A 576,716-nucleotide genomic window follows, 5' to 3' on the forward strand; every position below is an offset into this window, starting at 1 on the left:
GATGTTGGGATTGACCATAGGCCCCCTAATAGTCAACAAAAGTTAGAGGAACGAATATGTAGGGAGATTGCAGAGAGTTGCAGGAAAATAGGTTGCCATAGTAGGGGATTTGAACGTTCCTAATATAGACTAGGACTGTCATACTGTTAAATTCTAAGATGGGGTGGAATTTGTTAAGTATGTTCAGGTGAATTTCCTTACACAATTTATAGAGATATAACTGGGGAAAGGGCAACATTTGACCTACTCCTGGGAAATGGGGCAGGGTAAATGACTGAGATGTCAGTGGGGGATACCTTGGGACAATAACTATAGTTTTATTAGTTCCAAAATAGTAATGGAAAAGGACAGAACTTGTCCACAAGTTAAAGTTCGAAGTTGAGGCAAGACAAATTTTAACGGGATTAGACAGGAACTTGCAAAATTTGTTTGGAGTATGTTGTTTGCAGGCAAGGGGATGCTCAGCAAGTGGGATGCTTTTAAAAGAGAGATTATGAGAGTTCAAGATCTGCACGTTCTTTGAAGGGCAAGGCTGGCAGGAATAGGGAACCCTAGATGATAAAATATATTGAGGCTCTGGTCAGCAAATAGAACACATGGGTCAGGAACAGGCAGCTGGGATCAAGTGAATCCCTGGAGGAGAGTAGGGGATGCAGGAGTATGCTTAAGAAGGAAATCAGGAGGGCAAAAAGGGGGCATGAGGTAGCTTTGGCAGAGAAGATTAAGGAGAATCCAAAGAGATCTTATAAGCATATTAAAGGAAAAAGAGTAACCAGAGAGAAAAGATCCCCTCAAAGACCAAAGTGGATGTCCCTGTGTGGAGCCACAGGAGATGGGTGAGGTCCTTGATGAGCATTTCTCCTCTGCTTTTACACTGGGGAAAGATATGAAGACTAGGGAACTCAGGAATGTAAATGGGGATGTCTTGAGGATAGTCTGCATAATAGTAGAGAAGATACTGGACATCTTAAAACATATGATGGTAGATAAATCTGATCAGGAATATCCAAGAACACTGTGGGAAGCTAGAGAAGAAATTGCGGGAGCCCTGGCTAAGATATATGCATCATTGTTAGCGATGGGTGCAGTCCCAAAAGACAGAGATTGGAAAGTGGCTAAGGTTGTGCCTTTATTTAAGAAGGGCTGCAAAGAAAAAACCTGGTAACTGTTGTCCAGTAAGCCTAACATCTGTGGTAGGTAAGTTATTAAAGGAGGTTCTGAGAGATAAGATATTTACAAGCATTTGTATATGGCAGATCATGTCTCACAAATTTGATTGAGTTTTTAAGTAACCAAGAAGGTCAATGAGGGCAGGGAAATATACAATCTATATGGACTTCAGTAAGATCTTTGATGAGGTTCCACATGGTAGACTTCTCTGGAAGGTAGATCACATGGGATCCAGGGAGAGCTAGCTAACTGGATATAGAATCGTCTTGAAGCAAAGGATGATAGAAGATTGTTTTTCAGTCAGGAGGCCCATGGTGTGCCACAGGGCTCAGTGCTGGACCCATTGTTGTTTGTTATCTATATCAACAATTTGGATGAGAATGTACAGGGCATGTTTAGTAAGATTACAGATGATATTAAAGTAGGTGGTATAGTGGACAGTGAAGATGGTTAGCAAGAATTACGGTGGGATCTTGATCAGCTTGGTAAGTGAGCCGAGAAATGGCAAATGGAGTTTAATTCAGATAAGTGCGAGGTGTTGTGGTGTTGTATTTTGGAAAGTCAAACCAGGGTAGAACTTTCACAGTGAATGGTAGTTCTCTGGGGAGTATTGTAAAACAGAGTGACCTTGGAGTACAAGTACACAGTTCCCTGAAAGCGGCATCACAGAGAGACAGAATGGTGAAGGAGGCATTAGGCACACTGGCCTTCATCAGTTAGGGCGTTGAGTATAGAAGTTGGGAGGTTATGTTGCAGTTGTCCAAGGCGCTGGTGAGGCTGCATTTGGAGTACTGTGTTCAGTCTGGGTCACTCTGCTGTAGGAAAGATGCCACTAAGCTGGAAAGAGTGTAGAAAAGATTTATGAGGATGTTGCTAGGACTGGAGGGACTAGGTTATAGGGAAAGGTTGGCCAAGCTCAGACTTTATTCCTTGTAGTGAGAGTTGATCTTATAAAGGTATACAAAATCATGAGAGGTATAGATGGGGTGAATACACACAGTTTTTTTCCCAGGGTTGGGGAATCAAGAACTAGATGGCTTAGGTTTAAGGTGAGAGGAGAAAGATTTAGTAGGAACCTGAGGCGCAACTTTTTCACAGAGAGGATGGCATATATATGGAACACACTGCCAGAGGAAGTGGTTGAGGCAAGTACAATAACAACACTTAAAAGACAGTTGGACAGGGTACATGGATAGGAAAGCTTTAGAGGGACATGGGTCAAACGTGGGCAAATGGGATCATAGAATCATAGAATCATACAGCACTGAAACAGGCCCTTCAGCCCAACTCGATTGTGCTGACAAATGTAGGGTCCAAGAGAGACAACATGGGCAATCTGTGTGTGAAACCAGAAGGTACAGGTGAGGTCCTAAATAAAAACTTTTCATCAGTATTCACAAAGGAAGCAGACATTGTAGTTGGAAAACTCAGTGAAGGAATAGGTGAGACAGTAGTGCAGGTCTCCAGAAATTATGAGGAGATGCTTGATGGCTTAGTGTGCTTAGAGGTGGATAAATACCCAGGACCAGATGCAATCTATCCCAGGCTGCTCCAGGAGGCAAGGGAAAAGATTGCTGGTGCTCTGGCTGAGATCTGTAAATCAATCTCTGGACACAAGTAAGGTACCAGATGGCTGGAGGACTGCAAACATGGTCCCCCTTTTCAAGAAAGGCAGTAGTGAAAAGCTTGTAAGCTCAACATCAGTGGTAGGGAAGATACTGAGAAATAAATCTGAAGGAGAGGATTAATGATCACTTGGAAAGGCAGGGGTTAATCAGAGATAGCCAGCATGGTTTTGTCAAGCGCTGATACCATTTGACTGAATTCTTTGAAGAGATAACAAAGTGTATCAATGAGTGCAGAGCAGTAGATGTGATTTATGTCGACTTTGGTAAGGCCTTTGGTATGGTTCCAAGTGAGAGACTGGTTCGAGTTTAGGGCCTATGGAATCCAGAGCAAACTGGCAAATTGGGTCCAAAATTGGCTTGGCAATAGGAAACAGAGGGTAATGGTAGAGGGTTGTTGATTGGAATGCTGTGACTAGTAGTATCTCATAAGGATCAGTGCTGGGACACTTACAATTTGTAATATATGTGAATGACTTGAATATGGATGTTGGAACAATGATCAGTAAGTTCGTAAATGACACAAAGATTGTCAAAGTTGTTGATACCTAAAATGTTAATTCTAAATGGATGCTGTTCAAAATGTATTTGCAGCATTTCCTAGTTTTGTATTTAAGATTTCATGTTTCCTCAGCACTCTTTCAAAATATCTATTTCTTTTACAGTGACATCAATTAAACTACCAGTTTAACAGCCATTTTTTAATTTACTATCTCCCCACACTCCCCCTCCCACTAACTTTTAGGAAAAATAATTGTATTTACAAGGGTTACCACCTTGTTATCCTTCTCTCAAAGATCCACTCATGAGATAATGAGGAGCTTCAATCTTTATTTTGGCCTCAGACTTGCAGACGGCCTTAACTTAATTTAGACTCCCTTGACATAAGTCAATCTGTTCAGGTCAGAAGGCCATCCCACTGAGAATTCAGTAGTCTTGTCATGCCTCATCTAAATTGGCAACTTTCATGCTTCAGCCTTGAGTGTGAATATCAGATAAAAACCCAAACATTTTTGACTTTTGATGAGGGTTGTGAGAAGGAGGTGTGAGCGTTGGGGCCAGGGCAGTGTGGTAGGTGCATTGCAAAGGAAACCCTTAAAGCAATAGGGATCTGTTGGAGAATATGCATAACTGAAATGGAGAACATCATATTAGGAGATGCTGACTCAGAACTAATGAAGATCCACATTGTTTATAACTTACATCAATGGAAAATGAAGTAAACTATAAGATAGTCTGTCCTGATAATGCAAAACAAGGGAGAATGGCAGAATGGAGAGATGCTGATAAAAGTTTTCAAAATGACTTGGATTGATTATACAATTAGACAGAAATTGGCAGATTAAATTTTAACATTCATAAGTTAAAGTGGTGATCATATTGAAAATCTGTAGGTCATAAATAAACACTGAAGCTAATTTAATTTAGCAGAATAGTAGGAGACAACATCCAAACAATTTGGTGAAGCAATTATATAAGCTAACAGAACACTAAGATTTATCTTTAACTTCGTGCAATACAGTTCTGCAGGAATTTTGCTAACATTGTAGAAATTACTGCTTGTACTCGAGGATACGTTCAATTATCCTGAGCTCCCAGCTCTGATGCACACTTTGATCAGAGATTTAGAGCAACATTGACTAAAAGTTTGGAACAGAAATTCTGAATTTACATGGACTTCAGTTTTGGGCATTGCATTGGACAAAGAGCATAGATATCTTGGGAATGATACAGAAATAAGCCATGGAACAGGCTACAGGAGCTATGAGAAAAGCCAAAAGATTGAAGTGTAAAAAGAAGCCAGTTAAGGAGAAATATTGAAGTAACTGAATAATAAATTGTTTCAATAATGTAAGTTGTTATTATGGTATCAACCAGAAAAATTAAGCAAAGGACCTAAATCTGTGAAAAGTAAGATTGAAGTCTAAAGATAAATGATAAAATAGAATGCCCGTGTGTTCCATGCATAGCTCAGTAACATGTGAGTTGAGGATGTACTTTGCACTCTTAGTTTATCTAAAACCCCAATAGGAGGCCCACCATAGCTTAAAGGGGACCTAATTTTAGTTATTGAAAATTGATGAGATTATTTTCATACCTATTTTCGAGGTAGTAAATATTTGGAAGGACCAGACCTAAGTAGTTTTGGTCTTCCTGAACCACAAAAAGCAACTGAAAGTTTGTGCACTAAGTTTCTGCAGGAGACCAGCTACAATTTAAATCAGTTACATGAATATATCCTAGAGAAAGAAACAAGTTTTGTGAGATACCAAAAAAATCCCTTACATACTTTAAAAGAGGCTATTTACAATGACCAATGAATCATACATTTTTTAAATTTTTGTTTTATTTTACAGCGTGGTAACAGGCCCTTCCGGCCCAACGAGTCCGCACCGCGCACTTTTTAAACCCAAATTAACCTATCCGTACGTCTTTGGAATGTGGGAGGAAACTGGAGCACCCGGAGGAAACCCACGCAGACACGGAAGAATGTGCAAACTCCTTACAGACAGCGACGGGAATTGAACCCCGATCGCTGGCGCTGTAATAGCATCACGCTAACCGCTACACTACCATGCTGCCCTTTTTTGGATGTTTTCTGACAGAATGAGAAAACTTTCCTCATTAATCTGCTTTTTGGCTAAAGTTTGATTGCCCTGGCCATGTCATTATTAGGCATTGCTTTAACACTTTTGACGGGCTGGGGGGTGGGGAACTGCACATTTGGCTTTTAGACTCCCTGTAAATTTGACAGATCTGAGATTCCAACATGTGACATTGGCTGGGGAACTGCAAAGGAAAAAATCCTAAAAGATTGTAAACTCATTGTCTGGAATAATTTTACGATGATCATTGAAGCATTTGTTCGAACATTGCAAGATGTTCGAGTAGTTCATTTTGGTAGGTCAAATATGATGGCAGAATATAGTCTTAATAGTAGGACTCTTGGCAGTGTGGAGGATCAGAAGGATCTTGGGGTCCAATTCCATAGGACGCTCAAAGCGGCTGCGCAGGTTGACTCTGAAGTTAAGAAGGCATATGGTGTATTGTCCTTCATCAATCGGGGAATTGAATTTAGGAGCTGAGAGGTATTGTTGCAGCTATATAGGTCCCTGGTCAGACCCCACTTGGTGTACTGTGCTCAATTCTGGTCGCCTCACTACAGGAAGGATGTGGAAGTAATAGAAAGGGTGCAGAGGAGATTTACAAGGATGCTGCCTGGAATGCAGAGCATGCCTTATGAAAGCAAGTTGAGGGAACTCGGCCTTTTCTCTTTGGAGAGACAGAGGATGAGGGGGGACCTGATAGAGGTGTATAAGATGCTGAGAGGTATTGATCGGGTAGATAGTCAGAGGCTTTTCCCCAGGGCTGAAATGGTGGCCAAAAGAGGACATAGGTTTAAGGTGCTGGGAAGTAGGTATAGAGGAGATGTCAGGGGTAAGTTTTTTACTCAGAGAGTTGTGAGTGCATGGAATGGGCTGCTGGCAACGGTGGTGGAGGCGGATACGATAGGGTCTTTTAAGAGACTGTTAGATAGGTACATGGAGCTGAGTAAAATAGAGAGCTATGGGTAAGCCGAGTAATTTCTAGGGTAGGGATATGTTCGGCACAGCTTTGTGGGCCGAAGGGCCTGAATTGTGCTGTAGTTTTTCTAAGTTTCTATGTTTCTAGGATCTTTGACTCAATAATAAATGAATGGGAGGTGTTACTTTAGCGTTAGTTGGAGATTCTTGTCAAACATGCCAGTAATTCTTTGAGGCACTAAAGCAGATGAAATTAAAGTCTGTATTAAAGCATCACATATTTAAGAAAAAGATAGACAAATACACTTGAAAACCAACATGCGAGTGCATTTGACGGGTGATCCATCTATGAGAGAGTTTTCTTCAAACCTACACAAATTAAGAAGTGGGGAAGTTAAACAATGAAACTCAACAGGGTTGATTTTGATGAAAAGCTTGAGTCAAATTGTGACATCACTTCATGATCTGATGCAACCTGTTTACCCAAATGTCACTCAACACTATTTGAATTACCAATGATGTATGAAAGAGCAATTCTAGCACCAAAAAATAATGCAGCGCAGACCATGAATAAAGACCTTCTTTTGGGACTTCCCAGACAACCTGCACAATATAAATCTATTGACAGGGTGACAGACATTGATGAGGCTGTACATTTTCCTGTGAAAATTTTTAAACTCTCTGTCACCACCTGGTGTTATCACATAAACTTCAACTCCAATCATGCTACTCAAGAATTTGGATCCACAAATATTATGAAATGGCACACTTCAAAAATTACTACCACATGTAATTAAGGCCACAATAATGACTGGTAATGCTGATGGGGATAATGTCTTCATCCCTCAGGTACCAATCCTTCCATCTGACCTACCTTTTCAATTCAAGCGACTTCAGTTCCCTGTCCAACTTGGTTTTGCTATAAGCATTAACTAGGAGCAAGGACAATCCCAACAAAGTGTTGGCCTTAATCTCAAAATTCAATGCTTTCCCATGGTATGTTGGTTGCACCAGAGTTGGAGATAAAAATAATCTATACATTTTTACAGCAGATTCAAAAGAAAGAAGTATAGTGTGACCTGAAGCACTTCAACATTGAAGCCACGTTAATTTACACATTGTGTGTAGGTACATACCTACTTAAAGGTATATTAAATATAATTTTTGTATACATATTTATTTTCAGTATGTATGTATTTATTGGAATGTTGGTTAAATTAAATAACTTTAACCCCCAATTATATTATCCAATTATATTATTCATGGAATAATTATATAGTTAATTTAGATTTTACTGCATTTGCAAAGAATGTAATAAAGTCTGATTGCATGGAAATAAATGCAAACATCATGCTTGCCAGCATAATAAACTGAGCCACTCTGAGCATAGGAGCTAGTAATAAATAAAACCCTTCATAATTGAAGAAAGGAATATTAGTAGCTAATAGAAAAAAGAAAAATATTGGAATCATTCAAGACACAATTGTATGCACTGGAGGATCAGTTAAGGTACAAGACAGACAAACAAAATATTATCTCATCTTTCCTTAACCTTTATCCTTGTTTGAAATGCTACAAATTACAAAGACTAAACTTACGAATTACAGCTCAGGTGACAACAGACAGCTATGTTCTGAATCAGAAACTAGTTATTTCTATGTCTAAATGTATAACCTAAGTAATCCCAAGTAGCAGTAAGTGATTGTAGCTTTGCTTAAATAGGAAAGCAGTCATAAAAAATAAAAAACAACCTTTGTGTGAATTTACAGAGATTAATGTGTTTTTTTTACCTATTCTGTATTTTATAATTACAACTGGTTTTGAATTTTATGCAGAATACCAATTCATTAATACTGCTAAAGAAGGTAGAATGTCTTCTTCTGAAATGGAAACCTATGCATAAAATATTAAAGCAAATCATTTCTGTATGGGATTTTTAGTTTTAGCTTTTACATTTATTTTTCATTTTGCCAGGTGTTTTGGCCTAACAAATGTGGTTCTATATGAGTTTGTCACCTTTAATCTAAAAGGACCTTATTGTGTTACTTTGCTCAACTTCTTTTATTGGAGCCTATTTGTGAAGCCTTCCTTTTATATTGGTTATATGCTGTTTGATGCTACTTGAAAACTCAGCAGCACAAATTTTGTAGTTATCCACCGAGGCAATCCATCAGGCAAGAATAAGATTCATTTTAATAATTATGCTACCAAAGCAGAATTGATTATTAATCCTCATGTCACCTGTTGCTCAATACACAGTATTAGGTTGTTCTCTAGCGTTTCAACTTAACCCTTTTCTTTTATCAATCCTCTATATATGGGAATCTCTAATAAGGCCAACATTTATCATCCATCCCTAGCTGCTCTTGGGAAGATGGTGTTAGACGTTCTTCAATAAGACGATTCCCCAGATCAGGTTGTGGTCTGTATGATCTCAGTCAGGTGTGTAGCAGCTTCATTTGTGTGGGGACTATAGGCCATACCATGTGCAGGTAACCCCTGCATTATGGAAGCATTGTGTTCCTAGGAAACGACCTGTATCACAGTTTTCCATAATGCAAAGTCACGTCATCTTTGCATGCGTCAAGGAAACCGAGTTGGAAACAACTTACGTTTATTTTTTTCATGTAAATTCCGTGAGAGTGACTTTTAATGCCACATCCCATGTTATTGGAAAGTTGCTTGTGAATTCTGCAATGGCAAATTTATGTAGCCTGAAGGGCTGTAACACAGAGGTTGCCTATATTGCTTTGGCCTTGTTAAGAAGACACAGGTTCAAAATGAAAGTCTCCTAGCCTTTAAATGCTTCACAGGCATTAAACTTTGTAATGGTTGTAATTATCGGTATATGCTATTTTATTAAAGCTTTCACATATTTGAAGTCATGGAGACATAGAGTCCTACAGTATAAAACAGGAAATTTGGCCCACCATGTCTATGTCAACCCTCATGCCTACCTATACCAATCCCACTTGCCTGCATTAATTTCATACCCCTCTATGCTCTGCTCATTCAACCATCTGTCCAGATGCCTCTTAAATGTTGTTACTGTTCCTGCCTCCAACACCTCCTCTGGCAGCTCATTCCAGATACCAACTACCATTTGTGTGAAGAATGCACCCCTCAGATCTCCTTTAAACCTTCTCCCTCTCACCTTAAACCTATGTGCTCTTGTTTTAGACACCCCAACCATGGGAAACAGTCTCTGGCTATCTACCTTATCTATGCTTCTCGTAATTTTATGTACCTCAATCATTTCGCCTCTCAGCCTCCTTCACTCCAAGGAAACAAGACCTACCCTATCCAATTTCTCCTGAAAGTTCAAGCTCTCCAATCCAAATAACATCCGAGGGAGTCTTTTCTGTTCTCTTTTTGGCTTAATCACATCCTTCCTACACTGTGGTGACCAGAACTGCACACAATACTCCAAGTGCAGGCTAGCCCACATTCTATACATCTATAACCTGCCATCCTAACTCTTATACTCAGTGCCTCAGTCATTGAAGGCAAGCATGCCATACACCTTTCTCACTATCCTGTTCTACCTGTATTCCCAATTTCAGCAAACTCTGTACTTGCACCCCAAAGTCTCTCTGTTCATCAACACTCCCCAGGGCCCTGCCATTCACTGTGTATGCCCTGCCCTGGTTTAACCTCCCAAAATGCATCACCTCACACTTGTCTGCAATAAATTCTTTCTGAAGTTCCCTTGCTCACTTTCCTAATTGATCTATATCCTGTTGTAACCTTATACAACCAGCTTCACTGTCCACTATTACATCAATTTTAGTGTTATCTGCACAAACTTATTAATCATGCCACATACATTCTCATCCAAATTATATATATATATATATATATATATGTGTGTGTGTGTGTGTGTGTGTGTGTGTGTGTGTGTGTGTGTATATATATACAGTACGTATATATATACAACAAAAAACAGATCCCTGTGGCACACCACTGGTCTCAGGCCTCCAATCTGAAAAACAACCCTCCACTACCACACTCTGTCTCTGACCACCAAGCTAATTTTGTATCCAATTTTCTAACTTACCCTGGATCACATGTGCTCGAACCAGTTTACCATGCGGGACCTTGTTAAAGGTCTTGCTAAAATCCACGTAGTCATTTCTAAGTGGGAATTTTCTGAGCCATCCATGTTATCACAGCAAATGAATGTTAAGTACATAATGGGAAGAGATCAAGCACTTTAGACCTCTGGCCCTTTTAACACTTCGTTACGTCTTTGTGTATCAGTTTATTAGTGGGAGTCATGGGAAACTAGAGCTGAGAAAAAATGCTTCCATCATGCTTCAGCATCAATCCACCTTCATGTGCTGTTAGTGGCCCCTGTCAGAGTATTTTTTTTAAAACCACAAATTGTACAATGTTTCTTTTTTAGAAATTTGATCCCAAGTTGTATTTTTCTTCAGCTGAATGTATGGTAATTATTGTTTTCATGAGCTTCTCTCAAGTAAAAATAAAGACCATGAGCTTTCTCAGCTTTGATAAGTACTGAATAAAGGTACAGTTTTGTTCAGCAATAGGAGGCCCTATTAAAAGATTCCTACTGTGTAATTTAGGCTTTCAGATGGTGCCTGGAACCTGCAATTATTAGTATTAATGAAGCTTATTGGGTACCTACTTTGGTGTATTATAATTTATTGTACAACATACTGCCAATAAGCAACAATCTCAAGTATTTTTCACAAGAAGCTAAAATTGTATAACTATTTTTGCATAATTATCTGTTTCTGTCTGAGTATTTTCTTTGCACTTTTCAAAATACATGCTTACTTAATGTTAGCTGTCATCTGACAAAAATTGCAATGCAAATGTGCAGTTGTTTAAAACAGAAGTCAGAACTGCAGAAGAACAGCTGTATGATTGTTCCATGCAGCTGTTAAGGCTATTTGAGTATTAATGTGGGCTAATTATATGAATTTGGGAGCTAGCCAATAGCAGACTATTTAACCGATTTACTACTATAAATTTAATATTAAAAGAAAGATGATTGACCAAGCAATACATTTTCAACAATAAAAGCAGGACATGCTGATAATATTCAACAGAACAAATCATGATGGAAGATCATTGACCTGAAATGTTAACTCTATTTCTCTTTCCGTGGATGTCGTCCTACTGAGTAGTTCCAGCATTTTCTGTTTTTAATTCAGATTTCCAGCATCTGCAGATTATTTTGCTTTTCATGTACATTTGCACTGTTTGTATTAACTAACCAAAATCTACCTTCACTAGCAACCAACATCACACTTCCTTGATTATGAAAAAGGATGCGTTGGGATAATATGAAAAAGGATCATCCTGCTGCAGGGTTTCGACCTGACACATCAACAGTTCTTTTCCACCCGCAGATGCTGCTCAATCTGCTAAGTTCCTCCAGCAGATTGTTCGTTGTTTCCCTTCACACAGGTTTAAGTTATATTGATGAAACATGGTTAAAGGACAAAAGGTTCAGAACCCATAGTAACATCTGGAAAGAGGTATCCATGCACTTACCTGCAATCTCCTACAAATAAAGAGCTTGCAAGCAATGATATCAAAAATACATGTTTCTAATCAAATACTTGAAAGGAAAAATATCTCTGGTTCTGAAATAATGGGTTAAGCTGATGGTGTAGAAAGGCAATGTCAATTCATCCAAAATTAGTGATGACTGTGCTAAAGAGAGTGACAGGCAATTTTCAAATCTTGAAATACGCACATGCGGAAAACAAACACCATTGCCAAAGAAAGTTACAAAATGAAGTAACTAGTTCAGATCGTGTGGGGCATGATCAGGAAATGATAATCTGTGTACTTCTCTCATGTGGAGACACCCCTATGAAATCCAATCATAGATATAGGAAGGATGTGGAAGCGTTGGAAAGGGTGCAGAGGAGATTTAGCAGGATGCTGCCTGGTTTGGAGAGTAAGGATTATGAGGAGACACTAAGGGAGCTAGGGCTTTACTCTTTGGAGAGAAAGAGGATGAGAGGAGACATGATAGAGGTGTACAAAATATTAAGAGGATTAGATAGAGTAGACAGCCAGCGCCTCTTTCCCAGGGCAGCAATGCTCAGTACAAGAGGGCATGGCTTTAAAGTAATGGGTGGGAAGTTCAAGGGAGATATCAGAGGGAGGTTTTTCACTCAGAGAGTGGTTGGTGCATGGAATGCGCTGCCTGGGGTAGTGGTGGAGGCAGGTACACTTGTCAAGTTCAAGAGATTGTTAGATAAGCATATGGAGGAATTTAAAATAGGGGGATATGTGGGAGGAAGAGGTTAGATATTCTTAAGTGTGGTTTAAAGGTCAGCACAACATGGTGGGCCGAAGGGCCTGTATTGTTCTATCGTTCTATATGTAAGTGAAACACACTCTGGAGGACACATGAATTAACAACAGGGTAAGTTCTGCATCCATGATAATAAAAGCATCATTAATCACTTACAGGTTTGCTGGGATCATTCGGAGATCAACACATTTTACTTAAGAGGTCAGAATACTGCAGATAAATCTCTTTGCAAGAACCTGGTGCCCGCTGAGTTTGTCGACTCAAGGAGATTGGAATTCATCTCCTTTTTGAGGAGAGGACTACAGGCATCATGGTTATGCAGATTTGTCCAGATTTTGGACTTCCCTAAGGTTCAAGGAAGAATAAACTGCACATACATGGCATTCTGGATTCTCCACTTGAATACAGCGTTCTTCATGAATTGCAAAGCCCATCAGTCTCTGTAGTGTGTGACCATCAGCAGAAAAAAATTGATGGTCAACTGTGTTCAAGAAGCTCAGCCAGCATCTTTAGACATAGATAATCTGGGGAACAAGGTCTATCCCTCCAGCCTCATCCCCTCACCACACTTTGGATTTGTGGTTATACTACAGAATGCAATTACAATCACTGCATTGGAGTACCAGGATCCGACTGGAGAGTGTCATAAGGAACCTCTAAATGAGATTCAGTCTGGATTTCTCAGGAAGCACCCTGCAGTATTGTGCAGACAGGATCATCTGTTTCATCGTCTTCTGTTACATATTGCATAATCAGGCATTGTTAGGTTACAAGCCCTACCCAGTGCACTACTATGGTAAGAGAATGAGGAAAAGGAAGAGGATGAGGAGGAAGATTGCAGACAGTGATGAAAAAAGGCCCTTTCTGCACAATCCCTCAGGACCCTTATACAACTCCACTTGTTGTCCCAGTGCTCCAAGACTTTGCCACCATTCAGATTTAGAACTTGAACAAGGGTGTTGCTTTTGTGTCACACTAATGCCTGGCAATGACATGTTCAATAAATGGATTCATCATTGTTTTCTCTTGATCCTCAGTGGTATCACCTGGTGTCCATTCCCCACTGAAGAAACTTCTTGGGGGTAAGAACAGATTGCAGGGACTGCAGGAATATGTTGCTAACACAACCGTGAAGTTGTCATCTCCTTATCTGGCAAAACTGCCACATATTTGAGAAAGGTGGAGAATGTGGAAAAAGTCCTCTAGAGCTCCAAGGGCAATCAAAAAAGCTTCAAAGACATTAAGCAATGCTTGACCTTAATCAGAGTGTGAAAGATGCCACTGCCAAACTGGTGAAAACCCTAAATACAGTCTAAAGATGTTGGTACATCTTTAATGGAAAATAGGGTTGCTCAACAACATCCAAAATCCACCAGTTCCAACAAATAAGGTGATCCCTACATTTGCTGAGACCCCCACGTTACGAACAGTGTGTTGGTGACCATTTTGGTGCACCGTTCCACACAATGTATAGTTGCTAGAGTCAAGCAATTCAACATGAACAACAGTTTTATATAAACATCTAATGCACTGGTTGACTGATTAGACTTGTGCATTTCGTCAGTGGCTGTTTTTACTGTACCTTTACCATGCCTACCACTTAAGTATTGTGCTCTGCCTGTAGCTTCAGCCAAGATGGACAACAGTTGCTACTCTGCTGTGGAGGAGGAAGGAGATGCCCGTGAAGAGTAAATGTGAACGGCTCTGGGCCTAAATCATCTGGCGCTGTCAGCTGCATTGTGTCATGAGTGACAGCAGTCTGTGCTAGCGAGCTGAGGGCAGTCAGCAGTGGATGCACAAGTGGCAAATTCATATTCTAAGAACCTATGAAAATTCCCAGGACTGGGCTTCGGATAACTTTGCAACCTGCTTGAGGACAGATCATACAACTGCCGTCTCAGCCTCAGTGCCTTAGCAAACAAAGGAATCGAACTCTTTGACCACAGAAGTTTGTGCAGGCTTGACAGCAGTTAAGGCTTGGATAGCAACAGTCTGAGCTTCCACTGCAGCTCTGAGACACTGGCTGGCTTCTACCTCTGCTGTGATAGAAGGTGAGTCCTCTGCATCAGACCTGCATCATGGTTAGGAATACAAATATTGGTTTGGATCTGGCCACCACTTCCCTGCTGCAAGGAACTGGCTCCCAGCTCCAGGCTCCAAGCCTTGTCCAGGCTTAGTGTTAGCCTCACCATGGTCCCTGACGTCAATCACAGACACGCAGGCAGAATGGGAAAAGGTTCAGGAATTACTATATTAGTTTCATGAGGCTTCCCCTGTAGGCTAATCAACTACAGTCCACAATAAAGTTCTCATCAGCAGAATTAATGCAAGACGTTGCCCTCCAGGTAGCTGGCAAATTTTAAATTAAATTTTTTTATTTACAACGTGATAACAGGCCCTTCCAGCCCAACGAGTCCGCGCCGCCCATTTTAAACCCCAAATTAACCCACCCATACGTCTTTAGAATGTGGGAGGAAATCGGAGCACCCGGAGGAAACCCACGCAGACACGGGAGAATGCACAAACTCCTTACAGATGGCGACGGGAATCGAACCCCGATCGCTGGCGCTGTAATAGCGTCGTGCTAACCACTACGCTACCGTACCGCCCAAAGAAGTATATTCTTTCTACCTGGCCTGTTGAAAACCTCTTTTGCCAAGTGTTATACCATCTGCAAAGTCTGCTTCCAAGCTACCCCATGTGGTATCTTGTTCCCCAAGATCTGAGCTGGTGGATGTGAAATGACAGATTAAAAGATATTGTATATTCTCCTTTATCCTCAATGGCCCCAGGGCTCAGCAAAAGCATGCTTGTTGAGGTGGGATGTGTGGGGCTCTGAAATGACATAAGCAAAGGGTATCATGAGAATAGGAGGGGTCTGCTTAAACTAGCTGGATGTCATCAAGTAGAAAAGGCTGTTGGGAAAGGAGTAGGAGATGTGAGAGGGGAGAGAGAGTCTGACCGTACCACTGCCCTCAATGACTTCCAACCCACTGATGGCCATTGGTTTTCTGGAACCAGCAGCAGCCAGGTCTGTGGCACAACATACAGTTACACAACACAGAAGTGGGCCCTTTGGCCCACACCCACCCATGCTGACTAAGTTGCCTACCTGAGCTAAGCCCATTTGCCTGCAATTAGCCTCTCTGAACCTTTCCTACCCATGTACCTGTCCAGATGCCCTTTAAATGTTGTAATTGCACCCACCTCTACCACTTCCTCTGGTAACTCATTCCACAAACCCACCAACTTTTGCGTTGTCCCTTAGGTCCCCATTAAATCTTTCCCCTCTCATCTTAAACCTATGTCCTCTTGTTTTATACTTTGCCACACTGGGCCGCATGCCCAGTCAGAGTACAGGAAGGAGATAGAGAGCTTAGTGGAATGGTGTCATGACAACAACCTTTCCCTTAATGTCAACAAAACAAAAGAGCTGGTCATTGACTTCAGGAAAGGAGGCAGTGCACATGCACCTGTCTACATCAATGGTGCTGAGGTCAAGAGGGTTGAGAGCTTCAAGTTCCTGGGTGTGAACATCACCAACAGCCTGTCCTGGTCAAATCACGTAGGTGCCACAGCCAAGAAAGCTCACCAGTGCCTCTACTTCCTGAGGAGGCTAAAGAAATTTGGTTTGTCCCCTTTGACTCTCACCAACTTTTACCAATGCACCATAGACAGCATCCTATCTGGATGTATCACGGCTTGGTACGGCAACTGCTCTGCCCAGGACTGCAAGAAGCTGCAGAGAGTTGTGGACAGAGCCCAGTGCATCACGGACATTAGCCTCCCTTCCTTGGACTCTGTCCTTACCTCTCATTGTCATGGTGAAGCAGCCAGCATAATCAAAGACCCCACCCACCCGGGACATTCTCTCTTCTCTCCTCTTCCATCGAGTAGAAGATACAGGAGCCTGAGGGCACGTACCACCAGACTTAAGGACAGCTTCTACTCCACTGTGATAAGACTATCAAACGGTTCCCTTATACAATGAGATAGACTATGACCTCACGATCTACCTTGTTGTGACCTTGCACCTTATTGTATTGCACTTTCTCTGTGGCTGTGACACTTTACTCTGTAGTCTTACTGTTTTTACCTGTACTACATCAATGCACTTTGTACTAACTCAATGTAACTGCACTGTGTAATGAATTGACCCGTATGATCGGTTTGTAAGACAAGCTTTTCACTGTACCTCGGTACAAGTGACAATAATAAACCAATACCAATACCAAAAAGACTGTGGTCATTCACCTTATCTATGCCTCTCATGATTTTATATACCCAAGGTCACCCCTCAGCCTCCTATGCTCCAGGGAAAAATGCCCCAGCCTATCCAACCTCTCCTAATAACTCAAATCCTCCAGTCCCATTAATATCCTTGTGAATCTTCCCTGTACCCTTTCCAGCTTAATGACATCCTTCCTATAGCTGGCTAACCAGAACGGCAAACAATACTCGAAATGTGGTCCCACCAACATCTTGTACAGTTGTAACATGACATCCAAACTCTTGTTCTCAATGTCCTGACTGATGAAGGTGAGCATGCCAAATTACTTCTTCACTGCCCTGCCAATCTGTGTCGCCACTTTCAAGAAAATATGGACTGATCTACAACAACTGGCTCTGATGCACAGCAGGGAAGAGTGGATACAAGGAGAGCTATAGTGAAATGGGACTAAAGAGTTAGGGGTACAGACAGGAGATTGAGTGACCACAAACAAGACTGCAGGATAATATGTTGCCTCCCAGGTGCCAGGGTTGAAGATGTCTCCAAGTAATTACAAAACATTCTCAAGGAGAGGGTGAGTAGCTGGAGGTCATTGCACTCATTGAATCTGAATCAGATTTATTGACTTATATGACATGAAATTTGTTGTATTATGGCAGCAGTACAGTGTAAAGACATAAAATTTCTATAAATTACAAAGGTAAATAAAGAGTGCAAAAAAAATAATGAAGTAGTGTTCATGGGTTCATGTACAATTCAGAAATCTGATGGCAGAGGGGAAGAAATTATTCCTGAAACATTGAGTGTGTGTCTTCAGGCTCCTGTACCTCCTGTTCGATGGTAGTAATGAGAAGTGGGCATGTCCCAGATGGTGAGGGTCCTTAGTAATGGATGCCACCTTCTTGAGGCACGGCCTCTTGGAGATGTTCTCAATCTGTGATGGAGCTGGCTGAGTCTATAACGCTCTGCAAACTCTTGCAATCCTGTACATTGGAAGCTCCATACCAGGCTGTGATGCAACCAGTCAGAATGCTCTCCACCATACATCTGTAGAAATTTGTAAAAATCTTTGGTGACATACCAAATCTCCTTAAGCTCCAGACAAAGTAGAGTGTGCCTTCTTTTGGTCAGGACTGGCAGCTCAATATTCCGGGATACAGATGCTACACATGTGATAGAGGTGGAGGTAAGAGAGGAGGGGGAGTTGTATTTTTGGTTAGGGAGAACATCACAGTACTGCTTGGAGAAGATATTCCTGTGGGATTGTCCAGTGAGGCTATACAGGTGGAATTTAGAAATAAGAAGGGATAATCACCTTGATGACATCCTTCCTGTAGCTCGTCGACCAGAACTGCCCATAGTACTTCAAGTGGGATCGCATTTAGCTGTAGGAATAGTAAGATTGTAATAATAGGTGATTTTAACTTCCCTAATATTAACTGAGACTTCCATAGTGCTAAAGACTTTGATAGGGCAGAATTTGTTAAGTTTGTCCAGGAAAGTTTTCTCAAGCAATATCAAGTATATTGCAATATGCAATATGAAGGGCAGAGGCAACACTTGACCTTCTGTTGGGAAATGAGACTGGGCAAGTGTTAGCTTGCAAGGCATCCAGGGAGAAATAGCTATTTGGATTTGTAATTGGCTCAATGGTAGGAAGCAAAGAGTGATGGTTGAAGGTTGTTTCTTGGACTGGAGGCCTGTGACTAGTGGTGTGCCACAGGGATCGGTGCCAGGACCTTTGTTGTTCATTATTTATATAAACAATTTGGATATGAATGTACAAGGCATGGTAAGTTTGCAGATGATACAAAAATAGGTGGAATCGTAGACAATGATGAAGGTTATCAAAAATTACAGTGGGTTCTTGATCAGCTGGGTGTGGGCCGAAGATTGGCAAATGGCTTTCAATTCAGATAATTGCAAAGTGTTGCACTTTGGGAAGTCAAACCAGGTTAAGACTTATACAGTGAGTGGTCAGGCCCTGGAGAATGTTGTGGAATAGACGGACCTAGGAGTACAGGTATATAGGTCACTGAAAGCAGCGTCACAGGTAAATAGGGTGGTGAAAAAGACATACCGGTCTTCATCAGACAGGGCATTGAGTATAGGAGTCATATAAGACTTTGGTGAGACCACGTCTGGAGTATTGTGCAAAGTTTTGGTCATCCTGTTATATGAAAAACATCATTAAACTGGAAAGAATATAGAGAAGATCTACAAGGATACTGCCAGCACTTGAGGGCCTGACTTATAGGGAGAGGTTGAGCAGGCTAAGACTTTATTCCTTGAAACATAGGGGATCTAGAGGTGTATAAATTCTGAGGGGTTTCGATAGGGTGAATGCTCATAGTTCCCCAGAGAAGGGGGACTAAAAATGAGAGGGCATAGGTTTAAGGTGAGGAGGAAAGATTTAAAAGGAACCTGAGGGGCAACTTCTTCACACAGGGGGTGGTGTGTATATGGAACGAGCTGCCAGAGGAAATGGTTGAGGCAGGTACAATAACAATAATTAAAAGACTTATGGATAAGTACGTGGATAGAAGGGGTTTAGAGGGATATGGACCAAACGCAGGCAAATAGGACTAACTTGGTGGGCACTATGGTCAACATGGACAATTTGGGCTGAAGGACCTGCTTCCATTCTGTATTACTTTATGACTCTATGACTCTAAGTGGCTGAAGTGTCAGTGAGGGAGCACTTTGGGACTAGTGACCATAATCTTATTAGTTTTAAAATAGTAACAAAAAAAAATAGAACTGGCCCACAAGTTAAAGCAAACCTGGGGCAAGGATAATTTTGATGGCATTAAGCAGGAACTTGCAAAGGTTAATTGGAAGAGATTGTTAACAAGTAAAGGGACATCTGACAAGTGGGATATTTTTAAGAATGAGACAGTGAGAGTTCAGTGAAGGGCAAGACTGGCAGACAGAATTAGGGAACCCTGGCTGATGAGGGATATTAAGTCTCTGTTTAGGGTGAAGGAGGCATGTGTCAGGTATAGGTAGCTGGAACAAAGCAGATTTCTCTTGAGGAGTATAAATGATATTGGAGTACACTTGGAGATGAAATAGCTTTGGCCGATGAGGTAAATAAAAAAAACAACTAAGTATATTAAGAGCAAAAGGGTAAGCAGAGAGAGAACAGGTCCCCTTATGGATCAATGTGATTGTCTTTGTGTGAAGCCATAGGAGATAGGCAAGGTCTTAAACTAATACTTCTCAACTGTACTTACTGTGGAGAAGGTCATGGAAGCAAGGGAATTCAGGGAAAAGAACAGTGATGTCCTGAAACATCTTGACATTACAAAAGAGGAGGTGCCGGTGGTCTTAAGGCACATGAAGGAAGATAAATCCCAAGGGCCTGAGCAACTATATACTAGGACATTGTGGGAAACCAGAGAAGAAATTGCTGTGGCCCTGGCAAAGATATTTGTATCATCATTAGCCATGGATGAGGTACTGGAAGATTGGAGGGTGGCTTATGTTGTGTCTTTATTTAAGAAAGGCTGCAATGACAAGCCAGGGAACTATAGGCTGGTGACCCTACCATCAGTGATGGGAAAATTAAGAGAGGGGATTCTGAGAAATGGGATCTACCTTTCTTTGGAAAGGAAGGACTGATTAAGGATAGTCAGCATGGCTTTGTGACATGGCAAATCGTGTCATGCAAATTAGATAGAGTTTTTTGAAGAGAGGATTGATGAAGGCAGGGCAGTAGGCTTTGTCTGCCTGTACTTCAGCAATACCTTTGACCTCAATGTAGGCTGGTACAGAAGATTAGATCGCATGGGGTCCAGGGTGAGTTAGCCAATTGGATACACAATTGGCTTGGTGGTGTTGTCAGAGAGTGGTAGTGGAGGGCTGTTTTTCAGATTGGAGATCTGTGACCAGTGATGTGCCACAGGGATCTGTGCTGGGTCCCCTCTTGTTTGTCAATATATACTAACGATTTGGATGAGAACATAGGTGGCTTGGTTAGTAAGTTTGCGGATGACAGCAAAGCACAGTATTGTGGACAGTGATGAAGGTTATCTGAGATTACGATAGGATCTAGATCAACTGGAAATGTGGGCCAATGAATAGCAAATGGAATTTAACTAGAACAAATGTGAAGTGATGCATTTTTGGAAGTTAAACCAGGGGAGGACACAGTGAAAAACAGGGCCCTGGGGAATGTTGTAGAATAGAGAGAACTAGGGGTAGAAGTACATAGTTCCCTGAAAGTGGTGCTACAGGTAGACACAGTGGTGAAGAAGGCATTTGGCATACTTGCCTTCGTCGGTCAGGCCACTGAATACAGGAATTGGGACATCATATTGCAACTGTACAAGTCACTGCTGAGACCACACTTAGAGTATTGTGTGCAGTTCTGGCCACCCAGCTATAGAAAGAATGACATTAAGCTGGAAAGGGTGCAGAAAAGATTCACAAGGATGTTGCCGAGGCTTGAGTTGTAAAGAGAGATGGGATAGGCTGGGATTGTTTTCCATGGGGCAGAGGTGGCTGAAGGATGACTTTATCGATATATATAAAATAATGAGGGGCATAGATAAGGTGAATGGTCAGTCTTTTTCCCAGGGAAAGGGAGTCTAAAACCAGAGGGCATAGATTTAAGGAGAGAGGGGAAAAATTTATCAGGAACCTGAGGGGCGAGTTTTTCACACAAAGGGTGGTGGGTATATGGAAAAAAGCTGCCAGAGCAAGTGGTTGATGCAGGTACAATTACAATGTTTAATAGATATTTAGCCAGGTACATGGATAAGAAAGGCTTAGAGGGATGTGGACCAAATGCAAGCAAATGGGAGTAGTTCAGGTAGGCAACTTGGCCAGCATGAATGAGTTGGGTTGAAGGGCCTGTTTCCATGCTATATAACCCTATTACTCTGAAAGTTTCACTTCAGATATTTCTTGAGAATGATTGAGATACACATTTAACTTCAATCTTCTTTCCTGTTAACTACAAAGGAAGGCACTGACAATGGCACCCTAACTATAAGGGCCAACGGATCGATCTCTGTTCAATGAGATGACCAGCAATTTGCATATAGAACCAATACATTATAATTAAAAACCTAACCCTGAGTCCCTTTGTTTAATCTGCACACATTCCCTTGATTATCATCAACTGTTACACTGATTCTGTAACACAGAACTGTCATCAGTAAATGTAATTACATTGTAAGCTTTAACCTCCTAACAGATAATTCAAGCTCCAAAACAAATATCTGTGCAACTCCCTTTGTTAATTACCTTCTAGTTCAAGCCTTATTATTTTATCTCTTCTGTTTTCTACAGCCAGACAAAAGCCAAGTAGCTAATTTTCCATTAGTTCTGTGAACTTTATTCTAAAGAGAATAGAACATAGCTTGATGATTTGAAAAAGCGAAGAGGCAGCATTGAAATCTGTTTGAAAAGAGGTGAATCTGAAGTCAACAACAATGACAGTGGGCAACTTAATGAAAGGAAGGGGAAAATAAACCCTTCTGGACATGTGCATTGGACACGGAGACACAGCACAGAAGCAGGCTCTTCGGCCCAACTCATCCATGACTACCAATATGCCCACCCAAGCTAGACCCCTTTGCCACTACTTGGCCCATATCCTCTAAACCTCTCCTATCCGTATACCTGGCCAAATGTCTTTTAATTGCTATAATTGTACCCACCCCTATCACTTCCTCTGGCAGCTCATTGCACATGTTCACCACCCTCTGCACCTCTCATATCCCCTTTTAAATCCTTTCCCTCTCACCTTAAACTATTGCCCTTTTGTTTTAGACTCCCCTGAGAATAAGATTGTGATCATTCATCTTATCTATGCCCCTCATGATTTTATAAAACTCTACAATGTCATCCCTCACCCTTCTTTGATCCAGGGAAAACAGCCTGAGCCTATCCATTATCTCCCTATAGCTCAAGCTCTCCAGTCCCTGCAACATCCTGTGAATCTTTTCTGCACCCTCTCTAGCTTAATCACATCCTTTCTATAGCAGAGCGACCAGAACTACACACGATATTCCAAGTGTGATCGAACCAACATTCTGTCCGACTGTATCATAACAACCTAACTCTTGGACTCAGTTCCTTGGCTGATGAAAGCAAGCATGCCACTGTGTGCGTCCTGCCCTGGTTTAACTTCCCAAAATGCGCCCTTCACACTTACCTGAGTTAAATTCCATCTGCCATTCCTCCGCCCACTGTCCCAGTTGATCAATATACCATTTTAACCTTAGACAACCTTCTTCACTGTCCAATATGCCACTAGTTTTGGCATCATCTGCAAACTTACTAATCATTCCACCTACATTCTTATCCAAATCATTAATATATATGACAAATAACAGGAACTCCAGCACAGATACATGTGGCACACCACTAGTCACAAGCCTCCAATCTGAAAATCGACCCTCCTCCACCACCCTCTGTCTCCTTCCACTTATGTATCAAATTGACTGACTCACTCTAGATACCATGTATTCTAACCTTCCGGACCTGCATACGAGGTGGGACCTTATCAAAGGCCTTGCTGATGTCCATGTAAACAGCGTCCGCAGCCCTGCCCTCATTAATCCTCTTGGTCACCTCTTCAAAAAGCTCAGTAAAGTTCGTGAGACACAATTTCCCACAAACAAAGCTGGGCTGGCTCTCCCTAATCAGTCCTTGCCTTTCCAAATGCAGGTAGATCCTATCTCTCAGAATTCTCTCCAGCAACTTTCACACCACCGATGCAAGGCTCACTGGCTTGTGGTTCGCTGGCTCATTCTTTCAGCCCTTGAAATTTTTTTTAATTTTACTTACAACGTGGTAACAGGCCCTTCCGGCCCAATGAGTCCACGCTGCCCATTTTAAACCCAAATTAACCTACCCGTACGTCTTTTTGCAATGCGGGAGGAAACCGGAGCACCCAGAGGAAACCCATGCAGACACTTCTTAATCAAAGGTACAGCATTAACTGTTCTCCAGTCTTCGAATACCTCAGCCCTGGCTAATGAAAATCTTTGCCAGGCCCCCAGCAATTTCTTCCCTTGCTTCCCATAATGTATTAGGATACACCTGCTCAGGTCCCAGGGACATATCGACCCTTATACACTTCAAGACCACCAGCACCTCCTTCTTTGGAATGTTGATATATTTCAGGATAACACTGTTCTCTTCCCTGAACTCACTAGCTTCCACATCCTTCTCCATATGTGTAAGAACTGTATCTGTTTTTTACAGGACACTCAATATGAATGAATTGCCTGCTAACATTTTCAGTTAAGACTACATTATGAACCGCAAGTACTCACGAGCTACTAATTTCCATGAAACTATGCTTCAGCAAGTTGTCAATATTTTCAAGAGGAAATGAGAAGATCAGCACAGAAAAGAAAAATCAATGAGGGAAAGTGGGCTGACTAAGCTATTTCTCCTCAAAGCTCTTTGTCCTATCCCACGTTCAGAAAAGCTCTCAAATTGGATGAGTAGGACATTGTCCACTTTCCTCCTAATCATTCAATCCTATAGGCTCACAGCCTCTTTAAAAGAGGAAGGCAATTTGGTATCATTGAAGAAACAGTTGTATTCTGTGTCAATTTCCCTAAGCCAGACCTAAATATTCAGAGCTCAGCCAGATTTCTAGGATAAAAAGTGAGGAAGTCACAGTATGTCCCAAAATTTATGTCCTTGTTTCATTAAGTTTATTAATGATAAACCATATCCAAAATCTTAAGTCCAAGTCTCCAAAAAAAGAATGAACTTTCAAACACTTCAGCAAGTAATTAAAAACCCTGCTGACGGCTAACTCTTGGTTAATAATAGAAATGCTACTTAAGTACATTTTTATTGAACAGAGATATTCATAGGGATTAGTACCTAAACAGATTTTTTTTCGTTTCATTATGTATACACAACCAGTTCAATAAACTGATTACTTGCCTACACAAAGTATCGGACACACATTTAAATAATACAACTTTAGCTCAAATAGTCCCTGGAGCCAAATTGGAAATGTCCAAGAGGTTGCTGGAGCTTCCATTAACCTTATAAATGAAACGATCTAACAGGCAAAGATATCACACCATATTTAATTATAGAGTCTGATCTTGACTGAAAAAGTAATTGATTTTGTTCCCTTTTCTGCATTATAAAATTAGCAGTAACTTAAATGCCTCTGGTTCAGTCACGAAGGAGGGATAACTTATAATTGATAATACACTGGGGAAGTATAGATATTCACCACTGGTCTGTAGAGGATGCCTCAATTTTCCCACCTCTAACAAATGAAATACAAATTCCGCATAAATGTTTACAGGGACGATACAGGACAATTCCAGTCTGGGAATGGCTGGGAGTGTCATCATTGCCAGAGAGGGTCATAGAATCATAGAATGGACAGCACACAAATGGACCGTTACAACTCATCTCGTCCATGCTAACAGTGATGTCGTCTACATTAATCCCATTTGCTTGCATTATTCCCATATCCCTCGACACCTTTCTTATGCATGCATCTGTCCAAGCACATTTTAAACATTTGTAATTGTATTTGCCTCCACCATCTCCTCTGGCAACTTGTTCCGAATATTCACTATGTGAAAAACTTACCCCTCAGGTCTTCTTTAAATTTCTCTCCTCTCACCTTAAAGTTGTTCCCTCAGTGCCTTCTTTTTCCTCATGCCCCAGGCAAAAAGACTATCAATGTCCTCATAATTTAAAAAACCTCTATTAGGTCACCCCTCAAGCCTCTTAAATTCCTGTGAGAATGAACCCAGCCTATCCATCCTCTCCTCATAACCACAGCTCTCCATTCCACACAACGTCCTGGTGAATCTTTTCTGCATTCTCTCTATTGCTATCACATCCTTCCTGTAATGTAGCAACCAGAACGGTATTTAATACTCCAAAAGCACTCTAATCAGTGTTTGTACAACTGTAATATGATATCCCAACTCTTATACTCAATGCCTCAGTCTATGAAGGTAGGTATACCAAAGACCTTTTTCACTCCCCTATCCATCTATGTTACCACTTTCAGGGAGCTATGGACTTGCACCCCAAGGTCTCTCTGTACATTGATGATCCTAAGGTCCATGTCATTTACTCTATACATCCTACCAGATTTTGAGCCCACAAGTGCATCACCTTGTAATTGTCTGATTCAAGTTCCATCTACCACTGCTCTGCTCAACTTTCCACCTCATCTATGCCCCACTTTATCTTTAAAGAGTCTTTCTCATTATCTACAACTCTACCAAGTTTGGTGTCATCTGCAAACCTACTAATCAAACCACCTACATTCTCATCCAAGACATTGATATGTATTACAAACAACAAATGTCCCAGCACCAATCCCTGTGATACATGACTTAATCCAGATTTCCAGTCAGAAAAGTGCCGATCTACCATTATTATCTACCTCCTATCGGCCAGCCAATTATGGATCCAGTTCACCCACACACCTTGGATCCCTTCTGCTTTAACCTTCTGAACCACCATTCTATGGTGGACCTTGTCAAAAGCCTGACTAAAGTCCATATGGATAACATCTACCATCCTTCCTACATCAACACACAAAGGAGCTGAAGGAACTCAATAGGTCAGTCAGCATCTATGGAGGGAAATGGGCAGTCGACATTTCGGGTTGAGACCCTTCATCAGAAATGGAAAGAAAGAGGGGAGATAACCAGTTAAAAAAAAGGTGTGGGGAAGGGGTTGTTAGATTCGACTGTTTTAAGTAGTTATTTTTAACATGTATAGTGTTTAATACACCTCAAGTGGCTGCACAAGGAGTGGCCGCTTCCTAGCTTATTGGTTCATCCATCAGGTGAATATCTGTTTTTTCATTGGTTGGTTTGGCCACAGGTATCTAATAAGTTTCCTGATTGGACTATTGTTAGCTAAGGAATACCTCTTATCTCAGGTATAAAAGGTGTCGTTTTTGTTAATCACTCTCGCTCTCTTGCCCCCCCTCCCCACACCCCCTCCCACCCCCCGGCCCTAGCTCATTTTTAGTTCCTTTGTCTCAGCTCGTCTCCTAGTAGTAAAGCTAGTGCCGTGTGCTCTGTGATGTTTCTTTGTTTTAAACTTTTCCAATGAAACTTTGTGAAGCACCAAGTTGTTTTCAACTCATTCTTGGACTCCTGAAAGAACCTGTGGATTTGAAAATAACTGGATCCGACAGGGTGTTTGTTACCTCCTCAAAAAACCCAGTGAGATTTGTGAACATGATCTCCACTGCACAAAACTGTATTGACTCATGGAGCATGAGATAGCTTTGGCAGAGAAGATTAATGAGAATTCAAAGAGATTTTGTAAGTATATTAAGGGGAAAATGTTAACTAGAGAGAGAATAGGGCCCCTCAAAGACCAAAGTGGACATCTTTCTGTGGAGCCACAGGAGATGGGTCAGGTCCTCAACAAATGTTTCTCCTCTGTTTTTACCATGCAGAAGGGCATGAAGAACTTTTTCATTGGAGCATAGGAGAATGAGCGGTGATCTTATAGAACTGTATAAATCAGGAAGGGTATAAATAGGGTGAACGCACACAGTCTTTTTCCCAGGGCTGGGGAATCAAGAACTAGAGGGCATAGGTTTAAGGTGAGAGGGGAGAGATTTAATAGGAACCTGAGGAGCAACTTTTTCACCCAGAGGGTGGTCAGTATATGGAATGGGCTGCCAGAGAAAGTGGTTGAGGCAGGTACATTAACAACATTTAAAAGGCATTTGTACAGGTATGTGGACAGGAAAGGTTTAGAGGGATATGGGCCAAAAGTAGGCAAGTGGAACTAGCTTAGACCAGTTGGGCCGAAGGCCTTGTTTCCATTTTGTATGACTCTATGACTCCCTCTAATCAGTCGCTGCCTTTCTAAGTGAACATAAGTCATGTCCCTTAGAATCTTTTCCAACAATAGTATCATTTAAGAAGCACTTGGATAGGTGCATGCAGCGGAGGGCTTAGAGGGATATGGGCCAAATGCAGGAAAATGGGACCAGATAGGTGGATACCATGGTCAGTACAGACCTGTTGGGCCGAAGGGTCTGTATCCATGCTGTATTGCTCTATGACTCTATGACTCTATAACTTTTCTTCCACTGATGTAAGGCTCACTGGCCTATAGTCTCTAGGCTTATCCCTACTCCCCTTTTTGAACAAGTGAACAACATTAGCTATCCTTCAGTCTTCTGGTAACTCACCCATGGCTAACAAATGCAGAAATCCCTGTCAGAGCCCCAGCAATCTCCTCCCTTGCTTCCATTAGTATCTTGGGATAGACCCTATCAGACCCTGGAGATATATCCACCCTAATGTGCTCCAATATTTCTAGCATTTCCTTCATCCTGATACAGACATGGTCCAGAATATCAGTGTACCCCTCCCTTAACTCTCCAGCCTTAACACCTTTCTCCCTTGTAAATACCAATGAGAAGTATACCCCTCAGGATCTCACTCATATTCCCTGGCTCCACACATACCAGTTCTCCTTTGCATTATCTCTCAGTGCTTGAATACAACATCACGCAGAGTGAACCACCAGCATAATATCAGAGTTAATCAGTACTCAATATCCTTCAACTCTTCCAAGTGTCATAAACAAAATCAGAGATAAATATCTAGAGATTGCAGACACTTTCAAAATTGACTTCTGATTGTGGACCTGTGATATGTGTAAACATAAATACCCAGTGCTCTGCTTGGTGCTGAGCGTTTGTTGACAGCCACAAGAAAACTTACTATAAGACAGGCATTAGTGGCTGTAGCAGTATTACCTGCTTCAGACCTGTGGCACTCTCTTTGTCTGTGATAATCTAGAATCATTGAATCATAGAATCATACAGCACAGAAATGGGTCCTTAAGACTCACCTCATTCGTACTGACTGTAATGCCTACCTATGCTAATCCTACTTGCCTACATATGCCCTGAACAAACACATCTTAAGCACTGTAATTGTATCTGCCTCCATCACTTCCCCAAGCAGCTTGTTTTAAATATTCATCACCATAGAGTCATTGAGTCATACAGCATGGAAACAGGCTCTTCAGCCCAACTGGTCCATACTGACCAAGATTCCCATCTAAATTTTCACAATGTGTGAAAAAATAACCCCTTAGATCTCTTTTAAATTTCTGTCATCTCACCTTAAACCCGTGCCCTCTAGTTCTGGACTCACCACCCCTCAGAACAAAGACTCTGACTATCCATCTTGTCTATGTCCCTCATAATTTAACAAAGCTTTATAAAATCACACCCCAGGCTCCTATTTTCCAGTGAGAATAAACACTGACTACCTAATCTCTCCTTAAAACTAGAGCCCTCCCTTCCATGCAACTTCCTGGTGAATCTCTACGGCCTCTTCTCCGTAGCTACCACGTTCTTCCTGTAGTGTGATGACCAGAACTGTACACAATACTCTAAAAGTGGTCTAACCATTGTTTTGTATAGCTGCAATATGACGTCTCAACTCATTTACTTAATACCTCAATCTATGAAGGCAAGTAAACCAAATGCTTTCTTTGCTACCCTTTTTCTATATGTTCTACCTGAATTTGACTTCCCAAAATGCAAGTTCTCACATTTGTCAGGAATAAATTCTATCTGCCACCTCTCTGGCTAATTTTCCCATTGAACTATGTCCTACTGTATCCTTAGATGATCTTCCTCTCTACGACTCCATCAATTTTCATATCATCTACAAACTTACTACTCAGACCACCTCCATTCTCATCCAAGTCACTTATATGCATTACAAACAGTAAAGGTCCCAGCACTGATCCCTGCTATACTCCATTTGTTACAAATTTCCAGTCAGAAGAACACCCTACCCTCTGCTTCCTAACACCCAGACAATTTTGGATCCAGTTCACCAATACACCTCATTTCCCTTGTGCTTTGACCTTCTGCACCAGCCTACCATACAGAACCTTGTCAAAAGTCATAGTAAGGTCCATGCAACCCAGGTTTATCACTCTGCCTTCATCAGTTTTCTTGTGTACCTGGTCACAATCAGATTTGTAACACACAATCTCTCCTGCAGAAAACCATGCTGACTCCTCCTAATCAGTCCCTACTTTTCCAAGTGTGCATAAATCCAAAATTAAATGTATTTCACTATTTTAAAAAGCTCAATTTATTAAAATTATGTAATAAAAATTACTGCCTTCAACTTTTCAAAATATATCAGACACTTAATGATTCTCACATTTTACCAGGTAACAGGACACAATGGAATTAGCAGGAAACTGTATATTTTAAAATAACACACATGAAAATGCTATAAAATGAGTATGGAAGATCACTTTTAGTCTAGTTATAGAGGAAGAAATTAACCAACAGTCAACATGCTAGCTTGATCATTTCCTCCATCACCGCCATACTCCACCTGTAATGTGTACCATCCACAGGATGCACTGCAACAATTCACCAAAGCTTCTTTGCAAACCCACAACTCCCATCATTTGGAAGTACAAGGGTAGCAGGTATTTGGGAATGCCAGCATTTGCCTGTTCCCCTCCAAGTCCTATGCTCTCACTGATGAGGAAATACATCAAAGTTCCCTCAGTGTTGTAAAGACAACATTCTACATATATCAACTCAGCAGCACTTTGTCCATCTTCAGCACAGGGTCCACACAGTTTAAGAAAAGAATGGCTCATCACCACCTTATCAAGGGAAACTAGGTATGTACAGTAAATGCTATTCTTGCCAGGATTACCTCTATCATGAGGTTGAATTATTAAAGACTGGAAAAGTTACATCCAACTTGCAGCACTGACCACAGTGACGCATAGTGGACTTGCTGTAAATAGAATTAAGTGAACTAAAATAAGATAAAATGAAACTAAGGAAAGAATCTATAATGGTAATTATTCAGAGTTCCTTAATGAGTTATTGGAGTGGGTAAGCTGATATTCAGCTGCCCTTATTGTACAATTATGTTGTAACCAGCAAATTTTCATTCCAACATCAGTCTACGGGCACACAGTGTCAAATTCACTCCCAAAGATTCTTTGCAGTAAACCCGTGAAATTGTTTACTCTCACAGTGAGACAATAATTGTTTAAGGTCTTTTACAGGTACAGGGAAAACATGATAGCTGTGCCAATACAAAAATGCTTGATACATTTTGATCTCACTACATTATGATTGCATAAAGCAACCAGAGCTTTAGTTGCAACTGTTTCTCTCCCCTCTTTATACATTGTAAGTTCTTCCTAAGTGCAGTTAAATGTTAAATCTGTGTGTTCCAAATTTAAAAATTATGGAATTTACTTTAAAAAAAGACACATTTCCAGAATCATAACCCAAATTGGTGGTTCCACTGGTAAATGAAGGATGATGGCAAAGTGTGTGCTAGTTGCAGTTATACTGGGCACTTTCAAGGGTGCATCTTCTTAATTACTTTCCTTCAATGTAATCGAGTTTGTCAGTTTGATCTTAAATGGTCTCTGCTCTGCTCTTTTCCCGGAAGCTCCTCCTTTGCTGGAAGTGAAGTCAGATGCATTTACATGAGCTTGTGTGCACTTAGAGTGTAAATGGCTGTTGGTTGGAAATGTTTGAAGAAATCTGTAAATGCTCTGCATAGAGAATAATCATTATATATCATCCATGGTAATGGTTTTAGCAAACTGTCATTGCATTCAAAACAAAATAAATAATTAAAAATTCAATAATAATCAAGCTGTCTGTTTAATAATTCTTTATTCCATGCCCAACAAAATTTTATATTTTATATCATAAATTAAGTATAGAAAAAGTGTAAGGTAGATTTTCAAGCTTACTTTCTCAAATGATGTATATATCTATATATTTATCAACATGGATCCTCTGGAAAATGATATAAGGCAAAACTTCATCAATAAAATAATTAGATGCATAAGAATAGTTGGGGGAGGGGGAAAGCTGGAAATATTTGTAGCCTGTGATATTTAACTCCCTTTTGTGTCTCTCTAGGTTATTCTTTCAAGTTGCCTCTTATCGTTCTTCAATGTTCCTTTGATGAAGGGTTGTTCCATGGACCCCACCAGACAGAAACAGCAGAGAACCAATTATATGTGGTGGAATTAGGCAAAGGCAGTCCTCCACCAGTTCCTACCCAGTCAGTCTGTTTATAGACTGCTCGGCACATTTTATTCTTTTAGTTCAATAGTTGCATTGAGATTGTTGCATTAAGACCACCATCAGTACTGTCCTCACCCGCATCTTCTCCATTTCTCACATGTCTGCCCTCACCCCATCCTCCCCCGACATAACAGGGACAGGATTCCCCTTGTCTTCACCTACCACCCCGCGAGCCTCTGCACCCAACACATCACTCGCCGCAACTTCCGCCACCTCCAACGAGATCCCACCACTAGACACATCTTCTCCTCCCCCCCTCCAATTTCCATAGGGATTGCTCTCTCCTTGACTCTCTTGTCCACTCATTTCTCCCCACTGATGACCCTCCTGGCACTTATCCCTGCAACTGCACGAAGTGCTACACCTGTCCCTACACCTCCTCCCTCACCACCATTCAGGGTCCTAGATAGTCCTACCAGGTGAGGCAGTGCTTCATCTGTGAATCCAAGGGTGTCATTTATTGCATCCGGTGCTCCCAGTGTGGACTCCTCTACATCGGTGAGACCCAACACAGATTGGGTGATGCTTCGTCGAGCACTTTCGCTCAGTCCGCCTCAAAAGCAAGGATCTCCCGGTGTCCACCTACTTCAATTCTACATCCCACTCCCAGACTGACATGTCTATCCATGGCTCCTCTACTTCCATGTTGAGGCCAGACACAGGTTGGAGGAACAACACCTCATATTCCACCTTGGTAGTCTCCAACCTGACGGCCTCAACATCGATTTCTCTAACTTCCGGTAACCCTTCCCCTCTTCTCTCCCCTTTTTTCTCCATCTTTCCTCCCCTCCTTTGTCTTCCCTCATTCCTGTGGCCCCCCTCCCTCCTTCTCTTTCCTCTTTCCCTGCTCATCTATTCCCCATCTTCTTCCCTTTATTCCATGGTCCACTGCCCTCTCCTACCGGATTCTTCAGCCCTTTGCCTCTTCTAATTATCACCTCTCAGCTTCTTACATCTCCCCCACCCTCCTACCTTCCCCCTCTCACCTGGATTCACCTATTATCTGAACTCACCTATCCCCTGCCCTGCCTGCGTGTGCTCCCCTCCCTCCCTGACCTTCTTATTCTGGCTTCTGCCCTTTTCCTTTCCAATCCTGATGAAGGGTCTTGAAGCATCGACTGTTTATTTCCCTCCATCGATGCTGCCTGACCTGCTGAGTTCTTCCAGCATTTTGTGTGTGTTGCTCCAAATTCTAGGATCTGCAGAATCTCCTGTATCTCTGTCTTGCATTGAGATTTGTCAATGGTGCCCAGAAGATGCCCTCTATGTACATCAATGAACCATGTCTATTTTAGGTTAACAGCTCTCAAAGCAACAACATAGTTTCAACAGTGGTGCATTAGCTGCATGGCTTAGAGCTTCACACTTCACCTTCCAATGCTCTTGTCTTCCCATGAAAGGACTGCATGAAAACAAAGGACAGAAATATGCATATCTTTCTCTGGCTGGCAGGCTGTGACTGATGAGGTACCACAGGGATCGGTGCTTCGACCCCAGCTAATCACAAAGCATATCAGCAATTTGCCTGAAAGGACAATATGAAAGTAAGTGCAATTCTGAATAGGGAAGAGGATCTAAAGGGGTTTCAAGGGGAAATACGTCTTAGTGGTGAATGAGTACATGGCAGATGGAATAAAATGTGGAAGGATGTGAGGTGATCTACTTCAGCGCACAAGAGAAAAAAGCAGTATTTTTTTTAATGGACAGAGATCAGTAAATGTTGATGTTCAAAGGGATCTAGGTGTCCTTGTACACATCACTGAAAACTAACATGCAGGTTCAGCAAGTAATTAGAAAGACAAGTGGTTTGTTAGCTTTTATTGATATAAAATTTGAGTAAAGGCGTCTTTCTATAATTATATAAAGCCTTGGTGAGACTGTACCTGGAGTACTGTGCACAGATTTGGTTTCCTTACCTGAAAAAAGATATACTAGGCATAGAAGGAGTGCAATAAAGATTCATCAGACATGTTCCTGGGATTGTCATTGTATGAGGAGAGATTGAGTATAATACGGCCTGTATTCTGTAGATTTTTGAAGAATGAGAGAAGATCTCATTAAAATTTGTAAAACTTGCAGGGCTCAACAAGATCTTTTCCCTGTTTGAGTAGTCTAAAACTAAGGGTTACAGTTTCAAAATGAGGGATAGTCCATCTAAGAGTGAGATAAGAAATATTTTCCCTGGGAGGGTTGTGAACTGAAGCTCAAGGTCACTCCTGGGGACTGAACATAAATGGTCTACAAAGCAATCACCCAATCTGCATTTGGTTTCTCCAATGTAGAAGAGGTCACATTGTGAACACAAGATACAGTACACCAGACTCAAACAAGTGCAAGTACTTCATCTAGAAGACTGTTTGAGTCTTGGACGGTGGGAAGGGTAAAGGTGAAAGGACAGGTATAGTATTTCCTATAGTTGAAACATGCCATAAGATGGGAACTAGCTGGTGGGGATGGAAGTTTGGGGAGGGACAGTTCCAGTTGGCAGCCACTTTAATTCACCATTGCACTCCCACTCTGACCTTTCTGACTGTGGGCTCCCAACTTGATTTTCCCTCTTTCCCAGTTCTCACAAAGGGTCCTGAACTTGAAACGTTAACTCTTTCTCTTTCCACAGATGCTGCCTAATCTGCTGATTGATTTCATGCCATAAGTTGTTTCTTAAACAACTTCTGCCGTATGCTTCAGCAGTCTTTCCCCGTAACTTGCTCCACAACTTATTCAGCAGAACTTTTCAAGGCTCACATCACTAGTAAGACCTTGCATATCGGTTTGTCTTACTGGAAAATTACAGGCACATTGCCTGAAATTTTCCACCCAGTGATGTAAATGGATGGAAAATCATCGGTCACGTACCTATATTTGTTCAGCAAATAGTCTGCAGTGAGCAGGATCTCATCAAAGGAATGAAATATTGAAATATTCTGTCCATTTTTTCTAGATGAAAATGTTCAAATTAACTTCTGATTTCCCATTTGTAACATAAGTTCTTGGGTGTTCGAACATTTCAGCATTTTGAGCAGCTTGCTTGGATCAGTTTTTGTCACTATGACAGAAACATTATAGAAAGCTGACACTAGCAGAGAAAAATCTTCACTGAATGACAAACCTAATTCCAACCTGGTTTTTAGAACAGCCTCACAACTGACTTGGTTGGGGTGGCACCTCATTTGGAAAGAAGCATAAGAAGTTTTCTCAAACTGAAACGAAATAAATATCTAAGTAACAAATAGATTACAGAATATTTTTATGCTGTAGGATTGTGTAATTTAGTAACGGTGCTCAGAGATTGAGTATGAAATAAGCAGAATCTAAACAGTGGAGAAAAAAAGCAGCTTTGCTAGCTTTGCCTTTTTTTGCCTACTGATGTGTTTTCTTATGTGCAACTGAAAACCAGTAACACTAATGAATTCCCTTTAGAGTTTTAGCATCAAAGTCAAGCTTACTGAGTTCCTGCCTAATGGATCTTGCTACACAAAATTGACTTGCAGGGTTTTATTTATCCCACAGGGAAATGTTGCTGGGTTATAATCATTTATTTTTTCCATTCTTATCTATTATTTATTTGGTGAAACATTCCTGCTACCATTTTCTGAAAATGGCTCAATATTCCTGGCATCATGTTATGGAAGGCTATTGAAACTTTTCCAATTTAAACTTTTTTTTTGTAAAGGAAATATGCATTAAGAGAATCAGACAGCTTCCCTTTACATGCAGAATAATTGGGATTTTACAAATTGAAATAAAATAAATGACACTGTATCTGAGAAAACTACAGGAATTATAAAGAAAATCACACCGAGAAATTCATCTCCAGTTGGTAGTGCTATGTATTACATAGTCATGCCAATTGCATATTCTATTCTGCTTGGGTAATTAATAGTCTCTGGAATTCTGGATCATGCAGCTGCTAATATCTCATGTATTTAGTAAACTATTAACCATAATAGTCATTAAGTAAGATATTAATAACTAGAGCACATTGGTCTGATATTTAACATGCTGGTAAGTAGAATATCACTTGCAGTGGAAGCTTGTTGAAGAGAATATCTAAATCTTCAGAAAGTTCCTGCTTCTGAATTGGCTATTTCCTAAACAAAGATATATTTGTTGATCATTCAATGGCAGTTGAAGTTACTAACAAGTTGAGAATATATTGTTGATTCCCAATTGTCCATGTCGAGGGAATGGAGAGTCATTTTCTTGAAGAGCTGCAGTCCATGGGATGAAAGTTATCTTACAAAGCTGTAAGGTAGGCAGTATAAAGATTCTGACATAGTGACAATGAAAGAACAGCAAAGTATTGACAAGTTAAGACATTGAGTGGTAGAAAGAGATCTGAAGGTGTTGGTGCTCCCATGCCCTACTAAAGAGTAGAGATAGCAGGTTTGGGAGGTGCCTTAGTGAGTAGCTGCAGTGTAGTGTGTTACTATAGTGCATTGGTGATGGAGGTTTAGAATGGTAATTGGGATATTAGTCAGGTGGGATGCTTTGTCTTGAACAGCATCGAGACTCTTGTTTACTTTAGAGACCTGTGCTAATCCAGAAAAGCAAAGAGTCTTCTATCACAGTCCTGACATGGCAAATTATTAGAGTTTTAATTTAATAAAGCATCTGCTTAATAATGCACACATTCCACTTGTACTTGAATAAATACACTTCAAAAGTATTATCAAAACTGTAAACATAGGTATTATTTTGTGTGCATTATTGACATATTAAACTATCTGGAAACCACATTAATAAGGTTTAACAGTACTCAACAGCTTCATACCATTCTCCTGCCCATAACAGCGTACAGGCATTCAGAAGCCAACTTTTCGTCACATGAACTGCTGATTTATCCCATCTACTGTCTTTTGTTGTAGTGTCTAACTCTGCCCTTTGCTCAGGTTTCTCAAAAAAATTTATAATAAAGCTTTGTGCATTAGCAACAGTTGCACACTTAAAAATAATGAGATGCCAGCCTGGTAAAAATGAAATTCAAGATTACATACATGCCATACAACAACAACAGCAATCTCACAGCCAGTGAATCAAATCAAAGCTCTGTGGTGATGAACAATTAAACAGCTAACATGAGGTGGAGCTTCCAAGCACAATCCACAACAGTGGTTGTGGGCCCAATACTAAGTGCTAATGGAAAGGTTGAAGCATTCGCAACCATGTTCAGCCTGAGGTACTGAATGGACTATCCATCTCAACCTCCTTCTGAGGTCTCCACCATCATAAAAGGCAGTCCACAGCCAATTCATTTCACTCTGTGTGATATAGAACAAAACACATACTGGCTGTAGTCCTAAAGACCTGTGTACCAGGACCAGCTGATCCTCTAACCAAGCTGTTCCAATACAGTTACAACATTGTGCATTTATCCAACAAAGTGCAAAATTGCCCAGGTATACCTTGTTCACAAAAAAAGCAGGATAGATCTAATTTGGTTAATCACTGCCCCAATAGTCTACTTTCAACCATCAGCAAAGTGATGGAAGTCACTGTTGACAGTGCGATCAAGCGGCACTTACTCCCATGAAACAGGAAAATATGCTTTTAAAAATGTAATGCTTTTTCCCCCGTCTACTTACAAGTTTGTGTGACATTAGTCATGGTCAGGCATTGTTCATGGGACTCTGACAACAACTTCAAATAAATGGATGAAAGATTGAAAGATTTTTATTGGCAATCTTCCAGGACTATTTTTGTGTGAGTGAAATATGCTTGTTCGATCTGGCTGAAAGGCCTGTGCAGGTTTAGGGGAGTAGATGAGAATGTGATTTAAATAGTATAGGTTAAGAAAGTGCTAAGGTTGTGCATGTGAATTATTGGATGCCAACATGTATTAAATGACTGCTTACTACCCTAAAATACGAACCAAACTGATTCATCGGTACCCATTGGGAAAAGAAATCTGCCAACTTGACCCAATCTGACCTTCTTGTGGCTGTATTCTAACATCAATATGGTTTTCTCTTAACTTTTGTCCAATGTGAGCTCATACATCACTTAATTAGTTCAAACCTCTACAAATAATCCAAAGATTTAAAAGCTCAAGTAACTACAAATGGGTTACATCTTCTGGCTTCACCATCAAGGCTATGACTGAAAATAAAAGAGGTACAGATTTTGGTTAAAAAAAGATTGGCGTAAAAAACACGATCCATTGACTGCGATAGGATTTGAAATCGAATGATGATGGATGGACATACACAGAGAGGAAGGTTATTCAACAATGCTACGATTTTGTCTTGTTACAAAACTCACTTGAGTACCATGGCACATGAGTTCAAGCATCTTCTCCTCACTTATCAGACGCATTGGGGAGTTTGTTTGCAAATAATATTGAAGAAAGAGGAACTTTAATGAGACTTGCATAGAAACGAATGGTTTTGTCATTTACAAATATTTGCAGCCAAACACCCAAAACTAACCTTCTGGAATAAACTATTTTTTTATATGGGTGTTTCTGCTCATACTATGCACCAACTGATCTGCACTGTAGTCCTTTCTCTCTACAAGTGTTTTGATTTAATCATTACAGCAGTGGAGACCAAGCCAGGACTATTCAACAGATGAAAATTTTGTTTTCCATTGCATTAGTTTTCCATCATGGAAGTTATGACACTATTTGTAATTTATCAACAAAATTGAACATTCTGGAAACACTCAGCAGGTCAGGCAGCATGTGTAGAGAGAGAAACAGAATTTGTCCATTCATCAGAATTAATTAATGGTATATTAAGGTTAATATATTAGGATTATTAAGATTACTGTATGAAGGATAATTCTATATTAGATTATCACATTCTTATGTTCATTAAACAAGTTAGTACATTGATTAAAACTGTGACCTGATGAAATCCATACAAACATAAATTTGTTCTTGATATCACACAATGCAAGTTCAACCTAGAAGATCATATGCAATTGAGCATGTTAAATTATTATTCATATCCACTTCTGAGTGCACTTTTCTTCCAAGACAGTGGCACAATCTGTTGTGAATATTAATGAACCTTAAAACACTGAGTAAGCAGAGGCTTTATTGAATTGCTCAGTCATGGATACAGATGTTTTATTTCAAATGAAAAATAGTAGGTTTGCCTACTTTTGATTGTAATTTACAACCACTAACAAAATGAGTACATATTGATAATATGTGCCCACTTTGGACTGGTACTTCCTTATCAGTAATGAAATTCAGCAGCTAAACATGCTGTGGCCATAATAATAATCCTATAATGTTCTTAACTGGTTAATAAATCATTTGATCAGCAATAAATGTCAAAAAGTTTGATAATCTTGTTATAGGTCACATAATTTTGGAAGGAAATAGCCAAGCAATAATTGAGGAAAATGCAATTAACTCAACAGTCCTGATGGCCATTGTTTAGTTCTGTAACAAACAAATATAAGCAGACTTTTAGTGAGGGAGGATGTCCCAACCATGCAGATGAGGTACTAAATAGGAGCATAAGTGACCATATGGAGACCTGGTTGGAGATTTGCTTAAAGAAGAGCATAAAGGCAAGGCCTGAATCTCACTGTTAAACAGAAGAGAGGACATGGATGAATGTGTACTGGACCATCCACATAAATACCATGACAAGAGCAGGTCAGAGGCTGATTCCGCAAAGCTTACAAGACACAGGTCAGAAGTGTGATGGAACACTTGCATGAAAGTGTGTAGCTCCGAGAAGCTTGCCACTATCCATTACAAAGTAAGCCAATTGATTGACACCTCATTCAACACACTTCACTCTCTCCACCACTGTCACACCGTGCTTGCAGTCTGTGCCATCTACTAACTATGCTGTAGTTACTTGGCAAGGCTACTCTCACAGCACCTCCCAGACCCATGACCTCTGCCATCAAGAAAGACAAGGGCAGTATACTTATGGGAACTCCACAAGCTGCAGGTTTTTCTCCAAGTCACACATCATCCTGATTTATCTATCTGCACTGGTCTAAATACTGGAACTTCCTGTCCAACAGGATTGTGGAAATAATCTCACCAGAAGGACTGCAGCTATTTCAAGAAAGCCACTCCTTACTACTTTCTCAATTAGGGATAGGCAATAAATGTCAGCTTGCCTGTGATGCCTGTGTCTGCTAAATAAAAAGAAGTATTTTACTGACAATTAATCCTTATTGATCAACACATCATACCTAACTCCTTGATAAGCAACATGCAAGACTACTCAAAAATTGTAATTTCTAACAAATTCCTGCCTTGAGAGAGAAATATTCTTATTGACTTTAACTTTAAGTTGTCTTACAATATCCTTCACTATATAAAATATGTGAACCATTGTATTGGAGCACAGCCCCTATGCACTCAACCATTTTAACTTATCATTAAGGTACTTTTTAATATTCTTTCTATAGGAATCATAACTTCATCCCATGCATGCATTCCTTATCCTTTAATAGAAATGCCATTAATTCTAAACTATTAGCATCTTGACCAATAGTTTGTTAACCCAGTGCAGACCTTTGAACAAGTTATTATATTTAGATGTTTTGTAGCAATGGTAGAGGTAAATATTCCTCTGTATCCATCCCATGGGTAATTATTACAAAGCATTTTATCTCCTTCAACTGCCACAATCCAAAATCTATGTACCTCCTACTTTTAACATTAATTCCTTAAAAAGCTTGTGATGGTTACACTGTTTGCACCGCCTTTCCTTCCACATTGAGCTGAACAGACTCAATTTTGTCCTGGGTTTCCTATACATCGGCATTTCTACAGAAGTGCAAGCTGTTCTGAAAATCCTGTGCTGTTCTACAGCTGAGAGGAAAAGCTGCAAGTCAAAATTTGATTGTCATATTCCGTTGGCTTTACAACTTAGCCATTCTGCGACTGACGAGACTGCCATTTTCCACTGTCTTACACTTCAACTGTTAGTAGACTTGCCTTTTTATTCACAACAAATTTTGTTGGCACTTTTTGGGTTTTTTGTGCTCAAGTCTGCATCTCACTTGTGCCACGATTACTTAGAATCATCTCAGGCTAACCCCACTAAAAATGTTGTGCAGTCACTTGGCATCCTCCACAACTTTTAATGGCTGTTTTTCTCCACTGTCCCATCCCCATTGCCTGTGTTAACTTTGTGCACTTAGTAAGTTTTTAAGCTTTAGGAAAGTTTATTACAGAGGGTCCAAACAGCTCAAAATATATGTAGTTTATTCAAGATCTGAGCATAGACTGAACATAGAACATAAAATAGCACATCACAAGAACAGGCCTTTCAGCCCATGATTTCTGTGCCAACCATGATGCCAAGTTAAATTGCACATCTGCCTGCATGTGGCCTATATCCCTCAATACCCTGTCTGTTCATGTACCTGTCTAAATGCCTCCGAAAAGTTGCTATTGTATCTGCTTGCACCACCTCCCCTGGCAGAGTTCCAGGCACCTAGCACTCTCTGTGTAAAAATCTTGTCATGTAAATCTCCTTTAAACTGTCCCCCTCTCACCTTGAAGCTATGCTCTCTAGTATTTGACATTTCCATCCTGGGAAAAAGACTCTGACTAACTACCCAATCTATGCCACTCATAATTACAGTATATATACTTCAATCAGGTCACCCCTCAGCCTTTGACGCTCCAGAAACTGAATTTAGAATTTTCTATGAACATTGTTGCAATCCAGAAAGCAGTCAATTAGATAGCGCTAACCTTAAAGGGGGTGACAACTTTAAGGCAATGAATGTTCTTCACAGCCAATATTACATAAACTTCAAAAGGAAACAGTTAACCTCTGAAGATATCTTCAGAGGCAACTGTCATTGAAATAGTAGTAATAATGAATGGAGTCAATTAGATGATCATTAAAAATATTAGCATTAGTTTAACATAAATCAAGTATAGTTTTCAAAGTTTAATTACCGCCTATGTCATTTATATGTGAACTGCATTGTAGCATTTTAAAAGAATCCCCTAAAATGAGTCAAACACTCCAAAACTGTAACATACAGGCTATTGTCAGGCCATAACTGAGTAGAAATACTTCTGTCTTTTCATCTATTAATCCATTAATCTTCTTTTCCTACTTCTTTGTAACATTTAAAGCACTCATATTTCTGCTCTTAAAAATCAGAAGATCAGTTAGAAAGTTAGAATGGCAGAAGACATGGGTAACATCATTATTTCACCTTCTTCAAATTAAATATAAAGGAAGACAATATTTTAGAATGAAATACTCTTCAAAGGAACAGAAATTTTAACAAAAGAAATCCTTCAACTTTTAACTTTGGAAGAAAATAGAATCTTTCACCATCTTCTTCATTTTTATTCCATCACCAACCAGTGTTTGCTTACAAATCTAATTTACATTTCTTGATTGCTCTTTAAGTTTTTTTAAAATTTTATTTACAGCGTGGTAACAGGCCCTTCCGGCCAAACGAGTCCGCGCCGCCCATTTTAAACACAAATTCACCTACTCGTACATCTTTTCAATGTTGAAGGAAACCGGAGCACCCGGAGGAAACCCAAGCAGACACGGGAGAACGTACAATCTCCTTACAGACAGCGACGGGAATCGAACCCCAATCACTGGCGCTGTAATAGCATCGCACTAACTACCATGACAAAAGCTCAGAAACCAAATTAAAGTGTTTTAATAAATATTCCAAAGAAAACTAAGCCAGGCCACACATACTAATTTGAATTCCATGAAACAAAAACAATTCCCAATTGGAACCAAATCAAACAAAACCCTTTAAAAATTCAGTAGATTAAAGATGAGCCCACAACTGCAAATTTTAGTTCTTTATAATTGAAACTAGTCTCTGAAAAACAAACTCTTCACTCATTTAACAGTCGTATAGTCCAGTCGAAGTAAAATTGATGCCAATATCTTTTGTGCCCAATATATGGGGAAAACTGAAACATTTAAGCATTTACACGGCAAAGGAACATTTTTTCACATCAAAGGCAAACTGCAGAGGGTTAAAAATTTCAAAGAAGACAATTAGTAAAAATACATAGAGATACTTTCCATGAAAAATGTTGCAACTTCTTAGCTAATGTTTACAATGAAAGTTAAATTCCTTTTTTGTCAAATATTCTTCATGCTTTATCGTCTGTGTAATTGTTTTTGATTCAAGTCACCTCCAAAACAACAATAGCATCATAAACATGTTTCATTACTGGGTTTCCTTTAGCTCCACAAACACTTGTAAAAGATACAAGCTAACTCTGAAAATCATTCACAAGTTATCTAAACCCTTTCTTTCTGACTCTGCCATTAAAGTTTGGATAGAATGTTGGTGGCAGGATTAGGAACTTTGTGGGTGACACTAAAATTGGTGGTGTGGTGGACAGTGAAGAAGGTTGTCTAAGTTTCCAATAAGACCTAGATCAACTGAGAAAGAGGGTTAAGGAATGGCAGATGGAACTTAACTCAGGCAAGCACAAGGTGATGCATTTTAACAAGCTTAACCAGGGCAGGACATACACTTTGAATGATAGGGCCCAGGGAAGTATTGTAGAACAGAGAGGCCTAGGGGTACAGGTACATAATTCCCTGAAGGTAGACAAGATGGTGAAGAGGACATATTGTAGGCTTGCTTTCAACAGATAGCATACTGAGTACAAGAGTTGTGATGTCTTGTTACAACTGTACAAGATGTTGATGAGACCACACTTGGAATATTGTCGGCAGTTCTGGTTGCCATATTATAGGAAGTATGTGATTAAGCTAGACAGGCTGCAGAAAAGATTCACAAGGATGTTGCTTGGACTGGAGGGCTTGAGTTATAAGGAGAGACTGGATAGGTGGGGACTGTTTTCCTTGGAGAAATGAAGGCTAAGGGGTGACCTTAAAGAGGTTTATAAAATCATGAGGGGCAGAGATAAGGTGGATCGTCACCGTCTTTTTCCTAGGTTAGGGGAGTCTAAAATTAGAGGGCATAGTTTCAAGGTGAGGGGGGAAAGATTTAAAGGGGACCTGAGGAGCAAAGTTTTCACAAAGACTGTGCTGGGTATATGGAATGAGCTGCCAAAGGAAGAAGTAAAGGCAGGTACAATAACAGAATTTAAAAAAGATTTAGACAGGTACATGGAGAGGAAAGGTTTAGAGGATATTGGCCAAATGCAGGCAAATTGGATTAGCTCAGGAAGACACATTAGTTCGCATGGATGTGTTGGGCTGAAGGGCCTGTTTCCATGCTTTATAGCTCAGTCATTCTAAGGTTAATTCTAACAGACAAATGACTAAGATTTTACTTAATTGTATGACTGTCTCTACCTAGCGTATGATTTCTCTTTAATTCTAACTTTTCTTGTCCTACTTTAAAAACAAATCAATACACAGCAGCCTTATTCACTGCACCCTTAATGAGTTTTTCAAATAGTTATTTTGCTATTCATTTCTGGAGAATATCTCAAGAAAATATCCTCTCACCAGGTTTTCTCACTTCACCCTTATGGCAGCCGTATGCACAAGATGGTTACAGATGCCATGAAATAGGTGGTGGTGTAATTGTAAGGAAGTTTGCCAAAGGCTACAGCAGGATATAGATCAGTGGAAATTTGGGCGAAGCATTGGCAGATAGAAGTTGATCCTGACCGGTGAGTGATGATGCACTTTGTGAAGTTAAAAAACTGATTAGACCACACTTGGAGTACTGTGTGCAGTTCTGTTCACCACACCATGGGAAGGATGTGATTGCACCAGAGAGGCTGCAGAGGGGAATCAGGCCGTGGCCTGGATTGGAAGACTTTATTCACAGGAAGAGAGTGGATGGGCTGGGCTGTTTTCCCAGGAGCAAAGGAGGTTGGGGTAGGGGCAGGGTGGTGGCAGTGGTGGTGACATGATAGAAGTATATGAGATTACATGGACCATTGATAGTATAGATAGAATCTTTTTCCATTGTAGCATTATCAAAAACAAGAGGTTATAGTTTTAAGGTGAGAGCTAGTAGATTTAAAGGGGATGTAAGGGTTTTCTTTACACATATGAAAGGGTGGTTCATATCAGGAATGCACTGTCAAAAGATGTGGTGGGATCAGATACAATCACTCCAAGGTGGGCTGTACAGCCTGTTTCTGTGCTGTACAACCAAGACTCTGCTAATTGTTGAGCTTCTACTGAGAAAAGTAGCTGCAGATGCTGTCCCTGCCACTGATAGCAACTCTTGTTAGAAAATTGTAAGTGAGCCAATTTATTTACTGGGACTTCCTCTTCAACAGGTGTGACAGCAAACCATCATGGTGAAGAAATTTCCATAGGACACTTCATTTATCAATCAAAAATAGTTAAATTCATTGTTAAGAAAATACAGGTTTAATCTACTCAGTCTTTCCTCATGTGGCAAATCAACCATCCCACAAAATATCCAGTGTATCTTCACCGCATTCCCTCTATGGCAAGTATATCCTATTTTAGGTAAGGAAACCAAAGCCATACTCAATATTCTAGGTGTAGTCTCATCAAGGCCCTATATAAATGCAGTAAGTCTCATCTAGTCCTTAGATAACTACCAAAAGAAGCACTGCTATAAGCAACTTTCTTGAAAATCTAGGCCATTTGCCTATTAGAATTAACCTTAAAGTCATAAAGTCATTGAGTTATAGAGCACAGAAAAAGGCCATTAGGCCTGCTAAATTCACATTGACCACCAATGACCCATTTACAGTAACCCCACATTAAGCTAATTTTTTTCATTGTCCCCACATTCTTATCAACTACAGATTCTACAACTCAACTACACACCAAGAACAATTGACAGTGGCTAATTAACCTACCAATTGCACATCTTTGTGATGTGGGAGGAAGCTGGAGTACCCGGAAGAAACGCAAGCTGTCACAGGGAGAAAATGCAAACTCTACATAGACAACACCTGAGCTCAGGATTGAACCTAGGTCTCAGGCGCTGTGAGGTAGTTAGGCCGCAGTGCTGCAGTTCTTTTTGAAGTCTTCCAACGTCAGCAGCTATAAGGAGATGTTAGATAGACTGGCGTTGTTTTCTCAGGAGAGGAGGAGGCTGAGGGGGCATTTGATAGAGGTACATAAAATTATGAGGGGGATGGAGAGGATAGATTAAAAAAATCTTTTTCCATGTTGGGAGGTGTCTAACACAAGAGAAGATAAGTTTAAGGTGAGTGGAAGGAGGTTGAGAGGGGATCTGGGAGGGAATTTTTCACAATGGGGGTGGTTGGAGTCTGGACAGTGCTGCCTGAAGAGGTGATGGAGACAGATCCTCTGACAACATGTAAAAAGTATCCAGAAGAGGATTGCCAAGGCACAGAAGGTGAAGGAACTAATGCAGGTAAGTGGGATTAGTGTAGATAGGTATACCAGGTGGCACAGACATGGTGGGCTGAAGGGTCTGTTTCTGTGCTGTACAACTCTATGATTCGATACTTCTATGAAATATCAGAAGCCTTGCTTAGAAAACTTATCACCCATTTGACTTAATTTCTCTTAACTTCCCATTCTGTTTCAGGTGGGTTATCATGCTTTCTTCCTCTACCATGAATTTAAATCACTTTGTGACAGAGAAGAATATGTAACGTTATATTTCCTGGGACTTTAGCGTCACTCACAGATTCTCTTATTTGTCTAAAAGCGTGAAGTTTCATATGAATCTGAAATTTAAAATACAGACTTGGCCAATCTCTACACTTCCCGCTGCCTCGGGTAAACAGCCAACATAATCAAGGACCCCTCCCGTCCCAGTCATTCTCTCTTCTGCCCTCTCCTGTTTGAGCTTGAGAGCATGAATCACCAGACTCAAGGACAGCTTCTATACTGCTTTTATCAGACTCTTGAACGGACTTCTCATAAGCTGAAAAATAAACTCCTGATCTCCCAACCTACCTTGTTGTGGCCCTTGCACTTTATTTGTCTACCTGCACTGCACTTTCTCTGTAACTGTAACACTGTATTTTGCATTCTGATTTTCTTTTTACTACCTCGATGTACTTATGTATGGAATGATCTGTCAGGATGGCATGCAAACAAAGGTTTTTCACTGTATCTCAGTACCTGTGACAATAATAAACTTAAACATAAATGTCTTCTCATCATACACTTGACCTCCACTGTAACACTAATTTTCTCACCTAAATCAATATGCTTTTAATAATTACAAATGATTTGTGCAGTTTACTACACAAAACATGTTATCTTTATTCATTCATATTACCATTTCATACTCACAAGCATTAAACAGACAATTGCCTAGAAATTTGATTCACTAATTTTTGGAGGACTGAAGCATGTTTGTGTTTCATACCAATGCAAAAACAAAAACAAAATATTAAAATTGGAAAATTGGTCAAAATGTAATATGTACCAGGGTAAAAATAGCCCTGAAATGAGACCTTACTCAGCTTTTAGCACAGTTCCCAATACTTTGCTCTGCAACATTCGGAAAAGGGCATTAGCCCTTAAAGGCACCTACCCAGTTAGGGAAAGTGCTCCAATATTAATTCAAAGGAATCAGATCCAGGTCAATGAGATTCATGCCAGAAAGGAGACCCTATACACATGGGGTATAGGTGACCCTCCAGGCCCACCACAAGAAGTAGCTAGCAGGAGGTAGCTACAATTATCCCCTCCAGGAGTGTGAACCCTTGAACACTGAAGCAGTGAGAGAAGTTTCAAGTCCTCACAAGATAAGCCTTAGTGATTTACTCACCAGTATTTCCACTTGCAGAGTGCACATCCTCACTGAAAATATATTTTGTGTACTTTAAGTGATATGCTACCATGAGCTATTTTAATAACTGGAGCAGTTTGATTGATTAACCTGTTATAATTAGTGCAGGTAAAATGTAAAGCAACAGATGAAGGATTTTTAATCATGATTTGGGACCACTGGCTGATTATTATTGTACTATGAAGGTAATGGCAGTTGGAGTGTGGAGAGGTTTACATGGCTTGCATTAGGGACTATAATTTTGCCGGCTCTACAGGAGATGAGCTGGGCATGCTGAGCAGAGATAGCCCAAAGCAGGTTCTTTCTCCTGTTCTGCTTCTCTCCAGGCTCTGCTTCATGGTCCTCTGGGTCCAGTCTCCCTTGCTCCTCTTCGTCTGGCATGCTTAGCCTTGTGAGATTGTGCAGCTACAGCAGCTTTGATTGACAAGACTAATAGCATTTTCCACCACTCTGCTCTTGTATCTGCACTCAGCTGCTGTAATTGGAGAGAACAGTGGTATGAGGAGGCAAGGAGGTACAGGGTCACTCTTGTCCCTCAGGATTTATCTCTCCAGCAGTGCTGGCACTGAAAATGCCCAACAGAATGGACTTCCTTAAGATGAAGGAATCATCTGTGCTTCCGAGAAACATGGCAAAGACAATGAAAAAATTCTTCTCTTGATTCACAGTAAGCTGCATAATGAGAAAGTGGAAACTTGAAGAGAAGGTCCTGATTACTAAGGGGAGCCCTTGTAGGCACAGGAGTACAGTCTGTGTCTGCCTGCACTCTGAGGAAGCCAGCAATGCTAGCAGATCCAACAGGGTGTCAACAGTTCCTCACTGAAATCAAAGCAGGTGAAATCATTTCACAAATGATGTAGTAGTGAGCAGCACGTTAGCAGTCATGGCATTTTACTCCCATGTGACATTCGGTGGGAAACCATTGACTGCAGCCACTTGGAAGAAATTGGCATTGAAAGGTTGAGAGTCAATGTGATCTTGGCATCCACAGAGGCCTACCTGCATGATGTCACATAATCCTGTAATTTTTATTTGTCAGAGAGATCCAGGAAGGATCTGTAAGAGTCGACCTATCTTTGTCTCCTTCCCCAACCTCCTGACAACATTTTCAGTAATGGCATGCTTCCAGCTTCCATGCTTACTGGAGGCTCCTATTGAAAGATTACCTCAGCAGCTAAATGCTGGAGAAAAGATGCCCTTTAACTGTAGTAAACTGTAGACTTTGAGCAGTGAGTTCCAAAAACTGCCCAATCAGATTTCCCAAGTTCACCAGAGTCTCTCTTTAAATATTGAGAAAAGCAGAAACCTAGCTCATTGTGCACCTAGTTCTACTAATACTGTTCCATGGCAGTCATAGCGTAGAGCCATCAACTCTAGTTCATGTCAGTACAGGAAGAACAGGCATGGGGTTGGGAGAAGGTCAGATGCACAAACTGTGGAACAACAGAAAATGCTGCAAACATTCAGCAGGTCAGGCAGTATCTGGTGAATCAGAAACAGTTTCAATTATTCAGGTCAAAGTTGGCTCCTCAGATACTGTGTGCAATTCTGGTCACCGCATCACAGAAGGATGTGGAGGCTTTGGAGAGGGTGCAGAAGAGGATCACCAAGGTGTTGCCTGGATTGGAGGGAATTAGCTGTCAGGAGAAGTTAGATAAATTTGGAATGTTTTCACTAGAACGTTGGAGGCTGAGGGTCAACCTGAAAGAAGTACATAAAATTATGAGAGGTATAGATAAAGTTAGTAGTCAGAGTCCTTTACTCAGGGTGGAAATGTCAAATACTGGAAGGCATTGCTTTAAGGTGAGAGGGGGAAAGTTTAAAGGAGATTTGCAAGGCAAGTTTTTTATGTAGAGAGTGGTAAGTGCCTGGAATGTGCTGTCAGGAGAGGTTGTGTAAGCAATGTTTAACAAACACATGAACAGGCAGGGAACAGAGGGATATAGACCATGTGTAGGCAGATAGGATTAGTTTGATTGGCATCAAGGTCAGTGTATATATCATGAACTAAAGGGCCTGTTTCTGTGCTATGCTCTACTGTTCTATGTTCTAGAACTGGGAAAGATAGAAAATAGGTTAGTTTTCAATTGCAGGGGAAGGGATGAATAGATCAAAGGGGCATGTAAAAGCTGTGAAGTGCAGGTCAGAACTGCAGGAAACTCCCGGCAGGTCAGGCAATTTCAATGGAGGGAGAAAAGTCAAGTTAATGTTAATAATCTGCAGCAGAACTGACAAGTTTTAATACAAACAGAGCAAGAAATTTACCTAAAATTGTTGAATTCGGTATTGATCCCCACAGTATGCAATGTTCCCAGATGGAAGAGGAGATAGAGTCATAGAGCAATACCACATGGATACTGGCCCTTCAGCTCAAAGAGTCCATGCCAACCATGGTGCCCACCCAGCTAGTCCCAATTTCCTGCATTCAGCCCAAATCCCTCTTAATCCCCACTCCTCGGCAGGTTTCAGGTGAGATCCTCCCTCATCATTCTAATCTCCAGCGAGTACAGTCCAAGAGCCATCAAATGCTTTTCATGCATTAACCCTTTCACCTCCAGGATCATTCTCGTAAACTTCCTCTGGACCCTCTCCAACGCCAGCACATCCTTCCTTAGATATGAGGCCCAAAACTGCTCACAGTACTCCAAATGTGGTCTGACCAATGCCTTAACATTACATCCTTGCTTTCATATTCTAGTCCTCTCAAAATGAATACTAACATTGCATTTACCTTTCTTACTACAAACTCGACCTACAAGTTAACCTTTAGGGAATCCTGCACTAGGACTCCCAAGGCCCTTTGCACCTCTGATTTCTGAACTTGCTCCCTGTTTAGAAAATAGTCTACATCTTTATCCCTTCTATCAAAGTGCATGACCATACACTTCCCTACGCTGTAGGTTGAGTGAGCTAGGGCTTTTCTCTTTGGAGAGAAGGAGGATGAGAGGTGACTAGATAGAGGTGTACAAAATGATAAGAGGCATTGATTGAGTGGACAGTCAGAGACTTTTTCCCAGGGCGACAATGGCTAACACGAGAGGACATAATTATAAGGTGATTGGAGGAAGGTATAAGGGGGATGTCAGGGGTAAATTTTTTTCACAGAGAGTGGTGGGTGCGTGGAACGCACTGCCAGCGGAGGTTGTGGGGGAAGATACATTAGGGACATTTAAGAGACTCTTAGATAAACATATGAATGATAGTGAAATGGGGGGCAATGTGGGAGGGAAGGGTTAGATAGATCTTAGAGCAGGATAAAACGTCGGCACAACATTGTGGGCTGAAAGGCCTATATTGTGCTGTAGTGTTCTATGTTCTATGCATTCCATCTGCCACTTTCTTGCCCATTCTCCCAACCCTTCAAAATCCTTCTGCAGACTCCCTGCTTCCTCAACACTACCTGCCCCTCCACCTATCATCTGCAAATTTGGCCACAAAGTCATCAATTCCATTATCCAGAACGTTAACATTTCACGTGAAAAGTAGCAGACCCAACATTGACCCCTGTGAAACACCACCAGTCACCAGCAGCCAACCAGAAAAAGCCCCCTTTACCTTTATCCCCACGCTTTGCCTTCTGCCAGTCAGCCAATCTTCTATCCATGCTAGTACCTTTCCTGTAATACCATGGGCTGCTATCTTGTTTAGCAGCCTCATGTGTGGCACCTTTTCAAAGGCCTTCTGAAAATCCAAGTAAACAACATCCACTGACTGTGGTTAGTGCGACGCTATTACAGCGCCAGCAATCAGGGTTTGATTCCTGTCACTGTCTGTAAGGAGCTTGTACGTCCTCCTGTGAGTGCGTGGGTTTCCTCCAGGTGCTCCGGTTTCCTCCCACATTGCAAAGATGTACGGGTAGGTTAAATTGGGTTTAAAATGGGCGGTGCGGACTCGTTCGGCCGGAAGGGCCTGTTACCACGCTGTAAATTAAATTTTAAAAAATTTTAAATTTAGATTTTGTCAGGCAAGATCTTGCCTGAAGGAAACCATGCTGACTTCGACCAATTTTATCATGTGCTTCTAAGTACCCCGAAACCTCATCCTAATAATGGACTCCAAAATCTTACCAACCACTGAAGTCAGGCTAACTGGCCTATAATTTCCTGTCTTAAGGAGTGGAGTGGCATTTGCCATTTTCCAGTCCTCTGGAACTATTCCTGACTCTAGTGATTCTTGAAAGATCACTACTAATGCCTCTACAATCACTTCAACACCATCATCTCAGGGATTGGGCTATTAATTCTGCCTTTGTCAGTGATGCCAACATCATGAATGAATCTTTTGGAAGTCCATAAATTCCTTGATGATTATTGAAGAAAATTCCTGTTTCAGTGCTTCCATTGCATAGCACAAGCTCATATCAAAAACTCCATACCCCCCGTATATGATTTTCCATGCATTAAAATTTAACTACATTTACTATTGATCAACCCATTGCATATTTTTAGTAAGAACATTTAGTTACAAGAATCTTATGTAGTTTGAAGGTTGTTGGGAAGTGGCTGGCATTAAGTCATGGAAGAGCATCAAATCAAACCTCTTAATTTTAAGTGAAACTCAAGAGGAAAAGTTATTAAGTTATTTTTCTTTTTACATCTAAAGTACATTTCATAGTGCATGACATTATCAGATCTAAAAGAGAATGAAGGGGATCATTCCTTGGATATCACTTTTCTTCTTACTACTCAAATACTGATATGTAACTCAAAGTAATAATCCATACAAAAGGATTTATGTTTATCTTGTTTAGCTTATTGGTGAGGACATAATTAACATATTTTAGGAATTCTAATATTGATTTTGGGAGTATTCGTAGAGTTTTCTGAGCTCCCTGCATTCTGAAAGGCACTCAATATTTGGACATTTTACTAGATTCAGGCTTCTGGTTATCATTAGGAATTTATTTGCAGAACCAAACATGAGAATAGGCATGATTTAAGCCTGCTGACAGCAGAGTTAATGTCATTAAAAACAAACTATTAAATAGGAATATATGGTAAAACTAGATAGAATTACAAAATGAAAAATCCTTCACTTTCCCAGTGTCACGAACCAGCAACAAAAGAAACACACTGAGCATGATTTAGTGTTAAAAACTATTTTATTAATCACTACTTATGATAATACGTAAAATAAAAGTAAAAATGTTAGTATGTTAGAATTCAAAAATGTTAAACCTCGAACGTTAACCCCAAAACTAAACTCTTCGTGTGTGTGTGTGACAAAGTCCAAAACTCCCAGTTCCGGAATGGTTCTTAAAGTTCAGTTCCGCAAGCCATAAGGTGAAACATGAGCAAAAGCTTCTTCAACAACCACCGTTGTCTGAAGATAAGACGTAGACGTAGAGAAACATAGAGAGAGTAAATACGAAATCCAAATGTTCCACGATGGAACCCAAACGACACTCCAGTGTTTACTCGGTAGTGACTTCCTCACCCCGAAAAGCATCCGAATCGTGGTCGTCCACACACAAATACCTGTTTCCTTCTACAGGTCAGCAATAAAGTGAACTCCACCGGATTACTTCCAACTTCCATACATGGATTTCAGTGGCAGACACAGTTATTGTTTCTCATCCATCGATAGAGAAAACTAGCAGGCTGGTGTCTCTCTCCCTTCTCTCTCTCTCTCTCTCCTTTCCTCTTCTGACTTCTTCAACAACGTCATTACGTCCTTTATCTTCTATTGACGTAAGCACGCCCCACACACACATACACACACCCTCTATCTTAAAGAGACTTTCACTGAGTCCGTAACACCCAGACAGATAAAGCCCCCTAGGAAAATCTGCCAGAAGTTTGTTCATTACTGAAGGACAAGGAAGCTGGAGAAGTAGTTGGCCTAGATGCCTGCAGATATATGGATGTATTTAATTCTGGATAATCATATTCACCATGGAAGATGCAAAATTGACTATCTCCATTCAGCCTTGCTGCAGTGAAAATGATACTTAAGGAATAAATTTAAGAAAAAAATACCGAAGTTTCAGTTCAAAGGGTTGAATGAAGCATTACAGAATATTTTCAATTAAGATTAAATAACTTTAAAAAAGCCCACAGTGCGACAAATAGTACTCAAATCGGATCTGAAATTAAAGCAATAAATGCTGTAAATACTCATCAGGTCAGAGGCATCATTTGTGGAAAGAGAAAAAGTCAATGTTCCAGGTCAAAGACCCTTCATTAGAAGGATCAATAGATCAGTAGAAAGGTCTATTTGTTTCTTACTGTGCTTTATCCATTTATTCGTTTAGTGTCAATTGAATAAAGTGAAAAATGTGCAACGCCCTGTGAAATGCTTTAATTAATCTCTGGATGATAAAAGTTTAAAACCCTAATCAAAAATGGCACCTACATCAAATGTCATTTATATATGAATTAGCATTATAATGTTACCGAAATGCTTTAAATAGTTGAAGTACATCTAAGAACAAATGTCTGAATCAAGGAGATTAAAGAAACTAAAATAAGGAAAGGTGAATGATAACAATCAGAACTAACCATTGCTACACAAAATATAATTCACCAATGTAGAAGATTGTCAAGCAATTAGAGAAACAAGTAGAGCAAGCTGACTTTTGCAAGCATAAGATCAATGAGAACAACACACAAAAAGTGCTGGAGGAACTCAGCAGCATCTATGGAGGGAAATAAACAGTTGACGTTTCAAGCTGAGACTCCATCAGGACTGGAAAGGAAGAGGGCAGAAGTCAGAATAAGAAGGTGGGGGAGGAACACACGCAGGCAGAGGATAGGTGAGTTCAGGTGACGGGCGAGTACAGGTGAGGGGGGAAGGTAGGTGGGTGGGGGAGGTGGGAAGATGTAATAAGCTGAGAGGTGATAGGTAGAAGAGACAAAGGGCTGAAGGACAATCTGGTAGGAGAGGGCAGTGGACCATGAAGTAAAGGACGGGGAGGGGAGGAGAGGAGATGGACAGGTCATCGAGGCAGAGGAATGGGAATCAATGGGAAGATTTTTTTGCCACTGAATGGTAGTAAACCCATTAAGAAAATGAGAGATAATCACTGTCATATTTGTTACAAGAATTAGAGTATTGTAAAATAAGAGGACATCACGGTGAAAGGAAGGGCTGAAGTTATAGAGAAGTTTGAACACAATTGTGTTGAATAGAGAACAAAAGAACATCAGATGCTGGAAATCTGAAATTAAAACAGAAAATGCTGGGAACACTCAGGAGGTAGCATCTGTAAAAAAAGAAAGAGAGTTGACATTTAAGGTCAAAGATCCTTCATCCGAGTTCTGACAAAAGGTCTTTGATCTGAAGCATTAACTCTGTTTCACTTTTCACAGATGCTGCCTGACCTTCTGAGTGTTCCCAGCATTTCCTGTATTTATTGTCAGTTCTGCTGGCCTTCAGGCAGTGAATCTGTCCATTAAAACTCCCTGGACTGAGCCTAACTTATAGAGTTGTACAGCACAGAAATGGGCACTTTGACTCACCAAGTCCATGTCAACCTTTCTGCCCATCGACACTAATCCCATTTGTCCACATTAGGGCCATCTCCTTCTACGCCTTGTCTATTTAAGTGTCTATCTAAATGTCTTTCCAACATAATAACTGCATCTGATTCCACCACCTCCTCTGGCAGTGTTCCAGATATCAACCACTCTCTGTGTGAAAAATTACCTTACAGATCCCACTTAAAGCTTCCTCCTCTCAACTTAAACCTATGCTGTGTTGTTTTTAAAACCCCTACCATGGAAAAATGATTTTCTGTATCTACTCTATATTTGCCTCTTATAATTTTATATATTTCTATCAGGTCACCTCTCAGTCTCCTTTGCTCCGGAGAGCCCAAACTATCCAATCTCTCCCCAGAACTAAAGTCCTCCAGTCCAAGCAGTATTGGGTGCATCTCCTCTGCAGTCTTTCCAGTGCAATCAAATTTTTCCCATAGTGCGGCACACAATGCTCCAAGTGCAGTCTAACCAGCGTTTTGTAAAATTGCAACATAATGTCCCAACTTTTATATTCTATGCCCCTATCTAAGAAAGAAAGCATGCCATATGCCTTCAACACTGCCCTTTCAGGGAACTATGGACTTGGACCTCGAGGTCTCTCTGTTCCTCAACATTCCTGGGTGCCCTACCATTTACTGTATATGTCCTACCCTTATTTGATCTCCCAAAGCGCATAACCTTGCATTTGTTAGGATTAAATTCCAACTTTCAATTATATTTCACTTTCCAATTGATCTATATCCTTCCGTAGCCTTAGACAACCTTTCTCACTATCCATACCACCACCAGCTTTAGTGTCGTCTACAAACTTACCTTCTACATTCACATCCAAGTTGTTAATATACAGACCATCTCCAGGTAACAAAATGCTTTCATTTTTACAGACATCTATAAGTCGATTTTGCCCATAAGTCAAAAGATACACAAAAGCACATAACACTGAAAAGGAAGAACAGTTACTAAAAGTGGGGGGAGAAAGGAGACTAATTCTGCTGCTCATAAAACTTTTGAACAACATACATTGGACTTTCGAATTTAATAATATTATGGGAGTTCGTTCATATGGAGAGGTATCCATAAGTCAAACATACGTAACTCAGGCACAGCCTTTTTATCACGAACAGCAAAGGTCCCAGCACCAATCCTGTGGTACACCAGTGGTCAGAATTGTCCAATCAGAAAAATATTCTTCCACTCCTACCCGCTGCTTTCTATCACCTATCCATTTTTGATCCACTTTGTCAATATGCGTCAGTTCCCTTCTGACTAAGGCTTCTCGACCAGCTTACCATGTGGAACCTTGCCAAATGCCTTCCTGGGTTTCCTAAATTTTTAGATTTCCTCATTGAAATTATGTGTCCAACCTACTCCATAAATATCCAGACCACAGAGTCCACAGCAAAAGAAAGATACCATCTGCCTGGAAATTCTACGCCAGTATTTACGTTGCACAATGGCTTCCTCCCACACCACATCACCTGATCATATAAATATCTCTTGCTTTGCCTTCTACTCTCATGCTCTTATTGATGAAAGAGATGGAGTGCTAACAGCTTTTCAGCTTGGATACCGCTGTTGCACTTATCAGCAGACAACAGCTTAAACACAAACGAAACTTGTCTCTGAACACCACTGTAACATCTCAATAACGAATGGAGTTAATTTCTGTTATGTAAAAACAAAATTTGTCACTTGAATAACTTTTACATTTTGTTGTGAATTAAATTGAATAAGTTTCTTCACTCATTGGGGTTTTCAAGTTTAGATTTATTCAAGACAATTTATGAGAGGAGATCATTGCAATTGATCAAAAACTACTTTCATTATCAGGATAATGTTTATTATCTCCCATCATAACATTTGGAAGGCAAAGTATTGATGATTTTGTGGATCTTCAGCAGCAAGTATGGATTAAAAAAATGTTCTCAGCCCTTTATTACTAAAATGATAATAATGATCTGGCCCATTCTGGTTCTACTGTTTTTCTTTAAGCATGACTGGATTGGCAACAGCCCACCGGGCTGAAAGTTACCCCTGTCTTAACATTGTCTGCAAGAGGCTACATTCCTGCTCCCTGAGTAATATCTGTTATGGCAGTCAGTGTGCATAACAATACTATGGGCAGTGGAGCACCAGTTTGCTGGAGCTGTGTTTCTGTTCCTTTAGCCTATAAAACCTTCAGCAAGTAAAAGCTTAGCCAAAGAGGTAAGTTATAAGGTGTGATTTAAAGATGGAAAAAGAGGCAAGGAAGCTCAGTAAACACAAGCATAACAATGATGAAGCGAAGGGAATGGGAAACGCATGAGGTCAGAAGTAGTGGAATCCCAGACTGACTGACATGACTGCTCATTTTATGGCTCCAATTATCTTCATACCAATATATAGGACAGCCAATCATGTAGATCCTGATGGAAGATTATGGTGGAAGGAAGTATGTGCTTTCACAACAGAGATATTTAAAGTACATCAGGATACCTACATCTTCTGAATTAAAAATGGAAAATGCTTAACCACTCAGTAGATCAGCCAGCAAAACAAGTGAAATAAGAAAATTAGGATTGGTCTGATGAAGGATCATCAAACTGAAATGATAACTGTTTCACTCTCCACAGAGGCTGTCTGACTTGCCATATATTTCCATTATTTTCGATCTTTACTTCAGATTTCCAGTATCAGCAGTTCGCTTTCTTGTTTTTCAGTCACATCTTCTGGATACCGGAGCAGAACTTGCAGCCTGCATTCAATTTACTGAAACTTCTCGCAGCAGCTTTCAAACACTGTGCCCTCATCCTCGGAAGTAATACTATTATTAGCAAGCTAAAGATTTCTGAGGATGACTGACTATTATAACTTCAGAGGAAAACTATCATTGGTGGGATAACCTCTTAGCTTTATCAGGATGGCTGAGTGCTATGTTAATTAGTGAAACTGAAGGGTCTCAACCCGAAAGAGTCCTAATAAAGGGTCCTGACCTGAAACATCAACTGTTTATTTCCCTCCATAGATGCTGCCTGGCCTGCTGAGTTCCTCCAGCACTTTGTGTGTGTTGCTCCAAATTCCAAATTCCAGTATCTGCAGAATCTTTTGTGTGGCCATACTGACTCCTGTTCAGAACACAACACGATTTATTCAATTTACATGTAATCTCAAGTAACTACCAGAATTTCTGTTGACTGTATTACTGAGAAAATGCAGCCAGAATATGCTGGACATTAGTGGGGATTTTGCTAAGATTAAATTTCCATACAAAGGATAAAGATCACGGTAATTGAATGTCCGTGACAACTGACTAGAACCTGGTGTAGTTTACTGAATTAACCTAATTCAACCTTAAAGTGTATTCAGGTGATAGCTGGAGCTGAACAAAGTAATTTAAAGCAATAATAGCTTCAGCATGTGAAACAGACCTGAGTGAGGCTTTAACTGGCACCTGGGCACCTGAACTTCCAGGTGATGGGAATGTAATGGGAAATCCAAAACGGGTATAATCAGTGGAAACTTCAGTTTAGTGGTGAGGATAGCTTTGCAATCTGAAATTTGAGCTAAAGGATTCAGAAACCTGAGCACAAGGGATTTTAAATTTTGTTACCTCTGCACTCTTTCTGTCAATTACTTAATAGAATAAGGCAACTCAGCCATCGCACCTTGTTAATCATTTTTCTGATGTCCGCACTTGGGAATATTTTACCAAAGACTTTAACTCAAAAGTTATTAAAACTTAACCACTTATTTTAAGCTCCACAGATCACATTGTTAGAAAGTTGTGAATCTAACAGTGATTTTACACCAAGAATGAATTATTGCCTCACTAACAATAACAGACTTTAGGCCCAATTTTGCAACTGGATTAAGACATGCCGAGCACACACCTATCTCCAGAAAAGTAGCTTTCCTAATGATATCTTTGAAAAATTAAAAGTATAGTTTGAAGCAACAATTGAAATTTAGAAAAACAATGGATAGAATTTTCCTTAGAAATCTATGGACTTCCATGCACATAAAGCTAGCATTTCCCTGTATGAATATGAGGATGCTTGGAACTCCCAGGCAACAAACACGAACTTCCTAAACTTGCTGATAGCTGTATGAGGTTTTGCCACCAATGCTCCATCACTGGCTCATTGGTGAGTACTGCAAGGGAGCGAAACTTCCTGAAGTTCCTAGCTGGGGAATCTACCCACTGAGTCTGCACCAGGTTAGTCCTGCCATAGGTTTATTGTCCATTCATGTGAGGGCACAGCTGCAAGGGAAAAAAGTAAACAGGTGATTTACACTTTCTTGAATTAATTAAATGCAGTGCAATATTGTTCATTGTTTCTAAGTGTTTTTAAGATTTAATTTTTAAAACGTTAATAAAATTAAAAATAATTTTGTCATTGATGAAACCACGCTTGGAATATTACACGCGGTACTGGTCGCCCAGCTATGGGAAGGATGTCATTAAGATGGAAAGGGTGCAGAAAGGATTCACGAAGATGTTACCAGGACTGGAGGGCTTGAGTCATAAGGAGAGGCTGCATAGGCTAAGATTGTTTTCCCTAGAGTGTAAGAGGCTGAGGAGTGACCATACAGAGCTATATCATCCATATAGACTACTATATAGATGAAAACCAGCCTCCCCTCCATGGACTTTGTCTACACTTCTCGCTGTCACAGTAAAGCAACCAACATAATCAAAGACCCCACCCACCCCGGACATTCTCTCTTCTTCCCCTTCCCATCCAGCAGAGGATACAAAAGCCTGAAAGTACGTACCACCAGGCTCAAGGACAGTTTTTATCCCACTGTTATAAGACTATTGAACGGACCTCTTGTACAATAGGATGGACTCCTGACCTCACAATCTACCCCATCATGGCCTTGCACCTTATTGTCTGCCTACACTGCGCTTTCTCAATAATTGTAACACGCTATTCTGCATTCTTGTTATTGCTTTTCCCTTGTACTTCCTCAATCTACTAATGTGATGAAATGATCTGTAAGGATAGCATGCAAAACAAAGTTTTTCACTGTCATTCAGTACATGTAACAATAATAAAATAATTTGCCAATTTACCAATTATACTAAATTATGAATGTTGTAGATAAGATGGATAGCCACATTCTTTCTCCCAGGGTACAGGAGTCTAAAACTAGAAGACATGGATTTAAGGTGAGAGGGGAAGGAGTTAAAAGGGACCTGAAGGGAAACTTTCTCACACAGTGGGTGCTCAGTATATGGAACGAGCTGCCAGAGGAAGCTGTAGAGGCAGTACAATTACAATGTTAAAAAGGCATTTAGGCAGGTACATGAATAGACAAGGTTTAGAGGGATATGGGCCAAATGCAGGCAAATGGGACCAGCTCAAATAAAAATCTTGGATGGCATGGATGAGTTGGGCCAAGGTGTATAATTGTGCTGTAAGTTTGAATGGAGTATGGAAGGTGACATAAGATATATGGCATGAAACCAAACCAGTCCAGCCAGTCCGTTGTTGGCATTAATGTTTGGTTCAAGACTCCTCCTGTATCCTCATCTAAATCTAACAACATAGCTCTCCAATCACTTCTCCCTCTTGTGCTTTCCCAGCCTCCCCTTAAATATATCTACGCTGTTCACTACAGCCATTCCTTGTGGAATCAAGTTCCACATACTCACCGCATTTCAAAAGGCTTTGAAAATAGCATGACTTATTTGAATGCTTATAACTATTTGCATGACTTAGTCCAATTACAAAGTTTTGTTTCAGTATATCTCTATATGAGATACCATTTATGCCTGGAAGCCCCAGGACTGTGCAAGCCTCGCCAAGTTCAAGACAGGTTCCCTCAAGGAAATTGCTGTGAAACAACTTGCAAAAGGTAAATTGGTTGATGTATGGCATATGTGACTCACAGACAGGAAATTCTAGGCCAACGTTCTTGATGCAACACATCTGAGCAAATCACTAATGGGTGTTTCTATCGGATTCATGTAACAACAGTGTCAACTGTTGTGTAACTTCCCATGTGTGGTCTGAATGCCTGACTACAGGTCTCCCTGAGTTAGCTAACATTCATTTAGTGAATCTTTCGACAATGAACGTTTATTTCATTTAGTTTGTACTTAACCATGGTTTTGTTTGCCACAATGAAAGGCAGTGAACGCATTTGGAGGTGGCCTTTCAAACTCAGGTCTGTGAGAAACAGTAACATTTATTAGCAATTTTGATTGAGTTAATGTTATTGATGTACTGCTTCCATACTGAGAGGAGATTGACTTGCTTCTGACTTCTTTTCTTACCATCCACATGGCAATTCCTATCCCCTGCAAAAGTTAAAGTTTTATTGTATTCCCACTCTTATGATTTTTTTCATAACTAAGGGTTCTTGAGGAAGATAAGCCTTTAGTTAATCAGAATGTTGGGAGGGCAGGCAGGGGTGGATTGGAGGAGGAAACATATAGGCTCTTAAAGAGAAGATCATAAGTGAGGAGGTAGATACTAATCAGGAAGAGGTAAATGAAGTGAACAATGGACAAAGCGAGGCATTACAAAAGATGATGAAAACAAGCAGAGAAATAACAAGGCAAAACAACTTTGGAATAGAGGTTGCAAAATAATGTAATGGTTGAAGGAAAGGACTCCAAATGTTTGAAGGGGTGCAATTAGTCACTATTCAGAGTTGGAAGAAGTGAGAGCACAGGCTGGATATACAACTGACATGGATTATGGTGGAGAGTACCATGGAAAGATTTGAAAATGTGGATGAATCTGAGCTTACGATGGGGTGCAAGAAAGCAGTGAAGTGAATGAGAATGAATGTGTAGTGAGTATGAGGGATATTGCATGAGTCTTTCCATTCTAGGTCATTGATATCTTCTACGATAATTAATTGTGTCAATAACAAGAAAACCATGAATTGGCATTCTCCTCCTAAATGTGCCCTATTTGTTTATACTAGTCAGGTTAATAATGTTCATATCAGGTAAGTTTAGAATTTTATACGTTCATCACCAATACTGATCTCAGTTGCTTTCTACCACAGAAAATGTATTTTCTGCTTAAAAAGGGCAATTCATTGTCCATTTAAGATGAGGCTGAACTTCACAATTCATAGATGTTTAATCAAAAATTATAGGACATACTTGTTCATTATTTCCATATCCAACTGGCCAATCAGACCTTCACAATAAAATGCCTAAATACTAAATCACCTCTTCACATAAGCTGCCTCTAGAGGTGCCCTTTCTCCCTTTATCCCTAGTTCTCATTTATCTCAATAGTGCACTCACTACCAATATCTCCCACATTCACAATTCAAATTTTCACCTTTATTTCATCAAGGCCCCATTCCCCATTTATACCCTTGTATTTGTCAGGCACCTTCTTAGAGTCACAGAGCCACGCACAGAGTTGAACAGCACAGAAGTGGGCCCTTCGGCCCATAATGTTCATGCTGACCTTTTTACTCATCTACACAGATCCCATTTGCTTGCATTAGGTCTGTACCCGTCTATGCTTTGCCTATTCAAATATCTGTATAAATACCTCTTAAACATAGTGATTGTATCTGATTCTACCACCTCCTCTGCAACAAGTTCTGCGCCACTCTCCATGAAAAATAATTTCCCATCAAAATGACTTTAGAATTCTTACCTTCAAACTATTCCCTCTTGTTTTTTGATACCCCAACAATGAAAAAAGATACTGACAGTCCACCTATCTGTGCCACTTATAATTTTATATAGTCTATCAGGTCATCCCTCAACCTCTTTTGCTCCAGGGAGAACAAGCCCAGCCTATCCAATATCTTCCCACAACTGAAGTCCTCCAATCCAAGCAACATCCTGGTGAGTCTCCTCTGCAGTCTCCAGTGCAATCACATCCTTCCTATAGTGTGATGACCCGAAATGCACACAATACTCCAAGTGCGGTCTAACCAGTCATTCTGTAAAATTGCAGCAACGCCTCAACATTTTTCTTCTATGTCTTGACCTCTGAAGGTAAGCATACCATATGACTTCTTCACCACCTTATCCACCTGTGTCGCCACTTTCAGAGAACTATGGGCTTGAATCCTAAGGTCTCTTTTTTCATCAACATTCCATAGTGCCCTACCATTTACTGTATATGTCATATCCCCATTTGATTTCCCAAATGCATTAATTCACCTTTGTCAGGATTAACTTCCATCTGCCAGTGCTCAAACCTAAACTTCCATGTGATCTATGTCCCGCTGTAGCTTTAGACAACCTTTCTTGCAATCCCACAACACCAGCAATTTTTATCCTTGAGAATCTGCCCCCTGCAACAGTCTGAATTGGTAATCTCTCATGGGATTGACAGGAAATGCAACAGTTACAATATCCACATAGAAAAAAAAACATTTATTCCCCTAGGGAATAAATACTGTATGCATATTTTTATATGTACTCTAATTTTTTTTACAGTAGGCTTAGATCACACTTATTCCAGAAATCTTTTACATCTGTGTTCCTGTTTCATCAAAAATGGCACACAGCCAGTTTCAGGGGCTTTCTGTTTTAAAATATTTGATCATTCCATTAAACATTTTTTTTGTTTAGCTTTCATCACAGAAATGTTTTTGTATGAATAGCTTCTGTCCATTGAAGCAACAAATTGCAACAAATGTCTTTAAATGAATATCAGCTGCATTATATCATTATATTGTGCTGTTTCAGCTACATTAGGAACAACAATGGATTTACCTCATTGTTATTTCATGCAACTTATTGCTGGTATGAAATATGTTTATTTAATTAGCCAAAATGTTGATAAAAAATTGTAAATTGCAAGGGAAGCTGTGATTCTGTTATTAATAACAGAAGTCAAATGCCAAATTAGAACTTCACTGGTAGTATCTGACGTTACCATACAGGTGTTTGGTTTTAGACTCCTCTGCCATGGAGAAAAGTTTCTTACTATTTAACCTGTCTGTGCCTCCTAACATTTCATGGATCTCTTTCAGGACCCTCTCAGCTTCCTCAGCACCAAAGAAAGCAAAACCAGGCTAGTTAATCTCTCCTCATAACTGAAATATTCCATCCCAGACAATATCCTGGTGAATCTCCTCTGCAACCTCTCCAGCACAGACACATCCTTCCTTGTCTCCTCCCTGGATGAAGAAATGTTAGTTATCAGAGAAGCAAAAAGTCATAGGAAATACTAGTTCAAAATATCCAAATTTTAACTGCCCAGTCACAAGAAAACTTCAGGAAAAGATGGCTTAATTGTAACTGTCCCCTCAAAGGAAACATTAGAAAAACATAACTGGCATTTATGCAGTACAACTAATATAAAACAGTACCAACATGTTTCTTTGATGGATGCATAAAAAATAAACATTGAACCAGAAAGGGGAAGATTAAAGTGACATATCAACAGTTCAGTTGAAGTGATGAGTTTTGAAGACAAATTTAGTAGTGAAGTTTAGGAATGGAATATTTTGGGTCAGAGCTGGTTGTAAGAGGGAATTTAGTGGCACCTGCTGCTAGATATTTGCTTGTTATTTTTTCATATATATTGTTTGTCCATCAAATTGCTAAAAGTGCAAACTTACTGTGTTACATCAAGCAAAACAGGGGAAGTGTAACCTGAATGAACAGGCAGGCAATGATGTATCACTTTCATAATTAGATTAAGGATGTTGAAGTAAACAGTGTAAGATCTGATAGAAAAAATTGTAAATCAGAATGAGAGGACTCAATGTTAAATCAGATACAGAAAGAAATAGAAAGAGAATAAAAGAATATATTAAGAGGCAAAAAGGGACAGATACAAAAAGACAAAACAATAAGCATTTTTAATTTTTAAAACTCTCGAACAATTAAAACCTTAGAAAATGAGATGCAACACTTGTCACAGTTAATTTCAGTATCTGAGATTATTTGGTTGTAATTAAATGTTCTTTGAGCAATGTTGTAGAATTGAAATGAAATGAAAGGTGACATCCGTTCATGTCTGCCCCACAAATTCATCTATTTAAAGTTATCACCAAATGGTGAATTGTCAATTTCATACATCTAATGGTGATCTTCATCTAGCATAACAATGAAAGCCATAAGAGTCTCAAAAGTAAAACAGTGATTTTGAATTTTCAGTGCAAGTGGTATGTACCTTTGAGCTCTATTGAGCTTCCTTTGTTTTTATTTCCAAAAATGAGATCACTTCAAAGGTACTTCATTGACTGTAACATACTTTAGTATATCCTGAAAGTGATGTGAAAGGCATTATATAAATTGCTTACCCTTTCTTTTATTGGACAATGTTTTGGTTTTGTTTGTCAAAAATGCACACACCTATTTTAATGTTTTCTTTGAACTAGCTGAACCTTCTTTTAGTTTTCTCTGAAGACTTTACCTGTGTTCATGTTGCTCCTGAAATGAAGGTCAAATTGAAATATTTCCAGGACTGATTGTCACTCACAAACACCCCTAATACCTCAGCTCCAAAGTGAAGATATTTCCAAAGATTTTAATAATTTATGTGCTGTTCTGTTTGAATTGAAGAGTATGTTTATCATCATGAAATTTAAATTATACTGAAGGCAAATCAATAACATTTCCCTCCCCAAACTTTCTGCATCTCCTATCACCCTCCTCTGAAGATGTGGACAAGTTTCCAGGGATTATGCCAGATCCATGTAGCCATTTTAGAGCAATCCTAGATTATTTAATTGCTCCTTCCCAGATTTAGACTTCTCTCTCTGATGCACACTACACAAACTACAATCAGACAATGACTATTCTGGAAGGTCATGCTGAAACAGGTTATGAAGTATCAGAAGACCTATGCAGATACTAGAATCATGCTTTCAGTATTTGAAATGAATCCTCTATTTGGGGGCTCATTCAACACCTTCTCAGCATTATGTCAAGGAATCCTGACCAGGATTATTTATTAAGATTATAGAGAAAAACCCTTATCTTCCAGAGACCATACCCTTGACTAATAATTATAGATGGTGCAAATGTCTGACAATGCCACAAACATCTCACAATGATATGCTGTGTTTTAAGATTAGGTTATTGTGGCATACTAATACTAGAGAGCATGCACTTAAAGTGCAAGGAGGTAAGTTCAAAGGAAATGTGGGAGGCAAGTTTTTTTACACAGAGTGGTGGGTGCCTGGAATGCGCTGCCTGGGTGACGATGGAGGCAAAATGAGGTGTTTAAGAGGCTCTTAGATAGGCACATGATTCTGCAGGGAATGGAGGAATATGGACATTGTGTTGGCAAAAGGGATTCATTTAATTAGGTGTTTAATTACTAGTTTAATTAGTTTGGTGCAACATCGTGGGCTGAAAGGCCTGTTCCTGTGCTGTCCTATTCTATTTTCTATGTTCTATACATGAATGTGAATGTATCTAAAAAAAACAGTATGACTTGGTACATTATTGCACCAAACACTACTGCCAGCTGATTGATGACTACCATTAATAAACAATGTTTGTTAGTAGTTGTTTTCTTGTTACTTGTTCTGATGAACAGCAACAGAAGAGAACTAGTAGGGCAGTGATGATGGCAGACAGTAAGCACAGTGGCCGCATCATACCACATGGTGAAATACAATAGGTACTTGCGATATAAATGGAACAAGAGGAGAGTGAATTTAGATAAGTTGCACAGGAGAGGGTGAATAATATTGTCAAGGTCTGGGAAACAGATGAGCGTGTTTGTGTGCAAGAAAGGGAAAGCGATATTCTTGTTTGTTAGAGGCCCTGAGACATTTGAGATGTTACTGAGTTGCCATGCCATAAACTATGGAAAAGCTCTCATTTGAGGTCATTGTGAAAATCCTGAACTAATATATTAACTTACCATCCTGAAATAATTTTGCGAAAAGTTAGGTACTTGCAACCAGAGGACACAGTGAGCAAATCATAGTCAGGAAAAATATACTGAAGGGCTAAATATAAAGGCTAGATGCAAAAAAGACTAAAAGGAGGAATTTTTAGATCTTCTTTGATCAGGCAGTATGAGATCACTTGGTATGACGCTGCAGTTAAGAGAATGCAGGGAAAACTGAAGAGCACGAGAAACATCAATATAAAATAGTCACCAAAATATCCCAATAGGGAGTTGTGAAGAATCTTCTTTACTTAAAGTGTGGTGAGAAAGTGGAACTTGCTACCACAGGGAAGATTCTCAAGTGGAGCTAAATGCTGTTTTAGACGGGTTGGTTTGAAATAGTCTGTTACTAAATCAATGTATCTTATATAAACCTAAGCACTTCTATGATTTGGACTGTGTCTTTCTTATATTGGTCACGAATGCTGTTCCCCACAAGTGGAAACATTTTCTCAATATCCACTCTATGGAAACCTGTCATAAATTATATTCTATTAGGTAAGCCTCTGCCTTCTTTTCTTAAAAGAAGAGACCTAATCTCTTTATCTTTGCCTGACATCCTTATAAATCGTCTTTGCACCCTCTGCTTTGCTTCTACATCCTTTTTATGGTAGGATCTGGGTTCAGTTTTGAAAGCCTTTCTTTAAGTTCAACAGATGCATTACTCTTTCCGATACTCACAGGGTAATTCGAAATTATATCCACTAATCACTCCTCAGTGGTGTTTTCACCTTGATTCTATAGAAGCTCCAACTAGATTTAGGCTTATGTTGTTTCTCGACAAGAAGGGTGTTTGCTAACTTTTCAGCAAATGGTGACATGTAAGTTCATTTTTGGATAAACATCAGTCATCTAAAAATAAATTGTTAACTTCAGATATATTTTTAGATATCCATGAAAGCTTTTGTGAATGTCGGATGTTAATTACTAACATTAGTTGAATGGTTCTTATTCTAAAATAAAGCTCTTATTTTTGCAAACAAATCATTTACGGTTACAAATCAATTTTGATCTATTTCAGCAGTAGCTTTTTAAAGTTGCAAAATTATTTCACACATCCTACTGAGTGGGTAATTTATTTTATATGTTAACATGACCACTGTCTTTTCCACTCAGCCAAGAGAGATAGAAATGTAAAAATCTACATTGATTTGTTAGGCCTACTTTGCAGCCTGTAGTCTCATGATATTTTAATTCTGGTGTGTATTTTTGTGAAAGTCTGAAGAATGTTAACACTGCTTATAGGATTTAGATGTCAGCTGCTCTCTGTTCTGCAGAAAAATGCCACTTTCTACAAATTAGATCCAAGGTAATTTACAGGAAAAATACAGAAAGTGTGCAATTTTTCCACTAAATCAGCATTATCATTTCATGCCCTTCTCTTCCCCTAATAAAAAGATTGCCTTGATTTATAGCAGCATTTAATAATTTACTAGCTTGAAGGCCAGCTCCAGCAACCTCTTTGGTAGGTGCTACTCATCTTGGTTCAAAGACAAATCTGAGGGTTCTGATGCAAAAGTAACAAAGGAAAGAAAGAAAACTTAAAAGCTGCACTATTATAGCATACACCATATGCTCACCATGTTATATGTGCTTTATAGCCAATTAAGTACTTTGTGAAATATGGACATTTTTGTCATGTAGGAAACACAGCTCAAGTTCCCACAAACAGTGACATAATAATGACCTTATCATCTTTTTTTAATTACAAAGGTCAATTAAAGTAATTTTGCTTCCCTTGCCTAAAGCAGCATCAATGCAATCTTTTGCATGTAGTCAAGAGGTCAGGGAGGGCCTTGGTTAAGGATCCATAAGTTGGCACCTCTGTTAGCAGGCTCTCAGCCCAGACTCTGAGGTGTCAGCCTGACTCACTTGTGGGACCTGCACACCTGACCTTCCAACTCAAAATGTCTCCATTGAGCCACAACATCCAACAGAAGCGATATCCAAAATATTATGGCGCACGCAAAAGTTGTTCTCCTTCATTAATTTTTCACGAATTTTATTCATATATGGAACAATTCCATTGTATATTTTTCACATTCAGTGCTTGAGAGAGGAGCAAACTGACTAATTGACGTTTCTTGGTAGTGTTCTGCATTGTCATGTAAATGTGATGACAAGGATAACCATAGCCCTCTCGCTTTACTTTGTCCAATGTCTTCAGCTGGGTGCCCATGTTGAGGGGCCCTCTGACAAAGTGAGCCTTAGGCAGTGTACCCAGGCACACACTGACTCAATGGCTGTAAAAGACAGAAAAGGACAGTAAAGACACTTACGTTAGACTATTGTTTATTGACTACAGCTCTGTCTTCAATACAATAATCCCAAGCAAGCTTGTCACCAAACTCCGAGACCTAGGACTCAACACCTCCCTCTGTAACTGGATCCTTGACTTTCCAACAAACAGAGCACAATCAGTGAGGATAGGCAGCAATACCTCCGGCACGATTATTCTCAACACTAGTGTACCACAAGGCTGTGTCCTCAGCCCTCTACTCTGCTCCCTATACACTCATGACTGTGTGGCCAGATTCCGCTCTAACTCCATCTACAAGTTTGCATATGATACCACCGTTGTAGGCCGTATCTCAAACAGCAATGAGTCGGAGTACAGGAAGGAGATAGAGAGCTTAGTGGAATGGTGTCACGACAACAGCCTTTCCCTTAATGTCAACAAAACAAAACAGCTGGTCATTGACTTCAGGAAAGGGGGTGGTGTGTTTGCACCTGTCTACATCAATGGTGCTGAGGTCGAGAGGGTTGAGAGCTTCAAGTTCCTGGGAGTGAACATCACCAACAGCCTGTCCTGGTCAAATCACGTAGATGCCACAGCCAAGAAAGCTCACCAGTGCCTCTACTTCCTCAGGAGGCTAAAGAAATTTGGTTTGTCCCCTTTGACTCTCACCAACTTTTACCGATGCACCATAGAAAGCATCCTATCTGGATGTATCACAGCTTGGTACAGCAACTGCTCTGCCCAGAACTGCAAGAAGTTGTGGACATAGCCCAGTGCATCACGGACACCAGCCTCCCCTCCTTGGACTCTGTCTTTACCTCTCGTTGTCTTGGTGTAGTAGCCAGCAAAATCAAAGACCCCACCCACCTGGGACATTCTCTCTCCTTTCCTCTTCCATCGGGTAGAAGATACAGGTGCCTGAGGGCACGTACCACCAGAATTAAGGACAGCTTCTACCCCACTGTGATAAGACTATTATACAATGAGATAGACTATGATTTCATGATCTACCTTGTTGTGACCTTTCACCTTATTGCACTGCACTTTCTCTGTAGCTGTGACACTTTACTCTGTACTCTTACTGTTTTTACCTGTACTACATCAATGCACTTTGTACTAACTCAATGTAACTGCACTGTGTAATGAATTGACCTGTACGATCGGTTTGTAAGACAAGCTTTTCACTGTACCTCGGTACATTTGACTATAATAAACCAATACCAAAACCAATAAAAGCGAAGCATGTATTTTTATAAAAAAGGAGGAAAAAGAAGTATTAGGACAGAGATCAGGGTTGGAGACCTTCTAAAATATTTGTACATGCTCACTTAATTGAACAGAACAGGCAAAAGCATGCATGTTTGGATCACTGCAGATGGAACTCATTCTGTGTACACTTCACCTGACTCTCATTCACTCAGAGGAAATTTGCCCAATATGCTTCTTTTCAAAGTGAAAAGCTTATGATAAAAATCACAGGCATTGAGCCAACAATTTCTGCAGGCAATTCACCTGGGATTTTCTCCACAAGTTGCCCATTGTTAAACACAAGCCTTCCAAAACCTTACTGTGTTCAAAAAATCTTCCAGTTCTGATTATTGTGCTTTTTGTTTCAAATCCAGCTCCAATGAAATGAGTGACTGACCATTTCTTCTTTACCCTCAGTTGGTCTTTCAAAGCTTCAGCCCTGGGCGATGAGCTCTGTTTGAGTAGTTTTACATTTCTCTGATGATTCTCAACTTTAAATCCTAACCACAACACAAATTGTATCTGTTTATATCCAGTCTGGGCCTTTCTCAGATCACTGTGAAATAACTAAATCCCATAGTTTTTCTTTATAGCATGTTTACCAATGCAGTTGGAACGGCACTGAATCAACCCATATACCCATGTGGAGCAGCTGCATTGAAAATTAAGACGTCCTCTTCTCCTGTTTGTGAAGGTTCCTCCAAGCCATTATTATCGAACAATCAATGGATTATGTGCAAGGGCAAACAAAGGCCTTGAAACCTTTTATTTGAAATAGTTTAGGATCACCTCTAAGCCGATAGGCAAAAGTGTTTCATAAATGTACATATGCCATTACCTGGTGCTATAAATTCCAGGCTGGAGATAAGAATGCACAATAAGATGAGTTGTTTTGTTTTTAGTTTGAATACCTTGTCATTGTGTTTTGAAAATCACAATGATCTAAATTTTTAAAAATGAAATAAAAATTGTGCTATGAAAACTTTAAAAACTAGCTTACAAAAACCTTACATCTACCTACATGCACTCACACTCACACTCACAACCTATTGCTATAAATTTAGTACACTTAGTGGCACAATTTCCATTGTAAACATCTTGGTCCCCATCTAATTAGGAAGTACAATTTGTCTACAACAGTGCCTCAGCTTCAAACCTTTCAGGTCCTCATCATCATCCTGTGCAGCTGAGAAATTCCTATGTAGCAATGAAGTCTATTTCAAGGCTTTCCACATCAATAAAACGTGTGCAAATTAACTGCAAAAAATAAATGCCCTGCGATCAGGAGTGCTCAATGTCCAATACAATGCTTTTTGTATTGTACTATTCTTCTGTAATTTGGTTCCATTGCCTTCATTAAATCCAAAGTTTGAAAACAGTAGAAACTTGAAGACACTATGACATCACATATTTAATACTATGAATGCAAGTATAAAGAGAAGAGATAACAATAGTGTTCAGAGAGGATATTCCTTCATTCAGTGAGACCATTTGGGTAGAATTTAGAAACGTCACTTTGACGGGACTGTATTATAGGCCCCCCAGTAGTCAGTTGGAATTAGAGGAGCAGATGTATGGGGAGATTGCAAATAGTTGTAAGAGTAATAGGGTCTGGGACTGGGACACCCATAGTGCAAAGGATTTGGATGTGATGGAGTTTGTTAAATGTGTCCAAAAATGTTTCCTTAATCAATATATAGAGGGCCCTACTAGAGAGGGTGCAACTCTATGCCTTTTCTCAGGCAATAAGGTAAGATAAGTGACTGAAGTGTAAGTTAGCGAGCAGTGACCATAATGTATTAGTTTTAAAATAGTTATGGAGAAAGATAAGACAGGTCCAAAGGTTATGGTCTTAAACTGGGGCAGAGCCAACTTTGGAGGCATTTAGGTGGGATCTTGCAGAGGATGACTGGGTGAGACTGTTTGCTGGTAAAGGGATGACTGGCAAGTGTGAGACTTTTATAAGTGTGATATTAGAAGTCCAGGGCAGCATGTTCCTGCAAAGGTTAAGATCAAGGCTGGGTAGTTTAGGGACCCCCTAGTTGATGTGAAATATTGAGGCTCTGGTCCAGAAAAAGAAGGAGGCATACATTGGGTTTAGGCAATCGGGAACAAGTGAACCCCTTGATGAATATAAGAAGTGTAGGAGTACACTCAGTGGGAAATCAGGAGGGCAAAAAGAGAGTATGAGATTGATCTGGCAGGCAGGGTTAAGGAAAATCCCAAGAGATTCTATTAGTATATTAAGAGTGAACGGGTAGCCAGGGAAAGAATAGGTCCCCTTAAAGATCAGCAGACAGGCAAGATTTTTAATGAGTATTTCTCATCAGTTTTCACTGTGGAGAGAATAATGGATGCTAAAGAAATGAGGGAAATGAGTGATGTCTTGGACCACATACAGATTACCAAGGAGGAGGTACTGGCGGCATTAAAGTGCATTAAGGTGGATAAATCCCGAGGATCTGATCAAGTACATCCTTGTGGGAAGCTGGGGAGGAAATTGCAGAGGCCCTTGCAGAGACATTTTCTTCATATTTAGCCACAGGTGAAGTTCTAGAAGACTACCAAAGGGGATGACCTCACATTATCACATATTATATAACATCTGCCGTGTCATTTCCCACCCATTTAACCCATCAATATCTCCCTGAAGCCTCTCTATATCCTTCACACCACCCACACTGCTAATATGCACACTGCTAATAATCAGCAAATACGATATTCTTGTCCAAATCATTCCTATGGAGTGTGAGTGGCTGAGGCCCCAACACCAATCCCTGCTGCATCTCACTAGTCACAGCATTCCCAACTTGAAAGTAACTCATTTATTCTTAATCTCTTTCTGGCAGTTAATCAATCCTTAGTCTATGCCAGTGTATCACCTCAAATACCATGCACTCTAAATTATGTCTGATAATCTCCTGTGGCACCTGATAGAAGACCGACTGAAGGTCCAAATACACCACACTATTGACATGCCCTTATCTATTCTGTAGTTACAACCTCAAAAAGGCCTAGCAAAGTTACCAGACATGATTTCCCTTTCATAAATCTATGCTGGCTCCATCAAATCCTATTTTCAAAGTGCTCTATTACCTCTTAATAATAGATTCCATCAATTTTCCTGCCACTGACATGAGGCTAAGTAATCCATAGTTCTCTTTTGTCTCTCTCTTTCCTTCGTTATATATTGGGGTTACATTACTGGGGATGAAATAAGATATTTTTACCCTGAAGCAAAATATTACAGAAACTGCAAATCTGAAATGGTAACAGAAAATGCTGGAAATACACAACATCTGTGGAAGGAGAAACAGTTAAAATTTCAGGCCAATGGCCTTTCAACAGAACTGGCAATACTTGTTTGATTCAGACATTTTAAGCTGTAGAGAAGGGGGGAGAGAACACAAAGGAAGGTTTATGATAGGATGGAAACCAAGAGTGACGAAACAACATAAGTGTGGTGGTACCAGTTAAAAGAAGGTGCTCAAGATGCATCTGGAGATGATGTAAGTACGATGAAACAAAGGGAATGTTCAATAAAAGGAGAGAGAAAAATAATGACTGCTTCTAATGTGAGGTTTACGTTTGGAATAGCTGATTACCTGACATTGTTGCCTTCAGTGCGGAATCCTGAAGGCTGTGATGTACTAACTCAGAAGATGAGGTGTTATTCCTTTGCTGGAAACAATGCTCAGTCGGAAAAATGCAGAAGGCTGAAGACCAGAGGGGAACTAGGTCGGAGAATTAATGTGACAGACATCTGAAAGCTCAGGGTCATACTAGTGAATTGAATGGGCTGAAATAATCTTCCTGTTGCCAGCCACTTTAATTCTCAAGGAACATCTTCACCCTTGGTACATTATAATTTTCAGGACTCAACATGCAAAGCAATGATTTCAGCTAATCTGCTATTCTGGCATTGCTTCTCACATTTTCAGCCTTCAGTTTTTTTTCTCTCTTATTTTGTTATTTCAAATGCTGTTCATCTCCAACCTACGCCAACACCATCTCCCAAACCTGAGCCATTTACTTCCAAGGACAAGGGTCTCAGGCACATAGGAACACCACCACTTCCTGTCATCTAATAGTTGAACACCATCCTGACTTGGAACTACATTGCCATTCCTTCATTGTCACTGGGTCTAAATCGGGAGACTTCTGATCCAACAGTATTTCATCGGGATTGTAGCTATTCAAAAAGGCAGTTCACCATGACCGTCTCAAAAGAAATTAGGGATAGGCAATTAATGCTGGTGCTGTCCAGTACTCAAAAAATGAACAACTGATAAAAACAAACTTTTGTTGTTTACTGACCTTTACTACCCACTTTCAGTGGGTACAAACATCACTTCAGAGACCAGGCCTTCAGAGACATTCAGTCTCTCCTGGACTCCACCCTATCTCAAACCTCCCATTTTGTTCCTTTCCTGCCCCCAATGCCCATCTCACCTCTTCCATATCCTCACTCCTTCTTCTGCACATTAGAGCTTGACTCTTCTCAGCATTCATCAACTGTCACTGGTCTGAAACATTAACTCAGTTTCTCTCTCCACAAATGTTTTTTATCTGCTAAGCATTCCCATTATTCTTATTTTGTTTGGTTTTTATTTGAGTACCCTGTAACATTGCACAATTGCTTTATTTTGTTTCATAAACTGAGATGATTTGTTGAACATGCAGCTTATAGTGATAAACAATTCCATAAGAGGAAAGTAACTGCCACTTTCAATTATTGGTTACAGAAATTTAGAAAGTCCGAGCTTACAATTAGAGGGCACCTCTCCAAAATTGTTGTTTTTCCTCTTAAAAACACATTAAATTGGATCTGTTTTAAAATGAAACTCTTCTAAAGTACACAAGTGAACATAATGGATAACATTATTGGATTGGTATTAATTTGATCCTGCTGTGAATTAAACATTGTTTCTGACAGCAGGAATTCACAAAATCAACATGCAATAATAATAACAATTCTGGGTAGAAATCTCAAAATGTTATTCCAGTTCACCATATTTGTCAAGTAAGATTTTGACAAAGGAAAAGTTAATTCCTCAACTATGAATACTTGTTTTGAGAGAACTTGCACCAGGTTTCATCTTTGTATGAGAAATACAAGAGAAACTGGAACCATTCATTGATATTCCACATAAATCCAAAACATCTGTACAGAATGTTTATTTCAAAGCTCTTGAGCTCTTTTTCCTGGCACCGCCTTTAAGTATAGTTCAGAGTCACTTGGAATTGTGTTTCGACAATGGGGAATCGGTTTCTCAATAACTCCTTGGTCTAACTTCACCAAAGGTACTTCTGCATTTAACATTAATGCAGTTTGAACTGAGGCAAAATGATGTCAACCAATGGCTCTTTTTACTTACCAGCTTCCTTTATTCCCCTCTTTACAAATAAAATTCATGTCTTATTTAATGTACAATACAGAATATGGGATTAAACTGGCTGGAAGCATAGAAACAGACTATAAGAACTTCCATAATATGTATAAGGGGAAGGACTTGTGTAGGGTTAGGGGGATCAGTATCATAGAGTTATAGTGTCATACAGCACAGAACCAGGCCCTTTGGTGCAATTCACCCATGCCGGCCAAGATGCCCATCTAAGCTAGTCCCAATTTTCCAATGAGGAAGACATTTTTCACCCAGAGTTTGTTTGGAATCTGGAATGGGCTGCCTGAGAGGGTGGTGGAGGCAGGTATTCTCACAAGATTTAAGAAGTATCCCTGTTGTCACAGCTCCTGGGACTGTTAAGAAAGTTAGATCAGGTACAGAATTCAGTTGAAAAGCATGGTCTTCACACAAAACTTTTCTGTACTTCCTGAACCATTATCTCTGAGAACGTTCCTTAAATAATGATGTAAGTACTTGATTATTGCATCTGGAATTCCAATGTAGGTAGCCATGGTCTGAAGCCTATATCCATCCATTCCTAATTCAGCAAGATAGTTTGCAACCAGTGACCTAGAGAATCAAATATTCACAGAGACGAACATAGTTATGTAGGCTCCTGCTTCATGTAAAGTGGGCAATGCAAAGTGTGAAGATGCCCCATCTCTAATCTACTTTCCCTCTCTAAATTGCTTGGAAGTTTTATTGTCTCTGAATTCTTTTTCACAGTGTCATATTTGGACAAAAGGAGGTGGAGTAGCTCTATCAATGAAGGATAGATCATGATCATGGAGCAGCAGGTCATAATGTTGAACTGGAATCAACTTGGGTTGATCTAAGGAACAGAAAATATTTGTAGGAGTAAGTTATAGGCCATCAAATCATAGCAGTATAATACTGGGCATGGTAAATATCAGGAAGATGCAAGAGCATGTAACAGGTATAATATGGCAATCTTTACATATAGTCTGGATGTCATGTTAGCAGTGATAAAGATGAAAGACAAATTCTTGGAATATATATGAGATGGTCTTCAATATCAATATGCTGAAGAACAAATGGGAAAAGTCTATTTTATGTCAATAAAATGAGAAACAATGAATTGATAATCTTGTAATAAAAGGGTTTTAGGGAACAGTAACCATTGCATGATGGAATTTGCATTCAATTTGAAGTTCAATCTGAAATTAGGGTCTTGAATCTAAACAAAGGAATCTATGATGGCATGAAGGGGGAAAGTACTAATCACCAAGCTGCAAAACCTGGGCCTCTGTACCTCCCTCTGCAACTGGTATTTGGTATTGGTTTATTATTGTGATCCTCAACTTCCATATCGGCAGACCACAGTCAGTGCAGATCAGTAATAACATCTTCTCCTCGCTGACTATCAACACAGGCGCACCTCAAGGATGCGTGCTTAGCCCACTGCTCTACTCTCTGTACACTCATGGCTGTGTGGCTAAGCACAGCTCAAATGCCATCTATAAATTCACAGATGACACCACATTGTTGGTAAAGTCTCAGATGGTGACAAAGAAGCGTACAGGAGTGAGATAAACAACCTCACACTCAATGTCAGCAAGACCAAGGAATTGATTGTGGACTTCAAGAAGGGGAAGTCAGGAGAACACACACCAGTTCTCATTGAGGGGTCAGCAGTGGAAAGGGTGAGCACTTTCAAGTTCCTGGGCGTCAACATCTCAGAGAATCTATCCTGGGCTCAACATGCACACCAGCTGCTCCATTTTGTTAGGAGTTTGAGGAGATTTGGTATGTCACCAAAAATTCTTGCACATTTCTATAGATGTATGGTGAAGAGCATTCTGACTGGTTGCATCACAGCCTGGTATGGAGGCTCCAATGCACAGGATCGCAAGAGGCTTCAGAGGGTTGTAGAATCAGCCAGCTCCATCACGGACACAACCCTCACCACCATCAAGGACATCTTCAGGAGGCGGTGCCTCAAGAAGGTGGCATCTATCCATCATTAAGGACCCTCAACATCCAGGCCATGCCCTCTTCTCATTACTACCATCAAGGAGGAGGTACAGGAGCCTGAAGACCCACACTCAAAGTTTTGGGAACAGCTTCTTCCCCTCCGCCATCAGATTTCTGAACAGTCTATGAACCTATGAACACTACCTCGTTTTCCCTTTTTTGCATTAATTATTTATTTTGTAATTTATGGTAATTTTTATGTCTTTGCACTGTACTGCCGCTGCAAAGCAACAAGTTTCATGACATATAAGTCAATGATAATAAACTTGATTCTGATTCTGATTCTGAAGCTTGCTCTAGTTGATTGGGAAATGACATTGAAAGGCATGATGGTGGACAGGCAATAAATAGCACTTAAATAAATTATGTATACTTTATAAAAGAAATTCAAGTCATGTCAAGTTTATTGTCGTGTGCACAAGTACAGTGAGGTATAGCTACTATGAAAAACTTGCTTGCAGCAGCATCCTGGTCACGTAGGTACAGACAACACATAGAGCATAAATAATACAAGACAATGAAAAGAGAGAGAGCTTAAAAACCCAATGGGATAAATGGTCTATCTATGGCTAACAGGAGAAATTAAATGGAAGAAGTTTATGTAGTTGCCATACAGTTATACCATAGGCCTCCCAGTGGAAATTAAAGGAACAGATATGTCAACAAATCACAGAACCTCCAACCATCACAAACATCTTCCTTTGTCCTAGGTATGATTCCAACCAGCAAAAGGTTTTCCCCTGATCCCTATTGACTCCAGTTTAACCAGGACCCTTGATGCTGTGACCTATGCTTACCTTCACAGGTCAGTGCATAGCATCTAAGAGCTCGGACGCCATCTTGCAACTTTTGCAACACTGATTAGGCCACACTTGGTAAATTGTGTGCAGTTCTGATCACCACACTACAGGAAGGATGTGGTTGTAGTGGAGAGAGTGCAGAGGAAATTCACCAGGATGCTGCCTGGATTGGAGCACCTTGGTTATGGGGGGAGATTAGATAGGCTGAATTTGTTTTCCCTAGAGCAAAGGAGGCTGAGGGATGAACTGTCATGAAATTATAAGAGGCATAGACAGAGTAGATGGTCAAAATCTTTTTCCCATGGTAGAGACATCAAAAGCAAAAGGATCTGAGTGGACTTGTTTTTACACAAAGAGTAGTTGATACATGTCGGGGAGGTAGTGGAATCAGCTACAATCACTATGTTTAATAGTCATTTAGACAAGCACAAATGGGTAAGGAAAGGAAGGATATGGATCTGATGCAAGCAAGTGGGATTGGTGTGGATGAGTGAAACAGTCAGCATGGATATGGTGGGCCAAAGGGCCCTTTCCTGTACTGTACAACTCCATGACTCTATGACTAAGTTGTTATGTACACAGTATATATTTATTAAACAATAAAAACAAAAAATGTTGGACAAGCTCAGCAAGTCAGGTAATGTCTGTGGAGTGAGAAGAGCGTCAATGTTTCAGGTTTATGAAATGGGAATCAGAGGACCTTGAAGATGATGATATCCTTAATCCTCTCACCTTCTCAGTGATGGAGGTCACCAGTAAAAGGTGTTCAATGTAATTTGCTGCAGGTATAAACTGGACAGTGCACATGAAAAGCTATCAACCTGAAACATTATGCTGGAAACCCTCAGCAGGTCAGGATGCATCTGTGGGAAGAGAAAGAGTTAACTTTTCAGTTCAAAGACCCTTTGTCAGAAGCTATAGGCAGGATGCAGTTATGCTGAAGAGACCACAGAGGAGATTCACCTGGATGCTGCCTGGATTGGAGGGCTTTAATTATGGGAAGAGATTGAATAGACCAGGCTTGTTTTCCCTGGAACGAAACAGGCTGAGGAATGACTTGATAGAAGCATGTAAATTTATGAGCATCATAGATAGGGTAGATAGTCAAAACCTCTTTTTTCCCAGCATAGGTGTATCAAAAGCAGGAGGGCATAGGTTTAAGGTAAGAGGAAGGTGTTGTAAAGGGATCTGAGGCTTTTTTTTACACAAAGGTGGTTGATATCTGGAATACAGTGTCAGAAGAGGTGGTAGAATCAGGACAATTTACTGTGTTGGTAAAATGGGCTGAAAAATGGCAAATGGAGTTTAATCCAGACAAATGTGAGGTGATACATTTTAGGAGCACGAATGAGGCTAGGACATGAACCATAAATTGCAGGGTCTTAGGTAGTATTGCAGAACAGGGGGACTTTGGAGTACAAGTCCGTAGACCCTTGAGGTTGACAATGCAGGTAGATAATGTGGATACAGGATACTGGCCTTTGTTAGTTGAGGCACTGAGTACAGAGGTAGGGAGGTTAGGCTCCAAATTTACAAAAGCTTTGTCAGACCTCAGCTGGAGTACTGCATGCAGTTCTGGTCACCGGGGAGTGGGAAGGATGTGATAGCACTGGAGAGGGCACAGAGGAGATTCACCAGAATGTTGCCTGAGATGGAGCAGCTCAGTTATGAAGGGAGACTGGAGAAGCTGGATTAGTTCTCCCTGGACGATGTTAAGAGAGAATATAATGGATGTATATTAAATTATAAGGGGTATAGTTAGGGTAGGCTGCAGGAAACTTCTCTTCATATCAGAGGTAGATAAAACTAGAGGACATAGGTGTAAGGTCAGGGGAAGGAAATTTAGAAGGGATTTGAAGGGGATCTTCTTCATCCAGAGAGTAGTAAGAACCTGGAATGCTCTGCTCGACAGAGTGGTTGAAGCTGAGTCGCTCACAGCATTTAAGTAGTGTCTGGATGAGCACTTGAATTGCTTAGGCATAGAAGGCCATGAGCCAACTGCTGGGTGATGGGATTAATACAGAAGGGTACCCACTGGTCAGCATGGACAAATTGGGCGGAATGGCCTGTTTTCATGCTGTATGATTCTATGATTTTATGAAGATACATTTAGGCAGACACTTACACAGACTAGGCATAGAAGGATACAGTCTTAATGCAGGTAAATGAGTTTAGTGCAAATGGTCAAAAAGTTGGCATGGATGCTGTGGGCCAAAGGGCACAGTTCTATGCTGTTCAACTCCATTACTCTATAACTCTACCCCTTCTATGTTCCTCAAGGGACTCATCTGATTGTAGTTGCCTATGCCTTTCATATGCTTCCATTTTTTACCTGATCAAACCTTTCAGAGTCGGAGTGGGTAGATTCAGGGAGGATATTTCCCTTGGCTGACCTTCTAAAACCAGAGGTCACTGTCTCAGAATAAAGGGTAGTCTAAGTAGGTCTGAAACAAGGATAAATTTCTTCATGCAGAGTGTGGTGAATCTTTGGAACTCTCTACCCCAACCGGCAGTGAGGTTCAGTCATTGAGTTCATTCAAAACACAGTTTGCTATAGTTCTGGATATTCAGGGAATGGGGAAATGTGAATATTATATCGGAAAATGTCATTGAGGCCAAAGAACATCACGATCCTGAAGACTGGCAGAGCAGCTCAGAGGGCCAAATAGTCTACTCCTGCTGCTATTTTCTATGTTCTGATGTTACTTACCACTGAGACAGCACACAAAAGCACAAATTATACTCCATATAATTGTAGCCACATTAATCCATTCCTCCTCATCCTTCTCATCATGTCTGCAGTCACTGATACAGTCGACCACACAATACTCCTCCTCCTGGATGAGGCTGTATTTGGCTGGTTGCATTTTTATCCATCCACTCACAGCCATAGAATCACCTGCACTGGTCTCTCTTCATGTTCCTGCAGAAATGCCTCTGGTGTTCCCCAAGGACCTACTCTTGGCCCTCTCTTATTCCTCACTTGAATCTGCCACTTGGTAACATCGTCAACAAAGACAATCAGAATCCAACTTGATGACAGCATCCAACTTCAGTAAATTTCGAATGAGAAGCAAGTAGTGGGAGCATAAAACTCCCAAATCTCCATAAAAAAATAATTTAAATTACTACTGTCCTTTTAGCTAAACGAAAAAGTCACCATCTTTCTCAACACCTCCATTGCATCTTTATTGTCATTGTCTACCTCCCATCGAACGAACTGGAATTTGCTACAATCAAGTATTGACAAAAGGGAATAGGAACAGGAGTAGATGATTTGGTCCCTTGAGCCTTCTTTACTAGTCACTGAAATCATGGCCGATTCAACTTTCCTCATCTACTTTCCTATCCTATTCCATCCCAATGACCCTTGATTCCCTTACAGGTGAAAAATTTATCTATCTTAGCTTTGATTATTTTCAACGAATCGGTCTTCATGGTTTTCAGGACAAGGAATTCCAAAGTCTCATAACCCTCCAAGAGAAGAAAATCTTCCTCAGTTTAGTCTGAAATGTGTTCCACTTATTTTGAAACTCTGCCCTCTTGTCCTAGACTTTCTCATGAGGAGAAAACATCCTCCAGGTATATCTACCGTCAATCTCACTAACATGATTCATTAAGATTATCCCATTCTTCTAAACTCCAGAGTACAGAACTAGCCTATTCATCCGTTCTTCATAAGACTCCCTTATAAGAACATTTTTTTTTATATTTTATATTCTTATAAGAACATATGTTCTTAAAAGAACAAAATGTTCTTCATAGAACATTACTCTCCATGGCATCATTCTAGTCAACCTTCTCTAACAGTATATCTTCCCTTAATTATAAACCACAACTAGTGGTGTTCCGCAGGGATCGGTTCTGGGACCTCTACTTTTTGTGATATTTATTAATGACTTGGATGAGGGGTGGAAGGGTGGGTTAGCAAGTTTGCAGGTGACACAAAGATTGGTGGTGTTGTGGATAGTGTGGAGGGCTGTCGAAGCTTACAGAGGGATATTGATAGGATGCAGAGCTGGGCTGACAAGTGGCAGATGGAGTTCAATCCAGAGAAGTGTGAGGTGGTACACTTTGGAAGGACAAACTCCAAGGCAGAATACAAGGTAAGTGGCAGGATTCTGGGCCATGTAGAGGAGCAGAGGGATCTGGGGGTTCATATCCACAGATCACTGAAAGTTGCCACACAGGTGGATATGGTAGTTAAGAAAGCTTATGGGCTGTTAGCTTTCATAGGTCGTGGGATCGAGTTTAAGAGCCATGATGTTTGGCGTTGAGATAACACATGGGATGTTTGAACACCCAGAGGAAACCCACGCAGACACAGGAAGAACGAACAAACTCCACACAGAGAACACTTGAGTTCAGGATTGAACTCAAGTATCTGGACCTATGAGGCAGCTGTTCCATTATGCATCCCCAAATGCTCCAGATTTATTTATTTATTTGAATTTTAAATTTCCCAGTTTATGATCCAGTAGCATAACCATGGTCACTCATTATCCATCAGTTACCATAGCCCTAAACTCTAGATTCATTCCCTAAACTTTTCTCCTTCATGACCTCTCTCTCCTCCTTTAAAAAGACATTTAAATTTTACCTCTTTGATCAAATGCCCTAATATTTAATTCTTTGGTTCAATATCAAATATTAGCTGATTACATCTCTGTGAAGCATCTTGTGGTTTAATCCCATTAAGGGTAATTTGTTGTATATGATGGTCCAAAAACATTAGCACCAAAAGTGCTAACATTTAAAAGTGCTAACATTGTGCTAACAAAAGTGCTAGCATTGGCTTAAAGCATCCAAAAGTAAAATAATATAGACTGAGCATATGGGCTCTATTATGAATATTGTTGTTGAAATTACATTCATTGGGAGTATAAACAATGTTTTTAACCTGATAATTATTTCCAGACTGGTTATGTGATACTGTCATTGCACAAACCGGAATTATTGGCTCCATTAACTTCAGTGTGCTCCAGGTCCTTTACGAAACTATGAACTCTGTGATGTCTTTCTAATTGTTAACAGTTTTATATATTGTGTGCTACTGTCATTCCTAGCAACTGGTCTTATAAAAATAATAGATGGTATCATTTGGTGTGTAATGTTACAGGAGGAAACTTGTTCCACAATATTTCATGTATTACAAGTTCCAATCAAATAAACTGTAAAATATTCTACTAACTGAAGGCAATAAAATAGAATAAGTACCTTTAGACAGTCTGGGCTACATCCTCACATGGAAAGTTAGTGGTTCTCTATTAAACAAGCTGTATTTCTTAGCCTACTGTGATCTTTCAGAGGATTCTCACGACAATTTATCTCCCTCACCTGGAACACAATAATTTCAATGTAATAATACTTTAGTATGTTAATGGGAGAAATTGATTGACATTGGAACCTTCATGGATAGACATTTCCATCAAGATAAGAGAACTGGATTTTTGATTTAGCTGTTAGCCTTACTCATTAAGGTAGGATAAGGGCATCTTTGGCAGTGAACTTCATCACTTTCCTCGACATTTTTCTTCACACCATACCCCTTCAAGTTGTGGGTCTAGCTTCTTTACCATTCTAGCCCATGGGCAAGGTATGCTGGCTCCAGGCTAGCATACCTGTCAGCAAATGCCAACTAGGCACTGTGCTCCAACTCTGTGGCTCCAGGTCCACGTACCAGCTGTGAGTGGGCATCCCAGATTACCACAAAATGGGGTGGTCGTGAAAAGGTCTACATTCAAATAACAACAGATGAAATCTTCTCTCAGTGATTATCCTCTTACAAGTTAACCTCAGAACTAAATCAATAAAGAGCTGATATGCTTCTTGGCAACAACCAACTAGAATTCTGTGTGCAATCATGAAAGTTCCTTCCACCTTTCCCACCCTAACTTTACCTGGCCAGTACATTCTTGTCCTTTTAAGTAAAGCCTGTCTTTGTATATGTCCAACACCCTTTCTTGTAAATTTAGAGCTATGTATGACAATTGTCCTCCCCTAGATTCATGCCACATTTCTTTCCTCAGGAGACAGAAAGCAAAGAATTTTACTGGACAAATAAGTTCAGGCTTCCTGTGATTCTGAGCAATGAAGAACCCATTTTACTTTGAATGCGGCATCTTTGAATACCTGCTGAATCCCTGCAGAGCAAAACAAGGCAATGATTTAGAGTAAGGAAATCTTTGAATGCTGGGAGAGGTTGGCCCTTTCTGGAGTGGATGCCTCTGACACCCTGATGCTGAGAGAGAAAGTCTATGAAAGGTGACTCAAAGCTCATGGAATATAAAGAAGTAGACCATTCGGCCCTTCGAGTCTGCACCGCCATTTTGAGATCATGGCTGATCCTCAACAATCAATATCCTGTTCCTGCCTTGTCCCCATATCCCTTGATTCTCCTATCTATAAGAAACCTATCTAGCTCCTTCTTCAAAGTGCCCAGAGAATTGGCCTCCTCTGCCCTCTGAGGCAGTGCATTCCACAAATTCACAACCCTCTGGGAGAAGAAGTTTTTCCTCACCTCTGTCCTAAATGGCCTAGCCCTTATTCTTAAATCATGCCCCCTGGTCCTGGACTTCCCCAACATCTGGAACATATTTCCTGTCTCTATCCTGTCCAATCCCTTAATAATCCTGTATGTTTCAATCAGATCCCCTCTCAATCTTCTCAATTCCAGCGTGTACAATCCCAGTCTCTCCAACCTCTCAGCATAAGACAGTTCCGACATCCCCGGAATTAACCTCGTAAACCTACGCTGCAAGCCCTCTATAGCCAGGATATCCTTCCTTAACCCTGGAGACCAAAACTGTATACAATACTCCAGGAGTGGTCTCACCAGGACCATGTACAAATGCAAAAGAATCTCTTTGCTTTATATATAAAGGACATGTGTGCATTTGCCTCATTTGGGTTTTCTGCTATGTGCATTTCTGTGATTCCATTGATTCTTAATAAAATTGAAAAAGAGGTTAATGGAGAAAACACCAAAATGTCGAGTTGGCCCAGGGATTTTTTCTGTCAGTAATAAACATGACAAAATCGAGACAATGGCAATCCACTGCAGCCATTTGAATGACCCCATCACAAGGACTGGAACCAGATAATAGTATAGAAAATGGCCCTCAGGATTGTAGCACTGAAGTAACTTGCCTCCCTTATTGTTATGATTTCAGTGTCCAAGCAGCACCATCCACATTGTATATTGCTTTAATCAAAGTCGAGTTTATTGTCATATGCACAAGAACATGTATGCACAGGTGTAATGAAAAACTTACTTGCAGCAGCATCACAGGCACATAGCATCACATAAGCAGCATTCACAAGAAAAACATAAATTAAACATAAATTATACACATTTTTTACAAGAAAGAACACAGTTTGAACAAAAAAGTCCATTTTAGTGCAAGTGATCAAAATGGTCGTGGTGTTGCTAAACTGCAGTGATTAGGGTTTTGCCAGTCGGTTCAAGAACCGAATGGTTGAAGGGAAGTAGCTGTTCTTGAACATGGTAGTGTGGGACTTCAGACTGCTGTACCTCCTGCCTGATGGCAGCTGTGAGAAGATGGCATGGTCCGGATGGTGGGGCTCAATTTTGACAGTGACTAGAACTTCATCAAATCATCCTGCATCTTTTGAAAGAGAGGTACCTATTGTTTACATGTGCTAGTGAAAGTCATTACACAAGTTTTGGAAACTTGGTTAAAGTCACTTTTAAAGTTGAATAGTAGCCATCCTTTCTTACACCTCTTTGTGCTGTAAATTTCCATTGTTCTGTTCCAAAAATGCTAACTGAACAAATCTTGGCAGATGCATAAAATTTTTATCGTACTGCATTTTGTGTTTAATGGAACCTCAATGCAATTCGAAGTCATTTTCTGCTCACAGAGATTGTGTGCTGCACTCCGCTTGTTTAATAAACACAATAAAAGGAGAAACACTTGTCCCGAAGACACAAAGATCCAAACATTCCAGCAGCCATATGTATTGTGGAGAGTTGAGGCTGTCACATGACAGCACTGCCCCCTACCTGGTCAGAAGACACACCACTGCCAATCAAGGTTTGGCCCCGCCCCACCCCACCCCACCCATCAGCGCACACCTGACCATTGGCCTTTGTAATCGATTAGTCCTTGCTGGCACCAGGTCATTGGCCTTTGTAACTTACATGGGCTGGACTCCCCAGCCCTCCAGCACTATAAAGAATGCCACATGAGCTTGGCTTTCCCTCTTTGTCTGCTCTGAGGGATCACCCTGCTTCACTCCAGGCCAAGGACCGTGGGACAGCACTGGAGAAATCATTGGTGAGGTGTGCACTGTTAAAAGGGTTGGCAGCATTTTAGTTAGTGTCTGTGTTAGCATAGAGCTGTGCCTACACTGAGTCAAGGGGTGGCGGGTATCGTATTGTTTTTCTTTGATTGTCTGTACCTAGTTTGTTGTGTGTGTATGTATTTTACCCCTGTTGTGATTTTCCCATGCTCTCTATAAACTGTGTGTGTGTGTGTTATCCCCGTTACCATTTTCCCACGTTTGTCTTTTGTAAATAAATCATTCATCTCCAGACTCTGTTCAGAGTCCTTGCCTTCTGAGACCCTGAATCTGTTTCCCAACACCATATGACTTGGAATATCATATGTGAGAAGATTATACTGGTTTTCAGGAGGAAATAGCAATAGTATAAAGAACATAATATAAACATTTTTCAATAGCACTAAGGAAAGAATGGAGCTACACAAGCTGTGTTTCACATAAATTTAGAGGCAATGATGTCTGCTTCATGGACAGCACCTCTGCTGACTTAAGGCTGTTCAGTCAGGCTCGTGATGAAGTTCAAGTTTATTGTGATGTGCATATGTACCCAGGGTATAAATACCATGAAAATTAGCATTTTGCAGCAGCAACACAGTGCATTACAAATATAAATCACATCAACTGAACCTAACATAAATTATACATAACTTACATGACAAAATGAACAAAATTAAACATAACATTAGTGCCAGTTGAGGGAAATATAGCCTGAGGTAGAATTAGGGTTCTTTAGGTTAGTTCAAGAACCTGATGGCAGTGGGGAAGAAACCATGGTGAAGTGTGCTCCAGGAACCATTTGAGGACCAGGGGCCTAAACAAGATACAGTAGTTTATTTGATGTCTCCTTCCATTTGCTAATTGCACTTGTACAGCCCAAATGACAGTCGTGACATGAATGACATCACCAGTCCATTTACATTCATTACATTCAGTCGGGACTTCGGAGCAGATAAGTTTTTTCTTTTTTTAATAGGGTTTTTATTATAAGGGTTAAATTTTATAAGGGTTTTTAAGTTGTTTTATAAGTTTTTAATAGGGAATAGTGGGGGTTGGACTGCGCAGGCACGTGATGTCAGCAGGTAAGGTGCAGGTAGTTTAAAAAGCAAATCGCCATATCCAGCAGACAGCATCGGAGCGGGCAGCTGAGTGAGAGGGAGCAGAGTGGTCAGGCTTTGGCTTAAGGGGCTGAGGTGTAAAGGGGCAAGGCAGGTGAGTAGCTGGTAGGTAGGTAAAGGTAAGATTTACCTGTTATCTGTTATAAATTTTTAAATAGAAAAACTAGGGGGAAAAAAGAATTAGTTCAGATGGAGGACATGGTGATGTGCTGCAGCTGCTTGATGTGGCAGATCATGGACCTTGCTGCGGTCCATGATGGCCACATCTGCAGTAAGTGCTTGAGGCTGGAGGAACTTCGGCTTACAGTCGATGAGCTGGAGTTGCAGCTTCAAACACTGCACAGCATCAGGGAGGGGGAGAGTTTTGTAGATACTGTACATAAGGAGACAGTCACCCCCCCCCCCCCCCCTTAGAGCAGGTACTACTGGGGTCCAGGAAGTAGCTAGAAGGGTGGCTGTCAGGGGAGGGAAAAGGAAAAAGAAAACAAACAGGCAGACAGAGCAGAGGACCCCAGAGGCTGTTCCCTTAATAACAGGTTTTCTGCTTTGGAAGCTGAGGGAGATGACCTGCCGGGGCCTAACAACAGTAGCCAGGTCTCTGGCACTGGGACTGGTCCTGCTGCTCAGAAGGGAAGGGAGGAGAAGAGGAAGGCAGTCGTGATAGGGGACTTGATAGTCAGGGAAACAGGAGGTTCTGTGGCAGTGAACATGAATCCTGGATGGTATGTTGCCTCCCAGGGTCTGGGATATCACCAATCATGTCCACAGGATTCTAGAGCAGGAGGGAGAACAGCCAGAAGTCGTGGTTCATGTTGGTACCAATGACATAGGTGGGAAGAGGGATGAGGTCCTGAAAAGTGAGTTCAGCAAGCTGGACAGAAGACTGAAGAACAGGACCTCGAGGGTAGCAATCTCAGGATTGCTGCCAGTGCCACGTGATAGTGAAGGTAGGAATAGGAGATGGCAAATTATTGCGTGGCTGAGAAGTTGGTGCAAGAGGGAGGGTTTTAGATTTTTGGATCATTGGGATCTCTTCTGGGGAAGGTGAGACCTGTACAGAGAGGATGGGTTACACCCAAACCTGAGGGGGGCAAATATCCTTGCAGCCAGGTTTGCTAGTGTGGTTCAGGAGGTTTTAAACTAGATTGCGAGGGGGAAAAGAACCAGATGAGTAGGTCAGAGGAAGAAGGGGATGAGGAAAAGTCAGATCTGACAGGTAGAGAGGCTTTGAGGAAGGAGAAGCAGAGTACAGGCTATAAAGGTAGTAAGGTGGATGGGCTAATGTGCATTTACTTAAATGCGAGAAGCATCAGGAATAAGGGAGATGAACTGAGAGCTTGGATAAGTACATGGGACTATGATATTGTGGCTATTACAGAGACATGGCTGACATCGGGGCAGGAATGGATATTGAATATTCCTGGTTTTCAGTGTTTTAAGGGGGATAGGGAGGGAGAAGAGGAGGAGGGGTGGCAGTACTGGCCAGGGACACTGTTACAGCTGCAGAAAGGGTAGATAATGCAGAAGGATCCTCTCTAGAGTCAATATGGATGGAAGTTCGGAACAAGAAAGGGGCAGTTACCCTCCTGGGAGTATTCTATAGGCCCCCCATAGCAGTAGGGATACTGAGGAGCAGATTGGCAGGCAGTTTTTGGAAAGATGCGAAAATAACAGGGTTATTATAATGGGAGACTTCAAATTTCCAAATATTGATTTGCACCTACTTAGTGCCAAGAGTTTAGATGGGGCACAGTTTAAGTGTGTCCAGGACAGATTCCTGACACAGTATGTTGACAGGCCGATTAGAGGGAATGCCATATCAGATCTAGTTTTAGGTAATAAACCGGGTCAGGTGACAGATCTATCAGTGGCTGAGCATTTGGAGGACAGTGACCATTGTTCCATAACCTTTAGAATTGTCATGGACAGGGATAGGAGCAAAGAGGACAGGAAGATATTTAATTGGGGAAAGGCAAATTATGAGGCTATAAGGCGAGAACTTGGGAGTGTAAATTGGGATGACATTTGAAGGGAAATGTACTATTATAGTGACTCACCATCCGAGCAAGCGAATCAGCTCGGCGGTCGGGGCACGCGTCGTTGCAAAGGCGAGGCCCAAGGTGGCGCTGGGCCTTCGTCTTCTCCGAGCGATGGGGGAGAACCCGTCTGCACGAAAAGTTGATGACGTAGCACGTACATCATTTCCGAGTTCAGAGGGCGGGAACCGTGCTCCTTAAAAGGCCCACGAAGGCGCAAAAATAAATCAGTCTTGTTCAACAGTTCACAGGCTCACGTCTTTATTTTCGCATCACAGTAGCAACTGCTACGTTGGTGACCCCAATGGTCCAAACGGATTTTGGACCCCCACAATGAATGACAACGCAGCAGCCAACACATTGGCACTCAAGTTGCCCACCTTTTGGACGCTTCGGCCTCACGTGTGGTTTGACCAGGCTGAAGCCCAGTTCCAACTGCGGCAGATCATCTCCAACTCCACACAGTACTACCACGTGGTCAGCTCTTTGGACCAGGAGACAGCTGCCCAGGTTGGAGATTTCATCCAATCTCCTCCAGGGGAAGATAAGTACCCGGACTTCAAGGCCCTTCTCTTTCGGACCTTCAGTCTCTCCCGCCGCGAGCGCGCTGCCTGCCTGCTTCACCTCGATGGCCTGGGGGACAGATCTCCATCGGCCCTGATGAACGAGATGCTGGGTTTGGCTGAGGGACACAAGCCCTGCCTGATGTTCGAGCAGGCCTTCCTCGAGCAGCTGCCCAACGACATTCACCTGTTGCTGGCCGACACTGACTTCAGCGACCCACATGAGGTAGCTGCCTGGGCAGATATCCGGTGGAAGGCCAAATGCGAGAGCGGTTCATCCATCAGCCAAATCGCCAGACCGTGTGCCCAACGCCTACCTAAACCAGTCCCAGCAGCCGAGCGACCACACCCCAGAAACGCAGACAACACTGATGACCAGCTGTGTTTCTACCATCAAAGGTGGAGCACGGAGGCCCATCCATGCTGCCCACCCTGCAAGTTTCAGGAAAACGCCAGAGCCAGCTGCCGCTGATGGCTACTGCGGCTGGCCACCAATACAGCCTCCTATTCATTTGGGACAAGCAGTCCGGCCGTCGCCTCCTCATCAATACGGGAGCAAAGGTCAGTGTTTTGCCCCAGACTGGCTGCGACACTCGCAGCAGGCAACAGGGACCCGCCCTCAAAGCTGCAAACGGCACGACGGTTCGAACATTCGGTACCTGTACGATCCAATTACAATTCCACGACAGCAGTTTTACCTGGAAATTTACCCTTGCCGCCGTCGCCCAGCCACTCCTGGGAGCCAATTTCCTCTGCGCCCACAACCTATTAGTTGACCTACAAGGGAAATGGTTAGTGCACTCCAGAACTTTCCAGACTTACTCTCTGGGAGAAGCCAGCCTACCAGCCCTGCACCTGGACTCTGTTTCCCTGTCTGGCAACATGTTCACCAGGCTCCTAGCCCAGTTCCCATTGGTCCTGGCACCTCAGTTCACGAATTTGATGCCCAAACATGGGGTGCAGCACCACATCACCACAATAGGGCCACCACTTCATGCTCGAGCACAACAACTCCCTCCCGACAAGCTCCGCCTGGCGAAGGAGAAGTTCCGCCGCATGGAGGAGCTAGGGATCGTTTCCAAGTCAGACAGCCCCTGGGCCTCCCCCCTGCACATGGTCCCCAAAGCCACCGGCGGGTGGAGGCCCTGTGGTGACTACCGCAGGCTAAACGACGCCACCACCCCAGACCGTTACCCTGTCCCTCATATCCAGGAATTTGCGGCAAATCTACACGGGGCCCACATCTTCTCCAAGGTGGACCTCATCTGGGGATACCACCAAATCCCAGTCCATCCTGATGACATCCCCAAAACTGTGATCATCACTCCGTTTGGCCTCTTCAAATTCCTTTGGCTGCTGTTCGGCCTTAAGAACAACCTTCCAGTGGCTGATGGATGCGGTAGGCCGCGACCTGGACTTCGTGTTCATTTACTTAGATGACATTCTGTTCACCAGCCATAACCGCCAAGAACACCTTTCCCACCTCCGCCAACTGTACTCCCGCCTCAGTGATTTCGGCCTCACTATCAACCCAGCCAAGTGCCAATTCAGCCTCGACTCTATCGATTTTCTCAGCCACAGAATCACCAGCGAGGGAGCAGCACCTCTACCCACCAAGGTAGACACTATCTGCCATTTTGCCCATCCCAACATGGTCAAAGGCCTGTAGGAGTACGTTGGCATGGTCAACTTTTACCATTGTTTCAGCCCTGCAGCAGCCCATATCATGTACTCTTTGTTCTCTCTGATGGCTGGCAAGGGCAAAGACATCGCCTGGAACGACAAGGCCACAGCTGCCTTCGTTAAGGCCAAACAAGCCCTAGCAGATGCTGGTACACCCCAGGACAGACGTCCCAACTGCCCTCATGGTGGACGCGTCCAGCACTGTGGTCAGAGGGGTACTAGAACAACTAATCGAAGGCCATTGGCAACCCTTAGCATTTTTCAGCAGGGACCTTAGACCACCCAAACTTAAATACAGCGCCTTTGATCGAGAACTACTAGCGCAGTACCTGGCGATCAGACATTTTTGGTACTTGTTAGAAGGCAGACCTTTCACCGCTTTCACTGATCACAAGCCATTGTCTTTCGCCTTCTCTAAGGTCTCCGATCCCTAGTCGGCCCACCAGCAGCGACATTTGTCCTACATTTCCGAGTTCATAACAGATATCCAACATGTCTCCGGAAAGGACAATGTCATTGCTGACGTGATCTCCAGACCAACCATCCACAGCCTGTCCCTGGGTGTAGACTATGCGGCCCTGGCTGATGCACAGCAAGCCGTCGATGAGCTGCCCAGCTACAGAACCACAGTTTCAGGCCTGCAGCTCCAAGATTTCATAGCCGCCCCAGATCAATGAACTCTCCTGTGTGACGTCACAACAGGTCAGCCCCGCCTGATAGGCCCTGCAGCCTGGCAGAAACACGTCTTCAACTCTGTACACGGGTTGGCGCACCCGTCCATCAGATCGACTGTCCGACTAGTCACCAGCAGGTTTGTTTGGCACGGCCCACGCAAGCAGGTCAGTGAGTGGGCCAAGACTTGTCCGCACTGCCAGACATCAAAAATCCAACAACACACCAAGGTCCCACCGCAGCAGTTCGAGCCTACCCGTAGAAGGTTCGACCACATTCATGTTGACCTTGTCAGTCCCCTGCCTGTTTCAAGAGGGGCACAGTACCTCCTTACCATCGTGGACCACTTCACAAGGTGGCCAGAGGCAACCCCCTCTCAGACATCACGACCAATTCCTGTGCCCGGGCGCTGCTCACAACTTGGGTCTCGCGATTTGGTGTTCCGGCCCACATCACTTCAGACAGAGGTGCTCAATTTACCTCCAGCCTATGGTCTGCATTAGTGAACATGCTAGGAACGCAGCTGCACACCACCACGGCCTACCACCCTCAGTCAAATGGGTTGGTAGAGCGTTTCCATCGCCAGCTGAAATCAGCTCTGATGGCCTGCCTCACAGGTCCTAACTGAGTCGACGAACTGCCTTGGGTCCTGCTCGGCATATGCACTGCCCCCAAGGAGGATCTCCATGCTTCATCAGCTGAACTCGTGTACGGTGCAACCCTGGTCATCCCAGGGGAGTTCATACCCGCCCTTAGGGGGCCAGAGGAACAACCTGTGGTGGTCCTGGGAAGGCTGTGCGAAAGGCTCAGCAGCCTGGCACCAATTCCCACTTTGGGACATGGTCAGTCCCCATGTGTGCTCAAGGAACTCTGAGACTGTAAGTTCGTTTTAATTCGCAGGGGCACACCACGGACATCGTTGCAACAACCATACGAGGGGCTGATCTGGGTCGTCAGAAATAGCCCACCTTTATTTTGGACATTGGGGGCAAGGAAGAAGTCTTCATGACGGACTGCCTCAAACCAGCCCATTTATACCTACAACAACCGGTCGAGGTCCCGGAACCACAACGCAGAGGCTGACCACCCAAGCAACGCCTAGCGCAGCCTGTGAACTTTGGGGACCGTATTGCTGGTGCTGGGGAGGGGTTGTGTAGCGACTCACAGTCCAAGCAAGCGAACTGGCTCGGCGGTTGGGGCACGTGTCATCACAAAGGCGAGGCCCAAGGTGGTGCTGGGCCTTCGTCTTCCCCGAGCAACGGGGGAGAACCCACACGCGCGAAAAGTTGATGATTTAGTGCGTACGTCATTTCCGAGTTCAGAGGGCGGGAACTGCTCTCCTTAAAAGGCCCACGAAGGTGAGAAAATAGATCGGTCTTGTTCAACAGTTCACAGGCTCACGTCTTTATTTTCGCATTGCGGTAGCAACCGTTACACTATGGAGATGTGGTCGATGTTCAGGGAACTTTGGCAGGATGTTAGGGATAAATTTGTCCCAGTGAAGCAGAGAAGGAATGGCAGGGTGAAGGAACCGTGGGTGACGAGAGAGGTGGAACATCTAGTTAGGAAGAAGAAGGCAGCAAACATAAAGTGTAAGCAGCAAGGATCAGACAGGGCTCGTGAGGAATATAGAGTAACGAAGAAGGAACTTAAGAAAGGGCTGAGGAGAGCGAGAAAGGGACATGAAAAGGCTTTGGTGAGTAGGGTTAAGGAGAATCCCAAGGCTTTTTTCTTGTATGTAAAGAGCAGAAGGACGGCTAAGGTAAAGGTAGGTCCGATTAAAAACAAAGGTGGGAGAATGTGCTTGGAAGCTGTGGAAGTGGGAGAAGTTCTCAATGAATACTTCTCTTCAGTATTCACCAAGGAGAGGGGTCTTGATGATGCTGAGGACAGTGTTGATGAGGGTAATGTTCTAGAGTATGTAGATATTAAAAGAGAGGATGTGTTGGAATTGTTAGAAAATATTAGGACAGATAAGTCCCCGGGACCTGACGGAATATTCCCCGGGCTGCTTCGTGAGGTGAGGGAGGAGATTGCTGAACTGTTGGTTAGGATCTTTAAGTCCTCGTTGTCCACAGGAATGGTACCAGAGGATTGGAGGGTGGCGAATGTTGTCCCATTATTCAAAAAAGGTAGTAGGGATAGTCCAGGGAATTACAGGCCGATGAGCCTTACACCTATGGTGGGTAAGCTGTTAGAAAGGATTCTAAGAGATAGGATCTATAAGCATTTAGAGAATCACAGACTGATTAGGGACAGCCAGCATGGCTTTCTGAAGGGAAGATCTTGCCTCTCAAGCCTGATAGGGTTCTTTGAGGAAGTGACCAGGAAGATTGATGAGGGTAGTGCAGTGGATGTGGTCTACATGGATTTTAGTAAGGAGTTTGACGAGGTTCCGCATGGTAGTCTTCAGACAGTCAGAGGCTAAGGGATCCAGGGAGGCTTGGCCGCGTGGATTCAGAATTGGCTTGCTTGTAGAAAGCAGACGTTTGTGGTGGAAGGAGTGCATTTGGATTGGAGGGCTGTGACTAGTGGTGTCCCACAGGGATCAGTTCTGGGACCTCTACTTTTTGTAATATTTATTAATGACTTAGATGAGGAGGTGGAAGGCTGGATTAGCAAGTTTGCAGATGACACAAAGATTGGTGGTGTTGTGGATAGTGTGGAGGGCTGTAGAAGCTTGCAGAGGGATATTGATAGGAGGCAGAGCTGGGCTGACAAGTGGCAGATGGCGTTCAACCCAGAGAAGTGTGATGTAGTACACTTTGGAAGGACAAACTCCAAGGCGGAGTACAAGGTAAATGGCAGGATTCTGGACAGTGTAGAGGAGCAGAGGGATCTGGGGGTTCATATCCACAGATCACTGAAAGTTGCCTCACAAGTGGATAGGGTAGTTAAGAAAGCTTATGGGATGTTCGCTTTCATAAGTCGTGGGATCGAGTTTAAGAGCCGCGAAGTGATGATGTAGCTTTACAAAACTCTGGTTAGACCACACTTAGAATACTGTGTCCAGTTCTGTTCGCCTCATTATAGGAAGGATGTGGAGGCGTTGGAAAGGGTGCAGAGGAGATTTACCAGGATGCTGGCTGGATTAGAGAGTATGGATTATGAGGAGAGACTAAAGGTGCTAGGGCTGTTCTCATTGGAGAGAAGGAGGATGAGGGGAGACGTGATAGACGTATACAAGGTATTGAGAGGAATAGATAGAGTGGTCAGCCATCGCCTCTTTACCAGGGCACCAATGCTCAAAACCAGAGGACATGGCTTTAAGGTAATGGGTGAGAAGTTCGGGGGAGATGTCAAAAGAGAGGTTTTTCACCCAGAGAGTGGTTGGTGAATGGAATGAGCTGCCTGGGGTGGTGGTGGAGGCTGATACATTGGTCAAGTTCAAGAGATTGTTAGATAAGCATATGGAGGAATTTAAGATAGAGGGATATGTGGGAGGAAGGGGTTAGGTGTGGTTTGAAGGGCAGCACAACATGGTGGACCGAAGGCCTGTATTGTTCTATGGTTCTATGGTACTACGCTTTCCCTCTATATTTTTTTCCTCATTAGAAGAAGAAAAAGAAGCAGTTGCATTCAACCAAGATTTACAAGTCCAACCACTTTGCCAAACTCCTAACTCTTTGGGACTTTCTCAGTGGTATAACCTCTGATCATCTGCCAGTTCACATTCACTGGTGGTCTCTCACTAGGACCGTCAATGCCTATCACCAATAACTTCTCCATATTCATCTATGATGTCCTCTTCTGGCACATGTTCTATCCCACACCTCTGCTCACCACTGCCTTGCACACATTGAGAGTCATGTGCAAAAAATGAGTGATCAATATTCATCTCCCTGACCTTCCCATCCACCTTTCCCTCCTGACCTTCCCTTCCCTTCCACTTTTTTTCCATACATTGCAGCAATTTTTCCCAAATCTTACCTGGATTTCTCTACCTGTACTAGAGACCTGAATGCTCGTCCACCCAAAACCATTTTTTTTTCCTTTCAGTTTAAACTAAAGTGTTTGACACCATTTCTTTCACCTTTTGCTTTGTATAGTTGGCTACAGCAAACTAGCTGGAATTTTAGCCAAGGTGTCAACCTTGATTATGCTGTTCCAACAGGAAAGTTGCTGGCCTGTGCACCATATTCACATTTAACCTGCCGACATTATTTTTTTTTTGACTGACTCCTGCACCGTGTGGCAGAGCATTTTGGATTTCCATTTGATGCAGTTAGCTGAAGGGTTGCAACCATGTGATTTATAACATTCAGTTATGTGATTTTTTTTCAAATTGTGAGGAAACAAATTGTGGCCTGTTGTCTGACATCAATTCTTCTGCTAACCTAAGTGTTGTGAAAAACCTATGCAAGTCTTCAATGTTTCTTTTGATAACCCAAGTGATGTGGTAGCAATAGAGAGTAGTTATGAGGAGAGTTTGAATAGATTGGGCTTAACGTTGTACAAGCCGTCAGTTAGATCATACTTGGAGTACTGTGTGCAGTCTGGTCCCCACACTGCAGGCAGGATGTGGTTAAGAAAAAGAATGCAGAAAAGATTCTTTAGGATGTTGCCTAGAGTGGAAAACTTGAGTTGCAGCATAAGGAGAGATTGGATAGGCTGGGACTGTTACCCCAGAACCAAGGAGGCTGAGAAGTGACTTTATCGAGGTTATAAAATCATAAGGTGCATAGATACAGTAGATAGCCACTGTCTTTATTCCAGGGTCAGTAAGTCCAGAACTAGAGGTCATAGGTTTTAGATGAGAGGGAAAAATTTAAGAGATCTGAGGGGCAAGTTTATCCATATTCAGAGGGTGGTATGTATGTAGAACAAACTGCCAGAGGAGTGGTAGAGGCAGGTATAATTACAATGTTTAAAAAAACATTTGAATAGGAATGTTTCAGAAGGGATAGGGGCCAAATGCAGGCAAATAGGGATTAGCTTAGATAGGCATCCTGGTCAGCATGGATGAGTTAGGCTGAAGGTCCTGGTTCTGTGCTTATAGCTCTAAGAATCTACGAATCTATGATAAGACTGTTGTTTCCAGGCTTATCCCTACTGTCCTTTTTGAATGTGTAAATATTAGCTATCCCCTAGTCTTCTAGTACCTCACCTGTGGGTAATGAAGATATAAACATACTCCAAAATAACAGTGTACCCCTCTCTTAGCTCTTCAGCCTCCACACCCTGTGAATAACGATGAGAAGTATTCATTTAGGACTTTGCTCCTGTCCCCTGACTCCACGCATAGATTGCCCCTCTGGTCCCGTAGAAGACCTAGTCTTTCCTTAGCTAACTTCTTAAATACTTATAAAAGGGGTGAGGGTTCTTCTTAATCCTACTTGCCAAGGTCATTTCATGGCCCCTTTTTGCCCTCCTAGCTTCTTTTTCAAGTTGTCTCCTAAATCTTTCATAAATCTCAAAGGACTCGATCAATGCCAACTCCATATACCTGACACAGGCTTCCTTCTTTTCCCTGACCAATCCCTCAATATCCTTTGTTAGCCCAGGTTCCCTAAATTTACCATCTATTCTTCCTGCCCTTACAGGTTCATGCTGACTCTGAATTCTTAGTACCTCACTTTTAAACACCTCCCACCTATCAGATGTTGTTTTCCACTCCAGCAGCTGCTCCCAAACTATTGCTGCCAAGTTCTGTCTTACAATTGAAATCCATCTTCCTCCAGTTTAGGACCATACATCAAGGACCAGCATATTCTGTTTCTATGACTACCTTAAAGCTATGGTCTCTGTTCCCAAAGGGTTCCTGCACAGACACTTTTATCTCTAGTCCATCCTCATTCCCTGAGAAGTTCAAGTAATCTCCCGAGGAGGACTCTCTATAAACTGCTTCAAAAAACTTTCTTGGATGCTTTTTTTATAAATAAACACCATCCAAGCCCTTTCCTCTAAGGTAATCCCAGTCAACATTGGGAAATTTAAAATCCCCTACTACTAAAACATGCTTTTCCGCCCTTCTGAGACTTGCTTACATACAGCGGCATGCAGAAGTTTGAGCACTCCTGGTCAAAATTTCTGTTACTGTGAATAGCTAAGCAAAGTAAAAGATGACCTGATTTCCAAAAGGCATAAAGTTAAAGATGACACATTTCTTTAATATTTTAAGCAAGATTACTTTTTTATTTCCAACTTTCACAGTTTCAAAATAACAAAAAAGGAAAAGGGCCCGAAGCAAAAGTTTGGGCACTTGCATGGTCATTACTTAGTAACACCCCCTTTGACAAGTATCACAGCTTGTAAATGCTTCCTGTAGCCAGTGAAGAGTCTTTCAATTCTTGTTTGGGGGATTTTTGCCCATTCTTCCTTGCAAAAGGCTTCTAGTTCTGTGAGATTCTTGGGCCATCTTGCATGCACTGCTCTTTTGAGGTCTATCCACAGATTTTCATGATGTTTAGATTGGGGGACTGTGAGGTCCATGGCAAAACCTTCAGCTTGTGTCTCTTGAGGTAGTCCATTGTGGATTTTGAGGTTTTTTAGGATTGTTATCCTGTTGTAGAAGACATCCTCTTTTCATCTTCAGCTTTTTTTTACAGGCGGTGTGATGTTTGCTTCCAGAATGTGCTGGTATTTAATTGAATTCATTCTTCCCTCTACCAGTGAAATGTTCCCCATGCCACTGGCTGCAACACAAGCCCAAAGCATGATCGATCTACCTCTGTGCTTAACGGTTGGAGAGGTGTTCTTTTCATGAAATTCTGCACCCTTTTATCTCCAAACATACCTTTACTCATTGCAGTGAATAAGTTCCATTTTAACTTCATCAGTCCACAGGACTTATTTCCAAAATGCATCAGGCTTGTTTAGATGTTCCTTTGCAAACTTCTGACGCTGAATTTTGTGGTGAGGACACAGGAAAGGTTTTCTTGGGGAAGGTGGGACCTGTACAAATTGGATGAGTTACACCTGAACTCGAGGGGGACCAATATCCTTGCAGGCAAGTTTGCTAGTGTGGTTCGGGAGGGTTTAAACTAGCTTGCAAGGGGGATGGGAACCGGACGGATAGGGCAGTGGAAGAGGTGCATGGAGTAAAGCCACATCCAACATATAGAGAGACTTTGAGGAAGAAGCAGAGTATAGGGTATAAAAGTAGTAAGATGGATGGGCTAAAGTGCATTTACTTAAATTCAAGAAGTATCAGGAATAAGGCTGATGAACTGAGAGCTTGGATAAGTACATGGGACTACGATATTGTGGCTATTACAGAGACATGGCTGACATCAGGGCAGGAATGGATATTGAATATTCCTGGTTTTCAGTGTTTTAAAAGGGATAGGGAGGTGGGGTAGAAGAGGAGGAGGGGTGGCGTTACTGGTCAGGGATACTATTATACTTGCAGAAAGGGTGGATAATGTAGCAGGGTCCTCTCGAGAGTCAGTATGGATGGAAATTAGGAACAAGAAAGGAGCAGTTACTCTACTGGGAGTATTCTATAGGCCCCCCGGTAGCAGCAAGGACACTGAAGCAGATTGGGAGGCAGATTTTGGAAAGGTGCAAAAATAACAAGGTTGTTATCATGGGAGACTTCAATTTCCCAAATATTGATTGGCACCTGCTTAATACCAAAGGTTTAGATGGGGCAGAGTTTAAGTGTTTCCAGGACGGATTCTTGTCACAGTATGTTGACAGGCTGACTAGAGGGAACGCCGTATTGGTATTAGGTAATAAAATGGGTCAGGTGACAGATCTCTCAGTGGGTGAGCATTTGGGGGACAGTGACCACTGGTCCCTGACCTTTAGCATTGTCATGGTCAAGGATAGGAGCAAAGAGGACAGGAAAATATTTAATTGGGGAAGGGCAAATTTTGAGACTATAAGGCTAGAACTTAAGAGTGTGAATTGGAATGATATTTTTGAGGGGAAATGTATGATGGAGATGTGGTCGTTGTTCAGGGATCTATTGCAGGATGTTGGAGATAAATTTGTCCCGGTGAGGCAGAGAAAGAATGGCAGGGTGAAGGAACCATAGTTGGCAAGAGAGGTGGAACATCTAGTTAGGAGGAAGAAGGCAGCATGCATAAGGTTTAGGCAGCAAGGATCAGATAGGTCTCTTGAGTAATACAGGGTAGCAAGGAAGGAACTGAAGAAGTGGCTGAGGAGAGCAAGAAGGGGACATGAAAAGGCCTTGCCGAGTAGGATTAAGGAGAACACCAGGGCATGTTTCACTTATGTGAAGAGCAGAAGGATGACGGGAGTAAAGGTAGGACCGATTAGGGATAAAGATGGGAAGCTGTGCCTGGAAGCTGTGGAAGTAGGTGAGGTTCTCAATGAATACTTCTCTTCAGTATTCACCAAGAAGAGGGGACTAGCTGAGGACAGTGTTGGTAAGGTTAATGTTCTGGTGCAAGTGGATATCAAGAGGATGTGTTGGAGCTGTTAGAAAATATAAGGACAGATAAGTCCCCGGGGCCTGATGGAATATTCCTTAAACTGCTCTGCGAGGCGAGCGAGGTGATTTCTGAGACTTTGGCTAGGATCTTTGAGTCCTCGTTGTCAATGGGAATGGTACCAGAGGACTGGAGGGTGGATAATGTTGTCCCCTTATTCAAAACAAAAGGTAGTAGGGATAGTCCAGGGAATTATAGACCAGTGAGCTATCTGTGGTGGGCAAGCTGTTGGAAAGGGTTCTTAGAGATAGGATCTATGGACACTTAGAGAATGATGGTCTGGTCAGGGACAGCCAGCATGGATTTGTGAAGGGTAGATCATGTGAAGAGGTGACCAGACAGATTGATGAGGGTGGTGCAGTAGATGTAGTCTACCTGGATTTTAGTAAGCCATTTGACAAAGTTCCACATGGTGGGCTGCTTCAGAAGGTTGAGGGCATGGGAACCAGGGAAGCTTGGTCATGTGGATTCAGAATTGGCTTGCCTGTAGAAAGTAGAGGGTTGTGGTGGAGGGAGTGCCTTCAGATTGGAGGGCTGTGACTAGTGGTGTCCCACAAGGATCGGTTCTGGGACCTCTGCTTTTCATGATTTTTATTAATGACTTGGATGAGGGGATAGAAGGGTGGATTGGCAAGTTTGCAGATGACACAGTTTGGTGTTGTGGATAGTGTAGAGAACTGTCAAAGATTGCAGAGGGATATTGATAGGATGCAGATCTGGGCTGAGAAATGGCAGATGGAGTTCAATCCGAAGAAGTGTAAGATGGTACACTTTGGAAGGACAAACTCCAAGGCGGAGTACAAAGTTAATGGCAGGATTCTGGGTAGTGTGGAGGAGTAAAGGGATCTGGGGTTCCACATCCACAGATCACTGAAAGTTACCTCACAGGTGGATAGGGTAGTTAAGAAAGCTTATGAGGTATTAGCTTTCATAAGTCGAGGGATTGAGTTTAAGAGCTGCGAGGTAATGATGCAGCTCTATAAAACTCTGGTTAGACCACACTTAGAGTACTGTGTCCAGTTCTGGTTGACTCATTATAGGAAGGATGTGGAAGCGTTGGAAAGGGTGCAGAGCAGATTTACCAGGATGCTGCCTGGTTTAGAGAGTATGCATTGTGAGAAGAGACTAAGGGAGCAAGGGCTTTACTCTTTGGAGAGAAGGAGGATGAGAGGAGACATGATAGAGGTGTACAAAATATTAGAGGAATAGATAGAATGGACAGCCAATGCCTCTTTCCCAGGGTGCCAATGCTCAATATAAGAGGGCATGGCTTTAAAATAATGGGTGGGAAGTTCATGGGAGATATCAGAGGAAGGTTTTTCACCCAGAGAGTGGTTGGTGCATGGAATGCGCTGCCTGGGTTGGTGGTGGAGGCAAGTACATTAGTCATATTCAGGATATTACAAGATAAGCAAATGGAGGAATTTAAAATAGAGGGATATGTGGGATGAAAGGGTTAGATAGTCTTAGGAGAGGTTTAAAGGTCAGCACAACATTGTGGGCCATTACCTTAAAGCCACATCTTCTTGTTTTGAGCATTGGTACCCAGGGAAAGAGGTGCTGGCTGTCCACTCTATTCCTCTCAATATCTTGTACACCTCTATCACGTCTCCCCTCATCCTCCTCCTCTCCAATGAGAACAGCCTTAGCACCCTTAGTCTCTCCTCATAATCCATACTCTCTAATCCAGGCAGCATCCTGGTAAATCTCCTCTGCACCCTTTCCAACGTCTCCACATCCTTCCTATAATGAGGTGACCAGAACTGGACACAGTACTCTAAGTGTGGTCTAACTTCGCGGCTCTTGAACTCGATCCCTCAGCTTATGAAAGCTAACATCCCATAAGCTTTCTTAACTACCCTATTAACCTGTGAGGCAACTTTCAGTGATCTGTGCATATGAACCCCCAGATCCCTCTGCTCCTCCACACTGCCCAGAATCCTGCCATTTACCTTGTACTCTGCCTTGGAGTTTGTCCTTCCAAAGTGTACCACCTCACACTTCTCTGGATTGAACTCCATCTGCCACTTGTCAGCCCAGCTCTGCATCCTATCAATATCCCTCTGCAAGCTTTGACAGCCCTCCACACTATCCACAACACCACCAATCTTTGTGTCACCTGCAAACTTGCTAACCCACCCTTCCACCCCTCATCTAAGTCATTAATAAATATCACAAAGTAGAGGTCCCAGAATCGATCCCTGTGGAACACCACTAGTCACAGCCCTCCAGTCCGAAAGCACTCCCTCCACCACAACCCTCTGCTTTCTACAGGCAAGCCAACTCTGAATCCGCACTGCCAATCCACCCTGGATCCCTTAGCCTCTGACATTCTGAAGAAGCCTACCATGTGGAACCTTATCAAACGCCTTACTAAAATTCATGTGGACCACATCCACTGCACTACCGTCATCAATCTGTCTGGTCACCTCCTCAAAGAACCCTATCAGGCTTGTGAGGCAAAATCTTCCCTTCAGAAAGCCATGTTGGTTGTCCCTAATGTCCATGATTCTCTAAATGCTCATAGATCCTATCTCTTAGAATCCTTTCCAACAGCTTGCCCACCACAGACCTAAGGCTCACTGGTCTGTAATTCCCTGGACTATCTCTACTACCATTTTTGAATAAGGGGACAACATTCGCCACCCTCCAATCCCCTGGTACCATCCCTGTGGACAACGAGGACTCAAAGATCCTAACCAACAGTTCAGCAATCTCCTCCCTCACCTCATGAAGCAGCCTGGGAATATTCCGTCAGGCTCCTGGGACTTATCTGTCCTAATATTTTCTAACAATTCCAACACATCCTCTCTTAATATCTACAGATACTACAGTGGAGGCAGATACATTAGACAGGTTCAAGAGTTTGTTGGATAGGCATATGGAGGAATGTGAGATAGAGGGATATGCGGGAGGAAAGGGTTAGATAGTGTGAGGGTGGTTTGATGGATGGCACAACATGGTGGGCCGAAGGGCCTGTTTTGTGCTGTATGGTTCTATGGTATATACTCTAGAACATTACCCTCACCAACACTGTCCTCAGCATCAAGACCCCTCTCCTTGGTGAATACAGAAGAGAAGTATTCATTGAGAACCTCACCCACTTCTACAGCTTCCAGGCACCTTCTCCCACCTTTGTCTTTAATTGGACCTACCTTTACCCTAGCCATGCTTCTGCTTTTCACGTAAGAGAAAAAAGCCTTGGGATTCTCCTTAACTTTACTCGCCAAAGCCTTTTCATGTCCTCACTTTCCTCAGCCCTTTCTTAAGTTCCTTCCTTGCTACTCTATATCCCTCACGAGCCCTGTCTGATCCTTGCTGCTTACACCTTATGTATGCTGCCTTCTTCTTCCTAACTACTTGTTCCACCTCTCTCGTCACCCACAGTTCCTTTACCCTACCAATTTTTCTCTGCCTCACTGGGACAAATTTATCCCTAACATCCTGCAAAAGATCCCTGAACATTGACCACATCTCCATAGTACATTTCCCTTAAAAAATGTTACCCCAATTTACACTCCCAAGTTCTCGCCTTATAGCCTCATAATTTGCCTTTCCCCAATTAAATATCTTCCCGTCCTCTTTGCTCCTATCCCTCTCCATGACAATTCTAAAGGTCATGGAGCAATGGTCACTGTCCCCCAAATGCTCACCCACTGATAGATCTGTCACCTTTATGACATTAACTTTATGACTTTTGGAGATCAGTTCATCTTCTGCTCAACTATTCACAGTAACAGAAATTTTGACCTGGGGTGCCCAATCTTTTGCATGCCACTGTATCTGTTCTTCTAATTACCATTAACTATTGGGAGGCCTATAGAATAACCTCAAATATGTGACTACCCCTTTCTTATAAGTTCTACCAATGTAACTTCATTGGCTGATCGCTGCAGTATACCCTCTGAGTACTGGGGTTAATGTTGATCAGTACAACACCCCCTTCCATCTGCATCCCTCTCGTTTATGCCTGAAATTTCTATACCCCAGTACATTGAGCTGCCAGTCCTGCCCTTCCCTCAACCACATTTCCATGGTTGTAACAACATCATAATCCCATGTGCTGATTCATGCTCTCAGCTCATCCATCTTGTATGGGAGGCTCCTTGCATTAAATAAATTCAGTTAAGCCCACCAGCCCTTCCAGGCTTCCTCTCCTGTCTCTGCTCACTCTCCCCACTGGACTTGCCTGTTCTATTTTTTGCATATGAGTCAGCCTCCCCAACAGCTTCGCTGTCATTCTGAGTCCCACCTCCCTGCTTCATGAGTTGAAACCTTCCTGAGTAGACTAGCAAACCACCCAGCAAGGATATTGGCCCCCTTCTCTTTCTGGTGCAACCCATCCTTGTACAGGTGACCCCTGTCCCAAAGGAGATCCCAATGATCAAAAGACCTGAAGCCCTTCTCCCTGCACCAGCTCTTTAGCCACACATCTGTCCAACCTTCCTATTCCTATGCTCAGTAGCACACGGCACAGGGAATAATCCCAAAATTACAACCTTAGAGATCTTGCTTTTCAACTTTCTACCTAACTCCCTGAATTCCCTTCCTTCTTACCTATGTCGTTCATACCAATATAGACCACGACCTCTGGCTGCTCACCCTCCCCTTTCACAATGTTCTGTACCCACTCCAAGACATCCTTGACCCTGGCACCAGGGAGGCAACACACTATCCTGGTGTCTCACCCCGTCACCACTGCTTGTCTAGACTTTGTCCTTCCCCACTGTACAGCAGAGCCAGTTGGGGTGCCACTGATTTAGTTGCTGCTGCTTTCCTCTGAGAGGCCACATCCTCCCCACCACCAATACCCCCCTACCCCACCCCCAACGGTATCCATAATGGTATACCTGTTAGAGTGGGGAATAGGCACAGGGAACTCCTACACTGTCTCCATGTCCTTTCTGGGCATCACCCATCTATATGGCTGAACCTTTGGTGTGACCACCTCCCTAAAATTCCTGTCTATAATCCTCTCTGCCTCCTGTATGCTCCTCAGTGAGTCCAACTGCCACTCCAACAGATCCACACAATCTGAGAGGTGCTGCAGCTGGACACACTTCCTGCAGACACAGTCGTCAGGGACGCTTGACTTCTCCCTGATCTCCCACGTCTACCAGGAGGAGCATCCCACTCCACTGACTGCCATTACTAATCCTTCCAATGTTCGATGAAAATAAAAAGGAACGACCTTACCTTGCCTTACCATAATGACACCCAAGCTTCCCTCATCAAAGCCTCTACATTTTGACCTCAATCACTGCACTTCGACCTCAGAAACAGTCATTCTCAAAATGGGTCCTCCAATATGCTCAAACCTGCCATACCTGCTGCTCTTGTTATAGCTCTTGTTATAACTCTTGTTGGCCTTCCCTCTCTTCCCCCTCTCTCCCTCTCTCCCGCCCTCTCATATTCTGTGGAGTTTAAAAGAGCAATGGGTGATCTTATTGAAACACAAGATCCTGAGAGTACACAACAGAGTAGATGTCGAATTGATTCCAACAGAAGTGAGAATCTTTAACAATGGGACACAGTTACAAGATTATGGGAGGGTCATTTAAAACTGAGATGCATAGGAACTCCTTTTCTCAGATGATGGTGAATGTTTGGAATTCTATACACTGGAGGATAGTGAAGACGAGATCATTGGAAGTATTTAAAGAGGAAGTAGATAATTGTTTGAACGATTAGGGAATTGAGGGCTATTGTGAACTGGCACAGAAGAGGAGATGAGGCCTGGGGCACATCAGCTACAATCACATTGAATGGTGGGGAAGGCTTGAGGGGCCAGGTGACCTACTCCTGCTCCTATTTTCTTGTGTTCTCATGTCATTATCACTTGTCAGGAACCAAATTGTGAAACCCTGGACTATGAAAATTAAAATGTGGAGAAGACAAATTTTAGGTTTGCCTATTTTAGGTCAGCCACAATTATTGGTAGTTAAACTTCTTGAATTGTGGAGAACTGTACACTCCAACTACCCCACCTGAATACGTTTCCATTTCCCTGTTGTTGCTCCTTAGTGGAATCTTGCTGAACTTCTGACTGTATATGTCTCTTCCCATAACAGCACCCTGAGCAGGGTCTATGCTCTTTTAAGACTTGGCCATTCATCAACTTAGTTTTCTTGAAATCATCACTACTTTTTATCAGCAACAAGATGCTGGTGAGGCCACATTTGGAATATTGTGTTCAATTTTTGTCACCCTAGAGGAAAGGTGCCATTAAGCTGGAAAGAGTGCAGAGGATATTTACAAGGATGTTGCTGGGACTCGATGGACTGAGTTATGGAGAGAGGTTGAGCAAGTTGGGACTTTGTTCATTGGAGTATAGGAGAATGAATGGTGATCTTATAGACAGTGAATTGCGCACAGTCTTTATCCCAGGGTTGGGGGAACAAGAACACATAGATTTAAAGCTAGACAGGAGAGATTTAATAGAAAACTGAGCAGCAAATTTTTCATCCAGGGGGTTGTCAGTATATGAAATGAGCTGCCAGAGGAACTGGTTGAGGCAGGTACATCAACAACATGTAAAGGGTACTTGGACAGGTGCATGGATAGGAAAGGTTGAGAGGGATATGGGCCCAACGCAGGCAAATGGGACTAGATTAGATGGGAATCTTAGTTGGTATGGACGAGCTGGGCCGAAAGGCCTGTTTCCACGATGAATCTATATGTGATATTTAAAGTACATCCTCCATGGCCCTTACTGACTTCAAGCATGTGTGGAACTTCATATAGATATGAAATATCTATATCTATATCCATGCCCTCTGTAAACAAAATCTGCCCCTCAAATTCCTACGGAAACTCTGTGGTTAAGAAGGCATATGGTGTACTGTCCATCAATCGGGGAATTGAATTTAGGAGCCGAGAGGTATTGTTGCAGCTATATAGGTCCCTGGTCAGACCCCACTTGGAGTATTGTGCTCAGTTCTGGTCGCCTCACTACAGGAAAGATGTGGAAGCCATAGAGAGGGTACAGAGGAGACTTACAAGGATGCTGCCTGGAATACAGAGCATGCCTTATGAAAGCAGGCTGAGGGAACTCGGCCTTTTCTCCTTGAAGAGACGGAGGATGAGGGGGGACCTGATTGAGGTGTATAAGATGATGAGAGGTATTGATCAGGTAGATAGTCAGAGGCTTTTCCCCAGGGCTGAAATAGTTGCCACAAGAGGACATAGGTTTAAGGTGCTGGGGAGTAGATATGGAGGAGATGTCAGGGGTAAGTATTTTACTCAGAGTGGTGAGTGCGTGGAATGGGCTGCCAGAAACGGTGGTGGAGGCGGATACGGTAGGGTCTTTCAAGAGACTGTTAGATAGGTACAGGGAGCTGAATAAAATAGAGGGCTATGGGTAAGCCGCGTAATTTCTAGGGTAGGGACATGTTCGACACAGCTTTGTGGGCCAAAGGGTCTGAATTGTGCTGTAGTTTTTCTATGTTCTATGTTCTACCTATCATTTAAATTGTGGCTGATCCTTGATTTCAATTCCATTTCTTGAACAATACCCTTAGTCCTCGATCTCCCCAAGGGTACAAACGTCAGTCTCTGCCTTGAACATTCTCAATGACTGAGCATTGGTAACCCTCTGAGGCACAGAATGCATATACCCACTGAGTGAAGACGTTCCTCCTCATTTTAATGCTCAATGACCATAACCTATTCCTGCAACTTTCTCCCAGTTCTAGACTCTCCACTCAGTGAAGCAGTCTGTCGTTATCGACCTTGTTAACCTCTCTCAGAACCTTGTACGTTTCAATTCGATCACTTATGGAATAAAAGCCAAAATACTTTCTGCATTCCAGATTGCTGGCTGCACCTGCATGTTAGCTTCCTTCATCTCAGGTACAAGGATCATAATTCTTGTACACCAACATTTAATCATTTCACACCATTTAAACAATTTTCTCTTACCAAGGTAAATAACTGCACCATTTCCCACAGTATATCCTATCTCCCAATATCTTATTTTCTTATCCAATTAACTCATTTGTATCTCTTTACAGATTCTTTACATCCCTCTTTGCAGCTTGTTTTCCTACCCTACTATATATCATCATCAATATCAACCACATTACACTTTGCTTGTTTATCCAACTCATGATTCTCAATAGCTGAGATCCCATCATTGATCACTGTGGCACTATTAACAACCTATCAACCTGAAATGACTCATTATATCTAATTTCAGTTGTTTATTTTTTCATTACACCTGCCAAAGTTGATGCATTATCTTCTGTCTTTACTTTGATTTATAGCCTTTCAGGTGGCACCTTTTTGAATGTTATGAGGAAAATCCACTTAAAATCACTTATGCTATTGCCATTTATTTGAAGGAGTTATTCAAGTCATCCCACCTTCCCACCCTTTCAACCATAGCCCTGAAATTCTCTCCTCTTCAAGGAGTTATCCACTTCCTTTTTGAAGTTTATCATTGAATATTCTTCTGTCAGTCTTTCATGCTGCGCATTCCAGGTCATATAAACAGTGTAAAAATGTTTCTGACACCTACCAATTACTTTGAATCAGTGGTTCCTTGTGCCACTGGAGAAAAAGTTTCTCCTCATTAATTCTATGAACATCCATCTTGATTGTTAGCACCTCTTAAATGTCCCTTTAACTGCTTTCTGGTCAAAAGACAATTTCAGCTTTCTAGCCTGTCTATATTTCTAAAATCTTTCGTCCCATGTACCATGTTAGTAAATTTCAACTGCACCTTTTCTCAGGACATAACATGTTTCCCAAACTGCAACACACAATTAGATGCAATTATTCTGCCAGTTATTTTTTTAAATGTTTAGCATAAGTATTGTGTATTTGTTCTCCATGTTTCTGTTTACAAACTGTATACTTTTTCAACAGCCTTGTCAACTATTCACATACAAAGATTTCTAAATGTACAATCACTAATTCATCTTCTCACGCATGTGCTTAAAATGAAACCATTTAGTTTGTCACCTCTTCTCATTCTTCCTGCCAATTCCTCAAACTTCACATTCCCCTGAATGAAATAGAACCTTGCTGTGTGTCGTCTCATTTCATCACACAATTTATGTGCTCCTGAAGTCATGTGCAGCTCTCTGCAAAGTTTACTACTACTTTGAGTTTGAGCATTCACCAAATATGACCAATACAGGCACATTCAGATACTTTATGTAATAAGCTTATATAAATTTGGATCTTTAGATCAGGATTTTTATTGACCACTTCCCTTCAAAAAGGAAACTCAGAAAGCAAAAAACTGAAAATGCTGTAAATCTGAAATATAAGTAGAAAATGCTCAGAAGATCAGGAAGCATCTGTGGAGCAAGAAACAATTAGTATTTCCTTAATCATAAGAGTAAATGATCAGTTCTGAAACATTGACAGCTAAGTTCTGTTTTTATTTCTGAATATTGATATAGTATATCAAGAACCTGAAATTAATTTATGTAATAATTATTGCTGCAGAACAATGTGAAAGGAGAGCTTCTACATTTTGCAAAGAGAGCTTATATATTTGTAAGGAGCTGCTTTACATCATTCTTACCCCAGTACCTTCCCTCTGGCTGGATTTATCCAATAGGGTATCTAGTCTCTCTCTCTTTTTCTCTCTCTCTCTCTCTCGCTCTCTCTCTGTACTGTAGCTACTGACTGTGTTTAATGGATATCAATTAGTATTTTGTGAGTATCACTTATTCATTCAACAGTTTCTTTAACAATATCAAAAGTTGTTGTTTTAACTGTTTTGATGTCCTATACAAGAAAAAAGTAAATTGTTCTACTTACTACTAATGATGGCTTCTGTGTGGCTGTTCTCTTCACAATTTTCTATTGGTATATCAGAATGGAAAAGGTACCAGAACAAATCTATAAATAATTAGGAAATTATGTGCATGATGTAACAAAGATTGAATCCTTCGGCTGACCATAGATTGTCCAGTATTAGAACATAGAACATTACAGCACAGTACAGGCTCTTCAGCCCACGATGTTACACCGACCTTTTAACCTGCTCTAAGATCAATCTAACTCTTCCCTCCCACATGCCTCTCCATTTTTCCATCATCCATGTGCCTACCTAAGAGTCTCTTTAATGTCCCTAATGTATCTGCCTTTACCAGCACCCCTGGCAGTGCATCCCATGCACCCACCACTCTGTATTTAAAAAAAAAAAACTTACCTCTGACATCCCCCCCTGTACTTTCCTGCAATCAGCTTAAAATTATGTCCTCTCGTGTTAGCCACTTCTGCCCTGGGAAAGGGTCTCTGGCTGTCCATTCGATCTATGCCTCATTATCTTGTACACCTCTAACTGGTCACCTCTCATCTTCCTTTGCTCCAAAGAGGAAAGCCCTATTTCGCTCAACCTACCCTCATAAGACATGCTCTCAAATCCAGGTAGCATCCTGGTAGATCTCCTCCACACCCTCTCTAAAGCTTCAACATCCTTCCTATAATGAAGCGAGCAGAACTGAACACAATATTCTAAGTGTGGTCTAACTAGGGTTTTATAGAGCTGCAAATTTACCTCACGGCCCTTGAACACAATCCCCTGACTAATGAAGGCCAACATATGCCTTCTTAACAACCCTATCAACCTGCGTGGCAACCTTGAGGAATCTAGGAATGTGGACCCCAAGATCCCTCTGTTCCTCCACACTGCTAAGAATCCTGCCATTAACCCTATATTCTGCCTTCAAATTCAACCTTCTAAAGTGAATAACTTCACACTTTTCCAGGTTGAACTCCATCTGCCACTTCTCAGCCCAGCGTTGCATCCTATCAATGTCCCATTGTAATCCTCGACAACCTTCTACACTATCCACAACACCACCAACCTTCATGTCATCTGCAAACTTACTAACCTACCCTTCCACTTCCTCATCCAAATCATTTATAAAAATCACAACGAGCAGGGGTCCCAGTACAGATCCCTGCGGAACACTACTGGTCACCAACCTCCGGTCAGAATATGCTCCATCTACAACCAATTCCGAATCCACACAGCCAAGTTTCACTGGATCCCATGCCTCCCGACCTTCTGAATGAGCCTATCATGGGGAACCTATCAAACGCCTTACTACAGTCCATATACACCACATCCACTGCTCTACCTTCAACAATGTGCTTTGTCACATCCTCAAAGAATTCAATCAGGCTCGTGAGGCATGACCTGCTCCTCATAAAGCCATGCTGACTATCCCTAATCAGACTATGTTTCTCTAAATGTTCATAAATCCTGTCCCTAAGAATCTTTTCCAATAATTTGCCCACCACTGAAGTAAGACTCACTGGTCTATAATTCCCACGGTTATCCCTCCTCCCTTTTTGAACAAAGGAATAACATTTGCCACCCTCCAATCATCTGATACTACTCCTGCGGCCAGTGAGGACACAAAGATCATCGCCAAGGGCTCAGAAATTTCTTCCTTTGTTTCCCGTAGTATCCTGGGATATCCCATCTGGCCCTGGGGACTTACTTATCCTAATATTTTTCAAAAGTTCCAGCACATCCTCTTTCTTAACATCAACATGTTCTAGCTTATCTGCCTGTTTTACGCTGTCCTCACAAACGTCAAGATCTCTCTCTCAGGTGAATATCGAAGCACAGTATTCATTAAGGACCTCCACTACCTCCTCTGACTCCAGACACATGTTTCCTCCTCTATTCCTAATCGGTCCTACCTTCACTCTAGTCATCCTCCTGTTCTTCACATATGAGTAGAACACCTTGGGGTTTTCCTTAACCCTACTCACTAAGGCCTTCTCATGCCCCCTTCTAGCTTTCCTAAGTTCATTCATAAGCTCCTACCTGGCTACCTTGTAACTTTCTAGAGCCCTATCTGATCCTTGCTTCCTAAATCTTAAGTAAGCTTCTTTCTTCCTCTTCACTAGATATTCCACATCTCTTGTCAGCCATGGCTCCTTCATCCTACCATCCTTTTCCTGCCTTAGTGGGACAAACCTATCCAGAACCCCATGCAAGTCCATCTCTAAACAACCTCCACATTTCCATTGTGCATTTCCCTGAGTACATATGCTCCCAATTTACACTTCCAAGTTCCTGCCTAATAGCATCATAACTCTCTCCTCCCCCCCCCCCCCCCAATTAAATACTTTCCCATACTGTCTGCTCCTATCCCTCTCCAAGGCAAGGGTGAAGGTCAGGGAGTTGTGGTCACTGTCTCTGAAATGATCACCCACTGAGAGATCTGACACAAGTTCATTGCCTAGTACCAGATCTGGAATGGCCTCTCCTCTAGTCGGCCTGTCTACATATTGTGTCAGGAATTCTTCCTGGACACACCTAACAAATTCCGCCCCATCCAAAGCTTTTGCACTAAGGAGATGCCAATCAATATGAGGGAAGTTGAAATCACCCATGACAACAATCCTGTTATTTTTGCACCTTTCCAAAATCTGCCTCCTGACCTGTTCCTCAGTGTCTCTGTTGCTACTGGGGGAGGAGTCTATAGAATACTCCCAATGGAGTGATTGCTCCATTCCTGTTTCTGACTTCCACCCACACTGACTCAGTGGACGATTCCTCCAGGACATCCTCCCTTTCTACAGCTGTGACACTGTCCCTGAGCAGCAAAGCCACTCCCCCATCTCTTTCTGTCTCTTTTGAAACATCTAAATCCCAGAATATCCAGCTACCATTCCTACCCTTGTGACAACCAAGTCTCCGTAATGGCCACAACATCGTAGTTCCATGCACTGACCTATGCTCTAAGTTCATCACCTTTGTTCCTGATATTTCTTGCATTAAAATATACACCTTTCAACCCATCTAACTGACTTCAATTTTGCCCTTTCAAATGCCTATCCTTCCTCACAGTCTCTCTACACACTGCATCCACCTGTACACCAACTGCCCCATCCTCTGACCTATCATTCGGGTTCCCATCCCCCTGCCAAACTATTTTAAACCCCCTGCAATAGCTCTAGCAAACCTGCCTACAATGATATTGGTCCCCCTCCAGTTCAGGTGTAACCTTAGGCTTTTTTTACACAAGTACAGGCCTCAGAGAAAGTATATTTCATGTGCGAACTTATTTGCTTTTGAACTATCCTTAAAGTTATACAATCTACAATCATTTGACATCACATGTAATGCTTTTGTACATGCTTCGAATTTTCATATGTCCAATAATGATATGTTGGTGTTGGAAGACTTCCAAGTAATTAACTTTAACCACTGTTTGGTGAAATGTTATTTCTGCCATATTACTTACCATGATCTCTTAGTTCTATCTACAGAGAAGCACCCCACAATCTACTCCAGTGTGGGAATCCAGCACTGGCTTTTCGTTCCAAAGGTAGAGGCTGAATCCTACTGCAGATACCCAGGTCAAAAATAAAAAGTGGTCAACTATTGGCCCATCCAGTCACTTCCCACAAAAAGTTAAAATTCAACCAACATTAAAATCATGAGTCTGTAAAAGCTGACTTAACAGACTCATTTAATAAACCAGTCATTACCTGAAGGTAAACAAATTGTCAAATACCTTGGTGTTTAATTATCATATGGGAAGACCATAAACAATGCTTCCCAAATCACTTTGGAACCATTTTAGCCTAGTACATAAACTAGAAGTAAGTTATCCTTGCTGGTATGTTAGAAAAACTAAGCAGCCTTTTTCAATTATTTTTAAATGTTGGTGATCCATTGCTGTGTTAAAGAAATGATTAACATGACTGAAGAATAGCATTTCTGTTTTGATGTACATAAATAACAGAGAAAATCAGCAACTTGTACTTTGTTTAATTTTGTTTTTCTACTACATTAGGATTAATCTTAATTCCAACCAATGGCAAATAAAACTAATCAGGTTACTTATCTGCACAGGTCAAGATCATTAACAATTTACACCATCAAAAATTTTCAGTTAAGAAGTGCAGAACTTAAGCAGATCTTTGCTGAATTTATGTTATTGTGTCCTCCATCTTTCTGCCACAACCCACTGCACCCTGCTGTGGTTTCCTGCTGCCTTTGTCAGTTCAACCCTATAAGGAACCTGCTTTGAGATAACATTACTTACTGATGTTACTCTACAGTGATTTTGTTGTCACCATTAGTCCTGTGCCTCAACTGAGCAATTGTCTTGCACCCATATTTCTTCTAATGCAATTAATGAAACCAATCTCAAGTGGGTTTTAAAGTAATTCTTTTCCCCCTTTGTAGAAAAGCCTGTGACATGTTATACATGTCTCCCAACATTAGAAACTCACTACATTGGGAATGCTGGCACAAATACACTTTAATCCCTTTGAAGCATTATTTGTGTTACTGCTAATTCATAGGGTATGCCTGGGTATTTAGAAAATATGTTAGCTATTATGTTAAGTAAAATATCACAGAAGAAAGAATCGTACTTTCCTTCATTAAGACCATAAGCGGCTCAACAATAAGTAAAGTGAAGTACAACCTCATCTATTTGGGCCCACAGATGATAAGCACCAATCTTACAGTAGGCACACCATGCCAACAACCTTTTACATAACATGCCAATTTGCAATTTGCTAAAACCTTAACCATACTTTTGGATCATGGTCAGTGAATGGGGACGTGATTTTCTTGCCAAAACTTAATACTTCTAGCTCTTACCCTTATATGATCAACTGTCAGTGATTCCATTCTAAGCAAAGCCTTAATGTTAAAATAATTCAAGAGGAATGTGGCTGAATTTAGTACCGTTCTTTTTCTATCTCTTTGAATAACATAAGTTCTTGGACTCTTTCAAATATGTTGTATTATAAAACCACATTTTAAAAGGCACATGGCGAGATTTCATCGGAAGGCCTGTTGCCATAGTGACACACCTTGGTCAAAGTTAGCTGCATGTGACCTGCCATAAAGGCCACAAGACGCCACTATTAATGTTGCTTATTCTCCAACAAGATACAAGGGGTGGAAAAACTACTGACCTGTCTGTCAAATGAATTACATAACTGAGCAGTTCCACTGAAAGAGAAGTCAATGTCAGCTCACCTACGATGTGAATTAATAATTTGCATAAAGTTGAGATTACCATAGAACAATATGGCACAATACAGGCCCTTCAGCCCACCATGTTGTGCTGCCCTTCAAACCACACCTAAGACTATCTAACCCCTTCTTCCCACATATCCCTCTATCTTAAATTCCTCCATATGCTTATCTAACAATCTCTTGAACTTGACCAATGTATCAGCCTCCACAACCACCCCAGGCAGCACATTCCATTCACCAACCACTCTCTGGGTGAAAAATCTCCCTCTTGACATCTCCCTTGAACTTACAACCCATTACCTTAAAGCCATGTCCTCTTGTTTTGAGCATTGGTGCCCTGGGAAAGAGGTGCCGGCTGCCCACTCTATCTATTCCTCTTAATATCTTGTATACCTCTATTATGTCTCCCCTCATCCTCCTCCTCTCCAATGAGTAAAGCCCTAGCCCCTTCAGTGTCTCCTCATAGTCCATTCTCTCTAATCCAGGCAGCATCCTGGTAAATCTCCTCTGCACCCTTTCCAACGCCTCCACATCCTTCTTATAATGAGGTGACCAGAACTGGACACAGTACTCTAAGTGTGGCCTAACTTCACAGCTCTTAAACTCGATCCCCCGACTTATGAAAGCTAACATCCCATAAGCTTTCTTAACTACCCTATCTACCTGTGAGCCAACTTTCAGTGATCTGTGGAAGTGAACCCCCAGATCCCTCTGCTCCTCCACACTGCCCAGAATCCTGCCATTTACCTTGTACTCTGCCTTGGAGTTTGTCCTTCCATAGTGTACTACCTCACACTTCTCTGGATTGAACTCCATCTGCCACTTGTCAGCCCAGCTCAGCATCCTATCAGTATCCCTCTGTAAGCTTCGACATCCCTCCACACTATCCACAACACCACCGATCTTTGTGTCATCTGCAAACTTGCTAACCCACCCTTCCGCCCCCTCATCTAAGTCATTAATAAGTATCACAAAAAGTAGAGGTCCCAGAACCGATCTCTGTGGGACACCACTAGTCACAGGCCTCCAATCCGAATGCACTCCCTCCAACACAACCCTCTGCTTTCTACAGGCAAGCCAATTCTGGATCCCTTAGCCTCTGAATGTCTAAAGAAGCCTACCATGCGGAACCTTGTCAAACTCCTTACTAAAATCCATGTAGACCACATCCACTGCACTACCCTCATAAATCTTCCTGGTCACCTCCTCAAAGAACCCTATCAGGCTTGTGAGGCAAGATCTCCCCTTCACGAAGCCATGATGGCTGTCCCTGATTCTCTCAATGCTCATAGATCCTATCTCTTAGAATCCTTTCCAACAGCTTACCCACCACAGACCTAAGACTCACTGGTCTGTAATTCCCTGGACTATCTCTACTACCTTTTTTGAATAAGGGGGCAACATTCGCCACCCTCCAATCATCCGGTACCATCCCCAAGGACAACGAGGACTCAAAGATCCTAAACAACGGTTCAGCAATCTCCTCCCTCACCTCACGAAGCAGCCTGGCCTTCAGGCCCCTGGGACTTATCTGTCCTAATATGTTCTAACAACTCCAACACATCCTCTCTCTTGATATCTATATATTCTAGAACATCACCCTTACCAATACTGTCCTCAATGTCATCAAGACCCCTCTCCTTGGTGAATACTGAAGAGAAGTATTCATTGAGAACCTCACCCACTTCCACAGCTTCCAGGCACATCTTCCCACTTTTGTCTTTAATCAGTCCTACCTTTACTCTAGCCATCCTTCTGCTCTTCACGTACGAGAAAAAAACCTTGGGATTCTCCTTAACCCTACTCGCCAAAGCCTTTTCATGTCCCTTTCTCGCTCTCCTCAGCCCTTTCTTAAGTTCCTTCCTTGCTACTCTTATATTCCTCACGAGCCCTGTCTGATCCTTGCTGCTTACACCTTAAGTATGCTGCCCTCTTCTTCCTAACTAGTTGTTCCACCTCTCTCGTCACCTACGGTCCCTTCACCCTGCCATTCCTTCTCTGCCTCACCGGGACAAATTTATCCCTAACATCCTGCAAAAGATCCCTGAACATCGACCAAATCTCCACAGTACATTTCCCTTCAAAAATGTCATCCCAATTTACACTCCCAAGTTCTCGCCTCATAGCCTCATAATTCGCCTTTCCCCAATTAAATATCTTCCCATCCTCTTTGCTCCTATCCTTGTCCATGACAATTCTAAAGGTTATGGAGCAATGGTCACTGTCCCCCAAATGCTCATCCACTGACAGATTTCTCACCTGTCCCGGTTCATTACCTAAAACTAGATCTAATATGACATTCCCTCTAGTAGGCCTGTCAACATACTGCGTCTAAACCTTTGGAACTAAGTAGGTGCCAATTAATATTTGGAAAGTTGAAGTCTCCCATTACAATAACCCTGTTATTTTTGCATCTTTCCAAAAAATGCCTCCTAATCTGCTCCTCAGTATCCCTACTGCTACCGGGGGGCCTATACAATACTCCCAGGAGGGTAATTGCTCCCTTCTTGTTCCTAACTTCCACCATATTGACTCTAGAGAGGATCCTTCTACATTGTCTACCCTTTCTGCAGCTGTAACAGTGTCCCTGACCAGTATTACCACCCCTCCTCCCATTCTCTCCCCCACCATCCCTTTTGAAACACTGAAAACCAGGAATATTCAGTATCCATTCCTGCCCTGATGTCAGCCATGTCTATGTAATAGCCACAATATCGTAGTCCCATGTACTTATCCAAGCTCTCAGTTCATCTCCCTTATTCCTGATGCTTCTCGCATTTAAGTAAATGCACTTTAGCCCATCCACCTTACTACCTTTATAGCCTGTACTCTGCTTCTCCTTCCTCAAAGCCTCTCTACCTGTCAGATCTGACTTTTCCGCATCCCCTTCTTCCTCTGACCTACTCCTCTGGTTCCCTTCCCCCTCGCAATCTAGTTTAAACCCTCCTGAACCACCCTAGCAAACCTGGCTGCAAGGATATTAGCCCCCCTCATTTTCGGGTGTAACCTGTCCTCTCTGTACTGGTCCCACCTTCCCCAGAAGAGATCCCAATGACCCAAAAGTCTAAAACCTTCCTTCCTGCACCAACTTCTCAGCCACGCATTTATTTGCCATCTCCTCCTATTCCTACCTTCACTATCGCGTGGCACTGGCAGCAATCCCGAGATTGCTACCCTCAAGGTCCTGTTCTTCAGCCTTCTGCCTGGCTCCCTAAACTCACTTTACAGGACCTCATCCCTCTTCCTACCTATGTCGTTGGTACCAACATGAACCATGACTTCTGGCTGTTCTCCATCCTGCTGTAGAATCCTGTGGACCCGATCAGTGACATCCCGGACCCTGACACCTGGGAGGCAACATACCATCCGGGATTCATGCTCACTGCCACAGAACCTCCTATCTGTTTCCCTGACTATCGAGTCCCCTATCACAACTGCCTTCCTCTTCTCCTCCCTTCCCTTCTGAGCAGCAGGACCAGTCCCAGTGCCAGAGACCTGGTTACTGCTGCTAGGCCCCTGCAGGTCATCTCCCTCAACAGCCTCCAAAGCAGAAAACCTGTTATTGAGGGAACAGCCTCCGGGGTCCTCTGCTCTATCTGCCTGTTCATTTTCTTTTTCCTTTTCCCTCCCCTGACAGTCCCCCTTCTAGCTACTTCCTGGACTCCAGAAGTACCTGCTCTAAGGGGGGTGACCGTCTCCTGATGTACAGTATCTGCATAACTCTCTCCCTCCATGATGCTGCGCAGTGTTTGAAGCTGCAACTCCAGCTCATCGATTGTGAGCCGAAGTTCCTCCAGCCTCAAGCACTTACTGCAGATGTGGCCATCGTGGACCACAGCAAGGTCCACGATCTGCCACATCAAGCAGCTGCAGCACATCACCATGTCCTCCATCTGAACTAATTCTCTTTTTTTCTCCACCCCTAGTTTTTCCTACTTAAAAATTATAAAAGGTAAAACCTTACCTTTACCTACTTACCAGCTACTCACCCACCTTGCCCCTTTACACCTAATCCCATGAGCCAAAACCCAACCACTCTGCTCCCTCTCACTCCACTGCCCGCTCCGATGCTGCCCGCTGGATATGGTGGTTTGCTTTTTAAACTGCTCGTGCCTTACCTGCTGACATCACGCGCCTGTGCAGCCCAGCCCCCACTATTCCCTATTAAAACTGATATAACAAGTTATAACAAAGAACCTTATAAAAACTAAACCCTTATAATAAAAACCTTATAAAAAAAGAAAAACTTACCTGCTCCGAAGTCCTGACGTCTGCTGAAGCGAAACCCACGAAACCTCCGAAGACTTTTTTCACCGCTTTTTTAACTGCCTGCTCCTTACCTGCTGACGTCACGTGCCTGCACAGTCCAGCTTCCACTATTTCTGATTAAAGCTTATATAACAAGTTATAAAAAAGAACCTTATAAAAACTAAACCCTTATAATAAAAACCCTATTAAAAAAAAAGAAAATCTTATCTGCTCCAAAGTCCTGACAATATTAATAAATATCCCTACTTAATTGATATTAAACAATGCAGATGTTATCGGAGTCATAGTCATATCACACAGAAACAAACCCTTCTCGCCCTTCAAATCCACGTTGCCCATCAAGTACTATCATGTTGTGAGACTACCAAACCCCATCACCCCCTCAGGCATTGTGTTCTAGACTCCAACCACCCCTTGGGTGGAGAAATTCTTTTTCAGATCCACTATAAACTTTTTACCCCTTGCCTTAAACATCTAGTTTTTGACATTTTGGCTATGTGGATCAGTTTCCTACACTCTACCCTATACATGCCCCCAATCATTTGTTTACCTCCATCAGGTCCCAACCCAATCCACTCCAGAGAAAATAGACCCAGCCTATCCAACCTCTCCTCATAACCAAAACGCTCCATCCCAGGCAACACCCTGGTGAACCTCCTTTCCAGTGTGATCACTTCCTTCAAATACTATGGTGACCAGAACCGTATACAGTATCCTAGCTATGGCCTAACCAATGTTTATAGTTTTACCATAACATCTTACCAAATGATCAATATCATCCTCCTCACTATCAATATCACCAATTTTTGTATCATCTGCAAACCTACTAATCACACCTCCTTCATCCATATCCACATTGCTAACATAGAACATACTGTCCTGTATAGCACAGTACAGGACCTTCAGCCCATAATGTCGTGCCGACATTTTATCCTGCTGTAAGATTAATCTAACCCTTCCCTCCCACATAGCCCTCCGTTTCCCTATCATTCATGTGTCAAGTATAATGTACATAATGTACATAACAAACAGTAATAGTCCCAGCTCCAATCCTTGCGCATCACTGGTCGCAGGCCTCCATCATCACCCTCTGTATCATATTACCAAACCAACTTTGGACTAAATTTGCCAACTTGCCTTGGATCCCATGGATTCTAACCTTTTGGACCAGTTTCCCATGTAAGACCTTGTCAATGGTCTTACTGAAGTCCATGGAGACTACATCAACCACACTGCCCTCATCAATACATTCTGCTAGCTCTTTGAAAAATTCAATCAAATTAGTCAGATGGGATCTGCCACCAACAAAGCCATGCTGACTAGCCCTGGTTAACCCTTGCCCTTCCAAGATTAATTCTGTCCCTCAGAATTTTTTCTAATAACTTTTCTATCACTAGCCTGTATTTACCTGGCTTATCCCTACTGTCCTCCCTGAATAAAAATACCACATTCACTGTACTCCAGTCATCTGGCTAGCAAAGAATTAAAACTGAGACACAGAAAAAATTCTGCTGACGCTGGAATCTGGAGCAACACACACAAAGTGCTGGAGGACATCAGCAGGTCAGGCAGCATTCATGGAGGGAAATAAACAGTCGACGTTTCAGGTCGAGACCCTTCATCAGGACTGGAAAGGAAGAGAGCAGAAGCCAGAATAAGAAGGTGGGAGGTGGGGGAGGAGCACACGCGGGCAGGGGTTAGGTGAGGGGGGAAGGTAGGTGGGTGGGGGGGGGAGGAGAAAATAAGCTGGTGGGAGAGGACAGTGGACCATGGAATAAAGGATGGAGGAGGGGAGGAGAGGGGATGGGCAGGTCATCAAGGCAGGGGAAGGGAGCCACAGGAATAAGGGAAGACAGAGGAGTGGGGCAGGAAAGAAAAAGGGGAGGGGTTACCGGATGTTGGAGAAATCAATGTTGAGGCCAACAGGTTGGAGACTCCCAAGGCGGAATGTGAGGTGTTGTTCCTCCAACCTGCATCTGGCCTCAACGTGGCAGTGGAGGAGGCCATGGATAGACATGTCAGTATGGAAGCAGGATGCGGAATTGAAGTGGGTGGCCACCGCGAGGTCCTGGCTGTTGCAGCGGACGGAGCGAAGGTGCTTGATGAAGCGGTCACCCAATCTGCGTCAGGTCTCACTGATGTACAGGAGGCCACACCGGGAGAACCGGATGCAATAAACGATACCCTCGGATTCACAGGTGAAACACTGCCTCACCTGGAAGGACTGTCTGGGACCCTGAGTGGTAGTGAGGAAGGAGGTGTAGGGACAGTTGTAGCACTTGGCATGGTTGCAGGCATAAGTGCCAGGGGAGTTATCAGTGGGGAGGAACGAGTGTACAAGGGAGTCACGGAGAGTGCGGTCCCTTTCGAAAGTGAGGAGAGGGGGTGAGAGGAAGATGTGCCTGGTGGTAGGATCCCATTGGAGGTGGCGGAAATTGCGGAGAATGATGTGTTGGATGCAGAGGCTCATTGGGTGGTAGGTGAGGAAAAGGGAACCCTGTCCCTGTTATGTCGGTGGCGAGGAGTGGGTGAGGGCAGACTTGCAGGAAGTGAAGGCAATACAGGTAAGGGCAGCATTGATGGTGATGGAGGGGAAACTCTGGTCACTGAAAAAGGAGGACATCTCGGATGTCCTAGAATGGAAAGCCTCATCATGGGAGCAGATGAGGCAGAGGAGGAGGAACTGGGAGAAGGGGATGGCATTCTTACAAGTGACAGGGTGGGAAGACGTGCAGTCGAGGTAACTGTGGGAGTCAGTGGGTTTGTAGAAGATCTCTGTGGTTAATCTTTCTATGGAGACGGAGACAGAGAGATCCAAAAAGGGAAGAGAGGTGTTGGAGATGGACCAAGTGAATCTGAGGCCAGGGTGGAAGTTGGAGGCAAAGTCGATGAAATTGATGAGCTCAGCACGGGTGCAGGAAGCAGCACCAATGCAGTCATCAACATAGCGGAGAAAGAATTGGGGGGCGTTACCAGTGCAGTCTTGGAACGTTGACTGTTCCACATAGCCGACAAAGAGACAGGCTTAGCTGGGGCCCATGTGAGTACCTATGGCAACATCTTTGGTTCGGAGAAAGTGGGAGGAGCCAAAAGAAAAGTTGTTGAGGGTTAATTAAATTAAAATCCCCTGTCAGGTTCCCAGAAATCTCCTTCATTGCCTCTCAAAGCAGCCCGGGATACACCTCATTGGGCCCTGGCGATTTATCCACTTTTAATCCATAAGACACCTAAGATCTCCTTTTTCTGAATTTCACTGTTCCCCACCCTGAAGAAGGATACAGACCATGTGCAGGCAAATTGGATTAGCTTAGATTGACATCATGGTCAGTGCAGACATGGTGGGCTAAAAGGCCTGTTGCTGCACTCTACTGTTCTGTGTTCAATGTTCTATGAATTTTCCACCTATAATGTCTTTCTCCTTAATTCCTCAGATACATTGTTGCAACTTTATATTGGAATAAAATTATTTGGCTATGGCACTATATGCTTTCATAAACAGCTCAGTTAATGTTAAGTACTTTGTTTTTGCACAGATCTTAAAATTTCTAACCATCACCTCATAAATGTAAGTAGAAATTTTCCATAGTCCGTAAATGGATAAAATAAACTAGCCCAAAATTTATTCCAAACATAATCTTTGTTGACCTTGATTTCTCTATATATATTAATTGAATACAAATTACAAGATCATATCTATGGCAACAGAATACAATAATAACACTGTGGAATGAAAATGGGAATACTTTGGTAAAAGGGATCCAGGAGTTTTTCCATAATCAGCCTGTCCCATTCCCAAGGAAAAATTAAAGTCAATTATATTAGACAGAAAAATACTTCACTTCTGTCAGATTAATAAGGATCAAACCCAGGTGAACAGTATGACAAATATTTGATAGATCAGTGCACATGTAATAGAATATTTTTAAATGTAAATGCATTTGCTGCAGATTAAATTGATGTGGGAATGCAAGTTACGGAAGTAATAAAAACTATAGAAGAGTGATAATCGAGGATGAGAACAAGACACTTAGAATGATTATTTCCAGCCAATATTCACAAAGTGAATGATGAACTCAGGTATTACCTGTGTGGAATTTGCACATTTACCCTGTGACTGTATGGGTTTCCTCCAGGTTCTCCAGTTTCTTCCCGTATCCCAACATATGATTAACATGCCCTCTGCAACAAAGGTGGTAAAGTCAAATTTAGAGCCATTGCGTAAATAATTTTCAGTGCTGGACAAGCTAAAAAGTATGAAACCTCTCAGAGCAGCTGATATTCTTTTCTGGATTTATAAAACAAATTAGAGAAATTTATGAGGTACTGACAATCATAATGAATAGGTCACAAGGCAATGGAGCTAATCCAATAAATTGAAAACAGGAAAATATTGAAAAAAGGAATAAAACAGAAATAAACAATGACAGACACATTAGTCTAAGTTAATTCAGTACAAAACAATTGAACTTCAGCAAAAACTTCAGGAATATCTAGGTAACGGTTAAAAAGGATTCAGAAAGGGACGTTTTCTCATCATCTTCAAAGAATTGAAGACCTAAAAGTAGAGCCAGCCTAGACTCCCTGAAGGCATGTGTCAAAGTTCTGGACAAAAGGCTATTAATTCAAACTCAAAGCTGTGGCAAATTTTGGGAGAACCTGGAAACGAACAAAGAATTGATTACAAGTTTGAAAAAAAGGGCACTTTCTTGGGAGAACTAAGTCGGGATGGAGGGAGTAACGAACTCCATGGTCTGATGTTCAAACAATTACTATTTTTTGTTAATATAAGTGACTTGGTGCAGCACAGTAGCAAAGCTAGTAGTGCCATAGAACCAGGTTCAATCCTGAACTCAGGTGCTGTCTGTGTGGAGTTTGCACATTTACCCTGTGACTATATCAGTTTCCTCTGAGTTCTCCAGTTTCCTCCCACTTCCCAAACAATGCAAGTTGGTAGGTTAATTGTCAGCTAAATATTGCCTCCAGTGTGTAGGTGAGTGGTAGAATCCAGAGGGAGTTGATAAGAAAATGGAGAGAGTAATAAATGGGATTAGTGTAGGATAGGTATAAATGGGTGGTTGATGGTTGGTGCAGACTCAGTGGGCCAAAGGGACAGTTTTAGTGCTGTACCTCTATGGTGTTAATGATTCTATGATTTATAATCAGAAGTTTAATGCAAAGCAGTAAGATTGACAAATCATATCAAACTAGAAGTGCTAGTAAAATGAGGGGAAAGAGCTCAGGAACTAAAGAACATTATCATAGTAAAAGCGCTCAGACAACCATCAGGTCAGACTCCCTGTGCACTGTATTCTGTTGATACATTTTTACTAGTTCCAAATCATATTTGTTGATAAGCTCCTGTCTACTTCCTCCCTAAAACCCATTAGAATTTCTTGCTCCAGATGCATCAGCGGTAATTTGCTGCTGGTGACTTGTCTTAAATGATCAATTTAGCTAACTTTGCCCAATTGGATATAAGGAGGCATGTGTCAATGACCTAGTACTGAGGGTTTAAACTCACAGGATAAGATATCTTTAATAGTCACATGTACATCGAAACACACAGTGAAATACATCTTTTTGTGCGGTATTCTGGGGGCAGCCCACAAGAGTCGCCACGCTTCCGGCGCCAACATAGCATGCCCACAACTTCCTAACCTGTACATCTTTGGAATGTGGGAGGAAACCGGAGCACCTGGAGGAAATCCATGCAGACATGGGGAGAACATACAAACTCGTTACAGACAGCGGCTGGAATTGGAAACCGGGTCGCTGGCACTGTAAAGCGTTATGCTAACTGCAGTACTACAGTGCCTGCCCCAGTTGGAATCAGCCGCAGATGGAATATTGTATTCAGTTCTGGACTCTTAAAACCAGGATGAATATCTTGGACGTAGAGGGATAACATGCAGCTTCAGTAGAATAATAACTGAGTTCAAAATGTTAAATTATTACGACAATATTCCTACTCCACTGAGTATAAAAACAATTGAGTGGTGATTGAAATTAGAATGTAATGGAATAGATACAGAGTGTGAGAAGACCAGAACAACTGGATCTTACTTCCAAATTGGAACTAACTTCTTCAGAGATGTTGTGAGGAGACATGACAAGTGAAGGATGCTGGTACCATGAACTTCTCTCCCCCAAAAAGCTGTTGAGACAGGGGATTAGATGTGATTTCTAAAAATGAATGTAATAGATATTGGCTATCTCCCCCTACCTCTCAGTGTAGAAAAAGGGTCTTGACCCAAAACTATTCACTTCCTGACCCACTGAGTTCCTCCAGCATCTTGGTTTCTCCATATTCCAGCATTTGCAATCTCTTGAGTCTCTGTAATAGATGATTGTTTGATGAGGATCATAAAGGATATGGATCCAAGTTTCTTAAGTGAAATTAGGATAAAGTCAAAATGATCTAAATGAATGATGTCATAGACTAATGGATTCTATTTTCCATGCCCCCATTCCCAAAAAGATTAGAAGTAGGCTTTCCCCATTCTGATACATTGACAGAAAAGCCAAGAGCATTGCTGGTTCTTGTCAGAATAGGGGCATCTTAAATTCCCCAGCAGCCATGGTTGAACCTGAACTCATCCCATCAGATCAAAAGTGGCTTGTCAAGCCATGGACTGTGACAGTAATAGAGAATGATATTCATTGACCCAGTTCCTTGGATTTCAGATACTGTTATGATCTGTGGAGCAAAAGCAACTATCTGTGCAACTTTATTCTCTTTGTGCTACTGGTTGATTGTGTCCTCTACATCATGGTTATTTATTCCACCATGGTGCCCTCTTATTCTCCCCTCAACCTAACTGAATCTTTCTTCAATATTTCCTGGTGGAAGCTTATATATCTTGTCACAAGTTACATGAATCATCTCAGTTCGTTTGAGGATGTTCCTCATTCCTTTCCAATAAAAGTCACGATGGTAGGGATGTTCCTCCATTAGGCAGTTGACCGTTGTGGACTTTTCAATAAGTCATTTGTGGCTGAAGCTGTTCCATACCTTTCATGTGCAGTTTATACAATTAATACATTTCTGTTTTTATATAATGAATACAGTTCTGTGATGGTTGATACAATTAACACATTCCACTCATCTCAACATCTGAGCAATAACAATCTTATTATAATCAAAGCAACTGTTCTAAACTGGTGCTTAAAGTTACGTATCACTTAATTTCATGATTGCATCAAGCACTCTTTGTAATGTTCTGAATTTGTTGTCAGATTGTTCATGTGAGATTTGTGCATAAATTTGTGCACTGTCAGGACACTCCATAGTGGGGTGTGACACTACCACCATCCTAAATGGGATAGATACAGAAGAGATCTAGCAGCTCAATACTGCACTGTGCAGTACTCCACTGTAATCTGTAACCTCATGGCACAGCATACCCTCACTCTGCCATTACAATCAAGGCAAAGGACTAATCACAGTTCAACAAGGAGTGCAGAAGGACATGCTTGGGAACATCATCCAGCTGCAAACTTGGTGAAGCAGCAACACAGAACTACATGGGTGCTAAATAGCAAAAGCAACATCTTGCAAACATCAGATCAGATCAAAGTTCTGTCACCCTGCTGCTGCTAGTTGTGAATTATGCCGACCACACAGTGTGGCACGGTAGCCTAGCGGTTAGCGCAATGCTATTACAGCACCAGTGATCGGGGTTCGATTCCCATCGCCGTCTGTAAGGAGTTTGTGCGTTCTCCCGTGTCTGCGTGGGTTTCCTCCAGGTGCTCCGGTTTCCTCCCACATTCTAAAGACGTACGGGTAGGTTAATTTGGGGGTTTAAAATGGGCGGCGCGGACTCATTGGGCCGGAAGGGCCTGTTACCATGCTGTAAATAAAATTTTAAAAATAAAAAAAAATTTAACATCATAAATGATGTCAGATTTCCAGGTGAGAGTGACAAAGACCAGAATGAAAACTGCAAACAGTATCATCCAGAAGTGCCAATACAATTGATTTCTCCTGAAGATCCCACCTTCTCAGTTGCCATTCATCAACTTGTTTAATTCATGCCACATATACTTACACGGTATGGTAGCCGTTAGCGTAACTCTATTACAGCGCCAGCGACCCGGGTTCAATTCTGGCCGCTGTCTGTAAGGAGTTTGCATGTTCTCCCCATATCTGCGTGGGTTTCCTCTGGGTGCTCCGGTTTCCTCCCACATTCCAAAGACGTACAGGTTAGGAGCTGTGGGCATGCTATGTTGGCGTCGGAAGGGTGGCGACACTTGCAGACTGCCCCCAGCACATTCTCAGTAACGCAAAAAGATGCATTTCACTGTGTGTTTCGATGTACATGTGACTAATAAATAAATATCTTATCTTATCTTATCTTATCGTATCTTACAATAAACAGCTGAAAGGCCACACAACCTTCTACCTCCTACAAAAGCAGGAGAAGAGACCCACTCCTGATGTTTGAGTGTTCAGACTTGATGGTGTCAAATTTTCAAGAGAAGACACATTAGTTGGCAGAACCACTGCAATTGCCTCAGGGAGACAGAGTTGAGACTCTGAGCTAATTTAATCGAGAAAGATGTCACCCTGAATTATGTTTCCTGAGGCATTTGGAAAATCTAAATCTGAAGACTCTGCAGCAGCAATGTGAGAGCTGGGAATGAACAGAAACACTATTTGTACATAGCAGAAAACTTTTTTTCAAATATTGTCAGTAACGTTGGAAGTTATTAAATGGCAGAATTTATAGGTATCTATAAACATGAAGTGTGGCAAACTTAAATCTGGTTAATTAAAACTGAGGATCCCTTGAATGGAAACTCAAAATCCCTGCTTCCCAGCGAGTACTACGGACCTTAAGGAGATGACGCTGTCTAAAGAGGGTCATCTGAAAGCTGGATGAGTGGGAACCCAGAATTAAATCAGCAGTTTCTGTTTCTCCTGATGGTTGATCCCACTGCCAAACCAATGGGCCAGATTGCAATCAGTCAAGCCCACTGCCCTTGCTTGATGTCGATGCTTTACCCACAGCTACACCTACTGATTATAGTCCCTTGGGTCCAATTATGCTGGAGGCCTAGCTGCCATGAAACAGAGCAGCCAATGGGCACCAACTTGGCCTCAGTTCCCATCCACCCCCATCACCCAGATGGCCATTTAACATAGTGCCAGAAATTAATTTTAAAAATACAAAATGAAACAAAGAGTGAAAACCAAACAACTTACTTATACTTACTTTTTTTCAAGGTCTACTGACTCCTTTCAAACAAATGAAGTGCCTATGCCAGCTATACACATAGAACAGTACAGCAGAGAAACAGGCCGTTCAGCCCATCTTGTCTGTGCTAACCATGATGCTGATCTAAACGAATCCCATCTCAGTATCCCTCTTTTCCCCAACTGTTCGTGTGTCTGTCTAAATGCCTCTTAAACATCACTATTATATCTGCTTCTACACTTCCCCTGACAGCACATTCTAGGTATTTACCACACTCTTTGTAAAAAAAAAACCTGCCTCACATAGCTCCTTTTAAACTTTTCTCCTCTCGTCTTAAACCTAAACCCTCTGGTGTTTGACATTTCCACCTGCCTATCTCTGGCTAGTGTAAAACTGAGAGGTTGGATATGAAGTGCAACAGGCTCCTCAGCTCAGCACATCTGCCCGTGGATTCTGTGCCAAGTCCAGCGGATAATGACCTCCACCTCATTACTGCACAGGCATGGAACTCAGGAATGGGTTGGCTCGCACACTGAAACTGGTGATGCTTCTCCATGAACTGCCAACTAAAAATCAGCACATCCCAGCTCATTTTGTGAAGCCACAAAATCTTATCTGAGCCACATCTGTATTGTTATTATAAATCTTCGTTTTCAGCCTATTTGGTTTCCTCAGACTTACCACAAAATCGTAGCATTGTTAGGAAGGAAGATTAAATGATAAACAGAGACCCAGCATAATTATTTTTTCTTTACAAACTTATCTAGTTGATTTTCACTAGAAATATCATACACTACTTCTCTGATTTCATTTAAGAACATATAAAATAAACCAAATTAGAAAAACTAAATAAACCAAGTAAACTAATTATTATTTACATAGATGAAACAACTCGTTCAACTTAGTTTACTTTACTTCCCTGATTAATAATTAGAAGTTTAAAGAGTAATTGATTTGGCTCATTACACTGGAGGCCAAATGGCTGCAGAGCAGAAGGATATCTAGCCCAGATGGAAGGACCAGAACTAGAAGAGATCTGGACCTGAAAGAGAGGCCCATGGAAAATAGGCAGAGAAATCAAGAGTATAATGGAAGTTCCACACTTGCTGCCAGCACAGATGCAGCAGAAAGATAGAAGTTCTTATTTAAGATATCTTTATTAGTCACATGTACATCTGGGGGCAGCCCACAAGTGTCACCACGCTTCCGGCACCAACATAGCACGCCCACAACTTCCTAACCTGTACATCTTTGGAATGTGGGAGGAAACCGGAGCACCTGGAGGAAACCCACGCAGACACGGGGAGAACGTAAAAACGCCTTACGGACAGCAGCGGGAATTGAACCCTGGTCGCTGGTGCTGTAAAGCGTTACGCTAACCGCTACACTACCGTGCCTACTGTTGCTCTGAATCTTAGAGATTTGTTGCATGGTACAAGTTTCAATGATCCAAACTCACTCTATCTTTCCTTAAATGCCAGTAGCCTGAGGCTAATTACAAGGATGACTTGAAACACTAGATGTTGTGCCTGTAAGGGAGCATCCCCCCACCAACAGAAAAGAGGAATCTTGGCACCAGCCCAAATGGAATCATAGAGTCATAAAGCTGTACAGCACCAAAATGGGCCGTTTATCTCAACTTGTCCATGCCGACCGTGAAGTCTATCTATATTAATCCCATTTTCCCTCAAACATTGTGGGCTGAAGGGCCTGTTCCTGTGCCGTGCTGTACTGTACAATGTTCTAACCCTTCATTCTTGTGAATGCTGCTTATCTAATGCTATGTGCCTGTGATGCTGCTGCAATTAAGTTTTTCATTGCACCTGTGCATACATAGACTTGTGCATATGACAATAAACTCAACTTTGACTTTGACCCTGAGAATTGCTTATGCAAATCAGTGGAATCTTGACCAAGCAGGTTTCACCTCACTTTGTCTCCTCCAAACTCAGGGACAATTTTGGTGCTATGTCACAAATATATTTTAAGTAGAATACAAATATATTGCATGCATGTTTCCAATACTTTGCAACTAACCAAACACTAGTAGCAACAGATGCTGCCAGATTTTTGACATAATGTACATTTTGACAAATGTGAAGATCATTTTAAAATACTGCCAGATCGTACTTGCATCAATTGCTGGGTGTCCAATTAAACTCCTTAGCCCTACAGCATATTCATAACATAAATTAGAAACACTGAAGCTATCTTAAATAAAAATATAGGTACTTACCTTTCACCCAGCAACTGTGCTCTCTCATTCACTTGAATGGGGACTGCATGATTTATCCCAGCACAGACTTAACAAGTAAGAAGCCTGAGAGCTCGGAAGTCTACAGAAGGTTTGCAATACTGCATTGGACTCCATAAGGGGGATGGTTTGGCTTTGCCTTCTCTCAAATGTTTTCAGAGGACTATCATAGGCAGGGATTATAGTGACCCATCTTTGTTACTCCATTACATCAGCTGAGAGTCAATTGCTACTGTGAGCCTCACTGCTTAGCTCCAGCACTGTCCTGGCCAGCAAGAACAGTGTTATCGATCCAGAGCAGGTAGGATGTGAATGTTGGGAAATGTCAACATGTGTGTGGGCAGAGTGCCCACTGAGGAAAATCTGATTTGTATATGTTTTGACATTCTGTACCAACTTTTCAGAATCAGAATCAGGTTTATTATCACTGACATATGATGTGAAATTTGTTGTTTTGCAGCAGCAGTACAGTGCAAAGGCATGAAAATTATCATAAATTACAAAAATAAATAAATAGTGCAGAAAAAAGAACTAACAATTTTTATGGGTTCATGGACTATTCAGAAATCTGATGGTGGAGGGGAAGAAGCTGTTCCTAAATTGTTGAGTATGGCTCCTGCATCTCCTCTCCATTTGCAATATTTGCAATGTGAATTCTTACATCTGTATTTTACATGAAAATTGCCTTTGTAAATATGCCTCTCTGAGATAACATGTATTCCACCTGAAGTAATATGGTAGTGTCCAAGTTTTGCAGATCCAGTTTCTAAGCAACTAATAACCAGCTAATTATTTTCCTTTGTCAATTATGAATATGAATTGAATGTGAACGTGCCTTTACAAACTATGTACATCATGACTTTTGATACATTGTTGTACCACCCACTGCTGTTATTTGAGTATTGACTGCATTCAATAAAGAATGTTTCATTGGTCACTCAGTCCTTGTGACTTGCTTTACTGGATGAATGGCAACACAAAAGAGTTTCCACATGTTTCAGGAATGTTTTCCTATTAAACTAAATGGATCAGATTTTGTGAGGATATATCGGCAATACCTGTTACATCAGTATCTCTCCCCAAGATAAACTAAATTAACTATGTGCTTTAATTAAACAAAAGAACTGAGAGTGAGAGATCATTTCTCTTTCTGTGTGCCTACTACAGAGGGTAAGCTAATTCAAGCCCTTTCAGCACTAACAATGTAACAATCCATAGAGAGCAAATAGCCATGTGGTACAATACTTAAAGGGGTACACTTTCAACATTACAATAGCCATATATGCTACACTTGTCTAACTGCCAACATTTCCCCAATTAATTACAGTGATTTTAAGATTTATATATGATTGCGGAAGTTCCAAAGTTACTGGCAGCTGTTCATGGTATTAATCCTAACTGTGCTCCGAAGCTGGACTTCTCGTGAAAAGTGGAAGTGTAATTATGTGGAGATTCCCATGACTTAGAGTTGGGAATCCATTCAAGCAACCTACTAATCTTGACAGCAAGGGGCTACAGTAAATGTTAATTTTTCAAGGTATTTTTATTTTGTTCCAGTTTATTTAATTAGAGTCATAAAGTCATACAGCACAGAAACAGACCATTTGGCCCAACTGGTCCATGCTGACCAAGATGCCCATCCAAGCTAATCCCATTTGCCCACATTTGGCCCATATCCTTCTAAACCTTTCCTATCCACATACATGCAAGATCTTGTACAACTGCAACATAACATCCCAACTTCTGTATTCAGTGCCCTGACTAATGAAGGCCAGCACGAGTGTCTGGCACACATTGAAGATGTATTAACTAAATGAAGAATTTTCTTCCAAGTCTCCGCAGGTAAAGATGTCTGGAGTCCCTTTCCCATTCATTCTTAATTTTGTCCAGTGGTTCTGAATGAATTTTCATTATTAAATCATAAATTATTGCTATCAAGCCTTTCTGACAAGGATTAAGACCAAAAATTTTTTTCTGTAATTTCAGTTTTGTAAGGTGTGGGAAAAGAGGGTATAGTAGCTTTTAAAAAATTTCTAATTTGCAAATATCGAAATAAGTGTGATCTAGGCAAATTGTATTTGTTAGACAATTGTTCAAAAGATGAAAAACAGTTATCAATGAATAAATCACGAAAACATATGGAAAAAGCTGAGTCAACCCTGGATGGATAAAAGAAAAAATTAGATTGAATGGGACTTGATAGATTAAATTTATTCAATCCAAAAAATTTACGAAATTGAAACCATATTCGTATTGTATATTTAACAATTGGGTTAATCATATGTTTACTTAATTTGGTAAATGCAAAAGGGAGTGGAGCTCCTAAGATAGAAACTAATGAAAATTCAAGTACTGATTGGGACTCAAGGTGTACCCACTTAGGGCGTTGAATTACATCTGAATCATGTATCCAAAAAATTAAATATCTAATATTGATTGCAACCTTCTTCACTGTCGATGATATCACTTATTTTAGTGTCTACTGCCCTGCCCTCATCGACCTTCGTGGTTACTTCATCAAAAAACCCAATCAAATTCATGAGATAATCTCCCTGGCACAAAGCCATGCTGACCCTAATGCTGACCCAAATGTGAGCAAATAGGATTAGCTTGGATGGGCATCTTGGTCAGCATGGACCAGTTGGGCCAAATGGTCTGTTTCCGTGCTGTATGACTTTATGACTCTAATTAAATAAACTGGAACAAAATAAAAATACCTTGAAAAGCCTAATCAACCCCAGTCTTTCCAGATGCATGCATATCCTATCCCTCAGAATCCTCTCCAGTAAGTTACCTACCACAGATGTTAGGCTTACTGGTCTATAGTTCCCAGGTTTTTCTTTACAGCCTTCTTAAATAAAAGCACAACATTAGCCACGCTGCAGTCTACCTGCACCTCACTCATGGCTAACGATGATGCAAATATCTCAGCCAAGGCTCCCGCAATTTCTTCTCTAGCTTCCCACAGTGTTCTTGGATAAACCTGGTCAGACGATGGAGATAGGTTATCCTTTGTACATTTTAAGAGATCCAGCACCTCCTCTACTGTAATGCGGACTATCCCCAAGACATTATAACTTCAATTGTTCGAAGTATTCTACAATATATTTTTAAATAATTTTTAATAGTTTTGATAGGTTTTAATAGCTTTTGAATGCTTCTACATGTCACATATAGTTGAGAGCAATGATTGACCATTGTCCATGAACTTTACTACCCTTTTCTAGGCTGTTTTATTCTGTCACAAACTGCATTCTTTCCCATGTGATGCACTTACATCTTGAAAGGCTTTCTTCCTGCACGGGGTTTCACTATGAAGTCTACCTTGTATCAACAAGGTTTTTTGCATCAGTGGCAAGAGTTTGTGGCTCACCACTGACTGCAAATTCTGGGCCAATGATAATGCAAAGAATAAAATTATTATATAAAACAGGAAACTAATGTATCACTTTAAATTACCCTCTTTCCTGCTAAATACCTAGTCAGCTAATATAGCCATAGATAGCAAGTCGTATACTTTGTCAGAGGACTCTGGAATAGTTATGCATTCTCTTGAAAATTGAATGTGCCTCTATCCACAGAACACCTGTCACTATTAACATTTCTGATGTAGGTTCTTATTTCCACTAATTTGACCTTTGGCCTAACCAATAATTGTTATGGTTTTATTGTTATACTGCATTTTATTTCAATCATATGATATAACTGATTGTTGCCATTATTTTCTATGTGGTATTTAATGCAATCTCATTGGAAATAAATTTAAGCTTACACAAAGCTTCTATCTTTCATCTGCATAACATAACTTAGAAATTTGGCTGAAAATCAGTATCTTATTGCAGCAGAACCAATTCCTGTATGCCTGTGGTGCAGGAAAACCGCTGGAGATGGGAAAATATGCTGTGATATCAGTCAGAGATAAATTTCCTCGAAATGGAATTAATAATTAATTAATATTTAATTATTAAGTGTATGTTTGATTACAATTGGACTCATAGTTAAAACTGATGCTGTTCTTGGCTCCGAATTTAATATTTGTTTGGCATTAAGTCACTGAGAAGATTATCTATATGCTACCAGTGCGACAGGATTTTAGATATACACTGAAGTATAACATTCCTTCATATGGGTTCTCCTAGTTGGTGATATCTCCTGACATTTCCTATAAACCTTCTTTTGTTATGCAGAGTACAACTTTTCACTTTCTGTGCTAGATTTAACTTCAACCACTGGATGTTAGAAAGATCAGGCATGAAGCTCAGCTTGCATCATTGTGGGGGTGGGGGGGGCTCAGCATTTACTTTCTTTGTCCATTGTGAAATTATAAAAGGGAGAAAGAAATACTTCCACCATGCATGACCAGCCAGTGACCAGCCAATGACCAGTCAATAAAGGAATTTTGAATAATACTAACTATTTTCTAAAACTAAGTAATTATTGCAAAGGCTTTTCAAGGTGTAAATCAGCATCACAAAATTGAACCAGTTAAAAATATGAAGAAGGTATTTTCAGTGGGGCACTGGGTGGCTTTCCAACTGTGAAATCTGAGTTCAGATCAGTTCTGACATACATCAAAGCCTTCTCTCTCTGATGCGGCACTGGGTGGCTTTCCAACTGTGAAATCTGAGTTCAGATCAGTTCTGACATACACCAAAGCCTTCTCTCTCTGATGCTTTTCAAGCATTCTGAATATACCATTGGCAGCATACTCTAAAGCAACCTATGTCCTGGTCTGAGAGCACTTAATCCTGACACACAAAAGCACTATACCTCACGGTAGTAACACCTCCCACTGACAACAAATGACACATGTAGTAACTGTTCAAACAGAACACTCTCTGAACTTGAGATCAGCCAACATGCATATGCCCATTGGTTAACTAGCACCAGATCCCAGTTTACCATCACCCCTATGCTTGCTAATCTAATTTGTTCCTGGTTAAGCACTCCCTCAGTTTTAAAGTTCATAATATGTGAGTACATTAAAAATTTGGATGAGAATGTAAATGGCATGATTGGCAAGTTTGCAGATGACACCATTACGACAGGATCAAGATCAACTGGGAAAGTGGGCAAAGGAATGGTAGATGGCATTTCACTCAAATAAGAGTGAAGTGATGTATTTTGGGAAGTTATACCAGGGCAGGACATAATAAATGATAAGGCCCCGGGGAGTATTGTAGGACAGAGAGGCCTAGCGGTACAAGTACATAGTCCCTTGAAAGTGGCAACACAGACAGACAAAGTGGTGAAGAAGGTGCCTTCATTGGTCAGGGCACTGAGTACAAAAGTTAGGACATCACATTGCAGCTGTACAAGATGCTAGACCACACCTGGAGTATTATGTATAGTTCTGGTCAATATATTATAGGAGAGATGTGATTACGCCAGAGAGGGTGCAGAAAAGATTCACAAGGATGTTGCGGAGTGGAGGGCTTCAGTTGTAAAGAGAGACTGGATAGGCTGCAACCGTTTTCCCTGGAGCGAAGGAGGCTGAAGAGTGACCTTACAGAGGTGTATAAAATCATGAGGGGCATATACAGTATAAGGTGGATAGTCACAACCTTTGTTCCCAGGGCAGGGGAGTCAAAAGCTAGAGGGCACAGGTTTAAGGTGAAAGGGGAAAGATTTAAAGGGGACCCGAGGGGCAAGTTTTTCACAGGGAGAGTGGTGCATAAATGGAAAAAGCTGCCAGAGGAATTGGTGGAGGCTGGTACAATTACAACATTTATAAGACATTTGGAGAGGTACTTGGACAGAGGGATATGAGCCAAGAGCAGGCAAATGGTACTAGCTGAGGAAGGCAACTTGGTCTTCTTGGCCTTCACCTTCCTATCCACTCTTCTTACCTCTATGATCTTCTCCAGTTCAACAACTCTCCAAGTTATTTGCATTGCTCCAGTTCAAACTCTTCATTATCCCTAAATATAATCTCTCCATCAACAGCAGCCAGGTCGGTGGCACACTGACTTGCTCTGAGGCTCAGCAGGGAAGGGAGGAGTCAAGCAAGTCAGTAGTGATAGAAGACTCGATAGTTAGGGGGACATACAGGAAATTCTGTGGCCATAAAAGAGACACCAGGAATGTGTGTTGCCTCCCAGGTGCCAGGGTCACAGATGTCTCGAAGCAGCTGCAGAATATTCTCAAGGGGGAGGGAGAGCAGTCAGAGGTCATAGTGCACATTGGCACCAAAGACATATGCAGAAAGGGGGCGATGTCCTGTTCAGTGAGTATAGGAAGTTGGGAAAGAGGCTGAAAAGCAGGACCTTGAAGGTAGTAATCTCTGGATTACTCCTGATTCCACATGCTAGTCAGGGCAGGGATAGAAAGATAGCTCAGATGAATGTGTAGCTGAGGAACTGGTGCAGGGGACAGGGTTTCAGATTCTTGGATCACTGGAACCTCTCCTGCGGCAGGGGAGACCTGTACCAAAGGATTGGTTTGCACCTTAAACGGAGGGGAATCAATATCCTGGCTGGGAGGTTCACTAGTGCTACTCAGGAGGGTTTAAGCTGGTTTGGCAGGGGGATGGGAACCAGAGCACCGGTCAGCAAGTGGAGGGATTGAGAGGAAAGTAGATGTCATGACCAGTAAGTCTGTAAAGAAGGATGGGCAGGAGCAAGGTAATAGATGGGAAGGACAGGTTGAAATATGCCTACTTTAATGCTTAAGGTATTAAGGGTAAATATGATGAATTTAGAGTATGGATCAGTACATGGAACCATGATGTTATGGCCATTACAGAGACTTAGTTGAGAGAGGGACAGGACTGGATGCTTAATGGTCCAGAGTTGCAATATTTTAGAAAAGACAGGGAGGGAGGTAAGAGGGGGGGTGGTAGTTGCACTATTAATCAGGGACAATATCACAGCTGCACTCAGAGGGGACATGAGGGAGGGCTCATCCACTGAGTCAATATGGATAGAACTCAAAAATAAGAGAGGTGCAATCACCCTGATGGGATTATACTTCAGACCCCCCATTAGCCACCAGGACATTTCAGGCAGTTTAAGGAAAGGTGCAAAACCAACAGGGTTGTTGTCATGGGTGACTTCAACTTCCCCAATATAGACTGGGACCTCCTTAGTGCAAGAGGTTTAGACAGGGAAGAATTTGTTAGGTGCATCCAAGAGGGTTTCTTAAGTCAGAATGTAGATAGGAGGGGCCATACTGGACCTGGAATTTGGAAATGAGGCTGGCCAGGTGACAGACCTTTCAGTGGGAGAACATTTGGGAAAGAGTTTTAAGATAGCTATGGACTTTGTGGGAGAGTATTAAATTGGGGTAGGGCAAATTTCTAGGGAGAGTTTATTGGGAACAGTTGTTTTTGGGCAAGTCCACATCTGACGTGTAGAGGGTGTTTAAAGCCCAACTGCACAGAGTACAGTGTACAGAGTACTTCTTATGCTCCAGTAAGAAGGAAGGACAAGGATGACAAGATAAGGGAACCTGGGAGGATGACAGAGGTTGTGAATTTGATCAAGAAGAAAAAGGAAGCATATGAAAGGTTTATAAAGCTAAAATCAAACACACCCCTTGACAACATAGAACATAGAACACCACAGCATAGTACAGGCCCTTCAGCCCATGATGTTATGCCAACATTTTATCCTGCTCTAAGATCTATCTAACTCTTCGCTCCCACATAGCCCTCCATTTCTCTATCATTCATGTGTCTAAGAATCTCTTAAATGTTCATAATGTATCTGCCCCCACAACCTCTGCTGGCAGTGCATTCCACGCACCCACCACTCTTTGTGTAAAAAAATTACCCCTGACATCCCCCTTATACTTTCCTCCAATCACCTTAAAACTATGTCCCCTTGTGTTAGCCATTGTCGCCCTGGTAAAAAGTCTCTGACTATCCACTTGATCTATGCATCTTATCATCTTGTACACCTCTATCAAGTCACCTCTCATCCTCCTTCTCACTCAACCTATCCTCAAAAGACATGCTTTCCAATCCAGGCAGCATCCTGGTAAATCTCCTCTGCACCCTCTCTAAAGCTTCCACACCCTTCCTATAATGAAGCAACCAGAACTGAACACAATACTCCAAATGTGGTCTAACCACAGTTGTATAGAGCTGCAACATCACCTCACAGCTCTTGAACTCAATACCCCAACTAATAAAGGCCAACACACCTTACACCTTCTTAACAACCCTATTGAACTGCGTGGCAACCTTGCGGGATCTATGGATGTGGACCCCAAGATCCCTCTGTTCCTCTACACTGCTAAGTGTCCTGCTATTAACCTTGTATTCTGCCTTCAAATTCAATCTCCTGAAGTGTATCACTTCACACTTTTAAGGGTTGAACTCCATCTGCCACTTCTTGGCTCAGCTCTGCATTCTATCAATATCCTGTTGTAATCTACAGCAACCTTCTACACTATCGACAACACTCCCAACTTTTGTATCATCAGCAAACTTACTAAACCACCCACCCACATCCTCATCCATTATTTATAAAAATCACAAAGAACAGGGGTCCCAGATCAGATCCGTGCAGAACACCACTGGTCACCGACCTCCAGGCAGAATACGCTCCATCTACCACCACCTTCTGTCTTCTATAGACGAGCTAATTCTGAATCTACACAGCCAAGTTTCCTTGGATCACATGCCTCCTGACTTTCTGAATAAACCTTCCATGAGGAACCTTATCAAACGCCTTACTAAAATCCATGTACACCACATCCACTGCTCTACCTTCATCAATGTGCTCTGTCACATCCTCAAAGAATTCAATCAGGCTCATGAAGCACAACCTGCCCCTCACAAAGCCATGCTGACTGTCCCTAATCAGCCTGTGCTTCTCCAAATGCCCATAAATCCTGTCTCTAAGAATCTTCTCCAGTAATTTGCCCACCACTGAAGTAAGACTCACTGGTCTGTAATTCCCAGGGTTATCTCAACTCCGGTTCTTAAACAAAGGAACAACATTTCCCACCCTCCAATCATCCAGCACTACTCCTGTGGCCAGTGAGGACACAAAGATCATCACCAAAGGCGCAGCAATCTCTTCCCTTGGTTCCCGTAATAACCTTGGATATATCCCGTCTGGCCCCGGTGACTCATCTATCCTCATGTTTTTCAAAAGTTCCAGCACATCCTCTTTCCTCACATTGACATGCCCTAGCACATCAGCCTGTTGTACACCATCCTCACAAATGTCAAGGTCTCTCTCTCTGGTGAATACTGAAACAAAGTATTCATTAAGGACCTCACCTACCTCTTCTGACTCCAGGCACATGTTTCCTCTTTTATCCATGATTGGTCCTACCCTCATTCTAGTCATCCTTCTATTCTTCACTTAAGTGTAGACCGCCTTGAGGTTTTTCCTTGATCCTACTCACCAAGGACTTCTCATGCCCCCTTCTAGCTCTCCTAAATCCATTCTTAAGGTCCCTCCTGCTACCTTGTAACTCTCCAGAGCCCTGACTGATCCATGCTTTATAAACCTCAGGTAAGCTCCTTTCTTCCTCTTGACAAGATATTCTACATCTTGTGTCAACCATGGTTCCTTCACTCTACCATCCTTACCCTGTATCAATGGGACAAACCTATCCAGAACCCCAAGCAAGTATTCCCTTAACAACCTCCACATTTCCGCTGTGCACTTCCCCAAGAACATCTGTTCCCAAATTACACTCCCAAGTTCCTGCCTGATAGCATCATATTTCCCCTCCCCCAGTTAAAGACTTTCTCATATCATCTGCTCCTATCCCTCTCCAAGCCTTACAAAGAAGCTAGAAAAGAACTCAAGAAGGGAATTAGAAGGGCCGGGAAGGGCCATGAAAAGTCCTTGGCAAGTAGGATTAAAGAGAATCCCAAGGCATTCTATACAGACATCAAGAGCAAGAGGATAACTAGGGAGAGGGTAGGACCATTCAAGGATAAAGGAGGGAACATGTGCTTGGAGGTGGAGGATGTGGATGGGGTCCTAAATGAGTACTTTGCATCAGTATTTACCCAGTTGAAGGACGTGGAGGATACTGAGATCAGTGTGGAGTGTGTTAATATGCTAGGACATTTCGAGATAAAGAAAGAGGGAGTGTTGGATCTCTTGAAGAATGTTAAGGTGAATAATTCCCCAGGGACTGGTGGGATATACCCCAGGTTATTGAAAGAGGCAAGAGCTGAGATTTCTGGGGCCTTGACCAAGATCTTGATCTCCTCCCTAACCACAGGCAAGGTCCCAGAGGACTGGTGAGTAGCTAATGCTGTTCCGTTGTTCAAGAAGGGAAATAGGGGTAATCCTGCAAACTGTAAACCAGTAAGTCTCACGTCAATGGCAGGGAAGTTATTGGAGAGGATTCTTAGGGTTAGGTTTTAAAAGCATTTGGAAAACCATGGGCTATTTAGGGACCGTCAGCATGGCTTTGTGTAGGGCAAATCATGTCTTACTAACTTGATCGAGTTTTTCAAGGAGGCAACGAAGGGGATTGATGAAGGTAGAGGGCTAGATGCTGTCTGCGTGGACTTTAGTGAGGTGTTTGACAAGGTCCCTCATGGGAGGCTCATCCAGAAGAATAAGATGCATGGGATTCACGATGACTTGGCCATTTGGATTCAGAATTGGCTTGTCCGTAGAAGACAAATGGTAGTGGTCAATGGGACTTGTTCTGGCTGGAGGTCTGTGTTCGACAGGAATTCGTACTGGAACCTCTGCTGTTTGTGATTATATGTAAATGATTTGCATGAAAACATGGATGGATGGGTTAGTAAGTTCGCAGACAATACAAAGATCAGTGGAGTTGTGGATTGTTTAGAAGATTGTTAAAGGATACAGCAGGATGTAGATCAGTTGCAGATATGGGCACAGAAATGGCAGATGGAATTTAATCTGGCCAAGTGTGAGACGTTGCATTTTGGGAGATCAAATGTAAAAGGACAATACATAGTTAATGGCAGGACCCTTAACAACGTTGATGTGTAGAAGGAGCTTGGGGTCCAAATCCATAGCTCCCTGAAAGTGGCTGCACAGGTCAATAGGATGACAAAGAAGGCCTTTGTTAGTCAAGGCTTTGCATTCAAGAGTCAGGAAGTTATGTTCCAGCCTTATAAAACTCTGGTTCGGCTGCACGTGGAGTATTGTATTCAATTCTGGTTGCCACATTATAAGAAGGATGTGGGGGCTTTGGAGAGGGTGCAGAAGAGGTTTACTGCCTGGATTAGAAGGCATGAGCTGTGAAAAGGTTTGTACATACTTGTGTTTTGTTGTCTCTGCAGCAGTGGAGGCTGAGGGGAGACCTGATAGAAGTTTATAAGATTATGGGAGGAAGAGAGAGAGTAGACAGCTCATATTTTTTCCCAGGGTTGAAATGTCTAATACTACAGGGCATGCATTTAAGATGGGGGGGTGGGGGGGCAAGCTCAAAGGAAATGTGTGGGACAAATCTTTTACACTGAGAGTGGTGGGTGCCTGGAATGCACTGCCAGGGGTGGTAGTGGAGGCAAATATGATAGAGACATTTAAGAGGCTCTTAGATAGGCACAGGAATGTGCAGAGAAAGGAGGGATATGGACACTATGTAGGCAGAAGGGATTAGTTGAGTTTGGCTTTTTATTACCAGTTTAATTAGTTCAGTACAACATTGTGGCCAACAGACCTGTTCCTGTGCTGCACTGTTCTATGTTCTATGTTCTATCATTGGCAGCTGTGCCTGCAGTTACAGCATTTGAAAGCTCTGGAAGATCTCCCCAACTTGCTAGATAATCATAGAGTCATAGATTCATACAGACTCTTCAGCCCCTCTCTCCATTCTGACCAAGATATCTATCTGAGCTAGTCCCATCTGCTTCCTTCAATATACTCCTAATTATCTTGCTTTGATATGCTCCAAAACCTACCCACTTTATCAAGCCTTTGTTCATCTGCTTTATTATATACCTCAAATTCAAATGATAAAACATAGAATATAGAACATTTTAGGTAACGGGTTTGTTTTCGGGTTGTTTCAGCAGACTTCGGACTTCAGAGCAGTTCAGATTTTTTTCACTGATCAGGAATAGCAGGGCAAGACTGCGCAGGCGCGTGACATAAGCGGTTAGCGCATGGGCAGTTTAAAAAGAAAACAGCCACATCCAGCGGGCAGTGTTCGGAGCGGGCAGCTGAGTGAGAGGAAGCAGAGTGATTGGGCTTTGGCTCAACGGGCTTAGGCGTAAAGGGGCGGGGGGTGAGTAGCTAGTAGGTAAAGGTAAGGTTTACCTGTTACCTGTTATTGTTATAAATTTTAAGTAGGATAAAACTAGGTAGGGAAAGAATTAGTTCAGATGGAGGACATGGTGATATGCAGCAGCTGCTTGATGTGGGAGCAAGTGAACCCTGCTGGGGTGGACAGTGACCACTTCTGCAGTAAGTGCTGGAGGCTGATGCAACTTCAGCTCAGAGTTCATGAGCTGGAGTCACAGGTTCAAACACTGCAAAATATAAGGGAGGGAGAGAGTTATGTAGATACTGTGCATCGGGAGACAGCAGGTGCTTCTAGGGTACAGGAAGTAGATAGAAGGGTGACTGTCAGGGGAGAGAAAAAGAAAAAGAAAGAGAACAGGCAGATAGAACAGAGGACCCCGGAGGCTGTTCCCCTAAATAACAGGTTTTCTGCTTTGGAAGCTGTTGAGGGGGACGACCTACAGGGATCAAGCAGCAGTAGCCAGGTCTGTGGCACTAGGACCGGTCCTGCTGCTCAGAAGGGAAGGGAGGAGAAGAGGAAGGCAGTAGTGATAGGGGACTCAATAGTCAGGGTAACAGATAGGAGGTTCTGTGGCAGTGAGCATGAATCCCGGATACTATGTTGCCTCCCAGTGCCAGGGTCCGTGATGTCTCTGATCGGGTCCACAGTATTCTTGAGCGGGAGGGAGAACAGCTAGAAGTCATGGTACATGTTGGTACCAACAACAACATAGGTAGGAAGAGGGATGAGGTCCTGAAAAGTGAGTTTAGGGAGCTGGGCAGGAGGCTGAAGAACAGGACCTCAAGGGTAGCAATCTCAGGATTGCTGCCAGTGCTACATGATAGTGAAGATAGGAATAGGAAGAGAAGGCAGAGAAGTTGGTGCAGGAGGGAAGGTTTTAGATTTTTGGATCATTGGGATCTCTTCTGGGGAAGGTGGGACCTGTACAGAGAGGACGGGTTACATCTGAACCCAAGGGGGACCAATATCCTTGCAAGCAGGTTTGCTTGGGTGGTTCAGGAGGGTTTAAACTAGATTGCGAGGGGGAATGGGAACCAGAGGGGTAGGTCAGAGGAAGAAGGGGATGGGGAAAAGTCAGATCTAACAGGTAGAGAGGCTTTGAGGAAGGAGAAGCAGAGTACAGGCTATAGAAGTAGAAAGGAGGATGGGCTAAAGTGCATTTACTTAAATGCAAGAAGTATCAGGAATAAGGGTGATGAACTGAGAGCTTGGATAAGTACATGGGACTATGATATTGTGGCTCTTGCAGAGACTTGGCTGTCACCAGGGCAGGAATGGATATTGAGTATTCCTGGTTTTCAGTGTTTTGAAAGGGATTGGGGGGGGGGGGGGGGTGGGGAGAAGAGGGGGAGGGGTGGCGTTACTGGTCAGGGATACTATTACAGCTGCAGAAAGGGTGCATAATGTAGAAGGATCCTCTCTAGAGTCAGTATGGGTGGAAGTTAGGAACAAGAAAGGAGCGGTTATAATACTGGGACTATTCTAAAGACCCCTGTTAGCAGCAAGGATACTGAGGAGCAGATTGGGAGACAGATTTTCGAAAGGTGCAAGAATAACAGAATTGTTATCATGGGAGACTTCAACTTCCCAGATATTGATTGGCACCTGCTTGGTGCCAAAGGTTTAGACGGGGCAGAGTTTGCTAAGTGTGCCCAGGACAGATTCCTGTCACAGTATGTTGACAGGGCGACTGGAGGGAATGCCATATTAGATCTAGTATTAGGTAATGAACTGGGTCAGGTGACAGATCTCTCAGTGGGTGAGCATTTGAGGGACAGTGACCACCGCTCCCTAACCTTTAGCATTGTCATGGACAACGATAGGAACAAAAAGGATGGGAAGATATTTAATTGGGGGAGGTCAAATTATGAGGCTATAAGGCAAGAACATAGAATATAGAAAACCTACAGCACAATTCAGGCCCATCAGCCCATAAAGCTGTTCCGTGCACGTCCCTACCTCAGAAATTACTGGACTTACTTATAGCCCTCTATTTTTCTCAGCTCCATCTACCGATCCAAAAGTTTCTTAAAAGACCGTATTGTTGCCTCTTCCACCACCGTTGCTGACAGCCCATTCCAAGCACTCACCACTCTCTGAGTAAAAAAACTTACCCCTGACATTTCCTCTATATCTACTCCCCAGCACCTTAAACCTGTGTCCTCTTGTGGCAACCATTTTAGCCCTGGGGAAAAGCCTCTGACTATCTACCCGATCAATGCCTTTCATTGTCTTATAAACCTCTATCGGGTCCCACCTCATCCTCCGTCGCTCCGAGGAGAAAAGGCTGAGTTCCCTCAACCTGCTTTCATAAGGCATGCCCTGCAATCCAGGCAGCATCCTTGTAAATCTCCTCTGCACCCTTTCTATGGCTTCCACATCTTTCCTGTAGTGAGGCGACCAGAATTGAGCACAGTACTCCAAGTGGGGTCTGACCAGGGTCCTATATAGCTGCAACAATACCTCTTGGCTCCTAAATTTGATTTCCCAGTTGATGAAGGACAACACACCATATGCCTTCTTAACCACAGAGTCAACCTGTGCAGCCGCTTTGAGCATCCTATGGACTCGGACCCCAAGATCCCTCTGATCCTCCACTCTGCCAAGAGTCTTACCATTAATACTATACTCTGCCATCATATTTGACCTACCAAAATGAACCACATTACACTTATCTGGGTTGAACTGCATCTGCCACTTCTCAGCCCAACTTTGCATCCTACCTATGTCCCGCTGTAACCTCCGACAGCCCTCTATACTTTCCACTACACATCCAACCTTTGTGTCATCTGCAAAATTACTAACCCATCCCTCCACTTCCTCATCCAGGTCGTTTATAAAAATCACAAAGAGTAAGGGTCCCAGGACAGATCCGTGAGGTACACCACTGATTACCGACCTCCATGCAGAATACGACCCTTCAACAACCTCTCTTTGCCTTCTGTGGGCCAGCCAGTTCTGGCTCCACATTGCAATGTCCCCTTGGATCCCATGACTCCTTACTTTCTCAATAAGCTTTGCATGGGGTACCTTATCAAATGCCTTGCTGAAATCCATATACACTATGACTACTTCTCTCCCTTCATCGATGTGTTTAGTCACATCCTCAGAAAATTCAATCAGGCTCGTAAGGCAGGACCTGCCCTTGACAAAGCCATGCTGACTATTCCTAATCATATTATACCTCGCCAAATGTTCATAAATCCTGCCTCTCAGGATCTTCTCCATCAGTTTACCAATCACTGAGATAAGACTCACTGGTCTAAATTTCCTGGGGTCTCTCTACTCCCTTTCCTGAATAAGGGAACAACATCCACAACCCTCCAATCTTCTGGGACCTCTTCTGTCTCCATCAATGATCATCGCCAGAGGCTCCGCAACCTCCTCCCTTGCCTCCCATAGCAGCCTGGGGTACATCTCATCTGGTCCCAGCGATTTATCCAACTTGATGCTTTCCAAAAGTTCTAGCACCTCCTCTTTCCTAATATCCACATGCTCAAGCTTTTCAGCCTGCTGCAAGCCTTCACTGCAATCACCCAGATCTCCAGATCTTTTTCCATAGTGAATACTGATGTAAAGTATTTATTAAGTACCTCCGCTATCTATTCCGGATCCATACACACTTTTCCACTGCTGGGAACTTGGGAGTGTAAATTGGGATGACATTTTTGAAGGGAAATGTACTATGGAGTTGTGGTCGTTGTTCAGGGATCCCTTGCAGGATGTTAGGGATAAATTTGTCCCTGTGAGGCAGAGAAGGAATGGCAGAGTGAAGGAACCGTGGGTGACGAGAGAGGTGGAACATCTAGTTAGGAAGAAGAAGGCAGCATACATAAGGTGTAAGCAGCAAGGATAAGATAGGGCTCATGAGGAATATAGGGCAGCAAGGAGGGAACTTAAGAAGGGGCTGAGGAGAGCAAGAAGGGGACATGAAAAGGTTAAGGAGAATCCTAAGGCATTTTTCATGTACGTGAAGAGCAGAAGGATGACAAGAGTAAAGGGAGGTCCGATTAAAGACAAAGGTGGGAAGCCGTGCCTGGAAGCTGTGGAAGTGGGTGAGATTCTCAATGAATACTTCTCTTCAGTATTCACCAAAGAGAGGAGACTTGATGATGCTGAGGACAGTGTTGGTAAGGTTAATATGCCAGAGCATGTAGATATCAAGAGAGAGGATGTGTTGGAGTTGTTAGAAAATATTAGGACAGATAAGTCCCCGGGGCCTGACGGAATATTCCCCAGGCTGCTCCGCAGGGCGAGGGTGGAGATTGCTGAACCATTGGCTAGGATCTTTGAGTCCTCGTTGTCCATGGGAATGGTACCAGAGGACTGGAGGCTGGCAAATGTTGATCCCTTATTCAAGAAAGGTAGTAGGGATAGTCCAGGGAATTACAGGCTGGTGAGCCTTACGTCTGTGGTGGGTAAGCTGTTAGAAAAGATTCTAAGAGATAGGATCTATGAACATTTAGAGAATCATGGACTGATTAGGGACAGCCAGCATGGCTTTGTGAAGGGCAGATCATGTCTCACAAGCCTGATAGTGTTCTTTGAGGAGGTGACCAGGAAGGTTGATGAAGGTAGTGTAGTAGATGTGGTCTACATGGATTTTAATAAGGCGTTTGACAAGGTTCCACATGGTAGGCTTCTTCAGAAGGTCAGAGGGCATGGGACCCAGGGAGGCTTGGCCGTGTGGATTCAGAATTGGCTTGCCTGTAGAAAGCAGAGGGTTGTGGTGGAGGGAGTGCATGCAGATTAGAGGGCTGTGACTAGTGGTGTCCCACAAGGATTAGTTCTGGGACCTCTACTTTTTGTGATATTTATTAATGACTTGGATGAGGGGATAGAAGGGTGGGTTAGCAAGTTTGCAGACAACACAAAGGTTGGTGGTGTTGTGGATAGTGTGGAGGACTGTCGAAGCTTGCAAAGGGATATTGATAGGATGCAGAGCTGGGCTGAGAAGTGGCAGATAGACTTCAATCCAGAGAAGTGTGAGGTGATACACTTTGGAAGGACAAATTCCAAGATGGAGTACAAAGTTAATGGCAGGATTCTGGGTAGTGTGGAGGAGCAGAGGGATCTGGGGGTTCATATCCACAGATCGCTGGAAGTTGCTTCACAGGTGGATAGGGTAATTAAGAAAGCTTATGGGATGTTAGCTTTCATAAATCATGGGATTGAGTTTAAGAGCCACAAGGTGGCTCTACAAAACTCTGGTTAGACCACACTTAAAGTACTGTGTCCAGTTCTGGTCACCTCATTATAGGAAGGATGTGGAAGTGTTGGAAAGGGTGCAGAAGGGATTTACCAGGATGCTGCCTGGATTGGAGAGTATGGATTATGAAGTGAGACTAAGGGAGCTAGGGCTTTACTCGTTGGAGAGAAGGAGGATGAGGGGAGACATGATAGAGGTATACAAAATATTAAGAGGAATAGATAGAGTGGACAGCCAGCGCCTCTTTCCCAGGGCACCAATGCTCAATACAAGATGGCATGGCTTTAAAGTAATGGGTGGGAAGTTCAAGCGAGATGTCAGAGGGAGGTTTTTCACCCAGAGAGTGGTTGGTGCATGGAATGCAGTGCCTGGGGTAGTGGTGGAGGCAGATATGTTGGTCAAGTTCAAGAGATTGTTAGATAAGCATATTGAGGAATATATAATAGGGGGACATGTGGGAGGAAGGGGTTAGATAGTCTTAGGCGTGGTTTAAAGGTCAGCATAACATGGTGGGCCGAAGGGCCTGTATCGTGCTGTATTGTTCTATGGTTCTATGGTTCTCTGGTTTCTCTAATATTGAGCTTTTAAAACACCAGTGAGCTCTACTGTTGCAATTCATAGGCAGCTGCATGGGTTCCTCCGGGTGCTCTGGTTTCCTCCCACATTCCAAAGACGCATGTGTTAAGAAGTTGTGGGCATGCTATGTTGGCACCGGAAGCGTGGTGACACTTGAGGTCTGCCCACAGAAAACTACGTAAAAGATGTATTTCACTGTGTGTTTCGATGTACATGTGACTAATAAAGATATCTTATCTTATTTGCGCCTTGAAAATATTTTTTTCCTTGATGCTCTTTGAAGATATCCTGCACCTACTTTGGTTCTCCTGCAGTTGCAGGATCAGTCCATTGCTTCCTTCTTCTTTTTTTCTCCTTGCCTTTTCAGTCCATGGATAATAATTCCCATGAATAAGTAAACACAAAACCATGTCCCATAATGATTTGTTATGTGGTGAACTAAATACACGCACCTTAATATCATTTAAGATCGTAAAAAAGCCCACAAGATTATACAAACAAAATATCTCCTAAAGACTTGTCATGGTTTTACCTGAAGGAAATTAAATGTCTTTTTAAGTCACCCTGCAAGTGACCATATCCTAATTGGTACTCGCAATGATAGATAAGTGGAAATATGAATGGTGAGGGCAACATGACAGACATGAAAATAGTGGAAATGATCCTACTTCTGTGTCAACTGATTCCTATCAACATATATTTCTGAGGCTCCTGCCTATTTCATGAGGGAGCTCTCAACATCCACATTACCCCAGTTGTTGGCAAGACAGTGCTTCCAACTGCAACACCCTATATGTCAACGGGAAACAGAAGTCACCTCTCAGATGCATGGTAATATTTACAGAAAACACTACTGAAAACTTAGATGGCTTCAGGTTTACAAGGTGTTCAACACTAACATCTTCTATATTTGTCACTTTTTATCATTTGTTTTGTAATTTCTTTTATTTTTCAAAATGACATATGTTAGTAAAGGGGAACATAATGCTTTTGAGTAAGAAGTATTCTTAGCTCAAGTCTATGGTGGAGTATGATGGTAGTTACTTACTTCTAAGTATTTCAAACCATTTGTCTGCACTGTTAGGGTATTGTTACATATTAATAAAGAAAAATAACTATAAATATGTTTGCACTGCCTCATAAAAAGAACTTCTAAGTATATCTGGACCTTTAATACTTAACGTTAATAAAAGACAAAAGCATACCAGACAAAGATAAACTTTAAATTCATTACTACCCACCTAAACATCAGTCTTCATCTATTTGGATGGTGAACCATTGCTGTAAAACATACATACTGACATAAAATCTTTATATTATTTATTGCCATTTTAAAATCTATTACAGATTGAAATTGTTCTGAAAAATAAGGAAGAGTCAACAGTGAAGATTTTCAAGTTGAGGAAAGCAGATTTCAGTAAGTTGAAAAGAAAATCAGATTCAAGTTATGTCATACTTGAATCTAGAGAAGATTCGCTGTTCAGTTTTTGAACTTAACTTAGACTTTCAAACCCTGTGGGGACCTTTTTTAAATTATTTTCAAAATCTCTGATTTGGGGACTAAAATGCAGATATTGGCTGACACGGTTACGTTTTTAAAAGTTTTTCCTTGTTGTTTTTTCCATCTAACAGCTTCGGGTTTTGGTCGTGGGAGTAGATATTATTTTATAATAAAATATTTCAATTTTTTCTTCCTTTATTAACTCACTGCTACATGTGGTTATTAATTTAGAGTATCGTAATCTAAGTACGATTTAATACAATGTACTCAGTACTATTTTTATTCTCTTTCTTGATGCATGTACTCTGTATTTTTTTTCATGGATTCAATAAAAGTATTGTAAAGAGAAAAGAAAATCAGCCTGGGTAATAGAGGGAGGACTATAAATGAGGAATGTAGACCTTCAGGAAGTGATTGTTCCAGTAGGACCAGACATATTTTGAAAGAGAGAGAAAGGAAGGGCATCCAGCATTAGAGTTCCCTGGTCAACTAAAGAAATTGAGGTTAGAGTCAGATAAGTAATGGTGTAGGGCATCAAATAAAAATAATGAATCTGCAGATGAAAAATGTAAAATGAAATAAGGAGCCAAACAGAATGCATGAGAAAAGGCTAGTGATTAATATAAAAGTAAATCTGATGCTCTTTTGCAAATTTATGAAATGTAAACAGATGGTCAAAACTGATTAAAGACCTAAAAAATAAATCATCTTGTAGAGGCAAAGGGCATGGCTGAGATAGTGAATGAAGACGTTTTGGCATCAACTTTCATTAAATTTTTTAAATTTTTAAATTTTTAAATTTTATTTACTGCGTAGTAACAGGACCTTCAGGCCCAACTAGTCCGCGCCGCCCATTTTAAACCCAAATTAACCTACCCATATGCCTTTGCAATGTGGGAGGAAACCAGAGCACCCGGAGGAAACCCACGCAGACATGGGGAGAACGCACAAACTCCTTACAGACAGCGACGGGAATCGAACCCCAATCGCTGGCGCTGTAATAGCGTTGCGCTAACCGCTACGCTACCGTGCCATTGGGAGCTGTTGCGATGGGTTGCAACCATGAAAGTTACACAGATGGAAATAGAGGAGGCAAAGTGACAATTTTCTAATCCTCTCTAGGTATAAGGACTGGTGCCTAACATGAGAGGATTGCAAATCATAGAGCAATACAACACAGAAACAGGCTCTTCACCCCAATTCATCCATGCCGACCAAGATGCCCATATCGGCTAGTCACATTTGCCTGTGTTTGGCAAGTGTTACACCTCAGTTCAGAAAAAGAAAGAGTTAAACCTGTCAACTACAGGCTAGTCAGCTGTTTGTCAGTTCTGACAAACATTTAGAGACTATAGTCTAAGGCAAAATTAGTTGTCACTAGGAAGAACATAGGTTAAAAATGTCATATTTGATTGAGCTCTTCAAAGAAATGACATAAAGAGATTTGGCAAAGTCACTACAAACTGATGATGTTCTACACGGACTTCCAAAAAGTGTTTGATAAAATGCTATAGACTTCTTAACAAAAATGATTCATAGGATTAAATTAATGGTTATTGAAATGAAATTAGCTGCAAGAGAGAAGGCATCAAATTGCTGTTTACGAAATTGAAATAAAATGTTAAAATTTGAAAAGAAAGGTGGTCTCCCAGGTGTTGGTGTTGGGAACATGGTTCTCTTTGATATATTAATGACCAGGATATGGTTGTTGGGGGCTGTCATTTAAAATCTCAAAATGACTTAAAACTTGGAAATGTAGTAATCAATGAGAACAGTTTGGCAGACTGGTAAAATGGGGAAACACCTGCCAAATATGGTGACATATTAGAAAAATGTGAACTGATACATTTTGCAAAGAAAGGTAATGACAAGGAATATAAGAAATTAAAGCATAAGTAGGCCATTTAGCTCCTTGAGACTGTTTCACTATCCAGTGTGATCAGGATTGACCTGTAAAAGAACTCCACAGCACATGCTGATGAATAGTCTTGGATTGGAAACATTAATTATTTCTCCTTCCAAAGATAAGACCATAAGACATTGGAGCAGAATTAGGCCATTTGACCCATCAAGTGTGCTCTGCCATTCGATCATGGATGATTTATTTTTCCCTCTCAACCCCATTCTCCTGCCTTCTCCTGTCTTTGACGCCCTTACTAATCAAGAACCTATTAACCTCCATTTTAAATATCCTGTCTGATCTATTGAGTTTTTCCAGTATTTTCTGTTTTTATTTCAGTTTTTAAATCTGCATTTCTTTTTTATTTCCAAACAAGCACATTTGTTTCTTATTACTTAATATCTTTGGTCAAGGAAAACGGATAATTTGAAATGGCCTAGTGTAAGATTTATTCTTTGCACATAGAAGTATTTTGCCTCTGGAATGCCTGGGTCTAATTACTGACAATGATACCTAGTTCTAGACTCCCCAGTCGATGAAAATAATTTACCTTCAACAGTCCTTTTCAAAATTTTCAATAGGATTATCCTTTAACCTGAATTCCAGGGAAAGCAAACCTACTTCCTGTTCTTTCTCATAACATTTTCACAAATTACTGATAAAAAGAATACATCTATTCACGTTTTTCTAACTGTATCAATCCAATTTATGGAGACAACAAGCAAATGCAGATGATGGAACCTGGTGCAAGAAATAAACTGCTGAAAGAGGTACTCAGCAGGTCGAGCAGCATCTGAGGAGGCAAAGGGATGATTGACATTTTGGGTCAAGGCCCTGACTCAGGACTGAGAGTGGAGAGGGAAGATAGTGAGTATAAAGAGGTGAGACAGAGGGTGGGAGGCGGTAGGTTAAACCAGATGTGTGTGTGGGTTAGGGGCGGGGGAGTAGGAGAAAATGACTGTCTCAACATTCCCCGTCCTCAATCCCCACTTGGACCCATCTGCCCATCATTCCTCCTCTGGTTCCATGTTTCATCTACCAGCCTCTGTGTCTCCCCTTCCTCTCATTTCTATATACCGGCTATCTTCCCCGTACATTCTCAGTCCTGATACAGCATCTCGACCCAAATCGTCAGCCATCCATTTTTCATCCAGATGCTGCTCGACTTGCTGAGTGTTTCCAGCAGTTCATTTTTATCAATCCAATTTATGTTCAATATCATTTAATTCTAAACACTGTTTTCTTTTTCCTTCCAGTTATATTATGTGCATAATGTGACAATATGCATAATAAGATAAGATCATGCTTCGGAGTATAGGAATGTAGAAACAGGAATGAAGCATTCAACTTCTGAAGCGTTTGGAGCTCAGGCCTCATTCTGGTAAATTAACCCACTCCAAGGATAGTATACCCTCCTGAACAGCAAGTGATGCCCAAATCCACTGTGCAGGGTTCAACCACGAAAACAGTTAGATGGAAGGCAAACTATGATTAGGTCATTTCATGAGCAACAATCTGCTGGAGGAACTCAGCAGGTCGAACAGCATCTGTGGGAGGAAAGGAATTGTCGATGTTTCCGGTCGAGTCCCTGCTGAGAGTGGAGAGGCAAGGTGGCCGGCATGGAGAGGAGAAGGGGACAGGCAAGAAAGGATTCTGGGGTGACTGGTGGACTGAGGAGGGTTGTAAGGCGACAGGCAGGTAGTGCCAGGTAGGGGAGGTGAGAGGAAGTGGAGTTGGAAGACAGTGGCAGGTGAATGATAGATACAGTCCCCCTCTTCTTCAAATCTGCCTCAAAAACACAAATATTAACATCTCCATCCATGCAAATTACCCCCACATAAGTCTTTCTTTCTTCACCAAAGCTCTTGAACACAAAGTTACCTCCTAAATTGCTAATATTCCCAGAACTACATATTTGAAACTCCTTGATTAGGTTTCCTTCCTTGCCACAGTACCAAACAACTCGAAACAAAATTATAAATAACACCTTTCATGATAGGACCACAAGCAAGCCTTCCCTCTGCAATCTACATGCAGCATGTGTGACAGTTGACCACACTTCCCTCCTCCAGTACCTCTCCGCTGTCATCCATTGACTGTACTGCACATACTGCTTAGGTTCTGCACACTATTTGCAGCAAAACAATAAATTAGTTATTTACAAATGTGTTTAAGGTTCCACTGGAAATAACAAACAGAGAAAATCTGTTAATCCTGTAAACTGATTTGTATTGCCTTAGAATTTGAAACATGTATGTAAGCATAAGTATATATGTAAGAATATTTTTATTAGCCTTTTTTCCAACTTCATCAATTCAGTTAATTCCAAATGCACTTTTGTTTTTCATTCCCATTATATTCTGTGCATCTTGAAATCTACAGAAGATTGTATTATAAGATGTAACCATGCCTAGGCATTTGAGAACATAGAAAGAGGAATGGAGCATTCAGACCTTCAAGCCAGCTTCACCTTCCAAAATCAATATGTCTTTCCATCAATAATGAAAACAGACATAAATGGAAATATTCAGCTGGTCAAGTAACATCTGTGGAGAGAGAAGAAGAGGTAACATTTCAGATCAGTGACATGAAATATGGCTTGGTGCCACACAGAATATATTTCTTGAAATGGGGTCCACCCAAGATTTTGATCAACTAAAAGGTCACCTTCTTGCCATTTTGCTCTCTACTCCTCTTGAATATTGCAGAATATGTACAATTAATTCTCAAGCTGTGTAACTTTCATTTTGAGGAGTGCAACCTTCATATGTGTACGTGTATGTGTACACCCTGCATGCTCTACGAGACCAGAGAGTTCCCATCAAGCATGCTGCACAAATCACTCTAGAATCTGGTGTTGCATATCTATTAATATACTTACTACAATTGTATGTTTTAAGTTATCGTTCTGTTACTTCTATGTACTCACTCTGCAATGAGTTCTTGGACAGAGAAAATACATTCCTCTTCCTTTCACCTAACTTATCCCTCATTCCCATTATGTCTTGTCTTCAAATCTACCTCAAAAACACAAATCTTAACCTCCATCCATGCAGACTACCCCAACATAAATCTTTATTTCTTCACCGAAGTTCTTGAACACATCATTTTGTCTTCTGACCAAAATTCACTGACTTTACACTTGTCCTTAAATTCCCTCTCAACCAGAGCCCGCTCTTCCTCCTATTACCATTCAGCCCTAAACCATCCATCCACTCTCATATTGCATTCAAATATGAGATTATGAGATGTAAGTAGCATTCTCCCCTTTGGTTTCTCATCAGCTCTCCTCACCTTATATCCAAGTTCTTCAAAACTCAACTTTTTACAAAGCTGGAGGATGTGGTTTTTGAGGAACAAATTATGTAATGGTTCTGAAAGAAAATAGTCCATGAGGAGAAGGAATTCACTTAACCATGAAAGAAAGAAGGATGGCCAGCAGTTTGGAAGGAATATAGGAAACTGTTCAATCTACAGTGACAACGGTCCAGAATCAAGGTCACCCAAACCTCAGACATCAAGATGTAGATGATGTTTGAATTTGCATAACTTTGGAAGCCAATTCCAAGACATTATTGGCTCATTCACTGAAGCATATGAATGGATGGGCCTTACAATCAACATCTGCAAATCCAACGTCCTCAAAAAACCTGCCCCCAAACCCCTGCACAACACTGCCCTCCAACAATAAAGGCTCATGGCTGCAAACTTATGAATTTTGGGAAATTAAACCAGGGCAAGACATACACAGTAAATGACAGGGCCCTGGGGAATGTTATAGAACACTAGAAATCTAGGTTACAAGTACATAGTTCCCTGAAAGTGGTGACACAGGTAGACAAAGTGGTGAAGAAGTTGTGTGACACGCTTGCCTTCATCAGACGGGGTCAGTACAAGAGTTGGGACATCATGTTACAGCTGTACAAGACGTTGGTGAGACTGCACCTGAAATATTATATATGGTCACCATACTATAGAGCGGATGTAATTAAGCTAGAGAGGGTGGATGGTTACAATCTTTTCCCCAGGGTAGGAGAGTCTAAAACTAGAGGGCACAGGTTTAGAGCGGAAAGATTTAAAAGGGAAATGAAAGGCAAATTTTTTAGACAGAGGGTGGTACGTATATGGAACAAACTGTCAGGAGAGGTGGTAGAGGCAGGTACCATTACAATGTATAAAATATATTTTGGCAGGTACATGCATAGCAAAGATTTAGAGGAATATGGGCCAAATGCAGGCAAATGGGACTAGATCAGGAAGGTGCCTTGGCCGGCATGGATGTGTTGGGTTGAAAGCCCTATGACTCTTGTGATGAGGCCTTGGAGAATGTGGACCAATTCCCTTATTATGAGAGCCACCTCTCTGAGCTCCCAATGTATGGCTTTAAGGTTCTCAAGTGGCAGAAGCAGACTGCCTCACAAAGCTCTCACCCAGCCATCCCACCTGCTACCTCCTGCCCTTCTGGCAAAGAGAATGTTGGCCCTACATTGGCCTCTTTGCCACCACACAACCCCAAACTGGAGAGGAATCAATTTGTCTTCAATCCTGAGGGACTTCATAAGTAGAAGAGGAATATGAGATCAAGGAAGCAATATGGATCACAGGAAGGAATGGGTTAGATTTTATGGGCAAGATAATCTTGGAAAAAGAATTAGGCAAGTTGAAGAGAAACCATTCAATGGTCAAGTAAATGGGCATGTCAGTATAATAGATTGAAAATCCATTCTGGACAAAAGCAATTTCAATTATATTGTTGATTTTATTCTTAGAATCATTTTTGTGGATAATAAGGCAACTGCAATTATCACACTGACAATGGAAATCCTTTTAAGGTGTGATTTCCAGGATGTCACAGGAGAAAAGATGGGGTAAATATGTACGTTTTTAGAGTTGACTTCCTTCAAGGAATGTTTACCTGGAAATTTTCTATGTAATGTGTAGCTCACACAAAATTATCAATACACTATAAATTAAAACTAACCATGCCACAGAAATAATGTTGATAACTTCACTGTAACTCTGTTTCTGTCACTCTTCCATCTATGGTATTCTGATGATCATACTTAAGTAAAGCATCTATTATACTATTGATACTAGATTAAAATTGAAACATTTATAGGAAGACCCTAGTTTTATTGCAGAGTCTGGTAAAGGGACCACCATAGACATATTGATGTAGTAATTTCTCTAAGTGCTCCGATTCTAATCCTAACACCATTCATCATTAAAGTCATGTATACAGCTCTGTTCTCTGGAATTTCTACTTTAAACATCTATGGTCCTGCAAGACAATCTATGAAACCTGAAATAAAAACAGAAACTGCTAAAAACATTTGATGAAGGGTGTCTAACGTGAAACATTTATTTTGCATCTCCTTCCACAGATGTTACCTGAACTGCTGAGTATTTTTGGTACTTTCTGTTCTGATTTCAGTTTTCCAGTGCAACAGCATTTTTTATTTTCAGTGATCTCCATGAACGTTAATACTTTGATTCAGCTTTTAATTCTTTACTCTTTAATTCTTCATTTCAACACCCACTTTTTTCTCTCATCTGTGAAGCTCGGACGATTCTTCTGTGTTAATGATGTTGTAATGTGTTTTAATAACCTTTTTTGTTGTTTTCAGATGTGAGATTTTTCTGTGCATTTTCAGCAATTTGAGTTAGAATGACGTTGTCAGTCTTCAGTTTAATCCCCAAACTCCAGTTAGTTGTGCAAGTTCCTCATTAATGAATACAACAAAACCTTACTCACTTTTAGCCAGTATTTGTAACCCTGTGTTTGAGAAGTAAAGCCTTCAGATCAGATTAAAAAGTTCGTGTTAGTCACTTGTAGGTTTTTTTACACCAAAATTAATCAACAGACTATTGAATCACGTTTATTAAGACCAAGCAGTAAAAACAATATGTGTGACTCATAACATACTCATAACTTAGCGAATGAGTGGCATCTAGTGGGAGGAAGTGGGGTAGTCACCAACATTTTACATAACACAAGCTCATTACCCCCAAACCGTTTTCAAAAATAACATCCATCTTTAGTAAACATGCAGCGTAGAACAGGAGGTTTGGAATTGGACACTTCGATACATATATTCCCCAAAGGTGTTTTTCTGCAGCAATTAATTCTGCTATTCTTGTGCAACCGTTGCTTCAATTGCTTGATCATTACCGGCGGAAGCTCGCATTAAAAGGCTGCGCCGAACAAATCCCACTGCAAATCAGCCCCCAAGGTTCGCGTTCACATCAACGCGATGAGCGATTCTCGTCTGTCACTGAATGGCGCTGTTGTCAGTTCCTCCGCCATAGAATACTTGTAGTTACCGTCTGTGTCTTTTCTGGAATTTGACATATGATGTATCTTCATTCAAAGCAGTAAGGGGAAAAAATCATTATGAGATTATATTAAATAGGAAGTTAACTCTAAACAATCGAAATGACCAATTTCAATAGAGTTGGCCAAACAATTGACGTCCCCGTTTTTATTCAGATTGACTTTAGTGTTTGTTTTCGCCTGAAAGGAGTGGCGGACACGTCCAGACTAAACAGATGGGTGGAAGGGAGTTGTATTTCAAGGAGTTAACACCCGCCACCCGACCGTTGCGCATGATTCCCTTCCGAGGTTGGTGCTTTGAGGATTTTAGTCAAAGGCTGTTAAGGCCAGCATGAACCTACCTTTAAGAAGCTCTGTGGACGGTGGAGGAATTGTATTGCAATATATAGTAATATGCAAATATAAACACTTCCCGCCGTCTTTAACTATTATCCTTATAACAGCGTTTCCAATAATTTGCCGCGTCGGAAATTAGACACAGTGATAAATATGTTTATCAGAAATTGCTTCCCAGTGACCATCAAATAAACTGCGAAGGGCAGGAATATATCGCCAGTTACGGGTTTTCATGCTTAAGAGAAGGAAAACGAGAAAAAAAAAGTTCCTGGTATCCACGCAGCCTTGTCAGTCAGCGCCAGTCTCATCATCATCCGGGCTGACGAAAATAATGCAATTCTAGGAGTGTCTGATCGGGAAGGATGAATTTTTCAAACAGCGTTAACACGTTTCCAATTAAAGACACGCCGGGGTAATCCGATGGGACCGATTACGTCGGCAAATAGTCAGTAAAAGGCTGGGAAAGATCTAAGGAAAGTTACTGAACAAACGTTGCCAAGTGGACTTTTATTGTTTACCACCCACCTCAAGTCGATAACATTATATTGAACTACCACATGCATCATATACTATATAAGGGCCTGCGCTTGGAGGCACGACTGAAATGGTGTCGTTTATGGAATAAAGTGCACACCGAGAAGAATTATATATTTTTTGAGCAACTGTCCACCTTTTCTGAACGGTGACAGAAGAAAAGACACGAGTTGCAAGGGAAGAGAAACCAGGATCCATTTTATCAATCCGTGTTTAAAGGTATGAGTTTTTTTCCCTGAAATAGACGTCTAGTTGAAATAGATATCTTAACAATATTTGACTATAGTTAGCCAAAACAGAGAATGCTTAGTGTTACTTGTGTGATCGTGCTAGCTATCCCTTGCAAAACAGCAACATCAGTAAACATTTATCTAGTGTGCATCCTTTTTAAAAGTTTAGTCGGATATACTCAAAAAATGCTCATTAGAGAATAACCGGCCAAGCTTTGAAATGTGTTTTGTATAGTATCTTGAACGACAGAAAGTTTGATTTCCATTCCCGGAAAACCAATAAAGTGTTTACTGCAAACGAAAGTGATGCATAATTATGGGTGGGTTGGCATAACCTCGCGGTTATCTAACGAAAGCTGTTAAAGATCATTATGTCCGTTTCTTTGTTCTTTCAGTGTTACCGGTCGAGGTTGGGAGGCTTTAAACTTTCAACAGAAATGGGCGGACCGAGATTGCCGTTATTCTTTGGACTTATGTTTTTGATTGTCAGAGCTGGATATTGTAAAGAGAGGACAGATCTCACGGAGTTACGGGACAACAAAACTCTCTTTAACTTGATATTGGAAATCATAAATCAGTTACAGAAGCACCACGAGGAAAAAAACAATGATGTTATGTATTTCCCACATCAAGTCGACCATACCTTTGATCCTCAGGAATTACCTGACTATGATGTCGCTCAGAAGGGGAAAGTTGGTAGGTGTTTCTGGTTTATTGATCCACGTTGTTTCTTGGGTATTTATCAATCTATGTATTGAATGTGTGTTTTAACGTAGTACTGATATTTTTCAAAAAGTTTAAATTGATGGATCTTAGGAGCGGGTTATTATTGATCTTGGTACACGTTAAGTAACATTCTCGTGGCCCCGTGGGAACGCGAATGGTCAAGAAATCTGCCTGCACATCTAATAGTTGAGAAGAGATACCGACAGGGGGTGGTTTCACACCGAGTGGCAGAGGGAGCTGAATTCAGGGCTCAGAAGCGAAATCATTGCAAATGCAGCTCCGCACATTTTATGAACGGATACAATCTAACTAGAGTAACTTGAGGACAAAAGTCCTCAGGTTTTCTGGCCACTGGGAGATCTGCCTGCCTTTGTCTTTTATAAACACGGCAGCGCGACGGTCGTGCTGTTGATTTTCAGACCGGCGACGTGATGAGGTGCGTTTTACGTTTATCAGGCAGCAGGCGGACAAATTGTTTTCCCCAACAGTATTGCATTATTTTTAGATTTGTTTATCTGCTTAGAAGCGAGAGAGGATAGATACATAATTAGAGCGTGACTCTTCCAAAATATCTCGAAGCAATTAAGTATAAAGTGCCCACTTTATATCAAGCTGTTGTCTGGTTTGGAGCACTTTAGTTATGGGGAGCAATTGTTAGGCTGGGCTTGTGCTCCTTGGAGCGAGGGAGGCTGAGGGGTGACCTGATAGGGATATATACAATTATAAGAGGGTAGATAGAATTTTTCTCTATGGTAGGCGTATTTAAAACGAAACGGCATGGGTTTAAAGTTGAGAGGAGGGAGTTTAAAAGGGGATTTGAGGGAAAGGGTTTATTTACACAGAGCGGTTGATATCTGGAACTCACTGCCAGAGGAGGTGGTATAATTGGATACAATTATTACATTTCAGACACATTTAGAGAGACTCTTAGATAGGCAAGTCATAGAAGGATACTGACCTAGTGTGAGCAAATGGGATTAGTGCAAATGGACAAAAGGGTCGGCATGGACGCGGTGGGCCGAAGCGCCTGTTTCTGTGCTGTACAGCTCCATGATTTACAACATTTGAAGTTACACTGTGATCCCTGCCGTTCCTGATTGAGGCACTGCCCTGAATCTCGAAAGCTTTCAGAACCCGCCGCGTTCTCTGTCCTAACATCGGAACAAACGGTTCTCCCCTTATTGCCCTCGCGTGAAGAGTATTTTCTACAGAGCCGATTCTTGGAATAGAGAGTGATTGGAGTCGATGTTTTATTAATTTATTTTAAGAACAAATCTGAAAATATCACTTCAGTACACACTTGCAGCGACTCCCGCGTAAAATCGATAAAACATCTACAGCCCCAAATTCTAACGAAACTAATCTATTGTGTTACTGCGAGTAGATGCGGTCATTAAGAATGCGCACAATATATAATTTATCATTTTCCAACAGAAATAGTACCCAGAGATCTCAGGAGGATGAAGGACAAGTTATTAAAACATTTAACAGGTAAGGGCTCGTTCAGTTTCACCGCGTGGTCTTCAACTTGATGACTGTTGGCCGATTTTAATCGACTGCTGATGTTGTTTCAGGACCTCTTTACTTCAGCCCCAAGTGCAACAAACACTTCCACCGGTTGTACCACAATACTAGGGATTGCACCATACCATCATGTAAGTGCTCCTGCCTCCCCATCACATTAGCAAGGACTACTTTGTACGGTGAACGATTGTTTGGACTGATGTGTTCATTTGCTCTGATCGTTCTTTTGAAATGTAAAGACACCGAGGTTACTGGAAACCTGAACAGGGCTTCTTGATGGACTCGATGCTTGTTATTGGGTGATAGGAACCAGACTGTCTGGTCTTTAATTTTGAATAACACTGACGTTTCTGTCCAGTTGGGTTGAGGAGGGAAGTTGAGGTGGTCGGGCAGCTGGAGGGAGACCAGGCTCAAAAAGACTCAACAACCGGTAGTTGCTACCTGGTTATGTCCCAGTCAGGCACCTTCCCACAGCAGGTTGAAGGCTGATTAACCTGAAAAGATTGCAACTCCATTCTCATCGGCATTTAGCGGCATCATTTCCACCTGGATATGTGGTTTCTGGAAGTTAGCGTAGCTCCAATTAAGCCAAACATAAACTCAGATATTTTTAGACCGTTTCCGGAATAACTTGATTCCTGTCTGGTACGGTGGGTTCAGATGGAACCCCAGGCTTTTCCACAGATGGGGCATGAGGTGCCTGGCGGCTCAGGTGGGGTGCTATGGCCATTAAAGGAAACCGAATTGACGTTCACCAGATATTGCTCCTCTGACACCATTTGTGCGAATTTTGCCGGTTTGGGTGGCCGCAAGTGTGCATTGATACGTGGGGAGGGAGCAGGCTGCGATGCTATTAAATCGGTTTTGCCACCTGCTGCAAAGCTAATTTCATGTAGACACGGTGCATCGCCACTTCCTATAATACCCCAGATTGCGCTACTCACCCGTGCACACTGAACCCACCGACTCGTACGTCTTTGGGACGTGGGAGGAAACTGGAGCACCCGGAGGAAAACCGCACGGTCACCGGCAGAAGGGGCAAACGCCACACAGACAGCGCAGAAGGTCAGGATTAAATCCAGGTCGCTGGGACTGTGAGGCAGCAGTTCGACTCGCCGAGCCACTGTACCGCCCTGAAATAATTCCGTTGCAAATGATTCATTATGGGAGAAAATGCGAAGGTGTCCGTCAACAGCACAGCCAGTTAGAAACTTAGAAAAGTGCCGCAGAGGAACAGGCCCTTCGGCCCACCACCTGCCTGGACACTTCTGTTTATTTTATGAGAACGAAATAAATATGATCTCCAGTGACTCACAGGCAGGCCGAAGGGAATTGGATCAGATCTTTTAAAGATCGAACCAAACTTATCAGGTTATTTCGAAAGGGGATGTGAAAGGGAGGTGCAATCTTTGTGGAAAAGAGTGAATGTATTTATTACCAGTGTTTGTTGGTGTCTGACGACACTTACTTCCCGCAGATTTTGCAAGATGTGCCAGGCTTCTCACAAGATTGGCGGCCAGCCCGATGTGTGTAAAAGGTTAAATTCGACAAATGGTGAGTGTTATCAAAAGGAGATCAGCGTAAAGGTTCTGTGAAGACTTGGTGGGTGGGGACGGGGAGAGATAATCAGGTTGGCTGGCCGAGGCGCACCTGTGGGAAGAACTATTCGTTTAGTAGATACAATCTTACATCAATTGCCCACCACGTGCTTAACGTATAGGGAGACCCTTCACTTAATATCGATTCACTTGCTAAATGCTGCCCTCTGATTAGCATCCACTCCAGGATGAGACCAGTGCTGCTTTAAATTCAGTTCTGCTCGTTCATTTAGTGAACGTGCTAGATAATCCATCTCTTGTACACCACAATCCTCATTTGGAGGCGCAATCAATGCACTTAATTTTTAAAAGAATTTCCAAAGATTCGTAAGTAATCAAATATATCTTTCTGTACCTCGGTAGAAGCCTACACTTTCATTCTACTCCGACATTATGTTGAATAATTACTCAAAAGGCAAATAGGCACAGCCTTCGACGGCCTTTGCCATCATAATGTTTTCTGAGCTTTACAAGACAACACCAATTACCATGGCTACGGTTCAATTAGAGATTGATAATGATTGCAGCATTTGGCGCACACATCATTTTACACAGCCTTATAATCAATAGTTCAGCCCACGCACTTTGTAAGTTGAATATCTAGCCTTGAACATCTAGAACGCGATTGAGTGGATTTTCAACAACTCTTCTACCTCACAGATTGGAGAGAGGCACAATTCCATTGAGTACTCGAATGCATGAGTTGGAAAAGGGTATATATCCGAGGAGAGAAACATTTATGCAAAATGGTGTTATATTGGTGACTTCCATTTTGGCACCTTCAAATGCCTGTAACGCGACGGAGATAACATCATCCTCAAAATAAAATAAGTGGGCTCGGGAACATAGAACGAATCAGAAAATACTATAAATAAAATGAGGTCATCCTGGCCATCATTTGTGTGCCAGTAAAAAGAGTTCCTAGCCCTATCCCAACTTACCATCCTAGCTCTGTAGTCCTGCAGATCTGTGCTATCAACAAAGATTTTTGCCTCAACCATCCTTGCAGTGAGCCCAGACCCCTTCATTCTTTGGGTGGGAAAAACCCTATCTAACTTTTAATCTTTCTACTAATTATTTTGCATAAATGACCCCACCCTCCATGCCCATTTTTACCCTTCTACTAAGGAAAATAAGTCCTCCTTAGGGTCCTCATAAGTTAATATAGTTTACCTTAAATATCCCTCAGACATCTTTTCATTGAAAACAAGCCCAGCTTACATGGTCTTTCCTCATACCTACAATTTCCCAGGGCTGGCAAAATCCTGGTAAATCTCTGCACTCTCTCCAGTGCAACAATGTCTTTCTTACAATGTGGTATCCTGGACTGTTTGCAGTACTCCAGCTATAATCTAATGAGTGTTGTACAACGTTCTCCCTCTTACATTTCATGCCTTGTCATATGAGCAGAAGCATCCCGGAAATCTTTTAAACCACCTTGTGGACCTGTTTTGTTACTTTAAGAATCTGTGGACAAGGTCCCTCAGTTCTTCCATACCAGTCAATATCCTCCCATTTAAGTATATTTTGTTAGCTTTTTGCACCTTTCAAAGTAGGGCTCTGGCAGATTTTTGCTTCTTCATTAGCCATGAGTGGGGTACCAGAAGACTGGAGGATGGCTAATGTTGTCCCCTTGTTCAAATAATGCAGTAGGGATAAGCCTGGAAACTACAGGCCGGTGAGCCTTGTGTCAGTGGTAGGGAAGTTTTTGGGAGAAGATTCTGAGAGACAGGATTTATGTTCACTTGGAAAGGCAGGGACTGATTAGAAGGAGTCAGCATGGTTTTGTGCAGGGCAGATCATGTTCACAAATCTGAGTCTTTTGAGGAGATAACCAAGGAAACTGTTTCAGCAGAATGGAAGACATAGATTACATGGTCTTCAGTAAGGGTTTCGATCAGGTCCTGCATAGTAGGTTAAGCCACAAGGGATCTGAGGCATATTGGTGAACTGGATCCAAAATTGGCTGGGCAATAAGAGGCAGTGGATAATGATGAATGGGTGACTTTCTGACTGGAAATCTGTAGCAAGTGGAGTACTGCAGGAATCAGTGCTGGGACCTTTATTGTTTGTAATATATACCTATAAAATGACTGGGATAAGAATGTAGCTGATCTGATTAATAAGTTTGCAGACAGCATGAAAATTAGTGGAGTCATAGATAGCAAAGGTGGTTTTCTGAGGATACAGATCAGCTGAAAAGTTAAGTGGCAGATGGAATTTAATCCAGACAAGGTAATGCACTTTGGAAAGTCAAATTCTGGGAGGACACAGAATGGCAAGGAGTGTTGATGTACAGGGTGACCTTTGGGGCAGGTCCATAGGTCACTGAAAGCGGTGACATGACTGGATAGGGTAGTGAAAAAGGCATTTGGTATACATGCCTTCATAGGCTGAGACACTGAGTATAAGAGTTAGGATGTCATGATGAAGTTGTACAAAATGCCAGTAAAGAACACTTTTAGAGTATTGTGTACATTTCTGGTTTCTACGCTCCAGGAAATATGTGATAGGAATAAGCATGACCATATGGAAGTTTATAAAATTATGAGGGGTATAGATAAGATAGTCTTTTTCCCAGGGTAGGAGAGTCTAAAACCCAGTTTATGGTGAGAGGGGAGAAATTCAAAGTAGATCTGAGGAGTAAGTTTTAAATATCCAGAACAAGCTGCCAGCACAGTGGTAGAGGCAGATACATTTACAATGTTTAAAGTGCATTTGAACAGGTACTTAGATTGGTAAGGCTCAGCGTTATTGGGCTAATGCAGGCAAATGGGATTAGCGTAGATATGCATCATGGTCGGCTTGGACAAGGTGGGCTGAAAAGGTATGTTTTGGTGCTGTAGGATTCTATGATTTTATGATTCTGTCCAAATGCATTACCTCACCCTTCCCTGGATTGTCCTATTTGCTGCCTTTCTGAATACCTGACCAGACTATATCTTCCTGCAGGATAAAGCATTCCTCTTGTCAACCATATGGCAAAAGGTGCATCATTTACAAACTTCTTTATCATGCCCACTAAATTTATGTGTAAATCATTAATGCATATTACAAAATGCAGGGGACTGCATACCGACCCCAGCGGTAATAGCCTTCCAGCCAGAAAATCCACCCATCCAGCAATTATTAGCCTTTGCTTCCTGCCAGTGAATCCATTTTAGATCCAATTTGCCACTCTCCTTGGATCTCATTGGACTTTAGTATTTTGACTTCATTGCCATGTCTGACTTTGTCAAAAGCTTTGTTAAAATCAATGCAGACTACATCAAATGCAATGTCTTCATCAACTTTTCTTGATACCTCCTCAAAAAAACCAGTCATGAGTCAAACATAGCCTTTCCATAACAAATCTATGTTGATTGTCCCTGATTAATCTGTGCCTTTCCAAATGAATATTTACAGCATCCCTGAGAATAGATTCTAATAACTTGCCACCAGCAGTTAAACCACTGGTTACCCCCCCAAACTCCCTTTTCAAACAATGGTATAATGATAACAGTTCTGCAATCCTCTGCCACCTCTTCAATAACCAGGGTGGATTGAGAAATTGTAGTTAAGCCCTCTGCAATTTCATCCCCTGCTTCTTTAAACAACCTGGAATACATTTCATTTGGTTAATATGTTCTCTTATCATACTTATTTTATCCACTCATTATCCTTAAACACAACATCAGAATCAATATTCTCATTTTGAAGACAGCTACAAAGTATTCATTAAGAAATTCCACCTGTCCAGTTTAATTCCCTAATGATAAATCCAAGATTGCCCTTCTTGTTGGACTGACCATATACAGTCCAAAACAAAGTGTTGCTGTGAATGGATTTTAGCAATTCTGACTGCTCCAAACATATGGAAGAACACATGGGAATTTTGCTTCAGGTGCACGATAATTGGAGAGGGTGCAGAGAATTACCAGGATGTTGCATAGATAGAACTTTTCAATTAGAGGAATGACCAAATAGGCTGGGTCTGCATTTGTTGGAACTGAGGAGGTATACAAAATTGTGAGGGGCATAGATAGGATGGATAGTGAAAATCTTTTCCCTATAAAGGAGACAGTTAAAACCAGAGGGCATAGGATTAAGGTGAGGGGTAAACAGAATAATGCAAGAAGGAATTCTTTCACCAGAGGAAGGTGGCAGTCTGGATCACATTGTCTGAGAAGGTGGTGGAGGCAGGGACTCTCGCAACATGAGTTGCCAAAGCATACAAGGCTAGGAACTAACTGTTATTAAATAGGATTAGTATAGATGGGTACTTGATGGTCAGCATGGACACCATGATCCGAAGGATCTGTTTTTGTGCTGTATCACTCCAGGACTCTGGAACTCTTTGATCAATCAATCATAAAGCAATATACTTCCTTACTGAGAAGTACAGTCTTTAAACACAAAGTTATAAAGGAGTAAGTAAGATACATGTGATACACATTTAATTGAAATGATCCTGGTCAGCTTCACATGAGTTTTCTCATTTATTATGGATAATTCTTCCTGTACCATCTCCTTCAGCTGGGAGGCTACATCAGGTTTGATCAAGTTTTTAGGAGTAATTACATTACCATCAGTTCAATGAAAGGGGCAATTCACTTATAGCAAATGGAACTGTTTTTGATTTGAGACACAATGTCTCACTGCTATACAGTTGTGCAGGAGTTAAATTCGCTCTAATATTTGGAAAGGAAATTGTAGATAAAGAATTGGGAACCCAAAGTGAGATGCAGGAATCAACTCCTGGTTTTATAAAAAGATACAATTAATGGACTGGAAATAACTTATCTAACTTTTGTGACTTAAATGCACTTTGTGTTGGAACTTATAGTGTGAAACAAGTTTGTGGTACATGGGGAAACTTTCAATTGAGCCACACACCACACTAAGTGGAGTCTGCAGCAACAGCAAATGTCTGACCAAATGGCTGGGCAATCTCTTACTTCAATCTATTCTATGAAAGTGAATCCTTACATAAATCTTTGCTGAAAAATAAAATGAATTACCCACCATATGTTCCAGTAAGTGGTGAAAGATACCAGAATTTGGTCCCACTTTCATCATATAAATTGCAATAAGAAAGACTTACCATGTGAGCTAACAGATAAAATTAAGAGCCCAATCAGGGTTTTCAATGTTCACTTGATAAAACGTTCCACAAGCAGTATGCTCAATTAAAAAAAAACTTGTTATCCTTTCTTAGTACAAAGTGCAACAATCTTGTTTTACAGGTGACAACAGTAAATTCAAATATCCCCAGAACCAAGAAAAGTGCCTTGGAAAACAACAGGGAAACAAATAGATCTCAATACCTTTATAACATATTCCATTGTGAACAAAGATTTATTTTTGCAAACTGATGGATTACTTCCATAAACTCCTCAATGTGCATTTTGTATGTTGTCAACATTGTTTCTGTAATTCTGTACATTCATATAAATAACTGCCAATGTTACAAAAGCTTAACATTTAAGAAAATAATATTACTTCACTGTTTTGCTGCCAAAACTGCACATATGCTTTCTTGTTCAACAAATAATATTTGGAACATTATTTTATATTAAACATTGAGACACTCAGATACTGTTCAAGACAAAGCTAATGTATCCTAAATTTACTGTAGGAATTTTTTCATGCTGAAGAGTGCTGGCTATCTCTACTTGTTATATGTAATGCTAATGCATTTTAAACCCATTTGCCACATTGTAATATAGCAAAATGATGATATGGGATTGACTAGGGTCCTCCTGTGTTCTAAGAGTTAAATTATGATTTGCATGACATTTTTCTTGCCTTTGTCTTTCCAAAATTTAATATTTTAAAACAATACAGTCAGGCTTGTACTGTGTTGGTAATGATTTATATTCTGAGCTGAAAAAAAAGAGGTTTGTCAGCAATTATCTTTTGTCTAACACAGTGGAGTGTCATTTGTACAGAAATATACAAGCTAATGTCATCAGTCACTGTACATTAAGATTTATAAACATTCCAGCTAACATGTGCAATATGTATATATTGTAAAGACTTGAATATATATCAGTTATAAAATAAAGTGTTTGGTATTTGACACAGACTGGACTGAGTGCCGTTTGTATACATTCTTGGGATGTTACTACATGGTTTCAGGCCATGATTCACTATAGAAGACATCTGTTTTGCGAAACTTCAGTCAGACCTTAGTTTACCCAAACCAATGTACCTTTTGTAAGCTATGCCAAATAAATGGAAGTGCACAGTATTTAATAAGGAGGCAATATATAATGTAGCCATTATCATTTGTTCAGAGTTTGGCTGTACTATGCTGAATCTATTTTGAAGTATGATGCAAGCAGGTCTCCAAGAAAGGATAACAATTGGAATTATGTTACATTGTGTACTTTTACTTCCAATATTTTTGATACATTTGTGCTTAATAGCCACTTTCAAATTCACATTCCTGTCCAATGTCAACTTCACAATCCATTAAGAGTTCTGAGTACACTGTAATTTGCCATCAGATTATCAACCATCACTCAAGTCCATAGAATTAATACTCCAGTTACACTGTGTGTGTGTTCCAGCATGGTGTGATCTTCTAACATATTTACAGCAAAAATACAGTAGAATACTGTTAATTCCAGAACAGCCAGATATATGTCACTGATAATGAGCTCATCTTGCACTATGTCAGCTGGTCACATTCTAATGTCTTAGTCATTTATGTGGTGCTAGTTCAAAATAAAACCTCATGAGGATCAGAACATATCTAAGCTGACTCAGTGCTGAATTTTCAGACACAATAGCCTTGACATTTGTCTGTGCTGTTTTTTCCAGTGTTAAAACATCATTCCTTGTCTCTTTAATGCTGTTTTAAAAGACTCCAAAGAAATTGCGATATTCTGCAGCACCTTTCCAAAACTAGCTTTGTTGTATTCCCTCTTATAATGCCACACTGTTTCAGAAATGGCAGGCTACTGAAAAGTTCTAGTCAGAACTTTTCACAGCTGTTGGCACTTAGTTGTACAGCCACAACCTCAAGAGCCAGTCCTTAAAGGCACATGCACACAATCCCAACAGCACTCTCCCAACTACTGGAGACTGCTGTTTTCCTCACCAAGACTGCATGAGGACAATAGCAAGTTTACTGACAGGGACCGCATGAGCCCTGTGTATCACATCACTTGCAGGAGAGATATATTGTGCATAAAAGGCCAGGCAGACACTCTGGAGTTACCTGCAGTGATACTGCCAGCAGGTTGCTAGGAAGGTCTGTGCCAGGAGCCACGTCCTCCACACTGCTAACCAGTGTCATATGAAGTATGACAAGATAGACCAAGGTGTGTTCTCACACTTACATCTCCTGTCTCCATTTCCAGTCACACTCTTATTTTTCCTTGAAGTACTTAATAATTTAAACAAGGAATTAGGAGGACTAAAAGGAGCCATGAAATGTCCTTGGGAAGTAGAATTAAAGAGAATACCAAGGCATTTTATACTTATACTAAAAGTAAGAGGGTAGCCAGGGACATGGTAGGTCCACTCAAGAACAAAGGAGGGAATCTATGCCTAGCCCCAGTGGTAGGTAAGGTAATTAATGAGTATTTTGCATCAGTATTCACCAAGGTGAAGAGCATGGATGATGATGAGATCAGGGAGGGATAACCTGATATTCTATGGCGTGTCAATATTAAGGAGGAGGAGGTGTTGCTTTCTTGAAAATCATTAAGGTGGATAAAGCCCCAGGTCCTGGTGGAATCTATCCCAGAAATCTGAGGGAGGTAAGGGTGGAGATTGCTGAGGCCTTGACAGAGATCTTTGTATCCTCTTTAGCCACAGGCAAGCTCCCAGGAGACTGGAGAATAGCCAAGTCATTCCTCTGTTGAAGGGCAGTAGAGACAAACCAGCAAATTAAAGGCCAGTGGTAGGGAAATTACTGGAGAAGATTCTTAGGGACAGGATTTACTCACATTGGAAATGCATGGACTTATCAGGAAAAGTCAGCATGGCTTTGTGCAGGGGGAGGTCCTGTCTCATAAATTTGATAGAGTTTTTTGAGGAAGTGACAAAGAGGACTGACATGGATAGGGCAGTGAATATCGTCTACATGGACTTTCATAAAGCATTTCACAAGGTCCCTTATGGTAGGCTGGTGCAGAAGATTAAGTCCTGTTTGATCCACTGTGAGTTCGTAAGTTGGATACAAAATTGGCTCAGTCATCGATGACAAAGGGTAGTGGTGAAGGGGTGTTTCTTTAACTAAAGGTCTCTCCCTAACCATCCCTCACCCCCAACCCCTGAGTAGGAAACAATTGGGGTGGGGGGAGGCGCTGAGTCAAGCCCATTGTAGCTGGGAGCACTGAGCAGACTCATTTGCTCATTCCCTGAGTCAGTGAGGCTGGCTGGCAGCCATCCCTCCTGCACCTCCTCACTCTCCCACATCTTGCCCACATACCTGCTGTTCATTTCCAACTTACGAACAGTTCCAGTTATGAACAGTTCTCAGGAACGGAACCCTGCCGTAACCTGGGGACTGCCTGTACTCACCTCCCTCTCCATGAAAAACTTGCCTCTCAGGTCCCCTTTACATCTCTCCTCTCTCACCCTAAGCCTATGGCCTTCAGTCTTAGATATCCCTATCCTGGGAAAAAGACTGTGACCTTATCTAGGTCCCTCACAATTGTATAAACCTCTAAGGTCACCCCTCAGCCTCCTTCAGCTTATCCAGACTCTCCTTATAACTCAAGTCCTCCACTCTCAGCAGCATCCTCGTAAAACATTTCTGCACCCTATCTAGCTTAATCACATCCTTTCTATAGTGTGGCAACCAATAGTCCAGGTGCAATTTCACCAACGCCCTATACAGCTGTAACATGACATCCTAACTCTTGTACTCAATGCCCTGTCCCACGAAGACAAGCGTACTCCTTCTTCACTGCTTTCTCTACCTGTGTCACCACCTTCAAGGAACTATGTTCTCATACCCGTAGGTCTCTCTGCTCTACAACATTTCCCGGTGCCCTGTCAATTACTGTGTAACTCCAGCTCTGGTTTATGTTCCCAAAGTGCCTCACTTTCCACGTCATATGATCTGGATGAAAATGTAGGTGGTCTGAACAGTAAGTTTATAGATGACACAAAAATTGGTCAAGTTGTTAATATGAGGAAGGTTGTCAAAGTATAGAGCAGGATATAAATCAGTTGAAAATTTGGGTGAAAAAATGGCAGATGGAGTTTAATCCAGAAAAGTGTGAGGTGTTGCACTTTAGGAGGTCAAATGCAAGAGGAAAGTATACAGTGAATGGTAGGCCCCTTGGGAGCATTAATGTACACAGGGATCTTGAGGTGCAATTTACAATTTACAAAGTGGCAACACAAGTGGTAAAGAAGGCAAATGCCATGCTTGCCTTCATCGGAAGTGCGGTTGGACAAGGTGACTCCACAACAGAATAAAAAACATACATTGCAGTAAGCCCACACATCAATACTTCCAGCACTGGACAGCACACCATTGCAAGGGGACAGTATCACACTCCTGGGTCATAGACCAGCACATTTTACATTTATGGGATTCGAGGTAAGTATGTTTAACACCCATCATCACTGCACATGTGAATATTCACATTCACAGACAAATGTCAAAAGGGAGCAATAGCCAAGGATGCATTTGCTCAGATACCATAATGCTCTTACATGGGATCAGAGAATCATACAGCACAGAAGTGGGCCCTTTCAGCCCACCTCATCCACGCTGACCATGATGCTTATCCCATTTGCTCGCGTTAAGCCCATATTCCTCTGAACTCTTCCTATCTAGTACCTTTCCAAAAGACTTTTAAACTTTGGAATTGTATCTGCCTCTGCTACATCCTGTTGCAACTCATTCCAAATATTCACCACCCTCTGTGTGAAAAACTTAGCCTTCAGATCTCCTTTAAATTTCTCTGCTCTCACCTTAAGCCTATGCCCTCTAGTTCTAGACTTCACTCCCTTGAGAAAAAGATTCTGACTATCTGTCCTATTGTAGCGGTTGCTACCGCGAAATAAAACAAGATGCTAGTTGGAGGATTGTCAAACAAGAAGTGGTTTATTTTCCCGCCTTGCGCAGGCCCTTTAAGGGAGACTGTTCCTGCCCACAGCAACCGGCAATGACGTAAGTACTACGTCATCAAGACTTTCCCGCGCACGGGTTCTCCCCGTCGCTCGGGAAAGACGAGGCCAGCCGCCATCTTGGGCCTCGTCGCTCCGACGCCGCGCGACCCGACTGCCGAGCCGGTTCGCCCGACTAAACGGTGAGTCGCCACACTATCTACATATCTCATAACTTTATAAACCTCTCTAAGGTCATCCCTCTGTCTCCCACTTTCCAGTGAAAATAAACCCTGCTTCCTCTTAACTACAGCCTTCTATTCTAAGCAACATCCTGGTGAATCTCTTCTGCACTCTTATTGCTACAACTTCCTTCCTGTATTGTGGTAATCAGAACTGTACACAAAGCCCCTGTGGTCTAACCAATGTTTCATACAACTGTAACATAATGTCCAAATCTTACAGTCAGTGCCTCGGGCTATGAAGGCAGGCATACCAAATGCTTTCTTCACTACCCTATCCACCTGTTTGCCACTTTCAGGGAGCTATTGACTTGCACCACAAGGTCTCTCTGTACTTCAAGGCTCCTAAGGTCCCTGCCATTTACTCTATATGTCCCACCAGAATTTGACTTTGCAAAGTGAAATACCTCACACCTTAAATTCCATCTGCTACGGCACTACCTAACTTTCCAGTTGAACTATGTCTGGCCGAATCCTTATACAATCTTCTTTGCTATCTACAACTGCACCAATTATTATATCATCAGCAAACTTACTAATGCCACCTACTGTATATTCTCATTTATATATATTACAGAGGTCCCAGCACCAATCCCTTTGGTACGCCATGTCTATAGATTTTCAATCAGTAAAGCACCCATCCACCACTACATTCTGACTCCTATCACCAGCTAATTTTGGATCCAGTTTACCAACACGCCTTGGATCCCTTACGCCTTAACCTTCTGGACCAGCCTACCATGTGGGACCTTGTCAAAAGTCCATATAAAACATGTCTATTGCTTTGCACTCATCAATTTTCCTAGTCACCTCAAAAAACTCGATCAGATTCATGAACATGATTCCCCTGCACAAAACCATGCTGACTCCTCCTAATCAGTCCCTGTCTTTCCAAGTGAACGTTAATCCCCTCCCTCAGAATTTTCTTCAACAATTTCCCTATCGCTGATATAAGGCTCACCAGCCTATTGCTTCCAAGCATATCCCCACTGTCCTTTTTGACCAAGGAGACAATATCCTCCAGACTCCTGGTACCTCACCCATGGCTAACAAAGATGCAAAAATCTCTGTCAGAGACCCAGGAATCTCCTCCCTTTCTTCCATTAGCATCCTGTCAGGCCCTGGGGATTTATCTACTCTAATGCACTCCAATATTTCTAGCACTTAAGATAAGATATCTTTATTAGTCACATGTACATCGAAACACACAGTGAAATACATCTTTTGCGTAGTGAAATACATCTGTTCTGGGGACAGCCCGCAAGTGTCGCCACACTTCCGGCGCCAACATAGCATGCCCACAACTTCCTAACCCGCACATCTTTGGAATGTGGGAGGAAACCCATGCAGACACGGGGAGAATGTACAAACTCCTTACAGACAGCAGCCGGAATTGACACTGGGTCGCTAGCACTGTAACAGCGCTATGCTAACCACTAAGCTACCGTGCCTGCTTACTCCTCTCTTAGAATCATGGAACACTACAGCGCAGAAAGCAGGCCATTTGGCCTTTCTAGTCTGTGCCAAAACTTTATTCTGCTAGTCCCATTGACCTGCACCCAGTCCATAACCCTCCAGACCTCTCCCATCCATGTATCTATCCAATTTATTCTTAAAACTTAAGAGTGAGCCCACATTTACTACGTCAGATGGTAGCTCGTTCCACACTCCCACCACTCTCTGAGTGAAGAAGTTCCCCCTAATGTTCCCCCTAAATCTTTCCCCTTTCACCTTAAAGCCATATCCTCTCGTACTTATCTCTCCTAATCTAGGTGGAAGGAGCCTACTTGCATTTACTCTGTCTATACCCCTCATAATTTTATAAACCTCTATCAAATCTTCCCTCATTCTTCTGTGCTCCAAGGAATAAAGTCCTAACCTGTTCAATCTTTCCCTGTAACTCAACTCTTGAAGACCCGGCAACATTCTAGTAAATTTTCTCTGCACTCTTTCAATCTTACTGATATCCTTCCTATAGTTAGGTGACCAGAACTGCACACAATACTCCAAATTTGGCCTCACCAACGTCTTAAACAACCTCACCATAATATCCTAACTCCTATACTCAATACTTTGATTGATGAATGCCAGGTTGCCAAAAGCCTTCTTTACAACCCTGTCTACCTGTGACGCCACTTTCAGGGAGTTATGTATCTGAACTCCCAGATCCCTTTGTTCCTCAGTGCCCTACCATTTACTGTGTATGTCATACCTTGATTTATCCTTCCAAAATGCAACACCTCACACTCGTCTGCAGTAAATTCCATCTGCCATTTTCTAGACCATTTTTCCAGTTGGTCCAGATCCCTCTGCAAACTTTGAAAGTCTTCCTCGCTGTTCACTACGCCTCCAATCTTAGTGTCATCAGCAAACTTACTGATCCAATTTACCACATTATCATCCAGATCATTGATATAAACAACAAACAACAATGGCCCCAGCACAGATCCCTGAGGCACACCACTAGTCACAGGCCTCCAGTCTGAGAAACAATCATCCACTACCACTCTCTGTCTTCTCCCACACAGCCAATTTCGAATCCAGTTTACCACCTCTCCATGGATACCTGGTGTCTGAACCTTCTGAACTAACCTCCCATGTGGGATCTTGTCAAAGGCCTTACTAAAGTCCATGTAGACAACATCCACAGCCTTTCCTTCATCTACTTTCTTGGTTACCTCCTCAAAAAACTCTACAAGATTCGTTAAACATGATCTACCACGCACAAAGCCATGCTGACTATCCTTAATCAGCCCTTGGCTGTCCAAATACTTGTATACCCGATCTCTCAGAACACCTTCCAATAATTTAACTACTACTGATGTCAGGCTCACCGGCCTGTAATTACCTGGTTTACTTTTAGAGCCTTTTTTAAACAAGGGAACAACATGAGCTACCCTCCAGTCCTCTGGCACCGCACCTGTGGCTAAGAACATTTTAAATATATCTGCCAGAGCCCCTGCAATTTCTACACTAGTATCTCTCAAGGTCCAAGGAAATATCTTGTCAGGCCCAGGGGATTTATCTACATTTATGCACTGTAAGGCAGCAAGCACCTCCTCCTCTTTAACCTCTATATGTTCCATGACACTACTGCTTATTTCCCTTCCTTCCACATACACTATGCCAGTTTCCTGAGTAAATACTGATGCAAAAAAACTGTTTAAGATCTCCCCCATCTCTTGAGGCTCCACACATAGACGACCACTCTGATCTTCTTGGGGACCAATTTTGTCCCTTACTATCTTTTCACTCTTAGTATACTTGTAGAAACCCTTTGGGTTTGCCTTCACATTATCTGCCAAAGCAACCTCATGTCTTCCTTTTGCCTTCCTGATTTCCTTTTCTAGTTTTTTTTAAATTAACTTCTTCTTTAATTTTATTTACAGTGTGGTAACAGGCCCTTCCGACCTAATGAGTTCGAGCCGTCCATTTTAAACCCAAATTAACCTACCCGTACGTCTTTGCAATGTGGGAGGAAACCGGAGCACCCGAAGGAAACCCACACAGACACAGGAGAACGTACAAACTCCTTACAGACAGCAACGGGAATCAAACCCCGATCGCTGGCGCTGTAATAGCGTCGCACTAACCACTATGCTACAGTGCTTACATTTTCTATACTCTTCAAGTACCTTATTTGTTCCTAGTTGCCTATACCTGCTATACACCTCTCTCTTTTTCTTAACCAGATCACTAATATCCCTTGAAAACCAAGGTTCCCTATGCCTGTTAACTTTGCCTTTAATCCTGGCAGGAACATGCAAACTCTGCACTCTCAAAATTTCGCCTTTGAAGGCCTTCCACTTACTGAACACATCCTTGCCAGAAAACAACATCCCCATCCACTCTTACTAGATCCTTTCTCATTTCCACAAAATTGGCCTTACTCCAATTTAGAACCTCAACTCGAGGACCAGACCTGTCCTTATCCATAATTAACTTGAAACTAATGACATTATGGTCACTGGACCCAAAATGTTCACCTAATCATACTTCGGTCACCTGACCTGTCTGGTATTGCATTCTCTCTCATTGGTACCTCTATATATTGATTTAGAAAACTTTCCTGAACGCATTTGACAAACTCCAAGCCATGTGTGGGAGTCCCAGTCAATATGTGGAAAGTTAAAATCCCCTACTATTACAACTTCCTGTTTCTTACATCAGTCTGCTATCTCTCTATAGATTTGCTCCTCCAATTCTCTCTGACTATTGGGCGGTCTACAATACAACCCTATTAGTGTGGTCACACCTTTCCTGTTCCTCAGCTCCACTCATACGGCCGCTGTAGATGAGCCCTTCAGGCTGTCCTGTCTACACACAGCTGTGATATTTTCCCTGACTAGTAATGCCACTCCTCCCCCTTTCATCCCTCCTCCTTTAACACGTCTGAAACAACAGAACCCCGGAACATTAAGCTGCCAGTGCTGCCCCTCCTGCAACCAAGTCTCACTAATAGCAATAATGTCATAATCCCACGTGCCAATCTACACCCTAAGCTCATCTACCTTACCTACAGTACTCCCTGCATTGAAATAGATGCACCTGAGAACATTTCTATCACATACAAACCTTTAACCTGCTCCACCTCACTATCTGCTCTAACACTTTGGTTCCCCTCCTCCTGAAAATCTAGTTTAAACCCCCCGAAGCAGCACTAGCAAACCTACCTGCAAGTATGTTAGTCCCCTTCCAGTTCAGGTGCAAACCATCCCATCGGAACAGGTCCCACCTTCCCTGGAACAAAGCTCAATTGTCCAGAAACATGAAGCCCTCCCTCCTGCACCATTTCCTTAGCCACGTAGTTAGCTGCATTATCTTCCTATTTCTAGCCTCATTAGCTCGTGGCATGGGTAGCAATCCTGAGATTGCAACCTTGGAGGTCCTGTCCTTCAACTTTGCACCTAATTCTCTAAACTTCCTTTGCAGGACCTCCTCTTCCTTCCTATCCACGTCGTTGGTCCCTACATGGACCATGACATCTGGCTGCTCACCCTCCCTCCTGAGAATATCAATAACTCGATCCAAGGTATCACGGACCCTGGCACCAGGGAGGCAACAGACCATCCGGGATTCTCAATCTCTCCCACAGAACCTCCTATCTGTCCCCCTAACTATTGAATCCCCAATCACTACTGCTCTCCTCTTTTCCCTCTTTCCTTTCTGAGCTGAGGGTCCAATCTTGGTGCCAGAGACACGACCACTGCAACTTGTCCCTGGTAGGTCGTCCCCACCAGCAGTATCCAAAACAGTATACTTATTGTTGATGGGAACAGCCACAGGGGTGCTCTGCTCTGTCTGTCTATACCCCTTCCCTCTCTTGACAGTCACCCAGCTACCTGCCTCATGACTTTTAGGGGTGACCATCTCCCTGAAACTCATGTCTCTTTCTGCCTCTGCCTCATAAATGCTCCGAAGTTCATCCAGCTCCAGCTCCAGTTCCCTAACTCAGTTTGTCAGGAGCTGCAGCTGGATGCACCTTTTACAGGTGTAGTCATCAGGGACAAGTGTGCCATCCCTGACTTCCCACATACTGCATACAGAGCACTCGACTGCCCTAACTGCTGCCTTCATTACCTACTCCTATGTTAATTAACTTAATTAAAGGAACTTACCCAGCCTTACCTCTCTGGGAGCAAGCACGTCCTCAGCCTCTGCTCACCAAAGCTTCTTGAACCAAAGCCTCAAAGCTCCACTCCTACCCTGAGCCACTGACACATTGGCTGCTCCTCACTGCCCACTCCTCTACAGTTACCCCTCCTTATGTTTGTCCCTGCCAATTATCTCAAGTACTCACTCCCTCTAATCAACCACTCAACACTCTTCAGTAGCCCTCCACTTATTAAGCTTTTTAAATACACTCACCGTACCTGAAAGGGACCTGCTGTACCAACGGCTCCCGGGTTGATTCTGTAAAAGAATCTTATTGGTATTGGTATTGGTTTATTATTGTCACTTGTACCGAGGTACAGTGAAAAGCTTGTCTTACAAACCGATCGTACAGGTCAATTCATTACACAGTGCAGTTACATTGAGTTAGTACAAACTGCGTTGATGTAGCACAGGTAAAAACAGTAACAGTACAGAGTAAAGTGTCACAGCTACAGAGAAAGTGCAGTGCAATAAGGTGCAAGGGCACAACAAGTGACGTGAGGTCATAGTCCATCTCAATGTATAAGTGAACCGTTCAATAGTCTTATCACAGTGGGGTAGAATCTGTCCTTAATTCTGGTGAAATGTGCCCTCAGGCACCTGTATCTTCTACCCGATGGAAAAGGAGAGGAGAATGTCCCGGGTGGGTGGGGTCTTTGATTATGCTGGCTACTACACCAAGACAACGGGAGGTAAAGACAGAGTCCAAGGAGGGGAGGCTGGTGTCCATGATGCGCTGGGCTCTGTCCACAACTCTCTGCAGCTTCTTGCGGTCTTGGGCAGAGCAGTTGTCGTACCAAGCCGTGATACATGCTTTCTATTGTGCATCGGTAAAAGTTGGTGAGAGTCAAAGGGGACAAATCAAATTTCTTTAGCCTCCTCAGGAAGTAGAGGCGCTGGTGAGTTTTCTTGGCTGTGGCATCTACGTGATTTGACTAGGACAGGCTGTTGGTGATGTTCACTCCCAGGAATTTGAAGCTCTCAACCCTCTCGACCTCAGCACCATTGATGTAGACAGGTGCATGTACAACGTCCCCTTTCCTGAAGTCAATGACCAGTTCTCTTGTTGACATTGAGGGAAAGGTTGTTGTCATGATACCATTCACTAAGCCCTCTATCTCCTTCCTGTACTCCGACTCATCGCTGTTTGAGATATGGCCTACAACGGTGGTATCATCTGCAAACTTGTAGATGGAGTTAGAGCAGAATCTGGCCACACAGTCGTGAGTGTATAGGGAGTGTTTACTCCTTTCTGATGAAAATATGCTCCAGAATATCGGCATACCCTTCCCTTAACTCTCCACTTTTCATGTCCTTCTCCCTGGTGAATACCAGTGAGAAATATTCATTCAGGATCTCACTCATATCCCTTGGTTTCATGCAAAGATCACCCCTCCAGTGCCTGAGGGGACCTATTACTTACTTAGCTACCCTTTTGTTTTTAATATACATATAAAAAGTTTTAGGATTCTCCTTAATCCTACTTGCCAAGCTTATTTCATGGCCCCTTTTTGCCCTCTTATTTTTTTTCTTAAGTTTTCTCCTATATCCCTTGAAACCCTCAAGTGACTCATTTGATACCAATTTCCTGTACCTGACACACATTTCCTTCTTTTCTCTGATCAACCTTCAATATCCTTCGTTAACCTAACTTATTATCTTTGCCTCTTACTCTTACAGGAACATACTGACTATGAACTCTATACTTTTAAATCCCTCCCACTTATTAGATGCTAAAGTCATAGAGTTATGCAGCATGGAAATAGGCCCTTTGGCCCAACTTGTCCATGCCAACCAAAATGCCTATCTCAGCTAGTCGCATTTGCTTGTGTTTGGCCCATAAAAAGGCCATTTCACCACGGACAATCCTCCCCCCCCCCCACCCTCAACTATACCCAAAGAAGTGTTAGAGAGGGGTATAGCCACAGGGGACTCCAGCACTACCTGCCTGCCCCTCCTGGTGGTCACCCATTTACTCTCTGGCTAAACCTGTGGCATGACCACCTTCCAGAATCCCCTATCTATAACGCTTTCTGCCTCCTGTATGCTCCTTAGTGTCCAAATGCTGGTCCAACCGATCCATGCGGTTTGAGAGGAGCTGCAGCCGAACACACTTCCTGCAAACGTAGTCATCAGGGATATTTGACTTCTCCCTGTTCTCCCACATTTCACAGGAGGAGCAAACCGCTTCACTGACTGCCACTACTAACCCTCTGGTAACTACTGGGTTAAAAGAAAAGGAAAAGCCTTACTTTCTTTGATACTCAGCCTCCTTGCCAAAGCCTCTTTTGTCAAAACCTCTGCACTTTGACCTCAATTACTGCACTTTCACCTCAGAAACAGCCACTTTCAAAATGATCAGCCAAACATGGTGCTCCAGCTAGACCCTGCCTCACTTGTTATAGCTCTTGTAGGCCTTACCTCACTCCCTCTCACTTTCTCTTGCAATCTCGTGTATGCAGAGTGCAAATTGCTTGCAAAGTGAAACACTGGTCGTTGAAACTTTAAAGATGAAACTATATAACAGTAGCTGATGGTATTATCATGTGACCAAATGATTAGAAAAACCTGATTATCCTATCAAGTCTTCTCCATCACTTGAGATCTTGCTGACATGACAACAACCTTTCCCTCAAAGTCAGCAAAACAAAAGAGCTGGTCATTGACTTCAGGAAGGGGGGTGGAGCACACGCTCCTGTTTACATCAATGGTTTTGAGGTTAAGAGGGTTGAAAACCTTGTTCCTAGGACTGAATATCAACAACATCCTGTCCTGGTCCAACCACATTGACGTCACAGCCAAGAAAGCACCTCTACTTCCTCAGGAGGCTAAAGAAATTTGGCATGTCCCCTTTGACACTCACCAATTTTTACCAATGCACCATAGAAAATATCCTATCTGGATGCTTGATATGGCAATTGCTCTGCCTGGGACCGTAACAAACTGCAGAGAGTTGTGGACACAGCCCAGCACATCACAGAAACCAGCCTCCTCTCCGTGGACTCTGTCTCTACTTCTCACTGCCTCAGTAAAGCAGCCAGCATAACCAAAGACCTGACCCACATTCTCTCTTCTCCCCTCTCCCATCAGGCAGAAAATACAAAAGCCTGAAAGCACGCTGAAGGACAGCTTCTATCCTGCTGTTATAAGACTATTGAACGGTCCCCTACTACAATAAGATGGACTTTTGAGCTCATAATCTATTTTGTTATGGCCTTGCACCTTATTGTCTGTCTGCACTGCACTTCCTCTGTAACTGTAACACTTCATTCTGCATTCTGTTATTGTTTCCCTTGTACTACCTTGATGCACTGTTGCAATGAAATGATCTGTATGGATGGCAAGAGAAACAAAGTTTTTCACTATACCTCGGTACATGTGACAATAATAAATCAATCTACAAATTTACCAATTTACAATTAAATGCTGGTAATTAGCAGGCCATGAATGAATGAATGACTATGCAAATCTTGGAGTTCTTTGATCATTATTATGCTTACTATCTTTAATTTTTTGCTGATCACCTTAAATTTAGCTTATTCAAAATCAAGCTTCCTTTGGAATGCTATTAAGTTCACTTGGTCTTTTGTGGAAAAGGATGACTGCAAAGCATCACTCTAACTATTTTAATAGTTTATTGAAACATTTTAGGTCTGTGGCAGACTGTTAACCGGACTCGTGTCTGGTGTTCATCATCTATTGCAAGGGCTGTGGAGTCGCAAGCAACATTTACCTCTGGAAAACAGCTTATGTTTGCCAGAAAGGTGTAAGCATGATGATGTCATAGTTGCAAACCTTGCTGCATGTTCATCTTGTTCAGACAGTTATTAGTTCAGTTAAACAGGTTTTGTTGCTCGCTTGCATGCAGGTATTTCTCAGAGCTGAGATTTTGTTTATTTTATAAGAGTGATTTGGAATTTCCTTTGTTCTTGCTAAAAATTCAAAGGGAACCAGGCACATCCAAGAAAGAAATCATTTCATTTATGTACTGTAGTTCTTTTCACTCTGGATTGTCCAGTGAGGTATTTTGAAATGTTGTAATTGTCATAAATGCAGGAAATAATATTCAGAGAACATATTCCCAGTTAATCATTACATTTAAAACAACACATCCTGGACCTAGCAGGTTAGGCAGCATCTAACATTAGAATCTAACAGGAGGGAGCTAATAGTTCAAGTTGATGATTCTCTTCTGTATTGGCCTTTGTTAGAGATGTAATGAAATATTTGTTTACTCATTCACAGAATATGGAAATGACTGTAATGCTGCCATTTACTGTCCCTCTTTACTTGCAGTTAAGAGTTAACCATATTGGTGGGTCTGGAATAACGAATTTGTCAGGCTGGATAAAGATAATACATTTCCTTCCAAAAAAGTTATTTGCGATACATTTTTACAACAATCCACTAGTTTCATACTTACTGTTACTGAAACTAGCTTATTCTTTTCAATTCCAACTAAATTTAATTACTTGAATTTAAATTTTACTTGCTGCCCTTGTGGACTTTGAACTCACACCTTCGGATGAATAATCCAGAAATATATCTGCTAGCTCGGTAACTTAATCATTTTGTCACCATCCTTGTTTCAACAAATATAGAGGGAGTAGTCTGGAGAAGGAAGAAGAGAACAAAAGGTCACAGTTACTTGCTGTTTTAAGGCTATCAAGAGAAAGACAAATGACAAGGATGGATGGGGAGTGGAAGGGGGAAGTGTGGGAAAAAAGTAACTCACTTAAAACTATTGCTCAGGAAATTATATATTAAAGGTTGCATCTTTCCATTACTTTCCAACTCCAATGAGGAATTATTTAATCACTGCTATTACTTTTAACAAGTGTATGCTGTAGATTATTGCCTAAGTCAGTCTGAACAGCATCTCTTCTTTTGCTGAGAGATTGTGAAAGCACTAAAACAAAATACAGCAGATACAGGAACTCTGAATGAAACCGAAAATACTGGAAACATTAAGCTGGTCACACAGCATCTGTGAAAAAAGGCACAGAACTAGCCTGTGAGGTCAATGACCTTTCATCACAACTGAAGTATGTTACACATAAACAGTTTTTAAGCAAGTACACAGCTGAAAATAGAGCAAAGTGAAAAAAGTCTGTGATTGGGTGAAAAACACCTGCAATTAAACCACAAAACACAAAGGCAAGCAAAAGGAAGTAACAGCAGGAGAAAAATTGAAACATAAGAAGGGTTCAGATGAAATATAAACAGTTTAACCAGAATGGCAGAGGGAGGGGACTGGAAAAGGTAGCAATACAAAGGTTCCAGTAGCTGGAGATTATGACCGAGTGCGAAAGACCGAGGGATGTGAAGTGGACCATCATTAGAGGATTTCACTCCAAGCAGTTGCCCATTTCACCTCCACTGAAAGATCATGAGATGCTACTTATTGTCTGGTAAGCTAAATGCAGGCAAGTCCCACGCTACGGGGGTCACGTTCCAAGAACACCGTCCATATTGCAAGTATCCGTAATGCGAAGCCACATCACCTTGCACATGCATCAAGAAATGCGAGTTGAAAAGAAAGGTTTGTGAGAACCAGTTTTTTTAAATCCCATATCTCAGATTTTTTGGTAATGGTTTGTGAATTCCATAAGGGCGAATTTCTGTTATCTGAACTGCTGGGGTCGCATGTAAAGCAACAGAGGTTGGTGTCTCTAAAGAATGCAAACATCCTATGTAGTAACACCTGCTTCAGTTTCTGAGAATAAGGGCTTGCTTATGATAACCTTTCAGCACAAACTGTAACAAAAATAGCAAACTAAGCTCAGGTTAGCAAAAAGATGGGAGTGCACAATACAAACTTAGACCTTTCCATAAATCAGTGCTTACAATGCGGTGCAGTGTAATTGGGCATTAATGTCTGTAATAGCTTCCGATGAAACAGCATGCTGCTTTCAAAGCTACTTTCTGTAACACAGTTATATGTGCTGACGGTTGAAGGGTGGAGGAAGATCAGGTGAAAATAAGTCTGAATCTAAAAGAAAAAGAACACAAATTGTCTGACCTACCTAGGGAACAAGGGTAGTACAAATGACAAGAAATGCAGATAAAGCACAAGTATAAAAAGACATACAAAATAAAACAAAAATCAAGTATGAAAGACAAATTAAATTGCCTGTATTGAATGCAGCTTCCAAATATAATGGAGAAGCTGGTACTATTCCATATTAAGGAATAAGATTTAGTAGGTATAACTGAAAACTATGAAATAAAAAATGGGACTGGCAAGAAAATATTGGCAGTTATAATATGCAATAGGGAAGGAGCAGGTGGCATAGCAGTTGCCAATCAGGTCGAGAGAGTTGAGAGCTTCAAGTTCCTGGGAGTGAACATCACCAATAGTCTGTCCTGGTCCAACCACGTAGACTCCATGGCCAAGAAAGCTCACCAGCACCTCTACTTCCTCAGGAGGGTAAAGAAACATGGTATGTCCCCTTTGATCCTCACCAATTTTTATCGATGCGCCATAGAAAGTATCCTATCTGGATGCATCACGGCTTGATTTGGCAACTGATCTGCCCATGACAGCAAGAAATTGCTCACTGCCTCAATAAAGCAGCCAACATAATCAAAGACTCCACCAACCCTGACCATTCTTTCTTCTCACCCCTTTCGGGCAGAAGATAAAAACCTGAAAGCATGTACCACCAGGCTCAAGAGCAGTTTCTATCCTGCTGTTATAAGACTGTTGAATGGTTCCCTAGTATGATAAGGTGGACTGTTGACTGCACAATCTACCTCATTATGACCTTGCACTTTATTGTCTACCTGCACTGCACTTTCTCTGTAGCTGTTATACTTTACTCTGCATGCTGTTACTGTTTTACCTTATACTACCTCAATGCACTGTTATAATGAATTTATCTGTATGAACAGTATGCAAGACAAGTTTTTCACTGTACCTCGGTGCATGTGACAATAATAAACCAACTTACCAATTTACCAATGGTCACAGAAAAAGTGATGTAAGTAATTGAAAGTTAAAACTAGAATCAAAATAGATTGAAAATGGCTAATAGACCATAGACCATCCAAAAGTGGAAAGGAGATGAAGGATTGAAAATAGGTTGACTCGGAAGAATCAACTGTGGGTGGTATGGTAGCATAGCAGTTAGCGGGTTATAGATCAGTTCCAGATGAGGTGTTGCACTTTGGGAGATCATATTAAAGGAGAAAATATACAGTTAATGGTAGGTCTCTTAATAGCACTGAGGTACAGAGGGATCTTGGGGTCCAGGTCCATAGTTCACTGGAAGTGGCTATACAAGTGGATAAGGTGGTAAAGAAGGCGTATGGAATGCTTGCCTTCATTGGTAGGTGTGTTGTGCATAAGAGCAAGGAAGTCATGCTTCAGCTATATAAAAATTTAGTCAGCCTGCACTTGGAGTATTGCGTGCAGTTCTGGTCACCCCATTATAGGAAGGATGTGGAGACTGTGAATATGGTGCAGAAGAGGTTTACCAGGATGCTGCCTGGATTAAAGGGTATGAGCTATAAGGACAGGTTGGACAAACTTGGGTTGTTCTCCCTAGAGCGTCATAGGCTGAGGCGAGACCTGATAGAGGTTTTTAAAGTTATGAGAGACAGTCAGAATCTGTTCCCAGGGTAGAAATATCAAACACCAGAGGAGATGCTTTTAAGGTAAGGGGGGGGATCTTTAAAGGCAAAGTGAGGGGCAAGTTTTTTACACAGAGAGTGATAGCTGCCTGGAATGGGTTACCAGGGGTAGTATTGAAAGCAGGCAGTTTGGTGGAGTTTAAGAGGCTTTTAAATAGACACATGAATATGAAGGGAATGGAGGGATATGGATGATGCACAGGAAGAGGATATTTAGTGTAAATTGGCATCAAGATTGGCACAACATCGTGGGCCAAATGGCCTGTCCAGTTCAGTATGTTCTATGTATCTGTTTAAAATAATCATGGGGTTGGGGGTTAAATATTGCCAAGTAATCTGGTAAGAAGAGATAAAATAGGAGCGGAGTAAATGAAGTACTTCCAAAAGACTCCTTTCTTAAACAATATGTCAAAAGCACCAGAGAGCAGCAGAAGACAGCTGAAATTAATAATAGGAAATAAAGCAAAACAGATTAAGAGAAACAAGTGCAGGAACAACATGGTGGGCCGATGGGCCTGTATTGTGCTGCATTGTTCTATGGTTCTATGGAACACAGTTAATAGTCATCATAATATCATGTCTAACAAAAAGAATGAGGAGAACTTAAGACCAATGCAAAGAAAAACATGAGAAAATGTTATTAAAAGGATGTGAATGGAACAAGGGATAATAATCTGAAAACAATGATTGGCAAAAAAAACAAGAACAGCAATATATTTAAAAGAGCGATAAACAATGAAATACACCCTGCTAGAAAAACAAAATAATTAGATGAGAGTGACAAAATAAGGGATTTGGAATGGACCATCATTGGAGTGTTCCACCCCAAGCAGTAGCTCACTCCATAGATCAACATCAAAGACAAATAATGGAGTAATCCTGAGCCTGACTTAACCTCATGAAACAGCCATATAATAAAATATAAATAAGAAAGAACATAATTAAAACAAATACCAAAGATTAAGAAAAAGTTAAACAGACAAAGAAATTAAAAGAAAACACAACTAAATTATTAATTAAAATAAAAATGATATAATAATGATGTTTAAGTAATATCAGGATAGGAATTGTGCCATCAAGGGATAGAACATAGGAGCAGGGCCTTTGGCCCATGATGTCAGTGGGGACCACCATGCCAAGTTAAACTAATCCATCTGCCCACACATGGTCTATATCCCTCTATCCCTTGCTTGTTCATGCGCCCGTCCAAATGTTGCTCTTGTATCTGCTTCCACCATGATACACAATAAACTCATGAGTAATGACACAAAATTATGGAAAAAAATTAATGATAGAAATTTAAATTACTTTGTTTCGGTATTTAGTGGGGAAAGTAACATGAATTAGAAGAGATCAAAAAAGATATAACAGGAGGTTATTAATCAATTCATCAAATCTAGACAAGGATAAGCCCCTGCTTCAGATGGACTGCCCTGGGAAATATTAAGTGTTTGGGGAAGAGATAACACAAGACAACACTGCATATAAATGTTAAAATAAACAATGGACTGAATGACTCTGGATCCAGCACACTGCCCAAATTCTTTGTCGGTGATGCATGCCTATGCATATTAACCATTTCTGAGGACATATGCTACTGTCAAAGGCATTTGTAACTGTTTCTATTCAATTAATTTCTAGTCAGAAGCACTTAAGAACCATTTGTACGTTTAAATAATTAAAAAAGAACAAATATTAGTGAAAAGTAAATTTAGTTAAAACGTCAATACAGCAGATAATTAAAACAGTAAAATAAAACAAACTTAGGAAAATAAATGAACCACCTACCTTCACTTGCATTTTTTTTCAGGGTTGGCGATGTCTTTAAGATGAGTAGGATCACCATCTGTACCTCAGTCCACATTGACATGAATCTGAAATGTATTTGGTCCTTTGTTTCAGCATATTGCTGATCTCTACATGAAATGCACTGGCACTTAATCTCCAGCTCATCTCAGATTTCTAAATTTAGGAGATTAAGTGTGGAAATCCAGGGTATGCTGAACTGTGAACCAGAGTTACTTGTTGGTTCTCTGTGGAACCACTGGTTAAAGTTAAGTTCAATCTGTCACAGTAAAACTGTGTCTGAGAAGTATTGGAACAACAAACATTCTGTTGAACGAACTCATCAGGTCAAGCAGCATCTGTGGGAGGAAAGGAATTGTCAAAATGTTGGGTCAAAACCCTGCATCAGGGACTGGTTCACACAATCAAACAATTCCTTCCCTTCCCCACCTCCCTCCCCCCCACAGATGTTGCTCAAGCCTTTGAATTCCTCCAGCAGATTGTTTGTTGCTGAAGATTCCAGCATTTGCTGTCTCTTGTGTCATCAGAGAAATATTGACAGGTAGTTAATATGATCCTAATATAAAAAGACAAAACCATAGGCCAATTGACTTAGTATTGGGGGAGGGAAGGTAAAGAAATCTTAACATGGAGCAATAATAGTGAAACACAGAGAGAAACTGAAAACATCAATTTCAGTTTCAGGGTAGTCAGTTTAGATTCAATACGAGAGAGCAGGAAATTCTTGAACAAGCTTATTCAAGTTTTGGAATACATGATAGAAAGAGAAAATAAAGGAATACGCTATGTAACAAATTTAGATTGCCAAAATACACTTTGATAATGTACCATGAAGTAAAGGTCACAATATGTTGAGTCAGAGAAAGGAAAGATAAGTTTGTGGTAGCTGGTTATTGGGGCCAGTAGGCACCGAACCACCAAGAGGAGGAGGAAAGGAAAAATAAAATTACTTACATTAAAATATAAAAATAAAACAACCCCACCCCCATTTATAAGTAATTTTTTTACTAAATAAAATAACAAATATAGAAAAATAGTGGCAAAAAGAACTTTACGGAAGTAAACGAAGAAGCTGGGTGAAGTAACGCCTCTATCTGTATCAATGGTGCCGAGGTGGAGAAAGTTGAGAGCTTCAAGTTCCTCAGTGTAAAGATCACAAACGATTTGTCCTGGTTCAGCCCAGTGGATGCTATGGCCAAGAAAGCACATCAGTGCATCTATTTCCTCAGAAGGCTAAGGAAATTCGACGTGTTCCCAATGACCCTTTCCAATTTTTACAGATGCACCACAGGAAGTATCCTATCCTATAGCTTGATATGACAACTGCTCAGCCCAAAACTACAAGAAATTGCTGAGCTGTGAATGCAGTCCAGACCATCATGCAAATCAGCCTCCCTCCATAGACTCTCTCTACACTTCCCACTGCCTCAGGAAAGCAGCCGACATAATCAAAGACCCCTCCCACTTCCGTCATTTTTTCTTCTCGCCTCTCTCATCACGCCGAAGATACAAAACCTAGAGAGCACATACCAGCAGGCTCAAGGAGAGCTTCTATCGCCCTGCTATCCTGACTCTGAATGGACCTCTCATTCGCTAAAAGATGAACTCTTGATCTCCCAATCTACTTCTCTGTGGCATTTGCAATTTATCCACCTGCAATGGAATTGGATTTGGAATTGGTTTATTATTGTCACTTGTACCAAGGTACAGTGAAAAACTTGTCTTGCATACCATTCGTACAGATCAATTCTTTGCACAGTGTATTGAGGTAGTACAGAGTGCACTGAGGTAGTACAGGGTAAAAACAATAACAGAATACAGAGCAAAGTGTCACAGCTACAGGGAAGTGCATTGCAGGTAGACAATAAGTTGCAAGGTCATAAGAAGGTAGATTGTGAGGTCAAGGGTTCATCTCATCGTATAAGAGAATTGTTCAATAGTCTTATCACAGTTGGAAAGAAGCTGACCTTGAGCCTGGTGGTATGTGCCCTCAGACTCCTGTATCTTCTGCCTGATGGGAGAGGGGAGAAGAGAGAATGTCCAGGATGGATGGGGCCTTTGATTATGCTGGCTGCTTCACCAAGGCAGAAAGAAATAAAGAAAGAGTCCATGGAGGGGCAACAGGTTTCCGTGATGTGTTGGGCTGTGTCCACAACTCTCTGCAGTTTCTTCCAGTCCCAGGCAGAGCAGTTGCCATACCAAGCCGTGATGCATCCAGATAGGATCCTTTCTATGGTGCATCAATAAAAGTTGGTGAGTGTAAAAGGGGACATGCCAAATTTCTTTAGCCTCCTGAGGAAGTAGATGCGCTGGTGAGCTTTCTTGGCCGTGGTGTCTATGCGGTTGGACCAGGACAGGCTATTGGTGATGTTCACTACTGGGAACTTGAAGCTCTCAACCCTCTCGACCTCAGCACCATTGAGTAGACAGGTACATGAACACCGCCCCCTTTCCTGAAGTCAACGACCAGCTCTTTTGTTTTGCTGACACTGGGGGAAAGGTTGTTGTCATGACACCATGTCACTAAGCTCTCTATAAATGCAACACTTTATTCTGCACTCTGCTTTCTTTTTTTACTACCTTGATGTACTTAGTATAGAATGATCTGTCTGCATAGCACACAAACAGAAGCTTTTGCTGTATTTTGGTACAAGTGAGAATAATAAATGCACACCAATACCCACACAAATGCTTGCACTCTACGTGATAAACACAGGTAAATGATCAGAGCATGAAGCAGCATAATAAAGGAAGCTGGGATGGTGTAGTAGTGTAGGGTGGCCCCAGCTTCTGCATTTGTGTATTAATACAGAAGAAATACTGCAATTACTTTGGACCTTGGTGAGACCACACCAGGAGTATTGTATAAAATTTGGTTTCCTTACCTAAAGAAAGGAGATACTTGCTACAGAAGAAACACACTGGAAATTTGCCAGACAGGTTCCTGGGATCATGGGCCTGTCATATGAGGAGAGATTGGCTGAGTTCGCCTACTCATACTGTCCTTACATGGCAGGCCTCTATTCTCTATGAAAATGAGAGGTGACCTCATTGAAAAGTAGAAAGATCTTAGAGAGCTTGGCAAGGTAGATGCAGGGATGATGTCCCCTTTGGCTAAAGAATTCAGAACTAGGGGCTCCAGTGTCAAAATAATACTCTGGAGGGCTGTGGAGGTTCCTACAACATAGAACAGCACCACACAGGAACAGACCATGATGTTGTGCCGAACTAATTAAACTCCTAATTAAACTAATCCCTTCTATCTGCACAATGTCCATATCCCTTCATTCTCCGCACATTCATGTGCTTTTATAAGAGCCTCTTAAATGCCTCTATTGTATTTGCCTCCACCACCACCCTTGGCAGTGCATTCCGGGCAACTACCACTCTGTGTGTAAAAAGACTTGCCCTGCACATTTCCATTGAACTTACCCCCCTCTCACCTTAAATGCGTGCCCTCCAGTATTAGACATTTCAACACTGGGAACAAGATACCGGCTGTCTACTCCATCTATGCCACTCATAATCATATAAACTTCTATCAGATCTCCGCTCAGCCTCTGCCACTCCAGAGTAAACAACCCAAGTTTATCCAACCTCTCCCCATAACACATGCCCTCTAATCCAGGCAGCATTCTGGTAAACCTGTTCTGCATCCTCTCCAAAGCCTCCATATCCTTCCTATAACGGGGCGACCAGAAATGAATGCAATATTCCAGATATGGCCAAACCAGAGTTTTATAAAGCTGCAACATAACTTCCTGACTCTTGAACTCAATGCTTCGACTAACAAGGGCAAGCATGCCATACACCTTCTTTACCACCATATCAACCTGTGCAGCCACAGTCAGGGACCTATGGACTTGGAACCCAAGACCCCTCTGTATATCAACACTGTTAAGGGTCTGCCATAAACCATGTACTATCCCTGAAGTGCAATACCTCACGCTTGGCCAGATTAAACCCCATTTGTCATTCCTATGCCCATATCTGCAACTGTACTATATCCTGTTCTATCCTTTGGCAGTCTTCTACACTATCCACAATGCTACCAATCTTTGTATCGTCTGCGAACTTACAAATCCACCCATCGATGCCTTCTTCCAAGTCATTTATGTAAATCACAAACAGCAGAGGTCCCAGTATGGATCCCTGCGGAACACCACTAGTCACAGACTTCCAGCCAGAATAAGTTCCATTGACCACTACCCTCTGTCTTCTATGGGCAAGCTAATTCTGATTCAAAATGGCCAAGTCACCGTGGATCCCCTGCATCTTAATCTTCTGAATTCTTCTGGTTCATTCAGTTATTGCATTCAAAGCAGTCATTGATAGATTCAGTATATTAAAGGAATCAAGGGACATGAGAATAGGGCAGAAAAATGTTTTTTGAATTAATAGATCAACAACGATCTGTTGAAAAGCACAACAGGCTCAAGGGGCCATAGACCCTACTCCTGCCCCATATTTTATCTTCTGATACTACTTTACCACCTGTACATTAGGTACATAAGGGCAATCACATGGCATACTGACTTCAGCCACTTGCTTAACTGCATAAGTGTCTAGTAAAGAATGAGAATGATTGTTAACAACTTTCAATGAATATTGAAATACATAAGCATACATAAGGCATACATAAGGTGTAAGCAGCAAGGATCAGACAAGGCTCATGAGGAATATAGAGTGGCAAGGAAGGAACTTAAGAAGGGGCTGAGGAGATAAGAAGGGGACATGAAAAGGCTTTGGGGAGTAGGGTTAAGGAGAATCCCAAGGCTTTTTACTTGTACATAAAGAGCAAGAGGATGGCTAGAGTAAAGGTAGGTCTGATTAAAGACAAGGGTGGGAAGATGTGCCTGGAAGCTGTGGAAGTGGGTGAGGTTCTCAATGAATACTTCTCTTCAGTATTCACCAAGGAGAGGGGTCTTGATGACACTGAGGACAGTGTTGGTAAGGGTAATGTTCTAGAGTATGTAGATATCAAGAGAGAGGATGTGCTGGAGCTGTTAGAAAATATTAGGATAGATAAGTTCTCGGGGCCTGACAGAATATTCCCCAGGCTACTTTGGGAGGCGAGGGAGGAGATTGCTGAATCATTGGCTATGATCTTTGAGTCCTCGTTGTCCATGGGGATGGTACCGGAGGATTGGAGGGTGGCGAATGTTGTCCCCTCATTCAAAAAAGGTAGTATTGGTATTGGTATTGGTATTGGTTTATTATTGTCACTTCTACCGAGGTACAGTGAAAAGCTTGTCTTACAAACTGATCGTACAGGTCAATTCAGTACACAGTGCAGTTACATTGAGTTAGTACAGAGTACATTGATGTAGTACAGGTAAAAACAATAACAGTACAGAGCAAAGTATCACAGCTACAGAGAAAGTGCAGTGCAATAAGGTGCAAGGTCACAACAAGGTAGATCATGAGGTCATAGTCCATCTCATTGTATAAGGAAACTGTTCAATAGTCTTATCACAGTGGGGTAGAAGCTGTCCTTAAGTCTGGTGGTACGTGCCCTCAGGCTCCTATATCTCCTAACCGATGGAAGAGTAGAGAAGAGAGAATGTCCTGGGTGGGTGGGGACTTTGATTATGTTGGCTGCTTCACCAAGACAATGAGAGGTAAAGACAGAGTCCAAGAAGGGGAGGCTGGTGTCCGTGATGCGCTGGGCTCTGTCCACAACTCTCTGCAGCTTCTTGCGGTCTTGGACAGAGCAGTTGTCGTTCCAAGCCGTGATACATCCAGATAGAATGCTTTCTATTGTGCATTGGTAAAAGTTGGTGAGAGTCAAAGGGGACAAATCAAATTTCTTTAGCCTCCTCAGGAAGTAGAGGCGCTGGTGAGCTTTCTTGGCCATGGCATCTATGTGATTTGACCAGGACAGGCTGTTGGTGATGTTCACTCCCAGGAACTTGAAGCTCTCAACCCTCTCGACCTCAGCACCATTGATGTAGACAGGTGCATGTACACCGCCCCTTTTCCTGAAGTCAATGACCAGCTCTTTTGTTTTGTTGGCATTGAGGGAAAGGTTGTTGTCATGACACCATTCCACTAAGCTCTCTATCTCCTTCCTGTACTTCGACTCATTGCTGTTTGAGATATGGACCACAACGGTGGTATCATCTGCAAACTTGTAGATGGAGTTAGAGCAGAATCTGGCCACACAGTCGTGAGTGTATAGGGAGTAGAGTAGAGGGCTGAGGACACAGCCTTGTGTGGCACCAGTGTTGAGATTAATCATGCCGGAGGTATTGCTGCCTATCCTCACTGATTGTAGTCAGTTTGTTAGAAAGTGAAGGATCCAGTTACAGAGGGAGGTGTTGAGTCCTGGGTCTCGGAGTTTGGTGACAAGCTTGCTTGGAATTATTGTAATGAAGGCAGAGCTGTAGTCAATAAACAATAGTCTAACGTAGGTGTCTTTACCGTCCAGATGCTCCAGAGCTGAGTGTAGGGCCAGGGAGATGGCATCCGCTTCAGACCTGTTTCGCCGATAGACGAATTGCAATGGTCCAGGTTGTCTGGTAGGCTGGAGTTGATGCGTGCCATGACCAACCTCTCAAAGCACTTCATGATGGTGGATGTCAGAGCCACTGGTTGGTAGTCATTGAGGCATGTTACCTTGCTTTTCTTTGGTACCGGGATGATAGTGGTCTTCTTAAAACAGGAGGGAACCTGAGATTGAAGCAGGGAGAGGTTGAATATGTCCATAAATACTTCTGCCAGCTGATCAGCACAAGATCTGAGCACGCGGCCCGGGACACCATCTGGGCCAGGTGCTTTCCTCGTGTTCACTCTCCGGAAGACTGATCTTATGTGTGATCACAGGTTCAGCTGAGTTGGTGATTGTCAGGGTGGATGGTGACAATCCACTTCCCTTTTGTTCAAAACGCGCATAGAATGCGTTAAATTTATCAGGAAGGGATGCGCTGTTGTTAGCTATGCAGCCCGACTTCGTCTTGTAGCCTGTTATGGCATGTAAGCCCTGCCATAACTGGCGGCTGGTCAGGGACTCTATTTTGAGTCAGTATTGTTTCTTGGCATCCCTGATAGCTTTCCAAAGGTCATACCTCGATTTCTTGTACAGATCAGGATCACCAGATTTGTGTGCAGAGTCCTCTCCTTCAGTAGGGAGTGGATCTCTCGGTTCATCCATGGTTTCCTGTTTGGGAACACCCGTATTGTCTTCTTTGGTACACAGTCCTCCACACACTTGCTGATAAAGTCAGTGATGGTGGTGGCATGCTCATCAAGGCTGGCAGCTGAGCCTTTGAACATAGACTGGTCCACTGTCTCAAAGCAGTCACATAGGAGCTCATCTGCTTCCTCAGACCAGCACTGCATGACTCTCCGTACCGGATCCTCCCATTTCAGTTTCTGTTTGTATGCAGGGAGAAGGTGGTGTGATTTCCCAAAATGAGGACGAGGGATGGCTCAGAAGGCACCTTTGATGGTTGTATAGCAGTGGTCAAGGGTGTTGACGCCCCTGGTGCAGCAGGATATGTGCTGATAGTCCAGGGAATACAGACCAGTGAGCCTTACGTCTGTGGTGGGTAAGCTGTTAGAAAGGATTCTAAGAGATAGGATCTATGATCATTTAGAGAATCATGGACTAATTAGGGACAACCAGCATGGATTTGTGAAGGGAAGATCTTGCCTCACTTGCCTCACTTGCCTGATAGGGTTCTTTGAGGAGGTGACCAGGAAAATTGATGAGGTTAATGCGGTAGACGTGGTCTACATGGATTTTAGTAAGGCGTTTGACAAGGTTCCACATGGTAGGCTTCTTCAGAAGGTCAGAGGCCAAGGGATCCAGCGAGGCTTGGCAGTGTGGATTCAGAATTGGCTTGCCTGTAGAAAGCATACTGTTGTGGTGGAGGGAGTATATTCGGATTGGAGGGCTGTGACTAGTGGTGTCCCACAGGGATCGGTTCTGGGACCTCTACTTTTTGTGATATTTATTAATGACTTAGATGAGGGGGTGGAAGGGTGGGTTTGCAAGTTTGCAGATGACACAAAGGGCGGTGGTGTTGTGGATAGTGTGGAGGGCTGTTGAAGCTTACAGAGGGATATTGACAGGATGCAGAGCTGGGCTGACAAGTGGCAGATGGAGTTCAATCCAGATAAGTGTGAGGCGGTACACTTTGGAAGGACAAACTCCAAGGCGGAATACAAGGTAAATGGCAGGATTCTGGGCAGTGTGGAGGAGCAGAGGGATCTGGGGGTACATATCCACAGATCACTGAAAGTTGCCTCACAGGTGGATAGGGTAGTTAAGAGAGTTTATGGGATGTTAGCTTTTGTAAGTTGTGGGATCGAGTTTAAGAGCCGTGAAGTAATGATGCAGCTTTACAAAACTCTGGTTAGGCCACAATTAGAGAACTGTGTCCAGTTCTGGTCGCCTCATTATAGGAAGAATGTGGAGGCGTTGGAAAGGGTGCAGAGGAGATTTACCAGGATGCTGCCTGGATTAAAGAGTATCGATTATGAGGAGAGACTAAAGGAGCTAGGGCTTTACTCATTGGAGAGAAGGAGGATGAGGGGAGACATGATAGACGTATACAAAGACAGCCAGCGCCTCTTTCCCAGGGCACCAATGCTCAATACAAGAGGGCATGGCTTTAAGGTAATGGGTGGGAAGTTCAAGGGAGATGTCAGATGGAGGTTTTTCACCCAGAGAGTGGTTGGTGCATCGAATGCGCTGCCTGGGGTGGTGGTGGAGGCTGATACGTTGGTCAATTTCAAGAGATTGTTAGATAAGCATATGGAGGAATTTAAGATAGAGGGATATGTGGGAGGAAGGGGTTAGATAGTCTTAGGAGTGGTTTGAAGGTTGGCACAACATGGTGGGCCGAAGGGACTGTATTGTGCTGTATTGTTCTATGGTTCTATGGAATATTGTGGTGTTTTTGTTGAAACTTTTTTTGTCATTTCAGGAGAAGTTAGAAGTTAAGCCCTCTCATCTCATGATTACACAAACAAAAAGAAACTTTAATGCCGAGTAGTTCATGAGGAAAAAATGGCTTATCCATTTAATGTTCATGCCATGTTCTTTATTTGCCAGATATACAAAAATTCTGGAGAACATATAGAAAATACCATCAAATTGCAAGTCAAATTTGGTCCATCTGTGACATTTACCTTCCTTTTCTGGATCTCTTGGTTTCCATCTCAGGAGATTGCCTAGCTACTAACATCTTTTACAAGCCCAAAGGCTCCCACTGCTACATTCTCTCACCCTATCTCCTGCAAGGACACCATTCCTTTTCCCCAGTTTCTTCATCTCCATCGCATCTGTTCCAATGAAGAGGTCTTCCACTCTGATGCTTCTGAAATATCCTCCATTGTCCTGAAATATGGCTTCCACTCTGCCACAGTGGATGGACCTCTGAACTGCTTTTCCACTATTTCCCACACATCTATTCTCACTGTCTCTCCCAGGGATGGAACAAATATATTCTGGTATTCACCCTCCACCCCACCAGCCTTTGCATTCAACATTGCAATTTCTGCCAGCTGCAACACAATCCCATCATCAGTCACATCACCGGTCTCTCTCCTCCCCTTTCTGCATTTCACAGGGACCACTCACTTTATGACTCTGTGGTCCATTCTTCTGACCCATCCATCACTCCCTCTCCCACAGCACATCCTGTACAAACAGAGGAGATGCAACACTTCCCTTTACCAACTAGTGAACCAAACAATTATTCCAAGTGAAGCAGTGATTCCCTTGCATTTCTTCCAGTCTAGTTTACTATATTCAGTGTCCTTAATGTGGTCTCCTCTGCACTGGAGAAACCATATGCAGATCGAGTGATCACTTTGTGGAGCTCCTGTTCTCAGTCCGCGGGAGTGACCCTGTGCTTCTGGTTGCCTGCCATTTTAATTCACCGCCCCACTCCCAGCCTGACCTCTGTCTATGGCCTGCTGCACTGTTACAACGTTGAAGAACAGCACGTCATTTGTACATGCCAATCCTCTGCCCCTTCTTTTCATTTGTATATCCTGGACTGCACAGCACATCTCAGTAGGCCAGACAATACAACATCACTCAAATTTCACAACATCAACAACACATTACACAGACAAAGCAGCTTAACTGTCCATTCAATGGCTGTCCATCATCTCATCCTAATACAGACATTCCCTTTGTCCCACCCATTGCCCTTCCCCACCTTCTCTGTTACTCGCACTAACTTGTTTTCTCACTTCCTCAGTTCTAATGAAGGCTCTTTGACCTGCTATGTTAACTGGGTTCGCCTTCCACAGATGCTTCTTGACTGGATAAGTTCTTCCAGCATTTCTTATTTTGTATCAGATTGAAACTACTGGAATCTGTTGACATCATTACCCAGACTGATAGCAGGTTCAATGTGCTGTTGAGCACCACAGTAAAAAAAGTAGAAGAAAACAGGCCTGTACACTCTGTACTAACTCAATGTAACCTCACTGTGTAATGAATTGGCCTGTACGATCAGTATGCAAGACAAGTTTTTCACTGTACCTCAGTACAAGTGACAATAATTAACCAATACAAATACCAATACCAATACCAAAATAATAGCAAATGTCAAATAGTGAGAAAAATGCAACATTGCTTTCAGAGGTCATGTTGCAGTGGAAACCATCAATCTTGGTGTTTATTGCAGTACTTTCAAAACTTAAATGCAATGGTGACTCCTGATCAAGACACAATTACAAAAATTTATTACCATGCACATTTTGTATGCTCAATTGAACCAGATACTGCAAATACTGGATACTTCAGCTACTGGAACTGGAGGCTGCAGAGGATTGTAGACACAGCCAGCTCCATCACGGACTCAACCCTCCTCGACATTAAGGACATCTTCAAGAGGCAGTGCCTCAAGAAGATGGCATCCATCATTAAGAACCCTCACCACCCTGGACATGCCCTCTTCATGTTAATACCATTGGGGAGGATGTACCGGAGCCTGAAGACACACACTCAACATTTCAGGAACAACTTCTCCCCTTCCACCATCAGATTTCTGAACGGTCCATGAACCCATGAACACGACATCATTATTCCTCTTTTGCTCTATTTATTGATTTTTGTAACTTATAGTCATTTTTATGTCTTTACGTCTTGCACGGCACTGCTGCCTGAAACCACAAATTTCACGACATATGTCAGTGATAATAAACCTGATTCTGATTCTGATTCCGAAATCTACTTAGTGAGGCACAAAGGACTGAAAGTTTTTTGCAGATCTTTCAGCTTTTGCACATTTTTCTCTGTATCCTCAAAAAGAAATACTGCTCTTGCTGAAACAACAAATTCTAAGGAGCAGCAGGACTTCTTGATACTTTCTCAGCTATTTGTGGGAATATAGATGTACAAAGAGAATGCATGAAAAACAGTCTGTGTCAGACATAAATTCAATCAGTGAAGCATATCCAAGGAATGCATGACCTGACTATTTTGCATTAATTGGACTCTTTTGCCATGATATTGACTGAAGTTGAAGTATCGTACAATATCTGCAGCAAATGATGCATAAATAATTTCAAACTGAACAGGAATAAAATTAGTAAATGAATTGCTGGCCACCATGGAAAATGAACCCCAACGCTGAAAGAGGCTTGTGATATATGTGGAGCACCAATGTGACCATTTAGCAGTACCCGAGAGCTTACTTTCCCCATGTTTATAAACAAGTTTTGAACAATTGATTAAAGTCGTCAACCAGCATGTCCTGCTCAACTGAATCTAAAAACTGAGCTTCCTGTACCACATTCCCACACTAAGCCACATTGCTGAAACACACCATTCCTGCTTAGATCAATCTGTGGGAATAATCTGCACAGAACTTTGTTCAAAGCTGTTAGACCTCTCCAAATTACCATGACTGATGACAATCTCTGAAGCTGAGAGTAGCTTATTGACAATGAAGAGAAACATAATAGATTCATAGAATCACAGAATTATACAGCAGGGAAACGGGCACTCTCATGCAACAAAGATACCTATCTATGCTAGTCCCGTTTGCCTGTATCTGGCCCATATCCCTCTAAACCCTTCCTATCCATGAACCTGTCCAAATGTTTTTAAACATTGTAATTATACCGCCTCTACCACTCCCTCTGGCAGCTCATTCCATATACCCACTACCCTCTGCGTGAAAAACTTGCCCTCAGATCCCTTTTAAATCCATCCCCTCTCACTTTAAAACCATGGTCTCTAGTCTTAGACTCCCCTAACCCTGGGAAAAAGACTGTGATCATCCACCTTACCTTTGCCCCTCATAATTTTATAAATCTCTATAAAGTCACCCCTTATCCTCCTTCACTGGAGGGAAAGTAGTCCCAGCCTATCCAATCTCTCCTTATAACTCAAGCCGTCTAGTCCAGGCAACAATCCTTTAAGTCTTTTCTGCACCCTCTCTAGTTTAATGACATCCTTCCTGTAGCATGGTGACCAGAACTGCATACAATACTCCAACTGCAGCCTAACCAACAATTTGTACAATTGTAACATGACGTCTCAACTCCTATACACAATGCCTCGGCCGATGAAGACAAACATACCATACACCTTCTTCACCACTCTGTCTACCTGTGTCGCCACTTTCAAGGAATTATACTCTTGCTGTTCAGTAACACTGCCCAGGACCCTGCCATTCAGTCTGTATGTCTTGGCCTGGTTTAACTTTGCAGTTGTCTGAGTTGAATTCCCTCAGCCATTCCCGTGTCCAATTTATATTTGATCAAGATCCTGTTGTAATTTAGACAAACTTTTTCACTGTTCACTACACCATCAATTTTTTTGTAATTTGCAACTTATGAATCATGCCACCTATATTCTCTTTCAAATCATTAATATATATGAAGAACAATAAAGGACCCAGCATCGATCCATGCTGTACACCACAACATTGCAAGACAGATTGTATGCCATGTCTTTATTCAATGTTGTAAATGCATTGTTACAGATAATGGCAGACTTTGACAGACAGTCATGGGAAAACATACCCTGATTAAAAACTGATGCAGGTCTGCAAAACACAGATCTGCACATCCTGCCTCCGCCTACTTTATTCTTGCAGCTTGTTGCAATGAAATTTTCATGAAATATAATTTTTTTGTCACACTACCCTTTACAGTTTAACCAAATTGCACCAACAATTAAATTTATAACTAGCCAGTTATTATTATTGGTTCACATAGTGACCCATTTGGTTAAAGTGGGTTGCCTGAAAAAAAGTTTGAAAATCACTGGAAAACATCCATCTGACAGAGTAGGTTTGACCTCATTGAAAGGAAGCAACACCAATGATACAGTACCATGTATACAGATTTGGAGTGCCAGCCTAAATTTTTTGCTCATAGCCTTCTGATTTTGAGGAACAAAATGCTGCTAATGTAACTGCAGGGAGAAGTGAAGCAAATCACAACATATGAAGAATTGTGGAATAGGGAGGGGAGAAGTGGATGAGGGGGGTGAGGGGGAAGTGGGGGAAATGGTCAGGTTAATAATAAGTACTCAGACTGACAAATTTGGGGAACTGGTGTTCCACAAAATTGGTGTTGGGATCATTGCTGCTCTCTCAGTTTCATAAATGATCTGGACTTGGTTATCAGAAGTATAATTTTGATATTTATGGTTAATTGCAAGTTGGGAAGTGTAGATAATGTTGAGGAGAACTGCACAGAAAAATAGTAAGATTAATAACTTTGCAGAAATGTAATAATTCACGATAACTTGACAGACTGGATTCAAGTCCAATTTCTAGAAGACACTCACCCATAGTGAAAATAAAAAAAAACTGCAGACACTGGATATCTAAAATAACAACCGAAAAATGCTAGAAATACTCAGCAGGTCAGGTTGCACAGGTGAGAAAAGAAACATAGTTAATGTTTTAGGTCAAAGACCCTTTGTTAGAATAGGGAGGGAGACAAAATAAGCTTGTTAAGCTGCAGAGAGGTTGGGGGAGGGGGATGTCTCTGATAGGGTCAAACTGGGGTGACCATGGGGATAACCTGTAAACAAGGTTTTCTGGTCAGTGAGTGAATGAGGGCAGTTAGGGAATGAGAACGTAGACAAAAGAACCTGCACAAAAGAATGTGGGAGTTGTGAACATGGAAGAGGAAGACATGTGCTGGAGGCTAGGCAAGGCATGCCCTCCACTCTCAGAGGGAAAAAAGGAAAAAAACAAGGGAAAAAAACAAACAAGCTGACAACTGATACAGACAGAGAAATCAGGTTACATGAAGTTGTAGAATCTAATATTCAGTCCATAAAGCTGCAACATGCGAAGATGAGGTGCTGTTCCTTAAGCTTACGTTGGGCCTCGTTGTAAGAATAAAGGAGGCCACAGACTAATGGGTCAGAGTGGGAGTGGGATGAGGAACTAAAGTGGCAGATTCTCCATCCCAGCCCAAAAATGGCTCAGCTTATTTGTTTCCCTCCCCCATTTTTCCTTCTTTTTCCTCTGGAAGTGGAGAATGTGCCCAGCCTGGGACATCCCCATGCCTGTCAGAGACATCTCCCCTCTCCCTCTCTCCTTGCTTCTTTTGCGCCCTTCCCAGTTCTGATGAAAGTTCTTTGTCCTGAAATGTTAACTCTGTTTCTCTTCCCAATGATGTAGCCTAGCCTGCTGAGTATTTACAGCATTTTCTGTTTTTATTTTAGACATTCCCTACAATGCAGCAAAGAGGAATTCCTGTTAAATTTGATTTCTGAACTTATAAAAATGGCAGACAGGAAAAATCCAACTTGTCCAGCTACTCTGTTCCATTCAGTTATGAAACATCAATTGTCAATGGGCTTTCTTCCCCCAGTTTCTGGGAGAGGCAAATGAGCTAGCAAAAAACAAGGCTAATTAGAGGACAATGCCCGCATCACTAACTTTGTATTAAAACGTACACTTTATTAATACTGGAACCATTTTTCTCATTCTCAATTATTTCTGGAAAACAAACCTAGTCATTTCTCCCACATGAAGACAAACTAAAGCTACATCTGTCAAAAGCAATTAAGCATACTGAAAAACATTTTTTTTAAGAGAAGATAAGATATCTTTATTAGTCACATGTACATCGAAATATACAGTGAAATGTATCTTTTGCGTAGAATGTTCTGGGGGCAGCCTGCAAGTGTCGTCACTCTTCCAGTGCTAACATAACATGCCCATGTGGGAGGAAACCGGAGCACCCAGAGGAAACCTACACAGACACAAGGAGAATGAACAAACTCCTTACAGACAGTGGCCGGAATTGAACCTGGGTTGCTGGCACTGTAATAGCGTTATGCTAACTGCTGCACTGCCATGCCTGCTGTGCACCTTCTATAATTTTCTGAAAATCAAAAATTGCAGATGCTGGAAATCTGAAATAAAGCAGAAATCACCAAGGAGAAGGACATGGAGGATAGTGAAATCAGGGAGGGGTATGCTGATATTCAAGCACGTGTTGATGTTATGAAGGAGGAAGTGTCGGGTCTCTTGAAGAGCATTTAGGTGGATAAGTCCCCAGAGCCTAATGGGATCTATTCTAGGTTATTGAGAGAAACAAGAGAGGAAATTGCTGGGGCCTTGACAGAGATCCTTGTATCCTCTTTAGCCAAAGGTGAGGTCTCGGAGGAGTCATAGAGTCATACAGCATGAAAGCAGGCACTTCGGCCCAACTTGTCCATGCCGACTGTATTGCCCAGTGAGCTAGTCCCATCTGTCTGCGTTTGGTCCATAGCCCTTTGAACCTCTTCTATCCATGTACTTATCTAGGTGGCTTTTAAATGTTGCTAATGTGCCCACCTCATCCACAATTTCTGGCAGCTCATTCTAAACATGTACCACACTTTGCGTGAAGAAGCTACCTCTGATGTCTCTTTTAAATCACTTGCCTCTGATCTTAAACCTATGCCCTCTTGTTTTTAGCACCCCCTCCCTGGGAAAAAGACCATGTGCTTTCACCCTGTCTATGATATTATATACCTCTAGCAGGTCACCCCTCAATCTCCTACATTCCAGGCAATATAGTCCTAGTCTACACAACCTGTCCTTGTAATTCATGCCCCCAAATCCAGGCAACATCCTGGTAAACCTTTTCTGCATTCTTTCTAGTTTAATAGCATCTTTCCTATACCAGGGTGACCAAAACTGTACACAATACTCCAAGTGCAGACTCATCAACGGCTTATACAACTGCAACATAACTTCCCAACTCCTATACTCAATGCCTTGACTGATGAAGGCCAGCATGCCAGATGCCTTCTTCGTCATCTTGTCTACCTGTGATGCTGCTTTCAACAAACTATGCACTTGCATTCCTAGGTCCCTCTGTTCCATAACAATACCCAGGGCCCTACTACCTACTGTTTAAGTCCTACCCTGGTTTGATCTCCCAAAATGCAATACCTAAGATTTATTTGGATTGAAAGCCATTTGCAAATCCTCAGCCCACATACCGAACTGATCAAGATCCCCCTGTAATTTTTCATAATCTTCCACACTGTCTACAACACAACCTATTTTAGTATCGTCTGCAATATTACTAACCATGCCTTGTACATTCACATCCAAATCATTTATATAAATTACAAATAACAAAGATCCCAGCATTAACCGCTGTGGCACACCACTACACACAGGTCTCCAGTCTAAGAAACAACCCTCAACAGGCCTGAAAAATAGCCAATGTTGTTCCTCTGTTTCAGAAAGGCAGTAGAGACAAATCAAGAAATTGTAGCCAATGAGCCTTAGATCAGTGATAGGGAAATTACTGGAGAAAATTCTTAGGGATAGGATCTACTTGCATCTGGAAAAGTACAGACTTATTAGGGATAGTCAGTATGACTTTGTGTGGGGGAAGTAATGTCTTACAAACTTGATTGAGTTTTTTGAGGAGATGATGAAGATGGTTCTCGAGGGTACAGCAATGGATGTTGTTTATGTGGACTTAGGTAAAGCTTTTGATAAAGTCCCTCATGGTAGGCTGGCCCAGAAGATTAAGGCACATGAGATCTATGAAGGCTTTGTAAACTGGATTCAAAATCGGCTTTGCCATAGAACACAGAAGGTGGTGATGGAGGCGTGTTACTCGCATACACTATTTTCTAAATGGGGACAGAATTCAGAAATCAGAGGTACAAAGGGACTTGGGAGTCCTAGTGCAGGACTTCCTGAAGGTTAACTTGCAGGATGAGTCAGTAGTAAGGAAGGCAAATGCAATGTTAGTATTCATTTCAAGAGGATTAGAATATAAAAGCAAGGATGTAATGCTGAGGCTTTATAAGATATTGGTCAGACCCCATTTGAAGTATTGTGAGCAGTTTTGGGCCCCACACCTAAGGATGGATGTGCTGCCATTGGAGAGGGTCCAGAGGAGGTTTATGAGAATTATCCCAGGGATGAAAGGGTTAAAGTATGAGGAGCATTTCATGGTTCTGGGCTTGTACTCACTGGAGTTTAGAAGGATGAGGAGGGATCTCTTTGAAATCTACTGCATATTGAAAGGCCTGGATAGAGTGGATGTGGAGAGGATGTTTCCAGTAGTGGGAGAGTCTAGGACCAGAGGGCACAGCCTCAGAATAAAAGGACGCCGCTTTTGAACAGAGATGAGGAGGAACTCCTTTAGCCAGAGGGTGGTGAATCTGTGGAATTCATTGCTACAGACAGCTGTGGAGGCCAAGTCATCGCGTATATTTTGGGTATATATTGGGTATATCAACCGGAGGTTGATAGGGTCTTGATTAGTAAGGGTGTCAAAGGTTACAGGGAGAAGGCAGGAGAATGGGGTTGAGAGAGAAAAATAAATCAGCCATGAATGAATGGCAGAGCAGACTCAATTGGCCGAATGGCCTAATTCTGCTCCTATGTCTTATGGTATTATAGTTATTCTAACTGGAGGTCTGTGACCAGTGGTGTTCTGCGGTGATCAGCGCTGGGATCTCAGTTGTTTGTGTGTGTGTCTATATATATATATATATATATATATATATATATATGCAGCCCGTACTCATGGGACTTGAACCGCCATTGGCGGCCGTGGGCGAACGCGTGGGAGCGCGTTGTAAACTAACCGCGGGGCGGGCCTTCCGGCAGGAACCTTACATCACGTCCGCCGGAGAGGCTCTCGGGTACTTTTGCGTGCGCGCGCGTTTTGCTTGTTACAGTAAAGTGTGCTCCGGTTCAGCCTCCATGTCTCTGAGTTTTCCTTTCAGCAACGCGTTGCGTTTGGCTACAATATATGGATTTTTTTATATATATATATGATTTGGATGAAAATGTAGATGGTCTGATGAGTAAGTGTGTAGATTACACAAAAATAGATGGAGTTCTGCATAATGAGGAAGGTTGTCAAAGGATTCAGCAGGACATAGACCATTTGGAAATGTGGGCAGAGAAACAGCAGATGGAGTTTAATCCAGACAAGTGTGAGGTGTTGCACTTTGGGAGGTCAAATGCAAAAGGAAAGTGTACAGTACATGGCAGGACATAAAAAGGGATCTTAGATTGCAAGTTCATAGCTCCCTGAAAGTGGCAGCACAAGTAGATAAGGTAGTAAAGAAGGTGTACAACATACTTGCTTTCATCAGTCAGGGTTTTGAGTTTAAAAGTTGGGAAGTCATGTTGCAGCTGTATAAAACTTTGGTCAGGTCACATTTGGAATTGTGTGCAGTTCTGGTCACTGCATTACAGGAGGGATATGGAGGCTTTGCTGAGCGTGCAGAAGAGGTTCACCAGGATGTTGCCTGGATCGGAGAGTACTAATTATAGGGAGAGGGTGGACAAACTTGGATCGTTTTCCCAGGGGCATCGGAGGCTGAGGAGTGACCTGATTTAAGTATATAAATTATGAGAGGCATAGTCAGGGTAGATAGAGCCTTTTTCCTAGGGTGGAGATGTCAAATACTAGAGGGCATTGGCTTAAGATGAGAGGGGGTTAGTTGAAAGTAGATGTGCAAGACAAATTTTTAACACAAAGAGTGGTATGTGCCTGGAACATGCTGCCGGGGGAAGTGGTGAAAGCAGATATGATAGTCACATTTAGACAGGCAGGGAATTGAGGGACATAGACCATGGGTTGGGAGATATTCAGTTTAAATTGGCACCATGGTCAATACAGACATGATGGGCTGAAGGGCCTGTTTCTGTGCTATAGTGTTCTATGTTCTATGTTAACTGACTTCCTACTTTAATTTACCATCCCACTCCCATTCTGACCTCTCTGTTTGTGGCCTCCTACACTGTTACAACGAGACTCAATGTAAACTCGAGGTATAGCACCTCATTTTTTGTCAGGGAATGTTGCAGCCCGCAGGATTCAATACTGAATTCTCCAACTTCAGATAATTTGCTCTTTTTTTCTGGTTGTAAACAGACTGCCATTTGTGTGGACTGTGTGGACTCTTATACCACCTCAATTTTTATAAACTTTCTAATGCTTATGATAACCTAGTGTTTCTTCTTGATTGAATCTATCACATAATTTTGGTATTCTCTAAGGGAGTTGAAGTGCCGGAAAACTTCTACTTAAATTTAAAACCTTATAGTCTGAGATTATCATCAACTTGGATCATGTTTCTGGGGGTATTATGACCTCCTGTTATTTTGATCTCCAATAAAGGCAGAATTAAATAACAGATATGCTTGAAAAATATTAAAGGAGTGAAATGAATACCAACTGCTATTTTACAGGTGTGATTAGTTATACTCTGAGTCGAAAGGTGAAGGGAGTTCAAGTTCCATTTCAGAAACTTGAGCATATGATCCCAACACTTCCCACACTGGGAGAGAGCTACATTGTTGCAGATGCTATCTTTCAAATGAAACTTTATATTGAAATGTTTTATGTTCTGTCAGCTGGACAATAAAGATCTCAAATACCAATATAAGGCAACTTGAAGTGCTTCCCCAGTTTCTTGATCAATTTTATTTCCAAACAACATTAAAACAGATGAACTAACTAGGTGTCTCAATGCTATCAGTGGAAGCTTGCTGAGTGTAAATTGGTTGCTGCTTACCTACATTACGGCGGTGACTACATTTAAACACCGCTTGTAGATATTATGAGATTACAAAAGACAAAGGACAATCTCATTCCTTGAACCATAGGACCATAAGATATAGAAGCAGAATTAGGCCATTCAGCCCATCGACTCTGCTCTGCCATTCAATCATGGCTGATTATTTTTCATTCCCATGGTCCTGCCTTCTGCCCATAACCCTTAACCGCTTTACCAATCAAGAAACTGTCAATCTCTGCCTTAAATACACCCAATGACTTGATCTCCACAGCCATCTGTGGCATTGAATTCCACAGATTCACCACCCTCTGGCTGAAGAAATTCCTCCTCATCTCAGTCTTAAAGGGATGTCCCTTGATTTTGAGGCTTTGCCCTCAGATCCTAGACTCGCCTACTAACAGAAATATACTCTCCATGTCCATTCTATCCAGGCCTTTCAGTATTCGGTAGGTTTCAATGAAATCATCCCTCATCCTTCTCACCTTGCACAAGTGATGCAGACTATGATATTGCTGGCATCCTTTAACTTAAGTGTGGTAATCTTGGAATTCCTCCTGTAATAATGTAACTTTGCAAGGCTTGCTTACGATCAATGTGACCAGAATGAAATTGTGTGCTTGAATATAAGAGTGGACTGGACAGAAACCATAATTGAGAAAAAAAGTTATAAATTAATTTGCAGAGGTTCTGTTTCATCTGCAGATGATGAAAACAATTTGCAGCGTGCATTGAAAAAAACAATTAAGCTTCCTATATAAATCCTTCTCAAAATCCATGAGGATGCATATCAATCTAGAACATCAACTTAATTTTATTTAGCTTTCTTAACACCATAAGATATTCCAGGATACTTCACAGGGAAATTAATAAATCAAACCTAACACTGACAAACATATAGAGATATCAGAGCAAATGACAATAAACTTCAAAGAGATAGGATTTAAGAAGGTTGTAAAAGGAGGAAAGATAGCATGAGAGATAAAGAGGTTTAGAGAGGGAATTCCAGAATTAGAACTATTCCTTAGAAATAGAATATATTACCATTTGGACCGACGAGAATGTTAAATAGAGGATCTTGTCTGTGATCTACCTGATTACCAATTCAAAAACTCTGAGATTTCAACCGATTTGGATGATCACACACAGATTCATGTGGTCCCATTGTTTAAACTTTCAAGTGATTGATAGAAAGGAAGCATTAAACATTTATCGTCATTTGCACAGTTGTTGTAGATTCCCAACATGACCAGTTTAAATAAGTTCAGGACTCTTTTCAGAAGCAGGCCTGATAAAGGATGATGAATTTTGTTGTTAATATTGTATAGATTGATTCATAGAAATCACTGGAAAGATACCTCATTGCAGGTTACAGGGTATGTTAGGTAAATGTTATATTGGATGTGTAGTTGATTGAGACTTGTGCAGAAAACCTTGTCCTTAAAAGAGTGAATATGAATGATAGTTAGTTCATTTGTGGAAAGCTAAAAGGTTAAAATGTTGAAAACAAGTTGCTGGTCTTTTTCTGAATGACTAGTTAAGATGCCATAACTGCAAGCATTCATACATTTGGTAAAAACAAGAAAATGTTCGAGAATCCCGCTAACAGGCTGGTTTAGGAATGTTTGGTGATGGAACTGTGAGAGGCAACAGTCTTCAGTGTGTACAAATGCTGCTGCATGTGCCTGGAGTTGGAAAACTCCATATCTAGCAATACAGTGATGAAGAACATGTTGACAGTATTAAATAAAGAAATAGATCTTGAGGCAATTGCTGGCAACTGACAAAAGATCCAGATTAGTTTATTTTAGGATATAAAGTAGTATTATTACATACAATCAGATAACTAAAACATCTGTGTGTCCAAATCTGCAATATTTTGATAGGTTTTGGCATTTAACATTGTAGAGAACATTAATGCTGAGTATACCATGTGGAGTCATATTCAACAAGATTTTTTAACAGGGCAGTTAAAACTATTTACTTTGGAGAAAGGCGTGTAAGACTCAGAAAATTATGAATTAATTGAACTATTTAGATGAATAAAATGCTGTTGTGATATTTAGAAATTCAAAACAAATGGGCATAGGGTGAATCACAGCAAACAGGTTCCTAGGAAAAAGACTATGTGTTTTCACCCTGTCAATGCCCCTCATGATCTTATATACATCTATCAGATCACCCCTCAATCTCCAGGAATAAAGTTCCAGGGAATAAAGTCCTGGTCTACACAACCTCTCCTTGTAATTCATGCCCCCAAGTCCAGGCAACATCCTGGTAAACCTTTTCTGCACTCTTTCTAGTTTAATAACATCTTTCCTATAACAGGGTGACCAAAACTGTCCACAATACTCCAAGTGCGGCCTCACCAACATCTGATATAACTGCAACATAACTTCCCAATTATTATTATCAGTGCCCTGACTGATGAAGGCCAGCATGCCAAACGCCTTCTTCACCTCCCTATCTACCTGTGACACTTGCACTCCCAGGTCCCTCTGTTCCATAGCACTCCCCAGGGCCCTACCATTCACTGTACAAGTCCTACCCTGGTATGATCTCCCAAAATGCAATACTTCACATTTATCTGGATGAAAGACATTTGCCAATCCTCAGCCCACATACTGAGCTGATCAAGATCCCCCTGTAATTTTTCATAATCTTCTACACTATCTACAATACCACCTATTTTAGTATTGGCAAACTTACTAACCATGCCTTGTACAATCACATCCAAATCATTTATATAATTTACAAACAACAAAGGTCCTAGCACTAACCCCTGTGGCACATCACTAGACACAATCTGAGAAACAACCCTCAACCATCACCCTTTGCTTCCTACCAGTGAGCAAATTATGAACCCAATCTGCTAAATCCCCCTGGATCCCATGCAATCAAACCTTCCAGACTAGCCTGCATGAGAGACTTTGTCAAAGGCCTCGCTGAAGTCCATATACACAACATCCACTGCCCTACCCTCAACTGCCCTCTTGGTTACCTCCTCGAAGAACTGCAAGAGATTCGTCAGACACAACTTCCCACACACAAGGCCATGCTGACTGTCCCAAATCAGACCCTGTCTCTCTAAATGTTGGTAAATCCTGTCCTTCAAAATGTCCTCCAGCAATTTCCCCACCACCAATGTCAGACTCACTGGCCTGTAGTTTCCTGGCATGGTTTTGCTCCCCATTTTAAACAATGGTACCACATTAGCCACTCTCCAGTCCTCAGGAAGCTCACCTGTGGCCAGAGATGAAGCAAACATCTCTGCAAGGGCCTCTGCAATTTCTTCTCTAGCTTCCCACAAGATCCAAGAATGCACCAGGTTAGGCACTCGAGATTTATCTACCTTAATACACTTTAGGGCCTCCAGTACTTCCTCCCTGCTAATTCATATGTGATCCAAGACAACACCACTCATTTCCCCCATTTCCTTAGCTTCCATCGTAATCTTCACAGTAAAACTGAAGAGGAATATTCATTGAAATCTCACCCATTGCCTTTGGTTCCACAGGGAGCCATGCTGATCTTTGAGGGGACCTATGTCTCCCTAGCCACCATTTTATTCTTAATATACCTGTGGAATCTCTTGGGATTTTGCCTCACCTTGCCTGCCAGATCCCTCTCATATCCTTTTTTTGCCCTTCTAACTTTTTCCTTGTGCAGTCCTACATTTCTTGTAGTCATCAAAAGATTCACCGGTTCCCAGTTGCTTATGCACAGTGTATGCCTCCCTCCTTTTCTTAACCAGAGCCTCAATATCTCTTGTCAACCAGGGTTCCTGAAACCTGCCAGCCTTGCCCTTAACAGGAACATGCAGGCCCTGAATCTTGACATCACACTTTTAAAAGCCTCCCACTTAAACTCCCACTTTAAAAGCCTCCTGCTCCTTTCCCTGCAAGCAATCTCTCTCAATCAACCACTGCAAGAACCTGCCAAAGGGCTCCAAAATTTGCTCTGCCCCAGTTCAGGACCTTAACCTGTGAACTGGTTGTATCCTTCTCCATTACTATTTTAAAACTAATAGAATTGTGGTCACTAGACCCAAAGTACTCACGGACAGACACTTCCACCACCTGCCCTACCTCATTCCCTAGGAGGAGATCCAGTGTTGCACCCTCTCTAGTAGTTCCCTTTATACTGTATATTGATCAATAAAGCTTTCTTGGGCACATTTCACAAATTCCACTCCATCCAAGCCTTTTACACTCTGGTTGGCCCAGTCAATATTAGGGAAGTTAAAATCTTCCACTAATACTGTACTACCCTATTATGTTTACAACTAGCTGCAATCTCTCTACGTATCTGCTCCTCCAACTCCCGCTGACTATTGGGGAGCCAACAATGCAATCCCATCGGAGAGACTATCCCTTCTTGTTTCTAAGTTTTACTTACATGGACTCATTGGATGATTCCCCAAGATCATCCTCTCTAATGACTGTTATTATGTCCTCTTTCATCAAGAAGGCACCTCCCCCTCCTTTCTTTCCTGTACCTCTGTCACACCTGTAACATCTGTATCCTGGAACATTGACCTGCCAGTCCTGCCCTTCCCTCAGCCAGATTTCTGTTATGGCTGTGATATCCCAGTCCCCAGCGGCAATCCACACCCTGTGTTCATCTGCCTTACCCATCGAGCCTCTTGTCAAACCTCTTGCATTTAAATAAATTAAATTATCAAATACTTGCTGGCTATTTAAATCATTTGAATAGCGGGATTTTTGATATATTAGATTCTGTTAAAAAAGACCCCAATGCTCCCGATTCCAGCATCTGCAGAATTTTTTGTGTCTCCAATACATCATATTCAGCTTAAAACCTTTCCAAAATACCATTAAGAATTGAAATTCAAGCAATAGGAAAGTTAAACACAGATAGCAAATAAAAAAATATTTAGTTGAGATGCCATCAACTATTTTTACAGCTATCAAATCAGTGGTAGTCTGGGATCTCAAACAGTTACTTATTTTAGATTTTTATTTTTGAACCTAGCCAGTTCATTTAAAACAGGCAAATCCAGCTACAGCTGTCCCCAGTTTACGAACATATTCCATATGTCAGAAAATATAGAAAATCATCAGTATGGTAACAATACCTTTAAAGTATTGTAATGAATGGTGTTGACGAGGGCCAATTAACATGAACGCTTATTTATTGTATTTCCTTGCCGAGTTACAATGGTACAGAATTAGGATGTTGCATGCTCAATGGCTGGTTTTGATGGAGTATTGTGGCACAAGTATTAATAGAAGTGATTACTTGTCAATTTTCAAAGCAACTCTCTTAAGTAACCTGCTGTGGTGAAACTGGAAGCCTGTGTTCATAAGAGTCAATTGTATTTGATTACTGCAGGGAGGTTACATGTAAAAATGTTTTCTTTTCAAGGCTGTTTCTCGTTTGAATTTAATCATATTTATAGGAGATCGATTGTATGTACAGGGTGTTCATACGTCAGGCATTCATAACCCGGGGAGGGCCTCTACTTTTAAAATGTTGAGCCCAAACAGACTATTGATCATGAAGGACAGTTTTTCTCTTTTCTTTAATGACTATTTCGCAATTGTTGTGAAAAACGTAACCGAGACAGGGTGTAATTGAGGACCTGTGTCCATTGGAAATGTGGGTGTTTAGCAGTACTGTGGGAGGGAAATGTATTAAAAAATACAATATTATCACATACTTGCTGGACATTTAAATAATTTGAATAGTGGGATTTTTGATATATTAGGTTCTGCTAAGTAACAGTCTAATGCATCATACTCAGTTTAAAAGACAAGCTTTCCAAAATACCGTAGATTAATTACAGAAGATGGGACTGGTAATTATGACACTGATCAGACCTCTCATCTTCCACCATGCCCCTGCCTGTTAGTTTCCTCCTTTGATTTGTATATAGGCTTATGAGTGGTAGCACATTCCCACTTATCTTGACAGTCCTGTTTTCATGTTTCTGCCTCAAAACATTTAGTGCAATATTAACAAATTTGCTGATTATAAATTTCTACCTACAAAAATTGCTCAGATTTATAATATAAATAGGCAAACAGTCTGCCTGGCCCCAGCCTTTCTGGTGGGACTTCCCCACTTTTCTGTAGAAGTGTTGAAATACAGTGCTATGATGATGACTGCACCTGAGGTGCTCTAGCCAAATCCTCATGGAACCCAACAGGGCAGTGCAAACTTACACGGATTTCCCCATTTCACAGGGTGGGAAATCTGCTCTGCTCTCCCCACCATAAGTACAGTAATCCCACTGCAATCAATGGGAAGAAACTGCTTCAAGGAGAATGGTAAGCAGATCATTTTAATTGATTATCATTTTGATACATTATCAAAAGCTGTATTCATTTGTGCAATTAGTAAAACAATATAGTTTAAATTGTTCTTTTTTTAATAAACAGCAGCACGTTATGTGCCTGTGATGCTGCTGCAAGTAAGATTTTCATTGCACCTGTGCATACATAGACTTGTGCATACGACAATAAATTCCACTCTGACTTTGAAATAGCATGCACAAACATAGACTTACACACACACACACACACACACACACACACACACACACACACACACACACACACACACACACACACACATGAAATTTGGATCTAAATCTTCTTTAAATAATGCTGCAAAAATATTGCTACAAACTGAAAAGAATCATGGAGTATGGCTGAATAAGTGTACCCTATGATGCTATAGGAACAATAGGATTAACATTACCCTGAATCTAACAAAACCATGACAAATCTGAACCTGGCCTGAGCCAGAATATTTATAACAGTTTTGAAACCCAGCCTATTGGAGTCTGGTCATGTAGCCATGCTCTACTGTAAAATTGTAAAACTGCACAAACTGTAAAATTAATGCTAAGTGTTGTAAGCATAAAATCTAACCCTGATCTCTTAGGTGATGCTAAAACCTTTGAATAGAGACCTTAATTAAGGCAGTCGATGACAAAGAAATGATTTCAATGGGTAAATTTAATCATATAATTGTAAACAATGTTTCCTTTGTAAAAAAATGTCATGCACAAACGATGTCATCACAACCATATGCAATTTTTTTCCTTCTGTAAATATTTTGAGTTCAGCTGCCATCAGGGTTGAAAGTGGATGAATTCTAAAAGACTGGAAATTAGCCAATACAAGTACAAATTTTCAAAAAGAGAGCCAGAGAGATAACTCGTGTAGTTTTAGTACTGCATCAGAGAATTGGAAAGTGAATTGCAGAGCTTGATAATCTTTCATTCAAGATAAAATTACATATTATCAGGATCAAAATAAAGTAATTAAAATAACAAACTAATTTGAATGGAAATTGATTCAGTATAGAGTATTATCAGATATGGGCTCTCTCCAATTCATTTCCTGTTATCTTCCTGCCAACCTCCCATCCTCTATGCACCATAAACATTGGAACACACTAAAGCACACAGCCCAGCACCCATCTGACTTAACAGTGGTTGTTGGAATGTCCCATCCCACTACCCACACTACTCTCCAATTCAAATTTTCATCTTGTCTTCAAATCGTTTAAAACTGCTACCTTTGTTACCCCTTTCAGCCCAAAAATCCTTTTTCCAGTTCTCTGACTGATTTTGGTTACTTTTATGTACCTCATACCACACCCTCTATCTCACTGTTGCCAGCTGTATCTTCACGAGTTCAATGTTTTGATTATATTTGTTAGTAATCAGAGAGAGAGATAGACCAGGAGCCAGTAATAATATTGTGAGGTACTAGTCTTCAACCTACTTCTATTTGTATTCTATATTTATATTATTGAGCCTTCAGTTTATCTTTATTGTAAAGATCAGAGTCTCCAATATTTTAAAATGAACACTGTTAAAACAAGCAATTGACATAACTGGCAATTGAAAGAAACCACATAATGAGAAATCCTAATTTTCACATATATTCAGGATTATGATGGACAGCCAAACTCATGGCCATGCCACTTGTCATGGGATACATGGCCAAATGTACTGCAGACACATCAGGCCCAAGCTGGGACAGAAATACAAACTGCTTGGATAACAGGAATGCACATTAACATCTTATGAGACCCAAGAGAAACCCAGAGGCAGGAACATTGATAAGGGTGTAGCTGCACGTGGCCGAAAAGAAAACGCAGAGACGTGGAGGCTGAACTGGAGCACACTTTACTGAGAGAAGCAAAATGCGCGCGTTCACAAAAGTACGTGAGAGCCTCTCCGGCAGACGTGACGTAAGGTCCTTGCTGGAAGGTCCGCCCCGCGCTAAGTCTATGCCACGCTCCCGTGCATGCACCCGTGGCCACCGATGGCAGTTCAAGTTCTGTGAGTCCAGGTCGCTACACCACCCCCGCCAGAAACATCCATCGGGGGCGTGGGACCCACAGTCTGTGTATCCCTCTTGGGTGGCTTGTCCCGCCGGCGTGGTGAGGGCACCTTCACGTGCTGCCTGATGTCCAAATGCGCCGGTTTGAGGCGGTCCACTGTGAAGGTCTCCTCGCAGCCACCCACCTCCATGACACACGTAGTTCTGTTGTGCCAGATCACCTTGAAAGGTCTTTCGTACGGCCTCTGTAGAGGTGACTTGTGCATGCCCCTGAGAATGAAAATGCACTCACAGTCCCTGAGACCCTTAGGGATAAAGGACAGTGTAGTGCCATGTCTGGAGGTCGGAACTGGTGCCAGGCTCCCCACCTTGTCCCACAGCTTCGTCAGCACTTCTGCCAGTGTCCCTGCTGGACCTTGGGCCTCCAGCATGAACTCGCCCGGGACCGTCAGGGGGGTGCCGTAAACCAACTCTGTCGAGGAGGTGCCCAGGTCCTCCTTGGGGGCCGTGCGGATGCCCAGTAGAACCCAGGGAAGCTCATCTGTCTAGTTGGGCCCTCTGAGGCATGCCATCAGGGCTGACTTGAGATGCCTGTGGAACCGCTCGACCAAGCCGTTGGCCTGTGGGTGGTACGCCATGGTGTGGTGTAACAGGGTGCCCAGGAGCTGCGCCAGTGCTGTGAACTGACGTGAACTGTGCCCTTCTGTCGGAGGTGATGTCTGCTGGGAGTCCAAACCTGGTGATCCAGTTTGCAATGAGCGTCCTGGCGCAGGACTCAGTGGACGTGTCTGCTAGCGGCACGGCCTCCGGCTATCTGGTAAACCTGTCAACCATGGTGAGGATATACCTGGTGCCCCAGGAGACAGGCAGGGGGCCGATGACGTCCACATGGATGTGCTGAAACCTGCCGAGCATCAGTTGGAACTGCTGGAGAGGAGCCTTCACATGCCACTGGACTTTGGCAGTCTGGCAGTGTACGCAGGTCCTGGCCCAGTGTCCGACCTGCTTATGCAGACCGTGCCAAACGAATTTGTCCGCTACCAATTTGATAGACACCCGGATGGACGGGTGGGCCAGGCTGTGTAGCGTGTCGAACACCCGCTGCCTCCATGTTGCTGGTACCACGGGCCAAGGTCTGCCAGTAGACGTGTCGCACAGGAGCTGAACCGCTGTTGGGCCGACGGGGACATCCTCCAACTGGAGTCCCGAAACGGCGGTGTGATAGACCGGGATCTCGGTGTCTGCTTGTTGTGCCTGCGCCAGCGCAGTGTAGTCGATCCCTGGGGCTGAGGTGGTCACTGAGTGGATGTGGGGACGAGATAGCATGTTGGCGACCACGTTGTTCTTCCCCGCGATGTGGCGGATGTCTGTGGTGAACTCCGAAATAAACGAGAGGTGCCTCTGCTGCCGAGCCAACCATGGGTCCGATAAATTTGCAAGGGCGAAGGTGAGGGGCTTGTTGTCCGTATACGTGGTGAAATCCCTTCCTTTGAGGAAATACTGGAAGTGCCGGATAGCTAGGTACAGCGCTAGCAACTCCCTGTCGAAAGCGCTGTACTTCACCTCCAGTGGTCGCAGGTGTCGGCTGAAAAAGGCAAGTGGTCGCCACTGGCCCTCAATGAACTGTTCCAGGACTCTGCCGACCTCCGTGTTGGAAGCGTCAACTGTGAGCGCCGTGGGTACATCGACTCTCGGGTGTACTAGGAGGGCCGCCTTCACCAACGCCTCTTTGGTCCGCTTGAAAGCTTCCATGGACTCCATGTCCCATGCCACCTCCTTGGCCTTGCCAGCCGTCAGACCAAACAAGGGTCTCATGATGCGCGCTGCCGCCGGCACGAACCGATGGTAGAAATTTATCATCCCCACAAACTCTTGCAGGCCCTTGACTGTGCTGGGTTTGGGAAACTGGTGGATGGCTTGGACCTTGTCCAGCAGAGGGGCGGCTCCATGCTGGTTGACCCTGTGGCCCAAGAAGTTGATTTCCATCAGCTCGAACAGGCACTTTGCCAGGTTGATTGCCAGTCTGTGGTTGCTCAGGCGCTGGCAGAGTTGGCGCAAATGTACCACGTGCTCTTTACGTGACTTGCTGGCCACCAGGATATCGTCTAGGTAGATGAAGATGAAATTCAGGCCTCGCCCCACCGGGTCCATTAGCCTCTGGAAAGTCTGGGTGGCATTCTTGAGGCCAAAGGCATCCTTAGGAATTCGAACAACCTGAAGGGGGTGATGAGGGCTGTCTTGGGCACATCGTTGGGGTGCATGGGGATCTGATGACACCCCCGGACCAGATTGATTTTTGAAAAGATGGTCGCCCCGTGGAGGTTGGCTGTGAAATCCTGGATGTGAGGCACTGGGTATCGGTCGGCAGTTGTGGCATCATTGATTCTCCTATAGTCCCTGCAGGGCCTCCAGCCTCCTGTGGACTTGGGCACCATGTGCAGCGGAGATGCCCAAGGGCTGTCCGAGTGGCGGATGATCCCCATCTCCTCCATCTTCCGGAACTCCTCCTTGGCGAGGCGGAGCTTGTCGGGTGGAAGCCTACGGGCCCGGGCGTGCAGCGGTGGTCCTTGTGTGGGAATGTGGTGCTGCACGCCGTGCTTGGGACCGGTAGTGGAGAACTGTGGGGTGATGATGGAGGGGAAATCCACCAGCACCCTGGTGAACTTGTCACCCGAGAGTGTGATGGAGTCCAGGTGGAGGGCCGGGAACTGGGCTTCCCTGAGCTGGAAGGTTTGGAAAGTCTTGGCGTGGACCAAACGCCGGCCCTTCAGGTCGACCAGAAGACGGTAGGCCCGTAGGAAATCCACCCCTAGTAACGGCTGTGACACTGCTGCTATTGTGAAGGTCCAGGTAAAACAGCTGAGGCTGAAATGCAGCGGGATGGTACGTGAGCTGTACGTCCGGATGGTGGTGCCGTTCGCAGCGGTGAGGTTGGGGCCTGGGGCCACGGTACGGGTGTCCATGTTTGAAGGGGGGAAGGACGCTGATCTCAGCCCCAGTGTTCACTAGGAAACGTTGCCCAGAGTGTCGGTCCCAGAGGAACAGGAGGCTGTCACGATGGCCAGCTGTTGAAGCCACTAGCGACGGCCGGCCCCGGCGTTTTCCGGAAAGGTACACGGTGGACGGCAGCGGCGCGCGTTTGACCCCCACCTCTGATGGTAAAAGCAACATAGATCCGAACCCTCATCCTTGTCCCCCGTGGGTCTCGGCGGTTTCGGTTGTGGGGTCTTGGTCTTAGGCTGCACGGTCGTGGTTAGGCAGATGGAAGCCGCTCCCTGCTGCTTACTCTGCCACAAAATGTCCGCCCTGGCCGTGAGACTGCGCGGGTCACTGAAATCTTCACCCGTGAGGAGGAGGCGAATGTCCTCCGGCAGTTGCTCGAGGAACAGCTGCTCAAATAGAAGGCAGGACTTATGGCCATCTGTGAGCGCCAGCATGTCGTCTATCAGCTAGGATGGCTTGCGGTCGCCCAGGCCGTCCATGTGCAGAAGCTGCACGGCTCGTTCGCGGCGGGAGAATCCGGAAGCGCGGAGGAAGAGCACCTTGATCTTAGTGTACCTGTCCTCCGTAGGTGGATGGTGCAGGGAGTCGATGATCCGGCCTGCCATGTCCTGGTCGAGCGCACTGACCACGTAGTAGTACCGCGTGGTGTCGGCTGTAATGCCTCTGATACTGAACTGGGCCTCAACCTGCTCGAACCAAACGTGGGGCTGAGCGGCGCAGAAAGTCAGGAGCTTGAGTGAGACTGCGTTGTGCGAGTCATTGGGGTTCATGTCACGGGTTCCAGATGCCATCTGGGAGCGTCAGGGTCACCAAATGTAGCTGCACGCGGCGCGTGGCCGAAAAGAAAACGCAGAGACGTGGAGGCTGAACCGGAGCACACTTTACTGAGAGAAGCAAAACGCGCGCGCTCGCAAAGGTACCTGAGAGCCTCTCCGGCGGACGTGACGTAAGGTCCCTGCCGGAAGGCCTGCCCCCCGGTTAGTCTACGCCGCGCTCCCGCGCATGCGCCCGCAGCCACCAATGGCGGTTCGAGTTCTGCGAGTCTGGGCCGCTACAAGGCAACAATAACTATGGAATTGATTGAACCACTGAGGACAGTTGCAAAGAGGAAGCAGACAGGAGTGAATGGGCCATGTACTGGGGAACAGTGCATGTGAGAATGGAGGCATTTGAGATAATAAATAGTTTCATAGAGATATCACTAGAGATTCTTTGTCTGAAAATTATACAAGGAATAAGGAAGCATCTCGGTCACACCTAAAATGGCCATGTTATATTCACTGGGCTGTCAATCAGCTGTCAACCAACAGCATGTCAAAACTGTATAAAATTCCGTGTGTTTTGATTACTTGTGAATTTTCACTAGAAATTCCTTACAATGCGTGCTAAGTATCTCCGATCCTTGTGTGGCTTTCATCCACAACGATATCTGTCAAAACAGACAACAAAATCCTGATCATTTCTTCCGAACTTGTAGCTATCAAGAACCAATAGCTAGAAATTTAAAATAAGCCACTGCTGGTTAAAGAAATATGATCTTTTATTGGTCCAAAGAATATAGAGGCCTATTGTCAAGACATTTAACTCAAATTGTTGCTCACAATTTGTTGCTCCCAAACCTATTACTGTAATGAACAGCAGTGATTGTTATAGAATTGTCCATTCAATTTTCCTGAAGGTACATATTTAGGCAGGTTTCCAAATGCAGGACATCTTAAGATATCGTTACTTTTAACAGTCACATGAGAGATGCTAAATGATGTTGAAAGAGATTTTGTTGAAGACCTGTAATCCAGTTTTTTTTGTGAAGGTATCAAAAGGATGAATATGAATAAACACAAAATGATATAGTCCACTGAAGATCAGGGAAAGTGATGTGTATGCAGATTTCCAGTTGAATATATGTTGGTGATCATTCATCTTTCATATTGAAATGTATCTTATCATAGTAGAATAACATATGTGGGAATCTGTGACTTTAGTGTTAATTCCAGCTTGATTTGTTTAATTGTTGCGTTGGGTGTTCAGCTGAAAAAAATTGTGCTTCATAAAGTATGGAGGTACTTAACTTGCATCCCGGGTGAACATAAGGCAATCTTCTGAAACTAACTTACCTGATCATTGCTAAGGTCTCAGATACACACTACTGGCTATTGAGTGGACTTAAATATTGCTATTAAACAAAGCAAACAATTACTTAGACTGACAAATATTCTTGTTCAGAGAGATAAAGTACTATAAACAAAGATGATGAATTATGCTTCCTCTCCATAAAGGAAGTATGTGGTGGCAGATAAAACCTAGTTATTATAAGCTCCTGGGACAGATAAAATTCAAACAATTTTAGGAAAAAGATTTGAATTCAGGATTTAGGATTGGCATCTCTAAAATATCCATTACAATTACGAAGGTCAACCAAGTAGTCATGCTACATTGCATGTAAATGTAAGAGCAACAAATATGATGGGTTAAAAGGAAGGAAATTAAAATTACACAAAATCATAGGTTCAGTTGGGTCAGCTGTGTTTGTGAAGGTTTGGTAGTTAAATAAAAGGCTTGAACTTTCGGACATCTTTTATAATCTTGAAAACATTAAATATTCTGCCACTGAATTCCGCTGACATTTTTGAAAGGTAACATACATATAGACTTAAGCTAGGTAACCATAAAGGCAACTTGAAGATAAAAAATATACTTTGTGGTTGAATGAATTACTTTGCCTGTGAATGCAATGTAAATACAGAATAATGTATTGGAAAAGCAGGTCAAGAAAGGAGTTATTTTGAGCAATGACTAGCAGCATGGTTAAAGATCTGGTCATTTATTTCAGGTACCTTTTTGCTTAAATGGAGCAGGTAAAGGTACAGAAGGGAAACTGTTTTGGCCAAACAGTTCAAGTGCTACCTTAAGACTCTGGCACTAACAGAGAAATGGATGGTGTGGAAACAGGAGGGGGTTATAGAAGTGGAGGACTCCCTGGAACAATTTTAAACAATGACCTTAAAGTTCATGCACGAGAAGCTAATAACAAGAGGTGCTGAGTGAATGAAAGATAGTGCAATAGAGGACGCATGCTGTCTATTGAAGCCAATGGTACCTGCACTATGGCAGGCAAGCAAGATTAACACTGGAATAATAAATTGCAGAACACAGAGGAACATGGTTAAGGGTTTCAGTGGTGGAAAGGTTGATGCAGGAACAGCTACAGGCAATTTTGAATAGGTGCAGGTATTACATTACATTGAAAATACAGAACCGAAACAAGTTATTAAATTTAACAGAATTACACTTATGTTTATGTGCAATAGGAAGTAGTTTTAATATTCGAGAAAGTCCGAGAGCTGAAACTCAGCTCAGAACAGAATGGAAAGGGTAGGAACAGTCTAGTTCCCTCTCAGATGATGTCAAGAAAGGGAGATGGTGGGGCAAGTGCTGAGGACAAAGGAACGGGCTTTGCATCAGCAGAATGAAAATTATGAGCACACAGATGTTTGTGCCTTTTGTGCCTTTGTTTGTTGTTACTCAGCCTAAACAGGGCATGATGTTCTTTTGGGGGTCCATGTGAACAGGAGTGTCTCCTTAACACTTCCAACTGAAGACTCCTATTGACTTACTTCAGGGTAGAAATTCATCCTCAGTGGCACTGGTTAAACGTGCGTATTGTAGCATATGCACATTGTTCTCCACTACTGAAACTCTGCTGCCTTGAAGTGTCAGAAAGTTGCTATCTAATTTAAACTTCTAAGTGAGTGTTGATACTTAACCACAAAATCAAGACCACCTTATACTTACATATGAATGTACATATGAACAGGAATTCAGAACAGGAGTAGCCTATGGGGCCTTCGAGTCTGCTTTTCCATTCAATAAGATCATGGCTAATCTGAAAATAACCTCAACTCCACATTCTTGCTTACTCAAGTAACATCTATCAAGAAATTATCCACTTCTGCCTTATTCAAATTCAAAGAATGCCTCCACTGCCCTTTGAAGAAGTGAGTTTCAAGGACTCATGGCCTTCTGAGAGAAAGGAAATTCACCTTACCTCATGTTTAAACAATTGCTCCCAGTTTTAGGATATCCCATGTGAGTAAACATCGTCTCCATGTTCACCCATTCAAGACTCCTAGTGATCTAATGTTTCACTCAAGTCATGTCTCACTCTTTTGAACTTCAGAAGATACACACCTAGCCTGTATCACCCTTCCTCATAAAATAACCCACCCATTCCAGGTTTCAGATTAGTAAACCTTTTCTGAACAGCTTCCAATGCATTAACATCCTTCCTTAAATAAGGAGACCTATACCCTACACATTACTACAGATGTGGTCTCACCGATGACCAATACTATTGAAGTATAACTTCTGCTTTTGTATTCAATTCCCCAATCAATAAATTTTAACATTCTATTGTTCCCTCTGGCTCACTACTTGCTTTATAGTGGCAATCAGAAAAACCTCTTTATGTCTACTTTCTGGTTTCTGTTATCCAGCCAATATTCTATCCACACCAATAGGTTACCTCCCTGTGAGCTTTTATTTTCTACAATATCCTTTGATGTGTCACCTTGTCAGATACCTTCTGGAAATTTTAGAGACATTCACAACTTTCCCATATCCATAGTGCATTATCCACATGAGCTAACTCCAAAAAATTGGTCAAATGTGATTTTCCTTTTGCAAAACCTTGTTGACTTTGCATAATTACCTTGAACTTTGCTGTAAGGTCTTTCATAACTGCTACTAACATTTTTGCTATGACATATTAAGCTATATGGCCTGTGATATCCTGTTTTCTGTCTCCCTCCCTTTCTGAATAAAGGACCTACATTTAAAGACAGAACATGGCTTCTGAATCAAAATCATCTTCGCTGAGGAAGGGCTAAGAAAAGATCCACTCAAATTTCTGCTGAGCAGAAAACAAGACATGAAACTGGACACTGGAAGGACTGCCAAGGGCTTATGCCCAGACAATGTTATCTAAACATAAGCATCTTAGAGTCATGGAGTCAGAGATTTATGTTTTGTGATTTTTTTTAGTTTAGCTAGACAAATGTGACAACTTTCAAGTTTGATTCATTTACAGGGTTGGCTTAGAAATGTACTCACTATGTGCCGATGATCATAGCCTTTGAAGTTTTGACAGATACTAAAACAGGTAGCATGAGCGCTCAAACTCTGCTCAGCATTGGTGACAGACATCCACACTAGAAATAAAATGAAGAAAATGCTGGAAATACTCAGCAAATAATGTAGCATCTGTGGAGAGAACAGCAGAGTTAACATTTCAGGTCAATGAATTTTCATCAAAATTCTTCTTCAAAAGAATGATGGAAATATCATTTGTGATTTTCATGATATCATTCACCTTCAGTTGTCTCCTATTCCTCACCAACCTCTTAGCTAATACCAATAATGGTGCCAGAAAGACTCTTTGGACCAGACCACTCTGGCAGTTATTTTACAATTGAGTGAAGCCCCTGAGCATTGTGTTTAAAGATCCCAGGAATTGGCTAACACTGGGGACAATGTAGGAATTCAACCGCATCTTGTTATGTTTGTTCTTCATTAAGAGACAAACTTGGCGTGGGTTTAACATCTGAATATTTATTAAAACAACAACAGACTGCAACAGAGGCTGGCTTGCTCTCCCCCTCTTTCACAGCACTTCCCGTTCCCCCATGTGACCCCTTGCATTGCCTACTGGGAACTGTAGTTCTTTATTATAACTACATAATAACACATCTTCCCCCTTTAAAGAAAAACAAACACAATACTTTGTCCTTATAATCCTGCCAAGAACCCTTGTCCACTCAGCAGCTTTCAATCAGTCTCTGAGGTGGGTTTATGGTCTTTTTTGGTCTGGTACTTGTTTTCGCAGGTGTGTTGCTTTCACTTACTGCATTGGTGTTTTCCTGGGGATTATGATCCACATGTTCATTTTCTCCATATGTGGCCCCTTTGGTGTACTGACAGGGGATGGGACACAGCCATGGATTGGAGCTTGTAGATTGCATCATAGATCCACGCGGTTCCTCCTGAGAGGTGTCCCTCGCTCCGTCTGGATCTGGTATGAATGTGGATTTACTTCCTCTTGCACAACTCCTTGCATGGACCATGTGCCAGAATCATGATCTCGGAATTGTACCTGATCCCCAGGCTTCAGGACTGGTAGGCTTTTCGCTGTCTTGTTGTGATCCTGTTTCTGTTTTTCTTTCCCTTCCTCTCTAGCCTGTTTGACCTTGTGTGCTCCTTCAGGTGACAACAGGTTTTCATGTATTGGAAGGTTAGTGCGTATGCGTCGACCCATCAGCATTTGGGCTGGTGAAAGGCCATTCTGCAGTGGCGCACTTCTGTAAATCATTAGACTTCTGTGGAAATCCTCTCGTCCATCTTGCACTTTCTTCATGAGGCCCTTCACCACCTTAACTGAACTCTCTGCCAGGCCATTAGATTTTGGGTGATGTGGGCTTGAGGTTATATGTCGAAACCCCCAAACATTGGCAAAGGATTCAAATTCACAGCTCGAAAATTGTGGACCATTGTCTGATACTACTTCACATGGAACTCCATGCCTCGCAAACACAGCTTTCAGGAACATGATAACTGCTTTGCTGGACATTGATTGCAGTGTCGCAACCTCTGGGTAATTGGAAAAGTAGTCTGTTACAACAATATGGCTCTTCCCATTACAGTCAAACAAATCCACTCCAACTTTGAAATATGGCCTGTCTGGTACAGTGTGTGGTGTAAGTGGTTCTGCTTGCTGCTTTGGTCTATAGGTAAGGCATATTTCACATGAAGCAGTGGTCTGGCTGATGACTTGGTTCATTCTTGGCATCACTTCATGTGCTCTACGTTTACATTTTTCCTCCCCAAGATGCCCTTCATGTATCTTCTGGAGCATCTCCTTGCGTAGTGACACTGGAATCACAAACCTGTTCCCTTTGAAAACCAAATCTTTCACTACTGCCAGTTCAGCTCTGCATGCCCAATAATCCCGAATACACATTGGACAGTCATCCTTTGCTGCTGGCCATCCTTTCCATATTGTATCCTTGAGTACTTTCATTGTTTCAACTGCCTCTGCTGCTTTCCTAATCTGCTCTGTTCTATCCGGAGATACTGGAAGAGAGGTGACAATCATGTCAACATAGGCCTGTATATCTGCATTAACCTGTTGGTCACTCTTTTCTGTCTTGTCGACTGCTCGAGACAGCGCATCAGCAGCAAACATATATTTTCCCGGTGTGTAGATCATCTTCACATCATATTTCTGCAGCCTTATCAACTTGCGCTGTATCCTCATGGGACAGTAATTCAGTGGTTTGGACATAATTAAGACCAATAGTTTATGGTCTGTCTCCACTTCAATAGCTTGCCCATAGATGTACTGATGGAACCTTTCACATGCATATGTACTGGCGAGAAGCTCTTTCTCTATTTCACAATATCACAAGATAGAGGAGCAGAAGAAGGCCATTTGGCCCATCGAGTCTGCTCCATGAGTTAAACTAATACTATTCCTATTTGTGCATAGTTGGCTTCCGCACTTGTTAAAGCCCTTGATGCATAGGCCACAGGTTGCCATGTGCCATCATGCTGCTGCAGTAGTACTGATCCAAGGCTGTGCTGGGACGCATCAGCTGATATCCGGATACACCTTTCCGGATCATAAAACTTCAGCATGGGCTCTTCAGTTAGGACCCTTTTCAACGTCTGGAAACAATCTTCTTGCTCATGAGACCAAATCCATTCATTTTGTTGCTCAAGGAGTAACCTAAGTGGTGCTGACACTTGACAGTCGAGGGATGAACTTAGCCAGGTAAGTCACCATCCCTAAGAAACGTCTCACCTCCTCTTTGTTTTGGGGTCTCTCCATGTTTTCAATGGGTGACATCTTTCTTGGGTCAGGCTTCACTCCCTCTTCAGATATGACATCTCCTATGAAGGTCAGTGTCTTAACACCAAACTCACGTTTCTCTTTATTTAATTTCAAATTGACGTTCCTTGTCACGTCAAGCACTTGTCTCAGTCGAGTATCATGTTCCTCCTTGGTGGACCCCCAGATGATGATGTCATCCATCATGGTCTCGATATCAGGTATGCCCTCAAGAATCATGTAGATGGTTTTATGGTAGACTTCTGGTGCGGACGGGATCCCATATGGCAGCCGAAGATAGTGATATCTTCCCTGTGGTGTGTTAAAAGTACACAGTCTCAAACTTGCTTCATCTGCCAAAACCCAGATGATGCGTCAAGCTTGCTAAACCATTTGGCACCTGAAAACTGGGACATGATCTCCTCCCATGTTGGCAATTTAAAATGTTCTCTTTCGATGGCTTTATTGAGATCTCTTGGGTCTAGACATATCTGCAGTGCTCCACTTTTCTTTTGCACAATGACTAGTGAACTCACCCAATCTGTTGGTTCTTCAATTTTCTGTATGACATTAATTTGTTCCATGCATGCTAGTTCTTGTTTAAGTTTATCTCTAAGTTGAAACGGAACTTTCCTACATGCATGGACAACAGGAGCCACTGCCTCATCTATGTGAATTTTGTGTACACCAGGTAAGCATCCAAGCCCCTCAAAGACATCTGCATACTCTTCCATGAGTGTTGTGTGGTCATCTTTGGTATGTGAAGCTACTATGAAAACTCTTTTCACTAGGTTGAGCTTTTCACATGCACTCAGACCTAATATTGGCTGTACTCTCTTTTCTACAATCAGTAGCTGTGATTTTAAGTGCTGCCCCTTGTGCTTAAATGTCACCATAGAGCCCCCTTTTACTGGAATTTTCTCTCCAGTGTAGCCTGTCACTTTTAACTTCACAGGGTATATCTTACTCTTTACTGTGAGAGTCTTATAGTCATCCATAGATAACAGATTCACCTGAGCTCCAGTGTCAAGCTTGAATGGAATTACTGTCTCATTCACAGTTACCGGAACAATCCATTCTGTTTTATCAGCAGCCACAGTCTGTACAGAATCCACAAAGAATTCCTCCATTTTCTCATCAACTGTGTGCACCTTTCTCTTGTTAGCCCCAGCTTTGCAAAGTGATTCTTCTTCCCACAGCTATTGCAGGACTTCCCATAAGCAGGACACATCTTTGGAATATGTCTACCTCCACATCTGCTGCATTTGCTGTTTGAGCCTTCCTCTTTGCTTTGCTATTGCTTTTGGAAATGCCTTGGGAGCTGCTTCTCTGTTTTCACAGCATGTACTGTTGTGTCTGCTCTGTACAGCTCCTTAGCTTGTGCTCGTGTGGTTTCTGCTGACCTACACATATTCACCGCCTTTTCCAGGGTCAAATCTTTTTCACGCAACAGTCTTTCTCTGAGTCCGTTATCTGGAATTCCACAAACTATTCTGTCTTTAACTAGTGATTTTCTCAAATCTCCAAATTCACAAGACTCTGTGTGAAGCTCAGCTAAGTATTGGTTGAAGCTAACACCTTGTTTCCGGTCACAAGAAAAAAATTTATATCTCCCAAATGTGATGTTTTTACTTGGGATAAAATACTCTTCAAATTTTTCCATCAAAGTGCCCAACTCAAAAGCTGTCTCTTCAACTTGAAAGCTGTTATAGATGTCCAAAGCATCTTTGCCAATCACGTGCAGAAAAATAGACGCTCTCAATTTTTCATTGTTCCTTCCTGATCCACTAGCATCTAAATATATGTTGAATCGCTGTTTGAAGCATTTCCAATTATCGGTTAGATATCGGTAAACTGCATAGGCTCGGGAGGACTTAGCTTATCCATAACACCTGAATCTCTCTTGGCTAATCCGCTGACTGCTGAACTTCAGGAACAATATGCTCCCTCTTCACGCCGGCTGGCTTTTTCTCTGTCTTATTACAGCGTTTCTTTCGTACTCACTGAGTCTCTTTCTTAATTGCACACAGTATTCATCTACTCTCTTGTTCAGACCTCACACCAACTTCTGACACCATGTTATGTTTGTTCTTCATCAAGAGACAAACTTGGCGTGGGTTTAACATTAAAACAACAGACTGCAACAGAGGCTGGCTTGCTCTCCCCCTCTTTCACAGCCACATCCTGTTCCCCTATGTGACCCCCTGCATTGCCTACTGGGAACTGTAGTTCTTTATTATAACTACATAATAACACATAATAGCACACATCTGACTGCAACAACTGATGTAGCAGCTTTCTTTTACTAGCTAGGTTTCTAGTCGTCCTCTCCATTCAGCTCAGCAGGGCTTTGAGTGGATTATCATCTAAACCTCAGATTACCAGTTTAAGAAACCGAGGAAATCAACATTCCTTCCACTGACCCTTGTTTTTTGTAAGAATCATATTCCAGTCTCCACTGCATCTCTTACACTGCAACCATCTTCCAAGCCAGTGCTTTGAATACCCCTTTTTCAGGGCCCCCATACAGGTGATATGAACTTTCATATTGGTTAATCCATTTTTGACCTTGTTACCTTTCTTCCCCTTTCAGTATCATGATAGGGTTCACTCCACTTTCCATGCTATCAGTTTCCATTAAGCAGAGCATGGCATTGCCAATGTGATGTTATTCCAATCACATCTTTCCTCCTAGTTCATTTCCCTCTCTCACTCCCTCCATCTTACCTATCATACTACAGGAACTGGAAAATGTGCCCTTTTACTTCCTCCCTTCTGACCATCCAGAGCTGTAAATACTCTTGAAAATACAGTTTATCAACGACTACATCCTGCACTTACACAAAACTCAAAATATTTCATTTATTGCTTTTGCTGCCAATTTATACCTTATTCTCATGATCACATGTTCCATCTCTGACCCTTCCGTCTCCAATTCAGGAGTTAGTTGAGCCGCAAACATCCATCACAACCTTACAGACTCCCACAGATACTTTGGCTATATTCAGCTACTTGTAAGCATTCCATTCCATTCTGCCAGTTCCTCCATCGTCTTGGCAATTGCTGCGATAATGAGATTTTCTGCAAAGGTGCCTCTGAAATGCCGCACTTCTTCCTGAATTGTGGCTTCTCTATCATGGTGGAGAGAGACATTGACCATCAATTTCCCACACCTCTGCCCTGAACTTCTTGTTACCTGCCAAATTAATTCTCCATCCCTACCCATCCTGAGCTATCTATCTGTGGACCTGATAACTGTTAAAGTCCATGGATATACAGTCGGTATCAGTTATTATTATATCTCCAGAAATAAGTTTGGTAAAGATGAGGAAGGTAAGCATTGGAGATGGACCTTGTAAAGATTAGTGAGATTTTCCAGCTCAGGATAGGAATTAGCAATATATCACAAAAGAGCAAGAAAGGGGAACCAAGTTGCACTGGAACAATGTTCCACATACCCCACTGGGAAACAAACACAAAGAGAGCAGATTTGTTCTTATGGCAATTGCTTTTATTTGAAGGAAATAAGTGGTCAAAGGAGATGTTCAAATATGAAGTTCAAACAGATAGAAGGTGATTGTGGATGGAAACCGTTTTGGCCTCTGCTCAATGAAGTGAAGGGTCCTCAAACCATCCTGTTGTAGAATAGATGTAAAGATTAAATGGTATATATTGGCCACCCTTGACAGTAGGTTTAATGACAATGCTTAGGTTGGATATTAATGAATACTGTAAGATCTGAGAGGATTGGGAAAGGAGGATTGAGGAGGAGAGGTGAGATACCTTATATCATGCTGACAGCTTGCAGTGAAAGGATATATTGAAAACAGGAAGTCAGGAGGTAGATGGCGAATTCTCCAGCAAATGGACAAAAATATACCAAAAGACTTCCTTCTATGCTGTAAATTTCTGTGATATTAAGTTAAATTGTTATGTATAATGGCTCAGTTTGTAGCATTCATAGCTCGGTCAGAATTAAGTGGGTTCAAATACCACCCCAGAGCCTTTAAGCAGAGCAACACGTGAAGTTGAAGGAACTCAGCATCGATGGAGGAAAATGGACAATCGATGTTTTGGGTCGAGACCCTTTACTTGGACTGAAAGATAGAGGGAAGATAGCCAGTATAAAAAGGCAGAGGGAAGAGGCGGAGCAAGAGCTGGCAGGTGATAGGAAGATCCAGGTGAGGGGGTTGATAGGCAAATGGAGAAGGGGACAGTGGGAATGGCGCAAGAAGCTGGGAGGTGATAGGTGGAAGTGACAAAAGGTTGAAGATGCAATCTAAAAGGAGAGTAAGGTGGAGCATGGAATAAAGGGAGGGCAGACGGGAGTAGTGGAGGAGGGGAACCAGTGGGAGGAGTGAGTGGGTGATGGGATGGTGGAATAGGGTGGAGAACGAGAAAGAGGCATGGTGACAGGGGCCAGGTAGTTCAGGAGAGAGAAAAAGGGATGGGACAGGGTTAGGGGTTGTGGAAAGCAGTTACCAGAAGATGGAGAATTCAATGTTCATACTGCCAGGGTAGAATATGAAGTGCTGTTGCTCTAGTTTGCGTTTAGCCTTGTGGCAGTAGAGGAGGCCGAGGATAGACATGTCAGTGTGGGAATGGGAGGGAGAATTACAATGGTTGACAACTAGGGAATCCAGACAGCCATGGCAGACATAACAAAGATGTTCAGTGAAGATGTTCTCTGAACGAGGCCTTCCACTCCAGGACATCCAAGATATCTTCCTTTTCCAGAAAATGGGGCTTTCCCCCCACACTATGGTCAACAGAGCTCTCACCCGTGGTTGCTCAATTTCCCCCACTTCTGCCCTTACCTCATCCCCCTCACCGGGCAGAACATGGATAGAGTTCCCCTGGTCCTCATCTACCACCCCGTCAGCCTACGCATCCAACATTTCATTCTTTGCAACTTCCACCACCTACAAACGGATCCCACCACCAGCCACATCTTCCCCTCCCCACTTGGATCACTCCCTCGTACACTCATCCCTCCCCACCTATCCCCCTCCCTCCCCCAGGCACTCTCCCCTGTAACACCTGCCCCTACACCTCCTCCCTCACCACTATTCAGGGCCCTAAACAGCCCTTCCAGGGTGAAGCAGTCTTTCAAATGCACATGCCCCTACTCCATCTATTACATCTGGTGCTCCCATTGCGGCCTCTTCTGCATCGGTGAGACTGGCCACAGACTGGGCAATCGTTTCACTGAGCATCTTTGCCCCATCCACCACTTCCACCTACTTCCTCTCAGCTTTTAGCACCATTCCCACTCTCCCTTCCCCCATCTGCCCATCAACTCTCTCTCCCACTCCCCCCCCCCCGCTCCCCCACATGGATCCACCCATCACCTGCCAGCTCCTGTTCCACACCTTCCCTCTGCCTATTTATACTGGCCATCTCCCCTCTTTCAGGGCCTCAACCCAAAATGTCGACTGTCCATTTTCCTCCACAGATGCTGCCCAACCCGCTGGAGTTCCTCCAGCATCTTCTGTGTTGCTTCAGATTCCAGCATCTGCAGCCTCTTGTGTTAGCCTTAAGCAGAGATCTGGGCTGACACAGGAGCTTGACAGAGAGTGCTACATGGTCTGAATTATCTTTCATCAAGGGTCTATTTACCATCTCAGGTGGACATAAAAGATCCCATTCTCTATTTCAAAGAGAAGGACCTTTCCATATTTATTCTTCAATTAATATTGTTATTAAAAATTGCCTGGTCATTCCCACATTGTTCTTCTTGGAAACTAAAAATAGCTGCTGCCAATATTACCTGGGTGACTACACTTCAACTTTAAAATTCTTGCTTTATCAAATTCCTCCATGGTCTGTCCACTTCCTCTTTTTAAAAAGCATCTCCTTCAGCCCAACAAGCCTTCAATTGTGCATCTACGAATCTAACCTCTTCATCATTGATGGATAAGGCTTCTATTATCCAAGCCCCAGATCTTTCCATCTTCAAGACATACCTCCATATTCTTACATCTGCTAACATCCTATATTAGATCAGTGGCTAATTTTATAAGTACATCATATCAAGGTGTTTTACACTGTTAACAACAGTAAAGATGTTATACAAATACAAGTTTTCATTTGACATTTTAGCACAAGACTTGTTTTTCTACTTTTGCTGAGGCTCAAGGCATTACCTTAAACTTTTGATGATTAAGATTTAATGTTCAAGAAGACTTAAATACAGAAAAGAAAAACACTTCGCCACAAAAGGTGTATGCCCTTGGATTTTATTTAATACAAGAGAGGGAAACTACTTATGGTGCTGTTGTAATTTTACTTTTTATATCCGTGCTCAGCACAGCTTCTCTGCAACTGCTCCCTTACAATATATGGATATAGGGAAATACAGTTATTTTGCATTGTGGATTATTTTGACAGAAAACATCCAAGGAATAGATATATTTTTTGGCTTTACACTTTAGTGCAGCTGACAAAAATCAAACCAAACACCTGCTAGTTTTTAGAACCTCTCACTTTAGTTTGATCACTTTGGATCAACTTCTATCTAACAAAAAGAGATTAACTAAAACAGTTTTTGCTTTCAAGCAACAGCATTAAATATGTAAATGTAAATGGTAATTCTTTATGTTTTAGGGTGTGGGAAAGTTTCTAGCATTCAAGTAATTGAGGCAGAAATGTATTTTTAAAAGTGGAGAGGAATTATTGAATGTAGCAACACCAACACAGAATATATCCAATGTGATTAAGTATTTTCTCAAGTAAATTTTTCATCCTTTCTTAAACACATTTAAACTATCCACCATAAGAACATTAATTCTATAGCACCATGTCATATTTCCCTGAAATGTCCCTCATTGAAAATTCATGACAAAAGACCAATTACAATTTTCAATGCGACTTCTGCCTTTTTAAAGTTTGTGTGGATGAATATCATTTTTGTCTACTTACTACAGAGCAAACAAGAACATTGAAACATTTATAGCCAATAATTTTAAATATTTAATTTAATTTCCAGCAATTAGTTCTGTAAGTTTGAAACCAATGATGTTGGTAAGTTCATAATCAATGGATATTGTTTTTTCTAATACATGATAAAAGTAACTTTTCCTTAGCATAATTAAGTAGTAGCCTCCAGGAATGCTGTGCAACATCTTAAACACTGCTGGTACACTTCTTCAAAATCTGCTTCATTTCCCTGGGAACGAGAAACAAAATAGGATAAACAAAATCTCCAAAACAAACACAAGAGGGTATTGAAGAATAAATGTGCTTCCAATTAAAGCTTTGAAAATGTAAATTTTGCCACATTTGTAAATTATGTATACACAAAAATAAATTCAAAGCTTCTACTACTTACATAGTAGGGATCTTGTATAATACGCTTCTTCTGTGGATCATATGATCCAAGTAGTTGTATGCTGGACTTTGGATTCTTTACTTTTCTAGCCATTGCTTTTAAATCTCTGTAAATTTATCAAACATGAACTAGGTTTGTTCCACAAATTTTATGTGAATCATTTTAATAATCACAATACATAAATTCTTCCACGGTCACATGGAACTCAGTACACCTGCTTAACAAACATTAAAGATGGATATTCTTTCAATTAAATCATTTATTTATTTAATATGTGACATTATGAAAGGCTTCCTGAAACCACTAGTAATTGTTTAAGGACATTGAAATACAGTTTCAAATCCAGGTGATAGTTGTAAAATCCTATTCTTAACACTTAATTGCTGAATAAAGTGCTTAAGAGAAAAAGTCATTGATTAATCACATTGATTATGTGATTAATCACTTGATTAATCACATATACATCTAATTTGGCTGAAATACAAATGTTAGGATCATCACTTTCAGTCACTTTACATGGCAAGTTTAGGACTGATGCAAAATGATTTCCATTTTGCACTTGTGTTAAACAGATAGTGTACACCTGGCTTTAGCAACAGACATGATTGTAAAATGATATATAGCAAAACTACATGGGAGCTGTAGTTTCACATTCCTTCCATTTAATATTGCACAGAAAATACATCTTCACATCACTGAAAATGGATTAGACTTGTAAAGATTCACCACTCTAAGCATGTATTTCTTTGGGGGGGGCAGCATTATGCACCTTTTCTTTTAAAGAGACTTGTACAGAGTATTCCCCCCCCCCCAAGGGCTATTGAAATTTTACTCAGGCCACTGCCAGGCAATAAATGAGATGTTGTCTAGTTGGAATCTGCATTGCAGTGACCAGTCTTAGATTACATTGTTAGATATTACTCCTGAAATTAATGAACTATGAAGAATCATAAAAGTAAAGTATTAATTCTCTTCAGATCAAATTTCAATATTTTTTTTAAGGAGAAGCATACAACCTCTGTTCATATGAAAGGCTGTTAGCATCACATTTGCACATCCTGTCACTCCCCAAATCTTCAAGGAATCGTCAGCCTGGGGATGTCTATATGCATGCAATATCTACAATCTGCAAAACGGATGAATTGCCCCCTCCCCTGATAGAGCCTCTCTTACATTCCAACCGTAATCATGAGCACCAAACTGCAAAGCACGGTGGAAAGAAGCCATCACTGCCCTGAATAATTTGCAGTTTCAATTCGGGGTCACTAAGACTTTCTTCTACACATAGAGACTGATCCAAGCATTGATGCATCGTTGGAGTTTTGCTTGTGGATGGTGATAATTTAAATATACCCATGAAAATTGTCTCACAATGCAACAAATCATGAGCTCAATTTATTGTTCTTTTTTTAAAAACTACCTCCTTCATGTTACCCTATCAGACAGAAAACAAACCCGTGTTTAATTTTTAAAATTAAATTTTTGGGCTTTCCCCAAGTTGGTGATCTAGTAAACCACTGTGTCTCCCTCTACATACTGAATGCATATTACAATAGTGCATGTTGCATAGTGACACTTTATTGTATTCAGACTATCACATCACAATAATGCTCAAGATAATAACGGTTGTCTTTTATTGCAAATCAGGTAAGGGAACATCCACGGTTATATACCGTAATATCAATGTTGCAGATCAACAAATGTTACTCAGCCATTCTCTTAAAACAGCATCTCAGTGTTAGGCTCACCATTCAGTTACAATGAAAAGTTAACAAGGTATGGCAAGGTATGGCAAAAGTGTTCTAAACTGTAGAATCAATCATATTTTGTGGAAACTAGGTGGCAGCACAGTGACCTGACTTTCATGTTCAGTGCCAAATTTCAATAGAATGAAAATCAGGCTGGTTCCATTAATGGAAAGACTTTCTGGATTACAAATTCAAGAAGCTTTGCTTATAAAGTGTTCCTGAACTTCAGAGGAAACTAGGTGGCAGCACAGTGACCTGACTTTCATGTTCAGTGCCAAATTTCAGTAGAATGAAAATCAGGCTGGTTCCATTAATGGAAAGACTTTCTGGGTTACAAATTCAAGAAGCTTTGCTTATAAAGTGTTCCTGAACTTCAGATATAAATCAGAAGTGAGCTTCAGATCATCAGTGAAGCAGTCCTGAGCAAATTGTTGGAGCTATAGACCGAAAAGTACCCAGGTCCTGATGGACCACCTGTGGGCCTCAAAAGTGGCTAGTGAGGGTGATGATGTGTTGATTTTAAGTTTCTAAAATTCCCTGAACTCAGTGAAGGTTTTGTTTGATTGGAAAATAGCAAATGCAACTCCTTTATTCAAAAAGGGAGGGGAGCAGAAAAGGGAACTACAGCCAATTTGGCATAGGAACAATGTTATAAGTTATAAAAAGTTGCAGCACACATACGTAGAGCATGAAGTAGGCACACAGGATGTTTGTCTTCATTAGCTGGGGCATAGCTGGGGCATGTTTGTCTTCATTAGCTGGGGCATAGCAGTGAGGTCTTCATACAATTTTATAAAAACTTGATTAGACCACAGTGGAATATTCACATGCAGTTCTGCTTGCCACACTTCTTGGGTCATATGCATATTATGAGGAAGGAGGCATTTACAGCCTTGAAGCACATTAAGGTGGGCAAATCCCCAGGACCTGACCAAGTGCACCCCTGGACCTTATGGGAAGTCAGGGAAATTGCAGAGGCCTTTGTAGAGATATTTGCTTTGTCGTTAGTTACTGGCAAAGTTCCAGAAGACTGGAGGGAAGACAGGCCAGGGAACTATAGGCCGGTGAGCCTGACTTTGGTTGTAGGGAAGTTACTGGAGGGAATGCTGAGGGATAAGATCCATCATCACTTGAATAGTCAAAGCCTCTTCAGAAATAGTCAACATGGTTTTGTGTGTGGGAGGTCAAGTCTGACCAATCTTTTGGAGTTTTTTTGAAAAGGTAACTAAGGGGATAGATGAAGGTAGGGCAGTGGATGTTGTCCCTATAGACTTTAGCAAGGCCTCTGACAAGGTCTCACATGGCAGGCTGATCTGGAAGGTTAGGTCGCATGGGATTCAGGGGAGCCAGCGAGGTGAATTCAGAATTGGCTCAAATGATAGGAAGCAGAGGGTGATGGTTGAAGGTTGATTCTCCGACTGGAGGCCTGTGACTAGTGGGGTGCTCCAGGGGTCATTGTTGGGACCTCTGTTATTCGTTATGTATGTGAATAATTTGTATATGAATGCACATGGCATGATTAGCAAGTTTGCTGATGATACTAAATTAGGTGAACTTGTTGATAGTGAAGCAGGTTACAATGAATTGCAAAGAGATAGTGGTCAGTTCAGGAAATGGGCTGAGGAATGGCAAATGGATTTCAACTTAGATAAGTGCGAGGTGATGCATTTTGGACATTCAAACCAGGGTAGGATCTATACAGTGTCCTACCTATGCATAGTATACCTATGCAGGGCACTGATGAGTGTTGTGGAACAGAGGAACCTGGGAGTACAAGTGCACAGTTCACTGAAAGCGTCCATGCAAGTAGACAGGGTGGTAAAGGCGGCATTTAGCATGCTTGCCTTCATCAGTCAGGGCGTCAAATTTAGGAGTAGGGACATTATGTTGCAGTTATACAAGTCATTGGTGAGGCCACACTTGGAGTGTTGTGTATGGTTTTGGTCGCCCTGTTATAGGAAAAGACATTGTCAAGCTGGAGAAGGTGCAGAAGAGATTTACAAGGATGCTAACTGGACTAAAAGGCCTGAGTTATAGGGAGAGGTTGGCCATGCTGGATCTCTACTCCATGGAATATAGGAGAATAAGGGGTGACCTCATAAAAGTTTATAAAATCATGAGGGGTATGGATAAGGTCATAGTCTTTTCTCCAGGACTGGGGAGTCCAAAACTAGAGAGCACAGATACAAGATAAAAGTGGTGAGATTTAAGAGAGCTGAGAGGCAACTTCTTTAAACAGAGCATAGTGAGTACCTGGAATGAGCTGCCAGAGGAAGTGGTTGAGGTGGGTATATCTGCAACATTTAAGTTGCATTTGGATAGGTATATAGAGGGGAAGGGCTTGGAGGGCTATGGGCTAAACGTGGGCAACTGGGACTAGCAAGGAGGATGCTGTGGTCAGCATGGGCCAGTTGGGCCGAAGGGCCTGTTTCTGTGCTGACTTGTGCTCTTACACTATGACTATAGGAAGAACGTGATTGTACTGGTGAGGGTGCAGAGTCGATTCAGCAGGATGTTGCCTGGGATGGAATGTTTCAGTTATGAGGCATCTATGGATAGGCTGGGCCTGTTTTCCTTGGAGCAGAGGAGCCTGAAGAAGGGATCTGATAGGGGTTTACAAAATTATGAGAGGCGTAGATAGTAAGAAACTTTTCCTCACGAGAGGCATAGATTGTTGGACAGTGAGAAACTTATCCCCATAACTGAGATGTCCAAAACCAGAGGACCCAAGTATAAGGCAAGAAGGAAGAAGCTTAGAAGGGATCTGAAAAGGATTTTTTTCAACAAGAGGGTGGTTGCAATCAGGAAGACACAGCCCAAGGTGGTGCTGAAGGTCAGTCCTTTCCCATTTAAGAAGCATCTGGATGAGCACTTGAAATGTCAAGTGATGGAAGCTTATGGATCAAGCGCTGTTAAATGGTATTAATAAAAGTATGGTTGGCCAAAGGACCTTCACTGTATGACTCTATGGCTCTTTGATTCTGGCATTATAGTAAGGCACTTGGAAAAAATTGAGATAGTCAGGCAAATTCAACAGAGTTTTATGCAAGGGAAATATGACCAAATTATTGGAGTCCTTAAAGGATGTCACCTGTGCTGTATATAAAGGGGAACTTGTGGACACTAGGATTTCCAGAAGACATTTGATAAGGTGCTAAAGCTGAAAATAAAACCTTGTGGTATAGGAAGTAACACATTGGCATGGAGAGAAGACTGGCTGGCTAAAAGCAAAGAGAACATTGGCATAAACAGTCTTTTTCAGGTTGACAAGATTTAACTAGCACGGTATCAAAGGTCTGGGATCTCAACTTTATATAGATGACTTGGATGAAGAAACTGAAGAGATGGTGGCTAAATTTGCTGATGACAAGAGAAGAAGGGAAGTAAGTTGTGATGATATAAGAAGCATATAACAGGATTTAGATAAGTGAGTAGGCAAAGATCTGGCAAATGGAATACAATGTGGGAAAATGTGAAATCAATCACTTTGGTAAAAAGAATAAAAAGGCATATATGACTTAAAGGGCAAGAGATTTCAAAACTCTGAAATGCAGAGGGATCTAGGTGTCCTGGTGCATGATTTGCAGAACTCTAGTATGCAGCTACAGCTTGTAATAAGAAAAGCTAACAGAACATCATTGTTTAGTGCTGGGGGAAATTAAATACAAAACTTGAGAGTTCAGTTGTAAAGGGCACTGATGAGACCATATCTGAAGTACTTCTGAAGACCATATCTGAAGTACATTGGCCTTCTTATTTAAAGGAACAATGCTAATTGTGTTGCAATGAGTTCAGAGAAGGTTTATGAGAATAATACCCAAAATGGCTGGTTGTCTTTAGAAATAAAGTTTGGACAGACTGGGCTTGTATCCACTGGATTTTAAAAGAATGGGACTTGATTGAAACATATTAGATCCATTGGGGTCTTGACAGGATGGATGTGAACAGGATGTTTCCTCCTGTTTGAGAATCTAGAACCAGGGATCAGAGCTTAAAAATAAAGTGACCACCCATTTAAGAGACAGATGAGGTGAATTTTTCTCTGAGGGTTGTAAGACTTTGTAACTCTCTTCCTCAAAGGGCAGTATTAAGGACGAGATTCTTAATAAGTTGAGGAGTTACTGGAGTAGGCAGTAGTGCAAAGTTGAGGCTACAATTAGATCAGTCATGATCTTATTGAATTGCAAAGCAAGCTCAAAGGGCCAAGTGGCCAACTCCTGCTCCTAATTCATACTTTCATATGTAAAATTCCACTGGAATAAATCCAATTCCATTGTCCAGAAGATGAAAAAAATCAAGTAATTGTCAAACCACAAGTAAACGTGTGTAGCTTTTTTTGCATCCTCTGCAAAAAAGGACCAAAACCAGCCACATAAAAGGTTAAATTTTTAAGCAATTTACAGTTGGGCATGACAGGTGATTTTCATCCCATTAGCTTGTATTGGAAAATTTGGGCAATATATTACATTAAGTAAACAGAACAATATCAGCACATGCACCATGAAAACAGGTTTTCAGGGAGGATGGAAAGATTATAATTTAGTTTTGAAATCTAAATAATTCATAAAGTTCTACATGAATGATAATCCCTTTCACTACCTGCACAACATCCTCTTTTATGTTGAGCTTTTAGAATGATCTTAAGGAAAATTTCGAACAGATTTACAGGTAGGGAAATACTACTGTTGAGATCTAGTACTGCAAGGAAACTTTAACGATAACTAATGGTGATGTGCCTATTATGATTAGCAGAGAAGGAATAATTGATGTACACAAAGTCCAAATCATTTAATGCCAGGAAATATTTTGAAACTACCTTTGTCAAACTACCTGCTTAAAACCAGGGCAATTGTTAAAAATATTATTTGACTCACCTCAAATTGCTTTCATCCATGCAAAGCATAAAATCAAATGTTACAAAATCATTCTTGGTTACCTAGAATTTAAAAATATTACATCGGTTTTATTTTAATCATCAGATTATTACATGTAGTAATTGAATAATTAACATTTTATTACAATTACCAGAAGCTATGCTGCTCTGCTGAAATAACCTTTGATTCAGTCATATAGTTATATAATCATTTAAACCAACTGGTCATCGAAAATTAATTTTAAACTATTCTGCGTTGTTGGTAGCCAAAGTAGTACAATGTTATGCATACGATTATGTAATAGTTCTTTAGAAGCAGCCTTGGGTCAGTCACACCACTCTCGTCATGAGTCAAAAGTCATGTATTCAAAGACCAGGTAAGATTTTAGTGCTGTGCACTGTAGAGGGAGTTCATCATTCCTGGAGCTGCACTTTGAGACCAGACATTAACTAGGGATCCCATCTGCCAACAGACAGCTGGTCTTTAAGCAACCTCCACATCAGATGTGGATTTGCCCAAAAACAGCTGTTCCAAGTAACTCTCCATAGCTGCTGTCTGATGCCCTCATAATTTGCCCTCTCCCAATTTAATACTTTCCTTCAAGGTCCACTCTTATCCTATTCATAGCTATCTTTCAGTTTAAGGAGCTGTGATCACCATTTTCCCAAGTGTTCACTCACTGAAAGGTCAGTCACCTGGCCAGGCTCATTCCCCAGTACAAGATCTAGTATAGCTTCCCCTTTGGTTGGACGAATCACATACTGCTTCAAGAAACCCTCTTGGACACACCTAACAAATTCTTCCCCATTTTGCACTGAGGAGTTTGCAGTCTATATTGGGGAAGTTGAAGCCACCCACAATGATAACCCTGTTGTTTTTGCTCCTTTCCATAATCTGCCTGCACATCTGCTCCTCAGTGTCCTCATGGCTATTTGGGGATCTATAGTACAAACCCATCAGTGATGGCACCTTTCTTATTTTTGAGTTCTACCCATATAGATTCAGTTGATGAACCCTCCATTTCTTCCTCTGAGTGCAGCTGTGATAGTGTTCCTGACTAGTAATGCAACCCCTCCCCCTCTTATACTTCCCTCCCTATCTCTTCTAAAACATCTAAACCTTGGAACATAAAGCATACAGTCCTGTCCCTCTCTCAACCAGGTCTCCCTAATTGCTTCATCATAGTTCCACATACTGATCCATGCTCTGAGTTCATTGCCCTTAATCTTAATACTCCTTGAAATGAAATAAACACATCTTAATCCATATGTCATGTTATTTATAGACCCTAGCTCCTGCCTATCCTTCCTTACAGTATTGCTGCTCACGCCATCTAACTGAGCTCCAATCCCTCCATTCTGTGACTGTATCGTGGAGGGTCGTTCCTGTCACGTGACAGCACTGCCCACTACCTGGTCGGAAGACACACCACTGCCAATCAAGGTGTGGCCCTGCCCCACCCATCAGCGCACACTTGACCATTGGTCCCTTTAAGTACCTTTGCACTTGGCGTCGGGCCATTGGCCTTTGTAATTGATTAGTCCTTGCTGGCACCGAGCCATTGGCCTTTGTAAATTACCTGGACTAGACCCCCCAGCCCTCCAGCACTAGAAAAGGCGTCACATGTGCTCAGCTCTTTCTCTTTGCCAGCTTCGAGGGATCACCCTGCTTCACTCTAGGCTGAGTACTGTGGAACAGTACTGGAGAAATCATTAGTGAGGTGCACACTGCTTAAGGGTTGGGAGCGCTTTAGTTAGTGTCCCTAGTAGCATAGACCCGTGCCTGCACTGAGTCAAGGGGTAGCGGGTATCGAGTTGTTTTTCCTTGATTGTGTGCGCCTAGTTCGGGGGGGGGGGGGGGGGGGGGGGGGGGGGTGGTGTGGGTGTGTGTGTGTGTTTTATCCACGATGCGATTTTCCCACACTCGCGAAAACCGTGCGCCTTTGCATGTTACTCCCGTTACCATTTTCCCACGCTTTTCTTTTGTAAATAAATCCTTGCCTGCCAGACTGTGTTCAGAGTCCTTGCTTAGAGACCCCAGATCTGTTTCCTCACTCACAACAGTGAACTGGTGTTTGATTCCCATCCCCCTGCCAACCTAAATTAAACCCTCCCAGGACACAGCAGTGAACCTCCTTGCCAGGATATTGGTTCCCCTCCAGTAAAGGTGTAACCCACCTCTCTTGTACAGGTCACCCCTGCCCCATAAGGGGTCCCAATGATTCAGAAACCTGAAACCCTGCCCCAGCTACTCAGCCATGAATTCATCTGCTCTAACTTAACTTTCTGTTCCTACCCTCACTAGCACATGGCACTGGGAGTAATCCAGAGTTTACTACCCTTGAGGCCCTGCTCTTTCATTTCTTTCCTAACTTCCTATATTCACTGCACTTGAGGGGCTTTCTTTTTTAAATTACAGTGGGTGGTACGTATGTGGAATGAGCTGCCAGAGGAAGTGGTTGTGGCAGGTACAATAACAATGTATAAAAGACAGTTGGACAGGTGCATGGATAGGAAAAGTTTAGAACGTTATGGGCCAAACAGGGACAAATGGAACTAGCTTGGGTGGGGCACCTTGGTCGCCATAGACCAGTTAGGTGGAAGGATCTGTTTCCATGCTGTATGACACCATGACTCCCCAGGGCTCTACCTCTCATTGCGAAAGTCCTACCCTCATTTGTCTTCCCAAAATGCAACTTCTACCTCTCATCTTAAACCTCTGCCTTCTTGTTTTTGATACCCCTACCATGGTTAAAAGATTTTGACCATCTACCCTATCTACGCCTCTCATAACTTTATATATTTCTATCAGGTCACCTCCCCCCTTCATCACTGCAGGGAAAACAAGTCCAGCCTATCCAATCTCTCTCCATAATTGAAGTCCTCCAATCCAGGCAACCTTGCACAAAATTTCTTCTGCATTCTCTCCAATACAACCACACCGTTCCTATAGGCTAGCAATGAGAACTGAACACAATACTCCAAATGCAATCTAACCAGTGTTTTGTAAAGTTGCAAGATACCTTCCCATATTTTATATTCTATGCTCTGACCTACGAAGGCAAGCATTTCATATGCCTTTGTCTCCACCTGTCTTGTCGCTTTCAGGGAACTACAGACTTGAATCCTTAGGATTCTCTGCTTATCAACATTTGACAAGCTTATCAACGATTTGACTTCACAAAATGCAATACCTCGCCCTGGCTGGGATTAAATTTCACCTGCCGATGCTCCAATTTGCAACTAATCTATTTCCTGCTGCTAAGCCTTAGTCAACCTTCCTCGCTATCCATGATGCCATCAATTTTCAAGTCATCTGCAAACTTACTAATCGTATTTCCTACATTCACATCCATGTCGTTAATAGATAACTAACAACAAGGGTCTCAGTGCTGATCCCTGTGGTACAGTATTAGTCAGACTTCCAATCAGAAAAAACAACCTTCCACCACAAGAAAGTCATGACTATACATTTTAGTGCACACTAATGGGCACGCTGGATTAGTGTACCGGCAAGGTACCATTAGTTTTGATTGGTAACTCCAGATGGAAATTTCAGTCATGCTCAAGGACTTTGTGATGCCTATATTTTTTGCACTGAAAACATGCTGTGCCTAGTACACAGTTCTCAAACTAGGTTGAGGATGGGCACCACTGAAGGCCCAAATAGAGCACAGAATTGCAGCTAGTTTTTTTTAAAACTGCAGAAGGCTGCACAGTTAAGTTTACCTTCTTTCCTCAAGAAGAAATTCTTAAATGTCCTGGAAGTATTCAAGTAGGAGTCTCTCACCGTGAGAGAAGCAATGGTAAAAAAAAAGGAACAAAATAAAATAACATGAAGAGTGGTAGCTAAGCAAAAACTTAAAAGTAGTGAGTCAAACATTAGTAGGCTTTCCCATTTTATTATTTGTTAAGCCTTAAACTTTCAACCAAATTCAACCATTTTCTAAGAAAAGTTCACTACATTGCACTTATGGATTTTTCCTTCTTCACTAGACTTGTGATAATCTAAAGCCATTTAGTTTATTTAGATTCAGAGTTATAAAGCACAGCAACAGGCCTTTCAGACAAACTTATCCACGCCAAATGCCTATCAATGTTAATTTGATTTACCTGTGTTTGGCCCACTTCCCTCTAAATCTTTCCTATCCATGAACCTGTCCAAATGTCTTTTAAATGTTATAACTGTACTTGCCTTTACCACCTCCTCTGGTAGCTTGTTCCATGTACCTATCACCTTCTGTGAGAAATTCAATCCCTTTTGAATATTTCCCCTCTCACCTTAAACCTATGCCCTCCAGGTTTAGATACCCCCACACTGGGAAAAAAGACTATCTACCCTATCTTTACTTGTCTAAATCTTAAGGTCACCTCTCAACCTCCTTCGCTCAAAGAAAAATAGCCCCAGCCTATCCAATCCTTGCTTATAACTTAAGCCCTCCTGTCCTGGCAACACTCCTGTGAATCTTTTCTGCACCCTCTCCAGTTTAATCATATCATTCCTAGCACATGGCAATCAGAATTGCACACAATACTCCATGTGTGGACTGTCCAGCGATTTGTACAACTACAACACGATGTCCCAACTCCTATACTCAGTGCATTGGCCAATGAAGGCAAGCGTGCCCCACACTGCCTTCACGACTCTGTCTACCAGTGTTGCCACTTTCAGGGAACTATGTGCTTGTGTCCTGAGGTCTTGCCGTTCACCAACACTCAACAGGGCCCTGCCATTCACTGTGTAGGTCCTGGTAGAATTTAACTTAACAAAATGTACAACTTTACACTTGTACAAGTTAATTTCCATCAGCCATTCCCTTGCCCACATTCTCAGTTAATCTAGAACCTTAGACAACCTTCCTCACTGTCCGCAATATCACCAACTGTGGTGTCGTCTGACAACTTACTAATCATGCCATCTACATTCTCTTCCAAATTATTAATATAAATGATGAACAATAAAGGACTTGGCATTGAGCCCACCAGCACACCACTAGTTACAGGTCTCCAAAATCAAAAGTCAATTTTGCCAATTTTGTATTCAGTTGCTATCTCATCCTGGATCCCATGAATTCTAACCTTCTGGACCAGCCCATCACGTAGCACCTTGTCAAAGGCCTTGCAAAAGTCAATGTGGACAACGTCCACTGCCCTACCCTTGTCAATCTTCTTCGTCATCTCCTGAAGAAAACCAAATTTATGAGAAATGATCTCCCACGAGCAAAGCCATGCTGACTATCCCTAATCAGTCTTTACCTTTCTTTTTCAATCTTTTTATTAATTTTCAAATTAATACATATAACATCGGTGACAATACACGTGATACAAAGAGATCGGGAGGTCAATCATGACATATATAATCATAAAGAATAAAAAATATGTTCGAGGCCCCACGGTCTGTTGGTAAGCGAATATATTACAAAAAAAATCAAAAAGGGAAAGAAAAAGATTTATTGCATTAAAAAAACCCAAATCGAAAGAAAATTTTAAGTAATAAATCGAACCAAACTAAAAAAAAATTTCAAAAGAAAAAAAACTGGACTGATATTTCTCGAACAAAGAGCATTATGTCATCAACTCCGCTCCTCTAAGTTCAAAGATCATTAAAAAGGGATCTACATCATATGAAAATATTGAATGAATGGTCTCCAAACTTCCTCAAATTTAAGCGAAGAATCAACAGCGCCACTCCTAATTTTTTCTAAGTTTAAACATGATATAGTTTGAGAAAACCACTGAAAAGTAGTAGGGGGTATTGGATCCTTCCATTTTAAACAAAATGGATCGCTTGGCCATTAATGTAACAAAGGCAAGTCATATGACAAGCAGCAGCAGATAAGTGGCCAGATTCCATCATTGGTAGCCCAAAAATTGCAGTGAATGGGTGAGGTTGTAAATCAATATTCAATACAGTTGAAATAATGTTTAAAAATGTCTTTCCAATATTTTTCCAAAGAGGGCAGGACCAAAACATGTGTCAGGGAAGCCACCTTCGACTTACATCTGTCACATATAGGAAGTCTTTACCTTTCCAAATGCAAATAAATCCTATCTCCCAGAATCCCTTCCAGTAACTTTCCCACCAGTGATGCAAGTCTCACTGGCCTTCAGTTCCCTAGCTTTTTCCTACAGCTGTTTTAAATAAAAGCACAACATTAGCTACCCTCCAAACTTCTGGTATCGCACCCCCCCCCCCTGCCCCCCCCCCCCCCCCCAGCTAACGTAGATACAAATATCTCTGTCAAATATCTAAGACGTGGGAAGCAATCTCTTCCCTTGCTTCCCACGTCTTACGATACATGTAGTCAGGCATTGAGGATGTATCTGCCTTTATGCACTTCAAGACGGCAAACACCTCTTCCTTTGTAATGTTAATATACTTCAGGGTATCACTATTCTCTTCCTTGAATTGACTAGCTTTCATGTCTTTATCAACTTTGTGAAGTTCACCTAACCAATAATCTCTGTGGTCAAAGAGATTGACAGGAACTCTTAATCTTTCAATCTACTTCATCATGACCCTTGCACCATATTTGTCTGCCTGCACTGCACTTTCTCTATAACTGCATTGGTATTGGTTTATTATTGTCACTTGTACTGAGGTACAGTGAAAAGCTTGTCTTACAAACCGATCGTACAGGTCAATTCATTACACAGTGCAGTTACATTGAGTTAGTACAGACTGCATTGATGTAGTACCGGTAAAAACAGTAACAGTACAGAGTAAAGTGTCACAGCTACAGAGAAAGTGCAGTGCAATAAGGTGCAAGGTCACAACAAGGTAGATCGTGAGGTCATAGTCCATCTCATTGTATAAGGGAACCATTCAATAGTCTTATCACAGTGGGGTAGAAGCTGTCCTCAAGTCTGGTGGTACATGCCCTCAGGCTCCTGTATCTGCTACCCGATGGAAAAGGAGAGAAAAGTGAATGTCCCAGGTGGGTGGGGTCTTTGATTTTGCTGGCTGCTACACCAAGACAATGAGAGGTAAAGACAGAGTCCAAGGAGGGGAAGCTGGTGTTCGTGATGCGCTGGGCTCTGCCCACAACTCTTTGCAGTTTCTTGCGGTCTTGGGCAGAGCAGCTGCAGTACCAAGCCGTGATACATCCAGATAGGATGCTTTCTATTGTGCATCGGTAAAAGTTGGTGAGAGTCAAAGGGGACAAACCAAATTTCTTTAGCCTCCTGAGGAAGTAGAGGCGCTGGTGAGTTTTCTTGGCCGTGGCACCTACGTGATTTGACCAGGACAGGCTTTCAACCCTCTCGACCTCAGCACCATTGATGTAGACAGGTGCACGTACACCACCCCCTTTCCTGAAGTCAATGACCAGCTCTTTGTTTTGTTTGACATTGAGGAAGGTTGTCATGACACCATTCCACTAAGCTCTCTATCTCCTTCCTGTACTCCGACTCATCGCTGTTTGAGACTACGAGCTTACAACGGTGGTATCATCTGCAAACTTGTAGATGGAGTTAGAGCAGAATCTGGCCACACAGTCATGAGTGTATAGTGAGTAGAGTAGAGGGCTGAGGACGCAGCCTTATGGGGCACCAGTGTTGAGAATAATCGTGTCTGAAGTATTGCTGCCTATCCTCACTGATTGCGGTCTGCTTGTTAGAAAATCAAGGATCCAGTTACAGAGGGAGGTGTTGAGTCCTAGCACTATATCCTGGTATTGTTTTTCCTTTTGTACTACCTTGATGTACTTATGTCTGGAATTGATAGAACATTACAGCACAGGAACAGGTCCTTCGGCCCACAATGTCTGTGCCGAACAGTGTTGAATTAAACTAAATCTCTTCAGGTACGTTATCAATATCCCTCCAGTCTCTGCATATTCATGGTGTCTATCCAACAGCTTCTTAAATGCTACTATAATATCTGCCTTCCACTGCTCCCTCTGCAGCACGTTCCAGGGACCTACCACATTCTGTGTGGAAAAGCTTGCCTTGCTCATCTCCTTTAAACTTTCCCCCTCCCACCTTAAATGCATGTCCTCTAGTACTTGACATTTCTACCCTTGGAAAGTTTCTGACTGTCTATCACATCTATGCTTCTCATAATCTTTTAAACTTCTATCAGGTCTCTCCTCAGCCTCCAGCACTCCAGAGAAAACAACTCAAGTTCATTCAACCTCTCCTTGGAGCTCATACCCTCTAATCCAGGCAGCACCCTGGTAAACCTCTTCTGCACCCTTTCCAAAGCCTCCTGATCCTTCCCATAATGGGAATGACCAGAAATGCACACAATATTCCAAGTGCAGCCTAATTAAAGTTTTATATAGCTGCAACATGACTTCCTGACTGTTATAATCAATGCTCCAACCAACAATCTGTTTGGATGGCATGCAAACAAAGCTTTTCACTACATCTCATTACATATGAACCAATTACCAAAATAATTCAGTATATATTCAGAGGGTTGCGGATCTTGTTCCCTTATTCAAGAAGGGGAGTAGGGATAGCCCATGGAATTATAGGCCAGTGAGTCTTACCTCAGTGGTTGGTAAGCTGATGGAGAAGATCCTGAGGGGCAGGATTTATGAACATTTGGAGGGGTATAATATGATTAGGAATAGTCAGCATGGCTTTGTCAAGGGCAGGTCCTGTTTTACGAACCTGATTGAATTTTTTGAAGATGTGACTAAGCACATCAATGAAGGGAGAGCAGTAGATGTAGTGTATATGGATTTCAGCAAGTCATTTGATAAGGTACCCCACACGAGGCTTATGGAGAAGGTGAGGAGACATGGGATCCAAGGGGACATTGCAGTGTGGATCCAGAACTGGCTGGCCCACAGAAGGCAAAGAGTGGTTGTTGAAGGGTCATATTCTGAGTGGAGGTCAGTGACCAGTGGTGTACCTCAGGGATCTGTACTGGGACCCTTACTCTTTGTGATTTTTATGAATGACTTGGATGAGGAAGTGGAGGGGTGGGTTAGTAAGTTTGCGGATGACATGAAGGTTGGGGGTGTTGTGTATAGTTTGGAGGGCTGTCAGAGGTAACAGAAGGACATAGATAGGATGCAGAGTTGGGCTGAGAAGTGGCAGATGCAGTTCAACCCAGCTAAGTGTGAAGTGGTTCATTTTGGTAGGTCAAATATATTGGCGGAATATAGTCTTAATGGTAGGACTCTTGGCAGTGTGGAGGATCAGAGGGATCTTGGGGTCTGAGTCCATAGGACGCTCAGAGCGGCTGTGCAGGTTGACTGTGGTTAAGAAGGCATATGGTGTATTGTCCTTCATCAATCGGGGAATTCAACTGAGGAGCCGAGAGGTATTGTTGCAGCTGTATAGGTCCCTGGTCAGACCCCACTTGGAGTATTGTGCTCAGTTCTGGTCGCCTCACTACAGGAATGATGTGGAAGCCATAGAGAGGGTGCAGAGGAGACTTACAAGGATGCTGCCTGGAATGCGGAGCATGCCTTATGAAAGCAGGTTGAGGGAACTCGGCCTTTTCTCCTTGGAGAGACGGAGGATGAGGGGGGAACCTGATTGAGATGTATAAGATGATAACAGGTATTGATAGGGTAGATAGTCAGAGGCTTTTCCCCAGGGCTGAAATGGTGGCCACAAGAGGACATAGGTTTAAGGTACTGGGGAGTAGATATAGAGATGTCAGGGGTAAATTTTTTTTACTCAGAGAGTGGTGAGTGCGTGGAATGAGCTGCCGGAAACGGTGGTGGAGGCGGATACGACAGGTCTTTCAAGAGACTGTTGGATAGGTAAATGGAGCTGAGTAAAATAGAGGGCTATGGGTCAGCCTAGTAATTTCCAGGGTAGGGACATGATCGGCACAGCTTTGTGGGCCAAAGGGCCTGAATTGTGCTGTAGTTTTTCTATGTTCTATATACAGTGCCATGTAAAAGTTTGGGCACCCCTGGTCAAAATTTCTGTTACTGTGAATAGCTAAGCGAGTAAAAGATGACCTGATTTCCAAAAGGCATAAAGTTAAAGATGACACATTCCTTTAATATTTTAAGCAAGATTACTTTTTTATTTCCATCTTTGAGTTTCAAAATAACAAAAAAGGAAAAGGGCCTGAAGCAGAAGTTTGGGCACCCTGCATGGTCAGTACTTAGTAACACCCCCTTGGGAAAGTATCACAGTTTGTAAACGCTTTCTGTAGCCAGCTAAGAGTCTTTCAATTCTTGTTTGGGGGATTTTTGCCCATTCTTCCTTGCAAAAGGCTTCTAGTTCTGTGAGATTCTTGGGCCGTCTTGCATGCACTGCTCTTTTGAGGTCTATCCACAGATTCTTGATGATGTTTAGGTTGGGGGACTGTGAGGGCCATGGCAAAACTTTCAGCTTGTGCCTCTTGAGGTCATCCATTGTGGATTTTGAAGTGTTTAGGATCGTTATCCTGTTGTAGAAGCCATCCTCTTTTCATCTTCAGGTTTTTTTTATTTACAGATGGTGTGATGTTTGCTTCCAGCATTTGCTGGTATTTAATTCAATTCATTTTTCCCTATACCAGTGAAATGTTCCCCATGCCACTGGCTGCAACACAAGCCCAAAGCATGATCAATCCACCCCTGTGCTTAATAGTTGGAGAGGTGTTCTTTTCATGAAATTCTGCACCCTTTTTTCTCCAAACATACCTTTGCTCATTGTTGCCAAAAAGTTCTATTTTAACTTCATCAGTCCACGGGACTTGTTTCCAAAATGCATCAGGCTTGCTTAGATGCTCCTTTGCAAACTTCTGACACTAAATTTTGTGGTGAGGATGCAGGAATGGTTTTCTTCTGATGACTCTTCCATGAAGGTCATATTTGTGCAGGTGTCGCTGCACAGCAGAACCGTGCACCACCACTCCAGAGTCTGCTAAATCTTGAGTGTCTGCTAAATCTTCCTGAAGGTCTTTTGCAGTCAAACGGGGGTTTTGATTTGCCTTTCTTGCAATCCTACGAGCAGTTCTCTCGGAAAGTTTTCTTGGTCTTCCAGACCTCAACTTGACCTCTACCGCTCCTGTTAACTGTCATTTCTTAATTACATTACGAACTGAGGAAACGGCTACCTGAAAATGCTTTGCTATCTTCTTACAGCCTTCTCCTGCTTGGTAGGCATCGTTTATTTTAATTTTCAGAGTGCTAGGCAGCTGCTTAGAGGAGCCCATGGCTGCTGATTGTTGGGACAAGGTTTGACGAGTCATGGTATTTATAAAATTTATCTGAGAGTTCAAATCTCTTGGGGTGCCCAAACTTCTGCATGGTGCTCCTTTCCTTTTTTCACTCTAAAATTGTACAAAACAAAAATAATACACTAATCTTGCTTAAAATGTTGAAAAGAATGTTTCATCTTTAACTTTATGACTTTTGGAGATCAGTTCATCTTCTACTCACTTAACTATTCACAGTAACAGAAATTTTGACCGGGGTGCCAAACTTTTGCATGCCACTGTAACTATCAGATTTTCATCACTTTTAGGGAAATTCAATACTGTATGTCCTTTCTGCCCTGCTTGCCATAAATCAAACCAGCTGTGTTGGAAAAATTAGGAAGGAAGCAAACCCCAGACTTAGAAAGTATGGGATTTTGTGTATATAACAAATGTTGCCACATGTGTCACTGCAATCTGACTCCAGCCTACGTGTGGAATCAGCCTGTTGCAGGATTGGAGATCTCATTCATTTTAATTGAAACACTCAGCCTGGGGATGCAATTACTTTTGTGTGAAATAGTTTCACTTAAAAATTAACGTGCATAGAAACATATAATATTAAAATGATAGTTTTATAAATTTTCATATTTTTAAGCGTCTCCAAATGTCATAGATATTTCAAAACTTTTTAAAAATGCATACCAAATTTGATACAACTCTAGGATCCACTGTTTTGTTTCAGTCAAAACCTAACCAGAGGTTGGACCTACTCACAATCTGGTCCTTTCTGCCCAACTCAAGGGTCAGTGAGATGGGCCCTCCACAACCAGCACAGTCAGCAACTTGGGCAGCAGACTGGACACAGGAGGATCTAGTCCACTGCTTTATCTGCAGCTTATCACATGCCAAAAGAAATAGGATCCAGGTCTATGTAGGTTTGTGTTATTTGCTGTGAGGTTTTTTCCCTTTATTAATTTCTGTGCAATATCTGCAAGGTGCGCTACAATGCTGACCACTGCAGTGAGCAACATGTAGCAGAAATTACTTAACCATGCCCTCACTTCATGCAATAACACCTCATTTCAAATCACCAAAGAGCAAATTCATTACTTTAAATTGCAGTCAGTTTTAAATAGACAAACAACAGTCAATGGACAGGACTGTCTAACACATAGTTACTTGCCCACATTTCAAGTTGGAAGGTTAGTAACTTGGCGAAGGTATGCACAGATTGCTGAACCTGTGACCTTCCAGTTTCTCCCAGATGTTATTCCATCCTAATAAAATTCCCAGCCCATGAGTTGGCACATGGCTCCTGATACAAGCAATCTTGGCAATGCCGGTTGGGTCACCAACAGCAGGAATGAAATGAAGGTTGTTGTGTTGCTCTCTGGTAATTTTAGGTGCACTGGATTTTATGACCGTATAGTACATAACTACTTGGTGAATGCAGCTTTTCAATGAATTATTTTGGTTCTGTCTGCTTCTATTTTCATTTATAATACAAGGCTAAATCATAAGGAATTAATTTGGTCACGATGATACTGTTTGCTATTACATACATTACTTGGATCAGAATCCGATTTATTATCACTGACTTGGATGATGTCAAATTTGTGGTCTTAGACCAAATTTGTTCAAGATTACATAATGATAAGAAAACTCTGCTCAATGCACTTGAACAACTGCAACCCAAAGACATGAAAACATAAGAACTTCACCTCTCAGGCCCATTTCAGCATTCAAAAAGATCCCGGTAGATCTTGGCCTAATTCCATATAATTGTCTTCCACTAGCACCCTAACCTTTCTACCCAATGAGTATTTTCTTTTTTTGCTTTACAAACTTCAATCACAGAGTCCAAGAGTTATATAGCAAGGAAACAGGCCCTTTGGCCTGACTCATCCATGCCAACCAAAGTTTCTTCCTAAACCATTTCTTTCAATGCAACCTGTCCAAATGTCTTTTAACATTGTAATTATGCCTGCCTCTATCACTTACTCTGGCAGCTCATTCCTTTACCCACCATGTTCTAAGTGAAAAACATTCCTCTCAGCTCCCCTTTAAATCCTGGTCCTCACATTTCACCGCATGAACATCTGCATCCAGCATATCATCCTTTGTCATTTCCGCCAGCTGCAATGAGATCCCACCATCAGTCAAATCTTCACCTCCCTACCCCTTTCTGCCTTCCACAGGGACTACTCCCTCTGTGACTCCCTGGTCCGCTCAGCCTTCCCCACCCACCCCTTTCTGGCCCTTGGCACTTCCCCCTGCAAGTGCAAGGGGTGCAAAACTTGTTCCTACACCTCTTCCTTCACCACCATCCAGGGACCTAAACAGCCATTTCAAGTGAGACAAAGATTCACATGCACGTCCTCCAACCTCACCTACTGCATTCTGTGTTCCCGATGTGGCCTCCTCTACATCGGTGAGACCAATCGCAGACTGGGTGACCATTTTGCAGAGCACCTATGCTCTGTCCTCAATGGCCATCCCAAGCTCCCAGTTGCATGCCATTTCAAATCCCCTTCCTATTCCCAGATTAACCCATTCATCCTTGGCCTTTTCCACTGCCAGGGTGAGGTCCAAAGCAAACTAGGGGAACAACATTTCACATTCTGCCTGGGTTATCTATATCCCAATGGCATGAATATTGAATTTCAGGTAATCCTCCCCTCTGGTGGGTTCTCCCCCCACACCTCCTTTCGATCCCCTCTAGTTCTCCCATTTTGTCCTCTTTCTCACCCCATTATCAACCTGCCACTCACTCCTAACTCCACTCCCCTACCTGGTGCCAAAATCCCATAATCTTTCAGCCCTCCTCAGTCCAAGAATCACCTCAGGCTCCTGTCACACCACTCCCCCTCTGGCCATCTCCTCTCTTCACTCTCAGTCCTCTTGCAGGGTTTCAACCCAAAACATCAATTCCTTTCCCTCCAAGATAGTGCTTGACCAATTTGAGTTCCTCCAGCACACTGTTTGTTGCTCCAGATTCCAGCATCTACAGCATCTTGTTGTAAAGTCATAGAGCACAGAAACAAGACCTTTGGCCCAACTGGTCCATGCTGGCCAATATGCCCATCTAAGTAGTCCCATTTGCCCATGTTTGGCCCATATCACTCTAAACCTATCCTATCATTGTACCTGTCCAGTGTCATTTAAATATTGTTAATGTACCTGCCACAACCACTTCCTCTGGCAGCTTATCCATATACAGTCCACCTTCTGGGCAAAACACCTCAGGTTCCTATTAAATCTCTCTCCTCTCCCCTTTTCCCATGTCCTCTAGTTTTTGATTTCCCAACCCTGGGAAAAAGACTGTGCACATTCACTGTATCTATGCCCCTCATGATTTTATACATCTCTATAAGATCATCCCTCATTCTCCTATGCTCCAATGAATAACATCCCAGCCTGCTCATTTTTGGGAGTGCTGTGTTTCAGCTGCAAGTGCTGTGGTTGAGTATAAATGTTGAGGCTTTGGTTCAGGAGGATTCAGAGAGAAGAGGCTGAACAGGTAGGCGAGGTATTCCTTACAATTATTCTCCCTATTATAGTAGCTGGGATGTCAGTTCAGGCAGTGGCATGCTCCTCCTGCAGGGTGTGGAAGATCAAGGAGACTGCCAGTGTCCCCGATGACTTCACCTGTAGGAAGTGTGCTCAGCTGCAGCCCGACTGACCATGTGAAGAAAGTGGAGCTGGGTTTACTTAGGATCATCTGGGATGCTGAGAGCATCATAAACAAGAGTTTTAGTGAGGTGGTCACACCCAAGGTACAGGTTGCAGATAGTTGGGTGACAACCAGGAGAGGCAAGGGGAAGAGACAGACAGTGCCATTCCTCTCAGCAACAAGTATACCCCTTTGGATAGCGCTGGGGGAGGAAATGACCTAGCAGGGCACAGCAGCAGCAGCATGATGTGTTGCTTCCGATGTCTTACAGTGGCTGCAAAGCATTCTCAAGTGGGAGGGTGAGCATCCAGAGGTCATGGTGCAGTTTGTCACCTATGACATAGGTAGAAAGGGGTAAGAGGTCCTGTACAGTGAGTAAAGGGAGTTAGGAAAGAGGCTGAAAAGCAGGACCTCGAAGGTAGTAATCTCTGGATTACTGCCAGTGCCACATGCTAGTCAGGGCAGGAATAGAAAGATAGCTCAGATGAATGTGTGGCTGAGGAACTGGTGCAGGGGGCAGGGGTCAGGCTCTTAGATCATTGGAACCTCTTCTGCGGCAGGGGCAATCTATACAAGAGAGATGGGTTACACCTTAAATGGAGGGGAACCGATATCCTTGCCGGGAGGATTGCTAGTGCTACTCGGAAGGGTTTAAACTAGTTTGGCAGGGGGATGGAAATCAGAGCACCAGGTCAGAAAGTGGAGGGATTGAGAGGAAAGCAGATGTCATGACCAGTAAGAACAGGCGGGAGCAAGGTAATAGACACAATGGGACAGATGGGTTGAAGTTTGTAGATATTAATGCCAGGAATATTATAGATAAGGGTGATGCACATAGAGCATGGATCAGTATATGGAACTATGATGTTGTGGCCATAACAGAGACTTGGTTGAGAGAGGTACAGGAATGGATGCTTCATGTTCCAGGGTTTCAATATTTTGGAAAAGCTAAAGAAGATTAAAAAAAAGGCCAGGGGAGGAAGGGGAAAAATAGTTGCGCTATTAATCAGGGACAGTATCACAGCTGCACTCAGAGGGGACCTAATGGAGAGCTCATTCACTGAGTCCATATGAGTAGAACTCAAAGATAAGAAAGGTGCCATCACTCTAATGGGATTATACAACATACCCCCCCCCCCCACCCCAATAGCTACCAGGACATTGAGGAACAGATATGCAGGCAGATTAGGGAAAGGTGCAAAAGCAACAGGGTTTTTGTCATGGTTGACTTCAATTTCCCCAATATAGACTGGGATCTCCTTAGTGCAAGAGGTTTAGACAGTGCAGAATTTGTTAGGTGCATCCAGGAGGGTTTCTTAAATCAATATGTAGATAGTCCAACAAGAGGGGGGGCTGTACTGGACCTGGTGTTGGGTAATGAGCCTGGCCAGATGACTGACTTTTTAGTTGGAGACCAGTTAGGGAACAGTGACCACAACTCCTTAAGTTTTAAGATAGCGATGAAGAAGGTAGAGCTGTGGTTGTTGTCTACATGGATTTTAGTAAGGCATTTGACAAAGTCCCTCATGGAAGGTTCATCCAGAAAATTAAGATACATGGGCTCCAGGGTGAATTGGCCATTTGGATTTAGAATTGGCTTGCCCATAGAAGGCAGAGGGTAGTGGTCGATGGGACTTACTCTGGCTGGAGGTCTGTGACTAAATCTGTATTGGGACCTCTGCTGTTTGTGACATATACAAATGACCTGGATGAAAATGTAGATGGGTGGATTAGTAAGCTTGTAGACGACATGAAGATTGGTGGTGTTGTGGATAGTGTAGAAGACTGCCAAAGGATACAGCAGGATATAGATCAGTTGCAGATATGGGCGGAGAATTGGCAGATGGAGTTTAACCTGACTCAAAGTGTTGCACTTTGGGAGATCAAATGTAAAGGGATAGTACACTGCTAATGGCAAGATCCTTAATAGTGTTGATGAGCAGAGGGATCTTGGGGTTTAAGTCCATAGCTCCCTGAAATTGCCTACACAGATTGATAGGGTGGTAAAGAATGCATATGGCATGATTGTCTTTATTAGTCGAGGAAATGAGTTTAAGAGGCGGGAAGTTATGTTGCAGCTTTGTAAAACTCTAGATAGGCCGCATCTGGAGTATTGCATTCAATACTGGTCAGCCCCATTACAGGAAGTATGTGGAAGCTTTGGAGAAGGTGCAGAAGAGGTTTACCAGAATGCTGTCTGGATTAGAGGACAGGTACTATAAGGAGAGGTTGGACAAACTTGTTTTCTTCTCTGGAGCGGTGGAGGCTGAGGAGAGATCTGATAGAGGTTTACAAGATTATAAAAGCATAGACAGAGTAGACAGCTGGTATCTTTTTCTCCCAGAGCTGAAATGTCTAATACTTGAGGGTTTGCATTAAGGTAAGAGGGGTAATTTCAAAGATGTGTGGGGCAAATTACATGAATGTGCAGGAAATGGAGGGATGTGGACGTTGTGTAGGCAGAAAGGATCAGTTTAGTTGGGCATTTGATTACTAATTTAGTTAGTTCAGCACAACATTGGGGGCTGAAGGATGTGATCCTGTGCTGTACTGTTCTTCTGTTCACAGATGCTGCCTGAACTGCTGTGTGTTTCTAGCACTTCTGCTTTCATTTTTTGAAAAGTTAAACAATTTTAAGCTATTAATACACTTTTAAATTCATTTATATTCTAAAAATAGACTGTTCTGGATGTTAAGTTGCAGCTTACCATTTTCTTACCAACCTGCCTAAAATCATGACCACATTTGGTTAAAGAGATTCAAACCAAATATTGAAAAAAAAGTCAGGCATGCTGTAGTTATAATACAAAAGTAACCCCTACTTGGAAAAAAAATAAAAAATTAATCTTTTGTAGACAAAGGTCTCGATGTTACATGTTCTCGATAATATGTTCTCGATGCCAGAAATCTCAATAAATATTCTGCAACATTTCTAACATAATTTGCATCATATAAACCATAGAACAATATAGCACAATACAGGCCCTCAGCCCACCATGTTGTGCTGCCCTTCAAACCACACCTAAGACTATCTAACCCCTTCCTTCCACATATCCCTCTCTCTTAATTCCTCCATATGCTTATCTAACAATGTTCTTGAACTTGTCCAATGTATCAGCCTCCACCACCACCCCAGGCAGCGTATTTCATGCACCAACCACTCTCTGGGTGAAAAACCCCCCTCTGAAATCTCCCTTGAACTTCCCACCCATTACCTCAAAGCCATGCCCTCTTGTATTGAGCATTGGTGCCCTGGGAAAGAGGCGCTGGTTGTCCACTCTATCTATTCCTCTCAATACCTTGTATACCTCTATCATGTCTCCCTTATCCTCCTCCTCTCCAATGAGAACAGCCCTAGCTCCTTTAGTCTCTCCTCATAATCGATACTCTCTAATCCAGACAGCATCCTGGTAAGTCTCTTCTGCACCCTTTCCAACGCCTCCACATCCTTCCTATAATGAGGCGACCACAACTGGACACAGTACTCTAAGTGTGGCCTAACCAGTTTTGTAAAGCTGCACCATCACTTCGTGGCTCTTAAACTCGATCCCCCGACTTATGAAAGCTAACATCCCATAAGCTTTCTTAACTACCCTATCCACCTGCGAGGCAACTTTCAGTGATCTGTGCATACGAACCCCCAGATCCCTCTGCTCCTCTACACTGCCCAGAATCCTGCCATTTACCTTGTACTCTGCCTTGGAGTTTGTCCTTCCAAAGTGTACCACCTCACACTTCTCTGGATTGAACTCCATCTGCCACTTGTCAGCCCAGCTCTGTATCCTATCAATATCCCTCTGCAAGCGTCTACAGCCCTCCACACTATCCACAACACCACCGATCTTCGTGTCATCTGCAAACTTGCTAACCCACCCTTCCACCCTCTCATCTGAGTCGTTAATAAATATCACAAAAAGTAGAGGTCCCAGAACCGATCCCTGCGGGACACCACTAGTCACAGCCCTCCAATCCGAATGCACTCCCTCCACCACAACCCTCCGCTTTCTACAGGCAAGCCAATTTTGAATCCACATGGCCAAGCTTCCCCGGATCCCTTGGCCTCTGACCTTCTGAAGAAACCTACCATGCGGAACCTTGTCAAACACCTTACTAAAATCCACGTAGACCACATCCATGCACTACCCCCATCAATCTTCCTGGTCACCTCCTCAAAGAACCCTATCAGGCTTGTGAGGCAAGATCTTCCCTTCACAAAGCCATGCTGGCTGTCCCTAATCAGTCCATGTTTCTCCAAATACTCATAGATCCTATCTCTTAGAATCCTTTCTAACAGCTTACCCACCACAGATGGAAGGCTCACCGGTCTGTAATTCCCTGGACTATCCCTACTACCTTTTTTGATAAAGGGGACGACATTCGCCACCCTCCAATCCTCCGGTATCATCCCCGTTGACAACAAGGACTCAAAGATCCTAAGCAACGGTTCAGCAATCTCCTCCCTCGCCTCACGAAGCAGCCTGGGGAATATTCCGTCAGGTCCCGGGGACTTATCTGTCCTAATATTTTCTAACAACTCCAACGCATCCTCTCTCTTGATATCTACATACTCTAGAACATTACCCTCACCTACACTGTTCTCAGCATCATCAAGACCCCTCTCCTTGGTGAATACTGAAGAGAAGTATTCATTGAGAACCTCACCCACTTCCATAGCTTCCAGGCACATCCTCCCACCTTTGTCTTTAATCGGACCTACCTTTACCCTAGCTATCCTTCTGCTCTTTACGTACGAGTAAAAAGCCTTGGGATTCTCCTTAACCCTACTCGCCAAAGCCTTTTCGTGTCCCCTTCTCGTTCTCCTCAGCCCTTTCTTAAGCTCCTTCCTTGCTACTCTATATTCCTCACGAGCCCTGTCTGATCCTTGCTGCTTACACCTTATGTATGCTGCCCTCTTCTTCCTAACTAGTTGTTCCACCTCTCTCATCACCCACGGTTCCTTCACCCTGCCATTCCTTCTCTGCCTCACCGGGACAAATTTATCCCTAACATCCTGCAAAAGATCCCTGAACATCGACCACATCTCCATAGTACATTTCCCTTCACAAATGTCACCCCAATTTACACTCCCAAGTTCTCGCCTTATAGCCTCATAATTCGCCTTCCCCCAATTAAATATCTTCCTGTCCTCTTTGCTCCTATCCCTGTCCATGACAATTCTAAAGGTTATGGAGCAATGGTCACTGTCCCCCAAATGCTCACCCACCAATAGATCTGTCACCTGACCCGGTTCATTACCTAAAACTAGATCTAATATGGCATTCCCTCTAGTCAGCCTGTCAACATACTGCGTCAGGAATCCATCCTGGACACACTTAAACTGCGCCCCATCTAAACCTTTGGCACTAAGTAGGTGCCAATCAATATTTGGATAGTTGAAGTCTCCCCATTATATTTACCCTGTTTCCATTATTGAAGGTTTACCTTCAGCAAAATAATTTATATTGGCATCTGTTTTCTTGGCACCCAATTTATTTTTTTCAAAAATCCCCATTATAAGCATACATTTGTGATCAAGTTAACTATGCTTTAAGATTACAGGTGCATCATTGATCAATGGAAATGTAATATATTCACCCTTTCATTAACTTATTTAAATCTTAAGAAAAGCTTACATCATTTACAACCAGACCAAACAAAACGTTGATCTTGACTGATTCAGGAAACAGACATTTTGAAGAACTAATCATATATATTCAAGAATAAATGACAGTATAGATATTATTCAGCTGACATATTAACACAAAATAACCAGTATTACACATGCTGATTGTTTTTTTAGATCAGCACATTGAAAATTTACCAAAGGAATTGTGTATTAAATAAACAAGGTTACAATGACATTATTTGATATAGAAGATAAATTTGAAAGCAAAATTTGAGTAAGTTAAAAAAGGCTGTTGGTCTACCTGTCTTGCCTTATGTGTTGTCTCAATGCCTTGCTGTCTTAAACAGCTTAGAGCCCTTGAATCTGGGGACTTCCCAACATTGATGTCAATTACACCAGCACTGTCTATCATCCACTGCAATAAGAAAGAAAATTGATAGCCCACAATAACAAACAAAACTGAAATACAGTACCTGCCTGGCAATGTGATTCGTGGTAATGCCATGTTTCATCAAACACCTTGGCCCGGTGGTCAGCAGGATTGCCTATTTCGTATGTTGAGGTTGCTGCACTGTCTATTTTCCACTGGAAGAAATAAGTGCATGCTGTTTGTTTCCCATGCAGTCAGTAAAAAATTATTATATTAAAGCACATTGTTAAGATTATAAATTGGTACTATCTCCCACTTTGCTACAGCCAAGCTTCAACATACTCTTGTGGTGAAACATTACTGATCTGAAATGTTATTGCCCTTTCTCTCTTCACAGATGCCATTTAATATGCTGAGGATTTCCAGCATGTTAAGTCTTTAGTTCAAATATTTATTTGCAATTTAGGTGGATGTTTCCATTCCACAGCAACAATTGCCAGAATACTGGCACTACTGTGTTAGGATGGCACTTAAAATTCTTTGTAATATATCACTGATAATGCCATTGATCAATTTTGTTCATACTTATGAAATGCATGCCTCCTTTCAAAAATATTAAATGGTGATTTGGAATTGTCCTAACATAAAATGATTACATCTCCATATAGCAAACATGCTTCCCCCCACTCCCCCCAACACAAGTTTTTAAATTAATTATTTTATCATCTCCGGAATCACAAAATACCAAGTGAAAATAATTTTGATAACTTTTGTAAAACTTAAACTAACAACACAAGGAAATTTTGCAATGTGCAATCAATACAGAAGAGTGATCAATAAAACATAACTCAAGAGACAGTGTAGTAGCTATTTATCGAGAAGTATGAAATGGAAATTAAAAAGCTTTGTTAAGAATTATTTTTAATAGAATAAAAAGGGTTGACAATGATGAGTGACTGCAAGGAGATCTTCGAGGTGCCACGCCAAAAAGGGATAAGCAATAAATAAATTAAATAATGGCTATAAACAGAAGGTATTAAAGCAAGGTTCCCCAGATGAGTAGATTCAGGGGCTGGTACCCTCCAGTGCTCTGACAACTATATGCTACATATGCAAATGATATGTTCTCAGGAATTGGAGCCTGCATCTCCATGTGGAACATGGCAAAAATGTGCACTAAAACATTGAAAGATATAAAACAAGTTTCCAGAGCGAGCCAATGAATAGGAAATTCAATTTCATTGGATACGAGGCCACATTCCTTCAAAGGCAAGAAGCAAATGTGGAGTATCGGGACACTGGAATATATATGCATAGAAATTGATGAAAGTAGCAACAACAAAGTTTGATATGGCCATAAAGATTTAAACAATATTTATTTCTAGAGGAAAGGAACATGAAGAGTGAGATAATGTAAATTTATGTACAGCCGTGGTTCGACCAGAGAATATAGTGCATTGTTTCAACCTCCAAAATAAAAATAGAATATTAAAACACTAGGTCAAGTGCAAAAGATGTACAAGGAGTTTACTTGGATTGGATGATGCAACTGCAGTGAAGAAATAACAGATTTTTTCTCTCGATTATAGACTACTGTATCCAGGTTAGAGTGAATGTTGAGAAACTGTCTCCACATGAGCAATTCCAGATCAAGTAGGCATAAACTTAAAACAGCTGCCAATAGATCAGGAGAATAATTTAAGCAGGATTTTTTTTTAAAACAGAAGGAATGACAAGGAAGTGGAACTCATACCTCACCATGGAGTGCTTAAAATAGATGGCATATGCAGATTTAAGAGGGAGCATAATGTACTTATGAGAAAGAATTGGAAAATGGAACACATTTGAAAGTAATGAAGGCGAGTGGGATTTGCTATGCCTTGGGTTAAATATTGGTGCTAGAGATTCTTTGAAAGAATTATTGCAAAATAATAAATAACTGCTGAATGAAAATATTATACATGTATGCAATTTTTACCACATTATGACCAAGATTAGAATGAAGGTTACATGTAAACTTTAATATTTTATTCACCAGAGGGAACAGAATTAGAAACATTGCAGGTTACCTTTCTCTGCTGATGAAGCCATTATTGCAGATTCAGCAAAACAGTGACAGTGGAGAAATTATATAAAGCAGTTAGTGGCAGAGATAATATCAGCTTAGCTCATAGGCCTAGTTTTGCAGGGCAATTTGTTTAGAGATAAATAAGTTAGTGAATAGGTTTGAGGTCAAAAATCCCCAGAACTTACTTTGTTTATCACACCCTGATCTGTTGCCAGCTTCCTGAAGATGGCTTCAGCAATTGGAGATCGGCAAATATTGCCTTAAAAAAAATTAAGAATAATTTTAATTAGCAGTTTTTCCTCATGTTATTTTGTTAGCAACTGTAGCTCTATTTTAAGCATATAGAATTACTGTCCTTGACAAGAGGTAAAGAGAAAATAATCCATATTAAATTCAACTCTCCCCACCACCAGCTGTTGCAAATAAGCTACAAGCAGAAAGAAAATACATTGATAAAAACTTAATAGAACATTAGTATTCACACCATTTTTCTTTTAAGACAAGAAGCAGCTCAAGCCAAGTATAGGCTGATCCCGAGTTAAGAATGCCCAACTCATGGACACCCTCTACACATGAATGAGCTCTCATAATATTATTAAATTCAAAAATCCTATGTATGTACATACGCTCGTTCCTATGGATGGCCGAACTAGTTTCCTCTCTCCCCACTTTTAGTAATTGTTCTATGCCATTCATTACAATACTATGGAAGTTTGGTTATCATATTGAGTAATCTTTGTGTATATTCCTACTTATGGACAAAATTTATTAATTCAATAAAAAGGCAACCAGTTTGTTACCTGGGAATGTCTTGTAGTCTCAATTACATTAAGCAGTTTGAATATGAACAACACTATTAAAGACACTGGCATCTTCATTCTTGAGCAAAGATTTATTAATACTAACAGTATGAGACAATTAAAATAAATATTTGTACTTTATCATGTACACTTTCAAGTGAAAGGCTTTGGAATCCCATTTAGTAGATTCCACCAGCAAATCAAATCTTAGGTAATCCATAGCTTAATTCGATTTACTCACCATTACTGCATTTACCCAATTTCACAAAAAATTTTAGTTGCCAACGTACTTTTGAGGAAATTTCTGGACTTTAACCGATTTGTGCTAAAAGTACTTCCCAAATTCACTCCAAAATGGCCGGCTCTAAATTTAAGATGGTTCTTCGTTCCCCACAACAAGAAATAATTTCTCTGTATTGACTTCCACAAGTCTCTGTTATTTTTACTACAATTAGATCACTGTTAAACCATCTAAACTCAAAGAATATATAAGTGATGTTTACGTAACCAGTCCTCAATTTATTGCTTTTAAACCCTGGAATCACCCTGGCAAGTCTGTGCTACATTCTCTCCCAGATCAACAATCTCTGAGATGCAGTGCCCAAAACTGAACAGATTACACTAAATGATGTCAAACATGATCCTACACGTGTGATACTGTAGCGACCTACCTCCGAAGCGAACGAACCGGCTCCGAGAAATGGAGCGCGCGTCGGCAGGAAGGCTGGCAGCAAAATGGCGCTGGGCCTTCTTCTTCGACAGAGAGGAGAGAAAGCCCGCATGCGGGAAGAGTTCGGTGACATACCGCAGGCGTCACTTCCACCTGGAGAGGGCGGGATCTGTATCAGGTTTAAAAGCCAGCGTGGGTAGTTGAAAAAAAAAATCAGTCTCGAGTTCAGACCACCGACTGTGTGTTTCATTCTTAGCTCAGTGCATAGCACCTCGCTACATTGGTGACCCAGACGATCCAAACGGGATTTGGACCGAAGATGAGCGACCCTTCAGCTGTTCACGCACTTTCACTTAAACTGCCAACTTTCTGGACGCTGTGGCCCCAATTGTGGTTTCATCAAGCAGAGGCCCAGTTCCAGATTCGACAGATATCTTCCGACTCCACACGCTACAATTACGTGGTGAGCTCCCTCGACCAGGAGACGGCCGACCAGGTCGCAGACTTCATTCAGTCGCCCCCGGAGGAAGGCAAGTATGCAGCATTCAAAGCACTGCTCATAAGGACCTTCAGCCTCTCACGGCGCCCGCTTGCTGCACAGGCCACCGTCCGCGCTCATGAACAAAATGCTGGCCCTGGCTGACGGACACAAGCCCTGCCTCTTGTTTGAGCAGGGGTTTCTAGAGCAGCTGCCCAACGACATACATCTGCTACTCGCTGATGCGAATTTCAGTGATCCCCGGAAGGTGGCAGCCCAGGCAGACGTGCTGTGGAAGGCCAAGAGGGAAAGCGATGCGTCCGTTGCACAGATCAACAGGCCACGTGCCCAACGGCAGACCAGACCAGGCCCGGCAACAGAGCGTGCGCAATCTAGAGGTAGGAGTGAGGGAGCCAACGTTCAGTGGTGTTTCTACTACCAGCGGTGGGGTGCAGATGCCCGCCGGTGTCGCCCGCCCTGCGAGTTCCTGGGAAACGCTGAGGCCAGCCGCCACTGATGGCTAAGGCGGCTGGCCACCAAGACAGCCTTTTGTTTGTCTGGGACAAACAATCGGGACACCGCTTCTTGGTCGACACCGGAGCAGAAATCAGCGTTTTACCCCTGACGGGGCACAACACCCGCAACAGGGAGCCAGGGCCAACCCTCAGGGCCGCGAACTTCAGCACGATATGAACCTACGGCACCCGCACAGTGCAGCTGCAGTTCGGCGCTAACCGGTTCATGTGGGACTTCACACTGGCCGCTGTGGCCCAGCTACTCTTAGGGGCGGACTTCTTGCGGGCCCACAGCCTACTGGTTGACTTAGGCGGGAAAAGACTGGTACATGACAAGACTTTTCAAACGTTCTCCTTGGGCGAAGCCAAGTTGCTGGCCCCACACCTGGACTCCGTCACGCTGTCGGACAATGAATTCACCAGAATCCTGGTGGATTTCCTATTGGTTCTGGCACCACAGTTCACGGCAGCCATACCCAGACATGGAGTACAGCACCACATCCCGACCAAGGGACCACCCCTCTATGCCCTCCAGACAAGCTCCGCCTAGCAAAGGAGGAATTCAAGCAGATGGAGGAATTGGGGAATGTACGGAGGTCCGACAGCCCATGGGCATCCCCCCTGCACATGGTGCCCAAAGCAGCTGAGGGTTGAAGACCATGCGGTGACTACTGTCGGTTGAACGAGGCCACAACCCCAGACCGCTACCCCGTACCCCACATACAGGACTTTGCAGCGAACCTGCATGGGGCGAGCATCTTTTCCAAGGTGGACCTCGTCCAGGAATACCATCAAATCCTGGTACACCCCGAAGACATCCCCAAGACAGTGCTCATCACCCCGTTCGGCCTGTTCGAGTTCCTCCGGATGCCTTTCGTCCTGAAGAATGCCACACAGACGTTCCAGCAGCTGATGGATGCCGTCGGGCGCAACCTAGACTTCGCGTTCATCTATTTAGGCGACATCCTCATAGCCAGCCACAATCGCCAGGAACACCTGTCCCATCTCCGCCTGCTCTATTCCCGCTTGAGTGACTTCGGCCTCACCATCAACCTGGCCAAATGCCAGTTCCGGCTCAACACCATCGACTTCCTGGGCCACAGAATTACCAAAGACGGGGCAACTCCCCTGCCCGCCAAGGTAGACGAGGTCCGCCACTTTGCCCACCCCAACACAGTCAAAGGCTTGCAGGAATTCGTCAGTATGGTCAACTTCTACTGCCGTTCCCTCCCCTCGGCAGCGCAAGTCATGCGCCCTTTGTTCACCCTGATGTCGGGCAAAGGCAAGGACATCACTTGGGATGAAGAGGCCGCGGCTGCTTTCGTTAAAGCCAAAGAAGCCTTGGCAAACGCCGCAATGCTGGTGCACCCCAGAACAGACGTTCCAACCACCCTCACAGTGGACCCGTCCAACACGGCAGTCAGTGGGGTGCTGGAACAACTCATCGAGGGGCGCTGGCAATCCCTAGCGTTCTTCAGCAAGTACCTGCAGCAACCTGAACTCAACTATAGTGCTATCGACCGGGAGCTGTTAGCACTTTACCTGGCAATCAGGCATTTCAGGTACTGTTTAGAGGGCAGGCGTTCACCACATTCACGGACCTACAAACCATTGACCTTCGCGTTCACAAAGGCGTCCGATCCCTGGTTGGCTCTTCAGCAGCCACATCTGGCCTACATCTCCAAGTACATGACGGACATCCAGTATGTCTCGGGAAAGGACAATGTCGTGGCGGACGCACTCTCCAGGCCAGCTATCCAGACCCTGTCCCAGGGAGTGGACTACGCAGCACTAGCGGAAGCACAGCAGGCGGACGACGAGTTGCCCAGCTACAGGACCACAGTCACGGGTTTGCAACTGCAAGAGTTCCTAGTAGGCCCAGGTGGGAGGACTCTCCTATTGACATAGCTACCGGCCAACCTCGCCCCATTGTCCCGACAGCCCTGGCAGCCCGCGGGTTTCCGACTCCGTACACGGTTTGGCGCACCCATCCATCAGGACAACCGTCCGGATGGTCGCCAGCAGGTTTGTGTGGCACGGGCTCCGCAAACAGGTCAGCGAGTGGGCCAAAACGTGCGTGCAGTGCCAAACAGCCAAGGTGCAGCGGCACACCAAAGCACCGCTGCAGCAGTTTGAGCCCACCCATCGAAGGTTCGACCACATTCACGTGGACGTTGTGGGGCCCCTGCCTGTGTCGAGAGGAGCGAGGTACCTCATAACTATGGTCGACTGATTCACGATGGCCAGAGGTGGCCCCGCTCACTGACACCACTGCCGATTCCTGCGCCCAAGCGCTGATCGCAACCTGGGTAGCACGTTTCGGGGTACCGGCCCACATTGCCTCCGACAGAGGCACCCAGTTCACCTCCAGCCTGTGGTTGGCTGTGGCCAGCCTGTTGGGAGCACGTTTGCACCACACAACCGCCTACCATCCACAGTTGAACGGGCTGGTGAACGCTTCCTCCACCACTTGAAGGTCAGCTCTCATGGCCCACCTGAAGGGGCCTAATTGGGGTGGACGAGCTCCCCTGGGTCCTGCTGGGAATCCGCACAGCACCCAAAGAGGATCTGCACACTTCGTCGGCCGAGCTGGTGTATGGTGCACCCCTGGTCGTCCCAGGAGAGTCCATACCAGCCCCAAGGGGGCAGGAGGAAGAACCAGCAGCAGTCCTGGAGAGGCTACGCCAGAAGCTCGGCAACCTGGTCCACGTACCGACTTCACGACACGGACAAACCCTGACCTGTGTACCCAAAGACCTGCAGAACTGTAAGTTCGTTTTTGTTCAAAGGGGCGTGCACCGGACACCCCTGCAGCAGCCGTATGAGGGACCATTCAAAGTACTGAGGAACAACGGGTCCACATACGTTTTGGACATTGGGGGGAAAGAGGAGGTTTTCACGGTAGACCGGCTCAAACCGGCCCACGTGGACTTGTCGCAGACTGTCAAGGCTCAGGCTCCTCGGCGCAGAGGAAGACCGCCCAAGCAGCGACTGTCCCAAACTGTGGCCTTTAGGAGGCGTATCGCTGGTTCTGGGGGGGGGGAGGTCACATAGCAACCTACCTCCGAAGCGAACGAACCGGCTCCGAGAACAGAGCGCGCATCGGCAGGAAGGCCGGCAGCAAAATGGCGCCGGGCCTTCAGAGAGGAGAGAAAGCCCACGCGCGGGAAGAGTTTGGTGACATACCACAGGCGTCACTTCTGTCTGGAGAGGGCGGGATCTGTATCGGGTTTAAAAGCCAGCGTGGGTAGTTGAAAAATAAATCAGTCTCGAGTTCAGACCTCCGACTGCTTGTTTCATTCTTAGCTCAGTGTGTAGCACCTCGCTACAATACAATTACTTTTTTTTTAAATGAAATTGGAATGCATAAATCCTTCATAATATTTCTGTATCCCATTTACTAGCTTTTGGTAATTCATACACATGATACCCAAGTCCTTTTGCTCCTCCAATTCCTAGTCTCCTTATATGAGGAAATATTCTATTTTGTCTTTTTTTTAAGATCTAAAGTGTTTCTTGATGTGCTAGATTCACCTTCTTTGGGAACAATAAAAGCAAGCTATCAATTAATCTGCTATTAATTGCACAATTAATACAGAAACAAAATTAGCACTTTAATTGGTGGAAGGTTAACAAAAAATATTTGGCTGAGCTTCTCAGTCAGTAGCAAACCACCTATGATCACTGGTGAGCTTAGCAATGACTGCATGTAGATTCCCTACAAGAATTTCCTCCCAAAATGCATTCCAACTCTTCAGCAGAGAAGCCCTACTAACACTGCCAACATCACATTGGGAGATGTAGCATGGATCACAAAGCTACTGAATATAAAATTTTGGCAGGTGCTAAACATACCTCTGGATAAGCTGGCTAAAACTAGTCAGAATATCTCTGACATTTGTACAAATACTACAGTAAAATATACATTTAAAAACTAATTTTAATTATTTCCAAACATATACAGTTGTGATATTTGTATTCTGTTAGGAGCATGATTAAAACTTTGATTAACTCTGTTTTCCAAAACCACAAGAAGGCCATGATTAATAATTTGAATTGCCAAAAGCACTAAGATTCCACCCCCCCAAAAAAACTGGACAAATCTGCACATTTGGAAGATCTGCGCAGGTGCGTGACGTCAGCAGGTAACACGCGGGCAGTTTAAAAAGCGGGTAAAAAAAAACTTTGGAGGTTTTGTTGGTTTCGTTTCGGCAGGCTTTGGGACTTCGGAACAGCTGAATGTTTTTTAAATCTCATCGGGGATAGTGGGGCAGGACTGTGCAGGCACGTGACGTCAGCAGGTAACACACGGGCAGTTTAAAAAGCAAACCACCACATCCAGTGGGCAGCGGAGTGAGAGGGAGCAGAGTGGTTGGGCTTTGGCTCAAGGGGCTTAGGCGCTAAAGGGGCGAGGAAAGGTAGGTGACTTGAGGAAAGGAAGTAGTATGAGTGCGGTTTTCTGTGCTCAGTGTCAGGTGTGGGAGTTCCCAGAGTCTCCCTGCCACCGGGAAGGCTACATCTGCACCTGGTGTGTTGATCTGCAGCTCCTAAGGGACCGTGTTAGGGAACTAAGAGATGCAGCTCGATGACCTTCATATGGTCAGGGAGAATAAGGAGGTGATAGACAGGAGTTATAGGCAGGTGGTCACGGGAGTCAGGCAAGTGGGTCACAGTCAGGAGGGGAAGGGGAAGAGTCAGGTACTAGAGTACCCCTGTAGAAAGTCAGGTACTAGGCTGTACCCCTTAACAATAAGTACTCCTGCTTGAGTACTGTTGGGGGAGACAGCCTACCTGGGGGAAGCAACAGTGGCAGTGTCTCTGGCACAGAGTCTGGTCCTGTGGTTCAGAAGGGTAGGGAAGGAGAGATGAGAGCAGTAGTGATAGGGGACGCTATAGTTAGGTGGGCAGACAGGCGATTCTGTGGAACAGGAAAGAAACTCGGAAGGAGGTTTGCCTCCCAGGTGCCAAGGTCTGGGATGTTTCAGATCGCGTCCAAGATATCCTGCAGTGGGAGGGAGAACAGCCAGAGGTAGTGATACATATTGGTACCAACGACATAGGTAGGAAAAGGGATGAAGTCCTGAAAAAAGACTATAGGGAGTTAGGAAGGAAGTTGAGAAGCAGGACCTCAAAGGTAGTAATTTCAGGATTACTGCCGGTGCCACGTGACAGTGAGTATAGGAATAGAATGATGTGGAGGTGAAATGTGTGGCTGAGGGATTGGACTAAGGGGCAGGGATTCAGATTTATGGATCATTGTGGCTTCTTTTGGGGCAGGTATGACCTGTACAAAGAGGACGGGTTGCACTTGAATCCCAGGGGACCAATATCCTGACAGGGAGGTTTGCCAAGGCTACTGGGGGGAGTTTAAACTAGTGTTGGGGAGCGGGATCCGAACCGGAGAGACTGGGGAAGAGGTGTTTGGCTCTTGAACAGAGAAAGCTAGTAGTAGGTACAAGAGGGAGGATAGGCAGGTGACAGAGAAGGGACGTGCTCAGACCAGTTTGAGATGTGTCTATTTTAACGCAAGGAGTATTGTGAACAAGGCGGATGAGCTTAGAGCTTGGATAAATACTTGGAGATACGATGTGGTGGCCATTACAGAGACTTGGCTGGCTCAGGGACTGGAATGGTTACTTCAAGTGCCAGGTTTTAGATGTTTCAGAAAGGACAGGGAGGGAGGCAAAAGAGGTGGGGGAATGGTACTGTTGATCAGAGATAGTATCATAGCTGCAGAAAAGGTGGATGTCATGGAGGGACTGTCTACGGAGTTTTTGTAGGTGGAGGTTAGGAACAGGAAGGGGTCAATAACTTTACTGGGTGTTTATTATAGGCCGCCCAATAGTAACAGGGATATCAAGGAGCAGATAGGGAAGCAGATCATAGAAAGGTGTGATAATAACAGAGTTGTTGTGATGGGGGATTTTAATTTCCCAAACATCGATTAGCATCTCCAGACAGTGAGGGGTGTAGATGGGGTGGAGTTTGTTAAGTGTGTTCAGCAAGGATTCTTGACACAATATGTAGATAAGCCTACAAGAGGAGAGGCTGTGCTTGATTTGGTATTGGGAAATGAACCTGGTCAGGTATCAGATCTCTCAGTGGGAGAGTATTTTGGAGATAGTGATCATAGTTCCATCTCCTTTATGATAGCATTGGAGAGAGATAGGAACAGACGGACTAGAAAGGCGTTTACTTGGAGGAAAGGGAATTATGAGGCTCTCAGGCAGGCAACTGGAAGATTAAATTGGGAACACATGTTCTCAGGGAAAAGTACGGAAGAAATGTGGCAAATATTCAGGGGATATTTGGGTGGCGTTCTACATAGGCATGTTCCAGTGAGACAGGGGAGTCACGAGAGGATACAGGAACCGTGGTGTACAAAAGCTATAATAAATCTAGTCAAAAGGAAAAGAATAGCTTACAAAAGGTACAGAGAGCTGGGTAATGTTAGGAATCTGGAAGAGTATAAAGTTGACAGGAAGGAACTTAAGAAGGAAATTAGGAGAGCCAGAAGGGGACATGAGAAGGCCTTGGCGGGCAGGATTAAGGAAAACCCCAAGGCATTCTACAAGTATGTGAAGAGCAAGAGGATAAGATGCGAAAGAATAGGGCTTATCAAGTGCAGCAGTGGGAGAGGTGTGTATGGATCCAGAAGAAATAGCAGAGGTACTTAATAAATACTTTACATCAGTATTCACTATGGAGAAAGATCTGGGTGTTTGTAGTGAAGACTAGCAGCAGGCTGAAAAGCTTGAGCACGTAGATATTAGGAAAGAGGAGGTGCTGAAACTTTTGGAAAGCATCAAGTTGGATAAGTCGCCAGGACCGGATGAGATGTACCCCAGGCTGCTGTAGGAGGCAAGGGAGGAGATTGTAGAACCTCTGGCGATGCTCTTTGCATCATCAATAGAGACGGGAGAGGCTCCAGAAGATTGGAGGGTTGCGGATGTTGTTCCCTTATTCAAGAAAGGGAGTAGAGATAGCCCAGGTAATTATAGACCGGTGAGTCTTACCTCAGTGGTTGGCAAACTGATGGAGAAGATCCTAAGAGGCAGGATTTATGAACATTTGGAGAGGTATAATATGATTAGGAATAGTCAGCATGGCTTTGTCAAGGGCAGGTCCTGCCTTACGAGCTGACTGAATTTTTTTTGAGGATGTGACTAAACACATTGATGAAGGGAGAGCAGTAGATGTAGTGTATATAGATTTCAGCAAGACATTTGATAAGGTACCCCATGCAAGGCTTATTGAGAAAATAAGGAGGTATAGGATCCAAGGGGACATTGCAGTGTGGATCCAGAACTGGCTGGCCCACAGAAGGGAAAGAGTGGTTGTTGAAGGGTTGTATTCTGCATGGAGGTCGGTGACCAGTGGTATACCTCAGGGACCTGTCCTGGGACCCTTACTCTGTGATTTTTATAAACAACCTGGATGAGGAAGTGGAGGGATGGGTTAGTAAGTTTGTGGATGACACAAAGGTTGGATGTGTAGTGGGTAGTATAGAGGGCTGTCAAAGGTTACAGTGGGACATAGAGAGGATGCAAAGCTGGGCTGAGAAGTGGCAGATGCAGTTCAACCCAGATAAGTGTAAAGTGGTTCATTTTGGTAGGTCAAATATGATGGCAGAATATAGTATTAATGGTAGGACTCTTGGCAGTTTGGACGATCAGAGGGATCTTGGGGTTCAAGTCCATAGGATGCTCAAAGTAGCTGCACAGGTTGACTCTGTGGTTAAGAAGGCATATGGTGTATTGTCCTTTATCAATCAGGGAATTGAATTTAAGAGCTGAGAGGTATTATTGCAGCTATATAGGTCCCTGGTCAGACCTCACTTGGAGTACTGTGCTCAGTTCTGGTCACCTCACTACAGGAAGTATGTGGAAGGCATAGAAAGGGTGCAGAGGAGATTTACAAGGATGCTGCCTGGATTGCAGAGCATGCCTTATGAAAGCAGGTTGAGGGAACTTGGCCTTTTCTCCTTGGAGCAATGGAAGATGAGGGGCATCCTGATATAGGTTTATAAGATGATGAGAGGCATTGATCGGGTGGATAGTCAGAGGCTATTCCCCAGGGCTGAAATGGTTGCCACAAGACGACACAGGTTTAAGGTGCTGGGGAGTAGGTATAGAGGAGATGTCAGGGGTAAGTTTTTTTACTCAGAGAGTGGTGAGTGCGTGGAATGGGCTGCCGGCAATGTTGGTGGAAGCGAAAACGATAGGGTCTTTTAAGAAACTTTTGGATAGGTACATGGAGCTGAGAAAAATAGAGGGCTATAGGTAAGCCTAGTAATTTCTAAGGTAGGGACATGTTCAGCACAGCTTTATGGGCCGAAGGGTCTGACTTGTGCTGTAGGTTTTCTATGTTTCTATCAAAAGGATTAGAGGAGAAATATGGTTTTAATTTTACAGAAAAGGTACAAGTGTGAAGTGGTTCATTTTGGTAGGTCAAGTATGATGGCGGAATATAGTATTAATGGTAGAACTCTTGGCAGTGTGGAGGATCAGAGGGATCTTGGGGTCCGAGTCTATAGGATGCTCAAAGCGGCTACGCAGGTAGACTCTGTGGTTAAGAAGGCATATGGTGTATTGTCCTTCATCAATCGGGGAATTGAATTTAGGAGCCGTGAGGTATTGTTGCAGCTATATAGGTCCCTAGTCAGACCCCACTTGGAGTACTGTGCTCAGTTCTGGTCACCTCACTATAGGAAGAATGTGGAAGCCATGGAGTGGGTGCAGGAGATTTACAAGGATGCTGCCTGGAATGCAGAGCATGCCTTATGAAAGCAGGTTGAGGGAACTTGGCCTTTTCTCCTTGGAGATACAGAGGATGAGGGGGGACCTGACAGAGGTATACAAGATGATGAGAGGTATTGATAGGGTAGATAGTCAGAGGCTATTCCCCAGGGCTGAAATGGTGGCTACAAGAGGACATAGGTTTAAGGTGCTGGGGAGTAGATATAGAGGAGATGTCAGGGGTAAGTTTTTTTACTCAGAGAGTGGTGAGTGCGTGGAATGGGCTGCCGGCAACAGTGGTGGAGGCAGACACAATTGGGTCTTTCAAGAGACTATTGGATAGGTATATGGTGCTGAGAAAAATAGAGGGTTATGGGTAAGCCTAGTAATTTCTAGGGTAGGGGCATGTTTGGCACAGCTTTGTGGGCTGAAGGGCCTGAACTGTGCTCTAGTTTTTCTATGTTTCTAAAAGGTTGCCATCACCAGAACTTTATCAACCAAAAGGGTAGTGAAAGCAAATTTAATGGGCCAGATTATGGTCACAGAAACAAAAAATGGGCTATTGGGCACCTTGTCTTCAACATGATCATGGCTGATCATCCAAATTCTGTACTCTGTTCCCACTTTCTTGCCTTATCCTCTGACTTCTTTAACCTTTGGAACTATATCTAATTCCTTCTTGAATATGTTAAAGGACTTGGCTTCAGCTACCTACTGTGGTAGAGAACTCCACAGGTTCACCACTCTTTGGGTAAAGAAATTTCTCCTCATATCAGTCCAAAATGGCATAGCCAGTAACATTGGGCATGACTGCTGGTTCTGGATGAAATTACCATCAGGAATATCCTTTATACAATAAGCCTGTCCAGTCCCATCAACACTTTACAAGTTTCAATCAGGTCCCCACTCATTCGTTCAAACTCTAGCAGACACCAAAAAAATCTCAGAATGATTAACAGCACAAAAGATGACTATTTGGCCAATCACATCTCAGCAAGCTCTCTACCAGAGCAACCACCTAGTTTTACCCACTGCCTCTTTTACTATGCCATCACTTCCACTTCTTCCAATTGGTGTATTACATTCAATGTTTACAAAGTTAAACAGTATAGTAACAGTCCCTTCAGCCCACTATGTTCATGCCAGCCATTAACTACTCATTTATACCAATTCCATTTACCTGCACTTGGCATATAATCTTCCATGCCTTGGTGATTCAAATGCTTCTCTTGATATTTCTTAAAATGTTGCAAATCTCTCTGCCTTCACTACCCACTCATTATAATTCTTCCAAAAGTACATTACCTCACATGATTAAACCTCGCTGGATTAATCCTCGCTGGATTAAACTCTATCTGCCATTGGTCTGCCCTTTTTACCCACTGATTCTCATCCATGACTATTCTCCTCACTATCAACAATGTCACCTATTTTTTGGGTCATGTGCAAACTTACTAATTAGTCCACCTATATTCATATCCAAATCAGCAATGTATATGACAAATAGTAAGGGTCCCTGTGGAATAACACAAGTGACAGGCTCCAAAGCACAAAAACAACTTTCCACGATCACTCTCTGCCTTTTTTGCTTAACCATAAGATTTTGAACCTATTTGCTAACTTGCTCTGAATTCCATGGGCTGTAACTTTTTCCATCAGTACTTGTCAAATATCTTACTGAAGTCCATGTAGACTCCATCAACCACACTGCCCATTTTATTACCTCTTTGAAAAATGCATTCAAATTGGTCAGACATGATCTTCCCTGAACAAAACTATGCTGACTATCTTTGATTAATGCCTGGCTTTCCAAATGTAAATTAACCTTGGTTCTCAAGAACTTTTTTCAAATAATTTAAGACAGGAGACTGCAGATGCTGGAATCTGGAACAACATACAAGATGCTGGAGGAACCTTACGAGGTTTCCAAGGATGTTGCCGGGATCCGAGGCATTGATTAACGGAGACAGGTTGAGCAGTTTGAGACTATTCATTGGAGCGCAACAGAAACATACTAGCGCTGAACTCTCCCTATCTCACGTTTAAAAGCCTCCCACTTGGCAGATGTCCCTTTCCCTGCAAACAGCCTCTCAGAGTCAACCTTTGCAAGTTCCTTCTAATGCCATCAAAGTTAAGCTTGCCCCAATGTGGGACTTTAACTTGTGGATCAGTCTGATCTTTTTGCATAACTATTTTAAAAGTTATAGAATTATGGTCACTAGTCTCAGAGTGTTCCCCCATAACACCTCAGTTACTTGCCGGCCTCATTTCCCAATAGGAGGTCCAGTATTACTCCCTCTTTACTAGGACCATCTGGGGTTTCTTAACATTCAGAGTTCCTTGGACATGCTGTCACCTTTATGGGAACATAATGACTCAACTCTCATTACTTCATTTCCAAATGACTCCCACTAATCGAATTAGGTTTACCTGCATAGCTGCTCTCAGTCTACTTTTTGCCAGGTTCTGTCTTATAATTTTGAATTCAGTCTTCCCCCATTTAACATCTTAATTTCTGGACTGCTTTTAATCGCTTCCCATAACTACTTGGACACATGCAGAGTTATGGTAATGATCTCCACAATGTTCTCCCATTGAGACTTAAAATAATTTGCCCAGCTACATTCCCTAAAATTAGGTCTGGTATTGCACTCTCTCTAGCAGGACTGTCCATGTATTGGCTCAGAAAACCCTCCTGAATGTACTTTAAAAATTCCACCCCCTCTAAATCTTTTAAATTGAAGACATTTCAGTTTATATTAGGGACGTTGAAATCCCCTGTTACAATAACTTTCGGACTCTTACATCTCTTTATGATTTGTCTACACATATGCACCTCTACCTCCTACAAACTGTATTATTTCCACAGCAAAGTAATTCCCAACCCTTTTTTTGATCCTTAACTCTACCCAAAGGCTTTATTTGAAGAGCTTTCATTACTACAGTAATAGGTTCCTTAACCGATGTTGCAATGCCATGTCTTATTATACATCTACTCCTTCTGTCATGCCTGAAATTCTATCATCGGAATGTTGAGCTACCAGCCTTGCCTTTCTTTCAACCATGTCTCTGAGATGGCAACAATATCATATTCCCATGTGCTGATCCTCTGCACTGGAGAAACCAAATGTCGATTGGGCAGTTGCTTTGCAAATCACCTGCATTCAGCCTGCAGGAGCGACCCTGAGCTTCCTGTCGCCTACTTTGTTAATCCTCCATTAAGAAACTGAAAACTGCTGGACCTCAACAGGTCAGGTGACATCTGTGGAAAGAGAAACAGAGTTTTGGATGGAAGGTCTTGGACCTGAAACGTCAACTCGGTTTCCATTTCCACAAATGCTGCCTGACCTGATAAGTGTTTCCAGCATTTTCTGTTTCAATTTCATATCTTCAGCCATCTGCATTTTTAAGTTTTCACTTTAATTCTCCCATTCCACTCCCACCCATCAGTCTGCAGGCACCTGTTACAAAGCCCAACACAAGCTTGAAGAAAAAATTCTTTTTCCCAGGGTAGGGAGTCTAAAACTAGAGGGCAGAGGTTTAAAGGTGAGATGGGAAAGACTTAAGTGGGATCCAGGAGGCAAGTTCTTTTTTTTAAAAAAAAAGCACGAAGGGTGGTGGGTATATGGAACGATCTGCCAGAGGAAGTGGTAGAAGCAAGTACAATTACAACATTTAAAATACATTTGGACAGGTTCATGGATGAGAAAGGTTTCGAGGGATATTAGCCAAATGGAGGCAAACAGGACTAGCCCAGGAAGGCACCTCGGCCGGCATGGATGAGTTGGGCTGAATGCTGCATAACTATGACCTCATCTTCCATCTGGACAGATTACAGTTTTCCAGACTTAATATTAAATTCTTCAACTTTAGGTCACTTGCTTTCTCTGTCGGCCATTTGTAGTCTAGGCACAGTTTTCTCTCTCCAGGCTGACCCGAAGGGCACAACACAGTATGTGTGTCCTGCTACTGGTAGAATCAACTCAATTGAGCCCAATATTCTCCTTTGTGAGTAATTCAATCTGGCCCAGTAATGAACCTAATACTTCCCTTTTTGTGACATACCATGCTATAAATAACAATCTGGTAGAGTAAAACTCAGATAGTCCACTATCCAACCATTCAAATTTGGGTAGTTCAGGATCTGGCTCACCAGGTAATGTTTGCCATGCTCCCTCCAAACTTGCTGGGGCCCTGGTTCCCGCACTCCCTTTAAACTTAACAAGTTCACTGGTAATATTATAATACTGTGTAACATCTAAACAAGTGAAGTAAAAAAAAAATGTGTTGGGGTATTAGGAGGAAAAGCATCCAATATTCCAGAAAATCTGATAATTCTGAATCCAGCACCACCAAAGCCCAGGGCACATCAGATTGTCAGAGTATTAAGTACTGACCACTGACCCAAATGGAGTTGTCAAAATTATAAGAAAAATAGCACCTTTCACAAATCTTAGCAAGTCCCAGAAGCAACTTATGACATACTTGCAAAGTGTATAAATCAGAAAAAAAACCAGCAGATGCCAGAAACCCAAGCTAAAAATGGAAAATGCTGCAAGTTCCCAAGAAGCATCTCTGGAGAAGGGAATAGCGTTAACATTTTAGGTTGATGAATTGCCATCACCCCAAAACATTAACAGTTACTCTTTCCCTAGATCCTATCTAATCTGCTGTGTGTTTCCAGCATGTTCTATTTCATACTGTACTCTGAAAGTGCAGTCACTGGTGGAATTTCAGAAACCGAGCTTCAGGACAGGGGCAGTATACATACACCTGTCTACATCAATGGTGCTGAGGTCAAGAGGGTTGACAGCTTCAAGTTCCTGGGAGTGAACATCACCAACAACCTGTCCTGGACAAACCACGTGGATGCCATGGCTAAGAAAGCTCACCAGTGCCTCTACTTCCTCAGGAGGTTAAAGAAGTTTGGTTTGTCCCCTTTGACTCTCACCAATTTGTACCGATGCACCATAGAAAGCATCCTATCAGGATGTATCATGGCTTGGTATAGCAACTGCTCTGCCCAAGACCACAAGAAGCTGCAGAGAGTTGTGGACACAGCCCAGCGCATCACGGACACCAGTCTCCCCTCCTCGGACTGTCTTTACCTCTCGTTGTCTTGGTGAAGCAGCCAGCATAATCAAAGACCCCACCCACCCAGGACATTCTCTCTTCTCTCCGCTTCCATCGGGTAGAAGATACAGGAGCCTGAGGGCACGTACCACCAGACTTAAGGACAGCTTCTACCTCACTGTGATAAGACTATTGAACAGTTCCCTTATACAATGAGATGGACTATGACCTCACGATCTACCTTGTTGTGACCTTGCACGTTATTGCACTGCACTCTGTAGCTGTGACACTTTGTACTGTTATTGTTGTACCTGCACTGTGTAATGAATTGACCTATACGATCGGTTTGTAAGCTTTTCACTGTACCTCAGTACAAGTGACAATAATAAACCAATATGCACACAGCCAACTCCCACAAATAATATCAAACGCAGAACAGTACAGCACAGGCCCTTCAGCCATGATGTCTGTGCTAACCACGATGCTAATCCAAATTAACCCCATCATGTTCATGTACCTATCTAAGTGCCTCTTAAACGCCACTATCTTACCTGCTTTCACCACCTCCCCTGGCAGCGTGTTCCAGGCACCTACCACTCGCTGCATATAAAAACTCGCCCTGCACCTCTCTAAAATTTCTCCCTCTCACCTTAAAGCGACGTCCTCCAGTATTTGACATTTCCACACTGGGAAAATATGAAAGCCACCAGCAGTGTTTATTCCCCCCCCCCCCCCCGAAACTGATTTAAGGGGCAGACACTGGCCAGGGTGCACCCTGCACATCCGTGGGTCTTCGAGGGAGCAGGAAGGGCCTCCTATCGGAATTGTCCCTCCGACATCAGAGCGGTCCCTGGGCGCTGCAGCGGAGCCTCACGGTGGGTCGGGGCGGCGGCGGGCAGACAGTCCCGTGCGGAGCGTTGTCGCCCGTTGAAATTTAAACCCCCCGCACGCGGAGCCGGCTCCCAACCGCCACCGCCACGCACGACCGCGGCGGCGTCCTGAGGCTCAGCCCAAGCTCGGCCACCGGCTGCCAGCAATCATCACCCACCTAGTTCACAGGAACCCCGTAAACACAAAGACCACCACACGTCTAACGAAGGAGCAACATCTACTTACCCAGACAAACGAAAACAACTGAACGTTGCCCGCCCGCCATCTTCACCGGGTCCTCTCCAAGGCCGTGGTGCCTTCTGTTTTGCCTGATCAATTGGCCGCGTCCCCCTCGCCCGGCGAACTCCTCATTGGCTGCACATGATCATATTTTATCCTCCCTTTCTAAACATAGGACAACGTGCTAAAATTAGCCACATCGACCTCTGGAGGTCTGACCTCTATGGCAGCTTGACGGATAGCTAAACTGAGGCCCGCTGTCTGCTCATTCGGAAGTGGACAGGTGTTCAGATGACTCAGGTGAGCTGAGGAGAGGGAGTGAGGTGGACACTGGACATCTGGATGTTTTACCTTTAAACGTTTTTCTGGAGTATTTCCTTTAAAAAGTAAGTCCTATATTTTTCTTTTGCTTGGTATATTTTTGGAGGAACACCTGTTGTTTTCAAAAATGCATTACACTCGTTCTTTGTGTGGTGCAGCATTTACGTTTAAGTTGTATTACACGCATAGTTGGCGTAAGTGAAAGTATGATTGTTGAATTACACCTATGCCAGTTCTTTAGTAGAACTATCCAGTTAGCCCCACTTTGTGTTTCCCTCCAATTCACCTGATTTCCCTTTTTGAAGCTAGTTTAGACTCTGCTTCCACAACCCTTTCAGGTGGTGTATTCAGATTATACAGCTCGCTACGTATTCCATCCTTATTGCCTGATCCCTCTGTTTCTTTTGACTTTGGTATCCTCTGAATATTTTGTCATAGAATCATAGAGTTATGCAGTATGGAAACAGGCCCTTCAGTCCAACTTGGCTATGCCGACCAAGTTGCCTAACTGAGCTAGTACCATTTGGCTGTGTTTGACTTGTGTTCCTTGTCACAAACCAGCAACAAAAGAAACACACTGAGCATGATTCAGTGTTAAAAACTATTTTATTAATCACTACTTATGATAATACGTAAAATAAAAGTAAAAAAAAATGTTAGTATGTTAGAATTCAAGAATGTTAAACCTCGAACGTTAACCCCAAAACTGAACTCGTCGTGTGTGTGTGTGACAAAGTCCAAAACTCCCAGTTCCTGAATGGTTCTTAAAGTTCAGTTCCGCAAGCCATAAGGTGAAACATGAGCAAGGGCTTCTTCAACAACCACCGTTGTCTGAAGATAAGATGTAGATGTAGAAAAACATAGAGAGAGAGTACATACGAAATCCAAATGTTCCACGATGGAACCCAAACGACACTTCAGTGTTTACTCGGTAGTGACTTCCTCACCCCGAAAAGCATCCGAACCGTGGTCGTCCACACACAAATACCTGTTTCCTTCTACAGGTCAGCAACAAAGTGAACTCCACCGGATTACTTCCAACTTCCATACATGGATTTCAGTGGCAAACACAGTTATTGTTTCTCATCCATCGATAGAGAAAACAAGCAGGCTGGTGTCTCTCTCCCTTCTCTCTCTCTCTTTTTTCTTCTTCTGACTTCTTCAACAACGTCATTACGTCCTTTATCTTCTATTGACGTAAGCACGCCCCACACACACATACACACACACTCTCTATCTTAAAGGGACTTTCACTGAGTCCATAACATCCTCTAAACCTTTCCTATCCACATCACTGTCCAAATGCCTTTTAAGTGTTGTAATTGTACCTGATTCTGCTAGTTCATTTGGCAGTTTATTCCATATGCTCACCACACTCTGTGTGGAAAAAGTGTCCCCCTCAGGTCCTTTTTAAACCTATGCCCTCTAGTTTTGGTCTCCCCTATCCTGGGTAAAAGGCTATTCATGTTATCTATTCCCCCTCATGATTTTATAAACCTCTGAAAGGTCACCCCTCAGTTTCTTTTGCTGCAGGGAAAACAGTTCCAACCTATCTAATCTCTCCTTGCAAGTCAAGCCCTCCAGTCCTGGCAACGTGCTTGTGAGCCTTTTCTGCACCCTCTCTATCATAATCACATCCTTCCTATAGTACGGCAACCATATTCCATGCATGTTCTCACCAACACCCTGTACAGATGGAACATGACACCCCAATTCTTGTCCTCAATGCAACAGTGAAGGCAAGTATGCCTTGTGTCTTCTTTACCACCTTGTCTACCTGTGTCGCCGTTTTCAGTGAACTATGTACATGTACCCCTAGTTCCCTCTGTTCTACAATGCTCCCCAGGGCCCTACCATTCATTGTGTATGTTCTGTCCTTACTTAACTTCCCAAAATGCATCACTTCACACTTGTCAGAGCTAAATTCCATCTGCCTTTCCTCGACCCACTTTTCCTATAGGTCTAGATCCTGTTGTAACTTTAGACAACCTTCTTCACTGTCCACCACGCCACCAATTTTGATGTCATTCGCAAACGTACTGATCATGAGAAAGGGCCTGTATTTGAATTAATGGTAGAGCAGGCTTAAGGTTGAAATAGCCCACTCCTGTTTCTTTGATCAATTTTTTGTATGCCTCCTCAGTAGATTTGTTGGTATGTGAATGTACGCCTTCAAACCTCTGCTCAAGTACCATTTAATACCCCCATAGCTTTGGGCCTCACTTTCCGGTTAGTTGCTGCCATTTAGTGAACATTGGCTGCCATAATTCCTTCTACAAAATGAGACATTTCATTTTGAAATTCCTAACTGATTTTTATTTTGAACATTAAACTAAAACAATTCATATAAATAATTTCTTTATGCACTTGGATGTTTTACTCATTTTTACAATTCTACATTTTATATTGGCAATAAATTTTGGTAGTAAATTGTAGATTGGTTGTAACAGTATACAAAGAGAAACAAACAAATGATAAGAAAAGTAAATCTGGTTTACTCTGAAGTCAATAATGTGCTTTAATATCCAGTATAAAAAATTGCATCATGGAAAAGAAAACTACATTTTAACAGAGGAGATGGGATTTCTTTTAGGGTTTGTATTGTTAATTGTAGTTGTCTTGTTGAAGTTGAACTCCAGTATTTATAGCAAGAAAGATTGAGAAAAGTACTGGGGCAATGACACAGCCTTGCTTTGCAGGAGTTTGTGCTGAGATTGGGTGTGTTTTGTACACATTTACTTGTGTTAATTCATGGCAAAGAGAGGCTAGAAATGATTGTCCAAGGCAGCCAAATTTGAGAAGGATACTCCACAGTCCCTTTCAATGGATGAAATCAAAGATTTTGAGGTGGTTGATGCTGCTCCCTGCATTTCTTTTGGAGTTAATGCGTGGGGAAGGTCATGTCCTTTGCACCCCCAGATGGACTGAATCCACAGTATGATCTGGGGAGCAGCCACTGGGAGGAGGCAGTTGAGGAAGAACCTTGTTCCACAACAGGATTTGTTTCCATTCCTGAAAATGGTTGTAATTAAGTTGCCTCTGGGGTCCCCTGGCATATCTTCAATTCCCCAGATGCAGTTGTGCATTTTTCTGAATTTCCTTTCTATCAAGCCTCAGTAATGACATTCACTTGGTGTGTCTGGCCCTTTCTACTTATTAGTTTCAGTTAACGGCGAGACTGGACTGAATAGTTTGTCATGCAATGGAGTCAAGGACATTCATGTTAAGGACACTACATTGAGGAGTTCTTAAAAGTGCTCTTTTCAGTAGGCCATGATTCCCTCTTTATACTTGATAAGATCTCCTTAATTCTTTGTTCTTGGGTGTTTGGGCTGTAGATGTTCTTGACAGTGCTGAAAAATCTACACACAACACATTTCAGCTGGACCTTCAGTGCTCGCTCCACCTATCATCTGGTTTCAGGTAGAGACACAAATGACTGCACTTGCTGGAATCTAGAGCAAAAAAATGTTAGAAGAACTGTAGGTCAAACATCTTTAGAGGCAAGGGGATGGATGATATTTTGCGTCGAGACTCTGCATTGAGACTGAAGGTGTAGAGGAAAGATAGCCAGTATATAGAAAGGGAGGGGTGAGACAGAGGTAGAACCAGATAAGGGAGGGATGATGGACAGATGAAACCAGGTGAGGGAGCGGATGGGAAAGGTGAACCAAGGGAAAAGAAATCTAAGTGGATAGATATTGGTAATGGGTAGATGGAACCAGGCTGGGGAAGGTGGAGTCTTGGTAATGAGGGGGGAGGGATGAAAAACATGACTAAAGGGAGAGAGAACCTGGGATGACCAGCGGGAGTGGGAAAGAAACAGAAGTATTGGGTTACCTGAAACTGGAAAATTCGATGTTCATACCATTAGGCTGTAGGCTACCCAAGCAGAATATAAGCTACTGTTCTTCTAATTTGCATTGGCCTCAGAGTGGCAGTGGAGAAGGCCCAGAACAGATGGGTCAGTGTGGGAATGGGAAGTGGAGTTGAAATGACCGAGAGTATAAGATTGGGCATCTTGATCAGAATGGCAATGGATGTCTCTACATTGACAAGACCAAACATAGATGAGGCAACTACTTTACAGATTACCTGATCTCTGGCTCTCTGGATCCAACTGCCTTTTTGTTCCTCTTCTGTTTCTGCCTATCATGTACCAGCCCCTTCTCCCCACCACCGCCTCCCCCCATTCCCCTTTATCTGGTTCCACCCATGACCTACCAGTCCCTGTCTCATTTCCACCCGCCCCACCCCTTCACTTTGAAATACTGGCTATTTTCCTTCTACATTCTCAGTCCTAATGAATAGAACATAGAGTACAGCACAGGAATGGGCCATTCAGCCCACAGTGTTGTGCTGAACTAATTAAACTAGTGATGCCTAAGTAAACTAACCCCTTCTGCCTGCACATGGTCCATATCCCTCCATTCTCTGTATATTCATGTGCCTATCTAAGAGCCTCTTGAACGTCTGTCATATCTGCCTTCACCACCACTGGCAGCTGAACTTTTCACCCTCTTGCCTTAAATGACCTATGGTATTAGACATTACCACTCTGGGGAAAAAAAGATACCAGCTTTCTCCTCTATTTATGTCTCTCATAGTGTTATAAACTTCTATCAGGCGTCCCCTCAGCCTCTGCTGCTCCCCAGAAAACAACCCTAGTTTGTCCAATCTCTTCATATAGCACATGCCTCTGATCCAGGTAAACCTCTTCTGCACCCTCTCCAAAGCCTCCACATCCTTCATATAATGGGGTGACTAGAATTGAATGCAATACTCCAGATGCAGCCTAACCAGAGTTTTATAAAGCTGCAACACAACTTCCTGACTCTTGATCTCGATGCTTCAACTAATAAAGGCAAGCATGCCATATGCCTTCTTTACCACCCTATTGACTTTTGGGGCCACTTTCAGGGAGCTGTGGACTTGGACCCCAAGATTCCACTACATCAAAATGCAAGGTCTCGATCTGAAATGTCGCTGTTCCCTTGCTGCCTTGGATACTGCTTGACCTACTGAGTTCTTCCAGCAGTGGTATTTGATCTGCTTTTAGGTCCTGGTTTTCTGTTGGCTCTCAGTCTCTAGAATTATTTCTTTTTCACTGAGGCATGGTGGAGCTTCCAAGCAATAAGACCTTGTGCTTGTGGCTAATTAGCTCCTGATTCTCCCAGTCATTCTCAACAAGCCTGTCCTGGTATTTTCTAATTGAGAGGCTAAGAGTGTCTAATTTTGGTGTCATGTTGTGTGCATTCTCCATGTGACCATGTGGGTTTTGCTTCGGTCCTCCTGATTCCTCTTGCGTCTCAAAGACATACTGGTAGGTTAATTGGCTACTATAAATTGCTCCAGAATCAGAAGAATCAGAGAGGAGCTGATGCACGTGTGGAGAGAATAGGTTATAGGAAATAATTGGGATGTGTGGGACAGGTGGGAATATTCCAAGATCTGCCATGAAGGAGCTAAATGGTTCCTTTTATGTTGTATATACAGGGGTCCTCTCAGGTTGTGGCAGGATTCCGTTCTTATGAACTGTTTGTAACTGGAACAGTTCACAAGTTGGAAATGCGGCAGCCAACTGAGTTCCCACATGGCGGAAGATTCCTGCGGCCCCATAGCAGTTGGCAAATCCATCCTGCCGATCTTCCAAATGCTTGTTCAAATACTTTGCTTCAGTATTCACCAGAGAGAGACATATTGACGTTTGTGAGGATGGCGTATGACAGGCTGATACGCTAGATCATGTCGAAGTGAGGAAAGAGGATGTGCTGGAACTTTTGAAAGACATTAGGATAGATAAGTCACCAGGGCTGGACAGGATATATCCAAGGTTATTATGGGAAGCGAGGGAAGAGATTGCTGCGCCTTTGACAATGATCTTTGTGTCCTCACTGGCCACAGGAGTAGTGCTAGATGATTAGGGGGTGGCAATTCTTGTTTAGGAAAGGGAGTAGGGAGAACCCTGGGAATTACAGACCAGTGAGTCTTACTTCAGTGATGGGCAAATTACTGGAGAAGATTCTTAGAGACAGGATTTATGGGCATTTGGAGAAGCACAGGCTGATTAGGGACAGTCAGCATGGCTTTATGAGGGGCAGGTCGTGCCTCACAAGCCTGATTGAATTCTTTGAGGATGTGACAAAGCACATTGATGAAGGTAGAGCAGTGGATGTGGTGTACATGGATTTTAGTAAGGCATTTTGATAAGGTTCCTCATGGAAGGCTCATTCAGAAAGTCAGGAGGCATAGGATCCAGGGAAACTTGGCTGTGTGGATTCAGAATTGGCTTGCTCATAGAAGATAGAGGGTGGTGGTAGATGGAGCATATTCTGCCTGGAGGTCGGTGTCCAGTGGTGTTCCGCAGGGATCTGTTCTGGGAACCCTGCTCTTTGTGATTTTTATAAATGACTTGGATGAGGATGTGGATGAGTGGGTTAGTAAGTTTGCTGATGATACAAAGATTGGTGGTGTTGTGGATAGTGTAGAAGGTTACTGTAGATTACAACAGGTTGTTGATAGAATGCAGAGCTGAACTGAGAAGTGGCAGATGGAGTTCAACCCTTAAAAGTGTGAAGTAATACACTTCGAGATATCGAATTTGAAGGCAGAATACAAAGTTAATGGCAGGACGCTTAGCAGTGTGGAGGAACAGAGGGATCTTGGGGTCCATGTCTATAGATCCCTCAAGGCTGTCGTGCAGGTCGATAGGGTTGTTAAGAAGGTGTATGGTGTGTTGGCCTTCGTTAGTCGGGGTATTGAGTTCAAGAGCCATGAGGTAATGTTGAAGCTCATTGAACTCTGGTTAGACCACCCTTGGAGAATTGTGTTCAGTTCTGGTCGCCTCATTATAGGAAGGATGTGGAAGCTTTAGAGAGGGTGCAGAGGAGATTTACCAGGATGCCGCCTGGATTGGAGAGCATGTCTTATGAGGATAGGTTGAGTGAGCTAGAGCTTTTCTCTTTGGAGAGAAGGAGGATGAGAGGTGACTTGATAGAGGTGTACAAGATGATAAGAGGCATAGATGGAGTGGACAGTCAGAGACTTTTTCCCAGGGTGAAAATGGCTAACACGAGGGGGCATAATTTTAATGTGATTGGAGGACAGGTATAAGGGGGATGTCAGAGTGAAGTTTTTTTTACACAAAGAATGGTGGGTGCGTGGAATGCACTGCTGGCAGAGGTTGTGGGGGCAGATACATTAGGGACATATAAGGGACTCTTAGACACATGAATGATAGAGAAATGGAGGGCTATGTGGGAGAGAAGGGTTAGATAGATCTTAGAGCAGGATAAAATGTCGACACAACATTGTGGGCTGAAGGGCCTGTACTGTGCTGTAATGTTCTATGTATATATAAGCTGAATGTACATATGGGCAGGACCTGTAAATATATATTAAATTTAATGTCAATATATCTAAAGCATTTAGTTTACCTCCAAATCACATGTCAGCCTGACTTGGAAATATCTCCAATCTTTCATCTTTACTGGGTCTAAATCCTGGAACTCCCCACCCAACAGCATCCTGGCTATATCTTCACTGAAGGACAACAGCTGTCAAGAAGGTTGTTCAACACCACGAGGGCAATTAGCGATGGTCCTTGCCAGTGACATCCAGATCCTGAAAATATATTTTTTAAGTGTTAACTAAATATCTGTTCTCAATTGTACAAATTTCAATTTTCCTTTCATGTGGCTTCTCAGTACCCAAAAATAATCTCGATGCTCGTTCCCAATTCCATTGCCTGAGACCTATGAAAGTGACCATTTATGCTTTAGATCTACCATAGAAATCTCAAAACTTTTCTCTTGTCTGTTTTCCTCTCTTTTTTTTATTCCTCCCTCCTCAGCACATCATTCTCCTGTTGACAATACAGGACACATCTTTGTTTAGATATCTCTGTTCGGAGGCATTGATTTAAGAGCTTGAATGTCATGTTGCAGCTGTACAGAACTTTGAGAGTATTGTGTACAATTCTGGTTGCCACACTACAGGAAGGACGTGGTAAGCAATAGAAAGAGACTGCAAGAAGAGATTTATCACGATGTTGCCTGGAACTGAGGGTTGTCATTATAAGGAGTGCTTAGATAGGCTGAGTTTCTTCTTACTGAAATATCAGGAGATTGAGGGGTGCCTTTATAGAAGTTTATAAAATTATGAGAGGCGTGGAAGTTCTAGGCGTATAGCAGCCTAGAACTTGCGGACACAGGTTTGTGATGAGGGGAGAAATTTAAAGGAAATTTGAGGGATAAGTTTTTCACACAGAGTGCAGTGGTCATCTGGAATGAGCTGCCAGAGGAGGTGGTAGAGGCAGATATAAATAATGTTTAAAAGGCATTTGGACAGGTACTTGGATTGGAAAGGCAGAGATGGACATGGGCCTAATGCAGGTAAATGGGATTAACATAGATAGGCATCATGGGCGAGGTAGGCCAAAAGGGCTTTTTTCTGTGCTGTTGGATTCGATGATCCTAGCAAGATATTGAATATTCCTGGTTTTCAGTGTTTTAAAAGGGATAGGGAGGGGGGGAGAAGAGGAGGAGGGGTGGCAATACTGGTCAGGGATACTGTTACAGCTGCAGAAAGGGTAGACAATGTAGAAGGATCCTCTCTAGAGTCAATATGGGTGGAAGTTAGGAAGAAGAAAGGAGCAGTTACCCTCCTGGGAGTATTCTATAGGCCCCCCAGTAGCAGTAGGGATACTGAGGAACAGATTGGGAGGCAGTTTTTGGAAAGATGTGAAAATAGCAGGGTTATTATAATGGGAGACTTCAACTTTCCAAATATAGATTGGCAGCTACTTAGTGCCAAAGGTTTAGACAGGGCAGAGTTTGTTAAGTGTGTCCAGGACAGATTCCTGACACAGTATGTTGACAGGCCGACTAGAGGGGATGCCATATTAGATCTAATTTTAGGTAATGAACCGGGACAGGTGACAGATCTATCAGTGAGCATTTGGAGGACAGTGACCATTTCTCCATAACCTTTAGAATTGTCATGGACAGAGATAGGAGCAAAGAGGATGAGAAGATATTTAATTGGGGAAAGGTGAATTATAAGGTTATAAGGCGAGAACTTGGGAGTGTAAATTGGGGTGACATTTGTGAAGGGAAATGTACTATGGAGATGTGGTCGATGTTCAGGGATCTTTTGCAGGATGTTAGGGATACATTTGTCCCGGTGAGGCAGAGAAGGAATGGCAGGGTGAAGGAACCGTGGGTGACAAGAGAGGTGGAACAACTAGTTAGGAAGAAGGCGGCAGCGTACACAAGGTGTAAGCAGCAAGGATCAGACAGGGCTCGTGAGGAATATAGAATAGCAAGGAAGGAACTTAAGAAGGGGCTGAGGAGAGCGCTTTAGCGAGTAAGGTTAAGGAGAATCCTTTCTTTTTCAATCTTTTTATTAGTTTCAAATTAATACAGATTGATATATAGCATCAATATTTATACATGTAATACAAAGAGATCAGGATAACAATCATGGCATAGATAATCATAAAGAACAATAAAATATAAAAATATCTGTAGATCCAACGATCTCTTAGTAAATGAATATAATATGAAAGAAAGGAAAGAAAAAGATTTAAATATAAATTAAAAAAAAGAAAAAAAACAAATCAATAAGAAAAATTATAAACAATATAAACTAAACTAAACGGAAAAATTGCAAAAAAAACAAACAACAAAAAAAAAGAAAAAAAACTGGGCTAAAATTTCTCAGTAGAAACAGAGCAATATTATGTCATCAGCTCTGTTCCTCTAAGTTAGAAAGTTATTGAAAGGGGATCTACATTGTGAAAATATTGAATAAATGGACTCCAAATATCTTCAAATTTAAGCGAAGGATCAACAGTACCACTCCTAATTTTTTCCAAGTTTAAACATGATATAGTTTGAGAAAACCATTGAAAAGTAGTAGGGGGTATTGGATCCTTCCATTTAAGCAAAATGGATCATTTGGCCATTTATGTAACAAAAGCAATCATATGGTTAACGGAAGCAGATAAATGGCCAGACTCTATCCTTGGTAATCCAAAATTTGCAGTGATAGGGTGAGGTTGTAAATCAATCTTCAATAAGTTTGAAATAATGTTAAAAATGTCTTTCTAATATTTTTCCGAAAGAGGACAGGATCAAAACATATGTGTCAAAGAAGCCACATTTGATTTGCATCTATCACATATAGGATTTATATGGTTATGAAAACGAGCTAGCTTATCTTTGGACATATGGATGCTGTGAACTACCTTAAACTGTATCAACGAGTGTCTGGCACACATTGAAGATGTATTAACTAATTGAAGAGTTTTCTTCCAAGTCTGTGTAGGTATAGATGTCTGGAGTTCGCTTTCCCATTTATTCTTAATTTTGTCCAATGATTCTGGACGTATTTTCATAATTAAATCATAGATTATTGCTATCAAGCCCTTCTGATAAGGATTAAGACCTAAAATTTTTTCCGTAGTTTCAATTTTGTAAGGTGTTGGAAAAGAGGGTATAGTAGCTTTTAAAACCTTTCTAATCAGCAAATATCGAAAAAAATGTGATCGAGGCAAATTGTATTTGTCAGACAATTGTTCAAAAGATGAAAAATAGTTATCAGTGAATAAATCGCGAAAACATACTATTCCCTTCCTTTTCCATATGGAAAAAGCTGAGAATCCCAAGGCTTTTTAGTTGTAAGTGAAGAGCTGAAGGATGGCTTAGAGTAAAGGTAGGTCCGATTAAAGACAAAGGTGGGAGGATGTGCCTGGAAGCTGTGGAAGTGGGTGAGGTTCTCAACGAATACTTCTCTTCAGTATTCACCAAGGAGAGGGGTTTTGATGATGCTGAGGACAGTGTTGGTAAGGGTAATGTTCTAGAGTATGTAGATATTAAAAGAGAGGATGTGTTGGAGTTGTTAGAAAATATTAGGACAGATAAGTCCCCGGGGCCTGATGGAATATTCCCAAGGCTGCTCCGCGAGGCGAGGGAGGAGGTTGCTGAACCATTGGTTAGGATCTTTGAGTCCTCATTGTCCACAGGGATGGTACCGGAGGATTGGAGGATGGCAAATGTTGTCCCTTTATTCAAAAAAGGTAGTAGGGATAGTCCAGGGAATTACAGACCAGTGAACCTTATGTCTGTGGTGGGTAAGCTGTTAGAAAGGATTCTAAGAGATAGGATCTATGAGCATTTAGAGAATCATGGACTGATTAGGGACAGCCAGCATGGCTTTGTGAAGGGAAGATCTTGCCTCACAAGCCTGATAGGGTTCTTTGAGGAGGTGACCAGGAAGATTGATGAGGGTGGTGGTCTACATGGATTTTAGTAAGGTGTTTGATAAGGTTCCGCATGGTAGGCTTTTTCAGAAGGTCAGAGGCCAAGGCATCCAGGGAGGCTTGGCAGTGTGGATTCAGAATTGGCTTGCCTGTAGAAAGCGGAGGGTTGTGGTGGAGGGAGTGCATTCAGATTAGAGGGCTGTGACTATTGGTGTCCCACAGGGATCGGTTCTGGGACCTCTACTTCTTGTGATATTTATTAATGACTTAGATGAGAGGCTGGAAGGATGGGTTAGCAAGTTTGCAGATGACACAAAGGGCGGTGGTGTTGTGGATAGTGTGGAGGGCTGTCGAAGCTTGCAGAGGGATATTGATAGGATGCAGAGCTGGGCTGACAAGTGGCAGATGGAGTTCAATCCAGAGAAGTGTGAGGTGGTACACTTTGGAAGGACAAACTCCAAGGCAGAGTACAAGGTAAATGGCAGGATTCTGGGCAGTGTGGAGGAGCAGAGGGATCTGGGGGTTCATATCCACAGATCACTGAAAGTCGCCTCACAGGTGGATAGGGTAGTTAAGAAAACTTATGGGATGTTAGCTTTCATAAGTCATGGGATCGAGTTTAAGAGCCACGAGGTAATGATGCAGCTCTACAAAACTCTGGTTAGACCACACTTGGAGTACTGTGTCCAGTTGTGGTCGCCTCATTATAGGAAGGACGTGGAAGCGTTGGAAAGGGTGCAGAGGAGATTTACCAGGATGCGGCCTGGTTTGGAGAGTATGGATTATGAGGAGAGACTAAAGGAGCTAAGGCTTTACTCATTGGAGAGAAGGAGGATAAGGGGAGACATGATAGATGTATACGAAATATTAAGTGGAATAGATAGAGTGGACAGCCAGCGCCTCTTTCCCAGGGTACCAATACTCAAAACAAGAGGACATGGCTTTAAGGTAATGGGTGGGAAGTTCAAGGGAGATGTCAGAGGGAGGTTTTTCACCCAGAGAGTGGTTGGTATATGGAATGTGCTGCCTGGGGTGTTGGTGGAGGCTGATACGTTGGTCATGTTCAAGAGGTTGTTAGATAAGCATATGGAGGGATTTAAGATAGAGGGATATGTGGGAAGAAGGGGTTAGATGGTCTTAGGTGTGGTTTGAAGGGTGACACAACATGGTGGGCCAAAGGGCCTGTATTGTGCTGTATTGTTTTATGGTAATATTTCTGTTCCAGAATTGATCCTGGTGCCAAAAGGTTAGCAACCATTCACTGATGTAATATAACTGTAGCTACAAATTTACTGCAATTGTTATTACTATGCAGACAATCATGTGTTATCACCAGTAACCTGAATATTACTATCCTTGCGATTTCTTTTTTTTCCCTCCTGTTAATCTATGACAGAGTTCTCCAATCTCCTTTTTCAGGATACGCAGTTCATTATTAGCAACAACAAAAGCCATCACTCCTGCCTAAATGCCTTTTAACTGTTGCAGTTGTACCCACCTCTACCATTTCCTCTGGTAGCTCATTCCACATAACCACAATCCTCTGTGTTGAAAATTGTTCCCCTTTCACTTTAAATCTTATGTTTTAGACTCCCTTATTTTAGATTCCCCTAACCTGGGAAAAAGACTGTGACTATTCACCTTATCCATGCTCCTCATCATTTTGTATACCTCTATAAGGTTGCCCATCAGTTTCCTACGCTCCAGGGAAAAAGCCCTAGCCTATCTAGTCTCTCCCTCTAACTTAAACCCGCCAGTCCCGATAACAACCTTATGAATTTCTTCTGCACAACGTCCAGCTTAATAACATCTTTCCTATAGCTCGGCAACCAGAAGTGTGGTTTTGCCAATGTCTTGTACAGTTGTAATGTGATGTCTCACTCTTGTACTCAGTGCCCTGACTGACTTAAGGCAAGCATGCCAAAAGCCACCTTCACCACCCTGTTGACCTGTGTCACCACCTTCAGGGAACTATGCACTTGTACCCACTAAGTCTCTCTGTTCTACAATGCTGTCGAGGGCCCTGTCATTTACTGTGGAAGTCCTGCCTGGTTTAACTTTCCAAAATGCAACACTTTGCACTTGTCCAAGTTAAGTTCCATCTGTCATTCCTTGTCCGACTTTTCCCTTTGTTCTAGGTTCTGTTGTAATCTTAAGTAACCTTCACTGTCCAATGTAGCACTAACTTTGGTGTCACTCGCAAACTTACTAACCGTGTCAACTACAGTCTCATCCAAATTGTTAATATAGATGATGAACAACAGTGGACCCAGCACCGATCCCTGCAGCATACCACTGGTCACAGGCCTCCAGATTGAAAAACAACCCTACACCACCACTTCTGGACCAGCCTACCATGTGGGACCTTGTCAAATTCATTCTAATGTCACAGCCATAAAGTACTTAGAATCGTCAAAGTTACAAACTTCAGTCGACCAAGCATATTTTGTGATTGGAAGCCTGTAACCATGGACAGGGATCTGTGTTGGGACCCTTGCTATTTGTTATATATATTAATGACTTGGATCTGAATGTAGGAGGTATGATTGGTTAGTTTGCAGATGACATGAAAATTGGTGGTGGTGGTGGTGTTGATAATGGGGAGGATGTTGATAATTGTGTTAAGAATGACATTGGTTGGTAAATTAGGCAGGGCAATAACAGATGGAATTTAATCCTGATGAATACAAGGTGATGCATTTTGGGAGTTTTAATAAGACATACACCTTGGGAGTATTGAGGAATGGGGGACCTCAGGGACTCCTGAAGGTGGTTAGACAGGTAAATAGGATGGTGAAAAAGACATGGGATGCATGCAGTTTTTAGGGAGGGTATCAGGTATAACAACAGGAAGGTCATGGTACAACTTCATAAAACGTGACTTAGGCCACGGCTGGAACACTGTGGTGCAATTCTGGTTGCTGCTCCATAGGAAAGATACTGTTGAGTTGGAGGGGGTGCACAGGAGATGAAGCAGGATGTTGCCTGGGATGGAAAGTTCAACTATGAGGAGAGATTGGATTGGTGTTTTTTTTCCCCTTGGAACAGAAGAGGCTGAGGGGGGGAACCTGATGATGCTATACATAATTATGAGAGGCATAGATTGGGTAGATAGTATGAAAGCTTTACCTATGGCATTGGTATCTAAAACTTGAAGGCATTGATTTAGGGGAAGGGAGGAAGAGTTTAGAGGGGACCTGAGGAAGAAATTTTTTATACAAAGGATGGAACGCACTGCCTAAGAAGCAGGTACTTCTGTAATGTTGTCACGGCAGAAAGGCCCAGAGTTTAATTTGTTGCAGGGGGAAGTTACAGGAATGGGGTGGGGGAGAGGTGGGATCATTATGGGGAAATCTTTTCACTATGACGCAGATTATTATATTATAATGTGATATTTTTTGATTGAAAATCCTATTGCGTTAGCTTCAGAAGTTGTTGGTATCATAATTCTTTGATTTCCTTCCAGTGCACATATTACATTTCATCTTTTGGTCCCCACTGTTTCCAGAACTGTTGAAGGAATTTCTGTGAGGTCACTTCTTCAGAAATTCAGTGACATCCTACTCTCTGAACAGAGACAGATCATGTGTAACTGAAAATCAAAAGAAATTGCAAACACTGGATATCTGAAATAACAGAAAATACTGGAAAAATTCAGTAGGTTAGGCATCATCTGTGGAAACAGAAAATGTTAATATTTCAGGTAGATGGCCCTTCATCAGAACAGATCTTTGACCTAAAGTGTTAACTGTTTCTCTTTTCTCTGATGCTGCCTGACCTGCTGTGTTTTTACAGCATTTTCTGTTTTTAGACAGATTGTGTGGTGGATGTGTGTTGCTAGTTAATCACCAGTAAGAATAATATCACTCTTTCCCTAATAATGGTTGTTGATTTTTCTCACTTTTCTGTACTGTCTTTCTTTTTGCTGGCTTTCACTTGTAAACATTTCTTTTTCTCTTCTCCGTCTTTTATGGCAGGTGGGAAATGGTGGATAGATGGCGTTATGAAGACAACATTTGAAGTGGAGGTTGTGGAAGCAATGTTGCCATTAACACCTCTTTGTATGGGCTTGTCTTTATTCCTTCACTTTTCAACTTCCTATTACCCTGCTTGCCAGCTTGAACTTAATCATTATCCTTTCATCTTCTTTACCCCTTTTTTTTCCCCACTTCAGTCCTCCACATACCTTTCCCATAATATTCCGTCATGCATTGTCCAAACATACGTTACCTTGACCACCGATGCACAATGGGTGTCAACAATATGCACTTTGTTTACTTCAGTTATTTCAACTGCAACCTCTCCTAAATCTGTCACCTCCACCACAAAGGAGAACGTGGGCAGCAGGTGCATGGAACATAACCTACAGGCTTCCCTCCAAGGCGCACACCATCCTGACTTGGAAATATCAGTGGTCCTTCAAGAAAATGATTCTTAGGGATAGGATTTATGAGCATTTGGAAAAGCATGGTCTAACTGGGGACTAGCTTTATGCGGGGCAGGTCATGTCTTTCTAACATGATTGAGTTTTTTGAGGAGGTGATGAAGGTAGAGCTGTGGATGTTGTCTACGTGGATTTTTAGTAAGGCATTCAACAAGGTTCCTCATAGTAGGCTTGTCCAGAAGATTAAAAATGCATGGGATCCACAGTGATTTGGCCTTTTGGATTCAGAACTGGCTTGCTTATAGAAGACAGAGGGTAGTAGTCAATGGGACTTATTCTGACTGGAGGTCAGTGACTAGTGGTGTTCCACAGGGATCTGTACTAGGATCTATGCTGTTTGTATATTAATGACTTGGATGAAAACGTGGATGGGTGGCTTAGTTAGTTTGCAGATGACACAAAGATTGGTGATGTTGTGGATAGCGTAGAAGGTTGCCAAAGGATATAGCGGGATATAGATCAATTGCAGATATGGGCAGAGAAATGGCAGATGGAGCTTAATATGGGCAAGTGTGAGATCAAATGTAAAGGGAAAGTACACAATAGCGTAGTGGTTAGCGTGATGCTATTACAGCGCCAGTGATCAGGGTTCGATTCCCATCACTGTCTGTAAGGAGTTTGTACGTTTCCCCCGTGTCTGTGTGGGTTTCCTCTGGGTGCACGGGTTTCCTCCTACATTCCAAAGACGTATGGGTAGGTTAATATGGGGTTTAAAATGGGCGGCGTGGACTCATTGGGCCGGAAGGGTCTGTAACCACGCTGTAAATAAAATTTTTTTTAAAATTTAAAATTTAATGGCAGGACCCTTAACAGTGTTGCTGTACAGAGGAATTTTGTGGGCCAAGTCCATAGCTCCCTGAAAGTAGCCACACAAGTCGCTAGGGTGGTAAAGAAGGTATCTGGCATTCTTGCCTTTATTAGTCAAAATATAGAGTTCAAGAGTCAGGAAGTTATGTTGCAGCTTTATAAAACTTCGGTTAGGCTGCATCTGGCTGCCCCATTATAGGAAGGATGTGGAGGCTTTGGAGAGGATACAGAAGAAGTTTACCAGGATGCTGCCTGGATTAGAGGTATATGCTATAAGGAGAGGTCGGACAACCTTGGGTCAGACAAACTTGGGTTGTTTTCTCTGGAGCAGCAGAGTCTGAGGGGAGACCTGATAGAAATTTATAAAATTGAGCAGCATAGATAGTTAGCGGGTATCTTCTTCCCAGAGTTGAGATGCCTAAGGTTAAAAGGGGGAAAGTTCAAAAGAGATGTGTGGGGCAGTTTTGTTTTTGTTACACAGAGTGGTGGGTGCCTGGAATGTGCTGCTGGGAAGGTGTGTTGGTGGAGGCAGATATGATAGAGGCAATTAACAGGTTCTTAGATATGCAGAGAATGGAGGGATACGGACTATGTGCAGGCAGAAGGGATTAGGTGTCATTAGCTTTATTAGTTCAGTGCAACATTGGGCTGAAGGGCCTGTTCCTGTTTTATGTTCTATGTTCTGTGTCGCAGGATCGAACTCATGGTACTACCTCCCCAACAACACAGTGGTTGAAGAAGGCAGCTTCACACCATTTTCTCAAGGGCAATTAGGCTGGCCTTGCCACCAGTGCCCAGATCCAAAGAATGAATTAGTAATTTAAAATTTGGTTCCACCTGAATGATTGTTAAGATTCAGTGACCTCACCCAAAACTAATTTCTTTCCTCCATACCAACTCACTTTCTCCTTTGTATCTGTTTACCACAGAGGTATCCTTTCAGAACTAGGTTTTTAAAGATTTTCCTCTTTTGTGCAATCTCACAAAAATGGTTATATCAGGTGTGTAGTCAAATTACCTTCTAATCACAAACCCTCTTCTTTTTGCTAAATAACATTAAAGGTTTGTAGCAATGTTTTCCAAAAATATTTGAAGAAAGTGAGGGGAAAATATATTTAAACTGTTTCTGATATAACGTGAGAAATTAGGTACACTTTATTTGCTCAAAGTCTAAATTCAGCTCAGGATGCTGCTCTCAGACAAAATTATCAAATCAAAACTCCCAGCCTCCTTTTTAGAAGAAATTAAGGGCTTTAGGATTTGGAGCAGGCCAAGGCAATGAAAGCATGTTAGATGACTAATATTATTATGAACTATGTAATTATTTTAGAATTTTGTTTGGAGCTTTTTTTATTTTGAAAATAAGCTTCAGTTATTGAAAGAAACAAAAAGCAACTGAAATAAATTTCCACCAGTATTTCCAATTGATTTGCTGGAACCAGATGTTCAAGTGCACAATTCCTTGGTAATTAGGGAACATCAGGTATTATCTAGTGCTATTGAGACACCTTTTAGCAGAGAACTGCCTATCTGATCAACATCAGGAGGTAGCCATACAGTCAGAGTTGTACAGCATAGAAGTGGGCTCTTTGGCCCACCACATCCATGCTAACCTTTTTGCCCATTTACACTAATCCCATTTGCCTGCACTAGATTCATATCCTTCTAAACCTTGCCTATTTGCCTGTGTAAATGTCTCTTATACATAGCTGATTCCACCAAACCTCTAGTATTCTCCAGATATCAACCACTCTCTGTGTTTAAAAGAAAAACACTTTTCCCCTTGGATCTCCTTTAAAACTCCATCCTCTCACCTTATTTCAGTGCCCTCTTTTTGATAATCCTACCACAGTCAGAATTTTTCCTACCATAGTCAGAAAAAGATTCTATCTACCGTATCTGTGGTTCCTATAATTTTATGTACCTCTTCTCAGCTCACACCCTCAGCCTCCTTCGCTCCAGGGAAAACAAACCTAGCCTGTCCAATCTCTTCACTTCAGGCAACATCGGGATGAACCTCCTCTGCACCCTCTCTAGCACAACCGCATTCTTCCTATAGTGTGGTGACCAGAACTGCACATGATACTCAATAGACAATAGGCGCAGAAGTAGACCATTCGGCCCATTGAGTCTGCACTGCCATTTTGAGATCATGGCTGATCCTCAACAATCAATATCCTGTTCCTGCCTTGTCCCCATATCCCTTGATTCCCCTATCTATAAGAAACCTATCTAGCTCCTTCTTCAAAGTGCCCAGACATTCCACAAATTCACAACCCTCTGGGAGAAGAAGTTTTTCCTCACCTCTGTCCTAAATGGCCTAGCCCTTATTCTTAAATCATGCCCCCTGGTCCTGGACTTCCCCAACATCTGGAACATATTTCCTGTCTCTTTCTTGTCCAATCCCTTAATAATCCTGTATGTTTCAATCAGATCCCCTCTCAATCTTCTCAATTCCAGCGTGTACAATCCCAGTCTCTCCAACCTCTCAGCATAAGACAGTCCCGACATCCCCGGAATTAACCTCGTAAACCTACGCTGCACGCCCTCTATAGCCAGGATATCCTTCCTTAACCCTGGAGACCAAAACTGTACACAATACTCCAGGAGTGGTCTCACCAGGGCCCTGTACAAATGCAAAAGAATCTCTTTGCTTTTGTACTCAATTCCCCTTGTAATACAGGCCAACATTCCATTAGCCTTCATCACTGCCTGCTGCACTTGCTCATTCACTTTCAGTGACTGATGAACAAGGACTCCTAGATCCCTTTGTATTTCCCCCTTACCTAACTCCACACCATTCAGATAATAATCCGCCTTCCTGTTCCTGCTCCCATAGTGGATAACCTCACACTTATCCACATTAAACTTCATCTGCCAAGTATCTGCCCACTTACCCAACCTATCCAAATCACCTTGAATTCTCCTAACTTCCTCTTCACATGTCGCACTGCCACCCAACTTTGTATCATCAGCAAACTTGCTAATGTTATTCACAATGCCTTCATTTTTTTTAAAGTTGCAACCTAACATGCCAATTCTTATATTCTGTGCCCCAACCTATAAAGACAATGAAGACAGATGCTGCCTTTACCACCCTATCTAACTGTATTACCATTTTCAGGGAGCTAAGAGCTTGAAGCCCAAGGTCCCTCTGTTCATCAACATTCCTTAGCACCCTACCATTTACTGTGTATGTCCTTCCCCTATTTGACTTTCCAGAATGCATCACCTCACACTTGTCAAGATTAAATTCCATCTGCTAATGCTCCACCCAACTTCCAATCTGTAGCCTTGAACACCATCAATTTGCCTTTGTTTACATTCTGAATAAAATATGCAAGCCATAAAATAAAATCAGTCTTCCCTTGTGTATCAAACACCTTATGGTTGGGAACGCACACAAAGTGCTGGAGGAACTCAGCAGGTCAGGCAACATCTATGGAGGGAAATAAACAGTCGATGTTTCGGGTTGAGACCCTTCATCAGGAGTACTTGTCAGAAGTATCTTTAGTTGTTTAAAGTTATTCTAACATTGTCAGCTAGCATGGTTGTCCAGATCAGTGTCCTGATGAAGGGTCTCAACCCGAAATGTCGACTGTTTATTTCCCTCCATAGATGCTGCCTGACCTGCTGAGTTCCTCCAGCACTTTGTGTGAGTTGCTCCAGATTCCAGCATCTGCAGAATCGTTTGTGACTCTACGGTTAGGTGTGTGTGTGTTGAACTCCCACTTGTGAAATTCCTCTGCAGTAACCTATATATTTCATTCCATTGTGCATTTAGTGTATACAACAAAGAATGATCTTCTACCCTACATACAGTGGCATGCAAAAGTTTGGGCACCCCTGGTCAAAATTTCTGTTACTGTGAATAGTTAAGTGAGTAGAGGATGAACTGATCTCCAAAAGTCGTAAAGTCAAAGATGAAACATTCTTTTCAACATTTTAAGCAAGATTAGTGTATTATTTTTGTTTTGTACAATTTTAGAGTGGAAAAAAGGAAAGGAGCACCACACAAAAGTTTGGGCACCCCAAGAGATTTGAGCTCTCAGATAACTTTTACCAAGGTCTCAGACCTTCATTAGCTTGTTAGGGCGATGGCTTGTTCACAGTCATCGTTAGGAAAGGCCAGGTGATGCAAATTTCAAAGCTTTATAAATACCCTGACTCCTCAAACCTTGTCCCAACAATCAGCAGCCATGGGCTCCTCTAAGCAGCTGCCTAGCACTCTGAAAATTAGAATAAATGAAGCCCACAAAGCAGGATAAGGCTATAAGAAGATAGCAAAGCATTTTCAGGTAGCCGTTTCCTCAGTTCATAATGTAATTAAGAAATGGCAGTTAACAGGAACAGTGGAGGTCAAGTTGAGGTCTGGAAGACCAAGAAAACTTTCTGAGAGAACTGCTTGTAGGATTGCTAGAAAGGCAAATCAAAACCCCCGTTTGACTGCAAAAAACCTTCAGGAAGATTTAGCAGACTCTGGAGTGGTGGTGCACTGTTCAACTGTGCAGCGGCACCTGCACAAATATGACCTTTATGGAAGAGTCATCAGAAGAAAACCTTTCCTGCGTCCTCACCACAAAATTCAGCGTCAGAAGTTTGCAAAGGAACATCTAAACAAGCCTGATGCATTTTGGAAACAAGTCCTGTGAACTGATGAAGTTAAATAGAACTTTTTGGCCACAATGAGCAAAGTATGTTTGGAGAAAAAAGGGTGCAGAATTTCATGAAAAGAAGACCTCTCCAGCTGTTAAGCACAGGGGTGGATCGATCATGCTTTGGGCTTGTGTTGCAGCCAGTGGCACGGGGAACTTTTCACTGGTAGAGGGAAGAATGAATTCAATTAAATACCAGCAAATTCTGGAAGCAAACATCACACCGTCTGTAAAAAAAAACCTGAAGATGAAAAGAGGATGTCTTCTACAACAGGATAATGATCCAAAACACACCTCAAAATCCACAATGGACTACCCCAAAATCCACAATAGACTACCTCAAGAGGCACAAGCTGAAGGTTTTGCCATGGCCCTCACAGTCCCCTGACTGAAATATCATCGAAAATCTGTGGATAGACCTCAAAAGAGCAGTGCATGCAAAACGGCCCAAGAATCTCACAGAACTAGAAGCCTTTTGCAAGGAAGAATGGGCAAAAATCCCCCAAACAAGAATTGAAAGACTCTTAGCTGGCTACAGAAAGCGTTTATAAACTGTGATACTTGCCAAAGGGGGTGTTACTAAGTACTGACCATGCAGGGTGCCCAAACTTTTGCTTTGGGCCCTTTTTCTTTTTTGTTATTTTGAAACTGTAAAATATGGAAATAAAAAAAGTAATCTTGCTTAAAATATTAAAGAAATGTGTCATCTTTAACTTTATGCCTTTTGGAAATTAGGTCATCTTTTACTCGCTTAGCTATTCACAGTAACAGCAATTTTGACCAGGGGTGCCCAAACTTTAGCATGCCACTGTATCTAGTTGGGTATATAATGACAGAATCTGCATCATTGTGACCTGTCTCAATCCTTAACAAGCCTTTCTCTTTGGATATTATTAAAAATGCTTATGGACTGAACTAATTTCATTCTTTATCTCCCTATATTCTACATGCTTATATGGTTATATTACAAAACTGCACTACAAAGAACTTGTTGACCAATAAGCTTTTCAGATTTTATGCAAGTGGTTTCTGTTGATTTTTTTTATATTTCAGCAAACTTAGCTTGTCAGAAGTATCTTTAGTTGTTTAAAAGTTATTTTAACATTATCAACTGGCAGTTAAGTAATCATAATATTTTTGAAATGGAATATGATTTCCTGTTGTGGAAGGTTAGAACAATGGCAAATCCTTAAATCACCACTGTATTGTGACAGATCAGAGTTTGGTAAAGATGGCATCCTAAAGATTACTTTCCTACTTGTTAATGCTGCTTTTAAGATTTTCGTAAACCATGTAGTCTTCCATAGTGATGTTCTTGGAACAGTGTGTTGTAGGGTTTACCTATGTAATGCAGTGCTATGTCAATTTCGTTACATGCTAGTTTTTTAATTGACAAAGTAATCTCTTAAGTGACCACTGTCGTAAACCAGCAGCTGCAATACCCATCATTTTGTTGAGAGAAACTGTGGAAAACAAAAAAAAAATTATAGGAATGCATCTCCACTTATAACATGGGATTCAATGTGAAATGGGTATTTGCGTTATGGAAAATCATGATCCGAATGGTTTTCTAGGAATGTAAACCCTTCATAATGTGGGTCACCTATAATAGAATTTAAAAAAAACTCTTCACAACATCATGGGCTGAAGGGCCCATTCTTGTGCTGTACTGTTCTATGTTCTTCCTCTGTTCCTTTGAGTCATCTAGTATAGATGAATATTTACTTTAGTCTATTTGGTCTACTTATAATTCAAAGTAAAAATACCACAAATGCTCTAAATCAGAAGTAAAAACTGAAAATATTGGAAACATTAAGCAGATGTGGCAGAATGGATGATAACTTATTCTGGGAATAATGGTTTATGTGTCTGTCTGTAGTGGTATACAAAGATGAATGATGAGAGAAGCCTTGCAGCTCTTGTTGGAGGGGAAATTATTGGTGCTGAAGCCTCTCGAGGCTCTTGCTTCACAGAAATTCCCCTTGTTGACAAGTGTTCTGACCTCTGAGTAAAATTTGTAATTTGCTGCTCAATTGGTGAATAGAGAGGGGTTATTGTGGAGGGCTGTCGAAATACACAAAATGGAGAGTGTGTATGGACTGCCCGAGCTTACTGTCCTGGTCTGCAGCTGAGTGTAAGTTTTTTTTTAAGCCCATTAATTTGAACTCGATTTGGATTTGGTGACCAAAATGACACCCAGAGAGTAACTCACTTCAATGTCATGCTGGCTTTCAAAGTTTGAATAATCTCTTAAAGGCTATTCTTCAGGTATGAGTCTAGATAATGAATATTACCTTTTTCTCACATGTGGAAAACTTCACTGTTGAGTCCAATCCTGCTTTACTTAATGTTCCCACGTGAACATTTTGCTACTGTGTGATTCCTTTTGCATAGAGGAGTTGGATTTCTGGTTAATTCTTCAATCTTTTGGCTTGGGATAACTATTTCTCTCCTGGCAGAGGTAAGTGAACTTAGGATAAACCAGAATTGAACCTGCAGTGTTTCCAGCCAAAGTAACTTTGCACCATATGGAAGCTAACTTAGCATGTGACCACTCACTGGATTGTTCAGAATTTTTGCACTCATTATTTATTTTTGTAATTTATAGATTTTTATGTTTTGGCACTGTACTGCTGCTTCAAAACAACAAATTTCACACCATTTGTCAATGATAATAAACCTGATTCTGATTATAAGTAAACTTAAATTAAAAATAAAACTTTGAATAGTTTTTCTCATTTTTGGAATTCATTTTTTGTAACCCACAACTGTTATGATGCAAATATTGTGCAGTGAGTTTACAGTATAAGTCATTATTCCTTGTCTTTCTCTTGATCAAGTGGATGAGTGCATCTTGTGCCTCAGAGTAAAAGACAAGCTATCTGATACAAATTTTATGACTTGGCACTAAACAGTCAAGTCTTAAATCCCTTTCATTTTGCCATGTTCCTCAGTTTGAAAACAGAGGGTCTCAAGTTTTTCTTTAGCTTGTTATGTACTTCTTCGGAATCCAATGTATAGTTAGACTGTATTTTACAGTTTGATAGGAATGGTTATCATGTAATTTGATTTGTCAAATAAAAACCTGCCTATATTACAACACAGTCTTGTCCTTCCACTTTTATAAGTAAAATCTGTGCTTACAATTTTCAGAAGTTAAATGGAAATATCCTTGTTCTTAACTTCTGAAATCTGTCAGTATAACTCTTTTGATTTTATGTATTGTTATGGTTTTATTTTATTGAAATAAACTCTTAACAGGCTCTGCAGTTGAGTAGTTTTTTTACCGTTTCAATGGGTGGCATGGTAGCATAAGCGGTTAGCGCAACGCTATTACAGTGCCAGTGATCGGGGTTCAATTCCTGTCGCTGTCTGTAAGGAGTTTGTACGTTCCCCTGTGTCTGCGTGGGTTTCCTCTAGGTGATCCAGTTTCCTCCCACATTCTAAAGATGTACGGGTAGGTTAATTTGGGGGTTTAAAATGGGCGGTGCGGACCATGCTGTAAATAAAATACTGCGTTCAATGAATACTTTGTTAAAAATTCTGTCATTGTACCAAGTTTCAACATCACAAGTTGTGTTTATTTTTCTTGACTATACTTTGTCCTGTAATCCCATGATAGAATTACAGAAATTTAGACAGAGGGAGATTGTTAAACCTACCATATTCTTCCTGGCCAAAACCAGATAATCCAACTTCCCACCTCTTGGTCCAGGGCATGCAGGTTATGTCTCTTTAAAGTACAGTTTAACTGTAGTGAGGGCATCCTATCTATGCCCCCCATAATATTATAAGCCTCTATAACCACTCAGGTAACCACTCCGCCTCCCGCATTCCAGTGAGAATAAACCCAGCCTATCCAATCTCTCCATATAACTACAGCCCTCCTTTTCCAGCAGCATCCTGGTGAATCTCTTCTGCACTCTTCCTATTGTTACCACATGCTTCCTTCAGTGGTAACCACAATTCTCCAAATGCTGTTTAACCAATGTTTTGTACAGCTGCAACATGATGTCCCAACTCTTATACTCCACGCCTTGGCCTATGAAGGCATGCAACCAAATACCTCTTCACTATCCTATACACTTCCATTGCCATCTTCAGTGAGCTGTGGGCTTGCACCCTAAGGTCCATCTGTACATCAACAGTTCTAAGGTCCCTGCCATTTGCTCAATCTATCCTACTAGAATCTGATTTCTCTTGATGATTTATCCCATCAGAATTTTTTCTAATAATTTTTCCACTAGTTCCCTTAATATCTTCTGTTTATCATTTCCAATAATTATATTTTCCTTCTTTACCTCATCTTTAAGGTGAGAGGGGAAAGATTTAAAGGGAATCTGAGTGGCAAGTTTTTTTTGCACAGAGGATGGTGGGTATATGGAATGAGCTGCCAGAGGAAGTGGTAGAGGTGGGTAGAATTATAATCTTTGAGACATTTAGACAGGTACATGGACATGAAAGGTTCAGAGGGATATGGATCAAACAAAGTCAAATGGGACTAGCGGTGACGTGGTTGTCATGGACAATTGGGTCAAAGGGCCCGTTTCCATGCTGTTTGGCTCTATGATGCCAATGCTAAAATCATCCCCTTTCCATGAAAGCAGGTCCAAGTATTCATTCAGAACTTTACACATCTTCTACCTCCATGCTTGGGTCTCCAGTGGGACCCATTCTCTCCTTTCTAACCCCTTTTTCCATGTACTGTATTTATGGAACTTGTTTAGGTTTCCATTGATGTTACCTGACAACATTTTTAATGCTTCTTCTCTGCCTTACTAATTTCCTTTTTACTTTCAACTCTGCACCTTCCATACTCCAGACTTTTAGTATCAGTCGTATGCCTTCTGTAAATGTCATATACCTTCATCTTTTTGCTTTAACTGACATTGGTGGAAGGAGACAGGGTGGTAGTGGATGGCTGTTATTTGGATTGGAGACTTGGAGACCTGTAACCCATGGTGTGTTGCAGGGGTTGGTACTGGCTCCATTATTGTTTGTTATCTGTATTAACAATTTAGATAAGTGTTGTTAAGATGGTTAGTAAATTTGTGAATGGTACCAAAATTGGTGGTGCAGTGGACAGTGAAGAAGGTTATCTAAGGTTACAACAAGATCTAGATGAAATGAGGAAGTGGGCCAAGGAATGGCAGATGAAATTTAACTCAGACAAGTGCAAGATGTTGTATTTTGGCAAGTTAAACCAGGGCAGGACTTGCACAGTAAATGGTAGGGTTGTGGAGAGTGTTGTAGCACCAGGAGACCTCGGGATACAGGTACATAGTTCCCTAAAAGTGGCAACACAGGTAGACTGAGTGGTGAAGGCAGCATTTTGGCATGCTTGCCTTCATTGGTCAGAGCATTGAGTACAGGAGATGGGACGTCATGTTGCAATTGTACAAATTGTTGGTGAGACTACACCTGAAGTATTATATGCAGTTCTGGTTGCCACCTGCCCCCCCACCCCCCCATAGGAACCCCATAGGAAGGATGTCATTAAGCTGGAAAGGCTGCAGAAAAGGTTTACGAGGATGTTACAGGGACAGGAGGGCTTGAGTGGCTGGATAGGCTGGGAACTTTTTCCATGGAGGCTGTGGGGTAACCTTAGAGGTATATAAAATCATGAGGGCATAGATAAGGTGGATGGTCACAATCTTTTTTCCCAGGGTAGGGGAGTCTAAAACGAGAGGACATAGATCGAAGGTGAGACAGGAAAGGTTTAAAAGGGAACTGAGGGAAAACTTTTTCACACCAGAGGGTGATGGGTATATAGAACAAGCTGCCAGAGGAAGTTGCAGAGGTGGGTACGATTGCCATGTCTAAAAGACATTTAGACAGGTACATGGATAGAAAAGGTTTAGCGTTATGGGCCAAAGGCAGGCAAATTGGACTAGCTTGGATAGACATCTTGGTCAGCATGGACAAGTTGGGCTGAAGGCCTGTTTCCATGCTGTATAACTCTGACTCGATGACTTAAGATGCTTATTCACTTGTCTATAGATGAGGACATGGTGTATGGAACATAGAACAGCATGGGAACAGACCCTTTGGCCCACAGTGTCTGTGCCAACCATGCTATCAAATTAAATCAATCACATCTGCCAGTATATGGTCGCTATGTCTTCATTTCCTGCCTGTTCAGGTACCTGTCTAAATGTCTCTTAAATGTTAATATCATATCTGCTTTCACCCCCTCCCATGGCAGTGTGTTCCACACACCTACCACTCTGTAAAAACAACTTCCCTTGTAAATCTTCTTTAAACTTTCCCCATCCCACCTTAAATCTATCCCCTCTAGTATTTTACATTTCTACCTGGGGAAAAAGGACACTATTTACTCTATCTATACCTCTCATGATTTTATATACTTCTGAGGTCTCCCCTCCGTCTCCGATGCTCCAGAAAAAACAATCTGAGTTTGTCCAAACTCTCCTTACAGCTGATACTCTAATTCCAGCAACCTCTTCTGCACCCTCTCCAAAGTTTCCACATCCTTCCTGTGATGCAGCGACCAGAACTGCATACAACACTCCAAATGTGGCCTTACCAAAGTTTTATACAGCTGCAACACGCCTTTGCTACTTTTATACTCAGCGCCCCGACAGTTGAAGGCAAGTATGCCATGTGCCCTCTTTACCACCCTGTCCACTTGCCTTGCCACATTCAGAAATATATGTTCATCTATTTTAGCAGAAGAAATAGAAAGGCAGGGTAGTTTTGTTAATGGTGAGAGATTGAAAGCTGTTAGTAGACAGAGGGATCTTGGTGTCCTTGTACAAAAATGACTGAAAATTAATATATAGGTACAGCAAGCAACTAGGTAGGCAAATAGTACCCTGGGCTTTAGTCCAAGAAGATTTTAGTATACTTCTTCAATTATACAAAACATAGTTGAGAGTTCATCTGAAAGGTTATGTGTACATCTGGATTCCCTAATTATTGAGTCATAGAGCAATGCAGCATGGATAAAAGCCCTTCAGCCCAACCAGTCCATGCCCACCACATTGCCCACCCAGCTAGTTTCAATTTCCTGTGTTTAGTCCGTATCCTTCCAAGCCCCACCCTTCCATTTATCTATCCAAGTGCTGCTTAAATGATACTATTGTTCCTGCCTCAACCACTTCCTCTGGCAGCTCATTCCCAAAACTGACCAATGTTTGTATGGAAAAAGTTCACCCTCAAGTCCCTTTTTAAATCTTTCCCCTCTCCCCCTAAACCTATGCTGCCTAGTTTTGGACTCCCCTACCCTGGGGAAAAGGCTGTTACCATCCACCTTATCAATGCCTCTCATAATTTTAAACCCTTCTATAAGGTTACCCCTCATTCTCCTACGCTACAAGGAATAAAGACCTAGCCTGGCCAACCTCTGTCTATAACCTGGCAACATCCTTGTAAATCTTTTCTGCAGTTTTTCCAGTTTAACCACATCTTTCCTATAACAGGGTGACCTAAGCCGTACACAGTACTCTAAGTGTGGCCTCACCAATGACTTGTACAACTGCAACGTGATATCCCAACTTCTACACTTAATGCTCTGACTAATGAAGGCCAGCATGCTAAACACATTTTTCACCACCCTGTCTACCTGTGATTCTGCTTTCAATGAACTATGCACTTGTACTCCTAGGTCTCTCTGTTCCATTACACTCCCTGGTGCCCTATTATTCATAGTACAAGACCTATGCTGGGTTGACTTTCCAAAATGCATCATCTCACACTTGTCTGTATTGAAATCCATTTGCCACTCCTTGGCCCACTTCCCTATCTGATCAAGATCCCCCTGTAATCTATGATAACTTTCTTCACTATCAACAATACATCCAAATTTTGTGTCACCTGCAAATTTACTGATCAAGCCTTGTGCAATCGCATCCAAATCATTTATATAAATAACGAATGACAAGGGTCCCAACACCGACCCCTGTGGCACACCACTAGTCACCGATCTCCATTCCAAGAAATGACCTTCAACCACACCCTGTACTTCCTACCTCTGAGCCAATTTTGAATCCACCTAAGTAGCTCTCCCTGGATTCCATGGAAGCTAACCTTCCATACCAGCCTGCCATGCAGGACCTTGTCAAAGACCTTGCTAAAGTCCAAATAGACAACATCCACTGCCTAACCCTCATCAACCCTTTTGGTTACTTCAAAAGAAAACCCTAAAAGTTTTGTCAAGCATGACTTTCCATGCACAAAGCCATGCTGACTCCTCCTAATCAGACTATGTCTGTACAAATGCTAGTAGATCCTGTCCCTCAGAATTCCCTCCAGTAACTTCCCCATCAGTGATGTTAGGCTGACTCACTTGTAGTTCCCTGGCTTGTCCTTGCTACCCTTCTTAAACAACAGAACAACATTAGCCATCTTCTAGTCTTCAGGAACTTCACCTGTGACTAACAATAAAGCAAATATTTACACAAGGGCCTCCGCAATTTCTTCTCTAGCCTTCCACAAAGCATGAGGATACACCTGGTCAGGCCCTGGGGACATATCCACCCTAATGCGATGTAAGGCTGCAAATACCTCTTCCCTAGTAATATGAATTTTCTTCAAAATATCTCCACTTATTTGCCTTAACTCTTGAGCAACCATGATTTTCTCCTCAGTAAACACCGAGGAAAAAATACTCATTAAAAATCCCACCCATCTCCTGTGGCTTGAGACGTAGGAGGCCCTGTTGATCTCTAAGGGGACCTACTTTCTGCTTAGCCACCCTTTTAAAATAGCTATAGAACCTCTTGGGATTTTCCTTAGCCTTGCCTGCCAGATCCATCTCATACCCTCTCTTTGCCCTCCTGATTTCCCTCAAGTATTTTCTTAATCCTTTCATAGTCGTCAAGGAATTCACTTGTCCCCAATCTTCTAAACCCAATATATGCTTCCTTCTTTTTCTTGACCAGAGCCTCAACATCTCTTGTCAGGCAAGGTTCCCTAAACTTGCCAGGTTTACCCTTCACTCTAACAGGAACATGCTGCCCCTGTACTCCTGATATCACACTCTTTTAAAAAACCTCCCACTTGCTATTCATTCCTTTCCCTTCAAACCGGCTCACCCAATCAACCTCTGCTAGATCCTGCCTAATTCCCCCAAAATTAGCCCTGCTCCAGTTTAGGATCCTACCCTGTGGACCTGTCCTACTCTTTTAGACCTAACAGAAGTATGGTCCCCAGAGCGAAAGTGCTCCCTGACTGCCACTTCAGTTACTTGCCTTGGCTCCTTTGCTAAGGGGAGGTCCAACATTGCACTATCCTGAGTAGGGCCCTCTGTATATTGACTCAGGAAACTTTCCTGGATGCATTTCACAAATTCCACCCCGTACAGGCCCTTAACACTCTGGGTGGCCCTGGGGATATTTGAACAATTTCTCTACATACTTGCTCCTCATGTTCTCGCTGACTAATGGGGGGGTGGGTCTATAATACAGCCCTACTAGAGTGACCCTTACCTTGTTTCTACCCATATTGTCTTACTGGATGATTCCCCCCCCAAGGATGTCATCTCTAATCACTGCTGTGTCCTCCCTTATTGAAAAGGCAACACCCCCTCCTTGCTTACCTGTACCTCTGTCATGCTGGTAGCATCTGTATCCTGGAACATTGAGCTGCCAGCCCTGCCCTTCTCTCAGCCATGTTTCTGTTATGGCTATAATATTCCAGTCCCCAGAGTCAATCCATGCTCTGAGTTCCTGCACCTTACTTGTGAAGCCTTGTGCATTGAAATAAATGGTCGTTTAACTGTGTATTCTTTTCCCTCCCTTTACTGTGCCCCTGGCTATCCTGATTACTAAATTTGCTTTCACTGGTTACTGCTTTATCTGATGACAATCATCTGATGAAGAATCTCAGCTAACAATGAGGAGGCGTACAGGAGTGAGATAGATCCACTGGTTGAGTGGTGTCGCAACAACAATCTCGCACTCAACGTCAGCAAGACCAAGGAATTGATTGTGGACTTAAGGGGAAGTCAGGAGAACACATACCGGTCTTTATTGAGGAGTCAGTGGTGAAAAGGGTGAGCAGCTTCAAGTTCCTGGGCATCGACATCTATCTTGGGCCCAACACATTGATGCAATCATGAAGAAGGCATGCCAGCGGCTCTACTCCATTTGGAGGTTAAGGAGATTTGGTATGTCACCAAAGACTCTTTCAAATTTCTACAGCTGTACAGTGGAGACCATTCTGACTGGTTGCGTCACAGCCTGGTATGGAGGCTGCAATGTGCAGGATCGAAAGAGACTACAAAGGGTTGAAGACTCAACCAGCTCCATCACAGGCACAACCCTCCTCACTATTGAGGACATCTTCGAGAGGTGGTGCCTCAAGAAGGTGGCATCTATCATTAAGGATCCTCACCACCTGGGACATGCCCTCTTCATGTTACTACCATCAGGGAAGAGGTACAGGAGGCTGAAGACCCACATTCAACAGTTCAGGAACAGCTTCTTCCCCTCCGCCATCCGATTTATGAACAGTCTGTGAATCCATGAACACTACCTCATTAATCGTATTTTGCACTATTTATTTATTTTTGTAACTTACAGTTTTGTTTAATGCCTTTATAACTTGCACTGTACTGCTGCCACAAAACAACAAATTTCGTGACATATGTCAATGATAATAAACCTGATTCTGGTTCTGACTTGCTCCTGCTTAGAGTCCTATCCCCTGCCAGTCTAATTTAAACCTTCCCGTGTAGCACTAGCAAATTTCCCTGCAAGCTTATTGGTTCCTTTCGGTTCAAGTGCAACCTGTCCCTCTTGTACAGGTCACCTCTACCCCAGAAGATATCCCAATGATCCAAGAGCTTGAATCCCTGCCCCCCCCCCAGCCACACATTCATCTGGACTATCTATTTCTGACCTCACTGTCCTCGAGGTCTTGCTTCTTAACTTCTTACCTAACTCCCTATACTCATTCTGTAGGGCCTCGTCCCTTGTTCTACATATGTTGTTTATAGCAACTTTTACAACAACCTCTGGCTGTTTGCCGTCCCCCTTGTGAATGTTCTGCAACCATGGAGAGACATCCTGGACCCTGGCACTTGGGGTGCAATACACCATCCTGGTGACTGTTCTGCAGCCACAGAATCTCCCGTCGCTCCCCCTCACTATCGAGTCTCCTGTCACTATCACCCTGTCTGACTGCACCCTTTCCCTCTGAGCCTTAGAGCCATTCACAGTGCCAGATACTTGACTGTTGCTTAATGAAAAAGATGCAATAAAATGCTCTGATGTTTCATCAGATTGCTTCATGGAAGAACTTAAAAGGGGCAGAATTCGGCCATTTCACTGCTCAAGCCTTCTCCACCATTCAATAGAATATTTAACTGATCAACTTTAGACTCCATTCTCTTGCATTATCTCCATTATCAAGGTCTTTAATATCCAGAAATCTGTCAATCTCTGATTTCAATGCAATCAATGACTGAGCCTCAGCCATCTGGAATAGAGAATTCCAAAGATTCACCACCTTCTAATTGAAAAATCTCTACCCATTTCAGTACTAAATGTCACAATCTCAAAATAAGGGATTGGCCAAAGTGAGAGTTATACAGCACAGAAACAACTCATTCATGCTGACCAAGGTGCCTTCCTGAGCCAATCTCATTTGCCTGCATTTTGCCCATATCCCTCTAACCGTTTCCTGGCCACGTAACTGTCCAAATGTCTTTTCAAACATTGTAATTGTACTGACCTCTATCACTTCCTCTGGTAGCTTGTCCCATACACCCACCATCCTCTGGAAAAACTTTCTCCTCAAGTCCCCTTTAAATCTTTCCTCTCTCACTTTAAATGTAGTTTTAGACTACCCTAGACTGAAAAAAGATTGTGACTGTGACCATCCACCTTATTTATGCCCCTCATAATTTTGTATATCTCTAGAAAGTCACCCCTCAACTCCCTTTGCTACAGGGAAAACACTTCCAGTCTATCCAGTCTCTCCTCATACCTCAAGCCTTTCAGTCCTAGCAACATCCTTGTGAATCTTTTCAGCACTCTCTCTAGCTTAATCACATCCTTCCTATAGTATGGCGAACAGAACTGCAACAGTTTTCCAGGTGCGGTCTGGTCAACGTTCCATATGGCTGTAACATGATGTCCCAACTCTTGTTTTCACTGCCCAGTCTGATGAAGACAAGCATGCCATATGCCTTCTTCACCACTTTGTCTACCTGTCTCACCACTTTCATGGAGCTATGTACTCTGGTCTACTGGTGACTGGAACTAGGTCTCTCTGTTCTACAGTACTCCCTAGGGCCCTGTCGTTTACTGTGCAAGTCCTGCCATGGTTTAACTTCCCAAAATGCATCACTTGGTAAATTAGTAAACTCACAATTGTCAGAGTTAAATTCCATCTGACATCTACCCTATCAAGCCCTCTATGAAATCTGTAGTTTCAATGAGATCGTATCTCTTCAGCCAGACTCGAAAGAATTGAGGACTAGCCTACTCTATCTCTTCTCAAATGACCATCCCAGGAAATAGTATGCCGAAGCTTTTTTGCATAACCTGAAAAGCAAGTATATATCCTCCTTTGGGTGTGGAGACCACAATTGAACATGATATTCTAGATGTCAAAGTCAAGTTTATTGTCATTTGCACAAGTACATGTATGCACAGGTGCAATGATAAACTTATTTGCAACAGCATCACAGGCACATAGCATCAGATAAGCAGCATTCACAAGAAAAACATAAATTCAACATAACTTATGCTGACACAAGAAAAAGAAACACAATTAGAACAAAAAAAAACAAAGGCTATTTTAGTGTGCAGGACGTGAGAAGTTGCAGAGAGTAGTGGACTCTGCCCAATACATCATGGGCATATTCCTCCCCATAATCGGTAGTATCTACAGGAGGTGCTGCCTCAAGAAGGCAACATCCATCATCAAAGATCCCCACCATTTGGGCCATGCCATCTTTTCGCAGCTACCATCGGGCAGGAGATACAAAAACCTGGTGTCCCACACCACCAGGTTCAAGAACAGCTACTTCCCTTCAACCATTCGGTTCTTGAACCAAATGGCAAAACCCTTATCGCCACCATAGTTTTGATGTGGTGTCATGAAGGCTTCATAGTATTGTATCAAGTTAGAGAGGTCATACAGCATGGAAACTGGCCATCTGGCCCACCATGTCCATGCCAACCAGTGAGGAACCATCCATATTAATTATTCCTTCTAGCAGTTGGCCCAAGGCATTCCATGCCTAGGAAATTCAAGTACTCGTGTGGACTCTTAAGCGCTGTCAGCGACTGCTTCCACTACTCTTCCAGGTAGTGTATTCCATAGCCACAGTCTGGGTGGAAAAAGTCACCCTCAGATCCCTTCATTCTTGCACTCGAATTCTCTCCCAATAAGGGCCATTTTCCTTATCTAATTACCTGCAAGTTAGCTTTCCATGACTTGTGTATGAGGATATCTAGGTATCATAAGAGCATCAATACTTCCCAGCTTCTCGCCATTTTAAAAATACTCAATGCGACAATTTTCCATATTGCCATATTGTTCCCCATTCACTTACCTTGTCTATGTCCTCTTGAAGTCCCTTCATATTATTGCTCACATTTTGTACTTTGCTTTGTCCTATCGGTAAATTAGAGAACACCTTTGGTTCCCTCAATTAAATCATTGATATAGCTTGTAAATAGTGGCGGCCCAAGCACTGATGCCTGCAGAACCCCACTAGTCACAGCCTGCCAACTTGAGATGGGATTTTATTTTTGCCCATTCCTTATTCCTCATCTGTGAACTAACTCTCAATCCTAATGCCTTAGAGTCATATTACATAGAAATGCGCTCTTTTGTTCACCGTGTCAATGCTCAACAAGTACCCATCTATACTAATCCCATTTAGCAGCACTTGCTTTGTGGTCTTCTCTGCCTTGGTGATTCAAGTGCCTGTCTAGATTCTTAAATGTTGTGAGTGTACTTGCCCCCCATCCCCTCAGGCAGCCCATTCCTGATTCCAACCATCCTATGGATGAAAAACTTCTTCCTCAGATCCCATCCAAGTCTCCTACCCTTTACCTTAAACCTGTGCCCTCTGGTTTTAGACACCTCCACAATGGGGAAAAGCTTCTCACAACCAATCTCTCTGCCATATCATGAAACTCATGCAGAGCACTATGGCAAAGCATCAATTCTTTATTTGTGTTCAGAGCTGGTTAAGAATTAGCAAGTTATTCGAATCTGGAACATTATAGCTCACCTTCCATTCTGTCCTCAATTCCTGTGCTTGATTAGGGAAAAGTCGGTCAGTATTAGAAGTCCCAAACCTTGCTTTATTTTTCTTTAATCTTCTGAAATTAGCAGCATTGAAGCCAAGTTTGGGGTCCCTAGAGCAATGTACTAAGTTACTGAGAAGTTTAGGTCAAAACTTCTTCTCGGTGTGATTTAATTTTGCACTGAATTTATAAAATGTCCTTTTGATGAGTGGCCAGATTTTGTGATGATACTGCCAGGGCATATAATACTTTAATTCAGTGGGCATCCAAGATGATGTCCTATTAGATGAGCAATGGAGCTACTGCTTCAGAGGGTGCTTTAAGATCTCCTGTGTGATTTTGTTTTATGATGAGGAGGAGCAGTGAATCCTCCTCAGGACCCAGGAGCAGGACCCTGGCTGGGAGAAATCCTCCAAGGATCTGAGAACAACTCAAAAAATTAATGCCAGTGGAACAGGTTTAAATGGTCATTTATGTCATGGAACATTACAGACGGCAAAAACATTGGCGTCCTCACTGCCACCAATAGAGTATGGTGTATTACCCTTAATGCCTTGTTTTCAAACCACCTCTCTGGGATTTTACTGAAGGTCTTTTGAAGATCCAAATACATCACACCTACTGGTTTTCTCTCGAATGGATATATCCTCAAAGAACTTAAAAGGAAGACGTGTGATTAATTATTTCATAAATCTGTGTTTGCTCTCCCCACTTATATTATTTTTCTAGTTGTCTGGATATCACATCTTTTATTATAGATTCCAGCATTTTCCCTACTACTACTGTCAGCTAATAGATTGGTAGTTCCTCTCTTACGCCTTTCATAAACAGTGGGTCACATTTGTCGCCCCCCCCCCCCCCCAATGTTTTGGCAGCATCTCAGAATGACCAGAGTATTCATTAACTTGTAGTCATCTCATTCAAAGCTCTGTGATGTAGATCAGTCAGGTCCTTGGGATTTATCAGTTTTCAGTCTCATTAACTTCTCTAGCAGATTTCTTTTTGTAACTGATTGTACTATAGGTCCCTTAATAGTACAAGGGAATTAGAGGCACACATATGCAGGGAGATTGCAGAAAGTTGCAAGAATAGTAGGGGATCTTAACTTCCCTAATATAGATTGGGACTGCCATAACGCTGAGAGCTTAGGGTGGAATTTGTTAAGTATGTTTGGGAAAGTTTCCTCTGGCAATATATAGAAGGCTCAATGAAGGAAAGGGCAAAGCTTGACCTACTCTTGCATGAGAATGTACTAGTCATGGTTAGCAAGTCCACAGATGACACTAAAATAGGTGGTGTCGTAGACAGTGAAGATGGTTGTCAGGATTTACAGAGGGATCTTGATCAGCTGGGTAAGTGGGCAGAGGAATGGTAAATGGAGTCAGAGAGCATGGAAACAGGCCATTTGGCCCATGTGGTCCATGCCAACCAAGGTTCCCATTTAATCTAGTCCAATTTGCCCACGTTTGGCCCATATCCCTCTAAACCTTTCGTATCCATGTACAATATCTGTCCAAGTACCTTTTAAATGTTGTTAATGTAGCTGTCTTGACCACTTCCAAAGGTAGCTCATTCCATATACTGACCACCCTCTAAGTGAAAACATTGTCCCTCAGGTTCATATTAAATCTTTCCCCTCTCACCTTAAACTGATGCCCTCTAGTTTTTGATTTCCTAGCCCTGGGAAAAAGATTGTGCACATTCACCCTATCCATGCCCCTCATAATTTTATACACCTCTACAAGATCACCCCTCATTCTCCTGTGCTCCAAGGAAAAAAGTCCCAACCCAGTCAACCTCTCTCCATAATTCAGTCCGAGACCCAGCAACACCCTTGTAAATCTCCTCTGCACTCTTTCCAGCCTAATGGCATCTTTCTTATAGCAGGGTGACCAATACTGAACACAATATTCCAAAATTGGCCTCAACGTAACGTCCCAACTTCTATTCTCAGTGCCCCGACTGATTAAGGCCAACGTGCCAAAACCTTTTAAATTAGTTATGAAAAGGGACAGATCTTGTCTACAAGTTAAAGTTCTAAATTGGGGCAAGGCAAATTTTAACAGCATTAGACTGGAGCTTTCAAAAGTTTATTGGAGCAGGCAAAGGGGCCTCTGGCAAGTAGGAGACTTTTAAAAGTGAGATAACGAGAGTTCAAGATCTGCATATTCCTGTTAGAGTGAAGAGCATGGCTGGCAGGTGTAGGGAACCCTGGATGATGAGGGATATTGAAGTTCTGATCAGGAAAAAGGAGGCGTGGGTCAGGTACAGGCAGCTGGGATGAAGTGAGTCCTGGGAGGAGTATAGGGATTGCAGGAATGTACTCAAGAAGGAAATCAGAAGGGCAAAAAGGGGGCATGAGGTAGCTATGGCAGAGAGGATTAAAAATAGTCCACAGAGATTTTCTAAGTATATTAAGGGGAAAAGAGCAACTATAGAGAATAGCACCCCTCAAAGCCCAAAGTGGACATCTTTGTGTGCAGCCACTGGAGATGGGTGAAGTTCTCAATGAGCATTTCTCCTCTTTTTTTACCATGGAGAAGGACATGAAGACTTTGGACCTTGAGATAGTCATTTGGAGGTCTTAGGGATAGTCTGCATTACAGCATAGGAGGTATTGGATGTCTTAAAATGTATGAAGGTACATAAATCTCTAAGGCCTGATCAGGTATATCCAAGAATACCATGGGAAGCAAGAGAAAAAAAATTGCAGGAGCCCTGGCTGAGGTAAATGTATCACCATTAGTGACAGGTGAAGTGCCGGAAGCTTGGAAGGTGGCTAATGTTACGCCTTTATTTAAGAAGGGCTGCAAAGAAAAACCTGTGAACTATAGACCAGTAAGCCTAACATCTGTGGTAGCTAAGTTACTAGGGGGGTTTCTGAGGGGTAAGATATACATGCATTTGGGAAGACGGGTTGAATAGGGGTAGTCAACATGGTTTTGTGTGTGGGAGATCATGTCTCACGATTGGATTGAGTTTTTTGAAAAAGTAACCAAGGAGGTCACTGAGGGCAGGGCAGTAGACCTGGTCTATATGGATTTCAGTAAGGTCCTTAATAAGGTTCTGTGTAATAGGCTGCTGTGGAAATTTAGATCATATTGGATACAGGGAGAGCTGACTAAATGGATACAGAATTGACATGATGGTAGGAAACAGATGGTGATGGTAGAGGTTGTTTTTCAGACTGGAGGCCCTTGACGAGTGGTATTCCCCAGTGGTTGGTGCTAGGCCTGTTGTTATTTGTCATCTATATCAATGATCTGGATGAGAATGTACAAACGAAGACTGCCATATCCAGCGGGCAGCGTTTGGAGCGGGCAGCGGAGTGAGAGGGAGCAGAATGATTGGGCTTTGGCTCAACAGGCTTAGGCAGTAACGGGGTGAGGCGGGTGAGTAGCTGGTAAGTAAAAGTAAGGTTTAACTGTTATTGTTAAAACTTTTAAGTAGAATAAAGCTAGGTAGGGAAAGAATAGTTAAGATGGAGGACATGGCGATGTGCTGCAGCTGCATGACCCTGCTAGTGGACCCTGCTGTGGTGCAAGGTGACCACATCTGCAGTAAGTGCTTGAGGCTCGAGGACCTTCAACTCAGAATTGATGAGCTGGAGTCACAGCTTCAAACACTGCGGAGCAATAGGGAGGGAGAGAGTTATGTAGATCCTGTGCATTGGGAGGCAGTCACCCTCCCCCCTTTACTGCAGGTACTTCTAGGGTCCTGGAGGCAGTTAGATGGGTGACTGTCAGGGGAGAGAAAGAGAAAGGGAACAGGCAGACAGTGCAGAGGACCCCGGAGGTTGTTCCCCTCAGTAACAGGTTTTCTGTTTTGGATGCTGTTGAGGGGGATGATCTACAGGGATCAAGCGGCAGAAGCCAGGTCTCTGGCACTGGGACTGGTCCTGCTGCTCAGAAGGGAAGGGAGGAGAAGAGGAGGGCAATAGTGATAGGGGACTTGACAATCAGGGAAACAGACAGGAGGTTCTGTGGATGTGAGCGAGAATCCCGGATATATGTTGCCTCCCAGGTGCCAGGATGTCTCTGATCGGGTCCACAGCATTCTTGAACGGGAGGGTAGCAATCTCAGGATTGCTGCCAGTGCTACGTGATAGTGAAGGTAAGAATAGGAGGAGATGGCAGATGAATGAGTGGCTGAGGAGTTGGTGCAGGGGGCAAGGTTTTAGATTTTTGGATCATTGGGATCGCTTCTGGGGAAAGTGGGACCTGTACAGAGTGGATGGGTTACACCTGAACCCGAAGTGGACCAATATTCTTGCAGGCAGATTTGCTAGTGTGGTTTGGGAGGGTTTAAACTAGTTTGCGAGGGGGATGGGAACCAGAGGGGTAGGTCAGCGGAAGAAGTAAAGTCAGATCTAACAGGTAGAGAGGCTTTGAGGAAGGAGAATCAGAGTATAGTGTATAAAAATAGAAAGGTGGATGGACTAAGGTGCATTTACTTAAATGCAAGAAGTATCAGGAATAAGGGTGATGAACTGAGAGCTTGGATAAGAACATGGGGCTATGATATTGTGGCTCTTGCAGAGACTTGGCTGTCACCAGGGCAGGAATGGATATTGAATATTCCTGGTTTTCAGTGTTTTAAAAGGGATAGGGAGGGCGGGGGGGGGAGAAGAGGAGGAGGGGTGGCGTTACTGGTCAGGGATACTATTACAGCTGCAGAAAGACTGGATAATGTAGATGGATCCTCTCTAGAGTCAGTATGGGTGGAAGTTAAGAATAAGAAAGGAGCAGTTACTCTACTGGGAGTATTCTATATGCCCACTGGTAGCAGCAGGGATACTGAAGAGCAGATTGGGAGGCAGATTTTGGAAAGGTGCAAGAATAACAGGGTTGTTGTCATGGGAGACTTCAACTTCCCAAATATTGACTGGCACCTGCTTAGTACCAAAGGTTTAGACAGGGCAGAGTTTGTTAAGTGTGTCCGGGACGGATTCCTGTCACAGTATGTTGACAGGCCGACTCGAGGGAATGCCATATTAGATCTAGTATTAGGTAATGAACCGGGACAGGTAACAGATCTCTTGGTGGGTGAGCATTTGGGAGACAGTGACCACCGGTCCCTAACCTTTAGGATAGGAGCAAAGAGGATAGGAAGATATTTAATTGGGGAAGGGCAAATTATGAGGCTATAAGGCTAGAACTTGCGAGTGTAAATTGGGATGACATTGAAGGGAAATGTACAATGGAGATGTGGTGGTTGTTCAGGGATCTCTTGCAGGATGTTAGGGATAAATATATCCTGGTGAGGCAGAGAAAGAATGGCAGGGTGAGGGAACCATGGGTGACAAGAGAGGTGGAACGACTAGTTAGGAGGAAGAAGGCAGCATACATAGGTTAGGCAGCAAGGATCAGATAAGGCTCATGAGGAATATAGGGTAGCAAGGAAGGAACTTAAGAAGGGGCTGAGGAGAGCAAGAAGGGGACATGAAAAGGCCTTGCTGAGTCAGGTTAAGGAAAATCCCAAGGCTTTCTTCACTTATGTTAAGAGCAGAAGGATGACTAGAGTAAAGGTAGGACCGATTAGAGACAAGGTGGGAAGATGTGCCTGGAAGCTGTGGAAGTGGGTGAGGCTCTCAATGAATACTTCTCTTCAGTATTCACCAAGGAGAAGGGCCTCGATGACGCTGAGGACAGTGTTAATGACAGTAAGGTTAATGTTCCAGAGCCTGTGGATATCAAGAAAGAGGATGTGTTGGAGCTGTTAGAAAATATTAGGATGGATAAGTCCCCGGGGCCTGACGGAATATTCCCCAGGCTGCTCCGTGGGGTGAGGGAGGAGATTGCTGAACCGTTGGTTAGGATCTTTGAGTCCTCGTTGTCCACGGGTATGGTACTGGAGGAATGGAGGGTGGCAAATGTTGTCCCCTTATTCAAAAAAGATAGTGGGGTTAGTCCAGGGAATTATAGACCAGTGAGCCTTACGTCTGTGGTGGGCAAGCTGTTGGAAAGGATTCTTAGAGATAGGATCAATGAGCATTTAGAGAATCATGGTCTGATTAGGGACAGCCAGCATGGCTTTGTGAGGGGCAGATCATGTCTCACAAGCCTGATAGTGTTCTTTGAGGAGGTGACCAGACAGATTGATGAGGGTAGTGCAGTAGATGTGGTCTACATGGATTTCAGTAAGGCATTTGACAAGGTTCCACATGGTAGGCTTCTTCAGAAGGTCAGCGGGCATGGGATCCAGGGAAGCTTGGCCGTGTGGATTCAAAATTGGCTTGCCTGTAGAAAGCAGAGGGTTGTGGTGGAGGGAGTGCATTCAGATTGGAGGGCTGTGACTAGTGATGTCTCACAAGGATCGGTTCTGGGACCTCTACTTTTCGTGATTTTTATTAATGACTTGGATGAGGGGGTAGAAGGGTGGGTTGGCAAGTATGCAGACGACTTAAAGGTTGGTGGTGTTGTGCATAGTGTGGAGGACTGTCAAAGATTGCAGAGGGATATTGATAGGATGCAGAGATGGGCTGAGAAGTGGCAGATGAAGTTCAGTCCGGAGAAGTGTGAGGTGGTACACTTTGGAAGGACAAACTCCAAGGTGGAATACAAAGTTAATGGCAGGATTCTGGGTAGTGTGGAGGAGCAGAGAGATCTGGGGGTTCATATGCACATATCACTGAAAGTTGCCTCACAGGTGGATAGGGTAGTTAAGAAAGCTTATGGGATGTTAGCTTTCATAAGTCATGGGATCGAGTTTAAGAGCCACGAGGTAATGATGCAGCTCTACAAAACTCTGGTTAGACCACACTTGGAGTACTGTGTCCAGTTGTGGTCGCCTCATTATAGGAAGGACGTGGAAGCGTTGGAAAGGGTGCAGAGGAGATTTACCAGGATGCGGCCTGGTTTGGAGAGTATGGATTATGAGGAGAGATGAAGGGAGCTAGGGCTTTACTCTTTGGAGAGAAGGAGGATGAGGGGAGACATGATAGAGGTGTACAAGATATTAAGAGGAATAGATAGAGTGGACAGCCAGTGCCTTTTTCCCAGGGCACCAATGGTCAATACAACAGGGCATGGCTTTAAAGTAATGGGTGGGAAGTTCAAGGGAGATATCAGAGGGAGGTTTTTTACCCAGAGAGTGGTCGGGACATGGAATGCGCTGCCTGGGGGGCATGGTGGAGGCAGGAGCATTAGTCAAATTCAAGAGATTGTTAGATAAGCATATGGAGGAATTTAAAATAGGGGGATATGTGGGAGGAAGGGGTTAGATAGTCTTAGGCGAGGTTTAAATTTTCCTGCATCCTCACCACAAAATTCAGCACCAGAAGTTTGCAAAGGAACATCTAAACAAGCCTGATGCACTTTTGAAACAAGTCCTGTGGACTAATGAAGTTAAAATAGAACTTTTTGGCTGCAATGAGCAAAGGTATGTTTGGAGAGAAAAGGGTGCAAAACTTCATGAAAAGAACACCTCTCCAACTGTTAAGCACGGTGGTGGATCGATCATGCTTTGGGCTTGTGTTGCAGCCAGTGGCACGGGGGACATTTCACTGGTAGAGGGAAAAATGAATTCAATTAAATACCAGCAAATTCTGGAAGCAAACATCACACTGTTTATAAAAAAGCTGAAGATGAAAAGAGGATGGCTTCTACAACAGGATAACAATCCTAGACACACCTCAAAATCCACAATGGACTACCTCAAGAGGCACAAGCTGAAGGTTTAGCCATGGCCCTCACAGTCCCCTGACCTAAACATCATCGAAAATCTGTAGATAGACCTCAAAAGAGCAGTGCATGCAAGACAGCCCAAGAATCTCACAGAACTAGAAGCCTTTTGCAAGGAAGAATGGGCAAAAATCCCCCAAACAAGAATTGAAAGACTCTTAGCTGGCTACAGAAAGCGTTTACAAACTGTGATACTTGCCCAAGGAGGTGTTACTAAGTACTGACCATGCAGGGTGCCCAAACTTTTGCTTCAGGCCCTTTTCCTTTTTTGTTATTTTGAAACTGTAAAAGATGGAAATAAAAAAAAAGTAATCTTGCTTAAAATATTAAAGAAATGTGTTATCTTTAACTTTATGCCTTTTGGAAATCAGGTCATCTTTTACTCGCTTAGCTATTCACAGTAACAGAAATTTTGACCAGGGTGCCCAAACTTGTGCATGCCACTGTATTTATGCATATGACAAACAGCAAAACAAAACATACTGTTTTGCTATTTTCATCCAACTTTTACTTGCTTTTAACGTTCAGAATTATCAAATCCCACACAAGCTTAAAGAGCATGCATTTCTTTGCTGTCAAGTTCTGAAAGGAGTGAGTGATGTTCAGAATCGCAATCAGAATCAGATTTATTATCACTGACATATAATGTGAAATTTGTTGTTTACTGGTAGCAGAACAGTGTAAAGATGTAAACATCTATAAATTGCAAAAATAATTGGTGCAGAAAAAAAAAGGAACAATGAGGTAGTGTTCATGGATCATTCAGAAATCCGATGGTGGAGGAGAAGAAGCTCTTCTGGAATTGTTTAGTGTGGGTCTTCAAGCTCCTGTGCCTCCTCCCTGATGGTAGTAATGATAAGGGGGCATGTCCCGGATGGTGAGGGTCCTAAATGATGGGCGCCGCCTTCTTGAGGCACCACCTCTTGAAGATGTCCTTGATGGTGGGGAGGGTTGTGCCTGTGATGCAGCTGACTGAGTCTATAACCTTCTGCAGCCTCTTGCGATCCTGCGTATTGGAGGCTCCATACATGCTGTGATGTAATCAGTCAGAATGCTCTCCACCGTACATCTACAGAAATTTGTACAAGTCTAAGGTAACATACCAAATCTCTTCAAACTCCTAACGAAGCAGAGCCACTGGTGTGCCTTCTTCGTGATTACATCAATGTGTTGAACCCAGCATAGATCCTCTGAAATGTTGACACCCAGAAACTTGAAGCTGCTCACCCTTTCCACCGCTAACCCCTCATTGAGGACTGGTGTGTGTTCTCCCAACTTCCCCTTCCCCTTCCTGAAGTCCATGATCGATTCCTTGGTCTTGTTTACATTGAGTGCAAGGTTGTTGTTGTGACATGTCTTAACCAGCCGATCTATCTTATTCCTCTAAGCGTCCTCATTGTCATCTGAGATTCTACCAACAACAGTGGTGTCATCAGCAAATTTATAGATGGTGTTTGAGCTGTGCTTAGCCACAAAGTCATGAGTGTAGAGACAGTAGAGCAGTGGGCTAAGCACACATCGTTGAGGTATGCCTGTATTGATAGTCAGCAAGGAGGAGATATTACTACCGATCCGCACTGACTGTGGTCTCCCAATAAGGAAATCAAGGATCCAGTTGCAGAGAGAGGTACGGCCCAGCTTTTGAAGCTTGGTTATTTGCACTGACGGAATGATGGTATTGAATGCTGAGCTGTAATCCATAAACAGTAGCCTGACGCATATCTTGCTGTTGTCTAAGTGCTCCAAAGCAGAGTTGAGTGCCAGTGAAATTGCGTCTGCTGTAGATCTGTTGAGGTGGTAGGTGAATTGCGGAACGTCCAGGTGCTTGATCAGGCAGGAGTTGATTCTAGCCGTAACTTATCTCTTGAAGCACCTCATTACGGTAGATGTGAGTGCTACTGGGCAATAGTCATTAAGGAGGCTCACCCTGCTCTTCTTGGGCACTGGAATGATTGCTGGCCTTTTGAAGCAGGTGGGAACCTCTGACTGCAGTAGTGAGAAGTTGAAGATGTCCTTGAATACTCCAGCCATTTGGTTAGGACAGGTTTTCAGTAGGTGGCCAGGAACACTGTCAGGGCCTGATGCCTTGTGAGGATTCACCCTCTTGAAGGATGTTCTGACGTTGGACTCTGAGACAGAGATCACAGGGTTGCCGGATGCTGTGGGAATTTGCACAGGTGTTCTGTTATTCTCCCTCTCAAAGCATGCAGAAAAGGTGTTGAGCCTGTCGGGGTTGTGAAGCATCACTGCCATTTATTCTGTTAGGTTTTACCTTATAGGAAGTAATGGCATCCAAACCCTGCTACAGCTGTCGTGCATTTGATTGTGTCTCTAACTTCACTCAGAATTGACTCTTTGCTCTTACATAGTTCGTTCCTGGACTTCTTGTTGGATTCTGAATTGCTGGTCTTGACCACCACAGACCTAGCCCTCAGCAGGCTGTGAATCTCCTGGTTCATCCAGGGCTTCTGGCTTGGAAAGACTCAGTATGTTTTTGAAGACCCACACTCGTCAATGCAGATCTTGATGAAATCAGTGATAGCTGTGGCATATTCATTCAGATCCGAAGATGAATTCCTGAATATGGTCCAGTCCACTGTCAAAGCAGTCCTGTGAACGCTCCTCTGCCTCCCTTGACCATACCTTCATGGTCTTCACCACTGGTGCTGCAGTCCTCAGCCTCTGCCTATATGGTGGGAGTAGAAGTACAGCCAGGTGATAGGACTTGCGAAAGTGCGGGTGCTGGATGGCACAGTAAGCGTTCTTGATGGTGGTGTAGCAGTGATCGAGTGTGTTGGCTCCTCTGGTTCTGCAGGTGACATGTTGGTGGTAATCAGTCAGAAACTTCAAGTTGGCCTAGTTGAAGTCCTCTGCGATGATCGGGAAGGCATCAGGGTGCGCTGTTTAATGACTGTTGATCACAGTGCTTAGCTCCTCCAGTGCCAGCTTGATGTTTTCCAGGGGTAGAATGTACACCACTGCCAGGATAACAGCAGAGAACTCCCTCGGCAGGTGGAACAGATGACACTTGACCACCAGATGTTAGATGACTGTATGAAAAGCTTCCGCTTGGGGGATGGGGATAGTAGTGGAAAGCAACATTATTTTAATTAAGTCAGAGTATTTGCATTGATCTTGATGGCAGTATTTTTTTTTGTTGGTATTCCATTTTTGTATGGTTAATAATACTTCACGTTCCTCCTAAACTTTTCCATCATGCAGTTCTGATAAATATTAGCTCAGTATTCTGTTCTTTTCTGTTGCTAGATTAGAGTTATTAAGATTTATATTATGAAGGTTTATTCTTTGCCAGTCATATAGGTCATGAGATTGAATAATCTAGTACTACTTGTGGGTGCTTAAAACTGTACATAGGAACTTCATTTAGTGGATGGTATGAAAATGTAAGTGCTTTCACAATATATTCATCGAAGAGTTTAACTCATGATTCGGCAGAGTTAATGTGATTTTGTGAAATGGACTTTGAGAATGTAACCATTACGTTTGCTTACAGAAATATCCAGCAACATAGATAAGGAGATACAGTACGAGTGGATGTAGTGTATCTGGATTTTCAAAACATACCACAGAAAAGGTTGTTTATATCAACTCTCATTTAACAAGAGAATATTGGTTTAGAGATAATGTACGATTGAATTGAAAAGGTATCAAGTCTGTGTGAGTCAGTCCTATCAACATCACAGAAGGTATGAAACAGATATTGACCAAATATGAATTACAAGCATCTGTGGTGACTGCATCAACAGACACTAATTTACATGGTGACTAAAATGAATACGTCAACCAGATGGTGACTCCAGGTGAAGAATTTATAGGGAATGACAGTGTGAGTAGCCTGCCTTCTGGCTTACTTCCCATCACTGAAATTAAATGTTTGATATTCACAAAGATTCAATGGCACTCTGGAACCAATCAAACAGAAAAATATTAAAATTATGAATACATTTGTTCAAAATGTATTTGAACTAATTAAATCAAATAGAATGGTCTACCTTTCAGTGCTGGCAGCAATTGCTATCCTTTGAATTCAGTGGATGCTGGTATTGATAGCTGGCAGATAGCTATCCTGGTACTGTCTCAGATGGCAAATTTCCCTGCCTGAGAGCTGGGTAATCTGCAGAAGTTTGCACTACCTCATTGGACTCCATTAGGAGTCCATTCAGGTCAGCACAAGGACACTTGGCATGCTGCTGCCTCCTCAAGCTTACACTAATAATGGCTTCCAGGGCTTCTGGAGAGAAACGCAGGTGAGCTCTGGCAGAAGTGCTGAAGTCAGGTCAAAAGATCTGCCTCATTAGCTGTAGGCCTTGGCAGTAAATATTACCAGGCTGTTCAATTGCTGACAGCTAAACAGCTGACATCAACCAACACTCATGGGATCACCATACACGACTTTGCCCATCCCTTCTCTCTCTGGCCGAATTATTCTGTGATCTCTGCAGACATATACACTCACACTTCCAATAATTGTAATGCAGAGTAATTAGTCTGAGGGGTGTCTCAATGCTTTTTGTTCACATATCTTATTTGGAATCGGAATCAGGTTTATTATCACTGACGTATGTCGTGAAATTTGCGGCAGCAGTACAGTGCAAGGTATAAAGACATAAAAATTATTACAAGTTACCTTAGCTCCCAGTGAATTTTATTGATTTTACAAACACTGTGTTGGTGATACAGTGTCTTGAAATGCCTGCTGTAGATAGTTCAGCAAACAACCAACTTTATTTTATTCATACACAGGATGTGGTGTCAAGCCAACATTTATTTTCCATCCCTAAGTGCCTTTGAAGACACTGTGGTGCACCACACTTTTTTAAATTTGAGGAATAAATGATCGGCAATGTTTCTAAGACAGGATAGCTAGTGAATTTGGAAGAGGTGGCTTCCTTAAACACACAATGCCCTTTTTTCTTCTATGGGATTTTCTATGACATATGATACAGGGTCATGCAAATTAGTGCATCACTTCCTACCTTAAATTTTACTTTCCTGTAAAATTAAAACTCTACAATTGCTTGTTGTGTGGCCCTGAGAAAAGTGTATTGCCAACGAGAAAGCATTCTTTGTTGAACATAAGTCTCCTTCCTTTCTGGGTTGAGGGACATAATTTAAGATTTTGTAGATGATTTGCATTGTTTAATTTGGAAATGTGTTTATGCTCATTAAGATAAGTGTATAACATTTCCACTATTGTTGTGACTATTCATTTGAGAACGAAAGTCCAGCATAGCATGGGATGGGTGTGGCATATTGATATGACTATATATTTCCATTATTCTGTTTTATCCACTTCCTATATCCACCACCTTTTATCCCAAACATCAACACCTTCTGTTTTACATCAGTGCAAATACCTTATCTCTTCTGGTCACCGTCTTTAGGTCCTTCCAAGTGATTTGTTGATATGATCTATTTGTGCCATGCTTTTCTCTTGTGGTCTGCAAGCTAAAACTATCTACCTGAAACTGCTTGAGGATAGCTCCTTGCTTTGAGAGTGATAACAAGTTTTTATCCTATCAAATGAGCTAATTATCAACTTTGTCCCTGTAACAGTGTCCTTTTCCTTTTTTTTAGCAACCCTTTCTGCACTAATATAGTTTAGACTACTTAAAAATATTAAAGAGAAGCAATTTCAGCAACAGGTAGTTAAACAGATGTGTTTTAGATGCAATACTTTTAAAACAAGTCGTCTTCAATTGAGAAATTTGTTGCTAAGATTGAGGCACTGCGTATTGTGTAAAATCCCTATGTCTTTATTTGATAATTGTGAGCTCTGTAACAATAATATTAATTCAAAGTTGATCACTAATTCATGATAATATTACAAATACGTGCTTCAACAAATCCTGTTAATTTGCTTTTAATAAAGAAACAGTGAACATTCAAAAGCAGAAGAAGTAGAAACTTTTATAGTGTTTTTGGTTTTAAACAGTATTTCTAATCACCTGACTATTTCATCAATGACTTTGGAATATAATCACGTAATTAATACAGGCTCAATCTTTCTAACGTATTGTCAGAGTAGTTACAAAAAACTCCTTACTTAAATGTAATGCCATAAAGTGCATTTATGATATATATTTTGCAAAAGAAAGAATTCTGGTATTGCAAGCAGCATTTTAAATAAACTTACTGCATTATTACAGTGAATCCTATTCCATCAAACCTCAAGTCTGAAGCCAAGAAAGCTGCAAAAATTTTAAGAGAGTTTACAGAAATAACTTCAAGAAATGGACCTGATGTAATTATACCAGGTTAGTAACTTAGTTGTGCATTGCTTTTTGGCATATTTTACAGTAAGTTGCTGTGGGTTGGGTCCTCCTGGCATGAATGTGAGTTGGATTGTCTTTTCATTTGAATATGTATTTATTCAGGAATTGGGAATAAAATAATTTATTCACTTTATAGGCAATAACTTCTAATAGCCGAGGCAAAGGATTCTTAAGAGTGCTGAGGATAAATCTAGACTTTTGAATTGGGTCTCTGGGGACTTCTGTTGGAGATTAAAAGATGGGAAACATTCTTAAAATCTCTCTGAACACAGAAATGGGAGACCTTGATAAATGTGTTTTAACAAGTCTAACCAAGGCTAGATATTAAAGAGTTTCAATTTGGGGGTATCGATCTGAATATTTAATGAAATTTGATTCATTTTCTAAAATTAAAGGATGAACAAGGTGTTAAGAAGGAAATAATAAACTGATGCCCTGCATATTCAATATCTAATATTCAACATCGATTCTATTAATTGAAGAAAGTTTACTGGGGCCATTTATTAAGACCACCTCTGGCATCCAATGAACTATTAGTCTGAATCCATTTGAAAAGGGGAAAGGTGGGAAAACCTGGAGAGAAATAAGATTAGAGGTTTAAAAAGTCACAGGTGATATTTGTACCTGGGACTATGATGCTTGCACCATAAAGCATTCAGGTTTAAGCTATGCATACAGTATCTGTCTTGATATAAGGACTGTTTTGCAAGTTGATTGGTAGATGGACACCTTGAATTTATTTGTCATTTGAAATCATCTCCAAGGACTTCCCTAACTTAGCTCAGGCATATGTACCACTTTCCCATCGCCTATCAACACTAAAGCTAGTATGGGCCACAAGTTTAGCATTTGTTCACATCATAAATGTTGTGTCCTTCATTTGAGTTGGTGCAGTAATTGTTTGGAAATAAGAAAATAATAGGAGGTGGTAGTGATTCCCATCTTAAATATTGAGATTTTAATGTTCATGCTTTAGGGTTGTGGATATAGAAGCATACTCTAATTCTGGACCTATTTTCTTGCCTTTACCTGAATACTTTGTCTACTCATTTTGAATCATTTATTTAACTCCATTTTAAGTGAGGTTTGATTGATTTTGAAGCAATAGCTACCTGTGTTAAACCATTCTATGATTTAAATACTATCTTATAATAGAGGAATTATTTCTATTTTTCCCCCTTTAAACCTTCTTCATCAATCTTCTGGTAGTCTATGCCCATTGTTGTTTTTTTTATCAATTAATGAAAACAAGGTTTTAACATTTACCTTTGTACAACTATTTGTTACTTGAAAGCTTCTTAGATTTCTATCCATCTTTATTGAAAAAAACTTCAGTTTTTCAAGTTCTTCATTATTATGAATTCTCATTTTTGGTTTTATTCATTCTAAAGAGAACACATTGTAATCTTTCCATGGCACTAATATCTTTTAATGAATGGCGTGCACATAATTACACGGAATCCTGGTAACAGTAACATAACCAATGGCTTGTGCAAATTCAATATAATCTTTTTTGCCCTTTTATTCAAAGCCTGTGATTTTTGTGGTATGATTTTCCCCTTTCCAATGTTAGTTACCTTAGGCCTGAACTGTAAAACATCACTCATGTTTCTCAGCTGCTCAGCCAGCCAAAGAAAGAACATAATTTTTAACTTCCTAAAGTTATTTTACAGAGCAATAAATAAAAATTGGAATATGTATTTATAATTTGTTTTACAATCCATTATGCTTTGAAATATTTCAGAGTAAATTGGAATTTGTAGGTCCAGAGGCTTTCATAAGCAGTAATTATAGAGTCATGGAGATGTACAGCATGAAAACAGGCCATTCAGCCTACCACATCAGAACAGAATGAGGTTTATTATCAATGACGTATGTCGCGAAATTTGTTTTTTTGCAGAAGCAGTACAAGACATAAAAATTACAAATAAATAAATAGTGCAAAAGAGGAATAACTAGGTAGTGTTCATGGACCCTTCAGAAATCTGATGGTGGAGGGGAAGAAGCTGTTCCTAAAATATTGAGTGTGTGACTTCAGGCTCCTCCCTGATGGTAGTGATAAGAAGAGGGCATGTCCCGGATAGAGAGGTCCTTAATGATGGATGCAGCGTTCTTGAGGCACCACCCTTGAAATTTGAGAATATGTTCACATCCTCATCGATCGCACCAATCCATACTAATCCCAACTCCCAGCAGTATTTACTATATAAAACCATATTTTATCCTATGTTTAGGGATAGCACTATAACATTCTTGTAAAGATTTACTTGTGAGAGCTTCTTAACCCACATGGCCTGTTTTAGTAAATTTTTTATGAATTTAAAAATTGCTGTTCAGATTTGGGCACATAACTTTTTTTTTACAAGGCATTTTACTTTAAACCATACCACTCACATGGTTTAAGGCTTTGGCTGCATATTCCCTGAATAACATTAATAATTTGTATTATCTACAAATAATACAAAACAAATTATTTGTTAGCAATAATTTAAAGCTGACATTCTTACATTAACCATTGTTAAACCTAGAAGCTTGCTTTTCTTGACAAACCCAGTCAACTTTAGGTTGCATAGATGCAGTGCAAGAAAGAAAATGTGGTAAGATGACCTCACCCATGAGAAAGTTTGCAGAGTTTTCCATTGAAGCCTTTTAAGTCTTAAAATTCTTACATGAATGTACACATTCTATTTATCTGAAAACTGACTTCTGAAAAAATTGAATGTTATTAATGCAGCCTGTGTTTGGCCTGTAACTGTGACAAAGGTGACTGTCACGGAACATGTCAATGAAGCTCAGTAATATAACATGTCTTCTCCCCAGGAATTTCTGTTTCCTGTGATGTTCTCCTTCCAAGAAATATAACACACATGGCAGTGCTGGGATCAGGAATAGTGTTCCAGATGCAAGAAAGCAATTTGAAAGCCACTGTTGATTAATATCAGTAGTCTTTTGGCACCTGAAAACATATTTGTGGTTCTGGAGAAACAAATGCATCAGAAAAAGTTAAAAACACACTGCTGGAGGAACTCAGAGGGTTGAGCAGTGTCTGTGGAGGCAAAGGGATAGTCAATGTTTCGGTTTGAGACCTTGCATCAGGACTAGATGCACGGCTTCGACCTGAAATGTCAACAATTCCTTTGTCTCCTCAGATGGTACTTGGCACACTGAATTCCTCCAACAGTTTGTTTTTCGATCCAGATTACAGCATCTGCAGTCGCTTGTGTCTCCACTAAAAAAAATCACTGGCTTTGCACAGAAGTTTAATAAGGTGAAGTTGCTTTTCAGGAAGTTAGAGTTTCATGTCTTAGAATCCTATTTTTCCTGTGTTTTGAGAAAAAGGCTGGTGTAGACAAAGAAGAAGAAGTTGGAATCCAGGGAAATTAAAATCCTTCTATGCAACAGTACTGTAGGTATCAAATTCAGAGAGTGTACAAACCAAGGAGACCATTGTATAGAGTTTGTAAAAGGAGAGATCAATTTCTTCACATTGCACAAACTTTGCCAGCATGCCAAGTGAACTGCCTCCTTCTATCATCCTTGTCAGTGGCTGAATATTATACCTTTTGATATTGTCTGGCATTATTGTGTGACTTGTATTGCTTGGATTACATTAATTAGTTATACACTAGTGTATTAAAAAGATGCCAGTTGCCTTGCTCCAATGGGGCTTCAGATTTCATATCTTCCTTTGTGGATCCACCAAGACAGATTATGGGAACTCAAATATTTATCAAGTAGCTGGATTGTGCCAAGTTCAAGATAGTATTGTCACTCACATGGCTTAAAAGCTTCAGCTAAATATTCCCTGAATAACATTAATAAGAATGGTTTTCATTTTGTAAATATGCACCTTGCCCATGATGCTCATTTGTTCTGGTAGCTTGTGAATGTGCAAGTTCTGCTCATGATGGCAAAATGCAGCAATGCAAAGAATAATGATTATTTTGTTCTTTGACAATCAAATTTAACTGCATCATTTCGTCAGACTGATGTGTCAAAGGATAGTTGCTTAGAGACCAAGGCTACCTGCCTCAAACACGACTGATAATGTAACTTCAATGTCAGAGGACGGATGATGACAGCAGGTTCATTTGAGCTTTCTGTACTACACATTATATTTGAACAGATCCTTGGAACTCAGTCTTATTTCCTTTGCCTAAATAGCATGACGAAATCCTGCATTTCAGCCCAGCAAGAGTCAAGAATTAATATTTGTGCATCTCAAGTTTTTCACTTAGGAAAGTATTGAAACTTATACTTATGGATAATGAAGAAAGGATTGAGAGAGGATCTACCTGCTGATGGAAAGGCAGCATGGCTTTGTGCATGGGAAATCATATCAAATTTGAGTTTTTGAAGAGGCAACCAAGAGGATTGATGTGGGCAGGGTGGTAGATGATGTTTACATGGACTTCAGCAAGGCATTTAACAAGGTCCCACATTGTAGGCTGATCCAGCAGGTTGGATCACACGGGATCCAGGGTGAGCTTACCAATTGGATGCAAAATTATCTTGGTAGCAGGAGTCAGAGGGTGGTAGTGGATGGTTGGTTTTCAGACTGGAGGCCCTTGACCGCAGGGATCAGTGACAGAACCCTTGTTTGTCATCTATGTTAATGATTTGGATGAGAATGTAGGTGGTAAGTAAGTCTGCGGAGGCAAAATTGGTGGTATAGTGGACAGTGAAGAAGGTTGTCTAAGATTACAACAGTATCAACGGGAAAAGTAGGCCAAGGAATGGCAGATAGAATTTAACTCAGATAAGTGAGAAGTGTTGCATTTTGGGAAGTTAAACCAGGGCAGGATTTATCAGTAAATAGCAAGATCCTGGAGAGTGTTGTAGAGAGACCTATGATTACAAGTACATAGTTCCCTGAAAGTGGTGACACAGGTAGACAGGGTGGTGAAGAAGTTGGTCCATATCACTGAGCACAAACTTATCACAATTAAAAAAGGGGATTCCATGAGAAAGAGGCACAATCCATTATTGTCAAAGGAAGTCACGGATAACGTTAAATTAAAAAGTAGAGCATATAAAGTGGCAAGGGCTGGTGATACGTCAGTAAAACTGGAAAGTTTTTAGCTCACTAGGAAGAAAATTAATTTAGAATGAAAACTTATGTGAAATATCAATACAAACATTAGGAGTTTCTATAGATGTATAAATAGGAAGAAGGTGGCTAACTTTGGTGTGGGACCTCTGGAGAATAAGACTGGTGAATTAAGAAGTGGCAGAATTAAGAAGAAGAATTAAAAAGTTAAATCAACTTTTTTTGCATCAGTCTTTACCATGGAGGTCACTGAAAATGTCACTATGATAACTGATGGGCTAATTTCAATAACAGAGAGGAACTTTAAAAATCCCACTCATAAGGGATAAAGTATTAGAGAAATTTACAGGCCTAAAGATGGACCCAGGACCAGTTAGGTGGGTTTTAAAGGAAGTGGCAGTAGAGATAGTGGACACATTAGTTGAAATTTTGCAAAACTTGTTAAATCCTGAGAGGGAACTGGAAGATTGGAAAACAGTCAATGTGCCTTTCTTGTTCAAAGAGGGAGGAAGACTGAAGACCAGGAGCTATGGGCCAGTTAGTTTAACATCTATTGTTGGCAAGATGCTAGAGTCAATAATTAAAAAGGAAATAACTAATCACTTAGGAAAACAGAATATAATCAAACCTAGCCAAAGTGGTTTGACAAATTTACTTAAATTCTATGAGGATATTATGGGGAGACCTGATACATATACTACACCTGTAGATGTAGTGTACTTATATTTCCAAAAGTCATTTGACAAAGCACCACAAAAGAGGCTGGTGCATAAATTAAGAGCCCAAGATATTGGAGGAAGTCTATTAACATGGATTGAAATCCAGCTGTTCACATAAAAAGCAAAGAGTTGGAATAAAGGCAGGAGGTATATAACTAGTGGGTTACCCCAGGAGTTCAGGCAGGAGGTATATAACTAGTGGGTTACCCCAGGGATCTGTTCTTGACCCTCAGTTGTTTACTATTTACATTAATGACCTGGAGGAGAGAATGAAATGTAAGGTTTCCAAGTTCATTGACGATACAAAAATAGGTCGAAGGGCATGTTGTAATGAAGACAATCTGATTCTGCAATGGGAAATAGATTGAGTGATTGGGTGAAAACCTGGTAAACTGAGTTTAATGTGGGGAAATAGGAGGTCATGCACTATGAAGAATCAAAAGGCATTATTATCTAAATGGAGAGAGACTGCAAATGAGTGAAGTACAGAGGGATCTAGGTGTTCTTGTGCATGATTCACAAAAATTAGCAGGCAGATCCAGCAAATAGTTAAGAAGGTAAATGGCAGATTGGACTTTATTGCAAAGGGGTTGGAGTTTAAGAGTAGGGAGGCTTTGTTACAGTTGTACAGGGTGTAGGTGAGGCTGCATCTGGAGTAGAGTGCACAATTTTAGTGGTCAAAAGGAGATACACGAGGCCAATTCCTGGGATGACAGGATTGTCCTATCAAGAGAGTGTAGGCAGTTTGAGTCTGTATTTCATGGAGTTTAGAAGGATGAGGATGACCTTATTGCAACATAAAAAGATGCTAAAGGGGCTTGACAGGATGTTTTCACTCATGGGAAAGCCACCTACAAAGGAACATAGGTGCAAAATGAGGGGCCAGTCATTTAAAACTGAAGTGTGTAGAAATGTCATGTAGAAATTGCATGTATGATAGATGATGAGTTTTAATTATTCTCCTTAGTTTATACTAGCTCACATTAGATGAAACTTTGTTAACATATTCCTCCAGGTTTAAATCAGGCAATTGATCAGATGTATCGATATTCATTTTCTTTCCTTGATGTAAGGCTGAATTAACAATTCCGTATCTCCTTGATAAGGAATGCATGGTACAATTTGCCCTCCTTCTTGAGAATCTCTATACAGATTCCCTATGGTCATACAGTCTGTCGCGACAAATTACTTTTTTCTCTGCTTGTTGACAATCCGTAAGGTCTGCGGGAAGTCATCTCTCCACTCCATTCACAGAACATAGAACAGAACAGTACAGCACTGGACAAGCCATTTGGCCCATGATGTTGTGCCGATCTTGATGCTGATTTATACTAAATGTCCTCCTCCTGTTTATCATCCATATCCTTTCATTCCTTTCATTTTCATGTGTCTATCTACCAAACTGCCTGGTTCCACTACTACCCCGGTAACCATTTTCAGGCACCTACCACTCTCTGCATAAAAATAAATTGGCCCTCACATCGCCTTTAAGCTCTTCCCTCCACCCACCCCCCCGCCCAACCTTAAAAGCATGTCCTCTGGTGTCTGACATTTCTACCCTTGGGAAAAGATTCTGACTGTCTACCTTATCTATGCCTCTCATAATTTTAAAGCCTCCATTAGGTCTTCCCTCAGCCTCTGATGCTCTGGGGAGAACAACCCAAGTTTGTCCAACCTGTCCTTCCTTATAGCTCATACCCTCTGATCCTGGCAGCATGCTGGTAAGCCTCTTCTGCACCCTCTTCAAAGCCACATCCTTCCAATAATGGGGCAACCAGAAACTCACACAGTTCTCCAAGTGTGAGAACTTCCTTACTCTTATACTCAACACCCCTACCAATGAAGACAAGCTCTCCACCTTATCCACTTGCATAGCTACTTTAAGTGAACTTGTTACGAATGGGGTTACTATTGGTGAATGTCCCTTTAAGATAGAGCAATGGTGTGTGTGTATGTGTGTGTGTTGGCGTGGTTATGACAACAGAAGATAAAGGACGTAATGACATTTGTGAAGTAGTCAGTCGGAGTCTGTGTGTGAGAGAGAGAGAGAGAGAGAGACACCAGCCTGCTAGTTTCTCTATCGATGGATGAAAAACAATAACTGTGCCTGTCACTACAATCCACATATGGATTTTTGGAGTAATCCGGTGGAGTCCACTTTGTCGTTAACCTGTAGAGGGAAACAGGTATTTGTGTGGATGGCCACATCTTGGTTGCTTTTCAGGGTGGCAGATACTTTGGAACAAAGCAGTGGAGTTCATTTTGTTGTTGACGTGTAGAAGGAAACAGGTATTTGTGTGGACGGCCACAATTCGAGTGCCTTTCGGGGTGAGGAAGATGCGGTGGAGTGGTCACTGCTGAGTAAACACTGAGGTGTCGTTTGGGTTCCAGAGTGGAACATTTGGATTTCGTAATTACTCTCTATTTTCTCTCTACATCTATGTTTTGTCTTCAATCAGTGGTGGTTGTTGAAGAAGCCTTTGCTCACGTTTCACCTTATGGCTTGCTGAACTGAACTTTGAAAACTATTGATGGACTTGGAGTTTGGGAATTTGACACACACACACTTGGAGTTTAGTTTTTGGGGTTAATGTTTAAGATTTAACATTTTTACTTCTAACATTCTAACATTTTTGCTTTTATTTTCTTATTATCATAAGTAGTTATTAATAAAGTAGTTTTTAACACTGATACATGACTCAGTATGTTTCTTTTGTTGCTGGTTCGTAACAAACTATATACCTCAATGCTATTGAGGGGTCTACCATTAACTGTATACTTTCTCCTTTCACTTGACCTCCCAAAGTGCAACACCTCACACTTGCCCATCTGCCACTTCTCTGCCCATATCTGTAACTGATCTATATCCCGCTGTATTCTTTGATAATCCTTTACACTGCCTGCAACTCCACCAATCTTGGTGTCATCTGCAAACTTGCTAATTACCTATCTACATTTTCATCCAAATCATTGATATATATCATAAACAATAGAGGTCCCAGCACCGATCCTTGCAGAACACCACTGGTCACGGACCTCCAGCCAGAATAACAGTCTTCCACTGCTACTCTCTGTCTTCTATGGGCAAGCCAGTTCCAAATCCAAACTTGCAATTCACCCTGGATCCCATGCATCTTTTATCTTCTGAATCACTCTCTAATGAGGGACCTTATCAAATGCCTTACTAAAGTCCATGTATATAATGTCCACTGCCTTACTTTCATCTTTGTCATTACCTTTGTCACCTCCTCAAAAAACTCAATCAAGTTTGTAAGGCATGACCTGCCAGCACAAAGCCATGCTGACTGTCCCTAAGCAGGCCATGCCTTTCCAAATGTGCATAAATCCTATCCCTCCATATCTTCTCCAATGGCTTCCCTATCACTGACGTGAGACTCACTGGCTATAATTACCTGGATTATCCCTGTCTCCCTTGTTGAACAAAGGCACACCATTTGCTACTCTCCAGCCCTCCGGGACCTTGCCTGTTACTATGAGGACACAAATATCCCTGTCAAAGCCCCAGAAATCTCCTCATTTGCTTCTTTCAATATTCTGGGATATATGCCATTAGGCCTTGGGGATTTATCCACCTTAATACTTTTCAGAAGAGCCAGCACTACCTCCTCCTCAATCTCAAAATGTCCCAGCACATTAGCATGCTCCACTTTGTTTTCACTATCCTCCGATTTCTTCTCCTCAGTAAATACCAATTCAAAGTACTCATTTAGTACTTCAGCCACTTGGTCTGACTCCAAGCTCAAACTCCCTCCTATATCTTTGAGTAGACCTACCCTCTCCTTAGTTATCCCTTTCTTCTTAATATACTGTAAGTATAAAATGCCTTGGGATTATCCTTGAACCTGCTCGCCAAGGACATTTCATGGCCCCTTTTGACCTTCCTAATTGCCTCCTTGAGCACACTCCTGCTACCTTTATATTCCACAAGGGCCAGTCTGATTTTAGCTTCCTAAACCTTATGTATGCTTGCTTTTTCTTTCTGGCTAAGTTTTGGACCTCTTGGGTCATCCAAGGTTCTCTTACCTTTCTATCCTTGTACTTGCTCTTTACCGGAACATGCTAATCCTGAACTCTGATCAGTTGGTCTTTAAACAACTCCCCCATATCAGATGTGGACTTGTCTGATACCAGCTGCTCCCAATAAATGCCCCCCCCCCGTCCTATCCTGTCGTAATTTGCTCTCCCCCAATTTAGTATCTTACCATAAGATCCAATTTTATCCTTATAACTATCTTAAAACATAATGAGTTGTGGTCACTATTCCCAAAGTGTTCACCCACTATCAGGTCTGTCACCTGGCCTGGCTTATTTTCCAAAACTAGGTCCAGTATGTTCTGTCCTCTAATTGGACTCTTCACATAGTGGTTCAAGAACCCCTCTTGGATGCACTGAAGAAATCCTGCCCCATCTGAGCATCTTGTATTGAGGAAGTTCCAAACAATGCAGGGGAGGTTAAACTACCCCACTATGACAACCTGGTATTTTCTGCGGCTTTCCATAATCTGTCTACACATCTGTTCCTCCACCTCTCGGTGGCTATTGGGAGACCTATAGTATAATCCTGTCAGCGTAATTGCCCTATTTCTGAGCTCCATCCAAATTGCCTCTGTGGATGAGCCCTCCAGTATGCCCTCTCTGAGTACTGCTGTGACATTCTCCCTTATCAGTGGTGCAACCACTCCTCCTCTTTTACTCCCCCCCCCCATCACATCCAATGCAACGAAACCCAGGAATGTTGAGCAGCCAGTCTTGCCCCTCAGCATCCAGGATTCTGTAATGGCAACAACATCGTAATTCCATGTACTGATCCAGGCTCTAAGTTCATCCTCCTTACCCAAAATACTCCTAGCATTGAAATATACACATTTCAGCCCATCAGTCCCACCATGTTTATTAGCCTGCCCCTTGCTACCTTCCTTTCAGACTTACTTGTCATACCATCTTTCTTTGCCCTCAACCCTACCACCTGTTGCTCTGCTGCTGTGGTTCCTATCCCCCTGCGACACTAGTTTAAACCCTCCTGAGCAGCACCAGCAAACCTCCCAGAGAGGATATTGGTTCCCCTCCAGTTCAGATGCAAACTGTCTTGTTTGTACAAATCACACCTACCCTGGAAGAGAGCTTATTGATCCATTAATCTGAAGCCCTCCCTCCTGCATCAGCTCCTTATCCACATATTGAACTGCACTATGTATCTATTTCTCAGTACGTGGCACAGGTAGTAATCCTGAGATTACAACCCTAGAAGTCCTGCTTTTCAACTTTCTCCTAGTGATAGTCTCCTATCACTATTGCTCTTTCTGACTTCATCCTTCTTTGCCTCAGAGCCGGGCACGGTGCCACTGACCTAGCTACTGGTGCTACCCTCTGAAAGGTCATCCCCCCCAACAGTATCCAAAGGGGTATACCTGTTAGTGAGTGGAATGGCCACAGGGGAACCCTCCACTGTCTGCCTACTCCCCTTACTTCACCTAGTGGTCACCCATCTATCTGTAGCCTGGACCTGAGATGTGACCACCTCACTTAATTCTTCCTACATAACTTCTAATATTTCTGAGGAAAAGGATTCTGAGGATATCGTAGGTGAGAGTTTATCTCCATATTCTGTTACTATTTGTCCCATTTAGTACATATCCAATATTTTACATTTTAAATAAAGGATATCTGTGATGGTTTGGACTAATAATAGGGAGTCTTAGTCCTATCCCTATTATTGCTATTATTGGAAAGACCATTGCTTGTGTGATAGATTGTGTGAGCTTTAATTATCCACTTTAGTTTACTCTAGCTCACATCAGATGAAATTTTGTAATCTGTCATTTGTTCACATCTCTCCTCCAGTCTCTCTGAAATTGTGACAGGTGTGGCGACTCACCGTCTAGTCGGGCGAACCGGCTCGGCAGTCGGGTCGCGCGGCGTCGGAGCGACGAGGCCCAAGATGGCGGCGGGCCTCGTCTTTCTGAGCGACGGGGAGAACCCGCGCGCGGGAAAGTCCTGATGACGTAGGACTTACGTCATTGCCGGTTTTTTTGGGCGGGAGTTTTTCTCCCTTAAAGGGCCCGCACAAGGCGGGAAAATAAACCAGTTCTGTTTGGCAATCCTCCGAGTAGAGTCTTGTTTTATTCCGCGGTAGCAACCGCTACATTGGTGACCCCGACGGTCCAAACGGCTTTTGGACCCGCGAAATGGACGACAGCGCAGCAGCCAACGCAGTGGCCCTCAAGCTGCCCACCTTTTGGACACTTCGGCCCAGCGTCTGGTTTGACCAGGCCGAAGCGCAATTCCACCTTCGGCAGATCACCTCCGACTCCACGATGTACTACCATGTGGTTAGCTCTCTGGACCAGGAGACAGCCGCCCAGGTTGGAGACTTCATCCAGTCGCCTCCGGAGGAAGATAAGTACCCGGCTTTCAAAGATCTTTTGATCCGGACCTTCGGCCTCTCCCGTCGTGAGCGCGCCGCCCGCCTGCTTCATCTGGATGGCCTGTGGGACAGATCCCCATCCGCCCTAATGAATGAGATGCTGGCATTGGCCGAGGGACACAAGCCATGCCTGATGTTCGAACAGGCCTTCCTCGAACAGCTCCCCGATGACATCCACTTGTTGTTAGCTGACGCCGACTTCAGCAACCCCCGTGAGGTGGCCGCCCGGGCAGATGTCCTGTGGAGGGCCAAGCGCGAGAGCGGTTCGTCCGTCAGTCAAATCACCAGGCCGCGAGCCCAACGCCCGCCTCGCCCGGCCCCAGCAACTGAGCAGCCACGCCCCAGGAACGCGGACGACGACACGGGTGACCAGCTGTGCTTCTACCATCAGAGGTGGGGTGCGGAGGCCCGTCGATGCCGCCCACCCTGCAAGTTTCAGGGAAACGCCAGGGCCAGCCGCCGCTGATGGCTACGGCGGCTGGCCGCCAACAGAGCCTCCTCTTCGTTCAGGACAAGAAATCTGGACGGCATTTCCTCGTTGATACTGGAGCGGAGGTCAGTATTTTGCCCCCGACAGGCCGCGACACTCGTGACAGGCCACCAGGTCATCTACTCAATGCCGCCAACGGTACAACGATACGGTCTTTCGGCACCCGTACGCTTCAATTACACTTTGGCGGCAGCCGTTTTACCTGGACCTTTACCCTTGCCACCGTCGCCCGACCACTCCTAGGAGCCGATTTCCTTCGGGCCCACAACCTGTTTAGTCCGACCTGCGAAGGAAGCGGTTAGTCCACTCTAGCACTCTCCGGACCTATCCCCTGGGAGAAATCAGCCCACCAGCCCCGCGCCTGGACTCCATTACCCTTTCTGGCGACGATTTCGCCAAGCTCCTAGCCGAATTCCCATCGATTTTGGCACCTTCGTTTACAAATTCTCGGCCCACACATGGGGTACGACACCACATCATTACCACAGGGCCACCCCTTCATGCCCGAGCACGACGATTACCTCCAGACAAGCTCCGCCTGGCAAAGGAAGAGTTCCATCACATGGAGGAGCTGGGGATTGTTCGCAGGTCAGACAGCCCCTGGGCCTCCCCCCTGCACATGGTCCCCAAAGCCACCGGAGGGTGGAGGCCATGCGGCGACTACCGCAGGCTGAATGACGCCACCACCCCGGACCGCTATCCCATCCCTCACATCCAGGACTTCGCAGCGAACTTACACGGGGCCCGCATCTTTTCCAAAGTGGACCTCGTTAGGGGATACCACCAAATCCCGGTCCATCCGGATGACGTCCCCAAAACTGCGATTATCACCCCATTCGGCCTGTTCGAATTCCTTCGGATGCCGTTCGGCCTTAAGAACGCCGCGCAGACCTTCCAGCGGCTGATGGACGCGGTAGGCCGAGACCTGGACTTCGTGTTCATTTACTTGGACGACATACTGATCGCCAGCCATAACCGCCAGGAACACCTTTCCCACCTCCGCCAGCTGTATTCCCGCCTCCGCGATTTCGGCCTCACGATTAACCCGTCCAAGTGCCAATTCGGACTTGACTCTATCGATTTCCTCGGCCACAAAATCACCAGCGACGGGGCAACACCCCTACCCGCCAAGGTGGATGCTATCCGCCATTTTGCCCGCCCCGACACAGTCAAAGGCCTACAGGAATTCCTTGGGATGGTCAACTTTTACCATCGTTTCATCCCTGCAGCAGCCCGTATCATGCGCCCTCTGTTCTCGCTGCTGGCTGGTAAGGGCAAGGACATCACCTGGACTGACGAGGCTGCGGCTGCTTTCGTTAAGGCCAAAGACGCCCTGGCAGACGCCACGATGCTGGTACACCCTAGGACTGACGTCCCGACTGCCCTCACGGTAGACGCGTCCAACACCGCGGTGGGTGGGTACTGGAACAGCTACTCGAAGGCCGCTGGCAACCCTTGGCATTTTTCAGCAAACACCTTAGACCGCCCGAACTGAAGTACAGCGCTTTTGATCGGGAACTTCTAGCGCTGTATCTGGCGGTCCGGCATTTCCGATACTTTCTAGAAGGCAGGCCTTTCACCGCTTTCACCGATCATAAGCCTCTGTCCTTTGCCTTCTCCAAAGTCTCCGATCCCTGGTCAGCTCGTCAGCAGAGACATTTATCCTACATTTCCGAGTTCACAACTGACATCCAACATGTCTCCGGAAAGGATAATGTTGTTGCTGATGCACTTTCCAGACCAACCATCCACAACCTATCCTTGGGTGTCAACTACACGGCCCTGGCTGACGCACAGCAAGCCGACGACGAACTGCCCAGCTACAGAACCGCAGTCTCGGGTCTGCAGCTCCGAGATTTCTTGGTTGGTCCAGGTCAGCGGATCCTACTTTGCGACGTTGCGACTGGTCAGCCCCGCCCTATTGTCCCTGCAGCCTGGCGGAGACGCGTTTTTGACTCGGTACATGGGTTGGCGCACCCGTCCATCAGATCTACTGTCCGACTGGTCGCCAGCAAGTTTGTCTGGCATGGCCTGCGCAAACAGGTCATTGAGTGGGCCAGGACTTGTCTGCACTGCCAGACGTCAAAAATCCAGCGACACACCAAGGTCCCACCACAGCAGTTCGAGCCTACCCGTAGGAGGTTCGACCACATACACGTCGACCTCGTGGGCCCTCTGCCGGTTTCAAGAGGAGCCCGGTACCTCCTTACCATCGTGGACCAGTTCACGAGGTGGCCTGAGGCAACCCCCCTGACTGACATCACAACTGATTCCTGCGCCCGAGTGCTGCTCACAACTTGGGTCTCACATTTTGGCGTTCCGGCCCACATCACTTCAGACAGAGGCACCCAATTCACTTCCAGTCTCTGGGCTGCATTAGCGAACCTGCTAGGGACGCAGCTGCACACCACCACGGCCTACCATCCTCAATCAAACGGGTTGGTGGAACGTTTTCACCGCCATCTAAAATCGGCCTTGATGGCCCGCCTGAAGGGTCCTAACTGGGTTGACGAGCTGCCTTGGGTCCTGCTCGGCATACGCACTGCCCCCAAAGAAGACCTCCGCACTTCGTCAGCTGAGCTTGTATACGGGGCGCCACTAGTTGTCCCCGGGGATTTCATACCTGCCCTTCAGGACCAAGGGGAACAACCCCCAGCAGTTCTACAAAGACTGTGCGAGAAGCTCGGCGCCTTGGCCCCGATTCCCACCTCATGGCACGGTCAAGCCCCATCCTGCCAGCCCAAGGAACTACGGGACTGTAAGTTTGTTTTCGTTCGCAGGGGCACACCTCGGGCGCCATTGCAACGACCATATGAGGGACCGTTCCGAGTCATACGGAATAACGGATCCACTTTTATTTTGGACATTGGAGGCAGGGAACAGGTTTTCACGGCGGACCGCCTCAAACCGGCCCATTTGGATCTGCAACAGCCTGTCGAGGTTGCCACGCCACGACGCAGAGGCCGCCCCCCTAAGCGGCAGCTGGCACAGCCCATGGACCTTGGGGACTGTCTCGCCGGTTCTGGGGGGGGTTGTGTGGCGACTCACCGTCTAGTCGGGCGAACCGGCTCGGCAGTCGGGTCGCGCGGCGTCGGAGCGACGAGGCCCAAGATGGCGGCGGGCCTCGTCTTTCCGAGCGACGGGGAGAACCCGCACGCGGGAAAGTCCTGATGACGTAGGACTTACGTCATTGCCGGTTTTTTTGGGCGGGAGTTTTTCCCCCTTAAAGGGCCCGCACAAGGCGGGAAAATAAACCAGTTCTGTTTGGCAATCCTCCGAGTAGAGTCTTGTTTTATTCCGCGGTAGCAACCGCTACACAGGTTTGCTTAATAAGCCAATTGCTATACATTATTGAGAGTATCCTGATTGGTTGCATCATGGTCTGGTGTGTCAATTTGAATGCACAGGAACGTAAGAAGTTGCAGAGAGTAGTGTATTCAGCCTAATACATCACAGGCACATGCTACCCCACGGTTGGTAGTATCAACATGAGGCACTGCCTCAAGAGGGCAACATTCATCATCAAAGATCCTCAGCATCCGGGCCATGCCATCTTCCTGCAGCTACCATTGGGCAGGAGGCACAGAAGCCTGAAATTCCCACACCACCAGATTCAAGAACAGCTACTTCCCTTCAGCCATTTGGCTCTTGAACCAAGCTGCCCAATCCTAATCACTACCTCAGTATAGCAACACTATGACCACTTTGGCCACTTTGCACTACAATTGACTTTTTTTTTGTTATAATTGTGTTTTTTTTCTTGTAAAAAATTGTGTATAATTTATATTTTTCTTGTGAATGTTGTGTATCTGATGCAAGTAAGTTTTTTTTATTGCACCTGTGCATACATGTACATGTCCATATGATAATAAACTCAACTTTGGCTTTGATTCTGGGGCCTCAGACCTGACATCTTGATCTTTCTTTATACTGTAAATTGATCTTTCCTAGCTATAGTTAGAATAGGATTGGTAAGCTTTGCAAAATGGAGAGTCATTATAATATCATCAGCTATTGTTGTTGTTGTGCTAGAAGATGCTCTATAATTTGCTGTTTTGCTTTCTTTAATTTGCTATTCATGGTTACCAGATCTATTCTACTATAAGCCATACCTGACATATTAACTCCCATTACTATCTCGTTAATCAATCTCTTTCTCTTCCTGCTTCCTTGTAAACGTTTGGTTGTGACTACAGTTTATGAAGTATATGATCTTTCCATATCCTCAAACTGGTTTCCTGAACCCCGTGAATCTTCTGTATTATCTCAAAAATCAAACTACTTGTTGCTGCAATTTGTCAAAGTCTTGGTGTCCTTTTGTTACAACATCTCTGCCACTTCACCTTGGTTAAATTTAAAATAGCTGGAATTGTCTCACGTTATATAATGATACAAAATCTGATTCATTGTGATCATAACAGTCCACTTTTAGGTCCTAGTGTCTATTTTGGGCTCTTTAAAGAATTTTGTTGGTTTACTTCAGGTATGTTTTTAGATGCTGTTTTTAATTGATATGCTGCTATGGTTTGATGGTTTACTTCATACTTACTTACCCTAATTACTTGTACTTTGTCTTTGAATCACTTTGCTTGCAATGCTATCTCTCCTCGCATCATTTGTTCCAGTTAGGCCATCAATACACTGTACCATCACTCTCAGAAGCAGCTCGTTCCACATTCAGCTTTTCTGAACAGATTCTGGGAGTGGGTAGTATTACATTGATGGCATTTCATAGTGTAGGGATTATGCACTGATGGTTATCACTACATGATTTCAAATTACATTTTATACAAATCTGTCTCTCCTCTTTACCTCTATCATTTGTACTAAAGCTAAGTTCCCCTGCAACCTGTTCTCCCTTTCCCATTACTGGCACTAGTGTTAAAAGGATAGATGAAATACATCTCTTCAGAGTATGTTTCAACTTTAGCCACTTTCTCCAGTTAAGTAACGGAAGATAAGCACTAATCAGCTTAAGCTGTCACAAACTCGCTCCACATGATTGCCAAGAAAAACACCATTGCCCTCTCCATTTTTATTTGCAGAAAGAAAACAAAAGTTTACTCTGTGTTGGCCTGTCTGTATCTTGGAGTACACAGAGCTGCTTGGATAAATTAACCACTTCTTTATTTACAAAATTGGCATATGGTTCCTTAACATGTATGACTCCTCAAGTCATATCTCCTGTCCATTCCCTGAGGAACTGAGACCAGTGTTGGTGGTGGTACTGCTGTGCAAAATTCACCATGCTCATAATAGTTCCTTTCACTCTTTCTTGCTTCATGTGACTGTTCCATAGTTTATAAAGCTTCTCCAACTGTCTTGTAAATTCCCCTACAATCTGTCTTGAGTTTCTTTCTCCTTCTGCCCTTCAATCAAAGTAGGTACTAATGAATGTACTGGTGTTCTCATGGATCTGCTTGCCAGTAAATTGTGGGATGAACATCCTGTTGTGCAAGAAGTACTGCCCCTTAAATTCATTAACACTAGTGGTAAGATGACTCACATGCCTCTTCCCTTCAATACCCAACAACTTCAAGGTTGTTTGTCTCTGATCTGATTCCACAATCCTTGGTAGTTCCCATTTAGAAAAGACCTGTATCACTAAAACCTTAGCAGGAGCTGCTTTGTATGACACACTTTATGAGATTATCCACCAAAACTAGACAGTATTTATTCCCCGACTGGAGGAGGTCCAACAAAAGCTATCCACATACAATGTCAGGGAACTTCTGATCTTTGGTTGTGCCTTAGAGGTACTTTCTTCTTTTGTGGTTCTGGATTATGAGCCACCCAGATCAGAAAATTACAGTTAAAATCCTCCACATTTTCTTTTTGTTGGGGGCATCATCCCGCCATATCAGGATCAGAATCAGATTTATTATAACTGATACATGACGTGAAATTTATTGTTTTGTGGCAGCAGTACAGTGCAAAGACATAAAAATCTATAAATTACAAAAATAATTAGTGCAAAAAAAAGAATAATGAGGTAATGTTCATGGGTTCATGGATTATTCAGAAATCTGATGGCAGAGGGGAAGAAGCTGTTCCTGACTCGTTGAGTATGGCTCTTCAGGCTCCTGCACCTCCTCCCTGATGATAGTAACGAGAAGAGGGCATGGCCCAGATAATGAGGGTACTTAATGATGGATGCCGCCTTCTTGAGGTACTGCCTCTTGAAGATGTCTTCGCTGGTGGGGAGGATTCTCCACATGATGCAGGTGACTTAGTCTATAACCCTCTGCATCTTCTTGTGATCCTGTGCATTGGAGGCTTCATACCACATTGTGATGCAACCAGTCAGAATGCTCTCCACCATAGAAATTTGTAAGAGTCTTTGGTGGCATACCAAATCTCCTCCAATCCTTAAGAAAGTAGAGCTGCTGGCGTGCCTTCTTCGTGATTGTATCAATGTGTTGGGCCCAGGATAGATCCTTTTGAGATGTTCATGCCTAGGAACTTGAAACTGCTCACCCTTTCTGCCACTGATGCCTCAATGAGGACTGCTGTGTGTTCTCTTGACTTCCCTTTTCTGAAGTTAACAATCAATTCCTTAGTCTTGCTGACATTGAGTGCGAGGTTGTTGTCGCGACACCACTCAACCAGCCAATCGATCTCACTTCTGTAAGCCTCTTCATTGGCATCTGAGATTCTACCAACAACAGTGGGGTCATCGTCAAATTTATAGATGGCGTTTGAGCTGTGCTTAGCCACACAGTCATGAGTGTAGAGAGAGTAGAGCAGTTGGCTAAGCACGCATCCTTCAGGTGCGCCTGTGTTGCTAGTCAGCGAGGAGGAGATGTTATTGCCGATCTGCACTGACTGTGATCTCCCTGTGAGGAAGTTGAGAATCCAGTTGCAGAGGGAGGTACAGAGGCTGAGGTTTTGAAGCTTGGTTATTAGTACTGAAGGAATGATGATGTTGAACGTCAAGTTGTAATCGATAAACAGTAGCCTGACATCTAGGAGTTCCAAAGCGGAGTGGCGAGCCAGTGAGATTGCATCTGCTGTAGACCTGTTGTGGCGGTAAGTGAATTGCAGCGGATTCAGGTCCTTGCTCAGGCAGGAGTTAATTCTAGCCATAACCAACCTCTCAAAGCACTTCACAGTAGATGTGAGTGTTACCAGGTGATAGTCATTGAGGCAGTTTGCCCTGTTCTTCTTGGGCACTGGAATGATTGCTGCCCTTTTGAAGCAATTGTGAACCTCCAACCGCAGCAGTGAGAGGTTGAAGATGTCCTTGAACACTCCAGCCAGTTGGTCGGCACAGGTTTTCAGCACCCAGCCACGTACATCATCAGGGCCTGACGCCTTGAAGGATGTTCTGACATCGACCTCCGAGACAGAGATCACGTGGTCATCAGATAATGTGGGGAATCGCACAAGTGTACTGTTACTCTCCCTTTCAAAGTGTATGTAAAATGATTTGAGCTCATCGGGGTGTGAAGCATCACTGCCATTTTATGCTGTTAGGTTTCATCTCATAGGAAATAATGGCATGCAAACCCTGCCACAGCTGTCATACATCTGATTATGTCTCTCTTTACGTTCACTCTTTTCTCTGTTCCCTCCACGCTAACATATTCTGTCCCTCATTCTATATGCACCAGTTTGAGGAAAGCCTCCCTTTGGGTTATGAGTACCACCCATTTATCATCCTTAAATAGCATCCGCTCTTCTATTTGCACTTCAGGTTTTCCATGGGGTCCATCAATAGTTTCTCCCATATCCAGGTTGTCTAATACTTGCCAACTCATTGGATCTGTTTTCTGAATTGGAATTGGTTTATTATTGTCACTTGTACCAAGGTACAGTGAAAAACTTGTCTTGCGTACCATTCATACAGATCAATTCATTATACAGTGCATTCAGGTAGTACAAGGTAAAACAATACAGAATGCAGAATAAGGTGTCACAGCTACAGACAAAGTGCAGTGCAGGTAGACAATAAGGTGAAAAGTCATAATGAGGTAGATTGCGAGGTCAAGACTTCATCTTATCGTACTAGGGGACCGTTCAATAGTTTATTACAGCAGGATAGAAGCTGTCCTTGAGCCTGGTGGTATGTGCTTTCAGGCTTTTGTATCTTCTGCCTGATGGGAGAGGGGAAGAGAGTATGTCCAGGGTGGGTGGGGTCTTCGATTATGCTGGCTGCTTTACTGAGGCAGCTAGAAGTATAGACAGAGTCCATGGAGGGGAGACTGGTTTCCATGATGTGATGTGCTGAGCTGTGTCTACGACTCTCTGCAGTTCCTTGCGGTCCCAGGCAAAGCAGTTACCATAATAAGCCGTGATGCATCTGGATAAAATGCTTTCTATGGTGCATCGATTAAAAAATGATGAGTGTCAAAGGGGACATGCCTCCTGAGGAAGTAGAAGCACTGGTGAACTTTCTTGACAATGGCGTCTATGTGTTTGGACCAGGACAGGCTATTGGTGATGTTCACTCCCAGGATGTTCACTCTCTAAACCCTCTCAACCTCAGCACCATTGATGTAGACAGGAGCATGTGCACTGCCCCCTTCCTGAAGTCAATGACCAGCTCTTTGATTTTGCTGACATTGAGGGAAAGGTTGTTGTCATGGCACCATGTCACTAAGCTCTCTATCTCCTTCCTGTACTCCGACTCATCGTTATTTGAGATATGGCCGACTATGGTGGTATCATCTGCAAACTTGTGGATGGAGTTAGAGCAGAATCTGGCCATGCGGTCATGAGTGTATAGGGAGTAGAGTAGGGGGCTGAGGATGCAGCCTTGTGGGGCATCAGTGTTGAGAATAATCATGCAGAGGGTAGATAATTAGGAAACTTTTTCCAATTACATTCCCCTAAGGCACGTAGATAATGTAGTAGGCGCAGAACTTTCTTGCACAGAGGATGGTTGGAATCTGGAATGAACTGCCTGAGTGCATGGTGGACCTTCTGGTTCTATCAACCAGGTTTACTTTGGAACTCTAGACAACTACTTGAATCGCCAATATGGATTAGTATAATTTGATACGATGATTGGCATGGACTTGATGGGCCAAAGTGTCTGTTTCTAGGCTCTTTGACGCTCTATCATAGAGATTATGATACTACAAGTGACACCGTGGTGCAGGGACAGTGCTGTTGCCTCACCGCTCCAGGAACCCAGCTTCAATCCTGACCTTGCATGCTGTTTTTGCGGAGCTTACATGCTCTCTCCAGTTAAGAGGTGCGTTGTAGAATACCTTGCTCGTTATTGCAGTTGAGAAGTGAGTTTGGATCTTTCTGCACTATTGCAAATGATTCATTTTGAGAGTAATGTCCAGGCCATGATAAAAATCATCAAGAAATCTCCAAAACAAAATAATTTTTGTTTTCCATTACGATATTCGCAAAGCTGAAATAGTTTATTTCCAGAGTAAATATTTAAATTTTCGTTGGTGAAGTGGGAATGATCTATAAAATGCATATTTTTAGGGTTTCTGTCTGTGGTGTGTGTGCTCATAGGATCAGTTTGTGATTTTAGAAGATATATAATGAGCATAGTTTTCTTATTTTATGGGATTAACATGAAATTTCTAATGTTCGTATTTATTTTGTTTTTTATTTTAAAGCTCATGTGATAGCCAAAGCACAAGGACTTGCAATCCTATCAGTAATTAAAGCTGGATTTTTAGTAACAGCTCGTGGAGGTAGTGGAATTGTATTGGGCCGCCTACCAGATGGAAGTAAGTGTTCATTATTTGACCCATTTAAATATATATACTTGTGTTCACTTCTGCTGGTACTTTTAAAAATTATTTAAAATTTAAGTACAAGGCAAAATTATAGAAACAAACTGAAAATAATGTTGGGCTACAGTATCTATTTGATATTTCTTTGTTCATCCTCAACTCCAGCATATCCTATTTATCAGATGGTATGATTTATTATGGCTTGGAAACCAATTACTCCAGCAAGAAATATTCATTAAACATCACCTCTTAGTACTGGTATTAGTTGGTTGATAGAACCAGGAGGTGCAAAGCAAATGTATCATCCCCCACACCTTTCACCATTAGTAAGGTTCAGTGCCACCAACAGAATATATTCTGTAGCATTGCAGCTATCAAACATCAATGAGAGCAGCCAACTTAGTGGTCATTGGTGGATAAATGTACAATAATTCAATTGTATTGCCTTTTTTGAGGACTATTTTGTTTTCAAATTGTGCACAGTATCTGAATTTGAAGAAATGTGTGCATTTGCAAAGAGCCAAAGTAAAGCTATTATTTAATTTAAAAATGGCTCTTTCTTTCCTGCGTCTGGTCCCCTGACTGAGCAAACAATAACAACTGTAATTTTCTCTGACCGTCCAATCGCATTGCTAATTCAGCTCTTAGTGCAAAGACAACTACAACTTAAAGACCAAATGTGCGCAGAATATTGCTATTAGTTTGTATGATATTTCATGTTTGTTGGTCTAATGTATAAGAGGTGGAAAAATAATGAATATCATGCAAACTGCCTCAGGAGTAAAAATGAATGAAAGTAAACATAGGTTGAATGTATTGATAAGTATTGGCGGTTGCAAAAATCATTAAATGTTGAGTTAAAGACTCTAGCCATAAGCTATTGCTGATATTTGTCAGTTTAAACAACAGTAGTCCACAAATGGACTATCAAATCTAAATGTCCTAGACTTAGTGACAGATTCAGAGTGCAAAATCTGTCCAGAGCAGAATTCCCCAATATGCTAAGAATTTGCGTCTCTGACCAGCTGCCAGGTTGGATCTGGCACAAGGTCCAAGACCCCATCAATTGGGATTGCGGACGAAAGAAGACAAGAGATAAGGTAAATTTCTTTAGCATAAAGAATTATCTTACTTTAATATTTTCAGATATTTATAACTGTTCATTGTTAATGTTATACAGTTTTATTAGTAGTTGTGTTTCTCTAAATGTCAGAGACATTGGAAAGTTATTATGAATTGGAACCAGTAAAATTTGGAGCAAGTGCTTTGGCAATTGTAAGAGATTTCAAGGTAAACTGAGGAGGAATGGGGGACAGCATCTCTACTGCTGCAAGGCCATGCCACTGGAATCCTGGATGCTTTAAACCTGTGCAACTGGACTTTCATATCCAGACCAACTAAGACAGAACATGGGGAGTCTGTGCTTGGTGATTCTGAGTGGGGGATCCATCTAACATGATGTGGCCTTTTGTTTTCGCTCAGTCAATTTTGTGTTATGTTCATGGTTAAAAGATTTGTCTGAATTTATATTCATTCCATGCAGGATGGTCTGCTCCCTCGGCAATAGGCATTGCTGGTCTTGGTGGTGGTTTTGAAATTGGAATTGAGGTAGGCAGCAATTTTTTAAACTGATGTGCATAACTATTACATCAACAAAAAGTACATAAATAGATTATTTATGTAAATAAAAATAAGTTCAGTTTAATAAATATTGTCCCATGTCCTGCTCAATGCAATGCAGTATCTTTAATAAAATTCATATTTGCTCCTGGTTCTGCAGCTACAAAAGATGTCCTTTACATTTTTTTTAATCTTTTTTCCCCATTTGGCATCTGAATATCAAACCTAGTATCACTATGACCAAAGCTCTTTACTACAAGTAGGTGCTGACATTTATTTGAATTCTGCCTTGTTACTTTATAAAATGAAAAGTATCTGATGTGTATAATCACTATCAAAGCAGTTTCCAGTAACAACAAAAATTGTCACTTGAAGCAAGATGTCATATTCAATTACCAGAGCATCTGATTTATATATGATAGTATCTTAAAATGTGAATCTGAGTTGCACTGTGAACTTGTAGCTTATAGCTTAATTTTTTCGGTTGACTTTCATGAAATTTGGCCAAAGTAACTTACCCTCAATCTTGTTTCTTCTTCTCTAAATTGGGTGGCCTGATTCCAGGTTATACTTGGATGTTCACAGAGAATTGTGACCTTTATGAGACCAAAGGCAGTGGCTTAGGTATTACAGAACACCCAAAAACTTTCCCAGGTTGGGTTGAGTCAAAGATTCATGGAGTCATACAGTAGGGAACAGGCATTCAGGCCACCATGTCCACGTAGATCAGTAGGCATCCATCCATATTAAATCCTTCTTTGAGCACTTGGCCCATAGTTTTCTATTGCCTAGGCACTTTAAGTGCTCATCTAGATTCTTCTTAAGTGCTGTAAGAGACTGATTTCACCACTTTCTCTCCAGGCACTCGCCACTCAGTGTGAAAAAGGTTCCCCTCAGATCACCACTCAGTCCCTTACCTCTTACCCTATATCTATGTCCTCTAGTTTTATTCACCTCTAATAAGGAGAAAAGATTCATGCAGTCTACCCTATCCTCTGCTCCAAGGAAAACAGACCTAGCCTCTCCCGTCTCTTCTCATAACAGAAATGCTACTTCCCAGGCAACATCCTGATGAATCTCCTCTGCACCTTCTCCAGCACTATCACATCCTTCCTATATTGTAGTGACCAGAACTGCACACAGTACGCCAGCTGAGATCTGACCAATGCTTTATCAAGTTGTAACATAACCACCCTGCTCTTATATTCAGTGTCCCAACTAATGAAAGCCAGTATCCCATATGCCTTTATAACTATGTTATCTACCTGCAGTGTCACCTTCAAGGATCTTTGAATTTGCATGCCAAGGTCTCTCTGTTCTTCAGTACTCCTTAGGAATTTGCCATTCATGGTGTATGTCCTTCATTAGTAGTCTCAAAATGCATCACCTCACATTTATCAGGATTAAACTCCATCTGCCATTTCTCAGTTCATTTCACCAATATATCATCAATATCATTCCTGTAGGCGAAGAATAACCCGGCACATGGGTAAACAGAGTGATATCACAGCCCGATACCTTGTTATCAGAGTGGGCACACATCAGATGGTTTGTTAGGGTTAGGAATGAGATATTGAGGCCTGCAGTGATATTTGTGGCAGTGACAGGTTGGGAACTGAACTCGAGATTGTGTAGTCATAAGCAGAAGATCACAGTACACTCTTCACCTGCAAGGCATTTTCTCTGACACGCATGGCTCTTAAATTATGAAAGAGTTTAGGAAGTGAAATATAAGGAAAAGGGATGGGAATCGAGGATGGGGTTCACAGGAGAAAGGTGGTGTAGAAGAAGTTAAGGGTTAAAGTGCAGTGACTTAGTGGAAGTGGAGTAAAGACCAGGGAATTACTGTAAGGAGCTGGCCAAGGCTACTGCGGTTCCCCATAATGCAGCACATCAGCAAAAATGCCTTGCAGATGAAGAGTGTGGCAGCACCACACTCCAAGATGTCTGTTCACATGTTCCTGGACTGGAGAGGGCACGGTGAAGGAGAGATTTGGCTGTGACTGGTAACCTAGTCGACACCTTGGTGTCATAGCCAAATCTTATTGTCCTATAGTATTAAGTGACTAAAAATTAAAATTGACATTTCTTTCACACTTTGTGTTTATTTATTACCCACATAAAATCCATAGGAGTGAATTTTATTCTGTATCTCAAATTTTTGGGTAGTGATTTGTGAATTCCGTAATGGCGAATTTTTGTGGCCCAAACGGCCGTAACTCTGTCACATACTGAGGACATAAATCAAGGTCTCATTGTACCATCGGGTGGACATAAGTTCCAGTTCTTTTATTTAAAGAATATAAAATTGATTTTCAGAATGTAAAATTGATTTGCAATGTCCTGATTAATGTTTATCCCTAGACATCTCAGCCTGATTGTGGGATTTGGCATTGCACAAGTTTGCTAACCATGTTTTCTGCATAACTACAGTTTACTATGCCTAAAAAAAGCAAATCCTTGTTTGGCTGCTGGTTCATCCTGAGGTTATAAGAGGTGCTATGTAAACATAAATTTTGGAAGACCCAGCAAATGCAGCTTGACAGTTTGACCTTGCAGAGTTTTATGACCCTCCCTTGGGTGAGTTAATGGAGATTACTGTAGCCTTGCTTTGCAATAATAATTTGGCAATTAAACCCCAGAACCAAGGTTATCTGAGTTCAGTAGTTGGCTGCATTATATAGATAATCGTTGCATTTGGATTTACTTAGAGGCTGAGCTCCAAAACATTGTCAACTTGTTCGGATGCACCATAGAAAGTATCCTATCTGGATGCATCACAGATTTAGTATGGCAACTGCTCTGCCCAGGACTACAAGAAACTGCAGAGAGTTGTGGACACAGACGAGCGCATCACAGAAACCAGCCTCCCCTCCATGGACTCTGTCTTTACCTCTCACTGCCTTGAAGCAGCCAGCATAATCAAAGACCCCACCCACCTGGGTCATTTTCTTTTCTCTCCTCCCCCATCAGGCAGAATATACAGGAGCCTGAGGGTACATACCACTAGGCGCAAGGACAGCTTCTATCCCGCAGTGATAAGATTATTGAACGGTTCCCTTATACAATGAGATGGACGCTTGACCTCACAATCTAACTTGTTGTGACCTTGCACCTTATTGTCTACCTGCACTGCACTTCATCTGTAGCTGTGACACTTTACTCTGTACTGTTATTGTTTTTACCTGTACTACCTCAATGCACTCTGTACTACCTCAATGCACTCTGTACTAACTCAATGTAACTGCACTGTGTAATGAATTGACCTGTACGATCAGTATGCAAGACAAGTTTTTCACTGTACCTCATTACACATGACAATAATAAACCGATACCGATACTGAAGTACATGAGAAAATGAGTCCATGCTTAAAGATCCACAAGACAGAGGTCCAACCTGCCAACCGGACTTCACTGTACAACACTGCCCTCTGATGAGAAAGTTTCATAGCGAGATTCTAAGAAAAGTAAACAGCTTCTCACATCTTGGGAGCCCTTTCTCAGTGAAGGTAGACATTGATGATGAAGTTCATCATTGCCTTCAATGTGCCAGCATAGCCTCTTGCAAATTGAAGGAGCAGTTTATGAAGATCAAGACTTAAGATTGGGCAGTAATGACTCCTGTCCTCTTATATTCTTCAGAGATCTAGATTACTTCCAGCAAGTACCTCAGGGTACTAGAAAGATACCACCAAAGCTGTCTCTTCGATATTCTCAAGTTCACCAGAAGAATAAGCAAACCAATGTCACTGTTCTCTTTCAGACCTACATCCCCAGACCCTGGTTACACTTAGTAGGCTATGCTGGCAGGTCATGTCTCTCACATACCCAACACCAGACTCCTGAAGGACATGTTATTCCAAGATCTGCCACAGGAAGAAGTAACCAGGTTGACAAAGGTACAGATTCAAGGAAGTATTTGAAAAACAAGTTTCAAGTTTCCTTGAAGAACAAGCAACATCCCTGCAGAGTCTTGGAAATCCCTGGCCCATTGCTTCTCAAAGTGGAGAAGGAGCATTTGACCTGCTACTGAGAACCTCAAGCCCACGCATCAGGAACATAAAGAAGCCCAGCATAAAAGGCAGGAAGAATGCACTGCGTCACAAGCCCGTCCTATTACACACCTCCTGCCCCATCTGTGGAAAAGTCTGTGATTCCCACATTGGCCTCTTAAGTCACCAAAAAACCCATAAAACTAAACTAGAGGTGAATTATCCTCAATACCCAAGGACTACCTCAGACTAAGAAAATCTTTGCATTCAGTGTTCTGAAACTAATTATGAAAATAATAATATCAAGATAGAAAATTCCCCATTTTCCATATACGATTTAAATCATGAACTATTTAGTAGAGGCCTCCTGTTGCTAAATCTGCAGTGTGATCACTCATTTTACTCAGAAGTGAACTGTTAAATAGAAAAACTTTGCAATTTACCGTGTTATACAGTGTAAACCAGTTTTCAAATTATTTTTCATTTTTCAGGCTGATGATGTGCAGGAGACAATGTCTTTGATTTCAGCATTGTCATTCTCTTCCAAGAGCTGGTTTGACATATTTATAAATCTTGATATTGAGAGCATCACAGGTTAATTATTTTTTTATGTAAGCCAACTGGCAGATGAATAGCAAGTTTCCATGAGTTTTACTGGGATTGATTGAAAGGATATTGCTTTGCAATTTTTGGCATCTACCTTTGGAATTTCTTGCAGAGTAGCACATTGTTTGTCCCACAGCAAGTAAGATAATAACAGTTGATAATATAAGTCAATGAGGTAAGGAAACAGCAATGTTATTAAGGTCAGTAGTTTTATCTCTGACTTATCACAATCAAATTAACTGGGGCTCCATGTACCTGGCATTCTAGTGGAGCTGATCTTTCAGCAAAAAGTGTTCTACCTTATGCAAATAAATATAACACATAATATTGTCTCACCTTGTGTTAAAAACTGATTTAGCTAGCCTCCAAAAGTCCAGAGCCTCTCTAGACTTGGTATGGAGTTAGGCTTGCCTTTCCATCTAGAGTTATAGAGTAATACAGCACAGAAACCAGCCCTTTGGCTCAATTCGTTCATGCCGACCAAGGTGCCCATCTAAGCTAGTCCCATTTTCTTGCATTTGGCCCATATCTTTCTAAATATTTCCTGTCTAGGTATCTGTCCAAATGTCTTTTAAATGTAGTTCTTATACCTGTCTCAACCACTTCCTCTGGCAGCTTGTTCCATATATGCACCACCCTCTGCGTGAAGAAATTGCCCCTCGGGTGCCTTTTAAATCTTTCCCCTCTCACCTTAAACTTATGCCCTCTAGTTTTTGAGTCCTTTTCCCTGGGGTAAAGAAGACTGTGTGTATTCACCCAATCTATGCCCCTCATGATTTTATGCACCCCTATAAGGTCACCCCTGAGTGTCCTATGCTCCAACGAAAGAAAGTCCTAGCCTGCCCAACCTCTCCCTAAAACTCAGGCCCTTGAGTCCTGGCATCATTCCCATAAATCATCTTTGCACTCTTTCCAGTTTAATTATGTCTTTCCTATAACAAGGCAACCAAAACTGTATACAATACTCTTAGTATGGTCTCACCAATGTCTTGTACAACTGCAACATAATGTCCCAACTTCTATTCTCATTGCCCTGACTGATGAAGGCCAGCATGCTAAACACCTTCTCCACCACTCTGTTTACCTGTGACGCCACTTTCAGGGAACTATATACTTGTACTCCTAGGTCCCTCGGTTCTACAACACTCTCCAGAGCCCTGAAGGTCTTACCCTGGTTTGACTTCCCAAAATGCAACATCTCCCACTTATCTGGATTGAATGCCATTTGCCATTTCTCTACCCACTTGCCCAACTAATCAAGATCCCGCTGTAATTTTTGACAACCACCTTCACTGTCTATGATAAGACATATTTTATTTTCATCTGCACACTTACTAACCATGCCTTATGCATTCTCATCCAGTCATTTCAAACAACAATAAGCCCAGCACCAATCCCTGTGTCTTAAAATGTATGAAGGTAGATAAATCTCCAGGGCCTGATTGGGTATATGCAAGAACATTGTGGGAGGCTAAAGAAATTGTGGGAGTCCTGGCTGAGATATATGTATCAAAGTTTTGTTTGTGAAAATGGGCCCATGAGGCCCATTGTTTCTGCCTGCTTCGTATCTTTACTGCATCTTGTTCGCCGTGGTCCAGTCTCTTCCCAGCTACATCCATAACGCCTCACATGCTCTCCACCACTTTGGCAAATTTCAATTCCCTGACTCCCACTGCCTCAGTTTCATCATGGATGTCCATTCCCTGTACACTTCTATCCCCCATCAAGAAGGCCTTAGGGCTCTCCTTTCTGGAACACAGACCCAAGCGGTTCCCCTCCACAAATAGTCTCCTCCATCTGGCAGAACTTGTGCTTACTTTCAATAACTTCTATTTTGGCTCCTCCCACTTTCTCCAAATTGAAGATGTAGCCATGGGCACTCACATAGGCTCCAGTCCTGCCTACCTTTTTCTTGGCTACGTGGAGCAATGCATGTTGCAAACCTACCGGGCACCACTCCCCAACTCCTACTCTGCTACGTTGAGGATTGCATTAGTGTCACTTTCCGCACCCGTGCGGATCTTGTCAATTTTATCAACTTCGCTACCAACTTCCTCAAGTTCACTTGGTCCATCTCTGACATCCCTCTGTCCCCTTTTTGATCTCTCTGTCTTCATCTCATGAGACAGATCATCCACCAACATCTACTACAAACCCACTGATTCCTGCAGCTACCTCGACCACATCTCCTCCCACCCTGTCACTTGTAGGGGTGCCATTTCTTTTTCTCAGTTCCTCCATCTCCACCATATCTGTTCTCGAGGTGAGGCTTTCCACCTAGGACATCCGAGATACCCTCCTTTTTCAGAAAACAGGGTCCCCACCCTCAGTTATTGATGGAGCCCTCACCTGCATTTCCTCTATTTCCTGCACATCTGTCCTCACCCCATCACCTCCCCAGGCAGAACAGGGATTGAGTTCCCCTGATCCTCACCAATCACCCCACCAGCCTATGCATCCAATGTATCATTCTTCGTAACTTCCACCAGATACAATGGATCTCACCACCAAATGCATCTTCCCTTCCCCTCTGCACTTTTCGCAGGGATCACTATATCCATGACTTCCTGGTTTGCTCATCCCTCCCCAGGCGCACTCTCCTGTAACCGCAAGAGGTGTAACATTTGTCCCTGCACCTCCTCCCTCACCACCATCCAGGGCTTTAAACAACCCTTCCAGCTGAGGCAGTGTTTCACATGCAGATCCCCCGGCGTTATTTATTGCAGCTGGTGCTCCCATTGTGGCCTCTTCTACATCAGTGAGACCGCATGCAAACTGGGCGACCGCTCTGCCGAGCACCTTTGTTTCGTCTGCCGCAGCCATCTGGATCTCCCGGTTGCTGGCTATTTTAATTCTTCTCCCCATTCCCACACCAACACGTCTGTCCTCGGGCTCCTCCACTGTTAAGTTGAGGCTAAATACAAATGAGAGGAACCTCGTATTCCGCCTAAGTAGCCTACAGCCTGACGGCATTAACATTGAATTCTCCAACTTCCAGTAACTGCTCCCCCTCTGTCCCTCTTCTCTTTTGTTCCTCCTCCTGATGCCCCGTCACCATGCGTATTAGAACAGTAATTACACAGTAAATTATTATCTCATGTCCTCCCTCCTTCATACCACGCACTTCCCCCTCAGCCCCACGCCTTGTACTGATAAAGGCTTTATTTATAGTAAGTAATTTAGCTAGGAACCAGACAGTCTTGGATCTAAGAAGGAATTTGTTTCTCTTGGGAAACAACTGAGTTCAAGAAAATGTAGAATACTGGAAGCAAAAAGCTTTCAGACCTATGCAAAAAAATTATAGTTTGTGAAGGACTGAATGGAATCAAGTTACAATGAAGCAATTATTTTATCCTTGATGAAATGCAGTGGTAACCAGTGCCCTACCTGCCTCTTCTAATGACATCAATTACTTTTTTCAGTACTGAAATTGTGATGCTGTTTGGCACTCTGCACAGTTAGTCAGAAAAATTAACCTTTTTTTCAAAGTTATTTGCCTACCGGCACGGTAACGTAGCAGTTAGCGTGATGCTATTACAGCGCCAGCGATCAGGGTTCGATTCCCGTCGCTGTCTGTAAGGAGTTTGTACGTTCTCCCGTGTCTGTGTGGGTTTCCTCCAGGTGCTCCGGTTTCCTCCCACTTTGCAAAGATGTACGGGTAGGTTAATTTGGGTTTAAAATGGGCAGCGTGGACTCATTGGGCCGGAAGGGCCTGTTACCACGCTGTAAATAAAATTTAAAATTTACAAAAAATTTATTGTCATTATTTGACAGATGGGATTAACCTACACTTTGAAAGGCAGGGATTGATTAGGAATAGTGAGCAGAGATTTGTTGGTGGAACATCCTATCTGACTAATTTAACTGACATTTTAAAAAAGATAATCATATATATATATTTATTTATATATATATATATATATATATATATATATATATATATATATATATATACATATACATATATACATATATATATATATATATATAGAGAGAGAGAGAGAGAGAGAGAGAGAGAGAGAGAGAGAGGGGAGGAGGGCAGTGTGGTTGATCTAGCTTACATGGATTTAAGTAAGGCTTTGAAAAGGTCCCATATGGAAGGCTGAAGGAAAAAAGTTAGAGCCCATGGGATCCAAGTAAATCGGCAAATTGGATCCAGATTGGCTTAGTTATTGAAGATAGAAGGTGATGAAGGAGGGTGGCATTTGTGTTTGGAAGCCTGTTACCAATCATGTACCATAATGATTGGTGCTGGGACCCTTACTGTTTTTTATATACATTAACAACTTAGATGGAGGTATGACTGGTAATTTTACAGATGACATGAAAAGTTGTGGCGTTTTTGATAGTATAGTGGATAGTCTTAGGCTACAGGATAGACTCATACAGCAAGGAAGCAGACCCTTCAGCCCAACTGGTCCATGCCAACCAAGATGCCCATCCAAGCTAGTCCCATTTGCCCCCATTTGGCTTATATTCTTCTAAATATTCCCTATTCATGTTCCTGTCTTTTAAAAGTTGTTACTGTACCTCAACCAATTCCTCTGGCAGCTCATTCCATACATGTACCACCTTCTGTGTGAAAAAAGATGCACTTCATAGTGAGATATAATAAGATATTAAGAGAGAGGATGTGTTGGAGTTGTTAGAAAATATTAGGACAGATTTGTCCCCGGGGCCTGACGGAATATTCCCCAGGCTGCTTCGTGAGGCAAGGAAGGAGATTGCTGAACCGTTGGTTAGGATCTTTGAGTCCTCATTGTCAACGAGGATGGTACCGGAGGATTGGAGGGTGGCGAATGTTGTCCCCTTATTCAAAAAAGGTAGTAGGGATAGTCCAGGGAATTACAGACTGGTGAGCCTTACGTCTGTGGTGGGTAAGCTGTTGGAAAGGATTCTAAGAGATAGGATCTATGAGTATTTGGAAAAACATGGACTGATTAGGGACAGCCAGCATGGCTTTGTGAAGGGAAGATCTTGCCTCACAAGCCTGATAGGGTTCTTTGAGGAGGTGACCAGGAAGATTGATGAGGGTAGTGCAGTGGATGTGGTTTACGTGGATTTTAGTAAGGCGTTTGACAAGATTCCGCATGACAGGCTTCTTCAGAAGGTCAGAGGCCAAGGGATCCAGGGAAGCTTGGCTGTGCGGATTCAAAATTGGTTTGCCTGTAGAAAGCAGAGGGTTGTGGTGGAGGGAGTGCATTCGGATTGGAGGGCTGTGACTAGTGGTGTCCCGCAGGGATCGGTTCTGGGACCTCTACTTTTTGTGATATTTATTAATGACTTAGATGAGAGGGTGGAAGGGTGGGTTAGCAAGTTTGTAGATGACACGAAGATCGGTGGTGTTGTGGATAGTGTGGAGGACTGTCGAAGCTTGCAGAGGGATATTGATAGGATGCAGAGCTGGGCTGACAAGTGGCAGATGGAGTTCAATCCAGAGAAGTGTGAGGTGGTACACTTTGGAAGGACAAACTCCAAGGCAGCGTACAAGGTAAATGGCAGGATTCTAGGCAGTATAGAGGAGCAGCGGGATCAGGGGTTCATATCCACAGATCACTGAAAGTTGCCTCGCAGGTGGATAGGGTAGTTAAGAAAGCTAATGGGATGTTAGCTTTCATAAATCAGGGGATTGAGTTTAAGAGCCGCGAAGTGATGATGCAGCTTTACAAAACTCTGGTTAGACCACACTTGGAGTACTGTGTCCTGTTCTGGTCACCTCATTATAGGAAGGATGTGGAGGCATTGGAAAGGGTGCAGAGGAGATTTACCAGGATGCTGCCTGGATTAGAGAGTATGGATTATGAGGAGAGACTGAAGGAGCTAGGGCTTTACTCATTGGAGAGGAGGATGAGGGGAGACATGATAGAGGTATACAAGATATTGAGAAGAATAGATAGAGTAGACAGCCAGCGCCTCTTTCCCATGGCGCCAATGCTCAAAACAAGAGGACATGGCTCTAAGGTATTGGGTGGGAAGTTCAAGGGTGATGTCAGAGGGAGGTTTTTCACCCAGAGAGTGGTTGGTGCATGGAATGCGCTGCCTGGGGTGGTGGTGGAGGCTGATACATTGGACAAGTTCAAGAGATTGTTAGATAAGCATATGGAGGAATTTAAGATAGAGGGATATGTGGAAGGAAGGGGTTAGATAGTCTTAGGTGTGGTTTGAAGGGCAGCACAACATGGTGGGCCGAAGGGCCTGTATTGTGCTGTATTGTTCTATGGTTCTAAGTTCTTATTAAATCTTTTCCCTCTCACCTTAAACCTATGCCCCCTAGTTCTTGATTCCCCAACCCTGAAAAAATACTGAGTGCATTCATCCTATTTATGCCCCTCATAATTACCACCCTCTGTGTGAAAAAGTTGCACTTCAAGTTCCTATTAAATCTTTTCCCTCTCACCTTAAACCTATGCCCCCTAGTTCTTGATTCCCCAACCCTGGAAAAATACTGAGTGCATTCATCCTATTTATGCCCCTCATGATTTCATATACCTCTATAAGATCACCTCTCAGTCTCCTATGCACCAAGGAAAAAAGTCTTAGCCTGTCCAACCTCTCCCTATAACTTCATCCCTCAAGCCCTGGCAATGTCCTTGTAGATCCTTCCTGCACTCTTTCTGATTTAATATTATCTTTCCTAGGCAGGGTAACCAAAACTGAACACTTATACTCCAAGTGTGGCCTCACCAGCGTCTTGTACAACTGCAACGTAACCTCCCAACTTCTATACTCAATGCCCTGACTGATAAAGGCCAGATTGCCAACAGCCTTATTCACCACTGTGTCTACCTGTGACTCCACTTTCAGGGAACCATGTACTTGTAATCCTGGGTCCCTCTGTTGTATGACACTCCCCTGGGCCCTACCATTTACTGTGGAAGTCCTACCTTTTATTTGACTTTCCAAAATGCTTTCCTCACACTTATCTGAATTAAACTCCATTTGCTGTTCCTCAGCCCACTAGTCCTCCACTTGTTCCAGAAGGTTTTCTGTGTCTTCTGTGGAGACAGACACAAAATGTTTGTTTAATTTCTGTGCATTTTCCTGATTTCCCAATATACTTTCCTCATCTCAGTCTGTAAGAATCCACTTCAACTTTTGCATTTATATATCTTTAGAAGTGCTTACAATCTAATTTTATGTTTCTCACTACTCTGCACTCATATACTACTTTTCCTCTCCTGATTAATGCCTTGCTCTTCCTTTGAATTCGGAAATTTTCCCAATGCTCAGGCTTGCTGGTTACTTTGGCAACATTAAAAAACTTTTCCTTTGATCTGGCATTAACTTCATTTGACAGCATGGATGGACATTTTCTCCTGCTGTGATTTTTTTTTGCCTTTAAGGGATTTGATTTACTTGCAAATTTTGTATTAGTTATTTAAAATATTAGCCATTACTTCTCTACTCGTATATCTTAATGTGGTTTACCAGTCTACCATAGCTAACTTGCACTTTTAAGCCTTTGTAGTTTGTCTATTCAGACTTAAAACCCTGATCTCACATTGAAAAGACATCTTCCAATCTTTATGTAAAAATTCTAGCATATTACGATCATTGTTCCCGAAAAGTTCTAATCATCAATTAGTATCATAATCAGGTTTACTATCACTGTCTTATATGACGTGAAATTTGTTGTTATGTGGCAGCAGTACAGTGTAGTATTTTATCATTGCACAGTACTAGATTTAATATAGCAGTTCTTCCATTGGTTCCCTTGGCATACTGAGCTAGAAGAATATCTCTTAAATACTCCCTATATTTACCATCCACACTATTACAACCAATTGAATTTGCTTAGTCTATATGTAGATTGAAGTCCTCTATAATTATTGTATTGCTTTTGTTTTATGAGGCTACCCCACTTCCTTTTCTATTTTTTTCCTTTCTGAAAGTTATGTATCCAGAAATATTTTATCTCCAAGCTCCTGGCCTGGGAGCCATTGGAGCAGCGTGTCTCTAGCAGGTAGGGGCTGATTATTTAAACAGTTTTTGCGTGGGCTTTTCCTTCACAGGATCGGCCTAGGAGCTGTTGGAGCAGCAGGTCTCCAGCAGGTAGGGGCTGATTATTTAAAACAGAGTGTTGGTTGGTTAATTAGAGGGAGTGAGTACTTGGGATAATCAACAGGGACAAATAATAAGGACGGGTAACTGAAGAGGACCGGCCAGTGTGTGAGTGGCTCAGGGTAGGCTTTGGCACGTGAGGCTTCGGTGAGCAGAGGCTGAGGAAGAGCTTGCACCCAGAGGGGTAAGGCCGGGTAAGTACCTTTATTTTAAATACTTAGAAGTAGGTAGTCATGGCAGCAGTTAGGGCAGTTGTGTGCTCCATATGCAGTATGTGGGAAGTCAGGGACAGCACACTTGTCCCTGATGACTACACCTGTAAAAGGTGCATCCAGCTGCAGCTCTTGACAAACACAGTTAAGGAACTGGAGCTGGAGCTGGTTGAACTTCGGATCATTCGTGAGGCAGATATAGACAGGAGTTTCAGGGAGATAGTCACCCCTAAAAGTCAGGAGGCAGGTAGCTGGGTGACTGTCAGGAAAGGGAAGGGGTATAGACAGAAAGAGCAGAGCACTCCTGTGGCCGTTCCCATCAACAATAAGTATACCATTTTGAATACTGCTGGTGGGGACGACCTACCAGGGACAAGTTGTAGTGGTCACGTCTCCAGCACCCTCAGCTCAGAAAGGAAGGAGGGAATAACTGCTGGTGGGGGCGACCTACCAGGGACAAGTTGTAGTGGTCACATCTCCAGCACCCTCAGCTCAGAAAGGAAGGTGGGAATAAAGGAGAGCATTAGTGATAGGGGATTCGATAGTTATGGGGACAGATAGGAGGTTCTGTGGGAGAGATCGAGAGTCCCGGATGGTCTGTTGCCTCCCTGGTGCCAGGGTCCGCGATATCTCGGATCGAGTTCTTGGTATTCTTAGGAGGGAGGGTGAACAGCCAGATGTCATGGTCCATGTAGGGACCAATGATGTGGATATGAAGGAGGAGGAGGTCCTGCAGAGAGAGTTTAGGGAATTAGGTGCAAAGTTGAAGGACAGGGCCTCCAGGGTTGCAATCTCAGAATTGCTACCCATGCCATGAGCTAGTGAGGCTAGAAATAGGAGGATCATGCAGCTAAATATGTGGCTAAGAAGATGGTGCAGGAGAGAGGGCTTCATGTTCCTAGACAATTGGGCCTTGTTCCAGGGAAGGTGGGACCTGTTCCTACGGGACGATTTGCACCTGAACTGGAGGGGGACTAACATACTTGCGGGTAGGTTTACTAGTGCTGCTCTGGGGGGTTTAAACTAGATTTGCAGGGGGAGGGGAACCAAAGCGTTAGAGCAGATAGTGAGGTGGAGGAGGGTAAAGGTCATGTGAGGACTGCAGGTATAGACAGAAATCAAAGGTTTGTACGTGATAGAGATGTTCTCAGGTGCATCTATTTCAATGCAAGGAGTATTGTAGGTAAGGCAGATGAGCTTAGGGCGTGGATTGGCACGTGGGATTATGACATTATTGCTATTAGTGAGACCTGGTTGCAGGAGGGGCAGGACTGGCAGATTAATGTTCCGGGATTCCGTTGTTTCAGTCGTGATAGTGGGGGAAGGATGAAAGGGGGAGGAGTGGCATTACTAGTCAGGGAAAATATCACAGCTGTGTGTAGACAGGATGACCCGGAGGGCTCGTCTACAGAGGCCATATGGGTGGAGCTGAGGAACAGGAAAGTTGTGGTCCCACTAATAGGATTGTATTATAGACTGCCCAATAGTCAGAGAGAATTGGAGGAACAAATCTGTCATGAGATAGCAGACCGATGTAAGAAACAGAAAGTTGTAATAGTAGGGGATTTTAACTTTCCACATATTGACTGGGACTCCCACACTGTGAAAGGGCTGGATGGCTTAGAATTTGTCAAATGTGTTCAGGAAAGTTTTCTAAATCAATATATAGAGGTACCAACGAGAGAGAATGCAATACTTGATCTCTAATCAGGGAACCAGACAGGTCAGGTGACAGAAGTATGTGTAGGTGAACATTTTGGGTCCAGTGACCATAATGCCATTAGTTTCAAGTTAATTATGGATAAGGGTAGGTCTGGTCCTCGAGTTGAGGTTCTAAATTGGAGAAAGGCCAATTTTGTGGAAATGAGAAAGGATCTCAGAAAAGTGGATTGGGATAAATTGTTTTCTGGCAAGGATGTGTTCAGTAAGTGGAAGGCCTTCAAAGGTGAAATTTTGAGAGTGCAGTGTTTGCATGTTCCTGACAGGATTAAAGGCAAAGTTAACAGGCATAGGGAACCTTGGTTTTCAAAAGATATTGGTGCTCTGGTTAAGAAAAAGAGAGAGGTGTATAGCAGGTATAGGCAACTAGGAACAAATGAGGTACTTGAAGAGTATAGAAAATGTAAGAACATACTAAAAAAGGAAATCAAGAAGGCAAAAAGACAACATGAGGTTGCTTTGGCAGATAATTTGAAAGTAAACCCAAAGGGTTTCTACAAGTATATGAAGAGTAAAAGGATAGTAAGGGACAAAATTGGTCCCCTAGAAGATCAGAGTGGACGTCTATGTGTGGAGCCTCAGGAGATGGGGGAGATGTTAAACAGTTTTTTTTGCATCAGTATTTACTCAGGAAACGGGCATAGAGGATAAGGAAGGAAGGGAAACAAGCAGTAGGGTCATGGAACATATAGAGATTAAAGAGGAGGAGGTGCTTGCTGCTTTACAGCAAATAAAGGTAGATAAATCCCCTGGGCCTGACAAGATATTTCCTCGGACCTTGACAGAGACTAGTGTAGAAATTGCAAGGGCTCTGGCAGATATATTTAAAATGTCCTTAGCCACGGGTGCGGTGCCGGAGGACTGGAGGGTAGCTCATGTTGTTCCGTTGTTTAAAAAAGGCTCTAAAAGTAAAGCAGGTAATTACAGGCCGATGAGCCTGACATCAGTAGTAGGTAAATTATTGGAAGGTGTTCTGAGAGATCAGATATACGAGTATTTGGACAGCCAAGGGCTGATTAAGGATAGTCAGCATGGCTTTGTGCGTGGTAGATCGTGTTTAATGAATCTTGTAGAGTTTTTTGAGGGGGTTACCAAGAAAGTAGATGAAGGAAAGGCTGTGGATGTTGTCTACATGGACTTTAGTAAGGTCTTCGACAGGGTCCCACATGGGAGGTTAGTTCATAAGGTTCAGTCACTAGGTATCCATGGAAAGGTTGTAAACTGGATTCGAAATTGGCTGTGTGGGAGAAGACAGAGAGTGGTAGTGGATGATTGTTTCTCAGACTGGAGGCCTGTGAGTAGTGGTGTGCCTCAGGGATCAGTGCTGGGTCCATTGTTGTTTGTTGTATATATCAATGATCTGGATGATAATGTGGTAAATTGGATCAGCAAGTTTGCTGATGACACTAAGATTGGAGGCATAGTGGACAGCGAGGAAGGAATTCAAAGCTTGCAGAGGGGTCTGAACCAACTGGAAGAATGGGCCAGAAAATGGCAGATGGAATTTAATGCAGATAAGTGTGAGGTGTTGCACTTTGGAAGGACATATCAAGGTGGGACATACACAGTAAATGGTAGGGCACTGAGGAGTACGGAGGAACAAAGGGATCTGGGAGTTCAGATACATAATTCCCTGAAAGTGGCGTCACAGGTAGACAGGGTTGTAAAAAAGGCTTTTGGCATCCTGGCATTCAGAAATCAATGTATTGAGTATAGGAGTTGGGATGTTATGGTGAGGTTGTGTAAGTCACTGGTGAGGCCAAATTTAGAGTATTGTGTGCAGTTCTGGTCACCTAACTATAGGAAGGATATCAGTAAGATTGAAAGAGTGCAGAGGAGATTTACTAGAATGTTGCTGGGTCTTCAAGAGTTGAGTTACAGGGAAAGATTGAACAGGTTAGGACTTTATTCCATGGATCGTAGAAGAATGAGGGGAGATTTGATAGAGGTTTACAAAATTATGAGGGGCATAGACAGAGTTAATGCGAGCAGGCTCTTTCCACCTAGATTAGGAGAGATAAGTACGAGAGGACATGGCTTTAGGGTGAAAGGGGGAAGGTTTAGGGGGAACATTAGGGGGAACTTCTTCACTCAGAGAGTGGTGGGAGTGTGGAACGGGCTGCCATCTGATGTAGTAAATGCGGGCTCACTCTTAAGCTTTAAGAATAAATTGGATAGATACATGGACAGGAGAGGTCTGGAGGGTTATGGACTGGGTGCAGGTAAGTGGGACTAGTGGAATAACGTTTTGGCACAGACTAGAAGGGTCAAGTGGCCTGTTTTCTGTGCTGTAGTGTTCTATGGTTCTCTCTGCAGCTAGGTTTGAGTCATGGCTATTGGACTGTGACCATTTGTTTCTATTTCACCCACATTATTGGAAATGCCATATGCATTCAGATAAAAAGCCTTCAGTTTTTCTATGTGCCATTCTTTCATGATCTGGCTCTAACTGGAACTATACCCTTGCACTGTGGCTTCCTGACAGACTGGTTACTGTTACTCATTTTGCTAGTCTACACTATCGTTTTGGCATTTCTGAATTACCCTCCCCTACTGCTCCCCATACTATGTTGTTTAAAAGGCTTCTCTGCGGGTCTAGTTACTCAATTCACTAAGACAATAGTCCCACTCTGATTCAAATGAAGCCCATTCCAATGGAACAGCTCCCTCTTTCACCAGTAGTGGAGTCAATGCTCCATGAACTGAAACCCATTCCTCCTCTCATCAATCTTTGTGTTGCCCATTAAGTTCTCTCATTCACCCTATGTCAACTTGCACATGACTCAGACAACAACTGAGAGTCTCTTACCTTTTATACCTGCTTTTTAACTTTGACCTCTGCTGCTCACGTTCCTTCCATTGCTCATGTTCCTACTCTCTATTTTCTATCTGTTAAACAATTCATCGTGTAATCCAGTGTAATATCCCTTGGAAGCTATAATTTTGATTAATAACTATTTGTACGGCAAAAAAAAGACAACATGCTGGAAAGGAGGCAGGTCTATAGAGAACATCTGTAAAAAGAGAAACTTAATATTTTGGGTCCAGGACTTTTGTTGACCGACCCTCCATTCTGAGATGGCCATTCCTGGCATCCTTGGGATGTGGCAAACACTGTGCAGTCATCAGTGAACATCCTCGTGAGGACACCATGATGGAGGAAATTTATTGATGATGCAGCCTTGTACACTGCATTAGGAATACATGGAAACAGACATTAGGAGCTCCTCAAGCCTCTTCTGCCATTCAGTAAGATCATAGCTGATCCGACGACAATCTCAACACCACATTCCTGCTTTTTAAATGGTGATGTCAAGTTCTAGATTTTCTCACAAACGGAGACATCCTCCCTGCATTCATCCTGGCATGTTTTAATCAAGTCACCTTTACCCCTTTTAATTCCGGCTAACATAAGACTAACCTTTCCAGCATTTCTTCATGAGACAACCTACTCATCCAGATAGCCTATTCTGGTCCAACCACGTAGATGCCACTGCCAAGAAAGCTCACCAGCGCCTCTACTTCCTCAGGAGGCTAAAGAAATTTGGCATGTCCCCTTTGACACTCACCAACTTTTATCGATGCACCATAGAAAGCATCCTATCTGGATGCATCATGGATATACTGTGGCAGCTGCTTAGCCCGGGACCGCAAGAAACTGTAGAGAGTTGTGGACACAACCCAGTGCATCACAGAAACCAGCTCTTTCTATTACCTCTCACTGCCTTGGTGAAGCAGCCAGCGTAATCAAAGACCCCACCCACCTGGGTCATTCTCTCTCTTCTCTCCTCTCCCATCAGGCAGAAGATATAAGAGCCCGAGGGCACATACCACCAGGCTCAAGGACAACTTCTGTCCCATGGTGATAAAACTATTGAACAGTTCCCTTCTACGATGAGGTGGACTCTTGACCTCACAATCTACCTTGTTTGACCTTGCACCTTATTGTCTGCGTGCAATACAATTTTCTGTAGCTGTGACACTTTATTCTGTATTCTGTTATTGTTTTTACCCTGTACCACCTCAATGCACGGTATACTACCTCAATGCAATGTGTAATGAATTGATCTGTACAAATGGTATGCAAGACAAGTTTTTCACTTGTACCTTGGTACAAGTGACAATAATAAACCAATACCAGATAGCTGGCCAGCAAGATCCTGGGACTGAGTTGATAGACTTCTAACAACCATGACCATCTTACTTAATATTGATATGGCATCAGCTCAGTGGTGATTTCTGTTTGATGCCCTTTAACTTAGATTTTATTGGGAGTTTTTGATGCCACTTGATCAAGTGCTGTTACAATGTTAAGTGGAGTCATTTTTACCTGTCTTCAGTAATTCAGTTCTTCAGTCCATGTTAGACCAAGGCTGTAATGGTATCTGGAGCTGTGTGATCCTGATGCAACTCAAACAGCTTTGATGAGCTCGAATGAACTGTCAACAGCACCTTTCATCATTTTGCTGAAGATTGAAAGTCGATTGTGACCACTGGTGTGCTGCAGAGATTGGTACTCAGTTCCCTCTTGTTTGTTAAATGATTTTGACGAGAATGCAGACGGTATGATTAGTAAATTTGCAGATGACACCAAAATTGGTGGTATAGTGGAGGATGAAGCAGGTTGCCTAAGGTTACAATGGGATATTGATCAACTGGGAAAGTGGGTGCAGGAATGGCAGATGCAGTGTGTGAACTAATGCATTTTGTGAAGTTAAACCAAGGCAACACGTGAATGGCAGGGCCTTGGGGAGTATTGTTGAATGGAGAGACCTTATACTTAGGGGTACAAGTACCTACTTTCCTAAAAGTGGCAACGCAGTTAGACAAGAGTGCCAAAGAAGGTGTACAGTGCCTTCAACAGCCTTGCACTGAGTAGAAGAGTGGGGTCAACACGATACAGTTGTGCAAAACATTGGTTAGACCACACACAAAATGCTGGAGGAACTCAGCAAGTCAGGCAGCATCTATGGAAGGAAATAAACAGTTAGCGTTTTGAGTTGAGACCCTTTATCAGGATTGGAAATGAAGAGGGCAGAAGCCAGAATAAAAAGGTAGGGGGAGGAGGAGGAGCACAAGCTAGCACAAGTGAGTCCAGGTGAGAGGGGGAAGGTAGATGGGTGGAGGAGGGGGGTGAAAGGGAATGATGTGAGAAGCTAAGAGGTGATTGGTAGAAGAGGCAAAGGACTGAGGAAGCATTCCACTTCCCACTCCCAGACTGACATGTTCCATGGCCTCCTCTACTTCCACATTGAGGCCAGACGCAGATTGGAGGTGTAACACCTCATATTCCACCTTGGTAGTCTCCAACCTAATATCAATTTCTCTAACTTCTGGTAACCCCTCCCCTTTTCCCCCATTGCCCCTCTTTGTTTTCCCTTATTCCTGTGGCCCCCTCACCCCTTCTCTTTCCCTTCCCCCATCCTCATGACCTGCCCATCTATTCCCTACTTTTCTTCCCTTTATTCCATGGTCTACTGTTCTCTCCTGGATTCCTCCTTCTTCAGCCCTTTTCCTCTTCTGGCTATCACCTCTTAGCTTCTAACATCACTATCTTTCATCCCACCTCCCCCACCCACCTACTTTCCCCCTCTCATCTGGACTCTTCTATCACCTGCCAGCTTGTGCTCATCCCCCTTCCCCTACCTTTTTATTCTGGCTTCTGCCCTCTTTCCTTCCTGTCCCGATATAGGGTCTTGACCTGAAACATTGACTGTTCATTTCCCTCCATAGATGCTGCCTGACCTGCTGAGTTCCTCCAGCATTTTGTGTGTGCTGCTCCAGATTCCAGCATCTATAGAATCTCCTGTGTCCTTGGTTAGACAACACATTGTGCAGTTCTAGTCGCTACGCTATGGAACTGGAATTGGTTTATTATTGTCACTTGTACCGAGGTACAGTGAAAAACTTGTCTTAGATACTGTTCGTACAGTGCATTGAGGTAGTACAAGGTAAAACAATACAGAATGCAGAGTAACGTGTCGCAGCTATAGAGAAGGTGCAGTGCAGGTAGACTATAAGGTGCAAGGTCATAACAAGGTAGATCGTGAGGTCAAGAGTCCATCTTATTGTACTAGGGGACCATTCAATAGTCTTATAACAGCAGGATAGAAGCTGTTCTTGAGCCCGGTGGTACATGCTTTTAGGTTTTTGTATCTTCTGCCTGATCGGAAAGAGAGAATGTCCTGAGTAGGTGGGGTCTTTGGTTATGCTGGCTGCTTTACTGAGGCAGCGAGAAGTCGAGACAGAGTCCATGGAGGGGAGGCAGGTTTCCGTGATGTGCTGAGCTGTGTCCACAATTCTCTACGGTTTTGTTGCGGTCCCGGGCAGAGCGGTTGCCATACCAAGCTGTGATGCTGAGTGACAAGGGAGACATGCCAAACTTCTTTAGCCTCCTGAGGATGCAGAGACACTGATGAGCTTTATTGGCTGTGGCATCTATATGGTTGGACCAGGACAGGCTATTGGTGATGTTCACTCCCAGGAACTTGAAGTTCTCAACCCTCTTGACCTCAGCATCGTTGATATAGACAAGTATATGTGCACTGCCTCCTTCCTGAAGTCAATGACCAGCTCTTCTGTTTTGCTGACGTTGAGGGAAAGGTTGTTGTCATGACACCATGTCACTAAGCTCTCTATCTCCGTCTTTATTTGAGCTATGGCCCACTACGGTGGTATCATCTGCAAACTTTTAGATGGAGTTAGAGCAGAATCTGGCCATGCAGTCATGAGTGTACAGGAAGTAAAGTAGGGGGCTGAGGGCACAGCCTTGTGGGGCATCAGTGTTGAGAATAATCGTGGTGAAGGTGTTGCTGCCTATCCTTACTGATTGTGGTCTGTCAGTCAGGAAGTCAACAATTCAGTTGCAGAGGGAGGTGTTGAGTCCCAGGTTTTGGAGTTTGGTGATGAGTTTGCTTTGAATTATAGTATTGAAGGCAGAGCTGTAGTTAATAAACAATAGTCTAACGTAGGTGTCTTTACTGTCTAGATGCTCCAGAGATGAGTGTAGGGCCAGGGAGATGGCATCCGCCATATACCTGTTTCGATGGTAGGCAAATTGCTGTGGGTCAAGGTTTTCTGGGAGGCTGGAATTAATGTGTGCCATGACCAGCCTCTCGAAACACTTCATGATGGAGAATGTCAGAGCCACCAGTCGGTAGTCGTCAAGGCACCGGGATGATAGTAGTTTTCTTAAAACAGCTGGGAACCTCAGATTGAAGCAGGGAGAGGTTAAAAATGTCTGCAAATATCCCTACCAGCTGTTCTGCACAAGATCTGAGGACACGGCCAGGGACACTGTCAGGGCCAGATGCTTTCTGCGGGTTCACTCTTTGAAAGACTGATCTTGCATCCTCAATGGTGACCGTCGGTTCAGGCTCATTGGAGACTGTCAGGGTGGGTGGTGACAGACCAATCCCCTTCCGTTTAAAGTATGCACAGAATGCGCTAAGCTCATCGGGAAGGGATGCACTGTTGTCGACAATGCTGCACGACTTTGTTTTGTAGCCCATTACAGCATGTAAACCCTGTCATAACTGACTGCTGGTCTGGGACTCGATTTTGGACTGATATTGTTTCTTGGCATCTCTGATAGCTTTACGGAGGTTGTATCTCGATTTCTTGTAAAAGTCAGGGTCACCTGATTTCAATGCTGCAGTCCTGGACTTCAGTAGGGAGTGTATCTACTGGTTCATCCATGGTTTCCGGTTTAGGAACACCTTGATTGTCCTCTTTGATACATAGTCCTCAACATACTTGCTGATAAAGTCCATGATGGTGATGATATACTCATCTAGGCTGGCAACTGAGTCTTTGAACATGGACCAGTCCACTGACTCAAAGCAGTCACTCAGAAGCTCATATGTTTCCTCAAACCAGCACTGTATGACTTTCTGTACAGGATCCTGCTGTTTCAGCTTTTGTTTGTAGGCAGGGAGAAGGAGCACAGCCTGGTGGTCTGATTTACTAAAGTGAGGGCGGGGGGTGGCTCGGCAGGCATCTTTAATGGTTGTATATCAATGGTCAAGGGTGTTTGGGCCCCTGGTGGGACAGGAGATGTGCTATGGGAAGGATGTGATTAAGCTAGAGACAGTCCAGAACAGATTCCAAGGATGTTGCCTGGACTGGAGGGCTTAAGTTATAAGGAGAGATTGGATAGGCTGGAACTGTGTTCTCTAGAGTGAGAGAGGCTGAGGGCTGATCTTTCAGATGTTTATAAATTTATGAGGGGCATAGATAGATAGTCACAGTCCTTTTCTCAGGGTAGGGGAGTCTAAAACCAGAGGGCATAGGTTTAGGGTGAGAAAGAAAAGATTTAAAGGAGACCTGAGGGACAAATTTTTCACATAGAGTGTGATGGGTATATGGAATGAGCTGTTAGGGGAAGTGGTGGAGGTGGGTACAATTACAATGTTTAAAAGACATTTGAAGGGGTACATGGATTGGAAAGGTTTAATGGGATATGGGCCCAAAATAGGCAAGTGGGGCTAGCTTGGATAGGCATCTTGGTCTGCATGGATAGGTTTTGGGCTGAAGTGCCTGTTTCCATGCTGTATAATTCTATAACTCTATGATTAGTTAATAAATAGTAATTTTGTATTGACAAAACACCTGGACTGAAGTAAATATTAAAAGAGTCTTTACTTTTATAATTAAGATATTTTATAGCTATCAAATTGCCACTCAATTAATTTTAGTCGCGATATGACCTATTTTAAAGGAAATGTATTTCATTGCTATTCTCCATTTGATTCATAAATGCACCCATTCTGTTTTCGACATTAATGGTGGTTCTTTCAGTAACTTGGTTCATGGTGAAATAATTTTTAAATGATTGAGGCAGAGTTACAGAGCCTAAAGCTCACTGGGTGTAACTCCTGCAAAAGAAGTTAATTCTGCTGCTCTACTAGTAATTTATTAATTTCTGTTACGTATTTACAGATGATGACATGTTCCCCCCCCCAATAAAATCCAAATAGTGATTAATGCAGATAACCATGGAAGGCAATGTAAAAGCTTTCATTTATTCTTGATTCTGTTATTTTTCTCTCCATCTGTGCTTCAGTAATATGCCATTTATTGCCCATTCCAAATTGCCCTTAAAAAGGTGTTGCTGAGCAGTCTTAAACATTGCTACCTTTCTGGTGAATGCTGTTCCAGAATTCAAACTAGAAGTTCCAGGATTTAGACCAAGGAACAATTATATATTTCAGTCAGAATGGTGTGCTTATTGGAGGGCAGCTTGCAGATGGCCGTGTCATCTGTGTTAAGTGACTGGTCAAAGAAAACTTAAGACAAAACATAAAATGTGGATAGTAAGAGTGTCTGCACAAAATAGGGCAGATGCGTTCACTCTGTAGGGTTATGTAATCAAAGTAGCAACAGTTGGTGAATCTGAGCAATTAATGAATAGATATTTCCTGCTTCTTACAATGTTCTTAACTAATGCACTTCCTTGCAACAAAGATAATGAACAATGACCTACTCCTCTGCTTCCACCATCGTTGTGGTCAAGGCATTGTTTACTGCGGCTTACCATTTGGAGAGCCTAGGGACTTTCTTGAGTCAAACAAACAAAGCAAGACAAAATGGAAGTCAGGACTGCATGATTTCTGCCTCTTCTCTTTTCCAAACATAAGAGTTCCCCATCCCTCTGCCAAATGGACCAGTGTAGAACATAGAATATTACAGCATAAGACAGGCCCTTTGGCCCATGATGTTGTCCTGACATTTTATCCTGTTCTAACCAAATCTAACCCTTCCCTCCTACATAACCCTCCCTTTCTCTATAATCCATGTGGCTATCTAAGACTCACTTAAATGTCCCTAATGTATCTGCCCCCACAATCTCTGCTGGCAGTGCGTTCCACGCATCTACCACTCTCTGTGTAAAAAAAAGCACACCTCTGACGTCCCCCTTATACCTTGCTCTAATCACCTTAAAATTATGCCCACTTGTGTTAGCCATTTTCGCCCTGAGAAAAAGTCTCTGATTGTCCACTCGATCTATGCCTCTTATCATCTTGTAGACCTCTATCAAGTCACCTCTCATCCTCCTCTTCTCCAAAGAGAAAAGTCCTAGCTCACTCAACCTATCCTCATAAGAAACTTTTAGGTTATCTGATATTGTAGTAATCTGGAGCTGACAGACTGCCCTGCTGAATTCAAAATCCTGGCCACATCTGGTTGTCCCAATTTGACTGGCTGTAGCATTAAGTATCTTATTGGAGGTAGTGTCATGCATAAACTGACTTTTTTTTCTGGGAGGCTTTCCTTAATTGTTCCATTGTATTAAATTTGCATTGGCCCACTTTGGTGTGTTAGTATTACTTATTTCAGAGAGAAGAAAAATAAGGTAACCTTTCAATTATTCAAACACAATTGATCGCTATTATCAATTTGAAACCAGTGACAAGGTTGCCTTACTAGGTCAATATTTTAGATTTGCTGAAAAAGTAACATAGCTCTTAGATTTTTTTTGAAAATGACAGTAGCAAAGAAGCTGTACATTTACCACAGAATCTAACTCTTTAAAATTAAAAAGAGAACTTCAACAAAAAAGCCAATGGATTCTACATCAATGAACGCTGGCAGATGACTCACCTTTAACTCTTAACTCTTAATTCTTCAGGACCTTTGTACATTTTCTAAAAGAGGTACACTTAATGGTCTGTCATAGCACTTTTGTAACTAACCGGCAAGTCAGTCCTAGAGTTGATATATATATTCTACTGAATGCAATGATTTCATTGAATGGCCCTGCATTCCTAGTTATACAAATGTGTTTTTCACTGAGCTATGATCTCTGATAGCTTTCCACTTCATATTTGTGTACAAAATATTAAGAGGAATAGATAGAGTGGACAGCCAGTGCCTCTTTCCCAGGGCACAAGAGGGCATGGCTTTAGAGTAATGGGTGGGAAGTTCAAGGGAGATATCAGAAGAAGGTTTTTTACCCAGAGGGTGGTTGGGGCATGGAATGCGCTGCCTGGGGCAGTGGTGAAAGAAGGTACATTGGTCAAATTCAAGAGATTACTAGATAGGCATATGGAGGAATTTAAAATAGAGGGATATGTGGGAGGAAGGGGTTATATAGTCTTAGATGAGGTTTAAAGGTTGGCACAACATTGTGGGCCAAAGGGCCTGTATTGTGCTGTGCTGTTGTATGTTCTATGTTCATTTTCAATTTTCATGTTGAATTAGCAAAATATTGTGAATACTGAAAATCTTAAATAAAAATAAAAAGTACCATTTCAGAGATCATCACCACAACTCCCTGACCTTTAGCATAGCCATGGACAAGGATAGAAGCAGACGATATGGGGAAGTATTTAATTGGGGGAGGGCTAATTACAATGGTATTAGGCAGGAACTTGGGAGCGTAAATAGGGAACAGATGTTCTCAGGGAAATGCACAGTAGATACTGTATTTGAAGGTTGTTTCGGGACCACTTGCATGGGATTTTGGATAGGTTTATCCCACTGAGACAGGGAAAGGATGGTAGGGTAAAGGAACCATGGTTGACAAGAGAGGTGGGACGTTTAGTCAAGAGGGAGAAAGAAGCATACTGAAGCTTTAGGAAGCAAAAATCAGGCAGGGATCTTAAGAATTATAAAGTACCTAGGAAGGAGCATAAGAAGGAGAGCCAGAAGGGGACATGACGAGGCCTTGGTGAGTACAATTATGGAAAACCCCAAGGCATTCTACATGTACATGGAGAACAGGAGGATGATTAGAGTGAGGGTAGGACCGCTCAGGGATAAAGGGGGAAACATGCCTGGAGGTAGGGAAGGTCCTTAATGAATATTTTACTTCAGTGTTCACCAGGGAGAGGGACTTAGATGAATGTGAGGTCAGCGTAGAACAGGCTAATGTGCTAGAGCATTTCAAGGTCAAGAAAGAGTTGGTGTTGGAGTTCCTGAAAGACATTAGGATAGTTATGTCCCTGAGGCTGGACAGAATATACCCTAGTTTACTATGGGAAGCGAGGGACACGATTACTGGGGGGTTGACAATGATCTTTATGTCCTCCATGGCCACAGGAGTGGTACCAGATGACTGGAGGATGGCAAATGTTGTTCTGTTGTTCAAGGAAGGTAATAGGGATAATCCTGAGAATTATAGACCAGTGAGTCTTACATCAGTGGTGGGTAAACTATTGGAGAGGATTCTTGGGGACAGGATTTATGAGCATTTTGAGAAGCATAGTCTTATTAGGGATAGTGAACATGGCTTTGTGAGGAGCAGGTCGTGCCTTACGAGCCTAATTGAGTTTTTTGAGGAAGTAACAAAACAAATTGATGAAGATAGAGTGGTGGATGTAGTATATATAGATTTTAGTAAGGCGTTTGACAAGGTTCCCCATGGTAGGCTCATCCAGAAAGTCATGAGGCATGGGATCCATGGAGACTTGGCTGCATGGATTCAGAATTGGCTTACCCACAGAAGGCAGAGGGTAGAAGTAGATGGAGAGTATTCTGCCTGGAGGTCAGTGACTTGTGGTGTTCGGCAGGGATCTGTCCTGCTCTTTGTGATTTTTATAAATTACTTGGATGAGGAAGTGGAGGAGTGGGTTAGTAAGCCTGCAGATGGCACGTGGGTTGGAGGTGTTGTGGATAGTGTAGAAGGTTGTCTTAGGTTACAATGGGATATAGACAAGATGCAAAGTTGGGCGGAGAAGTGGCAGATAGAACTCAATCTGGAATAGTGTGAAGTGATACACTTTGGAAGATCAAACTTGAAGGCAGAGTACAAGGTTAATGGCAGGATTCTCAACATTGTGGAGGAACAGAGGGATCTTGGGGTCCAGATCCATAGGTTCCTCAAAGTTGCCACAGAAGTTGATAGGGTGGTTAGGAAGACGTATGGTGTGCTGGCCTTCAAGAACCATAAGATAATGTTGCAGCTCTATCAGAACTCTGGTTAGACCACACTTGGAGTATTGTGTTCAGTTCTGGTCACTTCATTATAGGAAGGATGTGGAAGCTTCAGAGAGGGTGCAAAGGATATTTACCAGAATGCTGCCTGGAGTAGAGAACATGTCCTATGAGGAAAGGTTGAGCGAGCTAGGGCTTTTCTCTTTGGAGATATGCAGGATGAGTATTGACTTGATAGAGGTGTATAAGATTATGAGAGGGATAGATAGAGTGGACAGTGACCACCTTTTTCCCAGGGCGGCAATGGCCAATAACAGAGGACATCCATTTAAGGTGAGTGGAGGAAAGTTTAGGGGAAATGTCAGAGGTAGGTTTTTTTTTTACACAGAGAGTGGTGGATGCCTGGAACGCACTGCCAGGGGTGGTGGTAGAGGCTGATACAATAGGAACATTTAAAAGACTTGGATAGGCACATGGATGTAAGGAAAATGGAGGGTTATGGGCTGTGTAGGAGGGAAGGGTTAGATTGATTGTGAGGTAGGTTTATATAGGTCAGCACAACGTTGTGGGCAAAGGGCCCGTACTGTGCTGTACTGTTCTAAGCACTCAGCAAGTCAGAATTTTTACACAAGAAACAAACTGCTGGAGGAACAGCGGGTCAAGCAGCATCTGTAATGCCAAAGGGATGGTCAACATTTTGTGTTGAGACCCTGCATCAGGACTGAGAGTGTAGCAGGAAGATGGCCAGTATAAAGAGGTGAGAGACAGAGGCTCGTAGGTGATATGTGGAGCCAGGTGGAGGGGAGAGGGAAGGGGAAGGTAGAGACAGAGGCCAGAAGGTGTTAAGTGGAACTGGATAATGGGCAGGTAGGAGGGTGGGGGATAGGAAAGGTAGACCAAGGGAGAAGAAACCCAAGTGGATCGGGATGTGGGTGATGAGCACATGGGACCCAGGTGGGGGGGCGGGGGAGGAAGAGTCGAAAACCAGTGGAAAGGGAGAATTGCACTTTGAGAGGTCAAAAGTAAGGGGAAGCTATACAGTTAATGGCAGGACCCTTAACAGCATTGATGTGCAGATGGATCCTGGGGTCCCATAGCTCCTTGAAAGTAGCCACATAAGTAGATAAGATGGTAAAGAAGGCATATGGCACACTTGCCTTCATTGGTCAGAGTATAATTCATTGTATTGAGTATAAGAATAAGGAAGGCGTGTTGCAGCTATATAAAACTTTGGTTAGGCTGCACTTGGAATATTGCATGCAATTCTGGTTGCTCCATTACAGGAAGGATGTGGAGGCCTTGGAAAGGGTATAGAAGAGGTTTACCAGGATGCTACCTGGATTAGAGGGTATGAGCTATAAGGAGAGGTTGGACAAACTTGAGTTGTTTTATCTGCAGCATCAGAGGGTGAAGGGAGACCTGATAGATTATAAAATTATGAGAAGCATAGATAATGTAGACAGTCAGAACTTCTGTCCCAGGGTAGAAATGTCAAATACTGGAGGACATGCATTTATGGTGAGAGGGAGAAGGTTTAAAGGAGATGTGTGGGGCAAGTTTTTTACACAAAGAATGGTAGGTGCCTGGAACAGGCTGCCAGGGATAGTGGTGTAAGCAGTTGTGGTAGTTTAAGAGGTTTTTGGATAGACATATGAATATGCAGGGAATGGAGGGATATGGATCGTACAGGCAGAAGAGATTTAGTTTAATTTGGCATGTTTGGTGCAGACATTGTGGGTCAACGGGGCTGTTCCGATGCTGTACTGTTCTGTGTTTTCTTTCTCCTTGTGTTGCCACTTTCAGAGAGCTATGGACTTGCACCCTGAGATTGCTCTGTGCATCAATGCTCTTAGGGGTACTGTCATTGATTCTATATTTTCCCCTTGCATTTGACCTCCCTATGGGTAACACATCACACTTGTCCAGATTAAACTCCATGTGCCATTTTTCTGTCTGTGTTCCAACTGGTCTATATCCTGCTGAATCCTTTGACAACTGCCCTCACCATTTGCAACTCTTCTAATTTTTGTGTCATCTGCAAACTTACTATTCAGCACACCTACATTTTTATCCAAATCATTTATATAAATCACAAATGACACCGATCCTTGCAGAACACCAGTGGTCACAGACCTCCAATCAGAATAATACCCCTCCACCACTACCCACAAAGATCTTTGTCACAGCCTCAGAAATCTCCTCTCTTGCCTCTCTCATTGACCTGGGATAGATCCCATCAGGCTCTTGGGACTTATCCACCTTAACGTTCTTCAAGAGACCCAACATTTCCTCCTCCTTGATATCAACATACCTGTCCCTGATCATGCTATCCTCCACATCCTTCTCCTTGGTGAATACTAATGCAAAGTATTTATTTAGTACCTCGCCCACTTCCTCTGGTTCCAGGCGTAAATTCCTTTCTACATCCTTGAGTATCCCTACCCTCTCTCTAGTTGCTCTTTTTTTAATGTGTATATAAAATGCCTTGGGATTCTCTTTAATCGTACCTGCCAAAGACATTTCATGGCTGCTTTTAGCCTTGTTAGCCCTCCCAATACCCCGGATAAGTTTTTTCCTGTTTCATTTATATTCCTCAAGGGCCTTGTCCAATCTCAGCTTCCTAAACCAGACATATGCTTCCTTTTTCTTTTTGACTAAATTTGCAACATCTCTTATCATCCAAGGTTCCCAAACCTTGCCATCCTTGTCTCTTCCTCACGGGAACATGTTGATCCTGAATTCTGACCAGTTGGCCATCAAATGACTCCCACATGTTTGATGTGGACATCCAGTAACAGCTGCTCTTAATCTACTGTCCCCAGCTCCTACCTAACACTGATGTAATTAGCCTTTCCCCAGTGTAGCACTTTCCCCTGAGGTGTGGTCTTATCCTTTCCCTTAACAGTCTGAAAATTTATGGAGTTATGATCACTGTTCCCAAAGTGGTCTCCCACTGAAACTCTGATCACCTGGCCTGGCTCATTTCCCAATGCAGGGTCCAGTATTTTCCCTTACCTGTTTGGATTACCTACATACTGTGTGAAGAAACCCTTCTGGATGCACTTAACAAATTCTGCGCCATTGAAGCTTCTGACGCTAAGAATTCCCAGTCAGTGTTGGGGAAATTAAAGTCACCCACTACAGCTACACTGTTGATTTTACATCATTCCAAAATCTGCTACATATCTCCCACTGACAATTGGGAGGGCTACAGTATAACCCTATCAGAGTGATTGCAGCTCTCTTATTCCTGAGATCTACCCATATTGCCTCACTGGATGAGCCCTCCAGGATGTTCTCTCTCAGTGCTGTGGTGACATTCTTCCCCACCTCTTTTGCATTCTTCTCTATTGCATCTGAAACATCTAGATCCTAGAACTGTCAGTCCTGCCCTTCACTCAATTGAATCTCTGTCATGGCTACAACATTGTAGTTCCATGTACTAATCCAGACTCTAATTTCATCTGCTTTACTTGTAATACTCCTTGCATTGAAATAAATATAGTTCCGCCCATCAGCCCCACCGTGTTCATTAATCTGGCCCTGCCTATACTTCCTTTCAGACTTACTTGACCTAACCTCTACCGCCCCACTGCCCACCCCCCCCACCCCAACTTGTTGACATATTACTTTGGTTCTCACCCCCCTTGCACATTACTTTAAATCCTCACAAAAAGCCTTAGAAAATCTCCCTGTGAGGATTTTGGTTCCCCCTCCAGTTTAGGTGCATCCCATCCTTTTTGTACAGGTACCACCTGCCCTGGAAGAAAGCCCAATGATCAATGGCCTTGCTAATGTAGAGGAGGCCACATCAAGAGCACCAAATGCAATGGAACAGGTTGGAGGAGGTGCATCTGAATTCAGAATTTTATGTGTACAGAGAAAAGAGTTAATATTTCAGGTTGATATAAGTAAAGTCCTTTAATCATTTGAGACAAAATGACTGACATCCCTTTTTAATTATTTTACCTTTTGGTCCTCTTCCTCCAATCCTGATGATTTATAACTTTAAGTTTTGCTCTCTCACAAGGAGAATTAGTTTAATTTATTTTACAGTATGTTTAAGTATGGGTAGCATCTGCTTGTAGTATTACTTGCTCCAGCGTAAAATTTTGCTTTGTTTAAGTCCCGCTCTTTGTAATTTAACTATTTTGTCTCACCAGCTACATATGTCCATATTTCATCATTCAGTGTATAACAGGAGTGAAAAGAGAAATATTATTTTGGTGATAATATTTGATTGTTAAATGAATTAACTCAAAAAAACTCTTTGAAACTTATTAAGTAATAACCAGTAAATTGTACAACAAGTCAGTGTGAGAGGAACAGTTTGGCAAGTGTGTCTAATTTTGGTGTTGTGCAATTGTATTGATGAGAGAATTTCAGATGAAATCAAATGAGAACATTTTAGCAAATCCTACCAGGCATATGATCAGGTGTGGAAACAGCAGTTCCCATTTTAGGTGTGGAATTTTAGTTGGAACTAAAATGCTGCAGCTTAAAAGGAACAAAATAAATTGAAGAAGAAGTCTCATTCACTTGCGTTCCTCATTTCACACATTTCAGGTTTGCTACTCTTCACAATAAATCCGTAGGCTGCTACTACTCACTCCCAAGCCCTTGTGAATCCTTCTCCTTCACTCTATCCAGCCACCCTCCCAAGACTTATTCCAAATGTCTTCTCTGCCACTGTGCTTGGAAATCCCCAGCAGATGTCTGCAGCTCAACCCTCTGAAGAATGATGCTTAATTTCAGCATGGACAAATGTCTTGGCCTGTGTCCAAATCACTGAGGCATGAGGAGGGAGAAATGGAAGCATTAAAACTGGCTAAAGTGAGAAGGCCTGAGGGCGAAGGAGACTGGGAGAAGAAAAGTGTAGGTCAGCACCTTTTGAGACATTAAACAGTTTTCTGCATCTCTCAATATGAATATAATGGCTATATTTCATTTTTGTTTGCCTGCCGCTTTATTGGATACATTCTGTTCAAAAGTACACTTGTCATTGCTGGAGTGGAAGTATGATAACAAATCAATGTAATCTCAGGTTTCTGCCACTGAGACTTTTCTGTTCTCAAAAGTCTTTACAGTGTAGATGTATTCTTTTATAACGTGGTATTAACAAAATTTATTGTCATTTCACTAATTAAATCATTTTAACTTTTATGATAGGTGTCTGATTTAGTAATAATCCTGAATCACAAGCGTGCAGTTGATGCTTTTGCAAAAGGGGGAAATCTTACACTGGGTGGAAATTTTACTGTTGCAGTTGGACCCATTGGCAGGTAAATTATTGTATGTTTTTATGTTTCTTGAAGAATAATTTAATATTTTGTGATAATATTTTTGTCACTAAAATGCTCTTGATCACATAAATAAAGTGAATTACAATGTTGTTATTTATTTTACATTTCTAACAGGAAAGCTAATTTCTCAAATGTCAAATTTAAATGAGAAGGAAAGTCTGAGGGGAGTGCTTTCTACTTAAGTTATACTGTCTATCAAAAGTAATGTGGTGACATACTTTTTGGTTACTTAGTGAAATTTAGAAACAGTTTACTTTCCAAGAACTCACTCTAGAGCTGCTCAGACTTGTTTGTAATGTATATGAACGACTAAGATGTGGATGTGGGAGATATGATCAGTAAGTTTGCGGATGACACAAAGAGTGTTGGAGTTATGGAAGGTAGTCCCAATCTGCAGAGACATATTGATGTGTCATTAGAGTCATGGAGTCATACAGAATGGAAACAGACCCTTTGGCCCAACTGTTCCATGCCAACCAAGATGCGCATCCAAGCTAGTCCCATTGGCCTATTATCTTTTTCATCCTTTCTTATCCATGTAGCTGTCTAACTGTCTTTTAAAAGTTGTTATTGTACCTGCCTCAGCCACTTCTTCTGGCAGCTCATTCTATTCACATACCAACCTCTGTGTAAAAAAAAGTTGCGTCTGAAGTTCTTACTAAATCTTTCTCCTGTCACCTTAAACCAGTGCCCTCTAGTTGTTGATTCCCAACCCTGGGAAAAAGACTAAGTGTTTTCACCTCAGGATTTTATACACCTCTATAAGATCACTTCTCATTCTCCTACACTCCAATGAAAAAAGTCCTAGCCTGTCCAACCTCTATCTATAACTCAGTCCTTCGAGTCCTGGCAATGTCCTTGTAAATCTTCTCTGCACTTTTTCCAGTGTATTAACCTCTTTCCTATAGTAGGGTGACAAAAACTGAACACAATATTATGTGAAGCCTCACCAGCGTCTTGTACAACTGCAACATAGCCCCCCAACTTCTATACTCAGTGCCCTGACTGATGCAGTCCAGCGTGCCATAAGCCGCCTTCACCACCCTGTCTACCTGTGACTCCACTTTCAGGGAACCATTTACCTGAGCTCCAAGGTCCCTCTGTTCTACCACACTCCTCAGGGCCCTACCAATATTAAACTAATTTGCTTCCTCTATTCCCAGTTCTGACAAGGGGTCTTCCACCTAAAACATTCACCTACCTTGCTGGGGCCTTGACCAAGATCTTTGTGTCATCTCTAGCCACAGGCAAGGTCCCGGAGGACTGGTGTGTGGTTAATGTTCCGTTGTTCAGGAAGGGAAATAGGGATAATCCTGGAAACTACAGATCGGTGAGCCTTATATCTATGTTCTTGACTTGACTTTCCAAAATGCAACACCTCGCACTTATCTGAATTAAGCTCCATTTGTCATTCCTTGGCCCACTTACCCAGCTGATCAAGATCCCACTGTAATTCTTAAAAACCTTCACTGTCAACGATACCACCTATTTTAGTGTCATCTATAAACTTACTAACCATGCCTTGTACATTCTCATCAAATCATTGATATAGGTGACAGACAACAATGGGCCCTGACCCCTGAGGCACACCTCTAGTGAAGGGCCTCCAGTCTGAGAAACAACCTTCCACCATCACGCTCTGCTTCCTACCAATTGTCCAATTAGCCTGCTGTTCCTAGATTACATGTGAACTCACCTTCCAAAGCAGCCTGCCATGTGGAACCTTATCAAAGGCCTCACTGAGGTCCCTATAGACCACATCTACTGCCCTGCCCTCATATACCTTCTTGACTTCATCAAAAAATTCAATCAAGTTTGTAAGACATAATTTCCCATGCACAAAGTGGTGCTGACTAACCCTAATCAACCCCTGTCTTTCCAGATGCATGTATATCTAATTCCTCAGAATCTTCTCCAGTAACTAACCTACCACAGATGTTAGGCTTACTGGTCTATAGTTGCCAGGTTTTTTCTTTGCAGCGCTTCTTAAATAAAGGCACAACATTAGCCACCCTCCAGTCTTCAGGCACCTCACCTGTGGCTAACAATGATGCAAAGTGTGCCAGGGCTCCCAAATTATCTTCTCTAGCCTCCCACGGTGTTCTTGGATATACCTGGTCAGGACCTTCATATATTTCAAGGCATTCAGCACCTTCTCTACTGTAATGAGGATTATGTCCAAGACATCCCTATTGACTTTCTCTAGTTCCAAATCTTCATGTCTTTTTCCACAGAAAAAACAGAGGAGAAATATTCATTGAAGGACCTTGTCCACCTCCTGTGGCTCTGCACATCAATGTCACTTGGGTCTTTGAGGGGCCCTATTTTCTCTCCAGTTACTCTCTCTTGGTTCTCCTTAATCTTCTCTGCAAAGCTAACTCATGCCCCCTTTTTGCCCTCCTGATTTCCTTTTTGAGTATACTCCTGCATCCCCAACACTTCTCCAGGGATTCACTCGATCCCTTCTGCCTGTACCTGACCCAGGCTACCTCCTTTTTCCTGGCCAGGGCCTCAATACCTTTTGTCATCCAGGGTTCCTTACTCGTGCCAGCCTTGTCCTTCACCCTAACAATAACATGTAAACCTTGAGCTGTGGCTATCTCACTTTTAAGAGCCTCCCACTTGCCGGAGGTCCTTTCGCCCATAAATAAACTACTCTAATCAATCTTTGCACACTCCTGTCTAATACCATCAAAATTCACCTTGCCCTAATTTAGAACTTGAACCTGTGAACCAGTTCTGTCCCTTTCCATAACCAATTTAAAACTAATAGAACTGGTAACTGGTCCCAAAGTGCTCTCCCACTTGCCCTACCCTACTACCCAAGAGTAGGTTGATCTTTGCCTTCTTCCTGGTAGGGGCCTGAGGAAACTTTTCTGAAGACACTTAACAAATTCCACCCCATCTAAGCCCTTTACACTATGGCAGTCCCAGTCTATGTTAGGAAAGTTAAATTCCCCTACTATGACAACCCTATTATTCTTGCAACTATCCACAATTTCCATACATATCTGTTTCTCTAATTCCCATTGACTATTTAGAGCCGATAGTATAACCCCTGCAAGGTGATTATCCCCTTCTTATTTCTCAGTTCCACCCAGAAAGCCTCACTGGCTGATCCTTCAGTAATATCATCTGTTGATGAAATGGGCTGAAATATGGCAAGTGGAGTTTAATCCAAACAAGTGTGAGGTGCTGCATTTTGGGAGTACTGATGAGGTGAGGGCATATACCATGAATAGTAGTGTCTTGGGAGTACTGAGAAACAGAGGAACCTTGGAGTGCAAGTCCATATTTCCTTGAAAGTTGCAACACAGGTTGATAACATGGTTAGGATGGCATATGGGGTACTGGCCTTCATGAGTCAGGGCATCAGGAGAGGCTCAGCAGCTTTAAGTTCTTAGGCATATCAGTTGCCCTGTCCTTGACCCAGCACATAGATGCATACACAAGTAAGGTGCATCAGCGCTTTACTTTCTTAGAAGATCAAGGAGGTCCCGCATGTCAACAAACACTCTAAGGAATTTCTACAGATGTACTGTTGAAAGTATCCTGATTGGTTGCATCATGGTCTGGTATGGTAATTTGAATGCACAGGAAGATAAGAAGCTGCGGAGAGTCCTGGACTCAGCCCAATATATCACGGGCACTTCCCTCCCCACCATCGATAGTATCTACAGGAGGTGCTGCCTCAAGAAGGCAGCATCTATCATCGTAGATCCCTACCAACTGGGCCATGCCACTTTCTCACAGCTACCATCAGGAGGAAGGTATAGAAGCTGAAGTCCCACACCACCAGGTTCAAGAACAGCTACTTCCCTTCAACCATTCAGTTCTTGAACCAACCAGCACAATCCTAATCACTACCTCTGTATAGCAACGTAGAACATAGACCAGTACAGTACTGGACAGGCCATTCAGCCCACGATGTTGTGCTGATCTTGATGCCAATTTGTACTAAATGTCCTCTTACTGTTTATCATCCCTATCCCTCCATTCTCTGCATATTCATGTGTCTATCTAAAAGCCTCTTAAACTCCACCAAACTGCCTGCTTCCACTACTACCCCGGTAACCCATTGCAGGCAGCTACCAATCTCTGCGTAAAAAAAAATTGCCCTCAATGTCGCCTTAAAACTCTCCACCCCCAAACTTTAAAAGCATGTCCTCTGGTACTTGACATTTCAACCCTGGGGAAAAGATTCTGACTGTTTATCCTATCTATGCCTCTCATAATTTTAAAAACCTCTATCAGGTCTTCCCTCAACCTCTGATGCTCTAGGGAGAAAAACCCAAGTTTGTCCAACCTTTCCTTATAGCTCATGCCCTCTAATCCAGCAGCATCCCGGTAAACATCTTCTACACCTTCTCCACAGTCTCCACATCCTTCCTAAAATGGGGCGACCAGAACTGCACACAATACTCCAAGCACAGTCTGGATAAAGTATTATATGGCTGCAGCATGACTTCCTGACTCTTATACTCAATACTTCTACCAATGAAGGCAAGCATTCCATATGCCTTCTTTACCACCATATCCATTTGCGTAGCCACTTTCAATGAACAATGGACTTGGACCCCAAGATCCCCCAAGATCAATGCTGTTAAGGGCCCTACCATTAACTGTATACTCTCTTCTTTTATTTGACCTCCCAAAGTGAAACACCTCACACTTGCCCAGATTAAGCTCCATTTGCCACTTCTCTGCTCACATCTGTAACTGATGTATATCCCACTGTATTCTTTGATAATCCTTTCCACTGTCTGCTACTCCACCAATCCTGGTGTTATCTGCAAATTTGCTAATCCACCCATCTACATTTTCATCCAAATCATTGATATATATAACAAACAACAGAGGTCCCAGCACCAATTTTTGTGGAACGCTACTGGACATAGACCGCCAGCCAGAATAACAGCCTTCCACCCCTACCCTCTGTCTTCTATGGGCAAGCCAGTTCCGAATCCAAACTTGCAATTCACCCTGGATCTCATGCATCTTTATCTTCTGAATCAACCTACCACGAGGGACCTTGTCAAATGTCTTACTAAAGTCCATGCAGATAACATCCACTGTTTTACCCTCATCAAGCACCTTTGTCACCTCCTCAAAAAACTTGTAAGGCCATGCCTTTCCAAATGTGCATACTGTAAATTCTATCCCTCAGTATCCTCTCCAATAGCTTCCCTACCACTGATGTGAGGCTCATTGGCCTATAATTACCTGGATTATCCCAATTCCCCTCGAACAAAAACACAACATAGGACCCTGGTCAGACCCCACTTGGAATACTGTGCTCAGTTCTGGTCGCTTCACTACAGGAAGGATGTGGAAGCCATAGAAAGGATGCAGAGGAGATTTACAAGGACGCTGCCTGGAATGCGGAGCATGCCTTATGAAAGCAGGTTGAGGGAACTTGGCCTTTTCTCCTTGGAGAGACGGAGGATGAGATGGGACCTGATAGAGGTATATCAGATGATGAGAGGCATTGATCGTGTGGATAGTCAGAGGCTTTTCCCCAGGGCTGAAATAGTGGCCACATGAGGACATAGGTTTAAGGTGCTAGGGAGTAGGTATAGAGGAGATATCAATGGGCTGCTGGCAACGATGGTGGACGCGGATACGATAGGTCTTTTAAGAGACTGTTGGATAGTCACATGGAGCTGAGAAAAATAGAGGGCTATGGGTAAGCCTAGTAATTTCTAGGGTAGGGACATGTCCGGCACAGCTTTGTGGACCGAAGGGCGTGAATTGTGCTGTAGGTTTTCTATGTTTGTAACATTTGTCATCTCAAATGACAACTCAACACTATGACCATTTTGCACTACAATGGACTTTGTTTTTTTGTCCTAATTGTGTTCTTTCTTGTAAAAATTCTGTATAATTTCTGTTTAACTTGAGGTTTTCTTGCGAATGTTGTGTATTTGATGCTATTGTGCCTGTAATGCTGCTGCAAGCAAGTTTTTCATTGCACCTGTGCATACATGTACTTGTGCATATGACAATAAACTCGACCTCAATCAGGGAGATTATGCTCCATCTTTATAAACATTGGTTAGACCTCATCTGGAGCACTGTGTGCACTTCTGGTCACCATGCTATATGAAGGATGTGATAGTGGTGCAGAGAAGATTTACCAGGATGTTGGCTGAGATGGAACAATTCAGTTGTGAGGGGAGACTGGAGAAGCTGGTTCTGTTCTCCCTGGAGCACAAGAGGTTAATAAGGGACATGGTTGACATATGTAAAATTATGAGTGATAAACTTAGGGTAGACTGCAGGAAACTTTTTCCCATATCAGAGGTAGGTTAAACTGGAGAACATGTTTTAGGGTAAGGGGAAGAGATTTAGAGGGGATATGAGGGGGACCTTCTCCACCCAGTGCATGGCTAGTACCTGGAGTGCACTGCCTGAGAGAGTGGTTGAAGCTGGGTCACTGACAGCATTTAAGAAATGTCTAGATGAGTAGTTGAATTGCTGAGGCATAGTAGGCTATGCACCAAATGCTGAGAGATGTGATTTGTAAGGAAGAATGCCGCTGTTTAGTGTGGAGAAGTTGAGTCAAATGACCTGTTTCCATACTGTATGATTCCATGATTCTATGAAAGCTGTTTGCTGCCTGGATAGAGTGATACACAGCTCATAGTCTTTTATTTCCATGTATTTCTCTATTATTTCTGTTCTCTAGCAGTGGTTGTTGACCGGAGAAAATGTATGTAATGTTTTCATGGGCAGTGTTTAGTGGGTCAGTTGTGGTTCATATGGTAGAACTTTTACCTATGAGTTAGAAGGTTATGGCATCAAGATTCCCTTAGAGACAGCCTGTCCCTAATTGACCTGGGACTACAGGAGGCAGTTGAGAGTCAACAACATATTAATCATACCAACTTAAGATGATAGATTTCCTTCTCTGATGGACATTAGCAAACCAGATGCAGTTTGGCAATAATCCATTAATTTCAGTGCCATTAATGCAGAACATAAAAATCTTAAACTGGCATTCCACCATACCATTGAAGAAGTGTTACACAGTTGAAAGTCGCTGTCTGTGGATGGAGTGTTAAACTAGGTAACCCCTACTCTCTGAGGTAGATGTAAAGTAACCCATAGCACTGTTTTGAAGTAAGGCATGAAAGATTTCCAAGGTGTTCTGGCCAATATATTTCCCTCAGTTGGTACCATTGAAAACAGGTTGTCTGATCATTGTCAACTTCTCAGTCCTGGGAATATGCAGTGTGCAGATTGGCTCTTGTATTTCTATGTTATAGCAGTGACTGCACTTAAAAGTTAGTTGTAAAGCACTTTGGGACATTGTGGTCAAAGGGACTTTATAAATGCTGGTCTTTTTTTGTGTTATGTATCAAATTGCTGAAACTATTTCTACCAACTGCCAACCATCCAACTTTCCTTCGTGACCTCTGTGTAGCTAATGTTCTTAGTTTTCCTGCCTTGCTTTCAAATTTGATCATCCTGAATGATTCCTATTTCCGATAGGAAACATTTTTTTGTGATATGACAACAAAAACAATCATAATAGTTACCAGTGCTTACTTGGAAAACAAATTTTGCATTAGTTCCAACAGTCTGAGTCATTATTTACCTGTACTTCTACATATTTTGCAATTTAGTTTGAATTTCTGAATTGTTTTATAAGTGAAAGTAAACTCTGACACTTTTTTGGGAAACATTTTTTTTCAACATCCTAGAAGCTGTACTAAAAGTTCTCCACTAAAATTCATGAATCTTAGAATTTGTTATTGTATTGGCCCTCCTACTTGTGCTGTAACCAAAAGTGAACCTGTAACCTGGAGTGAAAATTTCAGTGATGTCAAATGCAGTTGGCAAGAAAGAAGAAATTAGGTGAATTTACTGTTGGTTAAGTTTTACATTGTATATTAATCAAAATAATTAACTGTGTACTTTCTTTAAAGTAGTTGGTGGTGTGTGAGTTTATTGCTTTCTTTTCAAGGTCCATGCAGTATAGTGTACTTTTCACAACCTAAGCAACAAAGAGTTGTAGTATTTAAGTGAAATCACTGTTGCAGTGTAGGAAACATGGCAGTCAACTTGCAATATTTTAATGAGTAGGCAATATTGACCAGAACACTGGAAACAAATACCTCTGCTCCTCTTTGAAAGTGTAGCACTAAATACTTGACTTTCATCTGAAAAGGTAAGTGTGCCCTCAGTTAATATGTCATTCTGAAGATGACACCTGTGTTAGAGAACCATTCCCTCAGCACTGTAGCAGTGTGTGTCAGTCTAGAATTTTGGGTACAGTTCTCATCAATGGGACTTGAACCCACAACTGTTTGACTTAGCCCACCATTAGAACTGTGGTTAACAGAGTAAATACGCATTCTCCATCTGCTGCAAATTACTTTATAATCTATTCTAGTAATGTTGGTTGAGGGATAAGATTAGTCAGGGCAATTAAAGAAATACCTCTTCTCTTTAACAAGTACAATAGGTCTTTTTCTTCCATGTGGAAAAACAGATAGAGCTCTAAGTTAAAATCTCAGCAGTAAGGCAGGATAGGTAAAAATTCAAATTTGGTAACTTGTGCTAAATACACAATATTATAACGGCTGCACTCTACTCCACTTCTAAAATTCAATTCCACTGACTTCAGTGCATAATAGGAACAATATTTTAGTACATGTAGCAAAGGACAAATTTTTACTCTTAGGTTTTAACAATGTAATGATATTTTGCTGCAGCTGTCAGCATGGATAACGTGCTCAGATCTCAAGAGTGCAACTTAGATGTTGCTTTGGAGGCAAAGTTGAGCCATAGTTAATAATGTTATTGATATTCAAGGAAACAAAATATCTGTGCATAATTAAATTTTCTCCAATGTTGCATTGATGATCGTGACGTAATGTTTTCCAGAAACTTAGAGGGAGATGTTGCAGTAAGAAGTTCAGCTGCAGTGTACACATACTGCAAGTCACGAGGGTTGTTTGCTGGAGTGTCATTAGAGGGATCTTGCTTGATTGAAAGAAAAGAAACCAATCGCAAGTAAGTTGCACAGATAATTGTTTTTTTCTCCAAATATTTTATTACTTAATTGGTCAAAAATCCATTGACATATTTATGTTGGAATGCTGCACTACACAACTGTGGAATGCAAGTTCAAGTCTTGGAATTTGTCACACAATAAAGTGGCCAGTTCCAAAAGGTGCTATCGGAAAAACAACAAAGCACATAATTGATCAAATAATTTTGCTCAGTCAAACTTTTTTTTAGAAGTTAATAGTTCACGTTTGTTGTAATTTAGTTTGGTACATTTTTGGTTTCAAATATTTATTTTCATTTGACTATGCCTTGTTTCTATTTATTAATATTTATTTCACTTCTGATCATCAAATCAGATTGCTGTTATGGCTTTAAGTTTTACTTGACAGCATAATCATCATCATCACAGATTTTAAAAAAAATCTAGGCACATTCATTGTCAGTCACAGCCAGTTTTTGAATGTAAGAACATAAGAAATAGGAGCAGGAGTAGGCCAACTGGCCCGTCGAGAGCTATGGATTTGGATCCCAAGATCCCTCTGCACATCAACACTGTTAATGGTCTTGCCATTAACAGTGTACTGTCCCTTTACGTTTGATTTCTCAAAGTGCAACTCTTCACATTTGGCCGAGTTAAACTCCATCTGCCATTTCTCTGCCCATATCTGCAACTGATCTATATTCTGCTGTATCCTTTGGCAATCTTCTACACTATCCACAATACCGCCAATTTTTGTGGCATCTGCAAACTTACTAACCCACTCATCCACGTTTTCATCCAAGTCAGTTAGAAATATCACAAACAGCACAGGTCCCAGTACGAATCCCTGCGGAACACCACTAGTCACAGACCTCCAGCCAAGATAAATCCCATCGACCACTACCCTCTGTTTTCTATGGGGAAGCCGACTCACTGTGGATCCCATGCAGCTTAATCTTCTGGATGAGCCTCCCATGAAGGATTTTATCAAAAGCTTTACTGAAATCCATGGAGACAACATCCACAGCTCTACCTTCATCAATTACCTTCATCAATCTCCATCATCACCTCCTCGAAAAATTCAATCAAGTTAGTAAGACACGACTTGCCCCACACAAAGCCATGCTGACTGTCCCTAATTAGGCCATGGTTTTCCAAATGCTTACAAAACCTATCCCTAAGAATCGTCTGCAGTAACTTCCCTACCACTGACATGAGATTCACTGGTCTATAGTTTCCAGGATTATCCCTATTTCTTTTCTTGAATAATGGAGCAACTGATAAGGATTAAAACCTAAAATTTTTTCTGTAATTTCAATTTTATATGGTGTCGGAAAAGAAGGTAAGGTAACTTTTAAAAAATTTCTAATCTGTAAATATCAAAAAAAAATGTGATCTAGGCAGATTCTGTTTATTAGACAACTGTTCAAAAGATAAAAAACAGTTATCAATGAATAAATCTCGAAAACATGTTATACCCCTCATTTTCAATAAGGAAAAGGCTGAGTCAATTCTAGACGGTGGAAAGAAAAAATTAGATTGAATAGGACTTGATAAACTAAATTTATTCAATCCAAAAAATTTATGAAATTGAAACCATATCCATATTGTATGTTTAACTATTGGATTAATCACTTGTTTACTCAATTTAGTAAGTGTAAAAGCTCCTAAAATAGAAACTAATGAAAATCCTTGCACTGATTCACACTCAAGGTGTACCCAACAGGGACAATGAGTTGCATCTAAATCTTGTGCCCAGAAAATTAAGTATCTAATATTAATTACCCAATAATAAAATCTAAAATTAGGCAAAGCCATACCACCATCCTTTTTTAATCTTTGTAAATATTTCTTTCTTAACCTTGGGTTTTTATTCTGCCATATATATGAAAGAATTTTGGAATCAATAATGTCGAAAAAGAATTTCGAAATAAAAGTTGGAATCGCCTGAAATAGATACAAAAATTTTGGTAAAGTATTCATCTTAACTGCATTAATTCGGCCAATCAATGATAAAGAGAATGGGGATCATTTAGTAAATAATTGTTTAACGTAATTAATTAAAAGTAAAAAGTTCACTTTAAGTAAGTCCTTGTGTTTCTTGGTAATTTTAACACCCAGGTACGAAAAATAATCAGTCACTAATCTAACTTTATTCTGCTAGTCCCATTAACCTGCACCCAGTCCATAACCCTCCAGACCTCTCCTGTCCATGTATCTATCCAATTTATTCTTAAAACTTAAGAGTGAGCCCGCATTTACCATGTCAGATGGCAGCCTGTTCCACACTCCCACCACTCTCTGAGTGAAGAAGTTCCCCCTAATGTAACCCCTAATCCTTTTCCCTTTCACCCTAAAGACATGTCCTCTCGTACTTATCTCTCCTAATCTAAGTGGAAAGGGCCTACTCGCATTTACTCTGTCTATGCCTCTCATAATTTTGTAAACCTCTATCAAATCTCCCCTCATTCTTCTACTCTCCAAGGAATAAATTCCTAACCTGTTCATTCTTTCCCCGCAACTCAACTCCTGAAGACCCGGCCACATTCTAGTAAATCTCCTCTGCAATCTTTCAACTTTACTGATATCCTTCCTATAGTTAGGTGACCAGAACTGCACACAATACTCTAAATTTGGCCTCACCAATGTCTCATACAACCTCACCATAACATCCCAACTCCTATACTCAATACTTTGATTTATGAATGCCAGGATGCCATAAGCCTTCTTTACAACCCTGTCTACCTGTGACGCCACTTTCAGGGAATTACGTATCTGAACTCCCAGATCTCTTTGTTCCTCCGCACTCCTCAGTGCCCTAACATTTACTGTGTATGTCCTACCTTGATTTGTCCTTCCAAGATGCAACACCTCACCCTTGTCTTCATTAAATTCCATCTGTCATTTTCTGGCCATTTTTCCAGCTGGTCTAGATCCCTCTGCAAGCTTTGAAAGCCTTCTTCGCTGTCCACTACGCCTCCAATCTTAGTGTCATGCAAACTTGCTGATCCAATTTACCACATTATCATCTAGATCCATTGATATAGACAACAAACAACAATGGACCCAGCACAGATCCCTGAGGCACAGGCCTCCAGTCTGAGAAACAATCATCCACTACCACTCTCTGTCTTCTCCCATACAGCCAATTTCGAATCCAGTTTACAACCTCTCCATGGACACCTGGTGTCTGAACCTTCTGAATTAACCTCCCATGTGGGACCTTGTCAAAGGCCTTACTGAAGACCATGTAGACAACATCCCCAGCCTTTCCTTCATCTACTTTCTTGGTAACTTCCTCGAAAAACTCTACAAGATACGTTAAACACGATCTACCACACACAAAGCTGACTCTCCCTAATCAGCCCTTGGTTGTCCAAATACTTGTATATCTGATCTCTCAGAACACCTTCCAGTAATTTACCTTAGAACAATATAGCACAATACAGGCCCTTCGGCCCACCTACTACTGATGTCAGGCTCACTGGCCTGTAATCACCTGGTTTACTTTTAGAGCCTTTTTTAAACAAGGGAACAACATGAGCTACCCTCCAGTCCTCTGGCACTGAACCCGTGGCTAAGGACATTTTAAATATATCTGCCAGGGCCCCTGCAATCTCTATGCTAGTCTCTCTCAAGGTCCAAGGAAGTATCCTGTCAGGCCCGAGGGATTTATCCACCTTTATTCACTGTAAGGCAGCAAGCACCTCCTCCTCTTTAATATCTACATGTTCTATGATACTACTGCTTGTTTCCCTTCCTTCCATATACACTATGCCAGTTTCCTGAGTAAATACTGATGCAAAAAAAGCTGTTTAAGATCTCTCCCATCTCCTGAGGCTCCACACATAGATGACCACTATGATCTTCTAGGGGACCAATTTTGTCCCTTACTATCCTTTTACTCTTAATATACTTGTAGAAACCCTTTGGGTTTGCCTTCACATTATCTGCCAAAGCAACCTCATGTCTTCTTTTTGCCTTCCTGATTTCCTTTTCTAGTATTTTCTTACATTTTCTATACTCTTCAAGTACCTCATTTGTTCCTAGTTGCCTATACCTGCTATACACCTCTCTCTTTTTCTTAACCAGGTTGCCAATATCCCTTGAAAACCAAGGTTCCCTATGCCTGTTAACTTTGCCTTTAATCCTGTCAGGAACATGCAAACTCTGCACTCTCAAAATTTCGCCTTTGAAGGCCTTCCACTTACTGAACACATCCTTGCCAGAAAACATCTTATCCCAATCCACTCTTACTAGATCCTTTCTCATTTCCACAAAATTGGCTTTACTCCAATTTAGAACCTCAACTCGAGGACCAGACCTATCCTTATCCATAATTAATTTGAAACTAATGGCATTATGGTCAGTGGACCCAAAGTGTTCACCTACACATACTTCTGTCACCTGACCTGTCTGGTTCCCTGATTGGAGATCAAGTATTGCATTCTCTCTCGTTGGTACCTCTATATATTGATTTAGAAAACTTTCCTGAACACATTTGACAAACTCCAAACCATCCAGCCCTTTCACAGTGTGGGACTCCCAGTCAATATGTGGAAAGTTAAAATCCCCTACTATTACAACTTCCTGTTTCTTACATCAGTCTGCTATCTCATGACAGATTTGCTCCTCCAATTCTCTCTGACTATTGGGCAGTCTATAATGCAACCCTATTAGTGTGGTCACACCTTTCCTGTTCCTCAGCTCCACCCATATGGCCTCTGTAGACGAGTCCTCCGGGCTGTCCTGTCTACACACAGCTGTGATATTTTCCCTGACTAGTAATGCCACTCCTCCCCCTCTCATCCCTCCCCCTCCATCACATCTGAAACAACGGAACCCCGGAATATTAAGCTGCCAGTCCTGCCCCTCCTGCAACCAAGTCTCACTAATAGCAATAATGTCATAATCCCACGTGCCAATCCATGCCCTAAATTCATCTGCCTTACCTACAATGCTCCTTGCATTGAAATAGATGCACCTGGGAACATTTCTATCACGTAAAACCTTTGATTTCTGTCTTTACCTGCAGTCCTCGCATGACCTTTATCCTTCTCCACCTCACTATCTGCTCTAACACTCTGGTTCCCCTCCCTCTGCAAATCTAGTTTAAACCCCCTGGAGCAGCACTAGCAAACCTACCTGCAAGTATTTTAGTCCCCCTCCAGTTCAGGTGCAAACCGTCCCGTCGGAACAGGTCCCACTTTCCTTGGAACAAAGCCCAATTGTCCAGCAACATGAAGCCCTCCCTCCTGCACCATCTCCTTAGCCATATATTTAGCTGCATGATCCTCCTATTTCTAGCCTTACTAGCTTGTGGCATGGGTAGCAATCCTGAGATTGCAACTTTGGAGGTCCTGTCCTTCAACTTTGCACCTAATTCTCTAAACTCTCTTTGCATTACCTCCTCCTCCTTCCTATCCACGTCATTGGTTCCTACATGGACCACGACATCTGACTGCTCACCCTCCCTCCTGAGAACATCGAGTCCTCAATCCAAGACATCGCGGACCCTGGCACCAGGGAGGCAACAGACCATCTGGGATTGTCGATCTCTCCCACAGAACCTCCTATCTGTCCCCCTTACTATCGAATCCCCTATCACTACTGCTCTTCTCTTTTCCTTCCTTCCTTTCTGAGCTGAGGGTCCAGTCTCAGTGCCAGAGACGCGACCGCTACAACTGGTCCCTGGTAGGTTGTCCCCACCAGCAGTATCCAAAATGGAATACTTATTGTTGATGGGAATGGCCACAGGGGTGCTCTGCTCTGTCTGTCTATACCCCTTCCCTTTCCTGACAGTCACCCAGCTACCTGCCTCCTGACGTTTAGGGGTGACTATCTCCCTGAAACTCCTGTCTATTTCTGCTTCTGCCTCATGAATGATCCGAAGTTCATCCAGCTCCAGCTCCAGTTCCCTAACTCAGTTTGTCAGGAGCTGCAGTTGGATGCACCTTTGATTTTGATAATAAGGGCTCTGTTTGATTTTATCTTCCTAAACCTTATATATGTTTCTGTTTACCTCTTGACTAAATTCACCATCTCTCTTGTCATCCAAGGTTGTCTTACCTTGCCATCCTTGTCCTTGCTTCTTACTGGAACATACTTGTCCTGTACTCTCTGCAGTTGGTCCTTAAACACGCTCCACATGTCAGATGTGGACTTGCCCAAAAACAGCTGTTCCCAATTAACTCTCCCTAGTTCCTGCCTAATACTCGCGTAATTTGCACTGTTCCAATTTAATACTCTCCCACAAGGTCCATAGTTATCCTTATCTATAGCTATTTTAAAACTTAAGGAGTTGTGGTCACTGTTCCCTGATTGTTCTCCCACTGAAAGGTCAGTTACCTGGCCAGGCTCATTACCCAAAACCCGGTCCAGTACTGCCCCTCTTCTTGTTGGACTGTCTAGATATTGATTTCAGAAATCATCCTGGATGCACTTAACAAATTCTGCCCCATCTAAACCTCTTGCACTAAGAAGGTCCCAGTCTATATTAGGGAAGTTGAAGTCATCCACTACAACAACATTGTAGTCTTTACATCTTTCACTAATCTGCCTGCGTATCTGTTTCTCAATGTCCCGGTGGCTATTGGGAGGTCTGTAGTATAATTCCATCAAAGTGATCTCATCTTTCTTATTTTTGAGTTCCACCCATATAGATTCAGTGGATGAGGTCTCCATTGTGTCCCCTTTGAGTGCAGCTGTGATATTGCCCCTGATTAATAGCACAGCTCCCTCATTTCTGGAATGCATTCCATCAGGGCCAGGGGTCTTGTCTACCTTTAGGCCCACTAGTTTGCTCAGCACTACCTCTTCAGTGAAAGCAATTGTATCGAGGTCTTCTCCTCCCATCGCATACATAACATCTCTCTTTGGCATGGTAGACGTGTCCTCCACCATGAAGACCAACACAAAATAGTCATTCAAAGCCTCAGCCATTTCGCATTACCCAATATTAATTCCCCTTTTCATCTTCCAAGGGATCTATGTTCACTTTAGCCACCCTTTTCTGCTTTATATAATTATATAAGCTTTTACTATCTGTTCTTATATTTTGTGCTAGTTTACTTTCATAATCTATACTCCCTTTCTTTATTGCTTGTTTACTGGTTCTTTGTTGCTTTATAAAGTTTTTCTAATCTTCCATTTTCCCACTACTCTTGGCTACTGTGTATGCATAAGGTTTTAGTTTGATGCCTTCCTTTATTTCCTTAGTTATCCAAGGCTGGCTCTCCTGACCCTTACTGTCCTTGCTTTTAACTGGAATGTACTTTTATTGAGCACTGTGAAAAATCTCAAAGTCTTCCACTGTTCCTCAACTGTCCCACCGTATAGCCTGTGTTCCCAGTCTGCACTGGCCAACTCCTCCCTCATCCGATTGTCGTCTCCCTTGTTTGGGCATAATACACTGGTTTTAGATCGAACTATTGCTCCCTCCATTTGTATGAGAAATTCAATCACACTGTGATCACTCTTTCCAAGAGGATTCCTGACTATAAGATCGTTAATTTTACCTTTCTCATTGCACAGGACCAGATCTAAGATAGCATGTTCCCTTGTAAGTTCAGTAATATGCTGTTCAAGAAAGCTATCACGGATGCATCCTATGAATCCTCCTCAAGACTGCCTTAACCAACTTGATTTGCCCAATCTATGTGAAAGTTAAAGTCCCCTGTGACAACTGCTGTTCCATTCCTACATGCATCAGATATTTCTTGGTTTATTACCTGTTCCATTGTAATGTTATTATTTGGTAGCCTATAAACAACTCTCACCACTGATTTTTTTTTTTCCCTTTACTATTCCTAATCTCTACCCAGATGGACTCAATATTCTGCTCCTTAGATCTTGTATCATCTCTCACTATTGCCCTGATCTCATCCTTAATTAAGAGCACTACCCCACCTCCCTCCTCCCTTACCTTCCTGCCTATCCCTCCGTATTACCTGATACCCCTGGATATTTAATTCCCAATCATCTCCACCCTGCAACTATGTTTCTGTAATGACCACTAAATCATACCCCTTTGTACTGATTTGTGCCACAAGTTCACTGACCTTGTTTTGAATACTATGGGCATTCAGATAAAGTGTTCTTACACTCATTGTCCTTTTAGAATTTAGTAGTCTGTGTCTTTTGCACTTGACTTTTCTGTAATCCACTCTTACTTTTTTCTAACTTTTGCTTTGGTCTCTGCATTGCTTCCATCTGCCTTTCTGTATGGATTCCCACTCCCCTGCCATCTTAGTTTAAACCCTGCCCGATAGCACCAGCAAACAATCCCCCTGGGGCATTGATCCCAGTCCTGTAGATAATCACGTTTGTACTGGTCCCATTTCCCCCAGAACTGGTTCCAATGCCCCAGTATGTGAAACCCTCCCTCCTGCACCTTCATGGGTTGGGGTGTGGAGTCATATTGCAGCTGCATAAAACTTTGGTTAGGCCACATTTGAAGTATTGTGTGTATTTCTGGTTGCTGCATTACAGGAAGGATGTGGAGGCTTTGGAGAGGTTGTAGAAGAGGTTCACCAGGATGTTCCCTGGATTAGAGAATATTGATCACAAGGAGAGTTTAGAAAAACTTGGATTGTTTTCCCTAGAGTGTAAGAGGGCGACCTGATAGATGTATATAAAATGTGAGAGGCATAGATAAGGTAGAGTCTTTTTCCCAGACTGGAACTGGAAATGTCAACACTAGGTAACACTTATAAAACTCTGGTTAGGCTGCTCCTGGAGTATTGCATTCAATTCTGGTTGCACCATTATCGGAAGGATGTGGAGACTTTGGACAACGTGCTGAACAGATTTACCAGGATGCTGCCTGGAGAGTCTGGACAAACTTGGGTTATTTTCTCTGGAGAGGTTGAGGGGAGACCTGATAAAAGTTTATAAGATTATGAGTATCTTTTTCCCAGGGTTGAAATGTCTAATACTGAGGGCATGCATTTAAGGTGAGAGGTGGTAGGGTCAAAGGAGATGTACGGGACAAGATTTTTTACACAGAGAGTGATGGGTGTCTGGAAAGCGCTGCCAGGGGTGGTAGTAGAGGCACATGTGATAGAGGCATTTGAAAGGCTCTTAGATAGGCACATTGGAGGAATATGGACATTGTGGAGGCCGAATTATTTAATTTAGTTAGGCGTTTAATTAGTTTGGCACAATATCGTGGGCTGAGGGGCCTGTTCTTGTGCTGTGCTGTTCTCTGTAAAGAGCATAGGTTTAAGGTGAGGGGTGAAAGTTTAAAAGTGATTATGAGGCAAGATTTTTACATAAAGAGTGGTAGGTGCCAGGAACATGCTGCCAGGAGAAGTGATGGAAGCAGATACAGCAGCAATGTTTAAGAGACATTTAGAGGCAGGTATTAGAGGGATATAGTTTATGTGCAGGCAGATGGGATTAGTTTAGATTGGCATCATGGTCAGCATGGATATTGTGGGATGAAGGGCCTGTTCTTGTGCTGTACTGTCCTATGTTCTATATGTTCATGAACCTGCTTTATTAGTATTATTTTCCATGTTAAAATGTCATTGTTCCAAACTCTAAATAATATTTACTTGCATCATATTTCCCAGTTGCCATAGTGGGATTCAAACACTGATCACTAGGTCAACAGTCCAGGCTACTGGATCATAGGTCAGTAACTCGACAGTCAGCTAGTTATAGTAAGCTCTTTACATCAGACTTATAGATAGTCAAGCACAAGGAAGCATATCTTAGAAGTTTATTCAAATAATTTGGAAGATTATTTAATTTAGTAAGGAATTGAACAGATTGCGTAATTAATCCGTAGAATGCAGTTCACCCCGGGTAAGGAATGGGTTCAGCTTTTGCAGGTGATTTTGCCCATAGATCAGAAAATGCACAAAAATCACTCCATATGATAACCACACCTCCACAGTGTTGTAATGAATGGCATAAAACATACATGAGACTGCTAAGAAAAGAACAATTACTAAAAGTGGAGAGAGAGAGGAAACTAGTTCTGTTGTCCGTTGGAATGAATGTATGTACTTATGTCAGACCTTTGAATTTAATAATAATTATCAGAGCTCATTTACATGTAGGGGTGCGTTGATGTACAGAGGGATTTTGGGGTCCAAGCCCATAGCTCCCTAAAAGTGGCCACACATTGATAGGGTGGTAAAGAAGGTGTATTCATGCTTGCCTTCCTTTATTAGTCGAGGCAATGAATTCCAGAGTCAGGAACTTATATTGCAACTTTATAAAACTCTGGTTAGGCCATATCTGGATATTGAATCATAGAACAGTACAGTACAATACAGGCCCTTCGGCCCACAATGTTGTGCCGACCTTTAAACCTCACCTATCTAACCCCTTCCTCCCACATATCCCTCTATTCTAAATTCCTCCATATGCATATCCAGCAATCTCTTGAATTTGACCAATGTACCTGTCTCCACCACCGCCCCAAGCAGCGCATTCCATGCACCAACCACTCTCTGGGTAAAAAACCTTCCTCTGATACCTCCCTTGAACTTCCCACCCATTACTTTAAAGCCATGCCCTCTTGTATTGAGCATTGGTGCCCTGGGAAAGAGGCACTGGCTGTCCAGTCTATCTATTCCTCTTAATATTTTATACACCTCCATCATGTCTCCTCTCATCCTCCTCCTCTCCAAAGAGTAAAGCCCTAGCTCCCTGAGTCTCTCCTCCATAATGCATATTCTCTAAACCAGGTAAACCTCCTCTGCACCCTTTCCAACGCTTCCACATCCTTCCTATAATGAGGTGTCCAGAATTGGACACAGTACTCTAAGTGTGGTCTAACCAGAGTTTTGTAGAGCTGTATCATTACCTCGCGGCTCCTAAACTCAATCCCATGATTTATGAATGCTAACATCCCATAAGCTTTCTTAACTACCCTATCCACCTGTGAGGCGACTTTCAGGGATCTGTGGATATGGACCCCCAGATCCCTCTGCTCCTCCACACTACCCAGGATCCTGCCATCAACTTTGTACTCTGCCTTGGAGTTTGTCCTTCCAAAGTGTACCACCTCACACTTCTCCAGATTGAACTCCATCTGCCACTTCTCAGCGCAGCTCTGCATCCTATCAAGGTCCCTCTGCAATCTTCAACAATCCTCCACACTATCCACAACACCACCAACCTTTTGTGTCATCTGCAAACTTGCCAACCCAACCTTCTACCCCCTCATCCAAGTCATTAATAAAAATCACAAAAAGCAGATTTCCCAGAACCGATCCTTGCGGGACACCACTAGTCACAGCCCTCCCATCTGCACTCCATCCACCACAACGCTCTGCTTTCTACAGGTAAGCCAATTCTGAATCCACACGGCTAAGCTTCCCTGGATCCCATGCCCTCTGATCTTCTGAAGAAGCCTACCATGTGGCACCTTGTCAAATGCCTTACTAAAATCCATGTAGACCACATCTACTGCACTACCCTCATCGATCTGTCTGGTCACCTCCTCAAAGAACACTATCAGGCTTGTGAGAAATGATCTGCCCTTCACAAAGCTATGCTGGCTGTCCCTGATCAGACTATGATTCTCTAAATGCTCATAGATCCTATCTCTAAGAATCCTTTCCAACAGCTTGCCCACCACAGACGTAAGGCTCACTGGTCTATAATTCCCTGGACTATCCCTACTACCTTTTTTGAATAAGGGGACATTTGCCACCCTCCAATCTTCCGGTACCATTCCCGTGGACAACGAGGACTCAAAGTTCCTGGCCAAAGGTTCAGCAATCTCCTCCCTCAGCTTGTGGAGCAGACTTGGGAATATTCCGTCAGGCCCAGGGGACTTATCTGTCCTAATATTTTCCAACAGCTCCAACACGTCCTCTCTCTTGATATCAACATGCTGTAGAACATTACCCTTACCAACACTGTCCTCAGCATCATCAACAGCCCTCTCCTTGGTGAATACTGAAGAGAAGTATTCATTGAGGACCTCACCCACTTCCACAGCTTCCAGGCACAGCTTCCCACCTTTGTCTCTAATCGGTCCTACCTTTACTCTCGTCATCCTTCTGCTCTTCACATAAGTGAAAGATGCCTTGGGGTTTTCCTTAACCCTACTCGCCAAGGCCTTTTCATGTCCCCTTCTTGCTCTCCTCAGCCCCTTCTTAAGTTCCTTCCTTGCTATCCTATAATCCTCAAGAGTCCTATGTGATCCCTGCTGTCTAAGCCTTATGTATGCTGCCTTCTTCCTCTTAACTAGATGTTCCACTTCTCTTGTCACCCATGGTTCCTTCACCCCGCCATTCTTTCTCTGCCTCACCGGGACAAATTTATCCCTAACATCCTGCAAGAGATCCCTGAACAATGACCACATCTCCATAGTACATTTCTCTTCAAAAATGTCATCCCAATTTACACTTGCAACTTCTAGCCTTATAGCCTCATAATTTGCCCTTCCCCAATTAAATATCTTCCTGTCACCTTTGCTCCTATCCTTGTCCATGACAATGCTAAAGGTTAGGGACCGGTGGTCACTGTCCTCCAAATGCTCACCCAATGAGAGATCTGTCACCTGTCCCGGTTCATTACCTAATACTAGATCTAATATGGCATTCCCTCTAGTTGGCCTGTCAACATACTGTGACAGGAATCCGTCCTGGACACACTTAACAAACTCTGCCCCATCTAAACCTTTGGTACTAAGCAGGTGCCAATCAATATTTGGGAAGTTGAAGTCTCCCATGACAACAACCCTTTTATTTTTGCACCTTTCCAAAATCTACCTCTCAATCTGCTCCTCAGTATCCTTGCTGCTACCGGGGAGCCTATAGAATACTCCCAGTAGAGTAACTGCTCCTTTCTCGTTCCTAACTTCCACCCATACTGACTCTAGAGAGGATCCTTCTGCATTATCCACCCTTTCTGCAGCTGTAATAGTATCCTTGACCAGTAACACCACCCCTCCTCCTCTTCTCCCCCCGCCCTCCCTATCCCTTTTAAAACACTGAAATCTGGGAATATTCAGTATCCATTCCTGCCCTGGTGACAGCCCAAGTCTTTACAAGAGCCACAATATCATAGTTCCATGTATTTATCCAAGCTCTCAGTTCATCAGCTTTATTCCTGATGCTTCCTGCATTTAAGTAAATGCACTTTAGCCCATCCACCTTACTACTTTTATACCCTATACTCTGCTTTTCCTTCCTCAAAGCCTCTCTCTGTTAGATCTGGCTTTACTCCATGCACTTCTTCCACTGACCTATCCCTCGAGTTCCCATTCCCCTTGGATTCAGTTCAGGATGGGGAGGCTTTGGAAAGGGTGCAGAAGAGATTTACCAGGATGCTGCCTGGATTAGAGAGCAGGTGTTATAAAGAAAGGTTAGACAAACTTGGGTTGTTTTCTCTGGAGCGACAGAGACTGAGAGGAGACCTGATAGAAGTTTATAAAATTATGAGAGGCTAAGAAAGAATAGACATTTCCAGGATAGAAATGTCTAGTACTGGATGAGGGGAAAGTTCAAAGGAGATGTGTGGGGCAAATTTTTTTTTACACAGAGTGGTGGGTGCCTGGAATCCACTGCCAGGAGTGGTCACGGGGGCAGATACAATGGAGGCATTTAAGATACTCTTAGATAGTTACATGAATATGCAGAGAATGGAGGGATATGGTCTATGTGCAGACAGAAGGTATTAGGTGTCACTAGCTTAATTAGTTCAGCACAGCATTGTGGGCTGAAGTGCCTGTTCCTGTGCTGTATCAGCCTTTTGTTCTATATTCAGTAAAGAGGGTATATCTTTTTAAAGGAAAGCTGGATCCTGGGGATCATAATGTGAGAGTGAACTTTGTGCATACAATTTCTTTCAGCTCTAATTATTTTGGTAAATATTTTTGATTGACATTTTAAAAGTGTACGCAGCATGTTGATGCGCCTTTCACAGAACTGTACAGAGGCTTAATTTGGTACAGTAATTTCTGTGATTTCTGATAAATAGAGTAGCATAGTTATATTACTGGAGATGCAAGTTGAAATTCCACCATGGCAGCAGAAGTATTTAAATTTAGTTAATTAAATAATCTGGAACAAAATATCTTTGAGTTGTTAATTCTAAACTAGTATCAGCATCATAGCCATGAAAGTATCAGATTGTCTTAATTTACCATGTTCACCAGGAAAGAATGTGTTACTACATGAGCTACTCTCTGAAATGGCCTTTGAAACCACTCAGTTCCAGGGCAATTCAGAGTATACAGCAAGTGTTAGCTGAGTGAGCAATATTTACATTCTGTGAATTAATGATTTAAGTAAAAAAAATATGCCCTATTTCCAGCAAGCTATGCACTGACATGGACCTAGTCTACAGGAAAAATGAAAAACATTTCATCTTCTGTCGCGTCCACTCCAGAACTAATGTCATTCCAACTTCAGTCATCAAGCTGCAGTTGGGGTGATCTTACAATGACGCATAAGCACGAGCAAGGTATAAAAGGAACACCAGGTAGAGTGCGAGAGAAGGTAAGGCTTAGAGGCAGCATCAAGATGGCAACATCTGCGGGATCATCAAGAGCAAGAGCATAATGTGCACTGGGCTTTGATGAGGAGCCTGAGTAGTGATCAGGCAAGGTATTGTTTTTTGTTCTTAGTAGAAGCGACTAGGATGAAGGATATGAAAGCTAGGGCAGTGGTCTACTGCAGATCGGGAAGATCAGGGACATTTCCAGTTATTCTGGTGATTATTCCTGTAGGAAATGTGTGCAGCTGCAACTCCAGTCCAACAGTACAGAGCAGTTGGAGCTGTGGTTGGACTCATTAGGGAGCATCTGCAGTGGGAAGCATTTGGTAGATACTACATTTAGCAAGTTGGTCACATGCAAACTACAGAGAGAAAGGAGGTGAATGACCACCAGGAAGGGCAAGAAGTGCAGCAGTTCCCTGTGGTCATTCCACTCTCAGACAGGGTTATCATTTTAGATATTTTTGGGTGGGGGTGGTGGGGGGGAATGTTCTCTCAGAGGAAAGCAGAAGCAGGAACAAGAGGGGGGCAATTTCTTTGCCTCCCAAAAGTCAGCAGGAATTAGAAGAACAGATATGTAAGTAAATTGCAGGAAGTGTAAAAGCGATTGGGTAATAGTAGTGGGGGATTTTAACTTTCCCAGCATTGACTGGGATTGTTTTAGCACAAGGGGCTTAGATGTAATGAAATGCATTAAGTGCATTCAAGATATGTACAAGACATTAGTGAACTACACTTGGAGTATTGTGTACATTCTTGGTTATCCATTATAGAAAAGACATCATTAAACTGGAAAGAGTGCAGAGAAGATTTACGAAGATGCTGTCAGGACTCGACAGTCTGATAGGGTAGGCTAGGACTTTATTCCTTGGGAGCATAGGATATTGAGGGGTGACCTTATAGAGGTGTATAAAATCATGAGGGGCATAATTAGGGTGAACGCACATAGTCTTTTTCCCAGGGAAGGGGAACTAAGAAGGCATAGGTTTAAGGTGAGATGTGGAAGATTTAAAAGAGATCTGAGGTACAACTTCTTCATGCAGAGGGTGGTACATATATAGAATGAGCTGCCAGAGGAAGTGGTTGAGGCAGGTACAATAAAAACATTCAAAAGGCATCTAGATAAGTGCATAGATAAGAGGGGTTTAGAGGGATACGGGCCAAACACAGGCAAATGGGTCGAGCTTGGTGGGCACCATGATCGGCTTGTACAAGTTGGGCTGAAGGGCCTGTTTCTATGCTTTATTACTATATGACTCTATCTATTTTTGAGACAATATGTAGATAATCCTACCAGGGGCTGTACTTGACCACCTTAGAAATTGAAACCAGGCAGGTGGTGGAAGTGTTGGTTGGGGAACACTTTGGGAATAGCAACCATATGTCAGTAAGCTTCAAGGTAGTTATGGTCCTCAAGATAATGTCCTAAATAGGGGGAAGGTTTATTTCCATAGTGTAAGGGAGGATCTGATGACTAGATTGTGGGTAAAGCAACATCTGACAAGTGGGAGTCTTTTGAAATAGAGTTAACAAGAATTCAGTGCCAGCATATTCCAATAAAGATGAAAGGCAAAGATGGCAAGATTAGGGAACCTTAGATGACAAAGATTAATGAAGGTTTAATAAAAATAAAAGAAAGCTATGATAAGTACAGGCAACTACAATCAAGGAAGTCCCTTAAAGTGTAGATGGTGTAGAAGAGTACTTAAGAAAGAAACTAGGATGGCAAAAAGAAGCCATGGAATATCCTTGGCAGATAAGATCAAGGTCAATCCTAAATCATTCATATTTACATTAGGAGCAACATGATAGCTAGGGAAAGAGTGGGTCCCTCTTGTGACCAAAGGTAATCTGTGTGAGGAGCCAGATGATGTGGGTGAGGTTGTAAATGAATACTTCTCGTCTGCGTTCACCGCGGAGAAGGATACGAAGGATAGTGAAGTCAGAGTGGTATGTTGATAGTCTGGAGCATGTCAGGAAGGAGAAGGTGGAGGTGTGAAATGTCTTCAAACATAAAAGGGTGGCTAAATCCCCAGGGCCAGATGAGACTATTCCAGAATGTTTTAGGACTGCTGGGGCCCTACCAGATATTCTTGCTTCTTCATTAGCCACAGGTGTGGTACCAGAAGACTTGGAGGATAGCTAATGTTGTCCTTTATTTAAAAAGCCAGGTCAGTGAGCCATACATCAGTGGTAGGGAAATTACTGGAGAAAATTTTACAGAGCAGGATTTATATATAGTTGGAAATACAGGGACTGATTGGCAATAGTCAGCATGGCTTTGTGCAGGAAAATACAGTGGGGCGAAGGGCCTGTTTCTGTGCTGTACTGTTCCATGTTCTATGTCTCTTTTCATTAATTTCATTGAGTTTTTTGAGGAGGTAACAAAGGAGGTTGATAAGGCAAGGTGGTAGATATTGTCTATATGGTATTTAGTAAGGTATTTGACAAGGTCCTGCATGGTAGGCTGGTTCTGAAAGTTAAGGCACATAGAATCCAAAGTGAGCTGGCTAATTGGATCCAAAAGTGGCTTGGTGATAGGAAGCAGAAGGTAGAGATGGAAGGATTTTTTTTCTGATTGGAACTCTATGACCAGTGGTGTACTGCAGGGATCTTTGCTGCTTGTGATATAGATTACTTTATGAATGTAGGAGTTATGATTCCTAAGTTTGCTGATATCACAAAAATTGTTCGTTGTGGATAGCAGGGAAGGTTGTCTAAGGCAACAGCAGGATTTAGATTAGATGGAAAGTTGAGCAGAGCATTGGAATTTAATCCCAACAAGTGTGAGGTGATACAGTTTGGGAAGTCAGATAGGGGTAAGATGTATACAGTAAATGGTAGGGCACTAAGAAATGTAGATGAACAGAAAGACCCTGAAAGTGGCAACACAGTTTGATAAGGTGGTGAAGAAGACATGTCATGCTTGCCTTCATGGATCAGAGCATAGGTAAAAAAGCTAGGACAGTATGTTGCACTGTTACACTTGGAGAATTGTGTGTAGTTTGGTCACCACACTATAGGAAGGTTGTTATTATGTTAGAGAGAGAACAGAGGAAATTCACCAGGAAGTTTCCTGGATTGGAGGATTTTAGTTATGGGCAGAGATTGGATAGGCTGGGCTTGTCTTTCCTGGAATGAAGGAGACTGAGCAGTAACCTGATAGATTATGAGAGGCATAGATTGAGTAGATAGACAAAATCTTTTTGCTATGGTAGGGGTATCAAAAACAAGAGGATATACGTTTAAAATGAGAGGAAGGAGTTTTAAAAGGGATCTGAGGGATAAGTTGTTTTACACAAAGTGGTTGATATCTGGAACATGTTGCCAGAGGAGGTGGTGGAATCTGATACAATCACTAGATTTAAGAGACACTTAGATACTTAAATAAGCATGGCATGGAAGGATTGGTCCTAATGCAGGCAAATGGGATTAGAGAAGATGGGCAAAAATGGTTGGCACGGATGTGGTGACCGAAAGTCCCATTTCTATGATATATAACCATACTGTATGTTCACACCTGGAAGCTGAACTCCTAGCCACCAATGACTCCTTCACTGAATCATGAATGGGCCTCACACAAAGCATTCATGAAACACAGGTTCTTTACTTACCTCCTCCTGCAACACAATACTATTTGTCCATCACAGAACTAGAGTTTAAGCAAATAATCCTTGATCATGTGGTACTGCCATTGAAAAAAGTAATTCAAGATGTACTATTTGAACTTTAGATTGGCTTATTGATATAAAATAGTTTCATGTTTATGCTGAATTAAAATATAGTATAGATAGTGTATAATGCACAATATTCTCTGCAGCTGTGAAAATATTCATTCTATAAAAATGTGTTTAAATAGATTTTACTGCCAGGACATCAGAGCATGTTCAATTTTGTTTGGAGATGTCGAGCCTCCAGCTGTAACCCAAGAGCTATATGAAATACTGGGCAATTTCACTGAGCAATACCTAAAGGAAGAATCACGTGGAATCAAGAAAAAAGTAGCAAAAGCTCAAGCAAGGGTTTGTGATATTTTATGTGCAAAATGTATTTTTTGTTGTAATTTGGTCCATTTGAAACTGATTTTTCAGCTACCAGAATCAAAGTAAAGAATCCACTAAAACTCCTTTGCATGCTGCCTTCTTTGCATAGTTATGTCATTTTTTTATCACTTTGGTCAAATGCAGTACAAATAATTTGGTTCATACACTTCAACCAAGCTAATTCGATTATTGTTTTATTGATTCAAATGGAAGCCAGATCTGGCAAGTTCTTTTTACGAGCATTCAAATCTCTGCTGATCAAGCCTCCATGGTAGGTGTAGCCTCCTTTATACTTCTAGCATTTTTATTGTATATTTTATTTGTTAAAATAGCAGTCAGAAATAAATTTTCTGATATGAAATGTAGAATCCAGAATAAAAGTAGAATAGCGTTTTAGTAGTAAAATGCAATTGTAACAAAAAAATGGCACCAATGCTTAGCAGCCTGAGAATGTTTTAAAATTTTCTTTTATTTATATTAAACAGTGAAATATAGAGACAGAAATTATTTCCAAAATGATCACTATGAATCCTCGGGATTTCTCAAAGCACTTTTCAGAAAATAAATTTTACTTATGTTCTGTTATAGATTGAAACATGGTGGTCAATTCTTGATGCCCTCCACAGAGATTGAGTGATATAAATAGCCATCCCTCCTATAGGTGGCATTGATTGGGGGATCAGTGTTGGCCAATGTTCTATAAAGTTGCACAGAGACTTGCCTGCTCTTATACTCTATGCCCTGGCTAATGAAGGCAATCATCCCGTATGCCTTCTTCACTACCCTGTCTACTTGTGCTGCCACCTTCAGGGAATGCACAAGGCTTGATTAGTAAGTCTGCGGATGACATGAAATTAGTAGGTGTTGTTCATAGTGAAGAAGGTTATCGTAGATTACTGGGAGATTTTATTGTTTTTGTAATCTATAGATTTTATGTCTTTGCACTGCACTGCTGCTGCAAAACAACAAATTTCACGTCATATGTCAGTGATAATTAATCTGATTCTGATCTTGATCAGTTAGGGAAGTGGGTTGAGGAGTGGCAAATGGATTTCAATACAGATAAGTATGAGGTGATGCATTTTGGAAAGTCAAACCAGTGGAGGACTTATACTATGAATGGTAGGGCACTAGGGAGTGTAATGGAACAGACGGACCTAGGAGTACAAGTGCATAGTTTGTTGAAAGTGATGTCACAGGTGGACAGGGTGGTAAAAAAGATGCTTAGCGTGCTGGCCTTCATTAGTCAGGGCATTGGGTATAGGAGCTGAGACATTATGTTGCAGTTGTATAAATCGTTGGTGAGGCCACATTTGGAGTACTGTGTATAGTTCTGGTCATCTGGTTATAGGAAGGGTGTGGTTAAACTGGAAAGAGTGCAGAGAAAACTTACGAGGATGTTGCCAGGACTAGAGGGCCTGAGTTATAGGGAGTAGTTGGCCAGGCTAGGTCTTTATTCTTTGGAGCATAAGAGAATGAGGGGTGACCTTATTAAGGTTTATAAAATCATGAGGGGCATAGATAAGGTGAATGGTACCAGTATTTTCCCCAAGGTAGCGGGGTCCAAAACGAGGGGGCATAGGTTTAGGGTAAGAGAGGTAAGGTTTACAAGGGACTTGAGGGGCAACTTTTTCACACAGAGGGTGGTAAGTATATGGAACGAGCTGCTAGAGGAAGAGGTTGAGGCAGGTACAATAGTATCATTTTAGAAGCACTTGGATAGGTACGTGCAGGGACGGGACTTACAGGGATATGGGCCAAATGCAGGAAATTGGGACTAGGTGGGTGGGCACCATACTTGGCATGGACTGGTTGCGCCGAAGGGCCTACATCCGTGCTGTATTGCTCTATGGCTCTATGATCTTTAGACTTGTACACCATGGTCCCTTTGTTCCTCAGTTCTCTCCAGAGCTCTGCCATTCATGATAAATGTCATACCCTCATTGGACAACCACCCCCCACCCATTCCACACCCAGAAAAAATGCAACTTCTCAAATAAATTGTGGCTCTTGTACTGCACCTATTGTTCTGGGTATAGCCTTCCATAAAGATCTCTGATAACCTTTTGACTACCAATAAGTTCAATGCATGTAGATTAGGCTTTCCTGCTGAATGAAACTAGTGATAGTGAGATGCCTCTGAAAAATGAGCAATGAATCTGGCACTAGACAAAACAAGTCAGGAATATTGCTCTCTTAACTACCTGCTTGCCCAGTTTGAAGCAGGCTATTAGGATTAAAGTAAGGATAAAATGCACCCCTGAATACATTTTTTTTGGAGCTCTTCAGTATGGTTTGCAGTCACGTAACAGAGTTTTGAGTTTGTATTGGTGCAACCTCTTTGAACTTTCAGGCCATATCAATTGCATATCAGAGCCATTCAGTGTAACTTCCAGGAAGGTCTTAATTTTGACCATTAATTGTGGAAAAAAAAGGATAATTGGGAGAAGAATAATACTGTCAGACTTGACCATAGCTTTTGGTTTTAAGACTACACCCCATCATCCGTTGACTAATGCTGAAGTGCACAGGCTGAAATTTACAAGCTGAAACTTAGATAGAAGTTCAAAACTTGAGAATAATGAGGACTTAATGTATATTTAATTGTTGCTTGACCACAGACTGCCTGCACCTAAAGTTTTGATGATGAAGGCACAGATGCATTCCTTTAATCTGCATAATTGTATCTTTTCCTTTTGACTATACAGGTCAAAGAACCAGAAAAAATCTCACCGAGACCACAGCGTACACAGGCATCCGTGAATGGAAGAGTAGGAGGTATCTGTATGAGTGTTATTATAATACGTTATTTTTCAACTTGCCTTTCTTGATTGGGACAAGTGGAAGGTGATCCTAATCCTACATCCCCTGCTACAAATTATGGTCTTAATTTAAAATCAAAAATGACATGCTGCATTTGTGTGAAAATTCCTCAATTAATCAATATCATTGGAAAACCTGATATCCTGATTTTTTTTTTCTTTGATGCCATATTGTAGGGAATTGGTGGCACTGAATGACTACATTTGCCTCCACAGCAGTAGTCATGCCCTTCAAAGGGAGAACGTTACTGCCTATTTTAAGTTAACATCGTTCTACAGTCTATTTAGATATTAATGTAATAACTAGAACTAGTTGGTGCAATGTTTTGAGTACTAGTGTATTAAATTTGGGAAATTGGCTTAGATCCAGCCTGAACTAGTGGGTTAGCATTCTGCTTTCAGGTCTTTGGAAAATTCACATTCTTACCCAGGCCACAGAATGAATGATTATGACAAATTGGACAATGCCACCATAAATACAGGAAAGAGCTTCTAAGCTTGGGACTGAGGAACATGATTGTCGTACTAGCAGTCTCCACATGGCCAGCATTTCTGAATCCCCATGGAAGCATAAGAACATTGCAAAGTCAGGAGGGTAAACTCATTTCAGGCACTTTCAGGTGCTGTCCATTCTGGGGGATGAGGACTAGAGTTCAGAAAGGCAGGTCATGTAGAGAATGCTGCTACTTTTTCAGCTGGGGAAAGGTGGATGTTATCAGCAAAGCATATTGATTATTGAAGGTTGAAATGCAAAAGGAATGGCAGCTTGGATGGCTTTGAGGGAAGCCATGCTCCAACATGTAAAGCTTTAGTCTCCACTTCAGTTTTCATTGACAAGTTGCATGAGAAATGTATTGTGTGTAAGTATTTAGGTCACATGCTATGGTGACTCTCCCTGACTTAATTTATTTTGTGATACTGCTTCATTGAGCACCTCCGCGCCGTCTGCCGTGCCAACTGGGATCTCCTGGTGGCCAGCCATTTCAATTCCACATCACATTTCTACACCAACGTGTCTGTTCACGACCTCCTCCACTGCCAGGTCACAGCCAAACAAAAATTAGAGGAACAACACCTCATATTCTACCTGGACAGTCTTCAATCTGGTGGCATGAACATCAAAATCTCAACTTCCAGTAACCGCTCCCCCCATATCCCTTTTCCCCTATTTTTCCTTTTTTGTCTCCCCTCCTGATCAACTGCCCCCATCACCCTATGTCTTTCAGCTCCCCCACCCTCTCCATCTGCCCATCACCCACACACTCCTCCCACCAGTTCCCCTCCCTGCCTCCCTCCTTTTATTTATTCCATGTTCCACTCTCTTCTCCTATAAGATATACAGCGGCATGCAAAAGTTTGGGCACCCCTGGTCAAAATTTCTGTTACTGTGAATAGCTAAGCGAGCAAAAGATGACCTGATTTCCAAAAGGCATAAAGTTAAAGATGACACATTTCTTTAATATTTTAAGCAAGATTACTTTTTTTATTTCCATCTTTTACAGTTTCAAAATAACAAAAAAGGAAAAGGGCCCGAAGCAAAAGCTTGGGCACCCTGCATGGTCAGTACTTAGTTTGTAAACACTTCCTGTAGCCAGCTAAGAGTCTTTCAGTTCTTGTTTGGGGGATTTTTGCCCATTCTTCCTTGCAAAAGGCTTCTAGTTCTGTGAGATTCTTGGGCCGTCTTGCATGCACTGCTCTTTTGAGGTCTATCCACAGATTTTCGATGATGTTTAGGTTGGGGGACTATGAGGGCCATGGCAAAACATTCGGCTTGTGCTTCTTGAGCTAGTCCATTGTGGATTTTGAGGTTTTTTAGGATCGTTATCCTGTTGTAGAAGCCATCCTCTTTTCACCCTCAGCTTTTTTACAGATGGTGTGATGTTTGCTTCCAGAATTTGCTGGTATTTAATTGAATTCATTCGTCCCTCTACCAGTGAAATGTTCCCTGTGCCACTGGCTGCAACACAAGCCCAAAGCATGATTGATTCACCCCCGTGCTTAACATTTGGAGAGGTGTTCTTTTCATGAAATTCTGCACCCTCTTTTCTCCAAACTTTCCTGCGTCCTTACCACAAAATTCAGCGTCAGAAGTTTGCAAAGGAACATCTAAACAAGCCTAATGCATTTTGTAAACAAGTCCTGTGGACTGATGAAGTTAAAATAGAATGTTTTGGCCACAATGAGCAAAGGTATGTTTGGAGAAAAAGGGTGCAGAATTTCATGAAAAGAACACCTCTCCAACTGTTAAGCACGGGGGTGGATCGATCATGTTAGATAAGCATATGGAGGAATTTAAGATAGAGGGATATGTGGGAGGAAGGGGTTAGATAATCTTAGGACTGGTTTGAAGGCTGGCAGAACATGGTGGGCCGAAGGGCCTGCATTGTGCTCTATTGTTCTATGGTTCTAATTTCATGAAAAGAACACCTCTCCCAACTGTTAAGCACAAGGGTGGATTGATCATGCTTTGGGCTTGTGTTGCAGCCAGTGGCACAAGGAACATTCCTCTATGAGAGGGAAGAATGAATTCAATTAAATACCAGCGAATTCTGGAAGCAAACATCACACCGTCTGTAAAAAAGCTGAAGATGAAAAGGGGATGACTTCTACAACAGGATAATGATCCTAAACACACCTCAAAATCCACAATGGACTACCTCAAGAGGCACAAGCTGAAGGTTTTGCCATGGCCCTCACAGTCCCCCAACCTAGACATCATGGAAAATCTGTGGATAGACCTCAAAAGAGCAGTGCATGCAAGATGGCCCAAGAATCTCACAGAACTAGAAGCCTTTTGCAAGGAAGAATGGGCAAAAATCCCCCAAACAAGGATTGAAAGACTCCTACAGGAAGCGTTTACAAGCAGTGATACTTGTCAAAGGGGGTGTTACTAAGTACTGACCATGCAGGGTGCCCAAACTTTTGCTTTGGGCCCTTTTCCTTATCGTTATTTTGAAACTGTAAAAGATGGAAATAAAAAGGTAATCTTGCTTAAAATATTAAAGAAATGTGTCACCTTTAATTTTATGCCTTTTGGAAATCAGGTCATCTTTTACTCGCTTAGCTATTCACAGTAACATAAATTTTGACCAGGCGTGCCCAAACTTTTGCATGCCACTATAAGATAAGATATTTACTTATTAGTCACATGTACATCGAAACACACAGTGAAATGCTTCTTTTTGCATTACTGAGAACATGCTGGGGGGCAGCCAGCAAGTGTCACCACTCTTCTGGCGCCAACATAGCGTGCCTACAGCTCCTAACCTGTATGTCTTTGGAGTGTGGGAGAAAACTGGAACACCCAGAGGAAACCCGCTCAGACATTAGGAGAACGTACAAACTCCTTACAGACAATGGCAGAATTGAACCCGGGTCACTGGCGCTATAATAGCATTATGCTAACCACTACACTACCGTACTTCTGCCATATTCCATCACCTTCAGCTCTTTGTCACTTCCACCTCTCACCTCCCAGCTTCTGACATCATTCCTGCCCTCATCTGCTGATCCCCCCTCCCCTGGATCCACCTTTCACCTGCTAGCTCTTGCTCCACTCCTTCCCTCCACCTCTTCATGTGGCTATCTCGTCCTTTCCAGTCTAGATGAAGGGTCTCGACCCAAATGTCCATTTCCCTCTGTAGATGCTTCCTGACCCGCCGAGTTCCTCCAGCACCCTTTTTGTTGCTCCAGATTCCAGCATCTGCAGTCTTTTGTGTCTTTATTTTGGGGCTTCTTGTTCACGATCTTTAGTGCAGGCTTGCTGACTTATCTCACATTTGTCACTAGATATTCAAAATGAAAATTATTCTTTTGTTCCATTAATATCATAGGTTGTTAGTCATTACGAAAATCTCATTGTGGAGGAAAATATGCTATCCATGACTGATATATTTGGGAATTGTGAACTATTTTTTTTCTGATTCCTGCAATAAATTTGATCTTTTTTTCCATGCTAATTCTTACTTTAATGAATCCAATGGTATGTTCCCCTGAGAAGGAAGAAACTAAACATAATAATAAAAAAAAGGGGAAAATAGTGGGTGATTGAGTGAAGAAGGTAGAGCCTAATGGAGAGAAAAGATGCTGGAATCTAGAGCAAGACACAATCTGCTGGAGGAACTCAGAGGATTGAGATTCGTCCTGATGCAGGGTTTCAACCCGAAACCTCGACAATTCCTTTCCTCCCACAGACACTGATCGATCAGCTGAGTTACTCCAGCAGATTATTTGTTGCGTAATGTAGAGCATAAGTCTGTTTTGATAACAGCAGGCAAACAAACTATGCTTTGTTATGTTTATGCTTGGTTGGTCTGTGGTAAAATGAATTCTGGGTGACAATATTTTCCTTCTTTGATTTAAAGTGGAGCAGAATTCCAATAGCAATCTTTATCCACATCTACCAAGCTACCAGTCTGGTAAGTTTAAATGTTACAGAAAATCAGTTTTGTTTAAGATATTACCAATTTGTGCACAATAGATATCTGCCTTAACAAAATCAACTTGTCTTTTGAACCAAGTAAGGTAGCTTAACAATAACTTGTATTTATGGTGCACCTTTAAAATGGAGACACTCAATGCACCTTAAATGCAGTGTCTCCTTAAAAATTAATTTTTTCTCCTTAAAAATTAATTTATCCAAATTGTTGAATCTTATTGTGTTTGTTTTATTGTTGTTTTAAATAAATAATGTAGAAATGTACTAATTTAATATCAAAAGTAAAATTATCAATGATTTGGACTCATAGGAATTTTAACAATGAAGTGGGTTGGTTAAGGGATCTATTAGAACATTGAGAAATTCTACCTTTAATGACAAGAAACCCTTTTAATAAATTGTTTCAATCACAAAATAATGAGGAATTTATTATATCACAGGATTAATGACAGGAATATTTTCAAAGGTAGAGGTCTTAGCTATCCCACAGCATGTACTGAAATTATCGATCAATTTAACATTAAACAAAGGTTCCTGCTGCAAATGCCTCAATTTAACGGGCCCCCTTTACAATAAAGACTAAAATCTCTTCCTTTTCAGGGATGCTGTTTGTCACTTGTTCATATCTATATGGCACAATAACTTTTGACATGAATGTTAATGAGCTGTTCTTCCCGTACTAAATGCATGCCACTGCAGAAGGCCACTACTTCTGAGGTGCACCAATTTCTGCCCTCTGAATTTGCCTGAGACACAGATGCTTGCAGTTGTGTTAAAGCTTTACATTACTGGATCTTAGGGACAGAAACTTCTTAAATACCAATCAAAGTATACAAGCATTAGTCCTGCTGCCACACAGCTCCAGCAAGCCAAGTTCAATCTGAACTCCTCCTGCATGGAGTTTGCATATTCTCCCTGAGACCCTCTGGATTTCTTCTGGGTGCCAGAGTAGACCTGCTGGTTAATTAGTTACTGTAAATTAATGTCATAGAGAGATACAGCACAGAAAAGGGCCCTTTGGCCCACTGTCCACATTGACCATTAACCACCTATTTACACTAATCCAACATTACTCCCATTTTTTATTCTCCCCATATTCTCATCACATTCCCCCAGATTCTATCACTCACCTGAACACCAAGGGCAATTTACAGAGGCCAATTACATTGGTAAATTGGTTTATTATTGTTACATGTACTGAAGTACAGTGAAAAACTTTGTTTTGCATTCCATTCATACAGATTGTTTCATCATATCAGTGGATTGAGGTGGTACAAGGGAAGACAATAACAGAATGCAGAATAAAGTATTACAGTTACAAAGAAACTGTACTGCAGGCAGGCAATAAGGTGCAAGGCTATGTGTAACGAGGTAGAACCTGTCCTTGAACCTGGATGTACGTGCTTTCAGGCTTTTGTATCTTCTGCCCGAAGGAAGGGGAGAGAAGAAAGATTGTCCGGGGTGGGTGGGGTCTTTGATTACATTGGCTGCTTTACAGAGGCAGTGAGAGGTGTAGACAGACTCCTTGGAGGGGAGGCTGGTTTCCGTGATGTGCTGAGCTGTGTCCACAACTCTCTGAAGTCCTTCACCATTACGGGCAAAGCAGTTGCCATACCAAGCCATGATGCATCCGTATAGAATGCTTTCTATGGTGCATCTAATAAAAATTGGGGAGGTTTAAAGGGGACATGCCACACTTCTTTAGCTTCCTGAGGAGGTAGAGGTGCTGGTGTGCTTTTTTGGCCCATCATGTCTATGTGGTTGGACCAGGACAGGCTATTGGTGATGTTCACTCCTAGGAACTTGAAGCTTTCAATGCTCTCAACCTTAGCGTTGCTGATATAAACAGGAGCATGCGCACTATCCCCCTTCCTATAGTCAATGACCAGCTCTTTTGTTTTGCTGACATTGAGGGAAAGATTGTTGTCATTACATCATGTCACTAGGCTATCTGTCTCCTTCCTATACTCTGACTCATCATTATTTGACATTCATTCCACTACAGTGGTGCCATCTGCAAACTTGTAGATGGAGTTAGAGCAGAATCTGGCCACACAGTCATGAGTGCATAGGGAGTATGAGGACACAGCCTTGTGGTGCACCAGTGTTGAGGAAAATCATGGTGGAGGTGTTGCTGCCAATCCTTACTGATTGCAGTCTGTTGGTCAGGAAGTCAAGGATCCAGTTGCAGAGGGAGGTCTCTGACTTTGGTGATGAGGTTGCTTGGAATTATAGTATTGAAGTCAATAAGCTGTAGTCAATAAACAATAGGCTAACCTAGGTATCTTTACTGTCCATTTGCTCCAGAGATGAGTGTAGGGCCATGGAAATGGTATCCACTGTGCAAATTGTGGTAGGTTGCAGCTGTCTGGGTGGCTGGAGTTAATGTGTGCCATGATCAGCCTCTCGAAGCACTTCATCAATTACCCTACCAGTCTGCAAATGTTTGGAAGGTGGGAGGAAACTGGAGCAGCTGGAGGAAACCCTAGTGGCCACATGGAGAGCGTAGAAACTACATACAGACAGCACCCACGATTAGGATTAAACCCAGGTCTCTGGCGTGGTAAGACAACAGCTCTACTAGCTGCACCACTATGCTGTCCTATGACTCTATGGCTTCCTTCTGTGTTGTAAGAAAATATGAATATAATGTGCCAGGTTCTCATTATGCTTTATGGGTGAGGTAACTGAGGCCACCACTTGTAGATACCAATGCTACTGTCATACGCTCACTAGCAGATTGCAGTGCAGGAAACCATTACTCAAGGGCATGAGAGAGAGTAATACATACTTGAGCATTTGCTCTTCCAAACAATGTTGATTTTACCTCTTAATTCTAACTGTTTCACATGAGATGCTAAACCTGGATCTCATCTGGTCTCTTGGGTGGACATAAAATTTTAGTTAAGAACATAAGACAAAGAAGAAAGAGTAAGCCATTAAGCCCTTCAAGGCAGCTTGGTCATTCAATACGATCCTGGCTCATCACCTCAATACCACTTCCAAGTACTAATCACAGTAGAGCAACACAGTAGTGCACTTTGCAGAGTTGCTGCTTTATAGCTCCAGTAGTCCAGGTTCAGACCCAACCTCAAGTGATGTCTGTGTAGAGTTTGCACCTTCGACCTGTGTTTTCTCTGGTAGCACTAGATTCTTTCCACATCCAAAGTTGTTGGTAGGTAGTGAGCAAGGATTTCTGGGATAAAATATAGCCAAGATAAATCCTTGTTTTTCCTTCCTTAATACTACTTTGCTGATACAAGCGGTGAATAGCTGAAATACCGAAAAATAACTTTGACATTAATTCTTGACCTAAGTTAGGCAACCTTAGTGCTCTTAGGCCAGCATCTGAGTCAGATGCACACACTGTTATTTCTCTTTTCCAAGTCTAGGCTGATGTTTGAATGGTTAACACCGAAATTATGAGGAAGTTTTGTGGTCCAGAGATCACTTGCTTTTGTATGCATCTGCAGAGAGGTAATTACTGTTAAGTAGGATTGAATAACTGCAGGAGTACTTTTGCAGTCTATGTTATGTAACATCCAATATTTGAAAAGCCCTATCAGAACATCCTTTAATGGTATAACTTGCTTTCGTTTTATACCAGATTTTACTATACGCAACTTGATGCAGGGTTTGCTAATGCATTTTCAAAAAGAATCTCAAGTTTTATAATTAATGTCTGATCTGAATACTGTTTGGTAAAATTGAAGTAACTAAAAGGGCAAGATAGGCCATAATGCTTAGTGCAGTTGTGGAGGGTGATGTAAATAATCCTTTTAAATTACAAGTTTCCTCTGAAACTTCATAAAGTGCATGTTTTAAATAAAGGACAAGGGAGTATTGTCAGATTGCAGAAAATATTTTCAAGCAACAAATGAATTTTTCAAATAGATAAAAAATGGATAGTCAATAGAAGAAATCAGTATACCACAGAAACAAGAAGTGACAACTGAAAACATGTAATGAGGTGTTGGTGACGTCTTTTCAAGGTCAGATAGCTGAGTGCCAAGCCTGAAATGTTGCTGTCTTCAAAGTATTTGCTGGAATCTTCTGTAACCTAGCTAAACAAAGCAGAACTAGTGGGCAGTGGAAGTTTTATTTATTTTTATAGAACATAAAACAGTACAGAACAGGAACAGGTCCTTCAGCTCACAATGTTTGTGCTGACCATAGTCCCATTTTAAACTAATCCCGTCTGCCTGCACATGATCTATATCCCTCCATCCCCTGCCTGTCCATGTGCCTGCCTAAATGCCTCTTAAATGTTGCTGTCATATGTGCTTCAACTACCTCCCACCAGCATGTTCCAGGCACCTACCACCGTGTAAAAAATCTTGCCTCATAGATCTCCTTTTAACTATCCCCCTCTCACCTTACAGCTATGCTCTCAAATATTTGACAATACCACTTTGGGGAAAAAGGTTCTATCTTACCCCATCTATGCCTCTCATAATTTTATATACTTGTCAGGTGTTGTGAGTAAAAAATTTCAAACATGATATATGTGTGTACTTTAAATGTAAATTGAGAACAGTGTTTCCATGTGATTTTCTTAACCATTTGAGTGGAGTGACACATTCATGTATGCATACCAGCCAACTGGGTTTCTAGCTAAATATTAATGAAGGTAGTACATAATATATTAAGTCAGTTGTAACTGCAGTCAAGAATTTCAAATATACCCCACGGGGATCATTATTGCAGGGAACACCAAAGCAGTAAAAATGTCAAAATTTGTCCTTGTGGAATTAATCTTATTGCAAGATTTCGGTATATGTTTGTTACTTTGTTCCCCCCACCCCCCCCCCCCCCCCCCCCCCCCCCCCAAACTGGATTGTTTTCTAATGCCAAATCTTGCCTGCTGGATGTTATTGGGAAAAATATCTGAATTGTGTATGTGATGTGATCTTAAGAATAACTGAGAGGTGAACCAATTTGTTTTAAATTTACAGTAAATATGAATATTTTGTAAATTTACCTGTTATAACATTAAAAATACTAAGAATAAAGCTAAAGAAATAATTATATTACATTACATATGGCATACACCAATTATTTGGCCTAACTGCTCAATGTGAGTAGTCATACATCATAGTGCACCTCCTCCAACCTACATTCGGTGCTCCCAATTGTCCTCTTTTATATCGGCGAGACCAAGCACAGATGAGGCATCCAGTTCGCAGTGCTCTGTTGTGATAGCCATCCTGATCTCCCAGTTGCATGTCATTTCCATTCCCCTTCCCTTTCCCACATTGACCTGTCCATCCTCAGCCTTCTCCTCTCCCCAAGGCAAACTAGAAGAATAACACCTCGTATTCAGCCTGGATCGTCTACAATCCAATGGTATGAACACTGAAATTTCCAATTTCAAGTAACCCTCATCTCCTGTGTTTCTCTCCCCACCCCCACCAACACCACCCCTTCCGATCCACCTCTAGTCCTCCCATGTTTGTTCCCTTTCCTATAGCACCCCCCTCTCCGAGTTCCATCCACCTACTACCCACACACTTTACCAGCCATATCCTCTGCCCCATTTGCAATTCATCTCTCCCAGAATGGTTCCCAGTATCACCTTTCTTACTTATCAGATTCCAGAACTTGTAGCTTTTGTGTCCCTGCTTGTCACACTCCAGCCTTTATCTGCACCTTTACCATCCCCTCCCCCCAAATGGATCCACTTGCCTCTTTTTCAGTCTCTTTTTCCTTGTTTGTTTCCCCCTATCACATCTACCTCTGTCTTCCAACTCCATCCTTCCCTCTCCCCTACCTGGCTACTTCTGTCCGTCATCCTTCTCCTTGGCTCTTCCCACAGATGCTGCTCTACCCACTGAGTTCCTTCTGCAGTTTGTTTCTAACCTCAAAACTTGACTTTTGCAGCACATGCCTGGGTGGCTTTAAACATCCCTCTCCCTGTAGATATTGATCGCTCAAAAATGTGCTGCTCATGTTCAAGCTGAATCTGAATAGTAGTAACACTTTAACATTTGCATTGTTTACTTTGAAGTGGCGGCCCTTGCTAATTTTCAGTGTTTAATCTACTCCTGAAGTTTATGTGCTCCTCCATTTCTGGCCCCTTCATCAATCGTAAATCTAATTACCATTATTGGCAGCTGTGCCTTCAATTGGTAAAGCTCCAAACTCTTCCCACACTTCTCTTGCTCTCTATCTCCCTTTCACTATTTTAAGATACTCTTTAAGGCTCTTTAACCTGCATTTGGTCAATGGCTTTCATATTTTCCTATGGGCTCAATATTAAATTTTGTTTAACACCTTGAATTTTTTTAATACAGTTGAGGCACTATGTTGTTAGTTCTGCATAAATCCATCTGGTGAAAACTGACCCAAGTAAGTGTCTAAGACTTAAAATTATTTATCTGTTTTACTCTCTTGAACATTCAAAAGGCATGGCTTGACAGATGGCAGCTTGTATTTGAAACTGCTGTGTAAACTATGACTTCAGAGCAAATCTGTTTTAGTATGTCTTGCCTGCCTGCATTACTGACTCCATTTGTTCATGTTTCCTTTCATGTAGTATGTTTAGGGAAGACTTTAGATTGTATGAATGTTTGTTGCTGATAAGAGCCCCATTTGGGCGACACACAGGTGCAGCTAGTTGAGCCGCTGCCTTACAAGCTCCAGTAATCTGGGTTTAGTATTGACCTCCAGTGCTGTGGAGTTTGGACATATTCCCTGGGACTGTGTGGGATAAACAAGGTGAACAGTTCTTGCAGTGAAGAGAATATAGAGTAGAGGTTACAGTCAGATCATTAAATGGTGAAGCAGGTTTGAGTGGACAGCTAGCCTACCCCTATTCCTAATTCAAATGTTTGGAAAATTTCCACATTTGTCACCATTTAAAAATACTCTGCTTTTTCTGATTTGTGCACTGACATGGATGACTTCAGCTTTGTTCTACATTATTTTCCATCTGCCGTGTTCTTGCCCACTCATTTAGCTTGGCTATATCTTCTTGATGCCTCTTTACATTCCCCTCCCTATTCCAAATTCCAACAGTTCTGATGAAGGATCTCTGACATGTTTCTCCTTCCACAGGTGCTACCTGACCTGCCGAGTACTTACAGCATTTTCTGTTTTTATTTCGCAATTCCATCTAGTTTTGTATCATTAGTAAACTTGGAAATATGACATTTGGTCCCTTCAGCCAAATTGTTAATATAGATTATGAATACCTGAGGCCCAAGCACCACTCTCTGCAGTACCACATTTGTCACACCCTGTCAACCTAAGAAAGACCCATTTATTCCAGTACATTGCTTTCTGATTGTTAAACGATTCTCAATCCATGTCAGTACATTACCCGCAATTCCATGTGCTCCAAGCTTGTTGACCAATCTCTGTGGAGCGTCATTGAAAGCTGCCTGAAAAATTTAAATACAGCAAATTCACACCTTCTTATCAGTCTGCTAGTCATAATCGCAGAAGTTTTCAATGTATTTTCCATGAAACCAGACAAAGTATTTGTTTAATTTCTCAGCCATTTCTTTATTCCCATTATAAATTTTCCTGTCTCTGTTTATAAGGTACCCACACTTGCCCTCACTTGTCTTTTTTTTATGAGTTTATGCAAACCAGTACAACTTGATTTTGTTTCTTGTCAGTTGATTCTCATATTCGATCCTTCTTTTCATTATCAATTTCTTGGTCCCCCTTTGCTGAATTCTAAAATGCTCCAAGTCCTCAGGCTTACTGCCATTTCTGGCAGCTTTATAAGCCTATTCCATTGATTTAATAGTATCTTTAAGTTTTCCTGTCAGGCACAGACGGATCATCTTTCCTGTTGGATTTTGTGCCTTATAAGAATATATTTTTTCTGCAAATTATGTATTCCTTAGATATTAGTCATTGCATATTCACCGTCATACCTTTTAATATAGTTTCCCAATCAACCACAGCTAATTCACCCCTCATACCTCTGTAGATTTCTTTGTTTAGATTTAAGACCCTAGTCTTGGATTCAACTGCATCAAACTTAATGTAAAATTCTATAATACTAAGGTATTGGTATTGGTTTATTGTCATGTGTACGGAGATGCAGTGAAAAACTTGTGTGCTATATATAAGTACAATGAAGTGGTAAAAAGAAAACAATGCAGAATATAGTGCAGCCGCTACAAAGAAAGTGCAGTGCAGGTAAACAAATAAAGTGCAAAGGCCACAATGATAGGGAGATCAAGAACTCATCTTTAGCATGTGAGAGGTCCTTTCAGGAGTCTGATAACAGTGGGATAGAAGCTGTCCTTGAGTCTGATGGTACCTGCTTTCAAGCCTTTGTATCTTCTGCCTAATGGGAGAGGGGAGGGGAGAATGACTGGGATGGGAGGGCTCCTTGATTATATTGGCTGATCTCATGAGGCAGTGGGAATTGTAGACTGAGTCAATAGAGGAGAGGCTTGCTTGTATGATGGACTGGGCTGCATTCACAACTCTCTGTAATTTCTTGTGGTTGAGGGCAGAGCAGTTGCCATACCAAGCTTTGATCCAACCGGATAGGAGCTCTCTGTGGTGCATCTGTAAAAATTGCTAAGAGTCATCAGGGGCTTGCTGAATTTCCTTAGCCTTCTGAGGAAGTCGAGGCGTTGGTTTGCTTTCTTGGCCATAGCATCTACGTGTCTGGACCAGCTCAAATTGTTGGTGATACTTACACCTAAGAACTTGAAACTTTCAATCATCTCCACCTCAGCACCATTGATATTGACAGGGGTGTGTACTCTACTCCACCCTGCTTCTTGAAGTTGATGACCAGGTCATTCATTTTGCTAACATTGCAGGAGAGGTGGTTGTCTTGACACCATGACGCTTAGCTCCCTATCTCCTTCCTGAACTCCATCTCATTGTTGTTTGGGATCTGACACACTATGGTTATATCATCTGCAAACCTGTAGCAGAATTTGGCCACACAGTTGTGAGTGTAGAGGGAGTATAGTAAGGGGCTGAGAACGGGGCACCAGTGTTGAGCGTTATTGTGGAGGAGGTGTTGCTGCCTATCCTTACAGATTGCAGTCTGTTGGTCAGGAAGTCGAGGATCCAATTGCAGATGGGGGTGCAGAGTCCTAGGGCTAGGATTTTGGAGATGAAATAGTTTGGAATTATAGCGTTGAATGTGAAGCTATAAATAGGAGTCTGACATAGGTGTCTTTGTTATCCAGATGTTCCAGAAATGTGTATAGGGCCAGGGAGTTAGTGTCTGCCGTGGACCTGTTTTAGTGGTAGGTGAATTGTAGTGGGTCAAGGCTGTCTGGGAGGCTGGAGTTAATGTGTGCCATGACCAGCCTCTCGAAGCACTTCATGATGATGGATGTCAGAGCCACCGAGTGGTGGCCAGTAAGGCACATTGCCTTGTTTTTCTTTTGCACCGGGATGATAGTGATCTTCCTAAAGCAGGTGGGTTCCTCAGATTGGAATAGAGAGAGGTTAATGATGTCTACGAATGCTCCCACCAGCTTGTCTGTGTAGGTTCTAATAACATGGCCTGGGACTCCATCCAGGCCAGTTGCCTTTCATGGTTTCACTCTCAGGAGGGCTGATCTGATGTCAGCAACAGTAACTGTGGGTACAGATGAGTCAAAGGCTGTCGGGCCCGGTGATGTCATTTCACTGACCTGTTCGAAAAGAGCGTAGAATGCATTGAGCTCATTGGGAAGGGATGTGCTGTTAGAAGTGACACTGCCTGATTATGCTTTGTAGCCCGCTATGGCATGCAAGCCATGCCATAATCGACAGGTGTTTGTGTAGCTGGTCTGGGACTCAAGCTTGGTTTCTTGGCATTCCTGAGGGCTTTGCGAAGGTTGCAGCTAGATTTCCTGCATAGCTCATATCACCCAATTTGAACGCCTCAGACCTGAATTTCAAGAGGGAGTGGCTCTCTCAGTTCGTCCATGGTTTCCGGTTGGGGAATACTTGGATTGAATTCTTTAGCATGCAGTCCTCTACACACTTACTGATGAAGTCTGTATCAGAGGTAGCTTGCTCATTTACATTGGCTGCCGAGTCCCTGAATAAGGACAAGTCTGCCAACTCAAAGCAGTCATATAGGAGCTCATCTATTTCTTCAGACCAGCACTGAACAACTTTCTATACCGGATCCTCAGGTTTCAATTTCTGCTTGGAAGCAGGGAGAAGGAGTACAGCCTGATGGTCTGATTTTCCAAAGTTGGGGCGGGGGATGGAGCAGCAGGTATCTTTGATGCATTGATCGAGGGTAGTCACTTTTTCCAAAAGACCCCTTAAGACAAGGGGTCTTAAAAGGCAGAGATCATTAGACAAGATCATTAATTAACCTATTCTTAGTTCATAATATTAGATCTAAAGTGTTTTCCTTAGTAGATTCCTCAACATATAGATCTAGGAATGAACTTGTCTTCCACATTACCACTGCTAATTTACCTTGTCATTCTATATGTAGATTAATATCACCCATGATAACTCTGTTACTCCTGTTACATGAACCTTGAATTTCCTGATTTATGCCATGCCCAATATTACAACTGCTATTTGGTGGTCTATAAGATTTAAAACAGGAATACCTACTGTGAAACCTGAAGTTGTCCTTTTTTGTAGTCCCTCAGAACTGAGCATGGCTTGATTCCATTCCAGTTTTTTGGCTTCTGAGATGACTAATTTGGCCATTGTAGAACTTTTGACTTTGCCACTGATCAGGAAGAAGTACTTGACCGGACAAATAGGTGGGTAATTTGTGAGGTGGTGTGCCCTGCTCCTTCTTCACTTTGAGCAGTCATGGGACAGGGATTCCCCAGAGTTAGTGGGAATGGTACATTTTTCTTGAAGAAAGCTGTGGTAACATCCTTGAATCTTTCCCTTCATCTACCTGATAATTTCTTCCCACAACAGAGCTCAGAATAGAGCATCTGTTTCAGAAGTTTGATGTCAGCATGCAAATGTCATGGATTGGGTGCAATTAGGGTTTCAATGCTATTAAGACTCTTGAACGGACCTCTTGTACAATAAAGGTGAACTCTTGATCTCTCAGTCTACCCTGTCATGGCCCTTGCCCCTTATTTGTCTACCTGCAATGCACTTTTGCTGTAACTGTAACATTTTCTGCATACTGTTTTTGCTTTTCCCTTTGTACTACCTCGATGTACTTATGGTTGGAATGATCTGTATGGATGGCATTCAAACAAAGTTTTTTCACTGTATCTCGCAACATGTGATAATAATAAACCAATTACCAATTAATATTGACCTGGGGGAGGGTGCACTGTTGGTTTGCTTATATTTCTAGTGTACTTGGAAGATTTTGCAGAGACAGAGTTGATGGCATCTCTCCAGTGTCTTGAGTGCTTGCTGTAGGTAGTCCAAGTCCCAAAAGCACTTAGTTTGGTTGGGATCACTACTGCTTACTCATGTATGGTAGACCACAAGTTTCATGCTGGATTTGAGATCTTCTTCTTCAAATGCTTTTTCCTTCAGTCTTTTACTGAAGGCTGTGCTGGTACACTGAATTTTATTATTGATACTTTCATTGAGAGATGGTTTCCTGGATATGGAAATGATTCACATTTTCCAGGTTCTTTCCATGACCTTTTATTGTTAGAAGATGGTGTTGTATAGTGGGGGGGGATGTTGGTACAGGATCTTTATTTTCAAAAATGTTGGTTGTAAGACCCATGATCTCATATAGGTTAGTGAAGGAGTTGACAATGTTATGCTCAACCTCTGAATGTACACAAATATCAGTGTCCTTTGAGTACTGCAGCTCAACTGCTAAATTTGGGGTAATTTTTGTGGAATGCAAGTGATGTGGGTTGAATTGTTTCCCATTATTTCCACTCCATTGAGAAGCTAGTTGGAAATGAAGTGCAGTACTGCAGCAAGGAAAATTGAGAAACTTGTCAGGACAGTAACATAACCTTTGTTTGACACCAGTTTGCACTGAGATTGGCTCTGTTATGACTTGTTTATTAGGATCGTGGCTTGCAAGCCATCGTGAAGCAAATGTGAGATGGAGATGAATTTCTGCTTGCAGCAGAATTTGAGGGATTGCTGCACAGATGCTCCCAGTTAACATAGTCAAAGGCTTTAGTTCTTTGCCCTACATCCATGCCCTTCAGTGTATGAAAACGATAGAACAGAATTGCTGAAAAACTGCTTAATGAATTATTACTTTAATTGCAAAACTGAAGAAACATTATTCCCTTTACTACATTCAAAGCTGATGTTTAAGGCAAAGTTTGTGAACACTCAAATAATGTGAACATGACCATTTACTGGTGTCTTGTGCAAGCAACATATCTCTCCTCTCCAAAGGCTTGCCCTAATGATGCTGAGATTGGTCTGCAGGAAAAGCTCATTGTTTTGAAATGTTTGAACCCATAGCCTTGTGGTACTACTCATGATTGTGCACTGTTTAGCCCTGCAGGCTGGAAAACACCACAAAAATAGTAAAAATACATTTCAGAGTGATGACAGTAATTAATTACAGTTTCAAGGGCATAATGTATGACCTAAATGGGACATTTTAAATTATTGTGTAAAAATTTCAAAATTGTGCATTCAGGTTGACATGGACACTAGCCAGTTGTAAGTAGCTTATAAATCCCATTAAAACATTGTTAGGTTTCTACTAATAAATCCCATTATAGCATTCTTGAACTACTACTATGGCAACACTACAAAGGAACCTGTTGTTATGCTATAGTTTAATGGCTGCTCAATGTACTTAACAAGTTCCCCTCTCTGTTAAACAATACGTGACCTCATAGTGTAGCCAGTTATGTAGGAATCTAAGAACATGTCTTTAAAGGTCCTAGGTAGTGGTTATTGAGGTCTTATTTGCTAATTGATGCTTGAAATAATAGTTAGATTTTGCTTAGTTCATAATCATTAATGGTTATAAAATGTTCATTTATGGATTCATTTTCTCAGTCCTATTTACATTGTGCATTTGAGTTTGCAGATATATTTTGTTACCCCCAATTAAAATAAAATTGCAAAGGGATTAGAAAATGCTGGAATACCCATGTCAGACAGTCTCTGTGAAGAGGGAAGGTTAAGAATATCATTTCAGTCTTCCAGTCAAAACAATGAATTTATGGTGTTTTAGTATGGTGCTTACTTAATATTGGAAGCTTGTCAGAAAAGGTACCTGATAGCCTGTCATTTCCTGAAAATTACCTTTACATTGCTCTGCTCCATAATTTGATTAGGAAGCCCTTTATATGCAGTTAATCAGGATTTCCACTGCTTATCTAGCAATATAAAAAAAGACAAGATGTCTTTATTAGTCACATGTACGTCAAAACACACAGTGAATTAAATCTTTTGCGTACAGTGTTCTGGAGACAGCCTGCAAGTGTTGCCACGCTTCCGGCGCCAACATCGCATGCCCACAGCTCCTAACCCGTACATCTTTAGAATGTGGGAGGAAATCGGAGCACCCGGTATAAACCCACGCAGACACAGGGAGAACGTACAAACTCCTTACAGACAGTGGCTGGAATTGAACCTGGATCTCTGGTGCTGTTATAGCATTATGCTAACCGCTATACTAGCCTGATGCAATATGATTCAATATGCTTCCAACTATTATCATGGCCATGAAAGGTCTGAGCAAAAATGTAATATTTTACTTTTTCCACAAATATTCTCATCACTTTAATTGAATTGGCATTAAATTTGAAATATTAAACCAAGTGCTTACTAAAACAATCAAGTCTATCTAAAATTTGTACATATAATGTAATGCATTTCCAAAATAAAACAATGACATTCATAATTATAATACTGCCAATATTTGAAACTGTGCATGTTGCCTACATTAAAACTCCATTGTAATATTTGAATGTAGTCTTCAGACGGAAAGGCCCTGTATTCAGTTTTCCCAGCAAGACCACTATGTCTCGTATTTATAGAATAGGAAACTTCCTTGCAAGTTATCAGAACCAATAACATTGACCTGCACCAAGTACCTCCATTTCCTTTAGCTTCATTTATCACTGAAAATCGAATTTAAGATTGAAATCCTAACTCTTGTTTCTTTTGAGGCATTAGTTCCAAATCAGTTAATTTTAGAGTTCATTTTTCCCAGTATGATACTGAGCTGCTGAAAGTATGTATACTAAAAATAAAATGCTGTTTTGTGTTCTCTTAAGTATTATTGACCAAGTACAATTGCATATATCCAGGAGCTGATTCAAGAGGAAGGAAAGAAATCTCAGAAAATTATGTACAGGGATTGAGATTTAGTTAACTTCTCCATTTGTCTGAAACAAAAGTAGGAAAATGTCAGACATATATCTAAAATGATCGATTTCAATGTATAGTCTTTCAAATATATGCTTTATGTGTATCAGTATAAAACATGGAAATAATAATCTACTGTATAGGAAATTTGATGGCTAATTTCTTAACTGTCTGACTTGACATTTAAAGAATAAGCAGAAATTAAGCAAACTGAAAATTGAATAGATTGAGGTTAGGAGTTTGGTAACTGAATGATAAATTACAAAGGATGTGGAACAGTACCACACAGGAGCAGGCTCTATGGCCCAACAATTCTCTGGTTTGCTACCACTATTCCTCTATTCTCTTAACAACAACAATGAAGCAGAACTTTTCTATACATTTTAACTTTATAATTATTTATTGTAGTGTAATTAGCTTTTGGGAAGCCAGAAACAATGGAGCATTTCTGTTCAGTAAAAGCTACATATCCCAAATTCAGAGTGGATTGTATTACATTAGATTCCCACAATGCAGCTGCTTTACTTACTTAGAAAATAAATCTGGAATATAGATTTTGAGATGTAAGCTCCGCAGAATTAATATTATTGGGCCAAAATGTACTTTTTTTTTGCCAAGAGTTCAGAAGAGAACCAGCAAAACCTTCTACAGATGTAATTTTTTTTTAAATTTGCAGATGCTGAAAATCTGAAACAAAACCAGAAAATGCTGGAAAAAATCCAGCAAGTCAGGCACAAATCAGTGTATCATTATTTCCACACCTGTGCATTGAAGTACAGAAGTCAGAAATGTTCTAAAAGTTAGACAACAGCACACCTAACCTCCTCCACTACCACTCGATTCACCACTCCAGGGGTGGGAACACAAACCTACTGAGCTGTGGGATCAGATATACTCTGTATCTGTCCCTTAATTTTGTGCCAGCAGTGTAAATAAATGGACTGAGGAGCTGGATGGAAAAGATAATTGGTTTGCTCTTTATTTGAATTAATGTTAAGTAATGTTTGAATTAATTTATATAAGTTAAATATCTGATGAGTGAACATGAGGCATGGGCTGAATTGTACATAAGCTGGCCCAATGAATAAAAAATCTTATAGGACACTTGGCTCCTTTGGATAAATTCCTGAAATGCAGTTCCAGCCTACAACATTGCATAATAGCAAAACAAGTTTGTAAAATCTACCTTTTATTTCATCATAAAATTTTGTTTACAAAAATCCATTTGGTTTTGTTTATAAATGTACTTGCAGTAGTGTTAATAGTGGATGAAGCAAGAAAATTAAGTGTTTGTTTTAAAATTCCCAAATCCCTAGTAAAATAAAAAGGAATATTTGTAGAGTGTGATTCATGATCTCTGCACTTTCCAAAGTTCATTACATTGCATGAGGTATCTTTGAAGTACAGTCATTCTGATTTTGGAGAAGTTTAGAGGGATGTGGGCCAGCTGATTTCAGAGCAGCAGGTTCTTACAAAACACATATCACTTCTTGGGTGTTGATTAAATATTGGCCAGGGCATTCAGTTAACTGCTCTGCTTTTTGAAATATGTCATGGGATTTTTATCTCTGTCTATGAGAGGAGATGGGCAGTTTCATCTCAACTAAAGGGCAGAACCCTTATTGAACTCTCACATCCAGTTGAAAAATAGCAAATTAATTTTAACCAAAAGATGAATGGTTAAAATATGCCACACAATTGGTTTTGTCTATATTTTTATGTAGGGCAGTTACAGATGTTCTTTAACATATCAGAAAATCCTGCAAACACTTAGCAGGTTGGGCAGTATCTGCAGATGATGTTTCCAACATTTTCTGTATTTTTGTTTCAGGTTTCCAGCACCTGCATTTTTTGCTTCCATAACATACGTCCATTTATTCATAGATTCATAGAGTGCCACAGCACAGAAACAGGCCTTCCAGCCCAATTCGTCCATGCCAACTGAGTTGCCTTCCTGAGCTAGTCAATTTGGCCCACATCTCTCTAAACCTTTCCTTGCCATATACCTATCCAAATGTCTTTTAAATTTTGTAATTATACACACCTCTACCACTTCCTCTGGCAGTTCATTCGACATACCCACCCCTCAGGTCTTCTTTAAATCTTTCCCCTCTCTGCTTAAATCTATGCCCTCTAGTTTCAGACACCCCTACCCTAGGAAAGAGACTGTGACCCTCATAATTATCTATGCCCCTCATAATTTTATAAACCTCTATAAGGTCACTTCTCAGCCTTCTAGACTCCAGGGAAAAGTTCCCAGCCCTCCAGTTTCAGTAACATCTTTGTGATTCTTTTCTGCACCCTTTCCAGCCTAATGATATCTTTCCTAAAGCTAGGCAACCAGACTGCACGCAATACTCCATGTGGTCTCACCAACATCTTGTATAGTTGTAAAATGCCATCCCAATCCTTGTACTCAAATTGTTGCTATCTTTTCACACATGGTAGAAACATAGCAAACCTACTGCACAATTCAGGCCCTTCAGCCCACAAAGCTGTGCTGAACATGTCCCTATCTTAGAAATTACTAGGCTTACCCATAGCCCTCTATTTTTCTAAGCTCTATGTACCTATCCAAAAGTCTCTTAAAAGAACCTATCGTATCCACTTCCACCACCATTGCCGGCAGCCCATTCCACACACTCACCACTCTGAGTAAAAAACTTACCCCTGACATCTCCTCTATACCTACTCCCCAGCACCTTAAACCTATGTCCTCTTGTGGCCACCATTTCAGCCCTGGGGAAAAGTCTCTGACTATCTACCCGATCAATATATCTCATCATCTTATATACCTCAATCAGGTCCCCCCCATCCTCTGTCGAGAAAAGGCCAAGTTCCCTCAACCTGCTTTCGTAAGGCATGCTCTGCATTCCAGGCAGCATCCTTGTAAATCTCCTCTGCACCCTTTCTATGGCTTCCACATCCTTCCTGTAGTGAGATGACCAGAACTGAGCACAGTACTACAAGTGGGGTCTGACCAGGGTCCTATATAGCTGCAACAATACCTCCCGGATCCTAAATTCAATTCCACGATTGATTAAGGACAATACACCATATGCAGCCTTAACCACAGAGTCAACCCGTGCAGCCACTTTGAGCGTCCTATGGACTCAGACCCCAAGATCCCTCTGATCCTCCACACTGCCAAGAGTCCTACCATTAATACTATATTCTGGCATCATATTTGACCTACCAAAATGAACCACTTCACACTTACCTGGGTTGAACTGCATCTGCCACTTCTCAGCCCAATTTTGCATCCTATCTATGTCCCTCTGTAACCCCTGACAGCCCTCTATGCTATCCACAACACCTCCAACCTTTGTGTCATCCGCAAACATACTAATCCATCCCTCCACTTCCTCATCCAGGTCATTTATAAAAATCACAAAGAGTAAGGGTCCCAGAACAGATCCCTGAGGTACACCACAGGTCACCAACCTCCGTGCAGAATATGACCCTTCAACAACCTCTCTTTGCCTCCTGTGGGCCAGCCAGTTCTGGATCCACATTGCAATGTCCCCTTGGATCCCATGCCTCCTTACTTTCTCAATAACTCTTGCATGGGGTAACTTATCAAATGCCTTGCTGAAATCCATATACACTACATCTACTGATTTCCCTTCATCCATGTGTTTAGTCACATCCTCAAAAAATTCAGTCAGGCTCGTAAGGCAGGACCTGCCCTTCACAAAGCCATGCTGACTATTCTTAATCATATACCTCTCCAAATGTTCATAAATCCTGCCCTCTCAGGATCTTCTCCATCAGTTTTACCAACCACTGAAGTAAGACCTCACCGGTCTATAATATCCTGGGCTTTCTTCAATAAGGGAACAACATCTGCAGCCCTCCAATCTTCTGGAATCTCTCCCGTCTCCATCGATCATTGTCAGACGCTCCGCAATCTCCTCCCTCGCTTTCCACAGCAGCCTGGGGTACATTTCATCCAGTCCTGGTGACTTATCCAATTTGATGCTCTCCAAAAGTTTCAGCACCTCCTCTTTCCTAATATCATAGAACCATACAGCACAAAACAGGCCCTTCGGCCCACCATGTTGTGCCATCCATCTAACCACCCTCACACTACCTAACCCCTTCCTCCCACATATCCCCCCATCCCACACTCCTCCATATGCCTATCCAACAAGCTCTTGAACCTGTTCAATGTATCTGCCTCCACCACTACCCCAGGCAGTGCATTCCATGCACCAACCACTCTCTGGGTGAAAAAACCTCCCCCTGACATCTCCCCTGAACCTCCCCACCCATAACCTTAAAGCCATGCCCTCTCGTCTTGAGCATTGGTGCCCTGGGAAGGAGGCGCTGACTGTCTACTCTATCTATTCCTCTCAGTATTTTATATACCTCTGTCATGTCTCCTCTCATCCTCCTCCTTTCCAGTGAATAAAGCCCTAGCACCTTAAGCCTCTCCTCATATTCAATACTCTCTAATCCAGACAGCATCCTGGTAAATTTCCTCTGCACCCTCTCCAACACCTCCACATCCTTCCTATAATGAGGCGACCAGAACTGAACACAGTACTCTAAGTGTGGCCTAACTAGAGTTTTGTAAAGCTGCATCATCACCTCGCGGCTCTTAAACTCAGTCCCACGACTTATGAAAGCCAACATCCCATTGGCCTTCTTAACTGCTCTTTCCACCTGTGAGGCAACTTTCAATGAACTGTGAATATGAACCCCCAGATCCCTCTGCTCCTCCACACTGCCAAGTACCTTGCCATTCATCCAGTACTCTGCCCTGGAGTTTGTCCTTCCAAAGTGTACCACCTCACACTTCTCCGGATTGAACTCCATCTGCCACTTGTCAGCCCAGCTCTGCATCCTATCAATATCCCTCTGTAAGCTCCGACAGCCCTCCACACTATCCACAACACCACCTATCTTAGCGTCGTCCGCAAACTTACTAACCCAGCCCTCCACCCCCTCATCTAGTCATCTATAAATATCACAAAAAGTAGAGGTCCCAGAACCGATCCCTGCAGGACACCACTAGTCACTGCCTTCCAATCCGAGGGCACTCCTTCCACCACAACCCTCTGCTTTCTACATGCAAGCCAATTCCTAATCCACACAGCCAAGCTTCCTTGGATCCCTTGGCCTTTGACCTTCTGAAGAAGCCTACCATGAGGAACCTTATCAAACGCCTTACTAAAATCCATGTAAACCACGTCCACCGCACTGCCCTCATCAATCTGTCTGGTCACCTCCTCAAAGAACTCTATCAGGCTTGTGAGGCAAGATCTTCCCTTCACAAAGCCATGCTGGCTGTCCCTAATCAGTCCATGATTCTCTAGGTGTTCATAAATCCTATCCCTTAGAATCCTTTCTAACAGCTTACCTGCCACAGACGTGAGACTCACCGGTCTATAATTCCCTGGCCTATTCCTATTACCTTTTTTGAACAAGGGGACAACATTCGCAACCCTCCAATCCTCTGGCACCATCCCCGTGGACAACGAGGACTCAAAGATCCTTACCAGCGGTTCAACAATCTCCTCCCTAGCCTCTCGAAGCAGCCTGGGGAAAATCCCATCAGGCCCCGGAGAGTTATCGTCTTAATATTATTAACAACTTCAACACATCCTCTCTCTTGATATCTACAACCTCGGGAACATTACCCCTACCAGCACTCCCTTCCGCATCATCAAGACCCTTCTCCCTGGTGAATACCGAAGAGAAGTACTCATTGAGAACTTCTCCCACTTCCGCCGCCTCCAGGCAAATTCTCCCACCTTTGTCCTTAATCGGACCTACCTTTGTGGATGTGGGATGAACATCGACCACATCTCCATGGTACATTTTCCTTCAAAAAGGACATACCAATTTACACTCCCAAGTTCTCTCCTTATAGCCTCATAGTTCGCCCTTCCCCAATTGAAAAACTTCTTGTCCTCTCTGCTGTCTACATGCTCAAGCTTTTCAGCCTGCTGCTAGTCCTCACTACAATCCCCCAGATCTTGTTCCGTAGTGAATACTGATGTAAAGTATTCATTAAGTACCTCCGCTATTTCTTATGGATCCATACACACTTTCCCACTGCTGCATTTGATAGGCCCTATTCTTTCACATCTTATCCTCTAGCTCTTCACATATATGTAGAATGTCTTGGGGTTTTCCTTAATCCTGCCCGCCAAGGCCTTCTCATGTCCCCTTCTGGCTCTCCTAATTTCCTTCTTAAGTTCCTTCCTGTTAGCCTTATACTCTTCCAGATCTCCAACATTACCTAGCTCTCTGTATCTTTTGTAAGCTTTTCTTTTCCTTTTGACTAGATTTATTATAGCCTTTGTACACCACGGTTCCTGTATCCTCTCGTGACTCCCCTGTCTCATTGGAACATGCCTATGCAGAACTCCACACAAATATCCCCTGAATGTTTGCCACATTTCTTCCGTACTTTTCCCTGAGAACATCTGTTCCCAATTTAAGCTTCCAATTTCCTGCCTGAGAGCCTCATAATTCCCTTTACTCCAAGTAAACGTCTTTCTAGTCTGTCTGTTCCTATCTCTCTCCAATGCTATCGTAATGGAGATAGAATTATGATCACTATCTCCAAAATGCTCTCCCACTGAGAGATCTGACACCTGACCAGGTTCATTTCCCAATACCAAATCAAGCACAGCCTCTCCTCTTGTAGGCTTATCTACATATTGTGTCAAGAATCCTTCCTGAACACACTTAACAAACTCCACCCCATCTAAACCCCTCACTGTATGGAGGCACCAATCAATGTTTGGGAAATTAAAATCTCCCGTCACAATAACTCTGTTATTATCACACCTTTCTCGGATCTGCTTCCCTATCTGCTCCTCGATATCCCTGTTACTATTGGGCGGCCTATGAAAAAACACCCAGTAAAGTTATTGACCCCTTCCTGTTCCTAACCTCCACCCACAGAGACTCCGTAGACAATCCCTCCATGACGTCCACCTTTTCTGTAGCTGTGACACTATCTCTGATCAACAGTGCCGCTCCCCCACCTCTTTTGCCTCCCTCCCTGTCCTTTCTGAAACATCTAAAACCCAGCACTTGAAGTAACCATTCCAGTCCCTGAGCCATCCAAGTCAATGTAATGGCCACCACATCGTAGCTCCAAGTATTTATCCAAGCTCTAAGCTCACCTACCTTCTTCACAGTACTTGCGTTAAAATAGACACATCTCAAACTGGTCTGAGCATGTCCCTTCTCTATCACCTGCCTTTCCTCCCTCTCGTACCTACTACTAGCTTTCTCTATTTGAGAGCCAAACACCTCTTCCCCAGTCTCTTCAGTTCGGATCCCACCCCCCAACAATTCTAGATGGTCATCAATATCAATAATTATATCAAGCCTGTTGAAAATTATTGATGAACTGATTTGTAAAAACTTTTTGGTAGAGGGGTGAGTGGTATGGGCTGTAGGTTTGGAAGTTCTAATTAGCCAATTTTAAAGAAACTTGAGTAAAGAATCTATGAACTACCAGCAAAGCTGATTGCTGTGACTTTGAACGCACCACACAGAGCTATTGATGTACAAGGTCTTTATTCAGCATGACAAGTGGACGCACAGAGGAGTCATGGTGGAAGAATCCCCTGGGAAAATCTTGCTGAACTCAAATCTACATTGAGTTTTTATAGTCTTTTTATGTGCTAAGTAACAGAGTGTCACAATGGTGCAAAATATATTAGTTGAATATGTCTGATGCTTGGTTTGACAATTAACAGCCCCATTGTATGTATAACTGGCCAATGCATTCAAGAATAGCTCATGGTCATGTCAGTTTACAAACCCATATCTCTTAAGCAGCCTTCTCCCATTTCAACCCTGGAAAAAGATACTGGTTGTCTACTCTATCTATGCCTCTCATAATCTTGTAAACTTGTATCAGGTTTCCCCTCAACCTCTGTTGTTCCAATCAAACCATCCCAAATTTGACTAACCTCTCCTTATAGCACATGCCCTCTTTTCCAGACAGCATCCTGGTAAACCTCTTCTGCACCCTCTCCAAATTCTCTACATCCTTCCTGGGACAACCAGTGTTGAATGCAATACTCCAGATGCGACTAACCGGAGTTTTATAAAACTGTATATCATCTGCAGACTTACTAACCCACCCATCCATGTTTACAACCAATCATTTGTATATATCAGAAACAGCAGAGGTCCCAGTACAGGTCCATGCAGATCACTATTAGTCATGGACCTCAAGCCAGAGTAAGTCACATTGACCACTATTCTCTGTCCTTAATAGGCAAACCAATTCTGAATTCAAATGGATCCCATTCATCTTAATCTTCTGGATGAGCCTACCACAAAGGACGTCGTCAAATGCCTTACTAAAATCCATGTAGACAACATCCACAGCTCTACCTTCATCATTCACCATCATTTCATCGTAAAACTCAATCAAATTAGTAAGACATGACTTGCCCCACACAAAGCCATGCTGACTGTCCCTAATTAGCCTGTGGTTTTCTAAATGCCTATAAATCCTTTCCATAAAAATACTCTCCAATAGCTTCCCAACCATTGACGTGAGGCTCACCAGTCTACTCCAGGATTATCCCCATTTCCCTTCTTGAACAAAGGACCAACATTACCTACTCCTGCGTGTGTCTAGAAAGGGCACAAAAATCTTGTTCAAGGCCCTAGCAATCTCATCTCTTGCCTCTCTCAATAGCCTGGCGTTTATCCCATTTGTCCCTGGGGATTTACTGACCATAACATTCAAGAGATCCAACCCTCCCTCTTTTTTTTAATCGCAACATGCCCTAACATATTAGCATGCTTCACACTGATATCACCATCCTCCATGTCCTTCTCCTAGGTAAGTACTGATGCAAAGAACTTGCCCACATCCTCCATCTCTGAGCACATGTTCCCTCCTTTATCTTTGAGTGGTCCTACCCTCTCCCTAGTTATCCTCTTGCTCTTGATGAATGCATAGAATGCCTTGGATTCGCTTCAATCCTACTTGCCAACTTTTTATGGCCCCTCATTGGCTCTCCTAATTCCCTTCTTGAGCTCTTTTCTAGCTTCTTTGTAGTCCTCAAGAGCTCCGTTTGATTTTAGTTTCCTAAATCTTACATGTGCTTCCTCTTTATTCTTCACTAAATTTACCACCTCTCACATAATGCAAGGTTCCCTTACCTTGCCATCCTTGTCCTTCTTACTGGAACATTACCCATCCTGTACTCTGTGCAGTTGATCTTTAAACACCCACCGCATGTCAGATGTGAACTTGCCCAAAAACAGCTGATCCCAATTAACTCTCCTGCAAGGTCCATACTTATCCTTAAAACTAAAAAGTTGTGCTCACTGCTTCCTAAATGTTCTCCCACTTAAAGGTCAGTCACCTGGCCAAGCACATTTCCCAATACCAGGTCAAGCATGGCCCCTCCTCTAGTTGGACTACCTACATAATAATTTAAGAAACCTTCTTGGATGCACCTTCTTAGATGATTACTGCTTGTGGTATACATTTTGAAATAATTCATCAAGATTGGTGTTCATTTGTATTAATGGCTGCTATGTCTTAAACTCTGAAATTTTAACATAATGAAGGTCATCAGACATGGAAGAATATTGTGAAGCTATAATACACCAGACATGGTTGACATGTTTGTCTGGTAGTAACATCAGGGCTCTGATATTCTGCAAGAAATCTGTCCAATCTGTCTTTCACTTTAACTTGCAAGATTCACCAAAGTTCCACTGAATTTCACAGCCCAAAGTGTTTTTTTGCTTTTGATAAGTAGCATCAATATTTGTCTGAGTTTCTTATACAGATTTAAAAATCTGAATTTCTCTGCCTATATATCAGTGCCTCATTGCACTGTGATAAGATGATTTGAAAGTAATGCCTCTGAACTGATGGACTGAAATAAAATATCACTCACGTTAGAAGAAAAATCTTTCTATAAATATATCGAAGTATTTAAACATTATTGAAGATATGCTTAAGGTCAAGCAAATATCCCAGTTAATTTGGTTGGCATGGTAGCATGAGGTTAGTAAATAGCTTAGCAAAAACAACATAATCTTGCCATTAACTCAGCACCTGTAATCTTTTACTCTGATATTCGTTCTCTGCAACTGGAGCCAAAATATTATCTGCCATCTTTTGGACCACATATGTTCCAATTAGCAATATTGGCATTGCAAGATGATTTACATTCTGAATTACATAATGTATTAGAACCATAGAACCATAGAAAAACTACAGCACAGAAAACAGGCCATTTGGCCCTTCTAGTCTGTGCCGAAACATTATTCGGCTAGTCCCATTTACCTGCCCCCAGCCCATACCCCTCCAGACCTCTCTCGTCCATGTATCTATCCAATTTACTCTTAAAAGTTAAGAGCGAGCCCGCATTTACCACATCAGATGGCAGCCCATTCCACACTCCCACCACTCTTTGAGTGAAGAAGTTCCCTCTAATGTTCCCCCTAAACCTTTCCCCTTTCACCCTAAAGCCATGTCCTCTTGTATTTATCTCTCCTAATCTAGGTGGAAAGAGCCTACTTGCATTAACTCTGTCTATGCCCCTCATCATTTTATAAACCTCTATCATATCTCCCCTCATTCTTCTCCGCTCCAAGGAGTAAAGTCCTAACATGCTCAATCTTTCCTTATAACTCAACTCCTGAAAACCCGGCAACATTCTTGTAAATCTCCTCTGCACTCTTTCAATCTTACTGACATCCTTCCTGTAGTTCGGCGACCAGAACTGCACACAATATTCTAAATTTGGTCTCACCAATGACTTATACAACCTCACCAAAACATTCCAACTCAATACTTTGATTTATAAATGCCAGGATGCCAAAAGCCTTTTTTACAACCCTGTCTACCTGTGACTCTACTTTCAAGGAATTATGTATCTGAACTCCCAGATCCCTTTGATCCTCCGCACTCCTCAGTGCCCTACCATTTACTGTGTATGTCCTCCCTTGATTTGTCCTTCCAAAATGCAACACCTCACACTTATCTGCATTAAATTCCGTCTGCCATTTTCTGGCCCATTTTTCATTTGGTCCAGATCCCTCTGCAAGCTTTGAAAGCCTTCCTCTCTGTCCACTGCACCTCCAATCTTAGTGTCATCTGCAAACTTACTAATCCAATTTACCACATTATCATCTAGATCATTGATATATACAATAAACAACAATGGCCCCAACACAGATCCGTGAGGCACACCACTAGTCACAGGCCTCCAATCTGAGAAACAACCATCCACAACCACTCTCTGTCTTCTCCCTCTCAGCCAATTTCGAATCCAGTTTACAACCTTTCCATGGATACCCATTGACTGAACCTTCTGAACTAATCTCCCATGTGGGACCTTGTCAAAGGCCTTATTAAGTCCATGTAGACAACCACAGCCTTACCTTCATCTACTTTCTTAGTGACCTTCTCAAAAAACTCCACAAGATTCGTTAAACACGATCTACCACGCACAAAGCCATGCTGACTATCCTTAATCAACCCTTGGCTGTCCAAATACTTATATGTCCTATCTCTCACAACACCTTCCAATAATTTACCCACTACTGATGTCAGGCTCACTGGCCTGTAATTACCCGGTTTACTCTTCGAGCCTTTCTTAAACAATGGAACAACATGAGCTATCCTCCAGTCCTCTGGCACCACACCCATGGCTAAGGACATTTTAAATATATCTGCCAGGGCCCCTGCAATTTCTACACTAGTCTCTCTCAAGGTCCGAGGAAATATCTTGTCATGCCCAGGGGATTTATTCATCCAAGTTTATCTTTGTGAATAAAATAGAACATGAACTATTACAATTTGACATCAAATTCAGTTTAACTGTAGACAAACCAATTGAATCTTTTCAGAGTTGGATTTTCATTTAATATTTAGTTACAAAGAATAGTAACAGAGTGGCAAAATTGTGAGTGCCATTGGAACAAAACTCTAGAACTGGAATTCAGTGTGGTACTAGTGAATCCAGAGTAAATTGTTATTGATGGCCTTAACGTAACTTAAGGGAATGACAACATTGCAACCTTGGGAATAATTCTAACTGTTGATCCTGATGCCACCTGTCACTAACTAAACCAATACTATTTTTCCCACCAATGGACTTTGCTGGATGGACAGAAGAAAAATACAATTCAACATAAAATGTGTCTTTTCGTGGAACAATTTGGAAATTCATATGAAACTGCATTGCAGGATCTTGGCAGTTTCAGGCAGAACTTCAGAAAAAAGCATAAGGACAAACTGCTAACATTGTTTGGGCATGCTGCAGCAAACAAATAACCAAGGCTGTTTTAATATCTTTTGGAATGAGGGATTGTATTTCAGAAAGTAATTACAACAAGCGTTTAACGGGTTCAAAAAAGCTAGATGGATATTTTTAAATTACTTAAAGTTATAAAGTTACAATATAAGTGGAACTTTAGTTTCAGTGAGGCTTCTGATGTCACTGTTTAGAACATAGAACTTTACAGCACAGTACAGGCCCTTCGGCCCACAATCTTGTGCCAACATTTTATCCTGCTCTAAGATCTATCTAACACTCCTCCCTGACATAGCCCCCCATTTCTCTATCAATCATGTGTCCATCTAACAGTCTCTTTAATTTCCCTAATATATCTGCCCCCACAGCTTCTGCCGGCAGTGCATTCCACGCACCCTCCACCCTCTGTGAAAAACTTATCCCTGACGTCCCCCTTATATATTCCTCCAATCACCTTAAAATTATGTCCCCTCGTGTTAGCCATTGTTGTCCTGGGAAAAAGTCTCCGACTGTCCACTCGATTTATCCCTCTTATCATCTTGTACACCTCAAGTCACCTCTCATCCTCCTCTCCAAAGAGAAAAGCCCTAGCTCACTCAACCTATCCTCATAAGACATGCTCTCCAATCCAGGCAGCATCCTGTTAAATCTCCTCTGCACCCTCTCAAAAGCTTCCACATCCTTCCTATAATGAGGCAACCAGAACTGAACACAATACTCCCAATGTGGTCTAAGCAGAGTTCTACAGAGCTGCAACATCAACCATATCAACCTGCGCAGCAGCCTTGAGGGATCTATGGACGTGGACCCCAAGATCCCTCTGTTCCTCCACACTGCTAAGAGTCCTGCCATTAACCTTGTATTCTGCCTTTAAACTGGATCTCCCGAAGTGTATCACTTCACACTTTACCGGGTTGAACTCCGTCTGCCACTTCTCAGCCCAGGTCTGCATTCTATGAATATCCTGTTGTAATCTACAGCAACCTTCTACACTATCCACAACACCACCAACCTTTGTATAATCAGCAAACTTACTAACCCACCCTTCCACATCCTCATCCAGGTCATTCATAAAAATCACAAAGAGCAGGAGTCCCAGAACAGATCCCTGCGGAACACCACTGGTCACCGACCTCCAGGCAGAATACGCTCCATCTACCACCACCCTCTTTCTTCTGTGGGCGAGCCAATTCTGAATCCACACAGCCAAGTTTCCCTGGATCCTATGCCTCCTGACTTTCTGAATGAGCCTTCCATGAGGAACCTTATCAAACGCCTTACTAAAACCCACGTGCACTACATCCACTCTCTACCTTCATCAATGTGCTTTGTCACATCCTCAAAAATTCAATCAGGTTCGTGAGGCATGACCTGCCCCTCACAGAGCCATGCTGACTGTCCTTAATCAGCCTATGCTTCTCTAAATGTCTATAAATCCTGTCTCTAAGAATCTTCTCCAGTAATTTGCCCACCACTGAAGTTAGACCCGCTGGTCTGTAATTCCCAGGGTTATCCCTACTTCCTTTCTTAAACAAAGGAACAACATTTGCCACCCTCCAATCATCTGGCACTACTCCTGTGTCCAGTCAAGTCACGAAGATCGTCAACAAAGGCGCAGCAATCTCTTCCCTCGCTTCCCATTATAAACCTTGGATATATCCCGTCCGGCCCCAGTGACTTATCTATCCTAATGTTTTTCAATAGTTCCAGCACATCCTCTTTCCTCATGTTGACATGCCCTAGCATATCAGCCTGTCGTACGCCATCCTCACAAACATCAAAGTCTCTCTCTCTGGTGAATACTGAAGCAAAGTATTCATTAAGGACCTCCCCTACCTCTTCCAACTCCAGGCACATGTTTCCTCTTTTATCTCTGGTCCTACCCTCAATCTCATCATCCTCTTATTCCTCATATATGTGTAGAACGCCTTGGGGTTTTCCTTGATCCTACTCGCAAAGGACTTCTCATGCCCCCTTCTAGCTCTCCTAAGTCCATTCTTAAGTTCCCTCCTGGCGACCTTGCACCTCTCCAGAGCCCTGTCTGGTCCATGCTTTCTAAACCTCAGATAAGCTTTTCTTCCTCCTGACAAGATATTCTTGTTAACTACGGTTCCTTCACTCTACCATCCTTACCCTGCCTCAATGGGACAAACCTGTCCAGAACCCCATGCAGTTATTCCTTAAACAACCTCCACATTTCCACTGTGCACTTCCCCAAGAACATCTGTTCACATTTTACGCTCCCAAGTTCCTGCCTAATATCATGATAATTTCCCCTCCCCAGTTAAATACTTTCCCATATTGTTTGCTCCTATCCCTCTCCAAGGTCAAGGAGTTATGGCACTATTTCCAAAATGCTTTCCCACCAAGAGATCTGAAACCTGATCAGGCTCATTGTCCAGTACTGCCTCTCCTCCAGTCAGCCTGTCCATATAAGCAGTTGATCCACAATTTATAAAGCTTGGTATTAGATGAAAGTTACTGAATTGGATTGAAAAATAGGTAAAATGAAGAAAGTAAACAATGTTTGTGCAAGAAGCTGTGTCAACTTGGAAAGCTAGTCACAATCATGATGTTGCAGAGTGTGGTGGAAGGTGGGATGAAAGCATCACCGTTTATAGTCCATTCAAATTATCTGGGAATAAGGATATTACACCAAAATGAGTAAGGCGTTACACATTAGCTAGGAAGCAAACTAAACAGAATGTGGGTGGATGAATAGCAGTGGTTTCTGATCACGTTGAAGGGAAAATCAAACGGCTATTTAAGTGACTGGGTGATTTAAGAGGTATTGATTTTTGGAATTAGGTAAATAAATTGCAGAGTTTTCACAGTTTTTTTACTTTACCATATTTCTAACTGTAGACAAGTGTTCATTGAAATTGTTCTTGGGGCTCAACTGCTCCTGTTTTGCTGGATGTTCATGGGAAGAAGGGGATATTAACCCCTTCAGACTTTTGCACTGGTTATTACTTTAATTCGTTATTGTCAGGAATCAATGAATATTAATTAGGACTTTTTTATGAATCTGTAATTGGTCATCTGCAGTCTAATCGGTCATCTACAGTCTAATCGGTCATCTGCAGTCTGATGGGTCATCTGTGGTCACTGTTGTCTATTTGGACTTTAGCGAGGCCTTTGACAAGGTCCCACATGACTGGCTGGTCTGGAAAGTTAGGTCCCATGGAATCCAGGGAGAGATAGTACATTCAAAATTGGCTTGGAGGTAGGAAGCAGAGGGTGGTGGTTGAAGGTTGTTTCTCAGAATGGAGAGCAGTGACTAGTGGTGTGCCGCAGGGGTAGATGTTGGGACCCTTGTTATTTATATAAGTGATTTGGATGTGAATGTGGAAGGCTTTGATCAGTAAGTTTATGGATGACACAAAATTGAGAGGTGTTGTTGACAGTGAAGAAGGCTGTCGTAAATTACAGGAGGATCTTGATCAGATAGGGAACTGGGCTAAGGTTTGGCAAATGGATTTCAGTACAGAACCAGAGTAGGACATAATATGAATGATAGGGCACTAGGGAGTGTAATGAACCTAGGAGTATAAGACAGGGTGGTGAAAAAGGCATTTAGCATGCTGGCCTTCATCAATCAGGGCACTGAGTACAGGAGTTGGGACATTATGTTGCTGTCGTATAAGTCATTGATGAGGCCGTACTTGGAGTACTGTGTATAGTTTTGGTCACCCTGTTATAAGAAAGATGTGGTTAAACTGGAAAGAGTGCAGAAAAGATTTACAAGGATGTTGCCAGGACTAGAGGGCCTGAGTTATAGGGAGACGTTGACCAGGTTAAGTCTTTATTCCTTGGAGTGTAGAGAATGAGAGGCAAACTTATGGAAGTGTTTAAAATTATGAGAGGCATAGATAAGGTGAATGGTAACAGGCTTTTCCCCAGGGTAGGGGAGTCCTAGATTTAGGGTGAGAGGAAAGATTTAAAAGGGACCTGAGGGGCAACTTTTTCACGCAGAAGGTGGTGAGTATATGGAACGAGCTGCCACAGGAAGTGGTTGAGGCAAGAACAATAGTATAATTTAAGAAGCACTTGGAGAGGTACATCAAGGGGAAGGGTCTGGAGGGATATGGGCAGAACGCAGGAAATTGGGATTAGCTAGGTGGACAATGTAGTTGGCATGGAATCATTGGGCCGCAGGGCCTGTATCCATGCTGTACAATACAAAATAGATTAAACGTAATCCATGCAAAGAGTAAGCTTGATGGCTTTGCCTCATTCTCTGCTTATATGTTGAAGTAAATGTTTGCAACATGCTATGGTTCTGTCTTGTACTGAAAATGAGATGTAAAAATTCCATCGTACTAACATATATCACTTTGATGAATATTACACCTTATTACAAGTATTTTATAGAAAAGCACATGGGAAGAATTATTGCCATCTAAAATTTGGACAAGCATCTGCAATGGATTTTTGTCAACATAAAACTGCAGTCATTTGAAATAATTGTATTAAGATGTGTTGTAACTATTCTATTATTTAAGTAGTTATAAACTGAACAAAGTTTTAACTGAAGTCACATGGGGTACCAGAAAATACTTTATATGCACTAGGTATAGCAAAACTAATTGCTGCAAGAATCTCTTGAATTCTGAATTTATGGGCAGATGTTAAGACAGTTCTGCCGATTAATTTGATCCTGTTCCATTGGAGTGCGTGCTAAAGTGCATGCTGCTATAAACTTGAAATATATAAACTTGAGATTTATTTCAAATTTACCAGAGGTATGATGTATAAACATAAAAATGAAAGCTTGAGCATTTATGTTTAATTTTTATTAAGATTTAGTTTGATTGTAGTTTTATTGCAACCCTAGTAGGATTCCTGGTGAACTGGTGAAAAAAAATGCATCAACTACATATTAAATGTAAACACTGTTTTCAAACACAGTTGATTATTCATTTTAATTACAGTATGACTATAATGGCACCATATTAAAAGAAGCAAAATACTCCTTCTATAACACATAGTACAATCTGACCCAAATGAGTTTTCTCAGGGGCTTAACATGTGGTGTTTTTTATTTTGATGTTAGCTTGATTATAAAATCTTAAATAGATGTTAGCCATTGAACCATCAAACTCATGTTGCATCAAGGATGCGTTCCGCTGTTCAGCTAGGAGCCGATGGTCACATCAGCCTAAGTATTTAATTTATTCATTTAGGAGATATGGGTGTTAATGGCAAGGTCAATATTATTAAGACATTCCAAATTAGTCATGAAAAGGTGGTGGTGTACTGTCTTTGTGAACTGACTACCACAGTTCCTGTAATGAAGGTACACCCACAGTGAGTTCCAGGATTGTTACGCTATAATGAAGAAGGAAAAGTATTATATATGTCCAAGTGTGGTTTGTGATTTGAATGGGAAACTTGGAGGTGATGGTTCTTCAGATTGTCTCTTGCCACTTCCCTTCACATTTTTGTAAGTCACAGGCTTAGGATGCACTGATAAAAAAGAGTTGAAAGTTGCTGCAGTGCAGCTTGTAGGCACTACTCACAGCTGATACATTATGTCATTGTTGGAGCTCATTTAACACTGATAAATTTAGGTGACTAAATATCCACCATCACACATATATTCCCTTCCCCTCCCCTTTCAACATTCCAAAGGGATTGCTCCCTTCATGACTCCCTAGTCTGTTCTTCCTTCCCCACTTACTACTCCCTGTCACATAGCACTTTCCATGCAACCACAGGAGATGCAATACCTGTCCTTTCACCTTATCCCTTTCCTCCATCCAGGAATCCAGACAGATTGTCCAGGTAAGGCAGCAATTCACTTGCACTTCTTCCAGTATGGTGTTTTGCATTAGGTGTTCACAATGTGGCCTCCTCTACATTAGAGAAACCAAACACAGATTGGGTGATAGCTTTGCAGAGCACCTGCGCTCAGTCTGCACGAGTGACACTTAGCTTCCAGCTGTCTGCCACTTTAATTCACCATCCCACTCCCACTGTGAGCACCATCCGTGGCCTCCTGCACTTTTACAACAGTCTAACCCAAACTTGGAGTTTAATTCAGATATGTGCGAGGTGTTGCATTTTGGGAGGACAAATGAGGGTAGGACTTTCACAGTGAATGGTAGGGGCCTGGGGGGTGTTATAGAACAGAGGGACCTAGGAGTAGAAGTACATAGTTTCCTGAAAGTGGCATCACAGATAGACAGGGCGGTGTTGGCACGCTGGCCTTCATCAGTCAGGACATTGAATATAAAAATTGGGATGTTATGTTGCAACACACACAAAATGCTGAAGGAACTCAGCAGGTCAGGCAGCTTCTATGGAGGGAAATAAACAATTGACATTTCAGGTCAAGACCCTTCATCAGAACTGGAAAGGAAGAGGGCAGAAGCCAGAATAAAAAGGGAAGGGGAGGGGGAGGAGCACAGGCTGGCAGGTGATAGGTGAGTTTAGGCGAGAGGGGGAAGGTAGGTGGGTGGGTGGGAGAGGGGGGATGAAAGGGAGTGGTGTGAGAAGCTGGGATGTGATTGGTGGAAGAGGCAAAGGGATGAAGAAGAAGGAAACTGATAGGAGAGGACAGTAGACTCTGGAATAAAGGGAAAAAGGTGGGGAATAGGAGGGAGGTGATGGGCAGGCCATGAAGGCAGGGGAGGTGAAAGAGGGGGTGAGGGGGCCACAGGAATGAGGGAAAACCCCCCGCTTTGTTTTCCCTCATTCCTGTGGCCCCCTCCCCTGCCCTCACAACCTGCCCATCAACTCCCTCTGGGTCCCCACCTCCTTCCCTTTATTCCATGGTCTACTGTCCTCTCCTATTGGTTTCCTTCTTCAGCCCTCTGCCTGTTTCACCAATCACCTCCCAGCTTCTCACATCACTCCCTTACATCCCCCCTCCCCCATCCACCTACCTTGCCCTTCTCATCTGGACTCACCTATCACCTGCCAGCTTGTGCTCCTCCTCCTCCCCCTACCCATTTATTCTGGATTCTGCCCTCTTCCTTTCCAGTCCTGATGAAGGGTCTCGACCTGAAAAGTTGACTGTTTATTTCCCTCCATAGATGCTGTCTGACCTACTGAGTTCCCCCAGCATTTTGTGTGTCTAGCTCCAGATTCCAGCATCTGCAGAATCTCTTGTGTCTGTTATGTTGCTGTTGTACAAGAGGCCACATTTGGAATGTTGTGTTCAGTTGTGGTCACCTTGATGTAGGAAAGATGCCATTAAGCTGGAAAGAGTGCAGAGGAGGTTTACAGGGATGTTGCTGGGACTTGAGGGACTGAGTTATGGAGAGAGGTTGAGCAGGTTGCGACTTTTTTCACTGAAGCAAAGGAGAATGAGGGGCAATCTTATAGTGGTGTATCAAATTATGAGGGGCCTAGATATGGTGAATGCGCAGTCTTTTTCCCAGGGTTGGGGAATCAAGAACTAGGGGCATAAGTTTATGGTGAGAGGGGAGCGATATAATAGGAACCTGAAGGGTAATTTTTTCACCCAGAGAGTGGTCAGCATATGGAATGAGCTGCCAGAGGAAGTGCTTGAGGCAGGTACATTAATAATATTTAAAAGATACTTGGACAGGTACATGATAGGAAAGGTTAGAGGGATATGGATCAAACGTGGGCAAATTGGACTAGCTTAGATAAGAATCTTGGTCAGCATGCACCAGTTGGGCCAAAGGGCCTGTTTCTGTGCTGTATGCCTCTAAGTTATTTCAATGGGATTGAACTGCTGAAATGGAATTGCTTAACCAAAATCCTACGTTAATACCTTGAGGAGATCCATAGCGTAATAATGTCAATATCTGCTTTGATGCTGGAAATTTGATATTAAACTCTCTCTTTCACAGATGTTGACTGACCTGTTGAAGATTTCCAGTACTTCCTATTTTTATTGTTAATTATGTTACTATTTGACATGAATCAGCTCTGATGAAAGGAACATTGACCTGAAACATTAATGACTTTTCTGTCCCTACAGATGGTGCTTAACCTGTTGAGTATTTCCAGCATTTTCTGTTTATTATTTGTATTTTCAGCATTTATTATTTGTTTTTTCAACAGCTGTCAAGTTGCTTCTGTTAGATTTTCCTCTATTAATAATTAATTAGTTTATAAATTATAGATGCATCTTGCAACCAAATGATCCCAGATTCTGCGATTGTCAAATATATTGAAAATCCAGTACTTTAAATGTTGTAAGAACATGTAAGAACAGTACAGCACTGGACAGGCCATTCAGCCCACTATGTTGTGCTGATCTTGATGCCAATTTATACTGAATGTCCTCCTCATGTGTATCATCCATATCCATCCATTCCCTTCATATTCATGTGTCTATCTAAAAACCACTCAAACTACCTGATTCCACTACTATTCCTTGGTAACCCATTCCAGGCACCAACCACTCTCTGCGTAAAAAAAAAACTTGCCTTTATACTTTCCCCTCCAACCTTAAAACATCTCTAGTATTTGACATTTCTACCCTGGGAAAAAGATTCTCACTGTCTATCTATGCTTCTCGTAGTTTATAAAGCCTTTATCAGGTCTCCCCTCAGCCTCTGACACTCTAGGGAGAAAACCCAAGTTTGTCCACCTGTCCTTATAACTCATACCCTCTAATCCAGGCAGCATCCTGGTAAAACTCTTCTTCTGCACCCTCTCCACAGTCTCCACATCCTTCCTATAATGGGGTGATCAGAACTGCATGCAATACTCCAAGTGTGGTCTGACTAAAATTTTATATAGCTGCAGCACAACTTCTTTACTCTTATACTCAACTCCCCTACCAATGAAGGCAAGAATTCCATACACCTTCTTTACAACCTTATTCATTTGTGTAGCCACTTTCAGTGAACTATGGACATGGACCCCAAGAACAAAAATAACACTGTGCCTCAGTGCTATTAAGGGGGTCTACCATTAACTGCATACTTTTGCCTTTCATTTGACCTCCCAAAGTGCAAAACCTCACACTGCCTGGATTAAACTCCATTCTGCCACTTCTCTGCCCATATCTGTAACTAATCTATATCCTGCTGTATTCTTTGATAATCCTTTACACTGTCTGCAACTCAACCAATCTTGGTGTCATCCACAAACTTGCTAATCCACCCATCTACATTTTCATCAAAATCACTGATATATAACAGAAACAGAGGTTCCAGCACTGATCCTTGTGGAACACCACTGGTCATGGACCTCCAGTCAGAATAACAGCCTTCCGCCCCCACTCTCTGTCTTCTATGGGCAAGCCAGTTCTGAATCCAAACTTGCAATTTACCCTGAATCCCATGCATCTTTATCTTCTGAATCAACCTACCATGAGAGACCTCATCAAGTGCCTTACTAAAGTCCATGTAGATAATATCCACTGCCTTACTTTCATTACACACCTCTCTCACCTCCTCAAAACACTCAATCAAGTTTGTAAGGCATGACCTGCCCTGCACAAAGCCATGCTGACCGTCCTTATGCAGGCCATGCCTTTCCAAATGCGCATAAATCCTATCCCTTCGTATCTTCTCCAATAGCTCACTGGCCTATAATAACCTAGGTTATCACTGTTTCCCTTCTTAAACAAAGGAACAGCACTTGCTAATCTCCAGTTCTCTGGGACATTGCCTGTTGTTAGTGAGGACACAAAGATCCTTGTCAAAGCCCCAGCAATCTCCTCACTTGCTTCTTTCAATATTCTGGGATATATGCCATCAGGCCCTGGGGATTTATCCACCTTAATCCTTTTCAGAAGACCCAGCACTACCTCCTTCTTAATCTCAAAATGTCCCAGCATATTACCATGCCCCACTTTGTTTGTGTTCCATTTAGGACAGTTCTAAAATCAGTCTTTGATGGTGGCCAGAAAGAAATGAGTTGGAAAGCATGGCTAAGGAAGTCATTCTTTTTAGGTATTTATAATGAAACAGTAAACCTGTGTTTACCAAATATGAACGTTTTCTTCATCGCCACTTCATGTTCTTAGTACAGCATCACCCATCTGGAAGTGGTGCAGCAAACGTTCATTAGATTGATTTTTGGGACAAGGGGATTGTCCTGTGAGGAAAGAATTTAGAAGTGCAGAATGAGTAGATGTGTTGTTGGGGTGGAGCAAGAAGTTGCAATCAAATAGAGGAGGAAAACTGTCAGTTCCAATGGACAGAACAGCAAAGGAGATGAAAAGGCACATGGGAGGAATGTAAGACTAAATTGCACCTATTTTAACATAAGAACTTAAAGTGCTGAACAGCATATGGGAATATGATATTGTGGCTATCATAGAAACATAGCTGACAGGTGTAGGGCTGGCAGCTCAACATTCTAGGGTATAGATGTGTAAACGAAGAGGTGGCACTGCAATACTGATCTTTTAATGTGGTAATGAGGGAAGATATCCTAGAAGGATCTTCAAATGAGGCCCTTTTTGTTCCTATGAGAACTTAGCAACAAAAAGGGTTCACTTTACTGAGGGTAAACTACAGGCCTTCTGACAGTCAGCTGGAAATAGAAAAGAAGATACGTAGTCAAATTGCAGGGAGATGTAAGGGTAATAGGGTTACAGTAGTAGGGGATTTCAACTTCCCCAATATTAGTTGCGATCACTTTATTGTGATAGGCATAGAAGGGATGGAATTTTAAAGTGCCTCCTAGAGAGCTTTATGACCCAGTACATAGATAGTCCTACTAGAGAAAGAGCAGCACTAGACTTAACTGAGGGAATGTAGTCAGGCAAATGGTTAAAGTCTGTGGGAGAGCATTTTGGAGATAGTGACTATAGGTAGTTCCAGTATCACTGGGCAGGACTTGGCAGATGTAGACTGGGAACAGCTACTTGCAGGTTGGACAAGTGGGAGTCATTTAAAAGTGGAATAATGAGAAATTGGGGTTAACGTGTACCCACAAGGATGTAAGATATATTCAACAAAATTAAGGAACCCTGGGGGTCAAGGGATACCAAGGGTTTGATTTGTAAGTGTTGCCCAAAAAAAACTTAAGCCTGCTGCATTGAAATTGCTCAGTGTGGAAATACTCCACTGCAGTGATTTAACACTGATATTGTGACACAAATAAATTTCCAGGCAACCAAATAATACAGCACAGAAAAAAAAACATTCAAGCTTTTGGAGAGAATTTTCCAGTTAGTCCCCCGTTCCTGCTTTTTCCCATGTACTTGAAATTTTTTCCACTAAGTATTTATCCAGTTCCCTTTTGAAAAATGTTTTTGTTTCTTTCATTACAAGACCTGGCAACATTTTTTCCCACACCTTTAAAATATGGACAAAATGAAACTAAAAGACTTCCACAATTTTTTTTCAAATGTTGCAAAGCTGGAAGAAATTGTAGCCTTGCTTTACTTTTGATTTTTTTTGAAGTGCGTATGCATCCTTAAGAGCTTCAAGATATTTATCAATGAAGAACTGCTGCAGCTACTCTCAATTACTAGCTGCAGAAGGCAGTTCACCTCACCACATCTTCTCAATGGCAATTTCTTAATTTAACTCTGGGAAGAATACATTGTTCATGTCTTATCTTTTAAAAATTTGGTGTAAGTGATCATTTGAAATACTTCATGTTTTGTGTTAAACCTAAGTTTAACTGTTTATGTCTGTTAAATTTATTTTATCTCTTTTCTCTAATATTCCTTATTGTTTTGATTGCATGGACCTGAGAGAAGCTGACTTGAGGGCTGATATTTTGTTTAAAATATGGTCCCAGATTTTCTGTTAATCAGCAAATTGCCAAACTCAATGATCTTCTGCCCTCAAACTCTTACATAGAGCCAGTATCTGGGTGAAGCTTATCATTGAAAATCTGGCTCCCATCTAATCAGTGATGGTCATGCGGTGCATTGCATATACTTCCAGCTGCTACCATTTCTTCCCATTGAAATCAATTAGCTTACTGGAATTCCACCAAGTTTAGTGAGCCTTAAGTGCAGGGAATTCTATGGTACTTATTCCAAAAACAGTTCCTTGTTCGGGCTGCTTCTCAATGTGAATGGTAATGACAGACATATTGAAACGCTGTTAGCTCATTAATTCCTCTAAACCTATTCCTTCTTTCAGTTTAATCCCAAGTAAGCTGTACCTTAGTTTTTGAGTTCCTTGTTCGGGCTGCTTCTCAATGTGAATGGTAATGACAGACATATTGAAACGCTGTTAGCTCATTAATTCCTCTAAACCTATTCCTTCTTTCAGTTTAATCCCAAGTAAGCTGTACCTTAGTTTTTGAGTTCCTTGTTCGGGCTGCTTCTCAATGTGAATGGTAATGACAGACATATTGAAACGCTGTTAGCTCATTAATTCCTCTAAGCCTATTCCTTCTTTCAGTTTAATCCCAAGTAAGCTGTACCTTAGTTTTTGAGAGAAAAGGGGATAAAAGGGAGAGAGCTAAGAAGGAGCGGGATCAAGGGAGGTAGGGGGAAACTAAGTGAGGCAGTTAGGAGACTAAGTGAGACTAAGGAGTCCAAGGGAGGGGAACTAAAGGAGCAAGAGGAGGTGGGGGATTGTGATGATGGAAACAAACCAAGCTCATGTTGCTGTGTCAATGTGTCTGTTTTGAGATTGTCTCCATGGAAGTATGTGCTTTAAGTTGTACAACAGAGCCTGATCTCCAGATATCTTTGGATCTCTTCGCCATTAGACAAAATCTGTGTGGTAGCTGGTGTAGGACAGCCATCCCACATTAAAAGGATTCATGCTCAGACATTTTGCACTCCTCAAAACTGGAGTGCAAGTTAATCCTGATCCCAAGGGATCACCTAAGAAGAAGATTTATCCTATGAAAGAATTTCATTCACCCAGATAAATTACTCCGCCTGCATCTCTACCATATCATTATTTTTAGTACTCCTGCTGAAAAAGGATGTTTAATGGATTTACCTATCTACAGAGAGCCTCTTATTATAGCACAGAACATATTGTGCATGAGTAGGACTTGGGTAATATATTAAAAGTGGTACCTCTGCAAGTGGATATGCACTTTGTTTTGATGCAAGCTTAAAAGAAAAAGTGGGCTGTGTCTGATCAGCACACCAAAGTGACCAGTATTTTTCAGTCTCTAACTCTTTGTCCAAATGAAGCCAATTTGATTTACATTGGTATCGAAAAGCATAAGAAATAGAATCCTTACACCATTCAGTGAGATCGTGACTGATATTTTACCATAGCATTATAATCCTGCAATAATCCCATACCTCTCAATTCCCTTATTAAACAAAACGTCAATTAATCTTTACTTTGATTTGCACTCAGCAACTGTATCTCTACAACCCTATTGGGTAGAGCATTCCAAAGATTCATTCCCATCTTGGTGGAGAAATATTATCTCATAGAGTCACACAGCATGGAAACAGACCATTTAGTCCACCACATCCATGCTGACCATGGGCACCCTTCCGTACTAATCCCATATCCCAACACTTGACCCTCCTCTGTGTAAACAATTGATGTGCTCATCTAGAGACTTCTTAAGTGCTATCAGCAACCCTACTTTCACCAATCACCCAGGCAGTGCATTCCAGGTGTTCATCATTCTCTGGGTAAAAAGTTTCCCCTCATATCCCCTCTGAATTCCTTTCCCCTTATCCTAAATCTATGTCCTCCAGTTTTATCTACCTCTGATATGGAGAAAATTTTCCTGCAGTCTACCCTATCTATACCCTTCATAGTTTTAAATGCCTCAATTATGTCGCCTCTTAAACACCTTCGCTCTTGGTAGAACAGGCCTAGCTTCTCTGGTTTCTCCCCTGAGTAGCTGACTCTGTACCTTCTCGACCTTCCAACCAGTGAAATAACATCCCTACATCTATCCTGTCAAGCCCTGTAAGAACTTCGTCTATTTCAGCATAATCACCTTTCATTATTCTAAATTAAAGGAACTATGGTTCCAGTCTGCTTAAATGAGGAAGGTAAAGTACGAACCAGGACAGATTAGAAATGATGTGTAGTCAGAAGAACAGACAACAACTTTGGAAAATACTTTATTAATGCTATTACTAATTAATTGCTGCATCCTGCTCCCAGCTGCAGTGTATAAAACGAGTTTCTTTTTCCTTGGGTGGAACTATTCATCCTTTGAAGTACGGCTTAAGGTTGATGACTGTACATTTCTAGTCAGGCTCTTACTTCTATGTGCTGGAATCCTACACAATGCTATTCAGCACTTCAAAGCCTGCAAAAGTCATCCTCATACACTTAATTAGTTAGTGAATGAAAAGACTGAGAAAAACATTGGCTCTTACAAATAATTAAAAGCATGAATAATAGTAACATTAATAGTTCACCCTATCTAATATACAAGAGCTGAATGGAGTTCAAAATTTCGCAAGTCACAAGCTGGAGATTTAAGAAAAAATTCCTTTCATTTTTCTCCTATAGTTTATATATAGTTCTGAACACCGGATGAAATCCAGGATGTTGCCTGGATTGGAGGACTTTAGTTTTGGGGAGAGATCAGATGGGCTTGTTTTCCCTGGAGTGAAGGAGGGTGACCTAATAGAAGTATATAAGATTATTGTAAGGCATCACTTAGATTGTCAAAACCTTCATTGCATGTTAAGGATATTAAAAACAAGAGGCTATAGGCTTAAGGTGAGAAAAGAGTTTTAAAGGGAATCTGAGGCTAAGTTTTTGTTTTACACAGAGTGTTTGATATTTGGAATGTGCTGTCAGAAGAATTGGTCGAATCAGTTGTAATTACCACTTTTAACAGCCATTTAGACAGACACTTAAATAGGCAAGGCATAGAAGGAAACAACCCTAATTCAGGCAAATGGGATTAGTGGAGATGACTGGAATGTTGGCATGGATATGGCCCCTTTCTGTGCTGTATAACTCCATAACCATGACACGGTTTCCATTTCACAACGGAAGAACATATCTATAATGCTATTGGTCTGCAATGTATTATCTGACTGGTTTTCTAAAACTTTCAGTTACTTCCCAAGTAAAGGAAATGTTCACTTGGTTGAAATTGGATTGTATGTTATTGGTGTACTAACAGTTCCGTGTGAATTCCTTCTGCACATTTTATTAGTGATGTCGATCCCTTTATTGTAACAAAAAATATAAAGAAGTCTTTGTACACTGATATCACTCAGAGTAAATTTGTATCTCAAATTCTACAATCATACCTCAAGCTTCCTTTTGTATCTTCAAAGTGCTTACATTTTTCATTCATTCATGAGATATGGCATTGCCCTAACTTAATTACCCCTCGGAAAGTGGTGGTAACCACCTTCTTGAAACTCTATAGATTGTCAGTGAAGGTACACCCTCAAAGCAATTAGAGATGCTTTTAAGCTAGCAGTGATGAAGCAAAAGCAATATATTTCCAAATCTAGATGGGTCGTTTAAGGAAATGGATAGGGACTTAACCAAATGGACTGTTTTGTAAGAGGAGATTGCACAGTTTCTTAAACATTTGGAGCTACATTCATCCAGAGAAGTAGACCGATTTCTTCACTTTCCTGACTTGATGGAGGAAAAGCTTTAGGAAGTCAGCAAGCTACTCAGTGCAGGATACCCAATCTCTGTTCTGCTCTTATAACCCCATTATTGATATAGCTGGTTCGGTTAAGTATCTGATAAATAGTAACCACCCCCCCCCCCCCCCCCCCACCAACACTCTATCATGTTCCTGACTCACTGCCTCTCAATTAGAATTGGAATCGGTTTATTATTGTCAATTATAGTAAGGTACAGTGGAAAAACTTGTCTTGCATACTGTTCATACAGATCAATTCACTACACAGTGCATTGAGGTAGCACAAGGTAAAACAATACAGAATGCAGAGTAAAGCGTCACAGCTACAGAGAAAGCGCAGTACAGGTAGACAATAAGATGCAAGGTCATAACGAGGTGGATTGTGAGGTCAAGAGTCCATCTTATCGTACTAAGAAACCATTCAATAATCTTATTACAGCAGGATAGAAGCTGTCCTTGAGCCTGGTGGTATGTGTTTTCAGGCTTTTGTATCTTCTGCCTGATGGGAGAGGGGAGAAGAGAGAATGTCTGGGGTGGGTGGGGTCTTTGATTATGCTGGCTGCTTTACCGAGGCAGTGTGAAGTGTAGATGGAGGAGAGGCTAGTTTCCGTGATGTACTGAGCTGTGCAGTTTCTTGCAGTCCCGGCCAGAGCCTTTGCTATCGTATTTGTTTCTACCACCTTTGCTGGCAGCCCATTCCAGGCATCTACCCTCTCTGTTTAAAAAAAACTTGACTTTTAAATATCCTTTAAACATGTCCCCTCTCAGCTTAAAGCTATGCCCTCTCGCATTTGACATTTCCACCCTGGAAAAAAGACCCAGACTATACACCCTACCTGTGCCTCTCATAATTTTATTTCCTTCTATCAGCTCGCCCCTTAGCCTCCAACTCTCCAGAGAAAACAATCAAAGTTTTTTATAACCCCTACTTTTAGCTATTACTCCCTAATGCAGGCAATATCCCGGTGAACCCCAAAGTCTTCACATTGTTCCTGTAATGTGGCGACCACATCCGCACACAATACTCCAAATATGGCCTAACCAAAATTTTACACAGCTCCAACATGACTTCTCGATTTTTATACTCAATGCCCCGACCAATGAAGGCAAGCACACTGTACACTTTCTTTTCCACCCTATCTATTTGTGTTCTCACTTTCAGAGAGCTATAGGCTTGCACCCCAAAGTCCCTTTGCACACCATTTAGTGCCTCACCCAGTTCCTCTGCCTCCAGGCATTGATGCCCTCCCTTGTCCTTGAGTAGTCCTACCCTCTCCCTAGTTACCCTCTTGTTTGAAATGTATGGATAAATGCCTTGGTATTCTCTTTAATCGTACTTGGCAAGGATAATTTCTTGGCCTTTTTTTAACCCTCCTTATTTCCTGTTTAAGTTCTCTCCTGCTTCCTTTAGATTCCTCAAAGGCCCTGTCCAATTTCAGCTTCCTAATCCTTACATATTTTCTTTTTTCTTCTCTTTTTGACTAAATTTGCATCAAGTCTCATCGTCCAAGATTCCTGAATTTTGCCATCCAGGAATATGTTGGTCCTGAATTCTGACCAGCTGGCCTTTAAGTGCCTCCTACATATCAGATGTGGACTTACTCAATAAAGCTGCTCCCAATCTACTGTCCCTAGCTCCTGCCTAAAACTGTTGTAATTAGCCTATCTTCAGTTTAGCACTTTCTCCTGAGGTCTAGTCTTATCCTTATTCATAATTCCTTATTCACACTGGGACCTCTGCTGTTTGTGATGTATATAAATGACCTGGATACATACATGGGTGCGTCAGTAAGTTTGCAGATGATACGAAGATTGGTGGTGTTGTGCATAGTGTAGAAGACTGCCAAAGGATACAGTGGGATATAGATCAGTTGCAGATAAGGGTGGAGAAATGGTGTTTAACCTGGCCAAATGTGAAGTGTGGCACGTTAGGAGATCAATGTAAATGGACAATTCACTGTTAATGGCAAGACCCTCAACAGTGCTGATGTGCAGAGGGATCTTGGGGTCCAAGTCCATAGCTCCCTGAAAGTGGCCACAGAGGTTGATAGGGTGGTAAAGAAGACATACGGCACGCTTGCCTGTATTAGCCGAGGAGTTGAGTTCAAGAATTGGGAAGTCATGTTGCAGCTTTATAAAACACTAGTTAGCCACATCCGGAGTATTGCATTCAATTCTGGTCACCCTATTATAGGAAGGATATGGAGGCTTTGGAGAGGTTGCAGAAGAGGTGTACCAGGATGCTGCCTGGATTACAGAACATGTGCTATAAGGAGAGGTTAGACAAACTTATGTTGATTTCTCTGGAGCGGTGGAGGCTGAGGGGAGATCTGATAGAGGTTTTTAAGATTATGAGAGGCATAGATAGACAGCCGGTATCTTTTTTCCCAGGATTGAAATATCTAATACCAGAGGGTATACATTTAAGGTGAGAGAAGGTAAGTTCAAAGGAGATGCGCAGGATAAGTTTTTTTTACACAGAGAGCGGTGGGTGCCTGGAATGCGCTGCCAGGTGGGGTGGTGGAGGCAAATATGAAAGAGGCACTCAAGAGGCTCTTAGATAGGCACATGAATGTGCAGGAAATGGAGGGATATGGGCATTCATAATCAGAATCAGGTTTATCATCACTGACATATGTTGTGAAATTTGTTGTTTGTAAAGATTTGTATAAAGGTATAAAAATTACTATAAATGACAAAAATAAATAAATAATACAAAAGCGGAATAACAAGGTAGACCATGGACTGTTCAGAAATCTGATGGCGGAGGGGAAGAAGCTGTTCCTGAAACATTGAGTGTGGGTCTTCAGGCTCCTGTACCTCCTCCACGAAGTTTAGTAATGTTAAGAGGGCATGTCCCGGGTGGTGAGAGTCCTTAAAGATGGATGCCATCCTCTTGAGGCAGCACCTCTTGCAGCTGTCCTCGATGGCAGGGTGGGTTGTGCCCGTAATGGAGCTGGCTGAGTCTACAACCCTCTGTAGCCTTTTTCTATCCTGCACATTGGAGCCTCCAGATCAGGCAAAGATGCAAACAGTCAGAATGCCCTCCACCGTATATCTGTAGAAATTTGAAAGAATCTTTAGTGACATACCAAATCTCCTTAAACTCCTAATGAAGTAGAGCCACTGGTGTGCCTTTTTCATGATTGCATCAATGTGTTGGGCCCAAGATAGATCCTCTGAGATGTTGATGCCCAGGAACTTGAAGCTGAAGTGTAGGCAGCCATTGGAGGGCTGTAGCCTCTCATGAGAAAGTGACAGCAGCACCTGATCAGTGGCACCACGACGAGTTCTGTCGTACAGTAGAGTAGGTCAAAGTCGAAGCAAGCAATAGTGAGAAGAGATTCTTTAGTCAGGGGCACAGAAAGGCATTTCTGTGGCCACGGGCAAGACTCCAGGATGGTGTGTTGTGCGTTTGATCACTAATTTAATTAGTTCGGCCTGTTTCTGTCCTGTACTGTTCTATGTTCTGATTCTGCCCCATCTAAGCCTCTGGCACTGAGTCCCTGGGGAAATTAAAGTCACCCACTAAACTACCCTGTTTTTACTTGTTCCATAGTCTGCCTACATATGTCTTCCTCTATCACCCACTGGTGATTAAGTATCTATAGCACTAACGCCATCATAGTGATTGCATCTTTCTTGTTCCTGAACTCTACCAATGTTGCCTCACCCACACATTTAACTGTACTATCTCCTATTTCTTGCCTTGTCAGCATGTGGTACAGGGAGTAGTCCTGAGATTTACAACCCTAGAGGTCCTGCTTTTTAACTTTCTGCCTAACTCCTTACATTCTCTTTGCAGGACCTCATCTTTCTTCTTGCCTATGTCATTAGTACCAGTATGGACCATGACATGCGGGTGCTCACAATCCCCTTTCAGAATGTCCTGTGCCTGCTTAGAAACATTCTTGACCTTGGCACCAGGGAGGCAACACACCGTCTTGGAGTCTTGCCCGTGGCCACAGAAATGCCTTTCCGTGCCTCTGACTAAAGAATCTCTTCTCACTATTGCTTACTTCGACTTTGACCTACTCTACTGTACGACAGAACCCGTTGTGGTGCCACTGATCAGGTGCTGCTGTCACTTTCTCATGAGAGGCTACAGCCCTCCAATGGCATCCAAGACTTTATGCTTGTTTGAGAGGGGGCAGTCACAGGAAAAATCTGCACTACCTGCCTCTCCCTCCTGGCAGTCACCCATCTATCTGTCGGAACTTTTAATGTGACCAGCTCCCTGAAACTCTCTGCCTCCTGTATGCTCCTCAGTGGGTCCAACAGCTGCTCCAACCAATCCATGCTGTCTGAGAGGAGTTGCACTTCCTGCAGACATAGCCATCAGTGGTGCTTAAACACATTTCACAGGAAGAGCATACCACTCCACTGACTACAATCACTGCCCCTGTTAATAACCGATGGAAACAAGAAAAGGAAAAAGAAAATTCTTACCATTAGCCGCACATGTTCACCAAAACCTGGCATCCACAAAAACTCGCACACAGCTCAAGAGAAAGTTTTCTCAGTGTGAAGGTTGGCCTTCGATTCCATGGAGACTCATCTGTACTTTCATATAAGTCATGGACAGATGCATCTGGTAGATTGGAAAGCATTAGATCTAGTAAACAGATGGGATATTTCTCACTATTAGAGATAAACAGAGAGTGTGTCAACATGCTTAAATAAAGTTAAAAATTGAAGAAAACCTGATATTTGCCAAATAACAGCAGCCTTCCTGGAAAAAAGAGTGAACTAACAAAGTGAAGCATCTTCAGCCAAGTTATTGTCCTTCCTCAGCCATAATCTCTGATGTGTCAGTGGTGCACACTGCTAACAATATATGCCTATTTCCTGATACCTACAAATCAAAAGGAGTTAGCAAAATTGCTCTGCATCTGTTATTCTGCTCGACCATATGATGGCAGAGTATATTCTGTGAATTTTCTAAAACTGGTCAGCTCATGTAAATGTATTTATATTAGTTTTCTGTCTCACAGAAAATCCATGGGAAAAACCTTTAACTGTGACAGCCATACATTCGTTTGAGGGACAAGCACCAGGTGATCTGAGCTTCAATGCAGGTGATAAAATTACAGTGACATCCAAAACTAATTCTCGTTTTGACTGGTGGGAAGGACAACTCCAAGGAAATGTTGGCATTTTTCCAGCCAACTATACAACTGCATCTCGAGAATATTAGTAGATACCTTCAGAATTGAAGAATGTCGCTCTTTGTGTTCTTGAAGGATTTATAATAATAACCATATTTTAAGAACAAATATGGTTCTTAAACAGATATCACAATAGATATAGGACCATTATGCAAAGTTGTAATATTTTGATATGTTTATAAACCCAAAGTGCTGAGATCAAGAGCGTTATTTATACAACAGAAATGCCAAGAATAAATTTATCACCATTGATATCTTCATTGATTTATTAAGAATTTTGTAACTAATATTAATACTGTGACAATTTTCTAATAATTCTATGAATGGCATTCACAAGAGAAAGGTACATGCCATTTTAAATGTAAAATTATATTCTGTTTAGAAGACATCTTCTATTGGAGTATATACAAAGTTTAAATTCCATAATGTCTATTCAAGAAAAAATATTCTGGAGTTGGTTGTCAATTGTCATTCAAAAAAAAATTAAATGAAGTTTCAACCAAAGGTTTAGATGTAGAAATAATCACACCAATTTTGCAGCATATGAATCTGTAATATTTGTGGTTTTGAAATTCTGTCTTTAAAATACACAATGCAAGTGTGTTGGGTGATTGTAAAGAGTATAAAGCAGAATCTAGATATTAAAAATACTAATAAATAGAACTTTATAATGCAATAAAATGAGATCTTAAAGATCATTAATGATGGCACATGATCTATAAGTGTGACCTTTGTATAAGATGTTTAATATACCTCAGTTTACAAACACATTCATCACAAGTAGGCTATGGGTGAAGTTCTAGTAAATGGGATTACTAGAGATTGGTACTTGTTAGATGGCATGGACATAATCAGTAAAAGAGTCTTTTTAGTGCTATATAAGTCTGGCAAATTGCTATATCATATTTCTAACTTCATACAATACATAATATACAACCATTGGACACCTAAAAAATTCAGAACGAACCGGGCAACTACTACTGTTAAATGTCATTTAAAACAGCTGATTCAAATACCCTGACATTTACTGATTCCAAAAGAGAATCAGCACAGCTAATGTCCACCATTGTCAAATTCTGTATGATTTGGTAAGTGGTCATATCAGGCATTCCAATGACCTGTGATAAGGTTCAGTGGGGATAGTTAAAACACACCTCTAACATTCAAGATCTTGAACATTTTTGGGGGGGAGATCTGTGCATTACTGACAGCTAAATTAAAGCATTTATTACCCTTCCCTAATTGTCCTTAAATTGAGGAGCGTTATGCCATTTGAGAGGGTAGACTGGAGTCAAATGTAGGCCAGATTGGATAAGGATGGCAGATTTCCTCCACTAAAGGATATTAGTGAACCTGATGAATCCAGTTGTTTTGTGATCATTATTATTAATGACTGCATCATAATTCTAGATTATTAACTGAAATTCTACATCTGCATTGGAGCATTTGAACTCTAGGTTTGGGACTATATGTCCAAATTTCTAGATGACTAGTCTGGTAATTTAGCCACAGTAACTGGATCAACTGGATATTATTCAGAGGTGTTAACGCTACAAAACTCTGTTCCCCCTTACCTTGGTCAACTAACTTAGGTTAGGTAAATGACCACACAAATCCTAATTAATTCAAACTAGCAACTTTACTGTATCAAAGTTATTATATCAAATGTAAATATCCATGTAAGTTATGTTGACCCCGGGTCAAGAATTCCTAAATGCTATCATTCCTTTTGGACCAGTACTCACCCAAACTACCACTCTCACTTACAACACCAGAATAGGGGATCTCCCTTTAGCCAAACGATTGATCCTCCTTCTCCCTGCCCCCGGCATGGGGGTCTTCCTCACTCATTAGTCTCCTGAGTTCTCACTGCTTTACCTCTGAAAACTTCCATTATTATTCATTTTCTTTATCAGTTCTGCACTATTATTCTGTTGGTTCTGATTTATCGGGTTGACCTTTCATTGGCTCTGGCCCAAGTCTACAGGTGACATTACCTCGTTGCTCTTCTCCCAAATAAGGATATGTCTCTAATGTCATTCCTTTGCACTTTGCTGAATCAGGCCATTTCACACCAATTGTAGCCAGTTCAAGTCATACACTGAGCTCAGGTTATTTCAGTTCACAGACACAGACTATTCTTCTTATAAGCCCATGTTGATTCTTCCACCCTATCAAAGAGCATCCCGCAAATAACTTCTTATTTGGAAATGATCTCTGATTAGCAGATTATCGGTAGGGCCTTAGTTATGTCCACTTTCAATTTCTTCAATGCAGAAAACGACAGCCTGCTTCCACCACCTGGCGAGAACTAAGACATTTGTTTTGTCTACTCGTCCACTGTCCTTGACTTGTTCCAGCTAGTTGTTCCGCAGATTTTTAATTTCTTCAGGACAACATCTCCCCCCTTTTGGATCCACAGAAAATTCTGGGGATCATATTAATTTAGATAGGTTTGCGTGAATATAAGTCCAAAAGGAACACCAGCCTTCAGGAGTACATGAACTAATGTTGGTATAATAATAATAAAAAATTAGTAAAGTATTATTAATGCAACATGCAGATATGGAAAGAAATTATGTTTAAAATGACAACTGACAATGATGGTTATTTAATACAATGTGAATTCTGAAAGTTCCCATTGTAGTCATTGACCTCATGGTGGTCAATATTTATGAAACAGGGTAACAAGCAGATGCATTCTTCCACATAATGAAAACTTCATTGTACAAAACAAATTGTAATTAGTATTGCAGCAGTGTTAAATCAAAATGGTTACAAAAGTACAAAAGACATATGGAGGAAAATTATAAAGTTGTAAAGTACACACAATAATTTGTATGTGTGTACTTTATATACTGAGTATACACATATACTCAGTATATACACATAATTTAATAACATACCAACCCAACTTGTCAGGAGCAATCTGGACTCGATATACTGGTGGACTGACTCTGTCAATAATGTCACCTGACCCTACAAATCTCAGAGATGTAAAAGGGCCTGGCTGATGTACAGTGATCATAACCTTCTGTCCTATTTCCAACTCCCGAGGTTTTGTTTGCACATCAAAATAAGCCTTACTCTGCTGTTTCTCTCATCCCATGGTATGAGCTGCAACATAATGGACTTCCTTAATGGTGTTGATCAATAGTTGTACCCATTTGTCCTTTAAAATGCCATCCTACTTGGGCTCAAGACAAATCCAGCCTGACCAAGAATTCTACCCCTCTCATTTTTCTTTCGGTCATTAGCTTAAAAGGTGTAAATTTATTAGAGGAAGCCACAGTGTTACGAATTACAATAAGGGCATATGGTGAGACAGTGACCTATGTGGTCCTGTGCTATTTGATCATTTTAGTTAACCGGCTTTAGACTCCTATTCATCTGGTCAACATTTCCACTGGATTGGGGTCGATAAGGGATGTGGAACCTCTGTTTCACCCTAAACAGTTTCATCAGATCTTGCATCACCTGTGTGGTGAAATGAGAGCCTTGATCTGATTCTGGACGCCTTGGTAATTCCCAAAGGGTAATAGATTAGATTGTCAGCGAGCATGGTTGTACTATTCACTCTTTTAACCACGACATTATGACCCTGTAATAGCAATGTCCAGCGAGCTGCTCAATTTTGACTGACTGTCCAATCCTTAATGTGCCCACCCAGCAAAAGCTGAATTGGGGTATGCTCTGTTAAAATGGCTAGTGTATTAAGTCCTACAATATAAGCAAAATGGTTAACTGCCCAAAAGACCACTAACATGTTGTTCACATGTTGTATATCCTGGTACTACTGGACTAAGCATTCGAGATGCATACGTCACTGGCTCAAGTTAACCATGTGTCTCCTGCAGTAACAGATGAAATTACATTACTAGTGGTAGCGACCTCCAAAGAAAATGGCTCGGAAGGTTTAGGGGCCTTAAGAGCAGGTGCTACTGCCAGACTAGTTTTAAGATCTGAAACTGCCTTAGTATGTTCTGGTTTCCATTCTTACTGAGCGCCTTTCTTCAAGAGTTCCATAAGTGGGGACACCTTACTGGCAAAGCCATCTATATAGTCCCTACAATACTCTACCAAACCCAGAAATGACCTCAGCCCTCTCACATCGGTGGGTGGGGTAGGTTTGCCACTACATCCACATGTTGTTTATCAATTTCTCATCTCCCAGGGGTTATGACTACTCCCAAGTAACTGACCCACTATTTCATGATTTGAACCTTTTTTGGGGTCAACTTCTAAACCCAACCTCTGTAACAGTTTCAGTAGCTCTTTCAACAATTGTTAGTGCTCCTCCTGGGTCTCTGTCTGTAACAGCAGATCATCTACATATTGAATTAGGCACTGGGGAGCTGAAAAAGCTTTCAGCCTATTTGCCAACCATTGATGGAAAATGGAGGGTGAATTATGAAACCCTTGCAGTAAAACCATCCATGTGTACTGTTGACCCTTACAAGCGAAAGCAAACTTGTATTGACACTCCTTTTCCAGAGAAACAGACCAAAATCCATTACTTATGTTCAGTACAATGAACCACTTCATTACAGTATTTTGCTTAATCTTGGTTTCGGGACTCATGGCTACAGTTGAGGCAGTTAAAGAAGTAACTGTATTCAGTTCCCGACAGTCTATGGTGAGTCTCCAACTTCCATCAGGTTTCTGGACTGGCCATATTGGTTAATTCTTCATAGATGCTATTTTTCACAGAACTCCCTGTGCTAACAAGCTCTGAATAATTCTCTCTACATCTGCCTCTGCCTGTTTTGAAAATCTGTATTGCCTCTAGGATTTCAGATCAGGGTTGCACATACACCTCTCATTACATCCTGCCACAGTCATGTTTATGCTTAGCAAAACTCATAAGTCCTCTGGCCCGTAAGTCCTCTGCCTTCACCCACATCCCTCCAACCGTACATATCCTCTCTTTGTATTGTCCTACAAGAATGTCTTTTGGCACACACTCCATCTCATACAATTAATTGGATCAAAACCAAGCCTGCTTTCTTAATGAAGTTACTTCCCAAAATATGTTCTTGAGCATCTGGCAAGTCGATTAGCACAACTGAGTGGGACATGCTCAGTTGCCCTAACTGTATGTTCAGCAGTGTGGTTAACTCCCCTACTTGTGAATGTCCAGTAAATCCAGTTAAAAGGATAGTATCTTGTATTTCTCAATCTGTTGCTTTAAATGTGGATGTGTTTCGAGTGGTTTGAGACCCTCTTGCATCCCAAAGAAATTTTGTAGGGCAGCCTCCGATCCTACCTTCTACAAGGGTTATATCTGTACTATCCCACCTTGCAGTGCACACCCACATAACCGAGGCCTGACACCATCATTGTGAACCAGGAGCCCCTGTGGGTGACTCCAGTACAGTCATGGTGTCTCCTCTGCACCCTGGACATCACATTGCGGATAACATGGTGGACCTTCCAGGTGCAATGGAGCTGTTGTTAAACTCTGACCATTCCGAACCTGTCTGGGTTGCGGGCAGTCTCTCAAAAAATGGCCTTCACATCCTCAATTAAAACATTTCCATGTATTAGAGGGGAAATATAGGCATTCTGACCTAGCCCTCAACAACCTAGCACGCACTAAGGGGTTGCACTGCCGAGTATGATGGCGGCATACCTCGATAAGTACCCCATCTCCCTCATTCTGCCACTGCACACCTTGTTCTCTTAAAGGGGCCACTCTAGATCCTTGTTTTCCTTTCTCCCTTGCTTCCTTCTCCCATACTTGTATCATTCTTCTAAGGACCCATGCTGCTGTGTGTGTAGGATCTGTAGGATCAAACACGTCACACACTTTCTTAGCTTCATCAGTACTGTGGGACACCAGGGTCCTAAGCCAGTTACTGCTCTGTTACCATAGAACCATAGAACAATACAGCACAATACAGGCCCTTCAGCCCACCATGTTGTGCTGACCTTCAAACCACTCCTAAGACTATCTAACCCCTTCCTCCCACATATCCCTCTATCTTAAATTCCTCCATATGCTTATCGAACAATCTCTTGAACTTGACCAATGTATCAGCCTCCACCACCACCCCAGGCAGCCCATTCCATACACCAACCACTCTCTGGGTGAAAAACCTCCCTCTGACATCTCCCTTGAATTTACCACCCATAACCTAAAAGCCATATCCTCTTGTTTTGAACATTGGGAAAGAGGCGCTGGCTGTCCACTCTATCTCTATCTATTCCTCTTAATATCTTGTATACCTCTATCATGTCTCCCCTCATCCTCCTTCTCTCCAATGAGTAAAGCCCTACCTCCTTTAGTCTCTCCTCATAATCCATACTCTCTAATCCAGGCAGCATCCTGGTAAATCTCCTCTGCACCCTTTCCAACGCCTCCACATCCTTCCTATAATAAGGCAACCAGAACTGGACACAGTGTGGCCTAACCAGAATTTTGTAAAGCTGCATCATTACTTTGCGGCTCTTAAGCTCGATCCCACAACTTATGAAAGCTAACATCCCATAAGCTTTCTTAACTACCCTATCCACCTGTGAGGCAACTTTCAGTGATCTCTGAATATGAACCCCCAGATCCCTCTGCTCCTCTACACTACCCAGAATCCTGCCATTTACCTTGTACTCCGCCTTGGAGTTTGTCCTTCCAAAGTGTACCACCTCACACTTCTCCGGATTGAACTCCATCTGCCACTTCTCAGCCCAGCTCTGCATCCTATCAATATCCCTCTGTAAGCTTCGACAGCCCTCCACCGCACCACCGATCTTTGTGTCATCAACAAACTTGCTAACCCACCCTTCCACCCCCTCATCTAAGTCATTAATAAATATCACAAAAAGTAGAGATCCCAGAACCAATCCCTGTGGGACACCACTAGTCACAGCCCTCCAATCTGAATGCATTCCCTCCACCACAACCCTCTGCTTTCTACGGGCAAGCCAATTCTGAATCCACACAGCCAAGCCTCCCTGGATCCCTTGGCCTCTGACCTTCTGAAGAAGGCTACGATGCGGAACCTTGTCAAACGCCTTACTAAAATCCATGTAGACCACATCCACTACACTACCCTCATCAATCTTCCTGGTCACCTCCTCAAAGAACCCTATCAGGTTAGTGAGACAAGATCTTTCCTTCACAAATCCATGCTAGCTATCCCTAATCAGTCCATGATTCTCTACATGCTCATAGATCCTATCTCTAAGAATCCTTTCCAACAGCTTGCCCACCACAGACGTAAGGCTCACTGGTCTGTAATTCCCTGGACTATCCCTACTACCTTTTTTGAATATGGGGACAACATTTGCCACCCTCCAATCCTCCGGTACCATCCCCATGGACAACGAGGACTCAAAGATCCTAGCCAACAGTTCAGCAATCTCCTCCCTCGCCGCACGAATATTCCATCAGGCCCCGGGGACTTATCTGTCCTAATATTTTCTAACAGCTCCAACACATCCTCTCTCTTGATATCTACATACTCTAGAACATTACCCTTACCAACACTGTCCTCAGCGTCATCAAGACCCCTCTCCTTGTTGGATACTGAAGAGAAGTATTCATTGAGAACCTCACCCACTTCCACAGCTCCAGGCACATCTTCCCACCTTCGTCTTTAATCAGACCTACATTTACCTAGCCATCCTTCTGCTCTCTTCACCGTACGAGTTTAAAAGCCTTGGGATTCTTCCTTAACCCTACTTGCCAAAGCCTTTTCATGTCCCCTTCTCATTCTCCTCAGCCCCTTCTTAGTTCCCTCCTTGCTACTCTATATTCCTCACGAGCCCTGTCTGATTCCTTGCTGCTTACACCTTATGTATGCCGCCCTTCTTCTTCCTAACTAGTTGTTCCACCTCCCTTGTCACCTTGCATTCACCCTGCCATTCCTCCTCTGCCTCACTGGGACAAATTTATCCCTAACATCCTGCAAGAGATCCTGAACATCGACCACATCTCTATAGTACATTTCCCATCAAAAATGTCACCCCAATTACACTCTCAAGTTCTCACCATATAGCCCCATAATTGCCTTTCCCCCAATTAGATATCTTCCTGTCCTCTTTGCTCCTATCCTTGTCCATGACACTGCTAAAGGTTATGGAGCAGTGGTCGCTGTTCCCTCCCAAATACTCACCCACCGATAGATCTGTCACCTGACCTGGTTCATTACCTAAAACTAGATCTTAATATGGCATTCCCTCTAGTCGGCCTGTCAACATACTGTGATAGGGATCCGTCCTGTACACACTTAAACAAACTCTGCCCCATCTAAACCTTTGGCACTAAGCAGGTGCCAATCAATATTTGGGAAGTTGAAGTCTCCCACTATAATAACCCTGTTATTTCACATCTTTCCAAAAATTTGCCTCCCAATCTGCTCCTCAGTATTCCTCCTGCTACCAGGGGGCCTATAGAATACTCCCAGTAGAGTAACTGCTTCTTTCTTGTTCCTAACTTCCACCCATACTGACTCTAGAGAGGATCCTTCTACATTATCCACCCTTTCTGCTGCTGTAATAGTGTCCCTGATCAGTATCGCCACCCCTCCTCCTCTTCTTCCCCCCCCATCCCTTTTAAAACACTGAAAACCAGGAATATTCAATATCCATTCCTGCCCTGATGTCAGCCATGTATCTGTGATAGCCACAATATTGTAGTCCCATGTACTTATCCAAGCTCTCAGTTCATCTCCCTTATTCCTGATGCTTCTTGCATTTAAGTAAATGCACTTTAGCCCATCCGCCTTACTACTTCTATAGCCTGTACTCTGCTCCTCCTTCCCTCAAAGCCTCTCTACCTGTTTAGATCTGACTTTCCCCCATCCCCTTCTTCCTCTGACCTACTCCTCCGGTTCCCATCCCCCTGGCAAACTGGTTTAAACCCTCCCGAACCACCCTCGCAAACCTGGCTGCAAGGATATTGGCCCCCTTCAGATTCGGGTGTAACCCGTCCTCTCTGTACAGGTCCCACATTCCCCAGAAGAGATCCCAATGATCCAAAGATCTAAAACCCTCCCTCCTGCACCAACTTCTCAGCCACACATTTATTTGCCATCTCCTCCTGTTCCTACCTTCACTATCGCGTGGCACTGGAAGCAATCCCGAGATCACTACCCTTGAGATCCTGTTCTTCAGCCTTCTGCTAGCTCCCTAAACTCACTTTTCAGGACCTCAGTCAGGAATTTGACTGTTGTCGAGTCAAATTCCGTCTATATATATAAGACCACAAACACTTGAGGAAACCAGCCACAATTTTTGTTGCAAATGTAGAGGGCTGCTCCCCCTTTTTGCTGTCTACACTTATACAGAGTCACCACCGGGTCACCCTGATTAATCCCTGCAACTTTTAATATAGCCTCTTGTAAATCACCCAGAGTCCCCCGTCTTTGTGCCAGTTTCTTCTGCACAGCTGAATGCAGCAGTGAAGTTAGACATGGAAGGGTTAACTTTCACTCCTCCCCTTCATCCAGACCATTTGTTACCCTGTGCTGCTGAATGTGGTGAAAAAGTTCTCTAGGATTGTCCTCTAGTCCACCCTTTGCCATATTTGCAGCTATAGCTCTTAATTGGGCCACATCAAAAGAAGTTACTGTGTTGCAACTTGGCTCCCTGGCTCCAATGTCTCTTGGGCTGTCTTCATTATCACAAGCACCATTGGAGCCGGGGGGTCTGAAGGCTCTACCTCATCAGAGGGAGGCAGGCTATAACCCCAATCATCCTCGCAATTGCAGTGCATCACCTCATTCGCCAAATCACTCCAATCTACATCATCATCATCGTTAGTCCTCGCTCCTAATGCACATGTCGCTCTTCTCTGAGCTGAGAGTTGACCCTGCAGCCTCTCTGTCTGTTTTAAACACTTGCTGTGATTAGCGCTGCTTCTCCTCTTACCTCGTGCCGAGTTCCGCACTACATTCATAGCAGTCCGTAAATCCTGACACTGACTTTTCCATTTCTCTGCTTCCATATTTGCCTTTTTACACTCTTCACTTTTTTCATTCTGTCTTGTCACACGTTCACATTGAGCCTGAAATTGACTCGTGTGTATTAGATACACCTGCCCCTGCTCCCACAGCATTTTATTTCCTTTTCTCTCTCTACTGCCAACTCTTTCCCGTGTTTCTCTAACTCGTCCCTGTGCTCGCATTTTCTTAGTATATAACTGTATAAGTAATTTCCCATTTTGATAACCCAACCTATGTGGTGGTTCGACTCGAAACACTGTCTCAAATCCTCTTCCTTCAAGCCCACCCAGGGACACTAAATATGTTGACCATTGCCTTGGTCAACTAACTTAAGTTAGGTAAATGACCACACAAATCTTAATTAATTCAAACTAGCAACTTTACTGTATCAATGTTATTATATCAAATGCAAATATTCATGTAAGTTAGGAGAAACAAAGGAATGCAGATGTTGGAATCTAGATGGAAAGCGCTATGTTGCCGGAAGAACTCAGCAGGCCAGGCAGCATCCATGGAGAAAAGCAGGCGTCTGCTTTTCTCCACGGATGCTGCCTGGCCTGCTGAGTTCCTCCAGCATCGTAGTGTTTTCCATCCATGTAAGTTATGATGACCCCGGGTCAACAATTCTGAAATGCTATCGTTCCTTTTGGACCAGTACTCACCCAAACTACAACTCTCACAACACCAAAGTAGAAGATCTCCCATTGGCCAAACGATTGATCCTCCTTCTCTCTGCCCCTGGCATGGGGGTCTTCCTCTCTCATTAGTCTCTTGAGTTCTCGCTCATTAGTCTCCTAGTTCTTGCTGCTGTACCTCTGGAAGCCTTCATTATTGTTAATTTTCTTTATCAGTTCTGCACTGTTATTCTGTTGGTTCTGATTTATCGGGTTGACCTGTGTCCACCTTTCATCGGTTCTGGCCCAAGTCAACAGGTGACATTACCTCGTTGCTCTTATCCTCCAGTGTCATTCCTTTGCACTTTACTGAATCAGGCCATTTCACATCAATTGTAGCCAGTTCAAGTCATACACTGAGCTCAGGTTATTTCAGTTCACAGACACAGACTATTCTTCTTATAAGCCCACGTTGATTCTTCCGCCTTATCAAAGAGCATCCCACAAATAACTTCTTATTTGGAAATGATCTCTGATTAGCAGATTATCGGTAGGGCCTTAGTTATGTCCACTTTCAATTTCTTCAATCCAGTAAGAGATAATTCAGAAAATGACAGTCTCCACTTCATCCACCACCTGCAGAGAAGACATCTGTTTTGTCTATTCGTCCACTGTCCTTGACTTGTTCCAGCTAGCTGTTCCGCTGGCCCAATTCTCACCATTTTAAACAGAGTGGATTGGAAATGTAATCCTCACCAAAAACATGCACTAAAATGGCACTGATTGGAGGATCTGCACAACTTGTCCTGTTTCTAATTGCTTGCAATTTTCACGTGCACAACTTCTGTGGCGCCAATGGTAAATTTTTTCATGATGAGACACACAGTAATTTTATGAGTCCAGCATTAATAAACATTATGCCCATACCTCTAAAGGCAGAATGCAACCACTGCTGGAAGTCCTGGTGGAATCTGGGGTGAATGAAAAATGATCAACAAGCATGAGAGCAGATGCTCTCACTTCACCAACACAATCCTTGAATTCCTGATGGAAGACATAGACCACAGGAAAGCTGTCCTGCCTATTTGAGAGCTGCAAAACCAATAAGCTCTAAGTTGAAGAGGCAGTGGGAGGAGGTTAACAGGGAGGTGAACTTGAGAAGTGATTCTCCTGTGTGCTAATTACAGCACAAGAAAATGTTTCATGATTTCACATGTATCAAGGTCAACAAACATGTCACATATATTTTTGTGTGCATTTGAATTCCCAATCCATTCTATCTGATGGTTGGAAATTGAGCCTTTCCTTGTAACTTTGGTGAGCAGAAGTGACTTCATCAAAGCCTATCAAATGCATGCATTTGATAGGCTTTGGTGAAGTCAGTTCTGGTGAAGACATTGCTGCATGTACAATCATTAACAATTGCAATTGGAATTGGAATTGGTTTATTATTGTCACTTGCACCAAGGTACAGTGAAAAACTTGTCTTGCATACCGTTCATACAGATCGATTCATTACACAGTGTATTGAGGTTGTACAAGGTAAAACAATACAGAATGCAGAGTAAAGTGTCACAGCTACAGAGAAAGCGCAGTACAGGTAGACAATAAGATGCAAGGTCATAACGAGGTAGACTGTGCAGTCAACAGTCCATCTTATCGTACTAGGGAACCATTCAATAGTCTTATCACAGCAGGATAGAAGCTGTCCTTCAGCTTGCTTTCAGGCTTTTGTATCTTCTGCCTGATGGGAGAGGGGAGAAGAGAGAATGTGGGTCGGGTCTTTGGTTATGCTGGCTGCTTTACCGAGGCAGCGAGAAGTGGAGACAGAGTCTACGGAGGGGAGGCTGATTTCTGTGGTGTGCTGGGCTGCGTCCACAACTCTCTGCAGTTTGTTGCGGTCCCAGGCAGAGCAATTGCCATATCAAGCATCCAGATAAGATACTTTCTATTGTGCATCGGTAAAAGTTGGTGAGTGTCAAAGGGGACATGCCAAATTTCTTTAGCCTCCTGAGGAAGTAGAGGTGCTGGTGAGATTTCTTGGCCATGGCGTCTACGTGGTTGGACCAGGACCGGCTATTGGTGATGTTCACTCCTAGGAATTTGAAGCTCTCAACCCTCTCGACCTCAGCACCGTTGATGTTGACAGGAACATGTGTACAATCCCCCTTCCTGAAGTCAATGACCAGTTCTTTTGTTTTGCTGACATTGAGGGAAAGGTTGTTATGACATTATGTCACTAAGCTCTCTATCTCCTTCCTGTACTCTGATTCATCGTTATTTGAGATACGGCCCACTGCGGTCGTATCATCTGCAAACTTGTGGATGGAGTTAGAGCAGAATCTGGCTACGCAGTCATGAGTGTATAGGGAGTAGAGTAGGGGGCTGAGGACGCAGCCTTGTGGGGCAACAATGTTGACAATAATCATGCTGGAGATGTTGCTGCCTATCCTCATTGACTGCAGTCTGTTGGTCAGGAAGTCAAGGATCCAGTTGCAGAGGGAGGTGTTGAGTCCCAGGTCTTGGACTTTGGTGATGAGTTTGCTTGGAATAATAGTATTGAAGGGAGAGCTGTGGTCAATAAACAATAGTCTAACTTAGGTATCTTTACTGTCCAAATGCTCCAGAGATGAGCGTAGGACCAGGGAGATGGCGTCTGTTTCGGCGGTAGGAAAATTGCAGTGGGTCAAGTTTGTCTGGGAGGCTGGAGTTGACGCGTGCCATGACCAGCCTCTCGAAGCACTTCATGATGGTGGATGTCAGAGCCACTGGGCAGTAGTCATTAAGGCACATTACCTTATTTTTCTTAGGTACCGGGATGATAGTGGTCTTCTTAAAGCAGGTGGGAACCTGAGATTGAAGCAAGGAGAGGTTAAAAATGTCTGCAAATACCCCCGCCAGCTGATCTGCACAGGATCTGAGGACACAACCAGTGACACCATCCAGGCCAGATACTTTCTGCTGGTTCACTCTTTGGAAGACAGATCTTATGTCCTCAATGGTGACCATGGGTTGAGGTGCATTGGAGGCTGTCGGGGTGGATGTTGACATACCAATCCCCTCCTTCAAGACATGCATAGAATGCGTTAAGCTCATCAGGAAGGGATGCACTGTTGTCAACTTCATACTTATATCACTCCCTCACTCGGTCTCTCACATCTACGCATGTGAGCAGGCATTTATTGACAAACCCACAGACGTATCTGGCAACACACATGCACATCCACGCATAAATATGTATATGCAAACTAACATTCATGCATACATACGTGCAAGCATGGAAGAGCACGAGCGCAGACATACATGCACAAACATGCACATGCACAAATGCAGAAGCATGCATATGCACATGATTGAGCACATGCTCACACATGTATGCGTACACATATACGTACACACAAGTGCGCACACTAATGCACATGCAAATGCACAAACAAGCACATGCATGTTCATACACTTGGCCACATCAAGGAGAGAATACCAGCAATTGTAGTCTCAGCTGCCACAGGGTAGGTAATCAGTGGGGGAACAGAGATCATTTAATATGACAATACGTTTGTATCTAACCCTCCTCACATCCCACTCCCACCTCTTTTGACTTATACCAAACAGATGATCTTAATATGCCCCTCATACTTCTCTCCTCATTCAGAGCATAACCTCATAACATTTTCATTTAAGGGGCCTAAGGAATATCATCTGGCTAACAGCCCTTGCAAATGACTCATCAAAGAAGAATACGCCATGTCACTGCCTATAACCCAGCCGACAGCTCAGATCCTGTCATTTCCTGTACAGAAGAGAGTGGTTTAAAAGCAAGCCCTGTTGATGAAAATTAATTAAATCTGCAGATTTTATTAGCCCACTACTTAGCTTAGCCCTTAGCGTGCTCAGCCCACTGCTCTACTCTCTTTACACTCATGACTGTATGGCTAGGCACAGTCCAAATGCCATCTATAAATTCGCCAATGACACTACTGTTGTTGGCAGAATCTCAGATGGCGATGAGGAGACTACAGGACTGAGATAGATCAGCTGGTTGAGTGGTGTTGCAACAACAAACTCACACTCAATGTCAGCAAGACCAAGGAATTGATTGTGGACTTCAGGAAGGGGAATTCAGGAGAATGCACAGCAGTTTACATTGAGGGGTCAGCAGTGGAAAGGGTGAGCAGTTTCAAGTTCCTGGGTGTCAACATCTCACAGGATCTATCCTGGGCTCAACAGATTGATGCAATCATGAAGAAGGCACGCCAGCAACTTGTGTAAAAGTTGGAGTCACAAGACACTGCAGATTTTGGAAATCTGGAGCAACACAAGTGGTGCTGGAGGAACTCAGCAGATCAGGCAGCACCTATGGAGGGAAATGGACAGTCAGTGTTTCGGTTTGAGACCCTTCCTCTGGACTGGAAAGAAATGGGGAGATAGCCAGTATAAAAGGGGTGAGGGAAGGGGTGGAGCAAGTGCTGGGAGGTGATAGGTGGATCCAGGTGAGGTGGAGTGATAGGCATGTGATGGAGGGAGGAGAGTGGGAAGCTGAGAGATGATAGATGGAAGTGACAAAGGGCTGAAGAAGATGGAATCTGATAGGAGAGGACAGTGGACCACGGAATAAAGGGAAAGTGGTGGGGGGAGAACCGGTGGGAGGAATGTGTGGGTGATGGGCAGAGAGAGAGGGTGGGAAGGGGGGAAAGGGACAGAGGGGGTACGGTTACCGGAAGTTTGAGAATTCTATATCCATGCCGCCAGGTTGAAGACTACCAAGGCAGAATATTGGCTGCTGTCCCTCTAAGTTACGTCTAGCCTCAACCTGGCAGTGGAGGAGGCCACGGACAGACATGTCAGTCTGGGAATGGTAAGTGGAATTAAAATGGCTGCCCACCAGGAGATCCTGGCTGGTACAGCGGATGGAGCAAAGGTGCTGGATGAAGCAGTCCCCCAACCTGCATTGGATCTCACCGATGTAGAGGAGGCCGCCCCGGGAGCATTGGAGGTAATAAATAACACCGATGGATTCACATGTGAAGGACTGTCTCACCTAGAAGACCTGTCTAGGGCCCCGAATGGTGGTGAGGGAGGAGGTGTAGAGGCAGATGTAACACTTAGCCTGGTTGCAGGGCTAAGTGCCTGAAAGGGGATCAGTTGGGAGTAATTAGCAGACAAGGGAGTCAGAGACAGAGTGATCTCTGTGGAAAGTGGAGAGGGAGAGGGAAGATGTGCCTGAAGGTGGGATCCCGTTGGAGATGGCAGAAGTCACAGAGTGTTATGTTGTAGCCTTAGGGATAGGACTTACTCGTATTTGGATAAGCATGAACTTATTAGGGGCAGTCAATATTGTTTTGTGTGGGGGAGGTCGTGTCTTACGAACTTGATTGTTTTTTTGAGACGATGACAAAAATGATTGATGAGGTTAAGACAATGGACATTCAACAAAGTCCCTCGTGGTAGGCTGATCCCCAGAAGATTAAAGCAACTAGGATCCACAGTGACTTTATAGATTGGATTCAAAATTGGTTTGCCCATAAAGAGACAGAGGGTAGTTGTGGAAGGGTGTTATTCTGCCTGGAGGTCCGTGATCAGTGATGTTCTACAGTGATCAGTGCTGGGACCTCTGTTGTTTGTGATATGTATAAAATGAAGATTAGGTAGACCGATTGGTAAGTTTGCAGATGACACAAAACTTGGCTAAGTTTTGGACTGTGAGGAAGTCACTGACTGCGTTTAAGAAATGTCTAGACGAACCCTTGAATCACCTAGGCGTTGAGGGCTATGAGCAAACTGCTGGAAGATGTATGCCCACAGGTTGGTGTGGATGTGATGGGTCAAATGGCCTATTTCCATACTGTATGACACTATTACTCTATGAATAGTACCTCTGTCCTAAAAGCTCTGTCAGTGGAATATTGCCACAACAGTAGCCTGGCCTGGCCAATATTTAACATCAACCAACATCTCTACAGCAGATTACCTGGTCATTATTTATGTTGTACATTGACTGACATCTTCCCTGTATCCCTTGGGTACAAAGTGCACAATTGAATGTTTTGATATTTGCTATAATTTACTAAATGATGATCCACCTCACATTAAACAAGTGAGTTATTTGATTGAGTTTCTAGGCCCGTTCCTCGAACATGTACACAGGCCTTCCTCCAGGGACAAGGATGGAAAGAAATGGAGGAGAACACAATGTATCCCTGGACAGAAGCATTGCACCTACTGCAATACCAGTAAAAACTTTGTATAAAATTATTGGCCCTTCAAAGAAATCAATTGCAATCTTTATTCAGAAAACAACTTCACTGTGAATAGAAACCCCAAAGACTACAGCTACCTAGATATCAGGTTTAGTTTTTGATGTGTTCGCCCCAGAGATCTGCACAACTCAATTTCACATTGAAATAAACTTACTATTGATGAAGACATTCAGGACAGTTTCAAGATTTATTTTAAACTATTTATAACCAAATTTAACTTGCAAAAGTATTTGAAGGAATTCCTAAACTTGGAAAGACATTACATTGTCCCAACATTAAAAGAAACTTCACCTCTCACAATTGTTTTCTGTTAAATTTCTATAACTAACATTTCTTTTGATGTCTGTAATGGAGGAAAGTCTGACTTGTAGTGGTTGCTACCGCAGAATGAACACAAGACACTAGTCGTAGAGTTTCAGAACAGAACTGGTTTATTTTCCCGCCTTGCGTGGGCCTTTTAAGAGAACCTGTTCCCACCCACTCAAAACGGCAATGACGTATACGCCATGTCATCAAACCTTTCCCACGCGCGGGTTCTCCCTGTCGCTCGGGGAAGACTAAGGCCCACTGCCAGCTTGGGCCTCACCGCTTCAACAACGCGTGACCCGACTGCCGAGCTGGTTCGCTTGCTCGGACAGTGAGTCACTACACAACCCCCCCCAGAACCGGCGATACGGTCCCCAAGGTCCACGGGCTGTGTTAGCCGCTGCTTAGGAGGTCGGCCTCTGCATCACAGTGCTGGAACCTCGACCGGTTGTTGTAGATCTAAATGGGCCAGTTTGAGGCGGGCCGTCGTGAAGACCTGCTCCTTGCCCCCAATGTCCAAAATAAAGGTGGACCCATTATTCCTGATGACTCGGAACGGCCCCTCATATGGTCGTTGCAACGGTGCCCGAGGTGTGCCCCTGTGAACAAAAACAAACCTACAGTCTCATGGTCCTTTGGGCTTACAGGACGGGGCTTGACTGTGCCGCGAAGTGGGAATCGAGGCCAAGTTGCTGAGCCTCTCGCGCAGTCTTTGCAGGACTGTCGTGGGTTGTTCCCTTTGGTCCCAAAGGGAGGGTATGAAATCACCTGGGACAACCAGGGACGCCCCGTACAGCGTGGAGGTCTTCTTTGGGGGCAGTGCGTATGCCAAGCAGGACCCAAGGCAGTTCATCGACCCAGTTAGGACCCTTCAGGCGGGCCATCAGGGCTGATTTCAGATGGCGGTGGAAACGTTCCACTAACCCGTTTGATTGAGAGTGGTAGGCCGTGGTGGTGTGCAGCTGCATCCCCAGCATGTTCGCTAATGCAGACCAGAGGCTGGAGGTAAATTGGGTGCCCTTGCCTGAAGTGATGTGGGCCGGAACACCAAAACGTGAGATCCAAGTTGTGAGCAGTGCTCAGGCGTGAAGGGGTGGCCCTGTGGTAATGATGTGGTGTTGCACCCCGTGTTTGGGCATAGAATTCGTAAACTGAGGTGCCAAAACTGATGGGAATTCGGCTAGGAGCTTGGTGAACTCATTGCCGGACAGGGAAATGGAGTCCAGGCACGGGGCTGGTAGGCTGGCTTCTCCCAGGGGGTAGGTCTGGAAAGTTCTGGAGTGGACTAGCCGTTTCCCTCGCAGGTCGACTAATAGGTTGTGGGCCCGAAGGAAATCGGCTCCCAGGAGTGGTCGGGCGACGGTAGCAAGGGTAAAGGTCCAGGTGAAATGGCTGCCGCCGAATTGTAACTGAAGTGTACGGGTACCGAAAGTCCGTATCATTGTGCCGTTTGCAGCATTGAGTACAGGACCTTGTTGCCTGTTACGAGTGTCGCGGCCGGTATCGACGAGGAAACGCCGCCCGGACTGCTTGTCCCGAACGAATAGGAGGCTTTGTCAGCGGCCAGCCGCCGTAGCCGTTAGCGGCGGCTGGCGCTGGCGTTTCCCTGACTTGCAGGGTGGGCGGCATCGACGGGCCTCCGCGCCCCACCTCTGATGGTAGAAACACAGCTGGTCGCCATTGTCGTCATCTGTGTTTCTGGGGTGTGGTCGTTCGGTTGCTGGGACTGGTTTAGGCAGGCGTTGGGCTCGCGGCCTGGCGATTTGGCCGACGGACGAACCGCGCTCGCGTTTGGCCTTCCACAGGACATCTGCCCGGGCAGCCACCTCACATGGGTTGCTGAAATCAACGTCGGCCAACAGCAGGTGAATGTCATCGGGTAGTTGTTCGAGGAAGGCCTGTTCAAACATTAGACAGGGCTTGTGTCCCTCGGCCAATGCCAGCATCTCATTCATTAGGGCGGATGGGGATCTGTCGCCCAGGCCATCGAGATGAAGCAGGCGGGTGGCGCGCTCATGACGGGAGAGGCTGAAGGTCTGAATCAGAAGGTCTTTGAAAGCCAGGTACTTATCCTCCTCCGGAGGAGACTGGATGAAGTCACTAAGCTGGGCGGCTGTCTCCTGGTCCAGAGAGCTGACCACATGGTAGTACTTTGTGGAGTCGGAGGTGATCTGCCGAAGGTGGAATTGTGCTTTGGCCTGGTGAAACCAGACGCTGGGACGAAGCATCCAAAAGGTGGGCAGCTTGAGTGCCACTGCATTGGATGCTGCGTTGTCGTCCATAGTGCAGGTCCAAAATCCGTTTGGACCGTCAGGGTCACCAATTTAGCGGTTGCTACCGCGGAATGAACACAAGACACTAGTCGTAGAGTTTCAGAACAGAACTGTTTATTTTCCCGCCTTGCGCAGGCCTTTTAAGAGAACCTGTTCCCGCCCACTCAAAACGGCAATGACGTATACGCCACATCATCAAACCTTTCCCACACGCGGGTTCTCCCTGTCGCTCGGGGAAGACGAAGGCCCACTGCCATCTTGGGCCTCACCGCTTCAACGACACGCGACCCGACCGCCGAGCCAGTTCGCTTGCTCGGACAGTGAGTTGCTACAGACTTGTATTTTTCTTTTTTTAATCAAATGAACATCCACTAGTGGCATATTATGCTTGGAAATTGATTAAAGGGCAGTGAATGAATTCTGCATTCAATGGTTTCAGAAATCTGAGAATGAATTTCTGTCTCATGTCATTTTTCATCTTTCCATAAGGTAACAAATAAATATCGGATTTTTAGAGAACTTTTGATTATCTATGTATATGCTTATTTTATAAAACCTTCAGAATATAAATTAAAAATATAAATAATAATCCATTTAGATTCTCTCCTCATTCCTGTCTACTTGAAAATTCTTAAAGTTTTTTTTCTGCCTGTTACCTTGAAATTTTGTTCTGATGATGTCATGAACCTCAAATGTTAACTTTGTTTCTCTCTTCCTGAACTTGCTGAGTATCTCCAACATTTTCTACTTTTTTTAATTTCAGATTATCAGCTTCTACAACTTTTGCTTTACATCCTCAAACTTTCCTTTACCTTCTGAGTTTTAGAAAACCCACTGGATTTACTTTTACAGTTAAGCCAAGTATCATAAAGTACCATAAATTTACAGGAATGTAAAGAGAACCAAGAGACTGCAATGAAAATTGTTGGTTTTATTGAAAACAGTCAGAATCTCAGACACTGAAGCTAATAAGTCAAAACATAAGGATTACTTTATTTGTTTGTGGCATAAATTGATGATTTAATGTGAGAACTCAATTTCTGATCTATAATTAGAAGTCAACAACTGCAATTATAAAGTCAGCCATTTATTCTCAATTCAGTAGATTTATACCTGCAAGTTGAAAGAGTTCGCTCAATATGGCATATTGTGATAATGGCCTCTAGTCTTTGTAGTTTATTTAAAAATAGGGAAAAAATGACAATGCATGCATTTGTAATTTACACACTTATCATTTCAAAGCAAATAGCGAGCTTCTCTGAACCATTTCCTTGAATTTAACCAGGATTATTATGGAAAAGTTCAGGATGTGAATAAGGACGTAGATGTGAATGTCTAATATTCCAATCCAACAAAGGGACAAATGCAATTCATATTTGGTCCATTAATCAATTATATTTTAAATGTCAGCACATTATAGTTATTGCTTGAATGACAATAGAACTTGAAGATCCCTTTATGTTCCTTAAATTCAACATACTGTACTTACTATTCTATTTAAATTTCCACATTACGATGGATAAATTAAATAAAAACCATTTTTAAAGTGCTACAGACATGGATAGAAATGAAATATGGTGCCAGAATAGACTTAATACTGGCTGTACAGAATTGTCAGATGATCAACTCTGACATCTGCTTATTGAAACGCTGAAGCCAGGGATGGCAGCTAACCACCAGCTCCATGGTTGGCATAAGTAATGCGACAACCTTGATTAGAAAGGTAAGTACAGGTGGGTTGTTTGTTTATTTCCCTTTATCATTAGTATTTTAATTCATTTCCAGTAGTTTGAGATCATTGTAAGTAAATTTATTATTTTATAAATACTTTAAGTAATATTTATTTGTTTTAATTATTGAAATCTATTTGAACTGTTTTTAAATAAATCTGCCGGCATCAAGCAGTTGAAAGGCCCTTGAGTGTTTCGAGCAGAGCCTCAGGGTCCACTGCCTGAGGATGAGTTGCTGCTAGCAACCTTTTTGTAAGATGGAAAAAAACAGAGACAACAGTGCTGGTCTAGAAGACAATGCCATTACTGGTCATCCTCCGGCTTTCCATGTATGTATTAATGAAATCAAAGTATATCTTCCCATTCAGTTAGATTTCCTAATAGATATTGGAGAAGTTTGAGATGAAAACAGTAACCAGGGGAAGAGTAGCTCCCCTTAAGGACCATTGGGGCGAACTGTGCATAGCGCTGCAGGGCATAGACAATATCCAAAATGAATATTTCCTATCAGTATTCACAGAGGAGGTGCTAAGATGTAAAGTATGTCCCAGGTTCCCTTCTCCCGTCTCCTCCAACATAAAACTGAAGAGAAGTGTCAAAGAATAGTGCAGCACAGAAACAGGGCTATGGTCCACATGCTGCCTGTTGTACTTATCTATGTTAATCCCATTTATACCCAAAGTTATTTGGTAGCCTTCTATGCCTTGGTAGTTCAAGTACTTGTCTAGATGCTTCTAAAATGTCATAAGAGTATCTGCCTCCACCATGTCTTCAGGCAGTGTATTCCAGACCTCAAGCATCCTCTGTGTGAAAAAATTCCCTCTTAGGTCCCCAAAAAACCTCCTACCTCTCATCTTAAGCCTATGTCTTCTTGGCTTAGACACCCCCCCATGATAGGAAAAAAGATGTTTAGTATCTATCATCTTCATAATTTTATATACTTCAATTAGATCACCTCTCAGCTTCCTCCTTTTCAGGGACAAAACAAACCCAACCTATTCATTCTCTCCTTATATTGTAATGTTCAAATCCAGGCAACATCCTGTGAACCTCCTCTGCAACCTCTCCAGCACAATTCACATCCTTCCTATAGTGCAGCAACCAGATCTGCTGCGCATGGTACTCCAGGTGAAGCCTAATTAATGTTTCATAAAGCTGCAAATTCTAAGAGAAGGTAAATCCTATTCCTTATAGTTTTTATTTTCAATAGTTTCCTTAACAATGATGCCTCACCAGCATAGCAATATTTTATTTCAACTAATTTTTGCAATTGCACTAAAATTGCTAGTGATTATCATTCTGTTAGAACATAGAACATAGAAAAACTACAACACAGTTCAGGCCCTTCAGCCCACAAAGCTGTGCCAAACATGTCCCTACCCTAGAAATTACTAGGCTTACCCATAGCCCTCTATTTTATTCAGCTCCATGTACCTACCTAACAGTTTCTTGAAAGACCCAATCGTATCCGCTTCCACCACTGTTTCTGGCAGCCCATTCCACGAACTCACTACTCTCTAAGTAAAAAACCTACCCTTAACATCTCCTCTATATCTACTCCTCATCACCTTAAACCTATGTACTCTTGCGGCCACCATTTCAGCCCTGGGGAAAAGCCTCTGACTATCTACCCTATCAATACCTCTCATCATCTTATACACCTCAATCAGGTCCCCCCTCATCCTCTGTCTCTCCAAGGAGAAAAGGCCGAGTTCCCTCAGCCTGCTTTCATAAGGCATGCTCCGCATTCCAGGCAACATCCTTGTAAATTTCCTCTGCACCCTCTCTATGGCTTCCACATCTTTCCTGTAGTGAAGCGACCAGAACTGAGCACAATACTCGAAGTGGGGTCTGACCAGGGACCTATATAGCTGCAACAATACCTCTCGGCTCCTAAATTCAATTCCCCGATTGATGAAGGACAATACACCATATGCCAACCTGCGCAGCCGCTTTGAGTGTCCTATGGACTCGGACCCCAAGATCCCTCTGATCCTCCACACTGCCAAGAGTCCTACCATTAATACTATATTCCGCCAACATATTTGACCTACCAAAATGAACCACTTCACACTTATCTGGGTTGAACTGCATATGCCAATTCTCAACCCAACTTTGCATCCTATCTATGACCCTCTGTAACCTCTGACAGCCCTCTAAACTATCCACAACACCCCCAACCTTCATGTCATCCGCAAACTTACTAACCCATCCCTCCACTTCCTCATCCAGGTCGTTTATAAAAATCACAAAGAATAAGGGTCCCAGTACAGATCCCTGAGATACACCACTGGTCACCGACCTCCACTCAGAATACGACCCTTCAACAACCACTCTTTGCCTTCTGTGGGCCAGCCAGTTCTGGATCCACACTGCAATGTCCCCTTGGATCCCATGTCTCCTCACCTTCTCCATAAACCTTGCATGGGGTACCTTATCAAATGCCTTGCTGAAATCGATATACACTACATCTACTAATCTCCCTTCATCGATGTGCTTAGTCACATCCTCAAAAAATTCAATCAGGCTCGTAAGGCAGGACCTGCCCTTGACAAAGCCATGCTGACTATTCCTAATCATATTATACCTCTCCAAATGTTCATAAATCCTGCCTCTCAGGATCTTCTCCATCAGCTTACCAACCACTGAGGTAAGACTATTAGAGCACCAGCAATCGGGGTTCGATTCCTGTCGCTGTCTGTAAGTATTTGTCTGTTCTCCCGTGTCTGCGTGGGTTTCCGCCGGGTGCTCTGGTTTCCTCCCACATTCTAAAGACATATGGGTAGGTTAATTTGGGGTTTAAAATGGGCAGCGCGGCCTCGTTGGGCTGGAATGGCCTGTTACCATGCCGTAGATAAAATAAAATTATAATATTATAAATTAATTTCCTGGGCTATCCCTACTCCCCTTCTTGAATAAGGGAACAACATCCGCAGCCCTCCAATCTTCCGGAACCTCTCCCGTCTCCATATACGACACAAAGATCATCATCAGAGGCTCTGCAATCTCCTCACTCGCCTCCCACAGCAACCTGGGGTACATCTCATCCGGTCCCGACAACTTAGCTAACTTGATGCTTTCCAAAAGTTTCAGCACCACCTCTTTCCTAATATCTACATGCTCAAGATTTTCAGGCCGCTGCAAGTCCCCACTACAATCCCCCAGATCTTTTTCCGTAGTGAATACTGATGTAAAGTATTCATTAAGTACCTCCGCTATTTCTTCTGGATCCATACACACTTTCCCACTGCTGCACTTGATAGGCCCTATCCTTTCACATCTCATCTTCTTATTCTTCACATACTTGTAGAACGCCTTGGGGTTTTCCTTAATCCTGCCCACCAAGGCCTTCTCATGTCCCCTTCTGGCTCTCCTAATCTCTTTCTTAAGTTCCTTCCTTTTAGCCTTGTACTCCTCCAATCTCTAACATTACCTAGCTCTCTGTACCTTTTGTATGACTTTCTTTTCCTTTTGACTAGATTTATTATAGCCTTCATACATCACAGTTCCTGTATCCTCTCGTGACTCCCCTGTCTCATCGGAACATGTCTATGCAGAACTCCACACAAATACCCTCTGAATATTTGCCACATATCTTCCGTACTTTTCCCAGAGAACATCTGTTCCCAATTTAATCTTCCAATTTCCTGCCTGAGAGCCTCATAATTCCCTTTACTCCAAGTAAACGCCTTTCTAGTCTGTCTGTTCCTATCTCTCTCCAGTGCTAACGTAAAGGAGGTAGAATTATGATCACTATCACCAAAATGCTCACCCACTGAGAGATCTGACACCTGACCAGGTTCATTTCCCAATATCAAATCAAGCACAGCCTCTCCTCTTGTAGGTCTATCTACATACTGTGTCAAGAATTCTTCCTGAACACACCTAACAAACTCCACCCCATCTAAACCCCTCACTGTCTGGAGATGCCAGTCGATGTTTGGGAAATTAAAATCCCCCCATCACAACAACTCTGTTATTCTCACACCTTTCTAGGATCTGCTTCCCTATCTGCTCCTCAATAACCCTGTCACTATTGGGCGGCCTATAAAAAACACCCAGTAAAGTTATCGACCCCTTCCTCCACCCACAGAGACTCCGTAGACTATCCCTCCACAACGTCCACCTTTTACGCAGCCGTGACACTATCTCTGATCAACAGTACCACTCCCCCACCTCTTTTGCTTCCCTCCCTGTCCTTTCTGAAACATCTAAAATCCGGCACTTGAATCAACCATTCCAGCCCCAGAGCCATCCAAGTCTCCATAATGGCCACCACATCATAGTTCCAAGTATCGATCCAAGCTCTAAGCTCAATCCGCCTTGTTCACAATACTCCTTGCGCTAAAATAGACACATCTCAAGCCTGTCTGAACACTTCTCTTCTCTATCACCTGCCTATGGTACTTACTCCTAGCTTCCTCTATTTGAGAGCCAAACACCTCTTCCCCAGTCTCTCCAGTACGGATCCCACCCCCCAACGATTCTAGTTTAAACTCTCCCCAGTAGTCTTAGCAAACCTCCCCGCCAGTATGTTGGTCCCCCTGGGATTCAAGTTCAACCCGTCCTCTTTGAAAAGGTCATACCTGCCCTAAAAGAAGCCCCAATGATCCAGAAAACTGAATCCCTGCTCCTTACTCCAATCCCTCAACCATGCATTTAACCTCCTCCTCATTCTGTTCCTATACCCACTGTCACTTAGCACAGGGAGTAATCCTGAAATTACTACCTTTGAGGTCCTGCTTCTCAACTTCCTTCCTAATTCTCTATAGTCTCATTTCAGGACCTCATTCCTTTCCCTACCTATGTCATTGGTACCAATATGTTTATAGAAGGCAATTGTTCCAACTTAGCTTCCATTTTTCCTAACAAACCAATAATACATATATTTGTGAAGTAAAGCTATGAGATGCTTTGGGACATCCAGAGGTTGTGTAAGTTTCTGTATAAGTGCAAGTTCTTTCTTTCCCCCATCACAGCTGTCAGATTTTTGTTCCATACCCTTCCATTTGGCAGTCTGTTGTGAAACAGATTCATATGTGCCTGAAATTCTTCTCTCTCAAATGTCTCCATGATTTCCGTTTGGCTTTTGACTTCATTTTTTCCTGCCAGAATTTATTTTGGCCCTGTCATTTCAAGCCTTCACATTCTATCATTGCACATTATCTATATCTCTCCTTTTTACTTATGTATATTCCTTTCTCACATGTCCATCCCTCATTTCATATAGTTTATCAATTTATTGATATCGCAGCTGTGAAAGATACCTGACCAGATTTGAATGTTCCATGTGATGATAGTAATTGGATTTTTCTCAGCGATCTTGAAGCTACAAAATCACTGGGCTGCATACCATGCTGAATGATAGTTTTTAGTCGATCTTTCTTCATTGTCTTATTGCTGTCTTCTATATTTCAATAATTATGCATGGTACAGTGGAATATAGAACATAGAGCATGAAATGATGCTCAGCTTCAAGTCTTCCAGTGACACAATAGTGGGGATCTACATCAGAGTCATCTGGTGGCCCTGCCATTCAGACAGCGGTGCTGGGTCCCTGCTTCAGTGTGTCAGCAGATCAATGTTGTCATTTACAAATTAGTCCATATCTAATCACAGGCTATCTCGTAAAACATAGAACATAGAACAGGACAGCACAGGTACAGAACAATTGAAACAAATTCCATCTGCCTGCATATGGTCTATATCCCTCCATTCCCTGCCTGTACATACGCCTGTCTAATGCCTGTGTAATATTGCTATCATATCTGCTTCCACCACTTCCCCTGGCAGCATGTTCCAAGCTCCTACCACCTGCTGTAAAAGAAGACTTGGCTTGCACAACACTCATAAGATACTGGAGGAACTCATCAGGTCAGGCAGCATCTATTGGAGAGAAATAAGCAGTCGACGTTTTGGGTCGAGACCTTTCATTAGGACTGGAAAGGAAGAGGGTAGAAGCCAGAATACAAAGGTCAGGGGAGGGGGAGGAGCACATGCAGGCAGGTGATAGGTGAGTCCAGGTGAGAGGGGAAGGTAGGAGGATGGGGAGGGGGGAGATGTAAGAAGCTAAGAGGTGATAGGTAGAAAAGGTAAAGGGCTGAAGAGGAAGGAATCCAGTAGGAGAGGGCAGTGGACCACGGTATTTGGAGTCAGAGCAAGGGGCTGAGGTACTAAATGAATACTTTGTGTCGGCATTTCCTGAAGAGGATTTGGAGGATAGTGAAAACAGAGTAGGGCATGCTAATGTGTTGGGGGGACATTTGGAGATTAAGGAGGAGGTAGTGCTGGGACTTCTGAAAACATTAAGGTGGATAAGTCCCCAGGACCTGATGGCATATATCCCAGGATATTGAAAAAAGCAAGCGAGGAGATTGCTGGGGCTTTGACAAGGATTTTTGTGCCCTTACTAGCAACAGGCAAGGTCCCAGAGAACTGCAGAGTATCAAATGTTGTGCCTTTATTCAAGAAAGGAAATAAGGATAATCCAGGTAATTATAGGCCAGCGACCCTCGGATCATTTTATGGAAGCTATTGGAGAGGATACTGAGGTATAGGATGTATGTGCATTTGGAAAGGCATGGTCTGCTTAGGGACAGTCAGCATGGTTTTGTGCAGGGCAGGTCATGCCTTACAAACTTGATTGAGTTTTTTGAGGAGGTGACAAAGGTAATGACAAAGATGAGGGTAAGGCAGTGGATGTTATCCACATGGACTTTAGTAAGGCATTTGATAAGGTCCCTCATGGTTGGTTGATTCAGAAGATAAAGATGCATGGGATCCAGGGTGAATTGCAAGTTTGGATTCAGAACTGGCTTGCCCATAGAAGGCAGAGAGTCGGGGTGGAAGGCTGTTATTCTGGCTGGAGGTCTGTGACCAGTTGTGTTGCGCAAGGATCAGTGTGGATGTGGATGGGCGGATTAGCTAGTTTGCGGATGACACCATGATTGGTGGAATTGTGGACAGTGTAAAGGACTATCAAGGAATACAGTGAGATATAGATCAGTTACAGGTATGGGCAGAAAAGTGGCAGATGGAATTTAATCCGGCCAAATTTGGGATGTTGCACCTTGGGAAGTCAAATGAAAGGAGAAAGTATTTAGTTAGTGGCAGGCCCCTTAATGGCACTAAGATACAGAGGGATCTTGGGACCCAGGTCTGTAGTTCACTGAAAGTGGCTTCACAAGTGGATAAGCTGGTAAAGAAGACATAAGGAATGCCTGCCTTCATTGGTAGGGGTGTTAAGTATAAGAATAAGGAAGTCATGCTGCAGCTATATAAAACTTTAGTCAGACCACGCTTGGAGTATTGTGTGCATTTCTGGTCTCCCCTTTATAGGAAGGATGTGGAGACTATGCAGAAGGTGCAGAAGAGGTTTACCAAGTTGCTGCCTGGATTAGAGGGTATGAGCTGTAAAGAAAGGTTGGACAAACTTAGGTTGTTCTCCCTAGAGTGTCGGAGGCTGAGAGAAGACCTGATAGAGGTTTTATGAACTATGAGAGGCATAGATAGGGTAGACTGTCAGAATCTGTTCCCCAGGGTAGAAATGTTAAACACAGGAGGACATGCTTTTAAGGTTGGAGGGGGAAATTTAAAGGCGATGTGGGGGCAAGTATTTTACGTGGAGAGTGATAGGTGTCTGGAGTAGGTTACCGGGGTAGTCATGGAAGCAGGCAGTTTGGTGGAGCTTAAGAGGCATTTAGATAGACATGTGAATGTGCAGGGAATGGAGGGATAGGGATGATACACAGGAAGAGGACATTTAGTATAAATTGGCATCAAGATTGGTACAACATCGTGGGCCAAATGGCCTGTCCAGTGCTGTACTGTCCTATGTTCTATGAACCTCTTCTGCACCTTTTCCAAAGCCTTCACATCCTTCCTATAGTGTGGTGACCAGAACTGCACACAATTCTTCAAATGTGGCCTAACAAAAGTTTTATACAGCTGCAACATGACTTACCAACTTTTATACTGAACTGACATGTTTACTAACAGCCCTAATATCCATGCTTATTTCAAAACTAAATAGCTGTTTGTGCTTTTTTAAGTGGGATTTATGGAAGTTGAATGTGAAACATGATACCATATCTTATCCCACTGGCATTTAAACAGATTGAGCAGTTATTCGATAACAGTTTTGCCTTGGTTTATTGGAAATTCCACTCCTGCTCCATAATTGTATGAAACACCCAAATATTTATTCACACTTGTACTCCAGCAGTGAGGTTGGCTTCTTCTGTTTATATCCAAATGCTTCACTTGAGAAATTAAACCTCAGTTATGAAAAGTCCACAGAGCTGAATTTTTGTTTAGTTTTATTTACAGTGTGGTAACAGGCCCTTCCGGCCCAACGAGTCTGCGCCGCCCATTTTAAACCCATACTAACCTATCCATATGTCTTTGGAATGTGAGAGGAAACCGGAGCACCCGGAGGAAACCCACGCAGACACGGGAGAACGTACAAACTCCTTACAGTCAGCGACGGGAATTGAACCCTGATCGCTGGCGCTGCAATAGCATCGTGCTAACCGCTACGCTACCGTGCCGCCCTTGTTGGCAGTAAAACTGTAGACTATGGACCAGGTGGGATTTGGTAAAGATCAAAAGTAAAACACCAGATATTTCATACATTTGTAGGGAAAAGGTAGCCTCATATGATTATCCTGATCTTCATAAGAAGTTATATTATGCTGGATATTATAAAAAATAGATATATTTATAACTTTTCAGATTTTCATAATGCCAAAGAACTACACTCAATGAAATGCTTCTAATGTACATTCTCAGTTGTAATGTAGATAAAACTGAGAGATGATTTGTGCACAGAAACATCCCACAAACATCAATGGGATTAGACACATTAGTGGAATTGGTAGCAGTAAACAATAAATAGCTGGTTGATAATTTAATTACTAATTAAGATAGGCTTGATAGAACAAGCGTATTACAGCCATAGCATGTGGGAGCTGATGGAAACGGCGATTACTTCTGCAATAAATGTCTCAAGGAACTCAAGGAACCTTGGGTCAGAGTTGAAGAGCAAGAGTCCAGGTTTTGAGACTAATGGAGGGGGGTGATTACCTGGATACTTTGCTCTAAGAGGCACTTACAGCCCTTAGATTAAGCAAAACATAACAGGCCAGTAAAGAGGGAGAATATACAAACATAAAAATTAGGAACAAGAATAGACCATTCATAGTAGCAGTGCTGCAGTTGGGGTGAATAATGTAAGTGGATAAATTAAGGAAGTCCATTAGACACAGCAGACAGAGGCAGGTCAGTGAGCATAGGAAGACGGACGGGCTCTGCTGCATTTACTTCAATGCAAAGTGCCTCACAGGTAATGTCAGGTGGGCTTAGAGTATGGATCAGCACTTAGAATTGCAATGTTATTGCCATTTGGAATGACAGGACTGGCAGCTTAATGTTCCAGGGTATAAAAATTTCAGATGCGACTGTGGGGAATACAAAAGAGGAGGGGGTGTTGCACTATTGACTGGGGCAGTATATCGAGGATATCCTGGATGGATCATCCAATTAGGATATATGGGTAGAATTAAGGAATGAGAGGGTCCAATCACTTTTTTGTGGTTATACTATAGACCTCTGAATAGTAAGCAGGAATTCGAGGAACAGAAGTGTAGGCAATTTGCAGAAAGGAGTAAGAGCAATAGTGTTATAGTAGTTTAGGATTTTATCTTTCCCAATATTGACTGGGATTCCCTTAGTACAAGGGACTTAGATGGAGTGAAATTTGTTAAGTATCCAAGATAGATTTTTGAGACAATATATAGATAGTCCTACCAGAGAGCTGGCTCTATTCAGTCTTATCTTAGGAAATGAAACTGGACAGGTGGTGGAAGTGTCAGTGGGTCCATGGTTTTCTCTCACATTTTTATGAAGGCAGAGTGATAGATGTTGTCTTCATGGACTTCAGGAAGACATTTGTCCACGTCCTGCCTACTAGGCTGGAGGCTGGTCCCCAAGGTTAAGACACATGGGATGCAAGGCCGGCCGATTAATTGGATCCAAAATTGGCTTGGTGATAGAAGGCAGAGGGTAATGGTGGAAGTATGCTTTTCCAATTGGAAGTCTGTGCCAGTGGTATTAGGGCATGGTTTAGTGCTGGGATCCTTGCTGTTTGTGATATATATTCATGACTTTGATATGAATGCAGGGGAAATTACTTGTACATTTGCTGATGACACGAAAGTTGGTGGTAGTGTAAATAGCAAGAAAAGTTGTCTAAGGCTACAGCTGGATATAGATCAGATGGAAAATTAGGCAGATTGTTGGTAAATGAAACTTAATCCTAACAAGTGTGCGGTGATCTATTGTAGGAAGTCAAACAGGGGTAGGACATATACAGTAAATGGTAGGACATTAAGGAGTGTTGATAACTGAAGGACATCATTGTCCAATTCCATACTTACTTGAAAATGGCAACACAGGTAGATAGGGTAATGAAGAAGGCATTTGGCATGCTTGCCTTCGTAGGTCAGAGCATAGAATATAAAAGTTGGGACATTATGTGCCTCTACTGGAGAAAGATCAGAGGAGCTTCACAAGGATGCTGGCTGGACTTTAAGTCTTTATTTATGAGAAGATATTGGATAGGCTGGGCTTCTTTTCCCTGAAATGAAGGAGGCTGAGGGGTGGCCTGACCAAGATACATAAAATTATAAAAGGCATGGATAAGGTAGATAGTTGGAATCTTTTTCCCAGGGTAATGTTATCAAAATCAAGTGTGCATAGGTTGAAGGTAAGAGGATGTGGATCTGAAGGGAAAGTATTTTACACAGGTGGTGGTTGATGTCTGGAACTCGCTGCCAAGAAGTGGTGATGGAATCAGATACAATCACTATGTTTAAGAAACATATAGGTAGACAGAGTGCAGAAAGGTCAGCATGGACATGGTGGGCCACTTTTATGCTGTATGACTCAATGACTCAAATAGCCTCTGCACCGCATACATAATTATTACATTTACGTTGGGTATAATTTTCTAACTTTTATGACAGGCTTGTATTTTTGCCTTACAAGCTGATGTTGAATGATTTAAGAGGATGCAAATTTTTGAATTTACTTTTGGCTGAGGCATATTTAACCTTCACTTTTATTTTTATGAGTTCAATGTTTTTATGACGTTTGTTATAGTCTATATTTGGATCAATTTTTAACAACTGGAAATGAATTGCAGAAGGTTTCTTCGCTAGACCTCATTGTAAATTTGTTAGAAGAGCTATTAGCGTTGTCCACCTCTTTTGAGGAAGGTCAAAGGCAGGGACCTCTTCAGTTAGGTCAGTGATGGAATGCTTTTTCCCTGCATTGGATGTGACTTTTCATCTGGATGATAAGTTTGTGCCCTTGGCAATAATGTTTGTTACTGTTCCCAGGATAGTTGTGGCTGGCTAGGTTAATGAAGTACGTGCAATGCTTCATAAGAAAAGAAATTACATAAAAAAGAAGTCCCTTAATACTAACTTTCAGATTTCTGTGAGTTAGAGAAAGTGCAGGGCAGGCAGACAATAAGGTGCAAGGTCAAAACGAGGTAGATTGTGGTCAAGAGTCCATCTTCTTGTACTCAGGGACTGTTCAATAGTCTTATAACAACGGGACAAAAGCTGTCCTTGAGCCTGGTGGTACGTGCTTTCAGGCTTTTGTATCTTCTGACTGATGGGAGGGGCCAGAGGAGTGAATATCCAAGGTGGGTGAGGTCTTTGATCATGTTGGCTATTTTACCGAGGCAGCGAGAAGTGTAGACAGAGTCCATGGAGGGGAGGCTGGTTTCTGTGATGTGCTGAGCTGTGTCCACATCTCTGCAGTTCCTTGCGGGAACTATGGACCTTCCTGCCCTCCTATAAATTCTGTTTCATTTTTAATATTTCTTTCTTTTCTTTTTCAATATTTTTATTAATTCCAAATAAAAAATACAAAGTACATGAAACAAAGGAAAAAAACAAAATGTTACAAAATAGATTTATTCAATCACACTTGAAATCATAATGCTTCATATTAATAAACAAAAACAACAACTAATTAGTATTAATAAATTGGAATAATTTTATTATTAAAAAAATCTAACCCCACTACCAAAACCGAAGCTGTTTGGTTAAAAAAAAGACAAAAAAAAACACCCTAAAGACATAATAGTATCGCCCAATATCTGTACTTTAAGCACCAAATCAGTGGTTTTGGAAGTAGTTCAAAAAAGGTCCCCATAATATTTGAAAATTCAGAATAGATCCAGAAATAGAGCAGCGGATCTTCCCTAAATTTAGATATGACATAACATCCTGTAACCATTGAGCATGAGTGGGGGGAGTAACTTCCTTCCATGTGAGCAATACAGCCCTCCTGGCTATAAGAGAAATAAAGGTCAATATGTATAAGTCGGAAGTCTCCAGAATGATATTTTTTCTCCAACAATCCCAAATAACGCAGTTAAAGGATTTGGCTTAAAATTTATTTTAAAAAGCATGAAAGAGGTTTGAAGTACCTCTATCCAGTATTTTTCCAGACTCGGACATGACAAAAACATATGAATTAAAGAAAAATGCATTTGTCACAATAAGGACATATATCCGATTAGAAACACGATAACTTGTCTTTGGACAAGTGAGCTCTATGGACCACTTTAAATTGAAGGAGGGAGTGATGCACACATAATGATGAAGTATTAACCAGTTAAAAAATTTGATTCCAAGTTTCCTCAGAAATTGAAATCTGCAGATCATGTTCCCAAACATTTTTAATTTTGTCCAAAGTAACCTTATTCGTTCCTGATAACCTACCATAAATCTTAGATATTGAACCATCATAAAAAGGCTTCAAATTAAAAATTACATCTAGTAAGTTCTTATCAGGACTCATTGGGAAAGTATGTACTTGAGATCGGAGAAAATCTCTAATTTTCAAATTTCGAAAAAAGTGAGTTTTTGGCAAATTATATTTAGTTAACAATTGTTCAAACGTTGCGAAATTTCCTCCAACAAACAGATCCTGAAAACAAGTAATACCCAATCTATCCCATTCTTTAAAAACTATGTCAGTCATGGAAGGTTTAAAAAAACAATTAGAAAAAATGGGACTAGACAAAGAGAATCTTGATAAGCCAAACTATTTTCTAAATTGTAACCAAATCCTCAAAGCATGTTTAACTATCAGATTATCAGTTAGTTTATTTAATGATAAAGGAAGTGAAGAGCCAAGCAAAGAAATAATAGAAAATTTTTTAACAGAATTAGCTTCCAAAGAAACCCATACTGGACAGGCCTCATGATTAATATAATGTAACCAAAAAGTAAGATTTTGTGTATTGACTGCCCAGTAATGAAACCTAAAGTTGGGTAAGGCAAAGCCTCCATTATTTTTAGCTTTCTGAAAATGAACTTTATTTAATGTAGGATGTTTATTTTTCCAAAAAAATCAAGAGAACCAAAAAATTGAGTCAAGAGAATCAAAAAAAGACGTAGGAATAAAAACAAGTAAAACCTGAAATAGATAAATAAATTTAGGTAAAATATTCATTTTAATAGAATTAATGTGGCCAATCAATGACATAGAGAGGGGTGACCAATTTGGTAAGACCCTTTTCACATAATTCAGTAAAGCAAGAAAGTTCTCTTTAAATAAATGTTTATAATTTTTAGTAATTGTTACACCCAAATAGGTAAAATGATTTCTTACAAATTTAAAAGGAAGGTTAATATCGAATGGCATCAGATTGTTCAAAAGGGAAAAGTTCGCTCTTGTGTAAATTCAGTTTGTATCATGGCTAGAACGGGAAAGTAAAGAAAGCATAGAAGGTAATGAAGTCTTAACATTTTAGAAATGAAGAGCAATAAATCATCAGCATAGAGTGAAACTTTGTGGGTAGTACCTCTCCTAAAGATACTGGCAATCTCTGTAGATTCTCGAAAAGCAATAGCTAAAGGTTCTAAGACCAGGTCAAATAGCAAAGGGCTCAAAGAGCATCCCTGTCTGGTTCCGCGTTGAAGTTTAAAAAGCTCAGAAAGTTGAAAGTTAGTAAGAACATGGGCAGAAGGAGATAAATAAAGTAATTTAATCCATTGAGTAAAATCGGGCCCAAAGTTAAATTTCTCTCGAGTTTTAAATAAGTAACTCCGTTCAACCCAGTCAAAGGCCTTCTCGGCATCTAGAGAAATCACACATCCCGATATTTCCTTAGAAGGAGAATAAATAATATTCAATAAACAACGAATATTAAAATGGGAATAATGGTTTTTGATAAACCCAGTCTGATCATCAGATATAATTAATGGTAAAATGTTTTCTAATCTACGAGCCAAAACTTTAGATAAAATTTTAACATCAACATTCAGTAAAGAAATTGGTCTGTATGAAGAACATTCTGTTGGGTTTTTATTCTTCTTAAGAATAAGTGAAATGGAAGCTTAATGCTTCCCAATTTAAAAGAATCCAAAAAAACAGAACTTAAATAAGGTATAAGCAGTGAGGAGAAAGCTTTATAGAATTCTCCCAGAAATCCATCAGGACCTGGAGTCTTTCCAGAGTGCATTGACCTTATAACCTCGGCGATTTCCTCATAAGTAATAGATTTATCCAGTTGTTTTCGGTTATCAGCAGAGAGTATGAGAATATTTAATTGGTCAAAAAAGTTGTTCATGGCAGTATTGTCTTTAGGAGAATCAGAACTATAAAGTTTAGAATAAAATTCTCTAAAAGTATCATTTATTTCTAAATGATCCGTTGTCTTTTCTCCATTGGCTTTGGGAACTTCTTTAATTTGCTGTCTAGCTATGGAGGTTTTTAATTGGTTAGCCAATAATTTACCTGTTTTATCTCCATGGATATAAAATTGACTTTTATCTTTTAAGAGTTGATTCTCAATTGGATATGTTAAAAGGAGATCGTATTGGGTTTTAATTTCAACTTGCCTTTTATATAAAGTGGGGTCTGGATCCAAGGCATATTTTTTGTCTAGAAGTTTTAATTGATTGGCTAAAGCAATCCTCTCTGTGTTAGCTTTTTTCTTAACGCTTGCCGTGTAGGAAATAATTTGTCCTCTAATAAAGGCTTTGAAAGCATCCCATATAATAAGACTAGAAGTCTCGCCTGGGGTATTCTCTTTAAAAAAGAAAGTGATTTGTTTCTCCAAAAATTTTAAAAGTCTTTATCAAATAGCAAAGTTAGATTAAAACGCTGGGATCTGTTTTATTTGAGGGAGTCCAGGGAGATTTAAAGATAAAAGCACAGGAGCATGATCTGAAAGAGCAATCTCTTTATATTCACAGGATCAGATTGATGAAATCATTTGACTATCAATAAAAAAATAATCAATCCTGGAATATGTGTGATGAACATGAGAAAAAAATGAATATTCCCTGTCTTCTGGAGGTAAAAAACGCCAGACGTCAGTAACGCCAGTTTTCATTAAAAAAGATTGAAGAAGTAAAGCTGATTTATTAAGAGCTGCTGGTTTAGTAGATGACCTATCTAACCTTGAATCTAGCCAACAATTAAAGTCTCCTCCTAGAACCAGAGAGTACAGATTCAAATCTGGCAAAATGCAAAAGATTGTTCAAAAAAATCCTGGATCGTCCGTATTCAGAGCATAAATATTGGCAAATACCACCAGTCTATTATCTAGCTTCCCTGATACTATAACAAAACAACCATTAGTGTCCGTTATTACCTTAGGTTGAACAAATGACATGGTATTATCTATAAAGATTGAACCCCCCCGGATTTAGCTCAGAAGGAGGAATGATATTGTATCCCACTCCATCGACTGAAAAAGCGTAAAGTATCACAATTGCGTGTATGAGTTTCTTGCAAAAAAATAATTGAAGCTTTGAGCTTTTTAATGTAAGCAAAAATCTTGTTCCGTTTTACAGGATGGTTTAATCCTCTAATGTTAAAACTAATTAAATTAATCACTCTATCCATTTTAATATTGTTTAAATGTGAGTAATAAAAAAGGTAATATACAAGCCATATTAGAATGTAGATTCAAATAAGACACTGAACTTTCCAATAAGGTAACTAAACAAGACTTGGCGAAAAGCCCAAAACAGCTTCCAAAGAAAGAACCCAACCCCCCTCCCCCCACCCAAAGAGAGAAAGCAGCCGACCAATAGAAAGTCGGCATCTATATCTAAAGACAGTTTAACCCAAATCATCCTGCTGCCAATTTCTCAAGGTTGGTAAAGTTCAACCCAGTCAAAACAGAAACTTGAAAAAAAAACAAGGTTTCAAAATCATGGAATAACAAATATTAGTTTATTAGTAAAAAACCTCAAAAGAATATATGTAAAATAACGTATCAAAAAAAGATCAAAAATCAAAGTACATGAACATCCAAAGTATTAGTAAGGGGTTATCAAAAATAAAAAGTAGATGTTTATAAAGAAAATTATGGAGTCTTTCAATCCTCAGACTCCAGGAAAACTTGAGTGTCTGCAGGGGGAGTAAACCACTTATACAAGCCATTTTTCAGAATAATTCTAAGCTTTGCAGGGTAATGAAGCGAAGGTTTATAACCTTGGTTAAAAACCTCCGACATGACCTTTTTAAGTTTCACACGTTCATTCATAACTTCGGATGAGAAATCTTCAACGATTCTAATCTTGTAATCTTGGTAGCTAATCATTCCTCTTCAGCGGGATTCATGAATTAAAATGTCTTTGATTTGAAAGTCATGCAGAGAGATAATGACTGACCTGGATTTGCCTTCCGTAAGAAATTTGTTCACCAGTGATCTATGTGCTCTATCAATCTTAGGTGCAGATTTTAAAATAGAAGGAAACAATTCAACCAAAAGGTTTGCAAAGAATTTGGTAGGTTGATTGCCTTCCACTAGGTCCTTGAGACCGAGAATTCAAAGGTTGTTTCTTCTGCTCCTATTTTCTAAGTCAATAATCTTCTGCTTTAGCGTTTCGTTAGATTTAGATTGCCTTTCACAAAGCTTTTCCAAGTCATCAATTTTCTCATCCAAAATCAAGAGGGACGTTTCATGCTGTTTAATCTGTTCGTCATGATCATGTATGGTTTCTTGGATAGAATCCAATTTAGAATTAATCTGCTGAAGTTGCTTTTGAAATTGTTCAAATTTCTCGGAAGAATCATCTATATGTTTAAGAACCAATTGTAAAATAGATTCCAGAGATGCAGGAGGGTCATCTTCCTTTGTAGTTTTAGTACCTTTGGCACCCCTTGTAGCCATGGTGAAGTAACATTGCAATTAGAGAGAGAGAGAGAGAGTTTCAAACCAGGTTCAGAAAGTAAGATAAGTAGGAGCTCCGGCATGTAGCTGTTACTCTATTAACAACCAGCAGGCTTCTTAATTCTTAGCTTATATTCAGTCATCAACACACAACTGGTAAGGATCTTTTCTAAACTTCTCACAGTTATCAAACTAACTATATTATGATACTTGCCACAGATAAATGCAAAATATTGGACATTATGTTGCATGTAATGCAATATCTGTCAAAAGTGATGTATCAGATAAACTTGAAGGCACTTTCTTGTGATACATCAAGACTGTTCCCAAATAACTGAAAATCAAAAAAAACTGCAGATGCTGGACATCTAAAGTAAAAAAAAGTGTTGGAAATACTCAGCAGGTCAGGTTGCATCCATGAGAAGAGAAACAGAGTTAAAGTTTCAGGTTGAACAGGTTTTTTCAGAACTGGAAAGGAGAGAAAAGCTGAAGGGAGGGTGGCAGATGGGGGATGTTTCTAATAGGGTAAAACTGGGCTGACCATGGAGGTAATGTGGAAGCATGGTAACCGATAAATGAGTGAATGGGAGCAGTTAGAGAGTGAGACATAAACAATGATCAGCAGGAGTGATGAAATGCAGTGCAGAAAGACATAACCAGAAGGTTCAGCTGGGCATGTCCTCTGCTCCAAGAGGAAAAACAAGCAATAAAGAGGGAAAACAAACCAAGTAAGCTGAACCATTCTCACAGATGGATGACTGACACTGACAGAGAAATCAAGTTGCATGAAGTGGTAGAGTTCAATATTGAACACAGAAGCATGTAATGTGTCCAGACGGAAGATGAGGTGCTGTTCCTCAAGCTTCCATTGGGCTTCATTATATCCATGTTGGAGATGTCAGACTGGATGGTCAGAGTGGAAGTGAGATGGAGAATTAAAGTGCCAGGCAACAGGAAGCTCAGGGTCACCCCTGGGAGAAGCCTGCTGGTCATTAATGGAGTAACAGCTACTTGCCGTTGCTCCCATTTTATCTAACTTTTTCAACCTGGTTTGAAATTTTTTTCCAAACGTAATATTACTTTACTATGGCTACAAGGGCTGCCAAAAGTACTAAAGCTACCAAGGAAGATGACCCTCCTGCATCTTTGGAATATATTCTACAACTGCTTCGAAAACGTATAGATGATTCTTTGGAACAATTTCAACAGCTTAATTCCAAATTGGACTCTATTCAAGAAACCTTACATGATCATGACAAACGATTTAAAGTGAATAAAGCATCTCTCTCGATTCTGGATGGGAAAATTGATGACTTAGAGAACCTTTGTAAGAAAGCAAGCCAAATCTAATGGAAAACTGAAGCAGAAGATTACTGACTTAGAAAACAGAAGCAGAAGAAACAATCTTTGTATTTTGGGTCTTAAAGAATTAGTTGAAGGTAACCAGCCTACGGAATTCTTTGCGAACCTTTTGGTTCAATTATTTCCTACTATTTTAAAATCTCTGCCTAAGATTGATCGAGCACATAGATCATCGTTGTACAAACTTCCTTCAGAAGACAGACCCAGGTCAGTCATTATCGTTCTGCATGACTTCCAAACTAAGGAGCTTCTAATCGGTGATTCCCGTCGAAGAGGAATGATTAATTACCAAGATTACAAGATCAGAATTGTTGAAGATTACTTACCCGAGGTTATGAATGAACATGTCAAATTTAAAAAGGTCATGTCAGAACATTATCATAAAGCCTTCTCTCCGTTACCCTGCAAGACTTAGAATTATTCTGAAAAATGGCACGCAGAAGTGGGTTTGTTGGCCTGAAGAAACTCAACATTTTCTGGAAGCTGAAGATTGAATAATTCAGTACTTTTTTCATGAACATTTATTGCTTTTACTGTTGGTAACCCCTTACTAATACTTTGTATGTCTATGTATTTTGATTTTTTGATTTTTTTTGATATGTTACTTTATTTATATTCTTTTGAGATTTTTTACTAACAAGGATGATTCTGTACTCTTTTTCATGAACATTTATTGTTTTTACTCTTGGTAACCCCTTACTAATACTTCTAATGTTTATGTATTTTGATTTTTTTAAATCTTTTTTTGATATGTTACTTTATATATATTCTTTTGAGATTTTTTTTACTAACAAGATTTAATAAGGATAATTGTTACTTCATAATTTTGTAACCATGTTTTTTTTCAATTCATTGTTTTGACTGAGTTGGAAATACCAACCTTGAAACTTAGACAGCAGAATTCCTTTGGTTAAACTGTCTGTAACTTTAGCTGTCGGCCACCTATTGGCCGGCTTTCTGTCTTTGGGTGGTGGGGGTGGGGGGGTGGGTTCTCTTTTTGGAAGCTGTTTTGAGCTCTCAACCAAGTCTGTTGCTTAGTTACCTCATCTGGAAGTTCACTGTTTGGTTTGAATCTACATGCCAGTATGGTTTGTTTATTATCCTTTCTCTTATTTGCATTTAAACAATATTAAAATGGTTCAAGTTATTAATTTACTTAGTTTCAACATGAAAGGGTTAAATTACCCTATGAAACGTAATAAGATTTTTGCCTATATTAAAAAACTTAAGGCCCCTATTATCTTTTTACAAGAAACTCATATACGCAACTGTGATATCTCACACTTTTTTAGTCGATGGAAAGGGTTGCAATTTCATTCCTCTTTCCGAGCTAAATCTAGGGGGGGTCTCAATTTTTATCGATAATACAGTTTCATTTGATCAACATAAGGTAATGACTGATACTAATGATCGCTTTGTTATAGTATCAGAAAAATAGATAATAGATTAATGGTATTTGCCAATATTTATGCTCCAAACATAGATGACACAGGATTTTTCCAATGATTTTTTGCACTTATGCCATATTTGAATCTTTATTCTCTGGTTTTAGGAGGAGACTTTAATTGCTGGTTAGATTCAAGGTTAGATAGGTCATCTAATAAACCAACAGCTCTTAATAAATCAGCTTTATTTCTTCAATCATTTTAATGAAATCTGGTGTCACAGATGTTTGGCGTTTCTTACATCCAGAAGATAGGGAATATTCATTTTTCTCTCATGTTCACCACACATAATCCAGAATTGACTATTTTTGTATTGATAATCAAATGATTCCATCAGTTCAATCCTGTGAAGAAAAAGAGATTGCTCTTTCAGATCATGCTCCTGTGCTTTTATCTTTAAATCTTCCCGGATTCCCTCAAACAAACAGATCTTGGCATTTTAATCTAACTTATCTAATAAAGACTTCTTAAAATTTTTGGAGAAACAAATTATTCTTTTCTTTAAATATGCTGGAAGAGACTTCCAGTCTTATTATATGGGATGCTTTTAAAGCCTTTATTAGAGCACAAGTTATCTCTTATACGGCAAGCGTTAAGAAAAAAGCTAACAGAGAGAGACTTGATTTAGCTAATCAGTTGAAACTACTGGACCAAAAATATGCCTTGGATCCATATCCTGCTTTATATAAAAGGTGAGTGGAAATTAAAACCAAATATGATCTTCTTTTAACATATCCAATTGAAAGTCAACTTTTAAAAGGTAAAAGTTATACAGGTGTCTCTGAAAAGGTTTCTTCCTGATAGAGAATGTTTGTGGAAAAGCATGTATTATCTTCATTTTAAACAGGCTGTGCCCTGGCTGGACCTTATGAGTAGATTCTGGCACTTTAATAATTTAACCCCCAATTGCCTTTGCAATATTATGTGCTAAGTATGGTTGGCCATAATAGCCATGATGCTGGATAATAAATTCTAAAAATGAGCACCAACTCACTGTAAGGAAGCCTTACCAATTTTTTACACCTTAAAACCACCTGTTGACAAACTGTGTTATTAATTTTGGAGAAGCAAGGAAGAGATTCAAATTTTAATCAGTTCAGAGAAAACCACAAAATTTGTATTTGTCCCATGGTCTGAGTTAAAAGACACACTTGAAAAATGGTAGGACTAATGTCAAGAGGCAGTACACTCTTGACATTGGTCTTACCAAGGTGCAACACCTCACATTATCAAATTTAAGGGCAAGACCCTTAATTGTGTTGAAGAGCAGAGAGACCTTGGGGTGCAAGTCCATGGCTCATTGAAAGTGGTTACACAGGTAGATTAGGTGGTTAAAGAAGCTTATGGAATATTTTCTTTCATTAATCGGGGTATTGAGTACAGGAGTCAAAAAGTTATGATGCATCTCTATAGAACTCTGGTTAGGCTGCATTTAGAGTATTGCGTGCATTTCTGGTCACCTCACTATAGGAAGGATGTCGAGGCTATAGAGAGGGTGCAGAGGAGGTTTACAAGGATGCTGCATAGATTAGAGGGCATGTGCTATCAGGAGAGGCTGGACAAATTTGGGCTCTTTTCTCTGGAGCAGCGGAGGCTGACGAGTGATCTGTTGGAAGTGTATAAAATTATGAGGGGCATAGATAGGGTGAAAAAGCAATATCTTTTTCCCATTATTGAGTGATCCATTACCAGAGGGCATGCATTTAGGGTGAGAGGGGGTAGGTTCAGAAGAGATGTGGAGGGTATGTTTTTTTACTCAGAGAGCGGTAGTTGCCTGATAGGGTGGTGGAGGCAAATTCATTCGGGACTTTAAAGAGGGGCTTGGATGGGCACATGAATAAGAGGAAAATGGAGGAATATGGGCATTCTTTAGGTAGGAGGGAATAGCTATGTCTGCACAACATTGTGAGCCAAAGGGCCTGTTCTGTGCTATGTTCTATGTTCTAAAAATCTGGGCTTTATACCTGAGTAGGCAGCGTTCAGGTGCTGACGTTGTACAGGTGTTTGAGGTCATGGTAGGGCAACTGTTTGTCTAGAATACCACTTTAAATGAAGCTGTGGAAACAGGACAAAGAGACACTTCTTCACACTGCCAAAAAATAATTTTAAGATTGATATTTAAGCTCTTCAGTCAGAGAATGATCAACACATGGAATGGGCTTCCTGATGGATAGCCAAAAATCAAAGTGCTGGAATCATTTAAGAAATAATCAAATACAACAGTGGCAGGGATGTGACCATTGTGGGTTTTGAGATTTAAATACCTTAAGATGATAATGGTGTTTGCCTTAAAATCTGCAGAGCTGGGTACATTCTGCTTAGGATGAAATAATTTCCTTTAACTGATTTTCTACCTTCCACACTTGCCTTGGATTCTATCTCTTCCCCTTCATTATTCATTAATCAATATCATGTAGTTATTCCAAATTTGAGCTGTGCTGCTTCTTCGATTCTCAACATTCCATGTACACAATGTTTCTCTGTGGATAATTGAAAGCAGTAGTTTGAGGTTTACTGAAAATATATGATTTCCCAAGTGAAGGCTGTCATTGGTTTACACTCAAGTATCCCTGCGTGTTCCTTCACACAATGTTATGCCATTGTGAATTAAAATGGTTAATGTCCTGTTAATATGTAACTGGTCCAGCAGCTGAGCAGCATGCAGACTTCTTCCCATTAACCAAGTCCAGCATCAATTCCACAACTCTTTGCCCAGCACTGCAAGTTGAAAGTCTGACTGCTCACATATGAAAGTTATCCACCCACCTTCCCCGATACCAAGAGAGAGCATTCTAAAAGTAGATTATGTGAAAGACCAGGTTGGTGTGCAAATTCTTTACCATTGCAAGTTTGGACAGCAAACTGCTTGATGTTCCTCACATTCTCTGCTGGTGTCTGGAAAGGGCAACAAACAACTATGGTTATCTTGACTGGAATGGATATTAATACATCAGAAGAAGCAATTAGTTTGCATAATGTAAAGCACCTTGTCACCATCTTTCAAGAGGATTAAAGCCTCTTTATACATTGTTCCTCACAAAACTGCATACATTTTGTGTGAGCTGGAGGATTCCTGTGAGCACATCCCTTTCTACTCACCTTCCCTCCAACTTCCTTTCACTTTCACATTCCCTTCTTCTGTTCCTCTTTCACTGCCAACCATCTCGTCCCACAACCCCAGGTCAGTGTGGGATTTCTATAGAGTCGCAGAGTCATACAGCAGGTCCTTCAGCCCAACTGGTCCATGCTGACCAAGATTCCCATCTAAGCTCATCCCATTTGCCCACATTTGGCCCATATCCCCCTAAACCTTTCCTGTATCTGTAACAGTCCAAGTACCTTTTAAATGTTGATGTGCCTGCTTCAATCACTGCCTCCGGCAGTTCATTCCATATATTGACCACTCTCTGCGTGAAAAATTTGTCCCTCAGGTTCCAATTAAATCTCTCTCCTCTCACCTTAAATCTATGCCCTCTAGTTCTTGATTCCCCAACCTCAGGAAAAAAACTGTGCGTATTCACCTGATCTATGTCCTTCATAATTTAATACACCTCTATTAGATCACCCCTCATTCTCCTGCGCTCCAATGAAAAAAGTCACAACCTGCTCAACCTCTCTCCATATCTCAGTCCCTCAGGTCCCAGCACCATCCTCGTAAATCTCCTCTGCAGTTTTTCCAGCTTAATGGCACCTTTCCAAGAGCAGGATGACAAAAACTGTCATTGAATGATGATGAAAATGACAAAAAAATGATGGAAATGAGAAATGTGGCCTCACCAATGTCTTTTACAACTGCAACATAACATACCAACTTCAATACTCAATACCCTGACTGACGGCCAGTGTGCCAAAAGCCTTCTTCACCACCCTGTCCACTCGTGACACCACTTTCAGGGAAACATGTACCTGAACTCCTAGGTCCCTCTGTTCTACAACACTTCCCAGGCCATACCATTCACTGTGAAGGTCCTACCCTCATTTGTCTTCCCAAAATGCAACACCTCACACTTATCCGAACTAAACTCCCATTCCTCAGCCCACTTACCCAGCTGATCAAGATCCCTCTGTAAAGCCTGATAACCATCTTCGCTGTCAATGACATTGCCTATTTTTGCGTCATTTGAAAACTTACTAACCATACCTTGTACATTCTCATCCAAACCATTGATATAGATGACAAATAGCAATGGGCCTCGCACCAGCCCCTGGGGAACACCATTAGTCACAGGCCTCCAGTCCGTTAAACAACCTTCCACTATCACCCTCTGTTTCCTGCCATCAAGACAATTCTGTATCCAATTAGTTGGCTCTCCCATGCGATCTAACTTTCCACAGCAACCTATCATGCTGAACCTTATCAAAGGCCTTACTGGTCTATATAGACCATGCCTACTGCCCTGCCCTTACCAACCTTCTTGGTTCTTCAAGGAACATAATCGAATTCATGAAGTATGATCACCCGCACACAAAGCCATGCTGATCATCCCTAATCAATCCCTGTCTTTCTAAATACTTGTATACCGTATTCCTTAGAATCTCCTCCTGTAACTTACCTACCACAGAAATTAGGCTTACTGGTCTATAATTCCCACATTTTTCTTTGCAGCCCTTATTAAATAAAGGCACAACATTAGCCACCTTCCAGTCTTCAGGCATCTCACTCATCGCTAAAAATGATGCAAGTATCTCAGCCAGGGCTCCTGTAATTTCTTTTCTACTTCCCACAGTGTTCTTGGATATACCTGATCAGGCCCTGGAGATTTATCAATCCTCGTACGCATAAGACATCCAGTACCTCCTCTGCTGTAATGCAGACTATCCTCCCCATTATCTTGTTCTGAAAAGTCTTCATGTCCTTCATGGTAAAAACAGAGGAGAAATGCTCATTAAGGACCTCTCCCATCTCCTGCGGCTCCACACAAGGACGTCCACTTTGGGCTTTGAGGGGCGCTATTCTCTCTCTTGTTACTCTTTTTCCCTTAACATACCTATAAAATCTACTTGGACTCTCCTTAATCTTCTCTGCCAAAGCCATCTCATGCTCCCTTTTTGCCTTCTGATTTCCGGGATTCATTTGAACCCAGCTACCTGTACCTGATCCATGCCTCCCTCTTTTTCCTGACCAGAGCCTCATTATCCCTTGTCATCCAGGGTTCCCTACTCCTGCCAGCCTTGCTCTTCAATCTGACAGGAACATGCAGATCTTGAGTTTCGTTATCTCACTTTTAAAAGCCTCCCACTTGCCAGACATCCCTTTTCCAGCAAACAACCTACTCAATCAAATTTTGCAAGTTCCTGTCTAATACCATCAAAATTCTCCCAGCCCCAATTTCCAACTTTAACTCATGGACCAGATCTGTCCCTTTCTATAACTAATTTAATACTAATAGAATTATAGTCACACAGAATGCTGGAGGAACTCAGCAGGTCGGGCAGCATCTATGGAGGCAAATGGACAGTCAACATTTCAGGTCGAGACCCTTCATCAGGACTAGATTTGCAGCACCTGCAGTCTCTTGTGTCTAGAATTATAGTCACTGGTTCCAAAATGCTGATACTTCAGTCACTTATCCTGCCCTATTTTCCAAGAGTAGGTCGAGCTTTGCCATCTCTTTGCTAGGGCCTTCAATATATTGTGTGAGGAAACTTTCCTGAACACACTTAACAAATTCCATCCCATCTAAGCACTTAGCACTATGACCGTTCCAGTCTATATTAGGAAAGTTAAAATCCCTACTGTAACAAACCTATTATTCTGCATATTTGTTATTCTAATTCCAGTTGACTATTAGGGAACCTTTAGTACAATCCCAACAAGGTGATCATCCCCTTCTTATTTCTCAGCTCCACCCATAAAGCCTTTTTGGATGATCCCTCAGTAATTTTATCTCAGACCACTGCCGTGATGTTCTCCTTAATCAGAAATGCAACTCCCCCTCCTCTCTATCCTCCATCTCTATCCCATCTAGAGCACCTGCACTCTAGAGCATTTAGCTGCTAGTCCTGTTCCTCCCTTAGCCATGTTTCTGTAATGGCTATAATATCCCAGTCCAATCTAGCTCTCCATGCCCTGAGTTGATCTCCTTACCTGTCAGGCCTCTTGCGTTGAAATAAACTCAATTTAATCCAACAGTCTTTCCTCTCACCCTGCCATGCTGCAACCTGTCTTGTCTACGACCTTACTGTCATTGAATTCTATCATATCTGCCTCACTTCTCCTTTGGATCCCACACCCCTACCAGTTTAGTTTAAACCCTCCCTACTAGCCCTAGCAGATCTGCCTGCTAGGATATTGGTCCCCCTCCAGTTCAGGTGCAACTCGTCCCTCTTGTACAGGTCATGTCTGTCCCAGAAGAGACCCCAATTGTCCAAAAGTCTGAATCCCTGCCCCCAACACCAACTTTTCAGCCACACATTCATCTGCCATATCCTCCTATTCTCACCCTCACTAGCTCATGGCACAGGGTTACTACCATCAAGGTCCTGCTTTATAACTTCTTACCTTACTCTTTCTATTCACTCTGCAGGACCTCATCTCTTTGTCTACCTGTGCCAATGTGCACAATGACTTCTGGCTGCTCACCCTCCCCCTGGAGAATGATCTCAAGACAGATGAATTCAGTTTTTCTTCTGTGAATCCTGCAAATCATGTTCCACACTTTACATGCTTCATGTTATATTCTAAGCTGTTTGAACATTAAATTCATTTGTAAATGTGATGTGTTAAAATTGGGTTGATATCTTGGGTCAGTGTTCATGCTGCCTTTTATCTTCTGGATTACTTTGAAGCCGCAGAGACACTTATAGCAGGTAGGTGAGACTCTCAAAGACAGGAAGAGTTAGAGTCTTATGATCAACAACAACTTGTTGATCAAAGTTGTCAAAGTTGTTCAGAGTGCCTGAATTACTGGAAAATTGGCAGTGATCAGAAACAGCAGCACTGAATAAGAATACTGCATGTCTGTTGCATAGAATAGGTTTGAATTAAATATTTAAATGGAAAGAGATTAGTGTGGGGGTGGGGTGGGGTGGGGTTGGTTGCTTGTTGGACGGAAATGAAGGATGGAGTGTTGGTGATGAACCATCTTTTTTTCTTCTTCTTAGTCCAAGGATGATGCTTCCATTTCAGGTAGCTGATGAAGCTAATGTGGGAATCGCAACCTCTGGTGGGTGATAAGGTGGGCAGGTGGGTAGTTTGTGATATTTCACTCTGTCAGGCTCCCAGTAGAAAACTGTGCAAAAGTACAGTAGGGATGAAACAGGGAGGGAGAAATTGATGTTAGGGCAGCAGAAGATCTGCCCCATTGTTGGATGTACTGGATTCAAGCAGGTAGTAAGTGTTCTTCAGTTCTGCTATCTGCCTTGTAATTGTTGGGACCTTCTGCCAGAGGCTCCACTCAGCCACTGACTCGCCAGCGGAGACCTGTAACTCGAAGGGGACCCCTTCCTGTTGCGGGGAGAGAGGCAGGGCTTGCTCCACTGCCTGTTTGGCTGCTTCAAAGGTGGCCTGCTGTTCAGGCCCCCACGAGAAAGTGGCTTGCTTGTGGGAGATCTTATAGAGTGGTCTCAGGAGTATGGTCAGGTGAGGGATGTGTTGCCGCCAGTAGCCAAGGAGGCCCACAAAGCTCTGGGTGTCCGTCTTGGTGGGGACAGCAAAATTTAAAATCTTTTTCTTCGCAGTGTCAGGAGTTTCTCTTCTCCCTGCCTGCCACTATATGCCCAGGAACAATACATTCTGGGCAGGCCTTTTACCTTTTCCACATTAATGGCCCAGCCCCATTCTCTGAGGGAGGATAATAACATAGCAAGAGCCTCTGAGACAATAGCCTCCGAGGGTCCCTGTTAAAGTACATTGTCTATGTAATGGGTGACTGACACCCTGGGGGGGGGAGGTGAATGGCTTCTCAGGCCACTAAGCCGTGACAGATTGTGGGGCTGTGCATGTAGCCTTGTGGTAGACGTTGAAATGTATATTGCCTCCCGTCCCAGGTGAATGCAAATTGGTCCTGGGAGGTCTGGTGCAGGGGGATGGAGAAAAATGCATTAGCTAGATCTACCACGGCATACCACGGTTTGTCTGGGCGCCCTGCAATACCTTCCACTAAAGTGACAATGTTGGGTACCGCGGACGCGGGGTGGGGTGGGGGGCAACCTTGTTTAAGTGCCGGTAGTCCACCGTCATGTGCCACGTCCCATTCTTTTTGCGGACGGGCTAGACGGGGCAATTAAAAGGGGATGCTGCGGGTCTAATGGCTCCCTCCTGCAGCAGGGCTTGGACGGCCTCTGTGATGTCTCGGTGTCCCCCCAGCACCCTATATTGTCTACTGCAAGTGACCTTAGAGGGAGGGGAAGAAATGACCGGCTCCCACTTGGCCGCGCCGACTGCCACCGTAGCACAGGCGATTCCAAAGGTGAACTTGCCCCGGTTGGTGTGCAGGGACTGTCCCTTTAAGACATTGATCCCCAGTATACATTCCATGGAGTCTGCGATTAAAACAGTCACAGTTCGGGGAGGTTAGTTCCCAATGGTCATGCAGACCCTGACTTCCTTTGCGGGCAGAAGGGAACCCCCAGCCTCTCTATCTGCATTTGGGCCCCCTTCCACGCAGTGGGGTTCCCCGGGGCGATGGTGTGCTGGGCACCCGTGTCGACGAGTGCCATCCACCTCTGCACATTCCCCTTTCCCCAGTGTACCGCTATGGGTATATGTGCCCTCAGGTCCCCCGGGTGTGGAAGGGTGATGAAGCAGACGCGCTGGGGACCCTGGCCTTCATCTTATGGGAGCAGGGTAGGGGGCTGCCACACCGTGGTTGAGGATTCCTGCTGGCGGAAGTGGGAAATTTCCTGTCGCAGCAGGTCCCGGAGCTGAGCCCGGAGGGCAGGGAAAGCTACTTCAGGTGGGGGAGGTGTGGAGGCAGTATCGGTGTCTGTGGGGGCAGCCCACGTGGTCCGGTGGTTGGGGGTGCCTCCCGTGTCGGGCTTGGCCACAGGGTATCCCCCGGCCAGGCTATCCCCCACAGAGCTCCTTCCATCGTGCATGGAGAGCGGGGGTTGGGATCCCATCTATGGTAGCGCGGTCCACCCCTGCGCACAACAGGTCCAGGTACAGCTGCCTGTGCGTGAGGCGAGAGGTGTGTCCCCAGCCTTCGTCTCTGCTCTATGGACCTGTGTGGACACCCCCTGCTGCATGTATTCTAACCCCTCCAGGAGGGTAATGGCTTCCTGTACAGTCCTCCTGCTGGCAGGTCCCATGAGGGGCAGGACCACTGGCCTCAGGTCAGAGCGCGTGGTGGTGACCAGGTACCCCGCTAGCACATTGGTCGCAATGGTATTTTCTAACAGCCCGAGGTCACCCGTCCCTGCGTATATGCCGGTCACTAATGCCCATTCCTGGATGACGCTGGTGCCCTCACTGACTGTGCTCCACTGTGGTCGCGCGTATAAATCCCACTCGAGGAGGGTAGGGTACCGGACGCTCACGGCGGCCACTACCCGATCCCACACGGCAGCGGTGTCCCTGATCCCTCCCAGTGGCGCCTGCAGACTGTTATTAATGCTCCGTTGGTCCAACAAGCTCCCCGGGGCACTCGCCTCCTGTTAAGAGAGGCTCACGTTGGGGGCCCTCTCATCCCACAGTAAGAGCAGCCACGCGGCCAGCGGTTCACACCGCCGCCGGCAGTACCGATCCGCCAGCTGGATGAGCTCTTTAATGGAGAAGTCCCGGGCCCCCGTGGTCTCAGAGGGGCCGCTGGCGCCTTCCCCTGCGGGGGTCCCATCCCTTCCCTTCTATGGCAGACCTGGGACCACGTGGTGATGGTTGAGCCTGCAGGGGCTGGGGTGCATAGGGTGGGGGGGGGGGGTACGATGGGGCTCGGGCTCTTCAGATCCCCCTCCTCATCCTCATCCATCCAAATATCCCCATCCCCCAGCCATGCATCCATCTTGTCGCCGCGCTGGACCAAGGCACGGATTTTAAATGGGTCCGGTTGCCAGCCAGACCTGCGGGCAGCTTGTGCCTGCTGTACTTGAATCAGACGGCAGGTGACCTCAGTACCCCTGGCCTCGAGGTCGTTGGCCAGAGTCTGGGCAGTCGGAACTGCTTCCTGAAGTGTGCAACATTGTTGCCGAAGCGTCTCTACCTCCTTTTCCCTCCATAGGCAGGTATCCCGCAACTGGTCAGTAATCTCAACCTAGCACCTGAAAAGGGATGCCAGGAGCCAGAAGGCACCCCTTTGACTCCCTTTGGCTCTGGGGAACCCCGACTTCTGGAGGAGGGCCACCACGTGGTGCTCCAGTTTCTGACCACTTGGATCTAACTGCTCAGCCCAGTCCACTGGCTTTTTGTGGTCTGCCCGCAGGCTGGCCAGGCCCCCAAGTCCCTCTCTCTCGTCAGTGCATCCTGAGATCCTCTCCTCAGTGTCTACACTTTCCTTCTTTCCCTTGTTCCAGAACATCCTACCCGCATCTGTGTCCAGCCCTTAAGACCCTGCTTGCAGCGCCAATTGTTATGAGAAAGGTTCTTCTGGATCTTAAAGATAGAGGTATCTGGACACACAGTATTTGTACTTTACAAAGGAGGATTTTATTTACAAAGACTGACACGGGAACAGAATGTGAAGGAACAAATGCACACTTGCGAAATGTGGGGGAAGTCGCAACAGGGGTGAAGTGCACACACACACAGACACACACACACACACACACACACACACACACACACACACACACACACATACAAATGATCAGGGAATGAACAAATACATTGTTGAACCCCCTGAATCTGGACAAACAACGGCTCTACGCGACTGGGAATCTATGAAGGACGCTCCTAGACCCCTGTGGAAGTGCACTCTCTCACCTGTGGTCTCAACCCCGGCAGCAATTGGGAAAGAGGAAGAGCTGCCCACGTGTACTATCTTTTATAGGGCTGGAACTGGGTGGAGCCCATTCAGGTAATTCAAGCAAGCTAATGGTTCAGGGTCAAGAACAAAGGTGTGTTACCAAGCCAATCCTTAGGTGTGCTCTTAATGGGTGGGGCAGAGGCGAACCCTTGATTGACAGTGGTGTAGCTTCCGACCCGATGGGGAACGCTATCATCCGACCATGGGGATCAGTAGGGTTGTCACTGTCATCTGACCCCTGGCCTTTCATACTACAACTGGGCGATGCACCAAATGAGAGCTTCACATTGGTATTTGCCAAGGAGAGAGACATGGAGGATAGTGAGATCAGGGAGGAGTATTGATGTTCTAGAGCATGTTGATATCAGGGAGGAGGTCTTGGGTCTCTTGAACAACATTAAGGTGTAAGTCCGCAGGGCCTTGTGGGATCTACCCCAGGTTATTGAAAGAGGCAAGAGAGGAGATTACCGGGGCCTTAACAGAGATCTTTGTATCCTATTTAGCGATCCTAGATGATGGGAGAAAACTAGTGTTGTTCAGACACACAAAAGACTGCAGATGCTGGAATCTGGAGCAAAACAAAACTGCTGGAGGAACTCAGCTTGATCCAGAGTTCCTCCAGCAGTTTGTTTTTTGAGTCAATACTGTTCCTTTGTTTAAGAAGGGTAACAGGGATAATCCAGCAAATTATAGGCAAGTGGCAGTGAAATTATTGGAGAAGATTCTTAGGTATAGGATTTACTGACATTTGGAGAGCATGGACTTATTAGGGATAGTCACGATAGCTCTGTGTGGGGCAGGACACATGTTATGAACTTGATTGAACTTTGTGAAGAGGTGACAAAAGTGATTGATGTGGGTAGGGCAATGAATGTTGTCTACGTGGACTTTAGTGAAGCATTTGACAAGGTCCCTCATGGTGGGATGATTCAGAAGCTTAAGGCATATGGGATCAACAGTGATTCGTGGATTGGATTCAAAGTTGACATGGCCATAGAGACAGAGGGTAATGGTGGGGGGGGGGGGGGCGGGTGGGGGGGGTGTTATTCTGACTGGAGGTCTGTGACCAGTGATGTTTCGCAGGGATCAGTGCTGGGGTCTCTGTTGTTTGTGATAAATGACATGGAGTGAGAGGTAGCAGAGTGTTCTGGGCTTTGGCTCAAGGGGTTTTGGCGTAAAGGGGCGAGGAAAGGTAGGTGACTTGAGTTAAGGAAGGAGTATGAGTGCAGTTTCCTGTACTCAGTGTCAGATGTGGGAGTTCCCGGAGTCTCCCTGCCTCTGGGAAGGCTACGTCTGCGCCCGATGTGGCAAGCTGCAGCTCCTGAGGGACCATGTTAGGGAACTGGAGATGCAGCTCGATGACCTTTGTCTGGTCAGGGAGAGTGAGGACGTGATAGAGAGGAATTATAGGCAGGTGGTCACACCGGGACCATCGGAATCAGGCAATTGGGTCACAGTCAGGAGGGGGAAGGGAAAGGGGAAGGGGAAGAGTCAGGTACGAGAGAGTACCCCTTTGGCTGTACCCCTTGACAATAAGTACTCCTGTCTGAGTACTGTTGGGGGAGACAGCCTACCTGGGGGAAGCAACAGTGGCAGTGTCTCTGGCACAGAGCCCAGCCCTGTGGCTCAGATGGGTAGGGAAGGAGTGAGGAGGGCACAAGTGATAGGGGACTCTATAGTTTGGTGGGCAGACAAGCGATTCTGTGGACGCAGGAAAGAAACTCGGAAGGTAGTTTGCCTCCCAGGTGTCAGGGTCCGGGGTGTTTCAGATCGCGTCCAAGATATCCCGAAGGGGGAGCAAGAATAGCCAGAGGTCGTGGTACATATTGGTACCAATGACATAGGTAGGGAAAGGATGAGGTCCTGAAAAAAGACTATAGAGAATTAGGAAGGAAGTTGAGAAGCAGGATCTCAAAGGTAGCGATTTCCAGATTACTCCCTGTGCTAAGCAACAGTGGGTATAGGAACAGAATGAGGAGGAGGTTAAATGTGTGGTTGAGGGATTGGAGTAAGGAGCAGGAATTCAGTTTTCTGGATCATCGGGGCTTCTTTTGGGGCAGGTAAGACCTGCTCAAAGAGGACGGGTTGTACTTGAATCCCAGGGGGACCAACATACTGGCGGGGAGGTTTGCAAAGGCTACTGGGGAGAGTTTAAACTAGAATCGTTGGGGGGTGGGATCCGTACTGGAGAGACTGGGGAAGAGGTGTTTGGCTCTCAAATAGAGGAAGCTAGAAGTAAGTACCATAAGCAGGTGATAGAGAAGGGAAGTGTTCAGACAGGCTTGAGATGTGTCTATTTTAACGCAAGGAGTATTGTGAACAAGGTGGATGAGCTTAGAGCTTGGATCGATACTTGGAGCTATGATGTGGTGGCCATTACGGAGACTTGGATGGCTCCGGGGCTGGAATGGTTGATTCAAGTGCCGGGTTTTAGATATTTCAGAAAGGACAGGGAGGGAAGCAAAAGAGGTGGGGGAATGGTACTGTTGATCAGAGATAGTGTCACGGCTGCGGAAAAGCTGGACGTTGTGGAAGGACTGTCTACGCCCAATAGTGACAGGGTTATTGAGGAGCAGATAGGGAAGCAGATCCTAGAAAGGTGTGAGAATAACAGAGTTGTTGTGATGGGAGATTTTAATTTCCCAAGCATCGACTGGCATCTCCAGACAGTGAGGGGTTTAGATGGGGTGGAGTTTGTTAGGTGTGTTCAGGAAGGGTTCTTGACACAGTATGTAGATAGACCTACAAGAGGAGAGGCTGTGCTTGATTTGATATTGGGAAATGAACCTGGTCAGGTGTCAGATCTCTCAGTGGGTGAACATTTTGGTAATAGTGATCATAATTCTATCTCCTTTACATTAGCACTGGAGAGAGATAGGAACAGACAGACTAGAATGGTGTTTACTTGGAGTAAAGGGAATTATGAGGCTCTCAGGCAGGAAATTGGAAGATTAAATTGGGAACAGATGTTCTCTGGGAAAAGTACGGAAGATATGTGGCAAATATTCAGGGAGTTCTGCATAGACATGTTCCGATGAGACAGGGGAGTCATGAGAGGATACAGGAACCGTGGTGTATGAAGGCTATAATAAATCTAGTCAAAAGGAAAAGAAAAGCATACAAAAGGTACAGAGAGCTAGGTAATGTTAGAGATCTGGAAGAGTACAAGGCCAAAAGGAAGGAACTTAAGAAAGAGATTAGGAGAGCCAGAAGGGGACATGAGAAGGCCTTGGTGGGCAGGATTAAGGAAAACCCCAAGGCGTTCTACAAGTATGTGAAGAATAAGAAGATGAGATGCGAAAGGATAGGGCCTATCAAGTACAGCAGTGGGAAAGTGTGTATGGATCCAGAAGAAATAGCGGAGGTACTGAATGAATACTTTACGTCAGTATTCACTACGGAAACAGATCTAGAGGATTGTAGTGGGGACTTGCAGCGGCCTGAGAAGCTTGAGCATGTAGATATTAGAAAAGAGGTGGTGCTGAAACTTTTGGAAAGCATCAAGTTAGATAAGTCGCCGGGACCGGATGAGATGTACCCCAGGTTGCTGTGGGAGGCGAGGGAGGAGATTGCGGAGCCTCTAACGATGATCTTTCCCTCGTCGATGGAGACGGGAGAGGTTCCGGAAGATTGGAGGGTTGTAGATGTTGTTCCCTTATTCAGGAAGGGGAGTAGGGATAGCTCAGGGAATTATAGACCGGTGAGTCTTACCTCAGTGGTTGGTAAGCTGATAGAGAAGATCCTGAGAGGCAGGATTTATGAACATTTGGAAAGGCATAATATGATTAGAAATAGTCAGCATGGCTTTGTCAAGGGCAGGTCCTGCCTTACGAGCCTGATTGAATTTTTGAGGATGTGATTAAGCACATCGATGAAGGGAGAGCAATAGATGTACCCCATGCGAGGCTTATGGAGAAGGTGAGGAGACATGGGATCCAAGGGGACATTGCAGTGTGGATCCAGAACTGGCTGGCCCACAGAAGGCAAAGAGTGGTTGTTGAAGGGTCGTATTCTGAGTCGAGGTCGGTGACCAGTGGTGTACCTCAGGGATCTGTAGTGGGACCTTTATTCTTTGTGATTTTTATAAATGAGCTGGATGAGGAAGTGGAGGGATGGGTTAGTAAGTTTGCGGATGACATGAAGGTTGGGGGTGCTGTGGATAGTTTGGAGAGCTGTGAGAGTTTACAGAGGGACATAGATAGGATGCAGAGTTGGGCTGAGAAGTGGCAGATGCAGTTCAACCCAGATAAGTGTGAAGTGGTTAATTTTGGTAGGTCAAATATGTCGGCGGAATATAGTATTAATGGTAGGGCTCTTGGCAGTGTGGAGGATCAGAGGGATCTTGGGGTCCAAGTCCATAGGACGCTCAAAGCGGCTGCGCAGGTTGACTCTGTGGTTAAGAAGGCATATGGTGTATTGTCCTTCATCAATCGGGGAATTGAATTTAGGATCTGAGAGGTATTGTTGCAGCTATATAGGTCCCTGGTCAGACCCCACTTGGAGTATTGTGCTCAGTTCTGGTTGCCTCACTACAGGAAAGATGTGGAAGCCATAGAGAGGGTGCAGAGGAGATTTACAAGGATGTTGCCTGGAATGCGGAGCATGCCTTATGAAAGCAGGCTGAGGGAACTTGGCCTTTTCTCCTTGGAGAGACGGAGGATGAAGGGGGACCTGATAGAAGTGAATAAGATGATGAGAGGTATTGATAGGGTAGATAGTCAGAGGCTTTTCCCCAGGGCTGGAACTGTGGCCACAAGAGGACATAGGTTTAAGGTGCTGAGGAGTAGGTATAGAGGAGATGTCAGGGGTAAGTTTTTTACTCAGAAAGTGGTGAGTGCGTGGAATGGGCTGCCAGAAACGGTGGTGGAGGCGGATACAATAGGGTCTTTCAAGAGACTGTTAGATAGGTACATGGAACTGAATAAAATAGAGGGCTCTGGGTAAGCCTAGTAATTTCTAGGGTAGGGACATGTTTGGCACAGCTTTGTGGGCTGAAGGGCCTGAATTATGCTGTAGTTTTTCTATTTTTCTATGTTTCTATCACAAAAGTGTAGGTGGGCTGATTAGTAAATTTGCAGATGGCATAAAAATTGGTGAAGTTGTAGATAGTGAGGAAGGTTGTCAAAGGATATAGCTTGCCTTCATCAGATGGGGCATTCAGCATAAAAGTTAGGAAATCATGTTGCAGCTGTATGCGACTTTGGTTGGGCCACATTTGGAGAATTGTGTGCAGCTCTGGTCACTGCATCACAGGAAGGATGTGAGGCTCTGGAGAGGGTACAGAAGAGACTTATCAGGCTGTTGCCTGGATTAGAGAGTATGAGCTATAAGGAGAGGTTGGCCGTACTTGGATTGCTTTCGCTGGAGCGCTGGAGGCTGAGGGGTGAACTGATAGAAGTATACAAAATTATGAGAGGCATAGTTAGAGTAGAAAACCAGTCTTTCTCCCCAGGGTGGAAATGTCAAATACTGGAGGGCATAGCTTTAAAGTGAGAGGGGGAAATTTTTTCTATGGTGTAAGTTTTTTACATAGAAGGTGGTACGTGGCTGGAACGTGCTTCCACGGAGATGGTGGAACAGAGGCAACAGCAATGTTTAAGAAACATTCGAACAGCACAAGGACAGACAGGGAGTGGAGTGATACAGACCACGTGTAGTCAGGTGGGATTTGTTTAATTTGGCATTATGGTGGGCACAGGGCCTGGTCCTTTGTTCTACAACCAGCTACATTCCTCAAGGTCCAGAAATGCTCTTTCCCTTGTTGGTTTGGCTAGAAGACCTCTTGGGACAATGCATCCAGAGGAAATTATCACTGAGATAAGACACTTGTTAAAGACAGAATTCCAGCTCTTGAGCCTTGCCTTTATTTTGCCTACAGGCCATGGGTCCCAGTTTGCAGGCTGCAAATACATTAAGGACTTCACTAAGGGCCTGCACTGAAGAAGGGTGAATTCATCTCCTGCTCCTTGAGTAGAGAACAACCAACAGTGGATTTAGTCATATAGCAGGCTACCACATGGTTCAGAGACTGATAGAGCACACACACATGCCGTTACTGATTTCTCATGCAAAACTTAATATATTTATGCACATCTTTAAATGTGCAGCCACTATTGGAGAATTACTTTGGTGAATGCTTTTTACCTGGGATGATTCTTTTAATTCTAAAGCAGTCCAGTGTCCACCACAGTGTAGTTGACACACCATTCCAATGGATATTTCTCGGAGAGACGGCTTCTTCCTAAGTCCATTGCTCTTCACATCAGTAAGCATTGAAGACAGAGCATAAAACAAGAGGAATCAGGCTACGAGACATCTGTCATGATCAAAGAGCTCTTGAGATTCCCAGATATGCTTGAAGTACACTCAAGAGAGGATCTCCCACTTCATCATTATCTGCTGCATTCTCTATATATCGCTAATAATGGCACCACCACCTTGCCATGACCCTGGTCACAGTTAGCGTTGGTGGAGAAAATGGTAGAAAATGAGTAGGACAAGGCAGGAGGTGATGACCACAGGCCCTTACTGAACATACTGTTGAAGTTGGCACTGTCGAAGTGTTCCTTGACACTCAATGGCATTATCACCAGCCAGTTCCTCATCATCCACATCCCACAGATCATTATTGACTAGGAACTAACCTGGATCAAGTACTCAATTATTGTGGCTGCAAGAAATTATCTGAGGCTGTGTATTCTACAGTGAGAAGCTCATAGATGATTTTGGAAGGCTGTCCAGGGGTGCAGAGTCCCGCTCAGCTTCTGGACCAAATCACTGCCTGAGGCTGCCACCTGCTACAGTCCCTTCGAACGCCAGCCGCTGGCCTGCTACCTGGCATTTCTCGCAACTGAGAACAAAACCGGTACTGACCCCATGGTCCTTCGCCCCCACCTGCCCATAATGCGTTGGGTCAAGTCCCCCGACTCCACACACAAAGGGGGCAGAGCCCAGAGGTCCTTGATAGTGAAGTGGAACTGGTACATCGCGGACCTGGCAGAACCCTGTCCAGAAGGGGTCAGCCGCCTCCACGAACAGGTCATGTCCTTCCCCCAGTCCCAGGACCTACCCCCGGACATACCCAAGATCAAGATCTCTCCCGTATCCTGGGGCCAACCCTTCGAATCCCTTGACCCCGAACAGAAACTGCACGCCTGGTTCACAGACGGCTCCAGCCGCTGGAAAAACGGGAAACAACATTGGAAAGCGGCGGCGCTTCATCCCACCATGGGGAAAACATTAACAAAAGAGGGAGCGGGAGGGTCCAGTCAATTGGCCGAGCTAGCGGCGGTAGCACTCACTTTACGGGACACCACCGGGCCAGTCCACAGCTATACCGGCTCCTGGGCAGTAGCCAACGGTATGGCGGTGCGGATGGCACAGTGGTACGAGACGGGGTGGGAAATTCACAGATGCCCCCTCTGGGGACAGGAACACTGGCGCTACATCTGGGACCAAGCCGCCAGAGACAGATATCAGTCCACCATGTGGATACCCATCCCCACAAGAGTACTCAGGAGGCCATATGTAATGCCGCTGTGGACCAGGCTGCCTAGATATGCTGTGCTACCATCCCCCTGGAGGATCCTGACCTCAGCACCCTAGCTGCATAGGTGCACTGTAAGAGCGGTCACTTAGGGGCTGATGGTACACAGCGCTGGGCAGAACAGTTTGGGGTCACCCTTACAATGGACCAGTGTAAAACCACGAGGCTGGCTGGCGGGGCCACCAGGTCACATTTGCCGCGGCACAGGAGCGGGCCGCGTGTAGCAAATAGACTATATCGGACTGCTCCCAAGCCACAATATAAAACAGTATGCCCTGACAATGGTGGATACATACTCGGGTGTCCTGGTGGCGGTACCCTGTGAGAGGGCCGACCAGAACAGCACCATCAAAGGATTGCAGCACCTCTCCTCCATGTATGGAGTCCCATGGGAGGTGCAATCTGATCAGGGCTCACACTTTGCAGGGGCTAAGGCACAAAACTGGGCGGCGGAGGCGGGGATCTCGTGGCTGTTTCATATTCCCTACCATACCCAGGCATCGGGCCTGACAGAAAGAATGAACAGCTTGCTGAAAGAAACGATATGCATGTTGACTCCCTCCCGCAAACTGCAGGGGTGGTCGGGCGTGCTGCAGCAGGCCGTCGATCAGCTCAATACACGGCCCACTGGCCAAGGGGGGTCTCCATTATCCAGCCATCTGGCACACTCCCCACCACCTGACTTGTGAGACCCCGAACCTCCCAAGACTGAGGACTCCGGAAGGGTCTGGGTCCGACAGCCACAAGGTCCCCCTCAGAAGGGGGAAGTCATTGTGTGCAGTCCCGGGGACACACGTTGGGTTGCGATCCCAGGTCAAACTAACCTCTCCTGCCTTCATACACAAAACCTGACCCACCCAGAATGAGTTTGTCCCTCCTTCCCCCACTCTACAGGACGATGGCGCTTCTCCAGCTACTCCTCCTCCTCACTGCGATGATCGGCATCAGGGAGCCTACGAACACCTTCCTCCGCATCGCGTATGAATTCGCCAACACCTCCAATCAATCAAACTGATGGATCTACCTCCAAACCCCAGCACACGCCGGTGAAGCTCTCCCACTTACAGCGATTCCCTTTGATGATCTCCAAATGAACTGCTTACACAGACTTTTTGCGGCTGTCGGTTTTGGTCTATTGCTTTGGGGGGGGCTGGATGGTAGTCTCCCCCCACTCCCCCCTCCATTACAGAATATTTCTTCCAGTGATTCCCGATGGGGTGGGTGCTTCAGGAGTTGGTATTTCCCTTCTTACAATTTGACTTCAACCCGGGACCCCACCCTCAGAGTGACCCCGAACCATCCAGTCAGCCGAAATAATGTTGGTGCAGACTTCAAAACGACCACACTCCCACCTTTCCAGTCGACTACAGTGACTGCAAGACCAACTGGCATCCAGGGACCACAGTGACCACCATCAGTGGCACCGCTAAGCTGGGAGCTCCCTGGACCCTGAACAGCACCCACTGGGTCTGCAGGCACCATGCCTACTCGTGGCTCCCCACAAGCTGGTATGGTTGCTGCTTCCCAGTGTTTGTGGTGCCCTACATCCATGCACTCGACGACCTCGGGGAGCACCCGGCATACAGTGGCCACCAGCACACAAAAGCCATCACGGAAGCCGAAAGGTTCTGGATGATTGCCTTTCCCATGTATGGCATGGCTTGACTGTCCTGAGAAGTCACAAGGATGACCACCGTGCTCCAGACAGTGGCTTACGAAACCAAAATGTCACTGCAACGTACCAGGTATGCCCTGACACAGACAACAGTGAAGCTGGCTGCATCAGGCTGATGGTTCTGCAGAATCGGATGGCCCTGGACTACCCACTCGCTGCAGAAGGTGGAACCTGTGCAGTGGTCGAGTGGAGTGCTGTACCTTTATCCCAGATGCATCCAGCAACATCACGGACCTGGCTGCTCACATTGGGGACTCGGTAACTAAAATTCAAAAGGCAAGGGACCAGCTCTTCCAGCAGGACACCTCATGGGGAAACTGGTGGCTGTTTGGGTCTCTGGGGGGGATGGTGGGAAATTATCATCCACTGGACCACCACCCTCGTTTTAGTTGTAATAGCGGTCTGCATTTTGTGCTATGCATGCCAAATTATTAAGACCACTTCTACCTTCCATTAAGTACCGCACATGGACGCTTTTCTCTTTTAGCTTCATTATAGCTATCCCCATGATTGGCAAATGGTATAACTTCTGAGGGGTGGAATGTAGTATGAAAGGCCAGGGGTCAGATGACAGTGACAACACTACTAACCCCCATGGTTGGACGATAGCATTGCCCAATGGGTCGGAAGCTACACCACTGTCAATCAAGGGTTCGCCTCTGCCCCACCCATTAAGAGCACACCTAAGGATTGGCTTGGTAACACACCTTTGTTCTTGACCCTGAACCATTGGCTTGCTTGAATTACCTGAATGGGCTCCACCCAGTTCCAGCCCTATAAAAGATAGTACACATGGGCAGCTCGTCCTCTTTTCCAATTGCTGCCGGGGTCGAGACCACAGGTGAGAGGGTGCACTTCCACAGGGGTCTAGGAGTGTCCTAAGTAGATTCCCAGTAGCGTAGAACCGTTGTTTGTCCAGACTCAGGGGTTTCAACAACGTATTTGTTCGTTCCCTGGTCATTTGTACTAGTTTGTTGTGTGTGTGTGTGTGTGTGTGTGTGTGTGTGTGTGTGTGTGTGTGTGTGTGCACTTCACCCCTGTTGCAACTTCCCCCACCTTTTGCGATCACCCGAGTGCAAGTGTGCGAGTGTGCATTTGTTCCTCCACATTCTGTTCCCGTGTCAGTCTTTGTAAATAAAATCCTCCTTTTTAAAGCGCAAAGACTGTGTATCCAGATAACTCTACCTTTAAGATCCAAAAGAACCTTTCTCATAACACCACTACACCTGGCTCCAGGCATAAATTCTCTCCTTTATCCTTGAGTGATCCTATTTTCTCCCTATCTACCCTCTTGTTTTCAACATATGTATAAAATGCCTTTGGATTTTCCTTAATCGTTAATCCTACTTGCCAAGGACATTTTATGGACCCTTTTAGTTCTCCTGTTTACATTTTTTCCTCCTTACTTTATATTCCTCAAGGCTCTGTCTGATTTCAGCTTCCTAAACCTGATATATGTTTCCTTTTTCTTTTTGACTAAATTTTCAACATCTCTCATCATCCAAGATCATCCAAGGTTCCCAAACCTTGCCATCCTCATCTTTCTATTTCATGTGTTGGACCTGAATTCCAACCAGCTGGCCTTCAATTGACTCCCACATGTCAATATCATGCCAATAACAGCTGCTCCCAATCTACTCTCCCCAGCTCCTGCTTAATACTGTTATAATTAGCCTTTCCCCAATCTAGCACTCTCCCTGGAAGTCCAGTCTTAGCTTTATCCATAACTATCTTAAAACTTATGGAGTAACTTGGGAGAGAATAGGTCCCCTTAAGGATCAGTGTGGTTGTCTATATGTGGAGCCACACAAGAATGGTCTGAAATGAATACTTTTCATCTGTACTTACCATGGAGAAGGTCATGGATGTGAGGGAAATCAGAGTAGAGAGCAGTGTTGTCCTGGATTTATCCAGTTCATGTGTCTCAAGACCTCCCAAAGAAGAGTTGTTAGCTGACTTGAGGTACATAAAGGTGGATAAATCCCTGACCAAATGTATCCTAGGACATTGTGGGATGCAAGGGAAGAAATTGCTGGGGCCCTGGCAGAGATTTTTGGATCTTCCTTAATCACAGGTGAGGTACCGGAAGACTGGAGGGTTACAAATGTTGTGCCTTTATTTAAAGAAGGGTGCCTCACAAATTTGATTGAGTTTTTTGAGGAAGCGAAAGAGACGCAGGGCAGTAGACGTTGTCTACATGGACTTTAGTAAAACTATTGACAAGCCCCGAATGGTAGGCTTGTCCGGAAGTTTAGATCACATGGGATCCAGGGTGAGCTAACCAATTGGATACACAATTGGCTTGGTGGAAGGAGTAAGGGGTGGTAGTGAAGGATTGTTTTTCAGATTGGAGGCTTGTGGTAACCATAGGGATCGGTGCTGGGTCATCGGTGTTCGTCATCTGTATTAACGATTAGGATGAGAATGAATGTGGCTTGATTAGTAAGTTTGTGAGTGATACCAAAATTGGTGGTGTGGTGAACAGTGAAGTCATTTGTCTAAAGTTACTACAGGATCTAGGCAGATGGAATTTAACTCAGACAAGTGCAAAATAATGCAATTTAGGAAGTTAAAGTTGCACAGTGAAAGGCAGGACCCTGGACAGAGCTGTAGATGAGAGAGACCTAAGGGTACAAGTACATAGTTCCCTGAAAGTGGTGGCACAGAGGGACAAGGTGGTGAAGAAAGTGTATGGCATGTTTGCCTTCATCAGAGGGAACACTGAGTACAAGAACTGGACATCATGTCACACACTGTACAGGGCACTGGTGAGACAGCAGCTGGAACATTGTGCACAATTCTAATCTCCGTCCTATATAAAGGATGTAATTAAACCAGAGAGGGTGCTGAAACCATTCACCAGGACTGGAGGGCTTGAGTAATAAGGAGAGAGTGGATAGGCTGGGACTGTGTTCCTTGGAGTAAAGGAGGCTGAGGGGTGACTTTATAGAAGTTTATAAAATTATGAGGGCCAGAGATATGGTGGATGGTCACAGTCTTTTTCCCAGAGTAGAGGATTCTACAACAAGAGGGCATAGGTTTAACGTGAGAGGGGAAAGATTTAAAGGGGATGTGAGGGGTGGTGGATATGAGGAATGAGCTGCCAGAGGAAGTTGTAAAGGCAGATACAATTACAACATTTAAGATTCATTTCAATAGGTTCATGGATAAGAAAGGTTTCGAGGGATATGGGCCACAAATGGGACTAGTTCAGGAAGTGTTATCCCGATTTTAAGGTCCCACTCCTGCCTGCTGCAAAATTACATAGTGCCCTCAGATTGGAGGGCAGTGACTAGTGGTGTCCCACAGGGATTGGTTCTGGGACCTCTACTTTTTGTGATATTTATAGACGACTTAGATGAGGGGGTGGAAGGCTGGGTTAGTAAGTTTGCGGACGACACTAAGATCGGTGGTGTTGTGAATAGTGTGGATGGCTGTCGGAACTTACAGAGGGATATTGATAGGATGCAGAGCTGGGCTGACAAGTGGCAGATGGAGTTCAATCCGGAGAAGTGTGAGGTGGTACACTTTGGAAGGACAAACTCCAGGGCAGAGTACAAGGTAAATGGCAAGGTACTTGGCAGTGTAGAGGAGCAGAGGGATCTGGGGGTTCACGTTCACAGTTCACTGAAAGTTGCCTCACAGGTGGATAGAGCAGTTAAGAAGGCCTATGGGATGTTAGCTTTCATAAATCGTGGGATTGAGTTTAAGAGCCGCGAAGTGATGATGCAGCTTTACAAAACTCTAGTTAGACCACACTTAGAGTACTGTGTTCAGTTTTGGTCGCCGCATTATAGGAAGGATGTGGAGGCATTGGAGAGGGTGCAGAGGAGATTTACCAGGATGCTGCCTGGATTAGAGCGTATGGAATATGAGCACAGGCTTAAGGTGCTAGGGCTTTATTCACTGGAAAGGAGGAGGATGAGAGGAGACATGATAGAGGTATATAAAATACTGTGAGGAATAGATAGAGTAGACCGCCAGCGCCTCCTTTCCAGGGCACCACTGCTCAAGGTGAGCGGGCATGGCTTTAAGGTTATGGGTGGGAGGTTCAGGGGAGATGTCAAGGGGAAGTTTTTCACCCAGAGAGTGGTTGGTGCATGGAATGCACTGCCTGGGGTGGTGGTGGAGGCAGATACATTGGACAGGTTCAAGAGTTTGTTGGATAGGTACATGGAGGAATGTCAGATAGAGGGATATGCAGGAGGAAAGGGTTAGATAGTGTGAGGGTGGTTTGATGGATGGCACAATATGGTGGGCCGAAGGGCCTGTTTTGTGCTGTATGGTTCTATGGTTCTATGGTTCTATGATTCAGTAAAATGCATTTATTAGCAGTATACCGCCAGGGAGAAGTCTCGTCAGCACTCGTTGAGAGTCGCTACCCGAGGTCACCACTGTACAAAAGAGCAGACAGTAATTTATACAGACATTGTCACGCACACTTAATGAATGTGGCTCCGCGAGTTTTGGTCAAGCCACAGAGATATAAAGACAGACATCGCACTTATTGTTCAGTATAATTGATTTACAATCAAGAGATTCAAAGACAGGTATCACCCTCATTGTTTAGGACAAGCTTCCCACTCACTGTTTAATGCAACCATCACCCTTACTGTCTGGTATAATCGGCTTGCAACCAAGTTCCGGACATAGTAATTACCACCTATTCCTGAGTCAGGGGCTTGCTTGCTCTTGCTTGCAAGGTATCTTTTCATCAGTTATATGTACAGTCACAGTTTCTTAACCCTTTACTTCTTCAGAAGGATGTGGTCAAGTTGGGCTGAAGGGCCCAGTTCCATCATGTATAACTCTATACAGACTCATTTCCTATGGAATCCCCAGCTAACTTGCAAATAATTAAGGATTCCTTTGAATAGTGCAGGTTTTGGTTTGACAGGGTTGGTATGCTTCCTGCTGTTCAGACTCATCTTCCTGTGCATAATTCAGACAATAGATTAGGTTCATATATGCAGACATGCTTACCACAGCAGGCACCAAATCAGCATTGCCCATGGATTGATCTCATTAACTGCTTAATTTGCATGTTGATCCACATGCAAAGTGCACGGAACTACACACTTCAATTTGATAAGCATTGCTAATTATGAGCAAATTGAAATCTATGTTTCCAAAAGAAATAGTGCTCCATGAGCAAATTTCAGGCCAATAACTTTTGTTAATTCATTTTGAAGTTTCAAAAATTCGTAGTACTCTTCCAGAATTAAGAGAACTAATAATTAAGTGTTTTTTATATACAGTATTATTGCAGACCCTTTGTAGGAACTCTAATTTTAGTTTCTTTTTGACGAGTATGTTTAGTAGGAGTAAACAGCACAAGTGACTTAATCAAATCAGTAAGATCAGATAATAATTGGCCTCTTGCCCAACATGCTTTCAACTTTTCCATTATTTCTGGCCACGTAGGATTTTGGCCCCCCAATGCAGATCATTTTAAAGAACTGATTTCTCTTTGGAATCCATTCAAATTCTAAATAAATCTCTCCAACTTTGACCACAAAATATTACTTTGCTTATTAGGCTAAATTAGTTGTTATTTTGAAGGAGCAAGTAATGAAAATTTGATTTGGAACTAGTAATACCACTTTTTCTCTATGTTCATAAACGTTCTCATACTCAAAAGAGTCTTTATAAGTAGATTGTTGTTCAAATTTTGACACCTTACATGACGCTGTTATATAATGTTAAAGTAATATATAGCAACATTAGTTTCTGTTGTAAAATGATTTATGTGATATAGTCAGTTTGATAATTCAGTGTAATAAACAAGATGCATTTCAATTTTCATAATTTGTCATAACATTATTTGGTGTTAACTAATTGAAACCAGGTTGTGAAGTTGGCAGATGTATGATTGGATCGAAAATGGATCAGTTGGAATTTGTCAGGCTCAGCTTTTTCGCATATTTGACACAAATTCCTTGTGCATATTTTTAACAATGCAGCCAAGTTCTGCAGATGACATGCCAATATACATTAAGAAAATTCCACAGAATAACTGGAAATGCAAGAGACTGCAGATGCTGGAATCAGGAGCAACAAACAATCTACTGGAGGAACTCAGTGGATGGAGCAGCATCTGTGGGGGGGAACCCTGCATCAGAACATAATGTTCCTTCAGCAGATTGTTTGTGTCCATAGAATAACTGTAACTGACATATCATTATCCGCCTAATGCTGCCTCTAGAGGTTTGATCAAAGTGGTACTTTCTGAACTGTAATGCCAAAAAATATCGTGGCATATAACTCCAATGATTTTTGGAATCTGGAATGCAGGGTTATGGTGTTCATTTTGGGTGGTTCAGATTGCATTCAATATTCATGCAAACAGCTCACATGAGTTCAGCCAGCTTTACATGTATGTCTCTGTCTATACATCCATAAAGGAGGCTTGCTGTTGGTGTGACAATATTGGGCATCCATGAGGCCACTTAGAGGCATTTGGTACCTGTTGTGATGAGGATATTCTGGCTCCAGTCACCAATGAAAGACGGCTGAGAGAAGAAATGCCTGAAGGGCGGAGTAAATGAGGTCCATGTTCTCCAGTGCTGCCTTGGACAGAAAGAAAGACATCCTCTTCCTTATAGGTGACAGATAGCTTTTCAGGAAGCTGCGGGGTGCGTGGAAGCCTTCCGCTAGTTGAAAAATACAAGAGACTCTTCAGGAGAATGTCTCATTACTCAATCTGACTGTTGTCAGGATTGGCTCATATATCAGCACCAATGTAAATGTAATGATTAGTTCAAATCAGGTTCTGGGACAGAGGAAGGGAGGTGACCTTGACAGCCACTGGCATTGTTTGAGGCTCTGTTTGTGGCTGCAGCACGTGTCAACTCCTTGATGGTGCCAAGGCATCTCATGCATTGGTCCTCAGAGTCATTGAGCATGGAAACAAGCCACTTGGACCATCATGTTCACCAACCAGTGGGCACCCATCCGCATTTAGCCCAATGTCTTCCATGCCCGGAGAACTTAAATGCTCATCTAGATACTTCTTAAATGTTATGTCTGCTTCCACTACTTTCTCTGGCAGTGCAATCCAGGTACTCACCACTCTCTGGATGAAAAATATCCCCCTCAGATCCCTTCTAAATCTCCTCTGATAAGGGGAAAATTTCCTGCATTCTATCCGCTCTGTACCCTTCATAATTTAATATATCTCGATCATGTCCACTCTTAACCTCCTATGTGGAAGAAACAGTTCCTGCAAATGAACTAGTTTGTATCTGACACCCTGTGCCTCTTTTCCTTCATTCTTTGGCAGCCGCTCCCACAGCTTCAAGGACCACCACAATTCTTTGCCTGCAGCCAAAATAATTCTGGGCAAAAATAAAGCAGCATGGTCGCTCTCTGTTCAGACAACATGAATCCTACAGTTGTAAGTTATATTGAAAATTTCACAAGAGGCAGATGCCAACCAGAAATGAAAGAACCTGTGAGTGCTGCATGATTTCTTTAAATGGTTCTGATGAAGGGCTCTCCTGCCAGATGATGCCACATGATGCTGAATGGGTAAAGTATGTGGTTAGTGAAAAGCTGCTGCAATCAGAAGTCAACAAGTCCTGCAACATGCACAGAACACTCATTGAAATAATTTGTTCCACATTTTAAAGACCCTTGATGTACTGTCCTATCTCCAACACATTTGCACTAACCAAAAAAGTGGACGTTACACTTCCAGCTAGAGATACCGAGAACATAGAACAGGACAGCACAGGAACAGGCGCTTTAGCCCACAATGTTGTGCTGAACGAATTAAACTAGTAACTAACCACCTAATTAAACTAATCCCTTCTGCCAACACTGTGTCCATATTCCTCCATTCTCTGCATATTCATGTGACTGTCTAAAAGCATCTGAATCGCCTCTATTGTACTGTATTTGCCTCCAGCACCACTCCTGGCAGCACATTCCGGGCACCCACCACTTTCTGTGTAAAAAAACTTGCCCCGCACATCTCCTTTGAACTTACCCCCTCTCACCTTAAATGCATGCCCTCAGTATTAGACATTCCAACCCTGGGAAAAAGATACCGGCTGTCTATCTATACATCTCATAAGTTTATAAATTTCTATCAGGTCTCCCCTCAGCCTCCGTCGCACCAGAGAAAAGAACCCAAGTTTGTCCAACCACTTCTTACAGGACATACCCTCTAATCCAGGCAGCATGCTGGTAAACCTCTTCTGCACCCTCTCCAAAGCCTCCATATCCTTCCTATAATGGGGTGAGCAGAATTGAATGCAATACTCCAGATGAAACCTAACCAGAGTTTTGTAAAGCTGCAACATAAATTCTTTCTTTTTCAATCTTTTTATTAGTTTTCAAATTAATTCAGATTAATATATAACATCAATGTTTGTACATGTAATACAAAGAGATCAGGAGAGCAGTCATAGCATAGATAATCATAAAGAACAATAAAATATAAAAAAAATCTGTAGATCCCACAATCTCTTAGTAAATGAATATAATATAAAAGAAAGGAAAGAAAAAGATTTATTATATATATAAAAGAAAGAAAAAATCCCCAAATCAATAAAAAAATTATAAACAATATATCAAAGCAAACTAAACAGAAAAATTTCAAAAAAGAACAAAAAGACTGGACTGAAATTTCTCAGTAAAAACAGAGCAATATTATGTTGTCAACTCCATTCCTTTAAATTAGAAAGTTATTGAAAGGGGATCTATATCATGTGAAAATATTAGATAAATGGACTCCAAATATCTTCAAATTTAAGCGAAGGATCAACAGTACCACTCCTAATTTTTTCCAAGTTTAAACATGATATAGTTTGAGAGAACCATTGAAAAGTAGTAGGGGGTATTGGATCCTTCCACTTAAGCAAAATGGATCATTTGGCCATTACTGTAACAAAGGCAATCATACGGTAAGCGGAAACAGATAAATGGCCAGACTCTATCCTTGGTAATCCAAAAATTGCAGTGATAGGGTGAGGTTGTAAATCAATATTCAATACAATTGAGATAATGTTAAAAATGTCTTTCCAATATTTTTCCAAAAGAGGACAGGACCAAAACATATGTGTTAAAGAAGCCACATTTGATTTACATCTGTCACATATAAGATTTATATGGTGATAAATACGGGCTAGCTTATCTTTCGACATATGGGCCCTGTGAACTACCTTAAACTGTATCAAAGAGTGTCTGGCACACATTGAAGATGTATTAACTAAATGAAGAATTTTCTTCCATGTCTCTGTAGGTAAAGATGTCTGGAGTTCTCTTTCCCATTCTTTCTTAATTTTGTCCAGTGATTCTGGACGTATTTTCATAATTATATCATAGATTATTGCTATCAAGCCCTTCTGATAAGGATTAAGATCCAACATTTTTTCCGTAATTTCAGTTTTGTAAGGTGTTGGAAAGGAGGATATAGTGGCTTTTAAAAAATTTCTGATCTGCAAATATCGAAAAAAGTGTGATCTAGACAAATTATATTTGTTAGACAGTTGTTCAAAAGATGAAAAACAGTTATCAATGAATAAATCATGAAAACATACCTTCCTTTCCCATATAGAAAAAGCTGAGTCAACTCTGGATGGATGAAAGAAGAAATTAGATTGAATGGGACTTGCCAAATTAAATTTATTCAATCCAAAATATTTACGAAATTGAAACTATATTCGTATTGTATGTTTAACAATTGGGTTAATCATATGTTTACTTAATTTGGTAAGTGCAAAAGGGAGTGGAGCTCCTAAAATAGAAACTAATGAAATTCCAAGTACTGATTGGTGCTCAAGGTGTACCCAATTGGGGCATTGAATTACATCTGAATCTTGTATCCAGAAAATTAAATATCTGATATTAATTGCCCAATAATATAATCTAAGGTTAGGCAGGGCCATACCACCATCCTTTTTTAGTTTTTGTAAATATTTCTTACTTAACCTTGGGTTTTTATTCTGCCAAATATATGAAAGAATTTTAGAATCAATAGTGTCAAAAAAAGATTTCGGGATGAAAGTTGGAATCGCTTGAAATAAATATAAAAATTTTGGTAAAATATTCACCTTAATTCGGTCTACCAATGATAAAGACAGTAGGGTCCATTTAGTAAATATTTGTTTAACATGGTCAATTAAAGGCAATAGATTAGCTTTAAATAAGTCCTTATGTTTCTTGGTAACTTTAATACCTAAGTACATAAAACAGTCAGCTACCAATCTAAAAGGTAATTGCCTGTAAATTGGGGTTTGCATATTTAATGGAAAAAGTTCGCTCTTATTAAAATTTAATCTATAGCCAGAAAAAACACTAAACTGATCTAGTAGTGATAGTACTGCAGGGAAGATTCCTCTGGATTAGAAATATAAAGTAACAGGTCATCTGCATAAAGAGATATCTTATGAATATTCTGTTTGTGAGTAATGCCACATATATTTGAAGAATCCTGGAATGCAATAGCCAAGGGTTCCCAAGCAATATCAAATAATAAAGGGTTTAAAGGGCAACCTGGTCTAGTACCTCGAAAAAGCCGAAACAAAGGAGATCTTTGATTATTAGTAAGTATTGAAGCCATAGGTGTATAATAAATCAGTTTAATCGCAGATATAAATTTAGAGCTAAAATTAAATTTTTGAAGTGTAATGAATAGATATTCCCATTCGACCCTGTCAAATGCCTTTTCAGCATCTAGTGACACAAGGCATACTGGAATTTGGGATGAAGAGGTATATATAATATTCATTAATCTCCTAATATTAAAATGTAAATAACGATTCTGAATAAATCCTGTCTGGTCTTCAGAGGTAACTTGTGGAAGAACCTTTTCTAATCTAATGGCCAATATTTTGGAAAATATTTTTGAATCTACATTTAATAAAGAAATAGGTCTATAAGATTCACAATCAGTGGGATCTTTATCTTTCTTAAGAATTAAAGAAATAGTTGTTTCATAGAAAGATTGTGGTAGTTTACCTACTGATAGGGCATCTTTAAAAATTTTTGCTAACCGGGGAACAAGAATATCGGAAAAGGATTTTAAAAATTCAGCGGTATATCTGTCAGGGCCGGGTGCTTTACCCGAGTTCATTGAAAATATTACTTTCTTTATTTCTTCCTCCGAAATGGGAGTAGAACATTCATTTAAAGATAATTGGGGAGTCTTCAGATCTCTTAAAAATTCATGCATTAATGTAGAATCCTCAGGGGATTCTGATTGGTATAAAGAAGAATAAAATTCTTGAAAGGATTTGTTAACTTGAACATAATCTATCGTGTCGGTACCATCTGGTTTATGAATTTTATTAATCTGATGTATAGATAAAGTAGCTTTCAATTGGTTAGCCAATTAAATTATTTAATTAGATTTGTCACCATGTATATAAAATTGACTTTTGTTTTTAAGTAGTAGGTTTTCAATTGAAGATGTTAGTAATAAACTATGTTGTAATTGGAGTTCTGTTCTCTTTTTATAAAGCTCCAAATTAGGAGTATCAGAATATTTTTTATCGATTTCTTTAATCTTGTCAGCTAATATACGTATTTTGTTATTAGTTTGTTTTTTTCAATCCAGCAGAATATGAAATAATTTGACACAGATATATGCTTTAAAAGTATCCCATATTATCCCACTGGAGATTTTTTCAGTAAAATTGGTTAAAAAGAAAAATGAAATCTGTTCTTTAATAAACTGGATGAAATCTAAGTCTTGTAATAGAGAAGGGTTAAATCACCATTGTCTGACATCAAAGGATACATCTACTAATTTAATTGATAATTTCAATGGTGCATGATCAGAAATGGCAATTGCATTGTATTTACAGTCCATAGTAAGTTGGGCTAGTCTAGCATCAATAAAAAAATAATCAATCCTCGAGTAATTATGGTAGACATGAGGAAAGAATGAAAATTCTTTATCATATGGGTGTAGAAATCTCCAAACATCTAAAATTCCAGATTCAACTCAGAAGGAGTTAATAAAGACAGCGGATTTGTTTGGAAGTTCAGGATTTGACACAGATCTATCCATCAAAGGGTTTAAACAGCAGTTGAAATCTCCACCCATAATCAAAGTGTATTCATTTAAATTAGGAAAAAATGCAAACAGATGTTTAAAAAATTCAAAGTGATATACGTTGGGTGCATAAGCATTAACCATAACACCTTTTTTATTATGAAGTTACCAGTAATTAATAAAAATCTACCATTTGGGTCTGATATTGTCTCATGATGGACAAAAGAAATTGAGGAGTCTATAAAAATAGAGACTTCTTTCACCTTAGCTTGTGAATTTGAATGGAACTGTTGACCCCTCCAAAATCTAAAAAAAATGTTGATTATCTTTCTTCCTTATGTGAATCTCCTGAACAAAAATGATCTGGGCATTTAATCTATGAAAAACTTTAAAGATCTTCTTGCGCTTAAGCAGATTGTTTAAGCCGTTAACATTCCATGAAATAAAATTAATAGTCTTATCTTATACCTTAATAGGTATGTAAGGAGTTAATCTTGTATACGCAAATCTCACCAGTTGGAAGTAAAGAAAAAGTTCAAAGAGGAAGCGGATATGATGACAATTTTGAAAAATTTGTAGTTTAGTCCAGAAAAAAAAAACTAAAAACAGCTCCACCCCCCTCGCCCAACAGCCCAAAAACTGGCCAACAGGGAGCCAGAAAGCTACCCTCTAACTGAACTAACCCCAGTTCTATTGGTGGCAGTAGTTCAAGTTAAAAAAAATGTATAAACCACTCATGTTTAGTCTAAAGGCTATCAACATAGTCCTAACAAAGATATCGAACTAACAATCAAAGTTGTGAGATTGAAACAGAGCCAAAGGGCATTAACAGTTGGCATTTAAAAGATACAGTTTAATAGTTATTTCGAAAAGAAAGCAAATGATCAGTCATTTTGTTAAGTTCTTAATTATTATTAAAACAAAACATTAAAGATATTAAAAGAAGAAAAAGGAAAGGTTTAAATCTAAAAATTAATTGGATAATAAAGCAAGTAGGTAGTAAATCAAAGGAAAAACACTGTGTCTCTTCCGCATTTCTTAGCTTCTAAAATTAAAAGCTAGTTCAAAAGAAATTCTTCGGCCTCTTGGACGGATTTAAACCATTTACGAGATTTATCAGGTAGTGTAATTCTCAACCTTGTTGGGAATAATAATGCAGGATGATAATTGCTTTGATAGAGATGAGCCATAATTGGTTTGTAGGTCAGCCTTTCTTTCATAACTTCTGGGGTGTAATCTTCAACTATTCAAAACTTCCATTGTTTAAATTGAATCATTCCACGTTGACGAGCGGTATGAATCAAGAGTTCCTTGATGTTGACATAATGAAATCTCAATATTACTGGCCGAGGTTTTTGGTCTGGAGTAGGTTTGGATCTTATTGCTCTGTGAGCTCTATCGAGAATGGGCTGAACAGGAAACATTTTTGAACCAAACACATCGACCAGAAGTTTAGAAAAGAATTCTGTAGGGTTACCAGTCTTGGTGTTCTCTGGAAAATTGATGATTCTTAAATTTTTCCTCCTGCTGCGTCCTTCCAGGTCGATGATCCTCTGTTGTTGCTTTTCCAGGTTTTGCTTGGTCGTAATTAAGGCTTTTTCAAGTGAGTGGAGTTTGGCATCTCTCTCTTGGTCGAGTTCAGCAATTAGTTGCATTTGTTTGGCAGTTTCCTGGAGAAGTGTATTTTGTCTGTCTTCAAAGTCCTTTAAAATGGACTTCAATTCAGCAATGCTCCGGTCGAACTTTCTATCCAGATTAGAAATAGCTTCCAAAGTAGGTTGCTCTCCATTACCTTTACCATTAGCTGACGCTTTAGATCTGGTGTTCACTTCAACAGTTCAAAATCAAAATTAAACTTGTGCCAGTATTGTAAAAGACTTATTAAAGAGTGGTAAATAGAAGATTAAAAAGTGATTGGACCAAAGCCAAGTTATGACTTAGTCCATCGAGCGCCACCAACAGACTCCACAACATAAATACCTGACTCTTGAACTCAATGCCTCAACCAATAAAGGGAAGCATACCATACACCTTCTTTACCATCCTATTGACTTGTGCGGCCACATTCAGGGAGCTGTGGACTTGGAGCGCAAGATCCCTCTGTACATCAGCGCTGTTAAAGGTCTTGGCATTAACAGTGCACTGTCATTTTACATTTGATCTCCCAAAGTGTAACACCTCACACTGGGCCAGATTAAACTCTGTCTGCCATTTCTCTGTCTATATCTGTAACTATCTATATCCTGTTGTTTCCTTTGGTAATCTTCTACCCTATCCACAACATCACGAATCTTTGTTTTGTCTGCGAACTTATTAACCCACCCTATCACACTTTCATCCGAGTCATTTATATATATCAAACAACAAAGGTCCCAATATGGATCCTTGTGGAACAACACTGGTCATGCACCTCCAGCCAGAATAAGTCCCATCGACCACAACCCTCTGTCTTCTATGGCTAAGTCAATTCTGAACCCAAACAACCAAGTCACCGTGGATCCCATACATCTTAATCTTCTGGATGAGCCTAGCATGAGGGACCTTGTCAAACACCTTTCTGAAATCCATGTAGGCAACATCCACAAATTTACCTTCATTAATCATCTTCGTCACCTCCTCGAAAAACTGAATCAAGTTAGTAGGATATGACTTTGCCCCAAACAAAGTCATGTTGACTTACCCCAACTTGGTCATGGTTTTCCAAATGCTCATAAATCCTATCCCTAAGAATCCTCTCCAAAGCTTCCCTACCACTCACATGAGATTCACCAGTCTACAGTTTCCAGGATTATGCCTATTTCTCTTCTTGAAGAAAGGAACATTAGCTACTCGCCGGTTGTCCAGGACCTTGCCTGTTGCTAGAGAGGACACAAAGATCTTGGTCAAGGCCCCCAGGATTCTCATCTCTTGGCTCTATCTAACCTTGGGTATATCCCATTAGGCCTTGGGGACTTATCCACCCTAACGTTCTTCAAGAGACCCAACACCACCTCTTTTTCTTAAAATGCCTGAGCATTTCACCTTGCAGAGTCGGGAGAAGGAGTAAGATTTGCAGCGGGATATTTGAAAAGAGGTGATTCTCTGTGCATGTGCTTTTGAGTTTCACCTTGCAAGATTCTAAAAGAGGCACATTTGCACATTGTTAATAGTTGATTGGCTAAGTAACAGCAGTGAATAAAAGGAAGGTAGGTATACGCAGAGTGGCCATTGTTGAACTGGACCAGGGTTAGTGTGGAGCACTTGAGGCTTTAGCTCAAGAGGCTTTGGCAAGAGGAGGTGGAGGCTAAGGTAAGTCTCTGGTAAGTTTCTGTCTTTCTTTCTTTGAGTTTTCCTCTAGTGTCAGGCTGAGCTGCAGGAGGCAGGTTGCTGAGTGACTGCCAGGAGAAGGAAGGAGAATAGTCAGGTAGTGCAGAGTACCCCTGTGACTGTTCCCCTCAATAACAGGTATACCACTTTGGATACTGTTGGGGGGGATGACCTACCAGGGGAAAGCCACAGTGAGCCTGACCCTGACACTGAGCCTGGTCGTGTGGTGCAGAAGGGAAGGGGGGAGAAAAGGAGGACGGTAGTGATAGGGGATTCCATAATAAGGGGGGCAGACAGGAGATTCTGTGGGCATGAAAGAGATTCCCAGATGGTATGTTTACTCCCTGGTGCCAGGGTCAGGGATGTCTCGGATCAGGTCCACAGCATTCTGAAGAGGGAAGGTGAACAGCCAGAGGTCGTGGTACATATTGGTACCAATGACATAGGTAGGAAAAGAGATGAGGCCCTGAAGAAGGAATATAGGGACCTATGTAGGAAGCTGAAAAACAGGACTTCAAGGGTAGTAATCTCTGGATTGCTGCCTGTGCCACACGCCAGTGAGGGTAAGAATATGTTGATTTGGCAGATGAATGTGTGGCTGAGGAGTTGACGTAGGGGGCAGGGTTTCAGATTTGTAGATCATTGGGATCTCTTCTGGGGAAGGTATGATCTATATAAAAGGGACGGGTTACACCTGAACTGGAGGAGGACCAATATTTTTGCAGGCATGTTTGCTAGAGCTGTTTGGGAAGGTTTAAACCATTTTAGCAGGAGGATGGGAAGCCAAATGATAGGTCAGAGGTTAGTGCATTTCGTGCACAAGTAGATGCAGCGTGTAGAAAGACTGTGAGAAAGGATAGGCAGTTGAAAGAGCAAAATTGCAGTCAGCTGGATGGGCTGAATTGTCTACTCTAATGCAAGAAGTATCAGGAACAAGGCGATGAACTTAGAGCATGGGTAAGTACATGGAACTACAACATTGTGGCCATTACAGAGACTTGGCTGTCACAAGGGCAGGAATGGCTGCTGGATATTCCAGGTTTAGATGTTCCAAAAGGGACAGGGATGGTGGTAATAGAGGTGGGGGAGCGGCTTTGGGAGTATTCTACACACCCCCAATAGCAGCAGAGACACTGAGGAGCAGATCAGGAGGCATGTTTTGGAAAGGTGCAAAAATAACAGGGTTGTTGTTATGGGTGATTTCAACTTCCCTAATATTGATTGGCACCTCCTTAGTTTAAAAGGGATAGATGGGATGGAGTTTATTAAGTGTGTACAGAAAGGATTCCTGGCACAGTATGTGGACTACAGGAGAGGCCATACTGGACCTTGTACTAGCCAATGAGCCTGATCAGGTTTCAGATCTCTTGGTGGGAGACCATTTTGGAGACAGTGACCATACCTCCTTGACCTTTACCATAGCCTTGGAGAGGGAGAGAAGCAAAAATTATGGGAAAGTATTTAATTGGGGAGGGGAAATTTTGATGCTATTAGGAAGTAACTTGGGAGTGTAAATTGGGAACAGATGTTCTTGGGGAAGTGCACAGTGGAAATGTGGAGGTTGTTTAGGAAGTACTTGCATGGGGTTCTGGATAGGTTTGTCCCATTGAGGCAGGGTAAAGATGGTAGAGTGAAGGAACCATGGTTGACAAGAGATGTAGAATATCTTGTCAGGAGGAAGAAAGAAAACTTACTTAAGGTTTAGAAAGAAAGGATCAGACAGGGATCTGACGAGATACAAGATAGCCAGGAGAAAGCTTAAGAATGGACTTAAGAGAGCTAGAAGGAGGCATGAGAAGGTCTTGGTGAGTAGGATTAAGGAAAACCCCAAGGCGTTCTACATATGAAGAATAGGAGGATGACTAGAGTGAGGGTAAGACCAATCAGGGATTAAAGAGGAAACGTGCCTGGAGTCGGAAGAGATAGGGGAGGTCCTTAATGAATACTTTCCAGTGAGAGATAACTTGACATTTGTGAGGATGGCATACGACAGGCTGATACGCTAGGGCATGTCAACGTAAGGAAAGAGTATGCGCTGGAACTTTTGAAAAACATTAGGATAGATAAGTCACCAGGGCCGTACCGGATATATCCATGGTTATTATAGGAAGCGAGGGAATAAATTGCTGTGCCTTTGGCGATGATCTTTGCTTCCTCACTAGCCACAGCAGAAGTGCCAAATGATTGGAGAGTGGTAAATGTTGTTCCTTTGTTCAAAAAAGGGAGTAGGGATAACCCTAGGAATTACAGACCAGTGAGTCTTACTTCAGTGGTTGGAAAATTTGTTCTGTTCTTGGACCCCTGCTCTTTGTGGTTTTTATAAATGTCTTGGATGAGGATATGGAAGGGTGGTTTAGTAAGTTTGCAGATGATATGAAGGTTGGTGGTGTTGTGGATAGTGTAGAAGGTTGATGTAGGTTACAACAGGATATTGATAGGATGCAGAGCTGGACTGAAAAGTGGCAGATGCAGTTCAACCCGGAAAAGTTTGAAGTGATTCACTTTGGAAGATTGAATTTGAAGGCAGAATACAAGGTCAATGGCAGGACTCTTAGCAGAGTGGAGGTACAGAGGGATCTTGGGGTCCATGTCCATAGATCCCTCAAGGTTGCTGCGCAGGCTGATAGAGTTGTTAAGAAGGCATATGTTATGTTGTCCTTCATTAGTCAGGGTATTGAGTTCAAGAGCCGCAAGATAATGTTACAGCTCTATAGAACTCTGGTTAGACCACACTTGAAGTATTATGTTCAGTTCTGGTCACCTCATTTAGGAAGGATGTGGAAACTTTAGAGGGTGCAGAGGAGATTTACCAGGATGCTGCCTGGATTGGAGAGCATGTCTTATGAGGATAGGTTGAGTTAACTAGGACTTTCTCTTTTGGAGGGGAGGATGAGAGGTCTCTTGATAGAGGTGTGCAAGATAAGAGGCATAGATCGAGTGGACATCAGAGACTTTTTCCCAGGGCAAAAATGGCTAACACGAGGGGGCATAATTTTAAGATGCTGGAAGGAAGGTACGGAGGGGATGTTAGGGGTAAGTTTTTTTTTACAGAGTGGTGGGTGTGTGGAATGCACTGCCGGCAGAGGTGGTGGAGGCAGATACATTAGGGACATATAAGAGACTCTTAGATAGGCACGTGAATGACAGAAGAATGGAGGCCTATGTGGGAGGGAAGGGTTAGATAGATCTTAGAGCAGGATAAAATGCTGGCACAACATTGTAGGCTGAAGGGCCTTACTGTGCTGTAATACCCTGAGGCTCTCTTCATTATTGCAGGTGACTTCATCCAGGCCAACCTCAAGTGTGTGTTACCAAGTACTTCCAGCATGTATCCTGTCCCACCAGGGCCCCTAACCCTGCTTCTCCACCCTGCATACAGATACTGAAACGGGATGATCCAGTACAGAGAATCATGCAGTGCTGGTCTGAGGAAATAGTTGAGCTTCTATACAACTGCTTTGAGTCAGTGGACTGATCCATGTACAAAGACTCAGCTACCAGCCTAGATGAGTATGTAACCACCATCACAAACTTTATCAGCAAGTGTGTTGAGGACTGTGTACCAAAGAGGACAATAGGAGTGTACCCAAACTGGAAACGATGGACAAACCGGGAGATCCACTCCTTACCAAAGTGGATGACTGCTGCATTCCAATCAGGTGACCCTGACCTTCACAAGAAATAGAGATACGACCTCCATAAAGCTATCAGGAATGCCAAGAGACAATACCGGTTCAAAATAGAGTCCCAGACCAGCTGTCAATTGTGGCAGGGCTTACATGCTGTAACGGGCTACAAAACAAAGTCGGGCTGCATAGTCAACAACAGAGCATCCCTTGCTAATGAACCTAACTCATTCTATGCACATTTTGAACAGAAGGAGAGTGGTTTTTCACCACACCCTGACAGCCTCCAATGCAAGTGAACCTGTGTCTTCTGGAGAGTGAACCAAGGAAAGCATCTAGCCAGGATGGTGTTCCTGGTCGAGTGCTCAGATATTGTGCTGATCAGCTGGTGGGGATACTTGCAGACATATTTAACCTCTTTCTGCTTCAATCTAAGGTTCCCACTTGTTTTAAGAAGACCACTATCTTCCCGGTACCAACAAAAAGCAAGGTAACATGCCTTAATGACTACTGACCAGTGGCTCTGACATCCACCATCATGAAGTGCTTTGAGAGGCTGGTCGTGACATGCATTAACGACAACCTCGACCCGCTGCAAATCGCCTACTGCCAAAACAGGTCTACAGTGGACGCCATCTCATTGGCCCTGCATTCATCTCTGGAGCATCTGTACAGTAAATACACCTACGTTAGACTATTGTTTATTGAGTACAGCTCCACCTTCAATACTATAGTTCCAAGCAAACTCATCACCAAACTCTGAGACCTGGGACTCAACACTTCCCTCTACAACTGGATCCTTGACTTTCTGACCAAAAGACCGCAATCAGTGAGGGTAGGCAGCAAAATCTCCAGCACAATTATTCTCAAATCTAGTGCCCCACAAGGCTGCGTCCTCACTCCTCTACTCTACTCCCTATACACTCATGACTTTCTGGCCAGATTCTGCTCTAACTCCATCTACAAGTTTGCAGATGATACCACTGTAGTAGGCTGTATTTCAAATAATGATGTTGGGATACTGGCAGGACATAGTGACATGGTGTCTTGACAACACCTTTCCCTCAATGTCAGCAAAACAAAACAGCTGGTCATTGACTTCAGGAAAGTGGGTGGTGTACATGCTCCTGTCTACATCAATGGTGCTGAGGCCGAGAGTTGAGAGCTTCAAGTCCCTTGGAGTGAACATCACCAATAGCCTGTTCTGGTCCAATGATATAGACGCCACAGCCAAGAAAGCTCACCTGTGCCTCTACTTCCTCAGGAGGCTAAATAAATTTGGCATGTGTCCTTTGACACTCACCAACTTTTATCGATGCAGCATAGAAAGCATCCTATCTGGATGCATCACGACTTGGTATGGCAACTGCTCTGCCCAGGACTGGAAGAAACTGCAGAGAGTTGTGGACACAGTCCAGCTCATCACGGAAACTATCCTCCCCTCATGGACTCTGTTTATAACTCTCGCTGCCTTGGTGCCAGCATAATCAAAGACCCCACCCACCCAGGTCATTCTCTCTTCTCCCCTCTCCCACCAGGCAGAAGATACAGGAGCCTGAGTGTACATACTGCCAGGTTCAAGGACAGCTTCTATCCCACTGTGATAAGACTATTGAACAGTTCCCTTATACGATGAGATGGACACTTGCTTGACCTCACAGTCTACCTTGTTATGACCTTGCACCTTATTGTCCACCTGCAATACACTTCCCTGTAGCTGTGACACTTTATTCTGTATTCTGTTATTGTTTTTATCCTGTACTTCCTCAATGCACTGTGTAATGAATTGATCTGTATGAACGGTGTGCAAGATAAGTTTTTCACTGTACCTCAGTACACGTGACAATAATAAACCAATATCAATACCAATACCAGTCCCAATAATGTTCTGTGTTCTATGTTCCAGCACGTTAGCACGCTCCACACTGATCTCACTATCCTCCACATCCTTCTCCTTGGTAAATACTGATGCAAAGTACTCATTTAGGACTTCACCCACATCCTCCATCTCCAAGCACATATTCCCTCCTTTATCCTTGAATGGTCCTACCCGCTCCCTAGTTATCCTCTTGCTCTTGATGCATGTATAGAATGCCTTGGGATTCTCTTGAACCTACTTGCCAAGTGCTTTTCATAGCCTCTCCTGACTCTCCTAATTCATTTCTTTTTCTTGCTTCTTTGTAATCCTCAAGAGCTCCATTTGATTTCAGCTTCCTAAACCTTACGTACACTTCCTTTTTCTTCTTGACTAAATTCACCACCTCTCTCGACATCTCAGGTTCCTTTACCTTGCCATCCTTGTCCTTCCTTCTTAATGGAACATACTTGTCCTGTACTCTCTGAAGTTGGTTCCACATGTCAAATGTGGACTTGCCCAAAAACAACTGTTTCCAATTAACTCTCCCTAGTTCCTGCCTAATGCTCTCGTAATATGCCCTGCTCCAATTTAGTACTCTCCCACATGGTCCATACTTATCCTTATTCATAGCTATCTTAAAATGTATGGAGTCATGGTTGCTGTTCCCTAACTGTTCTCCCACTGAAGCGTCAGTCATCTGGCCAGGCTCATTACCCAACACCGGGTCCAGTATGGCCCCTTCACTAGATGGACTATCTACATACTGATTTAAGAAACCCTCCTGGATGCACCGAACAGAATCTGCCCTGTCTAACCCACTTGCACTGAGAAGATCCCAGTCTCTATTCGGGAAGTTGAAGTCACCCATGACAATAACCCTGTTATTTTTACACCTTTCCTTATTGGTATTTGTTTATTGGTATTGGTTTATTATTGTCACTTGTACCGAGGTGCAGTGAAAAGCTTGTCTTACAAACCGATCGTACAGGTCAATTCATTACAGTGCAGTTACACTGAGTTAGTACAGAGTGCATTGATGTAGTACAGGTAAAAACAATAACAGTACAAAGTGTCACAGCTACAGAGAAAGTGCAGTGCAATAAGGTGCAAGGTCACAACAAGATAGATCGTGAGGTCATAGTCCATCTCATTGTATAAGTGAACCGTTCAATAGTCTTATCACAGTGGGGTAGAAGCTGTCCTTAAGTCTGGTGGTACGTGCCCTCAGGCTCCTGTATCTTCTACCTGTTGGAAGAGGAGAGAAGAGAGAATGTCCCGGGTGGGTGGGGTCTTTGATTATGCTGGCTGCTACACCAAGACAATGAGAGGTAAAGACAGAGTCCAAGGAGGGGAGGCTGGTGTCCGTGATGCACTGGGCTGTGTCCACAACTCTCTGCAGCTTCTTGCAGTCCTGAGCAGAGCAGTTGCCGTACCAAGCCGTGATACATCCAGATAGGATGCTTTCTATGGTGCATCAGTAAAAGTTGGTGAGAGTCAAAGGGGACAAACCAAATTTCTTTAGCCTCCTGAGGAAGTAGAGGCACTGGTGAGCTTTCTTGGCCATGGAATCAACGTGATTTGACCAGGACAGGCTGTTGGTCATGTCCACTCCCAGGAACTTGAATCTCTCAACCCTCTCGACCTCGGCACCATTGATGTAGACAGGTGCATGTACACCACCCGCTTTCCTGAAGTCAATGACCAGCTCTTTTATTTTGTTGACATTGAGGGAAAGGTTATTGTCATGACACCATTCCACTATGCTCTCTATCTCCTTCCCGTACTCCGACTCATTGCTGTTTGAGATAAGGCCTACAACGGTGGTATCATCTGCAAATTTGTAGATGGAGTTAGAACAGCATCTGGCCATGAGTGTATAGGGAGTAGAGGGCTGAGGATGCAGCCTTGTGGGGCACCAGTTTTGAGAATAATCGTGTCGGAGGTATTGCTGCCTATTCTCACTGATTGCGGTCTGTTTTTTTAGAAAGTCAAGGATCCGGTTACCAAGGGAGGTGTTGAGTCCTAGGTCTCGGAGTTTGGTGACAAGCTTGCTTGGAATTATTGTATTGAAGGCAGAGCTGTAGTCAATAAACAATAGTCAAACGTAATCAGCCTGCATATCTGTTCCTCAATGTCCCAGTGACTATTGGGGAGGTCTGCAGTATAATCCCATCAGAGTGATCGCACCTTTCTTATTTTTGAGTTCTGTCCATACCGTATATACTCAGTGGATGAGCCCTCCATTATGTCCCCTCTGAATGTAGCTGTGATATTGTGCCTGAATAATAGTGCAACTCACCACCCCCCCCCCCCCCCCCCCCAACTCCCACCCTTTTACGTCCTTCTCTAGCTTTTCCAAAACATCGAAACCCTGGAATATGAAGCATGCAGTCCTGTCCTTCTCTCAACCTGTCCCTCTCTCTCTGTTATGGCCACAACATCATGGTTCCATATACTGATCCATGCTCTAAGTTCATCACCCTTTCCCTTAATACTCCTAGCATTAATATACACGCACTTCAACCTGTCTGTCCCATTGTGTCTATTATCTTGTTCCTGCCTGTTCTTCCTTACAGATTTACTGGTCATGACAACTACCTTCCTCTCAATCCTTCCACTTCATGACATGGTTCTCTGGTTCCCATCCCCCTGCCAGACTAGTTTAAACCCTCCTGAGTAGCACTAGCAAATCTTCTGGCCAGGATATGCATGCAACCAGGCCATCATATTTATGGTGTTGTTTTTATTTTGTTATGTCTCTACATTTCTTTTTCAAGAATACAATATGTATTCCTCTGAAGGACTGTGTGTGGTTCTGAACATATCCAATATCTTGGGTGTGGTAAAACAGAAAGCAGCCATTATTCTATATCAGCTTACCCAATTTATCTGATTAATCTCAAAGATCCATAGTTTGCTGGTCATAGTTTACAATATTGGGATCATCATAGACCAGTTAACATCTAAACTAGATAGAGACGGGCAAAATTTTGAGGTTATGCTGTCTGTCCTGGGGCAGAAACATTCAACGCAACTTGGAAGCCTCTAAAGTTTGTACAGGAAGAGGGTAGCTGTCGGTATGCAAGACAAGTTTTTCACTGTACTTCAGTACAAGTGACAGTAATAAACCAATATCAATACCAATACCAACTAGTTGGCACCAACTCTGTGACACCACACATAACACAGTGTTACAATAAGGTTATCACATTTATCGTGTCTGTGAGGTAAGGTAAGCCTTTACTCACTTCATCCTCACTGTGACTCCATCAATTCAGAGCCGGGGAGCATCCTTCTCATTCAAAATTCATCTCCATCTTATGGCTGGCTTATAATGATATGCAAGGTGTGTTCTTAAAAAACATACAAATTCAGTACAAACTGGTGTCAAACAGGCTGCATTATCACCCACACACTTTTCTCAGTTCTTTCTCTTAATAGCTGACAGATCCATTCATATCTTCTGGCTTATAAGCATGTAATTGAGCAGAGGTTTGCAATTTCTGAGCGGGGATAAAGCATGGACTTCTGCCACACTGTGTCCCAGCCTCCGCAATTTGCAGGCGGACTCCCATTTAATTTTATTTGGTATAACACACTAAGTTTAAATATATTTAATGATATTCAGATACATGTATGTGTATTTTTTATTTTAATGATTTTATCCTTAAATATTATTTTTATATTTTAGTAGTTTTGAATACTTGCACATTGAGAACATTCAATTCAGTGACTGTATTGACAGTCGGTGTGTCTGGGGTCTAAAGCCTCACCCATTGTGATTAATATGAGTCATGATGCCAGAAAATCATAAAATAGCATAAAAAATAATGAAGAGAAAGAGTCAGAGCCAACACTGTTAATTTTCATCCTTATTTTATACAGTTGTCTAATAGACTCAAACAGGAATAATTAAAGTACAATACTTCAGTCCTGTGACACTATTTTGTTTTACCTGTGTAACAACATTGTCTCAATGTTGTTACAACAGGTAAACTTTATCTTACGAAAAAAGAAAATAAACATGTGTACACCAAAGAAAAAGAGTACATGACAGAGCACATGATAGCTTGCAGATCATGTTCTAAGGAAATCTGCCCACTAGTATATTGAAGACATGAGATGAATTTTTAGGAGAAACAAGACCAGTAAAGGCACAGACAAATGCTACCTCCATATCAAGGGCAGCTATTTTAGCCTCACCTCTGCAATTCATCTTTTTGTCTCATGTTTGATGAGCTCTGGAACTGACTGGTCTGGTCGAGCGATGAAAAAAATGGGCATGATGATGGACATGATGGAGGATGATGGACAATGAAGTCTCCCAGCCAATGTGTATTGTACTTTGTTTCCTTCAGTTTGTCTTCCAATGCAGAGGAGAATTGAATCAACTTCTCCAACTCTTTGGAACCCTTGGCCCATGGCCAATCAAATGAGAAGGTGCTTCTCGGATGAAACTGAGAACCTTGTGAATTTTTAGGAGCCCTTGGTAATGGTGGGAGTATTCCTCCTCCTTTTCTACCCACTTACTTACCTCATAAAGCACCTCCTGCACTACCTGTGACGGAGTCTGTTGGTCCCAAATCATTAGCCACAGACATGAAATCAGACAACTGCAGTGGAAATGAGTCGTCTTTGACCACAAAGAGACAGCCTCAAAGAAAATGTGATGTTGGAGAATCTCAGGGCTGCTTCAACTCCAGCATGGTTTCTTCTTTATGGCACAATAACAAAAGTGAGGATGCTGTTAGTAGCAGCTCAATGGAGTGCACTCAGCATGAAGCAATTTTCAGAGTAAATAGTAGTAAGCATTACTTTATGGCACCAGTGAAGAACACATGTAGTAATAACAACAGCATGCTGTTTTACTTATATATAAAATTACATACACACATGGCGATTGTTATCCAAATATAACTTGACTAATAGCTTAACTTAATTGAACCGCAGTGGAATTAGTTTAGTGTGCTTAGATTGGGATTAATTTAAAACATCTGAACAATTTCAGGCAAGAGTACAATTTTCTCCACCCGTCTTTCCTGATTCACCTTCAGTCTTATAGAATTATTTCAAAATGTGCTAGAAAGGAGTTGATTCTTTAAGTCACCATGTTATGCTAACACTCCTTCCTCTCCTCCTGCCCACTCCTTTGTGCTTTCATTGTAAAGGTTTATTATGTACTTGCAACATTTACAATTATATTTCAGGACCGTACCAGTTAAATTCATGGAGTCATACAGCAAAGCAACAGGCCATTCAGCCTACCATGTCCATGCCGACCAGTGGGCACCCATCTGTATTAATCCCATCTTTCAGCACTTTGCCCATAGCCTTCCATGCCTGGGCAATGTAAATGCTCATCTAGACACTTCATAAATGCAGTCAGTGACTCTGATTCCACCACTCTCCCTGGTAGTGCAGTTTCTGTGTGAGAAAGGTCCCCCTCAGATTCCATATAAATCTCTTACCCTTTAGCCTGAATCTATGTCCTCCAGTTTTATCCATCTCTGATAAGGGGGAACATTTCCTGCAGTCGACCGTGTCTATACCCTTATAATTATTCTACCTGTTATGTCCCCTCTTAATTTCCTCTGGTCAGGGAAAACAGGTCTAAGCGCTCTAGCGTCTCTTCATTATTAAAATATAGAACCATGAAGTATATAAAACCATACACTATCAGACTAACCATCTATAATTTCCTGTCTTTTGCCACCCCCCCCTTCTTAAGCAGTGGTCTCACATTTGTGATTTTTCCAGTCGTCTGGGACACTCCCTGAATCCAGTGATTCTTGAAAGGTTCCTCAGTGATTCCTCAGCTACCTCTTCCAGAACTCTAGGAAGTATTCCATTCGGTCCAGATGATTTATCCACCTTCAGGCCTTTCAGCTTTCCCAGAACCTTCATCTTAGTATGGCCACTGCACTCACCTCTGCCTCTGACTCCCTTGAATTTCTGGCATGTTACTGGTGTCTTTGACACTGTGAAGAATGACGCAAAGAACCTATTCAGTTCTTCCACCATTTCTCTGTTCCCAGTCTCTCTTTCTCCAGTGGTCCAATGTCCACTCTTGCCTTTATGTACCTAAAAAACATTGCAATTTTCTTTTATATTATTGGCTAGTTTACCCTCTTATTTCATCTTCTCCCCCTTTATAGAGTCATAGAGCACAGAGCATGGAAACAGGCCCTTCAGCCCAACTTTTCCATGCCAAACAAGATTCCTATCTAAGCTAGTCATTTGGCCACATTTAACCCATATCCCTCTAAACCTTCCTTATCCATGTACCTGTCCAAGTACCTTCTAAATGTTGTTAATGTACCTGCCTCAACCACTTCCTCTGACAGCTCATTCCATATTCTGACCACCCTCTGGGTGAAAAAGTTGCCCTTCAGGTTCCTATTAAATCTCTCCCCTCTCACCTTAAACATCTGCTCTCTAGTTCTTGATTCCCCAACCCTGGATAAAGGACTGTGCCCATTCACTCTGTCTATGCCCCTCATAATTTTATACACCGCCAGAAGATCACCTCTCATTCTCCTATGTTCCAAAGAAAAATGTCCCTATACTAGACAGAATGCATTTAAGCTGAAAGGGGGAAAGTTCAAAGGAAATGTGCAGGGGATGTGTTTTTATATGGAGAGCGGTGGGTGCCTGGAATGTGCTGCCAGGGGTGGTGGTGGACACAGATACAATTGGTGCATTTAAGAGGCTTTAAGGCACATGAATATGTTGAGAATGGAGGGATATGGACCATGTGTAGGCAGAAGGGATTCGTGTAATTAGGCATTATCAGCTTAATTAGTTTGCACAACATTTGTGGGCTGAAGAGCCTGTTCCTGTGCCGTACTGTTCTGTGTTCCACGTTTTATGTTCTATGCATTTCATTAAGATCACCCCTCTGCCTCCTTCACTCTGGGGGAAATAATCCTAGTTTTTCCAGTCTCCCCTTTTAACACAAGCCCTCCAATCTCAGCCACATCCTTGTGAATGTTTTCTGCACCCTCTCTAGCTTAATCACATCCCTCCTGTAGAATGACAACTAGATTGCACATAATATTCCAGGAGCGATCTCACTAATGTACAGCTGTAACATGACGTTCCCACTGTTGTACTCAATGCCCCAAGCATGCCAAATACCTTCTTCACCATCCTGTTGAACTCTGTCGCCATTTTCAGGGAACTATCTACATTCTACTATCTAATTATCTCCATTCTGTAACACCATTCACTCTGAATGTGCTGCTCTGGTTCACCTTCCCAAAATGCATCACTTTGTACTTGCCAGAGTTAAATCCCTTTTGCCTTTCCTTTGCCACTTCCCCATTTGATCTAGATCCTGTTGTAACTTTGGACAAACTTCTTCACTGTCCACTACACCGTTTGCAAACTTACTAATCATGTCACCTGTATTCTCATCCAAACACCAGGGGACCCAGCGCTGATCCCTATGGCACGCCACTGGTCAGAGGCTTCCAATCTCAGGCAACATACTGGTGAATCTCCTCTGTACCCTCTCCAGAGTAATCACATTTTTTCTCTTCTGCAATTTTGAAATACAGTACCTGGATTTTCAATCAAAAATATTCTACACTCCCTGAAAAGTTCTTCCTGGGCCTGATCTAGAGAAAATTTCACTGACTTTGAAACCTTGTGTGACGTTCATTCCATGCAATCCTCTTTAACAAAAAAACTATTTCCCCTTTCTATAAAGTTACAATGATGCTTTAAACTATACAATAATCTAAACCATTGATTGTCTGAAAAGTAAATTTTAAGTAGCTGTAATGTTGTTAAGGCAATGCCATCTAGTGGCTGATTTTATTCAGCATTTGTAATAGAAGAGAATTCGATCTACAGAAGACATCACCAGGACAGTGGAGAGAAGAAATCCCAAACTCAACATCACAAATATAGCATGTCAAATAACGTTCACGCCATAAAGTGCCAGGCAAATGATAAAGAAAGAATCCACCCCTTATGCTTGGTATTACCATCACCTCGTTCTCTGACCATCAATATCCTGGGGAGAGATGTGTCACCATTAACCATAAGCTCAACTGGACCAGCCACGTAAATACTGTGGCTACAAGAAAAGGTCAAAGGTTATGTTTCCTGTAGCCAGAGAATGACCTTCAAAAGATTTTCCACCATCATCAAGGCACAAATCTGGATTGTGATGGCATATTCTCCACTTGCCTGGATGAGTGCAGCACCAACAATTCTCAATAAGCTCAGTATCATCTAGGACAAAGCAGCAGCCAGATTGGCACCTAATCAACTGCCCTAAAATTCATTCACTTCACCACTGTGACTGCACTATTTACCATCTACAAAATGCATTGCTCAGGCTACTCCAACAGCACTCCCAACCTATAACCTCTATTACCAAGAAAACCAAGGGTAGTAGGCGCAAGAAAGCACCATCAACAGCAGGTTCCCTTCTAAGTCACACAGTACCCTGACATGGAAACATTTCTCAGTCCATTGTTACTGGGTTTTAATCCCAGAACTCCCTGCCCAGCAGCACTGTGGGAGTACCTTCATCAAAAGGACGGAATAGTTCAAGAAGGCAGCTAATTGCCATCTTCGCAAAAGCAATTAGGGATAAGCAATTGACAACAGTCTTGCTGGGATGCCCAGATCCAGGGTATTTTGACAAGTGCATTGAATCAGAAGCATTCAGAAACAATGCATAATGTTGAGATCAGTTCATTCCCTGCAAAATGGATTAAACGTTTTAATATCTCTTGACATTTAAATTTTAAAATACACATTATAAAAAGGGAGCTCACCACTATCTTCTCAAAAGTAACTGAAGATGGACACTAAATGGTCTTAACTGTGACACTCACATACTGTGAATGAGTAAGTAAAACAATATATGAGAATGTATTTTAATTAAAAATATTTACATTATGTTTTTTTAAAAAGTACTACTTTATGCCACCTAAGTTTATCACTGTAAGGTGGACATACACAGTGAAGGCAGGCACCAGGGGAGCAAGTACATAGTTCCCTGATAGTGACGACACAGGTAGACAGGGTGGTGGTGATGTATGGTGCAATTGCCTTCATTGGAGGGGGCGTTAAATATGAGAATTGGGACTGGAGGGCTTGAGGTCCAAGGAAAAATGGATATGCTGGAACTGTTTTCCCTGGAGCAAAGGAGGCTGAGGGTTGACAATAGAGATTTAAAATCATGAATGGCTTAGGTAAGATGGGTGGTCACAATTTTTTTCCCAAGGTCAGTGAGTCTAAAACCAGAGGCCATTGGTTTAAGGTGAGAGGGGACAAGATTTAAAGGGGACCTGAGGGGCAGGTTTTTCACATGGAGGATGGTGGATATATGGAACGAGCTGCCAGAGGAAGTGGTAGAGGTGGGTACAATTACAATTTTTTAAAGACATTTGGACAGTTACATAGGTAGGAAAGGTTCAGAGGGATAGGGGCCAAATGCAGGCAAATCGGACTAGCTCAGGTAGGCACCTTGGTTGGCATGGGTGAGTTGTCCCAAAGGCCCTGTTTCTGTGCTTTATAACTCCATGAAAGTTGATGGATAGGCAGGGTTGTTTTGAATTCTAACATCTTGATACATCACACATGGTTCACATATGGCAGTTCAACCCTGAAAGACAACAGGGAAAAACTTCAGCAGGATTTCTCCAGTTTTCCCTCTCTGACTTTGGCCAAAAATGCAAACAGATGCATACTCCAGTTCTTAGGAAGGCTTATGTTGATGCTTTGCAGATGTTATGATGGGAGAGTGAGAAAAATTATCTCCAGTTTGTTGCATATCCTTCTACTCACATGGAGGAAGAAACTTAGCAACAGAAAGAGGCTATTCAACTCATCAAGCCTGTTCTGCCATTCATGATGACCTGCACCTTATCTACTTCCCTTAGTTCTGTAATTCCCATAACTTTGCCCTTCAAAAATCTAGCAATCTCAATTTTGATATTTTCAACTGAACGTTTTGTGGGAGAGATTTTGAGATTTCCATGATCCCTAAGGAATTGCCTCTTAAGATCCCTCTTAAATGGCTGAGGGCTTATTTTATGATTATATTCTGAACTCTTCCACCAGGAAACATAACTTCACCAGGTCTACGCAATAACTCAATGAAAAAAAAAACTGCAGATGCTGATAACCCAAAATGAAAAAAAAATTGCTAGAAGTACTCAGCAGGTCAAGCCATATCTGAAGGAAGAGAAGCAGAGTCAGTGTTTCAGCTCAAAGACCCTTCATCAGAACTGAAAAGGAGACAAAACCTGTGTGGCAACCTTGAGAGATCTTGGGGTCCACGTCCATAGATTCCTCAAGGTTGCCGCACAGTTTGATAGGGTTGTTAAGGTGTATGGCATGTTGGCCTTCATTAGTCGGGGTATTGAGTTCAAGAGGCGCAAGATGATGTTGCAGCTCTATAGAATTCTGGTTAGACCACACTTGAAGTATTGTGTTCAGTTCTGGTCCCCTCATTATAGGAAGGATGTGGAAGCTTTAGAGAGGTTGCAGAGGAGATTTATCAGGATGTTGCCTGGATTGGAGAGTAGGTTGAGTGAGCTCGGGCTTTTCTCTTTGGAGAGAAGGAGGATGAGAGGTGACTATTGACTACAGCTCAGCCTTCAATACTATAATCCCAAGCAAGCTTGTCACCAAACTCCGAGACCTAGGACTCAACACCTCCCTCTGTAATTGGATCCTTAACTTTCTAACCAACAGAGTGCAATCAGTGAGGATAGGCAGCAATACCTCCGGCATGATTATTCTCAACACTGGTGCCCCACAATGCTGCATCCTCAGCCCTCCACTCTACTCCTTATGACTGTGTGGCCAGATTCTGCTCTAACTCCATCTACAAATTTGCAGATGATACCACCGTTGTAGGCCGCATCTCAAACAATGATGAGTCGGAGTACAGGAAGGAGATAGAGAGCTTAGTGGAATGGTGTCATGACAACAACCCTTCCCTCAATGTCAACAAAACAAAAAGGCTGGTCATTGACTTCAGGAAAGGGGGTGGTGTACATGCACCTGTCTACATCAACGGTGCCGAGGTCGAGAGGACTGAGAGCTTCAAGTTCTTGGGAGTGAACATCACCAACAGCTTGTCCTGGTCAAATCACGTAGATGCCATGGCCAAGAAAGTTCACCAGTGCCTCTACTTCCTCAGAAAGCTAAAGAAATTCAGCTTGTCCCCTTTGACACTCACCAACTTTTATTGATGCACCACAGAAAGCATCCTATCTAGATGCATCACGGCTTGGTACGGTGACTGCTCTACTCAGGACCACAAGAAACTGCAGAGAGTTGTGCACACAGCCCAGCGCGTCACGGACACCAGCCTCCCCTCCTTGGACTCTGTCTTTACCTCTTGCTGCCTTGGTGAAGCAGCCAGCATAATCAAAGACCCCACCCACCCGGGTCATTCTTCTTCTCTCCTCTTCCATCAGGTAGAAGATACAGGAGCTTGAGGGCACATACCACCAGAATTAAGGGCAGCTTCTACCCCACTGTGATAAGACTATTGAACGGCTCCCTTATACGTTGAGGTGGACTCTGACCTCACGATCTACCTTGTTGCAACCTTGCACCTTATTGCACTGCAGTTTCTCTGTAGCTGTGATACGTTACTCTGTAGTGTTATTGTTTTTACCAGTACTACATGAATGCACTCTGTGCTAACTCAATGTAACTGCACTGTGTAATGAATTGACCTGTACAATCGGCGTGCAAGACAAGCTTTTCACTGTACCTCAGTACAAGTGACAATAATAAACCAATAGCAATACCAATACTTGATAGAGTTCTACAAGATGATAAGAGGCATAGATTGAGTGGACAGTCAGTGACTTTTTCCCAGGGTGAAAATGGCCAACACAAGGGAGCGTAATTTTAAGATGATTGGAGGAAGGTATAAGGGGGACGTCAGGGGTAAGTTTTTTACACAGAGAGTGGTGGGTGCGTGGAACGCACTGCCTGCAGCGGCTGTGGGGGCAGATACATTAGGGATATTTAAGAGACTCTTAGATAAACACATGAATGATAGAGAAATGGAGGGCTTTGCGGGTGGGAAGGGTTAGATAGATCTTAGAGCAGGATAAAATGTCGGCACAACATCATGGGCTGAAGGGCATGCACTGTGCTGCAATGTTCTATGTTAAAAGAAGCCACTAAAGCTGCAGGCATGGTGGGAGATGGGGATGTCTCTGACTGGGTAAAACTGGTGTAACCATGGAGATAAGCTGTAAACAAGGTTATCTGGTCAGTGAGGGAGTGGAAGCAGTCAGAGGGTGAGAACACAGTCAAACGAATCCAGATAAAAGAATGCGGGAGATGCAGAGTGCAGAGCAGGAGGTCAAGCCCAGCAGGTCAGAATGGGTATGTCCTCCACTCCCAGAGAGAGAAATAAGAAAAAAAACAACAGGCTGAGTTAATATTGCAGATGGATGACTGATACAGACCAAGAAATCAAGTCCTGAAGAAGGGTCCTGACCCAAAACGTTGACAGCCTGCTTTTGTCCACGGATGCTGCCTGGCCTACTGAGTTCCTCCAGCATCATCATGTTTCTCATCTAGATTCTAGCATCTGCAGTCCTTTGTTTCTCTTGTAGAAGTCAATACTGAGTCCAGAAGGCTGCAATGTGTTCAGATGGAAAATAAGATCCTAGATTGGAGGAAGGCTGATTTCAATAGATTAAGAGAGGACCTGCTGAAAGTAGATTGGGAGAAGATGCCTGTGGATAAGATGACAGCTGGCAAACATTAAAAGAGAACTAAAAGAGGGACAACATGTTCTAGTAAGAGTGAAAGGAAAAGATGGCAAGATTAGGCAAACTTGGATGAGAAAGGTATTTGAAGGTTTGATCAGAGGAAAAAGGATATGGCAGGTATATGCAACTGGGATCAAGGCAGTCTTTTCAGAAATACAGATATAGAACTTAAGAAAGAAATTAGGAGGGCTAAAAGGGACCATGAAATATCCTTGGCAGGTAAGATTAACATAGAACATAAAACAGTACAGCACGGGTACGGGCCCTTCGGCCCACAATGTTGTACCAAACTAATTAAATTAGTAATCAAATGTCCAACTAAAATAATCCCTTCTGCCTACACAATGTCCATATCCCTCCATTTCCCACACATTCTTGTGCCTATTAAAGAGCCTCTTGAAGGATTGTATCGCCTTCCAGGCACCCACCACTCTCTGAAAAAACTTGGCCCACACATCTCCTTTAAACTTTCCCTCTCTCACCTTAAATACATGCTCTCTAGTATTGGACATTTCGACCCTGGGAATAGGATATCAGCCGTCTCCTCTATCTATGCCTCTCATAATTTTATAACCTTCTATCAGGTCTCCCCTCAGCTTATGCCACTCCAGGGAAAAGAACCCAAGTTTGTCTAATCTCTCTTTATAGCGCATTCCCCCAATCCAGGTCCTGGTAAACCTCTTCTGCACCCTCCCCATAGCCTCCATATCCTTCCTATAATGGGGTGACCAGAATTGAATGTAATACTCCAGATGTGCCCTAATCAGAGTTCTATAAAGCTGCAACATAACTTGCTGACTCTTAAACTCAATGCCTCGACTAATAAAGGCAAGAATGCCATACACCTTCCTTAACACCCCATCGACTTGTGCAGCCACTTTCAGGGAGCTATGGATTTGGACCCCAAGATCCCTCTGTATATCAACACTGTTAAGGGTTCTGCCATTAATTGTATACTTTCCCTTTACATTTGATCTCCTAAAGTGCAATTCTCACACTTGCTTGGATTAAGCTCCATCTGTCATTTCTCCATCCATTATTTTCAACTGATGAATATCCCCTTCTACACTATCCACAATACCACTAATCTTTGTATCATCTGCAAACCTACTAACCCATCTATCCACGTTTTCATCCAAGTCATTTATATATATCACAAACAGTAGAGGTCCCATTATGGATCCCTGCGGAACACAGCCAGTCACGGACCTCCAATCAGAATAAGATCCATCAAGCACAGGCAGTCTTCTAAGGGCAAGCCATTCTGAATCCAAGTGACCAAGTCACCACGGATCCCAAGCATTTTAATCTTCTGCATGAGCCTACCATGAGGGACCTTATTGTATGCCTTACTAAAATCCATGCAGCCAACATCCACTGGTCTACTTTCATCGATCATTTTGTCACCTCCTCAAAAAATGCAATCAAGTTAGTAGGATATGACCTGTCCCTCACAAAGCCATGCTGACTGTCCCTAATTAGGTTATGCCTTTCCAAATGGTCATAAATCCTATCCCCAAGAATCCGCTCCAATAACTTCTCTACCACTGATGTGAGACTCACCGGTCTAAAATTTCCAGGATTATCCCTATTTCCCTTTTTGAACAAAATTGCTTATTTGCCAGCCTCCAAGATCTTGTCTGAATCCAGAGAGGACACGGGTCAAGGCCCCAGCAATCTCATCCCTTGCCTCTTTCAATAACCTGGGGTACATCCCATCAGGCCCTGGGGACTTAGCCACATGAATGTTCTTCAAGAAACCCAACATCACCTCTTTCTTTATTGCAAAAAGCCCTGGCATGCTCCCTACTGAACTCACTATCCTCCATATCCTTCACCCTGGTGAATACCGATGCAAAGTGCTCATTAAGGACTTTGCTCACATCTTCTGTCTCCAAGCATATGTTCCCTCCTTTACCCTTGAGTGGTCCTACCCTCTCCCTAGTTATCCTCTTGTTCTTGATGTATGTATGGAATGCCTTGGGATTCTCTTTAATCCTACTAGCCAAGGACTTTTCATGGCCCCTCCTGGCTCTTTTCTGGCTTCTTTCTACTTCTTCTTAGTACTGCCATGCTCTTCATCTGTGAGGTACTTTTTTCTGATATGCAAGGCTGGTGGATTACGAAAAGGTGAGGAAGTGGGGATATCAGGGAAAGGGATGGGATTTGAGGATCAGGGTTCACAGGAGAAAGGTGGTGAAGAAGGAATTTGGGGAGGTGGGTAATGGATTAAAGTGCAGTGACTTAGTGGAATAGAGGCTGAAGGATTACATTAAGGAACTGGCCATGGATACTACACCCTCCCACAGTGCAATGTGCCAGAGAAAATGCATCGCGTATGAAGAGTATGGCAGCACTGCACTGTGAGATGTCTGTTCACATATCCTTGAACTAGAGAGAGCAGGGCAAAGAAGGGACTCGGCTGTGACCGTCACCCCAATTGACACATTGGCTTCATTTACAAATCTTACTGCCCCACACAAGTGAGAAACTAAAAATTAAAATTGACAACATTTGTTGTTTCTTTCAGATTTGTGCTTATTTATTTATTTTCCGCACAAATTCCATAAGAGCGAATTTTATTCCATATCTCACATTTTTGTGCAGTGATTTGTGAATTCCATCATTTGATGGCTATATTCCTTGAGAGGTTGTGAAATTAGGACAGGAATGGGACGATGTCATTTATAATAAAATGGTGATATTAAATCAAAGGGATATTTGATCTAGGCTGAAGGTTTTTTTTTACATATATCAGTTTAGTAGACAAGCAAACTTTTATTTTAACAGCAGGGAGATATATTAGGATCCTTGAGAGAAAGATTTTGCTCAAAGTTTGTGCCAAGCTGTTATCCTCAACAATCTGAGGTGATATGGGAGTTGCAATCACCTTCTGATACTTCACAGGATATTTTGTGTAATGGGGAGGTGACTGAATGAGGTTGCCTGTTTGAGACTCACTTGGAATTCTGTAAGTGAAAGGTGGAAAAATGAAACTGATGCTGGAAGTGTGAAACAAAAACAGAAGATGCTCGGATACTCAGCAGGTTAGGCAACATCTGTGGAGAGAGAAACAGATAGATCCTTCATCAGAACTGATATGGTAGGGGGGGAGCAAAAGCATGCAGAATCTTCAGGGACACAATGATAGTGACTAATTTAAAATAACAATATTTTGTCAATCAAGATGTTTATGAAAACTATCAAAAGGAATACTGAGCACAAATAACTTCTGTAAAAGGCAAAGACGCTTGAATGCTTCAGAACAAATCATTCATTATGAATATTTCTGATAAAGGCTCATTGATTGGAAGTTTTAACTTTGTTTCACTCTCCACAAATCTGCATGGTTTGCTGTGAAACCCCAGCATTTTGTTTTTTTATTAACTGGGAATTTAATTAACAACTTATCTGGTCACTTCCTAATCCTGGAAAAGCATGGGTGCACATTCCGAACCCTTAGTTATTGTTATGAAATTAAGGCACCAGAATTTTATTTCTTTAGTTTAATAGCTGTAAAGTAAAGCAATTGATCATTTTGGCTTCATTTCACTGAAGTATTAATCTGTCCTTTTGTTTTGAAAGGTTTGGATAATTTACATGTGGATTAGGTTACAGAATTCATCTCATAATAACAAGGGATTTTCGGTTTAATGGCAGGGATTCACACTTTCACATCATTAAATACTGGGTGGGAAAGGTGAACTCCTGATTGTGAAGAATGCCACATCCATTTGCTAGTGAGTATAGGAAAAGGAGGGTAGGTCAGATAAATGGATGTAGGAGGGAGGGGTTTAGAATTCCAGATCACCTGTACCATGGGACAAACTATGCCTGAACCAGATTGCATCCAACATCTTTGAAAAGAAGTTGGCCAATGCTTATTGGGAAGGGTTTAAAGAGTCATAGAGCAATACAGCATGGATACAGGCACTTTGCCCAACCAGTCCATGCTGAACACAGTGCCCACCCAGCTAATCCCAATTCCCTGCATTTGGCCCATATCCCTCTAAGCCCCACCCCTCCATGTATCTATCCAAGTGTTTCTTAAATGATACTATTGTACCTGCTTCAATCACTTCCTCTGGCAGCTCGTTCCATATACTCACCACCCTCTGCATGAAAAAGTTGCCCCTCAGGTCCCTTTCAAATCTTTACCCTCTCACCCTAAACCTATGCCCCCTAGTTTTGAACTCCCCTACCCTGGGGAAAAGACTTTTACCATCCACCTTATCAATGCCTCTCATTATTTTAAACATAATGGTCGTCCCTCATTTTCCTCCGTTCCAAGGAATAAAGACCGAGCCTGGCCAACCTTGCCCTGTAGCTCAGGCCCTCTAGTCCTGGCAACATCCTCGTAAATCTTTTCTGCACTCTTTCCAGTATAACCACATCTCTCCTATAGAAGGGTGACCAAAACTGTATATAGTACTCCAAGTGTGGCCTCACCAACAACTTATACAGCTGCAACAACTCCTATACTCAGTGCCCTGACTGATGAAGGCCAGCATACTAAATGTCTTTTTCACCGACCTGTCTACCTGTGACGCAGCTTTCAATGAACTATGCACTTGTACATCTAGGTCCCTCTGTTCCATTACACTCCCTAATGCCCTACCATTCATCGTGTAAGTCCTACACTGGTTTGATTTTCCAAAATGCATCACCTCACATTTATCTTTATTGAAATCCATTTGCCACTCCTCGACCCACTTCCCTAATTGATTAAGATCCCCCGTAATCTATGATAACCTTCTTCACTGTCAACAACATCTCCTGATTTCATGTCATCTTCAAACCTGCTGATCAAGCCTTGTGCATTTGCATCAAATCATTTACATAAAATAACAAATAACAAGGGTTCTAACACCTACTCCTGCAGCACACCATAGTCACTGGCCTCCATTCCGAGAAACAACCTTCAACCACCACCCTGTTTCCTACCTCTGAGTCAATTTTGAATCCATCTAATGGATCCCATGGTGCCATGGATCTAGGTGCCATGCAGGACCTTATCGAAGGCCTTGCTAAAGTTCAAATAGACAGCATCCACTGGCCTAACCTCATCTACCTTTTTGGTTACCTCTTCAAAAAAACTCTATAAGATTCATCAGGCATGACTTTCCATGCACAAAGCCATGCTGTACTTCTGCTCCTGACATATAGGCAGAGACTGAGGACTGCAGAACCACTGGTGAGGACCGCGAAGGTATGGTCAAGGGAGGTGGAGGAGCGTTTACAGGACTGCTTTGAATCGGTGGACTGGAACATATTCAGGGATTCATCTTCGGATCTGAATGAATATGCCACAGCTGTCACCAACTTCATCAAGACCTGCGTGGATGCACGTGTGCCATTGAGGACATACCAAGTTTTCCCAAACCAGAAGCCCTGGATGAAATGGGAGATTCATAGTCTGCTGAGGACTAGATCTGTGGCATTCAAGATCAGTGATCCAGAACCCTACAAGAAGTACAGGTACAACCTACAGAAGGCCATCGTGAGACCGAAAAGGCAATTCTGAGTGAAGCTAGAGACACAATCAGATGCACAACAGTTGTGGCAGGGTTTGTATGCCATTACTTCCTCACGGCATAAATGACAGTGACGCTTCATTCTCTGATGAGCTCAACACCTTTTCTGCACGCTTTGAAAGGGAGAATAGCACTACACCTGTGCAAATCCCCACAACATCCGGTGATCTTGTGACCTCTGTCTTTGAGGCCAATGTCAGGACATCCTTCAAGAGGGTGAACCGTTGCAAGGCGTCAGGCCCTGATGGTGTACCTGGTAGGGTACTGAAAATGTGTGCCGACCAACTGGCTGGAGTATTCAAAAACATCTTCAACCTCTCACTGCTGCAGTCGGAAGTTCCCACCTGCTTTAAAAGGGCAGCAATCATACTGCTGTCCAAGAAGAGCAGGGTGAGCTGCCTCAATGACTATCATCCGGTAGCACTCACACCTACCTTGATGAATTGCTTTGAGAGGTTGGTCATGGCTAGAATTAAATCCTGTCTGAGCAAGGACCTAGACCCATTGCAATTTGCCTACCGTTATAACAGGTCTACAGCAGATGCAATCTCACTGGCTCTTCACTCAGCTTTGGAGCACCTAGACAACAAGCTGCTGTTTATCAATCGCAACATGGCATTCAACACCATCATTGCCTCAGTATTAATCACCAAGCTTCAAAACCTGGGCCTCTGTACCTCCCTCTGCAACTGGACCCTCGACTTCCTCATCGGGAGATCACGGTCAGTGCAGATCGGTAATAATATCTCTTCCTTGCTGACAATCAACACAGGCAAACCTCAAGGATGCGTGCTTAGCCCACTGCTCTACTCTCTCTACACTCATGACTGCATGGCTGGGCACAGCTCAAACACCATCTATAAATTAGCCGATGACACCACTGTTGTCAGCAGAATCTCAGATGGCAATGAGGAGGCTTACAGCAGTGAGATAGATCAGCTGGTTGAGTGGTGTCGCAACAACAACCTCACACTCAACATCAGCAAGACCAAGGAACTGATTGTGGACTTCATGAAGGGAAGTCAAGAGAACACACACCAATCTTCATTGAGGGGTCAGAGGTGGAATAAGTGAGCAGCTTCAAGTTCCTGGGCGTCAACATCTTGGAGGATCTATCCTGGGTCCAACACATTGATGCAATCACAAAGAAGGCATGCCAGTGGCTCTACTTCATTAGGAGTTTGAGGAGATTTGGTACGTCACCAAAGACTTGCAAATTTCTACGGTGGAGAGCATTCTGACCGGTTGCATCACCATCTGGTATGGAGGCTCCAATGTGCAGGATCAAAAGAGGCTGCAGAGGGTTGTAGACTCAGCTAACTCCATCATGGGCACAACCCTTCCCACCATCGAGGACATCTTCAAGAGGCAGTGCCTCAAGAAGGCAGCATCCTCACCACCCGGACATGCCCTCTTCATGTTTCTACCATCGCAGAGGAGGTACAGGAGCCTGAAGACCCACACTCAATGTTTCAGGAACAGCTTCTTTCCCTCTGCCATCAGATTTCTGAACAGTTCATGAACACTAGCTCATTATTTCTCCTTTGCACTATTTATTTATTTTTGTAACTTATAGTAATTTTTATGTCTTATGTCTGCACTGTACTGCTGCCACAAAACAACAAATTTCATGACATATGTCAGTGATAATAAACCTGATTCTGATTCTGACTCCTCCTAATCAGACTCTGTATATCCCTCAGAATTCCCTCCAGTAACTTCCCCACTACTGATGTTAGGCTAACCGACCTGTAGTTCCCTGGCTTGTCCTTGCTACCCTTTTTAAACAATGGAACGACATTAGCCACCTTCCAGTCTTCAGGAACTTCACCAGTGGCTAACGATGAAGCAAGTATCTCTGCCAGGGCCTCTGCAATTTCTTCTCTAGTCTCCCACAAAGTCTGAGGATGCACTCAGTCAGGCCCTGGGGTCCACCTTAATGCACTGAAAGGCTGCAAATACCTCCTTCCTGGTAATATGAAATTCCTACAAAACATCTCCACTAGTTTCCCTTATCTCTTGAGCAACCATGATCTTCTCCTCAGTAAACACAGAGGAGAAATATTTGTTAAACATCCCACCCATCTCCAGCTGCTCAAGACATAGGTGGCCCTGCTGATCTCTACTCTCTCCCTAGCCACCCTTTTACTCTTTATATAGCTACAGAAACTCTTGGGATTTTCCTTAACCTTGTCTGCCAGTTCCATCTCATTCCCTCTCTTTGCCCTCCTGATTTCCCTCTTAAGAGTATTCTTAATCTTTTTATCATCATCAAGGGATTCACTCATCCCTGACCTCTTAAACCCAATATACGATTCCTTTTTTTTGACCAGACCCTCAATATCCCTGGTCAGCCAAGGTTCCCTAAACTTTCCAGGTTTACCCTTCACCCTAACAGGAACATGCTGACCCTGGACTCTTGACCTCACATTCTTCAAAGCCTCCCATTTGCTCTTTGCTCCTTTCCCTTCAAACCCAATTGACCACTGCTAGATCCTGCCTAATTCCCCAAAATTAGCCCTGCTCCAGTTTAGGATTCTAACTTGTGGACCTGTTCTATTCATTCCCATCACTTTCTTAAAACTAATAGAATTATGGTCACTAGAGCCGAAGTGCTCCCTGACTGACTGGCTCGTTCCCTAAGAGGAGGTCCAATATTGCACCCTCATGAGTAGGGTTCACTCTATACTCTGGAAACTTTCTTGGACACAGTTCACAAATCTGACTTTGTGGAAGTGTATAGAAAGTACTTTACAAAGAAATCAGGAGGGAAAGATGGGCCACAAAGTATTGCTGGCTGACAAGATTAAGAATAAGCCCCAAAGCATTTCACAAGTTTATTAATAATGATATTAAATTGTATTGGGAAATGAGATTATTAGAGTTTCAGTGGGAAAGCATTTTGGGAATGGTGATCATAACTCCATAAATTTTAAGGCTAAGGATAAGACTGGACTTTGGGGAAAAGTGCCAAACTGGGGCAGGCTAATTACAAAAGTATCAGACAGGAGCTGGGGAGAGTAGATTTGGAACAGCTGTTATTGGGTAGGGCCACATCTGACATGTGGGAGTCATTTAAAAGTCAGCTGGTCAGAATTTAAGACCAGCTAGGAGCCATGAAATGACCTTGATGAGTAGGGTTAAGAAAAATATCAAGGCATTTTATACATCAATTAAACACAAGAGCATAGCATGGGAAAGGGTAGGATTACTCAAGGACAACAGAAGGAATTTATACTTTGAGCCAGAGGAAGTGGGTGAGGTACTAAAAGAATACTTTGCTTTTGGTAATCACCAAGGAAACGGACATGGAGGGTAGTAAAATCAGGAAGGGGTTTGATTATATTCTAGGGCATGTTGATATTACGAAGGAGGTGGTGTTTGGTCTTTTGAAGAGCATCAAAATGGATAAGTCCCCAGTGCCAGATGGAATCTCTCCCAGGTTATTGAAGAGGCAAGAGAGGAGATTCAGAGGCCTTGACGGAGGTCTTTGCATCCTCTTTAGATACAGGTGAAGTCCTAGAGGACTGGAGAATAGCCAATGTTGCTCTTTTGTTTAAGCAGGGAAATCCAGAAAATTATAAACCAGTGAGTCTTACATCAGTGGCAGTGAAATTATTGAAGAAGATTCTTAGGAATAGCATTTACTCACATTTGGAAAGACATGGACCTTTTAGGGATAGTCAGCATGGCTTTGTGTTGGGGAGATCATGTCTTCCAAACTTGAGGGGAAGTGAATGTTGTGTACATGGAGTTTAGTAAAGCATTTAACAAACTCCCTCATGGTGGGCTGATCCAGATGATTAATGCACATGGGATCCATGGTGACTTGGTAAATTGAATTCAAAATTGGCTTGGCCATGGAAGACAGAGGGTAGAGGTGGAAGGGTTTTATTCTGACTGGAGGTCTGTGATCACTGGTGTTCCACAGGGTTCAGTACTGGGGCCTCTATTGTTTGTTCTATATCGACAAATGATTTGTAAGAAAATGTAGGTGGGTGGATTTGTAAGTTTGGATACAACATAAAAATTGGTCTGCAAGTCCACAGCTCCCTGAATGTGTGTACACAAGTTTGGTAAAGAAGACATACAGATGCTTGTCTTCACTGGTCAGGGCATTGAATATAAAAGTTGGCAAGTCATATTGTAGCTTTACAAATCTTTAGCTAAGCCAAGCTAAAGATATGGAGCCTTTGGAGGTTCACCAGAATGTTGCCTGGATTGGGGTGTGTTAGCTCTAAGTAGAGGTTGGCCAAACTTGTTTTTTTTTTTAAATTTTATTTACAGCGTGGTAACAGGCCCTTCCGGCCCAACGAGTCTGCGCCGCCCATTTTAAACCCCCATATTAACCTACCCGTACGTCTTTAGAATGTGGGAGGAAACTGGAGCACCCGGAGGAAACCCACGCAGACACGGGAGAACGTACAAAC

General features: G+C 42.4%; 2 protein-coding genes and 2 long non-coding RNA genes across 5 annotated transcripts; 2 read left to right on the forward strand and 2 right to left on the reverse strand.

Annotated features, from left to right (window-relative positions):
* Positions 1–69,154: 69,154 nt before the first annotated feature.
* LOC127575457 (uncharacterized) lies at positions 69,155–114,699 on the reverse strand. Its single transcript, XR_007957065.1, has 3 exons — positions 114,624–114,699; positions 111,172–111,252; positions 69,155–69,178 (listed from the first exon to the last, which is right to left on the reverse strand). It is a non-coding gene; the product is annotated as an uncharacterized LOC127575457 (long non-coding RNA).
* Positions 114,700–162,049: 47,350 nt separating this feature from the next.
* Positions 162,050–170,738, forward strand: LOC127575333 (uncharacterized). The gene is made up of 5 exons (XR_007957034.1): positions 162,050–162,083; positions 163,082–163,138; positions 163,222–163,302; positions 164,649–164,725; positions 169,995–170,738. It is a non-coding gene; the product is annotated as an uncharacterized LOC127575333 (long non-coding RNA).
* A 65,575-nt stretch (positions 170,739–236,313) lies between these two features.
* acp1 (acid phosphatase 1) lies at positions 236,314–283,717 on the reverse strand. Its single transcript, XM_052025150.1, has 6 exons — positions 283,545–283,717; positions 266,340–266,413; positions 264,018–264,131; positions 243,318–243,379; positions 236,696–236,801; positions 236,314–236,533 (listed from the first exon to the last, which is right to left on the reverse strand). The coding sequence occupies exons 1-6, from the start codon at positions 283,582–283,584 to the stop codon at positions 236,456–236,458; spliced, it is 474 nt and encodes a 157-aa protein (XP_051881110.1). The 5' UTR covers positions 283,585–283,717; the 3' UTR covers positions 236,314–236,455.
* Positions 283,718–283,784: 67 nt separating this feature from the next.
* On the forward strand, positions 283,785–472,610 carry sh3yl1 (SH3 and SYLF domain containing 1). 2 transcript variants are annotated; one of them, XM_052025148.1, is made up of 11 exons: positions 283,809–283,924; positions 299,100–299,183; positions 333,112–333,219; positions 355,526–355,639; positions 357,189–357,253; positions 389,901–390,013; positions 398,927–399,055; positions 417,358–417,520; positions 420,250–420,319; positions 424,728–424,781; positions 471,750–472,610. In XM_052025148.1, the coding sequence occupies exons 2-11, from the start codon at positions 299,126–299,128 to the stop codon at positions 471,950–471,952; spliced, it is 1,077 nt and encodes a 358-aa protein (XP_051881108.1). In that variant the 5' UTR covers positions 283,809–283,924; positions 299,100–299,125; the 3' UTR covers positions 471,953–472,610. The 2 variants fall into 2 exon arrangements, with proteins under 2 accessions (XP_051881109.1, XP_051881108.1); XM_052025149.1 differs by lacking the exon at positions 299,100–299,183 and having other exon boundaries at positions 283,785–283,924.
* The last annotated feature ends 104,106 nt before the right edge of the window (positions 472,611–576,716 follow it).

This window comes from Pristis pectinata, chromosome 10, assembly GCF_009764475.1.
Source record: "Pristis pectinata isolate sPriPec2 chromosome 10, sPriPec2.1.pri, whole genome shotgun sequence".
Classification (NCBI taxonomy): domain Eukaryota; kingdom Metazoa; phylum Chordata; class Chondrichthyes; order Rhinopristiformes; family Pristidae; genus Pristis; species Pristis pectinata.

Coding starts and splice junctions, on each gene's coding strand:
- sh3yl1 (XM_052025148.1), top strand. CDS start 299,126: ATGAAGACAACATTTGAAGTGGAGGTTGTGGAAGCAATGTTGCCATTA. Junction 399,056..417,357: donor AGAAAAGAAACCAATCGCAA/GTAAGTTGCACA, acceptor GTGTTTAAATAG/ATTTTACTGCCAGGACATCA. Junction 417,521..420,249: donor TAGCAAAAGCTCAAGCAAGG/GTTTGTGATATT, acceptor TTGACTATACAG/GTCAAAGAACCAGAAAAAAT.
- acp1 (XM_052025150.1), bottom strand. CDS start 283,584: ATGGCGGGCGGGCAACGTTCAGTTGTTTTCGTTTGTCTGG. Junction 266,414..283,544: donor AGTTGTTTTCGTTTGTCTGG/GTAAGTAGATGT, acceptor ATTTTTTTTAAG/GCAATATTTGCCGATCTCCA. Junction 264,132..266,339: donor ATCAGGGTGTGATAAACAAA/GTAAGTTCTGGG, acceptor TTCTTATTGCAG/TGGATGATAGACAGTGCTGG.